Source organism: Pararge aegeria, chromosome 21, assembly GCF_905163445.1.
Source record: "Pararge aegeria chromosome 21, ilParAegt1.1, whole genome shotgun sequence".
In the NCBI taxonomy this organism is placed as follows: Eukaryota; Metazoa; Arthropoda; class Insecta; order Lepidoptera; family Nymphalidae; genus Pararge; species Pararge aegeria.
The window spans coordinates 10,443,711-10,987,654 of NC_053200.1; the positions used below are offsets into that span (position 1 = coordinate 10,443,711).

Genomic DNA, 543,944 nt, shown 5'->3' on the forward strand with positions numbered 1-543,944 from the left:
TCGTAGTATATTTATTTTCTATTTATTTGAATAGTTGATGTCGAGTCGACGTCAATTGATATGATATGCGACGGCTTTGAATTTGACATAACAGTATTGAATTAAAATAAGGGTTTTTATTCTAAAACAGCAGCGTCTACAATATAAAAATAATAATTCATTAAGCGATAGTAGGCCTCCTGTAGTATATTTATTTATTATTTATTTATGGTAGATTACAGCCCTAACCCTTCTCATTCTGAGAGGTGACTCGTGCCCTGTAGTGGACCGGTATTGGGTTGATGATGATCGCAGACAGGCACTATAAATGAAATTTATTCGTATTTATATTATTTATTATTTCATAGATAAAATTTAAAATTTTAATAAATCCTTTTGTATTATGAAAATAAAGAAAAGAAATATCGTATAATTTTAAAATAAACTGTTGCCAGAGCGGTTTTTGTACAAGTAACGCGATTTTTTGCGAGTGCCGTCAAATAAGCGCCCTTGAAAAGACTTCAACGCTTTACTTACGTTAAGTTCAATGATCCATCTTTTAAGTTAGAGATACGATTAAATATTAACGTAATTAATTTTACGGATAACACACGACTACATTATTTAACTTATGCTTAATTTTATTTAACTCAGCCTTGTATTGGGAACTTACTTTTCGTTAAAGTTTTATGAAAACTTGTTCACATTAGAATAATCGACGTAGTAATTATTAATAATTCTGGTTTTATGTGTACCTACTCAATTCGCTATTCCACGGGATAAGTTTGCGTTAATAGAATAATTAATTATATACAGGTAGTATGGTACATCTAAATTATCTAAATTAATAAAAATATGTATTTTATTACTATATAATTTTCATGCTTTATTTTTATTCGTATCTACTTACTTTATATTTTTTACGTGCTTAAACTAAAATATAGTAACCTAATATTGGTATATATTGGAAACCTTTGTAACTGTGCTTTGAGGTTTGCGTTCGTTAATATTCACTGTTCAGAACTAAGGTAGGTATTAAGGAAAACAACTTGAGAATTCAAATTTTATTAATAATATTTTATCGTATTGACAATACAATCATTTTAGATAATTTAGGACACAAAAAAATCTTAATAGTTAATTTTAAATTAAATTATGCATAAAACTACTGAAAATTATATTCGTAGATTTATTTCATTTTGTAATTCATTTTAGTACCATATTTAGACAATGCTTATGTAGATTAAAATACTTGCAAGACAGTTTACGTACTGTACCTAAGTAAGTAGGTATAACTACGTAACGATACTTAGTTAAGGTAACATACATCAAGCGTTGGTGCGATGGTGATACGCGGGTGCAGGCTGCAGCCGAGACGGCGGCCGCGGCACTCCGGAGCGCATTCCTCGAAGGCGGAAGGTGCGACGCCGCGGTCTTTGACTCGCGGGCGTCTCCGCCGCGCCGCTGCACTTGCACCGCCGTCGCCGCCTGACCGCGCGCCCTCCGAGGCGGCCCGCGGCCGGCAGTGGTCTCAGTCCGCGTCGACTCTCCGCTAGGGCCACACCGATGGTAAGACCGGCCGGGCGGGCGTCGGATGCGTGGCGCGGCGTCTCAGGCGGCAGCGAGTGGCACGCGTGGCGCGCGGCCGTGCGCGCACGTGCCCCGCCGGCACACGCGGTGGCGGCGCTCGGGGCGCGCTCGTCGCGCGGCCACACTCGCCAGTGCACGCAGTTCCGTGGCGGCGGGCGACCAGCGTAGAACGCCGCACGCGCCGGCATGCGACGCTAGCTCGAGCATGCGGCTGCCCTTGCTGCCGCTGCTCGTGCTGCCGCTCGTGCTCGTGCGCCCGGCAGCAGGTGAGCACTGACCATTATTATTCTCCCCTATACCGTTTATTTTTTATTACGAGTGGAAACCAGGTATCCGCAGATACTTTACTTTACATCAATAAGTTATCAGTGTCCGGCTTCCCGGTAAAGATTATTAATTTAAATTAATCGCTTGCAAGCAAATGTGATAAATTAGGAGTCACTCGACCGGTAAAGCGGCTCCCGTTTCGCGAGACCGGGGCGACGACGGCGGTTTAAAAGTCCCCGTACTCGATTGATAAGCGTAAAGTGTTCGTATTTTATCGATGCGTCAAGTCAGTTTTTGTTTTTCTTCGAAGTCTCGCCCCGGATCCGAGTGAATTGTGTAATTTAATCCAATTCACCTGATTTAAACTGTCACCGAGAAACTTGGCAAACAAACTTCAAATAGCAATTGCCCGGCAACTGTTTGGGTACAATTTATTCTACTAACTTGTTGAATAAACAACGTTACACCGCAGAGCCATAAAACGATATAATTAACACCCGTATTAGTTTATAGGACATGTCGTTAAATGTTCTTGTTTTACGTACGAGTGGATAATTTATAGACGTTGCTGTGTTTAAAGAACATAACATAGTTACTTAATACCTTATGAATGACCGTTACCGTTAATTTGTTTTTTTTTAAATATAAACTGGTAGCGTAAAAGGCGCGCTAAATATGCATATCCAAACGCTGTCAACAACCCGCATACCGTGTACATAATATATTTAACATTCATCCATCAATAACTATTCTTGATAAACTACTCTATTATTCATGTATCCGAAAATGGTAAAGTAACTTTCAACTTCGACAAAATTATTCATAAATATTTATGTATTACCTATTTTAGTTATCTTACACCATCACAATTAATAGCGTGACCATTTGAATTTCATTTTTCAATTTAACTATTATTTAAATAATTATACTAGTATAATAATATGCAACATATTATTATGATGATTACAAAAGTTGATACAAAGTAGGAAAACGTTTAATAATTAATACGTTTGAAATAATAACTTTTAAATAATTAAGTTAACTTAAGATATAAGACTTTAATTACTTTCTTGAATATTTTACGTGCTTTTAGTAACTTAAACTTGTATCTCACAATATGCCCTTACCGGGGGTAAATCAAAAAACAGTTTTATACGGGGAAAAAAATCTATCAATATTCCGAATTCTCTCGATGTTTTAAGAGCAATGCCCGGAGACAGATTTAAAAAAACATCCTCGTATGTATTGTATTCCGCAAACTTTTTTATAATCGCAACTCAAGCTCGAGTCTTTTTTCTTTGAGATTATAATATAGATTCAGATAACACGTAGGTAATAAAAATAAAATACAAAAGTTACGTAAGTATTAATACCAATAATTTATCATTATTATCCGCCAATAGTTAGGAAAAACGGAGACATTTCAGCGTTCTTCCCAAGCTATTTTATTTGATAAAAAATCATAATTTGAATTTACCATATTTTACCTACAACACAATAAATCCAATATTCTTCGCTTCCTTTACATGATTTCGAACGCACTTTTAGGCCTAATATTGCGTAAGATAAAAAACGACTGAAAATCATTTCTTGATTCGACTAACCTACTATAAAATTGTTGATTTTTTTATCGACAAAGATGCATGGAAGCAATTCCACTTTAATTCGGCACACAAAGTTTAAAAAACTATTGCATTGCGTTGACCGTGATTTAAAAAAGTAACTGCTAAGTTTCATGCTGGTTTCTTCTCAGTAGAATCAGAATTCGCTGGTAGAGCTACAACAAAAAGAAAGACTTCACTTTAGGGCTTTTGAAATAAAGATATTAATATTTGTATATACGATTCAGATACGAAGAGTCGTTTTAAAAAAAAACTTCAATATTATTTTTGCCTCGTATTTTGACTCGAAAAAAGTGCCTAAATATCCTTCACCGGTAATCGTTATTCGACTCGTTAAAACCTTTGTCATATAACATTCTGTATCAACCTTTTAAAACACATTTTGTTTCAACCTTTTACACATTACATAATATGTAAATCTTTTACAAATTACATTTTGTGTCACGAATTAAGTCTAGGATGCTTTCGAAAAAACCTTTACACGACAAGGTATAGCAGCTCAAAGAGGTCAAGTATTTTACTTCCTTTGATATTCAGTCGTCAGCAAATGTAAATCCGTAGTATGTAGGAACAGAATTAAAACTTTAAATTTTTAGATTGCGAATGAATCATGATGTAATTCCTTTACATATATTATGTTCAGGTAATCTATTTTTTATAAACTTATTATACAAAATAGCAGTATAAATAGTAGTGTATAATAGTAGTGTATAATCAAAATTGCTTATTTCCTATTTCATTTGCCATGAACCTTTAAATAGCAGTTGAATTAAAAAAAAAATGTAGGGTTTAGATAAACCCGTAAGGTTATATCTTCATAATGTAATCCATATTTCTATTCGCGGTTAATTCCGTGGTTTGTCTAGTGCATTGAATGAATTTTTCGCAAAAAAAATATGTAGCCATTTCTTAGCCGTTTGTGTAAAAGGGGCCACATATTTTTTTTTTTACTTTCACAACAATTTAAGCTTCACAGAATCGAAAACAGTCACAAAATATATTACTCTCAAACTTTTACTATATAAAAATAACATGATCCCAGGATAGTCTCGATATGTCTCAAGTTTTTTGTTTAAAATGAATTTACACTTGCCCATATGTCTGAAAAAAGCACCCATGTAACTTCCAAAGTAAGGAAGGAATTAATTTATTTTAATTATTGTAAGGTTTTTATTTATTTTTTACTCGTACTTTTTAATTCTCTAGTTCATTTTTTAGTGTTTGTGGTATTTCTCTACCTCAATTTATTTTTGTAAATTTAAATGGTCTATAATACAACAAACACATTATACTCTTAAGTATCCCAAGAATACTTAAAAGGTATATATTTGGGCAGTGAGCGTATACATTAAGTAAAATAATAAATCATTGTGTTTTGGTTTATCCATGAATATAAACAAAGAGATGAAGCTCATAAAATAATCTTCTTCAAACATTTGGGTACGAATGGCATCTTCTTTCTTTTGGTGTATTACTTACATTTAGTAATATTCTGTAAGACAATAATTAGCGACTAAAAATAATATATATTATTTACTAAGCTCACGGCAAACCACAGATGTTGACATAGTATATTATACTGCGCAAAAGGTTCTTATCTATTTTATAGCGCAGACCCATTACTTTTTAATGTAAGCTTTAAAAAGCCTTTGTCCAAAAAGCTTAAACGCCTCGCAACAGCCCTTATGCACAAGGGTCAAGAATTTTACAACTTCCTTTAACCTAGACGGTGCAAGCCGTCGCAAATGTTTAAAATTTTCATAATGCAACGTGCAAGAGGTCAAACGTGAATGACTCAGAACGGACTCAATGCACTATATGGTAATATAAAAACGCATATTAATAAGTTAATAACGTATTTATTAAAGGAAAATATGGAAATTAACAATTGATAGAGTCATGCTTTGCAAAACAAGGTATAAGCTATTTTTACACGGGTGGTTGAAAAAGCTTTTAAGTATCGTTTTTAGTGTATTATTTTTCATAATTAACTTTTATTAGTATTTTGTATATTGGTAACGTTATTATTGAAGTTTCAACTGTAATATGCAGCTGTACATATAATGTCGACTGCCTCTAATAGTCGAGTAGTAACCATTGTCGACTAGAGATCACAAGGTCCTGTTAACATCACTACCATGTGATTGCAATTCTCAAATTCAAATTCAAATTCAAAATTTCTTTATTCATGTAGGCCTATCATAGGCACTTATGAACATATACATGTTTATATAATTGTAAGGGGATGGTGATAACTTCGTTCGCCAACTTAAACCTAAAGCTACGAGGGTTCCAAACGCGCCCTGGTCTAAGAAGAGCCCAGAACAAACTTAGCCGGGTAAATTTTTTTTATTATCACCATCTAACAGTAAATTTATTTAGCTATGAAGCTAGAGCAATTCACACCCAAGCTTTTTTATCGTTTAAGTAATCCTTAATATTATAATAGGATTTAATGTTTAAGTCCGCCAACGTATATGAGAGCAGCGTGGTGAGTGGTCTAAATCCCTTTGCGATTGTCTAGTCAACGTAAATAGTACCTAATAGAGCTTTTGGTATCAGGGCTCGTCCGGAAAGTACTTCCGTCATGCTACTTACTGCCGATTACATTGACGGCCGAATGGCGCAGTGGGCAGCGACCCTGCTTTCTGAGTCCAAGGCCGTGGGTTCGATTCCCACAACTGGACAATATTTGTGTGATGAACATGAACGTTTTTCAGTCTCTGGGTGTTTATCTATATATCATAAGTATTTATGTATATTATTCATAAAAAAATATTCATCAGTTATTTTAGTACCCGTAACACAAGCTAAGCTACAGCTACCTTTGGACTAGATGGTGATGTGTGTGTTGTCGTGTATTTATTTATTTTGACTTACCTTGACGGCCGATTGGCGCAGTGGGCAGCGACACTGATTTCTGACTCCAAGGCTGTGGGTTCGATTCCCACAACTGGACAATATTTGTGTGATGAACATAAACGTTTATCAGTGTCTGTATGTTTATCTGTATTTTATAAGTATTTTTGTATATTATTCATAAACAATATTCATCAGTTATCTTAGTACCCATAGCACAAGCTACGCTTACTTTTTGACTAGATAGCGATGTGTGTGTTGTCGTGTATTTATTTATTTAATGTTGGAAAGCAGCTTAAGGGTGTTGTTGCCGGTGTATTTAAAGGGCCATGAGGTTTAGCACTTACGCTTCAGTTTGATAGGCACAGGGCAGTTTGTAGGACGTGTTCCATGCATGCCCTGCGAAGTGCTTACCATCAATAGTACACTTACATATAATAGTAGGTTAATATTATTCCTAAGGTAATTTCGGACCTACCAATGCATAAATATAAAGAATATGTTAAAACACATTTATTACAGCGAGGTTACTATACAATTGATGAATTTCTTAATGACAAGGTTGCTTGGAAGAATCCGGCTCCGCTTTCATCTCTCACAAGATAGAAAAATAAATGTTAAAATGTAAAATGTGAATTGTTGATGTTGGAAAAGAGCAACTGCTGAGTTTTTGCCGGCTTCTTTTTGGTAGAATCTGCCTTACGAACCGGTGGTAGAGTCACTACAAACAGACAGACTTGAAGTTTCAAAAGTGCTTATATTGGGCCTACTTGAAATAAATGAATTTTGAATTTTGTTATATGCTTCGTCGGTCAATTGTTTCTAAGTATATTAAAAAAGTAGCTCTATGAAAATCGTAATAAGGATTTGGCCTTTTATAAGAAAGGTCTCCATGCCTCGGAGAACACGTTAAGTGTATCATCAATAATAATAATAATAATTGGTACCTTAGTCCATCAACACACATTGAAGCAGTATATAATGTCAACCTCCGTAGCGCAGTGGTCATTTCCTAATTCTCTCCTGTAGGCTTCCGCCGTAACTAGTTATAAAACACCGACAAATATGCGTTTGCCTTACAGTTTTAGCGTTCCTGTACGTTGCCGCGTTTGTATCCACGTTTCTGATACGTACCGCTAAGATGTGGAACGCCCTCCCGGCAACTGTGTTTCCTGCCACGTATAATTTGAGTACCTTCAAGGCTAGCGTGAATAGGCTTTTTCTAGGCAAGCGTGCTCCAACCTAGACCTCATCATTGCTTTCTAACGGGCATGATTGTCGTCAGGCGCTGGCCTATCCTTAATTTTAAAAAAAAACCGATGATTGGCGGCAAAGGTTCAATATAGTTTCCATACTCCTAACAGGTCACCTCACTACCATATTAGACTGAATCAAAACTTACGACCAGTTGGGATTCAGGTTAGGGCTAACTTGTAGTGGAAAAACAGTGTTGCAACAGTGTATAGGTATTTGGAGGTCCCTTACTATTGAGTCCAGTAAGGGTCCCTTCCTCGCCTAGTACTTACACCACGATTGCTCTACCTAGAGAGCTTCGTCCCACGTCTGTACGACTGTCGACACTCTGTGGTTGTTGTCTGTGTCACCTATGTTTAAAATAAATAATTAGCCGATTATAATAGCTAAACAAGAGTGCGGCGGATGTCGAGTGAATTAGAGGCGGTTAACACCTTGATGTGTGCATTCCTCTTAAATTAACTATCTTTAAACACCAATTACACCATATTTGACTCAGTAACGTTTAGAGTTTTAACGCCTTGATACACTTTAAATAGCAGTTATTTTTAAATAGTTAGTTAAGATTTACACATTTCTATTACAGGCATTCTAGGTAGTAAACTTTAATGGAACTCAGGTTTTTTTTTCATTTCGTAATATCAGAAGTGGGATAGCAACTAACTCTTATTACTACCCCTTATATGTACCTGTGTATCAACATCATTTTAACCATAGGACCTTTGCTGCTAGTCTTTATATGGATTTTTCTCCGTTTTTATGCTGTTTGCATCCAGTTTCTCCCTGCGACTCGTTTTATGTCATTTGTCCTGTCTACCAGCACTTCACTTTACAATCCGTCACTATCCACTCCAGTACTTTAGGAACCCAACTTCCATATAATATAAAAAGTAATATGTATCAATACTAATAAAAAAGTGGTGATAGATTAGTGGCTTCACTCTCGGGAGGACCAAGTTCGATTCCAGGATCGCACCTCTGAAATATCCCTATACTAGCTTTGTCAGTGAAGAAAACATTGTGAGAAAACCTGCTTCAAAGACTATAAAGAGGAGTACACCTAAATCATTATAAAGGTGTGTGTTTTTAGCTTAATAATATGCTTAATATCTCAATAATACTAAACAGTGTATTTATAAAGACATCAATATCATTTAATGTTCATTATTACACGTCTATTACTGGCATAGTGGATATATCGGATGCATCAGCGAGTATATACGAGTAGTTATCTAGGTATTTCTGCAGCAAGAAAATGAGTGGAAAAAATGGCCGGAAACGTACCTACGTCGGATAGTGCCTCGTGCGGTCATTAGGTGGTCATAATAACGACTATTACTGCAAATTGCAGTTTCCAATGAAAAAATCCATTTCGCGTTGAAATGATTTTTCTCACTATTTTTTTGTACCACTTGTGTGATATTGCTGCCAAGTTTCTTGCTTGTTTCCTGTCTGATAGGTTCTAGTGGTAGACAAATTATTGACGGATAGATATCCTTACTAATACTATAAATGCGAGAATGTGTTTGTTCGTGTGTTCTTCCTTAATAGGGCGTTAAGGAAGAACACACTAAGCAACCACTAAACTTGAATATTGGCATAGTTAGTTTAGAGGACTGAGAGAAACTTAGGCTACTTTTTATCCCAGGAAAACAAACGGTTCCCATGGGATTTGAAATAAAACCGTTATAAACGCGAAGGAAGACGCGAGCTGCAGCTAGTTAGACATAAAAAGCACTACTTAGTACAAATGTCAGACAAAATTATTATTCCAAAACATAAAAGATAAACAGAATTTATTGCTATCTGACACTAGCCATCCGATTTTAGTTAAGGATATTTTTCCCTGTTTTTTTAGACTAACGTTTTTTGCCCGAAATGCGTGAATATGTAATTGTTTGTATTCATAATAAATAACACCACATTTTAGCAGCAATGCCGGCAGCCGAGCAAATTCAGTTATTAATTTAATTTTTCTATAGAAGCAGCGGATTGTGTGACGCGGAGGGTCGGGGTATATTATGTAGAATAGCAGAAAAACGTCTGTATTAGAAAACCTACTATTGAAGTACCCGCTACTTGCTACAGCTGGTAAGGGTAAATTCGCATCACGTTAAAATACCTCCGATGATCGACCTTCGCTGCAGATCATTTTTAAAATGTTTGTTGCCTGTAATAAACATTATACTTACCTACTATAAAAAAATAGGCTAAACTATAATGCCGATGTAATTTGTATAAATCAGATTTCGTGCCGCGCTGTCTACCTTATAAAACATTGGTGTAGATAGGCTATACAAATCGGACCTCAAGAGCAGAAAGCTATTGGTTCCACTTACACAGTGCTACCAAATTTTAATCATAAGATAATGTTTAGCCGAATGAGTTGACTGGGTCGATCTCAGAATCGCATTTGCAAGTGTAAATAAACATTTATAGAGACAGCTCGGGTCGAGGGAAGGCGCGTCGGACCGGTATACCGCACCGTGATGTTTCGAGAGGAACCGCATAACAGACACCTGCGGGCTAGTGTCGGCAAATGCCTCCATCTATCGACATCGATAACGGTTAAACGATGTTGCACATAGAACATATACCCAGTGCAATACTGGGTATATGTTATATGTAACAGTGCAACATCGTTGTGCAATAATATGCTTGCCGATAGATTTACGCTATTAAAACTGTACTACCTACTCTTAGTACCGGAGTTCTATGATTAGCTCGGTCGAACACCAGAAACGAGTAAACTTCCGCTTTTTCTGCTTCCATACATCACCCCACCCGTGTGCTTGAGACAATTTCATCATATAGATGAAACAACAACCACGTGAAATCCCCAGTATTACTACTTAAAAAATATACTAGATAATTATATTTCATTTGCAAATCGCAACCGAATTTTAATCATTTTTAGTCGAAACAATTGACAAGATCGATATGAGCATCTCAGGAGCAAATAAAAATTTAAAAAGACAGTGCAGGTGGCAGAAAGAGGGAAAATTGGACCAGTGTACCGTACCGAAATGATACGAGAATGATCGTTTAACCGACACCTGCGGGCTGGTGACGGTAAATATATCTATATTATCGATATAAATATTGCAACAGATGGTACATATATCGTAAAAGGATGATCGACTATGAATCATGCTTAAAGTAGATAAAATTTCTAGGTTGAGCCAAATGTTTTCCTACCTCGCTAGAGCACTAACTTAACAATTGTGAAGGAATTTGAGCAGCATGGAGGTTCTTAGAATCTCTGAATCCTTCTGTTCTTCGAGAGGAGGCCGGTGGTTTATTGTCTAGAACAAGTAGTGGGCATTCATATGCTAAGGATAATAATCATGTAAATAAATAAAATTCATTATAACCAGCACTTAATTATACGTTGCATATTATATCTTAATGCTAGACTTAAGCTATATATTATATAGACTAAGATGAAACGCGTTTCTAGGTTCGGTTAAAGTTGAGACGACTGCTATGATTGAGACGGAATCCTACACATGCGGTCAAATTTTAACTATAAGAACAGATCGCGTAACAATATGGATTTAAGTAAAATAATCTGAAATAAATATTTATGAACGAACACCGCCGCCTTAGCTATAAAAATATACCAAATTACGTACGCGTCCACGTCTGTATATTTGAATTATCTTATAAAAAAGCAAAATCGTTGTTTAGTGTTCTGCAATATGTATATTACGTCGCCAATAACGGGTTTATTGCTTTGGAATGAACTTGGCCGTCTGCATGCCAAATGGCGATTCCTGGTGATCGCCCCTTTGAATTATGCGCACGGGCACGCTTACGCGTCTGCATTCAATCGCCTCGCGAGATTTATGTATGGCCCACCCGTTCTGCCCGTTCAACACATACAAATGATTCCTTGAATTTTCGATGCAGACGCTATGAGTTGGGAATGTTTTCGGTTTTAGCAGACCGACAGATACTGAGAGCGTAAATTATAAATTTTCAGCAATTGCATCGATATATTCGTTTTCATCACGCAGTCACATCACTAGTGCACTATCCCGAATACACTGCCGGGTTGCAGCGGGACTGTGACAACACATCGATGTACTTACGAGTATATAAAGCGGTTTTGTAATAATTTTGGAATCGTGTACACTTCATACAGAACTCCGATACTTTCTTGCATAGAAATACTTTGTGAAGTTTAACCCGGCAAGCTGCCTGATAGCTTATTACTTATAACTTATAGGTATGATATGCTTCAACATCTAGAAATTAGCATGTTATACTACAGATCACTCGCATACAGGTTCGATTCCGGGGTTGGGCCAAATGTTTGTTTTATTACTCGCATGTAATTTTTTTTACTTCACAAAAGTTAAGAAAATAAAAAACCCAGACAAGTCGTAGCATACAGAAGGCGGTCATATCGCTAAGTAGTTAACTCTACATGGCAACCTTTAACTGAAAATTATTAGGAAAACTAAAAGTCTTAAAAACATACATAACGAATAACTAAATACATAAACCAGACTAGACACATAAAACAACAATTAATTAAAATGAAGAATAAATAAATTAATGATATATATCTACTTTAGCATACCACAAATGCTTAAGAGTAAATAAACAATAGTCATCCCTAAAGTGAATAGTGAACTATTGTAAAGACGTAAGCTACACGATATGATATTTCCACTTAACGCATCTCATTCCTCATACATGGCACCATTGATAACTCTGAACTACTAAACCAAATATACCTTAAGGTCCCCCGTGTATGCCGCGGTACCAAATCCCGCTGTTCACCCACAAGTTTTACAGAATTAATCTCGGCCACGACTCCTTAATACCTAGGCTAAGTAAATTTTATAAGGAATTTAGTGCTAAAAGTTAGTATATTGATTTGTTAAACGATACACTAGGAAAATTTGAAACTAAAATAATTAAAACTTTAAAACTCGTAATTTGATGATTGCTCCAACTCTGTTTTCTCAGTTCCTTAAATATTAATATTGGTTATATAAGTTACTACTTATGTTTAAATTTTATATTATTTCTTCTGTATTTGAGGTAGTTTAATTCTTTCATTTAAACTCTTAAATTAAATTAAGTTATCGTACATACTAACCAGTGCATGCAGTGCATACTTCTAAGTGAAATTATGTCTCATTATTAACCTAAGGCTAGCTTTATCTGTAACTAAAATTTTGTTGGTAGTCCTTATAAAAATAAATTAATCTTTATAGGCTATCGTCATAATATGACGTTCAGGAGTTTACGAGTTGAAAATGTATCAATACCTACTTCCACACAATATGTAAGCTTAGATAATATTACCTCAGATTTAACCGTGGACATTCCCGCCTTAGCTACGTAAACTTGTAAAAAACAGTACAAAAAACTCTCTACCGTTTGTTGCTAAGCAAACCTTACGTTTAGAGTTTCATAAAAAACATACCGAGATCGAAGTTACTAAGTAGTCGAATACAACATCTTAAAATGCCTTTCTTGACTTTGAAATCTTATATATACAAAAATCTTGCGTCACGGTGTTTGTAGTCGCAATCCTCAAAAACGCGACGACTTTTATGTTTTTTTAATGTATATATATTAGATTTTTTTATTTTTATATCAGAATCTGTCGTAAAGTATATTCCATTCCTCTAAAAGATTAGATTAAAATATCATAGGACTGCTTTTCCAGACAGACGCGACGGTTGCCGGGTCCGATTGTTCCGTTAAAATGACTAATCAATTTTTTTTAAAATTAAGGTAGACTTTCACGAGTTGCGACCGATCTTAGTCTAAAGGAATAAAAATCTTGTGATATTCATGTGACAGTCCTAAGTTTTAACCATTATTTCGAATGCTGGACATAGTTCTTTTGAAAGAAATCCAAGGTCGTGTGCAGCAGAGATAGTGTTAGCATAGACAGTCTGCATTAAGGATCATTTGGAAGAGTATAGAGTTGATCTCAGTGATATACATATAGTTAACAGTTATCGAAATCGGTAACAATTTGGCAACACGCCACCTCACCCCACGCGACATTTCGTGTGTTGAGTAATTCAAATCCGTATTAATCGTCTCACCTAAAAGTGGTGATAAAGGGTTAGATAGACGATGCCAAATATCATCTGAAAGATATCCAACGTTTAAATGAAAACCGTAGTAATACTACACAGGCGTTAGAGGTACATTATGTAGTGCCTCTGAGACTTATCTGTGAAACCGAAACCTAATAGTTTTTGAGTAAACCACTGCCATAGTTTTAACTGAAAGAAATCAGATACAGCCCTTTTATCACATACAAAATTAAAATCATGTGACTCCTGCCACTTTATTAGGTAAGCGTCGCGTAGCGTATCTTCTCTCTTTCTTTCTTCAATAGGGTTTTCATACGTAAACACTTAAAATGTTTTGAATTCGTTTGTATGGAAAAATAAATAGGCTCTTTTTGATTTCATATTTTTCAATGGTGATTTCTTATGAAATATGAGAAAGAAATCAGATACAGCCCTTTTATCACATACAAAATTAGAATCATGTGACTCCTGCCACTTTATTAGGTAAGCGTCGCGTAGCGTAAAATAAATAGGCTCTTTTTGATTTCATATTTTTACATGGTGATTTCTTATGAAATATGCTTATGCATCCGTCAAAATGAATTCGTAATTCGGTTACACGTTGTATAATAAACTACTTATAACCTTGTCGTGGAACATAGAAAAAAAATGTTATTAACACACTGATGATAAAGCGAACTAATTTCCTGACAAATAAGAAATGATCTGTCCAATATGTTCAAACTCATAATTCCAACTGCACGGGTTGATTCAGTGCGTCCGCTAGTTCTAAAGAATTTTTTGGCAAATCCTCAGGAATTTGTACGTTCCTATGTCATTTCAACATAAACATACCATAACAACAGCTCAGCAGGTATAACTATGTATAGGTGTTTCTGTTATTTCAATCCTGTTTTATGTGGAAAGAGCAACGATCGCATCTGAAAAACACTACTTTGCCACCTGTATTTATAGATAATATTTGGGCGGTTGTTGTGATCAAATCTTTTTAGTTGAATATAATATATCGTTTCAATATTCAACCCATATATCTTGAAGACCTCCGGTGGCGCAGTTGTGAGTGTTGTGGTCTTATGAGCAAAGGTCCCGAATTCGATCCTCGGCAGGGGCAATTACTAATATCTGAATTTTCTCTGACCTGGCCTGGCCTGACATTGGTAGGCTTCGGCTATGGCTGATTACCACCCTGCCATCAAACAGGTGCAAACAGTTGAGTGATTGAGCTTTCTGGTGCAATGTCGCGTAGAAGCCGATGGATTTATGGGTTTAAAATAACTGACATACTCCCAACAGGCGACGCCCGCTACCATATTAGACTGCATCATCACTTAACACCAGTTGAAGATTGCAGTCAAGTCTAACTTTTTGTGCAAAAAAAAACCATTTCCATATACCTACTAATATTATAAAAAATAAAGTGTGCCTATTGTTGCTCAACCGCTGCGACGATCCTAATAATTAAATTTGGCACTCAAACATACATCCCGGAGACTGACGTAGAAAAGTTGCTCTTATCCAGTGAAAATAAAGACTTCCTCTGGGATTCAGAATATTATTTTTTTCGTGAAAAATATTCCAGGTATGCCAAACGTAAAGAGGACGGCAGGCATTAAGATGGGAGCATGACTTGAACAAACAGTGGGAGCTCTAAGGGCTAGAGACGCAACGGATAGAGTCCAATGGCGTCAGTTGGAGGAGGCCAACAGTCACGCAGAAACAAGAGACATTTTAGACCTGTTTTATTTTAGTATATTCATAAACAAAAATAACCTAAAATAACTTATGTACCAAAATAAAGCTAGCTTAAAACGTCTTCGAAACCGATCGAGAAATAGTGCCTAAGATGCTGACAGCATTGCCCATTTAAATGGCCAAACTAATTCTTTAACAAAGGTAGCTGCCAGCTCTAGGATCACCGGTGTTAACCCTCTTTGTCTATTCTTTAAAATAGCTCGAGCTCCCGGTCCCAAGTTCCCAAGGTGTCTACTCCAAAAGGCCCAAAAATTAAATTTGTATCAAGGTTTTCACATTTGCGCCTCCCCGTCTACTCGGCAGTGTTAGCTGCTTCACCGTCTAGGTCACCAGGATGTGTGATGCAGCTATCGACACACTTAACTAATGGCATCCTACAAGCGTCGTACCAGGTCTCTTGCCGTCGCTCTGTGCCAGCATGTAAGCGGTAGCAAGGAATCGAAAGTATGTAGTAAATTACATATGTTTTTCTTAGTGGTACACACTATAGATATAGCTCATATTAGTATGGGTAATTGAATAGTACTTAGTTTTAAATAGTTAACTTAACTTCTAGTATTCTATCAATGCCAGCAACATTCACTTCATATCGTAAAAGAATAATTCAAAAGACATAAATTCGTTAATTCAAGTTAATATAATCCGTCGCCGCAGACAGATTTATTTCAATAATCAAACGGCTAGACAGCGAATTATGCAAAATATAGTTCCAGACACCTGCTTAAATATGTCCTTCAATGTCCCAGAACCGAAAACTGGGTCGCCGGGAGGCTGCCAGACGATCGCAATTTTAAATTAGGGACAAAGTTTAGAGAGGACAATTAATGCAACGCGTTACAACCCTCGTCTCCCTTAGCAACCGATGTCGGCGATATATTTTGTAAGCTTGCTTCTACGCCCTATACATAAGTGAATGGAATTTTCCGTAAATGTAATAGGTTATAAAGATGTAAGTCTTTTTCAATGATTTCATTTTTATCTGTGTGTAACTTCATAAGAAGGCTCAGGATCACTCAGCGGGCGATTGGGTACGTGATCAGATCTGGAATGAGGAGATCCGTAGAAGAATCAGATTTTCCGATTTAGCTCAACAGTCACATTGCTGTAGGCAATCGGCGGGACACATAGCTCGGAAAACCGAAGGACGTTGTGGTCCCAAGGAGTGAGGTGCTGCCAATAGCGACCCCACGCAGGAAAACGTTTGTTTTCCACGTTTGTCGGCCCCCAACAAGGTGGAGAGGCAACATCAAACAAGTCGCTGGGAGCCGCTAGAAACAAGTGGCCTAGTACCGTGGATTTTGGAACACGTACAAAAGACTTATGTCCAGCAGTCGATGCCAATGGTTTAAGTGCTGATGATGACTCCAAAATTAGCGCGAGCCGAAGTTTCTGCAACCAAAGTTAGCAAAATAAAGATTATTACTCTATTAGAGACGAGGATACAAACCACAGACTTATGCCTGCGGAAAATTGGACAATCGCTGAGTAATGTATCTTATAATACCTGTTAGGCTGTTTTATAAATCAAATTTCAAAATCCTGTTGTATATCCGTGTAACCTTTTGTTTGTAGTTTTTTTTTTGAATGCCGTTTATATTTACTTGAAAATATAGTTCACGATTACGTCTGGGATGATTCAACGCGGCTAGTCACCGTTCACGGGTAACGCTGTATCGCCACGTGATTTATTGTTACCATGCCGCGTGCGAAACGATTGCTAGTTTTGGTTTCCAAAAACTTCTTAATTAAGAGTGTAGCCGTCTTTGAATTCATCATTAGATCGAAGTTGAAATAAATCTCAATTAATATGGATTTTTTTTCTTTTTGTTGGGATTCCGACTAGCAAAAGTTGATAGTACTATATAGTCAGTAACTCCTGTCTATTCTATTCGAAGCGATATTCAGTCTCACGATTTCGGTCCTGTTTAGGATTGTTTGTCCAGGATTTTCTCCGACAACTTTTTCCATCATACGAGTAATAACTTCTAGGAGCCCATATGTCTCATGCTTTTAACTTGTACTCCAGATATGCAACTTTTTTGACATAAACTATTATGGTATGAAATAATTTATGTCTGTGCGTTTGTGATTGAAGCGTCCCTGAACTACACGTCGGAGACTACTTGAGCCCAACTAAGGAGATCATGCGTTTGAATGCCAATAACTCAAATGCTTCCATAAGTTTCGTGGGGTATTCGAGGTATTCGGTCGGTATAGCAGCTCGGGCCTAATATATTAACGCATCGGTCGAATACGCAAAGGGATGTTAAATCTGCGGTGCAGGATACTTTTTTCAGTTTGTTACAGGTACTAACTACTTCGATTCGAGTCTTAATTTCCCGATCCAGGTCCTACCTACCCAGGTATGATACCTATCATTAAGCCACGTACAAAAACATTTATTTTAGCGCACTCCCTTAACTTTTTGATCTACTACGTACTAATCGCTGTCACAGGGAACCGAAATCGAACCAAACCATTCAACTATTTTCCAGAGATAGAGGCGATAATTATGCTACTACAACATCCGCGATATGAAAATAAAGAGAAAAACGTAGGAGCAAATTGATTTATTTTGGCGCCATTCCGTTGTGGCAACCTGGAGTCGAAAACAAAAATAATATTTTGTCATTTCCGCTCACACCACAAATAAAGTAGGCACTTAATTTGTTGATAGCGTGAAATCAAAACAAACTGCGTGCGTGTATAATTAACTAAACGGTTTTAGAGGTGGCTATTCTGGGGCCATTCATGATGGCACAAATATCAGGGTTGACACAAATGAACTACTCTAAAATTTATTTTGTGCCACGCAAACTGACTGCCTCTTTGATCTAGCTTTGGAGATTTGCTTTTTGACGCCATACGTCCTGCAAGAAATTCTTAATACCAGCTCGAAGTTTAAAAATTGGCTCTCTTCACTTTTGTGCCTCGGAAATCACGTAAAGCCGTCGCTCGATCCACAGTTGAAGTTTGTTAAAATTCTTAAAACCACAATTAATGTTTTTCATCTATAGAAATTAGTTCAAATTTCGTGGTTCCCCTTAATGGAACAAAACAAATATCATGCAGTAATCCCTTATGAACTGTTGCAGATAGTTTAATAAAACAAGCGATAAATTATTAATTATTATTAATATTTGTTATATTAAGTCAATAAAAATAGCTAGTTGCTTTCATATAGATAGGTCCTTACCTAGGAATGAAAATTTAAAAACAAATTGGATACTTAGTTAGCTCCCAGGAACTTTCAGGCACAAGACCTAATATCACTGTATTCGTTCGCGTAGCTTCTGCTATTATACGGGATATGGGATTAATATATGCAGTAGCAAATTTATTAACAAAAGAAAAGGCGTGTATAATTATATAAACGTTTCTAAACGTGTCTATTCTGGGGTCATTCATGATGCTGCAAATATCAGGGTTGACTGCCGCTGAACTATTTGTGTCATTGCGCGAACGCCGATGATGCGGCCTCGTTGTTTTGTTTGCTTTACGTGCTCGCTTGGAATTTGGATGCCAGTTTTATAAGCTTGTAAACAATACGCATAATATTTAAATATAGCCTTCGTACAAACAGGACGCAGAATCCTCTTGTAATCGGACTCAGGACCTTACAGGCACGAAACCAGACGCTATCTTCTACATTCACACTCGTCTATTAGTAAATAGGTTTAATATAAACAGACGAAAAACAAAAGGACGAATGTAGTTATATAAATGGTTTTAGACTTGTCTATTATTCGGTCATTTCATGATGCTACAAATATTTTCGGCCTCGTTGTTTTGTTTGCTTTACATGTTCGCTTGGTATTTGGGCGCCAGTTGTATAAGCTTGCAAATAATACGAAATATATTTAACCTAGCCGTACCACAAACAGATAGGTCGATCGGCTTGTTTGGGACTCAGGACATTTCAGGCACGACCTGAAATTACGATATTCGTTCACGTAAATTGAATATTACTTAAAATGTTATACTAAGATTTTCGTAGCCGATTAACATTTCTTTTTTATTTATTTATGCACTTTATTTGTACACCACCAAAAGAAAAAAGAAATGGACACAACAATAGGTAACTTAAAAAGTAGGATGCAAAAGGCGGCCTTATCGCTTAGTAGCGAATACAAACATAAATAAACGAATAGTTATCGGATCGTGTTTTCTATTTTTATGAATAATACTAGTTTTTATTTAAATTTTTCTAGGCTGCCATACAATCCTTACTAAAATTATAAATGAAAAAGTCTGTCTGTTTTAGCAGTTTGCGGTTCTGGAGATGGAGATGGAAAGCAACTGGATAACGTTCCTACGTAATCAAGAATAGCCTTTGTTACCTAAGCTTGGCTTCTCAGATTACCGACTTATAATTATAGCATTAGCATTTGATTCAGCTTGCATACTAGACAAGGGCATATAATACTTTTTATCCTGTGGAGATAAACGGTTCCCGCGGTCACAACCAGGTCGATTAACATCTATACCTACTAATATTATAAAAAGGAAAAATTTGTTTGTTTATTTTTAGTTGGTTAACTTGGATACTACCGAACCAATTTTAATTATATTTTCACCATTAGAAAGCTATTTTCTGCATTTCATTAAGCAGTCCGCGATCTATTTTATTAGCGTGCGCTGTCGAAATGGGCAGTCATACAGAAATACCATGTGTGCAAAAATACTGGTCTTTTGTATATTTAAAAAAAAGTCCACGAAACCATGTTCCTCTTATGAATAAGCTAAAATAACTTATTTAAAAGGCAAGTGAATCCTCGACACAGTCTTATGTAGATGAACCTTACCTTGAGTTTGGGCATCAGTGTGGTACGACCTTTAGTTAATACGAATAAAACTGCGGGTTACAGTCAGTTCAAATATATAAACAAACGAACTGAACAGCTTAATATTAAGTAAAGTATCTTAGTATCTTTAGTATCTTATCTTATCTTTATCTCTAGTATCTTTTTAGGTGTCTTAAAAAATTATATTTGTACAAAAATACTTCGTATTATGCTTAATTAGATGCAATAAATATAGCTAACTAGGTAATCTTAGATTCAGAAATGTAGCATTGTATTGCTAATTAAACAATTAAAATATCTCTTTTGTTACGAAGCGATTTAAATAATAAAAAATAACAAAGCATAATCAAAATACCAAATTTTTTTCCTATCTTCAATTTAACAGGAATGTTAAGAAAAACTACTGCCACGCATAGTTTGCTAGGTTTAATTAAAATAGCTTTCGCAACAAAAAAGGAAGTAAGTAGGTATGTGGGTTCAGATCCGTATTCATTTACAAATTGTGGCGCCAAATCTAAAGAAATCTGCGCCCGCGCCGCGCCGTGTATAATGCGTCAGACGAATGGTAAAATCATTATTTATAGCTAACGTTTTTATCCAGTCTTTACTGACATTCACATACATAATTTACTACATCATTTATTGAAGTGGAAACTACTTTAGACGCGGTGAGCTATTTTTGTTCGAGAAAAACTTATTGGATAGACGCAGGCGTTACTTGACGGAAATCCATGATATTGTGTATTATCATAGATTTCCCTCGCTGTTCGTCGTCCGTCATCGTCGGGCAGCGACCCTGCTTTCTCAGTCAAAGGCCGTGGGTTCGATTCCCACAACTGGAAAATGTTTGTGTGATGAACAGGAATGTTTTTCAGCGTCTGGGTGTTTATATGTATTTTATCAGTATTTATGTATATTATTCATAAAAAAATATTCATCAGTCATCTTAGCACCCATAACACAAGCTACGCTTACTTTGGGGCTAGATGGCGGTGTGTGTATTGTCGTAGTATATTTATTGTTAACAATTATTCATTGTAAAGTCAACATCTCCTGACTATGCTCCTTTCGGAGGGAAACATGCGTAGAGGTTACATTGCCGAAGATCTGTTTGGTGTGGAGAATAGGGATTGAAGAAATTATAAATTAAACCACACAGATTCTTCTGCTTATCGCGGAAAAGGTAAATTAAGCTTAATTTTCATAATAGAGCAAAAACTTACTTTAAAATCACAGTGTAGTTCAACTGTGACTACCTACTAAATATACATGTATATTTATATAACAAATATATACTTTGTTTTTGTAGAACCACAGATATTCCATTGTTTTGGGGTTTCACTTCTCCCCTTATGACTGGTTCTTTTCTTTCATTACACATGGAGAGTAAGATTATGCGTGGAAGAACTGCTTCAAGAGGTTTCCGAATGATATCATGCGACTGTCAGACTTACCGCTTTGTTACAAAAGGTGGCATTGATCTTTTAGATTATAAAATACTGTAAAGAAGTTGTGAGAAAGGTGTGCTACAGCCTTAAACATTTCCATTCTGAGATCCGTGCTCAGTTTTGGGTTAAGAATGGTGAAGTATTGATCGAATGTAAGAAATATGGATTCTGAAACGTTTTACCAATCGTGCCGCTTGGAGTGCTGAATCGAATGTTTGGACGAACTTAAGCATTAAATTAATTAAAAGTAAGGTCGTTTTTACTCTGACTTTCCAGTAACGTGCAAATTTTATACTAGGGTTTCAGACTACAGATAGGTCGTGCGCGCACCGGAGACAGCGAGACCAAAGTCAATGGCCGCGGCGGCCGCGCCGCTTAAACCATTATTCAATTCTATTTGCATTTTTACCGGTGAATGGTGATCGCCGATACGACAGCCATTTTATACGGAAGATCGCGGTTAATCATTTTAATGCGCACTTTAGGATTCCGTAGCCTGATTAAGGTAGTGGATTGCGAAAACATTATAATTACGTCATCCTCATCAGACCGGATTATGACGTACGGACAGTCATTTTATTTTGAGCAGACTATTGGCACTATATACAGGTTCAAGAAACAAGGTGGTTTCTTTGATACTGTATGAAATACAATGAATATTGAGCTTAATTTGATATGGTCCGCGAAAATCAGGCAAATCATTTGTTTATTTCGCTGTCTGCAATCTCGCTTGATGGTAAGTGATACTGCAGTTTAAGATGGTAACGGTGGTATGGCAATTTTATTCAACCCATCCCCCTCGTTTTCTTCACTAAATCACGTCGCGGTACGTCTTTATCGGTATGGTGGTAACTAGCGATGTTCAAAGATAGACCAGACCAGACCAGACCAAAGAAATTTTAGTCATCAACATCATCATCACCTCAACCAATATACATCCACTGCTGGACAAAGGTCTTTTGTAGGGAGTTCCACAATACAAGGTCTTGGGCCGCTTGCCTCCAGCGGCTCCCAGTGGCTTGCCTGATGTCATCTGTCCACCTCGTTGGGGGCCGACCTACGCTGCGTTTACCGGTGCGGGGTCGCCATTCCAGCACCTTAAGACCCCAACGTCCATCGGTTCTCCGAGCTGTGCCCCGCCCATTGCCACTTCAGCTTCGCGACTCGCTGAGCTATGTTGGTAACTGAAGTTCTTCTACGGATCTCCTCAATTTGGATTTGATACTCCTAACATAGATCTCTCCATCGCCCGCTGAGTGACTCTGAGCCTTCTTATGAGGACCATAGTTTCAGTAGAAATTCCAAAATTTCCCCAGCCTGGGATCGAACCCGTGACCTCCCACTTTAAACCACAGCGCTCATGTGCCTGTAATTACACCGGCGACCACGTCCTTCAGACTGGAACACAGCATTGCAACAATGCTGCTTAGCGGCGGGTACTTCCCCCGAAGAACTCGTGTCACAAGAAGCTATTACTTAAAAATACAAAAGTATTACTAAATTATACCACTTGTAATACCTTCTCCATTGTACCTTGTAAAAATGTACATGAATTCAAACATAATATTTAATGTGTTACGATTTAAGTAAAGGTAGAGTACGTAACAAATTGTAAAATGATACCACACCATAAAAATGCCTATTTGTGTCGTTTCACCTCATGTGTGTAGGTGGGCAGTGTAGGATATGGGTTGCTATAATTTATTGTAAAAGCTTTGCATTTTACGACTTTATAAAATCATTTTTTCAAACCTACAACTGAAATTCAATGAAGCAAACACGACCATTAAAATATTTTTGTATGCTACAAATAAGATGACTGTGCAATACATAATATTATGAGGTATTCACTAGGTACCACTTATAACTTTATTGGCTTCCGCCTGCGACTTCGTCTGCGTGGTATTTCGGTGTTCTTTGGTTATATACTATATATCTACATACCCATATCCTTTCTTCTTCATTGTGTTTACCACGTCTTACAACAGAGTGGCATGTGGGTGGGTCCACAATATCTCTACATACTCGTATACTTCTTTTTTAATTCCGTTTTTCTCTACTCCGGGGTCAGCAAGTTTGGGTCTAAATATAATAATATCTCCATACTCCGTAATCTTCTTTCTTTACTCCGTTTCTATTTACTCCAGGGTCTGTGCAAGTTTGGTTATAAGAATATTATCTCTACATACTCGTTATCTTCATTCTTCATTCCGTTTTCCTCTACACCAGCGTAAGCAAGTTTGGTTCTGAGTATAATTTCTCTACTTTACTTATTATCCCTCCAGCTATCACCAGGATTCCCATAACTACAAACATACATGCATACATTCTTAGTAGAAATATGAAAAGAACTACATATTTATCATCTCTATCTTCTATTCTACTCTACATACTTATATCAACCGCTAAACGTCCAATTTTGAACATAGGCCTTCTGTTGGCAGTTACCACTATCACGGCCTTGTGAAGCACGGCTTGCGTTCAGCGGCTCCCTGCTACTCTTTTGAGGATGTCTTTCCATGTAGTTCAAAGTCTACCAACGATGTGTTTTGCGGTTCATACTTTGTATTCTTGCTCCAACTTCACATTTATAGTCCGAGTCTAAAATAAAATTATCGTTATCATTACATACTCGTATTACGTATATCTATTAAATTACCTTTTGCGTTGGTAGACCCCCCAAGTCGTTAGTTATCGCTGGACACGCGCGGCACAAGACCGTAAAATTTTGAACTTCCTACATAATGACCTGTATTCCAGCAGTGGACTTGCATCGGTTGATATGATATAAACAACGAAAAGAGGTCAACAAGGAAATCAACCTAAAAAGGAACCTAAAAAAGAAAAACCTCGTTTTCAGTTAAATTAATTAAGAGGCATCGTTTCAACACAAAAATGTCATCAATCTACATAGACACTTAATCTTAATTATTTTTAATGGTTTGTTTGGGTTATTTCTTTCTTCCTTTCTATAGCTTGTTTGTTATCTTTCTTCCAATTTTGAAATGCTAAACGTCTGGAGCTAATCGGTGCATCAAACATTTTTAAAAGTGTCGTGTTGCATATGAAATTTAGCTTTAAAATTAACACGTCACAAACTCACAAAGTAAAACAACCGTGAGATCAGATTGGAGCACTTATAGTCCAGACAGACGACACCAATGAGATAATTTATATTGTTGTTGTCACTTATCTCAATTCGTGGCTTTAAATTTTTGGAAAAGGCACGGCAAACATTATCAAATAAACGGTGAAAGCCTAGTGCTTGGTTCGAAAGCTATAACTTGGGGCGACCGAGTTCGAACCACAATACTACTATTCGTAGTTATGTGCGTTAGTGCGAGCAATTAAATATCATTTGCCTTAAAGGGGGGGGACACAGGAAACCTCCTTTAGGAAACCTGCATGCCTGAGAGTTCTTAATATTGATCTTTCTTAATGACTTCCGATGTCCACCATTCCCCCCTTGTCCTAAACTACGGCCTGAAATATTATCAAACTTTCCTCTGTAAGGGGCCGGTAATGGAATGCTAATATTGATGCCCTATTATACCTTGTGTGTCCAGCGACGCATTAATTATAAATAACAAAGATATAGAAGTTACTACCTTCGCAATAAAAGTGTGTGTGTCAATTTAAACTTGTAGGAACGAACGCCTTTATCCACATTCACAATAATTTTATACATTATAAAAATCCATTTCACACACTGTTTATTTGAATAAAGATAGGTTTCAAAGTATTTTATGTCTTAGGATAGATGGTTACATTGTGAAGAAGCCCTAAGCGTCTCGAGGCTTGACGGGTAACGGGTGGCCATGTACGGCGGGTCGGGCGGCCGGTCTTTGAAAAATAGTGTCTGCGGCCCGTCTAGCGAGGCCGTGACTCAGCGATGGAATCCGACCGTACGCGTACACGCATCTTTAAGGCCGGCTGCACATCAATAAACAAAACGCGATATATGAACTGCGCGTTTTGTAAGGGTTAAACGCGACCCTATTACTAAGAATCTGCTGTCCATCTGTCTGTCTGTCACCTGACTTTATCTCATGAACCGTAATAGTTAGACAGTTGAAATGGTCACACATGTATTTCTGTTGCCGCTATATCAACAAATACTAAAAAACAGAATAAACAAATCCTTATAGGTAAACGTGAATTTTTTTGCTCGTTTTTGCACGATTTTGATTACGGCAATAGATCGTGGCTTGATTCACAAAAAATTTAGTTATATATTAACTTTTTTTTTGTTTTGGTACAACAGTCTTAAGCACCTAGTAGTGATATTCCTTAAAAAAATTCAGCGTCATCATATCCTTATAGTTTGTATCTGCCCTTACGAAACCACAAACATTTCGTAGATTTTAAAGTTTAAACATTCTGAAGATATACTGTTGATTTAGAAGACAGTTCCATACGAATAAGCTCTTTTAACATTTTATCTCACCAAAGCCTAGTTTTAAGCAGCCTACCCTCGTGTTTGTATTTTCTATAGGTCAACAAAAATCATAAGCAATTTTTGTTTTTGGATATGATGATGTAGAGTAAACATAATCCTAAAAACAAACCCTTAACCTGTCCCAGGCCATTCTAAGAATTTTTTTTTGTATGTTATATAAATTATGCAGCTCTGAAATACCAACGCCTAACTCAATGAAAGTAATATTATAGTTGGCATACAAATTTGTCGCACGCTGGTGTACAACCGTATGGAGAACAATGCTGTAACCTGTATGGAGGATTTTCATCTATGTGCCAACAATTGTTTGGCATTTATGATAAAAATGATATGTCTTTCAGAGAGCTCCTTAAGGCTGCCATTTCTCTCGGTTATCATCACTTACATGTGCAAATAATAATCGCTAAAACCAACCAAACTGCATTGGAATTACAATTTATAATGATTATGAACTGGCAGTAGCAAAGTCTGATATTTGAAACGATTAAGCAAACAACAAAAGTCACAAAACATGCACTGCACTTCTATTCAAATTTCTTGAACACTTGCATACTGTAGCATATTCATTAAATTTATACAATATGTATGGTTGGCGATAATTTAACTTCACACACGCAACACGCCATTTCTATTTTTATTAGTAAAATATTTTATGAAGGAATTCAAAGCTCACGGCTACGGTGTGCAATGGAAACCGGTAAACCGGTCGAAGTGTTCTGGTTAAGATTTTGTCTGCCTTAACCACAACCGATACTTAATGTTACTTATACTTTGACTGATAGTCTCGGTGTTAAAAAGTACCTATGGAGATATGGAGACGAACTATGAAGATAAATATGGAGATATTATTAATTATTATTAGTTTCAAAAAATTGGCATGGCAATCTTGGCAGGATATGTAGATCATGAATTACGCTTAACATCTATGTTGTACAATGTTCAAGCAAACAATTTAATAAATAAAAATAAAATATGGTTGCAATGAGTCATTTATGGCAGCCTGGCAAAAATCCTTTCTCGAAACTACTAACTATTCGTAGATGATTGCAATGTAATTAAAATGTATCTTCGAAGAATACCGTGAATTTTACTCAATGATTTTCGCTTCTCAAAAATTTTTTTTTTTTTTTAATTCCACATGCAATCTTCCATTCTCGACAACCGATTGATGTCTCAATTCTGAAAAACGCCGCGGCTTTCTTGGAATTGACGAATTTAAAGCGAAAATATACTCTACATTACAACACCAATGCTTGGAATAACTTGGCGTACTTCGACAACGAAAAAAACCCTAGTACCCAACGATTTATACCCTCACTTGGGAAACTGTAGTCAAAAATTACTTATCGATCACGTCGCCATCAGAGCTTATCGGGGCAACTCTACTTTGCTCTATCGTACAGGTTAATAATGGAACGCCATGGATATATAAGTTTTAAGTGACAAATGATAAAGAATTTTTGAAGCTAGAGAGCTGGCTCTCAAAAGATTTTCAGCCATTAACAAGGGCCTTAACTTAAATGTTATTTTTGGTTGACAGCCGGGATCTGCTGGTCGGGGATGGAGCGCGGCGGGCGGTGCAGCTCGGTAGCAGCATTGCGCGTTGGGCGCGCAGAATGCTGTGCGGGTGGTGCACGCGCCCCAGCCGCTTGGAGCCCACGCGACCTCGACAGCGGCGAGATATTCTTCTACAAGGCGCTCTCTGGTGGCGTGCCTTGTACTGCCTGCGCTGGTGAGTCACTTGTCTTATATATTTTCTGCTGGGCAGCGTAATGCAACTTGGTGCCTGCATTGCGCGTATAGAGGATCTTGTATGCGCCCCAGCCGCCTGGAGCCCGCGCGACCTTGACATTAGCGAGATATTCTTTTGCAAGGCGCTCTCTGTAAGTCACTTGTCATGTGTGCATTCTGCTAGTCAGAGGTGGTACAGCTTAGTGCCACCATTGCGTGTGGGATGCGCTGAGTCTCTGCCACCCAAAACCCACGAGACCTAGACAGTGGCGAGGTATTTTTCTCCAAGGCGCTCCAAGGCGGCGGGATGCCTTGGGTTCCCCGCGTGGGGGGAGTGACTCAAGCCGCTTCGACCTCAACGCAAGCATAATGTTCTTCTACGAGGAAACGTCTCCAAAGTGTTCCTCAAAATTAAGAACTTACTTCAGTTCGTACTATAGAAAACTAACTGTCTAAATAGGTCTTACCTCCTTGTCCTTCTTCTTACCTGCTCATTCTCCACTGTCTCCATTTAAGAATGACTAGCAACAAAATTCCTAAATCGCCTTATCGCTTGGAATCGCTACCATGGTAGAAATGTACGTGTGAGTGTAAGTTGTATCCGTGTACACAAGTACACGTATACAACTTTATGAATTATTTATTTTACAGGCAATAGACACAGAAAAGCTTGTTTGATAAAACCAGAACTAAATCATTACCGTCGAAGATCTTAGTTAGTGGCCGATGCATATTTATATGCACCGGAACACGTTTATGGTTTCCATTAAACGTATAACGATAAACTACTGGAGATAAGTTAGTGTGACGAGGTATTTGGAGCAACGTTTCAGAAATAGAGTGCTACAACATAATTCCATCGCGGACTGACGGATACATTTCCGTTTGAGGTTAACGATTAAATAATGTGCTTAGAGAAATGTTAACGGTTTAGTAGACGTGATATGTTTTTGTTTATTTTACGACTATTCAATAAGAGACCTCTTTTTATTAGTAATAAATAATTTATTTTTCATCTATCTTGGACAATGAATAAAAGTAATATTACAGTAATTTTCGTAAAGTGAATGAAACATAAATGTTTTTGATTTCTATAGCTAATTAAATTATGTGAATGGTTTGCCTAAATACGAATGCATTAGCGAATCATCTCAGTTTTGTAGAAAGACTCAAACGGCATAAAGACGCCCTGTAATTTTCAATTAGTATTATGCATCCTTGATGTCATTATTTCTTGAATCCTGGTAAACTTTAACTGCAGGCCACTAAACTAAAAAGGTATCATATAAATGTATAAGTATAGCAATACATGGTATTCAAGTGGCAGTACAAATAGGTAATTGGCTAGTAGGTACTACACAACTGGATTGTACATAGATAAGCAATGATTGTTTTATTTAGTGAATTAGGCCAGCCGTGCATCGTCCGATAGATAGTATCTAGTATTTATTGCTACTGCCTAAATATAACTAAGTAGAATTATAATGATAGGTATTAGACCTGTAGGTATAATACCTATCATTATAATTCTCAGCCTTTTAATATCCCACGGCTGGACTGGCACGAGTGGCGTGCACTTCATACAAACACAAAAGCTCTGCCTACCTTAAAATTTTGTATGTCTCATTAAGGAGAAGCATTTTTCCATTGCATCTTCCTTCGATATGCATACAATGGTCAAAAACCCTGTGCAAGCTACTGAGCTGGACACAGCCCACAGGCCTCCACTCTTAAAAGTAAGCTCAGCCCAGCCCAGCCCAGCTATAACGATTAGAAAGTTTAAATGAAAACCTAAATATTACTTCAAATACTTTAAGGTACATTATTTACTGTCTCTAATACTTATCTGTAAAACCGAAACGCCAATAGTTTTTGAGTAAGCCACTGCCATGGTATTTACTGAAAGATACATCACATGCACATCACATCACATGTTAAAATCAAGTGACTCCTGTCACTTTATTAGGTACGCGTCACGTAGCGTAGGTACTATGCGCATATCGGTCTTTTATCTTCAATAGGGTTGTCATACGAAAACTTTAGGATGTCTTGAATTAGTTTGTATAGAAAAATAAATATGCTTTTTTTGATTTAATATTTTTACAGCGTGATTCCTTATGAAATATCCTTATGCACCCTTGAACAGTATTTCTTAATTCCGTAACACGTTGTATACAAGACAAGGGATAAAATTAACGTGTGCAGTGTACACCCGTCGAAGCACGGCAACAGGGAACAGGTGCAGTTTACCCCCGTTTACTAGTAAACGTACTTGTATATTATTTACATTTATACGCCAATGTTTAGAGAGTTGAAAAAGTTGTTAGAGAAGATAAATTGTATTCTTTCCCTGGGGAGAAAAATGTCTCTTCTCCATTCTAGCTGTACCGAGATGTGCCTTTATCCAGCCTATGGACTATATTTGCTATATTGCTGTGTCTAGGGCCAAACACTAAGACGTCTTCTGAGCATGTACGCATAGCTCACAAGTTTAAAAAAATACCCTTATTCCGTCAAGTCCAGTAACTGTGTCGAAACCGTAAATGGCAGTACGTAACGAGTAACGAGTCAAATGCCATATCATCACAGATTTAAAAAACTGGTTTCTTAGTATATGTTAGTTATACACTAACATTAGTATTATAAATGCAAGTGTGCTTGTTTGTTTGTTTGTCCTTCCGCCCTTACGCCCTAACTAAACAACCAGTCAACTTTTTTAGCATAGAGTTAATTAAAAGTTCGGAGAGTAAAGTATGCTACTTTTTTCCTAGGAAAACAAATAGTTCCTATGGGATTTGTACAAAAACGTAATAAACACGAATGAAGAACTTGGGCAGTAAAGAATAAAAATGTGTCAGCGTATACTGTATCTCACCCAAAATTTGAGACCCTATTTTTATAACCTTAAAATTGAGTGATTAAAAAAAACGCGAGTTGTCCAGCCATGGGATACTAAGATCAAATGGATGTCTGACTGCAAGAACACTTAACTCACAAGTTGGAAAAAAAATACCCTAATTCCATCAAGGCCTGTAACCAAGTGTCGTAACCGTAAATGGCAGTAGGTATCAACGAGTCAAATGCCATATCGTCACAGAGTAAAAAAACCGGTGCGACAACATCTTAAAATATCCGACCGTTGAGTCACACGACATTCACGTGGCGTAAACACGTAGAGTGGAATAAAGTGCGCTCATTAACGCCGTAATTGGAATAATCGAGTCTAATTCCGTCTTTAGTGTGTCTAACATAGTGTAATCACAAAATCTACAACTAATAATAGCTTCTTAACATGTTTATTTAAATTAAAAGATAGTGTGAGAGACAGCTCTACGTTTCCTGTAGCAAATTCTCTTAGAGAATAAGTCACATTTAACTTTCTATCTGTCTGTCACCAGGCTTTATCTTATGAAAAGTGACAGTTGGACAATTGAGATTTTCACAGATAATGGATTTTTGTAGCGGCTATAACAAGAAATACTAAAAAACAGACTACAATAAATAAGGTGGCTCCTATACAAAATATCCTATATCCTCCTATATAAAACTAAAGCTATGAGAGATCCAAACGCGCCCTGGTCTAAGAAGAGCGCACACCAAACTTAGCCAGGTTTTTTTTTATTATCACCATCTCACAGAAGAGTTATTGTTTAGCTATGAAGTTAGAGCAATTCATGGAATATTTCACCGCATTTGGATTTTAAATGAATATCTCTCGCGTTATTCATTAGCCTTGTATAGTTGAGCTGTTAAACAACATGTCAAACTGTACATACACGTTTAGTGTTCCAATCAAAGATAAACTGTAATTATTTTTGAATAAAATTACTTTACAAGATTATTACAACCTGTTGATTGCATTGATAATAGTATTAAATTAGAATATTATTTGTTCGGGTTATTTCAGTCCGCTGTAAGTAGTAAATAACCAATTTAAGGACCAAGTTGCGGTTTAAACATATGACCACTAAGAATTAAAATTAAACTTATTAAGCAGTGTCTAAGATTCGTGAGTGATTCGGTTTTTCTTTCTCAAAAGAGGGGGGGAATCGTTTTCGAATTCCATAGCAGCTGCTTGCCTCCCGAACGAACCTAACTTCCAAATTTAAAGTTTGTAGGTTTTTACGGTTCCTTATATTTCTTGATTTGTCAGTCAGTGAGTATAAGCGTTACCAACAAGTTTATTTGAGAAGAACATTCACAAGGAGTACAACTTTATTTTTGGAAACAACACACATACTTATTTTTTATTATAGCAAGCGCATTATTTCTTAGCATTTGTTATTTTTTGTATTTAACTAATTAAATAGGGATGTGAAAATGTTAAAAATCAAACAACACAAATCCAAAATAAAACACGGCATTATTATAGCAAGGCCCCTACTGCCAAGATTAATACAATTTATAAATTTTTATAGTATAGGCTTGCTTCATCCGCTGCAGAATGGATGTACAAATATCGACCTTTGCCTCTTTTTCCTAAGCCCTAGATGAGTTATAAAAAAAAATCGCATTTCGATGCACTTACCTTTGTCAAAATAGCCCCTAATTTGATACTGCTATCAAATTCATAATTGGAACATTTCTACATCAAAGTAGGTAAGGTAAAGGAGCCAATCGTTTTTGTAATTGGAATAGGCCCACAAAAATTGTGATGTTTATTAATTAATAGCATCTCGATTTGTTCTCTATGATCTCTATATTGCAATGCTATTATTATCCTTACCTCGTCTAAACGGAGTACCTTCTGAGAAATAAACACTTAAAATGCGAACCTAAAAACCTCCCTAGCCGATCGTCTCGTGAGTAGCTAGTTTCCATAGGACGTTAAAATAGTGCACTGGCTTCGACATGCGCTAAATTAAGCTCATTTCGATAATATTGGGTCGGTTACTAAGTAAAATGTCTTCCACAGAATCGTGCGCAGGCGTATCATGTGGAGCGGGGCGGCGGTGCGTGGTGAGGGGCGGTCGAGCAAGGTGCGTCTGCGCAGCCACGTGCCGCAGAGCGGGGCCCGTGTGCGGCAGCGACGGCAAGACCTACCGCTCTTTGTGCCGCCTGCGGCGCCGGGCCTGCCGTCGCCCCGCAAAGCACCTCTCTCTGGATTACCCTGGACCTTGCAGGGGTAAGTACTATCTACTTACAGCATATCATAAAGTCACTCTCGCTGTTTGTACGCGTAGATCTTTTACACTTCACAACGGATTTTCATACAGCAATATATAAAGTGATTAAAGAGGAGGGTTTATACGCAGCATAATTAATATAATAGAGAAAAATCAAAAAAAATCAAAGATCTGTAATGTAACAATGTCGCAACAAATATATTAGGGCATACATTGAAGATTCTGGCTAAAACTTACAAGATAAACAAACCAAACCAAAACAATCTGATCTGATCGTACTGTGTACTAGGACTTTCACCAAGTAACTCCTGATTTCATGCATTATTCCTATTAGAGAAAACCAACCGATATTTTTTCGAATTTACACAACAGGGTAAAGGATTCCAAAAACTCAGAAGCTTTATCGCCGGAAGTCTTCATCAAACCCCTCCTAAAATGTTTATTTAAAAAAAAATACAACTAAGGACGAATGTTAATAAACATAAACCCTTTTAACTGGAGTGATTTAAATATTTCATTTTATCATAAAATCATTTCGGTATAAAATCTTTAAGGTATCTTATAGATTTAATGCCGATGTTTGGGCCCAATTAATTAGAGCCCAGGAAGGATTCGTTCTTTTAAACATATTTTCCAGATTCAACTTATTCCATCTTGTATAACCATGTGGCTTAGAATAATTTTACACTCTGACAGTTGATAACGTAGATGCATATTTATTGCCTAATGAAAGTATTTTTATTACTATTAGTTTACAAGTGAACGCTTGACTGCGATTTCAACCGATGTAACATGACGATGCAGTCATAGATGAAAGGACGCTCACCTGGGAGGGGAAAACTGAAGCTCTACCTATGGCAGCGTTAAAATCCACTCATCTATTATTTTTACTTTTGTAGAACATACGATTTTGACGTACGTAGTGTGGTAACAAGAAACTAGCCACAGCCGCAGTCTCCTACCAGATAGTTCCAAATATTATCATAAAGCTTCTATCATAATATACATACATAACATGATATCTTAGAGTAGTGAGGCAACAGTTTCACACTTTATATCTGGCAATATCTATACTTATAATAAAACTGTAACTGGACGATTTCTGTACATTAAATATATTAAATATAATCGACACTGAGTCCAAAACAGATTTTTATTTAATATTTGTCTATCTGTCTGTTTGTCCGGGCATCACGTGAAAACTACTGAACGGATTTAAATAAAATTTGGTATAGTGGTAGCTGATATACCGGGTCAACATATAAGGTACTGTTTATCCCGATAAATAATAATTATCCTCCGGGAAATGGGATAATTATTTTTATCAATTTTACTTCATAGCTCCGTTAAATTTCGACCGATTTTATTAATTCTTTTTTTATTTGAAAGTGTATACTATCAAACGTGTAGTGTCTAATTTTAATGACGATCTGATAAATATTGTCGGAGAAGGACATAACTCTTCACAGAGAACAGCAAGTCGCGAGGCATATGGGACAACGATCGAATGCATGTGAATCATCCTACTAATATTATAAATGCGAAAATTTCTGAGCATGGATGTATGGATGGATGGACGATGGACAGATGAGGGGATAAAAATGTTTTTGATGTTCTTCTGTTTTCTATCAATATATCTTTCTAAGTTCAGTCTATATACCTTCTCAAAACAAAATCCCCCGTTGCGTCTGTCTGCCTGTCTGCCTGGGCGCGCTATTTTCATACGCTTTTCACTAGTGACTCATGCAGAAGGTTTAAACTGTATATTTTACTATGGTTTTCGGTAAATTAGCTGAAATATAACGATGAATTCTAAAGAAGTCATACCGACTTGGAGCTTTACTGGCGAACGCCGAAAACCTGTAAAAACCGATTTGGTGCAGACGAAGTTGCGCGGGTCAGCTAGTCAAACATATATACACAAATATTACAAACTGCAACGTAAACCAATAAGTGAACCATTAATCGTATTAAAGTGCCATTAGTGAGTTAAAAAAATAACATTTCAAAGCCGCACAGTATTTTAATTGACGTCTTATCAGACACTCATTGCCACGTGGCCGCATTCAACGGTCTGAGAAGTTCATCTGATGCCCGTTTAGCAATCTGAGTAGCTTATCTTAACGTCCAATAAATTCAATCGGCATTACATATGGATCAAATATAAATAAACGAACATACAGTTTATGACAGTCACCAGCTATTTTAGTACTAGCTGGCCCGTTTAGGGCTTCGGTTTATCTCTTACCTATTAGATAGATAAATTCTTTATTGCACACAATTAAGTTATGAAGATAATATACATTGAAAACATAAATACAAGAAAAATTAAAATGCGCAAAGGCGGTCTTTAATCGGTTGAAGCGATCTTCTCCGGACAACCCTTAATGATTATGGTAACGGGATAGTGCAATTTTAAAAATATCTCATAACATAAACTACATCCACTATATATAACAATAATACAATAATAATAGCTAATACAAATAATATAGAAATAAATACTTACAATAAAAAATGTAAACTAAACTAAAATAGTTATGCCTATTATAACTTTCATAATTATTATTAAAATCTTTCTTAAAGAACATCTTAGCTCCCATCAAAATAGCTTATAAAAAAAAAGAAAATGTATTATTATTTATGCTTTATGATTTTAGCTTTTTTCGTATTCTATTTTAACCTATTCAATCGATATAATAAATTCTAATACATTTTAAAATTCTCTTCGTGTGCAAGAATTATTTCCTTATTAAACCTAGGCCTAAATGGAATGGCTGTATGGAATGGAATGGAATGAATTTAGGCGATGGCTACAGGAAACCTTCACGAATTCTTAGGTGATAACTATTGGTAAACGTTTGTTGTATGCCTAGGAATCTCCTTAGCTTAGGCGGTACTTATTTAGGCATAGCCTTGTTCGACGTTAGTGAAAATGTGCAATAGTCATTGACAAAGCGAATCCGTTTACAAAAGAGTCGACTCAAAGGGTTTATTGGCAACCAATAATAGTCAAATGCTGCCTTAAAGGATAATCTTAATATATACCTATTAATCATCATCATCATCATCTCAACCAATTGACGTCCACTGCTGGACATAGGTCTTTTGTAGGGAGTTCCACAATGCACGGTCCTGGGCCGCTTGCCTCCAACGGCTCCCAGCTACTCGCCTGATGTCATCTGTCCACCTCGTTTGGGGCCGACCTACGCTGCGTTTACCGGTGCGGGGTCGCCATTCCAGCACCTTAAGACCCCAACGTCCATCGGTTCTCCGAGCTATGTGCCCCGCCCATTGCCACTTCAGCTTCGCAACTCGCTGAGCTATGTCGGTAACTCTAGTTCTTCTACGGATCTCCTCATTTCTGATTTGATCACGTAGAGATACTCCTAACATAGCTCTCTCCATCGCCCGCTGAGTGACTCTGAGCCTTCTTATGAGGCCCATAGTTAGCGACCATGTCTCTGATCCGTAAGTCATCACTGGCAACACGCACTGTTCGAAGACTTTAGTCTTCAGGCACTGGGGGATTTTGGACGAGAAGATGTCACGAAGTTTCCCGAACGCTGCCCATCCGAGTTGGATTCGGCGGTTTACCTCTTTCTCGAAATTGGACCTACCTAACTGGATCGTGTGTCCTAGGTATATATACTCGTCTACAATTTCGAGTGCAGAGTTCCCAACAATTATTGGGTGGAGCGCAACATGAGCGTTAGACATAATTTTCGTCTTGCTCATGTTCATACGAAGGCCCACCTGTTGAGAAACTCTGCTGAGGTCATTGAGCATCGCATTAAGGTCTTCCAGAGTCTCTGCCATTATGACTACATCGTCGGCAAACCGAAGTTGAGTGATGTACTCGCCGTTAATGTTGATGCCAAGCCCGTTCCAATCCAGAAGCTTAAAAACGTCCTCCAACGCAGCGGTAAACAGCTTCGGGGAGATAACATCTCCCTGTCGCACTCCTCGCTGCAGTTGGATCGGTTTCGTAGTCTGGTCCTGTATACGGACTGACATAGTGGCGTTTTTGTACAAACACTTCAAAACTTCGATGTACCGGTAGTCAATTCGGCATCTCTGCAGTGACCTTAACACAGCCCAGGTTTCCACCGAATCAAAGGCTTTCTCATAGTCCACAAACGCTAAGCAAAGTGGCCGGTTATACTCTTGAGTCTTCTGTATAACCTGCCGCAGCGTATGTATGTGGTCTATGGTACTGAAGCCCTTTCGGAAACCGGCTTGTTCAGGAGGCTGGAAGTCGTCGAACCTATTCGCGAGACGATTCGTAATGACTCTTGAGAACAACTTGTAGACATGGCTCAACAGCGAGATAGGTCTACCTATTAATATATCAACTCAAAGGGACAGTGATTTGTGCAAAGGGAGCATGTAACTATTACAAAGTAACATGGTTCGGAGTCGTAACAGACAATATTGACGTGCTGATTTACCATTTACATCGGGGCAACAATGTTGCAAGCAAACTTGCGAGGCATGCGTCGCGGCCTGTTATTTTTAGTCTGACTTCCAGGTGTTAATATGTCAAACTGTCGACGCAACTTCCTTGCGAAATGCTTCAGCTATTTACGATTCAGAATAAGTGGCATTATTTGTTGGGGCCATTATTATCTTCGCTGTTCTGGATAAATCGAATGTTGTCCTGAAATCCTCTTGCCCACTTATAAAAATCTTTCCTCTTGGTTATTACTAAGAGGAAGGATTTTTTATTTTGTTTGATTGTTTATACCGAATAGCCCCGACAGGCGATAGTACTGGACTGATTTGGACCAAAAGAAAGCTAAACTATCACGAAGTAACATAGTCAATAATTTAGTTGAAAAAAAAAATGAAAAATTCCTAAGAAAAATGCAATAATATAACTCAAAGTATATATATAATTTTGCCTATAAAGTTCATTACTTGGCGTGCGGTTAGAAAACTATAGTCAAGTTGATGGACACAGGCCGACACTTTGCAGGGCGTCTTTCTTGCATGCCCTGTGCACGTATTGTTGCACTGTTTTTTTTTTTTTTATTTACAGTTATAATTTTTGGTAAACCAGCTATTTTTGCACTAGCTGATCCGTTTAGGTGTTCGGTTTACCTCTAACCTATTAGTTGATATCTTCGATTTTCTGGTTTTTATGTAAACTTAACATAAATAGTTATGCCTATCATGATTTCTAGAGTATACAGAATCGAACAAAATCTTCCTTAAAAACATCTTAGCTCCCATCAAAATAACTTGACTAGCTGGCGCGTAGCAAGAAAGAAAGAAAACGCATTTATTGATGCTGTAGGTTTTTAGCTTTTTTTTGGTATTACTTATTCAATCGAAATAAAAATTTCTAATGCATTTTAAAATTCTTTTCGTGTAGAAAAGTTATGCCCGTCACGAAACTTAGGTCTAAATTGAATGCCTAATGAATAAGGCGATGTCTACAGGCAAGTTGAAACCCATCGCCTATAAACAGAGCCTTTTGAGGTGTATTTAAGTTCAAGTGCCTGTAATGAGACACCCTTCAGACCAGAACACAGCATTGAAACAATGCTGCATAGCGGCAGAAATAAACATGGCGATAGTATTTCCCCGGACAAGCTCTTTCACAAAAACCTCTATTTCTACTCACTACCTACTACTAATGTTTATAGGTCTTCCACTTACCATCAGGTGGTTCATCAGCTTGGTCCACCAATTATTAAAAAAAAAGAAATATTCCTGCAATTTCGTCTGCCACAAATTCCTGATATTCCATGAGATTAAGAAACCGTACTGCTCTGTTAAAAACTTTAGTTGTCAACTTACCATCAGGTGTGCCATCCGGTCAGTCAACAATAACTATAAAAATGGTATACAGTTCTCAGTAGCGGCACCCTGTAATTACCGCCATCCCGTTCCAATAAAAACAATTTTAGATACCTACCACGCCGTCTCCTCGTATACAAGTTTCACTGGAAAGCGAGCATTCAAAAACGTGTGGTCAGGATACAGTAGCAGGATGTCATCTGCTTGTATAGGAGCCAGCGACATAAAACCTTGGATCATTCTTTTTAAATGTACTTTTTTTATTCCACCACAAGTTAGACCTAGTAATCGGACTTGACCGTAAGCGAAGATGCAGTCTAAGATGTTAGCGGGTTAGAGTAATTCGGGGTAAGTGCATTAAACTCTAGAGCAGAGTTCGAGAGGTTGGGGATTTGTTTAAGGCAAATAAGGACGCCGGAGTGGCGATGGGTAGTTTGGACATATCACTGTTAAACTCGGTTTCGTAAAATGTTACTGTTCTTTATTTTGAATAAAACCTATCTCGTTCAAGTTGTTACTATTGCGGTATGTAATTTTTTTCTGCTCAAGAGTATATGTAATTTCTGACATACCTAGGTATGGCAGAAATTCCATCGAGATTATATTTGTGGCCTAACCTAGTGAGACATTGAATTACCTTTTTTTTACGCTTTAACTACGTCCAATTAATAAATGGCAGTTTTGTAGGTACATCCAACAAAAGCGAAATAAAATAGTTTCTGTAAAAGGTCTTATTTAATTAAGAAACTGTATACAAAACATATTCACAATCAAATTTTCACCGAAAAATCTGAAAGTTCCGAACACACGAGATGCGTAAACCTTTCCTTCTAATTTGTCATTAATTTAAGATTTAGTTTAAAGGTCACTTTTTAACTAGGTATATCAAAAGTTACTGCATTACCATGATCTCACCTGAAGATAGTCAATAAAGCTGATGTCCTACACATCGTCGTTTATGCGATCAAATTAATGTTTACCTCGGGGGTTTGCGTTCGAACCCCGGCACGCACCTTAACTTTTCTGAGCTATATGCGTTTTGAACAATTAAATATCCCGTTTTAACGGTGTTGGAAAACATAGTAAGGAAATGACAGATTTCCTGAGCGTCTGAGGGGACTAGCGTGTACAACGGTCTAGACCCATATCATTATAGACAGAGACGCGTGCCTTATAGTGGGTAGATGATGGTGATGACGATGGTGGCGTAAAATTTGAACTAGCATAAACAGTGTGAACGAATTGTTCAACGGCTCTCGGATAACTGAGAGCAGAATAGGTGTAATTACAAGAAACCGGCCCCGACGAGTGCTTCCTTCGTTACGCACACAGATAACGCAACTCAATGGATGTAAAAAAAGAAACTCTCACAGATTATAAAAGCGATCGTAAAGGTCTCCACACACGAGACATTGCTTCGCAGACGAAGGATTGCACGTTTATGTCCATCTCTAATGAACATCTGTATGATGTCTCTTAGGTGTGATATGTAGAATAAGGGAAAAATATATGTTTGTTGTATTTTAAATTTTTAGTAGTTACTAGCGTACCCAGCCCGCTTCGCCGGGCTAGATATTGCTTTATTTTATTTAAACAATAAACTTACATCATTAAATTTTTAATTTAAGTCTCATAATATATTAAATCATTTAGTTCTCTCCGTATTCATTCTCTTCTATTCTCTTTACGGGCGGGTGAAGATCATTATCTACACCCATGTACACCCAACAATAGAATATCATCATAGTAAATAAGTGCTCCGATCGTCACGAAACTTTACAGGATTACTCGCCAGGTCAATCCGGAAAATCCCTGAAAGTTTCATTAAAATCGGTCCTGCCATTTCGGAGCCTATACGGAACATACCCATTGCTCGTGCGGCAGAGGCAATTTCCAACGCGACGGATCGCTGAGATTCGCGGTCATTCGAACGCTGAGACGCACGACGAGCGGCCGTGAATGGAGCCCTTAAGAGTTGGTGGACAAAAAAGTCTACGTGTTATGCATTATAAGAGCATAAAGTAAATGAGTACCTATTGTTAGAGGAAATTAATCGATTACTAGGATCTATGATATGATATGATGTGATGTCATAGTAGTTAGGTTGTCGAACTCGTACAATGACGTCTACGGAGTTCAAGCCAGCTGGCTTGCAACGACAACTTGCAGTTTTAAGTACAGTTTTGATGCAGTTACGTCAACTGCGTTTTGCCAAAGCTCGTCACAATCATTAATTTGCAGTTTCTAGACAAAACTACATAAACACTAACGCAGCTTGATTTAATATGTTACCTACGAATGATTTAAAATCCTACTCGATCAAGAAAAAAAAACATCGCGTCAAATAGTTCTCTATTTGACGCGATGTTTTTTTTTTCTTCTGAGATATCAGGCTGAAATAATATCACACAGAACTGCTCTTTCAAATGACCGGGGGTCGGTGTTACCACGCTGCTCCAATTTTTAAATTACCGTGTTAGTGTTAGTGTTATTTTGAATTATGCCGTCACATTTTTAAATCATTAAAAAAAATGCACAAATGCAACGTAAAATTATGTTATAACATTTAATAAAAGGCATTTAAAGTCCATTATATATACGACTTTTAATAGTAGATATATATTCACTCTCACGTACCTAAATATTTATTGTATGTAAATTAAATTTTAATTTCTTTTTATTTATAATAAACAATGTAATATTTATGTTTATTTTTATATCTATTTATCATATTATGTATGGTGTATTTGTGTAAATTGTGTATTAGTATGTAGGTATTCGCATGTTTGTATTTTATAAAAATTGTACCGCCTGCGGTCTGTTCTCCTCTTTTTTTTCCTTATTCTAAGGTTTCCTAGCAGAGATTGACATTCTACTTCAGAGAGTCACATTCTTCTTCTTTCTTCATGTTTCTGTTTTTTTTTTTTATACATTAAAGACGCGATGTATAAATAGAGTAATATTAATAAAATTATTTCTCGCCAAATAGTTTCATCCAAAAAGAAGAACCTCTATTCTTTGATGTCTTTTTTTGAAAATATTTTTTAATAAACGTAGGACTTATCAAAGGTAGTTTTTTTTTTTTTTTTAACATATTATGCTTAGTTAGACGACCGTTGCAATATAAATGTGTTTTATACCAACCTTTAGATTAATGTTATCGGAAACTGTTAGGTAAGATTGTTATTCATAGTATGGAATGAGGACTGTCTGTCTGGCTCACACTGGATTATTTCCTATTGGGTGACTTCGCCTTTAAATACATATTTTGTAGGTAGCTATTTCTTTATTGCTTGATTTAATCTATTTTTTATCATCATCATCATCATACGAACCCATTACCGGCCCATTACAGGGCACGGATCTCCTCCCAGAATTAGAAGGGGTTAAGGCCGTAGTCCACCACTCTGGCCCAGTGCGGATTGGTGGACTTCTCATACCTTTGAGAATATTATGGGGAATTTTCAGGTATGCAGGTTTCCTCACGATGTTTTCACCGTTCACCGTTGATGCAAGTGACATTTTAATTACTTAAAACGCGCATAACCTAGAAAAGTTAGAGGTGCGTGCCAGGATTCGAACTCGCTCTCTTGAAAGTGAAGTTGAAGTCCTACCCACTGGGCTACCACCGCTTCCGACGCTTTGTCCGCTTTTTTTATATCTTGTAAACATTGCAATACAAATAACAAACTATTACATAATACATTGACGTTATCAGCAACTGTAAGGTAAGATTGTTATTCATAGTATGGAATGAGGACTCTCTGTCTGGCTCACTCTGGAACTAGTTACTGGGTAGATTAACCTTCGAACAAATTTTATTGTTCTTTGTTGTCGCCAGAATCAAAAATCATTTGTTTCTTATTTTTAAATTAACATGAGTCTTATCAAAGTCATCCAAGTCTGTAATATTTTAGCTTAGTTAGGTGCGCCCTTATAAGCATTGCATTAAGAATGAGTTTAACCCATCATTATTTTGACGGCCGATTGGCGCAGTGGGCAGCGACCCTGCTATCTGAGTCCAAGGCCGTGGGTTCGATTCCCACTACTGGAAAATGTTTGTGTGATGAGCATGATTGCTTTTCAGTGTCTGGGTGTTTATATGCATACTTATTCTAAGTATTTATGTATATTATTCATAAAAAATATTCATCAGTTATCTTAGTACCCATAACACAAGCTACGCTTACTTTGGGCCTAGATGGCGATGTGTGTATTGTCGTAGTATATTTATTTATTTAATGCAGGTAGTAATTTCACTCGCTCTATGAGAGAGGCCTGTAGTTCACCATACTCAACCTATTATCATCCCACTACCGACCACAGGCCTCCTGAATTTTAAACCCACCCCACTGTCCCAATGCGGGTTGGCGGCATTAGCAATTATTTATACTGACGCCATCTCTTGCATTTCGAAGTACTCAGAATTTCTTGAGAGAAAAACCCAATACTATTCTTTGGCCTGACTTAGGGATCGAACCCTGGAACTCATGATCTGCAGTCAAATATGATAACCACTAGATCAATGAGACATTATGAGTGCCCCAGTAGCTTATTTCTAAAGTAAGGTCTTACATAAGTATTACGTAGGTAACTACCATTTATAAAAGGCATAAAATAACTAGAATGCAGTTTTGACAATAACGAGCAAACGAGCTTACATTATACAATATCTAATGATTCGAATAATAATCTTATCTAGGTAGAGACCAAAATTACGGCCAACTGTGGCAGATTAAAACCACATACCTAGGTACTGGTGGGCAAATACTGGCAACGAAGGCGATGTTATCTTGTCTCTGCAATGTTAATACAATCTCTTAATGGCAGGTGAAGTTATACATCATCAATCAGCTTTAATGCTGGCCACACAGCCTCCTACAGTCTACGTCTCATTTATTTATTGTAATTCTATAATCAAATCAATCAAATTAGATTTCTGTATGCGTTTTCCAAATAATTGCCTATAATATAATTCTTCGAACGACAGCATAACTTTAACACACAGAGAGGCATTTTTTTTTTTAGAAAAACGAAACAAGGTCTCCCTTCTGAGTAACTATCTATCGAATACCTCAATGTTCGAATACCTAATATGATCCTTTTTCGAATAAAGGACTTTCACGGGACCAACATATTCCCACGAATTTGCCTATAGTGGATTGCCTAGTAGTTAGGACTTTAGCGTCACTTTCGGGGGGACCGACAGAGTTTGAATCCCAGCACGCACCTCTTACTTTCCTCAGTTACGTGAGTTATAAGCAATTTTAATATCACTTGCTTCGACGGTAAAGGAAAACATCGTGAAGAAACCTGCCTGCGAGTTGCCCATAATGCTCAAAGGCGTGTGGAGTTCACCAATCCGCACTGGGCCAGCGTGGCGAACTACGGACTTTACCCTTTCTCATGGTGGGAGGAGACCCGTGCCCTGAAGTGGGTTAATATAATGATGAGTATCTGAATATAGGTACTTAGGTAGGTATAGAATAGTTCAGTAAACTTCCAATTGCTATTAATAAATCAACGTTAAACATTATTCAGTCAAAATACCTCCAACTATCTCTACGCCAGATACAAAATATTTAAGCACAAGCAGCAATGCTCGGCCTGATTTCAACCGAGATAAATTCTCCGTAATCTGAGCTCTAAAGTGGCTGCACTTGATCGCTGTCTAGACTAGACTCTATCGCCGGTCTATAAACCGCAATACGATACAATCCACTGGGAAAGGCGTCGAATATTTACAGTCGAAGCTCGTTAGTCTGATTTCTACTCGGTTATTATGTTACGTTCGGCGTCATATTTCCTCATTCATTGTTGTCACTGGTTATCAGAGGGTACCATATAGCCCCTTGGACTTTTACTATGAGTTTGTTTACCGCTCTAAGAATTTAAATTCTTTTAGGGGAACCATCTAGAGCTGCGGGGCCTACTGTCTTTGACGTGGTAACGCACAGTGGGTTTTAAATAGAACTTCGCTTTTTCAGAATTTTAAAATAAGTAACTTTTTCTGGTAAAATCAATCGGAATCCTTAGTTTAATTAGGCTTCTATGCTTTATTTTATTTCTTTTGTGTACAACGTGATTAATTATTATTCATTTCATTTCAAAAAAATCCGCGATTTGATCCGTCTGGACTCTAGGTAGCAGATATCTATCTATAATTTTTGATAAATAAATTTATCCCAACCAACATCTCGGGCTGTTATAAAAAAAAATGCTAATAATTGTAGGTAGGGATTTTGAAGTAATTTTTATTTGTAAATATTTTAATGTGATTTATTATCTAAATTATATTTCGTTAAAGTAAATTAGGTAATTAATTTGTGTAATTAATCATTGTTTTTGTTGACAGTTGGAAGTTGTGAAGGAGTGCGTTGTGGGGGCGAGAAGCGTTGCGTCCTGGACGCGGAGCTTGGCGCCCACTGCGTGCGTTGCGGCGCCTGCAGCGTGGCAGGCGCGCCTGTGTGTGCGGTAGACGGACGCACTTACGCGGGCGCATGTGCGTTGAGGAAGGCGGCTTGCGAGCGTGGGAAGGCGCTGCCTCTTGCTTACAAAGGATCTTGTATAGGTTAGTGACGTTTTTTTTATAAATCGCATTATTATTATTTTTCAACCTGATAATATACTTTATAAGTTCAACTATTAAAATCTGTAGTTAGATTAATACTTTTATAGCAAATGGAAATTACTGAATTCTGAACCACTCAAACCTAAAAATATTTAACCTTGTAATATTGAATATAATAGTTATTATTTCAAATATATCATGAAAATTTTGATGATTTTAGCTTGATAATTAAAAACAATTATTTTAATAATTTTTATAAAGATCATTTTTTTATTCGCAGCAAACGCAACATGTGCCCGGGTGCGTTGCGGTGCGGGCCAACGCTGCGTGTCGGGCGGTGCAAGCGGCGTGCGGTGCGTTTCGTGCGGTGCGTGCGGCGGCGGTGCGCGACGCACTATCTGCGGGTCGGACGCGCGCACGTACGCGTCCTGGTGCCGGTTGCAGCGTGCTACTTGCCATGCGGGCAAAGTCGTTGACCTGCTGCACCCTGGACCATGCAAAGGTAACTTGTCTTTTGACACAGTTGCGCAAGAATGTAACGTTGAACCCCTTCCTGAAAGCTATAATGGGTCTATCATGGGTGTGGTCTACTTACTATGCTGCCCAAAATCAGTTGCTTTTTTTTCAATAATGCATCGCACAGTGACGTAGTTAACTCAAGACTATACAATTTTGTTGAAACTTTGTATGTGATGCTTGTGATCTGTGAATTCTGTATTTACCAACCAGTCTATCTCCGGGCAATACAACCGAGACTTAAGTGCAGTTGATAATTTCTGTCTAAACCTAGTGACCGCTGTCCTTACCTTTTTATTTTACTGAAATTTAAGTTTTTGAAAGTGCTTTTAAATTCATATATAATCTTAAATTACAAACTTGCGAAAATAACATGGCATATTTTTTATTTTTTCCGAATTTCTCACAATATAGCGTCCGGAGGGTAGTATAACATAGTATAAATACGGATACTTAATTATGTTTTCTGTTCCAGAATATAAAAATATTACGGACAATAGTGTGAATGGCGAGAAAAACCGGAAGGATGTGGACACAACGCGAGTCCTATAGTCATAGACACTAGAATTAACACTGAAGTGTTTAAATAGCTTCGTAGGTGGTAAACGTTCATGCGACGATTTGTGAACCATATTGTGCAGTTTCCGAACATGCTGCGCTGAAATCGAAAACAAGGAGACAGTGGAAGGAATCAGAGTCTGTTAGTATTAGGAAAAGCGACCATAAATAATATTTTAGAGAAAAAAAAGAACGAAAAATTTAAACTGTTATCTAAGACTTATCACGATACTATCAAGTTTTATGGAACATTTGTATTATTTATTGTCAAAGACAGAACGCAGGAGTTATGCCAGTTTCAGAGCAAATTGTTCGTTGTGACTTGTTGTAGATTTAGGAGAATTCTCGAATCTGTTGCACATTTTTCGACTATAGTAGATAAATAATGTCTTATATGTAGTTATAAATGAATAACACTTTACATTATTAAAATTGAGCACCAAATTGTACTTAATATTTAGTCAAAATGTTAAAGATAGAACTGTAGTTAGCACAATATTCGGTACTTGTACGATGTAAGCGTGTATTTCTTAATTAGAAAATCCTAATTTCCGTCTTGTTGGCGTTCGCTAATAGTGAGATGTTATTCACTCTGGAGGATATTTTTTGAAGTCACAAGAGTTACAAGAAAATTACCAATAACTATTTATTACGTTTAATATTATAAAGTTTTATCTAAAGGGATGTTAACAAGAGCATCATCCGGACTCAGTGGTACTTTTCGTGCCATTGGTGGAACAAGGTGGTAGCATTACGAGAAGTAAGCGGTGTAGGCTACACTATTAACGTAGATTCCAAAAATCAGCCTAATGATTTCACAGAAACACCTTAGAACTTCATCTTCCGAGTTCCATTCTTCTTTAGGTAAATATACGGTAATTTTTAGGGTTTACGGTACCACCTATTATCTAAAAGTATCTATATTAGTAAATTATAGTTTTGGGAAAATCATTACAATTTCAAGTAACATATATTTCAGTTTTCATCTATAATTAAAATAAAGGAACCTAAAAATAACAAACCCATTCGAATTAAGATACCTTTGAATATAACAACTAAAATAACTTAGCTATCTAATCGTAGTGATTTAACATCACTTTTACTATATTTCAAGTAACATATATTTCAGTTTTCATCTATAATTAAAATAAAGGAACCTAAAAATAACAAACCCATTTGAATTAAGATACCTTTGAATATAACAACTAAAATAACTTAGCTATCTAATCTTAATGATTTAACATCACTTTTACTATGACTTGGAATTTCGGCTATTGTTTTTCATATTAGGACTATATTCTAATCGTAGTGATTTAACATCACTTTTACTATGACTTGGAATTTCGGCTATTGTTTTTCATATTAGGACTATATTTATCCGTGACTCCATATTTTGACCTTAAATAGGCCTGGGTTAGCGAGTTAAATAAATGTAACATTACTAAAAGAGAGATACCTAAATTTAATAATCATAAACAAGGCTACTAGGAAAAGGTGTACTGCTTACACTGCTAAAAGTATTGATTCTTGAACTAAAGTTTTGATTATCAATATACTGTAATACCTCGCACAGTAAGGGTTTAATCTAGGCATCTCTCTTTTAGTAATGTTACATTTCTTTAACTCGCTATCCCGGGCCTATACCTACACCAGCTATTTGCGAAACCGCCTTAAGAAGTAATAACATCTTACTGTTAGCTACTATTACAAAATTTGTAGGATTAAATAACTTAAATTTTCATTGGACTGACAAATTGTTCTTAAAATTTTAATAACTTTTAGTAGGTACTTTAAGACTTAAGTAATTTTACTTCACGTAATGTGGTTTTAACGCTTAATGCAATATTTATTATTAAGTTATAAAGTTTTAGTGCAATATGTTATTGAAAATTGTGTGAAATTTATGTTTATGATGTTTTGTTTTGTTTTATTTTTTATATACAAATGTGTCTCACAATCATTATTAATTATAACGAAATTCGGTAAACACGAGAATGTTTTTGAAATACTTATTTCAGTATTATGTGTATGTAAGTTATATAATTTTTTTTTAATTTTCGAAACATTTTACATTGAAATTAGGTGACTTTATAGACTGTAGATAAGAAGTTAAGAAGTAATTTATTGTTACTTTTACATTATTTCCAAAATGTTTCCAAGAATTTTATTTGTACGGATGCCAGTTGTGGGTAGATATAATATATCGAGTCGAAGTAGGTATATGTGATGAATGTCAAATGTCACGTGTAAACTGTAAAATTTAGTTCTGGACGTCCTGCTTAGCTTTAAATAGTTTACAATATGATTTCTTTAATATAGTCTATTAGTCCACATAAGTCTAATTATTATTATTTAAGTTTTATTTAGTATGATAATGAGTTTTAATTTAAAATTATTATCTGTAAGATCTCAGATACTTATATGACGGAAATAATTAATATAAAGAATTGGGCATAATTATTGAATGAAAAAAATGGCACATAGTTTTAAAAAAGTTGATCCAAAGAAATGTGAATCTAACAAAAGTTGATCCGAAATTAGATTTGGTTTATATGTGATTGAATGACACCTAAGTTAACAACCACTCTAATCCAACATCAAAATCTACCGATAGAAGATAAAAATGACAGCTGCCACTCTTTTCGGTTGTAAAGGATGGCCTAACTTAATTAATTGTTATTTTGTAATTTGGATTAGATGAATATTAATTTTGGGAGTTAGTGGTTAAAGCTTATCGACTGCAAATAATTGAGCGTATGTCCAATATCAGGGATAGAAACACAAAAAAAAGTACGTAGGCACTACGGCGAAAAGTCAAGGTTGAGCCATCCATGAAAATGAAAACGGTTCATACATTTATTTATCAAATTTCTATAAATGGTGGTAAAGAAGCAGACAGGCTTGACAATTTAAAAGTGATTATATTAGGCCTACTGGAAATAAATGAAATTTGAATTTGAACCTATTTAGTTTTCATTTGTTTATAAGTCTTACCATCGGAAAAAACTTATTAAACATTTCACCAACATGATGTAAAAAAGTATTAACTTTAGTAAAGTAAAGTATTAAATTTAGTAAAGTAACACTTGACCACAATATGCGAACCAGGCCGAACGGAACCGACTAACAAGGGGTTTACCTTACGTTATGTAGGTTTTGACTCAACTTTTTTGCAGGCGACTCGCTAAGTAAATTTGTGGGTAACTTTGAACAAATATAGTGAATTTCAAATAAGTTTGATAATTTGAAAATTATTTTTTATTTTTTATGCTCGCTTATAAAGTAATATTTATACAATTTCATATTATTGTGGACTATATTTTTAATACTTAAACTATTTTTATTATATTAACGTACGACTTTCTCTTGTCAATTATTTTTCTTAAGTATGCGTAAACCTTCAAATAATAGTAGTTATAATAAAAACTTTAACCATTGATTGACTGCTAAAAGATAATGAAGTAAAACAAATAGAATTTAAAAAATGAAAGCCGGGGTGTTTCTAGCCAACTCTTGCGCCACGCATCTGTCATTCACTCGAAGTCGCATGGAGTACCTTGGGCGTTGTGAAACCCGGAACACCCAAACGGACATGTCGCGTCCAATTGGGTTTTAGTAGTTATGCTACGTAGGTATTTTGAGTTTCTTTTAATGAATTTTAGCACTACTTTCACGATTTATTTTATTTTATTTCAGTTAATCTATTGTCAATTCACTTTAAATCAAAACTACTAAAATTCTACTCGTGAGGTTTACGCGTACCACTTACTCGAGTTGTTATCTGTACTACTTATTGTTGTAGTTTAACTACAAAATTGTTGTAGTAAACTCATTCAAACATTAGAAGATGATGTATAATATATTTGTCCTTGTTTCTTCATAAACATTTTACATGGATTTTCGCCTTTTATTACTACCCTACCCTTTTTATCGATGTTGCACGATAATCTGACTAAGCGAGTCTGCAAAATTCCCAGGAATTAGAAAGGAGCAGATAAATAATTGGAAACTTACGCATTCTCTTAAGAAAATGTTAAATTAGGTTAGGAATATTCCGGATTGCAAAAAACCTTAGTTTCGAATCGTCCTAGGTTGTTCAGCGCAGGACGGCCCTAGATTTCATGGCAACCTTTTAAGCAAATTCATGAAAAAATAAAACATTAACATGACCAGATTTAGTGTGTTATTCTTAGTGAAAAATACAGTTTGGTTAGGCGGTTGGCTTTGTCGAGCAGTGTTGCCAAACTAATAATAATAATAATAATAAAAAAAAATATACTACGACAATACAAACATACAGGCGCAGTGGGCTGCTTTCTGAGTCCAAGACCGTGGTTCGATTCCCACAACTGCAAAAAGTTAGTGTAATGAACATTAATGTTTTTCAGTGTCTGGGTGTTTATCCGTATATTATTAGTACTTAAGAAAAAAAAAATATAAAAATATTCATCAGATATCTTAGAACCCATAACACAAGCTGCGCTTACTTTGGGGCTAGATGGAGATATGTGTATTGTCGTAATATATTTATTTTTTATTTATTTGAATAGTTGATGTCGAGTCGTCAATTTATATGATATGCGACGTCCTTGATTTAAACATGACAGTATTGAATTAAAATAAGGGTTTTTATTCTAAAACAGCAGTGTCAACAATATAAAAATAATAATGCATTAAACGAAAGTAGGCCACCTGTTATTTTAAGAAATTAAAAGAAAAACTTCTTTAAAGTAAATTTATTTTAATCTTAAATTATCTTAATATTGTATACCTTACGTTCTACATCTATTCATACAGTTAATAGGTATTTATCTTACAAGTGCGTTCAGTTGATAATTAAATTCGGATCGCTAATTTCTTACAGCGCCGAGTTCGACTATGCATTTACACTTGTATGATTCTACGTTTTTGCTACATTTGTTAGTAAAGGCCATACGAAACAATCCATACAAGAACCTGACAGCTGAAAATATTACCACACATGTTAAAGCTAACTGTGTGATAATACTTCCTTGAATTCTACCTGTATAAACACTTTACCTGCAAATGTATTAAAATAAACTAAAAACATATCCTTATTCATTATATAGAAGTAGTAAAACTATATATATAAACAACTTGTTCATCAGTGAATTCTTAACATGTTACTAGAACACAAATTCTATATGAGACAGATACTATTTCCAGTGCTACAAACGTGCTTTTTTTCCATATATAACTCTGAAACCGTACATTTTACAAGGATGAAAAAGTAGCCAATGTGTTAATCGAGGGTATGATCTATCACCATTACAAATTTCATTGAAATTGGTTTAGTATTTTTTTCGTGAAAGAGTTACCATAACCATAAGATTAACTTTTACAAAAATGAGTAATTCTTTTGTGTTATTAACATATCGTAACTAGTATTATTTAGTATAGTTACTTATCCATATGATAAAACAAAACTTCCGTATCGTTAAGATCATTTTAATTAATAGTGAAAACTTTCAAAAAAAAAATTCAAAAAAATTCCGAAGTCTCCAGACAAGAGAAAAATCAGAAATCATCAATTCCATAAATGCCCTGCCGGGGACCGAACCTGGGACTAGCCACTTAAAACCACAAAGCTGTTAGGCATATGGAGTTCTAATAAACCCATACTACCAAATCGTAATCACGGCGGGGCTTTGAGAGTAGGGTAACTAATCACAGCCAAAGCCTTCCCATCAGACAAAACATACTTACATTAAATTTGCACTACCTATTCCAATCACTGCTAATAAAATAAGCTGACGACTGGTGGTCTTACGCTTCAAAGAACGGGCATGATGACTAACGTTAGTAACGTAACGTAAGTAATTAATTTTAAACTAAGATTTTCGTGGTTAATCAACATTTCTTAAATATTCAACGGGTAAATACTACGTGAGTCCCGTCGTGACCACGATCCATGCTACTGGGTCGAAATATCGACAAATCCAAAATATTATCGTGGTATGTACCCGTTGAGCTATAATTAAGAAAAGTAACGTAAGTATATATATACAATATCCAAAAATTATCTTATTATTGCAGTAATTAAAGGTTTTCTTGATATGAATTGCCAATTATTATGTTAAAAAATATTGACCGCGGAACGCTCATTGGCTGTTATGGCCGCACTCTGGACGTCATAAACAAATCAAAGCTAGAAGCCTTAGAAAGTCCTTGTTCCATAGCTGAATATTTTGGATTTTGGTATTGATACCACAAAACTGAGCAACTGTTAGTTTGAATCCACAAAAAAACAAGTGCACAGTTTATCTAAGTTCAAGCGGTAAAAAATTATATTTATATAGACGTGACGTCATTAGGCGCGACACCAGTTACGGCGGATCGCTAGATTTTTAGTTTGAAACCACAAAACACTTGATGTACGCAAATAACAAGTGCAGATATTTTCGAAGTTCAAGCGGTACAAAATTATGTTTATATAGACGTGACGTCATGCGGCGTGACACCTGTCATGGCGAATTTCTATATTTTGTAGTTTTACTCAGTGTAATTAACGTTTTTCATAATACAATGATATATCATTGGATGAATACAATATTTTAGCGATTCTTTGTTATTGTCATCATGCCTAAAAAGTATATATCATCTTTTTTAAAACGCAAGGTCTTAGTTTAAGAAGAACGACGCTATTTTAGGACAAGGTACAAAAAATTGGAACAATTATTACATGAGCCGCTAACACTCCTGAACCTCTTGCTGCATTGTTGTTCTAGTAAACAGTTCCATGGTAAGTGCACTAAGGAATACTGGTATGGAATGGTGATGATGTAGGTGCAGTTCCACTAACTCCCCCAAGGATGCGGAGTAGTCTGTGTGGACCATTTCTATGCCTTCATCGCATAGAGTGAATGTTAGGTATTCGTCAGACGATTCCGCGTACATGTTTGATATCCTGCAAATAAATTAAGATCTTATTATTATAAAACTTTTTCCAATACAAACACGAATATTATGTATTCTACACAAAACATTTCACTGCGTGGCACCGCCCGCCAGTAGAATAGTTCGTGACACATAAATTAATATTAAAAAGCCTATAACCTTCTTCAAGAACTGGACTATTAAATGCAAAAAAAAAAAAAAAAAAATTGTATTTCGATGAAATTCTTACATGGTACATATATCAGTGATTAAGCTTTAGCCCTGCCTGTATGTATTAAAATATTTAAGTGTATGTCCGGAATAGTAATAGATGTCTACGCTAGTCGCACTTTCTCTAGGGTTTTTCGTAATGCAATTCATCTTACTTTTCTTTCAAATGGTTTTATTCTTTATGTTTGATAAAACACAACAACAGAGCTTTTAATTCTTTTTTTTTGTCACTCAGAAAGCTAAAGTTTACTCACTGAGATGTAGCTCAAATGTTCCATGTAAGAGTTTCATCAAACTACCACGTTTTTTTTTTTTTTATTTGATTTTTGCATTTAACAGTCCAGTGCGCCCAGTGTGCGTTAAACATATAACAACTAATATGTAGCACATTAAATATTGTTTCAGATAATCAATAACTCAATTGCTCGTTGCAGTGTTAACAGAAATAAGAAATAAATCTTACCTGTAGTTTTTATGACCAGTCCTATCTATTTTGTAACCTAGAAGCATATAACACACATCCCTGTACTCTTGCGCCGAAGATGTGAATTCTTCTTTCATCCTACAAATAATTAAACACGGTTAAATAAATAAAAATAATATTTCACCAACCACATTATATTCATTTTTTTTTAGGATGAATATAAATTTATAGTAAGAAGAAATAATAATTACAAACTAAAATTAATATTTACAATAAATATACGCCGTCTAACTGTTCACTTATGGGCATGGTACCCAAAATGCTGGCGCTATTGCCCCTTTGAATTGCTAGACTTAAAGAAGTAAAGGACCCATTTTTGGGACACGATGTTAATAAAATGTTTCGTGTCCGAAGACCATGAGCCCAGAGTTTCAAACGCAAGTGCCGCAAAAACGTAGTCATTACAAATAACGGAGTATTTACGGCGCTTAAGCATCTGAGCGGATTCGGCAGATTTTTGATAATTTAATATTTTGATAATTTAAAAATAAATATTTTTGAAATACCTCTGTAGTTTAATCCTACTATGCTCTAGTTTAGTACGCAACTGTTGCATTTCTTCTGGACACGCTCTATTTCCACCTTCCCGTAGAGCAGCTTTTAGCTTTTTGATCTAAGAAAATACAAAAAACATATTAACAATTTAACTTTAACATCAAAATTAACAATCAAATGTCAACTTTTAGATCAAAATTTAATTTTCAACATAACAATTGATGGACATCCACAACAGGATTTAGGTCCGTAGAGGAATCCAAATTTCACCGTTGTATTCTAGCTGTGGGACGTCCACATTATAATAGTTACATAATAATTAAACATTCGGTCATAGTTCTTATTCGAGGATTTACGAATTTTAACAGGGGAAAAAACTTCTTTTTGATATTTTTCACGATAAACAAAAACTTTTATGCATAAAAAAAAAATCTGTTTAAGAAAGTACAGGTTAAGCCCTTTGATATAGTTGCACACTTACTATATTAATCTTATTTTAAAATTTTACTCCTTTTTTAAAGAATCGAGTAAGTCGGACAAACAGACACACAGTGCATCAAAATTATCATATTTTATTTTAAGTTCCGTTTTTTTTCCTTTGGTGGTACGGAACCCTTTTTAGGTCAAATTTTATACATTAACAGCGTCTAACATGCACATCAGTGCAGGTGTCAACGAATGCACCGAACTTGGTTAACTAACTTGGTTAAAAAGCCATGAAAAAACAATCTGAAAAGCCAATATACAATACGGTCATCGGAATCTTCTATACTTACTTCTTCTTGAGCTGACTCCAGATCTACTTCCATTTGCTTTTGTGCTGCGGCCGCAGGATTGTCCGCTAAATGTAGTACCTGAAAAGATCACGAAAAAAAAAGCTGTCAATATCATGATATCCATTGATATGCATTTAAATTGGTCACCAAAATTTAATTAAATCGGATTTGGCCGGACTGGAGCTTTTTATGAAATATATCATTTACTGCTTCAATAAGGTGTATCCAAAAATTACATTGGTACATCGATATAAATGATAAGATAGCTTTAGGGTGCGAACCGATACTTTACACTTATTCAACCCACAAATAAATCTGCGCCATCTCTCAGAATACTCATGAACTAACAAAATACGGCATTGTAAGCGCAATTCTGTAGTGCTTTCTCATGTATTAAACATTAATTAAAAATATATAGCAAATGTTATAAAAGAAATCAAGTTTTTTATTTTGAAAAATATTTTTTTAGTGAACAAACGCCACTGCAAATAAACATCGTCCATTCAACGTCGACCTGACAAGAACGCATAAAGAATGAAAGGAAAAAAGGTTATTTAGTTTAAAGGTTTTTTTTACAATTTTTTTATATCTTTATAGAATTATTTTATTTTTTTGAAATTTGTAATTGTTTATAATTAAAATATAAAATTTTTATTTAAATTTTAATAATGTTTTTTTTGTATTATTATTATTTGCAATTTTAATTTGATTTCGATTATATTATCGTAGTCTGTATTTGCTTATCTTCACAGAACTTTTTTAATTTTTGTCAAATGGGTATTTGGCCTGAATTAAAAGCATTTATTATTATTATTTAATTTATCTATCATTTATTGATTTTAATTTTTTTTTTATTCTTAACATTGGTTAAAAATATATAAAACACTATTAAAAATTTATAAGAAAAAACATCCACCCTCCGCTTGCGGGTCTTTTGAATGCCCAAGCAAACGGCGGTCAGGGCTCCAGAGTGAGGAACCTCCTCACAATACGCGCAGTTTCAAGGATTACTGCCTTCTGTATCTGACCCTTGATCCAACAACCAAGCGAAAGCTTCTTAAGATGTTGGTCGAAGCTTTTCGCGAGAAGACCATTGACCGTTTTGAAACGACTATCGGAAAAATAACGGTCGACTCAACATTCCTCGTCGCTCGTGAGCAAGGTCCAAGTATTTAGGTACTTTTTCCTTTACAGCTTTCCCCACATTATCGTTATATTATTATTATTATTAGTGAATTAGATTTACCTTAGTAGGTGCTGCGAGTTTCTCCAAATGGGCTTGCAGCTGGTCTCTTTGCGCCCGCAGCTTTGACACCTCACGCTTAGCGGCTTCGGCTTCTTCGCGGTATTTACTGGACTCCGCTCGGGCACTATCGAGAGCTAAATAGAACATATGTTACGCTTGACTACAAATATCACGTGATGGTTAAGATATGAGACAGTCTTAGATGGTATCTTGATAAACTTTTAGGGTTATGACAGCTATATTAAACGCAAACGCCCAATCGGTGACATCGTAGCGGAACGCTTAATCGTTTAGCGGCTGTCTGCATGGTGTTAGCCACTAGTTAAGTCTCACCAGATCAGACCAGAGATAATTCGGAAATTATAAATTCCCATATCACCCTTGCTGTATGTCCATAAGTCAACATATACGTTAAACGCCTGATATTTTTTTGTCAATATTATATATTTATTTTTGGTCTCTATTTGTACACCACATCATTCAGAAAAAAAAAAGAAAAAACACTCTTATAATTATGTTAGTTTGTAGAGCACAAAAGATCCTGGAGGGTCGAAGTGCATCCGCTGAAGCGGGCCTCATTACAAGATAGGTAGATGTTAGTTTGTAAAAATTATTTTTTATAATGGGTTAAATTTTTTGAAAAAATGTAAATTCGTTGGCTGGTTAGTTAGTCCACGGGGTGGTAAAATTCCCGGATTAGGCCAATTAGTAGCAAATGTATGAAACATGAAGATTAATTCGTGTGAATTATAATAAGTTATAAGGGGTCAAACTTATTATATTGCTACGCCCTGACAGGGTATCATTACTGACTATATTTGGACATGAATACAAAAAAAAAACCATTCACTCACCCTTCGCTTGTGATTCGTGGTCTTGGTTAGCCAGCACATCCCGGTAGCCTTGCAACGCCTTCTCTAATTGCTCGACTCGCGCGGACAGTAAAGCCGAACTACCCGCTCCCGTTGCACCACTTAGAGTAACCGTTAGCTCTTTTTCATAACTGTCCAGTTGCTGTCTGAAAATATTTTCATGTTATACGAAAATGTTTATTTATTTATTACGAAGCTAACGTGTATACAACCTATCTCAACATATGGACACATTTAACAAGTGTTTTATAATGCTGTACACCCAACTTAAAGGCTACTCAGCATGCATAACACAAAAGACACTCTTTGTTTACCACCAAATTTTGTGATATTTAGCCGCTAAACAAAAGAAATTTAAAATAAAAAAGAGAAAACAATAAATAAACTGTTGTTAAGTATAAAACTTTGAAAAACAGCCCTATTTTGTACGGAAGTATCTAAATATCTACTATATCTAAAAAATGTCTTTAATGTGCAGAAATTAAAAGTTTTGTTCATTAATATTTATAAAAATTTTTTCGCGCGCAAACGCTCGCCGGCTGTCATAGCCGCACTCGTGACGTCATGGGAAATAATAGCTTTAGTTAGTCCTTTTTCCATAGTCAAAGATCGGTCGAATCGATTTTGGTAAACTTTGTACATACTTTTTCTAGTTATTCATTGGATCTGTAATTTACCGGTTTACAACGTACTGTTTTGTAAAAAAATTCGGACTACGCGCAGTCTAATTCAGTACTCTATAATCCGACAAATTCGATAGCTCGACACTGCCTTCCAAAAAGTTTGTCGGATAGCCGGGAATTGTTCTCACCTATAACTGTCTCGTTCCCTCGTCACCAGTAATAAACGTTTTTGCAGCCGATGTATGAGACTTTCTTGATTCTTGCGCACAATTTGCAAATCGTTAAGCTTGGCAGTCGCCTTGTCTCGCTCGAATTTCAGAGTTGCAACTTCCTGAAATAGTACACACGCATATAAAATAGTCCACCAATCCGCAATGGGCCAGCGTGGTGGACTACGGCTTTAACCCCATCTCATTGTAAAAGGAGACCCGTGACATGTAGCGGGCCGGTAATGGGATGTTATGATGACGATGATATAAACTTGAGAATAATGTACTCAATTGTTACATCTGGCCATTAGTTATGCATGGTTGTGAGACTTGAACAATCACATACGCCATGAAAGCCTGAATACTTGACTGCATATAAAAAAAATTATATTTTATAAGCAGTCTCCAGCGACTTGGTCCGGAATCAACGTCAAAAGTCGCGAACTTTTTGAAGTGGAAGTTCTTTAGAATCGTTGTCATTTGAAGCGCGATAAAACGAAAATGCGTCAAGATAAAGACACAAACACATAAATGTATAGGAGAGAGTGAGATAGAGTACATTACACATTTCGTTTTAGTCACCATGGAAACTGAATATGTCTATGTTATATAATATATTACATTAAATTATTAAATAATTATTCATAATCTATTATCCTAATACTCGTAATACTCTGTACCCATCATCTCTCGTAGGCTACTTTTCAGAAGTTTCACTTGTGCTAAAGAGGAACGATTCCGTCGTGCATTATTTTGGCATAATATTAACCGTTTACGTATCGCACGCGTCGGAAGCTCTCCATCATCATCCAAAACTTATTAAGAGTCGTTTTCTAGTATCTAAATGATACTCGAAAAATACTCTGCGAACGAGCAAATCTAGTTGGGTGCAGATCTTACCTCAGTGAGTTGTGCGAGTTGAGACTGTGCTTGAGAGCAACCCGCAACAGCGTTCAACTGACTGTTGAGAGCAGAATCCAGGGCTGAAGACAAACTTCGGGCAGACTCGATGCCATGGGACTGTGCTGCATTCTTCCAATCTTCTAGCGATGATTCCAGGGATGCTAACTTTACCTGTATACATAAAAGAAGTTTAATTTTTCAATCAATAGACTGGCCAAAGGAATTAAAACTCATTGAATAATTATAATAAACACTTCTAGCATAAACTTTATTCTTAACTTAAGGTTAGTTACATTATACTTCGAAATGGTCCTTGGAGCCGGATAAAAGAGAGCGACCAACATCGTAAATCTTTAGTTTTATATGAAGGCCAGTTTAACGTTATTCCAAATTTAAGATTGTTTTGATAAATTACACTAGACTAGATGACAAGTTCCGTACATTCAGATACCTAGGATGGGTATACTAACAGGAAACATAGTATAACCGTTCGAAGATTGTGTTTGTATACTGAATGTTTAACAAAGAAAAAGTGGAAAATAAAAAAAAAATTAAAATTTTTAAAAACCTGCCGACACGAATATCAACTCAAAAAATTGACAAACAAATTTCGAATCGATCGAACTTAAGGAAGTTAGTCAAGTCTTCTCGTCGACTGGTAAAGAACTGATGATCTTCAAATTGCTGAAGAGATTTTCATGTAAAAGTCAAAAACTACTGAACCTAAATCGGTTCATCTGTTTAGGAGCTACGTTACAACAGAGAGACACATTAAACTTATAACACCCCTCTCTTTTTGCGTCGGGGGTTAAGAATGAAGTATTCTTACTTTAGCCTCATGTAACTCTTGCTGCACTGGTTGTAGAGACTCAACTTTCACTGTAAGTAAATGCACCTGCTCTTCTAACACCAGCTTGTTACAAACAATGTCACGTAGCGACCTTTCTGTGGCCCTCAATCGAACAACTTCCTTTTCTAATTCCGCCATATTGGTGAGCCGTTTTTGGGCTGTCTGAAAGACATAAATTAATGGATTTAATGAATTATTTATTCATTTTGCTTAATTTTTCTCTGAGTATCTGCATTACATCATTCTGGACTCATTTGATGCAGATATTTCACAATACATAAAAATTAATAAGATTATTCTGGCTGCCAAATACAATAACAATCCGCATATAGCAAAGAAATCAATTAGGGGTATTAAAAGTTCCTCTTATCAGAATGAGAAGGGTTTAGGCTTTTCTCTGAGCGTAATACTGGCCAAGTGCAGATTTACGTCCGTCAGTTTTCCTAGCTCTGTTTTCCATCAATATCAAAGCAAGTGAAATTTTCAAAGTGTAACATAACTCTGAATAATGCTGCATGCAGGTTATCAAACTGGCCCTGTAAGGGATGAAATCTTAACTAAGATGCTGTGATCACAAAAAAATAACCTTAACATAAAATACCTTAGCTTGTTGCTGCCAATCTTTATATGAATCTCTTTCATATTCTATCTCCTTCAACTTATTAGTGACTGACTGCAATTCAAAGGTCTGTTTATCCACTTGAGACCGCAGTGTGATGCATTGTTCAGCTTTAGATGTCTGCTTCGCTACCTCCTTCTTGAGCATTTCTACTTCATGCTGGGCACCTTCTAATGCCTACAATTTGACATTGTTATGCAAAGACATTCCAATAATATAATTAATACTTTTAGGCACACAGGTTGACCAAGTTCTGCTTGCATACATTTCAGCCTATGAAAGTATTTTGGTCCAGTATAAAAATATACAACTAACTAAAAAACTTTTTTTAACTTAAAAGATATTCAATTTGAACTCTACATTAATCTAACTTATAGTTTGTCCCCTCAAACACTGCGTTAGGCTCACATGCTATTTTGGGAACTACTCTCTTGCTATTTAGGACTTCATTTATTAAATTTCACATGAATTAAAATAATAAAACAATCAAAAATCAGTAAGCCAAGTATTAATCATCTGTATCCGCAAAATTACGACGCATCTATATGCCCTGTGCATGTAGAATACGTGCCGAGTCTTATTATCAGCCGTCGCCCGCTTTTAGCTACATTTATTTCTAGATTTATTAAAAATCGAATAGCACTTTGGGCATGAAAAGTTAACAGACAAACAGAGTAACCTTTAAATTTATAATATTAGATTGACTAAAGTTTCATTATTCAATTAATGATGAAAAAGATAATGCCAATTAATGTTTATATTGACCTGTAATAACTCATCTATGTCCTTTTTCATTTCAGACAACTGATCTTTGCTGCTGACATCTGCTTCCAACAATTCATCTTTGAGTTCCGCTATTTGCTTTTGCAGCTCATTTCTGTCCTTTTCCCATTTAATTTTACTATCCTTGTGTTCCTTGATGGCCTGAAATTAATATTTTATCTCTCACACTTTTGTAAATCAAAATTTGGCAAACCTGGAAGGGTAAAGGCTAAGCGGTCTTCAGTCTAGCAGAGGACCGCTAAGGCTATTAATGAATCAATGATAGTAAGCAATGCTTTGTATGAGTTCTTGCAAATAAGGTAAATAATAAGAAAACCAAATGATATTCCATTAAAATTCCAATACCGCATTATATTCATCCTTTAGTTCTTGCTCCCTTCTTCTTATCAATTGCAATCTTTCTTCCATATCTGACAAGGCCCTCTCATCCCGCTTATGCTGGTCTACCAGAGATGACTTTTCTTCTTCAAATAGAATCTGCATTTCCTTACGAATTGTGTGCTGATGATTTACACGAGCCTCTAGCTTTGTTATCTGTGTAGTTAATAGTCAGTTACATACCCAAATCAATAATAAAATACACTATAAAATTATCATAGCAAGTATGCATAGGGTGAGATTATTTTGACTTTCCCCAGACTACCTCGCAATCATATCTATAAATCAATGAAAAAAAGACAAACAAAATGTTGCTTTTAAAAGTATTTTTCAACAACCTATACAACATAAATAAAAGTAAATCTACATTTTACAAAGCACCTGCAGAAGAGCGGCTTTATTTACTAACTAAAGTCAAATTAACTGTAAAACTCCCCTCTGGTTTTTATCCAAAACAAAAGCTATGGTTTTTTTGGTTGCAATAAAGTTTGCCCAACACTTTGAAAAACTGTGAACGAAACGGAGATCACTAATCTCAGCAATCCCATTGTTGGGGTACTTTAGTTTATTTAATTCTATGCAAAAATTTATTCTTTGTTATAGTTTTATTGAGGATGTTTATTTTATTTTATTCTACATAATGAGGATGTTTTATATTTTGCGCCTACCTGCTTAACTAACTATTAATTATAACTATAGTCGTAAAAATATAATAGGCCCGTTTTGACATTTGTGCAAGACCATAGAATGTAACTTGGAACGAAACTGAAAGAAACAATAAAATAAAAATCAATTACATACAGTGTTTTAAAAAATACGTAAATTTTTTTGGGACGTTAAATAATATGAAGGAATATATCGCGAGTATTCTTTTTGCGCTTACTTTATCGTAGCATGCAATTTATAATTGTTGCGAAACGTTCCGAAAACAGTTACGTTCTTAGTCTTTTTTTTTTTTATACTAGAGCTGTAACCATTTTTTTACTGAATATCGAAATTAAATATTGTGTAGTAATCTTTACTACAAAGAATGAGCTTGGTTCTCAAAATGGGTTCTAAATAATGAGTCTGGGTTGATGTATCTGACCAAACGGCACATGACTGAAGCGTCCCCGCGCGCACTGCGCAGTTTTTCGTTCCTCGTCTTGTACAGTTGACTGTGCGCTCGTTTAAGTTTGATATATATTGTTTACTATTACGTTAACTATGGCTCTTCTATTTTGGAAATTAATTTAAACATAGTGATTTGACTCGATTTTTGTGTTTGTTGTTTTATAGTACTAACTCTGTTTCAACATGTTGAAAAATGGACGTATAATCAACAGCCAGTCACGCGTATTGGTTGTGAAGTTAAAGGAATACTTTGAACGAACGAACACTTTACAATACATAATAATATCAATCAAGTACTGATAAAAACTTGAATTGATTTATCGTGAGTATCGAGTCCCGAGTCTTATGGTTCCATAACTAGTTACGTCGCGATGACAAATGTCAAAACGGGCCTATTACATTTTTACGACTATAGCTAGGTTAGTTTGAGGATGCTGTGACAGTTTTCTTAACCTGTAAGTATGCTGCTGGCCAAAGAGGTTGGGAACCATTGTACTAAGAAATAATAATAATTAGTTTACAAACATTGAAATGTTAGAGACAATTTTTGGACTGTAAAATATTACCTGAGCCTTTGCAGCAATTAAATCAATCTTCATCCTTTTAGCTTCCCATGGAGAAGCAGCGGAGGTCGAACTCGAATCGGTCCGAAATCGCTTCTCGGGAGTTCCTGATTCACTCAAGCCTAAACTAGACTTTCGTTTTCCAAGGAATAACATAGGTGTACCTAACGTAATTAAAAACTGAGGCATGAATCAATGTTATTAAAAAAATCTGATTTTATTCACAAGTTAAACAATAGCCTACCTTCTTTTATCGTTTGATTACTATCAGAAAAATTTAACTTTGCAGACACCGACAACTTATCCTTCGGTGGGTCAGTGTTTATAACCCGCCTGAACGGCTCCAATACGTCGTTGAACAATGACATATCGCCTTCTTTAGCCATGTTTAGTTAAACAAACAATTTTTGCCCTTTAAATACACTCAATACATTTTATTTAATATAATATACAAGATTTAATTACGTGCTATTTTAACAATAAAGATTAAAGTGAACTTGCGAATGTTTTCTCCACATTTACAAACGCCAATTGAAAAGTGAACCAATTGACAGTTGACATTTGAAACAGATTGCCAGTAAATGTTATATGAAACTTAAAATAAAAGTTTTAAATATTGTCGTGGTACCAACTTACGAAAAACAAATTTGAATCGACTAAGAACTACTGAATAAAATATTCAGAGAGGCATAATCGTATTGCGTAGATCATCGTCGATTAGTAAAAACCTAGAGCTTTAGAGAATATCATATCAAGGTTATGTGAGATCGCTTTCGAAGTTATCTTTCTCACTTGAATGAGCTTCGATATTTAGCTGGCATTATTCAGAATAGCCTTGCATCTATCAAGCTAAGATGCGCCGTGTCACTAATCACTATCACTATCAGTACCACAATATTATAATATACATTTCATTCATTCATTCAAATCAACCCTTTACCAGCCCGCTACAGAGCACGGGTCTCCCCCCACAGTGAGAAGGGGTTAGGGCCGTAGTCACCACGCTGGCTTAGAGCGGATTGGTGGACTCCAGACACCTTAGACAACATTATGTAACACTCTCAAGCATGCAGGTTTCCCCACAATATTTTCCTTAACCGTTGAAGCAAGTTATATTTTTAACGCGCTATCACCGCTTAATATCTTTTACATATATAAAAGAAAGTTGTGTTAGTTACACCATTTATAACTCAAGAACGGCTGGACCAATTTTTATGATAATTGATTTTTGGATTCCTCTTAGACCGTACTAGGAAAATAAGTATCAAAATATAACATTCATCAAAAAAAAAAAATGATCCGCGGTACGAAGTTCGCCGGGGCAGCTAGTACATATATAATATACGCATAGCCCCGGCTAAGTTTGTGGACTCCTCTTAGGCCAGCACGGCTAGCAAAGGACTGCTGTCTCCACTGGAAAAAGATAAAATGTGTATCCCCTCCCGCAAATATATTCACCCTCCGAGCATGGGCACACGTGTGGACAATTGGACATATATCCAGAGTGGATATAATGGGGGAAAGACGTAACCCATGGTTTGTCAGTTTTTTATAGTTTGTTTTATCAATAAAAATTGCGAAAATTACGAATCTTTCTACTTTCAATACAATCTAATCTAATGAGAACGCTTTTTATAAATTGAATTTTAATAATAGCTCATTTTTACTTAAATGTAAACTAATACACTTTAAATATTTTAATTCACTAGAGAACTCGAACTCGAACTTCCATCGAGTTATAGAGAATACGAATTTGCAGACTCATCGCGGATTTAGCTGTCGAGTTACAAAAACGCCCTTCCAAATAACCCTGCTGTACAGCTTGTTTATTTATTTTAAAACATCATTGTTTTAGAAGTGTCACATTACTCAAATTGTCATCTGAAGTATGGAGGGTAGAGGTAAGGAGAGTCATCTTATATGGGAGAAAAGTTGAAAAAGTGTCCAGTGTATGCGCTAAATAACAGTTCAAAAATCCTCCACAATGGCGCTGGTGGATGCACAGGGTATGGTATGAATGTAGCAATCGTAGATGAATTGAAGTATGCAGAGTTAAAAAAATTAATGTCATTATCGACTAAAGTAGTTAATTATTGAGAATTTCAACAACTTACGTTGTACAAAATATTGTGGTAAATATAACATTACTTCCTTGTATCTCCATACTTCCTTGTTTATTTTTCAAGCCTACTCTAACAATATTTATATTTGGCGCTTGTTTTAAGAGTTACCCTGATGCAAATGTGGCAAATTTAATACATTTTGACGACACTTTTTCATATACACAGATGACTCTCCTTACCTCTACCCTCCATAATCTGAAGTTCGGTTTAGCTTTTGAACTAAATTTTGTAAATAATATGAAACAATAGCATGTATAAAATAGGTTAGAATAACAGAGGTTATCATTTGATTTTTACCTAGTTAAAACGTAATTAGAAGTTTTAAAAATGGAAATGAATGTTACGCAAGGTGATTACTTTACAAGTTACGAAGATTTAGAGGTACCAACGTCTTTACTTTGAAAATTGGATTTTGTTGTGTGTGATAAAATAGATCTTATCAAAATTAATTAATATTATTTAAAGATTCATAGGCTAATGTTGGAGGATGAACCTAGAACCGATACTTATCGACGAGCTATATTGGGTAATAAAAATTACTTCAAAGACAAAGTGGTAATGGATGTTGGATGTGGCACTGGTATTCTATCAATATTTTGTGCTCAGGCTGGTGCTAAAAAAGTATATGCTATCGAAGCCAGTAATTTAGTGAAATTGGCTAAGGAAATTGTAAAGGAAAATAACTTTGAAGATATTATAGAGGTAAAAATTATTATAGACTATTGAGGTAATCGTTATTATTACGCTTTATCTTGCAACTCACTAAAAACTGTGTTAACTGCACCCTACACTGCTCATCCACAGGTGCAGTGAAGGCAATGCATCAAAGATCATCATTAATTTATTAAATAACTAGCGTATTTGGTCTGAAAGAATTACTTATTAGATTTATTGCATTCTAACATACTTTATTGTTGATCAATTAAATAAAAATGTTTTGAAGACTGTATAAAATAATTGATTACAAGCATATTCACTAATGAACCTGTGTACTGTTAATCTTATATCTTTAAACAAGCAATTCTTGTATATATATATGTTAATAATTCGAATCTCTGCATCAGCTCTAATGATTTTCATGAAATTTAGTATACAGGGGGTTTCGAGGGCGATAAATTGATCTAGCTAGGATTAATTTATATTGGAATCTCTGAATTATTTATATTGGACATATGACAAATTTTTTAAGTCGACTCATTTGCGGACAAAGACGCGCATCTTTGTAAGTCTTTGTAGGTCTCTAGTAAGATATTAACAGAAAAAAATTAAACTTAACACTTTCTTCAGGTTATTCATAGCAAAGTAGAGGATGCAACTTTGCCTGGTGACTTGAAGGTTGATGCTATAGTATCTGAATGGATGGGATTTTACCTACTTCATGAGGGAATGTTAGATTCTGTACTTGTGGCAAGAGACAAATTTCTTAAGGAAGGCGGTGAAATGTTTCCAGAGAGTGCTGTAATTTATGTTGCACCATGTAGGTGAGATTTAACTGCGCTATTTATTTATCAGGCATTCAAGTATTATATATAGGAAAGTTTTCATTTAATTATAAAAATTGATTTAATTAGTGAGTGGGTTTAAAAATACTTGTTTGTTATTTGATTTTACATTGTGTGCATGCCACAAAAATACTATGTATCTTTCAATAATATTCAATATCATAATAACCTTTCTACCTATAGGCTAGATCATTTAGGGTTTAAATTCAACCTATTTAAAATGAATCTTACATAAGACAATAGAAGCAAAAGCTTATTTTCACCATTTATTTAGTGAAGGATCATACTTTAAAAGTACAACACCTAATTAACTATACCCTCACAATTCGCACCAAATTATAAAGTTTATTAGGTCCCCGAATGGAATGATTCAGTATTTTAATTTATATTTCAGTGTTCCACAGCTTTACAACAAATGGACAAATTTCTATGGTGTATCATTATCAACATTTGCAAAACAGCTAAGAGCTAGCAAAAGTAGTAAACCTGAAATAATGCAAATATCACAAGAAAATCTACTTGGTGCTGAGATTGCAATGGCATGGATCAATTTGAGAGAGGATACAGTCAATGATTTAAACTGTTACAGTATTCAACATGTAGTAGGTATGGAAAAAGATATTTAGAAAAATGTTTTATAACAATTTAAAAGTTATAGAAATCAAAAGAAAATACTGAAAAACATATAATATAAGATTAAATGACAGTTCAAAAACTAGTAGATAATAACTTTACATTCTATTTTACAACTGTGCAGGGTCACTATTTTAAGACTTGTTGATTCAAGAGACATTTTGATTATCATTATTACTGATACAATTTATAGTGTAGGAACCTTGGCTCTTTGTTCATGTAATGCCTTTCTTTTTTTAGTCCTTGTATGTTAACAGGTGCCAGTAAAACAGGCCAATATCAAGGACTATGTGTATGGTTTGAGTGCAATTTCCCAGAGCTATCAAGTGGAAGTCGAGTAGTTCTCAGCACAGGACCAGAAGCTAAGTTAACACATTGGAAACAAACAGTTATATTGTTACCTGAAGAGCAAAATGTGGATGAGCAAGAACCTATTGCCTTTCTGCTAGATATGAATAGAGACAAAAATAGTTCTCGAAGGTAGTAATTTTTATTGACTAGGTAAACAGTAAACAAATCAAGTTTTGCACAGAGACAAGCTATGCATGGCGCGTATTTGACTAGCAGGACTCTGATCCAAATGAGAAAAGTTTCTTATTTTTTAAACTTCTCATATTATGTGGTATATATAGAGGCTAGAGCCTATATGCTTCCATGTTATATTGCACTGTTCCTTACTGTCTAAGGTTTTCTTTTTTTATCCCTGCACAAACCACCAATTTAACATTTTGTTCACTTTACCTTTAGTGGTTGCCTGGAAGAGATCAGTGTCGGTGAAAAGTAAAGGCTACCCTTACACCCTTTGTTAGCCGTCTTTTTATTCATCGGTGTAATTATTTTTTATCCTCTATTATTTATTGATTTTCATTTTTTTTTTCAACTGACAATGATAAATTATATATATAATTAATAATAAAAAACTATTAAAAAACTAAACTAAAACTATTAAAAATTTAAAGCTTTTTTTGTTCAGATTTTAGTCTGATTTGGCTTCTGCCGTGGCTAGTTACCACGCCACCGACAAAGACTTGCCAAGCTATTTAACTTTAATGTTCCGGCACAAGGTCGCGTAGAAACTGATTAGGGTTATAGGTCAAATATAACTGCCATACTTATAACAGGTTAGCCCGTTACATCATTATTAGCAGATGAGATTGAAATCAAGGGCTAACTTGTAGTGGAATAAAAAAACACAAATCAGTTTAACGCTAGTCATGCTGTTAGTGCCAGGTTGCCTTATGTGGTAGCTGTTTTACTGCTCAGCACCAATAACTGAACGTCTGTTGTGTCCGCCTCAACGAGGTGGACACAAGCATCCCAGTTCTGTAAATTTTGGAAAACCTATGCCCCGCAGTGGACGTCAATCGGTTGAAGTGATGATGATGTTTTAAATTTGATCTCTTCGAGGCCATTACTGTTTGCTTTAAAAATCATCTGTTTGTTTCAGATATAATTTGGAATTGACTCTACTGGATCCACAGGAAGTGGAACACCCGGTGCCCTGTACATGTGACATGACCAAGTGTATCCTAATCAAGGTTGTGATGTCCCAACACACTGAGCATGCTATGCAGCAAAATGGCATAATAGAAGACGACCCGCTTGATGATGATGAATAAAACCACTTTTTTGATACTGTTAATTCTTTTATTTTAAATACATATATAAAGATATATAAACAATAAGAAGTGATATGCCAGTGGTTAGAGCTCTGCCTTTCCGGAGTTCTTAATGTAAGCAATCAAAATATCACTTGCTTTAACTGTGTAGGAAACCTGGATACATGAAGGTTCTACATAACATTCTCAAAGTCTACGATCTGCACTGAGCCAGCGTGTATGGCCTGACTATGGCCTAAACCGTTCTCATTCTAGGAGGTCTATGCCCAGTAGTGGGCCAGTAGTGGATTGATAATGATGATGATACACACTGCTGTCAGGTGATCGACCCAAAATTCGAGGCTACCAATTGATACCATAGAACTTCACGAAGTCTAGACGCGTTATATCCGTTAAAAATAACATCTCAGCATATTTTTGGAAACAATTGTGTGAGCTGATAGAGCAATATTTTGCAAATGCGTATGTCCACATGCAAATTCCTTCAAGCTCTCTTTTCGAGCTGTTCACACTGCTGACAGAAGATCGACCAAAATTTCGAGAAGTGTGTGTTTATATCTCACAAAAGTATTCAATATTGCAGCATATTTGTGACTGATTGTGTAAGTTGAGCTTCGCCGCTGAGCCATCGGTTGTAGTCAAGTCTCATCAGTAACCTCGCCAGGTACACTCCGCACGGACGATCCCGAAACGACACTAGTAGTTGCATCAACTGCTTCACTAGTTTGTTGTACCTAGTTAGGGAAAAACATATTGATGGTTTTATAAATTGTGCTGGATAGAAAATATTAATAGTATAACACTTTATTTTTATACACAATATAACGAAAAAAAGAAACATGAATGAAGAAGTAGAATCCTTAGAATTAGAGAAAAAAAGAGGAGAACAGACTGCATGTGGTATGAAAACGCTCAAATAAACACATGAGAATAACTACATACTAATACATAAACGAAATTACACAATTACATTTGTCCACAGGCTGATACCTACGCTACGCCATAAACCTCGTGACGTCACTACAACATTTATTTCTATAGAATTGCTTTAATAGTACTACTGCTTTATATAATTCATATTAGTACTTATCTAAATATTTAATGCTTTTCCAAATAGAATAATAACTATAGCTTTTGTGAAATAACTTACCGGAAACTAATATCGTAAAATATTATGATTGGTTCGTTTTGTTGTCAACATAGTAAAGGGTACCTGAGCCGTATAAAAGTAGAAGCATTACCTTCTCCAGCATTCATTCTGTATCAAGTAATTGTGGGGGTAAACTCTGCCCGATTATATGTCAAATGTAATAAGTGAAAACTAGTATTATTCCAAGTCCTATCCCCAGGTTTATTAAAGAAACTAATATATATATACTTTCATCATCATCATCATCATCATCATCAGCCATTTTGCGTCCACTGCTGAACATAGGCCTCTTTCAAGCAGCGCCAACTTTTCCTATTTTCGGCTTTCCTCATCCAGTCGATGCCTGCCACTTTTCGGAGGTCGTCGCTCCATCTAGTAGGGGGGCGTCCGACACTCCGTTTACCGACACGCGGTCTCCACTCATATATACTTTAACATAATATAATAAATATTTTAAAAAAGTAAATATATACCTACTATTTAAAAGTCGTCTTCAATATGTAATAATTGCCAGACCAAGGCCCACCTGATAGTGAGAGGAAAACAATCGACTAAACAAAGCAACACTTTGCAGGGGGGCATGGAAAGATTACTTCCTATGTCCTGAGGCGTAGGTGTTAAACCTCATGAGCCTATTATTGCACTGGCAACCAGGCCCTATACATTATCTGGTCACCTCTAACCTTCGGTAGTCGTATTTAAAAAATCCTTTTTTTTAAATTTGATAACCCCTTGAAAAAGTTTATACATTTAACATAACGCTACAACCCTCAAGGTTTGTCAAAAAAAAAAGGTCTTTTAAACGGTTCGCACCGCGCAATGTCTATGTTCCCTTAAAAACAGAGAAAACGAGTAATAGTGTAAAAACGCGGTGGGTGGGTGTATATTGTGTAGAATAGGTAAAGTTTGTATGGGAAAAATTTAGCTATCAGAAGGTCTACATGGACGAAGTAGCAGTAAGTCAATAACATACCGTTCGGAATAGCCTCGCAAGTAATAATCTTCAGCTTCTTTGTCGGAGCCTATTTCGCTCATGCTGCAGAACGAATCGCACAGTTTGAGAAGTTCCATGATATTGCAGAACACTGGGTTGTTAAGCGAGTCCAATAAATCACCAGAGTCGTTGTCGGACTGAAACAAATATAATAAAACATAATTTGATAGGTTTTCAAAGTAGAATTATTATTATTACTAATTCTACATGACTTTCAACCTCCAGGACTCCTCACACAATGAGAAGGGATTAAGGCCGCAGTCCACCATGCTTGCCTAGTGCCTCAGAAAGTGAAGTCGAAGTCACCGCTTCTCAATAATGTAATTTTATAAAATACCACAATTTCTCACGTTAACGGGAAATTCCGAGCGTTACCGCGAGCTTTTAACAGAATAAAAAAAAGATATATAATCACAAGCTGGGCTGGGTTTCAGCCAGTGATGATTCAAAGATTTCTAGAAATTAAAAAAGAGTAAACGGTAAAACATCAAGAAAAAAAATAAAACAAAAAAAGGAAAAAATCCAGTTTGCGCAACGTAGTAAAACTGATGGTAAATATTACCGATGTAACAGTCAAGAACGATTGGCTCAGTATATCGGCAAGGAATGTAGCGTGTGCTTTCTTCAATTTCTCAAAGTCGTTAGTCTTATTGACAGCTTCCATGAGACGTGAGAAGTTAGTCTCCAGCACATCCGCTTGGAGGTAGTGTTGAAGGTTGTCCATCAAAAACATCAGTTTGTTGTGAAGTTGACACATTGAAAATCTGAAATAAATCATATAAAATCAACATGGCGAAACATGGCGTTTTACAGTTTTCATAATATTAATTAAGTCCCAAAATTTCTTACTGGGATCAATACCTTTTTATGGAGCACTGGGTTGGTACACACTCACACGCCAAGTGCTCAACAGGGTACTTAGCTTAGAAGATTCCTAATTATTTATTATTTACTTTTTTATTTATTATTTTTAGTAAATAAGATAATTGTTACTGTTGAAGCTATGGATTTTTATCTGAATGAAACGTTATTATTATTAATAACATCCCTACTAATATTATAAATGTCAATGTAAGTTTGTTTGTTACGTTATCACGCAAAAACTACTTAACCGATCCTCATGAAACTTTGTACACATATTCCTTGAAGTGTTAGAAGTAATATAGGATACTTTTTATCACGACATTAAGCTCCTAGGTTCCTTTGGGGGAGGGGCTGAGTGTTTGACGATTTTACACCATAACTCCGACAAATTATAACCGATCTAAATAATTATTTTTGTACTATAACGTTTACAATATGTGTTTAATTTTGCCCAAACTGTGGTTGGAGATAGAGGACAGAACTCCACAGCGGACAGCAGCAAACTCCTCATTTAAGGCTTAGCAATACTGAATACTTTAATTTTTTTAGATCTACAACTAAATTTAATGCCACATCAAAAAACAAAATCAAACGCAGACGAAGGCGCGGGCAACAGCTAGTAGTAAATATATTAAAGTAGTATGAAAACTACGAACAAACGTGCGAAACTGCACACTCACATAGATGCATGCATTTACGAGGCCCCAATGCTATTATCGAAGTTTTTTAGTTGGAGATACAGTGATGAGACGAGCGGACGCTCGCGTTACTGTAGTGTAGGTAGATTGCGGGGAGTGTGAGTAATTTTGTCAATCGGGTCTCCATATTGCTTTAGCTTATACAACGTGTAAATGTAAACCAAATACTACTTCACAGGCTTTATTAAAGTCTCAGAGACAGTGCATAATGTACCTCACATTATGTACTACTTATTCTCTGAGACTAATCTGTGGAACCGAAAATCTAATAGTTTATGCGTAAACCACTGCCATACTTTTTACGAAAAAAAAATCAGATACAGCTCTAACATCACATGCAAAATTAAAATCATGTGACTCCAATCACTTTATTAAGTACGCGTCGCATAGCGTAGGTACTATGCGCGTGTCGGTCTTTTATTTTCAATAGGACTATCATTAGTAAACACTTAGAATGTTTTGGATTCGTTTGTATGGAATAATAAATATGCTTATTTTGATGAAATATTTTTACAGTGTGGTCATTATGCCATTTACTTATGCATCCTTCAATATTATTTCGTAATTATTTTACACGTTGTATATTTACTGCGTCAATACTTTAAGATAATTTAAAAATTTTATACAGATTACACAGTCCCAACCATCAGCTGTGTATACATTTAAGGTCAAATGGAGTCACGGATTACTATGGCAAAAGAAAAAAGTATCACGGTCATTGATATTATCAATACTCAAATTATGATTAAATATAATTTTAATACTCACCTCTTAGATTGCTTGTATGCCTTCCATAGCACGTGTAAATTGTGTTGTGTCTTCTTTATTACCAACAGAAGTCGGAACATATCGTTATATCGCGCTAAAACTTCCGGCGCGAAGATGAGATGCAGTGGCCATTTAAAGTCGTACTTCAGAATTATGGTGGACCAACCGTCTTCAACTGTCAACAAAATGCGATAATCTTGGCTCAAACTACTAACAATCAAGAACAAAACTCATCAGCTCATATTATACAGCATAGAACCCTATGACCTCCGCTATAAGGTTTTTTGTTCTCTGTAGCTGGTTGAGTGATTTAGTGGCTTAGATAAATTCTTACTAAAGAAACTATTATAATTTCTCTCTCTTAACTCTTATAAAACTAAACAAAAAATCAAAAACTTATTAATGCAATATTGTAGACCCACTTAGAGAATGCCACAACTGGCGAATAAAAAACTAGAATGTCAGTTAGAATGAGATAAAACGATTAAAGAGAGAGACAAGAGAGTATAGGCTGTAAGATCCATCAAGCTGTGACATAAACCGGCCGGATCAAGTGCCATAATCATTATATCAAGCCATAACTGGCCCACTAAAGGGGACGGTTCCCTCCCACAATGGCTTAGGCCTTAGTCCACCCCGCTGGCCGGATTGGTGGACTTCGAAAAGAAACCTTGATTCCGTAACAATGCGAGCTTCTTTTCAATGATAAAATAACCCAGTGCCCTGTTAGCAAAACCTGTTTTAAGGACCCATGAAAAGAATGAACAAGGGAACTATTTCAGAGGAATTAGTTTGTTTACGACCAGTACGTTTGTTTACTAACGGGTAAGTATTTACTTACTAAAACATGCAACTTACGCTGTTTACTGTAATTAAAAAAAAATACCAGTGTTGCCGCTATCGTCGTCAATCTTGGAATTGGCTGACATGTTGGGTTTGACGAACGGTAGCTCGAAACTGAACTTCTCAATATCGGCGCTGTTGCTGAGGAATACAGCCCTGGCTGCCAGTTGGAAGGCGTGGTTCATATCTGCAAGTGACTTAAGTGATTAATCGCGTAATCTCAGTCTGGCTTAGCACGTTTGGGTGTTTGGTGTTTTTTTTCTATTGACGTGATAATGTGTTATAAATCGGTGAACGCCGGTTGCACGCACGAAAAAGCATGACTCATTGTCACGTTCCGCCTGAGCGGAGCGTGCAAGAGAGAGCGCGGAACAAGCGATAGAGAGGCACGATCGGCCTAAGCATTAAGCTTGTGACGCATCTATCTCCCTTCTACTCGGACGCACGTTATCCGTAAACCGACTTTACAGACAACTATTTTTTTTGTCAATCTTCAATATAACAAGGCAGGGTTCTGAAATATACTTATTACTAAATACTAATCGTTTCGCTTTGAGCGGAATCTAGAAGTGTGAACTTAATAACTTAACCTATTTTCCTATTTCTATTTGCAAGCCACTTCGAAATTTAAATAAAACCTATGATAAGTTACCTCCTTGTCGACTATGTTACGAAGTAAAAGATCGTTCCGAGCGATCGTTTTTAATTACGCGACAGATCGGTTTAATATGTAATTTATTGGTCCGCTAAACCACGACAGTAGATTTTCATACAAATTTTGCAGGCCGCTACTTGCATGTATTCGACCAGTACATCAATATCGATTTATCTCGAAGTTTGTCATAATAATGCTGAAATTTCCAATCACGTTTGTAAAATAAATATTTACGTCTGGTCGATGTCCTTGCGGTAGGCTTATCCAGCATAGGCGCAGTGAGACGTAGTAATTCAAGGAACAACTCTCCTCGCCCCAACAAATAGAAGTCCTTCATTAGGCGCAGTTCGTGAAGGAGTTGAGCTTCTTCCACAGCAACTGCCCATAAATGCTGAAACAATGTTCATAGCACTAACTCGTTACAGCACCTTAAGGAATAAGGATGCCATTAAAGAATAGATTTAGATATTGCGGACAGTTTTTACGAAAGTAGGACAGCATAAAAAAAATATTTATCTTCAGTCAGACGAACCATGGTCCGTCAGCATTACGACACAAAATTTAAAGTGCCCTAACTAGCTGACTTGCACTTATTGAATTTAACGTGAGCGGCCTTGAATAATAGTTTAAATGATATCTTTAACCGTAAAAATGTAAAACGCGGAGAGATAAACGCAATCTCGCAAATATTGCATTATAGGAAGTAGGTAAATGTATACCTTAAAATATTTGTTTAGAACTTTAAGAGATTATGTTCGTTTAAACTCGCAATTAAATCTAAGCATATTTACTACCTCATAAGATTACTAACTCAAAGTGATTAGGATGTGTAACATAAATTAGACGAATTTAGCATCAAACCTTATCACCTCCCAATGTAAATATTATTATCTTACCAGGCGAATTATTTTATTCGTGTACCATTTAACTTTTTAGTTCATTACTAAACACGGGTTTCGCAAGAGGGGAATAAATTGATAACACAAAAATTATGAAGTCGACCAATGATTTGGAAATCAAAAAAGCAGATGTTCATGAATTGAATGATAGTGAAACGGATAAATCAGTAGAAATTGTGGATTACGACCAGCTACTGTCTTCAGCCGGAGAATTTGGACTATACCAATTTTTGCTTATCCTTTCAACATGTCCATTTTACGTATTTGGCGCTTCCTCATACTTCACTCAACTGTTTATGACAGAAGTATCATCGGAGCATTGGTGCTGGATACCAGAATTGAAGAATCTATCTGTTTCTGAACGAAGATCGCTGGCAATCCCAAAAAACGAGAACGCAGCGCTTGGATATTCTCACTGCGAAGCATACGTTGCAAATTGGACTCAAATACTCGAAATCGGACAGAAGCCCAATTCTACCTGGTACACAGAACCTTGTCAACATGGATGGGAATACGACAAAACACAAATCCCTTATCCGACCATTTCCAGCGAAATGGGATGGGTTTGCGACTAAGACAACTACCAAGCTACAGCGCAATCTATATTTTTTGTTGGTTCTATTCTTGGAGGTTTATGTATTGGATGGATTGCTGATAGATTTGGACGGTTGCCAGCAGGGGTCATTGGTAATTTAATCGGATGCTTAGCAGGCATATAATATGTATTTGTTACTTTGCACATTAGTATTTATTTATTTATTTATTAAGAGCACTAAAACAAACAAATAGCGTGCATATAACACGTTTAAATATAACACACACAGTAACAAGCACTAATATGCACGTCTATTACAAGTGCACATAACATTGGCAAAGCGTCATGTTAATAAACAAAAAATAACACAGTTGACAAAAAATACAAAATGATAGGTATAATACCTTAACGTTGTAATTTTCTTCAGAAGTATGCCTTCATAAGTAACTGATTATTATAATATACTTATAATAATAATAATTTATTTATTCACAAGAATGTAGGTACATACAGTTTTTAAAATGTAAAGTAGTTATTATAATATTTATACAAACAAATGCGTGCCTCACAACTTATATTGGTGTGTATGTAATAAAAGTATGTAATGGTGCCATTTAAAATCTACTGTCCCTGATTTAGGTAAAAACCTGTATTACAGGCGACAGTGCTCTCCTTAAATTGTTGTCTCGATGATTGAGTGTATGATTGTGCGTATGTGAGTTTGCGTCGCGTAAGTAATTGTGCTCGCGTATATGTTTGCTTATACAAGATAGTTATTATATTAAGTTATATATACATATATAAATTTGTTTTGCAGGTGTATGTGTGTGTTTGTATGTATGTATTTATATTTGTGTGTGTTTGTATGTGCGTGTGTGTGTGTGTGTATATGTGAGTTAGAGTTTTACATATTAATTCGATCCTAAGACTTCCAGAAGAATTTCAGTTTCAGCATATGATTTTGTCAGTAGCCACTCTTTTACACATTTTTTACAGTTAATTTTATTTAGGGGGTATATATTTATATCTCTATTGATTTTATTGTAAATTCTAGAGCTAATGATGTAGTACTGCCTCCCAGCTAGTTTACTTTTGTGCCTTTCTGTTTGAAAGATTATGTCCCCTCTTCTTTTATGTTGGCTTTTTACGTAAGTAGTAGAATTATGTTTACGAATAATAGTTTGAAGAATAAAAAGTTGGCGAACTGATAGAACTTTACAATCTCTGTATAATTCTGTAGTGGAATACCGAAAAGGTCTATTAGTCATCACTTTTAGGATAGCCCTTTGTGCTCTCTCCAACTGTAGTAGCGTTGATTTATGACTGCCACCCCAGACAGAAATGCAGTATGAAAGTAAAGACTGAACTATTGCATGGTATACCATAAAAAGAATTGATTTATTTGCTGATGATCTAAGATTTCTGAATATGTATATTAGTTTCCTTATTTTAGATGTTAAGTTAGATATGTGCAGTTTCCAGGACAAAGTGTTATCAATTTGCAGTCCAAGATATTTTATATTTGAAACATATTCTACTGTAGGACAGGCGCAATATGCATTTTCTAAAGAATTACAGATATGCGCCCTCACTATGCATTTATCAATAGGAGGTTGAGTGGTTGTGGACGAGGAAAAGGTAAGGAATTTAGATTTAATAACATTTAGGCTAAGTAAGTTTGCAGTTAACCAATCGGAAACCATTTTAAGTGCATTCTCGGCATTTTTAAAAGTATTCTCCCACGTATCTCCTGTAACAAGCAGAACGGTGTCATCTGCGTAAGCTATTATTTTGCAATGAGGAATTGGAAGGCAGCAAAGATTATTTATATATATAAGGAATAGCGTGGGGCCTAAAATGCTGCCCTGCGGGACACCATATGTAAGAGGCATATCATCGCTTCGATGTTCAGTTACCTTAACTTGCTGGGTACGATTCTTTAAGTAATCGCTGAAAATATTCAGTGTTATACCTCTTACTCCTATTTTATAAAGCTTAGTCAGTAGTATGGGTACAGAAACAGTGTCGAAGGCCTTAGATAAATCAAGGAAAATGCCGACGCATTTTAATTTTTGATCTAGGGATCTAGTAATCGATTCAGTTAAATATAGAACTGCGTCTTCAGTACATTTTCCTTTTCTAAAGCCGTATTGGTTTGGTGACAACAGTTTATGTGCTTCTAAATAATTAACTAGTCTATTATTCAACACCTTTTCTAAGATTTTAGACAGAGAGGTTAGCATAGATATAGGTCTATAATTGTTTACATTGGTTCTATCACCATTTTTATAGATTGGAATAACTAGAGCCTTTTTATAGGAGTCCGGAAAAATACCCGTGACGAGAGAAAGATTACAAATTTTAGTGATTATAGGAGCAAGCGAGGCAAAGCTAGCCTTTAAGACTTTTGATGGAATCCCGTCCCATCCTACCGCACTATTTGATTTAAGGTTCATAATAATGGTTTCTATTTCTGTTACGTTTACTGGTAGAATTCCAAAAGAATTTACAGGAGAGAGGGTATCAACTATGCAGTTTTCTGGGGAGTAGTTTGGTTGTAAGAGAATCTGAGTTGCTAATCTGCTTCCTACTTCTACAAAAAAACTATTTACATGGTTAAGAGAAGTTTTATAAACAGTTTTTAAATGTAACAATTCTAAAGCAGGGGAGGATGAAGGATAAATATTTCCAACCTTCTTAATTACATGCCAGGTTCCTTTCGTGTTGTTTTTATTTTTTTCGAATTCAAATTTTTCGTAATTTCGTTTAAGTCGCTTTAAAAGATTATTGCAAAATTGTTTGTATCGGTGGTATGTAATTTTAACTGTTTCATGCTCAGTTGAAGCCTTACATTTTTTATATAAGCGATCTCGATGTCTAATGCATCTTAGGAGCCCAGGGGTAATCCATGGTTTAAGTATAGTTTTTTTTCGTGATGTACGACTTTTTTTTGTATTAGCCTCAATAATGCCGCCGAGGATGTTAACTAACTGATTTACAGCGATGTTAGGGTCTTGAGAATCTACTAACTTATTAAAATTTAAATCATCTATGCTCTGTTTGACTTTAGCGAAATCAATAAAAATACGGTCGATTGTACCATGAATTCTTGGAAATTGAATGTCCAGGGATACAATTTCTGGAGAGTGATCAGTCACTGTTGGATCTAATACCAGTGTGGTACTTTTATATCGTGTTTTGAGTAGAACGTGGTCGATACAGGTTTTGTCATGCGTTAAAAAGAAGTGCGATGGCAAAAGGCCATGGCTACAAATTAGGTTTAAATACTCGTCCGATCGACTTTCATTGCTCAATTGAGAAATGTGTATATTTACATCACCCATCACAACCAGCGACTTACAATGACTTACATTAGCAAGAACCGCATTGACACTGTTTAGAAAATCATCTATTTGTTTAAACGAGGGGGACCGATATATAGCAAGAAGACATAATTTATTATTAAAATTACACATTATTGAGCTCGCATTAATTAAAGTTGGATATGATAACGTGCATTGAAGTCCATTTTTAACATATAAAATGACACCGTGGTTTATGATATATTTTGAACAATGCGGTGTATATCCGCTTAAAGTAGGTACTTGGTTTACATTTTTCAGCCAACATTCAGTTAGAACAATTATGTCTATTTCTAGGTTTATACGTCTCAACAAAACCTGGAGCCCATCAAAATTAGAGTTAATACTACGTATATTCATATGAAAAAAAGTTATTGATTTTTTTTTGCTGGGGATGTAATTTCTACACATTTCGGCTTCACACTGAAATGAGGTCATATTTCCCAAATTTTGAAGATCTGAATTTATATTCGTCCAATCAAAATCCAGGAGTAAAAATTAAAAATAAAATCATTGAACGTAGGGAGCAGGAGCGGCTAATAAAGCTCGGTACAAAAATTAGAATTCTAGAACTAGTGGGAAAAATTTTGAATATCGACATGGCATAAATTTGGTTAATTTTGGGCCTCGAAATTAAATAAAAATTGTAGATAATATATTGTGCATAAATTCTTACGAAAATATTCTGAAAGGCTTGGCATAAATGATTATAATAACATATTTGAAGTTGTATTAGTGTATAAAAAATTATAAGTGTAAGTCCGTGTAGGTAAGCTAAGTGTAAGTAAACTCTGAAAGTGTAAAAAAGTGTGTTAGTTTTGAGTTTAGTGTTAATTCTTAATAGTAAAATTAATTTAAATCTCATGCAAAAATCATACGTCCATTTTAGCGTTGCAGTATAGGTACTCAAATTACTTTCTACTAGTCAAACTTTGGCGCTCTTTAGTTTTGAGAGGTCTTCCTCCGAGTCTATCCGGATTTGAGGGGCACCCTCGTTTTTACGTAGATATATCGTCCCACGCGAGGTCCAGCAGAAAGAATATCCGTTTGTTTTAGCAAAATCTCGGGCCAGGAAAAAAATCCTTTTACTCTTTCGGGTAAGGACCTCAGATAGATATATGGGTCTCGAGGGACCTGCTATGTTTATATTCGTGGTATTAAATCGACGTGGGCCCGTGTTAATTTTATTAAACTATTTAAAGTTTGAAATTAGATTATCCTTGACCAGAACACTTGTAAATTCCACAAGAATCGGTTTATTCGTCTCCGATTTTGAAAAAGATCCTTGATATCTAAGGCCTGTATATTTAAAGAAAGTTTAGAGGCCAAATTCAACATAAAATCTTTCAAATCGTCCTTGGTTTCCTTTTGTTTTAAATTTTGAATATTACGTATCTCAATACATGAGTTTACGGATCTCTTTTCGAGGTTTTCTATTTTATTTTCCAGTGTAGAAATATACGCTAAGTGTTCTTTTTGCTCAGCTTCAAACTTGCCCAATCTGATTTTAATCTCAACATTTTCCTGTGATAAAAACTCAATATTTTTTATTATTTCCGTGTTCTGTGTCCTTATTTCATTAATTGAGTCCTGTATCAAAGACAATTTCCGATCCTGTTCATGCGTAAAAGAAAGAAACATCTTACGCATATCGGCAAAAAACGCTCGCGACTCATTGTCATCTTTCCCGTCAAACTTACGCTTCGAACGCATCGTAATATTAACATCTTTGTCGGTACTCGGTGAATTTAACGCCGGTTCCGAGTCGCAGTGATGTATGCGGCCGACGCGGGGAGCAGCGGGGGACGGAGATTGCGTTTCGTGCGACATGTTCGCAAAAAAGTACCAGGGTAGCAGAAATCACAAAGATATCTTCGTTCCACGTAGATTGCAAAGTAGATTTTGACCTTTACTCTATTGGATTAAGGTCAAAATTCACGTACAGAAACATCCGTGGTATTAGTAAGAAACGGCGAGTCGGTTACACTGTCTTGCAGCACTTTATGCACTCCTAATTATGTTCAAGTATTTAATTGATGAAAATTTGTATTATAATTCAATTTTAATACACAAAAAACACGTCTGTAGTTGACCATAGGTCCGGGGAGAGGGGGGATGCAGTGTGTTTGCTAGAAACTTCCAGGAGTTCTGCATATGCCGGTTTTTCATGGGCATGTCTTATGATATGTGCATGATGATGATGTATTTACTGGTACTAGAATATGTTTCACCAAAATACAGGACGATTGTGGCGAACCTACCTAATGGAGTATTTTTTACATTGGGAATGATTGTGTTGCCGTGGTTGGCACTTTTTTGTGAGAATTGGAGAACTCTTGGTTTAATGACTAGTATTCCAATGGCACTAGCATTACTTGCTCCATTCGTCATACCGGAAAGTCCGAGATGGTTAATTTCGCGAGGACGCATCGATGATGCAATATCAAAAGTGACAAATATCGGGCGAATGAACAAAAAAGAAGTACCTCAGAAAGTTGCACGACAATTCAAACTGGGTTTCGAAGGCAAAATAAAAGATAATACAAGTAGCGTATTAGAAGTATTTAGCAATCCATTATTAAGGCGAATGTTAATTTGTATATGCATAGAGTTTATGTGTTGTACAATAATTTTCGATGCATTACTGAGGAGTATAGGGTCATTAGAATTCGATTTCTTTTTATCATTTACTATACTATCTGCAACTGAATTCCCATCACTACTAACAGTATCCTTTACTTTAGACTTAACAGGTAGGAGATGGATATCGAATACAATGATGAGTTTCTGTAGTGTTTTTAGTATTTTGACAGCGTTCGTTCCGAGTGGTTTGCCTTCTGTTCTATGTGCTGTGGTCGCAAGGTATGGTGTAAATATTTGCTATACGGTCGCTTTGCAATGGACCGCAGAAATGTTACCCACACCGGTTAGAGGATCCGGTACATCTGTAGTTCAAATTTGCGGATATGTTGCTACAGTTATATCACCTTATATTGTATATTTGAAAGTGTATATTCCAGGACTCCCGTTAATAATAGTTGGTATAATAGCTACTATAGGGGCAGTGGCAGCAATGTTTTTGCCAGAAACAGCTGGCAAAAGTATGCCACAGACATTCGAAGAAGCCGAAAGTCAAATTAGAGAAAGTAAATTTTTCGATATTCCGTTTTTGCGTAAGAAGAAATAAGAATGGTAGATAATTTTGTTTGTTCTGAAAACGTGATTTTGCTTGCTCTGACACCGAGTCAAAATAAGCAGAATATGTAATAAATACAAAAACAGTAACTTATAGCAATTTTTTTTAAAAATAAGCAGAATATGTAATAAATACAAAAACAGTAACTTATAGCAATTTTTTTTAAGTTTTCTTATATCTGAAATCAAATTATTGTACTGACGAGTTATCATACCTTTGTAACACATTCCTTGATTTCTCTGACAACACTTCTCAAGTTACTAACTTCGAATATTTCAGGATTTTTTAATTTTTGCAATTTATCATGAAACTCAGCTTCGTTTTCCTCCCAAATAGTAAACCTGAAAATATCATATAATATTATCTAAAGATAATGTCTCTTTATTTATATTCTTCACGGCACTTAATCGATTTTCTGGAGCTTCGAATTTCGCACCCTGGTGCCCGATTCACCAACTTTTTGGAAAATTAGTGAAACAGCAGCTGTCCTTGACCTATATATATAATCTATGGGAAAAATTACGTTTTTTTGTATTATATGTTTACTGAGATTTTGGTTTTTTTTTATTATTGACTTATATTATATTGATTGATAAAAACACTTTAATACTTTCTGAAATAATAAATGCGAATGTTTGTTGGTTTTATTATCCTTCCTTCATTAAGCAAAAAATTTACTTGATTTTTGGCATAGAGTTAGTTGTAAGGACGGAGAGTAGCATAGGCTACTTTTTATCGCAGGAATAAAAATGGTTATCAAGGGGTTTTTAAACACCTTCATAAATGGGGGCAACAGCTATTAAGTATATACAAAATCCTTGAAAATTTTAAATAATGAATGAAAACTTGTGTAGGATTTTTTTTACTTAAGATTTAGAAATTTTTGTATACGAAACTACAGGCAAGCTCTAATTATACAATAAAAATGTCATAATATCTGTACCTTCTGGAATCAGCGTTAATCTTTTGTAATGTCAACATAGGCCTGTTTATAGTAAAACTATTGCTCTTCTTAACTTTCTTAGGATCAAAACCAAACAATATGACTGTCTTGCCAATAAACAATATTTCCTGAGCTAATGATAGTGGTATGAAATACGGTATCATGGTGGGATTGAGGTTATAACCACAATCTAATGTTTGTTGCAACTGTAACAAAAAAACACAGATACACGATAAACACAGATAGCTATGATGTTTTATCACAAATTAATAATACCTGATTTTCAATTTAATTATGACGAAGTGATAATTTTTATTATGTCTCTCAAATTTAAATTTAAAGCAAAATGTGAACAACTTCATACTGGTTAATGTAATTGAATTTTCTGGCAAAATATATTTGAACATGTGACATTGTAATATAAATGAATGCATTTTTCATGGAAAATCTTTCTAGCAGTAGGAATGACATAGAAATTTTATTTTATTTCTGCTAAAAACATACCAATATCTGATATTTTGGTATAATTTCATTAGATTTTTATTCACAAGAGCAAAAACAATTACAACAAACTTACAACTAGCATAAACATGCACTTTAAGAGAAGACTAATAATATTTTTCTACTTACTGTTGAAACAAGTGATTTGTCACATGTATTTGTTGTAGATTGCGATGAAACAAAGGTATCAGAAGCATCATTTTTCTTAGTTTGATAAACGAAAAATTCCTCATAAGGATCTCTTAAATGACCATACAACAGCCATGTGCACAGCTGATTTATAAATACTGTATTGACATAAGAAAATATTCTGTAAGAAAAGTTAAAATTTAATGTTGAGCGTCTAAGTTGAATCTCAAGCAAGGCACCACAAATGATTGGAGTAGTTGGAAAACTATTTGCTCTAAGCTATAAGTACCTATGCATTGTGGTTAAAACACTGTCGAGTGGGTAACCACACTCAGGCAAAGATAATTATTATATAAACCTTTCCTTCTTTGTCTTGTTTCTGTGGAAAGGCTAAGTACGCTATTGAGATCTCATCCACTTAGTTTCCAATGTACCTAGCTTTATTAATTTTATATGTAGGTATGCAAAGGAGGTTGTCTATCAAAAATATTTAAATGACTAAAGCAAACCTTTGTAAAAAACAAGTTAACAATAAATTAACTATATTATACTTACTGCAAGATAGCTTCATGCACAAATTTATCTCCATTTAAAATATACTGATGTATGAGACTCAATATTTGGCAGCCAGTCAGTCTCCTTTCCTTAATTGTCCTTATAATCTTATTCAGTGTCATAAATAACCCTTGAAACTTTTCCACATGACTGTATACAAATGATAGTGTATAATTCTTGTTGCCAATAACCAAAACTTCTACATCCTTTAAAGTCTTTTTATATGACTGGAGTATTTCTGACATGCCTTCACTAAGTGCTTGGCCATACAGTCCGTATGATCTATGATCTGAGGCTGAAAAATAAAGCTTACTTAGTATTCATGTCTAAGTTGCTCTCTAAGACTGTGAGATACAGGGGCAGACTGAACCCAAACCAGATTAAAATGTAAAGATGATTGAAAAATAAATTACGATTGTTTTACATAACTTTAAAGAATTAAATGTAGAATGTTGGTCATATAAAAATAGATCTTTGGGTATAAAATTTAAGATTTTATTTCCCATAATAAAGATTGGACCAGTTTTTATACTATATTCGCATTAAACAGGTTTTTTTAGGTTCATATCATTTCTGTTCAGTGTTTTAGTCATATGAATGTTATATTGTGTGGGTTTTTTTTTTTAATTGATTGCAGTTATAGTATCTATCTTGTAATGAGGCCCTCTTCAGCGGGTGCACTTCGACCCTCCAGGATCTTTTGTGCTCTGCAGTTATAGTAACAACTTTGTGAACATTATGCTGTATATAAATCACACATTTGGTAATTCGAGAGTTGCATTAACAAACCTGTCAGAATTTTTCTAGCATGGAATGATGCCTCCAGTATAAAACTTTGTATTTTACTATGGTTTTTAGCAATGTTGTGTATTCTGTTATAAATTTCTGCATCTCCCTCATTGGCATATGTTACAGGTTTTGTCTAAAAAATAAACATAATTTTTTTCATTGTCATTCTTCTTCTTCTGCTGTCATGTCAATTGGTAACAATCAATTGTGAAATCACAGTCTAAATCTTCCACCAAATGTTTTTTCCCGAAAGAAAAGCAGCGGTTTCTCTGCTGGAAGTAATATATCATCCTCTGGTTTGTTTTATAGATTTTTCCAGAAGGCTGCTGATGTTAAAGCATCAGCGAGGGCAGGAACAGATCCAAACAACACCCTTTACACTGCCTCCACTTTAAATTTACAAAGATCTGTTTAACTTGAGGATGGGCCTATTAGGGCCACAGTGCACCATAACTGCGCTCACACCAAGATGCATCGGTTTTTACTATGCTAATGTCTCTGATGCTGCTTTTGTTGGATGGTTTTATTAAAACAATTCCTGTGAGTTGCCTCCAGTGAATGAGCATTATTTAAACAAGAGATTTTAAGAAGCTTTAATAGCTCAATGGTTAATAGTCAAGAAACACATACAATGTTAACACAAAAACTTAACAGCCTTGAGCAGAAGCAAAGGGCTAGAAAGCAATCAGTATATTTAATATACACTAAGATGATCAGCTTTTTAACATCCCATTGCTGGGTGAACGATGCCTCAGGAGAGAAGGCTTTAGAGCATAGAACCCACCATTCTGATGCACGGTGGGCTTTAATTACTGTGATTACATTTAAGTGATCAAACACTATACAAGTCTATACCCCATTAGCTTCCTAACTATAAGATGATACTAGGATTTTTTTTAAATAATAATTAAATCCTAATATTACACCCAACAAAGGATTTGAAACCAACACCAGCTCATGTTTCATGTGTGTACTCTCTCTCGTACATGGTAGTACGAGAAGGTCTAATGTGGACAGAAAAATAATTCCAGTTCTGTAAGGTTAGAGATTGCTTAGCAGTTACGTTGTAGATTTATCTAAAGAGCGCCTATTGAAAATAACGTGTGGTGTTGTGTTAAACGAAACTATAAATTATAACATAGGTACTTAATTGTCTGGTTTTTTTACCTTAAGAATTAATTAGAATAGTTTTTGTTCAACTCTTCGAATAAATATTACCTGAGAGATATGTGCACTCTGAGAACAATCCCACAGAATCAGCAGCGAGTCATGTATCATGCTTAATTTTAGTTGTTATTAGAGTACAACAATTTCAATTGTTATACCTTAATTTCACTGTAAATAAGGGATCAACGCGGATGTCACTAAAAAAACATAAAGGCAATTTTATTTTTATTTACTTCTTCTTTTTCTTTAGGAGTATGGCTTTAATAAACTATTTAATTAATGAAATTAACGATTTCCTCTTCTTTTGATTTCAATTCAATTCAACTATTTTAAAACAAATTGAAACTGACAGTGACACTTATGTCACTGGTACCTACCACAGACTAAAGACAGACTACAGAGTATAAAGAGATAGAGCATTCAATTCGAACGGTTATTCATGAGGGATTAAGATTGGCTTTCCACAGCGCATTAGTAAATCTAAGTAAAGTAACTACGGAAAGCAGAAGACCTCCTCTAAATACGAAAAAAGCATGCGCTAGTATAGCAGTAGGATGCACTTACACTAGTGTATCCTATATTTATAAAACGTCATAAACAAAATAACATATAATATTCTGCTCAAAAAGGAAATACACAAAAAAATGGGGATACTTTATGACGAATTGCCTCAAACTAAATGACTATAGTATTCACCGAGTAAGTGTTTAAGTAATAAAAACTTTGTTTACGTTGACAAAGGTGTAACCGTAGCGTAGTTATTATATTTCCTTTGTTCTTCATGTCTATGTCTGAAATAATAAATAATATCTTAAGACCTGTTGTAACTAGTAACATGGCGTGTTATGCGCAAAATCATGTATGAGACTCTAAATGAGACTATTTAAAACTAGAAAAAGTTTATTAAAGTTAACATAGCAATTGACTGACTGCAATTCAAAGGTCTGTTTTTCATTACTTGGGCGTAAATCAAAAATAAAACTACATTTTTTTAGCTTTGTATGATTAAAACATTGAATAACATCACATTAAAATCCTACACGAGTTAAAAAATCATTTCTCTCTAAGTATAATTCTACTTAATCGCTTTAATTAAAAAAAAACAACCAAAAGTAGGACCTACCTAAATCCTAATTAAATTAGCAGAATGTTGTCTCATGTCTGTGGTGAAGCGAATGGAGTGCGGCGACCTCGGCCATGCAACCTGCGTACGCGCCGCCGTTAAATTGATTTATTTATGTTTAGATAAACAACATCATATTTTTTAATATTATAAGAGAGACTCCTTATTTTATTCATAATCAAATTAAGTTATAGCTTTAAAATTGTTCTCATGCGCATTATTTCGAACAATGGCAGAAGCTTGTAGGCTTGGGACTATAACAGAAAGAAAGACTGAATGCAATCAAGATGAAAATTATTGTGTATTTAATGTTTTAAGTGTTTTCATATCTCTCGTGTGTATTCTTGCTGATTTAACTACAGGTTTGTTGTTTTTCTTTTTATGGATATAATTGATAGTTTAAATAAAGCGCTTGAATAAGTAAATAGTCAAAGTTTTTTTTGTATACAAAACTAAAAAAACATGAGCATACATGTAATTTATTATTTTCCTTTCAGATATATTAGTATTTGCTGAATATTGTAAAGATGGTTATTTATACTGGGCTTTGTCAACATTAATATTTATACTATCTCCAAATATTTTAATTAATATTTTCTCCATGAGATGGTTTATTATTGATCAGCAATCAAACATGCGTCACTGGATTACACACTGCTGCCTTGTTGGATTGCTGGAAAGGTAACAAAAAAATGGTAACCTACACATGCTTAACATTGATCTTTGTATTTCTGCATATTTTTTTTGTTTATTTAGTTAATGTATAATAATTTATGTATCATAATTTTTGGAATACTTATGTATTATAATTTTTATTTATTGCAGGTACATAATATTCCTTCAAAAAGTTTTCTCCTGCAAAAACTTAGAATCAATAAAAACTCAGAAGTTAATAAGTCAAAGGAATGATTTAAGTTTGTTGCATTTTTTGTATATATTCACAGGGACTGTACCACAAATCATATTGCAAACATATGCAATAGTAATGTTGAACGAGAATTATCACACGAAAGGTATGAAATATTCAATATAATTTAATGTATTCTTTATGAAAAGCGGCAAATTGTTTGCTGATGAAAAGAATATATAATATTTTTTTTCTTTTCATAAAATGCATACAGATTTACGGCCGACTGGCGCAGTGGGCAGCGACCCTGCTTCCTGAGTCCAAGGCCCTGGCTTTTAATCCCACAACTGGAAAATATTTGTGTGATAAACATGAATGTTTTTCAGTGTCTGGGTGTTTATCTTTATAAGTATTTATGTATATTATTCTGAGATGACTGATCTCAGTACTTATAACACAAGCTACGCTTACTTTGGGGCTAGATGGCGATGTGTGCAATGTCGTAGTATATTTATTTATTTATTTTAATTTTATAAATATTTTTTTTCAGTCTTTGCATTGGTGGCCTCAATAGCATCAGTAATATGGGGTTGTGTGACATATATATACAGTATTGCATCATTCACTTCAGATGACTTTAAATGGAGTTCCATTTTACTAAAGTTAACATGGCACTTTGGCATATTAGTGGGAAGAATTGCAGGTGTCTTATTATTCACCATAATTTTTGGAATATGGACACTTATTCCATTGGGTAATATTTTTATTGATATTTTTGTATATTCATAACATTGCTTAGCACATATAACTACTTATTAATTTATTGGTTCTAGGTCTTCATTGGTCTGCTATGACATTCTGGATTATCACACAAAAAACAACTTTCTGTCCAAATAAATTAGAAGAAACATTTTACAATGCTGTTATGGGTTTTGTATATTGCTTCTGTTACATTAATTTAAGAGAAGGTCATACAAGATATCGCTTGTTGATGTTTTACACACTTATTGTGACTCAAAACTTTGGAAGTTTATTCCTATATGTATTAATATCAGATTTCGAAAGGCAACAAAAGTCTTGGTCCATAGCTGCAACTGTATGTGTAACTGCTGGAACTGTTATTGGTAAGTTCTTAATATCTTGAAATAATTATATTTGAAGTTATAATATATGATGATATATGATTTAAATACGACAATCTGTTTTAGGTATGATCGCAATGATTTTGTACTATAGATATTTTCATTCAAAAGGACCTATCCCATGGAAAAATGCACAAGATGATGTTGAATTAAATAACAAAGTGGTACCCCAAATCTATGATAAAAACAACAAGAGTAATGGATTAAATCATGTTAGATCTTTCAAAAGTTCCAATAAAATCACTGAGACAAGGTGATGAAATTTTTGATTTGTAGTTAATGTAAAGTATTGAATATGTTTCTAATTTTGATTTTTATTTACAGAAGTGATAATGTAACAATACCACAGCTACCACAAAATGATAGTGATACAGCAGATAAAAAGTTTTTATTAGACCATTGGATTGCCCGATCTGGCTCACCAACCTTCACATCTGCTCCAGTTGGAAACTTAAGCGTGGATGTATCCAGTATAGAAATATATACCATAGAGAACACACCACAAACGCTTACAACAAAGAGAGATATTCCAAATGCCAGTACTAAAAATACAAAAAAGAAAGTTTTTTCACCCACAGAACTAACACTTAAGTTGTTTTCGATTAAAAACTTTGAGAGCTCAATAGACGAAATAACTTCAAGTACTTTAAACCTGCAAAAACGCCGTGGGATTTGTTCTTCCGATGAATTGCGAGAAGAGCTAACAAATTTAAATTTAGAAGCTTGCAATATTGTCAACGAAACTTTTGCTAAAACTATCAAGACTGATCATAGTTCAGAAGTTAGTCATGAAACTGATGGATCGAATAAAAAAACATCATCAGATTCTATAGATATGGATTTGGATTTAAGTTTTAGTGATATAAATAGTTCAGACATAAATACTTTTAACGAAAATATTGTTCAGAAACTGTGTTTAAGCGCTTTAAAAAATATAAAAGTTGGTAATCAAGACGCAGATATCGAAAATATACAGAGGATAGCACTGGATATACTAAAAGAAATGTACACCAAGAAAGATAAAATAAAAAATGGTATATCTAGAGAATTACTACATTCTAAGCGTGATCTTGACACACCAACTGAAATTTTGTCTGTTCATGATTATGAAAATATATGTGCAGTCAACATTGCAAGAGAAGCGTGGGGTTTAAGATCATGGAATGGATACTGTGACATAGAAAATTGGCTACATGATGGAAGCGTAGTAAGAGATAGGAGTCGAGATACCCTGACTTCAGGTAGTTCTGAAATTAGCAGTTGTCTGTCGCAGGAATTAAAAAATGCTATATTAGCTGCACCATCACTTCCTAAAAAGCCGCATACATACTCTAATGTTTTCGTGAAATTTGATAGGAGTCAAGAAGATTATGTAAATACAATGATGTGCCATTCTAATGATGACACCTTTTTAGCAAAACCTTATGTGATAGATTCTAACAAAGACCCAAATCACTTAGAACCAATATTAGAAGAACTAGATGATTTGGGTGATGTAGATATATCTTGTAAGAAACGGTTAAATTCAGAAAGTTCGCTTGTGGCAACTATAGATGAGATTAGAAAAGCAACTGTTACAAACTCTCCACGGAATTTATATCATAGGAGAGAACTTCAGTGGGATTCACCTCAGTTTTTATCTTCCGAAAAAACAGAAACTAACCTTAAGAAATCAATTTGGAAAGAACCTTATAAATTTGATGCTAGCAATATAATGGAATCACAACTAGAAAAAGATTGTATTTTAGATGTATCACATGGCACTAAATTTGACTCAATAAAAGATTTAACTGTTTTACCAATGTCTACAAAGCTCTGTTTAGACAATAATAACCAAAATAAAAATACGGTACGGAGACAAAAATCAAATTGCATGAAGACTCAAAATAAAAAACTAAATACTAAACCAGAACAGCAATTGCATGATCTTTCAAATAAAGATATTGACTTCTTATGGCAACTAGTGTCTGAAAACTCATTGCCACTGAATTCAGTCGAAGACCTTTCACTTAGCCGCAAAACACCATCATTACAATCGTTAATACAAAAAGAACCACCATCAAGCTTAGTAAATACCTCAACTTCTAAAGTGTTAAATATGAAGAAAAATGTTAGGAATAGACCAAGACGAAAGTTCTCCATTTTGAGAGAACGATTTGAACCAAAGGCGACATTAAATTCCGATGAAGAAATCTTATACCATTGTTCAGAAAATGTGCCTCAACAAGATGCTTCAAATATAATGAATGTTAAAAATCAGTTTGAAACTTTGAATGATATAAAAGATATTTCTTGTTCCAAAAAACAACCAAATAGAATTCCATGTGATGATAAGATTAGTTCTATAATTGATATGCATATGACCTCTAAAAGTATAAAAGAAAAAAGATCTTTATTTATGAAACAGGTGCTAAGTCCACCAAGATTTAATACAAAGTTGAGACATAAAGTGTAGTCAAATTTTTTAGACAATTTTGTTTAGTTCCTATGTTGTAAATTTACAGTATGTTATAATTCATAAATGTTTAAGTTTAAAAATATTTGTACTTAAAGTCAAGACAAACATAGATCTCACCATAAGTTATATGAAAAATAAGCTCAAATATTCATTTACATACCTGCCTAATGAAGATTTATTCTATTCTATTTGAAGCTATTCTGTTTGTTGACTATGCAGAAGGCGTATGTCTGAAATCTTCATGATTATCTATTTTGTATTTTTACAGACTAGTCTGCTAAGTCTTATGGATTACGGCAAAGTCATTTTGACCAATCACATCTCTTTTTTCAGTAACACAAACAGAAGATATAGCATTACTGTCCTTGGGCTTTCAACTAAAGTGATTGCAATGCCAATGCCAATGGATTAACTCATAATAATAGCCATAGTGAAATAACCGATAAGGAAAAAAAAAAGAGTTACTATTCAATTGTTGAAATATTTTTAACTTTTGTGCTATCATCTGAAGTGTACCAATTCTTTATTTCTATAATGTGATCAGAAAAGTATGTTATAAGTCTTGTCTTAGATAATACCTATAATTGATAAGTTTTGGTTGTAATACAGAAGATTTTTTTATAAGGATTAATTAATATTCAAAGAGATTTTATTATATTTGAAAAAAAAATATTTGCTACTCTTTGTTGACATATTTTCTTGCCAATGTAAGAATTCCAAAAGTTATTGTACTGTGATGTATGTGCCTTTATTTTAGTAATATTTTCTGCCAGTATTGTAAATTTTTTGCTTTGTTTTGTATATAATAAATATTGTAATCACTCAAGCTTTTTTATTAATAACTTTTTATATCAAATTTATTTATTCAAATAAAGAAATGGACGGTAATGAATTCTTCATGGTTCATTGATGTACGAAATATAAACAATAGGGTTTAAAACTATAATAACTTTATTTATGTACTTCAAATATTCATTTAATAAATACTCAATACAGCTGCCATTAAATTGCATAAGCACTTAAATACTAGGATAATGATTATAAAGTGCATTTAAAATGCTCTGTAATAATTTATTACATATATTATGTAATTACATCTATATAATTGACTTATAATATCACAATTTAAATTATTTAATTTTGGATTTCAAAACATTGTTCATACAGTCCATGTCAGTCTTGTAATTTAATGCAATATTTGAATATATTTTTATGGTATGTACTGTTCTGTACTGTACCTCTTAGAAAATATAAAGGACTTATCAAAATAAAATATCTTTGCAATATAACACACTAGTGATAAATACAGTACTGATACTTAGACATTACTAATAAAATATTATAATGGCAGAACTCGTAAATGAATATGATATTTTATAATGTCATATAGAATAACTTAAAAATATCCTATTCAAGGTGAAGATATTGTAAATTTATAGGTCAGTTGTCATCACATTAGTGAGAAGACGAATGCGATGAGCATTGCAGGCTTTACACAGAATGTGATCATCAAGTGGGTAACAACCACGACCTTGAGCTTCTGATGACAATACAAGGCCACAATCTTCACATTTATAGCAACGTACATGGAAGCTGCGGTCTAAAGCAACCACCCTTACAGTTTCCTCTTCTCCTTCTTCAGGCATTATTGGTAGCTCACATACACAACAGCGTGGAGCAAACTTTTTATGGAAATCTTCAATACAGTGGATTTGATTCATTGCATCAACTGTAAATGGTACACCATCAAGACTTTTACCACAAACAACACAGGAAAAACAAGTAGGGTGATAGGGTTTGCCTGTAGCTCTCAAAATCCTATCTAATATGGGGTCATTGCAGACTGAACACTTTTCTAAAGTTTCATAATAATCAACTTCACAATAAGGATATCCTTCCACTGCATAAAATGGTTTGCCTTGTAAGTTCATATTGCAGCGATGGCAACAGAAACATTTGACATGGTACACATTACCCATAGCAGTGCACCCAGAACTCTCCCCTACAACTCTTTGGTCACATATTACACATGTACCAAAAACATCTATATCCTGACTATCACTTATGGACTGAACAAGCATGTTAGTAAGTGCATCAACCTCTTCTTCCTTGGGCAGTGGAGATTTTCCTGCATGTATCAGGTTACTTTTATAACTTTGATTGTTATTGGAGTGTCCCACATTTATGGTTGGGTTTGGATTTATAGGCTCATAAATTGATTCATATGTTGAAGCTTGTGATACTCCGTATTCAGGATATTCGTTTTGATATATGGCAGGATATGACTGTCTATCCTGGTTAAAGTTTGAAGTTGCTCTCATTAATTCACTATAATTGGAGCTTACTGGTGAGGGTGGCGGTATATATTCTTCATTATTATGGTTTGAATCAAATGACTTTGGTGGTGTTATATTTAGGGGAGGAGGAGGTGGTGGGGGTGGGTTACTGTACTGATATTGCGGTAACACATTACTGTACATGGTGGCGTATCCTTTCGAAGGCATCAATGAGTTTTGCATGAACGGGTGGCTGTGAAGTGACAGTTGTGTCACCTTTGCATAATCCTTATGCATTGGATGAGTATTACTGGGATGCTGTGGTACGTTACTATACGTCGGCGGAGGCGGTGGTGGCGGCGGTATTACGTTGTTTTGTATAGGAGATATCTTAGAAGAATAAGATGGCTCACGTAAAGTGTTGACGGCAGCGCTACGAGGAACTTGCGGTTGAGCCTTCTTCTTGGGTGGCACAGCTGGTGGTATCTTTTTCACTTTTCCGGGTGAATTCTGGTCCTTTGCCATTTGGAGTTCAGCTAATTGCTTTTCTAAAGCATCCATATTATCAAGACGGGACATTGTAGATAAAGATCTCAATAAACTTTTCTATTGATACTATTTGTATGACTTAACAAACCTTGTCCATGATTACATTAATAACTATTAGGCACTACCTATTAGTTTTTAGTGTTGATGTTGTTATACACACAGGATACAAAAAAAATAATTTCACAAATGTTCCTAATTGCTCTACTTTCTGAGTCATATTTTTAGTTCACACGTCATTTTTAACCAATGAACAAAAATGCCAAATGTCAAATGTCAATGCGATTTTCAGGATTACCAACCCACCACAGAAATATCTATGGTTTTACCATTTATCACTGAACTCAATAAGCTGACTAGGGAGCCCCGAGATACGAACTTGCTTATTATTTTGTGAGTATATACGCACTACTAGCAGTCCCTCGCGTATGAGACTTCGTCCACGTATAACCTTATAAAATACTCATATGTTGGCACGGACTGTTTCTTAGAACTTTTAGAGTAATTCCCTTGTAATATTTTTCAAAATTCCAAATATTGTTCTGTGAACAATTCCGTAATACTTATTACATACTTCCGTTGTTTTTGCGGAACGTGTACCGTTCACGCATCGCACGCATCGGAATAGCTCAAAAAGGATATTTTTTGCAGCTTTTGCCACATTTCACACTGATGACCGTAGTGTGGTCGCGTTAGCTAATTCGTAATCGCATGCTATAATTGACATATTAGCAGGTTACTAATGAGTGAATGAAATGATGATGAGTGAATAAATAATGTTAATTTTTAAGTGTTCAAAACTACTCTATATAGTATATTTCAGATTAAATGTTATTTATGAAAATTAGGCTTAATTTGCTTAACTCGGAGAAAAGCAAGACCTGCAGGAGAATTTGTATGGTGTAATTTATAATTTCTTAAATCTTTATTCTCCACACCAATCAGATCTTTGGCAATGTTATGTACTTTTCGCTCCGACACCGGAGCATCCTCAGGAGATGATGACTTTAAAATAGATAATTGTAAGCAATGTTTGGTGTATAGTATAAAGATTGAAGAAATTATAAATGACAGATTCCATTGCTTTTCGCACATTAGCAAATCAAGTTTAATTTTCATAATATATCATGGAATTCCGCAAAGTAAAGCCTATTTCTATACAATATTATGTTATTATTAGGTACAAAAATACTATACGGTCTTTCAGGAGTTTCAACCCGATATAACATTGATTTTTGCTAACATTTCTGCATAGATAGATTGTCATGTTAAACATATAAAAAATTGTCTAGTAAAATTAATAATATCACTCAAAATATTACGACATGGTCGCGGTTCCATACTATCTCGTTATTATCTCTTTAACCATTCGTCAAATTTATATGCAGTAAAAGGGAAAAGTCTTTAATTAATAATAAGTTTACTTATTTGGTTACGAATTCATAATTTTTGATAATATGACCAATAAACAAAAATAAAGATTTTAATAATATTTTTAATATTAAAAACGACTTTTTGTTACTTAATTATAAAAGTTTTACGTAATGCATGTGTCGCAACTTTATTTTAGGCATTATCAAGCTCTACAACTTTTCTAAAGAACTCAATCATGCATCTCTCATCTTTAAGGCAGCGTTCGTAAGGAACGTTTTCGTTCGACCGTTTTTTCCGACTTACTTTGCAGATCTGACTACTTCGCAAGGTTCTTTTGAAGTTTTGAGTTTTCAGTTTAATGAATAACCTATGACACTCCACAATAACGTAGCTTTCTATTGGTGAAATAATTTTGAAAATTGGCTCAGTAGATCCAGAAATTACCCTAAGTCACAAACTCACAAACGTTACCTCTTTATAATATTAAGCTATGATTTTCCATATACAAAAAAAGTTTAGTTCTCTGGAATCCAGATTCAAAAAGATAGAAGTCGGAGCCGTAAGCCCATGTGCTTTTTAAATCTGACGTTTAACGTCAAAGAAAACTAAGAAAACTATGCCTCCATAGTTTTCTAGAGGTAAGGAGGATCATCTGTGTATATGAAAAAGTGTCGTCAAAATGTATTAATTTAGGATGGCGCCACATTTGCATCAAGGTAACTCTTAAAAGAAGCGCCAAATATAAATATTGTTAGAGTAGGCTTGAAAAATAAACAAGGAAGTAAGGTTATATTTACCACAATATTTTGTACAACGTAAGTTGTTGAAATTCTCAATAATTAACTACTTTAGTCGATAATGACATTAAATTTTTTAACTCGGCATACTTCAATTCATCTACGATTGCTACATTCATACCATACCCTGTGCATCCACCAGCGTCATTGTGGAGGATTTTTGAACTGTTATTTAGCGCATACATCTGGACACTTTTTCAACTTTTCTCCCATATAAGATGACTCTCCTTACCTCTACCCTCCATAAAGAAAACGAACAAAAAATTGTTGTCTAAACCAGAAAGTCTGTCAAAAGTAAAACAGAGGAACACTCAATTAAAGCCATAAACAAGAATTGAATTGAATATATTATACGACTGAACAGGCAGTAAGTAGGCTGTATGGTTAATGATCTTTGCCTGTCCTGAAGGGTACAAATTAAAAATCATTAAACGGATTGAAGTAACAAAAATTTGTATAGAAAAAGTAAATTTTATTTATAAAAGTGTTCAAAAATTAATTATTAGTTTGTGACTTTACATTACTTTGCTTATCAGATGATAACCTGAAATATTCATATTTACATTACCTGAATATTGTATTTATTGATAATTATCAAGAATGTCCATGCAATGTCAATTATGGATGGGCAGTGTAAGTTTTATTTTATTTTCCGTGAATTCCGTTTGTTTGTTTATTTATTAAATACTACATTAATTTTAGTTGGAGCCGAATATGACGGAGAGTTTTATAATGGCAGCGTTTCATCGTATGGGGCAACGTCCGCTTGCTGTAAAAGTAATGAGAAATAAATTTACCGGGGAACCAGCCGGGTATGCATTCGTTCACTTCCAGGTATGTTCTATTCTAAAAGGAAGTCTTTATCGTTCGTGTGTAAAACCTTGTGCCGCCGAGTTAGGATATCAGCTGTCATGCACTGGTGAGCACGTTTGTTAAAGCCCACCAACCCACATTGAAGCAATGTGTGGGCTATGTTCTATGAAGATGATGTTGATAAATTGCCTTTTGTCATGAATCATTCATACATAAAATCTTGCTATAATGTCAGGTAATAGTAAGAAGAAGAGTACAGAAGAATTTTAAATATCTATTTGGAAAGATAAAGATGTATAGGAAGGCCAAAGAAGATATGAAAGGATGTGAAAAGTTGAGTTGAGTGAGGGCTAATAGAAGTTTAAAAAGCTGACAATACTCAGAATGGGATTGGTAGAATTGGATATCATGTGTATAGTCAACTTGGCCCCTCAAGAGGGCAATGAATTGGGGTGGTACGGGGGAATGCAGGGTCTTCTCCCTGCCCATACCACCTGCAAAAGGCCTAGCTCAGCTTTGCTTGTGCACTGGTACTCCCAATAAGTAGCCTAGTTAGAATTTTCCAAAAAGTACTCTAGTAAGAATATACGCAATACACGTATGGTCCAGAATTGATTATTCTTCTATGGGATATTAACTCATTTACTTTATATTTTTAAGACTGATGAAGAAGCTATAGACACAATGCACAAACTTAATGGAAAACCCATACCTGGTACATTTCCAGTTGTCCGATTCAGACTAAACACAGCATCGAGGGAGGCTAGATCTAATATACAACAGGAGAGAGAGTTCTCCGTATGGGTTGGTGACCTTAGTCCTGATGTGGATGACTATTCCCTATACAGGGTGTTTGCAGGAAAATACAATTCTATTAAAACTGCAAAAGGTATGAACTAATATTTCTAACTATGAGCCAATTATATATATTATTAATATCCCTACTTCCCTACTAATATTATAAATGTCAATGTAAGTTTGTTTGTTACGATTTTATGCAAAAACTACTTAACCAATTCTAATGAAACTTTGTACACATATTCTTATGTGTAATAATAAGGATGTGTAGTAATATAGGATACTTTTTATCCCTACATTAAGCTTGGTTCCTTTGGAAGAGGGGATGAAAGTGTTTGACGATTTTACACTATGACTCAGACAAATTATAACCTATGATAAAGTTAAATAATTATTTTTGTACTATTAAGTAACTATGTCTAATCTGGAATCCTTTCCAATAAATAATTTTGTTAACAGCTATTTGATAATCAAGTAAATATTAATCTTTCAGTTATATTAGATGGCTCTGGCTATACAAAAGGTTATGGCTTTGTGCGTTTTGGCAGTGAAGATGAACAGCGTAATGCACTGTACGCTATGAATGGATACACAGGTCTAGGAAATAAGCCTCTTAAAATATGTACAGCTGTGCCAAAGCCTAAAGGGGCTGTTACCCCACAGAACTCTTCACCTGCAACTGCAAACGCACCAACATATAACAGTGGCACGGTATGAACTGTGATTGTATTGATGCATATTCTTGTGTGCTTTAATGTAGATCTCTTTTTACGTCTATCTTTATATAAAGATAAACTACACAATTTTGTGTGTGTGTGCATGAACAAATTAAGTTATGAGTAATATATATTAATTTATTATTATACAGCATATGTTTAAAGCCGCAAAAGTTATGCTTATTCATGTAGTCACAGATAAATGTAACTTACACGCTTATATAAGTCATGACTTAAGTCATAATATTAATAAATCCTTATTAAAGTTAATAATGATTTATTTAGGGTAGAAGAAAAATATGCTTCTAATAGAGTGCCTAAGGTAAATTTAAGCTAGATTAATATTCGTATAGATATTTTTCATCATCATTAAGGGTCCTTATTCTCTGTTGCATTCAAAGCATAATCAAAGAACTAGTTTTGTTGTTGTCAAACTAAGTAAGTACTTGTGTTGTGTTGTGAGTTTGAATCTGCAATCACAGAAATCAGGGCCCTTTCCCAAAATACTGTAATATTGTTCTCAGATTCATGTGATGAAATTTATAAAGAGCTGACTTCATGTAGATTATGTTGGAGCCGTTAGAAATTAGTCAGTCAGGTATAATCAAACGAAATCCTTGTAAGTTCAGCCAAATATTTCATCCTACGGCCCAGCCAATATGTTTTATTAGCCAGCCAGTTATACAGTGAAAACTGGACTTGAGTTTAATATTAACGATTAAAGTTATGGGTTTAAAATAACTGCCATACTCCCTAACAGGCTCGCCTGCCTCCATTTTAGACTGTATCATGTGAGACTACCATGTGAGATTGCAGTCAAGGGCTACCTGTAGTGGAAAAAAAAATATTTAAGAATATTTTTAATTAAATTGAGTTTTGTCATTCATGCTAGATTAGTATTAACTTTGTATAGGACAATATTGTACGTGTTTTTATATTTCATAATTCCATTACCTACTTCAGAATACCCACGCCAATCATAAGCGCTTTGCACCCTGAGTATTTTCTACGCAATGACAACCCACTTTAAGGCATTTTAACTGTAGCGCTATTAGCTATATTTGCATTTACAGACTTTTTTTTACTCGACTTATAAAAGTAATCAATATTTTTGTTTCTTTTTAGTGTAAAGTTTATTATCAAATTGCTTAGAAAATAATAAAAACAAATAAGGGAAGGGTCTTTTTTTTTATTAACTACAGGCCAGCGCTTGACGTCATTCATGCCCGTTAGCAATGATGAGGTCTAGGTTGGAGCACGTTTGCCTAGAAAATATTCACTCTAGGAGTCTAAACTATACGTGGCAGGAAACACAGTTGCCGGGAGGACGTTCCACATCTTAGCGGCACGTATCAGAAACGCGGATAAAAAACTCGTCTTTTTATTGCGTGTTTCTTTTTTTATCGCACTTATATTTTTAAAACAAACTTGACACGAATAACTAATGAAAACATTGCTTACATTATAAGACAAGTAAAAAAAATACTTTAAGCGATACAAGGCTTGTCATGCGTATTGACACATATATTATGTATGCAGAGTTGTGAGAGCTTTAGTATCGATACAAATTCAAAAATCTGCCTTTGAAACCACTACGTCTGTGCGTAGAAAATACGCCGTATGCATAATATAAGAAGCTATATAAGCTGTATAGTGCATTTTACAAGCTTTAAAACTGCCCTGGAGGCATTATACAACTTGAATAGCGTTTTAAATTGTCATGCTAGTTACTTAGTTTTCTATATTTATAGCTGCAACTACGCTTTGAGACGAATGAAAAAAAGCTTTCGCATTCAAAAACGCTTGGTTTACCTATACCTAATTTTCGTTACGCGTTGCTTGAAACCTTGAAAATTATTGCCAGATGCAAAAGATGTATCGACTGCGGACGTGTAATGTTTTTTTCTTGCAATATATAGACTATGCTAAAAATGGGAGTGCGCCGGTCGAGACGGATGACAGAATGAGACGGTTTTAGGACCGTATTCCGATTCGGATTCAGATTATTATAAGTATAGCTTATTCATAAGGCACATATCTAGGCTATCCTTACTAATATTATAAATGTGAATGTATGGATGTTTGTTACGCTTTCACGCAAGAACTACACATTCGATCGTCATGAACCCTTGTACACGTATTCTTGGATAATTTCATATTTTATTAATACATATTCTTTATTTAAAAAAACACATGCTTTGGAGGTACATTATGAACTGTCTCTGAGACCCATCTGTGAAATCGAAATCGTAAACTACTGCCATAGTTTTTACTGAAAGAAATCATTTACAGCCCCAACATCTCATGCATAATTAAAATCATGTGACACCTGTCACTTTATTAGGTACGCGTCGCGTAGTGCAGTAATATGCGCGTGTCAGTCTTTTATCTTCAATATATGTAAACACTTCGAATGGTTTGAATAAGTTTGCATGGAAAAATGAATATCCTTCTTTGGATTTAATATTTTTACAGGGTGAATCCTTATGAAATATATATACTTTTATGCATCCTTCAAAATTATTTCGTAATTTTGGTTACACGTTGTATACGTAGGATTCTTACTCTTTACCGATTCTAAAAAACACTACACAGTCGATTGCATCCGCTAGTTTAGACTAAACGCATCTGGCAATCATCTGGCTTTTCTTTCAATAATTCGATTATAAAGTTATAGAGAAACGAAAATAACGTGCAGTTATAATTATAGGAGTACAACCATTATTACGATCCGTCCGCGTATTGGCAAAATTACTCAGCGTGGTCGGGTTACTATGGGCAGGACCAAAATGCCGCGGCCACTCAGCCGCAGCAACAACAGCCACAGCTCCCGGACACTGCGCAACCGCCGCCCGCGAAAGTACAAAATGACGAGTTGGCTCTTGTTGGTGAGTATCCGGAAAAAAAGATGAACCTCCTGACCTTGGCCCCTGACGACCTCCGCAGTAATAATTTAAATGGGAGGTCCGATTCAAGCACAGCTGGCATGGGCCGGAAACAATTATCTCCCCGGGGAAAGGATATTAAGTTTTCTTCTCCCACAGCTTTATCAACTCTCAGAGCACTGGCGCACCAGTGGAAATAATATCCCAATAATATATGTTTAATAATAAACGGGGGTAAACTACTCCTATTCCATGTATCCGTGCATCCCCTAGTCAGGGGATATAATTTTTGTTCCCTCTGCAGGTAATAGGAGAAGTTTACCCGCGTTTATTATTTGGATTTTTTCATATATTTTTTAGTTATAGACGGTATGGGAGAAATTTTATAGCAATGTAACGTTTTTCTTTTACGCGCCATCTTGTAGCGTTTTTCTTTTATTCATTTCTAAGTTACATTTTTATTTTATGTTATTCATCCAATTTAACCTCAGTTTTTGATTGTAAATATCAGAAAATGTAAATAATTTTATTAAAACTAACAATTATTGATTGAGTAAAAAACAAAAAAACATTTTCTAGTTATGGAAATCGAACCAACAATCTTGTACTCAGAAAGAAGATAAAATTTTATGATGGGGAGAAAAATGTTTCCTTCCCATAGCCTTGCTGGAAGGTGAAATTTGTGGATGCGTGTGTGTGATGTGGAAATACGGGATTTTATTTCCTCTGGTATGGTGAGAGGCTTCAGCGTGGTTACCACCCTACTGAGAGACACCTGCGGTCAAGAGTTTAGCGTTCCGGTGCGATGTTTAGTAACCGATAAGGTTAGCCCGCTACATCCCGATAATATTATAAACGCCAGAGTTTGTACGGATGGATGAATGGATGATTGTTTGATGTTACTCTGTCACGCTAAAACTACAAAACGAATTTGTCGGAATTTTAGATTTGAGATAGATTATAACCCTGGATTAACACATAGGCTGCTTTTTATCCTGGAGAAATGTACGGTACCCCCAGGATACATGAAAAACCAAAAACCCGCGTACAAAGCCACGGGCAACAGATATTTATTTAATATAGTCTGGTGGCGTCTGCGACCCTGGCTGATTACCACTCTACCGAGGTGCCAAGCGCTTAACACGTTGACTGCTGCCTAACATTAACAAATACGGTACACGAGTGCGGCAGGATTACACGCTAGGCGTGTTTTCAGCACTGATGAAGCGTATTCGAAACAGGCGCTACGAGCATGCGGCCCCACACGCCTGGCGTGTTTAAACTTATCGCGACAGCTATGCGGCCTTTACGCAACAGGTGTGTTATTACATCACTCGTATTTTCTCATTTATTTATTGAACAACATGAAAACCCAACACTTGTCGCATTTGAATAGCAATTTGTATTTTTTTGTTGGATAAAATAGAATAAAACTTTAATGTAGTCAACACAGATTTTCTTTTTTTCAAAAATAATCATTTTCTAAAGAGCTTTAAATATAGTGGCTTTACATCTGGTAGGTACACTATTTTACTATATTCAAAATCGCGGCAACGTCAACCTGTGTGTAACTTGTGAATGTCATTTACGAATCATGATAAATAAATAAGTAAAAAAACAGTATTAAATACCTACTTACATACGAATGCGGATTGCCGACAAAGAAGCAAATTTTAAAATAATATGCATTTTAAATATAATAATCCTTCCAGTAAATATAGAGAACCATTGTTAAATTTACTTTTAAATTCGAAACAATAGTAACTCATTCCTGAGTAGTTTATTGGTACCGCTGGCCGCACCGATAACGTTTATTTAAGACGATAAGAAAAAATAAGGATGCGGATGCATCGTTTTGTAATTCTGTCGGTATAATGGAATGCAAACCGATATTTATAAAATAAATTATTGACGATACCGATACCAATGAAAATAGTGCAGGCGAACTCAGGCGTACAAATATTAAAAAATATACAAATAGACGTCAAACTTATGTTGCGGATACCTTTATTGCAGAAAAACATTGTAGAGTATGCTAAAATATAGGACGACGATCCTATATCGATATCAATATCTATTTCGCGTCCCTATAAAATATTTTAAAACAATGCAATTATCTAGGTGGGTATTATTTAGTGATCGATGGTATTATACTATTGTTGCAAATATTTGGTCGAAAACATGTTTTTTATATGAACTTGTTAGTTATACGTGTGATGGTCGATTCTCTCGATGGCATGGGAATTATTAAGAAAAACACTCATGTATAATGATTAGATAACTCACAAAACAACGAATTTTAAGTAGGTATACTGTCTAATATGTAATAAAACGTAATTGCGTTAACGTTTAACTAATATTTAATAAAACGTACTTGCGGTAACGTATAACACACTTGTTGCGTAAAGGCCGCTCTAACAGTATATTTAAACAACACAGCGTTTGTGTTTGCCGCACTCGCAGAACGCCGGAAAAACACGCCCAGCGTGTTCGGCCGCATCCTTGTAGGTACATTTATTTTAACACGCCTAGCGTGTTCGAGCCGCACACGCGTTACGTAGTTTTCAAACACAAACGTTGTGTTTTCAGCAGCCAACGTGTTAAGCGTTCCGGTACGGTGTTTAAAGAAAGATTAGGGGTGAATTTGAGTTTAACATAACTTCCTTACATCTAACATGTCATCCCACTACCAACTTAGCCTGCATCATTACTAACCACTAGAGACAAAACACATAAGTCACAACCAAGACCCAAGACTTACAATGCCTTTGGGTAGAACCGGGAACCTAATTCCGAGCTGGCATTGAAAGTTTCGACACAGATAAACTCAGGACCTACCCAATTATAAATGAACCAATTACTAATGAACTCATAATCCGTAGTCGACCATGCTAACCACTAGGTGAGACTTTGTAATTATTGTGCTTATACGAAATAATTCTATTTACAGATCACAAGAGAGTTATTGACGTGGATCAGATGAACCAAGAATTCCTGGACCCGGAATTATGTGTTTGGGACGCGCTCGAAGCGTCGCAGTGGTTCCCGCAAGAAATCGTGGAAGCACATTAAAATGATTAGCTTAATCGAAATAGTTTTTATAAGAATTCTAGATTTTAAATAAATTTAATATAGAAAGCATCGGTGTTTTAACTGTACCCGTGTAATGTTTTTTTAATTCTTTGACCATTTGGCTTAAAAACGCAAAACGGACTTGAAAGCGAAGCGAAATTTCTCGAGAAGCTAAAGGTGCCTTATTCTTAATGGTTGCCAATTGCTATAGTGCCCGAGTAAGAACCGAGTCATCGGGCAATAAATCATTTGTCTTTCTCGCTCGGACCCAGTGTGCTTAGGAAGCGTAGCGTCGTCCGTAACAGCAGGGAGTGATATCGATAACATTTATCGACAGAGTACGTTTAATAAATAATATTTGATACTAAACGTTTCAACCTTAACAGACTTACAAAGATTATATGCGCCAAAATAATTGTTAATTTCCTCTTGGAACTCTGAGACACGGTAAGAAATGGGTAATTAAATAAAAAACAAAGCATCAATACTGCGTTCAATTTATTCATCGGTATCAAATTAAAGCTAAGATTACATAGGCACAATAAATAAATACATGAACATGGTTTCAATCATGTAAAACGTGCAATTTTTACATTTTTGAAGCCCGTGCAAGTTAACAATTCAATGTTTCAATTAACATCTTTAAAACCTTAACAACAATACATAAAAGTGATAAAGAAACGTACGTCACGAAAGTTGGCACTCCATAACGACAGCCAATTTTCCATAACGGAAATATTAAAATATAGGTAACTTATAAAAAATTATATTTTAACCTTAGATTAATTATTGGTAGATTCGCTCCAACTAGATAACCTTGAATGCCGAATTCATCAAGATTAAAATTTTAAAGTACCTTTATTATTTAAATATCACAATTAACTGCTAATAATCGAGACCAAACAATAAATAGTCAACATATGGTATGGGAGAAATTGTATAGCAATGTAACGTTTTTGGCACGCTGGCTAAGCAACAATGACTTATGTCAGTAAATGGGTGAGTGATCAAATTTTGAAGGAGAATTTAGCGTACAATCGGTTTCGGCTTTATCGACAACGAAAAAATATATTAATCGTTAAACTAAGATTCAAAATCATACACTTAGTTAACTCGTATACTGAATAAGCTTCTTTTTAATTAGTAAAAAGTGTTAACAATCATATATGAGGCATGTTAAGTCTTAAGTAAGAGGGTGGGTGGTCTCAAGTAAATCCATAGTATTTATTTTTTCGTACAAACTAATTGAAAACATTCAAAGTATTTACTTATGACAACCCCATTGAAGATAAAAGACAGGCATGCGCATAGTACATACGCTACGCGACGCGTACCTAATACAGACTACAGTAGCAGGAATCACTTGATTTTAATTTTGATGATTTTTAATGTGATGTTAGCTGGCTGTATCTGCTTTCTTTTGGTAAAACATCGTTGGATGAATAAAAAAATATGAAGTCATGCCACTGCTGTTATTGCAGCTAAGAAAAATAAAGAAGAAAGACAATGTCTGTGTAAATTTTTTTGACACATTTTACTAGTATGAATCCGTATCTAGTGGTAGCCCAGCCAACACAAATAATTTATCTAAGATCACTACTAATAATTTATCTACCACAAAATGTAACAAAGACTTAGAAACCATGATGAAAAAATGGGAAAAAACTGCCCCGTTTGTCTAGTGTTTACTACGGTCGATTCTGGATAACAAGGATGCCCTTTAAGTACAAAAAAATTTAAAGGTATTTAATTTTTCTGTTGAACTCTTGGTACCAGCGAACTGCCAATATACGGCACAAGTCAAAGGAGAAGTTTACGGTAAAAGAGGGGAATTTTACACTTTTTTATTGGGATAATACTTCCACCCGTTCGCTTGGAGAGTGGATAAAACTGACGGGGTGATAATCATTTTGTCCTTTCCCCCCGTGCCTCAGAAAATAGAAACTTCAAATGTCTGATTTTGGTTATATCACAAAATATAAATAATAAGTAAAGCCCGCCGAATTGCATCGGAGCAGTGTCGAAGATCTATGCTCTAAATCTCTTTTATTACAATTGGACTTGTATACCTGCACAGATTTTGGTATACATAAGCATTTTATGTATGGTTACATTATTGTGGTGAGTATTTTGAATGTTAGAATGTTAGAAACACATATATCACAGGCGTTTTATACTTAAAATATTACGCTAAATATTTAGAGGACTAATTAAAATTATCAACCCAACGGTTTTATGACAGCTATTAATTAATATAAATTATTGCATACAAGCTATATACTTATTGGGTCATTAAAACACGAGAGTGAGTTCACGTATTAAATTATAGGCATCAGCTCTTTAGGTACAGTTTCGTAATGTCCGTTAATCCTGTCCTCAGTTATTGGATATAGTAGTATATTTAATGAAATAAAAAGGAAAACGATCAGGTCTTGTAGGCTCAAAGATTTAACAAATAATAGTTGAATAACTTATCAAAATGTACTTGCGAGTCTTCAAATTACTTCCATAAAGTTGTTACTCGCATTTGTCTATAACCTTAGAGAAGTATAAGTTTATGAATCATGTAAAATTACAAAAATAATCCTTAATAAATAATAATTCCTAAATTATAAATAACTAGCCCGTTCTTCGTCCGCGTTACGGGCATTTACAAAACCCGTGTACATTCTTACGGAACATTTACGTTTTTTGGTTGAACTTGGAAGTGGAGTCGATTGGCGGTATTCATACATCATACAGTAATACCTGTGTCACTACTCATGGCCCCTAGCATTACCTGAGACGCATTTTTTTAAAAATAGTATCACACTAATCATAGACAGTACACAACCACAAAAAATAAAGTTATCTATGCTCCTTTGACGTTAACCACATTCTTTTATTTTGCGCATTCTTATAAACGTGAACTGCGTTAAACAACACAAAAGACCTAGAAAAAAATTTAAACACATAAGTATACAAAATACTCATGAAAATAATAATTCTCATTGAACTACTACTGAATTCATGCTTTATTATGGAGTTTCACGTACCACAGATAATTTCCTCGCGTTTATTGGCAGTATAATTGGAATTCATGGTATAGCAGCACTTATTTCAACGCAGAACTTGAGATTTGTATCAAACCACATACATATATTTTTACTAGTGCAGGTATTTCTATATCATTGCAAGTGTCACAACGCGCAGGCCAGTTTTTACATATGCAAGGGTTTCATAGGGAAAAAAATATTGTTATCTTATTTTATAGCTTGAATAACCTTCATATCTTGCGATAAATCTTCGCGTTTTTCATTTGGAGAAATTCACTTTCCCGATCGCAATTTTTATAACGCGCCAAATGAGTGTCATTAAAAAAAATAGATAAGTATTACCACTTTTTAACAAAATATTAATATATATTGTGCCAACTAGCATGCCGCTAATTTGCAACTTCCTATTTTTTAGCTCTATTGAATTTGCATTGTTGCAAAATTACCTCGGTGGTGTAAAATAAAAGTGTAATCATTCATTCATTAAATTTTTCTACATTTTATCTAAATAGAAAATCAATCACTCTTTTTCATTCCTTGAAATCATTCTACGTTTTTACCCGATTCTCTCTCTCTTCTCTTCCGAACTTGGGCAGTCCTCTTCTCTAACGGAGGGTAATGTGTTTAACAGTGTATATATGTATATATGTTCCAGTTCTTAAGATATGCAGATAAATAAATGTCTACATCACATCAATCTATTCTAGCGTTAATCCTCAAACAAAGTTTAGATAAGAATAAAATATTTCTCAACTGAATTTAGATACTAAAACTAAAACTAAAACAACAACTTCATCAACTTATTTACTCTTCTACTAACTGTACTGCATTACAATTTCTTTTAGCACCAGATGTAAATATTAATAATATTATTGCTTTCAATACACGTTTTTTTTTTAATTTTGTATTTTTTTGTTTTATCTATTTCGGTCAAGCAGTGCATTGTCTCTGTTATTAGATTAAAATAAGCATTCGCTACATGTCATACAAGATTGAAAATACTTGTGACACTGCTCGGCGATAACAAATGAGGAGATGACAAATAGATCCTTTTAGTATATTCATCTAAAAAGTTCAAAATGTAATCATTATAACCATCAACGTATCACCAAGCCACTACATGGTGAGGGTCTCTTGTCAGAATGAGGAAAGTTGAGGCCTTAGTTCACCACGCTGGCCAAATGCGGACTGGTGATCTTCACATGCCTTTGACAACATTATGGAGAACTGTCATGATTGCAGATTTTCTCAAGAGTTTCCTTCACTATTAAAGTGTTGTTTAATTGACGCATAACTACGAAAAGCTAGAGGTTAGCATGGGATAGAACTGGATCCCTCCCTGAGGAAAGCTGAAGCTTTAATCACTAGGCTATCACCGCTCAAAATTCAAAAGACTATACTACATCAAAGCTGAGTAATTGTGTACGAACTATGCCGTTGTCTTTTAGCCGGGTTTGGCAACACCGACACACTGGGGGCACTATTATGACTTTCAATACTTGTAACACTGCTCGGAGACATGAGCTGTGGGGACGAAGACAGATTTGATCCTTTTGGAGTACCCTTTTTCATGTATCCAACTACATAGTTCAATATATTTGGTGGTAAATCAACGGGAGTCAACTTTCCTGGACCATTTGCTATGTAAGTCTGTAGCATTTTCTTGGCCGGTGACGATGGATCATTAACAGTTAGCACAACTAATGATCCATTTTCTATATTTTTCGGTATTTGCAAAGCGTTGATTGCCTCCGGTGTTTTTATCAGCAAGCTTGGTGTATTTGTTCTGCTGTTTGCCATATCCTCTATATCTCTGGATTTAAAGGCTGAATTAATCGCTATTTTAGATATATCTGGAGTGACCGGTGTCGTTGATCGATTTGGTCGTTTTCTGCTGGTATGTTGTTTTATTATGTCGTCAGTGTTGATGGCGTTTTCATGTGCGGATACCTTGGCTGCTTCCAGGGCCTTCGATCCGCGGCCTGTTAAAAAAAACAGAGAGTTTAATTATAAAAACCATTTACAGTTATAATATGGTTAGTGTATTTGGTTTTTTTCTTTTCCTTTACAAGTTACCACCAATCCATATAGGGCTAGCCTGTTAGAGGTATTGAAATTATATTGAACCTAGTATTATAGAATTATTATGACGGACGACTGGCTCAGTGGGCAGCGACCCTGCTTTCTGAGTCCAAGGCCGTGGGTTCGATTCCCACAACTGGTAAAGTGGGTCTGGGTGTTTATATGTATATTCTAAGTATTTATGTATATTATTCATAAATATATTTATCAGTCATCTTAGTACCCATAACACAAGCTACGCTTACTTTGGGGCTAGATGACGATGTGAGTATTGTCGTAGTATATTTATTTATTATTTATTATATATAATTAAAATATATTAATGCGTAGTATATTTATTTATTATTTATTATATATAATTAAAATATATTAATGATATTTATTTCAATTACGTATGTATTTTTATCTATAAACCTCCCTGGTGCAGCGGTGAGCGCTGTGAATTTAAGTAGGAGGTCCCGGGTTCAATTCCCGACAGGGGCAATTTGGGAATTTATAATTTCTGAATTTTCTTTTGTCTGGTCTGGTGGGAGGCTTTCGCCGTCTCTAGTTACCATCCTACCGACACAGACGTGCCGCTTAGCGATTTACTGTTCCAGAAACCTATTAGTGGTATGACTACTCAGGTTAGCCTGCTACCATCTTAGCTTTCCACCAGGTGAGATTGAAGTAAAGGGCTAACTTGTAGTAAAAAAAATATATATATATTTTGGTTTCTTGCCGGCTTCTGGCTGAGTTTCTTGCCGGCTTCTTCTCGGTAGAATCTGCCTTCCGAACCGGTGGTAGAGTCACTACACACGGACAGACTTGACGTTTCAAAAGTGCTTGTATTAGGCCTAATTGAAATAAATGAATTTTGAATTTTGAATTTTTGAATTTTGGTATATATGTAATATATTATAGAACGCTCTTGGCACTATCCCGTTCTCTTGCAGTAAGTCCTGTCTACAAAGGTTGTCTGTAAGAGATTGCTTGCAGCAATAAGGCCGCCTTTTCATGTCTACATTGTGTTATACTGTAAACTCCTTACTGTTTCTTCACCTTTATGTCATGCATGCAATTAAGTGTTTCTTCTTCTTCTTAAACCAGTACTCCTAATTAGTTGCCACCGTTGTACCAGAATAGTAAATCGCTTGGCCCCAGACCGGCCGGAAAAAAATTCAGGAATTACAAATTCCCACATTCTGTCTGGAATCGAAACCTTTTAAAACCTCAGCGTTATTACTGCGCCAGGGAGCCTCGAAGGTCGTCAAAAACTCCGGGCCAGAATAGGCTAATTTTGAAAGACTGCCCGGAAGTATCTACTCCAGAAACTAAAGGTTTTGTTGATCTAAACTGAAAATCATATTAAAAAAAAACAAAAAGGATTTCCCGCGTAAACGCACGCTGGTTGTCATGACCGTATTAGAGCTTTAGTAAGTCCTTAGTTCCATATCTAAAGATTATGGATTTTGGTATTTATAACAAAAACCTTACCAACTGATAGTTTGAAATCAAATTAACCGGTACAAAACTATGCATATAGGTACATATTCGACGTCATAAAAACATGCAACTAGGTACCTGTTACTAACTTTCATAGAAAATGGGGGTTGAAGACTGCGGTATAGGCTTGATGTTATGTTGCGTGGCGTAAACAATGTATATTACGATCGCGGTTGATTTGCTGTCAGTTCCGTTGTCTGTCTCCGAAACTTTAACATGATCGATATGTAGGTAATTTAAAAGAGATTCCGAAATAAATAATTTTGCTATAAATTACGGAGCTATGTCCGAACATACATAAAAAAACATCCTGAATGATAAAACTCCTTTTTGTAGGAAGTCGAAAGGTACTCACTTTGCCTCATGCGACTCTCCTTGGCAGCTCTCAATCGACTTTTCTCGGCTTGTTTTTCTTTGTTAATCCTTTCCCGCTCGAGTTCCGCTTGCTTAGCGGCAAACGCGCGTTCCTCCGCAAACTCCTCCTTCAGCAGAGTTACATCGAACTGTACGGATGCACGTAACGCCTTGTCTATTTGAGCGCCGTTTAGCCTTTCCTCCTTTTTGAACTGTGTAATGTAAAAGAAAATTAATTATTAACAACGTAACCTGTTGGACTAGCATACGCACCACGAGAAAATTATGTCATAATAGAAAAAATACGAGTTCCGGGTAGAGATAATTCAAACGCATTCTAGCCTGTCAGGTGATTTTCGTACTACATAAAAACATCTATTAAAAGTAGTTTCCAATCTTATTCACCGCGATGAAGTGAACTCGCGCGTTTTTCTCGGTTGTTGGAAAAGGGTAGCCTACCAACTTTCTGGCCGCCCTAAAGTGAACTTGTTGATACTAGATGACCTGGTTAACTTAGCACTACCTACAGCACACTATGTATTGAAGTACAGTAGTTTTTATCTTTTTTTTCCGTCCTGCAACTAGCTTGCTCGTAGTTCAGGGCAAAGCTTGAAAGTTACTCAACTTTCTAAGAAGATACAAACACCTTTAAAGAAGCCTTTCTTCGCAACTTTGTTGTCCATAACTTTGACAATACATGGGACTTTCTTTCAACCACATGTCGACCAATGAACTTGCGCATATGCCAGGGTGTTCAAGATAAGCAGTCTGCAAACTCTCTGTGCGCCCTGAAGTGAGCTTGCTCGTATTTACAGTAAATGTGAATCATGGAACACCATATATAGAAGTATATCCTGATATACGCGCAAGTTCACTTTTGGCGCGGCCCCGTGTTTTATCAAAGTTAGGGACAGCAAAATTGTAAAGGTTTCTTTTAAGATGTCTGTATCCTCTAAGAAAGGTAAGCATGTTCCCATCTCATTAGCAGCCCTGAACTACGAGTAGTCTCCATCTGTACTGGTAGTCTCTATCTTTTTTGAAACCTCCTTAAGAAACCTATCTTCTAAATGCTGATGTCTCTAACTTCGAAAAAACATGGGACTCTCACAGGCGTTCGGTAGAAGCCTAAAGTGAACTTGCGCGTATGTCAGGGTGTTCAAAAGGAGTAGAGTCTGTAAACTTTCTGGCCTCGCAGAAGTGAGCTTGATACTAGATGAGCTGGAGAACTTCGTATTATTAGGTAGTGGTAATCTTATTCACCACTCTAAAGTGAACAGACACTTAAATTTTTCAATATTGGATAGAAGCAGACGTTACTTTGCGGAAATCCATGATATATTATGGAAATCCATGATATATTATGGCAATATAAGCAGGAGGAGAACAGGAGAATCTGTATGGTGTAATTTATAATTGCTTCAAACAGATATTCGGTTTTTATTTATATGTGTAACTGAGTTTAAAAAAACACAGTGAGTATCTAAATGCAATTCTCACGAAAAGATTTTTCGTTACTACACGACCTGTTTTTGTACTCCGATCACTAAAATCTGTCGGACCATTTGAAGTAAGAGTACTAGAATAATAAATAAATAAATACGGACGTTTCGCTCCGAAACTGGAGCATCCTCAGGAGATGTTGACTTAACAATCAATAATTGTTAAGCAGAATTATCTGTTGAGAATCAGCGCTGAAGTTCCGCGAAGCCAGTACTATAATACCGCAACTAACCGCGAATTAGAATATATACCTTCTGTTTGAGCTGCTTTCTCGTCCTCTCAGGAAATAACTGAGCCATCAGAGTGAAGTCTGTCCCCAGTGCAGCCAGAGCGCGGTAAAACTGAACAGTTTCCTGCGCAGTCCAACCAGCCGCCCGACAGAAGTTGTACTTCCGATATTCCGTTCCCGATCCCCAAGCACCTTCGTGGACAACCGATGACACTTGTCGATCGCTTTCCGTTTGTTTTATAACCTGCAAATATTAATTTATGTTTTCCTCACACGTTCTTGATAACAAACTTTATAAGTAGCATCACCACTGAGTAGGAATGTTCATACAGAGTCTGAGGAAGCCGTCTGAAGAAAGCAATCGTGAGTTAAGGTGGCGAGGAAGGACCCTTACTGACCCTTAATGGCATCAGACTTATATATCATTTATACAAGCGACGCGCCATCACGAGCTCAAATGCGTAGAACTACTGTATCTCTTCTTTATGGTGTGGTACAGTTATACTGTAGCTTTACTCGGTAGCAATTTACGTACTTCACTATTTAGTCTTGCTAAGACTACAAACATGGACTGTATTAAATCCGTGTGTGTGGAGCCTTAAAATCGATCTATTTGACGTCCGATCGAAGAAGACACTTGGCGTAACAAGCAACAAAATGTAATTATAATTTTACTGTTAAGAATGCAATGGGCTGGGCTTGTGCAACGCATGGAAGGCCCCAAAGAGGTTGATAGGGGGCACTTTGGAGGGGCGTAGAGGCCGAGGACGACCTAGGGATCGGTGGAGTGATGAAGTTGAGAGGGATATGAGGGTTCTGGGAGTTCGGAGCTGGAAAGAAGCAGCTTCTGACCGCCTCTAATGGAGAAATATGCTTGATCAAGCCAAGGCCCACACATGGCTGTAGAGCTTTGATGATGATGATAAATTATAATTTCATAGATTAGACAATTATACACGCGTTTCCGTAAATATAGGAAATATCTAGACGAGGTGGTATCGAGGGATATGAGTTTTAACATATTCGCAAAGTACTTTTGATAATATGTGCCAAACATTTTATTAAATTTATTAGCATTTTATAGAACATGCTGATAATTGTTATTTAATTAATGAATTGTTTTCCAGAAACAATTAATAATTGATATTGATTCACAACAAATGTTCATGCCATGACGTCGATCGGTTTTTTGATATAAATACGGGTGCATTTCTGTAATCCCGTGAGAGACTCAGATGCAAAGATACCCCTGAAGTAAACTGGTGTTATTTGTACTAAGAAGACCGATGAATATTTTTATGAATAATATACATAAATCCTTTAAATATACAATTAAACACCCAGACACTTAAAATCTATTCATGTTCATCACACACACATTTTCCATTCGTGGTAGTCGAACCCCGGGCCTTGGACTCAGAAAGTAGGGTCGCTTAAAATAGGTTATCATACAAATATAATTTAATTACTTGATTCATAAGATTTACAGGAAGGATACTTTACCAGACTTTGTTCGTCGAGAATGATTTCCCCTTTTGGTCCTAACTTGATTTGCGGTACGGGTGCAGGCTCTGCCGAATTTTTCGTTGATTTCTGTGGTTTCTCTGCTTCTGCTTTTTTCTCTTGTGTCTTCCTCTCCGCTTCTTGTTTTTCTTTTGCTTGTTTTAGTTTAATTTCATCGTCGGTGAGCCTAAAATTATATTGCGTTGTTGGATGTATCATAGTTTCGGTGGACCGATAACTCTTATATCATCGTTATCATTATTATTACCTATCACCTCCTCTTAGAATTTGAAGCGTTGAGGCCGTAATCCACCACGCTGGCCATGTGCGGAATGGTAGACTTCATACGTCTTTGAGAAATTATGGAAAACTCTTAGGCGTGCAGGATTCCCCACCTTCAAAGGCATGTTATATTTAGGAGGGGTTCTTCATACAAATCGAATAATGTCACATAACCATTTGCATACTTACTCATATTTTGTATGGAATTAAAACCGTTTAAAAGACCAGTATTCATCACAGAGGTTGCTACCAGTTAGAAACTATCAGACAAGTTACTGAACTGCCACCCTATTTAGGTAAATTTATCAACAAGTTGCCAACGGGTGTTCTCGCAAAACGTATAATTTGACAGCGACTCGTTGCAAATGTTTTCCGAATATGATAGGTACTAGCCACTGTCACAAAACTTACAGAATAGTCAAATTGCTTCACTAAAACAGATTCCGTAGCAAATGTTTGTGCGAATTGAGATATTTTTATGACGAAGCTGTTTAACATAATGTAAATACTTTGTATTTGTAGAAAAATATCTAGCGAAAAATAACAAGGATATAAAAATGGCAATTCTATTCGACGATTCAAACGCTGATGCATCACAGTATCTAAAGATCTTGATTGGCTGTGAACTGTTGCGTACATGACGTCACACATCAGTGCTAGCTTTCGATTGGTTGGGTACATTTTTGTTGACACATTACATGCTAACCAATATTTTGCGATTTCCATTTCAAACGTTTCATGCATAGTTTGTACTTAGTATATATATTAAAAAGAGGTAATCTAGACACGTTTTTCGAGCTTGAGGTACAAGTATGTGGACAAAAAATATTTGATCCCAGAATCACTAATAAGTTTGCCAAAAATAATACTTACACAAGGGGATTCGAAGTTGGGTTATAGAAGATGAGGTCATACATGGTGAGTGTTTCGCGTTTGGCGTTTTCCCTGCGCCGGCGCATCGCCATCCTGCGGCGACATTCCTCTTGACGACGCATCCTGTCAAACATTCCTTCAAAATCATCCACACCTTATTAACGTTCCATTGCTGCTCAAAGGTCATAAAGGCCTCCCCCTCCTTTCTAATAGGAGAAAGGGGTTTTCTGTTGTGTTACACTAGACGCTTTGCTGATCTCGTGGCCAGCATGTAAGTGTGACGCGACTGTTCAAGAAACTAAAATTAAAAAGACTAAAAACTCTCTAATACCGGTTCCGGAGGCAAACAAATGATACATATTGGCACTCCAGATTGAAACAAAATATAAATTTTCTCAGAGAGCATGTTAAGTTCAGTCCCGCAAAATAGACCATAGACTCTCATAGACCGGAAAGAAATCCTTCGATCGAAATCGATAGGCGTAAATCTCGCGATCATTGCTGTCGAACGCCACTTTTGCATAAAAAAAATTCCAAAAGGTTGCAAAATTTAAGCCTGTCGCGAGATTTGCAAGCAGCCTGCCGATCTCTTTCCGGTCTTTCTCAAAACAGAGCGTGCTCCCGAGTATGCTTACACTAAATAATTCGCGCTTAGTTGTAAAATGTTTCTGGAAATTTACCACCATGGACGAAAATCTATAAAAAAAACTGTTAATAGAGTTCAGCGACCTTGTATAACATACTTGTGAATTTGTTGCTTGTCTCTAACTGGGGACGCCGCAGCTGTTGGCGGAGCGGCCACCACCACTGCGCTGACACTTGAGCAAACAGAATCATTTCTTACTCTACTGACATCTCTGAAACAATTGTAAAGGTTAGACGAGTAATTGAAAATTAGTGAACAAAACAAAAGACACAAATTATATAAAATTTTATATTGTGCTATGATATTGTTGTGTTTTTGTTCAGTATTCTACAGTATTTTGCCTTTACTAAAATCATCATATCACACCATTACCAGCCATCAGGGCACGGGTACGAACAATAAGAAGAGGTTAAGGACATAGTCCACTACGCTAGCCCAGTGTGTATTGGTGGACTTCACAACTTTATTATTATCAATTAATAAGTACGGACAAATGCACTTACACTAATTAACAATTACACTATTATTCTCATAAATTTATGAAATACACAAACAATATGTATTTAAAAAAAGTTAAAGTTGGGACATTACAAGGACTAACACTGCAAGTGTTCAGGGCACAATTTACAATCTTTAAATAAAAATAATTTGACATGTCTGAAAATAGCACCTACTCTAATTTCGAAAAGAAATTAGTGAAATATACAACACAAATATCACCATTGTATTCTGCGGTTCAGATTATGTTTTCTATAGTTATATTTATATAAAAAAGATTACCTATTGGGTAAAGACTGCAATGTGTGCAAATCATGAGTCTGTCGATCTTTTGAGTTAAGGAGGCCACGTCGATTTTCATCCTCTGATTCACTTGCACTACCCTTAAAGCAAAATGTACTTAATAACAATTTAAGCAAAATTAAAAAGAACAGCAACACACAGAAGTCTTTATATATTTTAAGTGTAACCTGTGCAATTAAAGAATCCTTACTAATATTATAAATTTGAAAGTGTGTTTGTTTGTTTGTCTTTACTTTACCCCTTAACCAAGCAACCAACAAACTTGATTTTGATATAGGATTAGTTGAAAGGATGGAAATGAACATGGGCTTCTTTTCAGCCCAGGAGTCATAAAAAACCGTGATAAATACGGGCAAACGACGGCGGCGACAATGAGGTTATGTTCTGCTCTCTTTTGCACAACATGTAGCAACATTGGACACCTTTAAAAAAATTTTTTTTTAATTGTACAGGGTAAATCTATTTTAAGAATATAGTACCTGTACACTATTTCTTCTATGTGGTCCCAGTCTCGGAACTGGACGCAGTTTAGGACGGACTTTGCTTGGTGATGGCAATGGTATGATAGGATCAAAAAGAACCTCAGCATTTTCGGATATTATCTCATTCTTCAAGACATCAATAGGCTTGGGAACACTAGCAGCAGGTTTCAGTGGAACAATACCATCCATTGCTTCATCATCAGTACTTTCTGGGACACTTGGTATACTGTAATCTAAAAAATGTTATTCAGATTATTTTATGCATTTCTCTTAAAACTACATTTTATACAATTTAACTAACACTTTTTATGGTACCATTGCTATGTGTTATACTAGCTACTACATTTTGCACACGAAAGTATTTAAAGGTATGTCAAATCAAAAAAATTAAACCGGAAACCAAAATACTCTTCTGCAGAGCACACTGGTGGTCTAAAACAACTGTAAAGTATATCTAAAAACCTTCAAGTGGTTGATGACCTTTATACCTTTTAACATTTTATTCAAATTTTAAGATTTTTTCCTGTTAATGCAACACTAAGAAAATCACAGTTTTTCTTATTATAGACTATAGCCATAAAATATGTCTAGATACCTGACATATGTAAGTTTATTCATACAAGTGCTATGATGGCTGAGGTCTGGTTTAACAATTTTTTACAAAATTCCTCATTTCCTCAAACTAAACATAAAAAATTTAAAAAGATTAAATAATTGTATGAAATTTAAAAACAATGAATGATGATATTAAAGATTATATCACTAACTGCTAATTAGCCATTGCCAAAATCTTGGCAGAGGGCTTTATAATCACTTTACCATCATTTTGCAAATGGCCTTGGATGAACCTGGCCTTCTCTAAGGTTTATGACATAACAACTCAGTTGGCCTGCTTATTTTGTTTTAAGTAACTCAGTAAGGAAGTTTTAGAAGAGATGAAAGGTTACAACCAAGTAGTAACAGCATAAGCTACTGTAATTTTTTTTTTTAATAGTTATCCCTTAATGCAATTTCACCCGGTGGTTAATACTCATGCAGTCTAAGTAGGTAGCCCGCTATTACTAGCCAAGGCTGGTCAACCATACCAGAGAAAATTCTGAAATTATATATATGTTGAAATTGCCCCTGCCGAAGATGGAACTCGAACCTATCTATTAATACTGCAAATTCTCAAATGCTGCAGGGTCGTTGACAATGTAGTTAATATTCCACTTACCATCACTTGCAATATCCTTCTTAGACTTAGTATTATGGTTGATTTTGCTAATGATCTTTTCTGCAATCTGCAACTCATTATTATCACTTATTTTATGTGCAGTGGGTTGTCTGGTTAGAGGTGTGTGTGGTCTCACTAACTCAGAACTCTTGATTACTTTCGGCGAGGGGGCGATAGGTGATGCGAACGTTTTTTTAGGACTCTCCTTCTTTGCAGGTGATGCGAAAACGTTGGAGGAATTTCTCTTGTTTTCTGTCGAGATTACTTTTTCCGGAGTATGTGGTATTATTGGTGCATTCGATTTGCTTACACTTTCTAATATGGGAGTAGCACTTAAGTTGGATGGTTTTTCTAATGAATTTAACTTATCTATCATGTTATAAGCGCTGTTTTCGAAAGATTTAGATTCCGATACATTTTTAGTTCGAGGCGACTTATTTTCACACACTGGAGTACGTGGGCTTTTAGTACTTTTATCTGGAGCCTCCTTCAACTTATTCTCTGCCACTGCAGCATTTTTTCTTCTAGGTGGCAAAGAAGTAACAGCTTTTATTCTAGCTCTTCGAGTCGACATTATTGCAATATTATTACCACGTGTCTCGCTTTAAAAACACTTACTACTATACTTATTTATAAAATTAAACTCTACTTATTATAATACTCATCACAGTTTTAATTATGTCCTATTTTAAAATGAATTAGGAATGAAAATCGTACAAAAACGAAAAACACTCAAAAGCGCTCAAAAGTCTCAAAACACAATCATAGACTAGGATAGTAATTATAGAACAGCGACAGCTGGGTAGGGATATTAGGGATGCCAGAAAATAATCGATTTTCAATTTTTTAATCGATTTTTATTTTAAAAATATAATCATTGTATATTATAAAAATAACTATTTTTGATAGTGGATTACAGAGCGCGTATACGTGCCAGGTGCAATTAATCAGCTTGGCTGCCCGGCGCACTGCTTGCAGCCCCTCATACCCAGCACAGCCATTCACGTTCCCAATAATTATTTGAACTAAATTTTATTAAAAATAGATAAAACTTTTATGAACAGTAGAAAAAACAAAATTATATTTAAGTTTGTTTGTTTGTTTTGTTTTAAGTCCTTATTGCACACACACATTTTATATAAATTAAACACAAACTTAAAAAAAAATAGAGCGTGCAAAGGCGGTCTTATCACTAAAGCGATCTCTTCCAGACAACCTTTGACGTTAGGAAAAAAAAAACGAAGGAACGGGTTGGTGCAGCAATTTCAGTATAAAATATTTATATATAATAAAATATACATTTATATATAAGTTATTCTTTGCCGAAACCTTTAAAACACCCTGGTAACGTATTGTATTTGAGGTTATGTAAAAAAATTACATTGACAACGGACATGAAAAATTGAACAACAATTTGGTTCATTCAATAATATGAAAATATATTTTTAAATTAAGAAAAAAAAAGAGTTTTCTTTCTTTCACATCCCTTTATTCTATAATTGACAAGTGTCGACTGTCAATGTATAAAATGTGCCAGGCATTGACTATTTTTTAGCGCGGATTTTTGCAATTTTCAAACGACTATTCAATAACTATAACTCGTCCCCATCATCATCATATTCATTTCATCTCATTGAGATATTCCTCTCGATTATTTTTTTAACGCTCGACAATACCTACTACAATGCTTTGCTAAATTTCATGTCTTGTAGTATATGTATCATCTTTAGACTCTGATAAATATAATAAGACGAATGCATTTCGTCTGCCACTAAAAGCGCTATGCTCTCTATTACAGCTACAATTTAGCTTATATTTATTATACAGACACTGATATGATTTTATTCTAATTGTAATATAGCAACCACTTTATACAGCGAACGGAAAACTGTTTTGTTCCATTCGCTGTATAAAAATCTTTTGTCAACCCTCGAACTAGTGGGAATATTATCCATATAATATACTTTCGTATAAATATAAACGGGCTAAACTTCTTCTATTTCCGGTTGCCCTCAGTGCGCAACGCTAAAGGATTACGATTTGTAGAAAATATATTAATTAAACTCAACAGTTTTTCCTTATCTAGGTAATTTTTATATTTCATAAAATTATATTTGCCTCCTACTAAAATGAAATTAATTACTTCTTTAGTAGGTAGGTAAGGCATCGCCCGAGAAATATACAACGAGTTCCCCGGGCATCTAACAGAGTCAAGAAGATGGACATGTGCCGTGTAGGTTTTTAGTTCGGTAATACCTACCCCCCTTTTAGCGACGATAGCTCAGTGGTTAGGACTTCGGCTTCACTGTCGGGGGCCGATTACAAATCTCACACGTGGCTCTAACTTTCCTAAGTTATGTGAGCAATTGAAATATCACCTGCTTCAACGGTGAAGTAAAACATCGTGAGGAAACCTGCATGCCTCAGAGCTCTCCATAATGTTCTCAAAAGGGTGTGCCGTTCACAAATCCACACTGGGCCAGCGTGGTGGACTACGGTCTAAACCCTTCTCACTGTGGGCCGGTAATGGGTTAATATCAGCGAACGAAAAAAACTTAGAAGCATATTAACTACTGCTCAAAAATAGCCTTACGAAAACATAGGCTCAGTGGGAGTGGCTTAAGTGTGCATTTCGTTCGTAATTAACTATACTGACAGTTTAACTGCCGGCCAATCACGGGTGGTTTCGTGCTGCATGACATATAGTAGAAACAATCGTGTGATTTGCGTTTCAGTTCATGTTGCGTGCGCATATAGACTGAATGGTATCCATTTCGAATGTCAATTTTTTAGGAAGGTCGACATCTATGTTTTTTTCGTTCGCTGGTTGATAAGATGATGATGATGATAACCCTTTAAAACCCTTCACTTAACCTCCTTCCTGTTCCAGGGTTGGAGGTAGCCATAAAGCTTTTTCACCGCCAAAAAAGGGGAAAAAAGGTAGGTTAACCTATTGCATTATGTAGAAATACGTACACTGACCTGCGATATAGATAAATGTTAGATGTGGCGCCAAATATATTGTACTGTCAGCGACGTGCACTTCATACATGCTCAAAAGCACTGCCTACCCTAAAATGTATGTATAACACTAACTCGTATAGGAGGAGAATTTTTGCAGTTTTATGCAATTTTCCTGGTCTATGCATACCCTGGTAAGCAACCCAGTGCACGCGACTGTGTACTGTAGGTAATGTACCTCTTTAAACGGATCGTAGGAAATAAAAAGAATGGCACTACTTTAAGACTTTCCATTTAAATATTTTGAGGTCTGGATGTATAATTTTCAGTTAATCCTTCTGTATGTGCATAGATAATGCTAAAGTTAAGAAACTCCGCTCGTGCAACACTGTGACACGGCTTACACGACTTTATGTATTAGGTAACTAAATAAAAAACAATAGGTACAAGTAATAATTGTGTGTGTGCAACAATCGTTTGGTCTAATATTGGATTCGATTCCTAGGCCGGTCCAAAGAATTGTTATTGTTCTTTATCGATATCTACCTGACCTGGCTTGGGTCGGAAAATTTGTGTTATCCAGTTTTCTGAGCATTGATGATGGCACGTCTCGTCCCGTCAACCATCGATCCTGGTTATTGTCACTAATATCAAGCTCGTTGTAATATTTTTTATTAGTTTTTATCCATCTTTCCATCCATGGATGGATGCCCAGCTGTGGGACATTACTAGGCTAGGGTGACATACATAAACGCTCTACGTTCGCTCAGACCGATATCCATTCCGCAGGCTGATCATAATCGCTCTTCTTACGTGAAGAGACTTATGCGAATGTTGTTTTTAGCAAGTAGGGTAATCAAAAATCAACAAATGCGTTCAATGAAGGTTATATATGTATAATAAAACAAGATATCTTTTTCTCATTCTTTAATGCATTTCCTCTAATTTTTTTGACAGCGATGAGCACTTTTGGTGAAAATAGATACCAGAAATCAGTATAATAATATAACTATTTAATAATTAACAGTATCAATAAAAAAAACTCTCGATTTAATATAGGTTTCTCTTTGCTTATAATCAGCCGGTCAACTTCACAATAAAAATAGATCTCTCCTATAAAATTTATATAATTTACAAAAGCGGTAATGTTAGATCTGTGGTTAGATAAAATAACAATAAATAAATGCCTCTGGGGTAAAACGCAATTATATCCTCTTTTTGTAGATAAATTGACAGGCGTCACTCTGTTTAGATTAACAGTGCCCATAATGTAAATTTTCGAGTCAACAAACGTCACGGCGGCGTGAGCGAAAGTGATTTGAATATTTTAGTATGGAGTCTGGCTTATCCACTGTCCGCCATTTTGATTTTTTCCTAAACTAGCGGCCACGGATAAATATTAATCGATATAAACATAAATAATAGATAAACAGAAATAAGCATACTAAAACACCAAAATCTACAAAACTCAAGTTTTGTAGATGTCAAAACCTAAAATTCTATATCCAAATTGGCTATGAAATATAATTTTACGGGAATCCAATACTAGTTTAACAAAGGATTAACCTTCAAAGTTTAATAATATGGAATGGGTGGTATATCCTGAGTTTTATGTTGGTTTTTCCTTACCACTTTTAGGCTTTATGGTAAATCTACCTATTAAGTAGACTTGAATAAACGAAAAAAGATACTTTAGAAGCAATTTGTAGATGCGTTTAATTTTAGTTTTTATTAATAACTGTTGGCACCATTATTAAACTTTGGTAGCATATATTTCGAACACTTTAGGCGATTTTAATTTTATTTAATACTTATTTGTTTTGATGCCAGCTATCTATTACCATAGGTTTATTGCGTCGCCGCTATTTTGGAAATAAATAATTATGGTGGACGAACAAGTAAGCTTTAAATATTCACACCCCTTTGTCTTTTTATATTTAGGTACTGTTAAACTTTTGATTTGAGAACTCCAAAGAAATTTGACAAATTAACGTAACTCTGACTTAACGTTTGTCAACTTGTTAACTTACAATATGGGATTATTACATTTATAAATATATTCGAGTACAAAGTGTGTGTTTGTTGTTGTTTAGTCGCCAAAACTGAGAACTAGGCTGCATTCTTCTACTAATAAGCTACTGCGTATTGGTTCGTCATTCATTAACTATATATATTATTTTGGCTAAAAAGTCAACATTTGCAAAAATTTATTTTTCACAAATTGTCATGATACTATTGGCTTTATTACTAAGCGTGGCGTCAGGTCGGAATAGGTGTGCAGTGTTCTTTCACTCTCTGACATGCTGAAAGCTGTCAGTTGAAGTGACAAACACTGCATAACTGTTCCGACTTTATGCCACGTTCTTTAATAAGGCCCTATAAGAATTAGTCAACGATGAAACGTGCCAAAGATGCGGCGCCGGCGGCGGTCGGCTCAACGACTACTCTACTCTAACCGTAGGGATATGTTAATCGTTGCAATCATCTATTTATTGCTAAGAAAGTTAAAAGTTCGTGAAGTGCTTTCAAACCACTAATCGCAGAAAAAATCTCTATAATATAGAATAAAAGTAAGATTTCAATCCAGATAGAAGTAACAAGCGTCGTTCATGCATGTGTATACTCCACGAGGGGTGGAGACGTGTCGAGTATCGCCGAGCCGGCAGAGGTCGCGCTCGCAAGTCGCAGCCACTGCTGCTCTGTCACATAACCGTAATTCGTCCGAATTTGTTATCGCTCCGGCCTACTTACTCATACTAAATGATCACTATCGACAATAAATTATTTTCACCTACAATTAAAACAAGGTACGAAGTGTTGTGGTGCATCGAAAAAACGAGACGAGCTCGCGATAATTGACTGGACTGCTCCCACGAGCGTCCCCCTATCACTTCTATAAAACGAACCACACTAAAGGCGAATCCTTGTTAATATTACAATATTTACATAAAGAAACGGTTCGAAGCTCTACTGATCCACCTCTACTTAGGAAACCGAGACAAACGGTAGGTCTGATATCGGTAGTTATACTACTTAATATTAATAAAAATAAGAAAGCGTCCGTGTGCTATGGAAACGTGAGGTTTGTTACATTGTGCGTCGCTTGTGCGGCGCGATCACCGCGCGTCCTCCGCTCGTGCGCCCGCGTAACGTATCAGGTATGGCACAGTTTGAGGGTTTGTCTTAATGCACCGGGCGCGGCGCCCCGGACGACGCGCAGCCGCGCAACGATCTACACTCTTCTACGCTCCACACTTTACATACTTATCAACAATTCAAATATATAATAACGTCGTAATCGTTACATCGGGAACGTTTTACATTACATTAACAACGTTCATATTTCCGCGAACGAATCATAACGCATCCGTCAACAATATAGGTCTATTTCGTACGCCAACAGAGCATAAAATAGTGATATCTTTACATTTCAGTCTAGTCTATATAATTAATCATCTCTTTAGTGGCAAGGTATCTCTATAAAGACTCAATAGTTTCGTCCTTCAATATAATAACAGGTATATCTATACAACCGGAATACTTCGCGTATCCGCTTCCTCGCAGCGTCAATGATATAAAATTTAACCTAAATTATAACACAGGAGAATTAAGTATAAGATCACAAAATGAGATTCAGCGGGCGCGGTGGGCGCGCGCCCGGCGAAGTCGCAGCTATAATACTCGTGTCTACGCTACAACTAGCGAGGCGACGCGCGCTCGCACTAAGCCTAGTATTGCTATCGGTCTGGCCTTGGCCTAGCACAGCGTGCGGCGTCAGGGGGCGATGCCGGCGTCCGACTTGTGGAAGGCGGCCGCGCTGGCCAGCGGCGGTGCTGCGCTGAAGTCGTGCTCAGACTTGGGGCGCGGCAGAGCGGCTGCCACGCCAAGTCCCGGAAGCGCCACGCCAGCCATGCGGCACGACGCGGCTTGCAGTGGCTGCAGCGCAAGCCCAAGCGAGCGCTCCGACAGCCGCGCCACGCTGTCGTCCGACAAGCTCACGTGCTCAGCCTCTGCCGCCAGCGCATTCACTACCGCGTTAATAGTGTTCCCCTCCGACGTTGTGTCGTCTTCCCGGTGCGCAACCAGGTTCGGGTTTTTCCCGATCTTGTTCAACCTCTCGGCGGCCACGCTCTCCATGGTCCGCCGCATCAGAGGATACTGATCTAGCACCGCATTAAAGTGGTCCACGGATAACGAGAAGAGATTACAGTAGGTTTCGGCGCGGACGGAAGCGACTCGCCGGGCGTTGGTCAGAAGACAAATTTCACCGAAATAGGAGCCATCGGAGAGGCTCGTCGCAACCTCGCCGTTGGCCATGACGATGTCCACGATACCTTCTTGAATGAAGTACATTTTATTACCGATGGTTCCTTCTTTGATGATGATGTCGCCTGCAGAGAAAAACAAAGTTTAGAATAGAACGATAGTTACAACTGCTAAAATTTCAATAAAGGTAACATTAAAATTACCTGGCTGGAAGACTTCATAACGTAATTTTGTAACAACGTCTGAGACAAAATTAGAATCAGCATTTGCAAAAAATGGTACTGAAGCTACAAGTGACCGGCAGTTGTAATTGATGACGTCTTCTCGTAGCTTTTCACTCAGCTCGCCTAGAATCAATTCCTCATCGAAGAACTTCCCTTGGTATCGGTGTTCGAAGTATTCTGTGATTCTTTGACGCATTTCACGAGGTAGTTTTCGGTATGCCATATATTCTTCTACTTGTTTTACCTATGACGTAAATAAGATTAATTAAAAATTTAAAATAAGTATGTCTTATTTTCCATTCACAAGTACACACAAGTATTTCCATTGTTAATCCAGTTTACGTTTTAATCCTAAGAAAAAAGTAGGCCCACCCAAATTGATTGTTGATAAAATGTATCGAATTGTGCACTTTAAAATTTTTCTTCAAGTCTTACGTAGTGTTTGGTTAAACTCTATCTACAAATTGGACATATATGCAAGGCAGATGATGGATTAGTAAGGTATCAAAATATACCAGAACTTTTTATAGAAATAATATGAAGGATGAAAGCTGCCATGAACACCCACGATTAGTGATAAATTAGTGATATCGCGATACAACAATAAAAAACAATTTAAGTATTAACTAATGTTGCGCCAGTTATTCATGGAATGAATGGAAGATGTGCTAAAAAATTAAACAGTGAAATAAACAACAACTAAAATATATAGACCACGCAACGACCATTCGCTTTATACTCACGTCGAGTTTCTGAAAAAGGCAATTAGAACTTTAGGATTAGTTGTTAAAATGATAGCGGTGACATTGATAACGTTTCAGATGAAATTACATTATTTATCTGCACAAAATCGAAAATAAACATTACGAATAATGTAGGTATTCAATTATGTATCATAATTATTTGTTTAACCCAGGATTAATCTAGGTGTTCATAACAGCGCATATTTATAGGTGAGATTGTTGTTTTTGTTGATGTCACATTCTGTTAGGATTGCGTACGAAGATAATTGTATCCAATTAACAGTAAATAAATAAAAATTACCTTTTCACGGTATTGTCTTCTTGATGAGTCAAGACTCTGAATAAGATTAGTAGCGTGACCGAGGAATAAGGCATAACAAGTCGCGCCTGAAATCATGGAGAGCATTGTGAGCCACATGTCCGTCAGCGACTGCGGAGGAAACCGTCCGTACCCGATGCACAGCATGTGGGACATCGCCTTGAATAGCGCCCAAGAGTATTGTTCGAGCCAAAAAGCATCCTGTAAAACACAAAATAAACGGTGTTTCAAGATAACGGGGAGTGGTAATTAACATTAAAATCATTTCTTCATATTCTGATTTGGAACAGTTGGCCCAGACTTGCACCTTTGTTTTCATCTGCCATCTTACGTCTTTGTATCCAATGACACGATTAAAACATATCTTGCATCTACATGCAAGATTAGCTCTACAGTTAAGACTGTGATGGCGATAAAAAGCACGAGTGTGGACACACCTCTTGTTACTTTTCAAAGAATTAAAACCACGATACTGACCTGTAATTCATTTATTGCTACCCATGAATTTGGAGGAAATCCCTGGAGCATTGGGACGAGAAATTGTAAGCATCCGGACCAGTGCCCGATTAACAACATCATGCAGATGAGGTTGAATATCCGCATGAACACAGACGCCATATTGAGGAACTGGAGAAAAAACACGTAACATTAATATCACAAAGTTGGAGAAAGATCGCCTCTAAAGGAAGCCGTGCGGACTGCGCGCGACAAGGACGCTCGAGTTCAAGCATCGCGATGATATCTACCGATGGATTCTTACGAGTGAGAAATAAAATATGAACGCGTGAGACTTGTTTGTCGAGCGAGCATGCGATCGCGAGGCGGGCCTGCGGGCAGGGCGAGCTCGAGCCGCCGCGGCCGCGTCCTGCCCGCCGCCCGGCGCGTCCCCGCGCGGCCGCCGGCGGGACGGGGTCGGAAACAGAAACGCCAACGAAAGATAGGAAGCGAAGCGAGCGCAGCGGTGTAAAGGACGCCGGGCGGCGCCGGCAACATGCTAAGCGGGCGAACGAGCACATGCGCGCCGGCTCGCGCCGACCCTGGTTACCTTAAAAATCAGATTGCTTTTGGTGTCACCCTTCTTTTTGGCGACGTCGGAGCTGAGCCTTCCCCTTCTTTCCGTGCGCTTTTTTTGAAGATTCTGCAAGATCTAGAAAACAAGCGAGAAATACGAGATAGTAGGAAGAGAGCCAGGCGCGCCCGGAGCGCGGGCGGGGTCGGCGGTCGGAGACGTCGCGGGGTGTGCGGGGCGGGGCGGGGGGCGCGTGCGGGCACACAGGATGCACTAACACCGAGACGTACGAGCGGACGCGGGCTAGACCCCTAAGCTACGGGACGCGGCGAGTCGCATGCGGCACCTGCGAGGCGAGGTCGCGCGAGCCGGCGGGGTCCGCGGCGCCCGGCTCGTCGCTCGGCTGCGGAGCGGGGCTCATCTGCACACAACAGCGTCACTGCGACGGCGCACCACCCTCACCTCCCCGAGCTCCACTTCTCACTGACTCTCCGCGCACTACTACTGGGAGGGTTCACCTACTACGTGGCTAATTATCTGGTACATATGTGGTGCATTATTATTTCATTATTTCGCTTCTATGGTCTTTAAGGGTACTCTAGTGATTCCGTCACTAATATTTGATTTACCGTTATTTTTCCTAAAATCAGTGTACATCAATATTTTATTTTCTCTGTTCGGCCTAAAAACGATAAAGTAGGTACTTTTATGGTATTAATGGATCGCGAGTAGTGTTACAATAAAGTTTGCAATGTAATACGAAAGGTCCGGCATCAGCGCATTCTAAAGGCTTTGAAAAGCAGCAAAAAATAAGAAACAAATTGGCAAATCAAATATCACGTGAGTGTGGGGACGGTTTGGGTCGGCAGAGGGCAGACGCGGCGAACGCGGCGCGGCGCGGCGCTGGCGCAAAGAAAGAGATAGATTAGACATCTCAAGTGAGAGCGTGCTCAGGCAGAAAGAAGCTTGCAGAGAAGCAGTAGAGAAGTGCAGAGCGGGACGTGGGGCTCACATACAGTGGAGGGCGGGACAATGGTACAGTAGAGGATTACAACAAACTCCAATGACACGTCATTAGGATCGCTACTAACTAGAAACATTTTAGAATTTTTAATAGTAGATTAATATTTTTTGCACACAGTTAAATTTCCATTAATATAATTGCCAATCAAACATTACACAAACACTTTTAAAATATATTTATTCCAATATTAAATAATATCATTAAAATTATGTTAGGTGTCAATTCAATGTTAGTTTATGGTGAGCGTAATGTGTGGGTTAGGGCAGTGTTAGTGGACAAGTAAGTAAAAAAGAGCAAAAAATTCAAAGCTAGAAGAAATGTTGGCTTACATATACTTCCTCCCATTGTGACACATATCTGACGAGCCTGGAAAGTCTTAGCAGTCGTACCAGCGATAAAAGTTTTGCTAACCGTAGTATCCTGAGAGCTCGACCGGCGTGAAGAATTTGAAAGCTTTCACTAAAATCCTGTAAACATAATCAAAACAATGTTACCACAACGCTTATTACCCCGACCGGTCCTTCTCGTGGCTTCGCTTATAGAGCTAGAGCACAAAGACTCAAAACCTAACATTTTTAAACATGAGAAGTGTACAAAACATGCATACTTGCTGATACTAACTTAGGTTAAGGTTTAAAAATATGTCAGCCAAAGAAAAGTGCTGAAGCATTACACTTTACATATCATAAGTATGTTTTAAACAATCATTAATATTTCGAATTAGATATATGTTGAATGTTATTCAAGCTGGAATTTTTACAAAATACAGTAAGTATATAAGATTTAACGGAATTTATATATACATGAATTTATATATTTATAAAATAGTTAATTGCAATATAGTGGCACTTTTCAGACTATAATAAGTTGTTAAAGTTAGTAAAGATACGGCATAAATATTACAATTTGGTCGTGTTGCGTATTATTGCGTAGTTAATATAAAAACAAACTCTGAATACAATACGTGCTGTATAAGAATATAACAAAAAAAAAGCTAAAACCAATATAAGGTTGATAATAAAATGGCTTTAAAAATCATGCTTTCAGAAAAATAGATGTTAAAGTGAGAAGGAACAGTTTCAAAGAGTTTTACGTGCATATCAGTAATCATTTGGTGGCATAAGAGAATCCAGAAGAAAAGAGTGTGGTAATTTTAAGAACAGATGGTGCACCAAGTTGAAATGTGCTTAATAAAGGCCATAACCCTAGAAAGATAAAGATTTCAGTATCCCATACGATCAGAAAATCACCTAAAGATAGTAGCGATGAAGCGAAGAAGGGTAAAATAGAATGACATTACTTCAGATTCATATGGGTTACGAATGATTGATTTCGTGCAGCAACATAGTTGTGAAATTGAAAATAAAAATTTAAGATGTATCTAGAGTGCGACAACCAAACCTTTGCAAGGTTTCATAGAAACCTTAACAATACGAGAGATAAACCAAACACGAAGGCGCGTTGAACGTTCTCGTGGCAGTTGGGTAAGAATCACAATGAGAAAAAAAAATACCACAAAACAAAAATATTCACTATAAATAAAATTAACACCCAAGCTGAAACAGAATCAACAACATAAAAGAGAGATTAAAACTAGTAATAGGAACACGGCCAAATTGCAACGTACGTTTACCTGATTGAAGATTAGGAATATATAATCTAGTGGTATGCTAGAGATGAGGTCAAGGAAGAACCATGTCCTCAAATAGTGCTTCGCTATTAACTTTGGATCTAATATCACTTGTTCTGCATTATCTTGCTGCATAATTCCTGCAAGAAGAAACACGATATATGAAGATTTAATTATTGCCATATCAAATAAAGTTTCAGTAGTCCAATAGTTTTCATTAGTTTTTTATTATCTTACATTGCTTGTAAATAGGAACTTTTACTAAAAAGAACCGTAAATGCAAAGCAGGCAAAAGAGACCTCTTTAGACTATGTCGAAACTATGGAAAAAAATACCTACTGTAGTACTTTTGTTTACAGAGACCAAGATTTTTGGTCGCTGCGGAATAAGTTAATCAAAACTTTTCAAATCTCTATCTGATCTTGGGTGCAAATCCTCGGCACGTTATTATGTTTTAGCTAAAGTGTTGCATAATAATAAAAAAAACTCGAACCGAACGGTTTCTTTTACAATAAGTTTAGCAAAGGGCTGACCTGTTCTAAAATTAACAACGATATCTATAAGAAATATGGTGTCCGATAGACAGTTGAAGGCTATCCATCGCGTGCTGAGGTCATCGTTGAAGAAGGAGATGGCGACGGGTAAAATGATGAGGTTGGCCACCAATAACAGTAGCATACAAAGATCCCAGTAGAATCTGAAAACAAATAGAAACAAAACGTTAGAATATATATTAAGGGATCACTGATATCGAAATGTTCCATTACACTTCTTTATAATTGATGATTTATTATTGTTTTTTATATAGATTATATATTTGCGTCATGTAAAAAGAGCACCGACGACAGTAAAGTGTTTTGTGTGCTCTTTTCACATATAAATGGCAAGGAATGCTCTTTCAAGTCTATGTTTCCTGATTCTTTTAACCATGTGCTTTACCGATTGCTACATAACTAAACCCCCTGATTGAAATGTATTTATTTATATTTGGTATGCGTTTTAATTAAAACCCTACTCGTATCTAATTAACTAAATACATTCGACCATTATTTACTCTTAAAAGTTTCAAAATCGCGTTCATAAATAAAATCGTAAGGTTGAAGTGATTATTAGCTAGTCAGCAGGCAGTAGCGACAGAGGCTATTATTTGAAATGTTTTTGTCGGTCAGCCGGCACTTTTCGCAATGTGCTCGAAATGGAGTAAATGACGGTAATTTTACACAATAAGCCAGAGAAATAACCTCGATTACTCCTCTGTCGGTGTAACTACTTGAAATTCGAACAACGTGGTCAATATTTTTAACCTTTTGACACCAGTTTAGTTATAAATAACGTAGTTATTAGACGTACTAGACAGTACGTCGATTACGCAAACTAAATTCAATGTTGCTTTACTTCAAATATACCTTCCTATATGAAATTAGTTTACTGGGCCATGTTAAAGACACCAGATACTTTTTTTAAATTTCGTCACATAATATGCAAGCAGCTTTGTGAAATATATGACATTAATCTTTAATCTTTTTAAAGCAAATTACATAAATTAGTAGAATTGAAAGAAAATTTAGAAAAGAGACTCCATAAACTTTTTTTTAAGATCGTCACATAATATGCAAACAGCTTTGTGGAATAAATGACATTAATCTTTAATCTTCTTAAAGCAAATTACATTGAAAGAAAATTGCGAGATGCACTGGCATATAAAAAAGCGAGCTATCATGTGATTTAAGTTCATAGATATTTGTTTTCATTTAAGTTGGAAGCTCTGTTTTAAAAAGGTGTGCTGAGATGTTGGCCGGTGCTGAATGTTGCTTAATGTTGAGAAAACCTAAACTTTTTATAATCTTAGGAACAGGAAAAAGATTATTTATTCTTGACTATATTTCTAACTAAGTTACCACTAAAGAGAATTTTAAATGCGCTTTTCTTAGTTAGTAATTTATGTTTTAGGATACCTATATTGCAAAGTCTATGCGAGATAGGGCGCATCCGGTCATTTCACGCTCTTAACGTAAATCAGCATTCGTGAATCCTCATCTATTAAATTGATACTTGTTTAGTTATTAGAACTTTCACAAGATTTCGATTCTTTTTTGATTTTCGAATGCACAGTACTATTTTGCAAACTGAATGAAGGATGGAAGTAAAGAAATACCGAAACTTAGTAATTTAAAAATTCAATACTGTTTATTGACTTAATCCAAATTGTATGCAAGACTTTATGTTGTATCATAGAAAGCGAATTATTAGTTTGAATAATGTTAAATCAACATTTTTACGACTTCTATAACCTGGATAATGATTTAGTAGTTTAATAAAAATAAGAACAGGTAAACTGAGCTGGGCATAAAACTGATTTTATTGTATGTGGTTATGGCACGATAAATATTTATTTCCTATCATTTGGAATTAGAGATTTGTCTATTTCGGTATTTTATGTTCGGGAGGCTTAGACCGTGGCTATTTAGCACCCTATAGACAAAGACGTGCCGCCAAGTGATTTTTGATTCGGGGCTTCCAAGCTAGCTTCCAAAGGTTAACTTGCAGCGTAATATAAGAAAAAAGTAGCTTGACGAGTTCGGACTATACTTATTATAACATCTGTGGCGCTCGTTTTACCTACAAGTGCCATTAGAAAAGCTGTGACACTATTAATATGCAAATATTAATATTATAATGCAAATAATATGCTGACAGACAGCGTCTTCGTTACTTTGGTCTTTGGTCAAACGACTGTAGCTATCTGTGTAGCCCTCGGGTTTAGCACGTACATACACGTGAAGGCCTAAGAACAATCACTGTATTATTTTTATTCAGAATGCGAGCTATATCTTTATCAAACTTCGCTATGATCGGTTCAGTCGCTACGCCGTGCTCGGCGTAGCGACTGAACCGACTGACTATTTAGTTAACAAAAGCGGTTTATTCGTTTATACCTCCGCCGAAACGTATCACGGATTCTGTTCCGGGACAAGAAAAAATCGTAAGTGTACCTCCAGTGGAGTGCTTAGAAGTGCTAAGAAGGAGTGCAAGAGCCTAGCATAGGTACCAATTATATAAACAAACAAATTCAATGCTTTCATTCTGGTGCGAAGCGAATGTGAAAACGCGCAAATCAAGGATCACTTACAACAGCAAATAATAAATCAGAGTTACCAAAAAGTAAAAGATATTTAAACAACAAATCTTTCTATTCTCGTAAAATGTCTCTTAGCTCCTAATTACAGCGGTAGTTAAACCATTGGTAATTACTCGTAGGAGCTTACGAGGCAAATGTGGAAGCACGCAAATCAGTCCTAATTGCAACTTGACTGCGAACAGTTAATTAAAGAAGAGACAGAAAAGATATTTTAACACAAATGAATAAATAGCCCTATACCAATTTATCAAAAGTAAGTTTAAGGCATTTTGTTAAAACCAATGTATTTTAAACATTACAAACGATTGTTTATCCGTAGTAATTAAGAGTTAAAGGGCAAATATGGAAACACGCAAATCAGGCCTAACTGAAACTCGAGTTTCAACAGTTACATAACAAAAGTAGAGGCAAAAAAAACTGCAAGATATTAAAAAAATTCACTGTATTTTATAAATGAGGTACTTTAGCAAAAGCGATATTTAATGCTCTGTGATACAAAATGACGAGGCAAATATGAAAATAAGCAAATCAGGCCTACCTGAAACTCGAGTTTCAACAGTTACATAACAAAAGAAGAGGCAAAAAGTAAGATATTTAGCAAAATCATTGTATTTTATAAATTACTCTAGCAAAAGCGGTATTTAATCCTCTGTAATACAGAACTACGAGGCAAATATGGAAACACGCAAATCAGGCCTAAATGCAAGCCAGAGCTCGTGCACGTCAGCGGATTTAGCGAGAGGCTTTTGTTTGTGTTTCATTTTAAAATTTAATCCTGAGCTAGAATAGGCTGCAGACTTGGCTCCATTCATATCGATTGTCAACGACGAAACATTGTACATACCACTGCTATATTGTTTAATTTTCTAATTTACGTGTGGTTTAGTATTTTTGTCTGTGACTGAAATTATACATAGATTATGACAGCATTTCTTCAGATCTATATGAAAATGTAGAAAACTGGCCGTAGGATTTAATGATTATAATTAAAAAAAACCGCGACACAAAATTATTTCCCTTTTAATAGAGTGTACATTATTTTAATGGTCTTTTTAATGGTCTGGTCCTTTCATTTCATACCCATATTAAGAGAACTGTGAAAAATGTGTGGTCCGCCATTTTGGACCGATTTTCATTAAACATAGCTAACTTGGTCCTAATTTACCTTTCGAACAAAAAAAAAAGGCAGATACACACGCACACACAATCATACGGTACGTAAAACTTATAAAATCGCGTCGTTTTTGCATCGGGGTTAAAAAACAGTTAAGCTAATAAGGCTATAATATTTAGCATTTGATATCAAACGAACGCAAAGAATTTTTTTCTTCTAGAGGGCTTATTAATTCTATCAAACTAAAAATTTGTAGTAAATATTGCTAGATTAAAACCTGGTTGGGTGCCGAAAACCGTTCATTCAACTCATTACTGACCTTTTACAAGTATTGTATTTTAATATAATTGGGATATAAGTATGCTTACTCTATAAGCACTTTTGCAACCTCAAGTCTGTCAGTTTGTAGCGACACTTTCCACCGGTTTGTAGGGCAGACTCTAGCGAGAAGAAGCTGGCAAGACACTTAGCAGTTCCTCTTTTCCAACATTAACAATTTGCAATTTAAAATTCATTTTCCTCTGTGTTCTTAAATTTTCCTATCTGTGAGAGATGAAAATGGCCCCGCATGCTTCCAAGCAACGGTGTCATTAAGAAATTCATCAATTGTATAGTAACTTCGCTGTAATATATGTGGTTTAACACATTGTTTAAACTTATGCATATATCAGGATGCTTTGTTATGTAAAAAATTGTATTTAGCAGAATGGGTTACCACGATATTGCTTACGAAGACGCGCATGACGAAGGCGTAAAAGTGTGGAACTGGATGCACCATTAAACTGTATTTATAGACTATTTATCCCAAATTTCCGTTTTGAAACATTTCGCGTATTTACTAAATATTTTACTACGAAACCGTGTTATTTCCGGTGATTGGTTAAACAGTAAAAAATGCGGTACAGTGGTAAAATTTGGCGGATGGGTTTTACCGAAAAGAGTAAGAAGAAATAAATCTTTAAAATATAGCGATAGTTAGGTAAGTACGTACCTAAAGTTCATTCAGCAATCAGTTAAAGAGACATAAATTCTAATTGATTTTAATTAGCCTAAATTATGTGCATACACTTTATATGTGATGCATAATATGGTATGGAAGTTAGAATTTAGTAACTAATTATTTAATCTATTTGGTTTTAAGTACTCATATTCCGCGAATAATCGATGTGGATCAACGAGGAACGACACAAAATAAAAACCAGCACACTTCCAATTGTATATAGTATAATTATTAATAAGGGATTTTTTAATATCAAACAATTTCGATTCTCAGACTCAAACGCCTGCCACTTGATTTTGTTCATGGGTATCCAGTTTTAGCGTACAATCTTGCAAAGGCGTTGGTTATGCTAAAGTTAACAATTTTTTCTTATTTAGTTTTCTGCAGCTTTTTATGTCTCTTGGGTTGAACCATTAAATGAGTGCTGGTATCGAGAGCAAAAAGATGACTGTTTGAAATATTAAGTTTAGACATACTATTCATATAAGTCATAAGTAGGATCGGGCTAGCGGTACTACCTTGGGGAATCCCATGTGTGATGAATGTAACAATTAAAACTTTAAAGATCTAAGAATATGCCTTCACACGCCTGTTCCACGCATCGTGATAATTAGATAATTTAACATTACCTTTGGTAGTTAAAGCAGCATTTTCTAATATGCTATTTTTAGTAAAATAACAGATTATAAAGTTACATAGCCATCTTCTTTACGGTTATGATCACAGATTACGACCTTGTCGTGTTTTGGAGCTTTAATCACAATATTAAATCTTATATTAGATCCATTAACTCTGATACGGTTTCCTATCACATACCCTTAAAATTGCTGATGCAAAATTGGTCGTTAAATTTTGACGAAGTAGGTTTTTTATCGTTTCCTTAGTATTGCTTTCATTAGTTATGAGTAGGTGTTTCATTGGCTAATTCAAAAAGTACTCTTAAAAAAGTACTCATCAGTCATAGTGCAGGCTACAAAAGTACCTAATGTCTTTTTATTAGACCTTTGATTTCTAGCACGTATACCTACTTTCACACATTGAGATCTTATTTCATCCATATGTTCTGACAAAAACAAATTCAATCTGGTCCCTAATCACACGACTGCCCAAAAATCAGTGGATGGCTTTTTTAGTCGTGTATATAATTGTGTAATATTATGTATATATGTTAGTTTCTTTAAACTTCTAAATGCCTGAACAGTGTTGAATTTAAGTATGATGTATCGTTAGAATCCTTACATCTGACAAGTGACTGGCTACAGATAAAATATATCGTGGCTTAATGGGGAGTCTACAAATTTAAAATTATTTTTATGTTATTCGAATTTTAATAATTTTGTGTCGTTAATTTTGACACTTCGTCATATAAGATTGTTGGGATGCTGTGTTGCGAAGGCAGGTTCGAGGGGTTTGTGAGGAATCATCATCATTATCCTTTTAAAGGCCTACTGCTAGGCACATACAGTCTGACTTTTGGGAAACAGAGTAAAAGCTTAAACTCTCTTTATTGCAATATGGGTTAGCAGGTTTGACAGTCATAAACACGAAATAGCGATGGGTCATTGGCTTAAAGCAGAGAATTCCTTGAAAGAAAAACCCAACACCTCTCGATTTCCCTCAATGGGTATACCAATGTATGTATTTTTTTTTGTAGCTTTTTAATCTTTAAAGACTTGTGTTCCAGATTAGGTCAACAAGTGACTCATTAGTTAGTATGAAATTTATAAGTTGGAAATTTATAAGTTGGAAAATACAACTCTCACGGGTTATTCGAATTCGTCCATAAACTAAAATGACTCATATGATAAACAAATCGATTCGGGGGGACCGAATGATTTCTTAGAAAACAATAGATAATAAATAAGTATTTAGTAACAATCATAGATAAAGATAAATTAATTAAATTTGTTTTTAATTTGATTTTAATCTGTTGCTTCGGGATACGATTTTCCGATTTTGATTCTGGGGTTCTATGTGATTTCATTGAAATCACCAGAAGACAAAATATGTTTAGCAGGTACGTAGATTTCGGAGTTCGTTCACTCCGGCCTTTTGATTTCAGATCGGAAGACAGCAATGCTGCTTTTCAGCAGTAAGAACTAGATTTTATCCAGGAAAAAAAAATCTAGAAATAACTACAATCAACACTACACATAAACATTACACTCAGATAAACTTGTGTTAAAAAGCTAGTAGGTGAATCCATACATTTTAATCATCTGTAAATTCATAATACTGGTTTATATAAATATGTTATAGTAACAAATTTATTGCGCAATAAATTATATCATTATATTAGATAACTGCAATGCACATGTAACCGGGTCGTTGCACATGTTAGGACTAATGCGACCCGGATATCGGTAGGTACTTAGTGATATTATCGCTTTGACGATCATTAGTCACACTGACTGACTTTATTATGACGTCAATGTTTTAAGAGGTTATATACCGGAATCATGGAAGAGAAGAAAGTATTTTCTCATAGTGTTTGTATTGGAGTTTTTCAATTATTCGTAGATTGTTTTTTTAGCCTATGCTTATTATTGTTATAACCCACTTGCCATTCATCATATCCTCTGCAATTTGGTAGCCTGGTAGAAATCGTTTTTAACAATAATTCAACCTTTGTAGGTACCTCTAGTATACTAAAGGTACTAAAGGTAAGGTTTCAGAATATTCGTTATATATATTCGCATGTTGTTGTGTTCAAATACGTATCTTTTATACACAGACTCTTTTTTTTATCTCAAACAAATAACAAAGTAGAATTTTTAATTAGAAAGTCAGAAACGAACCGTCTATCCATCAATAAGCGGGCACGGAATTTGCGGAAATCTCCACCGCGCGCAATCCTCAGCTCAATACGGACTGTATTAGAAGTATTGTTATAAAAAAAAGTTTCATTACATTACGTGTTAGGGTTCGAGGGTTTGAAAAAAAAACGCCTGATGACTCTTGCGAAATTTTAATCAGCTCGGCAATATAATGCTACGAAACATACTTCCAATCGTAAATCGTAGTCCAGAATTGTAGGTAAGCCTTTACACTTGATCACTTGCTTCACTTGGAAGTTTTTTTTACTTCAGCAGGCTGAATCATTCGCGTCGTGCGCCCGCTTTTACACAAGTTATTTAATCTTCTATAATCCGAATTCGTATAAAAAAGGAATGATCCAGAAATATTTTCATTTAGGACTTTTCCAGAATTACTTTGTTCTTTTGCAAGGCCATGATACAAATAATCTATGCAAAATTTTGCCAAGATCGGTTTAGTTGTAAAGCCATGCATGGGTAGCAGAAGATGTATATATTCTTAAATCCCACAGTAACCTTGCTCTGATGCTTTTCAGGATAAAATCCTATGCCTATGTCCATCTCCAGGATGCAAGTTATATATGCCAAATTAGATCGAGATTGGTCAACTGTTTGAGCCGAACATAAGTAGCAAACATGCACTGTTTGGTATTTACTCGTATAGGTAATAATTGTATTTTTTTAATAAAGAATCCGTCAAATTTCGGCCAGAATTATAAATAAATCCTTCAGGGCCTGATATTGATGCTGTTTTATTAAACCGGTAGTTAAAATTTTATTTTTACATTGATACACGAATTTCTTTCTACATAAGTACATAGAAACTTGCCATCTCATAAGTACGCTTCAAAGGCCCTCCAAAGTAGGTATAAACACTCAAAAGATGAAAGAATTGTCTTCTTATCACTCAAGCGAACTAGACTAACCATAGTCTTATTTCCCGCTTTGTAATTTTATTTTCTAAAGTGAAGACGTGTAAATTGGTAGTGCAAGTGCTTTATCGTGACTTAAACGAAAATCCGATCAATATACGGTGGTTTCAACGAAAATTTTGATTTAAATCTATTCTCCATATTAATATTGAGAGGTAGATTTTGGTGTGTGTTTTATTCTTCTCCTAAACTCCTTTTTTTAATTATACCGTAGCTTGCATGGTTTTTAGTTTTAGTTGGAGCCACAACGTGGCAATGGCATTGATATTCAGATTTTAAAAAATCTGAAATAATATGATTTTGGATTTCTCGCTAAAAAACTTTGTGTATAGCGTGTATAGCGTATTTTTTAATAATTTTTTTCTAACATTGACTGATGTTCACCGCTATCGCATAATTGGACACCGATTGGTTGAGATTTTGTTTACAGTTTTGAGACACCAAATAAAGTTCTTAGAGGGGAAGAAATGGAAAAGTCGCTCGGAGTAGTGAAAAAACACGGAAAATCTGAAATTTCTTTCACATAGAAGTGCCGATTGGATACATTGTTGGTGTCAGCTAGTAATTCATCATCATCATCATAATCAAACCATTACCAGCCCACTAAAAGTATCCTATCAAAATAAGAAGAGTTTAGGCCGTTGTTCACCACGGGCCAAGTGTAGATTGGTACCTAGTATTTACACTAGATATATTATAACACATATACTCATATTATATACATAATAACATAGCTCAAACTCTCGTGCGAGATTTAACAGACCATATAATGCGGAACTGTATCAACTTGCATGCAAAAACGATTTGCACAAAAGCACCCATGTGTTTACTCGCTAGGTATTATAATAAATGTTGGTCATTAGCGTCGCAGAGTGACTTGTTATGAAGTTTGATGACACCATTTTATAGTCCAGACTTATATATGCCACGCTAGTATTTTGTAGGTGACGGAGATAAAATTGCTTGTACCTTTACAATTAGTGCTTTGTATATAAATTACGACGTTCATATTATATAACGACTGTATTCAAGTTATGTTTAAGTTTTCATACTGCATAGATTTCAGAAATATCTTTTAAACGTCTATGTCATCCAACGTGTCCAAGTCGAAGTCAATAATTAATAATTGTTGAATAGTTATAAAATAATAAATAAACTATTTGTAGTGCTTTTGTAGTGTTTTTTTTTATCTCAACTAAGTGCTAGAGTAGGTACTAACAATCAGACGAAGCACGTATTAGGAGAATATATCTAAAATAATATCTATTAAGTATGATATTATATATTTTAGGCAAATCAAATCTGTGGTAACTTTTCTTTTCCCGCCAATTGATCTTGTCAAACTCGCACCAAAGATAATATCTTTTTGAGTAAAGACCATTATTCTATTTACGAAACACTATGAATATATTATCAATGGGTATACAAACTATGATTTATGACGTAAACTTAAACGACGCCAAGTACGAAAGTTGAAGAATACAGTTCGGTCTTGCCTTTAAGGTGTCAGGATCTTCGGTATCCAGAGGCCTAATGGGTACGATTGAAGCTGTGTACGCATCGCTTTGATGCCGCACCCAGAGGAGATGTTGTCTTCACTACATCGACAGTAATAGCCAAATTTACTCAATTGTACTTTGTAATCAAAGACACATTTAACCTCAATTCATAATGTATCTAAATCGTATCAGATAGGTAAACACCCTTGTTTAATACACTCCCACCAAAATCTTCTATTATTATAATATTAAAAATATCTTAAATTAAATTAAACGCATAAAGATTAATTTCCACTGCTTTTATAAATAAATTATGCGCGCGTATTCCAAATACAAGTAGCAATATCTGCGAAGCGTATACCATTCGGATGCTGTATCGATTAGCTGCTTAGGTATACACTCAATGTTCAAAGTTTCGGGTCTAAGCCGAATTTGCCTAATCTAAGTAAGTATTTATGTTTCAATATCATCATAATCGATAAATTAGGTACTGGCCCACTACAGGGCACGGTTTCCTTTCACAATGAGAAGGGGTAAAGGCCGTAGTCCACCACGCTGGCCCAGTACGAATTGGTAGATTTCACAAGCCTTTGAGAACATTATGCAGAAATCCTAAGCATGCAGGTTTCCTCACGAAGTTTTCCTTTACTGTTTAAGCAAGTGACGGCAACCAGCACCGCAGTTCGCTGCGGCTTCGTGCTGAGACGGAACCCTATTTGTCCACATGCTTACTGTTCGTATTTTTGTTAGTTATATTTTTGTAAGCAGTTATGTGGACCAATAAAAAATTCTCTTTCTTCTTTTATTCTTTCTTTCTGATAATTTTTGTTTATAGCGCACATAGCTCCTAAAATTTAGAGGTCCCTAATTAAGGCTGTAGTCCTAGACCCTGGGCTATGACTGCTAGATCAGCACTCTTTCGGTCTTAGATTGACTCAGTTTTTACCGTCAATTGAGATAGCAGTCAACCAATACTCACGATGATTATTGGTTGACTGTCACTGTCACTGTCACTGTCACTGTCACTGTCACTGTCACTGTCACTGTCACTTGTCATTCAATTAAAACAACATTGCGAACATAAAATAACCTAGTCTAAATATAAGTAGAACACAAAAGTTCACTACAAGCCGACTTTATTGATATATCTCACAGATTATCTTGATTGGCTCCTAAGCATTTCCATTTTTGTACATAAAGCCAAAAGTAAAACCTTTGTCACCAAAAGTACCGCAGCAGACGCATATAAGCTTAGCTTAAAAAATACACCCCCTAAATTCTAACCAAGAGAAACAATTTTGCAACTATTATGAGAAACAGCAGATGGCTAAAGGTCAAGATACGAGCACGTCGAGTCTCAAGCATTGTCGAGAGCTCTCAAGCTATTCTCATTCCAAACGGAAACACAACATTATTGTGATATTATTGTGCCATTCACAAGTTTATAACAACACTTCAGTTTTCGATACATTTGATTCAGACAAGTAGTCTAGAGACGAGTGCCTGGCAATTGAAAAATACACGATCCATCTCTAAAATTCATTATATCAACGTTTTTATGGGAGTTTAAACTGCAGTTTTCTCTTTTAGTAACAAAAGCACCAGTCTAATTTATAGCATTTCTTGCAGTAGGTTTTTAACTCGAATGTCGGTGGTATCTAATAAGAGCACAGCCAAAAATATGGCATCGTAATAGAAAACTAAAGATCAATTATGCAACTTGAAAAATGAACAACTATTGTTTCATATTTAATTTTGGTATGATTGGTACAGACAGCTGAGTCTGAAAGGAAACTCAATAACGTTGAATCTTGGCATGTCAAGCATACGAGTAGAAACCTAATCGGTATACCTATTCATCGAGATGTTCTACATATTAATATAGCTGAGTAACACCAGATGGCCTTAGGTCAAGTAACTGAGTACAGAAGCTTAAAGTGTTCTTGGGCGCCCTAATTCTATTTTCTTCACAAAACGAAAGACGATATTGTAGAATCCCCATTTCCCAATACCTATAGCTTTCGATACATTTGATATCGTTGACCCAATAAACTCTCGTGTTTGTCAACTGAGAAAAAGTATCGTAATTTTTTCTTAAAGAACTCTCAGTTTTAAAGCTTATTTCGTTTCATAAGAAGGTATTGCATTTGGAAATCTCATAGCTTTAGTTTTTATGTTGGCAAAAATATTGATCACCACACAACAAGGAAAAGTTTTCCTTTCCGTAGCGATGAAGAGGGCGATGCATTGAATATGATAGCCCATAAACCGGATCAGACAGGACATAAACAGACTGCCTAAGGTATTATCAACCCAGAAAACTTATTAATCCTAAGGCCAGCACTCATGGGTACCGTGGAAGCGCGAATTTAGATACTTAAATTATTAACTTAAGTTAATGGAGTACACCGATAGAAAAAACAATGGAAAAATGTTAATAAACTGTTCAAAATGCAATGTAAAAATTTGTCTTATTGTATATATTTGGTTTCATATTTAAAAATAAATAATTTTTATGCAAATAAAATTGTTTTCCGCAACCGCTACGTTAATGTATAGGTAAACCTAAACGGAAACGTATTTTTTTTAAATAATCGTAAAATCTATAATCTTTGTCACGACTCAGCCCTCAAAGTGCAACAAATGTTCTTTAAATGACCTTCCGTTATAAATCTTTATCTTTACAAAGCCAAGGGCTGAATAAGGAAGTACGTACTGAAGTAGGCAACGAATATAGTTCACGACGCTATTTATATCCGACCACGAAGTGGATAGGATAATCATGTAGTTAGTCATAAGTTAATACTTCACGGTTTAACTAGAATTGTCCTAATTTCAGGTTAATTTAGAAGAAGCACTAACCTACTCTAGATTAAGTGATTTCTAGCTGTAAGTGATGATGTAACGCTTTAGAAGATAATATGTAGAACATTATAAGAACTGCTCTGAAAAATGTCTTATAAGTGTCCGTAGGAGTATAAATGAGTGAGACTAGACACAGACACAGAGATGAGACACATTTGGCATCAAACTAATTGATTTAATATGCTTCTAGTTAGCTGACTGACCATACTTTTATCTAACTGAAGCATTTAAGTTGTCGGGGCAACTGTTAGCTTTTTTTTATTACACAAATAAAAAGCAATAATACTTATATAGGGGATACTTATGCCTAGAGGCATTTTCTCACCCTTGGGTAATGTGGACAGGGTTTTAATAATTGTGCGTAGATAGATAGAAGACTTACAATGTAAAGATGACACTTGAAAAAGTCTAAATTTTCTTGCCTGTCCTACAGTGTAAACACATTTTGCTTTACTTCTCGTATAAAGTTTATTTTAAATTGTTAAGAAAATAATAAAAATACACTTACATAAAGAAAATCTCTTTTTATGTTGTTCGTTTTTATTTATTTTATCACACTTGTTTTTTTTAATTTTAAAACATAATTTAAACTAAATGATAATGAATACACTACATTTAATTTAATTATAAGATAAGTTGTTTTCATCTGCAGCAAAACAGCAGCTAAAATGCGTTCCAGATTGTAGAATTAGTTTACTATGTCGTGGCTATTAGAAATTGAGGTTTACAGGGAAATTTTACTTTGCCATTTGGTTCCAAAATGTGTGTCACTGAAATGAACGTGTGTAATTTTAATTTTCCTTCTTTATCACAAATGTCCTTACAAATTAGATTTAATTTCGATAATGTTATAATATGTGTATATGTACAGGTATACAGCTGTTTGTTTCATTACCCTGTTTGCACGTTGTGTAACATTGGCCATTACAGTAACCTGGGGCGAGCCCATCTGGTACAAAGTAGGATATCGTTACAGAAACAACTTTTTCTGGAACGATTTCTTTTATGATTCCACATTTTTCATAATGGTCTGCAGCTCGCGTGTGTTATTTTAGTATTAGAGTTCTACTGATGCTTTGATTAAATACAGTTTTAACAGTTTTCCGTGGGGTATTATCGCATTCAAAATAATTACTGATTGGAAGAAAAGATTTACGAAATATTGGTAATTTGTCAAGGGTTTTTTTTTTATCACCACTTTTACTACTAGTTTCCGCTGTCTCAACTAGATCACTATCTAAACTTACTAACTTAGGTTACTTAGGGTGAACTTAGGTTCATCATTATCATTATCATCAAGCCATTACTGGGTTACTAAATTGCACTATTCTCCTCACACTATAAGAAGGGTATATACCCTACCCTGGATTGGTAGACTTCATACATTAAGTAAAAATTTATGCCTGCCGGTTTGCCTACGAAGTCCGCGACAGCATGTCTATCTTATAAGGTTTACTTACACGCGGACAAAGTCGCGAGGGATCGCTAGTTTCGATATAAAATACACCGGGTTGCTTTGATGAATATGCTTAAAAACAATCGAGCTTTTGTATAGAATTATCATATCATTTAGTATTCTCCCCTCTTCTAGGCAAATGCCAAGGAGATCGGTTTTGACCTTTTCAAGGGCCGTCCACAAAACTACAATCGTTGACAAATTGCCTACTAAAAATATTCTCTATTTCCGCACCACGTTATAATTCCGCTACAATAAGCTATTCAAACAATAAAAGTAGGTTACGGGCTTGAGTTTCAGTTAGTAGTAGTTAGTAGAACACGGGGATGACTATTATGAACGTGTCGTCGTCAACGTCATTCATTATTAGCGTACTCGTTCTGACTGCGGCTTTGCCCCCACTAAATGCGAAAGTTACAGCATGGAAAGAAGGGCAAACCAAGCAAACAATACGCATGGTGACAGTAACAAAGAATCGCTAAAATATTGTATTTATCTAATGACATATGATTCGTGTATATGAAAAACGAAAAACGAAGTGAGATTTGTATTTATTTTAAATAAAACAGCATAGTGTAACGATCCGCCATGACAGGTGAAAAGCCGAATTCCAAACTATGACGTCTAGTATAAACATAATTTTGCATCGCTCGAACTTTGAAAATCTCGGCATATATCAAGTATTTTGTGATTTCAAACAACAGACTCGACTCTTCTTATTATAGGAATTTAAAGTTCTACGTAATGAGATTTCTTGGCAAATTTCTGAAACGAGTAGATAATCTTTTTTGATAACACGATTCGAGATGTATTCTTGTCAATCACTCAGACTGTCAATGAATCAAAGAATAAAGCGAATGGACAAAATGTATCAGAGATATGAAATCGAAAAATAAATGAAGTCCATTATTAACCTAGGGTTTATATATATCGGTTCCGTAAAACATTGCGTTCGTCTGGTTTTTGTTTGAGAATCAAAATATCAATGATGAGACGATAATTAAGTATACTATTGCTTGATGTATTACGTTAAGAAAAAAGAAGATCAGCTGTCAGATACAAAAATGATTTCCGCAAATGTCACGAAAATAAAATGTACATTGCATTTTTTACTTTTCATAACTGGAGGGTTGTTAAAAAATAGAAACTATAAAAACTTAAACCAAGGTCTACACCTGGAAAAAATCATTTTACGTTTCTCTTTGTAGTGTTGTTTGTACAGTCAAATTGGTGCTTCAGTTTTGGAGGCTATGCTTAGGGGTTCTGTGTAGACGTCCATAGATTTCAGGCATTGTGCTCGAAATTGAGTTACCGCTGTAGCACAGCTTCAGGCTTTTTACATAATGGAGTAATATGTAAAGTGAAACTGTAGGCTACGTTGGATAGAGCTTTAGATATAGATCAAAGCAGCAGGGTAGCTAAAGACTAGCTACACGGTTAGGCATAAAATTAGATTTTCAATGTTTTATAAGATGAAGGAGTTTATACAGGCACAATGGCATTTGATTACAAAGTTGCTTGAAGTTTCAAGGCTGCAGTTGATACATAAATGGCCTTTATTTATTTTGCCTTTATATTTTTTTGCCTTTTTTTTTTGCCTTTTTTCCTTTTTTTTCCAGTACACTGCTGGACTATAAGCCTTTTCCAACGGAAGGATTTTTCCATAATCCATCAGCCGGTGGCAATTGAATAGTAGCATCAAAATTGCTTGCAGTAGTTAATCTACTAGAACTGCACATCGACTGTAAGCAGACGGCGAAATTCGAAAGGTAGTTTTAATGCAAATAAAACTGAATTCACATAAATACTTTGCACTTCAAATATGGTCGGTTTGTATAAACAGAAAATGTCTGTTTATTTTTTAAGCCCATGAACAGTAAAATAATCACAGCGCAGCGGATATCTAACTTAGTAAGTATTTCGCGACCTTAACACTATACTTGAAGCGATCTCTTCCAGGCAACTAATGGTGTGAATAAGTGAAAAAGACAGTTACAGAAATTAGAAAGGCGTGTATGTTTTGATCATCAATATATATTTTGTTATTTTATAAGTTGCGTCCGAGATGACATTCTTTTCTTAAATATTTCAAAATCTTCGATGCGACGTAGAAAACTTTAATAATAATGCAGATCATCAAAACTCTTATATCATTAATTATTGTCTATCAAATAATATTCTTTTTTTAAAAATAATAAATTAACACTAATTGTATATACTTCATGAAAAGTAGGTACCCACTTGGACACACGATACCACTTGACCTTGGCTTATAAAATCATTCCCCTGTCGCATGAATGAGTGCACGGCTAAAATAAAATCTTATAATATGAAATGCGACGCCGTATTTCTGATTCTCTTTATTATTTTATTGTAGTGATGACTCTTGACTTTTTTGAAGTTTCTGAGGACGTTTTTTGGAACCACCTTACCAACCTACAAATGATCCTATTTATACTAATTGCGAGAGTACTAAGAGATCGCTACTTAGCGATAAGGCCGCCTTTGTATCCTGCTTCATTCTCCATGTGTTTGTTCTTTTTTTTTTGTCTCTTTTTTCTGAGTGGTGTACAAAGAAAGAGTATAAATAAATAAATAATAAATAAGCGAAATTTTGCCTGCTTATCTTATGAAAAGCCATGAGCCGGTGGCATTCTTATATCGTAAACATGTAATCAACTTGTACTTATCACTTTTCATCCACGTTTCTAATACGGATCGGGCTCTGTGTTTCCTGAAAGTTTAGCTTGAGTACCTTCATAGTAAATAGGCTTTTTCTAAACAAGGGTACTCCAGCCCAGCCTCTTAATTTTTATCCATTAGGCATGATTGTCGTCAAGCAGAATTCCATCTAATATCCCTATTCCTACTAATACTATAAATGTCAATGTAAGTTTGTTTGTTACGATTTCACGCAAAAACTACTTAGCCGATTCTAATGAAACTTTGTACACATATTCTTGGAAGTGTTAGAAATAATATAGGATACTTAATCCCGACATTACGCTCGATTCCTTTGGGAGAGGGGATGAAAGTGCTTGACGATTTTACACCATAACTCCGACAAATTATTACCGATTTAAATAATTAATTATTTTGTACTATAGAGGTTGTAAAATGTGTTTAATTTTGCCCAATCTTTGTGTAGATCTGATGAATGTGGTTGGAGATAGAGGACAGAACTCCTCACCGGACAGCAGCAATCCCCTCATTTAAGGCTAAGCGATACTGAATACCTTAATTTTTTTTAGAAATACAACTAAATTGAATGCCACATCAAAAAACAAAATCAAACGCAGACGAAGTCGTGGGCAACAGCTAGTAAAACTTAAAATACGGTAACATCGCTCTGCCGCGATACAACCTTTATCGATATCATCATCATTACCATGTAAAGTATAACAGTCCTCTGCTGGACTAAAGGCCTCTCCGAACATCGTTTGCCCATAATCACCATGCTGGGCAAGATAGGTTAGTGATCGCAGTAGATGGTAGAACCCAGTAGCAAAGGTGACGCTACCGTCCGTTCTCCGTCACAATGCCCTAATAGCCTCGTACGACACCCGAAGGAAGATGAGTGGTGGCGACAACTGTATTCTGATCTACCTACCGCCAGACTATGTACCTACCGTTATACCTGTGACAAATCACGAAACACTGTTAAATAAAAATTGTTAGTTCGCGTATCGAGCTATTGAGGCCGAATCAATTCACATTCTTGTTAAGTGCATCTTCTTGAGGCGGGCTTGTGTTCGAAACATCTCCAATTAATTTCAAGCGCCCCCTGATGCTGAGGGGCATATTGATTGAAAAAATTTCATACGTCATATTCATACTAAGGGTCAGCGTATACTGAGCGGTAAACTGCGCAAGCATTGTCGAGCATTTCCTCCACAGGTATTGTCCTTAACATATTAGATTTGTAATTATGTAAGTATATAGGTTCAATGGATTAGCCAGCTACCATACTAGACTGTATCATCATTTATCACGATGAGTTTTTAGTCAAGTCATCATCATCATCGTCATCATTTCGACCCATTACTGGCCCACTAAGGTAGTCCACCAAGCTGGCCAAGTGTGGATTGGTAGACTTCACACGCCTTTGTGATCGTTATGGAGAACCCTCAGGCATGCAGATTTAAACAAGATGTTTTCCTTCACTGTCTACCATACTACGGCCTAAACCCAATTCATTGTAAGAGCAGACCCGCACCCTGAAGTGGCTCGACAAAATTGGGTTCATTTGATGACGATGATTAACAATAAAATAAAAACAGTATACAATTATATTAAGTTACGTACTTGCTTATGAGTTTTAGATGTCAATAATAATCTCTTTCAAATAACGCATTTGGGAAAAGTGTTCTATTCCGATGTCGGTAATGTTTCATTTGATTATACTCCACGCCAAATATTTACCGCTCTTCAGGGAAATCATTATACTAAGCCCGAACTAGATTGGTTTCACTATTTGCAGCGAAAATATGAATGAAATTTAAAAAAATTCTCACATTTGAAATTATTATTTTCATAGTTTTATTAAACTATGCTTGCTTTGGTATTTAATTTGGATGCAAATCATAATCTTGCCTTTATCCTAATTTAGTGTTTGAACTTTGAACAAAGACGAAGGTACTGGACTGTGTCTACTCACGTAAATAAAAATCTTAAAACTATGACAATCTTGTGTCAAAGTTGCTACAGATTGGCTTTCAACCTGTATTAAAATTTTATAACGTTTAAGCTACTAACTTACGCCCATGGCCGAAGCCAGAACAGACTAGATGAAATTCGAATATCATAATTTTCCAACTCCCTCGAAATAGAACCCGGAACCTCCAACTTCAAACTACAGATGTAACAGCACTAAATCGTCAAAAAATAAATTACGAATATGCTTCTAACTTGTAAGAAAGAAAGAACCCACAAACTTAATTAATAAAACTCCAACACTGACTGATAGACAAAGCTTTAATTTTATAAGAAGAACTAAAAGCATGAAATATTCTACAGAACGTAAGCGAGAACTGATAAAATTATTTTGAAAATTTTAATGGGTTCTCAATGGGGTTGGAATCCTTTAGGTTTCTAGACAAAACGACGCATATATATTATATTGACGGCCGATTGGCGCCGTGGGCAGCGACCCTGCTTTCTGAGTCCAAGCCGTGGGTTCGATTCCCACAACTGGAAAATGTTTGTGTGATGGACATTAATGTTTTTCAGTGTCTGGGTGTTTATATGTATATTATAAGTATTTATGTATATTATTCATAAAAATATTCATCAGTTATCTTAGTACCCATAACACAAGCTACGCTTACTTTAGGACTAGATCGCGGTGTGTATTGTCGTAGTATATTTATTTGTTTATTTTATATTATGTCAACTAGCGGACAATATCCTGTCGCAGACCTCGTTTAAAAACATCTGGATCTCAAAAATAACGCACTCTATTTCCGGCTTTAAATATAGCATATATTATATATGCATATACATACTTACAATAGATACGTATTTATTTATCAAAATCAGTCTAGTCCTTTAATAGCAGAATTAATAATATCACACGCACAGCTAAATGAAACATAATGTAAAGATAACTAAGAGCTTTTCCACGGATCAGATAGAATTACGCATCTGTAGGAAAGTATCAAAGTTAAATTCAAAGGAATTTCTCTTGAGGAGTTAAATTTTCGGACACTTGGCAAACTGGGCAAAAAGATTTATTTTCTGGGCATTTTTTTATACTTTTATAACGAATGTGTTAATAGATAACACATTAATTATATAATATAAAAAAATGCAGTAAGCAGGAGAATTTTTCAATATGCGATGGATACTTCTGTTGCCTATGTTGCCTATCAAAGGCTTTGTATTATAAATTAATTTAGATTTAAGTAAGTTTTTTAATTTTGATTAAAATAATTTTCTAACGAATAGCAGAGATCTTTGTACACGGGTTGGCACAATCGATACACGCAAAAACCTCTAAATCTTCATCAAGTGTTGTTTCAGTATAAGCGGTAACCTTGATGTTTAAACAATGGATCAAAACCCGGGTACAAAGCCCTGGACATCAGGTGCTGAGCTGAAGTGGCCTTGTCTCGAGCGCTCTTGAAGCAATGCCGACGTCGCCGTCTAAATTTTTTCCCCTTATATTCACATTTTGATTTTTGATACAATATTTTTTAAAGTACCTACAAATGTTACATTTCGATCTTGACTTAACCTTTTTTAACCTTTTTCATGATTACAACAGGGTTTTAACATATGCATCATCATCATCACATCAACTCTTACGCACCGAGTAGAACTTATTTCTACTCGGTGCACAGATAGCCTATATGTAAAGATATAACTAGGCATCCCGTTACAAACCGTTTGAAAGATACTGTTTTGTGATGACTTTAAACAGCATAAAAATCAGGCACTCTTGATTCAGCAAACATGCCAGAGGCACTGTGGTATCTAGGTAAAGGCCGTAGTCCATCACGCTGGCCCAGTGCGGATTGGTGGACTTCACACGCCTTTGAGAACATTTGGAACCCTCGTAGCTTTAGTTCTAAGTTGACGAATTTAGTTATTGCTATTAACTCACTTCTATGTGATATTTTATCATGTAATGTACGTATCAAAAGTGCCATCTATGTGTCTTTTTGAATAAAGAAATATAATTTGACTTTGACATTATTGAGAACTCTCAGGCTTGCAGGTTTCCTCACGATGTTTTCGATACAATACAATACTTATATACGCTACTTATTACACGATAACTTAGAAAAGTTAGAGGATTGGGATTTGAACTCGGCCCACCAAAATTAAAGCCGATGTCCTAGCCACTGCGCTATCACCGCTACGCTATGGGATATATCTAAAGCAAATAAAACGCCGATGGAATCACGGTGATCAATCAATCGATTCACATCTCAATCTCAATTCAATCGAACACGGTCAATGTTAGATGTGTCTCTTTCCTTTAGAAACGTATTTACTTAGGTTAGTTAGAAAGCTTATTAATTAATAAATCATGTACTACACTGTCCTTGGAGTGGAATGTAAGTAAGAGCATACTATTGTATAAGATAAGCCATCAACGTGCATGCATCGATGACATTGCTAGTTAATTTAAGTTAATTGCATTGTCACGAATAGGTCGTGATAACATATAGTAGATTTGTACAGCTTTAATTTACGTATATATTATCAGATAAGTTATACATCCGCCGCTTCAGCTCCAAAAAATATTATAATTAATCTACAATTACATGTTTGAATGTTTTATTTTTATTATTTTCATTTTATTTAAACCCTTCTCATTGTGGGAGGAAACTCGTGCCCTGTGGTGATGATTCCTGGTGATGGTACTGTCATTTATGTATAAAATGACAGTTGTTTATTATTTCTGGTAAGTTTCTCCGGCTTTGGCCGTGGCTAGTTACTCTACCGACAAAGACATGCCGCTAAGCGATTTAGTGTTTCGGTGCGATGTCGTGTAGAATTCGTTTAGGGGGTATGACTACCATATTCCCTAACAGGTTAGCCCGCTATCATCTTAGACTGCATCATCACTTTCTACCAGCTGAGATTGCAGTCTAACATGTAGTGGAATTAAAAAAGAGATTGTTCCAGCTTTGTTCAAAATCATCAATTTAGCTTGAAAAATTAATAAGTAAAAGGACCGGAATTTCAACAGGAAAAGCCACGGGCAAAATCTTGTTAGGGGCTCAGTATGAAAGCTTTTCAATCCATTACATAAAGGAAATATATAGCCTTTAAGTCGCAATTTTACGACGTAGCTCATTCCTTTATCAATTGAGATTTATCGATTGAATAATCTTACTCTTTAAACAAAGCTATCGTCGTGACATAACCGGATAAGATTTCAGAACGTTGCAAAATAAAATGCGACCTAAATGCTATGTGGCCACTTCTTACACATAAAACTATTTACACTTCTTTGTACAATTCTTAGTTTGCTTTAAAATAAAACAACCAAAATAATCAGGTATTCAGAGCCTTTGGTATTTACTCTGCGTATAAGAACTTAGGCTAGTATTAAGTAATAAATTTACATAGTTTCGGGTCGTAATAGCCAGGAACGCATCATCATCATCGTCGTCGTCATCAACCCATCACCGGCCTTTTACAGTCAAAAGGTCTACTCTCAGAATGAGAAGGGTTTAGGCCGTAGGCGGCCGTATCCGCATTTGATGATCCGCGTGGTGGACCACGCAGGTCAAATGCGGATTGATAGACTTCAGACACCTTTGTGAACGTTATGGAGATCTCACAGGCACGCAGGTTTTCTCGCGATGTTTTTCTTTACCATTTACGCAATTCATATTTAGATTGCTTAATTTAAAAACGCTGATAAAAATTATAGGCGTGTGCCGCAGATATAACTCGGTCTCCATGAATGACAGGCCGAAGCCCTAACTAACCATTATTGCATAATAAAGGGTATTCATCATTTTCTTTAAGGTAGGACGTATGCAACGACTAAATGAAAATTGAAATTATACTTCACGGGCTTTAGAAATATATTATGTACCGTCTCTGAGACTTATCTGTAAAACCGAAAACCATACAGTTTTGACTAAACCACTGCCATAGTTTCTTACTGAAATTAATCTGATACACCCCTAACCACACATGCAAAATCAAAATCATGTGATTCCTGTCACTTTATTAGGTACGCGTCGCGTAGCGTAGGTACTGTCCGGTCGGTACGGCCTTTTATCTTCAATAGGGATCTCATAAGCAAACACTGAACCGATGGACGTTGGGGTCTTAAGGTGCTGGAATGGCGACCCCGCACCGGTAAACGCAGCGGAAACACTGAGAATGTTTTGAATTCGTTTGTATGGTAAAATTAATATGCTTCCTTGGATTTAATACTTTTACATTTGATTGCTTATGAAATATACTTATGTATCCTAAAATATTATTTCGTGATTCGGTTACACGTTTTATAAGCACAAAGACGTACAAATTACAATTTAATGTTAAATTATTTGAGTTAGTTGTTTCGAAATCATTTCTGAACGGATTAAAAAAAATCCTTTTAATGCGCGATGCACCATAAACTAACCGCACCATGTGGTGTATTCTCAGCGATTACGTGTTCGCAGAAAGCAGTTTGATCTAAGCGATTTGATTAACATACTCTCCAATCGGTGCACAGCCTACATACCAGCACTATTACGGGGTGGTACGAGTTTATGTTTCTAGACGTCGTCGCTAGCTTACAATGGCTCATAAAAGGAGTATTCCGTGCCTTGCTTTAAGTAACTACACTTGTTTTGTTGGAAAACAACGGCACAGTACCTTTACTATACATTTTGCACGCTTACAATCGTTTTGAATTACGAGTACATTTAAATTGAATTTCAAATTATTCATGTAGGCCTATCACGGGGGTAACATGGGTTTAAGAAGAATTTGCTTCTAAAAGCTTAATTACAACTCATATGGGATAGTTCTAAATCTAATTTAGATAACTGATGCTTTAAGTTATAGAACAGATTGGACGTAAGTGGATTATGATAGTGGTCGAGTGAGAGGATTATTCCAACATCGGTATTCCAGATTCAACCGTCCCACTAATTCCTCTAATCTAGGCTGTCAAAAACTTCTATCGATATATTCAGTTGAATGAAAAACGACGAAAACGCGCTCCCAACAATTTTAGTAGAAAAACAGAGGAGGTTATATGACCACGTTTATACCTGCGATTTCTAACTAACTTCCCGATAAATTACGATATTCCTAAGATGAAGATTTCGAAATTTAAACCGTAGCTAAGTGTCGCATGACAATTAAGGAAATTAAAAAAAAGTGATAAACATGATCTTCCGTATAACCTACACAATATTTATTTAAGACTATTGCTTCAATCGATGTGATAGCTTATCTGAAATTGCTCAGGCGGGTTATTTAGTTGTTGAAAAATAAGCCGTTAGTTAAGTAAATTTTATAAATGCTATTTTTACTTGGCATGTGTTTGAATGCGATCTGACCTTATGATAATAACACACTGTACCGTCTACAAAGATCGAAACGCGGATAACTATTCAAGTTTTAGCTCAAGAAGTCAGCTCCTAACAAAGGAAACGCAAAGATCCAAGCTGATATTGGAAAATTAATTTCCACGCTCGCTTAACTGGGTATAGAGTCAAGGACTTTATGTTTGCTAAGTTCCTCAATATAGGTACGCAGAACTCTTGCAGAACCAATATACGCCTTTCATGATTTCTGGATGCCTCTTATAGGGATTTCTACACTCCACTCCCACACTTGGTCTCTTGTTTGTTTGTCCTGGTTATGCAATGCGACTGGTTTATCGTTAACTCTCCTCCGAGCGAGGGTTCTGCTAATATTGTAGGATCGCTATTTTATCTGGTTCACCCCATTTATTTACGCCGTCTCTAACACTCTTGCTTCGAAACAATTTCGTCAAGAATTATTTCACTACAAATTAGACTATGGCTGCAATTTACCCTGGATGTAAGTGATGATGCAGTCCAAGATGGTAACGGGCTAACCTGCTAGCAGTTATATTAAACACATGCCCCTAATGGGATATTGCGTCGTACCGCAACACTAAATTGCTCGGCGGTACGCGTTTGCTGGAAGAGTCAAGCCTCTCACCAGACCAGACCAGAGAATCCAGAAATTCTAATTCCCAAAAACTGCTCCTGCTGACCGCTGCGCCAGAGTGGTCGTCAAAAGCTTTGGAAGTCGCTTTGATTGTTCTAAGAATTCCTAAATAAGGTTTTGAATAATTAAAAACCAGTTAGTAGGCCAGACACTTCCGTTATGCGTAGAACCACTGGTATGGTTTCCCGTTGGGTCACTCGAGTCAGTCGAGCTTACACCAGAAGCCTAGCAGGCCGTCCAGGTGGCCGAGTGCTCCAGGGAATGATGCTGAGAAGCCAAGGTATGCTGCGCATTGTTCTGCTACTTCGTTGCATCGGAGTAAAGTTTTTGCCTTTGGTTACTTTCAGATTTGATGGAAATCTGCTATGATCAGGTATCTCAAACTGAGACGTGCTTACGTTAACTTACAGAACCCAAGTTTTATGTTTACATTCTTCAACGTAAAACTTTTACGTCTGACACCATCAGAAACGTGGATGAAAATTGTCACAAGTGAAACGCTAACACGTGTTTCTGTTAGCTTATGAAGGTCTTCTGTCCACTTTTATTTTTAAAAGGCGTTAAGTTAATAATTACAAGATGACTCTCACTTATTATGAAGCAGCGATTTCAAAGCAAGATTGCTTTATCAATATTTAAGTGGTAGACCGTAACTCTGTGGGTAACTAGATTTTGCTTACAGCATCTTTTATGCGACCTCGACTCTTAAGGAGTGTAGTAAGCCGCAAATAAATAATTCTGATTATGTTAGACTTGCGTGTTATAAGATAATTTAACTTAGAGTTAGAGAGGTGAAACTAACATAGTTTCTACTCTCCATTTCTAGTAGCAAATATAATATGAGCCTATAGAAGTTATGCCTCTTCGAGGTAAGTGCTTCCATCTTTTAGGTAAGATAACAATTAGAAATAACGTGGGTATAACTATTCCACGAAATAGCCGTGAAGCCCTCAATCCTCGTTCCTCAAATATATAAAAAAAAAAAACCTCTCAAGCAAGAACGACTGCCAGGGGAAATTTGGAAATTCATAATTTCTTAATTTTACTGGTCTGGGTCCGGCGGGAGGCTTTGGCCGTTGCTAGTTACCACCCTGTCAACAAATACATACCGTCAAGCGATTTACCGTTCCGGTGCGATGACGTAGAAACCGATTAGGGGTATGGGTTTAATGTAACCCGTTTAGCCCGATACCATCCTAGACTGTATCATCACTGGTTACAACCATCTGAGGTTGTAGTCAAGGGCTAACTTGTAGTCGAATAAAAAAAATCAAGTTATCAACAATCCGTGTTGTCCAGATCGCAATACCAAAATGATACGTAACGGTTTCGCTCTAATAAGCACACAGGCAATAAACTGAATGTATTTAATTAAAACTTTGCCAGTTCGGCCCTTTATTGCATATCGAGAGACGGACTATACGTCTGTGAAATTAGTAGAACGATATTTACGAGGTAATCGAGTAATTGGCTAGAAGAAAATAACGATACATGCGTTTATCTGATAGGAATCAGCGTAATGCCAATGAACTAGGCATTTCGAAAACGTCCTTTATTAAAAATACACTAAACAAATTGTCCTTAAACAAATGTGAAGCGCTAATCAATGGAATACAACAAGATAGATATTTTTAATATCTGTACAGCTACAATAGTGGTTTATTGGCTGTTATGTTTTGAAGAGTTCCGTTGTCTTTCTCCGAAATCTTCATCATCTCAGATCTAAATAAAATTTAAATGGGACCATTTCGGGTTAAACCCCGTTCGAATAGAAAAAAGGTGTGTGCGTGTAACCTCTACGCGCGATTAAAGTAAAACTATTATTATTTATTGATGAAAGATTAAAATGTTCCTGGGACTCCGCCATTTAGTTTAATATTCACTATTTCATTTTATATTATATTTAAAATTCATTAATATCACTTTCACATTTTATAAATATTTTCATTTGTTAAATAGAATAATTGCGAGTAGAAAATTGAAGGTTAGGTCAGCGCATGTCTTTATAACCTTGTCATTTAATATTATAGAATGTCGCAATCATCAGAAAATTTATTAATAATTTATTTATTACAAAAGTATATTTAGAGATTTTCAAAAAACTTTGCAATTTAAATTTTTTTAAACTGTTTAATTTTTATTCTCTTTGCTATTCAAAATTGATCAGTTTGAAAATATTGGAAATAAATAATCCTTATTGATTATGATATTTGCCACTAGCTGGCGTATAATTCAGAGAGAAGAGAAGAGTGGTCAATTTAAAATATTATTTTTAAATAGCGAAAACTACACAGACGTCTGAGGTAAGCGTCAGAATATGTTATGTGTTATGTTTAAGTACTTTTGATTATGTTTTGTTATTCTTTTTGACAATAAAGCATTTTTTCATTTTTCAGAAAAACATCTGAGTTACTCCGCCTAAAGAAGTTTTACTTCAAAAAGTTTTGTTGCAAATTCGTCTTATATAGGACGAAGTTATGCCCGAAGATAGATACATACACATAATTAAGAAGATACTCCCTCATTCAGCCATTATTGCATGCAGTGCATTGTGTTCAATAACACTGCCTCTCACTCGACACCCGCGAAATGCTGCTAGCTTACAACTTTTTCCTATTTTATGGTAAATTTTTATATACATTAGAGGTAAAATAATTACTCTCAACGTCTAAATGGTATGAAGTGACCAAAAATTCAGTATTAGTCGTGTACACAGTTTCTGTATGTTCTTAATTCTGTGGATACCCAAAAAAAAACATCCGGATTGTAACTTTTTGAAGTCGGTTTAAAACTGTCTAGTGTTAGCAATGTAGGACAAAGATTAATGAAGTTTTTTAAAAAAAAATTCAATTTAATGAGCATTAGTTTAAAAAAAAATATTTATGTAAAAAAAAAAAAGATCTCAATCTGGAATAAAATACGTTAGTGTTCTGTAACACGTAATTCCATTCTATACAATATTTTTAATCAATGCAAGTAGTTGGTATAAAAACACGTTCGTTAAAAAAAAAAGTAATTAGAAGGAAGAGTAACAAACTCTCAGCACAGAATACTTTTTCAGCGTGCTTGCGAAGCACCTACACTAGAGATTTCATTTGTGACGTGAACTTGAGCAATTCATAAAGAAAATATTTTACTACTGTTAATGAGAGTTTTGAATATTCTTAAACATGACATTTTCACGGTCATCTAAAGGTCACAATCATATTTATATAGAGATAGTTCTATAACTATGTTATTAACAGTCAAGGCAGCAATAATAATTTTATTGTTGGGACAAAATTCTTCTCGCCATAGCCTTTGAAATCAGATTCTTTTGTGCTATAACTAAGTACTTGATTACGTCCATTTATCACCTTTATGTAGATAAAAATGTGATTGATCACATTCTTTAGGGGAAGAATATTGCAGGGAAATCGAAATGTAATTACATTATTTTTCAAATATTCTTTTAAATTTCTTTCAATAGGATATTATATTTCAATCATCAAAACTGTCTCATTGGTTTAGCGGTTAGCATGTTCAACTGTGGATCACGAGTAGGAAATTTAAGATATTTCTTAAACCATTATATGATTTAGATTATAGTTAAACGAAAACAAAACCTAAATATAATTTTTTGTTATGAATTTGTGCTAGTATTTGCCGCTGACTTTTCCAGCAATAATTAACACGCAAACGAGTTTTGAGAAACTCAGTCTAGACTCCTACCTTCATTCTTTTTACATTATTGTCTCACAGATTTAAGACTATCGTTAAGAGCCAAGACTCTTTTACGGGCTTAAATATACTGTACTCGAACTGGATATTGTAGTTGTCTTACGGTTCAATTGCACTAATTGGCAAAATCATCATACGTCTAGTATATAAACTACAATATTATGTTTCGTCATGGACACATAATCGTATTATTTGCACGAGAAACTATTTAAGGGAATCAAGAAATATCTGCTGAATTATTGCCCGTCTATTTTATGCGACCTATTTTCGCTAGTTTATTGATTTTTTTTTTTAATTTAATTTAAGAAATTTATGGTATGGTAACCTCAGGTATGCAGGTTTCCTCACGATATTTTACTTCACCGTTAAAGCAAGTTATATTTACTTGATTAAAATAATAAAATAAAAAACGTTTATCACTTCGGAAAGTTAGAGATGCGGACAAACTTACAGCTTTATAGTAGCGCCCCGTTGGTCCCCTTCATATATGGATCTTTAAAAAAAGTGAGGGACATGAAGATATTAGAAGCTACTAGTTTATACACTCGATTGGCCGAATGCATTTCTACATTATCTGCATACATTTTAAATAAATCAGACTCGGACATGGATCCCAGAGCATGAAAATATTCAATTCAGTACCGACGTAGACAGTCATTGTGAATAAAATACGCGCTAAGGCAGGTTAAGGTCAGGTACAGGCAGATCCCGGCATTTTTTACCTTTTATATCTTGTTACGTCCGAATAGTATCTACAAGAGGATATTATCTGTGTAACCCATCATGGGTACTAAAGTTAAAGGTTTATGATGGCTTCTTCCTAATTTCCGACTGAACTGTTTGTTTACAGATATAATATGCAGTGGAGGTATTATTTTCAGAATAGTAATAGCGTTGGCAAAGTGCAGGTACGAACGCGGAAATAACTATGTTTCTACGTACGGAAACCTCTTTTAAGCGTGTTTCAGACATATATTGTGACCATGTTACTCCAATTACTTATAGAACCGTCAATAGCCTTACACAGACCACTGCTGGTTTAAGGGCTCGACCAGCGGGAGTGTGTTCCCATAATTATAATGATAGGAAGTCGGGTTAGTAATCGCAATAGATGCTGCCCATTATTCGTTATATTCCCTTAGTCACCTCGTACGAAACCCGCGGAAAGCGGAGGAGTGTTTATTGTGTACTCTGCTATACCGTATGGTCCTTAGTAATTTTCGTAATAAACTAAAACTAAGTTAAGTAAGAATAAAATGAATGGCAGAATTAAAGAAGTCTTGTTAAAACAGATTTGTGATCTGCTGCAAAAATATCTATATCAGTAATTTTTCTTATATAATAGAAATCACAATACTATCAAGGCTTTAGTATTAACTTTCTGTCGGCGTTTGAAATTATTATCTGTCTAATACGAAATAAATTAGCTTTTCTCCTAATTTTCTCCTAATTCCTTTCTGTCTTCACGGGATATATATTACTTGTCTCAGAGTAATTGGCGACTGATAAACATGTTGTGGAGGCTAGAATACTGTATCTATAGGAGTTCATTTCTACATATCTTTTGTATTCTACGTTAATAAAGCTTAAAAGAATAATCTTCATCATCATCATCATCATATAACCTGCCCACTGTAGACCGCGCCTCCTCCCACAATGAGAAGGGTTTAGGACGACAACCACGCTGGTCCAGTGCAGTTTGCATTGGTAGACTTCACGCGCCTTTGAGAACTCTCAGGCATGCAGGTTTCCTCGCCATGTTTTCCTGCCCCGTTAAAGCAAGTGATATTTTTATTACTTGAAACGTACATAAGATAGAAAAGTTAGAAATGCGTGCTGGGATTCGAACTCGATCCGCACAGCTTCGCTTAGACTAACAATAAAGAATGACATTAGGATAAAGAGGACTGTACTCTTTATAAACCCACGTACTCGTTACTCGTGTAGAGTTTAGTAATGTGGTCAAATCAGAAAAAATGTGATCCGTAAAATCACCAGGGCTAGTTATTTACTAGGAAGACTGATGGATGTTAGGTCTCAAGGTGCTAGAGTAACGACCCCGCACTGTAAAACTTAGCATTGGTAAACCTCCCACAGTCGCCTCACATAGGTACATGAGTCACAGAGCGACGATGGTCATAAGCGGCACATAATACAGTGGAATTTGAAAATGCGTACAAAATCCTATTTCAACCAGTGGACTCCATCTGTTTATATAATGATGATGATGTATTATATACAGTCTGGATACAATAGATAAATAAATATTAAACCTATAATTTTTAATAATCAATTCGTAATAATCAATTTACTTTATTATGTTGTGTGTTAACATGAACTCAGATATCTATATTGAAATTAAATCGCTAATAATTGTATTGAATAAATTTCAGTTAACTGCAGGTGCAGCAGCGTAAAGAGTTTAAGGTTTAATATCTCTTATCATTGAGAAGACAAGGGGCCCAAATCTGCTGTTGCTTTTCAGTCTCAGTGGTCGATCAATAAAAAATAATATAATTAAAAATAAATATTAATAACACTTGTCAATTTTACCAATATTAAAAGTTATATTGACTTTTCGCACGGTTACTTTAAGTTTTTACACAATGAATGCACTGATTGCGAAGAGGCTTCTTTTACTTTTTGTTTCACATAGTATTTGAATGAATAATAAACGTTATTTCATTTGAATTTTTTACTGAAATACATACTGCTTTAGCATACAATGGTGCGAAATAATTACTGATGTTGTAGTTTATTCTTTTAAGTGATTAAGGCTAAATACAGCTCAATTTACGTATATTGAGTTTATGATTATAATAAGTTAATACAAAATCAGAATCGATCGTATCTAACATGCAATAACCACATCAACAAAGCGTAGAATAATAAATAAAATATACATAGGTATATTATTCCAGTTTCATTTCTGCATTGCGCAACACTTGGTCACAAAACAGATCTGAATCACAACTTCATACAAGTTTCATACATTTTATCATAATATGTATCTAGTATCTACCAATTGTATGGATACTGAAATTTTTTGCTGCATCTTGGAGGTTATCCAAAACAATTCAAAAAGAAAACTTGCGACAGAATTTTTTTTAATATTGAGTTTGGATGCTTAATTTGCTATACTCTGCGAAAGTCTTTTTTCTAATTTTCATAATATTATTGATATTAATCAGTCATCTTAGTCCATACCACAAGCTACGCATACTTTGGAGCTAGATGGCGATGTGTGTATTATCGTAGTATATTTATTTATTTATTTTATATAAAACCTAAAAATTCAAAGAGGCAATAACGTATAAGGCACTGCCCTAAAAATCATAATTTTTTCGAAGGACATATATTTTTTGTAAACTTATTTCATACTACTTAGGTTATTTTTGTTTATAAATATCACAGTTAAGTTCAGAATGCGGCTAATGTAACGACGCAGATTGACCTATAATTCTGATTTCTGACGTCAATCAGAAATAATTGCTCCAATTTGTATATCGCCATTATGTTGATCAATAACGATAGGTATGTTAAAATGCATTTGAATTCACCTACTATATATACATCACTATAGGTACTTACAATATCTGTGTTTGTTTCGTTTACTGACTTTGGTTGCCTGGAAGAGATCGCAATGTAGCGATAAAGACACCAAATTGTAACTACCCCCTTGCTCTAATAAATTGATATCTCTGTAACTATTTTTTTTATTTGGTGTACAATAAAAGTGCATTCATTCATTTATAAATAATAAAACTAAAAGAGTGAGTAAGGCTCGCAAGTAAAAATGTTGCAATAAATAAGTAAAGTAGGCAAAATCTGAATCAGGTTGCCCGAATCTAAACAATTAGATCGAAATTTTGATATCCAATAACTTAGATAGGAATCAGAAAGTAAAAAATGGATTAGCCAAAGCATGTTTTAGACTATGGAAGGACTCTGATATTGGTGTGTGAACGAGTTGATACAAATCGCACGGTATACACAGAAGTTCTGAAGCTATTTTTTCTCTGACCCTGATGTAACACTGACGGGGCAATGACCCTGATATATCTGGATAGAAGATCACTGGCTTTGTGAGCGTTTCTAAAGCCACCTTAATAACGTTGTCGTTTAAGTAATTACGCTCTACAGATTGCGGATGCATATTTTGTATAATTTACCTTTTTTTTTTAACACGCTATTATTACCCTTATCTGTACCGTTGTATAACTGTTCAAATCCAACTCAATTGAATTCTACATTTTCAACAATTTTCCGTTTCCCTATGGACATTGCTATGGCTGGCACGAAATGTAGTGAAAAAAATAATTTTCTGAGAACATAACTATTTAAAAGTTAAGTCCTTTCGAGTTTTTTTTCTAGCCAGTGTGTTGTTCATGCCATCCCCACACGCTAGGCACGAAAAAACGTCTTATGAAACACAGGTGCGATATTAGTTGCGGTAATAGAACTCTTATGTGCTCTTAACACATAATACAGCCTCGTGTGTAATAACCAATATAGCATTGGAAGCGTTACTTTGCGGAATTCCATGATATACCATGTAAATGAAGCGTAATTTGCTATGCTCCGGATCGAAACGTGTGTAGAGGGTACATTGCCGAAGATCTGTTTGGTGTGGAGTATAAGGATTGAAGAAATTATAAATTACACAATACAAATTCTCCTGCTTTCCGCGGAGTCTAGCAAATTAAGCTTGATTTTCATGGTATACCAATATAGCACACTAGTAGCACACTGTACCTACTATTAAAACACTCTCGCACTATCCAGGAAGAGGCCACAGGCAGTCCTTTGGAGTTTAGCCGCTGAGCCAGACAGGTCATCCAAGCTAAATACATGACTCGTGTATAGGACTAAAGGATTACTTGATTACGAAATAAATGGAGACTGACTGTCGACGAGTGTAGTTATTTACATAATTACGACTTGAATGCACAGAGGCGCCCACTTCTTTAATTTCATTGGGTTACAAAAGACCTATTTTTAGAGACCTATCCTATTTGTCGAAGTCTCAAGTTAAGGACTTTTATTGTGTTTCTTTTTGTACAAGATGAAAGCACCGCCTGCGTTTACCTACTGTATCCCTCGTAATTTATACTATATATCTATATTATTCTGTAATTTTTTAGCACCTATTAAGAAAATATAGAAAACATTTATTTTCTGCTTTTAAATTGGTAATTTGCTTGTTGTTTTTTATACTTATATTTTCATGTTTATGGTTCATGTGACAACGACTATCATTTTGTTTTCGACTTTACTTTATGGTAATCGGTTGTAGTACTTAAGGTGTGAAAGCATAACAAACAAACAAACAAACAAACTCACATCTGCATTTATGGTAAATACAATGTTTTATCGAGAGTTGCAGTTGATATGTTTTTATTTCCTTTGTATTTTCATCTGAGGTATTTTCAGTAGAAGAATATGGTTTCTCTATATTACGTTATAGTCATACAAAAAAGTCGGTACCTACGGATATTTTTTGTTCATAAACGTGCGAGGAAGATAAGCTAATCGTACTTGATACATCTCACCGTTCTTTGATGTTCAGAACAGACATGAATTTTAGATTTTACGCACACCGTCCACGTTTTCCGAGTCGTTAAATAATGCCGATGAATAATCAATACCTACTGCTGTCGGGACCTAGGGTTGTCACATCAATTTTCAATCATTAACGCTTGGTTTGTTTGATATACGCAAATAATGCGGCAATTCTGGTATTTATTCTTTTTTCTTGTAATAACAGATAGCAAAAGAATTTCTAGTTTCATGCATTAATGTAATTTTATTTTAATGAATAATATGGGCCGGAGTTTGTACAAGGAAGGAACGGATGAGAAATTCCCATTTTAAAAGGTTAGCACGCTTGTCGAAATTACCTATATAATACTAGTTACTTAATATAATATGCTGGGCGGGACACATAGATCCGAGAACAGATGGTTCCGTTGGCAAATAATATAAATGAAAGTTATACAATTAAATACATATTTTACGAAGAGGCCGTTTAACAATTTGTAAAGGTTTTAGATGATAAACTTATCGTATTAGGCGTATGCCTAACCCCAGACTCTGTTTTTGTAGGAGATAAAGTGAGCACGTGCTTTTTTAAATATCCTTAATACTAGTTGTTGCCAGACTTCTTTCTTCGCGTTTATTATGAGTTTTTAAAAATCCGTGGGAACCGTTTGTTTTCCTGGAATCAAAACCGTGTGTAAAGTAGACCAAGTTACTCTTCGTATTTTCAACAAACTCTGTGCCAAAAATCAAGTCAATTGGTTGCATTAATAGAAATAGTGGTAGATTATTTACCATGCTCTTTTAACGGCTCTTATGGCTTAGGGCTAATATCATCTTATTTTTGTAGCAGCCCTAACATACCATTTGTAAGGCAAATACTAGCCTATTTATGTTAAGGTATTCAAATTAATTAATTACGCAAATAATCTTATTGTTGTATATAGCATTTAATTACTTCAATTTTCCTTTAGTTGAACCGTTTATTTCTCCCATTCCATTATGAAAGAAAGCTGGAAAGATTCCTTTGGGTCCTGAACCGAGAGCTTACGAAACGTTCTACAATTTTAACGACTATTGAAATCTTTCAATTACTACATTTTAAATGAATGTTATACTTATTATTTAATGCAGCTTTAATTCATCTATCATAAACAATTACTTTAAGAGCGCGAGGAGTGAAAAATATTTTATGTGCATAAATGTGTTGATAAACGTTGTGGCACAAGAAAAATAAAATTTGTATGGAATATGAACTCTAATTGTAGGACTGCGGAGTCATCTTGGACCTCGACAACCATAGCGCGGTCTTTATTGCGGAAGATAAACATTTCAAGACAGATCGTCTCATTTAGTGCATTAGACGCTGTTATAGTACCTAACTTACAAAAAAAATCACAAGTTTGTGATAATAAACTGGACCGATTCCTAAAAAAGTTAACGTGCTTTCCGGAGTATAACAGTAGCCAATGTCAATTTCCAAACTCTGTGCTTTTATTGCAAAACACCTTGGCCGGCCAACAAAACCTAAAAATGGTGGCATGAGTAGGAAATCTAACCAAAGATCTTGACATGTCGACTTCCCTTACTTACCACTTTCCAAACAAGACAACGAAGTTTGATGGCTTATACTGGGCCTTGTCAAAAATTGGTTTGCCGCCCATGCCTTATACATTACTAAGATTTTTACTAATCCGGTTATACTCGTACGCAGGATCGTGTTTACCACGATTTGCGCTTCGAAGAAACAATGTGTATTGTACGTTTGTACCGCCGAACGACAAAGCCTTTGTTATGATATTAAACCAAATGTTTACTAATCGCGTAAGACAAACTTGAAGTCAGATGGTGAAGGAAACAATTGTATTACCACAGCACTAAGGGAAAAATCTGAAACATTTATCTGCAGTCGAAATTTCATGTTTATACAAATCTAAAACTGGGCTGCATAAAAACTATACCTAACTAAGCAAGTTGGATATAAAAAGTTTCAAACCCTGATTTAATAACAAAGATCTTATTTAACAAAAAGGCATAGTCGGTGGCCATCGTCGAAGTGTTTGAAAGTCGAGGAATATGATGACACTGACTACACCTATTTTTAAATAAAAATTAAATTATTTATTTTTTATTAAATCAGGATTAAAAGCTTAACTACATGCTATGTTTTAGCTGAACCGAATGCCGGAAAGTGCGAAAACATTGCACATTGGGTAATTTTTTCTCTTCCTGTTATCCACTCGTCAATAATAACATGTCATTCAAAAGAAGAATAACAATATCTCTCTGTCCCTTTTTTTAGTATTCATATATTTTTTTTTCATTAGCGGCTTGATTGGTGTACATGCTATTTTATATGTGTTTATTCTTATTTTAAGTAAACTTTTTGGGCCTTAATTAATTATAACCGATTGAAATAATTATTTTTGTACTATAGAGGTTATAATATGCGTTTAATTTTGCCCAAACTTTGTGTAGATCTGATGAATTTGGTTGGAGATTGAGGACAGAACTCCTCAGCGGAAAGCAGCAAACCCCTCATTTAAAGCTAAGCGATACTGAATACTTCAATTTTTTTTTGAACTACAACTAAATTGAATGCCACATCAAAAAACCAAATCAAACACCGTCTGTGTTTGATTTGGTTTTTTGATGATTTAGTCGCGGGCAACAGCTAGTAATTAATATAAAAGTACATATTGTATAATGTATACCCCTATGAGTATCACGTGATCTATATTTTATTTAGGTCCTAAAGTGTACACACGTATAATAGATCACTACAAGGCATTGTGGTTATTATGCGAACTCCGGTGCGCTATTGTTTCACTAATAAGTCTCTTATGTCTTTCAATGGAATTGTAGTGTACCTATTCGTCGATGTTATTAACAATAACGTAAGCGATATATTTCATTATTTATTGTGTAGCTGAATACATAAATTTTTACGTTACGTAAGTTTTAAATGTAGTTTTCAATAACTTTTCGCTGCTCGGCAGCGCGAAGCTGAAAGTCGCCAAATGTTCTTCAAAACGTATCGAATATATTCGAATAATCATACCTACTGTCGGTGTTAATAAACAATGGATAGACAGACAGACAAGCGAGTGATGTGAAGCAATCACGAGGCCATACAAAATTGCATCTTGTCTTGTACTAGTTAGCTGTCATCGTTACTAAGTTCCTTCAAAAATCTTCATTATATCTAAGCATAATTTAAATAAGATCAACTAAAACAACAAAAAGATTCCAAATCGAATCAGATTTGATAAAGACTAGTATATTTTTTAATGTAATATTTTTTTAAAATGTGTCTATCATATTTAGCTTTTGGAAGATTGTCTACATCTGGTTAAAAAATAAACAACGCGAGGAACTGGTAGCGTTTTCATGGAAACTTTCAGGCTGGCCGCTCAAAGTTTAGTGGTGCATGTTTTCGTTTCAAAAGTTTAAATGCATACTTCTTTGGGTTCGGTAACAAATGCAAAAGAAAGTTAGATGGACTTTTTATTAAACTTGAGCGCTTAGACGCTACGGAATTGTCTACATTTTTTAGAGAAACGGGGCATCGTAAATCGCTTAACGCAATGCATGAAAATCAATACATGAATAAAAAATACATTTCCTTTTGTTCTACTCAACACAGAGGAAAAGTAAATAGAAAAAGTCCAAGGTATAAAAAAATTACTGCGTTATCCTACACCGTGATCTCTAGGAAAATAAAATTAAGTAAAAATTGGACTATCTGGTTTTTAGGACTCCGAGAGTTTTCTTGCCCTCCTGTAAAACAAGTAAAAGTCAGTTAAAAGGCACTTACGCTGTATGAGTTTATAAATTCGTCTATTTGACATAATAAACTCATTTTAATAAAATAATAAATATTTTGGTTTCGAATATGCGTCTATATAAAAATGCACAATATAATGCAAGGTCTTGTTTCGGGGCGAGCTGTTAGCCTTTTAATAAAAGATTACTTAGTGTAGAAAGCGTAATAAATTATGTTCAATCATAAACCAGTGCGAATCACGGACATCCAATCGATAGGTAGGTATCTAATCGTGATCGAGCTAGCCTAGCCGACCGGAAGCTGTCACCTCGGCAGTAACTAGATCTCAGAGATTATTTTAAACGTTTCCATAATAATATTATATGCCTGATAAAATTGAATAACACCAGTACGCTTACTGCTTAAAATTATTGAGAGGACTGATTACTGATTTATATATAGGTATTTTATTTATTATGACATCAATCCATTACCGGCCCACTACAAGGCACGGGTCTCCTCCCACAATGAGAAGGGTTTAAGGCCGTAGTCCACCACGCTGGCCCAGTGTGGATTGGTGGACTTCACCCACCTTTGAGAACATTGTGGGGAACTCTCAGGCATGCAGGTTTCCTCGCGATGTAAGGTAAGAGGCACGTGCTGGGATTCGTCCTCCCCCCCCTCCCCCCCGAAATTGAAGTCGAAGTCCTTCCCACAATTAACCAATACTAATGTGCTTGGCATCAATTTCACAGTACAGGTCTCCTCTCAAAGTGAAAAAGACTTCAAAAACAAACAAAGTGATCAAACATCTTTTTTTAGGTAATAAATGATGTCGCTCAAACAAATTGGTGCCAGCAACCTTATCCGCTTTGATTTAGATTTATTTTAACTATCGGGAAATATTATATTGATTTTCCGATATTATTTAAGGATTGATTTAACTACGCATAAGTTAGAAACAAACACCTAAATAATTCTTTTATTTTTCCATTCTATAATTTAAATGTAAACTCAGTTTAGCAGAAATCTTTTTATTATAATTTGCAAAGAATATTTTGTGATGGGCGGAATTTTTAGGAAAAACTCAAAGTGTGTATTCGTTAAATTTCATTTAAAAAGCTTTTTCATTACACATTTACAGGTGGATGAGTGCCTACAACGTACCTATGAGCTATTTAATGGAATGGAAATGGGATGCTCCAGTTTCTGAACAATATTCACGTTGCTAAAGTATTTCAACGTATTTTTTTATAAATAAATTGGTTGCCTGTAAAGTCGGTATACGGGCGAAAGTTTTACGTGACAACGACTTTGAGTGGTAAAATAATTTTAATGTGAATATTCATTCGTATAGTAGGAAGAAGGATGAAATAATAGTAACAATTTAAAACATTTATTTATACAAAGAATTATATTTAAAACATTAATTTATACAAAGAATCTCGCACTGAATTTCATATTAACAAAATTTTATTTTTACCTTTACACATACATACGTATTTATATACAAATATACATACAATAACTTGCAATACATTTGCGTACAATGAAACAGCGTTTACTACAAAGGGACGCGTGCCTTTCACTTTTTATGTCTGTCTCTCTCGCTCTTAGGCGGGCGCGTGCCTCTCACTCGCTCTCATTGTGAGCGCATAACGTGAGCGGAGCGTAACGCAGTTTCTTGAAGTGTCACCCGGCAAACCAATTTATAAGACGTTGTCACGTCAATAATAAGATACTTTAGTTTTTAAATTTACGGTAATTAATAAGCTAACAACTTATTCTAGTGGTTGAAAGTTCGTTGTAAGTAATTAAAGCGAAATACAATTTTATAGAGGTCAAATTTTGGTGACACTATTTTTGGCATCCCCGGGTATTAGAATTTTTTGCATTCCGGTTTTTGCTGAATATAAGGAAGAACGATTTCCACAGTTGTTAAAATGAATGGTAAAAGTTTGAAAAAAAGTATTTCATTTATTTTTTCGACACAGAATAATCTTCGCTGACAGATAACTCAAGTCTACGGGATACCAGAAATTATACGAAGATATAGTTATAAAGCTAAAGAAGTTCAAAAAATATTCTTAGGTAGGTACTATATTCCTCTTGCTAAAACCTTATTGCATCCATTATACGCAATACCGAATGCGTTCTTAACATTGACACGCATAGACTATTCCTTTATTTGTCGATTGTCATTGGGTCACATTCTTTTTACAAACATGTAACCTCGTGGTAACCGTTGAACGTTATAAGGTTGAATATGACGAAGACGGAAAGAGGTCACTTTATATAACGTATATCTTTATTATTACGTAAATTTTACTGCCCGGTGGTATAGTGGTGGGCATGTAAAACTGCGGATCACGAGGGCTTTGGTTTCTAATCCCGAGTCTGGCCATAAATTGTTAGGTATTGTGTTTTTCTTTTCAGTACCAGCCCGGAGTTAGGAAATTGGTGGTGGCAACACCCGTGCTTCGGAGATCACGTTATGCCGTCGATCCCTGTTATTATCACTCACTTGTGACAATAGACGTTAAAGCCCACCAACCCGAGTTGGAGCAGCGTGGACCCACCACGCTATGCTCCGGAACAATTTCTCCTATGAGCTGGATGATGACGATTACGTAAATTTAACGTGCAAAAACCACGCTAAGAATAGACATTCCCCTGAGAAGTTATGAATTGCGAGAGAACATAAATATTTTTAGAGTGCAGTTTAAAAATTCAAAGCTTGGCAGAAGCTTGAATGGTTTCCTCGTTAACCTTGTCAATGGGAATACTTGATGGGACCTAATTAAATTTTGAGCTGAACTTTGATAAATCAAATCATGGCCTAACCGACGGAATATAATGTTTTGGCTTGTTTGTTTTATCGTAAGTTTATTTCTGTACCAAAGCATTTATAATTCATCGCCTGGATTAATTCAAATGTTTTTCTGAATACTAAACATCAATAACCAAGGCTGTGCTCACAATAGTAAATGTTGAACTACGAGCTTTAATTACAACGCATTTCAATACTCAATAGGTATACTTCCCTAGGTGCATTCTTATTTTTGAAGTTAGACAAATCACGACGTATAGTTGTTCTCGTCAACAGGTAGGTATACGTATATATAATGTTTTTTTTTACTTCAAAAGTACGAGAGCGTTAAATACCATACGCGCTTACTTGTTGCTTTAACGTCATACGTAAATAAAATGTGGTACAAAAATATTGGTCTTTAGTCGATTAAAAAAAGCTCACGATACTATTTACTATTTATTTATAATATTTATTATATTACTATTACTTATGACTAAGCCATAATAATGCATTAATAATGCATACGGAACGTTTACCTACGTTCCGTAATTTTTTTATTTTTTAAGGGGAGATTTTACGCATATGAATGAGATATAAACAAAACTTTTTTCTTATAAGCATATGCTTTATTTTTATTATATTTCTAAATAGAAATATTGTTTGTGTGGCGCCTTGGTGTCTTTAAAGGACTCGGAACTTTTATTTAAGTACTAGTTTACGACATACGACATCTGACTCTGGAAATGCAACGAACATGGATGCAATTCAAACTTTTATAGCTTGCGTTAACGTTTCAAACTGTAACATTTTATGTAACGGAAAAGTACGTCCACAACTCCGCGTCGTATAACCTCCATTTTAATTAAGTATAAAAGGAAAAAGTTTTTTCGAAAACTTAAATTTTTTATGCTTTGTGATAAGAATTAAATTGCGTACAAATTTAAATTCAGTTGGGAACGCAGTATGAGTTTTATCAGAGTCTATTTAATAAACAAATAAATTAAATAATAAAATATAATATTTTAAATGCACAAGCCATAATCGCAACTTATGTTCATGTTTTCATTGAATTTTCAGTAAATTAATAAAAATCTTTTTATGTTTAGATACTTTAATGAAATGTCAAAACAATAGCTTGATTTTATGAATGCAAGTTGATTAAAGAGTTCTATTAGAGAATTATTGAGCCCGCCAAACAACCGGTTGGTTGCTATTTGCTTTCCTCAATATGTTATTATAAAATATCGTAAAGAGTTGCAGTAGGAGGACTGCTATATAAAACTCTGTACTTTTATCACGCCTTTTTCCACATCGAATATCTATTGCTGACGAATATATTTGTAGAGAAGTTTTGAGTGACAGTTCACCATATAATAATGCAGCGCAAGTTTACCGGGTATATATCTGGCATTTCGGGGATAAAGATGAAGGTGAACCTCCACTGACCGAAAACCTCCATTCTCTTCGTCTGCCTTTTTGGTCTTGCGGTTAGCATTCAACTACGGATCACGGGTCGGGCCAAGAATGCTTAGGTATTGTGTGTGCTAAAGAATTTTCTGACCAAGCCCGGAGATAGGGAATTGGCGGGGTAAACCCCCGTGCCTCGGAAAGCAGCCATCAGTCTTGGTTATTATCACTAACTTGTGATAAAAGTCTTTAATGCCAATCCCCGTATTAGAGCAGCGTGGTTGGTCTATTTCTAAAACGTGCTTCCTATGAGAAACGAGGCTAGCTGAAGGACGATAATTTGCTGCGGGTCATGAAAGGTATAAAACAAAGTCTGTCACTCACCTGAAGCTACTGCACGGATGGATGACCCAATGCCCCGCCGCCTTCTGTCTTATACGCTCCTTCATGAGGGCCTTCTTGGAGCCGAAGAGCTTCATGGCGAGTTTGTTGTCGGTGGGCTGGAAGAGGGCCTGCAGCTGGTTGCGCAGGAACCCCTGCTTGGTGAGATAATGAGCTCGGGTTATTACTTGTTTCATAGGATACCATCGTTTATTATTCACTACAGATAAATCACCCTTAGGAATTTAGTGACCTAAATAAATCTCTCCATAAATGTTAAGTAGTAAGTCACAAGAATTTCCTGACGTGACTGACTGATTATACTAAAAAAATACTATCATATATTGTGTACTACGATGACGTTTATAAATAATTCGTATAAAGAGCTGTAAATCATTTATTATAAAGATCCTCTCTAAACTCTTCTATAAATTGGTATAGGTAGGCATAAATATTATGTCAATATGTTACTATCTGTTGTCATAAGTATTTTGCCCCCAGGAATTTGTGTATGGTGTTGTGTTTAGTTAGACTAAACTAGCCTTTCACATGCATCAATACTCGTACTGAAATTAAATAGAGAGTGAATGTTACTCGTGGATTGTCTTTGTATTACCTGCTGCACTTTTTATAATGAAATTCGGCACATATTATGATAAGATGTTGAAGCATGAAGAAAAAATAGCATTTGTTACCTATGCACTGTACAGCTAAAACGAACCATTTCAAGCATATCTTGAAATGGTTCGTTTTAGCTGTACAGTTTAGAGATATTAGATTTTGTAAACCATAAATCCCTAAAGTATTTATATACTTACAAAACTTAATTTATCATTACAGGCTTAAAAATTAGCGTAACTTAATAAATACGTAGTTGCTTTTATGAACTCGCCCACCTATTAATCTTTCTTTGCAGCCAGCAGACAAAGTTTGACTGTCGTGGGATTCTTAAAAAAAAAAAAAGAAAAAAACCCGGTCGCAGTTGCGATCGTACTCTCGTAAGTATGTCTCGTGTGTATGAGTATGTGTATGTGTAGGTGTAGAGCGGTTATATGATAGTATACTTAGAATGGTGGTAGTTATGGTGAACATTTCAGCCAACGATGAAGGCAAACATTCTGAGGAAACCTGCATGCTAGAAAGTTCTCCAAAATGTTCTCTAAGGCACGTCTAGTCTACAATCCGCGCTTGACCAACGCGGTGGACAACGACCTAAACCTTTCTCACTCTGTGAGGAGCCCAGTGCCCTGTAGTCTGCGAATTATGCGTTAATTATGAGTTAAGTATGACGGCCGATTGGCGCAGTGGGCAGCGACTCTGCTTTCTGAGTCCAAGGCCGTGGGTTCGATTCCCACAACTGGACAATGTTTGTGTGATGAACATGAATATTTTTCAGTGTCTGGGAGTTTACTTGTTATAAATATTTATAAATATGACGGCCGACTGGCGCAGTGGGCAGCGACCCTGCTTTCTGAGTCCAAGGCCATGGGTTCGATTCCCACTACTGGAAAATGTTTGTGTGATGAGTCTGGGTGTCTGGGTGTTTATATGTATAATCTAAGTATTTATGTATATTATTCACAAAAAAAAATTCATCAGTTATCTTAGTACCCATAACACAAGCTACGCTTACTTTAGGACTAGATGGCGATGTGTGTATTGTCGTAGTATATATATATATATTTAAGTATACCTGCTTGGCGTCGGGGGCCGGGGGTGCGGGCTCCACGGGTGTGCCGTACAGGGACACATCGTCCAAGCCACCGAAGTGGACCTTGCCGGTGCCGCTGCCCTGCTTCAGCGACATATCGGCGTCGCCTGGAACACACATTTTAATATCCATTAAATTTTGCACGATGTACATTTTTGTTATAACTTACTCCGTTACTTTTTTAACGTTGTGTACTCACAGGGTAAAACGGGTTTTTATTAATAAGACCCCGCTGTCCGTCCGTCTTTCAGTCCGTGTGACACCAAGCTGAATCGTTATACTTAGTATTAGTACCTATTATAGTTTTCACAGATGATATTTATATCTGTTGCCGCTATAGCATTCATGATTCAATACAGAAAACATGACTTTTTGCCTTTCTTAAATATACTTATGGAACGGAATATATCGTGCGCGTAGTAGCGTGCATAGAGGGTATGCACAGGGTATGCAGATGATATGAAATGAAAAAATCTCCAGTACGAGTTATAAAAAACTTAAGGATAGGCATTGTAAGAGTTATAAAAATCCTACTCTTAAGTATTTATAACTCGTACTGTAGACTTTCTTCATTTTAGATCATCTGCATACCCTGTGCTGTCCACTGCGTGCGCAAGTTCGACTCGCACTGGGCCGGTTTTTTTTTAATTTATGATACCGACGCCATTCTCATTCTCAAATAACACCTGCAAAGCGTTAAGATTGCGAGACTAGCAAAAGCCTGGGAACAAACTTATCGTCGCCTTGGTTCTCAAGAAAGAGACAACATAGATTGTCCTGACGTGGTCATAACATCGAGTCATCCGGAAAACCATTTTATTAATAATACAAATAATATTATGGACTGAGTATGTTATACTAAAAAGATACTATCAAATAATGTGTACCACGATGCCGTTTATAAATAATTCGTAATAAAGAGAAAGAACAAATGATTTACAGGTCGTTATAACCTGTAAATCATTTGTTTTTTCTCTAAACTCTTCTACAAATTGGAACAGGTTACTATAAATAGAATAAAATGTATTCAAATGGAATTGATTCTTGTTGAAAGTGAAGCTAGATGCTCTTCAGAAAGTACCTATAGACTGTTACTTAATAATTCAACCGGGAATCGAACCCGCACATGCAAAGTGATTATTTATAGCAGATAGCGCTAAACTGAAGAGATTGATACAAATGATGGGCAGTTGGGCGTGACAGATTTCTCAGTATTATACGGCTCACTGGGTTGCGTGTGAAATAACGCGTTGATAACGCAGGTATGATAATTTCAGAAGAGGTTTTACTCTGAGCCGTATGCGAGGTTTATGAATAAGAACGTGAATTATATTACTTTTCTTGTAGCAAGATTATACTTAGTATAGATTTTAAATGAACACCATTGAAAAGCTGAACATCACTGATGAGATATTTTCTTTGTACCTACTCCGCTATTTAAAGCATTACTCTTATGTGAACCCTTGAATCATTAAAAATGGAAAAAATTAAATTGTGAAACTACTTTGAAGCGAACTTTTTAACAGTAGTAACTTATATAAATTTTCTGCGGTGTGCAGATTAAAAAAGTTTAAAGAAATAACTTGTCGGTAAAAGCACCTTGCTCGTTTGATCCTCGGAAAGTTCGTTGGCATAGTGTACCTTAATAATTTAGCAATTGAAGTCCTCTTAAAGTGCCTCTTTTTAAAACCAAATTTGGCTATTAAGGGTGATATTCTTACTATTAGTATAATACTTAAGTATTGTTTGAACACCAAATTAAGAGTGCCTTCTTATACTTCTACGCTATAATACTTGCTCTAATGAGCTAGGGTTATAAAGCACTCTTATTAGCCAGACGTCTTAAGGATCTAGAAGCCATTTGCTAATAACGTGGCCTGACCACGACCAGTCTACATTCAGTAATTTTTCTGACATTTAGTAATCTGTAAATATAAATTATTTATTTCCAAAGAATTTTTTGTACTACAGTAGACATAATATATTATGTAAATAACAGGTGCGCTCATATTATGGGTTTTCTTAGGTTTCGTATGTTGTCCGTCAGAAAAGTTACAGAATAAGACAGTTGTGGTAAAACAACTTTACAATTAATTTTTGTATTTGAAACTTTTAAAGCTTGCTTTGTCTTAACTCATACTTAAGACAAAATTGATATTTTAAGCTAAATTAACTAAGCTCAGCTAATTGCAAGCTTATTAAAAACTTAAAAATCTATGGACATAACACGACAACGACACACCACGACAACGACAAAAGTACACCCGAATTAAGCGGAGAGTTTAGGTATCTCAAAAGTAAGACAAAGAGTTTAAGTTTTATTTGACGACTTTTGTTATTTGTTTATTTGATTCTGTCATCCGAAACTCATAGAATACTATGCAAAAACAAAAGAAACTAATTAGTAATATTAACAACAAGTTCCAAGACATTTAAACTTTTAAGCGGACAAACAGTATTTAAACTCTGTAAGTATTTTTAGCGCCAAATCAAAGATAACGCTAAACTTAAGCTTTGCCAAGTTTTATCTAAGCAAAGTCTAAGCAAAGTCTAGGTTCGTTTTATAGATCTCAGCCTTACATACAAGTCATGTTACATGTGAAAGTTACCACTTGTTAGCAATAGACTGTGTGACGTTCAAGACAAATGAAAGTAAGCGGATGCCGGACATTTGTCACCGCTGACATTTAGACATCTGATTTCAATAGGCAGACATTTTGTTTTTCAACCGACTTGAATATCTATGCTATTGATGCTGAGGAATGCAATTTTGTAACAAAACGTTAACCATTTTGCGATGTTTTTTTATATCAATTTTCATTCAAAATATCTACTTCATAATAAGTTAAATATATATGAGTATGGTTTTTGAATATTATTATATATTATGCATATTTTAATATTAAAACATCTAAAGGCTAACTCGCTAGAATTTTTGTAATTTTAGTCCCTAATCCTTCTCCAAATGTCCCAAAGGTAGAAAGTTTCACTCTAAAAGTATGAATTTGCGGTATAAAGAGAGCATCAACTATGTTATTTAAGTTAGATAAATGCCCGAAGAAGTTTAAAGCGACCCCAGAAGTAACATTCGGGTATGAAGGTTTGTAGGTCTTACCTACACAGTGACTTTTTTTGTTCTTTACAAAAATCGGTGCTTATGAAAACCTTCGGTAAATACAAGATACATGGTGCTGCAGAGGTGTCCTGTTCCGGTCATTCGCACTTGCATAAAAAATATTCAAATAGGTATTTAATTTCATCAGCTGTTTTACACGACTGCGCAAAGAAATGGAATATAATGTTTAAAGAGTTCATATTTTATGTATGTATATAAATTACTTTGTTTCACTGTAGCTTCTAATTACCTGAAAAGATTTGAATTTATGAGGTATCATTAGATTCATTATATCACCCTGTGTGACACTGACTAAAAAAAAAAAAAAATAATTAATGGCATTTTTAAATACAAAGGACAGGCCCAGGATTTGGCGGCGTGTCACATGTATATTTAATCTAAAAAAATGGCTGATTTCTTTACGGTTATTTGTGTTTTATCAACATTACTTTTACCCTACCGTTAAAACTCAATAAATAATTGATTTATTGACTAAATTATTTTGCACATTTGCACACCTACAAAATAGAACCTAAATGTTGCCAGATATCGGAGCTGTATTTCAATTTATTTATTAGAAATCGATTCAAAAATTACGATACTTTTTGACGTGAACGTGAAATCGAAAATTGCTTGAATAATTACGTCCTAAACTAACCTTTTTCTAATCTAAGAAAGCTACAATGATTCAAATATCATATTTCCTTAAAAAAAATGCAATAATGATTACTAATTACGATATTATTTAATAATAAAAACGACTTCAAAAATCGAGTGTATAGCAACACCATATATAAAAATTCGGCTGGTTGCGGCAAGTTGTTTTTGTTTACATCATAGATAATAATAAGATATAACCTCAATTTCAGCAACTTAAACAAAGATTTCTCTTAATCCTGGATGAATATATCAAAATAGTTTGCAGAATTTTGAAAGATAATTGTTTTCTACGTAATAAAATTAAAACCACCGTGACATAACATAATGTGATTAGGGGTCCGTAGCTCCTTATAAAATGGGCAATGTCCTTTGTAATATTCAGCAGTTATTTTGTAATTCTATTTGAAATTACGCACTCATACTAAACTTAAACACATTCTAAATAGTATCTCAAAATACGGATAAATGACGATGAAAAGGCAACGTGGAAAGTCAAGGACAGTCTTGCTCAGTTCTTGATATACTTAGTTTGTCTGAGAGTAAGTTGGTAGTCCCTTACATAATTTTTAAAGTTAAGCGGGCACTAATGTACTAATACTAACACTAATTGGACCCTAATTAGTTACGCTCTTGAATACTAAAACAACTTTGTCATGTCTCAAGAGTCAAGTGCAACCACTAAAACATTTTATTACACTTCTATTCTACGGACAGCTTCTACAGTCGTAAAAAAATCAATTGTCGTGAGAATACTCATCATAAATTGCCATAAAATAAATACTTTATGTTCATTGGCGATAATATTATGTACCTATCTTATCTTAAATAATTTCAGGAAAATAAAAAATTATGTTCTCGTATGTTTTATTATTTCATTGTTAAAAAGCAATTTGAATAGAAATGAATTAGTATGAAAATGACAGTACTTGTACTAAGCCAAAGCCAAAGTTGTTGTTTAAATTAAGATGTAAGTGAAGTCTGAGACTCACCTGGGGGTTTGAAAAAAGTTCAGAGTTTAAATAACTATCTATATTAAACTCTTTCTCAGACTAAAAATTTAAATAAAGTATGCATTACATTCAATATATTAACAGTATAGACTTATTGAATTTTATAAAAAATATAATGTAGAACTGAGATATCTATTATTGGAATAATAGAACCTATAGAGATCATTCGGGCATACTGTGTGACTACATAGTAATGTCTGCAAATACGGGATTTAATGTGGTAGCTCATTCCACTGGCGACAGATATAGCGACAACCAATAGGTTAACGAGCACTAATGAACTAGGAAATTAGTTTCGCACGGATATCTAATCGCTTCACTTTGATTAGAAGCAAAATAGAAACTCCTTCCCATAACAACCCATAGTAAGCATAAAGAAAGGTTAGTAATAAGTATAACAACCTCTGTCTTAGTTGAAGTGAAAGAGAAATTTCCACGAACTCCGATTCAAGGCAAGGAGTTAGTTGGTCTTAAGTAGAAATTGCTTCCCATGACAGCTCATAGTTAAAATTGAGAAAGGTAAGTATAACCAACCCCATCTTAGTTCAGGTGCAACTTGACTCGAACCTTTGCCTCAAAGTTTGTCTCAAGTAGAAGCTCCTTCCCATGACAGTTCATAATATAAAGAAAGGTAAGTATAACCAACTCTGTCTAAGTTGATGTGCCTTGACTCAACCGCCGCCTCAAGGTGAGCAGTTAGTTTGTCTCAAGTATGGAAACTGTTCAATACGCCACCTAATAATTATTACGGTTGCACTCGTTTCCTATTTAAATTTTACAAGCGTAACTTTATTACATTTCAAGGGCTAAAAATAGCCTAAGACCCGCGAAAGCAATAACGAAATTGAATTCGTTTTTAGCCTGACAATGCGCGGGTCAGTACGTAGACCGTAATCAATAGAGATGTGGGCATTCAGCACACAATGGCGAGTGCCCGAGGCGCAGCAATCAAGGCAAATGGTTATTGTTCTTTCCAATGTATGCGATTGCACAGTGGTGCTTAATATAAACGTTTCCTGTTTATAGTGTTTAGTGCGACCTGCTCGGTGGATTCTGTAACATTGTCATTGTTCCGGCACTTTTCTAAGATAAGCAAATGAGTGTGAATTGAGTTGCACTAATGCTGCAGGCTATTATAATCCCATTGCTGGCAAAAGTATGAACACATCCTAGAAGGCCTCATTGTAGCCTATAAAACGGTATTCAAGTATTCTAAGGCACTACGTACGCATATTGTGAAATTTCTTAATTTTTAAGTTTAGTGTCGATGTTTTAACTGTTAAACTTAAAATTTTCTTGCAAGGTATTTCATTAATATAGACCATTCGATGGAATCGTTAAATGAAGGAAAGATTTCAAGCTGTAGCGTAAAATATGAATCAAAGAAATTTAGGAGTACCAAATTTCAGAAAGGCTGGAAGTGGTCTCCCAACTCGATTAATAATTTTCTTAGAAACAACAAGCTTAGAATTTATTAAGTTTCATAGCGTTTTTACTGTCACTTTTAAACTATTCTTTGTTCAGATATGTATGAGAACTCTCTTTGTTCTATTCTGGGTATAAAAAAGAATATAAAATAAAAATTAATGCCAACGGAAGATATTATATAATATTATGTACTTAGTGTGCTCGTAACATATGATATTGTATCCTGTAATACTATTGCATCAACACGAGGAAATTCCCAGAACTCATTTGAACTCTCACAAGATACGAGTGTAACGATTCCAAATTGAAAATCCCTCGGCCACTTTGATATTGCAGTGCCATTAGCGGCAATGGAACATGCTACTGTATACGTCGCATGTGTAGGCATCATGAGTATGCCCATTACAGCTGATAAAACAGACGATTAAACAATGAGCCAATGGCACTTCATTGATTCAAGTGGCGTCAACAGTGTAACTGGAGATCTCCAATCAACCGACGTTGTAGGACATCATACTGGTTTAATAGCAAAACCGTTCAGACATCTGTCTTCAAGCAGTACTATCGATTCGTTTGTTTATATTATACGTTGCGCTTGATCTTGTTTTGCGGTACTAGGTATGGTTTCATATTTCAATTTATCCATTTTCTTCTCGAAAGAACCTGATGACTGATCAGATAGTTCTGAGAATAACTTTTACATAAATGTAAAACTAGGACATAAAGCAGTATCTTCTCAAGTTATAATATCGTCACGTGTTTGCTTTCATATAGATCAAAAATCTGGTTACCAAAAACTCGTTGAAAAAAAAAAGTGACTCAATTAGTTACATCTCGGATTTATAATTGAAAAATTTAAGGACATCAATTTTATGTAACGATTTTCATATTAATGATCATTGCATCATTATGAATATAATATTATCTTCACGTGGTAATAGATACCAAAAATTCGGCTTTCCAATATTCGTTACAAAGGAGTAGCCCAGCTGGGTACATCTCTGATCTTCATTTGGGAAAGTCAAGAAAATCAATTTTATGTAACGATTTTCATTTTAATGATTGTTATATTACTATGAAAAGGTATATTAACGTGTAGCCTTTTAAAACCCTTTCTGTAACTTAGAGTTCCTTTAGCAATCCGATACAAAAACATCTGAGCCAAGATGTTTCCCAAGGTCGCTTTAGATGAAAGCTCCTGGAGCTATCCTATTTTATTCAAAGTATCAGATGTTCCGAACCAGATATTAATTTCGGGTGAATCGAGGTACTTTAATTAAACGCCGCGCCGCGCAGAGGCGAGTTGAGCTATTCAGCGAAAGAACAGCCCAAATAGAACTCGGGGGATGTATAAATTGTTTTCCTTGTTTGTGTCTAAAATGCCAAAGTGCCATTTAGGGCGATTTATATCGCAAATAGCACAATGCATTATTTTACAGCCTTGAAATCGACGGTGGGCTATGCGGTTTATTCGCGATGACATCATGAGAGCAGCCACGTGAGTCGTGTTAACTTAAAAATGTTTCTAAGTAAGTTTTTTGGGAATCAATTAAATTTTCCTTTACAATTTCCTTACTATAAAATATCCCACAGTAAATATAACAGTACGATTTTTTTTTGGATTCCTATCATCAAAAAAATTGTGATCAATATGTCCATTCCAAGTAGGTGCCGCTTTCGTCTCATTGGTACAAATTACCCCTCACTCATCAGTATGGCATATAGAGATTGAAATTTTAAGGTCTAAGTCCTAGCATGTTTGCATTATTTTATCACTTGGGTAGGTACTAAGTTATAGTTTACTTACACAACAACAAACAAATTTACTATATCACACAGGTAATCGATAGTAAACGGCTGCGGTTTTCTTACGGTACAGCTGAAATACAACGCGCCTGGCAAAGGAATTTAAATTCCAATGTTATCGCCTTGAACATTTTTCTAGGATTTCTTGTGAATTTCGAAGTCAGTCGAATCGATCAGAAACCATACGCGTGACAATATTGCACACAGTACAGTTATGAGGTTATGTAAAAATAAACTAAACAAAATTAAATCTATTGTTTTTTCCTCAAATAAATCTTGCTTATTGTTGCATTTCGATAGATATTTTGTATCAAAGTGTATATTTTATTTTACCTAAGTAACTTTAACTTTTTAGGCAACTTTATTGGAGTTTTCACTTCTTGGCTTTAGGTTCCTTGGCTGTTGGCGCTTTAGTGACATCGTCAGGGTATTCTACAGCATCCTTCAGTCTCTTAGCTCTGATGCCAACGACTTTAGCGATTGACCGTTCCCCTCTGAGATATTGAGAAGCTTTGAAGTATTTTTCTTCAAAATTAGTTATATGATATGTGGTCATTAAAAATATTACTGTACACATCCTATTATTTTGTTTTGTTAAGAATTCGTTATGAAGATTTTTATATAAGTATTTAGGTGAACCGAGTGAAGAGTACTTCACTCTTCACTTTGTTTTGATACGTATAGATTTTTATAATTATCATGGGAATCATAATATTATCTCCGAACTAAACTAATTTTAAAATTCTTGATTATTCAAATGATTCGGAATAGTTAAATGAATCTGTTTAATCCCATTGGTGAATACTTTTATAAGCGATTGAACATGTTAATGGCTACGTTTTTATGGCCTGTTGATTGTTTGCTTGTTCTTTCATCATGCTCTTACTAAGCAACTAATCGAACTGATTTTTGGCATAGAGGTAGTTGTATTTTAAGTGGTATAATGTATAACCATTTCATTTCATTTTAACACTGATGGATAACAACTAAAAACTATCATCGGTCAAAGCTATATAATAAAGTTTCCAGAAACCTTCATAAGTAGTATAGAGTTACATCAATACAAATATTACTTATCCAAGTTAGTTTCATATTAAGTCTTATTATTAACATCCCATGTTTTGTCACTTACCTTTCGGCATTTTTGGTGTTTTCCTTAATCTAGATTTTCCTTTAAATGAAGCCGTGGTGATTAATTGTATTTACAGATCTGAGGTTATGTTTCATGGGTAGACATGCAGTCCCGACATCACAAAAACCAATGACAACACAAAAAACAAACATAAACACATAAAATATTAGTTTGCAGATCTTCTTATATTAACACTTATTTTATTTTTGATTTTCTAAGATTCAAATGACTATGTTGTGACTAAAATTACTATTTTGGCTTTTAATTTGGCTGAAACGAAGGAATAAACTGAACTTAAGAAAGTTATTTTGTGATTTATAAGCACAAGTATGCAATTATTTCTTTAATTGATATGACGTTATCGCTCTAAGTATAGCAGAGTAATGATTGGTCAACGATTAAATCTGGCGTTAGGTTAATGTAAAACAGCGTAAACAGTATTACACTGTTTATTAATTTATTTATATACGTTTGAGAGATTATTTGAAATATATTTATTTCGAGAAATGACGTATTTTGTATTTCGATATAAAAGTGGCTAAGAACATTCAAGTATGAAGTATTAAATTAATAAAAGTAAATAAAAATTAGTAAAAAAATTAAAGTAGATTATCGAGACAGTTTTACCATTACGGGTTAGCCATTTTATGGAATCCCATCTGATGGTACGTTATGAGGCAAACTAAGATGTTAGGGGTATGGCAATTACATTTAACACATACCCCTAATTGGTTTTTACCTGGCATCGTATAAGCGCTTAATCGCTTTGCATCTGTAATACCAGATTAGATCAGATAAAAATCAGAAATTATAAATTTCCAAATGCCTCCTGTCGTGGATAGAAACCAGGACCAGGACTTCTGAGACCTCACTCTTACTCTAGCAGTAACTACGGCGCGAGGGAGATCGTCATAGATTGTTGCGAAATTCACTTAGTATTAAATCCCATCCCATGATTTATCATTGCTTTAAAAATCAACGTAAATGGTTTAGTGATGCACGCCCATATATTTAAACTTAAACTATAGTGCCGAAGTCAGGCAGTAGTCTAGTATGAATATAAAAATGTTCACAGAAATATGAAAATATGCATTATAGAACATGAGGTAACATCGTTATCAGGTGATTCAATCTGGAAGCGAGTGCAAATTTTATCTGAGAATTATGCAAACTAGATTTGAGAATAATCCGATGAATTTTGTTTAGTAGTTCGATGAGAATAATAAAAAGAAATTACTTTGGCATCGGATGAGACCAATATGCCCTTTTTAAAATTAGCGTCAAGGTTAAGAAATAGTATTAGTAAATAATATATATTGATTGTGGCCCCAAGATGCTGGAATGGTGACCTCGCACAGGAAATCGCAGCGTTGGTCGGTCCCCCAACGAGGTGGACAGACGACATCAAAAGAGTCGTTAGGAAGCGCTGGAAACGAGGGCCAGGGCTATGGATTTTGGAACTTCCTACAAAAGACCTATGTCCAGCAGTGGACGTCAATTGGTTAGAGTGATTGTGATAATGACGATGAAATATATGTTCGATGATGTCAAAGTTAAGAAAGCTTTATTCTTAATGTCACCTAACTGCGTTTCAGTATAATGCAGGTATTTCAAAAACCATTAAACTTCATCTAAACGAGAAAGCTGTTAGTTTACATATAAACGCGAGGCGATCCAGCGACATAGACTTAGTTGCCAGTTATTGTCAAATACTTTTTGTTACTTGAGATTGGTTCTTCGACAGTAACAACAATTTGTTCAAATAAGTCATAAATAAAACTACTTATAAAAAGCTAGTCAAAATGTTGAAGATATCCCGAATATCTTCTAAATCTTTCTGAATCTCCGCTTCTGCCAAATAATGACGTCATGTCCGGAGTTAGCCATCCATCCCGGTTATTGTCTGTGATGAATATAGTTAAAAGCTCGCCAACCCTCGCTTACATTGGAACAGCGTGGAGCGATAAATTTGAAAGCCTGTCTTTCCTAATTAAGAGATGTGTGAGGTGATGAGGAGGCTAAGCAGAAGTAAGTTTGGTTCGATTATTTTTCGTTTTAAATTTTTTATTATTTCTATTATTACATACAGGTTAGCCAATCATACAAGAGTGGAGGTGTAATTTTATTATTGTGAGACACAGTTAAGGTGCAATTTGACAGTTACTGCGGCCACTGCAAATTATATCTGAGAATAGAACTGAAGTCGTCCCCGACAATTACTGGGCAATTGAGACAAAAGGATAATGTTTGGCCGCTGTGTCAAGGTCAACACGCTTTATTTGTCCAATTGAACATAAAAATTGAAATCGCATGAAATTGGTATTAGTTTAATTTTATGTGTTTTAAATAGACAGATGCGGAAGTGGAGGTTATATTGAGGGATAAACAGCACTCTCAAACTTTACCATGACCTCTCAAAATGCGCCAGTTTAAGTTACCTAGCAGATGATTAAAAGTTAACCTGGCACGCTTTCATTCTATAATAAAATATTTATTGATGCAACCTGGTCTCAACGTCCGCATTCTTTGTAAGGCCTTTATCCTACTGAACCATTTAATACAAGTTTTCGTAGTGAATACAAGACTGTAAGTAAGGTATTAGGTTTTCTATAAACATTATGTAACAATAATATCAATTCTCTTTTAGGCTGGAGTTAGTATTTAAGAGACTTTAAGGCTTCACGTCGTTGGCCACGGTTCATTTTGTTTCAAACTTTTGTTTTATGAGCTGTGTAGACTATAGCCGATGTCTTGCTGCATCAGTTTTACTAAAAATAATTGTATGTGCTAGTGGCTTTAGTACATTTTTTGATAATACGAGATCTAAAAGACATAGGGCGGGTACCCTTTTGTAGCTGGATGCAAAAAGGGAATCTTCCATTTCGCTGATCATTCTGGGACCTTTGAGAACATTTGATGCGCGCCAGTCCTTAAAAGTAAAACAGGTCTCAAACTCTGACCCGACTAATATATATGAATAATGCATAAAACCGAAACGTTTTCAGTAAGTTTTAGGAAAAGTAGTAACATACCTTACATATTAAAACTCAAGCAACACAAATACCTACATACGATCTTTTACCGAAAAAACATTTTTGACTGCTAAATCATCATAAGGTAGGTGTAGGTCGTGTTGATTTAGAAGTACTCGGAACACTGCGCATGACGGGTAAAAATAAGATGTAGTGTTTTGAAAACACCGTAGTAAGGAACATGGTGGGTGGTAAACACATGAACTGATATAATATATTGTTCGTCGCAGGAAATTTATATTCAAGTAAGACTCAGAGTATCGCGTTTTTAGAACCAGAAAAGTTTTGTGGCCATAAACCCTTGTATTCAACGTACTGATAAATTCATATGAAATCGTTAGCTAAAACTATAAACTTAAAAAAAAATAGATACTATGTAGAACACAAAAACTTGGAGGTACGGATGCAGATGAAAAGATTAGTTGGGTACATGACATTGCCCTTGTGGAGTTACATTTCTTATAACTGTCATATGAGAAATTTAATGACCTTATAAAAATATAAAACCGGTCTTTGTATCTTATCAAGTTTTCTAGCAAGACTACTTTTAATTTATGTTGGTTTTAGCCCTGGTACCAACTGCTAAGACGTCTGCTGTTTCTTCTGCCCTTTTGGTAAGGTTTTCGGTGCAGGTTCTCAATTCTATTCTTTGATACTCAATCAATCGATCCTTCAAGCTTGCTAAATATTGCTATTGATCTCTTCACTTTTGAATTGATTGAAGAAGAAGATATCAGATACTATGATATACCACATAGTAATAGATAATTGGGTGTTTAGTATTTTTGTGCTTTCTATTGTTAGATTCGTACATGGTAAAAGTACTTTAAAGTTTTGATCTTCCTGATTGAGTTGATATCAAAATGGGTTATTTTGATTTCAACTCAAAATATAATTAATATTATTTAAAAGCGTGTTTGTTTGTCCTTCCTTTACGCCCTAACTGAGCAACAAATTGACTTGACTTGAAGAGACGGAGAGTAATACAGACTACTTTTAATCTTTATTTATTTGATACTTTTATTCAACACGGATATGCCAGCCCCATCATCCCTTAAGTAACTAGGTAAATAACAAAAACTTAATTATGACAACACTACCTACTATAAGAGAAATGTAAAAAATACAATCTGTTGTAGCGGCCATCGCAAAAATATCTCAACAACAGACCTGAAACCTTCTGTGATCGGTTGAAAGAGAAGGCTCGTTATTTTAATCTTTCTTAACTAACGGCTCCCATGGGATTTTTAAATAACCGTCGTAAACACTGAGAAGAATACCTAGGCAATATCTAGTGCAGAATAATTCGAAAAAAATCTGCGAATTAAATATGTTACTGTCTCCTCGTTGCTAGTACAATCTGTTTTTATGGCCTGGTGAAACATTTTCGCTAACTAAAGATACCGACGTACCTGAAATTTGGCGCGAATAACATATGTTTATAGTCTTCAACTCACAGTGCGGTCATTTATTTGGATAAGCCCAGAATAGATAAACTGGATAGTATCAAATAGGTAGTAATTTGATTTCTTACGCAAGTTCGTAAACTGTATTATCCATGAGCTCTTAAATATAAAGTGTCAGTGTTGTGTAAGATCATTACATGTGATATTAAAGCTATGTATCATTTTTAAGCCATCCTACCTAATATATAAATGCGAAAGAGTGTTTATTTGTCCTTCCTTCATGCTTTAATTAAGCAACCAATAAACTCGATATTTGGCATACCGTTAGTTGAAAGGACAAAGAGCAAGTAACACAGGCTATTTTTTATCCCAGGAAAGCTAACGATTCCCACGGGATTTATAAAAAACTAATAAACGCGACGATATATTTCGTTTTGCTACTACTTTATATTGCAACAGTGATAATACTTAATGACCGTATAAAAAACTACAATTAATTAAGTAAAAATACGTAGCTACAACTACGGAATATAAAGTACCTAGTTTTTCTGAATACCGTCGAGTAAAAATTATGTTATTTTAAATCCTAATTAGACTTTGAAGAGCTCTTTACTAAATTAAAAATATATTCATACATTATATTTTAATTTTAGTATCTTGTTGATTTCATTTAAAGAGGTCCTGTATACCATAGACACGATAATAAGATTTGGTACTTTTTTATCTTTGATTTTTTTCTAGAAATATATAGTCATTACGTCTAGATAGATAGCAGTGGTGATCTAGATTATTTACTATAATTTTTCCTATTTATCATGTTTTCCTAAACCTGAGGTACGCAATCTTAGCGATAAGGCTGCTTTTTGTATTCTGCTTTATTCTTTGTTTTTCTATTCTTCTTTTGTTTCTTCAATTTGTAGTGGTGTGCACATAAAGAGTATCAATAAACATCATAACGCAAATTAATTTTTTGAGATGTGTTTCCAATGAAATAGTAAAAAAGTAGACTTCCCTGAATTTGGAATGTTACTGATAACAAACCTACCTATGATTAATATAAAAAAGTCAACATGACACGAGTCATTTCTAGAAAGTCGAGTTAGGCAAGTGCACCGACAGTAGGTAGGTACATTTACAATCACTCTTGTCGCAGGACATTGCATAAATCTCATTCATATTGTTGTTAACGATCTAAATTAGCTCCGACCACTTGTATACTTCCATATCGCTAAGGTTCTCAGTTATAAATAGATGCAATACACGAGATCAATTTTACAATAAAACTGCATTATAGCAACACAAACAAACGAGTGAACGATATTGAATGATGGCTGACATCGATCGATCGGATTTTACTCACTTTCGCGGCTGGCAAGTCCACATGTGTACTTCCTTAGTTTATGGAACAGATAATTCGTAAATCCTGCACAGCACATATTGAGTTTTGAACTGTAAAGCGACCGTCAGCTTGTGATTGGTGTCAACGTCATTTTTGTGTTGTGGTGAGATCGGCGCGAGCGGCGGCGGGCGGGAGAGGCGAGCGCGACCGATCGTCGCACATACCGCAATACAATTGACTGAGTACTAACTACTGAGCTCGCTGCTCAATGCTGAGCCACACTACGGTGCCCCGAAATTAATACACACTGAGCTTTAACACCATATACTTGCACCGGGGCCGCCGAACGGCTGCCTGTGGTCGCAACGCACCATGCACTGATACTTTTTCCTCTCCGACCACCAATTAAGTCAATAACTGACGAAATGTAAATCGATCAATTCTATTCCTTGATTATGAATTACAAACAGTACCTTGTTTACGTGAGTCAACGTTGTTCATGTGGATTTAATCAAGTCGTTACATTCTTCCGAGTACTTTTTTTATTATTGAAACTGTTTTATTAAGTCTTTGATCGACAGTACGACATTATTGATGATTTGTTTACATTTTGATTTATTTTACTTCTTTAGCCTCTGTCAATAGGTTAGTAATTATTGATTTCCAATTAAGTTTATATTACCTACATTTTTTAAACTTCGCACCGATCGAATTTCTTATACCTGCAGTAAATTGTTTGTAAATATTAAAAGTTTAAAATATTTGTCATTGTTTTTTTCTTTCTTTCATTATTCGTCGAATGAAATTATTAATTTGACTAAATTGTTGTATTTGACGGAAATCTAAAGTGTCCTTATAGAAGTTGCACAGTGAAATGTATTGCGGTTTTCGGGGCTTCGATTACATCACATTAAGGCAATTTATAGATTGAGTATTGGATTGTGCTGCATACTTGTCCCGTTTCGACACAATTCCAATTTCGTATTTATAGAGGCAAAATGCGGATACGCTAGCGGTGTTAGGCATTTCAGTCCGTCAGTGAATATTTTTTAGCTCAGGATGCGATAGAGTTATTTATCTAAGAATACTAAAAGATAAATCTAGAGTGTATTTTTTATATTAGATAAGTTTTTGTCAATGTGTTCCTATGTAATTTAATAAAATATACGCAATAGAAAAAAACTTAAAATGATTTAATCAGAATATTTTTCAAAAGAAATGAATATTAATTAATGAATTATATAGTCTTTTATACACATCAATTTGAGACAAATTACAGAAGCCCGGGAAATTGATTGTAGATTTAAATGACAAAAACCTTAAATAAATAATGTCCATAATTAAAAAAAAATATTGTTGATAATACATATTTACAAAAAAATGATTAAAATCGATAAACTCATTAATTGAGTAAAAGGAACGAAATAAAAGTAACTCGTGCAGTTTTCTTAAAAGAATAAAACTAACTTTAAAATCGTTTAATAATTGTCCATAAGTAAAAGACACAGCTAAATAATTTCATTTGCGCTATATATCGTATAGCATATTTTTCGTTAAACATTGCAATGAGTAGTAATTTTCTGAAACAGAACGGGTTTAAATAATCACTTATTTCCGGCCTTACTCGAGTGCGTTCACAAATGCTTTTAATGCAATGCGATCCAGATGTGAAGCCGGTGGGATGATGCTAATTGCCAATTCACAAATGAATAAGCATGGTCTTTTCTTACTTGTACGTAACTTGGTATAACACTATATTTAATACATGCTAATTTTGTGTAGTAGGGACATGAGAGTTTTAGGGTTTCGGGTGTTTAGAGAAGCTTCCTTCCAACTCCGAACGTCTCCGATGTAGAAATATGCTCGACCAAGCCAAGGTCCACCCCGGGCTTGAGGATGATTGACTCCTCTTTTCTCAATTCTCTTTTTAATTATGGAAACCGGTGGAAACAGTGAAGGAAACCCGCATCTCTGAGAATCCTCCATAATGATATGAGGGCGAGTGCAGCCTACCAATCCGCACTTGTCTAGGGTGATGGACTACGACCTAAACCCTTCTCATTTTGACGGTGAGACAATTTTAGAGAACGATGAAATTAGACATCAATTATAAATATATGAATGAGATCATCATAAGACCAAGCCGTTTCGTTTTATTTAGGCCTTTACTAATTTTTTGGGTTCTGTACAGTACAGTAGCTTGCGAGTCTGTAATGTCTCAGAAAAATGATCTACGAATTTCATTTGTTCTTATGTTATCTTATCAAGTGCTATAATTTATTAGAATCCATAATATTTTAACTTGGGGATCAAGTGAAATAACTAAAATAGTAATTTAAACAGTATTATTAGCCAATTAATTTATTGCTTTAGGACCCAATTAATTCGAGCACCGCTCCGTTAAATTTGAACAAAACAGTTTTAATGTTTTGCTCAAACAAAGTTTGTTACAGGTCGGGAGCAGTTTAAGTTGGCTAAAAAGAGTAATTGGATTCACTTGAAGTTTATGGGGCACTGGGAAATTGCGGGGAAAGACTTATAAATTAACTGACATAGAAAAAAAAAAATATTGGTACTTATTTAGCGCACTCAGGTTTTTATTAAACAGCAATGTATATAATATGAACTATTTCGAAGGTTTAAGTAGGGAATTACAGAATTTAAACATTAAAATTAAAATATATTTTTTTTATTATAGGTTAGGTTAGGTTATGTTATTATTATTATTATTAAATTATTGCAAATCATGACAAATCAAATGGCAAAATCAACTCTTGATCTTTTATACTTAGGTATATATTGGATAGCTCAAAGTAAGTATCTATGCGAAGTAAATAATATTATAAGCATTAATTAGATAATAAATAGATCATGAAATCGGTACGTGAATATAATCTTCAGTTATTATTACTTTTTGTGCGAAAAAAGGATGGTAGTTGTTGTTATAGTGTGACCATTTATTTTTTAAGTATCGCGGTACCTGTACCAAATGTATAAAAAAAATTGCTGCCTATGTGACTAGTTTTTATTCATAAACATTGCTAACTAACTTTAGAGATAAATTGTTGTATTGTTGTTGTGTTGCACATCTTTTTCTTTTTCATGTTGATTTTTATCTTTAGTAATAAAATAAATAACATTTTCTACTGGTCTGTTTGAGAAAGTGGATAGTTTGTTTTATCGCTGGGGATAGCGAAAAACGCAGCCTTAAAGTGGGACTTTCCATATGGCCACCTTGTGTTTTACTTTCTTCCTTGCGATTATGTCAAGGTTTAAATCGCGCTTTAATGTTAGGGAAGATTGGCAACCGATGGTAAAGCGAGTCACAACACCTAGACGATGACCACGACCAGTCTATCAATACTGTAACGACTAAGAAGAAAAATATATCGCGCTGTGTAGTAAATAAACAAGGTTTTAAAAATGCTTAGTATCTAGATAAAAATGTGGCAGTAAATACAATTGGTCGTTATTTATTAAAATTACATAGCTATTTAGGTAAATTTAAGAAAATATCTAGTATGGATATCTCATACCCAGTTTTGCCGTTGTTACCTCGTTTTTAATTCATGACTTTATTTAAGATGTCCGGCAGTCCTCTGGAACATAATATATTTATGTGCGACGATATTAAACAATTTCGCACGTATATTATATAGTTAGAATAAAATATAGTTGTTATCTTTTATTTTTATAACTATCTATTTCCCTAACAGATACAAAATTATAGCTTCGAGCGACATAAGGTCATAAAATCGAACATGCACTTACTTCCGTTGAGATCAAACTCGATCGAGACACATTTATCATGAAATTATAGGACCAAAGTCGTGGGTAATTATTAAACAAATAGGAAACATTTGAGATACGAGTATATTGTGTCAGACATTTCGCGCGGGTAGATAAATCAGCTGCATATCGGATTCATACCTTTTGTGTATAAAGTAGGTTCATGTTTTTTGCGTCTATCATAACTAAATGCATGAACTACATGGCCGTACTGTTAGTCAGTGCAAAGAAATAACAAAGCATTTATAAATTAACATTTTCCAAATAAAGTACTTTCCATAAGATCAAAACAATAATATAGTGATACTCCTATGATTTAATATGTTACATCGGTGATACTTGAACAATTCAATTAAAATTCCATTTATCTTAAGTGACGTCAAACAAACTACTTCTTTTACAATTCATGACAAACGAGGTGACGTGTGTGACGAATTTACTAAACAACATGTTAAAGTAACTGGTGTTTCAAGTTCAAGACAAATTTCTTATAAACGAAACAGCTAGGTCATTGAAGCAGAAGCGGAACAAACAAATATTAATATAAAGTGATACTAGAGAAGAATCTAGCAGTAATTTTCAAGAGTCCTTACCAATCGGAAAAAAAGAACCTTGAGGTGGCGGTAGCCAGCTTAATCTCCATAGAAAAGTTATCGACAGATAGATGTACGGTTATTATTAATGTTCTCAGCTATATATTTATCTGATGGGGAGATAAGGCTGTTGCTAGTTACCACTCTTCCGTTAAAGACGTGCCGCTTAGCGATTTAGCATTCTTCTACGATGCCGAGAAATCGATTGGGGTGCCATACCACAAACAGGTTAGTCCGCTATAATTTAGACAGCATGATAACTGACCCTGACTGAGCCCTAAAAATATTCAAATATATTGTCATCATCATCATCATATCAAACCATTACCAGCCCACTACAGGGTACGCGTATCCTCCGAAAATGAGAAGGGGTTAAGTCCGTAGGCCACCACGCTGGCTCAGTGCGGATTGGTGGACTTTACACAGCTTTGAGAACATTATGTAGAACTCTAAAGCATGCAGGTTTCCTCACGATGTTTTCTTTCGCTGTTGAAGCAAGTGATAGTTAAATTACTTAAAACGCACATAACTAAGAAAAGTTAGAGGTCGATTCGAACTCGGCCGCCCGAAAGTGAAGTCGAAATCCTACCCACTGGGCCATCACCACCCTTCTATTCATAATTATATTTGAATACTAGAAATTGCTTTTTGTTATCAAAGAAAGAACACATTCTACACATTACATAGGTACCTTTTACATAAAAACGGATTTAGATCGTTTATATTTGAACCTTTAAATGTTGCTCAAAGTCTTTTAAAGATTCACTTATTATAACCTACTTTATTATACAGGATGAATACTTTACTTTTTATGGTTATGGATTTTATAACCTTTTTCACAAGATTTGACCCCCCGGTTTTACCCCCTTTGGCTTAAAATGCTTTTAGATTCACTGATTTAAGCGTGCCGTCTCTTCCAGTTAGTCAGTGGTAAAGCTTTATTAATAATCTAAATAATACACTTACGTTGCGATTTGAATAATGTATTATATTCATTTATTTATGCGGTAAAGTGGAAATTATTATTATAATAATCGTTCAAAGCCACCGGAACGCCGCAGGCACGTACAGCCTTATACCTCACAGATAATTACATTATTTCTTAAATCATTTATCTCGCATAGATTAATTTGCATTTTACGTGGACTCAAATAAGTTAGCAGTGTAAGGATTAAATTAAGAGTGAACCAACCAGGCGGATGTAAATAAGCCGAGCGTCTCTACTTCAAGGCTTTCTACTTTTTTGTAGTAGTAGAGGTTTTTGACAGACAGAGCTTGTCCGGGACCTAATTTCTGCCGCAAAGCAGCAATGTTGCAATGCTGCGTTCCGATCCAAAGAGCGTATTTGCTGGTGTAATTGACTGACACACATGAGGCTTAACACATGCGCCTCATGTTGATGGATAGAGGGCAACACGTTGCCGGACCTGTTCCTTGCATGCCCTGCGAAGTGTTGTGTTACGTGTGGGACATCTGCTTGCTCCGTCAATTATTACTATAAAAAAGACTCTTTCCTGTGTCGGTTTATTGGTATTCCTCTAGAGAAGATATAAAGGTTCTACCACTTCTTAGTGATATTTTTCGCAGGGGTATTATAATTAGGAGGCTACCTCCTAACTACGGTGCAGAAACTGCTATATTTTTGCATAAAGGTTTGTTTTCACTAGGCCTATAGTTTGCAGACTCTACTTCTGTTTCCATGTTTTTTTTATTTCTTATTCCACTACTTGTCAGTTTCTTATCTCTCACCTGATTCTCACCTGTATGTGGAAGTGGTAATGCAGTCTAAGATGGTAATAGGCTTACCAGTTAGGAGGTATGGCAGTTATATCAAACCGGTTATGAACCAGTTATTTTAAAATTACAAATAAACACTTAAATCATGGTTTAATGGAACAGTGTAGATTTGAAAGTAGTCAATAGGTATCTACTTAGGTCATCATATCAACCCATTAATCCTTGACCGTTATTTGAAACTTTTGGTTGAAGAGGGCACTACTGTTTTCTGCTTTATCTATGTATAATCTGTCCCAATTTATTGACCTCTCGCTCGCACATCTCCCATCTCACCTGGCAGCTCAGCGGTTTGAACCGCGTAAACTTCCATCATTGGCGTCTTGTTTTCTGCGACGCACAGTCGAGTCGTGCTTGAAGGGGTACCTACGTACTTGCTATATTTTATTGCAACTTTGTACATTCAACTCCTTACAATACACGACGTTCTTTGTGAGGGAACCTATCACGTGAGTAATTTACTTATCTACTTTCATGCTGATAATATTTAAACGGTATTACCGTTCGATATAGTTTTATCATTTGGGTTATGTAGATTTGAACAAGAGCTTGCGTGTTCGAATTTCAATCTACCCTCTATTTTTTTTTTTTTTTTTCGATTTTAAAATTGTGTGTGTTATTTGCTGATTTGAGTTTATTCTATTGTCCCAGATAACTTTATTGCGTGTTAATTGGTTAGAAATGAGTGATAAAGAAGGTGAATTATTTAGCGATAATATTCCGACGAATACCATCAGCGGCGGGTTACGTACCGATAAGCAATCTAAAAGACGGCGTAGCTCTTCTAGTAGTAGCTCCTCGAGCTCCTCAAGTGCTCAGAGTACCTCTTCATCAGCTAGCTCAAATTCTCGAAAGCATAAAAAAGGCAATAAACGTAAAAAGAGGGGCGGCAAACGTAATCGTCATCGTCAACGTGACCGCCGTCTCTTAAACAAGTTGACACAGGAAGTTCAGAAACTTCGAGAACAAACAAATTTAAATTTTTTGAATTCGGATTTAGTTGATGGCAATATTAGCGGGGAACTTTACATCGATGGCAGTGAGCACGAATCCATTAATAAGCAATCGGAAGTACTTACGGAGCCGAACTTCGTATTTGAAATCGAAACGAAGCTCAAGGAACCCTCAGTTCCCAAAGCTCCTCAGAATTATTTAGCGACATTAAAAGAGATTCAACATTTCGAACGTAGTGAGTGGTGTGAAGTTCGATACGCGGAGACTCAGAAGTTATATAATCACACTCCTGGTTTTGTCGAGCTAGAGGCCAATGACGAGATTAAAGCCTATGATTCATTACGGCATCTAGCCCATTCCGATAAAGCATACGCTGGCTTAACGTTTTGTGTTCTGAAACAACGCGAAGTTTTACAAACTACCCTCCGTAAACTCTTACAATGGGCCCGTGACTCTGAAGTTACTTATGAAGGGCTAAGTGAGAAAATAAACGAACACTTTTTAAATGGTGAGTTTTATAAGACTTCATCGGAACTGCTACAACTAGTTTGTGGCCATCGGGCGGAAGTTGTTCAGATGAGGAGAGACGGTATAACAAATTATCTACGGGATCCTTTAACTAAGGTTGCCGTAAAGAAAGTACCCCCCTCCTGCCGCCATTTGTTTGAAGCTGAATCACTGACCAAGGTACTTGAAAAAGCTGGTGGCGTCCGGAAAGCTTTCCTGCCCTTGAACAGACATGGTTTAAATGCTCCCGCTTCGCAAGCTGGACCGAGCAAGCCTGTACACCACCCCTCGCAGGGGCAGGTGAATCAAAATGTACCTTATCATGGATGTTGCGCTTCCGGGCGCATTTCCCATACAAACCAACCCTCGCAGGGTTGTTTTCATTCTCATCCCTCGCAGGGACAGAGATATAATAACTATAATGACAAACGTCATACATTTTCGAATAGCCACAGAGGTTCCTTTCGTCAAAGAGGGGGCCGTCAAGGGTGCAAGACTCTGGACAGTAACAAAGGACAATTTAACAATCCGAAACGTCATTCAACCTCCTCGGAGAACAACTCTAGAGGAAGAAAACGTAAGTTTTGACAATCAGACATTCAGGGCGGGTCAACTACTTCTATACCGCCGTCGGTGGGCTCAACTGGGGGCTCCGATCTTCATTCAGAAAATATTACAAGGGTATCGCATACCATTTTTCCAAAAACCCCCTCTGGTATTGCCAGATCTAGCGGGCAAGCGGTTCTGTACTCGGACATCAGATCAAATGACAACCGTTGTAAACCAAATGATAAATCACGGTGTTTTAGAAGTAGTCGACCATGCACCAAGTTTTATTTCGAACATGTTCTTGGTTCCAAAGAGCGACGGATCTCACCGACCCATTTTCAACCTGTCGGCTCTCAACGATTACGTAATAACAGACAAATTCCGACTAATAAACGTTTACCGTGTTCCCGATTTTCTACAGTCCAAGGATTGGATGTGCAAAATAGATTTGTCACAGGCGTATTTCCATTTACCGATAAGTGCGTCCCACAGGCGATTTCTTCGACTAGTTTACAGGGGCGAATTGTTACAAATGTCATGCCTACCCTTTGGTCTCAGCACGGCACCAAAGGTGTTCGCTTCCCTGACAAATTGGGTAGCTCAAACTCTGAGAGAGCAAGGGATACGTATAATCGTTTATTTGGACGACTTTCTCCTGGCCCATCAGAGTCCACAAGTCCTACAGTCTCAAGTACAAATTGTCTTAGAGAGGCTTCGTTACCTCGGTTGGCAAGTAAACCTAGGCAAGTCAATAACAAAGCCTCAGCAAAAGCTCATCTTCCTAGGAGTACAATGGGATACTCGGAAGAACGAAAAATCTTTACCATCAGAAAAAGGTCTCAGTCTCTGTCTAAAGATCACAAATATTCTGAGCAAGGGCTTTGTTACACTAAAAGAACTGCGAAGTTTAGTCGGCTTTCTGAATTTCGCGAGTTTTGTAGTCCCCAAAGGGAGACTACACTATCGAGGCCTTCTCGACCTTCTCAATGTAGCATCCAAAAAGACCACAAGCAGCCGGAATCCGCTTTCAAAGGAGGCTTTGAAAAACCTAACCTGGTGGCTCCAAAACCATTGTTTACCGAGTTGTGTTCATTTACCAGCCCCAAATCATTTTCTGGTGACAGACGCATCCGACCTGGCCTGGGGAGCACAATTGGACAGTCGAGCGTTTTCAGGACAGTGGACCGATCAGGAACAGGACTTGCATTGCAATCAGAAAGAACTTCTTGCTGTATTGAAGGTTTTGCAAGTTCAACATCGGTTTCTGAATCGATCCACAGTTCTGTGGCAAAGCGACAACCGAACAGCGGTTTCCTACATTCGGAACGAAGGTGGCACGAAATCTACAGCTCTCATGAAAATTACATTAAAAATTTTTCACTTGTTAGAGCTTCATCAGATCCATCTCTCTGCTTATCACATACCGGGAAAGTACAACAGCCACGCAGATCATCTATCTCGTTACCGATCACCCCCAGAGTGGCACCTTGTACCTGCTTGCACAGAAATAATTTTCAGAAAATTTGGAATTCCTGTTATAGATCTGTTTGCCTCGAAAAATGCACATGTAGTGGCCAATTATGTCTCCTTAGATCAACACGACAGTCAAGCAATGTTCCACAATGCTTTTTCCCACCAATGGAGTTACCAGCTAGCTTGGGTTTTTCCTCCACCTTACTTGATACCCAGGGTGCTAGCACATCTCAATCAAGCACAAGGGACATTTCTTTTGGTTGTTCCTTGGTGGAAGCGGGTGTTTTGGAGATCAGACCTCAAATCCAGGGCGTTGGCAGCGCCATTCACGATACGTCGTCTGGATCGGTACCTGATAGACAAATCGACAGGCCTACCACCTCCCAACGTACGAGAAATGACATTAGAAGTATGGAAATGTGGGGCTGGTCGGAAGATCTAACTGGCTGGGATGATTCTCAATTAGAACTATTATTGTCATCCTGGCGTCCGTCCACACGTAAGACTTACAAAGCAGCATGGAATAGATGGCTTGCTTGGACAAAAACTTGTTCAGTCAATCCATTTAGCCCTAGCGGTTCTAATGTAGCAAAGTTCTTAGCAGACTTACATTTAAAAGAAAAATTATCATACAACACTATTTTATTGCATAAATCTGTTGTATCCACGTTATGCAATACGGAACTATCCGGTCATTTAAGCTCACACGTCCTAGTTAAGCATGTTTTAAAATCAATATCATTGCAGAAACCTGTGAATCATAAGAAATTTGTTTGGAATATTGATATTCTCGTTTCCTATTTAGAAAGATATAATATTGATGAAAACAACTTTTTTCAAACATCTAGACATTGCGCGGTCTTGCTGTTGTTATGTTCAGGTCGTCGTGTACATGACCTAACTTTGCTGGCCGTAGATGATAATCATTTTGAAAAAAAAAGCGACTATCTCATTTTATGGCCGAATTTCGGTTCTAAAACTGATAATTGTGATTACAGACAGTCGGGGTGGAAATTACTAAGAAGCCCTAGAGGAAAGAAAGTTGACCCGGTTTTTTGGGTAAGCCACTGTAAGGAGCTCCTTCACGACAGGCGTGAAGCAGCAAAGTGTTCAAACTTATTTGTACATTTAAGAGGTCAACCTAAAGCTGCATCTAGGACAGTGATTGCTGGATGGGTAAGGACATTATTAGCTGAAGCTGGAATCATCGCGTCCCCGGGTAGTATTCGATCAGCGGTAGCTTCAAAGAACTGGGCTGACAACGTTCCTATAGACGACATCCTATCGCGAGGAAATTGGAGATCTGAAAATACTTTCAGACATTTTTATAGACGGGAAATTATCAAAGTCCCTGCGCAATATGGTATTACTAACTCTTTTGTTCCATATCATTAATTATTTTTCAAATGTATTTGATTGCATAAGTTTTGCTACTTGCCTATATACCTACTAATCTTAAGTAGTAAGGTAAATTATTTTCATGTTGGAGTAACAAGTGAATACCTTTTTGTGTATTTTAATTTTTAATAAATATTTTTCTCATACAATCTAAACCCCTTTTAATAGCTAAGGTCCTCTTGGATCTACGTAAAGCTGTCGTATGAGTACCTACCTACTTTAATCTGTATTTACACATTCTTTTAAGTATAGGTAAAAAGTCACATTGGCGTCCATCTCCACCAGGCGATAACAAACACGTCTTCAACCAAAAGTTTCAAATAACGGTCAAGGATTAATAGCAGCGTTTTACCTGAAAAATAAAACGCTTATTAATACTTACCTTATTTGAAACTTTCCCTTTTATTTCTGCCTGGGTGGGTTTTCGACTCAATGATGGAAGTTTACGCGGTTCAAACCGCTGAGCTGCCAGGTGAGATGGGAGATGTGCGAGCGAGAGGTCAATAAATTGGGACAGATTATACATAGATAAAGCAGAAAACAGTAGTGCCCTCTTCAACCAAAAGTTTCAAATAAGGTAAGTATTAATAAGCGTTTTATTTTTCAGGTAAAACGCTGCTATTATCGGTCCACTACAGGGTCTCTTTCAACAATGAGAAAGGCCTTAGTCCGAGGTCCACCAAGTTTGACAAGTGCGGATTGGTGGACTTCACACATTGGAGAACATGAAAAACTGTCAGGCATCCAGATTCCTTATGAAGTTTTTCTTTCCCGTTATAGTTAGTGACAATGCGTGCTGGGATTCGAACTCAGACCCCCGAAAGTTAAGTCGGAGTGATAACCCTAGTGGCTATCACGACTAGTAAAAAACTTAAGTTTTTATAAGTCTTACTGGAAATTTTCTCCATTTTATATCATCTGCATACCCTGTGCGTATAGTTAGGTAGCGGTAATTTCTTGTATATAGTTTAACGCAAACATACTCAACTATTAGTCATAATAATTAAAAGGATACGTGGATCGCGCCGAAGTAGCAAAAAGCCGCAAAAGGAAACGACCTTGTTGCATCGACCGTGGCCTTTGAGAATTTTTTTAGGAAGTTGTGGAAACCACCGTACTTTGACCCCACATTTATATTGATACGATTACCGATTTGGCTGATTCACCGATTAGTAAAAGTAGAAGTAGTGTATATAATATTATTTACTCCCTTGAATTTATTTTTTGAATTACGTTTTTTACCCGACTGCGAAAGAAGGTGGGTTATTATTTGTGAGTATGAGATGAGATGTATGTATTTATGTTCGTATGAATGTATATTACTTTTGCACGTCTAAGAGCCTAAACGGCTTGTCGTATTTATATGTGTCAATACATTCGTCTAAGTAGTGAGAGTCACACTGGATACATCAACATAAAAAAAGAGATATATAATACAAATTAATAAAAAAAAATATTTTCCATCTCTTTTAAATTCATTTAAGAACTGAAAATTTGAATAATTGGTTTTGATTTAGAATAATCTTAGCTGACAGAGTTCACAAACGCTGTCGGAGTCATAACGCGCTAACTTCTCATTATTTGGTTTGTTATATACTTAGGTAAAACATCAAATCTCGGAGTGAGGCGATTAGGCTTACTTGAAATAAATGAATTTGAATTTGAATTTAGTGTGATAGATTACAAAGATATACACACGCCTCTTTACGTATCCATAGATCTTTTTTTATACAAATAAATAAAATTGAAATGTCGCTCACTTCTCATTATTTGGTTTGTTTTATAAGTAAAACAACAAAACCTCGGAGTGAAGAGATTAGTGTGATCGTTTACAAAGATATACACACGCCTCTTTACGAATCCATAGATCTATTTTTATACAAAAAAATAAACTTGAAATGTAATATCTCTGTTCTTCTTTTCTGATTATTTAAACGATAGTGTAATCCTATGACATATTATATTAAATACTAGCGTACCCAGCCCCCTTCGCCGGGCTAGATTTTGCTTTATTTTATTTAAACAATAAACTTACATCATTAAATTTTTAATTTAAGTCTCATAATATATTAAATCATTTATTTCTCTCCGTATTCATTCTCTTCTATTCTCTTCTCGAGAGGATGAAGATCATTATCTACACCTATGTAAACCCAACAATAGAATATCATCATAGTAAATAAAAGCTGTATTTGACAGTTTGACAGTTCAAAAATAGGAGTGCTCCGATCGTCACCAAATTTTACAAGATTACCAGGTCAATCCGGAGATTCCCTGAAAGTTTCATTGAAATGGGTCCTGCCGTTTCGGAGCCTATACGGAACATACCCACACACTTTCTCTTTTATATATATAGATAGGTAGTAGTAGGTATGTATATGTATTGTTAGTTGGTCCTTTCAAATAATAAAATTGCAATTCATCCCCTTAATAGAAATTGTTACAGGGTGAGGACATTATAAATAAATAAAAAAATAAAATTAAGAGTAACTTGTGTTATGGGTACTAAGATAGCTGATGAATATTTTTTTATAAATATAATAATGCATGCTGTTTTGAAGATAAACACCCTGACACTGAAAAATATGAGTGATAATCACACAGACCTTTTCTAGTTGTGAGAATCGAACCCAAGGCCCTAGAAAAGTAGGGCCTCTGCCCACTGCGTCAATCAGCTGTCAAAAAATGCTTCTTTATAATCTGGACAACAGATCCACGCGAGTGCCAATCGCTTATAGGTTATAAAATGATTGTATTTTACGTTTTATTTTGACAGCCCTAATTTAAATTTTGCACTTTGTGTACGTAATAATACGGAGACAATAACTAAGGTAGCAACATTTAATACGAAACAACAATAAAAATACATTAACACTACGGACTTCCGATTGCAATTTTATTGTTTAACAACAAAAACTTGTTATTTTAAAAGGTATAAAATTTTATTACGTAAAAGGAAATTATAAATTGTTCGATCGGGTTTTCAGGCGCACATTCATTGATGGGTAGTTTAATTCTGAAAATACAAACGTGGGTGGAATTTGAAATGCACACTTTGAATGATACTTTTATAATGTATTCATTTATTCAATACTTGGTTTTGGGCGTACATTTCCATCGGTACCTGCATTCTGCGATCTGTTTCTTGTATATCGATCTTCTAATTATTTATTTTTTATTCTATACGCAATAAGTTTTTTTTTTATAATTATTTTCTCGAAAGTCGATTTTCTCTCAATAAGTTCAAAGTTTACATAAAACGTAAGCTTTGAAGGAGTAATAAACGATAAAAAGCTTGGGTGTGAATTGCTCTAACCTCATAGCTTAATATTAGTTTACGGTGAGATGGTGATAACAAAAAAAAAATACGGCTAAATTTGTTGTGTGAGCTCTTCTTAGACCGAGTGCGTTTGGAATCCTCCTAGCTTTTTGCAGTTATCACCGTAACAATCTAACATTAGTGGTAAATGTATGAACGCTTCATAAGTGCATGTAATAAGGGCTACATGAATAAAAAAAATTTGAATTTTGATTTTGAATTTGAATTTGATGCAACAATTCATTAGGCAATGAATGGCCAAATTCATTGCCTAATGAATTGTTGCATCAAATTCAAATTCAAAATACAATTTTTTTTTATTCATGTTGACCTTATTACCAAGAATATGCCTTGTTATCAATAAATTAACAATAATTTATTTATATCCCAAATATATAATTTTTTTTCTTGTTCTTGTTCTCTCGTTTGTCTAATTCTTGAAGTTGTGTACAATTAAAGTGTTATAATAATTATTATTATTGCAACTCTGTGTTCCGCAAGGTGATTATGTATCTCAAAATAGGCGTAAATCGCGATATTGTTGTGTAAAGTGACGTTTGACAGCAAATATCGCAAGTCGCAAGCCTGTCGTGTAATACGCCCTGTGCGGGTTTAAATGGTGTGGTTGCCGGTGTAATCCTAAGATTACCTGGCAGAGATCGTTTCTAAGCGATAAGGCAGCCTTTTGTATTCTACTCCAGTCTTTGTGCTTTTTCTTTCTCTCTATTCGTCCTTTATTTTCCTAACTGTGTAGTGGTGTACAAATAAAGAGTTTAAATAAATAATTACAGCGACATGAGGCTTAACACCTACGTCTCAGATTGATGGGCACACGGCGGCACTCTCCAGGACGTGTTCCTTAAATGCCCAGATTTACCTCAGATGGGCCATCGGCTTGGACCTTCAATTATTACAATAAAAAAAAACCTACGCGCGTCTTTGATCTCAAGAAAAAATGAATAATTTGAATTTAGAACAAAGTTTCGGGAATCGAAAACTGGTGAATTATGAATATGCATCATATATTAGTCCGTTTTAGACCCACGTAGGCTATGGCTTTGTTCGCTGGCATTGTAAACGGCGGTATGATCAAATATTCAGACATCACCAGCACTGGGAAATTGGTACGGAGGAGCGCAGATAAATATTTTAGAAGTTTCTCCTGAATGAAAAACGTATTTTCTCGCGGTATGTTTACGTTTTATCGCCATTACATGTATCGATTTCCTAAGCAATGCATGAAGTGTCTGAATATATTACAGTTAAGTAGGCTAACTATCCCACTGACCCACAAAGATAGAAGACCCGAAATATTAAGGTAATTTGGATTTCAATGGACTTATATTAGACCTCAGATTGGTTTTCTTTTTCTTTCATTAGCTGCTTTTTATAGATAATTTTCTCTGATTATTTGAATAAAAAATAATCGCTCTCTGAAACCATGAGACAAAGCGTGACTAAATGGTACATCGCGTCTTACATTTTTACGAGCTCCCTGGCGCAGTGGCGAGCGCTATGGTTTTAAGTTGGAGGTCCCAGATTCGATCGCAGCATTGGCAATTTGAGGATTCTGTATTCTCTTAGGCCTGGCCTGGTGGGAGGCTTTGGCCGTGGGTAGTTACCAATCTACCAACAATGACGTGCTGCAAGTGATTCGGCGTTCCGGCACGATGTCGTAAAGAAACCGATAAGGGGTATGAGTTTAATATAACTGCCATACCTCCCTAACAGGCTAGCCCGCTACCATTTTGGACTGTATCATACAGTACTTACATAGCACTAGGTGATATTGCAGTCAAGGGCAAACTTGTAGGATGATAAAAAAAAAAACATGTATTACATGCGATACTATTCTTTAGTAGTCCTAAAATAAATCCGCTGAACCATATACTTTCCTAAATAAGTAAGATTAAAGCATTTTATTTCGGAAATAAATTAAAGGTGTTTTTCAATCGTCATAGTTAAGCATGGAATATCATACATTACAATATATATATAAAATATAATTTTAACATAAAGAAAATCTCATTAAGCAAAACCTTACTCTCTACAGCTTGTTTTTTTGATGCGAAGTTTAAGAGATAATGAAAATTTAAAATTGAAACACATACAGGGCGAGGATTGTAAATCTAGCAGGAAGGTATCCGCTTGTCAGATATTTAGGTTACGACTACTCATAGTCGTAAAGTTAATATAACCATTATGACACCCGGGGGTTAGTTATTTTAATACCTACATTTTATTTTATACACTGTACCAAAAGGTGTGATGGCAAATTTTTGATCATTCCAATTATTCTACTCTAAACGATTGGGCAGGTTAAGCAACGTTATCTACTACACTACTGAGAATAATGGTTGCCGTAATCTGGGTTTATTACCGCATAAGTCCGCAAACCGGCAGTGGAGCCGAGCTGTTCTATGAATAAGAAATATAGGTTTGTGCCAATGCCTATATTTCTTGTTTCTAACTGTGCATTTCGTTGCAATTTTGATTGCGTGAAGAAAAATAAAGATTTTATAAGTCAGTCATTCACCATCAGCTCCACAAACCAGAGAGAGAAATACAGAACTAAATCATCGCGAGCTTCAACCAGTATTATAACAAGTCAGCAAATATTTGCGTGAAGAAGACTTGACGCCCCGAATTTCCTAACGCCGTGGCTCTCGTTTTTTTTATTATTTCACTACAAGATAGCCCTCGATTGTAATCTTACCTGGTGGTCTAAGATGATAGCGGGGCAACCTGTTTGGGAGTATGCCGGTTATATTTAACTCATAACCCTAATCGATTTCTACGGAACGCTAAATCGTATGAACGTAGGGTGGTAACTAAGTACGTGTTTAACCACTTTTACAGTTACCAACCGTAACTAGCCATGGCCGAACCCTCCCCCCAGACAAAAATTATATTATATAGGTATATCACATACTCTATACCTAGCATTACTTAATTTTTAGCCCGACCTGAGTATCAAATCCAGGACCTCGTTATCTGTAGTCCGACATGAGAGTTATAGATCCATCTCACAGTGGTAGGAAGTGAAACAGGGCTGAGTGTTTGTGAAGAGGAACTGTTATTATTTAACTTAAATCTTCGAAATATGTTATTTAGTGTGACTATTTGATTTTAAAAAATGACAGTTTTATCTAATTCGAAAAATCAACTTGAGGGAAACACGGGATGGTGACATTTTCTATGTGAGACGCGTACGTATATAATACATACAGCTGTATATCTTACTTGATTGGAAAACAGGAAATACAAGACGGGCAATGTTCAGCATCAGTTAAAGAGAATATTATTATTCGATTTGACACCGCAAATAATTAAGTGTTGTAGGTAAGGTATAACTTAGTAATTTGCAGTAATGCAATTAAAATGTAACCATAAGGTATAATCATAAAACTTATTGTTATAGCAATCGTCCACGTAATTAATAGGTAACTGCTGTAATTTAAAATCCGAGGTAAAAGTTGCGGTTTATGATGTTAAACAAATATTACTCTCATTAATACAGGATAAATTGATTACACTTAATAATAAGAATGCAAAAGACTATTGGCATAGATTCAGAGGGAAAGGTCAAAAATAAATGTCAATATAAATAATTGTACCTATTAATTAAAACAATTGTATACTTAGGTATACTGATATCTGATTGAAATCTGACTATTTTCCTCTGTAATAACATTTTCCGGCTATTTATAATACCGATATTAATTGGTTTAATGAATTCATATAAATAGGTAATCAATCATTTCAATTTGTGGAATAGAAAATCTTTTTTATCTCTAAGGGAATTATGAAGGTAATCAATGTAATAAATTATGAAGGAATACGATTAAAGATAAGTGCAAACGGCGACAAATATAAGAAAAAGATAGGTTTGTGCGGTTTGGTATACGGCTTGCTGAAACCCCGACCTCTTTCCGCTTAAGCCGGTAATCCTCTTCTAGAACCATAGAACAGGGTTGTATCCGGTTAATGTTACCGATAAGTTTTAGCTAAAATATTGTTCTTTGTTTACCGGTTAATTGGTGGAACTATTCAAATGGATTTAAAGTTAAATGGTGTATTAACTTTAATATGGTTAATTTAATTGACAGATTAGACAAGCAACACCCAAAATACAAAAGTGATTTCGATACCAGGGTTTACTATAAAGTTTTCAGTTTGCCAACATATTAACAAACTGGAATTGAAATTCGAGGGCACAAAAACTTCAATCGTGAGATCGGTTTCAAATAAGCAGTGGAAGAATTATGCAAATCAAGAAAGCATCGTACAGCTTCTCAATTTAAAAGTGACGTTGTCAGTGTAGTATGTCGAACCGTTCGTGAAATACTGACGAAAAGTACAAGAAAGCGGGTAGTCAGATTCTGCCCGTGACATCTCGTACTTACCGTAGTCCCGTGCGTCGTGACCGCGATCCATGCAACTGGGTCGAAATATGGACAAATCCAAAAATATTATCGTGGCATGTACCCGTTGAACTATATTTAAGGAATATTAACGGCCATTGAATTTGATTAATCTGCCAGGGCTTTGAGAACTATGCTTTATTGCAGTTGGTAAGATAATAATTTAAAAAAAAACAAAATTCAAAATTCATTTATTTCAAGTAGGCCTAATATAAGCACTTTTGAAACGTCAAGTAATGTATTAAATACTACTTAATATAAATTATACCAGCTCATGTAAATAAGGTAGCAATATTGTATTGATTGAGTTATATTTATAGTAAGAGTTCAAGTTAAAATTTCATTGTTTAATGTTTATTTTTCTCCGCCTAATATATTTACAAAGAATTATAACCTGAATAACAAATTCAAGTTTTCCGTTACTACCAACTTACTCAGAATAATTATTTTATATTTATTGTCTTTGTTTTGTTTCGTGGCCAAAATAAATACATTATAAATTTATAAAAAGTAACATACCTATATTGTAACATATATTGTAACCGACCAGCTTCAGAAACTATATTACGTTACTTTGAACTGTTGTAGTAAAAGTATATTACTCGTATACACTCGGTATACGAGTATTAATAGATTCTAACATTTTTACTCTGCTTATAATAAGATGGGATATAAACCGAGCGAAACTGTGGGCATAAAATTGATAATGGTTTACAATTTTTTTAGTCTGTGGTATTGACGTCAGAGTCTAGGTATGAGATTAAAATGTTTTTTTGAGATTGAAAAAAAGTACCTCATCCTCCGTACGAGGAATACTATCGCCTGGGTCTATAATAAAAAAAGGTTTTTACTAAGATAAAACAAAGCGTTTTATTAAGGGTTTGGTAAATGAAGACATATATTTCATGCTTCCAGCTAATTCAAACAATTTTAGACAAAAAGTATAACGAAAAGGTTTTCGTAAAGAACAAAAAAAATATGCGGCTAAAAGATTTGCTAAGCTGTCCAACATAAATGCCTTATAAACTACGAAGTCATAAAGCTAATATTTTGTACATTTTGAATCTTTAATGTGACCTTTAAAATGTATGCTATAGAGACTGTTATTGTGTGAGCTGTCCTGTCATAGTGGTAATCTACACTTTGTTATTAATGGTCTAGTAAGGGTCCGGAAATTTTTGTTAAAATACTGGAAATCAATTTTAATTAAGCCTAAAATTTCAAACTCACTTCTCATTTAATTAAGCGGAACCATTGGTAACATTAAAACGTGAGCAGTAAACGAGATGGGTAGTTTTATATAAATTTTTGTTTTAATGAAGCATCAAATTCAACGTACGTTAGGTGGATTGGTTACGACTATGAATGTAAATATTAAACACAAAATACATCACTTTATGCCTTACAGTCAAATAAGATATGAATATTTAACACTGCAGATGTGGCCGTACGGTGACATACCTTTGCTTGTTTCCTACGGGAAAGAATATAGGAAAAAAATATACGAAATTATATCTACATTATATCAACCTCCTAGAACCTGATTTTAAAAAAGTTAGTAGAACAGTAGACAGTAGTGTCTGTAATTATAATTAATTCGAAGTATTGACCAAAATGTAGGCAAACACAATGATTTTTCGTATGAATTAAATTAATTCCATAACATCCGATATTGTTATCGCGTTGTGGTTCCATTGGTATATATTCGATAAATGAGACTATCGGGATTGGCCAAATTTGTTTTAACGATAACCACATCCGCTTTATACCTATATTATATCATTATAATCATCCGCAGCCATTTAACGTCCCACGATTATCACCACGAGTAAGTGATAGGAACTGCGACCGACAGCTTAACGTGCTTCCCGACGCACGGAGGTTGACACCACTAAATTCCTAACTCCGGATTGGTACTAAAAAATCTTTAAAAGAAAAAAGACAGTATCTTAGCTGTTATATTGAAAAATGTTTTATATAAAAAAAAATAAAAAAAAAAATATATTTATATACTACAACATCGCACACATCGCCATCTAGTCCCAATGTAATCATAGCTTGTGTTATGGGTAGATGACTGATGAATATTTTTATGAATAATATACATAAATACTTATAATATACATATAAACACCCAGACACCGAAAAACATTCATGCTCATCACACAAACATTTTCCAGTTGTGGGAATCGAACCCACGGCCTTGGACTCAGAAAGCAGGGTCGCTGCAAACTGCGCCAATCGGCCGTCAAAATATAGATGTCATTCGTTGAGTATGTTTTCATACCAAAATGATAAAGGTATAGTGTTATTTTCAAACCTACCAATACATATAGTATAAATCGTATGTTAAAACACTTTATATCAAGGCTGATGATAGAAAAATGCAAGTGCTGAGTTTCTTGCCGACTTCTTATCGGAAGAATGTCTTCTTGAAACAGAAAAACAGACAGACTTAACGTTCCAAAAGTGCTTATCTTAAGCCTACTTGAAGTAACTGAATTTTTAGTGTGATTTTAGAATTAATAACCTTCCAAGCTAAGTGATATGCAGTGTGACTTAACTCCCGTTAAGCCACCCGCGGGTCTCTCGGGTCAGTTTGGATAATAATAATAAATAAATAAGGTCATGTAGTTGTGGTCCTATGTGTTACCTACTTGTAAATTTCTAGTCTCACTGTTGGGCACACGCTTCATCTTTTTAAAACCGAGAGATTGCTGTGATTGTGCTAAACAACGTGTAAATGAAAACCGAAATATTACTACACATGCTTTAGAGGTACATTATTTCCTGACTCTAAGCCTATTCTGTGAAACCGAAACGCTAATAGTTTTTGAGAAACCACTGCCATGGTTTAATCAGATACCGCCCTAACATCACATGCAAAATTAAAATCAAGTGACTCCTGTCACTTTATTAAGTACGCGTCGCGTAGCGGAGGTACTATGCTCGTTTCGGTCTTTTATCTTCAATATGGTTGTCATAAGTAAACACTTCGTTTGTAAATAAATACGCTTCTTTTGATTTAATATTTTTACAGGGTGACTCTTTATGATATATCCTTAGCACCCTTCAACAGTATATCGTAATTTGGTTACACGTTGTATAGACAATAACCGAGACCGATAGCTTAATAGATGGGCGTCCAGTACACTAGTTTCCTAACTAGAGGTTGAAATTCAAAATTTCTTGGAAGAAAACCCGGGATTCGAATACAATATATCGTCATCCACAGTGGAATATCGTAACCACTGGACTAAAGATACGTTTATTCTATATATTTTAAAAATAGAAACAATATTAAAATAAAGCGCATCACCTAACTTACCCGTAATTTGCACAACTGTCTGACAAAGTATAAATCTAAGATTTTACTTTTTGTGACGTCTCAATCTTCAAATATTCAAAACGTGATTTATTTGAGTGTTTATTATTCCGATAAATAAATATAGCCGGAAAATATTCTTTTAAATTTCGAACGGAGTCCACCGGATGTTGTTTATAAAATTTAAGTATTTAAATCACGATAGAGATATCATTACGCAACAAGGCAATATATCTGTAAAGTCTCAATATTGTTGGTGCCTCGCATAAACCAGTACTTCGACCATACTTGGCAGACGGCCTGTCGCCGCTTGGCGAGGACATTGTAATTATGTGATATGGCTAAATAAAGTCCTAACTTAAAGGAGGATATACACGTGAGATCCAAATTAAACGTAAATATATTCAGTTTATTTTCTAATATTAATATTGCTTCGATTAACTGTGTGTTTATGTCAAAAATGGATGTTATATTACATATTTAGAATCCTAAAATAGATCATCATCGAAATAAGGCTGGCTAATAGCTTTGTTACCAACGAACTAAGGCTTCTATTAGACAATGGCTTTGTTACCTTTTATTAGATCTTTGGTATTCGCCAGAATAACATTCAAACCGTAGTCTTCATTATTATTGGTCATCCTTAACTACGCAAGTAGACTATACTGTACTGAATTTATGCTCTTACATTTTTTTCCGATGTCGGTATGCGTTGTAAGTGCGTAAACGCATGTATGCTTATCCTAAAAAAACCTTGGAGGAAGAATGATTTAAAATAAAATATATAAATATTTCAATAATTCCATTCTAACTGTTCTTGCTTATAATATATCTGCTTAAAACATATTCCGTTCGATTTCAAAAAATGTTGATATTTACGCTATTTGTGAATTTTTACCGTGTCACCTGATAGGCTGTGAAATCTTTAACCTGAAATGTTTTAGTTTTATGACATTGTTATCCGCTGATCGAATTTTCTTTCTTGTGTTCACTTTTATTTCTAAAACGCCAATGTCTATACGTCATTTATAATACCTTAAGCTTACTATATAACAGTTCGAGCCTGGTATAAGGCCTCTCGCGTTTTTAGAGTCACTACAAACAAACTGACTTGACGTTTCAAAAGTGCTTATAAACTAGGATTACTTGAAATAAATGAATTTAGAATTTTTCTTAATTTTCCAGTGGGAGGGTTAATTTTCCAGACGAGTTGGTGATCGCAGCACATGAAGTAGCACAGAGACAGTGGCGTGCATATCATATGCACAGGGTATGCAGATGATATAAAATGAAGAAAATCTCTAGTACGAGTTATATAAACTTACGGGTACGCTTTTTATATCTGTTAAGATGCCTATTTTTAAGTTTTTTATTAACTCGTACTGAAGTTTTTTTTCATTTTATATAAACTGCCCGCTTAGCTGCATACCCTGTATGCACGCCACTGCACAGAGGACGCTCTATTCCTTTAGTAGCCTTAATCGCTATTACACTATGCTGGTAGTGGAAGACCATCAGTTGTGAATCTCAGATGTTTTTAAAAGTATTTATAGAGTGATGTCAGGAACTACTAGTAGGTACGATTAGATTTTTTTTTTTAGTGTAGGATAGATTTTTTATCGAGGAACGCTATAGGCTATATTTATCATCACGCCTTAGCGTGGTCTTAACCAATAGGAGCATTGCACCAATAAAGAATGTTTCAAATTCATTTTTTCTTTTGAGAGCTTTCGCTGCATGCCTTGCGTAAACGGTTTAAGTTTTGATGAAATCATGTATAGCAAAGTTGTTCCCCTTAAAAAGTTCTAATTAAAATTCCGCGACAGCATATGTCTATCTTTGACAGCCGACTGGCGCAGTGGGCAGCGACCCTGCTTTCTGAGTCCATGGCCGTGGGTTCGATTTCCACTACTGGTAAATGTCTGTGTGATGAGCATGAATGTTTTTCAGTGTCTGGGTGTTTATATGTATATTCTATGTATTTATGTATATTATTAATAAAATTATTCATCAGTCATCTTAGTACCCATAACACAAGCTACGCTTACTTTGGGGCTAGATGGCGATGTGTGTATTGTCGTAGTATATTTATCGTAGTAGTATTTATTTATTTTTAAGGTTGATTTATACTCGGACGAAGTCGCGAGGCACCGCTAGGTGCACATTAATATTATTGCTATCACTATATTTATGCCCCGTGGCTAGGCATTAATCTGTTTACGCATTTGTTATGATAAATGCACTTCCTCGTGGTCTTGCACTGGCGAGGTCGAAAGTCTATTAAAATTATCTTATCATCGTGTGAGAGTAAGGTAAGAGGTCGCATGCGGTCGACAAAAACAAAACAATTCATCAAAGTATTTGTATCCCTATTAATATAAATGCGATAGTATTTTGGTTGGCATGTCCTTCTTTATTGCAGCGGTAGATGTGTTTTTTTTGCAATTTATGTGCAAGAAATACTTTGATGAATTGTTTTGTTTTTGTCGAACGCATACTGTTTATGAGACAACTTTTAAAACATACTTTTTAGATAAAAAAAAACGTCCTTACTGACTGAGAAACGAAATAACCCTTTAGAATAATAGGTTACGTTAGGGTTAACAGGATTAGGTACAATATTTTATATCTATTTTTATGATTTAAAGTTAAGGTAACTATAAAAAAGTACATTTATGTATTTCTTACTATGGGCTTGAAATAATAACGATACTTCTTATCCTTTAAAGCCTGCTAATATCTTCCTTTCGTGTTTCTTAAACTTTCCTATTGTTAAGGTTGCAGCTCAAATCAGGTTCTGAGGCAAAATTTTTAGGGAGCGCTTCTTAGCAGATGCTGGTAAACCCTGTATAGGTACATCGTATATTTTTATGTACCATTTTATTACTTATCTATAATCAGACATATTAAAAGGATGCGACGTGGTGCTACAAGTCTTTACCGTCTCAAGGCCACAACCTTTGCATGTACTTACATGTAATGTGCTCGTAAAAATCTCGGTAACACAAAGAAAGCATTAAGTAACCGTAAATTCGTAAAAGCGTCAAGAAAGGTGGCGTAATGGGTTAAGCCATTTTATTAAGACCACCTTGGGATGTAGGTCCGTATTTATGAACCGACATCTTGCTAAGAACACTTTCTTAACTTTGGATTTCTGAAATTTGTTTTGATACCAGCTATATTAGACTAGGTCGGACATATTATTTGAATTAAGTAATTGGGTAAAAAATCATTACTAGCCCGGAGTTAGAGGATTGGTGGTGTCCAACGCCTGCGTGTGTAATTAAGCTGGCAATAATAATCGTTAAAGTTTGCCAGACCACATTATTTAAAGCATAATGAAATAATAATAGGGGAATATGTTATACATCGTTACTTTCTGTATCAACATTCAAATGCGAGACAGGCATGGATTTTGAATGTTTTTTTATTCCACTACAAGTGAGCCCTTGACTGCAATCTCACCTGGTAAGTGATGATCCAGTCTAAGATGGTAAGCGGGCTGACCTGTTAGGGACTATGGTAGTCATACCCCTAATCGTTTTCTATGCGACATCGCACCGGAACACTAAATCGCTGAGCTGCTTGAATTCATAGAACAGCACTGCTTTATTCCCGCTTGGCGCACTTAGGTCGCAATAAACTCAGATTACGGCATCTAGAATACGTTGCTTAACCAGCCCAATCGTATAGAGTAGAACAATTAGATTAAGTGCAATGGATGTTAACTAACCCTAACAAAAAATACTCCTAAGTAAATACTAAGAAAAATAACTGAGAAGGCTGATGTTCATTCATGAGCGTCTTTAATTAAATGCCATAAATGTACCTAGTTATGCACTAATTTTGTTTTTTTTTATGTTTATAGAAGAGCGCTTGTCTGCAATCACACCTGATGGTAAGCGATGATGCAGCCTAAGGTGGAGCGCGCTTGCCTAGAAGATGCCTATTCACTCTTGATTTGAAGGTACTCATATTGTAGGCACTGGGGAAAATGGAAGCTGGAAGGGCAGCCTAGATCCTAGCGGTGCGGATCAAAAACGAAGATGCGAAGCGACCACGTAGGTATGCAGATCCTTACGGTGCCTCGCGGTTCGATGGTAAAAAGGCGAATGGGGAACTAGATCAAATAGTTCTTGAGCACACTCTCAGAGAGTTTGGAACATCGTCGCAGGCAACCTTGCGACGATGTTCCAAACTCTGAAGTTTTTCATTGGCTAGGTCACCGATGAGCCTTCTAAATTAGCACAAGGAAAAGTAGTTTCTTTAAAACATCATCAATAACCTGTTATAACGGTCCACACCTAAAGGTTTAAGAGCTGTCACGAAGCTGGGCAGATGGATTAGTGATCGCAGTTACAGTAGTAGTACAGAGGATACCTCTCTCCGTTATATTTCCTTAGTCGCCTCGTACGTCACCCGCGCGAAGAGAAGGCGCTACTATATCTGATCTGCCGTCACCACACGTCATTTTTTTCTTACATGAAACATTTATTACTGCAGTGTTTTTTTTTATAAATATCGTATCGAATAAAGTTGAAACTTAATTATTATTAGTCTAAAGTAAAAAAGCACTCCGATATCCACGCATTTGCTCAGGATGACTGACTATCTTTGTGATTAAGAGGGGGCTACATCCCTTTGAACCGAATAGTGGTGACTATTCCATTCATATTGTAAAAATGTAGACTACCTACGACCTACAACATCAAAAATATGGGATTCACTCAGCGACGAACCAACGAAGCGTATCTAATCGTCCATTGAGCGATTTCAATAACCGTGACAATAATCTACTCTGTACTCATATTAGTCAAAGGAGTTTTCAGTTTGTACTGCCGAGCACAGATTATACATAAATATAGCTAAGCAAATTGTCAACAGTGGCACACGGAACGAAAGCTATCAGTCAGAAACTGTCAGAATTCTTCACGACTGTCAACTTATTTGCAACATAATAACTCTCAGTTTCAGTGTGTGTTTGTTAAACTTGAGGCAGCGGTGAGGAATGGAATGGATAGGAATGTGCGATATGATTTTTATCGTTCCAAATGTTGTGAATACCATACTATTGGATTATTTTGGTAGAATTATTGTAATATATCTCCTTACTAATAATTTTTTACATACATATATTATTTAGTCAATATTACAACATATCATTATGAAAGTATTAGATCATTGATTTTATATGTTACTATCATTACTAGGCCATAATCCACCTAGGACGACGTACGGTACGAGTACTTATTTAATATTATAAATATGAAACTCTAATATGAAAGTGTGTATAAAGTGTTTGTTTGTTCAAAAAAAAAAATGCAAAATTCATTTATTTCAAGTAGCACTTTTGAAACGTCAAGTCTGTCTGTTTGTAGTGATTCTACCACCGGTTCGGAAGGCAGATTCTACCGAGAAGAAGCCGGCAAGAAACTCAGCAGTTGCTCTTTTCCAACATCAACAATTTACATTTTGCATTTTAACATTCATTTTTCTATCTTGTGAGAGCTGAAAGCGGAGCCGGATGCTTCCAAGCAACCTACTGTTACTTATGCTTAGCTTAACACTGCACATCACACGATTTAAACGTAACCATTTTTAATTACTTATGCACAGCTTTGGCGAAGTGTATGTACAGCGTAGCTTGCATTCTTAATACGGGCATAGGATTTAGTCCTTCAAAATATACGACCCACGCAAAACTAAAAAATAACCGAAATAAACGATGGGGGTAAAACCATGGTGTTTAAGGTTGCGGGTAAAAACATAGTACCTGCCTCATTAAGTGATTCACATCAAAGCTTAGTATGAGAGAACAAGCTCGCTGGCAATTCGTTTTGCAAAAGGACCCTTAGCATAAAGATTCAATTCCTATACGGCAATAAATTGGATTTCTTACAGCTATTTAGATCCTTCCGTTAAATAACTTAACATGGATGAAACACAAAGACATTTGAGAAAACATAACGTTATACTTTAGTACTGAATAGAAAGGGACAAAAGCATTTCCGAAACTTTAGAAGATCCTAAATAAATACCTACTACGGATACATACAATATCTCTTTGTTGCTTTTGATGATAATACCATGTTATCTACCTAAAAGTATATACAATAGTTGAATATCAACTATTGTTGTATTTATAATAAAGAAACACCATTGACAAATCATTTCCGATTTGTTTTGTTGGCAATTTTGTATTCAACATCACAACGTCAGGAATGTGTTACAACCATGTTCTCACACCATAGGTTAGATCCCACTGAATGCGAACACTAATTACGTAGACAATACAGACTCTTTACAAAGATTCATTCCTTGTCAGCTAATAATTAATTTTACACAAACAAAACACACATTTTACCATCGGTCCGGTCGGTTTAAATTTTTGTTTTGAACATTGCTGTTATGTTACTCTTGTACGTTACTTTGTGTACGTTTGAATGATAGTTTTTAAGTGACAGCTGTATTTGTGTAGCTAGGTAAAACGCGAAATTTGTCATTAACATGGGTCAATTACTGGGAAATACTTTTCCGAGAATCTAATTGAATAATAAATAAATGCGAAAGTAAAGTTTTTTCATTCTTCGAACCAACAATTTTCACATTTAAATCAATAGTAGGGAAATAGGTATACAGTAAATAGTAAACGCAGGCGAAGACCCGGGTACTTTTAGTTAATTATATTTCTTACAACCTCTGTCATTGATGTTAGTAACATTGAGCGGAGACCCACAACGCTACTTCAATGCATTTTGGTGCCCTTCAAGGATTATCACTTGCAAGTGATAAAACCGGAGCCGAAAGTTTATTAACGTGCTCTTCATAGCACGGAGATGACAACGCTAGTATCTGAACCCCAGGCTGGCACTGAAAGTTTCCTGACGCGGAAATTGAACCAAGGAAGTCGAACATGCGAACCACAAGTAAATAATGCGTTAAGATTAGGTTAATAAAGAAAAATGTAAAACTATGGGCTGTGTTTAAACTATCTTTCATAATTTGCGTTGATACCACGACCGCCCAGCTTCCGGAATCCCGATAGTTTATAAACTAAGTATAACTCCGCCTTCAGACAAAGGATATTGTTGAATGATCTAGCTGATCAGATCATCTTTTTAAAATAATTTAGGTACTTTAAAGTATCCATATAAGGTTTAGTCTAGTTGCGACAGATTCAACCGATCGCACGTATTGATGGATACCGGTCTTTGATTGGGTCTGGGTTATCTTTGGAGGTAATCAAAATTAACGTTTAAGTACAACAAAAGTTCATCATCTTTATTGTGCCGGTATATCTACGTATTGATAAAGCGGAGGTTATGCGAGCTCATCATGACCGTATAATCGTTTGAAACAAACGCTAAACATTTTCTATAAATCACTGTAGGTGGCGCATTGAGCTGTTGTTACACCGGGAACTCTCCACGCAGAAAGGAACACAGCATTGCAAAACGCTGCTTAGCGGCAGTATTAAGCATGGCGATAGCACTTCCCCGGACGAGCTCTGTCACAAAAAGCTCTTTTACTACTAAAAACCTACGAGGGTTCGGGGTTCGTGCATGCCCTGGTAATTTCTGTCTAGTAACTCTAGTTGGAGCGGCATTATGCGTCTCAGCTCTACCCTCTCTCCCTTTTAAACTCTCCAAGATAGCCTTAAATTTTTTCATTGCGAGCCGCCAATTTGGTTGCGCAAATTGCTTTCCTACAGATTGACCTTACAGAAAATAAATAATGCTTTGCTTTTCATTGTGCTCGGCCACATTTTGTAATGCTTTGGCATTGAAATATTGATTTAATATAACGGTAATGGAGTTTTATAGGAAGCTAATAAAGGCTAAGTTTTATAGGAAGCTAGCTAAATTCCGCTGGACGGACCGCGCGTCCGCTTGCTGTATGACTTTATTCTCAAAACCAGTTAATTCTTAAATCATATTACACGGTTACTCGCATTCGAGATTTTATTATTTTTTTAAATACCTTTGTTACCTACGGGTTTTTATTGTATGCATATCTGTAATGCGTAAGGTGCTTCTAAGTTATAAGCATAAAATTATAGAGTCGGGGACTTTCCGGTCGAGGGTATTTTGAGATAGCGATAACAACTTAAGGATAATAACAACAACTATCGGATATAAAAAAAAAATAACAGTCTCTAAGAATTTTTGTGTTTACCAAAATGGCGCCATATAGAAGCCATAGAGAAAAGCCCTATTATAGTATAAAGGACTGCGTAAACGATAAAAAAGCTTGGGTGTAAATTATTGCTCTAACCAGGTTGCTCTTTTAATAATTTAAAATGACATTGTGAGATGGTGGTAACAAAAAAAAAACACCCGGCTAAGTTTGTTGTGGGCTTCTTCTTAGACCGGGACGCGTTTGGAACCCTCGTAGCTTTAGTTTTAAGTTTACGAATGTGGTTATCGCCCTCATCTCACTACCGTGTAATTCTTATGTACGTATTAAAAGTGCCACCTTGAGGGCCTACTTGAATAAAGATATTTTTGACTTTGACTTTATTTTTGTAGCCAGTGTCACTCGGGATGATGTACGGATAACTAGACCTCATATTTCCAAACTGGTTCGGCATTTAGAAGTTATGGCGGGATAATTAACTCACATACATATTTACACGAACCCTGGTAACTCTACACTCATTTTTCATAGATTTTAGGTACAATTATTTTCTACGATTTTGATGAATATTAATAATATCAAGCGATTTTTAAAATTATCAAAATCAACGTGGACTGAAGGCCGTTCAGACACAATTTTCGTTTCAATTCGCATTCCACTGTCATAACAAGTCAATTCTGTTGTAAAACTTTTTGTACGTTAAAGATGATTCATTTCGAGAGTGGTTTTGAGATTATGAAACGAGAATAATTTTGACGATTTCGTAACGATAACTAAGGCTATTAAATAGATCGCTATAGAATAGGCTAGTTGTAATTTAAATACAACAATGCTGATTTTATTATTATAAATCTCTAAACTATAATGACAGGTGTAAAAGTACTGTACTAAGTTATCATCGTCATACTCGTACCAACCCATTATCGGCCCACTACAATGCACGAGTCTTCTCGCACATCGGGCTGTAGTATTAAATATTATGATTAAAATGATACGGATACTTTAAAGGAGTTAATTTTTTTTTAAATATAACTTTTGATTGGTAAACCTTAGATACTTTAATCAATTCCAAAAATCTAAGCGGGCCAGTTGATTTTTAGATTTTTTTTTTCTTAATTTTTTATTGAGGGTTTGTTCAATTCTGAACATACCACCCTCATCGGAGCTACTTAAAGAATATTCATTACTGCCTACGCTTAATGGACACTTTATATATGTCTTTGTACTTTTCTTCTTAATTTATGTGGCAGAGCAGACCCAGAGCAAAAACACTTCACGGGGCATGCAAGGAGCACATCCTGCCACATGCCGCCATGCGTCTATCAATTTGAGACGTAGGTAGTAGGTAGGTAGCGTTATGTGTGCCTGTATTGCAAAAATGGACGGCCGATTGGCGCAATGGGCAGTGACCCTGTTTTCTGAGTCCAAGCCAAGCCCGTGGGTTCGATTCCAAAACTGGAAAATGGTTGTCTGATGAACATGAATGTTTGTCAGTGTTTGGGTGTTTATCTTTATATAATAATTATTTATGTATATCTATATATGTATAAATGTTATGTTGGTTTGTGTACCCTTCAAAAACTCAAAAAAGTTCTGCACCGTACGAGCTGAAATTTTAGCATAATATATAATACGCATCAAGGATTGTTTTTATCTATTTTTCTCAACCATTCAACCACAATGTGCCACAGCGAAGAGTGGCAGGGTACAGCTAGTTATTCATAGAAATATTCAACAGTCACCTTAGTACACATAACACAAGTTACGCTTACTTTGGGACTAGACAGCGATGTGTGCATTGTCGTTACAAAAAAAAAATGCTGCTTTGCGAAAGAAATAAGCATGGCGATAGAGATAGATATTTCCCCGGACGAGCTCGGTCACAAAAAGCTCTTCTACTAAAAACCATGTTAGGGCATTATTGTTTATAAATATAATAAATTTAAAAGAGATATGTTGAAGTCAAAAGTTAGCGTTCCGGGACGTTTTTCAATAAAACTAAGTGTGGGCGATTGACCATTCGAAGTGGTATATGAAAATCTGATTTATGAAATGTAAATGCGTGATATTGGATTCTTTATTGGATTCATTATATTGATTTATTTTATCACGTATTCAATAGTGCAACAATATTTCCTATGATGCTAAATCAGGCGCTTAAGTTAAGTCTTAGATTACTCCATTATAACGTCAACAGCTTTTTAGACAGAGAGTTGGGTATATTCAGTATAGTTTTAGAATATGGTCAGTTAGGCCATTTAGTATTATATTTACAACAAAATGTCATAAAAATTAATCTTTTTGTTACCTATAGAACAATGCTGATAGGTAAATGCAAAATAAAGCATCTACTTATTTTAAATGTAAATTATATGTATAATGTTCCTATAATGTATTCATTTAATTGCACGTGTTTGTTCAGACACAGTTCATTAAATACAATATGTATTTGCTACAAATCAAATCATTCGACGTAGAGATTAACATAATAGATAGATAATGTTATTTAATATATTGCATAATATAACATGCTTCGCTGGTCTAGTGGCAATGTAATCGATTCCCGGGTTCCTCTTAAAATGGTTAGATACTAGGGTCTTAGTACCAGTAAGGAGTTATGAAATTGGCGTTGCCCGTGATAAACATGCCAACTCACATTAAAGCAGCATGGACGCGGACTCTGACTCACCTGTCTAATAATATCTATATATATATAAAAGAGAAAGTGTGTGAGTAGGTTCCGTATAGGACCGATTTCAATGAAACTTTCAGGGAATCTCCGGATTGACCTGGCGAGTAATTCTGAAAGTTTGGTGACGATCGGGGCACTCCTATTTTTGAACTGTGAAACTGTCAAATACAGCTTTTATTTACTATGATGATATTCTATTGTTGGGTGTTCATGGGTGTAGATAATGATCTTCACTCGCTCGAGAAGAGAATAGAAGATAATGAATACGGAGAGAAATAAATGACTTAATATATTATGAGACAAATTAAAAATTTAATGATGTAAGTTTATTGTGTCAATAAAATAAAGCTAAATCTAGCCCGGTGAAGCGGGCTGGGTACGCTAGTCAGCTATATTTTTAATACCTTTTTCATTAAAGTATGTTTTAAAATCAAATCAAACCAATGTGTTAAAGGTATTTTGGATATTGAAATATTGCACATAAACGATTTAGATTATAAGGCAAGGTATTAAAATCTAATAAATTCATCTCTCCTATGATAGAGTAGGGTTATGTCTTGTCGTTGTCAGAGGAAGATGATGAAGAGCATTAAGTCGTTATAGGCAATATTCAGCTATTCATATTCAAAATACCCGCTCGTGTCACGGATGACTGCAATTTCATAGGTCGAACCTATGAAATTGCAGTCACATATACTGCCTACATTATTTCCAACTTTTAGGTGTCTCATCTAGTCGTTGTTGTTTACAACTACATACAGCAAAGCCGCCGGCCAGCCGGAACAATCCGGCGGCTTTGTTTCACCGGGAATTGCGGGGGCTTCACATCTTTTTAAGACATTGAAAAACGCTTAAAGCCACCGTAATGTTAAACACATATTATATTGGTGGCATGAAATGAATAAATTCCTGAGGTTCCATCTATATTGTTACTTAGTTGTGTACACACCAAAGCCGCCAACCCGCTAAAAACCCCGGCGGCTTCGTCCTCAGCGAGTTTTGCGATGGGTTCATGTCTTTTTAACAAGTTTGAAAACTTTGACGGCAGCCCGAAATCGACAAAATCCCATGGTGGCTTTGAATCTTTTTACAAGTTTTAAAATTTTGTGGTACCACCGATATCATGGTGACATGCCGCCGGGAAACAAGTTCTAGTCGAAGCGACAGTCAGATTCTCTCAAAAGATTTCTCTTTAAACTATAAAATATATTGGAAATGCAAGAATTCGTAGCAATGGAAAGAATTGTACCTATATTATACATCAACGCAGTGCCTTCTATGTACAGGCGAATTTGATTCAAGAACTTCAGTAGATATGAGTTTTTGTTAGATTTTTTTTCCTTATACAAACAACATGTGGACCACACGAATACTTCTATGAATTTGACCTCCATCATAAACAAAATTGATCCTATTTTCATAGTTTCATGTTTCAGGGCTTGGCAGCTGACAATGATTGTGTGTATAACTTTTTGTTTAGAGATGCGTTTTTATGTATGCACATCGGTCTTCCTGTCGCACTGGGTAATAGTTGATGATATGATATTGATATTTTAATTAACCTAAATAATAATTGTAAACAAATAAAAGTTAAATCCGAGGTGCCGTGTTTACTGAAACTCCTTATATAAAATCCTTTGAAAAAAAAAATGTAACACAATATTAAGTAATTGTCTTGCAATTTATACAATTCTTCTCGGCCAAACTTACTTAGAGTTTTAATTCTTAAAATTTGTAAAACATGGTTTTAAAAAATTAAAATTAAATTCACAAAACTTTTTTATTCGTTAAAAAAATTTTAGGCTTCAGTGTAAATGGTCACAGCCTTGTTGGTATCTGCGTTGGCTATGTTAATCATATCAAATATCCGGTATGTTATTTAAAGTTATTATCAATTTGCCGTGCTAAAATTAAACTATTGCTTCTTGTTCATTATTTCAAAAATCTGACCGTATGTAACAATTACTGGGATGGTGATGTTTTTTATTCATTAATTATTTGACGCTTCACAGGAAGTTCATCTGAATGCAGTGGCTATAACCGACATCGATATATGAACAGATACTTAAGCATCAATAAATCAATCTGTGCTTAACTTAAAGCCGAACTTGGGAACTTATGATATTGATCTATTAGCACAGACCTAGAATATAGACCTACACAGAGATACAGAGATATCAGCACGTTAATCTGTGGCATAACCATTAGCTAATGATGTGGCAGTTTATTTATATCAAACTTAATTATGAAGATCAAATTGTTTGTCAATATTATAATACGGGTTTAGTACTGCGGTTTTGATTTTTTTTAATGATAAGATAGTGATTCACCCAGAAACCCAGATGACGACCACGACCAGTCTGTCAAGACTGAAACGACTAAGAAGAAGAAGTGATTCACTGAGATCTTATGGGAAAGATCCTAAGTGCAGTCTAAGATAGAAGCGCGATTACCGATGGCGGTATGACAGTTTAATAAACCTACATATACATCTGTTGGTACACGATATACTTCCCGACACTTAAAAGCTTTATCGAGAGTGTTAAAATTACTCATGAGTAAAAACTCTAGGGGTCGGACTCCTACGGGTCTGGAGCAGTCAGGAGGCTAGCATGCGCGCCACGATAGAGTTATGTCTACCCATTCTTTCGTGTATCGCTACTAATAGAAAAAAAAAAGATATATAATAGAGTAACGGGCAGACATGATTATTGTGTAGTGTGCATGCTTACCCTGCAGGGCATGTAGCACACAAATCTCTTTATTTATAAGATAAGTTGAGTCGCAAAAGTACTTTATATGAACTGAACATTTGCACATATTTCTACAACCAATCAATTAGGATCTTTTTTTAAAATTCCTTAAATATTAATAATTTGTAAATGTTATTTTTTATGTACACTTGAGACACATTTTTCTATAAGGCATTTCGAATCGAATGAGCCATTGCTCTTATTTCTAGGATCTTTATCATAAATTAACAGGTTTTTGAACTTATGGACTAGCCTATAAAAATGCTCTTGGATTGTAGATTCTACGAATTCACATAAACGTGAGAATGCATTTTGGAAGTTAGTAAAATATAAAAAAGGAATATGCGGCTAGTATTCAGCGAATACTCGGTGATGCAGGTTATTTTTTCCTTAACATCTCATTATAAAAATATTCCATCGTCGCTGTGTTGATAAATTCGTAGAAACGAAGTAGTAATAAAAGAAGGTCATAAAAGTAAACCTCTTACTGAGTGGTTCTGATTAGTTATTCCTTAACAACCTAAGCAGGCCTTTTTAAAAATAATCCATGATCGAGTTGATTCTTTCACGAAGAAATAATCGAGTAGTTTAATGTTATTGATAATGTAAGAATAAGACTTTTTCAGCAAATACTTGTGTTTGGTGTTTATTTCGTAGCAATCTGATTAGAGGCCCGTAATTCAAGTTTCATGGGTTTGTTCACGTTTTAAATAACTTAAACGATCCAAAATTCAGCTTAACTGCAAACACGTTGTCGTAGGTACTTTTAAGGACATGGGTATCTTTCATTTGTCCCTCTGAATGAAAGATGTCAATGTCCTTTTTCTACCATTTTATTAATAAATGATCGACCACATCTGATTTAACACGAGCGTTTATTTTGTAAGGATTATAAAAGAGACTTATCTTTTACTTAACTTATCAGCTTATCCTTACTTAATTATTATAAATGCGAAAATGTGTTTGTGTGTCCTTCCTTCACGCTTTAACTAAGCAAACAAACAACTTGATTTTTGGCATTGAGTTAGTTGAATAGACGGAGAGTAACATAGGCATACTATATATAATACTTATATACGTTTTATAAACGGTTTCCACGGGATTTGAAAAAAAACCAGCCGGACGAAGAACGCGGGCAACAGGTAGTAATATTATAAAAGGCCATAATAACATAGTTCTTACTCAGCGAATATTTGGTGGTGCAAGTTATCCTTTCCTTAATAACCTGAGCAGATCTCCGCAACCCATTTTTGAGGGTTTTACACCGTTCCATTATACACTCATAAATAGACAGTCACGGAAAACTTACGAGGCACGTAAAAAGTTAATAGAAATAATATAGTTGGCGCACACGGCATCGTTGCTGCACACCTAAAACAACACTGGTGTGAACTGTGAACGGTGTAATATTAAGTTTAATTTATACTGCAATAAATAACACATTGATATTCTATTAGTAATTGGTTACTCACGTGGCTTTTGCCTGTAACATGCAACATGTGATACTAGTTATACTACTCTTTAAATTCCCTCATATACCACGTGAAGAAGGAAAATATTTATTGAAATTAGGCGGTGTTGGCCCAGTGGTTAAGACGTCAGCTGCTCTTTCGGATTGGCCGACGTCTATTCACAGAACACGCCTCTAACTTTAGGAGTTATTTGCGTTTTAAACAGTAAATTATTACTTGAAAATATCGTGAGGAAACCAGCGCTGCATAATGTTTTCAAAACCCGTAAAGTCTATCAGTCCGCACCTAGCCAGCGAAGTGGACTGCGGCCTGAACTCATCCTATACTGACCTGTGGCCCTAGGCCAATCATGGGTTGATAATGATGACGGTGATGACTGGAAATGATAGGGCTGGCATCCACTTGTCTTACAAAACACCCAAAAACTTATAAAAGCAAATAAAAAAAAAATAGCAGATGGTTGGTTAGATCAGAATATTCAGTTACAAGATTTTTTCATCCCAAATTGTTTAGATACCTGATCGACTACACATGGGATTCTAGTCCCTATTGTTCTTCGGTGTTTTTTCTCTAACACAAATTGTTTTGAAAGCAGTAGCTGGCACTTGCGCGCTTCAAATTATGTTGGTTTTGGCACCAACATCAAAGTTGCTAGTAAACATAGTATGAAGTGGGCAAAAAGGCACGTCTGCATTTTAGCCTCGAATCTAAAATCCGTAGTAAAACGTAAAACAATTTCAGGCATCAGTCCGTCAACATTTTATTCTAAACCAACTGTAGTGTATTTTTGACGACCTCTAGCACAACATTGTGTTTTAACCGAGCGTTGCGTGCATTATTTTAAGGTAGTTTGATAATTTTGATCGATATTGTGAACGTTCATTTAATTCCTGTAGCCTTAGTACAAAATTTGCTTCCTCGCAATTGAGGAGTCGTTTTCGAATATTAAACTATGTATCGCGAAAGTAAAATCTACCTAAAACCTACACTTATTTTAGAGACGCAAATCCTGTATTCCTTCTGATTTTTGTTTTACAAACTTACTGTCAAAAGCCCGAGCCAAACAATTGTAGGAAAATTTATTCTTTAACACAATGCGGATTAGATATTTTACCTCCATTTTTAATTATTTCTATACTCGATGACGACGTTTCGATTGCAAATCTTGTTCTGAGGCTCATCTTTGCTCGGTTTCCTTTGCCTCTGGTTCCATCGATCGTTTTAGTGCAAAACAAGAAAAATAATCAAGAGCTTTGTTTTATGTCCTGCTACGTCATCAGTTTACGTAATTATGATTTATTAATTGGACGAAATTGATTCAACCCAGATTGAGTAAGTTTTGAGACACTTAGGGCCTTACAAATAAATATGGCATAATTTCGGAATATTTGGACAGTGTTTTTTCACACTCAGGTTACTAAAAACTGCTGTCAGTTTATGTGATAGAGAAAGCTATGAGATAAGGGATGAGGATATGCGCACATGAATTAGTAAACCACAAAACTTAACGAATTGCTAAGCAGAAGTGGGAATAGGCTGGGGATGTGGCTGGGGATGTGGTTGGGAAGAAGAATCGGCTTAGGGGCTAATTGTGACTCCAAAATGAAAAACGTAGCGGTCTAATGACACTAAGAGGTATATAGGATATGGAGCGTTTGAGATAATAATGGTTAGGGTCAGGTTTGATCTGGTCCAGGACACTTGACCACAGCTAGTGGGAGGGATCGACGGGAATTCAGTTAGAGACCCTCCATGCTGCAAAGAAGGTGGATCATTAGGATTTTTGTCATAGTATCATCTGATAGCAATCGCGTCGGACAGACCGTACAACGTACTCTCCGAGGCAAGGGAGGTTAAAACGCCAATTTAATTACTCCGAGCCAGTAGAGATAGTTTCTTGATAGAAATAACCTATAGGAAAACCCAATTCCGGATCGTCGACGTCACTTACTCTGAGACAAAAGCGCAGTCAAGCGTTTACTCATTAAATAAAAAAAAAAACCTTTTTTTTATGCTATTTAATCGATAAGTGATATTTTCAAAGCCTGATAACATACTGGTAGTGAATTGATATCGTCTTATCAGTAAACTGAATCATTGGAAAAGATAGATAAAAGAATGAGTTCGTGATCACAGTGGATGCAACTCTACCGAATCATTGAATTAAAAGATAATAATATTGTGAGATAAGATCGCGGTATTACCAGATATCTTAACTACCTACAATAAGTTTTAATAAGACACGTGACGTCAATTTGAAATATTAATACAAAAGGAGGATGAATTTAGTTTGCCCAATAGTTATATCTATCTTATCTTCATTTTTATAATTCTTCTGTAGTTGTTTTTGGCACTGAACTCCTGCTAAAATCTGGACCAATTTGGATAAAATTCTATTTATTTGCTTGCCTGGATCTAACGATGGTTTAGAGTTGCAATTGTACCTGGAACGATGACGCTACGCTCAGAACCCAGGAAAACATCCAGGCTCGTTGTTTACTAATATTATAAATGGAAAGTGTGATTGTTTGTTCTTTTGTTCTTTTTTTTTACACCCTATCTTATCAACCAACTGAACCGATTTTTGGCATAGTTAGTCAAAAGGTTGGAGAGTAACTTTCTATATCAGGAAAACAAATGATTCCCACTTAAGTTGTAAAAAAAAATGTAAGAAACGCAAACGAAGAACGCGGAAGACATCTGGGTAAGCATGTTAAAGTTAGGTTGCTTAGATGTGTTACTCACATTATAAAAACTGAACTGATTTGGCTGTAATTTGAAGTGCAAATAGCTTCAAATCATCTGAATTAACACATAAGCTACATTGTATCGCTTGAAATTTGAAAGTTCCCACGAGATTAACCATAACCGAATTTGGTGAACTATAGCTATATCGGGAAAGTATTGCGGCAGAAAATTTCTTAACCATTTCTTTACACTCACAATGTTTATGGAACCAGTTCTGAAGTCCATACAGACAGATTAACAGACAGAAGCCCATTTATTTTGATTATGTAAAACAAAGGCAGACGTTGTCTGTCATAATTTTTTTTTTGATTTACAGTACGGTCTAATTTTTACTCTAAAAAAAAAAAAATACACTCTAAAACACTATTCTTTATGAATTTTCTAATAATGCGAACATCAATTCTTTATTTCTTTCCTACAGCCGTATTCAGGTTATAATTATTTATAAAATCAAATTAGGCAACTCATAATGCATGCAAGAATTTTCTAAGAAATAATATTTATTTTTTATTTATATGTAGCTATAAATCGAATTTAATAACAAAATCACCACTGTTAAAGCGAATAAAATAAAATATGGTAATCAATACTTAAAATTATCGTAGTGAGTTTACTTCAACTTTATTTATTCAAGAGTTATGATCCTAAATTGACACGTATTTATCAAGATAATTAGATGTTTAGAAGTGACAAACTTTAGCTATGAGAAATCATGTTTTTCAAGCAAGTATTCCATTTAGATACGTAAATCAAACGCCTTTACGAAATTTATTATATCTACCTATTTTTACGTTGATCTGGTTCGCAGAGAGAGTCACGGCCAACCAATACTTAAAAATAGATTAGGTAAGTACGTAACAATTACACTGTTAACGTAGCGTAAATAATCGTAAATTCTGAAGTTGCTTTCCGTCTACTTGTAAGTAATTATTTAATAAACCTTTCTATAGTATATATATTAAACCTTTCTATACAAAATTTTAATTACTGACATTATAAGAGGATATAATGTGTCCAAAATATTAAAGTTGGATTCAAGTACCTAGGAGGTCAGAAAGTTTAACCAACCCTGAGTAGTTTTTTTAATTAAGACCAAAAGGGTTTGTAAAGGTTGTGCTAAAAGATGCTAAGATAAAAATCTAAGCGATTAAAATTTAATCTTTTAATATTATTCAACCGTATTACCGTCAGACTGTTTCTCAATAAACCCATTGCCAAGATCGACGAGGAATATTTAACCTAGTTCTCGTTATATCTCATCTAATTTACCTGCCTCTTTAAATAAACTGTATATAATTCCAGAGGCCGATATTTCCGATAAAATTGCGTAAAAAGTGTGGATTCATACGCATGTTTATTTGGGAACGACCTGATTTATTCATTTCAATATTCATTTTATATGCAATATTACACGGACTCGGATGTGTTCCCCAGAGATGAAAAAGAGAGAGGCTAGAAAACCAGTGTACATTTTAAATAAGCCAATTGAAACATTGATAAATTGAAACACAAAATAATTGGTTATCAATTGATTATTATTTGTCTTGACAATTAATGCTCACTCAAACAATCGATTTCGGACATAGTTATTATTATTAGTTATATTATAATATTTTGGAAATAGGCAAGTTGTATTACTACTCGGAAAATAAAAAAAATCGAAAATCTTCTACAAGATCCTGCCAACTAATTATGGTGCAATAAGTAACGATTTTGCGGTTAAGAAATTGCCAGTTATTTTTATCCATTCTTAGTAGGTATAGGCAGTGCATCAATCATATCCTACGTCAACTGAAAGCATGGGCTTGTTTATTATAGGAAATGCAGATGCGGCATACTTTACATACAATCTTCCTAAATTTAGTTTTATCATCCTTATGTTTTCCTAGTACCTAGATTGGTTTAGTGGTAAGATTTGTTGCATTTTGTGTAAGTTAAATAAAAGTATATACTATATATATAATTATTATTATAATAAGTAAACCAGCAGTATCGTTTTAAAATATATTTTATTAAAAATACACTAGGGCTTTTGATGATGCAGTAAAGGTGAAAACCGCTTGCCAAGTAGAAGCCTATTCACTCTTGATTTTGGAATACCTACTAATAATATCATAGGAGGTAGGGAAATGGAACTCAGAAGGATATTCTAGGTCTTTCCGCTCCTTATAATAATGTTTAATCATTTTTGTACAATGGCGCTAACGCAACATCGGGAAATAAAATTCTTCTATCCAAGGTTTGATAAGTTGTAACTTACACTTCAAACCCAGATGAATCAAATGATAAATTTAAATGTCAGTTTGTATACTTTGACGTCCTAAAATCTGTATCTATACTAATATAATAAATGTGAAAGTGTGTTTCTTTGTTTGTCCTTACTTTACGCCCCAATCAAGGCACCAATAAATTTGTTTTTTGACATAGAATTAGTTGAAAGGACAGAGAATAACATAGGCTACTTTGTATCCAGATAAACAAACGGTACAAGGGATTTTTTTAAAGCAGTAATAAGTGCGGACTGAGAACGCGGGCAACAGCTAGCAAGATTTATAATTGCGAAACGTAACAACAAAATAATACTGATTTTAGCGATGGTAGTAAGCCTCCGGTTATCTCTTTTGTCAAACTTTGTCTCACGGAGAGCAAAAATGTTCTGTGGCTTACCCTTTTCTTGTATTCGAATTCAAGATGCCAAATTATAATTTGATCTCATTAAAACAAAAGAGTTTCAAGAAACGGTATTTTTTTTTTAAATTTTCACCGAACTCAAATACATTGTTGATAAACATCATTATTAAACTGTTTACTTGAGTTCATTCCAAGGAAAAATAAAGTTTAATTTGTATTCAAATGAGTTAACTACCAATTGAGCAAATAATCGTGCACCTCTTATTGTCACATCAAAATATTTACGCAAAAAATTTTAAGGTATGTTTTGTTCTTGACCTATATTTCATACGCATAGATTAATATAAGTGGTTTTTTTTACCTTTTTGCGAGTAAATATTGTAATTGTTAAAATTATTATACATTACGATAAATTGCCTGCCTTTCGGGACCGCAGAATGCGCAATATTTTCGAATATATATAGATTATGCATAGAAGGAAAATACAAAGAAATAGATGTTTTTGATTATGGAATAATAATATCTTGTAAAATAAGTCATTAACATATTCCAAAGTCTATTAATTTCTCACTGTTGGTCACATGGGAGAGGGATTTAGAGTTTAGATCCAGTACGCTGCTCTAATGCGGGTTGATGGGTTTGACAGAAGTTTTCTACAATTAGTCATAATAACTGGAACCGACGGTATAAAGTGCTATCTAAGGCACGAAAACACACTTTTAGTAGAAAAATTCAATACCATTTTTTTTATCTGACCCGGGAATCGAACCGGCGCGTTAAACCCAGGATCTACAGTAGAAAATATTTGTTGTTATCCTTGTGTTATTACTTAAAGTGGGAAAGGAAAGCACCATAGAAACAGTGGTTTTTACTATTTAGCGTGGATAACTATGTATATTATGTATTTCAATCTTTTCAGAGCATACCCGTAGTACCCTAGAAAACCGAAGGCAAACGAGCCTTGAATTATTCAGATCGGCAGCCAAGTAGTCGGCCTACATTTCCATATACTCTAAGCATATCGTCACTTTCTAAAATTTTTCATTAAAGTGCATACTATAAATGCTTTTTCCTCGTAAAAAGATTCCTGAACAGAAGAATGATGTTCATATGATATGAACGATATCCCCATCGATGACATAGGCAAAAAAAAAAATTAACGTGTAGGGTATGTGTGCGATTAAGCGCAGAAAACACTCCGTAATCTGTGCCACACTACATTATACTATAATATTTAGTTTTCGATTTGACATTTGCATTCTCCTTGGAACCTTTTTCTTCACACGGTATTTTCAGTTGCGCTTAAAATAAATCTATTAATTTAATTCGTGTTTTTTAAACAATCACAAAACAAAACAGGTGAGGTTCCCTAAGGTTTTTTTTTCAAGAAACTATTTCACTAATCGTCGGCGTTGTTATCCACGCCAAATAACAGCTTTCGTTTGCTAAGAGTATATGAGCGGACGGTCAGACGGACGGACAGACGGACATGGCGGAAGTATAAGAGTTCCTTGTTGACTACAGAAACAAAAAGCCAGTCATATTAAACTATATTAAGTATGAATCAACTTAATATCTTAAATGACCACCAGTACTCTCGAAGGCTACAATTGGTTTACGATGCGGTTATATCCCGTGTTTTTCGATTTCCCATCTGTGGTTAGTATTAATATGAGTACAACCTCGCATTACATAATATATTGCCGTCCTATTTTATCTCATTATATCGGTATATTACCTAAAGTAAATTATCATTTATGTAATCTCAAATTATCACGTCCCTCTCTCATTTGTTATTTAAACTGCGGATTATGATGCTTATCATCAATATCTCATAAGTTAGATGCATAATCATTTACTATGTGGTCACTAAAAAACGTTAAAGCGGTGATAGCGCAGTGGGAAGGAGCTCGACTTCACTTTCGGGGGGCCGAGTTAGAATCACAGCACGCACCTCTAACTTAAGTCATGCACGTTTTAAGTAACTATTTTAAGTAAGTTTTAAGAACCACGGATTTTTCCGAGTTAAAAAATAACAGAAGTTCTAATCCAGTGTATAGTCTATCTCCATTCCAAATTTCAGTCAAACCCGTTCAGTAGTTTTTGAGTGAAAGAGTAAAAAAAAACATCCATAAATCTACACATCCATACATTCAGAGATGCCTTCGAAGATTTTTCAAGAAAACGAAACATTTTTTTGGCATTACATCATATATTCTAACCAATAAACCCTAGTTGTAGTTAGATTATCGTTGCTTCGCGCTAATCAACTAATACATTACAACCCTAGGTGGGTCTGGCGCTTGTCTCCATTACTTCAGTCTGATAGTCAGAATGTTTAATTTAAAATGTTTTGTTCATAATTGGAATTCGCTAAAAAAAATGAATAGTCCTGCGGTCCGGTCGTTTCCAAAGCAGTTTTAATGAGATTGTTCTTTAATTGTTAAAGTTTGAGTGGTTGGCAGAAAGCCCTGTCCTGAATTCTACGTGACCTAAACCTATATAAGAAATAACACATTGCACTGGGTTCAAAATACGTTTAAGTCTTTCGAGATTTTATTACTTCGCACATTTTATTGTACAAAACGCTATTAAGAAAATCTATCTTGAAACCTATACTGGCATTAATAAATATAGGAAGGGTTTTAATGAAGCCAAAAATAACAGTGCCAATCTTTAATATATGATCTTTCTATAAAGATGTAACAAAAAAATGCTATTTTTGTCGTAGTTAACTAAGAAAAATCAAATATTGTAACAATTAAAATTTATTTTTTAAAGTTTTGGCCATAGTCCACCACGCTGGCCAACTGTGAATCCGTAGACTTCATACGCCTTTGAAAACTTTATGCAAAACTTTTAGGCATTCCATTTTTACCCTCACCGTTAAAGCAAGTGATTTTTAATTGCTTATATTAAAAATGCACAGAATTTGAAGGTTTGGGACGGGGATCGAACTCGATCACTCCGAATGTGAGGCCGAAGTCCTTACCACTAGGCTATCACAACTTCTCGTTATTACCTCTATAAATCAATATAAATCAATATAAAGCCCGCTTACCTGCATTGCAGTATGATAGGATAATGTTATCATTCTGTCTCTCCAATGACAGAAGATATCTCTGCCGGTGGTGGTAATTTTATAGGCGGCTATTGATGATGATTAACCACGCCTCTGAATAAAAATAGAAGAAAATAACGTAGAACATTTTACTCCTTTTTATAAATCACCTGAATATTTACAGTGCCGGTAATTGTTTGCGAACAGTCGTCGTTTGTGAGAGCAGTTTAATCGAATTATTCAATCTGAACACTGCAACGCTGCAATGTTTTTTGTTAAGTGTTGACCTCTGTGCAAAAAAGCATTCTAAATGCCGTGAGGTTTCGAAAAAAAATCATAATAATTCGAGCCAAAACGTTAATCGAAAAAAAAAACTAAAAATGTGTCTAGTCAGTTTCATAACTTTACGCTTAAGTTTTAATATGACTATTCAGCTGGTTCAAACTGTATATCGCTATCTTTTAAGAAGATGGTTACCTAGCAGTGGCATCAATAATAAGGTTTATAATGACGATAACGAATGCCTCACAAAAAATCGAGATTTTTTTTTATAAATAATTGTTTCTCCTTTCACTCCCACTCCTTTCAGTTATTTTCTTACCTAATAAAAACAGCTTTAACCGATTATCGACGCCGAAAATTCCCGTCAAAATAAATTTAGTTGTTTCCAAATGAAGCTCAGACAAATTGAGTGACAGACAGACATTTATCTGTCTGTATATCAGTGTTATGTCGTAATATATTATAGAGAAACTCTAGAGAAGGGTCAAATCGAGACCGACATAACTCAAAGTTCTGCTTTAGTAAGATAAAAGACATATTTTGACATTGAGAAACAACGACCTCAAATATTATTGCTTCTGATAAAACAAACTAATTGAGAGCAACGTACGTACCTACCTATTATTCATTTTAAAAGGCTTTGTTTTCTTGCTGTTAACAATATTATGTATACGTATAAGATTATGTAATTTTTAATAGCAAACGTTTATAATTAGTGATAACGTGATTTGCCATACAAATTTGTGATAAGTGCGAGATAAACTCTTGCATTTTGCCATCAAATAAGGTATTTTGTGTGAACACAACCAGTTGGCATCCTGTCAAAAATTTACAGAATACGGAAGCAGACGTCCGAATTTTTTAAGGGTTCGCTAGTGTTGCTAAGCATACTAGAGGAGTTAACGACTATACTGTCCGACATCCGATTCGGGTGCATCATAAAACTAAAATAAATAGTTTATTTTGAAAAATAATATTAAAGATCAAATTAGATTTATTATGTTATACGATTTCAAACTATTGTGATTAAAATTCATTTAAATTTTATATTTTAATATGTTATCATTTTAGAGAGATTTGGTAAACCCAAACTCCCTTATTAGTAAACGCATAATGCTATAACTTCGCAATAGTTACGCATGTTTTGTCACGTTCTGATATTTGAAAGGTATTATATTCTGACGCTACGTCACGTTTATCAATAAGAGATAAATTGTTAACAAATTTACTAAATACATTTCTTTTAAAAATTGAGTAAATGTTTCTCTAAAATAAACTAACCACGATCCCTTCTGATTATTATCAAGTATTAGTAATTTACCTAACGTGAAACTCTACCTGTAAAAAGAGCTCTTTCTACAATGAGTTATCGCAAATAGAATATAGAGTAGCCATGGCGCTGAGGTGGCTGAGTGGAACGTGTGTAGAGTTTATCCTGAAGGATTATGGTATTGCGTTGTGTAAACACCTTTCCATGTATGGTTTGCATTTCTTGCATTTGCAATTTGCTTGTATTAAACTATCAGTGATAGGATGTGCTAATCTGAAATAGGTTACTAAGGTCACTAGGTCAATAAGGTAACTAGGCGTAGTGCCCTTTTTTTTGGAAGCAGGTAATCTCCTGGTGAATCACCCCACTTTTTTTGGGAGAAGCCAAGCTATGTGAGTTTTCTACCCAAATTCTATTGATCACAAGCCACAATGAATACTGTAAAAACCATTGTGACATGTTTTCTGACTGTTCATAAGAAGAAGATAGAGATAAGAATAAAAATCCAATACACTTTATTTTTTTCATTGTTATAACAAACTGTTGAAAATTATTGACGCTTAACTATAGACATTATGGACATAAATTTTAATTTATGATAAATTTGTAACTGGTTCCTACTATAACAAACAGACCGTTTATACGAAATTATATTAATTATACGTAAATTAATACGAAAGAACTCGCAGGGAACCTCTAGTTTCTATTATATAAGTCGTGTAAATGTTATTTTTAGATAAATACTGGTGATGTCTGAAAGTGAAAGTGACATAGACTTTTTTATAACTTATCTTATAAAAGACTTTTTTATAAAAGAAAAAATATAACAAACTTTTTTTCAGTCTGCGTCATAATTAAGCTTGTATCGAAAGTACTATTACTAATTTCTGAAAAACGATGCTTACTCTTTTAAAGAAACATAAATCAGGTAGTCAGAGCTATAATTTGCCAACCTCTTTCAAGGTTCTACGACTCACAATCATCGCTTCAGGCCGACAATTAGCCGTCACGTAGGTATCCAATACCGCACTCATATGCTTAATTTGTTTAATAAACATGAATTAATATAGTACTTCAGTCGTGGCACCACGTGATCGCTAATTTATGTATGTATTCGATAAATCTATATGAGACCGGACATGGTATACTTAGTACACGCACCAGAGTTCAGAACCGTCGCCACGTGATACGTGTTAAGTCAAATCGAGCTATAGTATTTCCTTCAGACTCATATTACTTGAGCATTGCCATCAAATACATTACCTTACATATAAAGCATTTTCTACGTCCGATTGCCTGGAATAGATCAGCAAAAATCGTCCCTTTGGTAGACTCTCGAACGCAACTGCAGACGCGAATTGCACGCTTTAGCGATAGCTTTAGTTATAAATGGCTGCAAATAAAGTTTTTAGGTAACTTGGTACATGCGCATTCGGAGAGATAACTTCCGGGGCCTTACTATCATGGCTCGATACAGTATTATTTTAAAACGATAGATTTGTACGATATTATCCTTGATTGAAAATAAGGATAATATTTCTGAAACAAAGTACAGTACAGTATCAAAATAATACTGCTTTAAACAATGGTAGTAAGCGCTGGCTAAATAATATCTTGCCATCTTTTCGAGGTGTGCAGAGCCCTGTCACCGCGTGACCGAAATATTAATGGTAAATAATATCGAATTGTCAACTCTTAAGTGTAAGTAATATGTGGTAGGTACAATAACGTGGATTATGCCAATTGTGCCGGGAGGAGTAGGTCATTTGACACTATGGTGTACGATTCAATGTCATCAATAGTGTACATGCTTCAAGTATAAGAGAGTCTTCAGATCGACAAAATAAAATCGTGTGACTGTTCAAGGTATGCAAGCAAGGGTGCTGTTACGAGCGTGTCTCGTTAATTTTAATGGTAAATAATATCGCAGTCTCAAGTCTAAAGTGGCTGTAAGTAATACGTGGTAGGTACACCGTACAGTATGTGGATTATATCAATTGGGCCGGGAGGAGTGGGTCACTTGACACTATGGTGTACGCTTCAATGTCATCTCGAGATTGTAATTGGATCTATGATAATACATGGATCTCTTTGTACTTGCAACTAACAATGGTTCTAAGCTTATAGTAAGCCAAAAATATATCTCACCAAACGGTGAGATATCTATAGCAAAAATAATAATTTGAATAGGATTTATGTTTTCGAGTTTGTACGAAAAAAAAAGCACTTAAAGTTTTCCGCATTTTTAAATTATCCGGGAACCTTTTTCTTTCCTCTTATTTCAAAAACCTTATTCGTAATATAACCAACATTAAGAAACACAGCCAAATCGATTCAGCCTCACCCGGTTCAAGTGATTCGCTGTGATGTGTAATGGTAAACAATATATTATATAGATTTTTAATGCTGATATGAATTAATTTGAAGTATTCGTACGTTAGAAAGCGGTTATCGATTTTCAAATTAAATAAATAATAATCGTTACAGCCATCCCGGATTAAAACAACGTGGAGTAGAGAGTTCTAGCTCAAAATCTTACTGGCTGAGCACGCCCTCCCATTGAGATATGCAGTATAGTGAATATAGTATGCCCAATAGTTAATAAAAAAATAGGCTGAAGTTACTGATGGTGATAAACCCAAAACTGTTACAGTTTTTAATAACTGGGCGTAGCCTCTCGTTTACGAAATTTGACCGAATCTATGAATACTGTTTACAATTTAGTGTTCCGTCGTCGCGCATTATTTAATAAAATATTGTTAACAAATCATTAGAAAAGACTTTTATTTATAATAAATCAAAAAGGTTTTGTAAGCATCTGATATTAACTTAACAGTGGTGAAAATGTTTTTAAAATTGATGTCGAAAGTTCCTTTTGAATGAGTAACTTATTAAACTCACACTGCCGGACAAAGGCCGGTTTCCTTCCACCTTTTGAATATAATATTTCCTCATAATTTGAAACCCTGAATTTAGATTTTAATAAACTTTCGCCCAAACTTTGAAGTCGTGCGGTTTGGCCGCATAAGATAAGTTTGGTCAAGTTGTGAAATTTTCTGTGGGGGTAGCGATCAATACTTACTATTATTTAGTTACTCTATCTCACATTTAAGTATTTATGCTTAAGTATACATTGGTTTATTTATTTTTAATATTCATCAATACTATTTTCGTATGTGTGCAGTCTGGTTTAGGTATTAGTATGTAGTTATTTGTATGTACGTTTTTACCAGTGTACCCCACTTTTTTTTGTTTTATGTTAAGTTTTCCTAATCTTAAGGTTGCTTGGCAGAGATCGCCACTTAGCGATAAGGCCGCCTTTTGTATCCTACTGCGAACTTAAAGTGATGATCTTTTTTTTTGTTTTCTGAATTCGATGTAGTGTACAAATAAAGATTATTAATTAATAAATAAAAATATGTTTTTATAATTTGCATATTGGGAAAACTATTTTCAAATAAATCATACTGTAGCATCTTCGGATTAAAATATAACCTAAGTTAGATTCTCATTATCATTACTAACCCATTTTAAACGCACTAAACGGCACGGTTCTTTTATTTGAATGAATAAGACGGGGTATGACTTATGAGAGATAAGTTTATGTAAAAGCTACCTACTTACTGTATTAAATGAAAGTTTTAGGCACGATGACAGGTGAGTCCTGTGTCCAGCAATGCCTCATTTATTAATATTTTTCTAAGTTCCCTTAGTTCAGGAATAGGTCTGTACAAAAGTTTTCCTTTATCGTATCACCCTAGCTATTACGTAACAAGAGCTATGTGAGTATGTTATATATCTATAGTTTTCCTTTTGTACGTAGTTAATTAGAAGCCCTAATATTATACGATTGTCTTATATATTTAGTGGAACACGTGCAAGTACGAGTTTTAAGTAGAGTTTCAAATATATCTTTATATTTTGTCATTGGATTCGTATTTAAAAAAACAGTATCCAAACGACTTCAGCTTTAGTGAAAGAATATTATTTGCAATGCAAATTTTTCAGTGTTTTAAATATGTATGCTGAGTCTTCTTTGCTTAGTTTCCTTTGTACACTGTAATAATATTGTACTGTTTTCGAATATTTTGTTCTGAGTACATAATTATTTTGCGACAACTACTCATTTTATGCGATAAGACCTCAACATAACTTTATGTATTTAAAGTAAGCTGACCTCTTTAACGATAGTCGGAATTTAGACATGACGCGTTTTGCGTAAAGAAAAGTGCATTACCTATTCCTTAGTTACAGAAGACTCCACTGTTTATTTTGGCAGAAGCGAAAGATTTAATCTTCGAAACTTAACCTTGTATATTGATCATATCAATAAATTATCCAAGTTTTGATTTATTGCTGCGATCTCGACATATGGATAATAATTCGGTTTACCAAAATTTAATTAGAAAGCGATGACGTCATACCAATTTGCGGAATGAAAATTTAATTTAAAATCACAGAATAACACTCAAAATTTTAAACGAACCACAATGAATCTTAGATTTTAACGTAACACTGTTAGTCCCAGAGGATTGTAGACATCCTTACATACAGACAACATTGCGGGAAACATATAAGCTTTGGACACCCTCAAATTAATTTAACTACGAACGTAACGCCGCGATCCTTTTTCCGTCATTTTGTCACAATTTTCTCTTCGTTTAAAAGCACAGCACTCGCGATATCGACACAAGTTCCTTAGAAACTGTGAGGTTCGTTTAAACGCGCGTAGACTTAAAGTATTTCAGTATCGGAACGCGACATGTCAGCGCGCGAGGCTGGGCGGCCAATGACTACTGCCCCACAGTACTGGCTGCCCAGTTTGCAAGACACAGAAGCGTGCCATGCGCCTTGTCGCTCCTAGACCTTACTCCCCACATTCATGGTCAATGTTAACAGCTTGATATCTTGTTCCTGCCACCGAAATTCTGCTTTACAGCTCTATTTAAACTTATGCTCATCGTTTAAAAGTAATGCCATTGTTTATTTGGTCAAAGTCCCTGGAGGGAGATATATCTGCGTCCGTATACGATTTTGTTTGCTTTATTTTATTTCCTGTACTCCTTGGTGGATTTGTGTCACATAAATTTGTGCGTAATGGATAACGTATAAAAGTCGCGGCTGCGAATACATTGTTCTAGTGAGTAATGAGCAGTTTTTAAATTAAATAAGCTATTGATCTGAAACTTCATGGTTGTCTAATTAACAAGTCCATATTTAATCTCGGATAAGAATAAATATTATTTAATTTTAAACTAAGATTTTCGTGGTTAATTAATATTTCTTGAAAATAGTCAAACGGTACCACGGTAATACTTTAAAATGTATATGTACCTACTATGTTATGTCGATACTGCATCGACCGCATTGCCGTCGTGCGAGTCGAAATATCGACCAATTTCAAAATATTTTGACCCGTTTGACAATTTTTAAGAAATAAATCTTGTATAAATCACTCACACTGATCAGAGTACACAGAGTGTACATGTATCGCTAAAAAATTAAGTCTATTTTCTAATATCCAGTAATAATATCTTATATCTAGTTTTTGCCGACCAGATGGTGCAATGTTTAGACAGATGACAGGGTAATAACAGTATGTACCCTATATTATCTGGATATTTCTATCTCCTACATAATACAAAAATAAATGTCCTGCATTCCTGACCAAGTGTAACCAGTTTATGCTAAGATTTGACAACAATTAACTTTTGTGACGGAAGCATTTTTAATTATAATATGAAACCGTGAACCTTGCCAAAAGGACTCTGTTACTCTGTCCGTTTGTCCATGGCATTCTGTAAAACAACCTCGATGTTGGGAAGAAACTGATTAGGGGTATGAGCTTAATATCACCGTCATACCCCTAACAGGTTAGCCCGTTAGCATCTTAGACTGCACCATCACTTAACATCAGATAATATTACAGCCCAGGGCTTGTAGTGGAACAAAGAAAGAAAAGAGACGGCCCGTTGACAGACAGACGTAGACATAGTTTCACATGAACTATGCCGTAGGCAAAAGCTCACTGTAGGAATAGGGTAAACAGTTTCGGAGATTTCGTATTTGAGATTGCTTACTGTGGGATTTTCATCTAAGAGCCTCGCAATTGGTTTCGGGCGGCAACCAAATGACTTTAATGATTTTAAATGACTTTTTGAATACATTTTTATTGAAAACAAGACAATATAATTTTAATAAGGTTTCAATATATTTTAAACCATTCTATACAGCTTTTGACTTACCTATAATTATCTTAAAAATATATTATAATCTCCATTCTGTTAACCACCTACTATATTTCATTAATCGCTTCAAATTCCAGCAAATAACTCTTTTAAAAAAATAGAACCTTTCAATAATACCTATACGATATATTTCACATGAGCAAAATCACTGCGCCATGAAATGAAATTTAGCGTTTTAGAGATAGTGTATATCGATATAATCGGTAACTGTGGATAAATAAGTTTAGCGATGAGTGTTCAACTGAGTAAGCAGAAAACATTTATGAAATAACGACATTACATTATTTATTGAAAAATGTCACAATCTCAGCATCACCTCAGTCAGTTATTTAAGATATTTCCATTTTTATACATAGAAGATAAGAAATTATCACATATGAGGCTTAGGGCTTTCACCGGTTTTTTAAAATATTTTTTTTGTTTCAAAAAATTTTTATAGGTTATCTAATAATCATTGTAAAGGAGGTATAAATAAATAAATAAGCGCTTTGTGCACCAATGTAATTTGTTAACAGTAATGATTGGGCTACACACATCGCAGCGTTTTTAAATTCTTATCCCCAATCGGTTCGAGGCATATTTTTTTTTGTCAAAATTGACAGACTAAGCAGACGGCCCACCAGTGACGGGCATAGAGGGTATGCACAGGGTATGCAGATGATATAAAATGAAGAAAATTTCCGGTATAAAAAACTTAAGAATAGACATTGTAAGAGCTATTAAAAGCCTACCCTTAAGTATTTATGACTCGTACTGGAGATTTTCTTCACTTTATATCATCTACATACCCTGTGCATACCCTCTATGCACGCCACTGCGGCCCACCTGACAGTAAATCGAAAACCAACATCTATACACAGCAGCAGTATTTGCAACAATATGCAGTGGATGCAAGAATTAAGTTAACGTCCTAAAAAGTAAATTAGTTATTTTTACACTGGAAACAGGGCGGATACAGGGCGGTACACCCTATATCCATCAACCTGAGGCGTAGGTGTTGAGCCTCAACTGCATGTAATTACACCGGCAACCACCACTTTCACACCGGAACACAGCAATGCTCCTTGCCGGACGAAATTAGTACGGTGGAAGTATTTCGCTATAAATAAATAAATAAATAAATAATAAATAAATAAATATACTACGACAACACACACATCGCCATCTAGCCCCAAAGTAAGCGTAGCTCGTGTTATGGGTACTAAGGTGACTGATGAATATTTTTATGAATAATATACATAAATACTTATAATATACATATAAACACCCAGACGCTATGACGAGTTCTGTCACATAAAGCTCGTACCAGAACGCTTAAGCGCTTGTCGTTTCCGATTCCTAATACGGCTAGGAGTTTGACGACTTTTCTGGTACAGTGGTGAGCATTGTGGACTTATAAGTGGTGATCCTGGGTTCAAACCCCAGCTGGGACTATTTAGAAATATATAATTTCAATTTTTTTTTTATTAAATATTATCTTAATTCTTATTTCTTCTCTATTTATCTATTTAAACTTATTGTACAATGCTTCCTGTGATAACCTCTCTGCTACAGTGGGGAACATTGTGGACTTATAATAAGAGATCCAGGGTTCAAACCCCAGCTGGGACGTTTTAGGAATTTCTATTTTCAATTTTTTTATTATTAAATATTATCTTAATTCTTATTTCTTCTCTATCTATCTTCTTTAACTTGTTGTACAGTGCTTCCTGTGATAACCTCTCTAGTACAGTGGGGAATAATGTCGACTTGTAATTGGAGATCCAGGGTTCAAACCCCAGCTGGGACTATTTAGGAATTTCTAATTTAAATTTTTTTATTATTAAACATTATCTTAATTCTTATTTCTTCTCTATCTATCTTCTTTAACTTGTTGTAAAGTGCTTCCTGTGATAACCTCTCTAGTACAGTGGGGAACAATGTGGACTTGTAATTGGAGATCCAGGGTTCAAGCCCCAGCTGGGACTATTTGGGGATTTATATTTAAATTTTTTTTTATTATTAAATATTATCTTAATTCTTATTTCTTCTCTATCTATCTATTTTAACTTAATGTACATTGCTTCCTGTGATAATTTTATTCAACCTATGTTTCACAGTAGATACAATTTAATTCAAAAATGTACTATAATAATATTTTCAACGGATACGCAATATATGGGTTCGTTAATAATAATGTTATGCATGTAATTGGGTTCCGATGGGAGCTTGCAGTGCTCATACAATTTTAATGTCGAGTGAACTAATTGGGGAAGTAGAATTGCACACGTTGCTCTATCGAGTCTTAAGAGTAAATTTTAATGAATGTTTTTTTTTTGACGACCTCCCTGGCGCAATTCCCCAGGTTCGATTCACGGCAGGGGCAATTTAAAAAGTCAGTCAGGACTCATGTATTGTTTCCTGAATATTAGTAAAGATACAAAACTTGTATCTTTACTAATAGTGAAGTGACAAAACGTGTTTGATCAATCGCAAAAAAAAAATTACAATTTTTTTTATTAGTGTTTTTACCTACACTTGGAGGAATTATAAATTTTATAAATTTAAAATGCATATAAAAATTTTCGGAACCGACAGGATTTGAACCTGCGACTCTCGGGCAATCGCAACTTGAGCGCTTTCACCAATTAAGCTACGGCTCTCCTACCGTCGCTGCCGAAAATTGCCCGAGAGTCGCAGGTTCATATACTGTCGGTTCCGTAATTTTTATATGCATTTTAAATTCGCAAAAAAATTGTTTAAAAAAAAAGAAGATTCCTTAACAATTAAATAAGCAAAATAAAATAATCAAATAAGAATGCTTTCACTTTAGTCAAATGAGACCAAGGTTTTCATTCCAATAACAAAGATATATTTACAAATATTATAATATTTCATGTAAAGTGCAAATAAATAATTAAAATAGTTTTTGTAATCCGATGACGTAAAAAAACTTGTGTAAAAATTATCTCCCACACGGCAGAAGTGAAACTTCTGAAAAGTAGCCTACGAGATATCGATTATCAGTTATTAGGATAAATGAAAGGTTTTTTATTTTTTCCAAGCGTAAAATGATTTAATATTTTAATGTAAAATATTATATTACATAATATATTACTTAGTGTTCAGTTTCCATGGAACTGAACATTAAGTAATATATTATGTAATATAATATTTTACACAACTAGAATAGTAAACAAGACGTGTAATATATTGTATTTCGTACTCTCATATACATTCATAATATGTTTGGTTCTTTTCTACATGTTATTCAGTTTCCTTGTTAACTAAAATAGGTAAAAAAAAGTGTAAAGTATTCGATCCCATGTTCTAAAATAGATTTATAAGATTTTTTCTTTGTCGTAACGCATTTTCGTTGTACCCAGTTTTAAATCACAACGATTCTAAAGTAGTTTTACTTCCTGTGTTGAAATCTATCTATCTATCTAACCTTCACTAAATTAGTTTACTGGGGATTAACCGGTGCTGAACGTTACCAATTTATTAACATGTTAAACGTCGTGATTACTTACTTAGCTATATTTTTGCATGAAGCTTTGGGAATTTAATTGAATGCTAAACTGGCTATAAATATACTAAGATCCAAAAATATTGGTTTAGTAAATCAAGCCCATGACAAATTGTTGCATGTTTGTTTTATGATGCGGTTTCTTTGTCGCTGCTTTATAAAAGAACCGCGGGAATGGAAGTAGTAAAATGGTCACTAGTTTAATACTTATACAATTTCCTTGTAACCTCTTTTGAATGCGTATCGTTGTGGGGGTTACCCGGTGCCAAACCTTATCTCTTTATTAGCAACAAACATGTCGTGACTGTTTAATCAGCTGTACCTCTTTATGCATGAAGCTTTAGGAAGAAAATAAGCATTAATACGATCTGAATTATATAAATAATTGGTCAAAAAAGAATATTGGTTTAGCACACAGTCAAGATGCTGGTATATTTTACATGTGCCCTTTATTTTTATTAAAAACATAGGCCCGTATTATTTGACGGCCGATTGGTGCAGTGGGCAGCGACCCTGCTTTCTGAGTCTAAGACCGTGGGTTTGATTCGCAAATCAGCCCGACAGATGGCGCTGGGGTACGCTAGTGTTTTTATAAAACCAATATTAACATGGATGAAATATCGGACAACATGTCATGTCATGGCCATAGGTATACTGAGATCGGAATCCTACTCTAGACGTATAGAAAAAGGTGATTGCAAAATTACTACCACTAAATTTGGTCACCCTTCGTGTTACCGACTTGGGACTACATAGCCTTACTAGCGCAATCGACTGATAAGAACTGCCGTTACTAGGCCACGTCGACCCATATGACCAGTCTTGTAACTTCACTTGAATTTCATCATCGCTCAGTACATAGTTTCAAAATAGAACCGCAATCGAGTAAGATAAATTAACAAAGAGTTTCCTGCGATCGTGAGTCAACAGGTAAATGACACAGGTACCTACTTAATAAAAGATCGGAAATATTTAATTTAGCTATGACGTAAAGGTAATTTTAACATTTTACTTAGTTAATATTCCGGCATGCTAAGATGGCCGTTTGACGTTTTTCCGCTAGTAAAGTTCTTTAAAGATTTCAAATATAGTCTATAAAGCAGCTTAAACATAAAAACGTATATTGATGGACCAAAGCATAATTTTTTTTCCAGTTCGTAGGGTAGACCTGGTACAATTTTATGAGGCTACCGTATGTTAGTTATATCGTGAAGTTAGTAGTGTTTGTTTGTGAATATCTCTGCTCGAAATGTACCTACTGATTTTAATAAAGTAGGACTAATGTGTATGGTTTATTTTTCCCAATATAAGTGGTGACTAACCTCTTACTATAGGTATTCTCTCACTCCTTCTGTTTTATGGAAAGTTATTTTTTCTACGTCCAAGTTCACCTTAGAAAAATCGATGCAGTGTTTTAGGTTATCAGATTTTTGTGTTGTGCACCATGCGCCCGCACGGAGTTGGCTAAAGAGCACGTTACAAACCTAAGCTGATATTTTGTTGTACCTATTGTTATGGCGAAGAATCATTTTTTTTAATAGTTTTTTTACAATCCAGACTGCAGGGTCTCGTCAGTGTAGAGGGAGTAAGTAGGTACTACAGGGGGTAATGTTGTCTATAGATATAACAGGGGTATCGTAATCGTATGGCAAATATTCTGATACCCAAACGTTTGCAAACCACGAGCCCTCGAGATCTGTATATAAAAAGAGTCCACTAACCGGGCTTAGACGTGTAGGCGGAGGAGGAGACATCGTGACTGTAAATAGTGTCACCTAACCAAACAGCAGGTTCTCGTCATCGAACGCGGTGCGAGCGAATCGGTGCAGCACGTATTGTTCCTGTCTTTAGAGATGCGGGCAGTAGACCGGCGTGTGAAGAATATAAGCAATAACTATAGACATCGTAATCAACAAGACGTCGAGACTGTGTAAAAATGTGTACTAACGGGGCAGCACGGTCTCGCCATCGATCGCGGTGACGAGCGAGTCGGTGCAGCAGGTGTTAATCGTGCCTATGGAGATGCAGCCAGTGGATGACACGGCCGGCGAGTGCCACTTATCCCGCGCGTTGTCGAGCTATACAACCTCTAGACCTGTGTCAAAGTGTGCACTAACCGAGCAGCAGGGTCTCGTCATCGAGCGCGGTGACGAGCGAGTCGGTGCAGCAGGTGTTGGTGTTGTCTATGGAGATGCGCACGGAGGCGCAGTCGGCGGGCGAGTGCGGTAGCTGCTCCGCCGATTGCGCCGAGACCCGCCCGTTGGCGAGCCGTAACGACGCCGTGCGCCCGCCCGTGCCTGTCGCCGCGCCGCCTCCACCATCTTCGCATCTGGAAAGAGCAACACAATATTGACTTCTACCTTCAATATTCATTTTAACTTTTGACAAACATCCATACTAATATTTTGGGAAGAATGTTTGTTTCTCTCTCGATTTGTTTGTCTCCTTGTTTGTTTGCTTGTATGTTTTTATATTTGTTTGTTTGTTTATTTGTATATTTACCGCTGTACCAATCTTAATGAAAATTGGCACCGATATAGTTTGCTTTCCGAAGACATCCTGACTAATATTATAAATGCGATATAATCCCAGAAAAAAAAACTGCTATCTATATGATGCCAGTACAAAGTACTTAATTTTTTCGGCACAAGTAAGCTCTGCCCTGTTATGACTGCGATCTCATCTAATGCAGTATAAGATTGTAACGGGCTAACCTATTAGGGATAAGGTAATATATATAAAACATATACCCATACGCGCGATTGTGTACGGAATAGCAGAGAATGGGTAAGGTTCCACAGGGTACTCTTAATAATTAAAAGAAGAAAGTTAGAATATTTTGGCCATGTGATGCGGAACAGCAAAAAATATGAATTTCTTCAGCTTATCATACAAGGTAAAGTGGTAGGCAGACGAAGGCCTGGCCGGCAAAGAATATCATGGCTCAAAAATCTACGACAATGGTTTGGAAAGGACACCAAATCATTATTTAGAGCAGCGGTGTCCAAAGTAGAGCTAGCCCTAATGATTGCCAACCTTCGTAATGAGACGGCATACTAAGAAGAATATACCCCTAATCGGTTTCAACGCGACATCGTCTTTGTCGGTAGTGTACCAGCCACTGCCAAAGCCACCAGACCTGTGCAAAGAAGATTCCGAAATAATTATTTCCAAAATTGCCCCTGCCTGAGGCCGAAACCAGGAGCTCTACGTATAGGACAACAGCCCTCACCACTGCACCATGGGGTCATCAAGTATACGAAAGCAAAATGGTCAGGTATTCAGCTAAATGGTTTATAGTCCGCTCACAATTTTGAAAAGCATAAAAAATAATGCTTACAATCTCTATTTTTATATTTCCGCAAATTACTCAGCGTCTACGCACGAGCACCTAAATCGTTTCTAATAAACGACCTTATTACTATTAAACTATTCTATTCTGAGGAACATATTACGCATTGATTATAAACCATTCTAAAATTTACAGCTTCGTTGGTCTAGCGGCTATGATCCAACTAAGGGTTTAAACGAACCCGGTTTCTATTCCCTAGTCGAATTTATTTGGGGATTATAAAATAAACATTGAATAGTTTTTTTTTTTTTAATAAAAATTGACGATGGTAATGCTAAGTGAAAAACCATCGCCAATAAACAGTGCAGTTTGCAGTGTTGCCATACGTCCTAAAAATGCCGCCCTAAGCCCATCAACCTGAGGCGTATTGATGTTAAACCTAGAGTGCCTGAAACTACCACCTAAACCAACCGAGTCTTTCAGCCCGGAACTTCGCAATTTAATTGCAAAAATATACGTATATACTAGTTAAATATTATTCAAGAACTTTTCAAAAACAGATATGTATCGAGTTCCTAAAACTATATTAACAATGCTGCGTATAATCGTAAAAACAGAAATGTATCTACTCTAAGAGGATCCAAACTATAAGAGACTCAAAGACGTTCGATTTAAAGTTATAAAACCTAATGCATAGCTATTGAAATTCCATTCATTGGTCATTCACCCATATACTGTTGATCCAAACGTTTAAAACGCGCTGGAAACTAACGCAATGCTGTTTTAATAAATGCTCTTGTTTGCGTTGTAAATCTCGAGACAGTGTCGTATTTCGCATAATTTTTTTACTTCAATCTCCGCGTAATGGTGCAAATAAATCTTTTTATACTTTTGCATTTCCGCCTGAGATCGTTAACAGAGCTATAAACACAGTGATTTCTTTATGAACATACATTTAAAAGTTGTGGAGGCTAGACCGTAGCGGAAAAGCGTATCAATCCCGCGATTACACTTAGTCGTTCGCTCGAATTCAAACGACTAAATGTAATTGAAATAAATAATAAATGTAAATAAAGGGGGCGAGGGGGATGGGTTGAAAGCGGTCGAGTCCACTCAATTACGTACGCCTTTATCGCTTATAACAACTGAAGATAGAAGCTCGAGCATGGCGTTTCACTAGCGGTATTTCAAGATTCCTGCACCGATAATTTTGCCCGCCCCGTAAATTTATGGAAAAAAAATGAATGAAGAAACTAAAAAGGCATAATAAGAAAAAAACTCACTGAAAGGTTATAATAGAATCATGGGATAGGAACTATGCATTTTTCCAGGATAAAAAGTACATTCACCCGGTGAGGGCCCTTTTATCTCTAAGTCTAATATGCCCATGCGTTTGACATGTTTTTTTTAGGTACCATCATTAGAGATCATAATTCGAATTTCTTAGAAGTCCTTGGCTGCGATCTCACCTGGTGGTAAATAATGGTGCAATCTAAGAAGGTAGCTGGCTAACCTGTTAGAGGTATGGCAGTTATATTAAACCCATACGTGGTTTTTAAGCGGCATCGTACCGGAATGCTCAAGCACTTTGCTCAACCATGGCCAAAAAAACCATATGAAGATTCCTTAAGACATTCAATTTCTCAATTACGAGAGATTTTTCACTAATTTTGGTTGCGTCCAGATAATTCTGCCCTTTCTTTGATATCGTTTGTTCAATAAGTGGGCTACTAATGTTGGGTATTTTAGTTTGAAATTAGAAGCCCCACGCCCATCATTCTTCTAGGCTATCCCTCCCATTATCACTTTAGACTTTCAATTCATTGAATTAAGCTGTATTTCATAACTAGTTTTTCTATAACTAATCTTGTCCGCGTTTATAACGATTAATTCCAGCGGGAACTGTTAGTTTTCCCGGGATAAAAGAAGCTTATATGCTATTGCAAGCTATAATCTATATCTGTGCCAATTTTCATGTAGATCTACCAAGCCAATTGAGCGTGATTGAGTAACAAACACAAAAACACTCATCCAAACTTTCGCATTTATAATAATGTAGTACGAATGTTTTAATGACGCAGGCTCTCTCAATAGTCCACTGAGTAACTTTGAATTTTATTTTAAGGCTTAAAAATAATGATCTCGTTACAAAAATATTATAACGAGCACTATCTGTCTTATTACCAAACTGTGGTGCACTGTGCCCTTGAGAAATAGCGTTTTTCTTTTTCTTTTTTAAACTATTTTATTTCTTAAGATGACCCGGTGAACCTTGTACCGCCTGAAATTGATTCTAACTTTTCATATGCCAAGAGCGGTGATAGCCTAGTGTTCAGAACTTTGGCCTCACATTCGGTGGGACTGAATTCGATCTCCGGCACGCTCCTCTAACTTTTCTGATTTATGTGCGTTTTTTTATTAAAACAATTAAAAATATCAATTGATACGGCGAAGGAATACGTCTTGAGGAAACCTGAATGCCTGAGATTTCACCATGTTTTCAAATACTTGTGAAATCCGCACTTGGTCAGCGTGCTGGACTCCGGCCTAAACCTTACAAACGCCGCCATATTTAAAAGAGCGATTCACCTTTCTTCACTTATATCTGCGAGCTAATAATGACAGCTTGTTACACGCTCCTGCTAGTCGTTCATTGCCGTATGGCAATTCTTTTACGGTAAAGATGGAACCTATGGAATGAGCTGCCGAGGGATAAGATAAGACAGTCCAAATCATTAAATATCTTTAAATCGCGGTTAAAAGACTAATTCCTGTCTAATACCTTTGTAGTAAAATATCTATGTATATGTTTAAATAGTAATATGTATTTAAGTTTATATATTGATATATATATATATGGATATTTATATACATATATATAAATATATAAGTTTTAACAATATATATTTAGTATTATTATATATTGTATATGTAATGTATATAACTAGCACAATTTGGGTATTGCACTATCCCGTTTTCTGTAATATGTTTCTTATATTATAGTTTTTTTGTTGTTAACCTGGCTTTCTATTTGTATGTGCGATAAAGACTTTTTCTTCTTCTTCTTCTTTCTCATTCTTAGAGGAGACCCGTGCCCTGTATTAGAGCGGTAATAGGTTGATAGTTATGATGATATAAGTACGAGAATATGCAATTATTGCTGTGTTGTAGTGTGATGCGAAGCGGTGGTAGACCAGTGGGTACGACTTCGACATCACTTTCGGGTGACCGAGTTCGAATCTAGCAAGCACCTCTAACTTTCCTGAGCTATGTGCGTTTAAAGCACTTAAAATATCACTTGCTTCAACGGTGAAGGAAAACAGTGAGGAAACCCGCATGCCTTATAGTCCATAATGTTCTTAAAGGTGTGTGGAGTCCACCAATTCACACTGGGCCAGCGTGGTGGACTATGACCTTTACCCCTTCTCATTGTGGGAGGAGACCCGTGCCCTGTATATCAGTAATGGGTTGTTATGATGATAATGATGATGATTACTGTGTTGCGGTCTTAAAGGCGTGATTACCGATGTAATTACAGGCAGAAGAGGCTTTACACCTACGCCCAGTGGCGTGCACTTCATACATGCACAAAAGCACTGCATACCCAAAAATTTAAATATAGCCCGAATAAGAGGAGGATTTTTTCCATTTTATGCACTAGTAGGACGTGTTTCTTGCATGCCCTGCGAATTTTATAGGCAAATGTTTTCCCACTTACTTAAAGCTGGACGGCCTGTGCCATAAATCTATATATATAAAAGAAAGTTGTGTTAATTACACCATTTATAACCCAAGAACGGCTGGACCAATTTTTATGATATTTGATTTTTTGGAGTCCTCTTAGACCGGAATAGGATAATAAGTATTAAAATATAACATTCAGAAGTGCGCCGGGACAGCTAGTCCAACTACGAAAAAAAGTGACTTATAATACAACCAAGAAGTTGGAATCGAAGTCACGTTTGGAATTTTTGACGGAAATACCAAGTGTCGAAATACGAAAGGAAAATGTTTGATCGGTGATACAATTCATGAGTAGAATTCGTAATCATTGCTATGCATAAATTAAGGTTGGGACTGACTCAGCATTATAAAACTGAGTGACTTGCCCGAATCACGTTAGGGTTTGTAGCGAAATATGGAGCTGTATTTCCTTTAAAATAATGCAAGTGCGCATCGTCATGTTCTCAATCCAAACTATTTTATATTACCAAGATTTATAAAAACTATTTATATACAGCAATACAATAATATACGCAGTAGGTGTTTAAACGGAGTAGGTTTTCGATCTCCCTGTCTCAGTAGTGAGCGCTTTGGTCTTCAAAAAAAAAACAAAATTAATTTATTTCAAGAAGGCCTAATTAATAAGCACTTATGAAACGTCAAGTCTGTTTGTAGTGACGCTACCACCGGTTCGGAAGGCGGATTCCACTGAGAAGAGCCGGCAAGAAACTCAGCAGGTTGCTCTTTTCCAACATCATTTGAAATAACAATCTTTAGAATTTTTCTGTTTTGTGAGAGATGAGAGCGGAGTGGCCTGCTTCCAAGCAGCCTTGTCGTTTAGGAATTCATCAATCGTGTATTAACCACGATTTATTAAATGTGTTTTAATATATTGTTTAAACTTAGGTAAAGGTAGATCTAATATTACCTTCGGTATCATGTTATAAAAGCATATACCCATCCCCACAAAGGATTTCTGTACTTTTCTCAGACGATATGCAGATATCACTAATTTATGTCCGTTTCTACTTAGTCTTGAAAGTGGAGATCCCGGGCTCCATCCCCAACAAAGGAATTTTGGAATTTATAATTTCAAAATTTTCTCTGGTCTACATTGGGGGGAGGTTTAGGCCGCGGCTAGTTACAACCCGACCTACAAAACGTGCACCAATTGATTTAATGTTCCGGTACGATGTCGCCTGGAAACCAATTTGGGAGTGCAGGTTTACTATAACTACCATACCCGCAGTAGCGTGCATAAAGGGATCTGCACAGGGTATGCAGACGATATAAAATGAAGAAAATCTCCAGTACGAGTTATAAAAAACTTAAGGATAGGCATTGTGAGAGCTATAAAAAGCCTTCCACTAAGTATTAACCATACGTACTGGAGATTTTCTTCATTTTAAATCGTCTGCATATCCTGTGCATGCCCTCTATGCACGCCACTGCATACCCGGTACCCCTACCCGGTTAGCCCGTCATCTTAGGCAGTATAAGCATGTGAGATTACAGTGCAAGTGTTAGTGGAACAAGACGGAAAAATTCATTAACGAGAAAAGCACTATCAATCGTAGAAATTAAAACGCCTGTACATTAAAATTCATACAAAGTAGCAACGTGTTTGATGTAGGTATAAGGCACATTGCATCTGCAGGCAGATCAATGTAAAATGGATATAGGTTAAGAGAATTCCCGGCATGAGCTCCCTCGTTAGCGCGTCATACGTCATACTCAATGAACTTCCCCCGGGAGTCGCATATCAAACAACCAGGGATGCTAAACAACATCTCGGCGGAGACTCATTACGTAAACAATAATAATTACTGTAGCTAAAAGATTTTTTTTATGAAGTTTTTCCCTGAGCTTATTAATATGTTACCTTAAAAGGATTCATTTATTTATTAGCGGTTTTCCCACGACAAACAAGCTTACGAATTTTCATTTTATCAAAAGTTTTATTTTAAATTTAGCAACGCGGAGTTAATTTTTTTTTTGTGATGTCATACTCCCTTACATTATTTGTGTGACTTTAAAGGAATTAAAATATTTTGTAGCGGTTTCCCACGACGAAAACACTTTCACATTTTCATTTTATCAAAAGTTTTATTTGAAATTTGCCAGAGCGAAGTAAATTGACAATAAAAAACTTTCCACGTGAATTGTGTAATTCTGAAATACTGCGGTAGGGACGAGTAAGAGTTCTAATTGTTCTTTTTTCCAGAGGCAGACCAATTTTAATTGGGAGAATGTAGGGAGAGGTGGGTATGTAAATTGTGTTAGACGGGCGAAATTTTAAAGGCGTGTTAATTTGTTTCACCGGTATTTTGCCTTTGTTCCGAATAATTTATTTCGGTCTAAGTTAACAAGTCCATTTATCATTTTTACGTAGGTATTTTTACCAGGACATCACCGTGACGATATATTACGTCCTAGTTCATGGATGGCGCACCTTTTTACAAGTAAGTGCCTTTTTTAAGCCAGAATTCTCTGGTGATGGAGCGAAATGTATGTAGATACGTATTTCTTAATCTGCGGCATTGCGTATAAAATTATATAAAATATCCACACATATTTTATATAATTTTTTACGCAATGCCGCAATTTTATACGCAGTTATTGCAGATTATAACAAATTAAGCTTTATTCGAAATATCAAGATTGAACTTCCGAAATATAACCCCGGCTTCTATACTGTAGCAGTGAAGCGGTGATAGCCCAGTGGGCAGGAGCTTAACTTCAATTTCCAGGGAGCTCAGTTCGTATCCCAGCACGCACCATCGTGATGGATTACGGCCTTTTAGCCCCTTCTCATTGTGCCCTGTAGTGGGCCGTTAATAGGTTGATATTATTATTATGATGAAGATTTAGTTTTGTTAATGGCCTACGACATAAATACCTATTCGTGTGCTATCTATGGCACGCATGAAATTGGTCCGCTATCTCTGTCCTAGTGGCTGGCACTTCGGTTTACCTTTCAGGAGTATCAAGTTGGATTCCCGGCACGCAATTTCTAACTTTCCATGAATGTTAAAGTTCTTAATTTTAGCAATTAAATACTACTTTCTTTGACGGTGAAGGAAAATATCGTTAGGATGCCTACGTGCCTACTAGTTCTTCATAATATTGCCAAGGGCGTGTGAAGTCTACCAGACCCTTCTCATGCTTTTAAAGGAGACTCGTGCCCTGTTGTATGCCGGTGTTGATCAACCGGTCAATTGATGGTGATGCTCTGTCGTCGGATAAAATTGGACAAAGCAAACGAGCGGTCGTTCTAAGGTTACTCTCGCAGTGCGGTTTAGTAAGATGATGGTGATAAGTACATTCCCAAACTTGCATCTGATTCGCCAAGCTGCATTTGATGCTTTCATGATGTAGGATTTATTTCACACATTTTTAAACCTCACGTGAAACTTGAACAAATTGCCGTGACACTACAGTGTAATTTCATCGTCTCAAGAAACTTTCCTCGTGAGGCCACTTAATTAATTGGCATGGACCCGGCTAATAAAGACAAGAACACAAATGTAAACAATACTCTGTTTATATACCTTAAAGCAATGTTCCGAGAGCAGATGGTACTGCGGTATAATAGCTCCTTCGGGAACTGAATACGTGTTTGTGTTTTGATTTAATGTAGATAACACTAATTATAAACATCGTTCTGTGTAATTTTACACGCGTCGAGGCACGTTTTACTGCTGGCATTGCCATTTAGTACAGACACTGGGAATGGGTGCTTATTGTCTGCAGAAGTCCCTTTTACCGCCCAGCATTCTGATCCATACAACACGACGAGGATTAAAGCCATTTTGATTCAATTACAAAAATTAAATATAACAATGAACCAACAAAATAAAATGTATGAAAAAAAAGGAACGAATGAATAGGGTAGTGTATAAATATATTTTGCTCAACATCGATAAAATTTACGCGATTTCGACCACGGCTCTTGGTAAATTACATCAGCGAACATGCGATGCGCGAATTAGTAAGCACAATTTCGCGAATAAGATTAAATCTATATATCTAACTTGACCTTGATGAATGAGTATATTAATATCATTACCAGCCAACGAAGCACGGGCCTCTTCTCAGAATGAGAAGGACTTGGGCCGTTAACCACGCCGGCCACTTGCGGATCGGTAGAATTCACACGCCTTTGAGAACATTATGGAAGACGCTCAGGCATGCAGCTTTCCTTGCGATGATTTCCATCACAGTTAAAGCAAGTGATATTTTATTGCCAAAATTGGAAATAGCTCCTAAAAATTTCCCAAAATTGGAAATACCATTATGCTTTTACCGTTTTTTTATACTAAGCCAATTATTTTATGTCACATAAAATTATCTGCATAAATATGTCTTGGAATTTTAGAACCCAAATCATAACATCTAGATTTGTTTATAAACTTTTCAGCTGTTCTACTAGTCATGCTCACGTAGAGTGGAATCAAGAATGCTGCGCATTTCCGTGTATATCGCTCAGCTTTTTATACGTTAATGATACACTTGTGTATACTGAATAAAGCAGAACGCTGTTATCAGGTTTCCAGGAATCCTTCACCATGTTTTTTTTCTTAAATCGCCATCATTTGGAATCGACGCTACTTTTTTAAAAAGTTATTGCTGTGGGAAGAAATGCATTAAAGAAAAGCAAAGGTTTGAGAGCGTTTTATACACATAATAAATTCCTTATATCCTATCAAAATTACTTCACTCGTTTTTTCTCGCACGTCTGAAGGTCGGTTGGTAGAAAATGCTGTAGCATATAGTCTTTTGTCAGCCGATTGAGCAATAAAGAGAAATAAGTGAGTTTTTTAACAACCACATCCCCAAACAAAACTAATATTCTAAATGCTCAAGGGCGTCTGATTGTTTGTTTGTTTTCTATGTTCGGCTCAACTGTGGAATCGAACTGATGAAATATGCCACACATGTAGCTTGCATTATGGGGATGGACATAGAATGAATAATTGTTTTCCCTTTACGCGTTATTTTTAACTATTATTAAAAAGTTCAGTTCGATAGTAGAAGCTGTGATAACCTATTTAGGATTTAGGCTCCACTTTTGGAAGGCCGAGTTCTTATCCCAGCACCTCTAACATTTCTGAGCTTTATGCATTTTTAAGCAATCAATATATGACTTGCTTCAACGGTGAAGGTTTTCTTTCGTAAGGAAAGCTACATGCCTGAGTGTTTTCCATAATGTTCTTAAAGGCGTGTGAATTCTACCGATCCGCAAGTGGCCAGCGTGATTAACTACGGCCCAAATCCTTCTCATTCTGAGTGGAGGCCCGTGTTTTGTTGGCTGGTAATGATATTAATATACTCAGTCATCAAGGGCAAGTTAGATATATAGATTTAATCTTATTCGCGAAATTGTGCTTACTAATTATTAAAGAGGAACTTGCATGTCTGAGAGAACTCATAGAGTCTACCAATCCGCACAGAGCCAGCGTGGTGGTGTAGTCCCGTGCCCTGTAGTGGGCCAGCAATGGGTTGATATGACGATAATGATGATTCAGATGATAATTAGTTCAGGTAAACCAGGATGTCCAGTTAAGCATACGACTTAACGTGGCGTTAAAAAGTGTTACGTCACACTGTCACACCGTTACGTTTATTTGATTGTGATTGCTTTACAAAATCTGATAGTAAAGCTTTCAGTTCTACTTCAAAAGCGTGAAAACGGGAGCGCTCCAAAAATCTTTATTGAGATCTATATTGAAACTTTAATGCTTTTGGTGAGTGTTGTGCTGTACCTATAATTAGATTAGTTAACCCTGGGTGTGCAGTTCGGCACGCGACCTCGCGTGGTAGTGTCAGGGTCACGCCATTAACGTGCTGGAATTTAATACCGATAGCTTTACGCTTTTTTTTGTTCAAACAACTAGGATTGGGCACCTGGTTTATTAAATTGTATTTGCCTACGTAATTGTTTTCATACGTAAGTGTGTCTGAGTGGGGTTTTGCATCAATGGTAAATTACTCGATCCTATATTCATGATTGGTTTCTGCTATAGGGCTTCATGATTGCTCTGAAAATGTAAGTAACAAATGCAGAATAGTAGGTAGGTACCTACATACCCAGTTTAACTGTATGTTACGTCTATAAAACTATTAATTACACCGTTTTAAAATATTTATTAACAGTCAATCCTTCAGCCTTATGTAAACTTTTCTGTTTGTAAGGAATGAAATTTAAGAAAAGTGAAGCGTTTCTTTATAAAAACTTAAACTCTATGAATTAATTAAGCTTAGGCAAATTTGATTTAGTTAATACTTGGCTCATAATTCATTTATTTTATTAATTACAAATTAATAAAATAAATGAATATCTGGAATTGCAAACTGTACGCCATCTTTCGTCTAGTAGCAAAAAACTTTTGACAGCGCCATCTATGCCTCGACTTGCAAAACACGTTCGCGAAACTTCCTCAATTTTCCGCAAGCTGTAACTAAGCGCTAGTACCGAAAATTGTTTCAGGGTTATTGGCACGCATATGTTATAAAAATTCTCATTCAGTTCGATGGAGTTTTAATTAAATATTTTTCTATGTAAGTACTTTTATTTATACCGGGTGTTTAAAAATATTTAATTTAATGAAAAAAAAAATTGTAAGAAACTTACGTACACTAACATTTATATTCTTCAAAGATCTTTATTCACTCTTTATCACTTACACTTTTAGACGTCAGATAGGATACCTAGCTATTCATTAACCGTAGCTTGTTAGAAATAATTATTTAAGGCTAAATATAAAAAGTTAAATTTAGTACCGAAATTCAATTAAAAAGCAACAGGCCCCGTTTTCATAAGTAGGTCCAAAAATTTCATTGTACTTATGTTGAACCGATGATATATGATACCGAATGTATATATTAGGCGAGGCACGTATGCCTCCCACGTCTATCCTCTGGGATTCAAGCATATGAATAATAGCACTGTAGCATGACTCAATTGACACAAATACGTATAATTGGAGATTGCATATAACGTTATTTGGAATGACAAACATTTGTATATCATAACTTATATTATGAATGCGACAGTTTCTTTGTTTGTTCTTCCTTCACGCCTTAACTTATCAACTTGATTTTTGGCATAGAGTAAGTTGAAATATGATAAGCTAATTTTAGTCATAGGAAAACTTACGGTTTACATTGAATTTATAAAAAACCGCAATAAACGCGGACAACTTACCTTAGATAATTTATCTGCAAACATTACCTGCCTGTTGTATTAGGTACAACAACAACTACAACAATTAAGGGTTACTACGGTAAACTTCTTTGAAACATGCAGTTTATTTTTACTCATCCACAGTCACATTCGTTACCTGAAGTTATTTTCCAGAAATTAATTAATTATTTGTTATTGGATAGATCGTAGGCGTTACTTTGCGGAATAATTATTTACATAAAAGTTTACGATAAAACACTACATTAGAAAAGCACCCATGTTTTTAATATATGCTAACAGAGAATGAAGTCTTTGACGGCCGATTGGCGCAGTGGGCAAGCGACCCTGCTTTCTGAGTGCAAGGCTGTGGGTTCGATGATCGATTCCCACAACTGAAAAACGTTTGTGTGATGAACATGAATGTTTTTCAGTGTCTCGGTGTTTATATGTATATTTTAAGTATTTATGTATATTATTAATAAAATTATTCATCAGTTATCTTACACTTAATTTGGGGACTAGATAGTTTTGTCGTAGTATATCTATTTATTTATTTATTTATTACTTATTATTATTATTAAGTCTAGGTACAACAGAAAATTATTGACAGTTCATGTATAAAAATGATCATAAGTGACTTAAAAAGTAGGATTTGAGTTTTTTCTTAATATTACGAGGATTTTTCTTAATATTGATGATTGAACAATTAATTATAAATTGTAAAGCCAATATCTTAGGATGCTCCGGTGTCGGAGTGAAACATTGCCGGAGATCTGTTTGGTGTGGCGTATAAATATTGAAGAAATTATAAATTACCATCTACAGATTATCCCGCTTTTCTTTTCGCGGAGTACAGAAATTTAAGTTTAATTTTCATAGAATTAATTTGTTGCATAGGATCATAAAAAACTGTTTATTGACGGCTACAATAAAGGTTAACTATAACGCAGCACTTAATAAAACTGTTTATTAAGTGCTGCGTTAAAGAACACACGAACTAATATTAGCGGTTGCCTACCTGACTGTTACCTACGCTACGCCATATTACATGTTGCGACGACACAAACAGATTCATTAAAAATAATTGTTTAAATAGTTATAATTTGCTTTATGTAATTCATTATACCTAATTCTAATCGAAATGTTTAATATTTTTCTAAACAGAATACCTACATGGTAAAGTCACTTGAAACAGACTGACTTGACGTTTCAAAAGTGATTATAAACTAAATAAAATTTGAATTTTTTTTTAATTATATAGTTTGTGAAATAATTTGCTGGAAACTTATATCATAAAAATTGTTATTGTTTCGTTTTGTTGTCGAAATTATAAACGGTACCTGAGCCGTATAAAAGTAGAAGCAATGCTTTCTCAATAATTCATAATTCATAATATAAGTAAAATGTAATAAGTAAAACTAGTATTATTCAAGTCCTATCCCCACGTTCTCCAACACTAGACTAGTAGATATAGTAATTATCAAAAAATACCATAATAAAATTAAATTCCTTGGTAACCAAATCACTTGGCTAGATTGTAATAGTATCGAGTAACCTATGGTACTTTGTGTTAGGCTATAGATTCAAGGGAACCTAAAATCGTTTGAATTCATACTTTACTAAGTGGATGGTATGTAGCAAACATACCATCGTCGGCCTTAGTGATTTAAAAAATCCATGTTAATAGCCAACTTAAGCATTTTTGCAAAATGCAAACTGGAAATTATAAAATTATAAATTTTTACCAACCTGCCGGGAAATATATAGCGCCAAGTAACTGTACTGAGCCAAGTAGAAATAGATTCGGAGTACCAGTTCATATTTCTGTTCCTAGGGCCCGCTTGAGGGCTGGACAGACACTGAGAAGAATTTGGCGTAAGAATTTTTTAAAGCCAAAAACCAACTTAAAACGTAAAATATGTTGATCTGTTTATCCTATTGTCGAAACAAATCTTCGGGTGGATCTGTTTGGTGTGGAGTGTAAAGTTTGAAAAAATTATAAATTACACCATACAGATTCTCCTACTTTTCGCGGAGTATAGCAAATTAAGCTTAATTTTCATAATATAGGGCCTTTACAATGAAAAATTAACGTTCCCTCGGAATTTATGAAGAACAAAAAAATACGCGGGCAAAAGCTAGTAACAAAAATAAATATGTATTATTAATACAATAAACGTATAAGGTACAATAATTAAGAACACATTTACATAAAAACCCGAGATTCCAGGGAAAGGTAGGAATTTATGGGCCAATTAGGTCGGAGTATATTTGTAGGCCATTAAGAGGGAGGGCTATATTGGTGAGGTTTGTTGCCCCTTACAATGTTTATGGTACCTTTTATGTCATAGTTACTTTTATTGTAATATGCAGACTTGGGATAAAGCGGTATTCTTTCTTCTTATGCTTTTAATGTGGAGCGCGCTTCGGCAGTGAAATTGAATCGTACCGTCACAGCAAATGGCATGAAGCCCTCAAATGCCGTCATGCATTCTCTAAGTTTAGTAACTTTTTTTGTAATAATATTCTGTACCTATGGTATTGAAATAATAACAAGATTATATAAATTTTACTAGTTACTTTATTTTATGGCTAGCACGAGATAGTCGCAAACCTTTTTGTTACATCATTACAAGCTATTGCCCGCGACTTCGTCTGCGTTGGTTGTGCAACTTTAACAATATTTGGGGGTTCTACATCATAAAAAATATAATAAAAAAATGTTGTCCAAAAATCACTTAGGGGTTGAAAATAGATAACGACCGATAACGGTCAAGCCATTTTGGAGAAGTGTGTCTCCGAACACTATGACACGAGGCTTTGCTATATTAAATTTAATATCTGTCGAATATCACAGAGAAAAGACTTTTTATGTCTATTTCAAACTCACTTTAATTCAGCCGAGCGAAATTGAACAAACCTCTAAACAATGTTCTTTTATTAAGTTTTCCATTTTAAGGAATTAAGAAGAGGATTTACCACGAAGATTAATAAAAATACCGTAAAACCTTGACCTTATTCGGAGAAAATGTGGGTCATAAGAAAAACATATTATCTACGGGCAGAGAAACAAACAATGTGGGGAGCCACATTGAGTTTGGCAGACGCATACGGCAATATGCTATATGTTGGTATATTATAAAGTAAGCTTTTAGCATTCGCGTAAGATCGAGGCGCGACCTCGACTTTGTACAGGATGTGTTTTGTAATGTGTACAGGATGTGTTTTGTAATTTGTACTTTGGAACTCAACAATCTCTCTTACTTTCTTACCCGACTACTTAGGGTGGTGCTATGGTTATAGCAGACTATGAATGATGCAGATAGAATTTCTTAACGACAAGGCTGCGTGGAAGCTGGCCGTTCCGCTGTTATCTTTCACAAGATAGAAAATTCTAAAGGTTTACAACCTTAAAATTATGTTGAAAAAGAGCAATCGGCTGAGATTATTGCCGGCTTATTTCGATAGAATCTTCATTCAGAACCGGTGGTAGAGTCACTAAAACAGACTGACTGTACAAAGAATGTTGATTTTGCAAAGAATTACTTAGTAATTCTTTGTAAAGTCAATATCTCCTGAGGATGCTCGGGCTCCGAAACGTGCCTAGAGGGTTCATTGCCGAGGATCTGTTTGGTGTGGAGTACACGGATTGAAGTAATTATAAGTACACCATACAGATTCTGCTGCTGTTCGCGGTGTAAAGCAAATTAAGCTTAATTTTCATAATATATTATGGATTTCCGAAAAGTAACGCCTGCTTCTATCCACGTGACTGACTGACTGACTGACTGGCCGTTTCAAAAGTGCTTATAAACTAGGCCTTCTTGAAATAAATGAAATTCGAATTGTTTAGAATTTTGACCATAACCAATAACTTGTAAGGCATACAATGTAAACGTCCTACGTTTAAGCGCTGTACTGTATCAACCTGAGGCGATGTTAAGCCTCCAATGACTCTTCAGACTGGAACACACCAATGCTGCTTGGCGGCATATTGGTGGTAGTATTTTAGCTCTACCACAAAAACCTCTTAGACTCCTTTTAACGATGACTTAGTAATCAATTAAAAATAAGTTTGATAGAGCCTATTGTTTTTACTTGATTCAATCAAACGTGTTTCACATTTATAACGAAAACCTCCCTGGCGCAGTGGCCAGCGCTGTGAATTTAAGCAGCAGCCGGAAATCGAACCCGGGAAGTGTTCGATTTCCGGCTGGGGCATTTTGGGAATTTATAATTTCTGAATTTTCTCTGGTCTGGTCTGGTGGGAGGCTTTGGCCGTGGCTAGTTACCACCCTACCGAAAAAGACGTGCCGCTAAGCGATTTAGTGTTCCTGTGCGATGTCGCGTAGAAACCCATTAGGGGTATGACTACCATACTCCCTAACAGGTTAGCCCGCTTCCATCTTAGGCTGCATCATCACTCAAGCCAAGGGCTAACTTTTCATAGATAGTGTGTGAAAAAAGTGATATCTAAGTTAGCCCCGCGTGCTATCAAATCGCAAGCAGTCTAAAAATAGCCGGGTCAATAATAGCAAGAGACGGCATGTCATACAAAGCGAGCGTTAACTTTGAGCCTTCACCTGTAAAAAGGATTGAATCATAAGTAACTCCTAACTGTTGCAATAAACAGTATCGTAATAACTGTTTTTATAACTTTTGACAAAGTTTAACAGTGGATTTGGCTTGTGATGACTCATGGCTCCGACACATGGCCGCTAACCAATAAATAAATATACTACGACACATATATATACGACATATAAATATACTACGACAATAAAATCTTCATATCATAAGAAATTTTTATGTGACGCGTGAATTTATTGTGACGCATTATCTAGTTAAATAAAGATTAGAGATAGAGATGAAAGATATAACAAATAAATAAATATCGTGAATACAGTTGTCAGTTCTCAAGCAAACATACGTAAATGTCCTGACTTTTACTTTGTTAACTATAGCTCACTTCAGGGTGTCGGTTTTTTGTAACAGTGCGCGCACGCATCGTAAAAATTTACTCTCATCATTTTTCCCTAAGGCGCCAAAAAAAGAATAACTTCAAAAATTCCTTATTGATAATCAAATCAAATCAAATCAAATCGAATATTTTATTTCAAAGTAGGTACCTAACTGTAGACTTTCTGAATGTCATACAAATCTGTCATTATTTCGATAATAATTTTGATTGTAATAATCAATTGATTCAACCATTTGTAAATTAAGTTTAAAAAACAATTTTACGATGTTACAAAAATAATACATGACCAAATTTTATAATTATTAAAATAAATTACCGAGTAAATTATAAAAAAAAATAATAATAATAATTTAAATCTAGCTATAAAAACATTTTTAGGAATACCAACTATGTAGATACTTTTCAATTTAGAAATGTGTTTTAAAATAGCAGCCATCCAAGCGTTCCTGTCACATACATAATCCTCTACGGTGTAGTAACCTTTTTTACATAAACGCTCCTTTACATATGGTTTGAACCTCCCCTATGGTAAATTTAGAGTTTCTGGTGGAATTTTGTTATACAAACGTACGCCATTGCCCGTAAATGACGCGCTGACTTTCTTTAGCCTAAACCTCTGTGTTGACATAGATAGTTAAGATGCGTTCAGTTTCTATTACTATGTGTTGGTGAAAACCACATTCGGTAACTTAAAGCTGGAGCTAGAAGGGTTTCTTCTGGAATGATTATTATCACTTAACATACGTCAGGGGTACTATCCGAAACTCACGGCTTAACGTGCTCTAACCACACTCCTGGCTGGTACTGATACTAACTTTTTAACCAAAAAGGCCTTAAAATTTGTGCCTCAACTCAGGAATTAAACCATATAGACAAGATTCTTTTCTTTATAAGTCTATGAATTATAGACAGAGTAGGTAAGTTCATAATACGTACCTAAAAGTTTATTAAAATATATAAGTAAGTTTCTAGTTTGCGTTTTATATTCTATTCATATTTCGTTTACTTACTCAGAAAATCCTATTATTAAGCTTTGTCTCGAAGAAGTTCCTAATTCAGAGTTACAATTATCAACTATACAAACGGTAGCAGCTAAAATGCATTCAAAATGGCTTATCTTTAAACGAAACATAGCCAGGCGTAAGTAAAAGACAAAAACAATGCGCCACACCCACTCCGTTCTTATATACCCAGATTCCACTTTGACCTTTTAATAACTTAATCCCACCTTTGGAATTTGAATTGAGACTTTAAAATCTTTTGAACTTTATCATTAATCTTTACAATTGCACGAGTTTACGGGTAGATCGCACTGTCGCGGCTGCGAAAGGCGTAACTCGTAAACGGACCACCGGCGACGCGATCAACGATTTTATAGACAATTATTCCCAACGTGGCTATTTTTATTAAAATCAGCTTTATATACCACTTAATTTCATTTATATACACATCGAAGCGGCCGTGAGGACGCCAACAACTGTCGTTTCGAAGGCTCAACCAGTCTCTTTCGTGAAAGTATGTATAAATAAGGTTCTACTAGCTTTTATGAGATGATAAGTTTTATATAAGTAGTGAAGTATTCCGCAAGCTAGTTAGGTTACATTCAAAAATTTGTTTGATCCGTTCATTTGATAAATATAGACTGACAAACTTCCGCAATTATAATATTATTATAGCTCGCAGTTCAATTAATAATATATAGACTGTCGTAGGATTTTATCTGTTTCCTATTTGTTAAAAATATGTTTTAAGGAAATAATATAGCTTATAATAACAACACATATTATGAGTCTTTTTGAGTCAACATAAAACATTTTATTAATGTTACGATATCTATCAGTTAACTCCTTTGACAAAGTATATAAAAAAAAATGTTTTTAATAAAAACGTTAAAATTTTCAATATGTCGTACTTAAAATCTTAACTACCTGTTTTTCTTCTCGTTATGATTAAAAGCTTCGCATAACTGTTTGATTTATGTTGAAACAGGGCATATGAGGATATGACGGGCAACTTTCAATGGAAGAGGTAAATCTAAAGAGCGAAAACATCGCATAAAAAACTTGCTTTTTCCATTGGCTATAGAATTACCTAGCAATAAATTCGCTTAGCCCAAGCCCATTGAATACATGGCTATAGATCCCTGGATTCCCGGGAGCCGACTCGTTCCATTAACCCGCTGCTCCGGGGAGCAAATATGGTTCACCGAGCTTGTTAGCGACCATTGTCATGAAGAGAACGATAAAATGCTTTAGATAGGAGTTGGTATGTAATTTTTTCAAAGAATATATTGTTTCTTTTTAAAACTACGTTTCTTATTCTATAATCCGGATGATGGAACATTTTACAGGATAAAAAGTAGCGTATATTACTCTCAAGTTTCTAATCTATGTAGAATATAAAAACTTTAATTATTGGATATCAAAATACAAGATTCGTAACGATCCATGACCACTCCGGTCTTTTTAAGGTGCTGAGTGCTGCTTAATGACATGAGAGTACTTAAACTATTAATAATCAGTGTAGCTCTAGAAAGCCAAAATAGATATTTTTAAATTACAAATTAGGTAAAAAAAGAAGACATAAATAAAAAAAATATATATATATATCTCAATATGCAACATAGCATGCTAAAACCGGAATCTGTCCATATTACGATCTTATGGACGTCATATAATATGTTAGAATAAAAAAAAACCTCGTGTAGTAGTTATCCTTTGATCAAATCTTTATTGGTATGTAAGTCGAAAATAGATATTGAATCTTGACCATGATAAATGTATTCCATCGTGAGAGGTCATCAATTTATTTAACACCGTTCATGATATTAAATGTGATGAAAGCTAAAGGTCAAGTAATAGTCATAATAAAAATCATCTTTTCGGTACTTGTTTTATGTATATTTTACCTGATTTTAAATTTTATTGCGTTGCTGTGCCAACAAGTTGTTATTGATAGAACACCGATGGTATAATATGATGTCGAATCACTCCAATCGTTTTTGATACATACTTCTGATATGAACCAAGTAAATAATTCTAAGCAAGAGTGAATAAGCATTTTTTTAGGTAAGCACTCCCCAACTTAAATAATATTATATTAATTACTCTCTATCAAGCATAATCTGATCACGTTATTTTTGTCTTTAAATATCGAATTTCAAGTGTGTATGTACTTATATCCAATGAGTATAGTAATAGTTAATACTATTCATGATGAGGATACTCATTGGATCGGGACGATTATGGGCTGAATTAATTTATATATAGCCTACAACCGTCCACCGCTGAAATAAAAGTCTCTCCAAACAGGGTTTTTTTTTTCCCTTTCCTTTGTTGGGTTGCCTGGCAGAGATCGCTTTTTAGCGATAAGGCCGCCCATTGTACCTGTGTTTTATTGTGTTGTTTTTGTTTATAATTTAATTTCTGTTAGGTGTACAATAAAGTGTATTTTCATTTCATTTCATTACATTCATTTCAGTTAATTTCATTTTCAGGAAACGCTGGGTTACTGGTCGCAGAAGATGCTACTTTTTTTTTCTAAGTCTAAGTTTGCCTGGCAGAGATCGCCATTAAGCGACAAGGCCGCCTCTTGTATTTTACTTCTTTATTGATGTTCCTTTTTTTATTCCTTGTAGTAAAGAAATAGTAATAATGGTAGTGATAACAAAGAGGATGCTGCTGTCCAGTCTTCGCTATATTCCTGATGCGTAAAAAAATACTACATTCAAAGAGCAAAAAAGCCATGAATTCCTTTTTCGTTTAATTTTATTTTCATATCTTCTGCATTAGTAATCGCATCATTATAGTAATAATTAGTATTCATTCATAAAAAAACATGACATTAGTAAGAAAGGAATGGAAATGAATATTCATTAAAATTCACGAATAATTCCACTGGAATGAATGAATGTAATATGCTATAGCATTCCTAAATGCGATGATAGAAATTACAGTGGTACCGTTTGGTCAGCTGCTACGCGGAACTTCGTAGGCGTATGCTACGTGTGCCGCCTACGGGCTACGTCGGTGGAATTCTGTGAATTCCGGGATATATTAAGAATCGCTTATGCGATGGCCACACTGATGCGTCAAACCTTCGTTCTTAACGGCATTCAAATTTGCGTTCTGCGGTCGACTTTACACTATATTGTTACTCAATAGGCATGACTTGTTTGATTATTACCGTTTTATTACAGTTTTTACAAATCCCGTCTTTTTAACAAAGTCTATGCCAAAAATAAATATTTGTAAATGATTGATTGATTGCTTCGTTAGGACGTAAGGAAAGGGCAAATGAACACACTTTCGCATTCATAATATTAATGAGGAACTAAGGATTGCAATCCGTGCAACGTTATCTGCATTATAATTACTAGCAGCCTATTTCATTTTCAACTAAAAGGCACATATCTCAACTCTTTTTGTATTTGGTAGCAAGGTTCAGAGATCAGAGACAGAGACAAAAACGACATCCCCCATTATATCCCCGGACAAGGTACAAAATTACGTGCCAACCTGCCAAAGAACGACAACAGGGAATAGGACACGTTATTTTTTGGATATTATTTCCACCTGTGCGCCATAGCTCAAAGAGTTGATAAATCTGCGGGTGAAGAAAAAATGTTGTTCTTTCTCCGGTCTACTGTGTTAAATGTCTACTGTGGCGTTCTACTCTCTACACGGGGTAGAGAGTAGAACGCCCCAGCCCTAATTCTGGTTTCGGTAACCACTGAAAGAACGTAGAATGAGTACTCCAACGTGTCGCCAGAAGCCGGGAGTTACTGCCAAACATTAAAAAGAGGAAAGTCGAATATCTGGGCCACGAGCTGAGACATGAGCGATACTTTCTGCTCCAGCTTATAATGATTTACAAAAAAGAGGGCAAACGACGCGTCAGAAGGAGGAAGAAGTCCTGGTTGCGCAACATCCGTGAATTGACAAATATTGCGGAAACATTGTTACGCTTAGCGTAAGACTTGACAAGTTCGCTGATATGAAAGTCTTCCTCCAGAAGTGGAGGGGCGCAAAAATAAGAAGACTAAAAGAACAGGCATAACCAAGCAACTTTACAAAGTAAGAAAATAAAATAGTAGCTAAATTTGGACCTCAAAACTTTTGATGGACTTCCATCAGCTGATCAGTCACTGCCTTGACCTAGCGTTGTTCTTAACAATTTGCTCAACCTACTGAATTATTAGGTACAATTATCACGCTATCCACATCCATTTTTGAAACTCGAATTAGTTGACAGCATAACTGATGCACGTCCAATACGGCACATGTTTTTATAAGAATAAACATGTTTAAAAATCACTATGGAAACTGAAATATGATGCCTAAACAATCGATCGCTCATTTAATATTTTCCTCAGCGCCAAAGTCTCGACGCGTTCTCAGCACGTGACCTGAAAACGTATTGCTTACCCCTCCCTGGGTCACTCTACCTATCAGAAACTGCCACCTAGGGAATGTGCTTAACGATTTTATATTTTTAGAATGGAAATTTCAACCCTGACTTCAATTTATGTAACAAATAACCGCGCAGTTTCTATTTTTTCTTGTTCAATATTTGGCTTCTCCATCTGCACGACACTGGCAAATTGACCAAATAAAATAAGAAAATAAATTAAAATGTATTTACTACAACGTAATTTCATAAAAACGGAGTTATTAGGTCTACTACATACATTTTTACTTCTACATTACAATAATTTTCCTACAAAAGGAGAACTAATAATTGTAATAGTGAGAAGGAAATTTATTGTTGACTACAAGGTTTCGTTCCATTGATTCCTATATTATGTTCGACATTTGAATTCACATACAACAATTACGTTTATAATTTGTGACAAGGGTACAGATTATTGCTAAAAAAATCCACCACTGAATCAGATTGCTAGACTACGAATTGTATTATATGTATGTGTGTCGGGAGTAAATATCCGCAAACGTTCTCTGGATTACAATATTACATATCCATCAGTGTCCCACCCAGTGGGTAGAAGCTCAACTCCACTTTCGCGGGGGCGAGTTCAAATCCCAGCACCTCTAACTAATGTGTTTTTAGTAATTAAAATATCACTTGCTTCAACGGTAAAACATCGTGAAACATCGTGAGTAGTGGACTACGGCCTTAACCCCTTCTCATAGTGGGAGGAGACCCGTGCCCTGTAGCGGGCTGGTAATGGGTTGATATGATGATGATAGAGCATATTATTCTCCCACCCACAGGCCTCCCTTATCATAGGAGAGATTCAGAGCATAGACTCTCCGTGCTGCTCCAATGCACATCATGCATGCATCACAAATTAGGGATAGAACCTAATACCAAACCTTCGGCTCGACTCAGTAGTACTTCTATATTATTCAGCCCTAGAAGAAAAACAACATGGATATCAAAAAGCAATAAGTTCGTTTATTATTACAACTTTGATTAAAATATGTCATATATTTTACGTAATACTTGTTATCTATATTCGTTATTATCTGATATTAAGTTCGTATTTGTTAGAGGAAGCCCGAGCAATCTTAAGTAATGTTATTCCAGCCATGACCCAAATAAATACAATTTTCCCAGGGACACTGCAAAAGGTAGCTTAACAGGTAAGATTGTCGCAGTGAGACAGTTTTTATTTTAGGCAATGTAATTAAAGACTAAAATGGCGAAGGTAAGCCTACAGCTAAGGTATTTAGCATTTTCTTGAGATATGGTACATTAATTTAATTCTTTATAGAGTATGTAGTCAGAAAATAGTTTAAGGATACAATCTCACCTAATTTTAAAAGTACTAGTAGTACGTGCGTTTAATTCGTTGTTCTTGACGTTTAGTGATTAGTACTCTAACTTTTAAAACGAATCATTATTCAATCGTACTAATTACTTAAAGTGACGTAGTCTCAGGAACTAATAAGGAGATCTTGTCTGTATTACGTAAACTTATTCTTGAAAATGAATTACTATTTACTTGTTATTTCCTTTTAAATTCATATTATTACTCAGAACTTTACGGAACAGAGTTACCAATTATATTTTAACCCGTCAAGTAAATGGTGAGAATGGGACGAATATAAAATAAAATAAGATTTTATATATATACGATTTAAATCAAATTTTAATATGTCATTTATAATAGAAATTAAGCTTACGTATATATATTGCTCATGTTTTAAGAAAGAACATAGACGTTAACGATTTCGAAAGAAAATAACTTCATTGGTCAATAGAAACATTCTTATTTTAATGTAAATATGTTCTACGAGTATCAACGATACGGGGCTGACTACCAAAAAATATTTTTACCGTGGTAGTATTTTAGAAAACTTGTATTTTGACTTTTAAATCTTCTTAATACTATATTGTATTGTAATCTTAGCACACTAAAGCACAGCTTGTGCCGTAAAAAATAACAGTTTTCGTATGAAGATGTGTCAAAAATATTTACGTCATAAAAATATTTGTTCTGTTAAAATTTCAAAAACAGAAAATCAGGATTTTAAAACCAGTACTCAGTAGAGTATTAAACTTTAAAATCTGTTTTACAAGTATATACTTACATAATAGAATGATTCACGCAGTTTCTCCAAAACATTGATCTTATTCAGCCTGTGTACTATTTACATTCGGGCGCTTGACTATTGATTTAATACTTCATAAGGTGTTTAACTGCTGTTTTGCTGATTCCCGGACCGGGAAAAATAATAATACAATTTTGAGTTAAAAAATCGTTACGAAGTTCGGCTGATCGTCCCGATTATTATCACCAGCGTGTTATTATAATCTTTAAAGCCCACCCACACGCGTTGAAGTAGCGTGGTGGTTCTACGCTCTAATACTATCTCTTCTTTGCTAGAGGAGGCCCAATGTTCAGCAGTGGGATGTGAATAGGCTGATGGTGATTGAGTGTCGATTTCGAGAGTTAAAAATATCATTTAGTGTCTTGAAACACTCATAAGACCCTAATACTTGTATCCTCATTAACGAAGCCTCTTAATGAACATGTAAATCTTTCCTAAAACTTGAGTATTTAATTAAGTATTAAAACTCGTCATTTAAAAAACTTAAGGCTTTATTTATCGTCCACCTATCCATCGTGACGATGGATAGGTGGACGATAACCTGTCATAGACGATGGATATGCAGACCTTACGGCCACGAATCTGCACTAGGCCAGCGTGGTGGACTTAACTTAACTCTTTCTCATTGTGGAAGGAGACCCGTGCCCATTAATAGGCCGGTAAAGAGTTGATATGATGATGATGATAATGCAGACCTTATAACCCACCACGTTGCTCCAATACGGGCTTAATAAAGTTTGTTTATTTTTAAAATACGTAGCATAAAGTAAGTATAGTACTTACCACTCCGGTTCAGTAAAATGGAGATTTTCTTACGCCCGAAGTTACCAAATTAATGTTATCCAAAATTCGCAGATGACAGATTGTATATAGTAGTATATTATTGTTGATAACAATAAAGTGACGTCTGACAGGGAGGTTGCTAATACTTTCGAAAACTTCTTTCAGAATGTTCCCATTTTGTTAACAGATTCTCTAAGCTCTTCACCAATAGCAGCTCAGCGTATATTGAGAGATAATGTTAAAGAGTGCAATGTTTTATTTAATTTTAAACATATATCTGCAATAGATATTGTAAAGAATTTCAGGTTATTAAAGTTGAAAAAAACCGGTGATCTGTGGGGTATGTCGGTGATGGTCATTTCTAACATTATTGACGTTATTGCCCCTTATCTAGCTGTAATTTTTAATGAATGTGTTGATATGGGTATTTTTCCGAACCTAATGAAATGTAGTAAATTAATACCCCTTTTTAAATCCGGTCAGAAAAATGACCTTAACAATTACAGGCCTATTTCAATCTTGCCAACTCTTAGTAAGGTCTTTGAAAAAATTATACTTTATCAACTTTTAAATCATTTTAATGTAAATAACTTACTTCATCCGGAGCAGTACGGCTTCACTAAAGGTCGTAGTACAACGGATGCAGGCGCAAGACTCATAAAGCATATTTACGATGCCTGGGAACGTTCGCAGAATGCCATTGGTGTTTTCTGTGATCTGTCCAAAGCATTCGATTGCGTTGAACACAAAACGTTGTTATTAAAACTAAGCCACTATGGCATCAAAAACGTTGCACTCAATTTAATTGCCTCTTATCTAAGTGATAGAGTTCAAAGGGTATGCGTAAAAGACATAAAGTCTAAGGGATCATCTGCCTTAATGGGTGTCCCACAAGGCTCAATTTTGGGTCCCTTATTGTTTCTGGTGTATATAAATGATCTGCCACACCATGTCAGGGGCACTTGTGAGATTGTACTGTTCGCAGATGATACATCTCTCATTTTTAAGACTGATAGAAACAAAGATAATTTTGACGATGTAAACCGTGCTTTGTCACATGTGTCAGACTGGTTTACTGTTAATAACTTACTTTTAAATGCAAAAAAAACTAAGTGTTTGGAATTTGTTTTGCCTAACGTAAAAAAAAATGATAAAAACATCATAATAAATGGAGAAACACTTGAAATAGAAAACTCCACTGTTTTTCTAGGAGTGACCTTAGATTGTAAGCTACAGTGGGGTACCCATATAGAAAGCCTAGCGAGTAAACTCAGCTCAGCTGCATATGCAATCAGGAAAATTAGACAGCTTACCGATGTTGAAACAGCTAGGCTTGTTTATTTCGCATACTTTCACAGTATTATGTCCTATGGGATCTTGCTGTGGGGAAAAGCTGCAGATATTGAAAGTATATTTATACTACAGAAAAGAGCCGTACGATCAATATATAAACTTGGATCACGCGAATCGCTTCGTGAAAAATTTAAACAAATAGGTATTCTTACAGTAGCTTCGCAATACATTTATAGTAATATAGTCTTTGTGAGGCAAAATATTACTCTTTATAAATCAAAAGCTGAAATTAACAATCGACTTACCAGAAACGGTCATAAATTGGTGATATCTGCATATCGTCTGCGAAAGGTGCAGAACTCCTTTCTTGGGTTGAGTATACGCTTTTACAACATGATTCCTAAGGAAATTCTTGACCTACCAATGCATACATTTAAAAAATGTGTAAAAACGCATCTAGTACAGCGAGGTTACTATACATTTGATGAATTCCTCAATGACAAGGTAGAATGGAAGCAGCCAGCCTCGCTCTCATCTCCCGCAAGATAGCAAAATGATTGTAAATGTTGATGTTGGAAAAGAGCAACTACTGAGTTTCTTGCCGGCTCTTCTCGGTAGAATCTGCTTTCCGAACCGGTGGTAGAGTCACACAAACATGCATACTTGACGTTTCAAAAGTGCTTATAAAGTAGGCCTACTTGAAATAAATGAATTTGAATTTGAATTTGAATTTATCCTAGGGAAGAGTAGGTACAATTAAATTCAATCTATCATTTGTAGATTTTGGTATAAAATAGATTTTGCTTATTCATATCTGGCATAAGAGATGCTATCACCGGAATGTAAATAGTAAAAGTATGGGATGATTACAACATAGCATCTAAACATCGAACTACACACTAGATTTAAATATACAGTCAGCTAAGACATTTATGGTCTCACTCGCATTATTTACGGTTAGAGCCTGTGTGACGCTTAGTGAGACTGCATCCTAAGGATGCATTCAAATTAGACTTCATATGCCACTTAACGGAACGCAGCTTTGCTAAATATATAATACAAACATAAGCATTTTTGTCCCTTACTGATGTAGTTTTTTTTATCGTTAGCTTATGAATTTTCCACTAATACTCGTAGATGCCTCCCGTATCATTGAAACGTTTTTTGAGCTAAAAACTACTACACATAACAGACAGTGATCTGGTGTCCATTGCTGTACACCTCGTTGTGGATAACAAAGCAATAATTATGGTCTGCCATATGGCAAGAGTTGATTTGCGTGTTTTTTTCCAATAAAGGTTTTGCTGTTTATAAGTTCTGCTTTGTCTTAGTATGCCAAATGTATACTCGCTATCGAAGAGGTGTTTTTTAGTTACGAAATATTTTCATAAGAAACAAAAGAATGCTTTTTATAGTATTTTAAATACTCGATTAAGACCCGTTTGCTAGTGTTTAAATGTCATATAGCTACTAAGGTAACTCAGCTTATAATATGGAATAAGTTGCAAATAGTAGTGATCTCATTAAAAAGCACTGAATTTAACTTATGGCACCACTAAAAATCTATATATTATGTATGTGTACGGTTTTTCTGTCACATATAAAAAGTTAAAAAAAATAAAGAAAATCAGCTACCAGTTCTTTCAACCCTATAGCTAGATGTTATTCGTAAGAGTTTGGCAATACTTCGAGGCTGCAACCGCGCTGCTAAACATGATGGCTAATTTGAAGACACCTTAAATATAATAGCCAACTATACACATAGATACAACATTTCAGGTGGTAATACATCAAAGCGCAAATAAAACACGTTTACGGGATAACATTTATTATGATACTCATTCAAGTCGCATCGTTGAACCGGCGTCGAGGGGATGGGAAATATGAAAAGTGAAGGGATTAAAAGCCAGATTAGAGCGGTTGCGGAGGAAAATAGTGAACACGAAAGCAGGCTTTATAATAAATTTCACTGGACTCGTGGAGTAGGTTTTCATAATCTAAGAGACGATGCAAAAAATAATCAGGTCAAAATAAAATAATACCTTGAATATAAAATTATACTTATACAATTCGAAGATATATTATTTATTCATCAATCGAGCAATACTAGAACATGCAGCAAAAAATTTAATATTAAATACATAATATCATGACATACTGAGAATAAAATAATAAAGTAAATAATTTTTATTCTAACGAAGCCGATATGGTGTTTAAAAATTGTGACTATCTCCTAGACTATATGCTTATTTCGTTCTAGAAAGTAGTTCAAATTGACGTTTGACCTTTGTGACATTCACTTGAAATTTACATTCGATTCAACGATTCGCGTGTCCTACTTTACAATGGGATTTAAGACATAAATCAAAAGTCCAGTGAAATGTATGAAGTATAAGTACAGACAGCAAGTAACCAAAAAAAAACAAACGGATAAAATAAAGAGCACGTGAGAGAACACAGATAAGAAACAACAAGAAGCTTGCAAGACAGAGACAAGAAGAGATAGAAGAGACGTACAGATGGTTGGTCTGTTCATGATCATTGGTGTCTGGTGTTGGCTGGGAGCCGGAACGCCGGAGCCGCCAGATGGCGTGGCGGGCGGCCACGAGGCGCGCGAATCCGTGACGAGCCACACTCAAAAGCGCTACACGCGCATTTCACCTCGCGATCAACAAGTCACTCGCGCGAGTCGCGCAACCGCGACACACTAAACGAGCAGCGCTCACCATTAACTGGGATAGGGATAAAGATTTTGGGTTCAAGGATAAAGGATCAACAAGTAGGATAAAGGATCACAAGAACCTCCGTTACAATTGATATATTAAGTTAACAACTCTATGTGTCTACAACATTATAATAATCTCAAAAAACACTACGAGCAAAAAGCCTGCCTAAAACGAATATCACAACCGAATATCACAAAAGCGGTGGCAAGCGAAGCTTCTCAGTGGACGGCGGCGGCTTACGTAACGCTAACTTATCTACGCGTATAATAAATATAAAAAACGTGCAAAATTTCCTAAACGATCACAGAAATAAGCCTTTAAAACTATTTATTTTAATGTGCCCGTGGGGTTATGTAACGGAGACTCGGTTTGTGTGGAAATAGGTAAAGGACGGCGCAAGGGACATGCGCGTAGGTTAGGAGTCAGGCGAGCACTGGTGAGTGGTGGGCGCGAATATCGCTGTACCGATTCCCCCGCAGCCTTCCACTCCCACCCTCTGCCACCCGTTCAATTCAGATGTCCTAGCTTCAACTTACGACACATTTTCAGACGCCAATTCTTTACTGGCTAGTTTCTGATAAAATAATTGCGAATCTCAAAAAAAAAATGGTCGCTTGTTATAAACCATCCTTGCAGAAATATAATAAGCTGTTAATATAAAATGTGACATATGTGTTCGCTGCCGGTCATTCTTATATCAATAAACTTTTTTTAAAGTAGAGCTTAAAATAAACAAATGTGTTCTACAAATAGAGCTATAAAAGTATATTATCTGCTAAAATACTCTGTGGGTACCACATCATTGTTATAATTTTTCTTTTCTAATTTTATTCTTACTATCTTAGGTAAGTCCTAATATTTTCTATTATATTATTATTTGAGATTAAACCGATAAAAAACACTTATTTGAAGCTACAATATCCCTGAGTATAGCGTATATTTTGTTTTATTTGATCTCGGGTAAATCCGTTTACCATAGCTAGTATTAGAAAAAATGCACATTAAAACTACGCAATCATTTTGAAATGCTGCCATCTAGCACATAATAGCGGAACTTTAAACAAAGCGCAGACCTTCGTGCCCCGGATTTTATAAAACCATCAAGACCTCTTCAGGTGAGGCTTGAAATATAGGCTAATCTGTAATATCGGCTATACAAACAACCTTCGGGTGAAGGGTGGGATGTCCTTGAGCAGCGCCCTTTTTAAGCACAATAGAAAATGCTTTCTTTGTAAGCGAACAAGAGGTCTATGTTTAGTAGATATAGGGCGTTGTATTTTTGGCGTAGAAATCGTTGAAAGTTTTTTTGTTATAGATTTCTTGGTGTTTCTAGTTTATTACGGGATTGGTTGCGTATTTATTCGGTTGCATTAAGAACGTACATTACATGAAACAAAATTTTAGAATTGAATGGAAATGGTAAGCTTTCCATGGCGCTGATTGTTACGTGGAATTTTATAGAACTACTATGTTTGGAGCTTTCTGAAACCTTATCTATTTGATACTAGATGGCGCTAAGCGTTGCTTAAAAATGTGAATCGTAGTGTAACCAGTAACTTATATATTGTCTTGAAAAGTTAAGGTGAGGTACATTTACAATTGTATTTATATTGCAAATCTACTTATAAATTAATTACATTATCTTTATTTTGGCGATGAGTATATTTTGTTTTCGTCACATTACTTTAATAATTATTTGTGGACATTCCATTTATGAATTATGATAGTAAAATATTTTGTTTATGTTTATCGCATGTCGGTTAGCTAAATAATTGCCTCATAAGGATATGCAAAGTTACAAAAAAACAGAAAACTTTGATTGTATTTTGCCCCAAAGTTTAAGTTAAAGTTACAGTAAAGCACAGGAGCTCAAATCTAATATTTAACTAAGAAAAACTACAAGAACTAAATTAAAAACTGCAAAATGAAGAAGATTTAAATTGAATCCGGCAGCGATATTAAACCACTATAGGCGTGTTTCCCTCTTGAATAACTAAGAACATGGCGCCTCGGGCGACAATTTCAAATGAGATTATTTTGATGAGCTTAATCTACCTGAGTGTACCTTACCTTGCTAACGGAGATAAAATAAAATAGTTTAGAATTAATTTGGTTTTTATTTCTTTATTGTCACCATCTCAACCAATAGACATTCTTATGATAAACACTTTCTCTATGATTGACTTTAGCAATTTTAACAAGGTCACGAGATTTGATTCTCGAGTCGGGCCAAAAATTCTATACTTGTGACGTAAAGTTATTGACATTTTGTATCCTATTAATTGATTTTACGAAATTAATACACCCATTTCAAATAATTTTAATTTAAATTATTAGGCTTAACCAAACTTTGACATTGTTGTTTAAATTACTTTTTATTAAGAAAAATCTTTTTTATAAATATTAATATTTCAAAAATTTTTAACATATAAAAAGATTAATATGTATTAATTTGTAAAATAGTTTGACCTAATTAATTAGTTAGTAAAATAGTTTTAGACATACTTTGCAGTTGGATTCATATATGTATTATACAGGTACAAACAAATATGATTATGTCTTATGACGTATTTTTTGAAACTATTAGTAAACGTTGTGAAAACTGTAATAGCTAGAGCTGTGAGCTCAAGTGAATGTTCACTTTAGCTCACAACGTAAAAAACAAAAACGGACAAGCAAAACATTTATTAATTCAGTTTAAACTGTATCTGCCAAATGCTACTACAAATTTTTGACCTTTTTCAGTTACTGTAGATTTTCTTCATTTTATACCATCTGCATACCCTGTGAGGGTATCTATGCACGCCACTGACGGCATCATAGGTACGTTTTCATTAAAATCTGTTTCGGCATTTAGAAGGTAAAGTGGAATAGTGAAACACATATATATATATATATGAACCCTAAAACATTACATGTCATGTAAAAATTAAGATGGAGCTTAGTCATTAGTGTTCGCATGCACGCCCTTATACTTTTTAGTTCTAGTGCAATAAACACAAGCGCTTTTACAGCGCTGCAAGATTCTTCCAGCGATGATGCTTAGTTGAAGCGGTTTCGCTTCGTTTGTGACGAACAAGCGACGATTATTCCGTATATGTGGACTTTAGAAGTCCTACTTAGTAAGTAAGTACAATCATATATACTTATGAATAAAATATGTTATATGCATTATCTTTTTCCTTATATTATATTTTTTCTGTTCATCGGTTGACATCATGAATATGTCTAACATGTTCAAAGTTTATATTAAACATAAATTCTATTTCTTTATAAAATTTAATATAATTTACGCCATGTTTATTAATAACTAGCTGTTTCCCGCGACTTCGTCTGCGTTTGATTATGTTTATTGATGTGGCATTAAATTTTTTTGTAGTTCTAAAAAAAATTAAAGTATTCAGTATCGCTAAGCCTTAAATGAGGGGTTTGGTCGTCAGCGACCAAACCCCTCATTGGGTTGGGCCAAATTAAACACATTTTACAACCTCTATAGTACAAAAATAATTATTAAAATCGGTTATAAGCCCCCTCTCCCAAAGGAACCGAGCTTAATGTCGCGATAAAAAGTATCCTATATTACTTCTAACACTTCCAAAAATATGTGTACAAAGTTTCATGAGGATCGATTAAGTAGTTTTTGCGTGAAAGCGTAACAAACAAACTTACATTGACATTTATAATATTAGTAGGGATAGGGATAGTAGTACGAATACAGGAATAACCATCCTCATCACGTACAGCCCACTGCTGGGCATAGAGAAAGGTTTACGGGAGACAAAATGATTATCAACCCACTACCGGGCCCCTACAGGACACAGGTCTTCTCTTAGAATGTAGTAGAAGTAGTGTAGTAGTTAAAATGACATTGTGAGATGGTGATAACAAAAAAAAAAAACACCCGGCTAAGTTTGTTGTGGGCTTCTTCTTAGACCAGGACGCGTTTGGAACCCTCGTAGCTTTAGTTTTAAGTTTACGAATGTGGTTATCGCCATCATCTCACTACCGTGTAATTCTTATGTACGCATCAAAAGTGCCACCTATGGGCCCTACTTGAATAAAGATATTTTTGACTTTGACTTTTGACTTTCCAAAACGCTGGTCAAGTGTGGTGTGGTAGAGACTCCATCGAGAATATTATGAAGAACTCTCGGGCGTGCTGGCTTTCTTAAAATATTTTCCTTCAACATTAAAACAAGAGACATTTAATTGTTTAAAATGACATGAAACTCGTATATTCTAGAACTGCATAAGATAAAGTAAAGTAAACTGAAACTGGTGAATGCAAACAAACTATTTGAACTGCCGTAACTAGTAAAGTGTCTCCGTTTTATTTGTAGCGCACAAATATTCGAGCTACATTACAGCGTAGCGCCGTGAGTGCCTAACAACAAATATGCTGAATAAGCGAACTAAAACTAAACTATTGGTATAGGTATAATAACTTTTAGTTTTTATCTAGACAACTGGTTGGAATCGTTAGAATTCAAACATTAAAATCAAACTGTATCTACAAAAATTATAAATGCATAAGTGTATACATGTATGTATGGTTGGGATAAATATTATATTTATTTAAATATATTTATCCCAACCATACACACAAACAGTGGCGTGCATACAGGGTGTGCACGTAGAATGCACTAAGCGGGCTGATTACAAAAAAGGAATAAAAAACTAAAGGAAAGGCATTGTACGAGTTATAAAAGGCTTAACCTTAAGTTTTCATAACTCGTACTGGAGATTTTTATCTTTTATCTCCGAGATCTGCATATCCTGTGTATACCCTCTATGCACGGCACTGCACACAGAGATAGCTTACATCTTCAAGACGGCCATAGAATATTAATAAAACCATGTACAAATATTGGACAGAAGCAAGCGTTACTTTGCGGAAATCCATGATATATTATTATGAAAATCCGCGAAAAGCAGAAGAATCAGTATGGAGTAATTTATAATTTCTTCATTCCTTACTTTAATGTAGGGTACATTGCCGAAGATCGGTTACGCACGTTTTGCTCCGAAACCGGAGCATGCTCAGGAGATGCTGACTTTACAATGAATAAATTTGCTATAGTCCGCGGAGAACAGAAGAATCTGTATGGTGTAATTTTTTAATTTCTTCAATCCTTATACTCCACACCAAACCGATCTTCGGCAATGTACCCTCTACGCACGTTGACGTTGACTTTAAAATAAATAATTGTTGTTAACAATTATACATTTTAAAGTCAACGTCAAGAATACATTTTCTCCTGTTTTTCGCGGACTATATTAAATTAAGCTTCATTGTCATAATATACCATATACAAATAAAATGAAATTTTATTATATTTAATGTAACACATATTTTCTTTTTTAAACATCGTCATCACGATCGACCCATTACTCGCCCACCGCAGTGCACGGGAGTCAAAATGGATGGCCGTAGTCCAACAACACGAACAAAGTGTTGATTGGTAGACTTCACACTTATATCATCATCAACCTATCACCATCCCACTAGGTACAGCGCATGGGTAAATGCAGAAAAATCGCAGAATGCGGAAGGTTTAGGCCGTATTCCACCACGCTGGCCAAGCGCGGATAGGTAGATTTCACACGGCCTTGAGAACTTTATGGAGAACTCTCATGCAAGTTTTGTTCACCATTAAAGCATGTGATTTAATTGCTTAATTATTATTTTTTAATTATACCTGTTACAGTAAAAAAACTACTTCACTACTTTCCGCCAAGGCCTGGAATGCGCTTCCATCTTGCGTCTTCCCCGATACTTTTAATCTGGGTACCTTCAAATCAAGAGTGAATAGGCTAGGCAAGCGCGCTTCATCTTAGGCTGCATCATCAGGTGTGATTGCAGTCAAGCACTTGTCTATATTTAAAAAAAAAACTTCAACGTTTAAATCAAACACACGGATCGGTCAAGGAAAGCTTTATGACGTGGAAATTAAAATCGTATCAAACAAAGAACACAGACATAACATTTTATAATAGTAGTTCTCGTATATAGGTAAGGCAGTCAAGAGAAGTAGGCGATCTTTTCTCTCTGCTTTTGCAGATATGCCGTGTAGTTTGCACTAAAAATTAAGCGATATTTTAGCGCTGGAAAGCGTTCTCCTTTTAAGAGGTCGTCCTCAATTATAGCCTCGTTTGTGAAATACAAAGAAAAACTGCATATTAAATGCTTTAAAAGCATGTATATTATGAGTAAATAATATGGCAAAGGATAATGAGTTACAATTATGACAAAGATGCTTCAAACCAATCGGCCCCGCTTTCAAATGAACAGAAGTTTTATATAATGCTGTTAGCACTGTTATTGTTACGGTATATCTATAATAATAAATTAATTCACATGAATTTAGGTATAGATCTAGTAACATTGAAAAATAATAATCTTTAGGAAAATTATTACAATTCGGTGTTTGAATAATTTCTCACAAGATAGAAAAATGAATGTTACATTATAAATTGATGATTTCGGAAAAGAGCAACAGCTGACTACTGATTTCTTCTCGGTAGATCATCAACCAACCATCCGGACCAGTGGTTCCTAGAATCACTACAAACGAAAAGACGTTTCTGTAAACCTTCTTGACACCTCTGTCTGAACCTATTAGAAAGTAGCCACTATCCAATTTTATAACGCACCCGAAAAAAAGTTCACAGTTCCTGACCCTGTTTTATCTGCATATACCTTTATAATATACATTAAACGCTGCAGAGTTCTACAGAGATGTCACTTAGCTGAAGAGGCGTCGCGTCGCTTAATTAGAGCTCAGTTTGTGACAAACAAACGGAAACTAGCATAAACTTCACAAGTTATAAGTAATAGGTTTTACCTTTGAAGCTGTGAATCTAAACACCAGACAAAGAGCGAACTTAACTCACGTAATGACTTGTAGTTCAAGAGAATGGGCTTTAAAAATAAACGTGGCATAAAGTCGGAATAGTTACGCAGTGTTTTGTCAAATTTTAGGTGACATTACATCAAATGTCGACTTCGACCAAAAACGCTGCATAATATCGAGTTCGACAATATTCCACGACAATTTCGTTCAGTTATCAGCTGCTAATAAATAAAGCTGAAGATTTCGTTTGGTTGAACGTGAAAATCTCAGAAACTATTTATTGGTTTTGTTTATGACTTGTTGTTTTGGATAAGAAATATTTTTTTCAACCGACCGTCCGTCAAATTTAAACCCTCTATGTGAAAAGTTTTTGATGGCGGAATAATCGCCACCTGTCGGTTCAAACGAACCCTGGCTCTGGATGTTCGAACTCGAACATGCCAACCACTGAACAAATGAGACAATCATCAAAGCCAGACATAAATACTATTTTAATTTAGTTACCAAGAGAATAAATGAGAGGCTGTTAATTTATGAAGTAATCTTTTGATTCTGTAGATACATGAGTAAGAAGGGAGCTTCTGTAACGAATAATCCGTTGCGATTCATTAACAAATCTCTTAATGGATAAACGCATTTAATAAATCTACTAGATCAGTAGCTTGTTTTATTTAACATCTTAATATTTTCTTAGTATTTTGATAGAAGCGTTGCTTTACTATAAACAATAAAATTTATGCTTAATTTGCTACTTCGCAAAAAGCAGAAGAATCGGTGTAATATAATGAACTCTCTACGCACGTCTAGCTCCAACACCGGAGCATCCTCAGGAGATGCTGACTTTACAATAAGTGATTGTTGAGTTTTAAATAATTAATATTTTTTTCATTATTCTTAAGACTTATAAATTATGTATTTACTTGACAAATTATCATACACAATGTAACCAAATATAATAAATAACCTTAATTACCCATGCACGGATATTTTGCATAGATGGAGCCATGTCTCCTGTATTATTATAATCAAACTCTTTATTTGTATACCACAACATTAACATATTTATAATATAACAAAAACAGAAACATCGAAAGAAGTAGTAATACAAAAGGCGTATCCTGTAGTTGGATATAAAAAAAATACTTTTTACACACAACAACAAAGGTTTCTTGCAGTATCTAGTTATCTATAAAAAAATTAGAAACTTATCAGAATCTGTATTTACGAAAATCAGACACCTCTGTGCTATTTATAATTAATTGTTATAAAAGCAGATCCACAAAGATATTCTGAATAATGCACTCCATTTCGCTCATCTTCCATCTCCTAAGGATGCCTCTACCTTAGGAGGAGAGCTCTATCTCAGGAGATAGAGCTATTTCAATATCTCTATCTTTAAAACGAAAAATCTTGAAATGTATCTTTATTTTGTAAGTAAATATTATAGACAAATCGGTTTAAAATATAAAACGAAGAGCTAAAGGCAAAACCAGAGATTTTATTGTCAATTTTAATGATAAATTTTAATTAAAAAAATATTGGAAATTGACGAAATTTCATGCAAATTTTCATCCCCTATCTACCCCCCTAAGACTGAAATTCCTCAAGAACTAGGTTTTCCAATTTGACTAGAGGGTTATACCTAAAGTGCGTTTAAAAACAATCTTTTGCTTTATTATTTGTTTCCAGATGGAAAGGTGTCTGGAGTGACTAAGCATCTTAATATAACTGAATAATAATATCTAAGCTCACTTATACTGTGGTCTAAGTAAAATTGTTAATTACTTGTTTGAAGAGGCAATTAAATAAGAGTACGGCAATAGCGGCAATTAAATTTGGCTTTGCTCATGAAATCTAAATAACCTGATTTGAGGAGCGATTCCACCTTTTAAATTGCTATCTACAAAGCTATCTGAAATTATATTTTTCTTAATGATGAAGTAAAAAAATATGGAAAATAACAATTTGAGTTTAAAAGAAGTCAATATTAATAAAATAAAATAAGATTTTTAAGTAGGTATGTATATTATCCAAATATAGGTAATAACATTATATGCTAATAAAATAATAAATATAATTCGACCATCGGTACACACATCGCCATCTAAATCCCCAAAGTAAGCGTAGCTTGTGTTATGGGTACTAAGATGACTGATGAATATTTTAATGAATAATATACATATTTTATGTATACTTATAATATACAGATAAACACCCAGACACTGAAAATCATTCATGCTCATTGCTAGTTGTGGAAATGTAACCCACGGCCGTGGACTCTGAGAGCAGGGTCGCTGCCCACTGCGCCAGTCGGCCGTCAATAATGAAAAGAATGCTTAAATATAACCCCATTTTAATTATTTTTTAGGATAGATATCCAAAACTAGACTATATCGGGCCAACGAGGAAGTTAAAAATATAAATCTTTAATAATACAGTCGACCATTCTATCGAATATGAAACAAAACGGTACAATTTCTTGTTACTTCTCGCGCAGTAAAACATAAGCGGGCGATTTCCACTAACAATAGCTCTGTGCACTTCGGCACACCTAGTTTTGCATTCAAAACTCCATTCTTACATGAAAATAATTTCTCGCAACTGAAAAGAACAGCGGGCGAAATACGAAAGTTTTGTAAGAGGCTAAAAGGGGAATAGAAGGTCCGATAATCCGGAAATCTTTTAAGGCCGGCAAAGTAGATGAAATCTTTACTTGCTCTTAGGACCCTTGATGTCCAGTGAGCTCGTGAGCCTACGTCGTAAATTTAGGATTTGCATATTACATAAAAGGTATTTTGTTCTTCATAAAGGAGGTTGAATTCCTCCTCGACATGTATTTTAGTATTAAGTTAGCTTCTTGCATAATCCATGTATAAAGATTTTACCAAATTTAATGTGATAATTTTTTGATGTCTTTTATTACCATACGACCTACTCGTATGCTGTGTGTATACGTGGCTTATTAGTAACTTAATAGTGACTTTAAAATTCTAATATGCCATGTTTTTTATTCAATATTTTAGAATTTTGGAGAAAGTTAGATTCAGAGTAAACATGCAGTTGGTGAATTCGATAAACTTTATTTAATACGCCGTATTATTATTTATTTATTGAATTTCCATGGTTGCACTAAGTCTCTTTCCCTTTAAACTTTTCCCAATACCAAGGCCTCGTAAAGAGATTTCTTATAGAATTTAGTGTTTATCTTATCTTGCTCTGTATGGAACTTTTTCTTTATAGAAGTATATTATTTTTTAGTTTTTCTTTCATCCAGTCTAATACAAGAACGTTCCCTTAGGTAGATGGTTAAATATTATTTTTTATTTTATTTTTATTTATTCTTATGCCAGTAACGGCTTGGTAATGAAGATGAAGATGGTATGGCAAGTTCAACTACTGAAAAAGTTGTTTGTCTAAACGTAAAAAATCATACTGCTGCGGCGCGGTGCCGTAAGTTATGCAATTAGTATAGGAGTTTCCATGTTGCAGGCGTTCGGGAACTCACTTGATTGAATGTGTTGGGAAAGTTGCTAAATAGTTTAAATTTTTGAACGGTATTTTCGACTCCAAATATTGAAAGTGCACCAGTTTTAATTATTGTTTTTTACTTGATAAGCGCAGTAAGCGCTTAACTAAACTACGATCTCAATAAAAAGTGGCGATGCAAAGCTAATCTTAAATTATTTAAATGGAACCCTTATTATGTTTGCCAATTAAGATTATCCTTTACTAACAGATCAATCTCAGCACCTGACGCATGTGTGTAGTTATTTCTTATTACAAATTATATTGAAATAGTATGTAATGAAAAATAGAAAGTTAACGACTAACAAAAACAAACACATAAACATATAATACACATAGATATAGTATATATAATTACAAAAATCTAGAATAGACTATTTACAAGAAAAAATGACAAAAAGCTCACCTCATTGTGCTCACTTGTGATAAAACAAGAGATAACCCTGTATTGCCAACGTGCATAGGATTAAGCCGAATACAACAAGCGATATGACTGTTCTAACAAGGTTATGCCATATAAATAAATGACAAAAATACGACGTAGTTCTTTCGTGGTCCGGATTAGTTCATGAGTATTCTAAGAGAGGGCGCTGATTTATTCCAATTAGTCAATAATTTCTTCTCGCAACTATCTTTCATTTCACATTCATTTATAGACCCATTCCAAAGATAAAAGTTGCCTGGCTTAAAAAAAAAAATACCGAAGCCTTTACTGTCTAGAAATAAACGGAATAATTTAACGTTCCGACTCACTTTACATAGCGTCTTTAGATACGCTGTATGCCCTTTTGAGGTAGAGGGCTTTACCTTTGAGAACTACCTATATCGATAGGTGCCCGTGGCCTTTGCCCTCGGGCCCTTGTCCTACATTCCTCGAGCATCGATACGGCCTGTTAGAGATTTAATTTGGCAAGTGTTTTGCGGCTGGCTACTTGCCCGATTTTCACTGGGGGCCGGCCTTAATATCTTGACCGTAAAACCGCTTAAATAGTAATTTTTAAGTAGTCAAGAATTCGTTATATCTTCTAGATAGAAGAGGTAAAAGCTCAGGATTAGGATATTAACTATTATACTACAATCACTTTTATTCCATACTAGCTGTCGCCCGCGACTTCGTCCGCGTTTAATTATAAAACAAAGTAAGTCAATCTGTTGTATTAATGCATCAAAATGCCATGCACCACCTATGTGGCACCTATAGCTCATTTTCTTTTACGGCTTGGTTGCCTGAAAGAGATCGTTATATAGCGATAAGTCCACGAAATTATTCATTTTATGAGACTTTCTCTATTACATTTATATTTCTGTAATTTCCTTTATATTTTATACTCATTATTTTTTTTTCGTTCACCTACGACTTTGGTTTGGACTGCTAACCCTAATGGTTGTTAAAGAATTATCAGTTTGAGCGTTTGCAGAGCCGTAATAAACTTGCCAACCTAAGCTTCGCAAAGCTCTGCAAGGAAGCTCGAGTTATAAGAAGAAAGGTATCCTACTTTTCATTAGCTCCCACGCCTTGAGGTTGTCTGACATATACGCTTTTTAGCTAGACGACCTCTTTTTATTGCTGCGTCTACTTAAACTTAAGTTTTTTTACAACTTTCCGTGGTGTAAAATAAAATATTAACATAAAAACATTACATTGTCCACCTCGATTAAAGGTCAATGAAATGTTTTCCAAGCTACTTTAAAAATACGAAAGCTTAATCAAATAGCAGAATTAATGCTTTGGTGTTGTCGATTGCCGTCACTATCTTAACTAAAGAATTGTTTCGACGAAAATTCCTGTAATTCGCTTCCTAATCTATAAGGTATAGTTTGACTAAGAATTTGTTCGAAAATATTTGTGCATTTTTCGTAGAACTTCGTAGACATCAATATAATATATAAACATGAATATAAATAGTAATATAATGTTATGAAAGTATATTTTATTCTTTAGTTTTATTATTTTTTGCATCCGTCCGCGAAGATTATCTGCAGTGACGGGCCCGACCTTATTTTACTTTGAATCAGATTCAATAAAGGACGTCGATCAAGTTGGAATAAATTACTGGGACATCTTATCTAAGCGGAAGGGGCATTAAAATCACACCGGGCTTTATGTCTCTCTTATGCTGTGTCTAGACGAGCCAAATAGTCCGCTACCAACAGTTTCCCATCATATGGTTCACCCGAGTTTAGGCTACGCAATGCAAGGAAAAAACTCAGGTACCAGGGACGTGAGTTTTTGTTATTGTTTTTAGTTAATAATTGCATCATATGAACATTTATCGTGTATATATCTACAGCATATATATTATCTGCTATTCTAAAAATAATATACACGTCATTTTTAAGGAAAAACCAGTTTTTAGGATACTGAGTTAAAAGAAATATTTATTAGATTAATTTTAGTCGATAAAAGTTGTTTATAAAAGACAATTAAATGTTTTTTAAGTGGGTTTATTAATAAAAATTGTTTTTGCTCTAAATATTGCGCAAATTGATGTATGCTGGAAAACACAATTTTTAAAGTGAGTGTTAACGAACGCCTTCTCAAATTAAGTATCTTCATCTAGGCTAGGCTAGCTTTATTACAAGCAGGAGAATCTGTATGGTGTAATTTATAATATCTTCAATTCTTATACTCCACACCAAACAGATTATTATTAATTGTAAAGTCAACATCTCCTGAGGATGCTCCGGTTTCTGAGCGAAACGTGCGTAGCGTAAATGTACCCTACATTGCCAAAGATCTATTTGTTGTAGAGTATAAGGATTGAAGAAATTGTAAATTACACCACACATATTCTCCTGCTTCTCGCGGACTATAGCACATTAAGCTTAATTTTCATAATATAAGTAAGTAATAGAATTTTAAGTAAGTTAATTTTAAGGTTATTTTCGAATTTCCCTAACTAGGCTAGCTTTATTAAATTGAATCTGAAAGGACAAGACCAAAAAATCGGGGAACCAGCTTCACTTTTTCCTATTCATCGTTTAATAGGTTTCTTTTAATTTGGTTTCAGATTGGAAAAGGTAATAGATGTGGTTATAAAATTGGTCTGTACAAGCAACTAAAACTACCTGTAGATGTGCAGAACTGTCGTAAACGGCGAATAAGTTTGCTTATCTAAAGGTGGCTTTTTATTGAACCCCGTCTGACTTCGCCCTATATTTAAGTCAATGAACGGGAAACCACATTGTAGATAATGATTTCAGTGATCTGTTCCTTGTTACTTTATGAATGAATGTGCTATTATGAAAATTAATCTTAGTCCGCGAAAAGCAGGAGAATCTTTATGGTGTAATTTATAATTTCTTCAATCCTTATACCTTAATTTTCGCGAATGAAACCGCAGGGCGCTGCAAGTGTTAAATAAAAATGACATCTCTTGCTTGCGAGTCGACACGCAACACTGCGCCAAAGAGTTTTAAAGGGTAGCGTTGACAAAAAACACTATGTATTCAGTGCTGTTGCGTGAGGTAACCTTTACCTGTGAATAATACATTTACAGCAGAAGGTCTCGTCACGGCATGTTTGCGTGCCACAACAGTGTTTGCACTTTACTTTGTGTTTGTTATGGGGAGTTTTGGCGCTATTAACGTCGCTGAATTATACAAAGATCAACCTAATTGCCGCTTAAGTATGCTTTGTTAAGTGCATATAGTAGCAGGCATTGAGATAATAATATTCTACATATCGTTATAGAATGGCAATCATATTTTTACAGTACCACAAAGTGGCACTGTGTCACAACCACAAAGTGCAATTTTATTTTCTTGCTTTGTCAGTGTACAGCCAATGAAGTATTTTAATAACCTCGTTTGAGTTTTACATACATAGTTTAAGATAATATGCATAATTCATAAAAATTAAAATCGGCTGCATTTTGAGTCTTTGTGATTACATCGGAAATATAGTTTCCGACAGAAATAAAAATCCTTTACTAGTCAATAAAACTTTTCTGTGAGTCCATTCGTCTAGCACTAGATATCCCAAGTCCCGGAATATAAAATAAATAAAATATGGCGGACAGAGCAGTGATAGGCTAGTGGGTAAGGCTTCAGCTTTTCTTTCGAGGGGACCGAGTTCGATCCCCGAACGCACCTCTAACATTTCGGAGTTATTTGCGTTTTCAATTAAGGCAATTAAAACATCACTTGCTGTTTCGGAGTTATATACAAAAGAATACATTAAAGAATAATACCACTAAGTTACTAAGCTAGTGTTTGTATCCTCATCGATGTTACGTTTTTTACACCTTACACTCTATAATAATATACAGTTTTTTACACTCTATAATAATATGCCTTAATAGTAATCGTTAGGGGTTCTAACCTTGGTCTAGTCATATAGATGATAGTAGAATGACACTTTGAAAATTCCATAAACTTTTTTATCGCTTGGTTGCACGTCTTTTTCGGCCTACGACCAAAGCCTCTCTGATGAACATAACAAGACCAGAGAAGTTTCAGAAGTTTTAAATTTGAAATCGAACCTATATTATATGTATGATAAAAAAGCTTGAGTATGAATTGCTAGATTTATAGCTAAACATAAACTCGACTGTGAGATGGTGATAACAAAAAAAAACCTGGCTAATATTTATTGTTGGCTCTTCTTAGACCAGGGCGCGTTTGGTACCCTCCTAGCTTGAGTTTTAAGTTAACGAATGCAGTTATCACCTTACATTAGTGTGCTGTATGAAGCGTTTATTCATTTAACATGTTAATGTAAAATGTATGAACGCTTCATAAGTGGCTCTAATAAGGTCTACATGAATAAAAAATTTTTTAAATTTTTTTGCTTGATAAGTGCTCGTGATAAGGTTTACATGAATACAACATTTTTTTTAATGGAATGTTTAATTTGAATTTACAAGAAAAAGCGTACACAACTGCGACACTGATCAACCTATGCTGATGATGATAAAAGTTATATGCATACAAACATATAACATACAATGATTTTCGGCTAGTTAGATACACAATTAGGAGACCCTTACCGAATTAATCCCCAATCCCAGCATATACCCTACAGCGTTAGCAATTTTGGTACGAATTAAGTGTCATAAAATGAATTTGCGTTGGCGTTGCGAATATTTGAAAATCACAGACCAATCAACTTAACGCTTCCTCTCGTGAGAAATTCGCGAATTCGTTAGAAATACACACAACGCCATCTAGACCCAAACTTATAATATACAGATACAGATACCCAGCACTGTACAAAAATCATGTTCATCACACAAACATTTTCCAGTTCTGGGAATCAAACCCGCGGCTGTTTACTGTGCTACTTTCAAAAATATAGTAACCATTTTTTTTTATTCTTCTAGAAGTTAGCCCCGATCTCACCTAGAGTTAAGTGATGATGCAGAACAAGATGATAGTACGGTAGCCTGTAAGAGAGTATGGTAATACTACCATACTCTCTTACAGGCTACCGTACTACCGATTAGGGGTATACACCCCTAATCGGTTTCTACGCGACATCGCCACCGGAACACTAACTCGCTTAACGGCACGTCTATGTCAGTAGGGTGGTAACTGGCCCCGGCCGAAGCCTCCAGAGACCAGAGAAAATTTAGAAATTATAAATTCCCAAATCGCCCCTGCCGGGAATCGAACCCAGCCTCCCATTCAAAACCACAGCACTCACCGCTGCGCCAGAGAGATCGCAGTAAGTAGTACTCTAAATTTCACATAAGTATAGACAATGTATTTTATTTGTTAATACGAGTAGCACGCCAGCTCATGGAGATGTCGGATGTAATAGCTCTTCGCTCGCTCAATTGGCAATAGATCTTTATATCACCAGTGAACAACCGATATACAAGAGTGATACACCTATCACTGACCGAAAACAATACACATGTTTCTTTTCGTTTAATTTATATAGTGAGACTACAATTGCACCGTTGAAGAATATATTCTAGGAAGGATAGTTAAACTGGCCCTTTATTGATTAAACCGTTATCTGAGTGGCTGTTTTTGACTTTCTCGTGTACTATCAAGTGACGGGATGGAATACCGGTAGGTTTTATTACCACCCTTTGTTTAGGTTTTATTTTAGTAGTCAGAAACCTTTCCTAGCTTCCGCGTTCTAAAAGATATTCATCATCATCGTCTTCATAAATAGCCTATAACAGTCCACTGCTGGAGTTAAGGTTTCTCCCAAAGGGAGGGCGTGCCCAAACTATAACCACACTTGACAGATGGGTCATGGGATTGTCAACGGCAATCACCAACCCATCTGTCAAAGCACACAGGATGTCACGAACCGTTCTGGTATATTCTCTTAGTCGCCACGTACCACACTCGTGGGAAGATAAGGAGAAGTGGCAACCGTATTCTGATCTGCCGTTACCATTCGGAAAAGATATCAATCCTCACGTAAAAACAAGGTTATTTTAAATTTTTAAAATGTCGCTGGCAACAGTTTCGAGCACTCCCCCCCTGGGGAATGTTTTCGTTAGTCCAATAGCAGGAAAGATAAACGTAGGCCGCGTATGTACGTGTTTCGATTAATTTGTAATGATGCAACCCCTGTCACGAACATTTCCTTCTGGTGTAAAGTACATACCTATATAAAAATGTGCTTTAAAACTTTAACCTGTGATGCGGTTTTACAGTTTTATATATATGTCTGACACAACGATGATAGATGGACAATAAGATCGGTTCCATGGGCCGGACCAAGAGGTGCTTGAGCGAGAGGCCAGCCCTGTGGGAAATGGGTAGATGAAATATTAGCGATAGCGGGTCGGAGCCTAGCCACAGCTACGAATAGAGACCAGTGGAATGCCTTGGAGGAGGCTTTTACCCCAAGGGGGTCCATATAAGAATAAAAATTTAACATTAAAATACATGTAACAATTCTCTTATCATAATTATTTTATAGTTTCTCATTTTTGTTAGTTTTAATGAGCATTTTGTATGGGTTTAAATAAAGCTTATTATTATGTATCGTTGTTATGTCTGTCGCTCAATGTCAAACCAATTTGTGTATGTGATTTTTGCGTTAAGTACGTATTACTTAGATTTCCGACGAAGTGGACAGATAGACGAGTCGCAGAAAGGGGCTGAGCCCAAGCGGCGTAAGACAGTGGTATTTGCAACTTCCTAAACAAGATATATATTTAGCAGTGGACGTGTAAATATGTTTGGAGTTGTTTTAAATAGCATTGAAAAGAATCGAAGTGAATTTAATGCCCAGTCTGCGCTAACAATTTCTACAGTAGGAAGTGTGACGGATGTTTGCAACTTCTTCTGTAAAGGTTTTAGAATTCTTTGTAAAGTATTTTTAAAATAAGTTAAATATCTAGGTAATTTCATTAAAAATAGCTATTTCTGAGAGCTTTAAAAAGCTTCTTCCTATCTATTATTTATGCAGCACTGGTGCGATTTTTAACGTAATACAATCCTTCATAAAAAAATGTTAGGAAGCTATGCTTTGTAAACAATTATATCACAACTTTGCTTTATATTAGATTTACTTATTTTTACTATTAGTTTATAGTACTAATTAGTAATTCTTATAATATTAACTTAATATCTGAACCGCAGAAAGCCACATAACTCCCTACAAAAGACCTATTTCCGGCAGTCGACGTCCATTGGTTTATACATTGATAAGTTTTGCTTTCTAGCAATTTTCTGTACCGCCAGGAAGATGGCGGTGTCCGTCCCTGATCCTCAGACAGCACTTTATGGCATCGGACACCGTTGTTACGTCTAGATGGTGATACTGATCGTTAAAATGCTTCGGATTATGATGATACTACAAGTATAAGTAATAAAACGAACACAAAACTTTTCAGTTAGGTATGAAAGTACTGTGTAACCATTGTTCTAGGACACTTTACAAGTGCCTCAAAAACTACAATACAATAATTCTGCGCAAAAAACTTATATAACTCTATCATGCCCCAGATAAAACATGTGGGTATATCTCTTATTAAAATATGTAACAGACTTTGTTACATTTAAATATAAGATAAAAATAAAACCAACGCATCGAAACTTTCGAGAGCTGGTGCCAAATATTAAATTTTTCTCAGCTCTAGTAAAACGTTGAAAGAACTTTTAAATACAACACTTTCGCTTTACAGCTTTACTTTACAATATTTATAGTTGCTTGTATTTAATATATCAAATGAAACATTTATAAGCGCATAACACTGTATCACCTTTTTGTTTGAAGACTACTTTTTAAAATTTAAAACAGAAATGTAGTTAAATTTTCACTTTTTTGTAAATCCTTTTATTAGATATATAAAAATTTGGAATCGATAGGATTCCAAGCACTTTGGCTGCGAAAGCCAAAGAAATTTCACGGTATTTCTGCTTTGGCTATAAGAGCTTTGTACAATTCGACGAACGTTGACTTCCCATTCATTCCGTTTACATCAAAACAACCAATTGACGTCCACTGCTGGACATAGGTCTTTTATAGGGAGTTCCACCAACATTCCATGATGTCGTCTGTCGACCTCGTTGGGTGCCTACCGGCCCGCTATATGAGTACAGTTACATCGAGAGAACGGCATCGTGTAGACAAGCGATCTCCATCTTACGTTGCATCATCAGTCTCCACTCAAATGTTATTAGTATTACCTCGAAATTTCTTAAGCCCCTCAAGTCAAAGAATGGTAACTATGGAATAGGTACAGAGCTCTCAGAAATAGCTATTTCTAATGAAATTACCTAGATATTTAACCTAATTGTAAAAATACTTTACAAAGAATTCTAAAACCTTTACAGAAGAAGTTGCAAACATCCGTCACACTTCCTTCATAAAAAGTTAAATAATGTGGTTCCCTCAAGTTACCAACTCTGAAATTTAATATTCGCAGGTGCAACAGACTACAGCTGCCATTTTTCTTCCGTTCTATTGTTTCGTTAAAATTAATGATTGTCTTAACGCCTCTGCTTTTTCAGTTACAATTAAGGAAATTTAATTCAAACTGAAACAAAAGCTAAACGAAACTCATAATCAAACTCTCAAGGTTTAGGAAATAAAAGCAGGGCAACTAAATTCGACCATAAAACATTTGGAATGTTAAGGATAAGGACAAAACCGTTAGATTTCAAATATTATATTTTACGGATTAATTTAAGAGCGTTGTTCAAGAATTACTGCTAATGGTGAACGATGAGCGTCGATCTCTATTCGGCCAATGATATCAGTCGATTTATCTTCACCATATTACGCTTTTATATTTATTGGCTGGAAAGATAATTTTTGTAAATATCTAAGTATCAATATCTCATTATATGACTTGTATTACCATACAATATATGTCTATGTCTTGATATTCAAATAAGATTTCAATTATTGGACACTTACTTAGGTATTATCCTGGTATTATCATTTATCCATAATTTATTAATTAGAAAAATAACTTCTAGTCGGCAGCTAAGAATTAAAAAATATCTAATTTACACTATCTTAAGGATAGAAGGTCCTGGTCTATTCCACAGTTTAGTTTTTCCAAATACAAACTATTTGAATAACCATAAACGTTTTTTGCAATAAGTTCGTCTAATTGTTATATACTAAAACAGCTAGAGAAGTGGAAATGACACAAATATAATCTACTAGTTGTTTACCGAATTCTACGACAGCATTTATTACAGTTTCCAGAAATCGTGTGGGATCCGTTTGTTTCACCAAACTTTATGAAAAAAAACATGTTGAAAGTTGTTTGATTAGGCCGTGAAAGAAGGCCAAACAAACAAACACACTTTATAATATTACAGAGGATTTTATATTAATACAAAAGCAACGACCTCAATGAATTACGCATATTTTTATAAAGTATTTGATGTTGTTTAATAGCTCGTAAGTGGACTAAAAAACTCGTAATTGAGATTGAACTGAAAAGAGTATACAAGGTATGTGTTAGGGCTCAATCTCAAATATTTATTTTTAACCAAAAATGTACTCGCACGGAACTGGTACACATTGTGTTAATAGCTGTTGTCACCGCGAGTGTAGGAACAAACCCAGTAATATGTACCCTCCGTTACCCTCGCACGCTGCAGCGAGTTTACACAGACTACTACATTATTTGTAGAGTTAGACATTTTGTATTTCACTAAAATCATCAACTGCAATGTTCTTTGTGTTGTTCACAGATTAAAGGAAAGTGAAAGATAGATAGTGGGGCTTCTTAATTTAAAAGCTTTTCTTAAATCGTAATCCAGACTCTATTATTTAATATTATCACTAGCTAGCAGATTTTTTTAGGAAATAGAGTTTACTTGAAAAAGTCCTTATTCCATCGTTAGGATCCGTAGTTTTTTTGTAAATGAAAATCACGTCATCTACGTTCTTTTCTGTAGCCCTGGTAAAGTGTATGGAAATTTTAATGATCAACGGTTGAGTAGTTAAGTCGTGAAACCGTAACTAACAAACAAACTCGTATTAGTTACGATACGATATTATTATAAATTCATCATCATATCAGATTATTACTACACTTAAAAAACAGTTCTTTAAAGTCAACACTAAACTGTTCTCTAGCTCAAATCATTTTTTCTTTTTTAGTCTTTGTTACCCCTTAGCGAATTTTGTGATTAAATTTTTGTTTTAGCCATTATATTAATTATAATGCCTGATCGTGAAAGAGTGATGTCGCATTTATGTCAGTTTTGTACACTGTACATACACGTCGCACATGAAACACATTACTTTAAGGTAAATATAGGCTTGTCCTCCATACACAAATTCTACGTATTACGACATCTGAGCCCTAATAAGTTACGTTAGATACATCAGCGTTAGCGTAAATCCATTTCTATAAACGGCTTAATGTCATGAATTTTAAACTCTACGTTCGTACAATGGATATTAATACAAAACTAAAGTTGTTATGTTATTACACTATGAATATTGTATACTATGTCTGTAAAACTATTAAACCTATGTTCCCTGAATCAAAATGAAGGTGAAGATGGTTTTACGCCGCTAAAACAATGCATTTCCTTTTTTCAGCGTAGTTGCACACGATGGGTATCTGCTGCTCTGTTTCTATAAAGTATTTTCTAAAACATCATAATAAGTAGAATTAGTCTATTTTGACATACGTTTGCTAGCAAAAGATCCGTCTAATTTCGTCTTATAGTCTGTGTCTTAATCAAATCTTAGTGTCACGTATGTGTTATCTCTCTCAAGCGACAATTTTCCAGCGTGGATATTGTGTTAAAGACAAACACTACTAACGAAAACTACTGGGTACCAGATGCGATAAGAAATTGTGGTGTAACTAATTAAATAATGCTAGTGACTTCTAAAATGAAATGCACTAATATAATATTATGTCGGTTAATACCTACTTCGGAATATGTTTTACTACACTGACACGAAATTTGAATTACCAGCCTGGTGTAAGGATAGTGACGTGGTCTGGCAAGCCTCAGAGAGGACGATCAGTCGTCGGGCTTGGCTATCACTAAAATATAGTGACGATACTTGTTAAATCTCGACCAACCAAATAAGAGCAGCTGAGAGAGTCTAAACTCTAACCTCTCTTCCTCTCTTTCTCGCATTCTTACTAATATTATAATTGTGAAAATGTGTTTGTATGTTTGTTCGTGTCTCCTTCTTTTACGCCCTAACTAAGCAACCAATCAGCTTGATTTTTGTATATATACACAAATAATACCTTTAGATTACCATTTTCGAAAACTACGAGTAGAATAGAACTAAATGAGAATCATCACATTTAGAGATGTCCACTTGCATAGTCGGGCTTTAAGCACGCTCTCATTGGCAGGTAGCCAAATTGCTTTCAGAGGCAACCGGTTATACGTCCCGCCGTTGGGAAATATGCCTCATTTCACTCTCCGAATCTGTAGGGAACCTCATTTTTGATCGTACGCATTGAAAATTCGTAATTGAAAGAATTATTTAAATAAATAGCAATATAGATAGATAAAGTCTTTATTGCACAAATTACACACAAAGACTTGATTGACACAAAGTTAGTTGAATTGACGGGGAGTAACATAGGGAAACAAACGGTATCCAAGGGATTTGTAAAACCCCTGATATAAACGGGAAAAGAACGAGGGCAACACCTAGTTCATTATATTTGGAAGTATAAGTTAAAACTGTTATCTAATAGCGAGAGGTTCTAGATTGAGTTGGTAAGTGACAAAAATGCACGAAAAAGAGCTTTCGAAAGTGAAGAAGTGCTTAAAGTTGTTTTAACGTTTCTCCTCAGCGCGGAATTAAAACGTGTTTACATTATGCTCTTCAAAGTAAGTTTTGAGGGTTTCGCGTTATTTTTCCTTACTATGCATATACATTTTCATTTCAATTCGTAGAACAAATATCTATAACTTTTCGTCTAATTTGGACTCCGAAAGCAGGATCGCTGCGCATTGCGCCAATCGGCCGACAAAAAAGTAATACAGAGTCTATGGAAAAAATAAATTATAATGTGGAATGATGGACTCCACATACCTTTAAGGACATTATGTAGAACTCACAGACATGCAGGTTGCCTCACGATGTTTTTCTTCACCGTCGAAGCTAGTGATATTCATAATTACTTAAAGCGCACATAACTTAGAAAAGTTATAGGTGCATTATGGGATTCGAACCTTGTGAAGTCAAGCTCCTATCCTCTGCGCTATCACCGCTTCTTTTAGAGTCCTAATCAACAACAGTAATTTCTTAATCAAATTTAGTGATCGAGGATGTCTTCGTTGGCGATCTGCCAAATTTGCCACAATAGCACCTCGTTACAAGCTAGGAAAACGACGTTTTTCATTAATTAGTGTTGGGGGTAGGGGAGGACGTAACTTCATAACGTTGTTGTAGTTGCACTGACATAGATCAACGAGACGTGAAGCTCAAGTTGAAATCGACAGGGCACGTAGCTCCAAGAACCGTTTAAGCTACGGGGACTGCGTACCACAGCGTTGGTGGGCTCCCAATGACGTGGACTGACGACATCCAACGAGTCGCTGTAAGCCGCTTACAAGCGGCGTAGGACCGTGGATTTTGGAACACCCTAGAAAGACCTATGTCCAGCAGTGAACATCAATAGGGGGAGGTGATGATGATAAGTTGCAGTTAAGTTTGTGTTATGAAAAAAAAAAAATTTCTACCTCTTGAACAATAGTAGATTATGGATCTAGTTTTGTAACATTGCATTTTACATTCGAAACGTTATTAGGCTTATTATTTCTCTATTTTTTAATTTAAACTGGACACTTTAAATTATTAACAGAAGACGCAAGTCAAAATATTAAAAAATATTTTAATCACGGAAAATGGCGCGAAGACTTTGTTTTTGCGCGCCAAGGTAAACCGTAATACAGCCAGCATCTTTCGCTGCTATATTAAAAATATAATATAGGGAATATTCTCGTATTTAAAACATATTGTGAATAATATGATAAAATTTAACGTTCATTTATCATAATTGAGAAGATAAAAATATTAGTGCAGTACATGCCCACTATTTTAAACTGCATGCCACATTTTATTTAAAACCTCTTTGTTGGTTAAAAAAATAATCGGTATTACCCGGCTAAATTAAAAGTGGTCAATCTTCATAACTTGCAGTAAGGTGCAAACTAAACTTAATCGGGTCATCACGAATAAAGCACAAGTACGGTAATTCTAAAATAAAACACGCGTTTCTAATATCTTGGATTATGAACCTTGTACCGATGTGATAAGGTTCTCGTTACGAGCAAGTGTGACGAAAAGTGTTTTTCTAAACGCAAACATAACATGTCAAGGGTTTCTGTAAAGTGTCAATCAGTGCATGTAATTTCCACTTCCATATTCAGTTATCTAGCATATCCTCGCTGGCGTTCGGCCAAATAGCCTGCACTGGCACCTAGTTACACGCCGCCGGATGTTGCCGACTTGCATGCCGGCCGTGAGCTCTGCGGTCTTCATCAACATTAGAGTGTGTGAATACAAAAATAGTTATACGATATTTTGTTAACTCTGGAAAATTGCCTTAACGTACATCGTGTTTGTTTACAAAATGAGGTTTATCAAGGGCTTTTGAATTTTTGATTAACACTGCACACTACGTATTTAACAAATACATAGTCTTTAATTTCATATTTTGCTGTCTATAAAAAGTTGCCTGCTGTGTCTCTTTTTATCTTTATGCTTGGCCAAACAATGCTGTATACTTGTATGCCCGTTTTCACTAACGACGAAAAGTAGTTTAGATTTTAAGGTAAAGAGAGATACGTACCTTTCTTTCTAAATATTTATCTTTACAAAACACTACTGACTTTTAAAAAAAATATTTTTATCATATTTCATACCCCCATTTCACCTATTTAAACACAAAGGTAGTCTTGTCTTTTTATTCCGCTACCAGTTTGCCCTTAACTGCATTCTGAGGTTGTATGTGTCCAAAGTGGTAGCGGGCTAAGCTATTAGCAGAAAGATAGTTGATGTCAGACAAGCGGTCGGTTATAATAAATGCAGAAACAAATACAACACGTCTTTTTGTGCTATGGCCAGTGCCGGATCTAGACTAAATGATGCCCTAAGCAATCCGCGCACGTGGTCTCCACTCGTAGAATACATTATTCTTCTCTTTCTCTTTCTTCTCTTATATTTATTTTTGCGTTCGGATAATAACAAATATGTAAGATAGACAAAAAATACGTGGGGTATGTAGAACAATAAAATCATCATTTTATTAAAATTCAAAAATTCAAAATTCATATTACAGTTTACAATCTTTAAAATTAACTATCTTGTGAGATATGAGAGCGGAGCCTACTTCCAAGTAGCCTTGTCGTTAAGAAATGCATTACCCGTATAGTAACCACGATTTATTAAATGGGAATCATATTATAAAAGCAAATACTCAAACCCACAAATGACTTCTGCACTTTTACAATACGCAGATGTCACTAACTTTTGTCCATTCCGAGTAAAGCGGTTGTTTATATTTACTTTTCGGGTATAAAGAGCAGTTGTTTCACAAATACTATATTGTTCTAAATATATTGTAAAGCTACTGTTAGTATACCTATTTCTAAATTCACATTCACGTGGCTTAAGTTTATAGACCGTACAGCTCTTTTTTAATTATCAGCAGCTTTGCCACACTATGAACGTACGCAAAGTTAACAAGCCTAGCTGTTTCTATGTCAGTAAACTAAATCTAAATCCTATAAATTTATCGATATTTTGACCCAGTCAGTCCCATCGTTCAATGAAACTAGGTCGAAATATCGAAATATTAAATCCCTAAATATTATCGTGGTATGTACCCGTTGAACTATATTTAAGAAATGTTGATTAACCAGCAGAATCTTAGTTTAAAATCTTAAAAAAAACAAAATGGTATTTTATAACCCCATTTCACCAATTTTAACACAAAGGTAGTCAATGCCTCTCTTTTTGTTTTAATATACGAGCTCGTGACAATCGATTTAGCCGTTCCAAATATTAGTCCGGACAAACAGACACACGTTTTAAAATGCATAGTTAAGTCATGCTAGTCATAAAACGAATTTGTAATTTACAGTAATTTCAGACAAACAAGTTTTATTTATTTATTTGTATTTAAGACGTAAAATACAGATAGATATTTCAATTTTATTTCCTTGCCTATAACTCAATTCAGGATGTCACTAGCACATAATTAAAAACATACAGAAATCGTGTACACAACTAATATTGAAGCATCAAAAACCACTCCAGTTTAGAACGGTTTCTCGAACAAACGGTTAGTCACTTCATACCATTTAGCAGATGACAGTAATTATTTTACCTCTAAAGTTCTGAACTTTCACCATGAAATGGGAAAATGGGAAAAAGTTTGGGAGCTAGCAACATTCTGTGGGTGTAAAGTGAGACGTGCGCGGGGCGTTTTCACTGTTTTTGGTCACACTGCATACAATAATGGCTAAATGAGCATTCTGTAAGTTTTTTAATTCAATGGTCACGAGCTAAGAAAAGCTTGACAAGTTTATTTTAAAAGTTTTCTACAGTAGAGAACCGTGGGAGACAGCAAATTGACTTACTGAAAAGTCCAGAGGACGTTATCGGATTCCGGGTAAACTGCAACTTACCTGAAATACAGAAAAGTAACATTTATTAAATTTTCACAACGTAATCGTACGTCTAAATAAAATATATCGCCTTTACTGTAAATGATGTCCTTGTCACTGGCTTGGATACGTCGAATGAGATATTTTTATCCCACTACAGGTTAGCCCTTGTCTGCAATCTCACCTGGAGGTAAGTGATGATGCAGTCTAAGATGGTAGCGGGCTAACTTGTTAGGGAGTATGGTAGTCATAACTCCTAATCGGCTTCTACGCGACATCGCAGTGCTACACTAAATCCCTTTGCGATACGTCTGGTGGTAACTAGCCACGGCCAAAGCCTTCCACTAGACCAGACAAGAAAAAATTCAGAAATAATAAATTTTCATATTGCCTGTGCCGGGAATCGAACCCGGGACGTCCTACTTAAATTCACAGTGCTCACCGTTGCGCCAGGGGGTCTTCAAGAAGAGTGCCGTGAATCGCGCACGACATGACATGAGACATGCGGCGCGTGCGACTGTCGCTATTGAAGATATTAAACAGTAACTAATAAAAGACTTTTTGCAGTATGGTGACGGCAGATCAGAACCGTTGTCACATCACCTTCTTTTCCAGCGGTTGTCGTACGTTGGAGACTAGGGGCATATATTTAAAAACGGGTAGCAGCGTCCACTGTTCCATTACTATCATCTACTGCGATTATCATTGATAAAAATACTTTTTTAAGTCTTAGGTAAAAATAAGAGCGCGACTGATGCGCCAATAATTCCAGTAGTGGACTTATGTAGGTTGTGACCGGTAATTCTGACTATAATAAAAATACCATTTTGTGACCATTTTGGGATCATCACCGTTCCTATAATTGTTGTGTAGACTATAAGTTGTATTTAAATTCTAGTGTGTGTATATCGAAATAAAAGTTTCTTGCGAAAGCGAAATCTTGAGGAACAGCTTTATCTGTCATACAGTAGAGTTTACAAAGTTTTTTCAACAGAGTAAGCATTGTGCAGGAAGATGGCAACAATGGGCAAAATCTTCCCTAAAAATTATACAAACACATTAGGTAAGGTAAGTTTGTGTTTTGTGCATGTTTTATAAAATAAATAAAATAAAATAAAAAATTAAAAAGCCATTTATTCTACTACCATAATTATAATTTTCTGTTAAGATTAATATTATTGTTAATATTTCATATTGTTATTATACAACATTATGTATTAATTAATTTATTCCTTCACTTTAATTCACAGCTTATTTATAAACATTATACTCAATTATAATACTTAAAAGAATGCACTATTTTATTTGGAAGATCTGTTTGGTGTGGAGTATAAGGATTGAAGAAATTATAAATCCTGCGTTTCGCGAAGTATAGCAAATACGGCTTAATTTTCATAATACATGCACAAATCACAAACTTGATCGCGCCATATACTCGTACCTATAAGTAAACTTGGAAGACAGGAAAAATAAAGCTGAGCTCTAATTGCTTGAACAGATAGCCGATTTATCCAAAATTAATCCGCTCTCAAGGCCTCTGAAAAACCACTGCCTGGCTATATTATATTTGAAAGACATTTGAAAGCTGATGAAATATTCATTGATATTACATTTTTCTGTCTTCCAGGTATCTTCTACCTGTAATGTGATGATGATTATAGTTGACATTTAAATCGGTACACCGCCAAAATGGATTTTGTGAAGCAAATTGTTACGTTTCCATTTTCAGGAATAGTCAATTTTTTCTAACGCCCTAAGGTAAAGAGTGTTATGATGTAAATGCCATTGGAAATTAGGTTAGTAGCTCAAAATAGTGCAAGCACGACACACCGCGCCAGATGCGACAACACGCCTCAATACTATGAATATATACGAGTACCTACGACATACGAATGCCGCGGGGGATTCAAAATTGAATACGCGAATCATAAAGGTTAACCTCTCAAGAAACATTCAGGAAATGTATGAATCCGCTATTAAGATCTTGAGAGTGGTTTGTGTCCAACTCAATGAATTTTCACAGGTTTCACAGATCGCATAGTGGCTTATGCGATCTGTGAAATCTGCGCGCGGTGAATCTGCGGCGCGATGGTCGCGCGCTTTTATTTTATCGGCCGCGAGTTCAAGTTAAGGACTCCATCAAATCTATTGAAAGTTCTGCTTTGAAACTCATGAAACTTAAAATCCTGTGTTTGTGAGTGTGTAACTTAAGTACGTTTGTTTTTTTATCCGTTCTTTAATGTCGTAACTTTTTTACAGTTTCCTTTATTAAATTTTAATATTTCATTAATCCAAAAGATATATTCAAAAATGGTAATTTTTTGAAGTCCTTTAAACGTCTGAAATGAGGAACGTATTTTCATTTGAAAAGCAGGATTTAGTATGAAAACACATTGAAAATAATATTACCCGCGTTTTCATCCGGATGAATATGACGTCAAAATATGATTAATTCATTTTCCCTCGCTCTTTTCCCCGCTTTTCCTCATTATCTAGATGGAGTGCACTGGCACTAAGTGCACGGCATTTTGCCAGCTAAGTTTTTGGTTTAGCTCCCATTTTTAGAGTTCCGCACTTCCAAATCATCAAAATGTCATCAAGTTCGTGATATTTCTTTCGAGATTTATTTAAAATCAGGATATTATGTAAGCTTAAAATTGACGAAATATTATAAGACTGGGTGGTTTTGAACCTTTGGTGCTTACGCACGCCTTCACAGCTGATTCAATCTAAGAGAAGTGTTGCATAGATATAAGTTGCACCCTAGAGCCGTCTCTAGGATACTTTTTATTCCGGGGAAACTAAAGGTTACTCTGCGTTAAAAAGTCTAAACTAACATATTGGAAGAACGGAGCCACAGCTACCCCAGACTTCCATAATTATATTATAATAGCTGTTGCCCCCAACTTCGTCCGCGTTTGTTTTTCTTTTTAAAGCATATTTCTAAGTTGTGCATGTTTAGGAAACCAGGTTTAGTTTTAAAAAGAACTTACGTTTTGTTCAGGTGTGACACTTTAGCTTTCTTTTGGCGAAGAAATGGTTAAAATCGGTCCAGAACTTTCGAAGCATACTCGGTACTAACTAAAAAAGGTTTTCTATTTATAATATTATCACCTATAGAAATGCGAATTGTTCCATAATATTTCCAGCTTAACTACTACTCAAATCTTCATAAACTTTGTCACAGTTGCATCCTGAAGATGGAAAAATGTATCGGAAAAACATTCACGCTCCACCAACCACCAACCTTTGCCACCCATCTAAGGGCTAGCAGCTATCCTGACGAAATTTTGTCCCCAGGAAAACAAACCATACCCGTGGATTTACCGAAGCATTCGCCGCCAAAGTTGCGGAAAAAAGCTAGTTAAGATACTTCGATATAGGCAAAATTTCCACCATTATCTGTAACCAATATAATTTATGAAATTCTTAATGATAAGATTGCTTCAAGGCACCCGATTTATTTACCGACACGATAGATTTTTTTTTTTAAATATATAGACAAGTGCTTGGCTGCAATCATACCTGATCTTAAATAAAGATGCAGCCTAAGATGGAGCACGCTTGCCTAGAAAATGCCTATTCACTCTTGATTTGAAGGTACCCAAATTATAGGTATCGGGGAAGACGGAAGATGGGAGGGCATTCCAGGCATTTGCGGTGCGGATCAGAAAGGAAGAAGCAAAATTCTTCGTACGTGTTGATGGTATTTCAAAAACGTAACGGTGCAGATTCTTTCGGTACCTCGCAGTTCGATGGTAGAAAGGAGATGATTTAACCAAATCGAATAGCTCCTGAGCACACTCTCCGAAATGTAGTTTGTAGAACAGCTAGACAGGCAACCTTGCGCCGGTGTTCAAGACTTTGAAGTCTACTGACTACAAGGTCGTTGCCAATGAGTCTCCTAGCACGACGATCCACCGAATCAAAAGCATCGAGCTTGTACTTGGCCACAAATACAAACTCGATTCTTACATAGCCATCCCAATTTATCCAAATTAATGTTAAAATATAAAATCTAAATTGTTTATATCTGAGAAGAGCAACTGCTGAGTTACTCGCCGGTTCCTTCTCGTTAGAATTTGCTTTCCGAACCGGTAGTAGTCTCTACAAACAGACAGACTTAAAAGTGCTTATAGAGTAAGCCTACTTGAAACATACCGAAATTAATTGCGTTTTTTTTTAAACTAATTTGCCTCACAATATATTCAGTCATGGGATTACGGATCAAAGTAGCCGTCGCTTAACAAAGCTAACTTTGGAGCTACACTTACTGAAAGTAGGCCATACTACCCACAATTTCATTCACTTTCTCTGAAAAAACCTCTAGAACAACACTCATTGTATCACAAAAAAGGCACTACGACACCCCTCAGGGTGAGGGCTGTTGAGATAATCTCTTTTGTGGCATCTCACACGAGTGGCCCTAACTTAGTGCTGCGTCAGCAATTTGTCTTGTTTAACATTAATTTGAGTTTTTAAATTGACCTTAAGAATACGCGAAATGAAATTAATATTTATTGTGTTTTTGGTTCCCTAGTCTATATTCCCTTAGTCGCCACACTAAAACAACTAGCAAGTGGGAAAAAGGTAAAATAACGTTCGAGTACCAAAAAGGAGGTTACCCCTGTTTTTTTTAATTCGAAACTTTACTTAGCACACAATCGATAGATTTGCGGTGGCACCAGATTCTACTATTATAGTCAAATAAATAAATAAACGAATATACTACGACAATACATCGCCATCTAGTACCAAATTAAGCGAAGCTTGTGTTAGATGACTGATGAGTATTTTATGAATAATATACATAAATACTTATAAAATACAGATAAACATTTAACACTGAAAAAATGTTTATCACACAAAGATTTTACAGTTGTGGGAATCGAACCCGCGGCCTAAGACTCAGAAAGTAGGGTCGCTGCTCACTGTGCCAATCGGCCGTCAAAGTTGTTACTGCTATCTGTCAATCACGAAATTCTCATAATCTATGGAAGAGTTCAGCTCCCTACAGAGAAAGCCGTAGTCCCCTGCTACTTACTTATTCAGGAACACAACCGAATAGTAGCAAAATATAAATAGGTACGAGTAATTTATCTCTACTACTAGACAGTTTTAAATGTAAACAGAACGACCCAATCGGGTCCCTATATAACAACACTTAGCTATATTTTCATGATCTCACATTGAGCAGGGATAGCCCAGTGTCACATGGAATTAGATTTTTTTTTAAGTATAAGTATAAACTGAGTGCTATAAAAGTAAGGATTTTATTGAGGACAATCTAAATGTTATTTTTTATGGAGTAGTTCGCAATGCTTTAATTAAATCAAACCATAATTTATCTTAGTTTAAAATCGGAAAAACAGCAAGAGCGCCGCAGTAACCTTCATCAATACCTAAATGTATACGGGAACCTGCCTGAACGTAATGCAAAGACACGCCGCGTTGCTCCAATGGGGGTTAGGTTAGATTAAGTTATAATAACGGCTTTATGTGTTCTCCGACGGTGGTTTTAAATCGCCAATTCCTAACTCCAGGTTGGAACTAAAAACCCTTTATTAGAAAATACGCAATAACTTTTACTATATTTTTTGACCTGAATCGGAATTCGTACCGAGAACCTCGTGATTTGTAGTTGAACATGCTAAGCACAGCAACGGTATGAGGTAGTTTCAGAGTAACATACTCAACTGCATCCGTTTCAGTAGTAAGTCCAAGTCGGCTAATTAAGGTAGGCGTCATGAATCATGAAGCAAGGCAGAACAGTTGCAATCCATTAAGGGGTCGGAGGATTACGCTTGTTGTGTGACGCGACCCTCATATAGGATTATGTGCTACCCTAACCGGTATTTACATTTGCCCATCTAGGTTGCAGGAAGGTAGAAATGGGCACGGGAGATGAGTAACACATGATTGTTTTTCTTTTTACTGGCTTCTCGATCTCTTAGGTTAAATTTAACCCTCTTTATGGCCGTACGGTGATATACCTTTGCCTTTTCCCTACGGGAAAGAATAAAGAGAAAAAAAACCCACTTCAACAATTATATTTATGTATATATTTTCATTCAGTTGACAGTCAATCGGGTGGCAATGCAATATTGTTATGGCAATTATCTGTTTGTAGGAGCGGGAAGGTGGCTTAGGTGTTTTTTTTATAGTATTAATTATAAAACCGGTATCAAACTAAGAAAAAGTCCTCAAGTATATTCATATAGTACACGACCTAATATAAAAGTGACTAGCTGATAGAGAATCTTGGGAAAAAAATTAAGAGCCTAAACTTTGATCAAACATTTTAGATTATTTTGAAACGTTCATTCATATTTTCCCATTATTATAAGGTAATGGTGATAATTAAATGCGTTTACTTATATCAAAGGCAAAGCAAATTGCAATACCCGTGTTATTCCTGAGTATTTAATTAATTATATTTTTGTGTTTCTCTGATTATAGTAATTTGGTTCCTAAGTTAAATGTGTCTTTTTATTTCATTTTTGTTTTGACTGTTTTATTACCACTATGGGATTTTGCATTAACTTGCAATGAGAATTAATTTACAATTATAATTAGGTACAGACAAGACTATCACTCATAGTAATTGGTACATTGTATCGCCCTATTGCTCCTCGTAATAATATGTGGATAATGCTGTAGATTAAATACTTAAATACATAACCACTCTTTTATATTCAAATTTAAGTGCTATTGTTATAGTAGGTAATTTTTTTTTTGCCCCAAATAAATAAAATAAAATAAAAGCTTTTCAAAGGGTTTTAAACGAGTGAGTCAAGCATTATTTGATATGATAAATTATAACTCATAATACTGATATCTTTTAATAATACCAGCGGCAAAAACCAGGCATTTTCTACATCATTAGACAGACGACCAAGTATGACACGAATGACTGATACGAATTGCACAAGAAGCGTATTGGGTTACTTCTTACACCACTGACCAATGAAGTCTGGATAAGCCATAAAATAGTTTATTTTTCCTATAAAAGTGTCCGCTGCTATGAAAAGCGAGATTAAAAGGAAGATTAATTCATTTAGTTAGAAAATATCAAACCCTGACCATATTACTATTTATAGATATAAAGACAATTTTAGTGTGCCTCGCAATCCCGAAAATGGACGGACTGTATATCTATTCTTATTCTTTCCTCAATATAGTGATGGTAAAAAAAAAAGAAACAAAGAAATAGCTAAAGATCAAAACAAAAAAACTTTTGTTTGGCAATTGCAAATACGAATTTCTTTCAACAGGTGGCGTTCAGGTGGTACGTAGTTCTTCCGATCATCTAGTTATCTAATATTTTATCTTTTAAAATTATACCTTTTTGTTCAAAGATCAATAAAATCCCGTTGAATGCCAGATGAGGGTATATTTAAAATCAAAAAAAGTAAAGTTATAGAACAAAATTTATACAATGAAGGATAAAGATGGTAGTGTTTTTCCAGATAGCATGACTGTATGTTTATCATTTGGAGTTACCAGTACTTTGGTAAAGAGTATCGTGTTCTTCTAACATTATCGCAGTTTAAAGATTAAGTTATGGAAATAGCCGGAGGTAGCGCATCGTTGCTTCGGCTACATTATTCTAGAATCGACAGTAGCGCGGTCAATGTTAGAACACTTTTTAGTCAGGCTGTCGACTACAGTAGTGTTTATATGTTTGTCGACATAAACCTTATTTACAGTGATTACTTTCATTATGTTATTCATATTTACATCGATACTTATATTATGAATGCGAAAGTTTTTATGGATTTTTGTTTCTTAATCTTGCTATCTAACGACTGAATAAATTTGGTTAAAATTTAGCACAGAATTAGATTATGGTTTGGTATAGCAGATAGGTTTACCTTTTATCCCATAAAAGTACTCCGTGGGATAAATTAGTCTTTCTGTCTCTCAGAGCTAGAGCTCTACATGTTTTTTTTAGCATCGTGATAGTTCATTAAAATATTCCACGCGAACAAAGTCATTCGCCTTGTTATACATTTTGTGTAAGCACAAATGACATCGCCATATTATGTTAAACAACTCGCCGACCACATTATAAAATCCCATAGTAAGTATAGGTAATACACAACTATGGTTATTGTTAAAGTGCAACGTATGTTCTTGAATGAAACATTATAAGGACATATTTTATGGTTTTAAAGATCTAATTCCATTTTCTAAATTCAGTGAGAATTATGAGGTGGGTGTTATGGCTACATTACGTATTCAGGACACCGGCATTGACTTATATTGGGTTGATGGAAACTACGTGCCGTGTCGAACATTTTGCATTTATATTATATATTTACGACCTCTGTGCCGCTGCGGTTTATGTTGTGGTCTGATAAATGAGAGGCTCCGGGTTCATTTCCCGGATGGGACTCTTTAAACATCTGTAATGACAAAATCTGATGTGTTGTAACCAAAGGTATACAGGTACCTAACTGGGACAAATAAATAGTTTTTATTAGTCCTACTTACGGAGTATAGCTGGTAAACACCATAAAATCGCTATATTCTAGACACAGTTATCTTCTAACTTTAAAGCCATCAATTGAATGATATGTGATTTCTTAGCGCAAGCAAGATTGAAAATGTACTACAACTACTTCTTTATTCAGATTTTAAATCACAGTGCAAGATTCATACTTTTCTTTCAATGAAGAACCTCACACTAGCCACCTACCCTACGGTTGTATGCGGTTTAAATGTCTTAAATAATAATTATATACATTAATTAAATAAAATATATTTAACGGATGATCTGACATATTTAGTCAACAACAGTCGAGCGGACCATAACAAATAAGCACCCCAGCTGTTTATAATCTAGTTGGGCATACTCCGACAAAAACGCGCATTAGTTCCGCCATTTATATATACATATATAATGTAGTTTAACCTACAAATTCAAAAAATTCAAAATTCATTTATTTCAAATAGACCTAATAATATAAGCACTTTTGAAACGTCAAGTATGCCTGTGTGTAGTGACTCTACCACCGGAAGGCAGATTCTACCGAGAACAAGCCGGCAAGAAACTTAAATAACATAATAAATAACTTAAATAACAATTTTATAATTTTTAACTCAACATCAACCATTTACATTTTACATTTTAACATTCATACGTTTATACTTACATGTCAAAACACATTTATTACAGCGGGGATGCTATACAACTGATGAATTTCTTAGTGACAAGGTTGCTTAGGATTAAACCGGTCAGCTTCCACCTCTTGTAAGACCGAATAATAATTGCAATAATACGTCGTTTTCGTCGAAATAAATGAATTTTCAATTTTGTATATTAACTCGCTTCTGATTCGGCCGCGCGTTGTTGGGGTTTTCTCGTATTTCGTTAAATTATTCGGTATTTTGTGGACTATGAGAAAGCCTTTGATTCGGTGGAAACCTGGGCTGTGTTAAGGTCACTGCAGAGATGCCGAATTGACTACCGGTACATCGAAGTTTTGAAGTGTTTGTACAAAAACGCCACTATGTCAGTCCGTATACAGGACCAGACTACGAAACCGATCCAACTGCAGCGAGGAGTGCGACAGGGAGATGTTATCTCCCCGAAGCTGTTTACCGCTGCGTTGGAGGACGTTTTTAAGCTTCTGGATTGGAACGGGCTTAGCATCAACATTAACGGCGAGTACATCACTCAACTTCGGTTTGCCGACGATGTAGTCATAATGGCAGAGACTCTGGAAGACCTTAATGCGATGCTCAATGACCTCAGCAGAGTTTCTCAACAGGTGGACCTTCGTATGAACATGAGCAAGACGAAAATTATGTCTAACGCTCATGTTCCGCTCCACCCAATAATTGTTGGGAGCTCTGCACTCGAAATTGTAGACGAGTATATATACCTAGGACACACGATCCAGTTAGGTAGGTCCAATTTCGAGAGAGAGGTAAACCGCCGAATCCAACTCGGATGGGCAGCGTTCGGGAAACTTTGTGACATCTTCTCGTCCAAAATCCCCCAGTGCCTGAAGACTAAAGTCTTCGAACAGTGCGTGTTGCCAGTGATGACTTACGGATCAGAGACATGGTCGCTAACTATGGGCCTCATAAGAAGGCTCAGAGTCACTCAGCGGGCGATGGAGAGAGCTATGTTAGGAGTGTCTCTACGTGATCAAATCAGAAATGAGGAGATCCGTAGAAGAACTAGAGTTACCGACATAGCTCAGCGAGTTGCGAAGCTGAAGTGGCAATGGGCGGGGCACATAGCTCGGAGAACCGATGGACGTTGGGGTCTTAAGGTGCTGGAATGGCGACCCCGCACCGGTAAACGCAGCGTAGGTCGGCCCCAAACGAGGTGGACAGATGACATCAGGCGAGTAGCTGGGAGCCGTTGGAGGCAAGCGGCCCAGGACCGTGCATTGTGGAACTCCCTACAAAAGACCTATGTCCAGCAGTGGACGTCAATTGGTTGAGATGATGATGATGATGATGATTCGGTATTAATGGTATTATTAAGGAAAAAACGATGATCAATGACATAAAGATCAACGTATTGCAATTATAAATTGGTATATAAACTATGCCATAAGTAAAAATAAAACACACATTTAAAAACAAAGTAAAAAGCGATTTAGTAGTTTCGAATTTCATCCCGGACTTACAAACAGCGTAACACTGGAAGTATGTATTATTGATTTCAACAATACGGCTCTTCTAGTTAAGCTATAGCTAGGTTGCGGGCAGGTGGGTAAAATGAGGAATATCAAGCTATTGACGTTGACTGATAGCTTGCGATGGGAACACTGTTACCTAAGATTAGTTTATGGTTACTAAATTATTAGGCTCCATTCTTCCGTTCACATACTCCTTTTTCCCGTTGTAATAAATGTCAGAACGCTCTAAGATTAAGAGTGCGGCATCAGATTTAACTCTTAAGAGTTATGTGGATTTTAAGCAATTTAATAACATCGTGAGTAAACCAGCATGCTTGAGACTTCTCTAACTATCTTCTTCTCACTTAACCAGCGTTGTGTACTACGGCCTCAAACCTCCTCATTACATAAATTAAAACATTTAAGACCAAGCAGGCGTAAAATGACTGATGCAGTACACTAAGAAGATTCAAACAAAAATTCGTTTTAAAAGTCTGATACGTCGGGCTTAGAAAAACAATTTTTGTTACTTGAGACTTCAGAAGTAGTTATTCGAAAACGCTCTTCATAAATAACTTACTCATCTTATTCTCATTTCCACATCGCAACTTTAAAATGTGAAAATTTCCTGGAGTATTTCAAAACCATGTTCTTAAACTTGATCCTAGTGGTGCATGTGTACGATATTGTAAAAGTTTAACCGTAAACTTTATCTGCCTGCAATAATTGAACTTTGGGTTGAGAATTTTACGACTTTAACGGTTTTCTTTTTATTGACGCATTGATATTTTTGAAATCGAACTCCGAGAATATGGACCGTGTACAATTTTTGTGTAATTTACACTTCACTTATTTGTAAAAAAATAGATCGAAAAATCCCAAGGCCGTTTCCTCGGGAAAATATTTATTCTTATAGTAATATAATTCTATAAAATGATTTAATAAATTTAATGTATACATTAAATAAGTTTATTGAAATATAACAAGATTGGCACTTCACAGATTATTAATTGTACTCACCACGTTTAAGCAGCGAAAATCATAAAACAATTTCAAAGCCCCGTTTCCTTTTGTTTTTGGGATACGTAATTATCTTTCAGTACATAACGGGATTCCAGTAATAAGAGAGAAAGCCGCTATAATGAACGCTACAATGAACTCTATTGATCGCAAGGTGCGAGGATGAGCGACCTACAGCGAGATAACGTCATTAAAGCGCGGTAAAGTTTACTCCTTCAGCCTAGTACATAACCTGTAGGTAGAACTAAGGTATCTGTGTTTTAACAAGACAAGCATTAAAAAAACAACTTCTGAAATGAATGTTAATAATTTTTTAATAAATCATGCTTTAATATTTCTGTCACTACTAAAAGAAAAAATATGCAACTACTTTTTACTTTGATAGAAAATGTGGGCTACTGATATACTGTAGAAGAAGAACTTTATTACACGTATAATATACAGGAAAAGAAACACTAAGGAGTATACAGTAAACAATGTAGACATGCAAAAGCGGCCTTATTTAAGTTGGTTAAAAATCGTTAAATCTTCAGAAAATCACAGAAACGGAATTATCAATAAAAATTGCGTCAACTCACGTGCTTACCACGTGCCATAAAGTAAAATTAACATTAAAGCGTCGTAAAGTTTACGTTGCCGTTACATGTCGAAGGTATGGCCGAGTTCAATATAATATGTTCATTATGATGATCATTAATGCTTTAAAAAATATAAGAAAATTAATGGGAATTACGTTATGTGCCGAGATCGCCACGCGCTGTAATGTAATTATCATCCACGCGACGTAACGTAATTCCCATTTAGTATTGTTCCCATTCAATAATATTCCATTCATTCCTTCTTATTCAGTTTTCTTAAACACTGATGCCCATTTTCACTAAACCTAGGAATCACCTTTAATCGGATGCCATTAGATAGAAAAAAACGTTTGCCGAACACTTATGTCAGAATAAAAAATTAAAAATATGATAATACAAACACAAAATACCACACATTGGGACTAGAATCATAGACAAGTTATAACCTAACTTGTCTATGGTATGGGAAAATCTATTGGTGAAAGGTAAATGTATGCCTCGGAATCTTCTTTGATAAGGCGTTACTTACTTAGGTACTGCCTTGTTCTTCGTTAGTGAAAACCGGCAAAAAAGTTTGCGCATCATCCTATCGTACCATTGAAGCTCAATTTCAGCCTATTGAAAGAAATGTCTTTCGAAGTAGAAAATGTGTAGGCAAAGCTATTAAATATCGCTATTGCTGTTTTCCTTTTACTTTGGCAATGCGAAAAAGATTTATCGTCTCCCATGTAATAAATACCGCCACACAAAAAGTTCAATTTGTACCTTACAGAACCAATTGAAAGTACGAAATTGAACGCTTCTTTACTCGATGAAAGCTATAAGTAATTTAATTAATTTAGCTATGAATCGCTAGTGATATTATAAATGCAAAAGTGTGTTTGGCGTTAGTATTAAATTATTTCATGCAGCATCGGTTCAACGTGGTTTTTGGATAGAGATTGTTTATGGGCTGGAGAGTGCCATCTGCTACTTGGAAAAACTTAAAGTTTCCGTGGGATATATCTCAGCGTAATCCTGTTCATGCTACGAGTAAAACTACCAAATCGATTTTGATGATGTTTGTTTTATTTTTTGTTGTTGTTTTTATAGTGATTTTTAATGGACCAAGTAAATGGCCCGCCGGACAATCATCGCTTATAAACCAGAAAATATGAGCATGTCCTGCAACACGCCATCCTGTGTCTATCAACACCGTTGATGTGGTGTGGTGGTGGTGAACACACGTAGGTGTTAAGCCTCCGCGACTCAGGGAATCCTATTGTCGAAATCAAAGACTGTATCTGTGTTTAGTAAAATGCTTCGGTTACTTTGTAAGTGTTTGTTTGAAATAAAAATTTAAATTACACCGGCGACAACGCCTTTCAGACCTTAACACAACATTGCAACAATGATGTTCTGTAGCAGAAACAAACATGGCGGCAGTACTTATCCGGATGAGCTCGGTCACATAAAGCTCTGCAACTACTAGGTACATTAGACGTTACTACATATTACACTAAGCTAAACGCAGAAGAATCTAAGCGTATTAAGACATCGATATCGAACTTAGAACAGGTTGTTAATTATTGGTCAATTTAGTGTACGAATAACTTCACTTTTTTACGATGAAAAAACTCACTTTTATACCTAGTATATTTAGTTTTATAGATACTAATATTTTTAGTTGATTTCCCATGGACTCGTACGAAAAACTTTGTCTCCAAGTTTCTAATACGAACCATAAAGATTAAGAATGTGCTTCTGTTTTTGCATCTAAAAATGTAAATTCCTTCAAATCCGCGAAAAGGCATTCTCCTGGCTAGCGCAAACTACCTCAGGGGTTATTACAGTGAAGAATCTATAAATTAAGAAAAAAAAAATTGTATACCTACGTATTTTACTAGTAACAAAGGAGTGTGTCAATTTATTTGTTTGATGGCTTAACCACTAAATAGATATTCACAGTATGAATTAGAACCTAGAGCCGTCTCTACATGTGATTTAAAAAAAAGTGCACACGGATGAAACCGCGGGCCGATCTAGTTTGAAAAGTAACAAGGCTCTTTTGTGCCATATCTTATTAGTGGGAAAACGAAGCAATTTGTATAGTATATATACTTCATCATTCGCTAACGAGGGTACAATTGTGTCTCATTCCATCCACATCCGTGGACTACGAACATTTTTCTTCATTCCCAGGCATTCTGTGTTCGCATTAATCTTTTTCAATCCCAATATACCCCTCTGTTACTCTTGGATGAATTACAATGCATCGGCTCGCTTTATCTCTTCGCACTGAAAAAAAGTGAATGCCGAAAGCGGGTTTTTGTAAAGTGAAACATACACCGAAGCTAGACCGTTTTCCTTAAACGTAAATTGTATTTAACCTTTTAATTAAACATTTTCGTGGGACTCACGGTAATTAGTTGCTCAAACTTTTCCATAAATAAATTTGCGTTGTGCTTAAACGTTAAGGGGAAACGTTTTTGTGTGCATTTGACGTTATTCTTTGTAAAAAAATGGCGCTAATTTGCGCTATATATGCTCCGAGATTTATACTATATCAAATCAGAAATAAAGAGTTTCAATAGTGTTGATTATTTATCTTTATATTTATCTTTACGAAAATATATTCACAGATCTCAAAAATAATGCTATATTTTTTATACTGCATCCCCTGAAACGGATAGCGCTCTTTTAAGTCATGTAAATTTAGTTTAGTTTAGTGTTTTATAGACTACAGAATTCGTATCAATGATAACTGAACTAAATCCGCTTAAAATTTGTAACAAGCTGAATAATGTAATAATCATATCTTCAATCCCCGGCACGCAGCACTAACTTCTTGGAGTTATATAATATATTTTTAAAACGTAAGCGTCAACGGAGATTGTGAGCATAAGACTGCGTGTGGAGTCTACTAATCCGCGCTTGGCCAGCGTGTGAACTACGGCTTTATAGCCTTGATTTTCTGAGACAAACCTCGAAATTGCAACAGCTTCCATATGAGTTATGTTGTTCGACTCCTTATTACCCAAACTTTGACAAATCTGATAACTAACATAATATGCCTAATAAACTGACATACTACTATGTAAAGCGTGTTTTCATTTCAGACTAACAATCAACAATCATATTGCTAGACTACAGTTAATCAAATAAAATAACTGGTTAATGCAATCTTTTTTACGTGTTCATATGAAGGTCTATAATAATGCCGAAGATCTGTTTGGTTTGAAGTAGAAGGATCAAAGAAATTTTAAATTAGGTACACCATACAGATTCTCCTGCTTTTCGTGGACTATAGCAAATTAAGCTTAATTTTCATAATACCCGTTGGAGAGATAAGTCCTTGGTTTGGAAGGTGCACCCTGTGTTCCCCATGCGTCTTTTCTTCGTCATCCTTTTAGGGTCTCAGAAGAGGGTCTGCCGGCGGGCGCCGCTAGCTGGGTCGCCGTTGTGTGCGAAAGCGGCCTGTGGCCCTGCCACCAGGCTACTTGGTGGAACACCGTGGGGTTTTAGCCGGTACTAGTCCGACATAACCATTGTGCCTCCCCGTGGTGCGGTGGTATCCATGAGGATTTTCCCACGAAAAAAAAAGGTTGGTTTACCTTCATATCTTTCACATCTATGACACAGATATTAATATTTACCAAGATATAAATATTTTATATTCGCTAAGCAGTTTGCTTCTTAAATTCTCTTTAATTCGCTTTCCTCGGGAAGAATTTTATTTCTAGATAGTTTTATTTCCTAGTCATTATGCTGTCTCCCGCAGCAGCCATAGTTGAAAAGAATGCAGTCTGTAGTGAGCGCGAGTGCGGCAAAACAGCCTTTTAGGAATATTATTTAATTTTTTGTGACGTTTTATTATTTTTACTTTGTGAGGGTCTTTTAAATTAGTTCGTTTAGCTTATTAGCTATAATAATGGGTAGCTGAAATTATTCAGAAAGAAAGATGTTATTTATTATATCTATGTAATATATTCATTAATATAAATAAATAAATATACTAAGACAATACACACATCGGAATCTAGTCCCAAAGTAAGCGTAGCTTGTGTAATAGGTACTAAGTTAACTGATGAATAATTTTTATGATTAATATACATAAATACTTATAATATATAGATAAACACCCAGACACTGAAAAACATTCATGTTCATAACACAAATATTGTCCAGTCGAACCCACAGCCTTGGACTCAGAAAGCAGGTAAAAAATATAGTTAATTTCATCGTTCAAAAGATAAGTTATCCAAAAGCACGCCAAACCTACTCGTATAGTAGGATCTCCTGATAGCAATCCACATAGTATTAAACTAGGGGACCCGCGCAACTTCATCTGCATCAAATCGGTCAATATTCGTTTTAATATCTTAAAAATAAACTAAGATACTAATTGCACGGGTCCAGTTTTATTTCCTAACTAAATAATACGCAGCCGGGCGACCCTCGGCATTTTTTCTCGCTTTAAGCATTTATTAAATTAATGAAGCAATCTATACTTTTAATGAATTAGCTATAAAACCAAAACTATGGCAATATTATAAGATAGTTTCTAGGATTGTAATAGTCGAGAAACAAACTACTCGTTAGCAATAAACGTCAATTGGATGGTAAATGGTGTTATGATTTAATATTACCTATCGTAACGGGCTACGACGCGAAAGCGGAAAGAATGAATCCGAACCATAGAAATCGACCCATTCATAAATATTTCAATTACTTTATTACGAGCTGTGGCTAATATAATTGTTCATAATATACTGTCGTACTTATTGATTGTGAAAATGTGTCTCATGCCATGAAGGCTTTTTATAACCGTTTACACATACATAAACAAATACATAACGCCTTTGGTTGCCTGGAAGAGATCGCTATGTAGCGATAAGGCCGCCAAATTGTATACCTTTTGTTAATTTTTACTTTTAATTTGTTATGTTTATGTGGTGTACAATAAAAGTGTATTCATTCATTCATTCATTCATTCATACATAAATAAATAAATACATTCTCGCACATATATATAAATGCACTGAATGTCGTATATACGGACGTTGCAATTAAAATAAGAGCTTGTGAAAAGGCAGCCGGAACGTGAGACCGCCTGCCGGGACGGGCACGTATCGCTTAATTACTCCACCCAATGATGTGCTGACAAATTACTGACAAGCGGTATGTGTCGACCCCAACAAGCCGCCACTCAGCTCTGGAATGTGATTAAAAATACGTACCCGAATTATATTATTAGTTCCTTAGATATCTTAGTTTGAAAGTAATTATTCAAATTCAAAATTCAATTTCGAATATTATTTATTCACGTAGGCCTATCACAGGCACTTATGCAGCGTTCATACATATATGTTTACATAATTGTCATCATCATCATCAAATCTCTACAAACCTTGGTGGGCCTTGGCTTGGTCAAGCATATTTCTTTATTTGAGGCGGGCAGAAGCTGCTTATTTTCAGCTCCGAACTCCCAGAACCCTCATATCCTTCTCAACTCCATCACAGATCACTCCACCGATCCCTAGGTCGTCCTCGGATTCTACGCCCCTCCAAAGTGCCCTCCATCAACCTCTTTGGGGTTCTCGTGCCTTCCATGCGTTGCACATGCCCTGCCCAATGCATATTTGTGTAATGTTGATAACTTCGTTTGACAAATTAAACCTAAAGCTACGAGGTACATTGCCGAAGATTTGTTTGGTGTGGAGTATAAGGATTGAAGAAATTATTAATTACACCACACAGATTCTCCTGGTTTTCGCGGAGCAAATTAAGCTAAATTTTCATAATATATCAAGGAAATCCGTAACGTAACGCCTGCTTCTATCCAATGATATAAAGTTATAAGATAAAGTAATAAAATCAAAAACTATGTTCACACTATCGTATAATGTTATCCTACGTCAGTAGGAGAACAAAATCCATTTCGCAGGACCTCTTTACAGTGGCTATATCCAATCATATGAGTACATCGGTCTCATGAATACATTCATGTGTGGATGCATCGGCGAGCATCGCAATGCGGCGTGGTTCCTATTAGCAAGGCATTAGGCAAATCGGGGGAAAGCGTACTGTTGGCGTACCTATACGTAAAGCTGAATAGTATGTGATTTTAGCTTCTTCTACCTTTGAATCTCTTTGGCTTCTCCTCCCTAATTCTCTAAATAAGGAAGGAAATAAGGAAGACTTGTCTTTTATTCGCGATAAGTTAGCCCTGGTGATAAGTGATGTTTCAGTCTAAGATGACAACGGGCTAACCTGTTATGGGTATGCCAGTTATATACTCCCGATCGTTTCTTTTTAACTCTGTTTTGTAGAGTAAAAAAATGGTTGACAAAAGCGGACTTAATGATAAAGCATTTTCTACCAGCAAACCTTCAGAAGTGCGTGAAAAGCAAGTGTGGCCGCTCAGTCGGTTGGCGCGTATGTCGGTTAGACTACACCAGCACCATACCAGACTATTCGAACAGAGAAAATTCGATTAGATTGAACCTGATACCTCCCACTTATGAGACTACAGCGCTCACAGCTACGCCTAATGATGAAAAACAATCTAGATGACTTAAATTCGGAATCTAAATGGAAATTGAAGCCTCCTAATCTGTTGTTGATCTCACTAACAACGAGATCATTAAGGTAAGTATGCAAATATAAATTACCTCATATAACATGAAGATCAGTTTAGATTTCCCGCAGACATGAAATAACATCGCAAATTAAAAACCTCCTTCTGAAAACCGCTCAAAAGTGAGGGTAAATTATCTCGCGTGTTTATGCTAACAAATTCTAAGAATGGTTAACGAACAAGAAGTATGACGAGGACAAAAAAATTCGTAAGCAGGTGTTATTTGCATTTTCAGTTTCAGAGGCAAAAAGTTGAAGCATTGTTTCTTTCACGCTGAAGAGACATTCTTATTAAGTACTACGTTTTCATAGCGAGACGTGCGGAAGTTTTTGCAAGTGCACTTATTTAATACTGTGCATGAAACATTATGTTGTTAGAGTACCTAATGTACATCATTCTCAGCTTATGAAAGTCCCAATGCTGGGCAAAATCCTTTTCTCCCTTAGGGAAAGGATTTCAGAGTATACAGACCTGTTAGAATAATCCAGCGGTATGACTTTCTAAACAATTGTTAATAGCCTCGAAGAAAAATTCCGAATATTGCAATTATAAACTTATATGAGTAATTTTGATAACAGATTCTACCAACTAAAAATCACATAGATACCTATTGCGTCGGTAGCATATCGCTATTTTTAATACATAAAAATGCGTTAAAATGTTTATGCCGTCGATCGATGTAGTCACTTTTTTACGTATGAATCCACTGAGAGCGACTGAAGTTAAATAAAATAATGATAAGACTAAAGATCGGGAAATTGTTTTGATATTATAGCAAGTTATGTTTTAATGCCTAACTTAGTTAATCTTTGCTTCCTGATTATAGTGCTATGGAATTGATTTTGCGTAGCGAGCACTAGTACTACTAATCTTGTTATTTGTTCCCAGATAAGACAAACAAATAAATTTATCCTGAGTAGACTTTCAGAACTAATTAACTTTTTCCAACTACATCCTCAGTTCAATGTATTAATGTATATTATTAAGTAACAAAAGAAATTACCGAGCTTGCAGTAGAAAATATCCTGTTTTTAATAAACTAAGTTAACCTAAGTTAACTGCCAAGTTTAAATTGGTTTCAAAAGTTAATTTTTTTGTTTTCCGCAGCTCTACCTATTGAAAAATAAGTTTTTATTCCCTGTTAATCGGTATACACGTACATTGAAACGAAATATAAAAGTTATAGCTATAGAGAAATAAAATAAATTACATTTACCTCGTTCTGAAAGCAGGGAAAAGACCATCCTAGACAATCATCCGTTATTCATTGTTATCAAGCCGATTTCAAGTAAATGTATGTGTTTCCCTACTACCATGTGCGTACCTACTAGTCAATTTACCTAGCTACCAAACAAGCCTTAGTATAATATTTACGTATCAATCAGTTTTATTTCAGATAAAAGTTTAAAGTTATTTTTGCATTGATTCTTTTAACGCTTAAAATATAATCCTTTCTTAGTCTATAAGCTCTAAAAGTTGTTTCAAAGGTATTCCTCTAAGAGCGTAAAGGTATCCTCAAAGGTTTTAAACAAGTATCTATCTACAGTGGTTTGAAGTAAAGCCTTACGAAGTAATATTTGTAATATTTAATCTGAAATGTTTATGTTTTATTAATAGCTTTTGTGATCCCGTTGGGTTAGATTGAAGATTTAAAACCGTAGACTTTGTGGGACTGCTTATCTGACACCAAAGTCAGATATCAATGCAGTTTTTGCTCTGCGTACGAATCATTGCAGTTTACGATTTGAAATATTGTGATTTCTTATTTTTTCACAATGAAACTGATGCTGACTGACTGAACTGTATTTTGATGAACCTAAGAACACCGTTACAGATAAGAGTATGTTTGAAGGTCACCAGGCCACCAGGGGGCGGTGCGGAAGTTAGTTTTTGTCATGGATATTTTAATTTCATATAAAGTGAAGACAACCCAGACCGATGGCATAACGTGCTCTCTGGGGCACAGGGGCTGGAATTATAAAATTCTGGACAGCCACCAAGAACTTCTTGACAAACAGAATCCTCCCAGAAATCAAACACTGTAATAGTAGAGCATTTTGTGACAGAGCTCGTCCGGAGAAGTACAACAGCAATACTTAAGGTACTTTTAACGAGCACATACAAATTTTTCTATTATATTGAGATGATGGTGATATCTATAACTAAAGCTTTGAGCTACTAAAATTTTTTTTATAGTAAAATTCTACTAAAATTGCTAATAACTTATGCTTATGTTCAAGATACCTACGTGGCTAAAATTGTACAAAACTTGTCAAGTCTAACTGTCAGTTGTTAAAACGACTGAGAGAATATTATCACTGTTAACGTTATAGTGAAAACGTCTTAATGTTTGACAATGCTATCAGATTTTATTGCCATTCTTTTAGTAATAATTGACGGATCAAGGAGATTGCCCACCTATAAAACAGAGCAAAACTTCGCAGGGCATGCAAAGAACATGTCCCGAAAAGCCACGCAACGCCACCTGTCAATCAACCTGAGGCGAAGGTGTTAAACCTCATGTGCCTGTAATTATACTGGCACCCACGCCTTTCAAACCGGATGGACCACAAAATTGGAACAATGCTGCTTAGTGGAAAAAAAAGCAGTAGAGAAAAGTGCTGTCACAAAAAATCTACTACTACTGTACTAAATGAATGGAATTAGACGGAATATCTAATTTAAGCTCATCATCATCATATCACTGCTGGACATAGGTCTTTTGTAGGGAGTTCCAAATTCCACGGTTTTGTGCCGCTTGAATCCAGCGGCTACCTGCGACGCGCCTAATGTCGTCTGTCCACCTCGTCGGGAGTCGAACAACGCTGCGTATACCAGTGCGGGGCTGCCATTCCAGCACATTGGAACCCCAACGTCCATCTTCCTCCGAACTATGTGCCCCGCCCATTGCCACTTCAGCTTCGCGACTCGTTGAGCTATGTCGATAATTTAAGCTAGCTTACTAGAATTCATAAAAAAAGCAAATCCTACAGAGCAATTTTGAAAAGATAAATCACAGACAATAAATAGTCATTTTGCTCTAAAGAAGCCAGCAGTTTGGGATTCATTTAGTTCCGTGCAAAGGTAAAATTAAGCAGACGTCAGATTATAATAGATGCGAAAGTGAATTTCTTTTTTAAATTAAACAAAACGTTGAACGCGAATAAAGAAGGAAATGTTATTTATCACCCTTCAAACAGTTTTATAGGCACTTCATATTTTTCTTTACAGCAAATAAGTAACTTGTTGAGTCTCGAATAATGTAAAAATTCACTTTTCTAACAAATCTTAAGCAATAATTCATATACACTTATTATTTATTAAATGATTTAGATTACTCTAATCAAAAATCTTCCATTATATGTGACATTGGCAAATTGAAAAGTGGTGATTTAGCACATAATCAGGAGTAAATGTTATATTATGTTAATTATTATAATCACGCTGACATTTTATTTTTGGTTTATTTTATTATCTCGACAAAAAAAAACGTGAATCGAAATCATTGCCCCTTTTTAAAAAATACAAATGTCACGGATATTTTTTTTCCTGACGAACACAGAATATCTTTAATTAAAAAAAACCTATTTTAAAATAATTCGACGATCGACGATCTTGCAATGCTCTAGCGGGGCTTCGTGTTCATATTATATATGTATTTCGATGTGTATAATATGAACATGATCCTTGCCTTAATAAGATATTTTATTTTCAACACAAAAACGGTTAATATTTAGTTTAAATTTCTATTAGTTGTAAATGGAATTGTGATCACAAAAAGGCCAAGAATAGGGTTGAAAGGCACCCAGAACGGGTGCGATTGCGAATGTACAAATACCTCGGGGCTTGGGTAAATGAAGAATGGGACTGTGGGTCAAGAAATCCAAACCCAAGCAAGAAAAGGATGGAGACTAGCAGTTTGACGTGACTTGTGCAAAACCTTTTGTAAGAGCTCTGAGTAAGAATACTCCACTGATATATCTGAGAGGTAGTTTAATATGTCAGTGAGACTTGAAGAGCTGACACTTAGAAACATATAAAAGGTGGTCACAGGAAGTTGTCAGCTTGTGTCTAGTTGGAGCTACTGCAAAACATCAAGATGAGAAATATCTAGGTCATGTCCTAAGACATGAGCGATACCAACTGCTCCAATTTATAATGATGGCCATACGAAACGATGGCAGAAGAAATAAATCCTGGTTAAGCAACATGCGTGAGTGGACAAACATCTCCAGCATGGATAAATTATTTTGCTTGGCGCAAGACCGCGAGAAGTTCGCCCTACCTCCAATAGTGGAGAGTCACGAGAAGAAGAAGGGCATAATAAGAATACCCTGCTAAGTTATTGTCATCCACTTCTAAAACTATAACTATAGCACGTTTGGAGCCCTCGTAGTTTTTATTTTATGTATGAACGCTTCAAGTGTCTGTGATAGGCCTATTTGAATAAAGAACTGCTGATTAATTTTGCAACGCTGTTAGGGAGCGAAATTTTGCCGAGATAGGCTAAACATGACCGTTCAAGCCGTGTCAAGAACAGGTTGTTTATTAAGGAAAACAAATTTGTTATTCTCTGTTCCATCTCTCCAGTTTGCAAGATATATAATATGTGCCAAATTTCATCAATATCGGTACAGTGGTTATGTAATTCCTTTTTATTATATTAACATTTACCTTTTTTATGTATTATGCCTACTAGATGTGCCCTGCGGCTTCGCCCGCGTAAATTACGGGACCCCGTGTACTGCTACATAGTCTACACCTACCTCAGTAGTCCGATACCGGACGTAAAGTTTTAAATCCTACTGGAAGTGCCAAATATACAAACCGATGTTATAAGTACAAATAGTATTTTAAAATATTTTGCACCCTAGCACTAAGTACTATTACTGTTTTCCTTGTATTTTCCTTTTTTTTTGTTGTGTTGCAATAATGTTATTCTATTCTATTCTATATTTAATCAAATGACAGGTTTAGGCGAACAAGATGTCACGCAATATTTGTAACCTACAATCACGTACACATTGCCAATCGCAAATGCCCGTCCCAAGGAACTACTCCCATTTTGTCGTATTTAAATTACTTTAAATCCTCTTATGACCGAAATTAATAATTTGTGGCTTTATTCATACAATATTAGGATCATAATTAAGTTATAATGTCCAAATGTTCGTAGTTTTAAATTTATTTTAGTTATTCAGCTGTATTTGTATTAATCGCTGTAAACTGTGTTTAGTTGCATCACAATAATCGCAAGTGAACCAAGCGGAAGAGCAAATATATGCCTATTCACCAACACAAATACGAATTTGAATACGTTAAGGTTATTTACCTAACTACCGGTTTGTCGTGACTTGTGGTACAACTTCTGAAGTCCCATACATGATACCCCAAAGTTACTCTGGTTGGATAATTTTATTAAAAAAAACAGACATAATTTATTTACGAAGTCAAACAGGCGATCATGCAGTTATTTCAAAAACCAATTAAAATAATAATTAGAAAAATACACGACCATCGTTTAAAACAGTATTATTTCAATGATAGTACTCCTATTTTGCTCTCGGATTATAAACCTTGTAGGTATGAGGGATAAAGGTTTGTGATATAAAATTAAAATTATTAAACAAAACATTTTAATTCATTGAAAATTTTAAAGTAACACACACAACAGCCAGTTTGAAAAACGATTTGAATACCTCTTATAACCCAAATTAAAAATGTATTGTACTACTATTATATCTTATACCTAACTACCTCATTATTAAAAGGTTTACAGGTATTTGCACTTATCAGTAAATAGCCTGCCCGTCTAAGCCTGCCCACAGCAGAGTTGTATGCGGTCCCGCATACGGTTGGGCTTAAAACCCACCGATAGGAACGCTTTGCTTTATTATCATAGTATTTATTTGCATGGATATTGTAGAATAGGATTCAGCAAAGCTTAGTTTATTGACCGAGTGTAAAGAGACCTCATAGTTTACTTGGCTAAAATAATTACATTTCGCCCGTCTCTCAGTCTATCCGTCCCTCTGTCCCCATGTCAGAACCCTATAACTTCTGAATGAAGGAACATGTGGTCCAAAAGATGAAATATAAATTATAAATGATAGAAAAATATGAGAGGTTTCTATAACAGGCAAATAGGGTCAAATAATATGCTGTAATACATTTTTATTGTATGCAATAATACATTTTTAATGTCATTATCTTTTTAATACAACCTTGGCTTGGCTTACAAAGTAGCTGTTAGTTGCCGATTAGGGGGTATGACTACCATACTCCCTTACAGGTTAGCCCGCTACTATATTAGACTGCATCATCACTTACTACCAGGTGAGATTGCGGTCAAGGGCTAACATGTAGTGGAATAAAAGAAAAAGCTGTTTTCACAGGAATTTTGTCTTGGTGTCTAAAGAATGGGATTTTTTTAATGGTTGTGTATAATTTTAATTTCATTAACTAAACAAACAAACAACATATCTATCAATCAAATATTTAATACTAATCCTATTGAAATTTCATTTTGAATAATGCATTACTTACAGTGGCGTGTAACACGTACTGGAGATTTTCTTCATTTTATATCATCTGCATACCCTGTGCATACCCTCTATGCACGCCACTGATTACTTGTATTACTAAATCGATATTGGTGTGAATTTTTTTACACACATCGCTAAACTAAACTTGATTACCAGGTTTAATGGTAGTTCTATCGACTAAGAACATACTGAAAACTCTACCAATTATCTCTGTGAAAAGAATAGCAATTTTGTTTAATTAAATACAGCGTTACATAATTAGGTACTATTTTTATTTGTTATTCATATTTATTAGAACATAAGCCACCACAATTGTTTTGTAGGAACTGGACAGATGTGAGAAGACGGTAGCTTTTGGTGAAATCCGTCGAGTTCTCATCATAACACTAACCACAAATATTAAGTTTAGTATAGAAGAATTATCGTGCGAGTGCTATTTATGTATAACAGAATTGTCACCAATATGAAAAACAAATTTTTAACGCTTCGTTTGGCTTCGGCGAAACAATTTTTATGTCATCTTAGTTTAGCACCGCTTAGCTATATCTCCCATCTTTAATGGGAATGCAGCCTGAAGTTGCCCCGATAAGGACACAGCCGGGTCGTATTGATCCTCTTCAGAAAACAAAAGCACGAAGCTTAAGATGTAGGAAATTGTACGTATCGAATTGAAAGGAAATCTTTATTTCCTTTAACATGCCGGTCGTTTCATGTTGCATTCGATTTGAATAAATGTTAAAAATAAGGGTCGATTGGCCTTTGTCGTGAAAACGTATATAAGACTGGTTGCCCGCGACCTCGCCCTGCTGAAACCGTCAGTTTCCCGGGGATTTATGCGTGTGTGCGTGTTAAAGTTTTATTTTAGTGTTCTTACCTACATTTTGGAGAAAATATCAATTTATATAATTATTTTCATATAATCTAGAACCTCTTTTTTATAAATTATCAGTGATCCTATTTAACTTTAAATAGAGACAGCTGATAGTATGGTTGTCATCGGTGATTTTTCATCTCAATTTACAGATCGTTAAAACGTATTATGCCCCGGAAAAAGTTTTGGAACAAAAGTTTTTTAATATCATGAATAGCCAATTGTCATAGTTATTTAAAATCCCTCTCCAATATTGCCGCCTTGTTTAATATTGACCCATTGAATGAGAATAATATACACATAAATATAAATAAGCGAACAACTATAAACTCTACTCGAATAGAATGCATGTATAAGTGTATCTTTTTAAACACATGAAGATTCTGAAGAGGCTGAATCTTCAATGGCGATTTTATAGAGGAAGATTTACCTTAACGTCCCATGATGCCAATCCATCTCTTACCTAACATCAGGTGAGAACACACGTTTACGGTAACTTGTTCATTGAACATAAAAAGAAAAACCAACACTCGTATAGAGTGTTTTCGCAATAATTTACTGTGTAAGATTGATCACTGAGGAACTTAAATAATAAAAGGTTAAGAAAAAATAAAAAGTTTTCTATTCGTACAATAGCATAATAAAGCAATATACGGCGATCAACTTTATATCTAAAACTTTTTCTCTTCCGCTCTCTGAATACGTGTGACGTTGTACTGTAATAAAAGAAAATGTGGTACGAAAATTACATGGCACAAATTCTTTATAACTCCGAAATGACTTCGAATTTGTATGAAAGTTCTGCTTACATACTTTGCATACTAACATCCACCCATAAGGAATCTCGCGCACTAGTACAAGTCCTGAATAATTGGACGTAAGCTACACGCTTCTTAGACTTATTACATAAACGGTACCTTGGACCTGAGTCCCCTGTATGTCAAGTTAAAGAACGTAACTATGGCGTTACGTTAATTTGTGATGATTATATGGAGTGGTCAAGTTATACGTTTGGCCATTCATTTATTTATTTTAGATCTGCCACTTACACTAACTAGATGGAACTTGATAATTTATGGATAACTATAAATCAAATGAATGTAAGATGACATTAAAAATGATAAAAGACATGATATTAACTAGCTGAACTTCGTTGCACCAAATCGGTTATTGCCGGAAAATAAAACAGATAACAAGAACACAAATAAAATGACGTTTCTCTAAAAATGAATCCTATCTTAGATTTTTCGACCCCGAAACCCTGTATAGTAAATTTCATGATAATACGTATACGGTATTTACGTCCACTGCTGGACATCTTCTTTTTTTAGGATTCTCACATTTCATACGTTGCTTTCGTATTAGCTACCATTGTGTTTGAAATTAGAGATATGGAATATGTTTTGGTCAACAATGGCGTTAATTCAGTTGTCAACAAAACTCTAAGCTAAACTGAATTTACCGGCCTAAATGTTCTAAATTGTTACGTCTGTGACTGTTTTCACCTACAATCCTGACTATAACGCTATAATTCAATAAAATTTGCCAAAGACATACCTATACATTTTTAGGGCATTGGCTCATCCTGAAGGGAGGGAAATTAGAGATGATAGAAGAGAAACCATAAAAAGCCTATATTAATAACTAGCCTTTAGATGTAGAACAAGAATAGCCGGAAAATGGAAAAAACCTAAATTGGTATTTTAGTACATGAAAATTTCGGATAACGTTCAATACTTCGGAGTGATAAGTAATAGCTTATGAATTGTAAATTGTTGTAATTAAATCTATTCTACCCAGTCTATAAAAAAGTGTATTAGAATAGAGTATTGATCCACTCCAAACTAGGAGCTTATCATTTGCAAAATAAATTTTCGATTCTTTTTAGTTGTATAAGAGTCCCTTAAGATAGTTTTTTTCTTTATATCTGATTTTCGGAAATTTTTAGTAAATTTGTGATTTAAGAGTTACTATGTTCCTTAAATAAGAAGTTAGAGGGCACCAATAGACGGACGGGCGTACATACGAGCTTATACAAGTTACCCGAGTTAACTCTAAAACCTTGCTTCGCATGGCCAATTAATAAAACATATGTATAGGGTGTTTGTTTTTGAATAAAATTTTCAGTCTCCTCGTAAGTCACATACATGCCTTTGCATTGTTTGAAAACCAGTCGTGTTTGGGATCCGTATCATCCTGAATGTTAGCTCAGCTAATACAAGTAGATTATACCTGCCTGGTTAAATTTAAATGTATTCTGCACACATATGATATATTCGAATTAGCGTTTGCTGTTTAAACGGATCAAGTATATGGACCTAATAAACTCTCAAGCTTCCATCATTGCAGGTTACAACGTTTCATCTTTACTTTGATTGGTCATCATAATTGGACGTACCTTAAGGATTTTTTTTTTCATTTTAAACATTTTAACTTTTAGCAGCAGCTTTTCAGGACAAATATTATCCTACGTGAGGTTGCAGGAGCCAAAAATTATATTTTATTACATCCCCTGCCAAGGGATACAATTAATGTGTCCACCTGCAAAACACGGGAACATAGAATAGGAGAAGTTTAACGCCGTTTATTATTTCTTATATATTATTTGGATATTATTTGCACTTGTGCGCCAGTTCTCTGAGAGTTGATAAAGCTGTAGGAGAAGATAAATTTGTATCCTTTCCCCGGGGAAATAATTGTCTCCTGCCCATGCTAGCCGTGCAGGATGAAAGCTAAATTTCATCAAGATTGATTCTAATTATAAATTATAAATTGATTAATTTATAATTTATAGTTAAGTTTTTACGATAAATTATAAATTAATCAAATAAATAATATTTCAATAAATAATATTTTATTATAAATCGATACATTATTGTTTATTTGCAGCACATAAATATTATCCTACGTCCATCCCCAGGATGAAAGCTAAATGCGTGCCAAACTTCATCAAGATTGTTTCAACGTTTAAGTCGAACATTAGTAACAAATAAACAGACCCCCTTTCGCATTTATAATAATAGTATGTGTTCAATATATTTTTTTAAATAGACACTGCACTTGGTCAGCAAGGTATTGTGTTCAAATGGCGATACAACTGTAGGTAACATAATTATAAAGTTATCCGTCTTAAAATTCTCGAAACACAAGCAAATTTGAACTCTACATGTCTGTTTCATGCACAACTCAGTTGGAAGAGGAAGTTTCGCGATGCTGGCGTAACTTTATTGCGAACTGTCCAAGTTTCACGGATGATACTTCAAACGGAACGTACTGAATTTGTAGCGAAGAAGCATGTTATTATTTCACTCGTATTCACAAACACTATCATTTTTCACAGCGCATCCGAAGAATAAAGTGGTTCACACTCAGATTATTAAAAAAAAACATGCTAGATCACTATAGAATTTATATGTATATAAACTTTATCTATAATATCGTTGCGTAGCGTTTTATTATTGAGACAGATAGTTATAATAAATAGAGTTAGGCACAGCACAGTGAAATTGTTACCTCATTGGCCTATTGAAAAACATGTTCGACTTCGGATCATGATGTTGGTTCAATCAAATGTTGCGTAATTTTTTTGATGAAAGTTGAAAATTATAGTAAGGAATTGCAAGGTAAGTTTTTCTATCACGAAATTCTCAGTTAATTCCAGCCTAGAGTTAGATTTTTTTTTTTTGTCTAAAATGTCCTTCAGAAAGCACGTTGAGCACTATTTGATCAGTTATATATATATATAATAATAATATTTATTTTTGCAAAAATACAATATATAGATATATATATCTTAGTTTTTTTAAATGCATACAAAAATAACAGAACCGACAGGAGTTAAACCAGCGAAGCTATAGCAAGAAAAATAAAAATTATAAAAAAAGAGTATAACATTTCGGTATTAATTAATACAAATTATAGTTTTTTGTAGCACATTAACATACGTAACCTTTTTAAAAAAATAATACGGTTTTATATTTGGGGTTATTTTTATATTCGCCTACTAGTGCAATGAACCAGTGCTTGAAAATCGAACAGACTTAATCCTCTCCAGACTCAATACAGTTAATAATAGAGTGGTAAACTTATACTTACATGGCTGTATATCCCCCTATCCTATAAGTTGTAGTAGAGCTTTACGTGTCAAAGCTCGTCCGGGGAAGTACTACCGCCATGATCAGTGGCGTGCACTTCATACATGCACAAAAGCACTGCCTACCCTAAAATTGATATATAACTCGTATAGGTGGAGATTTCTTGCCGTTTCATGCAATTTTCCTGCTGTATGCATACCCTGGTAAGAAACCCAGTGCACGTCACTGGCCATAATTATTTCTTCCGCTTAGCATCATTGCTCTATTCCGATCTGAACACCTCAGATCGATGGACACAGGACGCAAAGCTGATTGCTATAAAAACTTCTGTCTGTCCGTAAATAAAAGAAATGCAAAAAAAGAGAGGATGCCCAAAAGTGCAATATAAATAGGCAGTCGATGATGATGACGATGATGAATTAATACACAACTGAAAAAGAATATTTTGCAACATAATTCCGCTATTCATAAATCATTCACTTTTTTACACTATCCGATGGAGTGTCACGGTAAATATCGCTTTTATTGGCCCGAATTTTCATCAGCTCAACTTTTGTAAATGGATTGTGATGTATGTAATTAATTGATAGCTTGTAAAATTATGTTTCGAACTCTTGTGAATAAGTTCTCAGTTTGCAGCGACCCTGTTTTCCGAGTCCAAGGCCGTGGGTTCGATTCCCACAACTGGAAAATATTTGTGTGATAAGCATGAATGTTTTTCAGTGTCTGGGTGTTTATATGTATATTCTAAATATTTATGTATATTATTCATAAAAATATTCATCAGTCATCTTAGTACCCATAACACAAGCTACGCTTACTTTGGGGCTAGATGGCGATGTGTGCGTTGTCGTAATATATTTATTTATTTTATTTATGGTTAGTTTTTTAAACACACGATTTATAAGACGTATGACACATAACACGTTGATTTATATCGTAGGATGATATCCAAAAAAAATGTATGGTAAGAGAGGTGGAAGGGTAAAGAAACAATCACCCCCTGACTATTGGGTAATTAAATTATTTATAGTCCTTATTTAGAGCTGTTATCAGAAAATCTGAAGGCAAAACAGCGTCAGTATCATCAACTAGTAGTAGAACTTTTTGTTGTATTAGTAGATATTTTTGTTGTACCTTTTTGTTCTAATAGTGGAACATTTCTGTTAAGTAGCAGAACTATTTATGACATAGCTCGTCCCGGGAAGAACTATCGCTATGTTTATTTCTGCCGCTAAGCATTGTTGCAATGCTGTGTTCCAATCTGAAGGCCGTGTGATTCCAGGCACAGAAGTCTTAACACCTATATGGTAGCATGTTGCAGGACGGGCTCCTTACATGCCCTATGAAATGTCGATCTGTCTATATGCGATGGTTTTCCACGTGCCATCAGTGCGGCCATTTGCTTGGTCCCTCAATTATTATTATTTAAAAAAAACCCCTATTATCAGCATATCTGTGTAATGGTTGGCGGGAATTACGTTTTCAATATGGTCACATGTGAGTGATCTATAATCCGACCCGTGGATTAACACGGTCTATGACGCTCAATGGTGGTACACAGCTAAATTTCTAACTATGGCCTTGTACTCATTTTTTAAAATTATAAAACCCAATACTTTACTATTTTTAGCCAGACCTGGGATTTGAACCAGGACCTCGTTATCCGAAGTTGAGCATCTAACTACTAGAATAACGAGGCAGTCAAACAAAACAGCATCGAAGACGATGATCACAAACACCGAAATAGCACTAAAATCCAGACTACCTTTAGTAATGAAAAATACGACAATAAAAGATTGTCTGAATTTATGGTACGCAAAAGTTTTTTTACTGTTGCCAATCCGAAAACATTGCAAGCGCCGCATTGGCTCTATCATTTTGGTGACAGACAATGTTCTGTTGTTTTAATATTATCTCATTGCGGCTTTGATAACTTGAACTGGACGTATATGAATTGGATGTATATGGAAATAGACCTTAAGAATTCTTCTTATTTAATTTATTTATCCAATAAAAATTTACTAATGTATTTTTTTAAGCTTTAAGAATTTTTTTTTTTGAAGAACTGGTGGGTTTTGTTTCTTATTTTATTTCTTATTTTGTGTATGTTGGTCGACCCTAGACCAGGTAGACAGAAGATATCAAACAAGTCGCGGGGACCCGCTGGAAACAGGTGGCTTGAAATCGTGGACTCCAACTACAGTCTCCAGCTACACTGATATACTAATTTCAGCACTCAATATAAATGGAAGAATAACGTTGCCCGGCTCCTAATGTCAAGTGATTGTAGTTAGATTTCCATAGCTCACAATATGTGCCATTAATAGATCATAAAAATGCTTATGTGTACAGAATAGACCCATAATAGACATGGTTCGTAACGAAATGGTCGAAGTGGTAATTAAGGGACGCGAGTACCATCCACTACAGAGCCTCAAGTTTGCTAATTATGGTTCGTTGTATAAGACAGTGCTCGCTATTCATTGTGACGCATTGGACCAACTAATACGTCATAACTCATACCTACCTTAGTAAGAGATTGGTACAGTGATAGCAGTGACAGCCTAGCACGTAAGGCTTCGGCTTTCCTTTCGTGGAGACCGAGTTCGATCCCCGGCACGCACCACTGACTTTACGGTGTTATGTGCGTTTCCAATTTAAGTAATTGAGCCTGAGAGTTCTCCATACTATTCTCAACGAAGTGTGAAGTCTACCAATCCGCTTCAATCACTTGGCCAGCGTGGTATCTTATTCTTTAGGCGCTCTCCAACAAGTGAAGGTTTGCCGTCAATTTTAGATAATTTTCCTTTTCTCTCGCGAGGCTAAACAGCTGGGCGATCCCAATCCACTCTCTAATGTTGCGCACCCAAAACTTCCTCTTGCGACCGATGCGTCTCTTTCCAGCAAATTTGCCCATCATTATCAGTTGCAGTAGCCTGTATCTTTCATACCGAATCACATGCCCTAGATAAGCAACTTTTTTCTTTTCGACGGTCTTCAAAAGTACGCGCTGACAACCAACTCGTCGCAAGATTTCCTCATTGGTAACCTTTTGAGTGCAACTGATTTTCAGCATGCGTCGATAGGCCCACATCTCGAATGCTTCTGGACGTTTCCTGAGATCCTCTGTGATGGTCCAGGATTCGTTCCGTAAAGAATGCCATATGTAACAATGTAGAAGGCGTTTACGTAATGCGATGTACACAACGGCCTAAACCCTTCTCATTCTGAGAGGAGAACCGTACCCTATAATGGGCTGGTAATGGGGTGATGAATAGATTTGTCGTGCATGACTTGGAATGTTGTGATGGTAGATCAGAATACAGTTACCTCCTCTTCCCGCGGTTGTCGTATGAATGAATGAATACGATTTCATCGTACATTAAAAAAAAAAGTGATGACAGAGACAAATATATTACAGCAAGAGGGAAGAAGGCGACTGAGGGAATATAACGGAGAACGGGCAGCAGCGTAGTGATTATGGGCAAACCTTCCCGTTGGCAGAGGCAGTTTAGCCCAACAGAGGACTGTTATAGGCTATTGATGATCAAAAGATTTGTTCGGTTGCAATCGTAGTCGCTTTTTGGTATTATAGCTAGCTTAAAATTCACCTGAGCTAACCGAGCTATGTGTATTTTCTGACGAAAACCGTTCAGAAAATACACATTAAAGGTGGTTGCAGAAGAAATTGGTTGGAAATAAAGAACCAAAAACTGATTTTCGAAATAAATAATTTACCCAACATAATATTTTCTACTTAAATATAAACTTAGAATTATTTTTAACAGACTTAAAAAGTAGGAGGTGCTCAATTCGTGATGTTTATGTTTTAAGTTTGGAAGTCAGTTACTACGCCAATAAATCATTAATCGACTTTGATACTTATTTCGTATGGGATCAAATAAATTGAACCACAATGATACGCAATATAATTATAAAGGTCAAAAAACGCACCTAAGCTTTAGGTGAAATTCCTGGCTGAATCAATTATACCAATAGTTCAATATGATAACATAGTCACGGTTTTTAGAGCAGGGGTATTCAGTTTGTCCTCAGAGTTGCCAACATTGAATATGAAATAGTACGAGAAGACGAAAAGTAACATAAATTCACTGGGCACTGGACTGGTCACACAACTGCGGGATATTTATGATGGTGGCCCGACGATCTGGCAACTGTAGCCTAGTTAGCGACCACTTTCCAAAGCAATAATTCTATCATCAAATATCAGTAATCAAACATTATATTGAACTATGAATTCGACATAAATATAATAACTCGCTTAGCAGCAGCATTGTGGCATACATTATTCATACGCCGGTTTAATGCGCTAATAACCTGAGGCCGTCTCTGGCTTAGCTGTGGTAATGTATTCAAAATTATAATTGTCGCTTTCATTGTTTTATTATACAGAGCAAACTCATAAAGTGCCATTGAGAGAGATTTTACCCACCTAGAATTTATCTGGATTGTTTATACAACGTTGCGTTAACGATTTGCTGCAATATCATATGATTTTCTCGCTTGTTGCGTTCAGAAATATTTGAAGCAAGAAGAAATAAAAATGTGAGTGGAAAATTGAGTAGCACACTGGAGACACTACGTAGTATTATTTTGAATCCTGAATATTATGTTAATCGAAGCAGTTATCAGAAATTCTACAACGATAAAGTTTTGGGCATCATACCCACCTAGAATTTATCTGGATTGTTTATACAACGTTGCGTTAACGATTTGCTGCAATATCATATGATTTTCTCGCTTGTTGCGTTCAGATACATATGAGGCAGGGAGAAATCAAAATGTAAGTGGAAAATTGAGTAGCACACTGGAGACACTAAGTAGTATTATTTTGAATCCTGAATATTATGTAAATCGAGGCAAATAATAAGAAATTCTACACGGATAAAGTTTTGGGCATCAGGTAGTTTACAAATAAATTTGCATTAATAATAATTCCATTACATAGGTACACACTGAATTTTTTGTGAATCGAATTCGCAAAATTGGTTTCATAAAACCACAAATGGTGTACAGTCAGGTGATTTTAATTGCGTTGGCTTCTGTTTACTCTACTTTTCACAATTGTTTCATTGTTTATCTCAAAGTGATTTCGTTTATCGAATTATTTTAAAAGTATAAATTGAATATTCAATTAGTATCGCTTTCGCTTTAGATGTGCAATTCATTTGATTTAACTTAAAGCGTGATTTACAAATGCAATTTTTGATTGATTAAAATAATTTTTAAAATACATATTTCTTTCATACAATAATTAAATCGATTTTTTCTCTATAGTATGCCCCGCCTTGATTATTCATTATATTATAATATTGTCTATGATATAGGAAAACTAGATGAAGCGAACTACATCTCATTTCTCTCTCTCTTTAGGTCTAATATACACGACGCAAGAGTGTACAATCTGAGTGTGTTTGAATTCAAAACAAATATGTATTTGGATTTATTTATTCAAATTTTCTGTTTTAATTTAATTGTTCTATCTGACATTTCAAGATAAACATAAAATAAATACTTGACTTCTTATGTTATCAAATATTCAAAATTTAATAAGCTTAGACTTGGACATTGGTGTTAATTTTTTTTTTTTTTATTTAATTTTTAATTTAATTCTTAATTTAATATGAATTTTAATTTTAATTCTATTTATATTTTTAACATTATTAATTAGTAAAATATTTTTAGACATTTATTTTGTAATGCAGTTATTTATAAAATGAAATTAATTTTGAGATTATTTGTAAACGTTGTGAATGTTCAGCTGTAATAAGCTGAACATTCACTTAGCTCGCAACGTAAAAACTTGGACAAGAAAAAATGTATTAGCGGTTGGTTTTCCTAAATAAATAAATACAGTTTTAAATAATAATAAGCAGACTTAAATTCGTTGTGCTGTGAAAATACATCGAACAACCGAACAAAGCTGTAGTATTCCCTACCATTTGTAGACTGCAATTCTCTGCAGCAATTCAACTTTATTACCTGCTCTTGATGTTGACGTCGACTATCGTGACATTGATCGTTAACCAGGGTAAAGTGGTTAGTAATCCTTTGAAACAGACGTTTCTCTGTAGAATTCCACCTTCACTCACACCCCTCTGGTTATTGCACCCTTACACTTACTTACGTTTGCTATTTTAAGACACTCTCTCCCCGAATAACATAAAAAGTAAGTTTTTTTTTTTTTCAAAAATCTGTATCGGATCTCGGATGAAAGTTTGTATAAAAATCCTGTGTTATTGGGGTTCTCTAAATTAGGTGCACTCAACAAAAAATAACAATTCTATCCTACTAATATTATAGATGTGAAAGTGTGGGTGTTTGTTACACAACCACGCAACAACGGCTGAACGGATTTGGATGAAATTTAGCATGCACATGGAAAAGAACATAGGAACATAACCTTTTATCCCAGGAAACAAGAGAGTTCCCGCGGGAATAAAAACCCTTAATCCACACGAACGAAGTCGTGGGTATCGGCTAGCTATTGAATAATTGTAAACGATTAATGTTACCATCTTCGACTACGGATCTAGATTCCTAGGCCCCCAAGGTGGCACAAGAAATGTTGCATTATTTGATTTCCGGAGTTTCCAAAATAGACGTTCTACACCCCCGTGCTTCGGAAAGTAAAGAAGAAAGTACCGGTTATTATCACTAAACATTATATAATGTGATAAAAAAAAGCCCGCCAACATGTGTTGAAGTAGCGAGGTGGGCCTAAAACCCTCTTTCCCATGAAAAAGATGGCCAATGCTAAACAGTGAGACATAGATAGGCCGAAAATGATAATGATAAGAATATTTGTGAGAACTTATAAACCTCTCTCATAAGATTGTATGGAAAAAGTTGTCTAATCAAGAATCATCATCACATCAACCGATAGACGTCCACTGCTGGACATAGGTCTTTTGTAGGGAGTTCCAAGTTCCACGATTCTGAGCCGCTTGGATCCAACGGCTACCTGCGACGCGCTTAATGTCGTCTGTCCACCTCGTTGGGGGTGGACCAACGCTGCGCTTACCACTACGGGGCTGCCATTCCAGCACCTTGGGACCCCAACGTCCATCCTTTCTCCGAACTATGTGCCCGGCCCATTGTCACTTAAGCTTCGCGACTCGTTAAGCTATGTCGGTAACTTTGGTTCTTCTACGAATCTTCACATTTCTGATTCGATCGCGTAGAGATACTCCGAGCATAGCTCTCTCCATCGCCCGCTGAGTGACTCTAAGCCTTCTTATGAATTCAAGAATCAAACATTGCTGAATTCAATTTCAACCTAATTCTAAATAGCAATTTACTTGAACCGATATTCAGAAAAAAATACCAGTGACGTGCACAGGTTTTGTGAAGGAAGCATATTTTTTTTTCATTAGATGGATGCATTTTGAGGGTTATATTTTTTTTGGGGTAGGCAGTGCTTTTGTGCATGTATAGAATGCACTCCACTGAAATACCATCCGCTTCGTTAGATTTTCTATAACATTCTAATCCTATAGCACTTTTTTGACCTAATAATTTATTCTGTATGCGCGATTCAAAAACGTTTTTAAATAAAAAAGTTTGTTTTAGCTATGTAAGATCGAGTTAAGTTATAGTTGCAGTCATGCTAATATTTACGCTAGTTTTATCGCTGCTGTTGTGTTTAACTTACAAACATTTTTGACAAAATATAACGTTTCACGTTAAGTGCGACGAAATGTTGTTATAAACGTTTGCAGAAAACGTTACTCCAGCGGCAAAAAGGAATTTCTAAGTAGGTCAAACCACTCTTCCGTCCCCAACGTGCACAGTGTAACTAGGCAGGTATTAGCTAAGTAAACATTTGTATAGGATGGCCACGGATCTAAAACACATCTATCTTCCACACAATGGTAATAAGGCGGTGATACTCGGACATCGCTTGTAAGCGGTAAAGAGATTATTTGGCTACCAGGTTATTTCCACAAAGTTGTATATTATGAATAAAGCTTTATAAGAAGAGCACTTTTTTCGGGGAGTACGTATGGAAAAGCTTAAGCTTAATTTTTATAATATATCATGGAATTCTGATAAGTCTTCGAACTACGAGCCCTGCTCATAAGAACTTTTTGTATATTATTCATAAAAATATTCATCAGTCATCTTAGTACCCATAACGCAAGCTACGCTTACTTTGGATCTAGGTGGCGATGTGTGTATTGTCGTAGTACGAGTATATTTATTTATTTATTTATTTATTTAACTTTATTCACTCGCTGAAGTATTTCGACTACTCTTGTATATTTTTCTTCTATAGATCTGTTTATTTCCAATTTGATCGCATACTCAATAGCCTGCTTCTATTCAATACACAAAGTGGTGAATGCCTGTAAATGACGATGATATCTCTTCAGAAATCTAAACAGATATTTATTTGACGCAGCGGTGCACTGCCTCCATTCAATTTAATTAGAGTTGACACTATTGTATCCATGTTTCCCTCATACATAAGGTTGGCCTGTACATAATATTTCAGCATTAAATAAAATACTAACATTAAATTAATAGTATGCAATCAAAGAGAAAAAATATCTCTTTAATTGCATATTAATTTAATGCTGAATTTTACGGTGGTGATATGTGATGACACAGTCTAAGATATTAGCGGGCTAACCAGTAAATTCAGAACTGTTTTATAGTCCTTAATTAAGGGCTTGATATGACAGCTAACAGTAAATCAATGGAGTATGAGATGAGTATAAGTATGTGATCAAATTGAAGGAGAATATACAAGAGTTGTCGAAATAGTTCAGCGAGTGAATGAAGTTCTTATGAGCAGCGCTCGTAGTTCGAAGAACTGATAAACGTTGGGGGTCTCAAGGTACTCGGTAGGTGGTAGGAAGTTGCTTGTTCCAAGAGACACGTGACCGTAAAATCAGGGAATTCGTACAACACGCCGATGTGTTTCAGTGCTCACCTATGGCTTGATTTGGTGATTGATCGCGACGTAACATGATATACCATATGCCACTAGAGAGAAACTCTATACCACCTTGTGCAGCTTTATACTTTAATATTACTACCATCAAATGAATTGTTTATCAAACAGTAAAGTACTTTACTTACTTATACTAAGACTTATACGTACTTACTACTAAAAAAAAAGAACTTGCGACACGAAAGTCTCATGTCAAAAATTGCTCCTGTAGTTCGAGCATACTGAGTTATTCATACATTAGTTCAATGTTCTAAAAACCTGAGCCCATCTCAAAGCTTTTAATGTGGTAATGTATTCAAAACCTAGTTCTTTACTTCATAGCTGAATTATACAGTATGAGGTAACAACGTTACTTGGTAGACAGTGTGACGGCTTTTCAACTGAGATTATGTAATCGTATAATTATGGTGCCTCGTTTATTGTCATCATCCAAAGCTTATTAATAAAATAAATATACTACGACTATACACACACCGCCATCTAGCCCCAAAGAAAGCGTAGCTTGTGTTATGGGTACTAAGACGACTGATGAATATTTTGACGTGACAACGTCTTATAAATTGGTTTGCCGGGTGACACTTCAAGAAACTGCGTTACGCTCCGCTCACGTTATGCGCTCACAATGAGAGCGAGAGAGACAGACATAAAAAGTGAAAGGCACGCGTCCCTTTGTAGTAAACGCTGTTTCATTGTACGCAAATGTATTGCAAGTTATTGTATGTATATTTGTATATAAATACGTATGTATGTGTAAAGGTAAAAATAAAATTTTGTTAATATGAAATTCAGTGCGAGATTCTTTGTATAAATTAATGTTTTAAATATAATTCTTTGTATAAATAAATGTTTTAAATTGTTACTATTATTTCATCCTTCTTCCTACTATACGAATGAATATTCACATTAAAATTATTTTACCACTCAAAGTCGTTGTCACGTAAAACTTTCGCCCGTATACCGACTTTACAGGCAACCAATTTTTTTTTTATGAATAATATACATAAATACTTAGAATATACATATAAAAACCCAGACACTGACAAATATTCATGCTCAACACAAACATTTTCCAGTTGTGGGAATCGAACCCACGGCCCTGGGCTCAGAAAGCAGGGTTGCTGCAAACTGCGCCAATCGGCTGTCGATTATATAATGAATCGGCTGTCGATTATATAATGAATCGGCTGTCGATGATATATTAATGTCTCACCGCTGGGTAGTATCTATCTTAGGGGAATAGGTTCTAGAGTATAAACCCACCACACAGCTCTGCTGGATTGGTAGAGTTTAACGGCTATTATAACTAGTTCGTGATTTTATCATGCGGCTTAACGTGATCTTAAAACACAGGGCCATTTTTTTAACTCCGAGTACTGCTCCGAGTACTGAATTAGTTTTTTATTTATTTTATTTATTTATACTCTTTATTTGCACACAAATAAAAATACAAAAAAAGAATAAGGTTGTGCATATTAAAAAAAAAATACATACTAATAACTACATACTAATATTTAAACTAGATTACACAAATAAAATAATACATAATAAATTAAATATTAAAAAATAAAAAATAATGATAAACTAATATATACTATAACATATCATAAATACATTAACAACAGTAGATACTATTACAAGTCGTCTTCAATGCAAACTATAGTGGTCTTTGACAGCTTTCTTAAAAATACAAAGTGTCTTGGACTGCCTTATGTCTATTGGGAGCGCATTCCATAGCGCTATGGCTTGCACTGTAAACGAGTGCTCATAGAACTTAGTTCTATGAAAAGGCATACTCAGAGTCAGCGCGCGACACGATCTTAAATCAGATTGCACTCCCAGAAAAGTAAACTTCTCCTTAAGATAAGAAGGAGTTTTTAAATGAAATAAAACACAGTACAGAAGCGAAAGTACATGCAAATCCCGGCGACGGCGAATAGGGAGCCACTTGAGTTTTTGTCGAAATTCGGAAACGTGGTCATATTTGCGTAGGCCAAATATGAACCGAATAGCAAGATTTTGGAGACGCTCAAGTTTGTTAATCTGGTCTTCAGTAAAATTAAGAAAGCTTGCATCCGCATAATCGAGAATTGAGAGAAGGAGAGAATGGGCTATCATAACTTTGGTTGGGATTGGCAGAACAGCACGTAGGCGTCGCAATGAATGCATTGTCGCAAAAGTTTTCTTACTCAGCTCCTTAATATGCGTTGACCATGATAAATCCTGATCTATTTGAATGCCAAGATCTTTAACGGTGGCACTAAAAGGAATAGCGACACCATTATAAACAATAGAAGGGATGTTCTGCCAATCAACTTTTGAAATCATTCCCGGACTGCCAATAATTATTGATTGCGATTTTGCGGGGTTCACCTTCAGCCCATACTGCTTGCTCCATTCACAGATCAGTGAAAGATCAACATTAACAGCAGTAATAGCAGAGCCAAGATTTTCAAAAGTTGAGTGGCGATAAATCTGGACATCATCTGCATACATGTGATAGAGAGAAGCTATTTTTTGAGTGATAGAATTAATGAATATGGCAAATAGTAAATGAGATAACACGCCACCCTGAGGTACCCCGGCCGTAACATCACACCAAGATGAAACGGACTCATCAGTCCGAATGCGTTGTCGACGACCAATGAGGTAACTCCGAAACCAGTCTATCGCCGATGGAGATATGTTAATAGAGCGCAGAAGACTAAGCAAGATATCATAGTCAACGGTATTGAAAGCGTTACTAAAATCAAGCAGAGTCAGAACAGTAAGCTGCCAAGTAACTAACAATTTTTGACAAATTTTCTGGCAGAAAGGGCCGCCTTTTGTATCTACATACTACATGCTTGAAGTGTTTTTTGTTGTTTTTTGTTTTTCCGAACTTGATGTGGTGTACAAATAAAGGGTATAAATAAATAAATAACATTTTTAAATAAATATCTTGCAATTTTCCATAGTAGAACATGTGAATCTCTGGACCAACGAGGTAGTTTCATACTAACTACTACATATTATGACCTCAAACATTATGAATAATCCAAATCCTAATTATCAACCAATTAAGTTGACTTTTGGCATAGAGTTAGTTGAAAGGTCGGGAAGTAACATAAGCCATTTTTCAGATATACAAACCGTCCCCACGGGATTTGTAAAAAAGCCTTAATAAACGCGAAGGAAGAACGTCAGCAAGACCTACTGTATGATATTTACTCCTCTAAAGAAGTGGGATGTAATAATATCCCATAAATAAGAAAATAGTAAAATCAAATTGAAAAATCTTCGTACGTTACACTGAAATATCTTACCCAAGGCGAATCCAAATCGCACGGAATTAACATTTTACGGCTAACAAAATACATCGTTAGCGAAATTTATATCCAGTCCATACATCTACATTTAGCGCTTCTAGAGAATACTTTGCGAAATTAAAATCTGTTGTAGAAAAATATACTAGTACAAGTTTGGATTAAGACGTATTGGGTCCATTTTATTTACTTTATTTTTATCGACACTCACGAAAACTATAATTTTTTTGCGATATATTTAATAAATATTGATGGCGAGATATAATAGAAATTCTGGCATTTTAATCATAAGTCATAGAAATTCAAATTACATAAAATAAGCAATCTTCACCCTTTTTAGGATTCCACCCCCTTTGGATAAAAAGGTTGCCACCAGGACCCTATTAGACAGCGTCCGGCCGTCCACTGAAATATAATAAATAAATAAACACACGTAAGCGTGGGAAACAGCTAATCGCTATGAATTTCAAATAAATGTCTTTGCAAAGGCACCAACACGTTGCTTTTCCGCAGAAATTCTAATTTCAAATCACTTGCTTAAACGCTGCAGCGTTTAAGCAAGTGACTTTTAAGTGAAATTAGAAGTAGGTACGTGCCGCTTATCGAATTCGGTACCAACCGTAACAGAAACTAGAGCCTCACCCAGTGGGCTATCACCGCATAAACTACTGACAATACGATATGTAAATATAGTAGAAGCAAAAGCACGTAAAGTATTGATATAACGTATCGACGGAATGTTTGACATAGTAACTTTATATAAACTTGTTTCAAAACATCCCTCACTTCCGTTAGCTACCTCCACAACTTACACACGAAAAATACAGCCATATTTTCGGGTTTAGCGATCGGAACAATCGAAATAGATTTAGCAGTGAATTCACGTGAACGATTCACAACGGTTACGGTTGAACTAGAAAAAAAATCTGCCGGTTTGTAAAATATTGTCCATAAAATAGATTTTGTCTGAATGGCTCTATTTAATTTGTTTTATAACAAAACATCCGTTGAACTAATGTTTTTTGATAAATTTTAAAGTTTTTATAATATATATTTAATAGTTTATATTTCCCATCATTGGAATTATCAGAAATTAGAAGCCGGATTTTAGAGCTCTGGACGTTAGAACGTACAATCCTACTTAATATAATAAATGTGAAATAAATTGCTTCAGCAATGTATATATTGGTTACTCTTTACGCCATAACGACTGAAGCGATGTAGCATTAACTGGGAATAGACATAGTTTACACCCTGAGTTTTACACATAGGGTATATTTGGCAACGATTAAATTTTCCCTTAGGAATAAATGTCGCATTTAAAACGAAGTCGCAAACAGAGGCTGGAGTTTTATAATAGACAATAAAGACGTTTACAAGCCTACGAAAGCTGAATAAGCTGAGTCAAATATAGGTAGGTGTCTATCAATATATCATTCTTAATGTAGAGTTTGACCTAATGCACCGATTTAACATGTGCATTTTGGCACCCACACAATTTAATTGTGGGTTAATGTTAGTGAATATAATAGAAGACAGGGATTAATGTGTTGCCCCATAGGTCGCATTTAATGCAAATTTTGCATGACCTAAAAGTCCGTGGGGTACAAGCTCGTATTTACTACTGACATCATTTGTATTTTTAGTACTGCAACGCTTTAATCACTAGTTGGGGTCCGCTTTCCAGCTTATTTTAGCCCAGTCTCCCCAGCCTTTTTTAGTTCATTTAAAATAGGCAGATAGCGTCACAGTGCTACAAAATAACTTAATTAATAATTTAAAACCGGCCACATATTATTAAAAAAAATAGATAAAAAAGGACACAAAACGGCCTCCTGAAAATTGGGGTATAGTTACGAAAAGCCCATAAGTGGCGCGTTGGACTAATGGATAGTGTGTAATTATTTATAACTATGTATGTAATAGTAATACACCCCACCGTTCGGTTTCTTTTGGTTTTCTTAATCCAAAGATAGCGTGGAAGAAATCGCTACTAAGCGATAAGGCCGCCTTTTGTACCCTACTTATTAGGTTCTTCTTTTCCTTTATTTTTATTTCTGTGGTGTGATAAAGTGGATAAATAAAAAATTACGGGTTGCACTCTGGGAGTGCCGACAAAAGTGAAAACTTATTATGGCACGTTAGACATTTTTTAGGTGGTAGTAGTAGGTACAAGAATTGTTGGGTTATAAATTGTATTTTAGAATTATTAAAATCTTTAAAACACATTTTATATTCTTTACCAAATTCTTTAACAATTTCGACAACTCTTATATCATCATCATTATCATTTAAATAATAACAATCTAAAAAAGTTTCATGGCAACTAAAATAGGAAATAAACAACTTTGATTCGAATTTATTTAAATATCTCGTGAAAACCGCATCAATTGTTCTTTTATATCTCGTTTAGCTAATATTGCGTTGATTGGACATAGTAAAATGAAATTCTCTATTCAAAAATTCAAATAGCTGCGTCTCGTAACGGTGTCGCGAGTCCAGAGATTATATCTCATTTAAAAATATGCGTACAGCGCTAAAAGAATTTCTCAATTCAATAAATAAATGAATACCAGAATAAAGTAGTGGACATCGTAAGTGGAGTATGATGTTTATATCTATACTTATAATAAAACTGTAACTGAAAGATTTCTGTACATTTAATATATTTTGAAAATTTTGTCTGAGGGATGCTTTATAATCGATACTGAGTCCAAAACAGTTTTTTAATTAATTTTTGTCTGTCTGTCTGTCTGTCTGTCCGGGCATCACGTGAAAACTACTGAACGGATTCAAATAAAACTTGATATAGTGGTAGTTGATATTCCGGGTCAACATATAGGCTACTTTTTATCCCGATAAAAAATAAGTTAAATGGGATGAAAACTTTTATCAATTTTACTTAATATCTCTGTTAAATTTGCACCGATTTTAATCATTCTTTTTTTATTAGAAAGTGTATACTATCAAGCACGTATGGTCTTATTTTAATAAGGATCTGATAAATATTGTCGGAGATAAAGAGCATAACTCTTCACAAATAACTGTCAGTCGCAACGCGTATGGGACAGCTATCGAATGCATGCGTACCATCCTACTAATATTATTAATGCGAAAGATTGTGAGGATGGATGTATGGATGGATGTATGTATGTATGTATCAACTAAAATACCAAGTAAAATAATAGTAGGTACACAGCTACCCACGATGATTATGTTGTTAGCGTTAGATATATTCTAGCTTCTCGATTGACTCATACGATGACGAAGTCGCGGGGGTCCGCTGGTTGTAACTATAATCCTAGGTTCACATACGTAAACTGTTCCCCATTGCTACTTCCCTCAAACAGCCCGCGGGTAATTGATCAATTATTTCACTTCATTACGTGACTGTGTTCCGCCTCGCATATATATTTTATTTATTTACGTCCGCGTTTGCTGGTAAAGGGTTAATCTGCTTACATTTTTTAAATGACTGGCTTAATTTAGGTCAGTGACAACAATGAAGTGAAAAGTGCGACTTTTGGGAGTCTTTTTTTTAATAAATGTTTTAAACCGCCTATGCCTGTTTGCAATCGAATAGCTTGCTTAACTAGTGCCCGGAGCACGTGTCAAAACTTTTTTTATAAATCATCATTACCAACCCATTGCCGTTTCTTTGTTTGTCTGTTACCTATTCAATCACTGAATAATGTTCGGCGGTGATAATTGTTAGAAAAGGAAAACATACAGTTCCTATGGATAAAAAAAAAGGAAACAAACGCTGACGAAATAGTGGAAAACAGTTTTCATGGGTCAAAGACTATGTCCGTTTCCAGGTGTTAAGCTATATTTATGCTAAATGGTTATACTAAAATTTATTTTATTTAATCTCGCGTAAGCAATTTCTGGGTAGAAAAAGGCTCCTATATATTGTCTCATGCTAAGATTTACGCAGTGATTGGGCTGAGAATAGCGAACACATTTAACTAGAAGACACGTTTCACATTCATACTAATATTATAAATGCGAAAATGTGTTTGTTTTGCCTTAATTTAAGCCCTAACTAAGCAATCGACTTGATTTTTGGTACAGAGTTAGTTGAAAGGACGGAGAGTATTTCCACGAAAACAAACCCCCACGGGATTTGTAAGAAATCGTTGTAACCGCGGACGATAAACGGGGGCAACTACACTGTCGGGGGGCGAGATCAAATCCTAACACGCACCTTAACTTTTTTAAGTTATGTGCTTTTTAAGCAAAAAAAATATCACTTGCTTCAACGGTAAAGGAAAACATCGTAAAAAACCCTGCATACCTGAGAGTTTACCATAATATTCTCAAAGGTGTGTGAAGTACACCAATCCGCACTGGGCCAGCGTGGTGGACTACGGCCTAAACCCCTTCTCGTAGTTAGAGGAGAGCCGGTGGGCCGATACTGGGCTGATATGATGATGATGATCATGATAAAATAGTTTTATTTAAAAATATACCCTTCTTTTGAAAGTTGGTAGATAAAACTGCGGCCCATATTCATTGCACTGTCATTTTAAAAGTAGTAATGGAATTCGGTGGTTAACACTACGAAAATAAAAGCGAATGCATTCGCAGCCTCTTAAATTTGGTTACACTGCGTATTTTTCGCGACCGAGTTTAATCCTTGAACTATGTAAATATGTTACATCCAACATTTTAACAGTGGTTTCATATTTGGACACTACATTTTCATGTTACCAAATAGAAACTATGTGAGATAATTGACTAGGAATATAATTCTTATCAATTAAAAACCAAAAAATATAGCAACGAAGCTTGATAAATTCTGTTAATAAAGACAGTTCAAAACTCAGTTGATACTGTCAGTTTATATTATCACTTGATAGTGTTAGTTGATTAAGTGTGTTAACTAAAAAAAAAAGTTACAACAACAATAACAAAATTAAAATAAACAAACAAATAAATATAGGTAATAAATAGCATTGCATAGGCATCAATGCCCAACATTGGTTTTACCTTTGCTTCATCCAATAGTGATAACGACTACTAATACAACCTTCATAAATTTAGAAAACGAATAAAAAACTTTTAAATATAGACGTAGCTTTAACTAAAGATTTAAAATTAATAAATCAATTATAATAGAAAAATAAATAGCATGGATAATAAAAAAGTGTTTATTATTTTTTTGTTTTTAATATTTGACCATTATGATAGAAAATAAGTTTTTTCGCTAGTAGGATTATCAGTCAGTTGACTATTGATTTAATCTGATGATTTAGTCAGTTTAACAGGGGCCGAACTCCTCTACTACCATAAAAAAATCACTCATAAACACAGTAGTTAAAATTACAATAGTTAACGTTTCCAGAATATAACGCAGTTAAATCGGTTTCGTTCTTTTTAATCTTATCATCACCAGCCCATTACTGACCTACTGGACAATGCAGGGCAGGGTCTCCACTTAGGGTGAGAAGGAGGAGAGAGAAAGAAGTCGTAGTCTACGCTGGCCCAGTGTGGATTGGTTGACACGACAAGCCTTTGAAAAGATTAGAGACCTCAGGCACTCTCAGGTATGCAAGTTACCTCACGAATTTTTCCGTCACCGCTATAGCAAGTGATATTTAAATGCTTAAATTTAAAAAGCACATAACTCCGAAAAGTTAGAAAGCACATAACTACGAAAAGTTAGAAAGCATGCCGGCGATCAAACTCAGTCTTCCCAAAACACCGATTTTTAAAATATTACCATTTCCATTAAAAGTTTCTAAAATACTGTACCATTTAGCACCGTTATTTAGATGTTTTGCATTCGTCCAAATGTCGATGTTTTATATCAATCAAACTATAAAACAAGTAATATTTAACGTGTTACCACCGCGAGCTTATGTTTACTACCATGGCCGAAAAACATTGGGTTTAGAAGACCTACACCCCATTAGAGGGTAAATTAATCTCCCCTGCCGGCTTGCCGATTATAATAAAACGTGAGGGATAATAACCGTGAGCCTTAAACTAACAGACTGACGAAAAAAGATAGACGGGCAATCTGTTATATTTATTTTCTTACATTAGAGCGCGTTTAGAAACCTCGTTGCTTTGGTTTAAAGTTGTTTTTTTCATTCCACTATTAGTTACCTAACCTTTACTGCAACCGGTCGGTAATTATACAGTCTTAGATAGTAGCGGGCTAGCTTGTTGCTATGGCAATTATATTAAATAATAATAATATAACTTCCACGCAGCATCGAACCAGAATACTAAATCAATATGGCCGAAGTCATAGTTATCACCACAATGGAAAAATATGTATTCGAATCAAAAGTGTCTTCGAGCACCAATTTTTATTTTTTCTTAACGCTGATTCAATTTTCGATTTTAAGCCTATAAAACTTTATAATAATAATAATAATGTTCAGTCGACCGTTATTGTTCCGATCATCGTTTCAGTAAATGGTCTTCTCGAGAAAAGACGGTCGAAGACCAACATCTTAAGAAGCTTTCGCTTGGTTGTTGGATCAAGGGTTGGATACAGAAGGCAGTAGTCTTTGAAACGGCGCGTATTGTGAGGAGGTTCCTCACTCTGGAGCCCTGACCGCCGGTTGCTTGGGCATCCGCAAGCGGAGTGTGGATGTTTTTTTTTTAAATTATTAATAGTGTTTTTTATTTTATTTTTAAGCATTGTTAAGAATTAAATAAAAAAAAATGAAAAAGATAAATGATAGAAAATAATAATATTTATTTATTTGCCAAATTGTGGGTACATAACAAGAACACATTTCATTAAACAGACCCTTCACAATCGACTGTCTCAGACAGTGTGCTAATGTTTATAAAAATATGAAATAAAATATAAATTACATTACAATTTAAAGAATAAAAATACAATAATCAGAAATAAATAATATTGTCATTTTAAATTAATTGGGCAAATAATACCATTACAAATGTTGTTATACAGTTAGAAAAGTTAACTAAGTAGGTATATTGCTGTCACTAAGGTATTCTTTTACACTATAATAGTTTTTTTTTGATGAGAGTATTAAGAATTTGTTTTGAATTTGTTTTGATTAGAAATAAAATACCCATAAATGGTTTAAAAAGGACGTAAACGCAAGGGTAAACCCAAACCCACCTACACTGAAAACTTTTTATTCAAATAGATTTCACAGACTCTGTTATGAATCGTTGATACATATTTTTGCGTTGTTGTGATAAATTAGCACAATCTGATTTTAATGCAGGACATGCAGATGCCCGCTATTTATTGTGGTTGCCACTAATGCCGCGCTGTAACAACGTGGTCGTTCATCATACATTTCGCAATCAGCTCATGGCGTGGCTGTACGGTACAGAAGTCGGTGCTCTAATAGAACATTATGTTATAAATGTGCTTTGTTGATCCTCATACTCCAGGAAATAATGCGCGAGCGAGCCGATGGCAAGCGCGATAACGAAGCCGAGTGTATTATGACTCAGCCGAATAAAGCATATTCGTATTATAACTTATTGTTATGCAAAATACGTATAATTATTATTTACATAATTGTGGAAACAAAATCAAAATAAATGTTTATTTATCTCGTTAGGGAAGTAAAGCAATGTCTTTCGTTACGGTCGCCGGGATAAATCCCAAGCAATGAGGAATTTCGGAGAAAAAAAAGAAACTCTCGAGCGTCGTGAGTGTGTTGCATCTAGAATCCCGAGTTTAGCGAGAGTGTAAGGGGTGCCTAAAACGAAGGCAGCTATAAACCGGAGGTGGACACCTTGAGAAGCAATAAAATCAAGTTTTTTGCAATCTGTACCATTTATACGTTATGGTTCGCGATTCACAGGCTCTGCCATCATACGTACGAGCGAGATAGCAATATATAAATAAACAGATTATATCTAGATACGCCGTCCGCGATGTTCCTTGTTCAAATCATAAGAGCCCCTAGGGACTCCAGAACAACATTACTTATCCGCTAAGCCTATATATATAGGATGTATTGTCGTACTTACTTGACCTTTCAGTACTAGACTATTGTCGAGCGAGTGGTATGAATACGTATTTTTACTAACAGCTCGCACTCTGACTTCTTTTATTAGTCCGTACAGTAATCTTTAATCAACGCAAGGTAATTTTTACCCATAGCAGACATTTCATTTAGTTTAGGATAATTTTAAACATTACACATGTTACTTTGTTGCCTCCAAGCTTCGTGTGCTGGAGTGAGAGAACATTTTTAAATCATACGATGGCAGTGTCATCGAACATATACTTATTGCACATTAAAAGAAAAGCCACAAATAGAATAAGGTTTAGACTAAAGGCTAAATTCCCGAAAAAGCATTCACGTTATGGAACCCACAGGCGAGAAACTGTCAAAAGTTTCACGTTTCGAAGGCATGCCATACTCGGACCACGTCAGAACGTCACTCCATCTAACTGACGCTAGGTCTTGCCGGGTCAGAGCACAGCATCGATATATCTACATAAAATTCTTATGAGTGAAACTCCAGTATTAACTCTACTGGAACTTTTGGCTATTTGATGTAGCCTACAATTTTATAATTCTTATGAGGTAAGTTACAGTGGCGTGCACTTCATACATGCAGAAAAACAATGTCTATCCTAACATCCTATCCTATCCTATCCTATCCTATCCTACTAATATTATAAATGTGAATGTAAGTTTGTTTGTTACGCTTTCACGCAAAAACTACTTAACCGATCATCATGAAACTTTGTACACATATTTCTAAATGTATTAGAATTAATATAGAATGCTTTTTATCCCAAAATTAAGCATAGTTCTTTTGGGAGAGGGGACGAAAGTGTTTGACGTTTTTACACCATGACGCCGCCAAAGGATAACTGATTTAAATAATTACTTTTGTACTTTAGAGGTTATAATGTCTGTTTAATTTTGTCCAAATTTCGTGTAGATCAGACGAATGTGATTGGAGATAGAGGACACAACTCCTCAGACGACGGCAGCCAACCCGTCATTTAAGGCTTAGCTATCCAATACAATACATAAAGTGCGTAGAATTACACCTATATCGAGTGCCACATGTCTTTCGAAAAACAAAAACAAACGCAGACGAAGTCGCGGGCAACAGCTAGTTTTAGTATAAATCTAGACTAAGGCATCTCCCAATAGGAGGGTTTGCACATAATCACTACGCTGGACAGTCGGATTGGTGATAGCAGTAGACGCTACAGTCTACTGCTATCACCAATATACTGTAGGAGTAGCATGGTAGACACTAGTACCCGTTTTCCGCTATATTTCCTGATACAACACCCGCAGGAAGAGGAGTGGTGGTGACAACTGTATTCTGATCTGCCGTCACCACACAGTGGCGGTACGGCTATACAAGCCGAAAAGCCCGGCTTGCGTTACAAAAAATCTCCTAAAATAATTCATACTTGATAGCAATGAGAAAATAAACACGATGATAACTTTGATTCAATAGTGTATGCACAATGAGTATACAAACACTACGGCTGGAGGTGTGGTAGAATGAGGTATTACTAAGATAACGACATTCTTGATCGTTTCCTGGGTTTCATTAACGTGTCTGAAAGTCGTACGTAGGACACACTTTAATATATTTATTTAAAACTTGCCCTTCTTCAAAACCCTAGGAACGCCACTGTTACCACACGGCAATTAGAATAGAATAGGAAATATGGTATATTATGAAAATTAAGCTTAAGTTCCTATACTCCGCGAAAAGCAGGAGAATCTGCACCAAACAGACCTTCGGCAATGACGATGGAGGGTACATTTTGACGGACGATTGGTGCCGTTTGCAGCGACTCTGCTTTCTGAGCCCAAGGTCGTTGGTTCGATTCCCACGACTGGAAAATGTTTCGTGTGAACATTAATGTTTTTCAGGGGCTGGGTGTTTATATGTATATTCTACGTATTTATGTATATTATTTATAAAATATTAATCAGTCGTCTTAGCACCCATAACACAAGCTACGCTTGGGCTAGATAGCGATGTGTGTGTTGTCGTAGTATATTTATTTATTTTACAAATTAAGCTTAATTTTCATAATATATTATGGAATTCCGCAAAGTAACACCTGCTTCTTTCCAATTTAGAAAACATGGATACTTTCCCAATTTATGCCTTTTTTTCGCTTCATGCTCAGCTTGATCATAACTTTGTGCACGCCACTGGTACGATATTATTAAACCTTGTTGATATGGACAGATGACATCAATCGAGTCTCTGGGAGAAACTGGAAATCAGCGGCCAAAGAAGCTGAATCTTATGATGCTGATGATGACGAAGGTATGACCTGCCTACCTTAATTTTCTTAACTACTAATTAAAACACATGTTAATTACAAAAACTGATATTGAAATCGTTTTGTTAACTAGAACACCGCAGTATTCTTTGAATGGCGTACCGTAGCGAAATTGAAACAACTTTCCAGTTCAGTTTCAACCCACTCCAATGCAGAACTTATCAAAACGTTTCTCGTGTCTATTGTGTCGATATTATTGAATAGAGTTCGCAGTTTAAGAGGAGTAATTTGCAAAGCGTTCCTTTGCTCTGGTTTGCGACCGTTTTGCACATAAAAGGTAACGTTTCTCGGTAGTCAAGGATGCTGATTTGGTTATACTGTCACGCATCTCTGAACTAAATTATTTTAAATGCTTAAGATATAGTCTGTTTTGTACAAACAACATATTGAAAAGGATTTGAGAAGGAATTAGAAACAAGATTCTTGTTAAGTTTCAATCCACTGCAATGGAGAATTTATCAAATCGTTTATCTTATCAATTGTATCGGTATTATTAAATAGAGTTCGCCGTTTAACAGGAGTTATTTGCAAATTCAGTTGTTCTAGTTTGGGACCATCTAGAGCATTTTGCAAATATAAGGTTACTATAGGGATTCGTCGTTTTGTGGCCAGATCGAAATAATGACGGAATAATGACTATGGAATATACCAGCTACTAGGATCACCGATGTTAATTTAGCGTGGTGATTATGGACAAACTTTTACATTTACAAAGATATTGGATAGAAAGTAACGCCTGCACTTTTCGGAAATCCATTATATATTATGAAAATTAAGCTTAATTTAACTTTTTAAATTAAGCTGTATGGTGTTATTTATAATTTCTTCAATCCGTATAACCCACACCACACAGATTCTCGGCAATGTACCCTCTAAGAACTTTTCGCTCCGAAACCGGAGCATCCTCAGGAGATGTTGACTTTACAATAAATAATTGTTCTTGTTTATTCATTGTTGAGCGAAACGTGCGTAAATTACACCACACAGATTCTCCTGTTGTTCGCGGAATATAGCAAATCAAGCTTAATTTTCATAAATTACAGAGACCTTTAATTCAATAGTGGGATATTATATAGGCACTGATTTTCATATTAGTGATGTAAAATTAACATGTATTAGGAGTATGGAGAGTACATTAGATACAAGGTAGGTTTCTCGGTAAGGCAATGGTAACGATAGGGTAAAACTACAATTAGCACTGAAAAGCGCAGCAGTCGGCGCGGTTGTCAGTTCAGTTGGATGCTGGAGCAAACTGAAAATCAGCGCAGAGCATTGTTGCAAATGTACAGCATAATGCTGAGTATGCGGCCCATTGCCATATTGTTATATAGCCTTGTACTGTGATACTGTATTTAGTTGTAAGAAACTATATTAACCATAACAATTAAGCATGGCAATAAAGTGATTATTATTAAAAAAATTGGATATACACGAAGCACGCAGTGAAAAGATTATAAATAAATATATTACGACAATATACACATCGCCATCTAGCCCCAAAGTAAGCGTAGCTTGTGTTATGGGCACTAAGATGACTGATGAATAATTTTATAAATAGTATACATAAATACTTATAAAATACAGATAAACACCCAGACACTGAAAAACATTCATGTTCATCACAATAACATTTTGCAGTTGTGGGAATCGAACCCACGACCTTGGATTTAGAAAGCAGGGTCGCTGCCCACTGCGCCAGTCGGCCGTCAAATTATCATCATCATCAACCCATTACCGGCCCACTATGGGGCACGAATCTCCTCTCAGGAGAGAAGAGAGAGGAGTTTAGGCCATATTCTACCAGAGAGCAGACCAAGTGCACATGGGTAGACTCCACACGCGGGTGAGAACATCATGGTGAACTCTCAGGCATGCAGGTTGCCTCACGATGTTTTCCTTCACCGATTAAAGCAAGTGATATTTAAATTGCTTTAATCAAAACGCATATAACTCCGAAAAGTTAGGTGCTTGCCGGGACTCGAACTTGGTATTCACGAAAGGAAAGCCGAAGCCTTTTCCACGATAGCACTACTTAAATAAACCTCGAAACAGAATGCGCAAAAATGTTATGTATTTTTTATTGTTTTTTTCCATTCGCTAGGTAGAAAGAAAACATAATATATTTAATTGTACGCAAGAAATATTTCAGTATCCATATATAAATACGTGCACCAAAAACTTTGTACGCCTTTTTACGATAATTGCGTGGACGGAGGAGTATGGAATTTTCCACAGTTGCAGATTTCATATGCAGAATGCTCACTTTTTTTGTTATTATGTACAAAACATTAATTAAATAATTGTGACACATACGCTCATTTATACTCTTCTTAACATTTTTTGGATTATAATATTGTGTTAGAAAAAAAAATTTGACAGTTAAGCTTAGGGGAAATCTGTGATTGTAGAAGTTTAGTCTTTGACAATAGAAACTTTATTGTTTCCAAACTTATAATTTATATTATATGTTCGAATTTGATCCAATAGGCAACCACAAGTATATATAAACACATAACACATAGATTTAAAGTTCCACAATTGGCAGCCTTATCGTTCAAAAGCGGCAAACAAGATGACAGACATGACCAGTGACAATATACCCATATAGGTGTGCGAACATATTAAAAAGCGAAAGCCAAATCATTGAACTGCATATATGCATTTAAGTATGTATTTGTTTACGAACTCCCTGGCGCAGTGAACGTTGTGACTATAAGTGAGAGATCCCGGGTTTGATCTACAGCAGGGGAAATTTGGGAAATTAATATTTCTAAATTTTCTCTGGTGGGAGGCTAATGAGTTAGGTGTACCGACAAAGACGTTCCGCGAAGCGATTTAATGTTCCGGTATAGTCACTTAGAAATCAGTTAGTGGTATGGGCTTATAGAAACTACCGTACCCCTAAAAGGATAACCCGTTACCATTTTAGGCTGCATCATCATTTACCAGCAGATGAGATATCAATCAAGGTATAACTTGTAATAAATATACACTGACATAGAAACACATAAATAGTTATATACGTACATATAATTACTATTCTAGGGTAGGTAGGCGTAGTGTTACCTAGTTGCAAGAGTTTAAATCTGTCGGCTAACTGCCTCGTTGGTCTAGGGGTTATCAAGTTCGACTGCTGGTCACGAGGTCGCGTTTTCGATTCCTGGGTGAAAATAGTTGAGTATTAGGTTTATCTATCACAATAATGCTCGGTAGCTACCCGTTCGAAGACAGGAAATTGGAGCCAGGATCACGTTACTGTTATTATGACAAACATCTAATAATTATAGTATAAGCCCGCCAACTCGCATTGGAGCAGCTTGGTGGGCTCAAGATCTTAATACCTCTCCTATGACAAAGCTTTTTGACATTTTGTTAATAATTAGATTGCAGATGCATGACAAGTCTGATAATCACTTTTAGCAAAATGTCAAAAAGTATCCTTTTCTGGATATAACTATACTTTTATTCTTTAATGTAAGTACCTAAAGATCGCCCAGTTTGTTTCCTTTATAACTACGGACTGTAATTAATACGAGTAAGTTAAAGTTAAATTCAAGGGAAAATGATTAAAAGAGCTATATAGTGGCGGTCGAACGTCATAAATCACGTGGCGCAGTGTAATATTTTTAACGCTGCCTGCATTTATTTTGATTTATCAGTGTACTACCGCTTTAATAATTTTTATTTTAATAATTATTCCGAAGTCGTGGCGTATACAAATTTTAACAGAAATATGAAATACTTTCACATTTTTCCTTTAATAATGTAGTTTTTTTAATTTCACCTGTTTTGAAATTAAAAAAACTACATTATTAAAGCAAAGCTTAGAAGCAAGCCGACATTGATAAAATCATAGAGACGCCTTGAATTCTGAGGCATAAGATATTTTATAGTCCGGGAAAAACTGAAACCGAATAGAAAAGAAAAAACGTCTAGAGTATTAGGGGTAGTTAGGAGAGGTACCATGGCCATTTTGTACCACTTTGACCTTTGATCAGCATCTCTGTGTACCATGTGCGAGCACCACGCGATATGTACAAGCACAATTTCATACTAAATATGATGTATGCTCATGAAAATCATGGCTATGCCAACACACTGCTTGGCTGACGAGGCTCAGTAGTTTTTTGCCACGGACAACACTGCTCGCTCGCTCGTTCCAGCATTATGAATTAGATCAATATCCCTAAACTAACGTTAAGAACCTTTAAAAATAGCATACAAATGTTGTATTTATAAATTTACACTGAATTGTACTCGTTGAACTTACATTTAAGATCAGAAGCAACTCATATGAAGCCAGTGGAAATAAAACATAAGGCAGTGTAAATGAAAACCACTTTTAATGGGCTCATTCCGAAGAATTATGTATCTTTTGGGATGGCACAGCTAAATTAGCTTCGTATTACAGGGTGACAATGACGCAAAATGGTGACTGAAACGGAGAAAGCAATAAAATAAGGCGGTGTAGCGAAAATACCATTTTCGGAACGATTATATTTAAACGTGGAAAATAATGGCTAGTGTTTACTATTCTGTCGGAACAATTGTATGAATGAACTTTTTACCCCACAGAAAAAGAAGTTATATTAGTAAAAATATAAATAGACCAAGATAGATGGAGGGTATAATTTCGTTACAATCTGTACCTTTAAAAACTTTAAAAAACGTTTGAACAGAATAACTAGGAAATCATGCCAATAAGAGGCATATGCAATACGATAATCACATAAACCCTTTACCGGCCCACTACAGGACATGGGTTTTGAGAAGTCAAAGTCAAATATTTCTTTATTCAAATAGGCACATATATGGCACTTTTGATGCGTACATTACATGTAAAATATAACATAGAAGTGAATTGACGGCGATAACTAAATTCAACAACTTAAAACTTACGAGGTACAAGGGTTCCAAAGGTCTAAGAAGAAGCCCACTACAAACAAAGCCAGTGGTTTTTTTTTGTTATCAACATCACACTCTCATTTAAAAGTATTAAAGAAGCCACCTGGTTAGAGCAACAATTTACACCCAAGCAATTCAAATCCAATCGTTGACGTAGTCCTTAACACTATAATAGGAATTTTCAAAGTCAAAGTCAAAGTCAAAAATATCTTTATTCAAGTAGGCCCATAGGTGGCACTTTTGATGCGTACATAAGAATTACACGGTAGTGAGATGATGGCGATTACCACATTCGTAAACTTAAAACTAAAGCTACGAGGGTTCCAAACGCGTCCTGGTCTAAGAAGAAGCCCACAACAAACTTAGCCGGGTGTTTTTTTTGTTATCACCATCTCACAATGTCATTTTAAATTATTAGAAGAGCAACCTGGTTAGAGCAATAATTTACACCCAAGCTTTTTTATCGATTACGTAGTCATTTATACTATAATAGGACTTTCCTTTAAACGAATTATGAATTTTATGTAACCTACTATATTGCACTGTAAGTTTATTCTTAGTTCTAATGTTTAAATTATTGCAGTCACATTTTTTCTTAAATTTAGAAATGTTTTTATGAAAGTACATTAAATTTTCAAATATGTACTGACCACTGTCATTATTTTAAAATCTTTAAATTTATCTCTCAATGACTCTCTCGGACTCATTTTGTAGATCGAACGAACAGCCCTCTTCTGCAGCACGAAAATAGTGCTAATATCAGCGGCATTACCCCAAAGTAAAATTCCATATGACATAATGCTGTGAAAGTAACTAAAATATACCAGTCTAGCAGTTTCTACGTCGGTCATATGGCGTATCTTCTTTACCGCATATGCAGCAGAACTAAGCCTGTTCGATAAACTATTTACATGAGGGCCCCATTGAAGTTTAAAATCTAACCTTATTCCTAGAAAAACTGTCCTAGAAAAAATTTCTATAAGCTTACGTTTAATACAAACTTTAAACTTTTTAAGAGGCAGCTCGAAGATATAAACGGCTTGTTTATTGTAAAATTGTATACAATTTCCGTTAAATAAATTACTTATTTTATGTAGTCTTGTATATTATACTGCAAGTTTATATTTGCTTCTAATGATCAAATTATTGCAGCCACATTTCCTCTTAAATTTAGATATATTTTTGTAAACATACATTAAATTTTCAAATATGTATTAGCTAAAAACTGTCATTATCTTAAGGGTTTAGGTAGTCCAACATGCAGATTGGTGGACTTCAGACGCAGACGCTTCTTTTAAGAACATTAAGAAAACTCTCAGGCAAGCTCTAAGATAATAATACTATGTAAAGAAAAAACCGCATCAAAATCACATGAAGACCCCAATATCATCACCATTCCATTCAGGGGATTAAGTTATATAATTGTATTGCAAATACCGTTTTGTAATTGTATGTATTTGCAGATGTAATAACCACTTACGACTTACGTCAGCACATAAACCCTGTGCGGTTTGAGGAGGCCTCAAATAAGATTATATATGCATGATGTATCCTAATACTTCATACATTATGTATGAAGTATTTCATACCAATCATTTAAATATGAATTTTGTTTGTTAGTTTGTCCTTATTTCATATAACAACTGAGCAATGGATCGACTTGTTTTTATTACAAATAGAGCCAGAGAGTTACGGGACATTTTTTATTGCGAGAATAGAAGTTGCGAGAACATGCTATAATTAAAAAAACTTGCTCTGCGTGGTTAGGGTTTCACCTACGTTGTAAATATTAAATAGGTTTTGTTTCTCTACTTTTGTTGCTGCATTTAAGAACGATAAAATAACAGCTTACTATTTACTTTATAGGTTTCTCGGGATTAAACCTCGTTTGGGAAAGGACTACTGCCATGCTTATTTCTGCCGGCACGCTGCATTGCTGTTTTTCAGTCTGAAGAGCGTGATTGCCTGTGTCATTACAGGCACACAGGCCAATTATAGGTAACTATTAAAAATTCGAAAAAAACTCAGCTTATAAAAGATCAAATTTCCCTTCTTCCATTTAAAAATGAAGAGGTTATTTGTAGAGATTTTGTAGACGTCAGTGGTATTGAGGGGACAGATTCAAATTGACGGCTGATTGGCGCAGTGGGCAGCGACCCTGCTTTCTGAGTCCAAGGCCGTCGGTTCGATTCCCACAACAAGTGTCTGGGTGTTTGTATGTTTATTATAAGTATTTATGTATACTATTCTTAAAAATATTCATCAGTTATCTTAGTACCCATAACACAAGCTACGCTTACTTTGGGACTAGATGGCGGTGTGTGTATTGTCGTAGTATATTTATTTATTTATGTATTCATCAATTAACACCGTTTTTTTTAAACTCCTACTCAACCGGAATGTAAACTCTCCCTACTAACCCTGTATGTTATGATTTTCTCCGTTTTTCCAAGTCTTTGGCTAAATGTGAAAGATTATTTCTTGAACAGGGTAAAAAAATCTGATGTAGTTCCGTAAAAAAAGGGCTGAATACACATGTATTACTAATATTTCACAAAGGCTGTCGGGGTGAATACATACATTCTAGAACGCTGTGTCGAGAAAAGCCTGACTTTAAGAGTCACAAAGGCATTACTGAAGTGTCGCATATTTTATTAGTTGTGCTTTTGACAATAAAGACCCTTAACGCCGACCGGAAACTCTTTGGAAATGACGTTAACACTTCGTCACGGTTCTTTTTTCTGTCCTTCCTCATATGGTATTGCCAAGCATTTTCACTCCCCATGCAAAAATAAAGATGCTTAACTTTCTGTCTGTGTATGTCATCCAAGTACTCAAATTGATGATCTAATTTGGATGTGGTTTTTTTTTTATTCGAAAAAGTGTTTTATTATTATGGTGATCTAATCCTGAAGAAACTGCAGTAAAGCCACCATTTACTGTTCTTTCTGCCTACAGTTATGATATTATTGGATAAATGCGGGTGTTACTTTGCGGAATCCCATGATATCTTTATATATGTATTTCTTGTGAGCGTGTGTATGTCACTGAACTCCTCCTAGACGGCTGGACCGATTTGAATGAATTTTTCGGTATGCGTTTGGGTCGCACCCTGCATGGTTTAGTTTCACAAATCAGCCCGACAGATGGCGCTGGGGTCAGCTAGTAATATATATGATTGAATTTACAATGAATAATCGTAAAGTCAACATCTTCTGAAAGAGCTCTGGTGTCGGAGCGAAAAGTGCGTAGAGGATACATTTCCAATGATCTGTTTGGTGTGGAGTAAATATATTAAAGAAATTATAAATTACACCATACAGATTCTCCTGCTTTTCGCGGAGTATAGCAAATTAAGCTTAATTTTCATAATAAGTTATGATATTCATGATAATCATATTTTTAAGTTTATAATTACCAATAGATTAAAATTTAAACAATATAAACAGTGGTAGAGTAATGTAACAAAATAATTTTATAGGTACATGATTGCTACGGGTGCTTTACCTAAAACCACGGAAATAAGAAAAACAGGCCATTAGAAGTTAAAAAAGAATAGAATATAATTTTATTGTTCACTGTTTACACATATAAAGGCAGTTGACAAGACCTATAAAAGTATTCAAAACAGTATACCCACAGCCGCGCGTACAATTATAGTATTAAATAAGATAAAAAAACCACATAGAAAAAAAGTAAGAAAATAAAAGCAAGCAAATCTACGGAGAGAAGCTATACATGCGAAGCAGGGAAAACGGAAGGCGCGAAACAACGGTTTGACCTGCAAAGGGAATGGCCATTCAAATATAGCAGGGCATGTTATATGTATGCAGAAGGGCGGTATGGGTTTGGAAGGCCATTAAATTTTGTGTGACTTAAACATCGCGGTAGATTGCCCGGCGTGAAATATTGGCATGAAATACGGCCATTACGGCCCGGAGGGGTCGGGAATATTTATCATTCATTCTTTAGCGGCTAATTCGTTCATTAGCGTGGATAGCCGTGTTACTTATTAAGCTGATGATGCATTCTTATATGGATATTTGAAACAAGTAGAAGTAAGGAACTTCATCAACGTAGAATTTTAAGACATTTTACCGCGTTGAATATAACCGTCTCCAAAAAACAAGCCTCAGCTTAAGCTAGTTGCAGTTAATAAAATAATAAATATATTTAGCAGCGACCCTGCTTTCTGAGAACAAGGCCGTGGGTTCGATTCCCACAACTGGAAAATGTTTGTGTGATGAGCATGAATGTTTTTCAGTGTCTGGGTGTTTATATGTACATTATAAGTATTTATGTATTATATTCATAAAAATATTCAACAGCTATCTTAGTACCCATAATACAAGTTACGCTTACTTTGGGGCTAGGTGGCGATGTGTGTATTGTCGTAGTATATTTATTTATTTATTTATTTATTTATTATAACATTGCGATCTAGTCCCAAATTAAGGCTACCGAGTTATGGGTACGATTTTTTTTTAAAGATATTTTTTATACATAAATACTTATAATACACAGATTAAGACTCAGACACTGAAAAACAATGACTTTGACTTTGACAATCATGCTGATCACACAAACATTTTCTAGTTGTGGGAATTGAAACCACACATTGAACCCAGCCTCGGACTCAGAAAGCAGGGGCACTGCCTATTGCGCCAATCGGCCGTCAAAATATCTTATAAAAATCGAAATTCCACGATAATTTTTAACAAACTATTATCCCAAAATTCTGGGTAAAGATTTTATAAAACTATTATACTCTTACATTTAAACCGAAAACAGAAATAACGTAATTTCTGAACATAGAAATTGATATAAATAATTTAATAAAAAATATTTAACCCCTTTTTGGGATAGAATTTAAAATATAAACATTTCTTGTACACTTCTAGGGCTTTCATAGAATATTCTCTCCTTTCAATTTCTTAAATATAAATCAACGGCTAGATAACACGATAATATTTTTGGATTTGTCGATATTTCGACCCAGTTGCATGGATAGTTCGTGAAATACCGACAAAAATAACACGAAGCGGGTAGTCAGATTCTGCCATGACATCCTTGATATCTCGTAAGTCGTACCTACGCAGTCCCGTCGTGAACACGATCCATGCAACTGAGTCGACAAATCCAAAAATATTATCGTGGTATGTAACTATATTTAAGAAATGTTGATTAACCACAAAAATCTTAGTTTAAGATCTTTAATATGCTCTCCTTTCTACGTTCCGCCGTTCGGACTATAAGTTGTAAGTCAGTCCGCCAGTACATACTTTGTCTATTATAGAAGATACCTAAAGGCTAAATCACTTGACTTGGCTTGTCCGGTAGGCTGGTATTTATTTACCTACCTACTACTAGATCAGAATTTAATAATTTCTTTACATATTTTCTTTATTTTCCAAAGCGGCCTGAGGAAGAGGCACTGATCAAATTATTGTAATGTGGAAGATTCCATGCAAGGTATCTTTTTCAAGCAGTAGACTATACAAATGTAACTAACAAATATCATACAAATTATTATTTTTCACGTCTTTGATACGACACTCTTTCGACGAAAGATTTACTAACGCATAATGCGAGTTATGTGACAAATATTGATAAGTACCAAGTAAACTTGGTGACAAATTAGAGAGTTATGTTCTTCACAACGCGATAAGACACAAAGATTTTTCATAACTCCACGAAACTGTCGATTCAAAAGAGCTTATGAAATCTTATTTGAAAGCCCATTTTAAATTTGCATTTCCTACGTGAATTTATCGCTCTTAGACGTTACTTTCCAATTTTTCGGTAGTCAGCTTCTAAGATAAGATCTGGAACGACGACCTGTAATATTATGATCTAGAGTCTGTAGTAAACTAGTTTGTGGTGACGTGTCAGACTGGCACACGGCCAGAACTTTGGCGAAGTTTAACTGTGTAGTTATAAGTTTGCAGGACATAGTAACGATAGTTAGTCAAATTCTGATACCTATGCAGACTGGGTATTGATAACGAAAACCTAACCGTTTTTTCAGTAAATCACTACCACAGTTCTACTGAAAGAAATCAGATTCAATCTTTCGATAACATAACATGCAGAACTAAAATCATGTGACTCCTATCACTTTTTAGGTACGCGTCCCGTGGCGTAGGTACTATGCGCGTGTCGGTCTTTATCTTCAAAAATCTCATAAGTTAGCATTTAGAATGTTTAGAATTCCTAAGTATGGAAAAATAAACATGCTTCTTTTTATGAATATTTTTACAGGGTGATTCCTTTTGAAATATACTGAGGCATCCTTCGATAATATTGCGTAATTCTGTTACACGTTGTATATCCCTATCCCTACTTCCTTCCTAATCCTATCCCCTCCTAATATTATAAATGTGAATGGTAAGTTTGTTTGTTACGCTTTCACGCAAAAACTACTTAACCGATCCTCATGAAACTTTGTACACATATTCTTGGAAGTGTTAGAAGTAATATAGGAAAGCTCGGTTCTTTTGTAAGAGGAGATGAGTGTTTGACGATTTTACACCATAGCTCCAACACATTATAACCGATTTAAATAATTATTTTTGTACTATAGAGGTTATAATATGTTTTTAATTTTGCCCAAACTGTGGTTGGAGCAGCAAACCCCTCATTTAAGGCTTAGCGATACTGAATACTTTAATTTTTTTAGATCTACAACTAAATTTAATGCCACATAAAAAAACAAAATCAAACGCAGACGAAGTCGCGGGCAACAGCTAGTTTAAAATAAATAAATAACACAGGAAAACAATATTGCTGATTATGCAGTAGTGAACAACTTTTAACATCACGATCATATATATTTTTTGCATGCCATCTAAGGCGGATTGTTTGTCCCTATGTTTTGTGTACCTACCAACAATGTAATACCAATCTGCAAATAAACGATTTGATTTGATTTGATTTGATTTGATTTGAACAGTGCGAACAGTTTCTCACATAAGAGTTGTTCACGCAGCAGAGCCTTTTTTTCGTAGCAATCGTTTATAGACACGGTGTCTTAGGCGAGCGGCGATATTGATTGTTAGGTCAGCCCCGAAAATCAGGAACGACCTAGTTCGATTGATGTGTCATCTGGGCTGGCTCGCCGCCAGGGCACGACTTGGGTTAAGTTTAACTGCTAAGCAATTGCGTCATGTTTTCAATAGGTAAGTTTTAAGTAGTATGGTTGTTATACTTTAAGTAGTTTGGTATGACTTCAGCCTGTGCTAAACAATATTAAATTTCTAAACATAATTGTTTGTTGTTTGTTTCAAAATCCACGGAGATTTTTTTTTTCCATCAAGTTAACCTTCAGATATGTCTTCAGACAGAAGACATTTTTTTACCTTGTGGAAAAGATAACATTTTATCTACTCCCACGTTTTATCAACTCTCAGAGTATTGGCACACAAGTGAAAACAATATCCAAATAATAAACAGTGGTGAACTAAGCCTATTTCGGGATGCCGTGCTGTGCTTGTGGCAAGTGATGATGCAGTCTAATATGTTAGTGGGCTAACCTGAGAGGGTATGGCAGGTATATTAAACGCATTACACCTTGTCAATTTCTCCAGGGCATGCTACTGGAACACTAAATCGCTTCGCAGCATGTCTTTGTCAGTCGGGTAGCCATACCAGAGAATTATCTAACAACCCCAGCACAGCTAGCATGGGCAGGAGAAAATCATCTCGCCGGGGAAAAGAAAAATATTTATCTTCTCCCACAGTTTGATCAACTCTCAGAGCACTGGCGCCCAAATCTGGTGTGTAATTTTTTGTCTCCTGCTCACCAGTGCGTCATGTAGGTCGACATAAGATATTTCAAGTAAAACGTTTCATAAACTTAAATTGCTACCCACAAGAACTTGGTTCTTTTCAAACATGCGCGCTATTTGTTGAAAAGAACTTTACAAAATTTTCCTCATCTCTCGGATAAAATTCTGAATTATTTAAACCCCGCCAGGTTTAAAACTACGTTGGAACAGCGTGGTGAATCTTATCCCGATCTAGCTTACAAAAATCCAAGAGCATAATTTCATAAAGAAATAAGGTATTATTAAAAAGAATATGCCATGACAATATGGCAAGATAATAAATTAAGAAATAAATATAAGAAAATATACAATACGAAAAAATACACGGGAACCAGATAAGTTAGAAAAACTCGTCAAACAGATAACTGAGATTGGGGAAAAGGAAATAATGAAGATGGGACAATGAAATGACAGACATAATAGGCATAACTTACACAATAAAAGAATTGAAAGAAGACGGGAGAGGAACGGGAAAGAAATGTTTGGAAGGCTTGATTATAGACAGTAGCCAAAAGGTATTAAGAATTTCGGAAGTGATGTAGTCATTTATTTGTAATCTTTATGTTACTTGAAATTTATTAATAATACATTATTTAAATAAAAGATTGGAAGGATAGCTGAATACGAGTCTTAAAATCAAATCTGCCATCAATAGCTTAATGTTAATAAATATTTTGTTTTGTATTAATGTCTTATATTGTTTTTTTTTATCATAGAAATTCAACTTCAAATCCTATACTTAGTATCGCACCTCAGATAATAATTTAAATATCTTTTACTCGGACTCTCTTTGGAGCATTTTTTTAAGTGTCCACCTGTTGTAACTAAGAATTCGAATATCCGTTCGTACTTTTTCTAATATTTAACACTTAGAAAGAATTGTAGAATCATCTTCTTCTATCTAATGATCTCCTACCGCTTGATAAAGGTCTACTCTCTCATAGGAGAGAGGTATTTTTAGCTTAGATTCACGACGCTGCTTGGATGCGAGTTGGCGGACTTGAATGATTATTTTCAGATATATGTATATTAGTAGAAAACAAATATCTAACGAAAAGCCGGACCCGGAAATAAAACCGATGAATGAGGCTGATTGAAAAATATCTATCTCCATAGCTATAGCTATCTATAGCTATGGAAATAGATATTTTAACCAGTACAGTAAATAAGTAACGAGCTATATAGGTATGGTAGTAAGAGGAGATAGGGGAATATTACGTACGTATCAAAAAAGCGTGTCTACAATATTCTGTAAAAAGTCTTTCAGATGACGTATGATCGATTGGCATGTGGCCAGAAAACAGGTTCGGCTAAGTTGAACTTTAAAGTAATAGCCTTGTACCTAATAATAGAACTAGTCCATCCAATTTATACACCATAGTTTTGGAACTCGATGGGTGGTGAGACGTTCAACTTATATCACACGAATTATTAAGGCTTAGAATAATTACAATCAAGATCAGAAAAGTTGCATATCTGGGGCACGTGCTGAGGCACGAGAGATATAAGCTCCTTCAACTTATTATGATGGGAAAAGTTGCAGGAAGAAGAGGCGTTGGTTGCAGAAAAAATCATTTTTTCACCTCGCGAAAAATAGACAAGAATTTACGGCTTACTGCCAACCTTCGTTAGTCGGAGAGACACCGCAAGAAAAAGAAGAACGTCGACTTTTAGGTTTTAATGATGCTTACCTAATAATCAAGAACCTACAATGTTGCTACCGTAGGTTAGTTATCCTTTCCTTCAGAACTACAAATCTATATTTAAAAAAATGCATAAAAAAGCATGCAGAAAGCATGATTTTTAAGACAATCTTGAAGGTACTCAAGATATATGTCGGAGGAAAAACAGAGGAAGGATGAACTGTTTACACCTTGGTGACACATTAAAATAGCTAGCCAACTGCAAAACTGCATTTTTGGAGCAGTTTATTTGCAGTTGGCATAGCTGTCTTACAACTGCAAGCCCACTGCTTAGTTGGCTTCCAGTTTTAACGACGACACACCCACCGCACACAAACTTCAAAGATGTAATGCGACACTAATGCAGTTTGACTGATATTATAGAAATATGGCAGCGGGAGAGGTGCGAGGGGTTTGTATTTGAGCAGGCGGTCTCGGTAACTAATCAGTTCAAACGTAGTTGCGTAGTTTTATTGCAGTTGATCTTACTACGACAACAATGCAGCTGTATGTAAAATGAAGTACAGTGCATTCATTGTGAAGTTTCGATGCAGCGACGAAAACGGCTTCAAAACTTTTTTTTGGTGTATTTCGCTTGATCTTAATAATGATGAAGCGTAGATAGCCCAGTGGGTAAGACTTCTACATCACTATTGCGGGCCCATGTTTGAATCCCAGCACCTCCAACTTTTCTAAGTTATGTGCGTTTTAAGCTATTTAAATATCATTTGCTTCAACGGTGAAGGAAAACATCGTGAGAAAGACTGCATTCCTGAGGTCTTCATAACGTCCTCAATGGTATGTGAAGCACACCGATCAGTACAGGGCCAGCGTTGTGGATACTGCCTTAACCCCTTCTCACTGATGAAGGAGACCTGTGTCCTGTAGCAATTGTACCTACATTTATACAGAGCCTTACGTGTGCAAGACTATCTCGAATTTAGCCGTTTTTTTTATTTTGGTTTACGTTTCAATTAACTTTGTTTTTAATATTTCTGAAGATAATAACTAAAAATAATTTCGATTTAATTTTCAGTGACGTTTCATTTCCCCAATAATACAGACATGTTTGAACTTCATTTGACTTGCCAAATTCAAGCAGTTTTAATGTGACCAAACACCTAATTTTCCACGGGTACCTAAATCTCAGAAAATCCGCTAAGTAATTGGAAGCGGAAGCCGCTTCTTGATATAGTATTGTATTAAAATTGCCGTAATTGCGATATAATTGCACGTATCCTCGTCGTAATTACAGTTGATAATCTCGTAATGTATATGATAGAAAAGTAATAAGTTATAATACAATAATAGTTCCGTGTGATGACGGCATATCAGCACTACTCTTCTCTTGCCGGCTTCTTCTCGGTAGAATCTGCCTTCCGAACCGGTGGTAGAATCACTACAAACAGACAGACTTGACGTTTCAAAAGTGCTTATATTAGGCCTACTTGAAATAAATGAATTTTGAATTTTGAATCTTTTTGAATTTTTTGGTGCTGTACGAGGTGATTTATGGAACTCCTCCTACACTGTGCCATTACTACCATCTATTGCAATAACCAGACCGTCTACCCACCGTGGGTACTCATTATGGGAAAACGATCCTAGCTGGAAGAGACCTTCAGTCCAACAGTGGACTGTTATTATAGCCTATTGATGAACACTAACTAACTCCGATTTAAATATTCTTAAATCATGCTCTTTTTTACTAAAATATTACACATGAAAAAAATTAAAAATAGCAATCCCTTACTGACATCCCTGTTCTTGTTCTTGAAAATATTTACAATAAAATTAACCAAATAACGGGAATTAAAGTAAATCAACACTGTTATGCTTATCTTTAGCTGTGTTTTAAATTCGATCGCATGTAGACACTCCTTGATCTAACTTTTTCGTATTTTTTTTAATTTACGCAAACCGTTAAAAACACGCACATCTGTAATATACCTACTTAGTTTAAGATAAATCATCGCCATCCTCACTTCAGCCGATGTACGTTCACAGCTGGACATAGGCCTTTGCGGGGAATTCCCGGTATAATGTCGCTTGCATCCCGCAACTCTTTACGACTCGTTTAATGTTGTGTGAACTGGACGGGGGTCAACCAACGCTGAGTTTATCCATTCCGCCATTCCAACCTTGGGACAGCGTCCATCGGTTCTCCATGTAATGCCCCACCCAGTTCCACTTAAGCTTTGCGACTCAAACATGAATACATAATGATAATCCAGCAGATAAGGAAAATCGATATAAACCTGCAATTCATGCCGCAGTTATACCGTTCGGCTTTGCTATTGACGCACACTATCGAAAGCGATTCGCTGATAAGTGAAATCAAGGTGGAATCGGTGTAATTTGATACGAAACGGAAAATTGGCTCCCAACCAAAACTGTTAATACCTATAGAAAGCTGTCTGCTACTTGAACTGGTTTGAATTCGAAGGTTGAGTTTGATTTGTTTTGTTTTATAAATTACATAGCAGGCCTTGATTAGACATTATATTATATCATACAGTAGCATGCATAAAGCAACTGCTGAGTTTCTTGCCGGCTTCTTCTCGGTAGAATCAGCCTTCCAAACCGCTGGTAGAGTCACTACAAACAGACAGACTTGACGTTCCAAAAGTGCTTATATTAGGCCTACTTGAAATAAATGAATTTTGAATTTTTGAAAAAGGGTATCGTAGGTTTTTATAACTTAAAAGCCTACCCTCAAGCTTTTTATAATCCATACTGAAGATTTTAGTATGGATTATAAAAAGTAATAGAATAGCAATACACTAATTTGTAACGAAAAACTACAGGTTACAAAAAATTTATCTTTTTGGTAAATTATATTCTACCCTGCGTTATTTAAATTGTCAATATTTTCGTTATTTTTTAAAGTATAAGTATGTGTACAAAATAATGTAGCCCAGTAATTACAGTGACGTTAACTAAATCGACAGGTCTAAATAGGGCAGCCGTTTTAATAATGTTTTCTGTTAAAAATGATAGCACTATTTTTAGACCCCTCAATTATTTAGAGTAGGCATTTTTGTAGTGAAATCGGCTATCTCAAATAAAGGCCCTGAACTCTCTATCAGGATCAGTGGGTACATATTACAAAACAAACTCTCTTCACCGAGTTTGTGTGTGCTGGCAAAAACTAAATCAAGTCAAAAGATAATAGTGAAAAAGCTCTATAAATCAGCCAGCCATCGCGATTTCACACAAGCAATTTCACAGAAAAACCCCCACACTATTTATTAAGCTCCAGGTCAAACTGCCACCGTATGTGGCAAACAGCAGCTTTCACATTGAAACCGATCTTACAAGCAAAGAGGGACTTTTAAGTTTATAGTAGAGAACCCGGCTAACCATATTGGAGCAGAGTGGTGGGTATTTCTGCCATTAGCCTGCGCCCTACAAAGGGCCATTAATGTTGTTGTAAATAATCAGAGCCCAGCTTTATTTAATTCTGCTTATGTAACTTTTTTATAACTTCTTTTTGTATAACTTTTGCAAAAAATGTGTATATATGTGTGTGTGTGTATGTGTGTGTGTGTTTGAGAGTGTGGATGAACCGATTTTTATTTTGGTGGTATTGTTACCACTACAAAATGACGAATCACATTCATTTTCTCTTTCAATATGGGTATCAAATAAAGGGGCTTGACTAGTAGAATGCAATACACTTTGAAAAATGGCTGATCGATTTTTATTTTTTCACATCTCTACCGACAGTATAGATACCGCAAGTTTTTTTTTATGAATTACTTCAAGAATCCAAGCTGGTGTCGAACTCGCGACATCTAGCGATTTATGATAAAACTATGAGTATTTGCAATTGCCAAGACCACGACATTAAGGGCCATTTATTACGGTTACATTTCAGCGTAGCTTGTTCCACTTGTATTCTTCATGTTCGCTCTACAAAGTTTTGAAATGCATAAATTCGCACTTATAACTCCGAAGGAGAAAACCCAGCACGATGTTGCTTTGCTCTTGTTCACGATTCATGCAAACTTATACACGCGTTTCACTGTCCTTTGCTTGAACTTATCGCGTTAAAGCTATTATGAGTTTGACGTGTATGTGTTTCTGTGTGTGTGTGTGTGTGTGTGTGTGTGTGTGTGTGTGTGTTTTTGTGTGTGTCTGCTGTGGCCTCGTATCTCCCGAACGGATGAACCGATTTTGTTTTTGTTTGAAAGTGAATTAGTCCGGTGTGTTCTTTGCTATATTGGATGGATGGAATGGAAATCGGTGCAAAATGGCGGATTACATATTTTTCACAACTCCTTCAACACGGGTATCAAATGAAAGGTCTTGACTTGTAGATACTATATACTATTTTTAACTATGTTATGTATTCGTTTTAAGTACCCAGATGTTTCTTTTGTCTGGGCTGGTGGGAGATGGTTAACTTTATTAAAATAAAAAATATATATTTTGTTGTGATGTGTGAAATCCGATTATATATCATCATCATATTAACCGATAGACGTCCACAGCTGGACATAGGTCTTTTGGCTGCTTGGGTCCACCGACTACCTGCGACGCGATTAATATCGTTGCAGGTCGACCAACGCCGCGCTTTCCATTGCGTACAAAGTCCATCCTTTATCCGAACTATGTGCCCCGACCATTGCCACTCCAGCTTCGCGACTCTTTGAGCTATGTCGGTAACTCTGGTTCTTCTACGGAACTCCACATTTCTGATTTGATCACGTAGAGATACTCCGAGCATAGCTTATCTCCCGCTGGGTGACTCTGAGCCTTCTTATGAGGCTCATAGTTAGCGACCATGTTTCGAATGTTTAACTTATTCATAAATCACTTAAAACTTAACACGGCACCTCTTGAAAGAGATGGATTCCAAACTTATTGTTACGAACAAAATGTCACCTGTTTTTATCATTGTTTCACACAAAAGACACACCGCTTAATCTTAAATCTCTGCGAGTGGAATGTGAAACGGCCACTTCGCAAAGACAGTGGTTTCTTTGTGAGTGTCAGTTCGCGAGGCCGTAGTAGGCTCTTGTTTAAAGTGCATTCGAGATTATTATTCAGATATTACCCTTAGAAACGGTAACGTTAATGAGTGACAATTCGCAGTTTGGATCAATACACGAACTTTTTGTACGATTTATTTTATTTCAAAACGGATTTTCGATAGTTCATAATTATCTGTTGTGCATGGAATTCTCAAAGAGGGCGGTACCCAACAATGAAATACGAGATTACCTGAATATTATATTTCAAGGAAAGAAAAAATACAAAACTTTACGGGCGTTAGCTGCTAAAATTATCATACTAAATTATACAAAGTACTATGGTTGGTGGTTTGGCTGATCTCCGAATACCTAATAATTTAAATACGCACTTAAGCCCAAAGATTAGTTCACTAGCATCTTAGGCTTTATTCTTCGCTGTGGTGGTTCGAAGACGTTTTTCTTCAATTTAGGTAGGTACATAGATTTTTTTTAAACAGTGATAAGTACGTGCTGGGAAGTCGTAACCACTAGGCTATCACTAGCATTTTTGCTAGGTATCTATGAAATTTTTTGAATCTGAATTAAAATTTAAAGCAGTTACACTAATTCCCTATTCCTAGCCCCCGATGTTAATGACAATCGAATGTTAAACGTTTAGATTGCAGATTTATTAGTAGCTGTAGTATTATTTAGTAGTACTACCCGTATCTACAGGTAACTTGGTTAATTAATAATAACAGGCAAAAGAGCCATATTAAAAAAAGGACTAGTAAGCTATACAGATTTTTCCTAACGCTCTGATTTTTAAAAGGCGATATCAGTTGAAGTTTGACAAAACACTGCACAACACTTCCGAAGTTTTTTTTTTTTGAGGAGCTAAATTCACTACGGACTTGCCTGGTGGCAGGGCATGTCCGGCTCGCACGGTCTAAACTTCCAAAACTTCCAGGTCACGTGGCATTTCTTCAAGCCGGCCAGTTTCGATGCCACGTTTATGAATAAGGCCATAATGGTATTGTTACGTAATGTAACTTGTCAAATGTTTCGTTCAAGCATCCACACGACCCTGTATAGCCATGTAACGTCAAATTAGTTCCACAATTGTGTCAAGGATGTATCGTTTTAACGAAGGCACTGCAGTTTGCATCAAAGTCAAGATAATTAAAAGAATTTGAAAACTCTACTATTTCTCTTCACAGTTGATAACACATTTTGGCACACTGCCAACCACTGGCATCTGGGTCGCTCGAGCCGTGCATATTTTTTAAGGGTTTTTCAATTTTATTGTATCGTATCGTGAAATATGATACTTTGAAATTCTTGCCGATGTTCTTGTGGTTATCTCAACTGAGATATTGAATTGGGAAATTCAAGCTTCAGGGGTTTTTTGTAACTGAGCTTCTATTGAGTTCAATTATTTATTGCGTATCCAAAAAGTATTTATTGGAATGCAAACAGGGATTTTCGCTTGGCTTACGAAATGATGAAGTGTAAAAAAATATTTTTAAATGTAAACTTTTTAAATATAAATTTTTATCATAATTTTGATGCCCAGCGTTTTGTGACCGTTTGGAACTATCACAGCTTTAGATTAAAGTTATTACATTATTTTCACTATCATCTCAGTACAATGTAAAAAAAATGTGTGTTTGCATCAAAAGTGACTGTTGCCACAGTGTATATTTGAAGATTTGTGTCTCTGACGATTGAATTTTATGTTATTTGTTAGTAAAATCAGGGCAGATATACTTCTCCCATGCTTCGAAGTTTATAATTGTGCATTGATAAATAAGTTTGGCTTAAAATTGCTGTAATTAACGAGTACTGTTTAAAATAAATTAGCCAGTCTGGGTTAAAAGTAAACAAGTTTTATGAGAAATCAACTCATGGGAAATGGTAACAGCAGCTACCCTAAAAGTTGATTTTTAAGGCAGAATACCGCCTGTTCGCCACAAAATCAACATTGGTCAACAAAATGCAACCGTTCTATAAACATTGGCCGAACAAGGGAACATAAACCTCCGAACTACAATTATAGCCAGGCTGTTAATCTAAGCGTGACGTAAGTGATCGCCTATGTGAATGCTTAAAACGTTGATGTAATATTGATTTGTTCAAACGTTGGCGGACGGCCAACTTAGCCCAATCGCCAATAATTACCTGCGCAAATGTAAATTAGGTACTAAATATCAATAGTTTGTATTACGAGGGTAATATGGACATCAAAAATCAACCATTGTACTATACGGGGAACGATATTGCGGTAGGTCAGCAACAGTTAGAGCTAACGTGGAAATGAACATATTATTTTATTAACACCTGTCGTGTAGGTAGGAACCTACCTACTGACACACGTGTTAATTAAACATTATTCTTACGTCCAATCAATCCAAGTCGGGATCTACATTCAGGTGAGTGTTTGCACAGTACAGGTACCAGCAATCAGATAATTTTAACGTTAAGCTATAACTAATTTTAACGGGGAGATTTGGCAACGATAATTTCAATTTTTGTTTTTTCATTAACCATTTTTTTTATGTTGTAAATTGTGACTAAAAGAAACAGTATTATTGTGTTTTTGAGGCTCCAACTAATAAAAATTTAACCAAATAGATCTTAATTAAAAGTTCCTTCCAATCTATAATTTCTACAGTGCCTACATCAGGTTTCTGAACAGTTCAATTAAGGAAAGCTGCATTTGAAGCACTTTCGCTACGTTAGGTTTTAAACAACCTACTAACTACTTTTAACGACTTAAAAGAACCTCAAAACTGAAGAATTTTTTAAAACGACATAAAACTTAAGAGATAATATCGTAGCTTCCGCTTATCCTGCTTCTCGAGCAGGTATCGAATCGAATACACGTAGCGAGAGAATGAATTTTACATGAATTTAGGCGGTGAAGTTCTGGAGTGATAATAGACATTATCTTATCTGTGCAGACATTTGTATGACTTTTGAAGTGGAACAGTAATGCACCATTTGCTGGCTACACGCGCATTTAACATTTAATGTTGTTGCTACTAAAATAAATATTTAAAATCAGAGACACATCTCTTGGTATGGTTTCTACTACAGTAGAACTCCAATTATCCGAATTAATGGGGACCGGGACCCATTCGGATAATCAAATATTCGGATAATAGGATTTTTTTTTTAAAAATTGCCATTGGAGAGAATAAAAGCTACGTTTTGATATTGCACTATTGAAATGTATTATCGAAATCGGTGTCTTGTGATTTATGTAGAGTTGGTATCTTAGTAAATATTAACCTTCCTAGTTAATTGCTTTAATGTCATGCAGATCTTACCCGGATGAATCCGAATTTAAAAATCGTTTTATAATTCATCTTTTTACGCATTCGAGATTCCATATCACGGGGGAATTTATTTGAGTTTGATTGAGCTGTATCTTGTTTTGGAGTGGGTATAACTATAGCCCGGTTTCTATTTACTTTTTTTAACATACGTTAAATTATTCGAAAGACTGCTTCTACTGCTTACTTTCTTTGAAAACGCCTTGTAAATATTTGAACACCGTCAACTTTTCGGTTATATCAGAGCAAAAAGGTAGCTTAATTATGGATCGACTATTCAATGGCCGTGTGCCGTGTGCATTGAAGCGGTGTGTTAGTGTGCGAGTGGTTAGAGAAGCGGTGATATGGCGAAGTGGTAAGAACTTCGGCTACAATTTTGGGGAGCCGGGTATAACACCTCTAACTTTTACGAATTATGTGCGTTTTAAGTCATTAAAATACCACTTGCTTAGACGGAGAAGGAAAACACCGTGAGTGGGCCTGCATCCCTAAGAGTTTTCAATAATGTTCTCAAAAGGCTTGTGCAGTCCACCAATCAGCACTGGGCCAGCCTGGTGGACTACAGCCTGCTCATTGTGGGAGGATACCCATGCTCTGTAGTGGGCCGGTAATAGGTTGATATAATGATTGAGTTAACACTATGGATCGTCTATCAGATTGATGCTCCAACGTTCCCTTTTTCACACTTTCAACTGTACCACCCTAGTTCGTCAATTATTACTATTAAAAAATGTCTGAATTCATAATCAAAGTGAGATAGAAATATGCATGAATTGTTGTTGTCTTATCTAGACAGATGTCTGCATGAATTCCGAACCGTGGCACAGGAAAGCATCAGTTTGTAGCTTGAAGCTTTACGCTCGATAAACTTTAACCGTCGTTTATCGCACTATTTGCTGCAGAAGGTCTGAATCTTGTCTAAATATTTCGAATAGTATACAAGGTAACCAACTGGGACGTACTTCAGTTTCACCTTACTTATTATTCTTTTGATTCCCTATCCAAAGACTCGAACACAACAATTTTACTTGGCGTCACAAATAAGCAGAGCATTATATAATTATAGTAATGATGCTAAGAACATTTGTGAACCAAACATTTGAATATGTGTGTTGTTTTAAAAAACTTTATAAAATTCAAAAATCATTTATTTCAAGTAGGATTAATATAAGCACTTTTGAAACGTCAAGTCTGTCTGTGTGTAGTGACGTAGAGTCACTACACACAGACAGACTTGACACACCGGTTCGGAAGGCAGATTCTACCGAGAAGAAGCCGGCAAGAAACTCAGCAGTTGCTCTTTTCCAATATCAACAATTTACATTTTACATTTTAAAATTAATTTTTCTATCTTGTGAGAGATGAAAGCTGAGCCGGATGCTTCCAAGCAACCTTGTCATTATATGCTTGTCATATTATACTATATTATATATAAGTATTACTATTACTACCCATACCTAAGTGTCTTAATTTTCGTCGTCGTCGTCGTTGAAGTTGTCGTCATTGTTACCTCGCTTTATCCTGTAGTGTTTAATTACACGGTATTCGTTGTCACAAAAAGGCAAAATCGGCTCGAAATATATGAATGGTTACAGGCATATAGCCTCTAAATATTCATAGCGGTTGGAACGACCAGCATTGGACCCTCGGAACGACTGTGCGGGCAGTTAACGCCTATTTTTATTAATTTTGCCATTTGCAACTGTTTTTTGGCTTACCTACTGGTATTCCTAAGTTGGTTATACCTACTCTGTAAAACACGGTTAAGAACGTTCGAAAATCACAAAATCACTTAATATAGCTCTAAAATTATCTACTTGTTTATAAATACAGTGTCCTCAATCAAAGAGCACATTTTCTTTTATTTTTTTCTCAACTTGGTAAAAAAATGGAAACTAAAATAAAATAATTGTAGCAATAATAACAGCGATATCTTTAATTTATAGCATAACGTAAAAAACCATGTTCAAAATAAAGTGCGCATAGTTCCATATTTTCTAATATATACGTACAGTTTAATTTTAAAATTAACACAACCAAATTAAACTCAATCGTTAATACATTATTTATATTTTTCACTGTGGTAATAATAACAAAACGTATTCTATCATAACATTATTATATCGTTTTCCGATCGCATTGTTAAACATCGAGTACGAAGGATAATCTGATAATCGAGTGAACTCCCAGCGCAAATTGCTATTGAAACAAAACGCCGCTTTGGATATTCAACTCGCAAAAATTCCCGCTTAAATAAATAGCGCTAACAAATTTTATTACATACCTACGTGTAGTGTGCAATTTGCACTTACATGCAACTACGTCCATTCTATATATAATGACTCTAGCTAGGATTTGCTACTTTTTTAACCTTTTTAGGGTTTCGTACTTCAAAAGTAATAAACTGAACCCTTATATCCTATAAGGGTTCAGTTTTTTTCTTACTTATACCTGCCTGTGCGTGTGTCTGTCAAGACCGTTTATATAAGGAACGTTGTTGATTATATACAAAATGTGTACATAGCACTGAGTAGTGATGGCGATAACTACATTCGAAACTTAAATCTAAAGCTACGAGGGTTCCAAACGCGCCCTGGTCTAACAAGAAGCCCATAGCAAACTTAGCCGGTTGCTCTTTTTGTTATCACCATCTCACATTGTCATTTGAAAATATTTAAGAAGCAAAAAAAGGTTTATTTTAACACTCTCAAGAGGATCAAATTGCATATGCTTTCCGTTGAAATAGAACTTTGAAATTTGATTCTCTTGAGAGTGTTAAAATAAACCTTTTTTTGCGGTTGCTCTTTTTGTTATCACCATCTCACATTGTCATTTGAAAATATTTAAGAAGCAAAAAAAGGTTTATTTTAACACTCTCAAGAGAATCAAATTGCATATCCTTTCCGTTGAAATAGAACTATGAAATTTGGCAAGCAATAATATATTTTTATACTATAAGTAAAGGAAAAAATCAGAAAACTAACTAAAGGTGAGCGCGGTCATAATTGTATGGGTGACCAAATCTTTTGATTATTAATATGTACCTACAAATATGTACAGAAAGCCCTGGGTGGGAGAATTTTACTCGCACTTGCTGTCCCAGGAAATTGGCGTTATCTACCTTCGTGACGGCCGACTGGCGCAGTGGGCAGCGACCCTGCTTCCTGAGTCCTAGGCCGTGGGTTCGATTCCCACAACTGGAAAATGTTTGTGTGATTAACATGTTTTTCAGTGTCTGGGTGTTTATATGTAGGTATATTACAAGTATTTATGTGAATTATATTCATAAGAATATTCATCAGCTATCTTAGTACCCTTAACACAAGCTACGCTTACTTTGGGGCTAGATGGCGATGTAGTATATTTTAGTAGTAGTCTATTGGCGTAGTATATTTATTTATTTATTTATTCGTGCCTCGTAGAGCACGTTAAGCCGCCATGAACATCTCACTCTTTAGCATTTGGGAAATTAATAGGGCCCTAGATACCCTAAGGTTTGAGACTCTAACTATCTTATAATTTTTCAATTTGTGAATTAGTCTTGAAATATAACTGGAACGTTTTTCAAACCTCTTCAAATTTTTAGTAGAGAGCTTCTCATTTAAAACGCATTCGGCCGACAATTTTTGGTCGAATCACGTTATAAAATAGGACCCCACGAAAAACGTTTTTATTTATACAGCCTATGTCACCTCTGAAAGTCCGGTTTAAATATTAGTGAAATATATTTTTTAAATCGGATGAGTAGGGACAGAGTTTACCTCTCAACCATGTCTTCTAAACTACACCTTTTCGTTGTTAATATTAACCTTTTGCTTTATAAAATCCAAAAAACCCAATGTGGTAAGATAATGAAAATAAAAAGAACTTTTACTTTAAAACACACTTTAAAAAAACAACGCACTCAATGCTTACATTAAATGACAGGTAAAGAAAAATTAAACTTCAAAGTCTAGATTAAACTTGTAATGTTAAGGAATAAAAAAATGGGACCGAGATTTACAAGAGATTTCGCAAATGTGTTTTAGAGATAAAGACTGATCGTCGGTAATCTGTGAATGGAGAAGGAGGAAATAGAGCAATGTCGTCGAGGATAATTATCTCAGGGGCGTTTCTCATAATTAAACTCCACGGTATGTGATGTCGCTTCATTTAGTATTTTTGCGCTCATTTTGCTCTACGTTTTTGGTGCACATATTTTTAGTAGTTGCTATTTTTGGAACAGAAAAGTCTTTAGACGATTTAGGAAAGTAAAAGTTATGATTTTGATGCAGTGATTTTTGTGGTGTTGTTTAAATATACGTGTTTTATTTTTGAAGTATAGCGTCTCGAGGGTGTTAAGGAGAGCAATTAAGTTTTCTAGCGCGGGTGGCGAATTTTTAGAAATATCCCTTTCCCTATCCCTATCCCTACTAATATTATAAATGTCAATGTAACTTTGTTTGTTACGCTTTCACGCAAAAACTACCTTACCGATCCTCATAATACTTAGTACACATATTTTTGGAAGTGTTAGAAGTAGTATAGGATACTTTTTATCCCGAAATTAAGCTCGGATCCTTTGGGAGAGGCGATGAAAGTGTTTGACGATTTTACTCCGACAAATTATAACCGATTTAAATAATTATTTTTGTACTATAGAGGTTATCAAGCTTTGTGTAGATCTGATGAATGTGGTTGGAGATAGAGGACAGAACTCCTCAGCGGACAGCAGAAAACCCCTTATTTAATGCTTAGCTTAGATACTGAATACTTAAAATTTTTGTAGAACTACAACTGAATTGAATGCCACAATAAGAAACAAAATCAAACGCAGACGAAACGAAATTTGTACGTACTTCTTATACGCGAGTAGGAATCTACTCACTTTTTTTATTCCACTACTAAGTTAGCCGTTTATAATAAATTTGCATAATTATTAGTATTAATCTCCCACGTATATATCGGTCACCCACTGCATCTTCTTCTTTCTTCTTCTTTGGCGTTACACTCTTGGCAGAGTGGTCGTGGTCATCATGAAGCGTCTTTGAGGGCAGATGTCACACGCCCCACGAGCATCCGCCACTTCTCTCGGCTGGCCGAAAGCCTGGTGCACTCGTGCAAAGGGCCACCCACAGCAGACTTAATCTGATCGGTCCATCGCATGGGTGACCTTCCTCGACCTCTAGTCTAGACCCACTGCACCAGGGGTCCTCAAATGGAAGCCTATTTTACTTTTGACCACTTTTCGATATAAATTTAAATTTATAAAAAAAATGTACCTATATATATAGTACATGCATCTGTTGCTGTACATTCCTTTGTGCCAGGTTCACCAAGTTAGAACGACTTATTTGCGTCCTCGCAACTAGGTCAAACCGTCTTCTTCGCGAAAGTGTTTGGAAGAATTCTAGGTATAACCCGTGTCATTTAAGAAATGTTATATACATAATATACGGGCGTGCGAATATTGTAACTTTTTTTTAATAGTAATAATTGAACGAACAAGCAGATGGCCTACCTGATGGTAAGTGAGCACCAGAGCATGCAACGAAAAAGTCCTGCAACCTGAGGTGTAGGTCTGAAGATTCAATGCCTGTAATTACACCGGCACCCACGCCATTCGGACTGGACCCAGTATCGCAAGAATGCTGCTTCGCGGCATAAATAAAGAGCATGAAGCATGGTAGTAGTACTTCCCCAGACGAGCTCAGTCAATAAAAGATCTACTACTACTGTATAAATCTACTCTTTAAAGGCGTGGGTAATAAATACCTTAAACGAAATCTCATGTAGTTGAAGCCGAAACCTAGTACATCACATACCAAGTTGTAAAGATAACGACATTTCGAAGTACGAATGAATCAAAATGCATGCCCTTTGTCTACCGCAGTCATAAAGAGAAAAAAATGTAAGACCAAGGAAAATGACTACGTAAATTCAAAGATGAGAATAGATGAATGAATGAATTCACCCCAAAGCAGTGGTCATGTAAAGCTCATGTTATCTTTTGAAATAAACGCGCAGACATAACAAGGGATGTTCAAAGGGGTTAATAGGGAAGAAGTAAAATAGGCTTACTCTGTAATCTGGGAATGAAAAAGAGGAAATATAGCGGTGTCGTCGAAGATAATTATCTTATGGGCGCGTCTGCACGTTAACCCCCGCAGAATGTAATGGCGCCTCATTCATTATTCGCATTATACGTGCCACCGCTGCGTTGGTTTTATGTTGGGCTGCTAAATAAATGTTTGTGAAGCGAAATTTATCAACTTTCGTTCAGAATGGTGACTTAAATGACAAATTGTGAAACGAGCTCTGTTTATGTAGTGTCTTAAGCAAACCATAGTTTTTGATATTATGAAAATTAAGCCTAATTTGCTGTACTCCGCTAACAGCAGGAGAATCTGTATGGTGTAATTTATAATTTCTTCAATCCGCATACTCCACACCAAACAGATCCTCGGCAATGTACCCTCTACGCACGTTTCGCTTCGAAACCGGTTCATCATCAGGAGATGTTGACGTTACAATGAATAATTGTTAATACAACATCCCCTGAGGATTATTCATAAAATTTTCATTATATATTATGAAATTCCGCAAAGTAACGACTGCTTCTATCCAACATAGTTTTGATCCGAGACATCAACCAACCACTTCCACCCAAGTGCCGGCGTTCGTCAAGGATGTATAATTTTCCCTCTACTGTTTAACATTATTAGCACTTGGAAAAACGAACTCGTATGCCGTCACGGCAAATGGCAAACGTTTTAATGAAAAAACGGTGCCGTTATAGAAAAACGCTTCACGCTTTCATTTGCCGACGCTCTCCCTCAGCCGAGCGCTCTGTGACAGACAACAGAAAACAAATTTTTTTAATAAGTTAGAACTATATCGCAAAATCAACTGATGTAAAATATTAATACACTATAAGGCCGGCCGCATATAGGCCACACAAAATCAACATAATTACAACACCGAATGACTGACACACTGTCAACTTGCGAGTGTATGTTCTGAGCTGGCCCTTACGAGGGATAACTGACACTGGCGCTGGCCTTACTTGCCGGTCAAAAGGCAAAGACAAAATTATTTATTTCGTAATCAAGCCACTAACAAACCACTGAGAAGGGTATTCTAAAACAAATGAACTGGAACAATCAAGATGCGTGCGTCGCAATGAGTAATAGTGACTCGACTATATCAGCGCCGATGTTTGGTTTTGTCGCTGTATAATTCCGTACAAAATTACAGAGTAAATTGAGAGATTTTTACAAAGCGAAGCGTTGCAGTGCCACTCGGTCTAAAGATTCCTAGTGAATCTATACCCTTCTATTTTATAAACACTTGTAGAATCATTCCATGGAATAATCTACATAAGGCTAATCATAATACCAAAGCATTACCTACACAGCGTTCATTCATGTGCGTAAACAGACGTAGGTAAAGGTACACAAGAGGCAGTACGACGAAAAAACAGGCGGCATTAACTGGTTTTACGAGTGTAATAAGGCTTATTTGTACACAAGAAGCCATACGGAAAGAAGCTTTTTCAACACTGCGTTGACCTATATACCGGAAAGTTAGCACGTCGCTGTGTCTTCGAAAAGATTTATTACTTACCTTATATAGGTACCTACTTATTTTTAATCGGCGGTCTATCTAATCCTTCGACCACAAAATTGCGGGAGTAATTTATTACGATAAAAGTACCGCAGTTAACCTCAAAAGAAATAGGCTACAATATATTTCGAGAAATTCAAAAGTACCCGCTGGAATAACAGATTCCCAGGTGGATGGCTTATAGATATGTCTATAGCAGGCCGATTTGCGAGGAATTTGGATCTAATGAATGAATAATAGAATGAGTGAAAACACTTTTATTATTCGGCACAAATAAATAACAATATAAAAATACAATTAAGCAAGTTAGATGCAGTGTAGCAGCCTTACACACCGATCTCTCAGAAGGCTTAAACGTACTTCAGGTATGTAAATGTAAGGTTTTTTTGAAGTTAAACTTCTTTACTCTAAAAGTCATGGGAGTGAAATTATACGATGTAACGATAAGCGCGAGCACATGGTTATAAAATTTTAACACGACGAAGGTAGTCGCGAAACCGAGTGAGAGGGGAATACATCTTCCGACAGCTCACTTAAGGGTTAGCGCAGACAGAACGGAGCGCAGCGGAGAGGATTTTGTTACCGCACTTGAAAATAAACCTTACAATTATTACAATAAAGTGCAAAAATGCTTGAATCTGACAAAAAATGCTCGCGCGTCCTCGAGGATGCGCGGGAATCCCCGCGCGGCGTCGAGTCGGCGCCCGCGTCGGAACGGGTACTTTCAGTGACAAACTGGCGTGAGGTAACCCAGAACGGTTTACTCGCGCAGGCTCGCGCGGTTGCACGCATGCTCGAGCATACACGATCCGTAAAAAAATGCCCGAGACCGCGCGAGGATTATTCCTCTCTGTCTGCGCTGACCCTTATACGATGCGCGCGCACACCGTAACAAAAACCGACACCCTGAAGTTACCTGCAGTCGACATTTTAGTTTTTCAAGAAAAGGTTTGACGGTGTACACTTTCAATTGCCAGTCTCCGGGCTCATTCCGGTGTTTTAATGAATCCAGTTGTACAAAAATCTCAAAGTTTAATGTTCAGTGAAACTTGGTGGCTCTATAATGAGATAACTAGAGAATGCGTTATAATAAAAGTATCAATGTATTAAATACCTACGTAAGATAAAAAATTTAAAAATATTTTGTCTTGTTAAGCAAAAGAAGTATAACTTCTAACGCGTGTACATAAGTACACACACCTTTTTTTTTTTGTAATAAGCACTCGGCCCACCTGATGATGTGGGTGAGAAATCATCGTCTATAAACACAAGCAACATTTCGCTTAGGTAATATGCAAGAAACACGTCTTACAATATGACGTCCTGTGTCCATCAACCTGAGGCATTGGTGTTAAGTGCCTGAAATTACACCGACACCCACACCTTTTATCCTGGAACACAGCAATGCTGCTTGGTGATAAAAATAGGCATGGCAGTAGTACGGCCCCGAACGGGCCCTATGACAAAAACAGCTTTACTACTGCTAAAGTAAAGCGGACCACATTACATATTTTACTATTGAGTCTTAACGCCCATAATCTACTTGTCACTTGTGTTTCCTGGCTGCAACCGCTGTTTAGTATAATTGTACATATAATTCAATAAGTAGTTTTATAGTTTTTTTTTATTATTTATTTTTTAACTCATTACTCTTTACACATAATATACATCACGTCTTAATTTAAAGGTGTAAGCATAAACTCAAAAGAATTTTTCCGGACACCCAGCCGTTGAAAAATGTTTGCTTTGTTAGTCTAATAGATTAATATATTAACATTCACAATAATGCTACAAAATCGTTACTTATTCACATTACCATTTAATATTGTTGTGTATGTTTCTTGGTGTACAGTTAAGTACACTTTCATTCTTTACATATACAACGTATAACCGAATTACTAATAATAATGTTGAAGCTTTCGCTTGGTTGTTGGATCAAGGGTTGGATACAGAAGGCAGTAGTCTTTGAAACGGCGCGTATTGTGAGGAGGTTCCTCACTCTGGAGCCCTGACCGCCGGTTGCTTGGGCATCCGCAAGCGGAGTGTGGATGTTTTTTTTTTAAATTATTAATAGTGTTTTTTAATTTATTCTTAAGCATTGTTAATAATTAAAAAAAAAAAAAAAAGAAAAATAATAAATGATAGACAAAAAAAATGTTGAAGGATGCATAAGTATATTTAATAAGGAATCATCCTGTAATAATATGAAATCAAAAGAAGTATATTTATTTTTTATATAAATATGATAACCTTCCGTTTTTTGTAATCCAAGTCAGATATATCTTAATTATTAAATTGGTATTCATCACTGAAGTGCGATGTGGTCGTATTTTTATGCTTACTAATTTAATTGTAATTTATATACCGGTATAAAAATAATTATATTAACATGTGTATATAACTAAATGAATATTAGATGTAATAGGATAAAATAGTTTAGTGCCGTTTGGAGGTTCAATTGATTTACACCCACCCGTTAGCTCACTCTTGATGATCTACGGGTGAGTAGACACACTTTTCCGATGCAATTTACCGGGTCATAAATTTGACAAATGAGCGCGTTTTTACGATGTTCAAAAAAATTTATATACACGTATATTAAATCGATATTTATCTATAGGTACGAGTACGTTCGTTACAAGTAAGGGTTATTTTTTGATTTCAGTAAAAACTTCCTAGTTACATATTAGCAAAGTATTTGGTACCAAGTGTAAACGGTAAATGCCTGCAGTGACTTGTAAACAAACTTAAAATAAGGAGGAGGTTCTCAAATCTATTATTTATTTTTTATGTTGGAATTCTGAGGTAACACCTTAAATATGTCAACCAAAACAAGTTTGGTTTTCTACAATTATTTTTTTCCAAAATCCTTTTATTTTTTGAATATTATAAGATTAAATCCCAATGAACTTTTTTTATGTTAATGTAAGCAACGCTTTTTTTACATACACGAGGCCTGTTACCATCGCTTAAAACTATAATATTTTAATTATGCTTTTGTTTAAGAATTATAATCCTTATTTTCAGGACGTCAGATTATGTCATATAAATCTGTAATTTTCGAATAAAAGACTAAGAGGACCCGACTGGATAAGAAAATCGTGAAAAAGCTCCGCCATAATTCAATTTTGAAATCTTGCCATAAAAATACGGAGACGTCATAAGCACGTCAAGTGGCAGTCCTCCTATATGTATCCTTCCTGTATACCAGCGTTTTACCTACGATATCACATGCAAGATAAGTGCTACGTACCTACTATTTGTACTTATTTAAAAATACGTCAATGAAATACGTCATTCATAAAGTATCTGAATTCTAAAGCATACTACAGCGACTGACCTTTAAGCGTAGCGCATTTTTCCTTCTATTCTTCAAGAAAATCTCATCGAACAATACCTTTCACGGAAATAAGTGTCCTTGGCCGCGGATATAAAGAGACCAAATATAAAAGACCGTAAATTTATGAAAAATATACGGAAGACAATACAATACCTTTGCTCTTTCGATTCATCGAATTTATACTTTAAAATCTTATGGAAACTTCAAGAAGGTCTTATCAAAGAGCTTTCTTCTCCTCAGGAACTTCTATACATTTTGGTTTTGAGTTGCCTAAACATTTGCGTCTTACACGATCGAGTGATCTCTGGTGAAATAATTTTTATGCAAAATTAATTTCAGAATCTTTAATTGGGTTCCTCGTTGAGCCTAATTGAAAGTGTCCAAAATAAATGAGTTTTTTTCGCATATCAATTAATAAACGTACTTATTTTTCATAGTCCATTAAACTAGTACAAAGCTTACTTTAAGAGCCATGGGATCTCTAGAATCTTTGTCTGAAACCCACATTTTTTGAGTGTTATATCATTTAGATACAACAATTAAGGCCATTTAATATATATAAAATATCATAAAGACCTTTATAATTAGAATATCATTATTCCCTGTAATCTGTATTTGAATGAAAATGAAAATGAAATATGAATTTTTATTTATTTCAAGGTATAATCTGTATCATTATACCTTGAAATAAATAAAAATTTAACCTGGAAGAATACCGTGTAAGTGTGATAAGATACACAAAATCTTGTGTAATACAAAAGCTATAAAGTTTCGGTCTTCGTGGTTTTACAAGGAAATTCGTTTATCATAAAATGGCAAACATTTGTTATTTTGAACTTTTATTTACCTCGTTGGCTAGAAATAAACGTCAACGCTATTACAAATTGATTAAGATTAGTGCATTAATGATTACCTGATAAAGTGGCTTGGATAAAGTCAGGTAAACCTAGGGTACTGTCCCAGAAATTCTGTACCACTTATAGACAGTAAGTATGGGCTCTCAGACGGTAAGTAATCATCATCATATCGACCCATTACTGGCCCACTACTGGCCACGGGTCACAATGTGAAGGGTTTAAGGCCATAGTCCACCACGCTGGCCCAGTGCAGATTGGTGGACACCACATACCTTGAGAACATTATGTAGAACTCTCAGGCATGCAGGTTTCCTTACAATGTTTCCTTCACCGTCGAAGCAACTGATATTTATAAGTACTTAAAACGCACACAACTTAGAAAAGTTAGAGATGCGTTCTGGGATTCGTACTCGGCCCCCCGATAGTGAAGTCAAGCTCCTACCCACTGCGCTATCACCGCTCCGACAGTAGACAGTAAGTTAAAAGAGATAATGTTATTGATTCTTCAACCATGCCTTATATATGCGTTAGTGTGCCTGTTTGTTTATTAGTTTGTTACCTATACCTACTCAGCTCAACCACTGCACTGATTTTGATGAAGTTTTTAGAGAAGGTTGCACCCTGAAGACGGATAGAAAGAACTATTTCTAAATGCTAATCATATGCAAAGTTTTTCCGATATTGATTTAGCTGTGAAGTCGTGCATAGGCGATGCTTAAATCCCCCGGAAACATTACCCTGACATTTTCTGGGATAAAAAGTTTCATCTCTATTTTTCCTTGGAAAATTACAGTTACCCGAGGGATTATCAAAAAAACAACAGACGCAGTGGGTGTTAACAGCTAGTTTACTTATAATAGCGTTTAGGGCGTTTTACCTGCCAGGTACTTAGATCAATCGCAGAAAACCATTATCTCTAAAGGCAGCTTTTTGTGACAGAGCTTGTCCGGGGAATTACTACCACCATGTTTTTTTCTGCCGTCAAGCAGCATTGTTGCAATGCTGTGTTCCAGTCTGAAGGACGAGATTGCTTCTTATATATCTTCAATGTACAGAATTTGTTCCGTTACAGTTTTATTATAAGTATAGATTTAAATACGTGACTATCTTCATAATATTATCAATGCCATTACAAAGTTCCAAACACTATAATAAACGATATAAACTATTAAAATGTCTGTATTTATATTTCATACTCTACGTAGTACTCTCATTAATTATTCGAATAATTCTGTGGAATTACTGTAATTAATTTTCACGAGCTTAAAAATTTTGCGCCTTTAATAAATCGTTTCGAAATGGCCTACATAGTGGAAAAAAAATTGATTTACGTATGAAATTAAATTGAGCACTTAGTGGATCAGCACTTAGTGGATCAGCACTTAGTGGATCAGCACTAAAGCATTGATTTTAAGCGGTAAATTAATTCTAGGAACAAAAAAAAAGTTTATCATAATATATATTAGTTCAAGTTACTACTACTATTGTTATGAGTAACAGCTATTAACCCTCATCGCACAATATTTATTATTATCCACTTTAATCTAAATGAACCGAAATTAAAGCACTGGAATGTGAGCTTTACGAATTAATTAATAATTGATTTATTGTACACCGGACAGAGAAAGCGCAAAAAATAAAATACCTACAATAAGTTGGAAGGTGCAATTTGGCGGCCTTAGCGTTACATAGCGGTTTATTCCAGGCAACCAAAGGTAAATAAATAAATAATAAATAAATATACTACGACAATACACACATCACCATCTAGCCCCAAAGTAAGCGTAGCTTGTGTTATGGGTACTAAGATAGCTGTTGAATATCTTTTATGAATATAATACATATAAATACTTATAATATACAGATAAATACCCAGACACTGGAAAACAATCATGTTCATCACACCAACATTTTCCAGTTGTGGGAATCGAACCCACGGCCTTGGACCCTGAAAGCAGGGTCGCTGCCCACTGCGCCAATCGGCCGTCAAAAAAAAAGGTGTAAATAGAAATGGCTGTATTATTTATGATATAAAGAATTTCACCAAATACAGTAGGTAACGCCCCCGACCGATATCGGCCACGAGTGTCAATCTCTAAAGAGCTTTTCCAACTACGCGGGAGATATTATAGTTCACAAGTGTGTGCGCAAATGCAGATGCACTCTCTTTCCCTCACTCTCATTGTCCGATCGGACAGCAGCCCCGATATGACCAGAAAGAGATCTGGATCTTATTAACTTGCTCTCCAAGCACCCGCTTCTGTGAATCGAACCCATGCCCTCGTGATCTTCAGTATAACATGTTCACCATTAGACCAACGAGGCATTTCACCAAATATATATATATATTTTTTTTATTTTTTTTTTTAAATAAATATACTACGACAACACACACATCGCCACCTAGCCCCAAAGTAAGCGTAGCTTGTGTTATGGGTACTAATATAGCCGATGAATATTTTTTTTGTGAATATAATATACATGAATACTTATAATATACAGATAAACAACCAGACACTGAAAAACATTCATGTTCATCACACAAACATTTTCCAGTTGTGGGATACGAACCCACGACCTTGGACTCAGAAAGCAGGATCGCTGCCCACTGCGCCACCCGGCCGTCATATTAAAAATGTATACAAAATATAATTGTATTTTCCTTCAGTCAGCATTTTCGAAAGCCCTGGGTAAGCACAAAAAGGCTTCGGCCTTATTTCGGGGCCATTTCTTTTACACCTCACGTACATTACATTTTGACATTGTTAAGCTTGTTTCTACCAGAATTTTTTATTCTCTAAACAACTCATTGTTCTATTTTTGTATATTGAGACTCTTAGAAAAGGGTATTTTTTTATTAACATTAACTTGGAAGTAATAATTATTCAACAATACTATACTAATGCTAATATAATATAAATGTGAAAAACCTTTCACATTTATATTATATTATATTATTATTATTATTATGGTTGTGAAGATCGTAACTTTTTGAAACTACACATCTTCTGTTACTACTTCTAATTCTACAAAATCTTTGTCTTTTAGTTGGTCTTACTTAAGAGGAATAGTATGAAGTTTAGAATATCGATTCCTGAATAGAAACCCCAGAATAGAAACATTCCAACCCGGTCTAGGCGGAAACTAGTGAGAATCTCAATTTTAAAACTATGGACTCTCTCTGACTCCATCATCTGACAAAACATACCCAAAAAACTTTTCAAGAAAATAATATTTATCACTATCATTATCAGTATACCTGCGATTGGGCTCGGGTCTTCTCTCGCTGTCTATGGAGATAAGACCGACCACTCTGACCCAAACTTTGGGTAAATTTTACCATTTCAACTGATTTTCTTTGTCGCCACTAAGCCACACCACCATCACAATTAGTATATAGTGTACAAGCCCGTATATAACGTCTCCGGAAATACATTCTGAGCGGTTTGGAATCTACTTTGCGGTGTGACCCCTGTACACTAGCCAAAGACCTTTTGACGCTAATAAACGTAACTCAACCTTAATACGACAAATTAAAGTTTAAAATGCAATAAACTCGATTGGTAAGTACATCACGGAACGTTGCTACGGGGCTACGGAATTTCAAGTCGTAACTGTATGTTTCAGAACAATGTTTAAACTCAAACAGTGAGTTCTAAAAGCTACTAGTATTAGATGGAATATGCTGGTTTATAGTAGTTTTATTTTTCACATCATGACTGTAGAAAATCTCGACTAAATAAAATGCAATCAGAAAATTATTTCATTTTTACAATACGAAACCTTTGGGCTTTTAACTTATTGAGAACAGATGCGCTGCATATTATGCCAGCTAATATATTTATGACCTCATTGAATTCCAATCAGCGAGAATTTAGAAAGTGGTAGCTGCTACAGATAATGAAATCTACCGAAGAAGTTCATATCCTCATTGGCAGAAGGTATAAAAAACAAATAAAGTCATTATTAATGTAGGTGTAACAGATAATCAATTAAAATTGATATTTTGAATCGTTTATTATTATATCTCTAGCAGATTTTTATAGTTCAAATAATATAGTCAAGCCAACACTGCGCATAGTTTGAACAACGAAATATAGCTTGACCTGAATTTCACGCTTGCAACAATTGCTCACATTGAGAGGAAGGTAGCTATTTAAAATCATTCCGTAAATTGCCTAGTTTCAAATCAAATCCTGTTAACTGTTAAGAAGATCTTAGTTCGATAGATAACTAATATGTAACATTTTTTTTTAAATTCTGGTTTGATTGTTTATTCCAGAGCCCATTCGTTGGAATTCATTCTTGCTTCGAGTGTGCATGCTTGGTTAAAGCGTGTTTATGAGTGTACGTATGTGTGGTATATGTGTATGTTTGTGTGGCGGTCTCCACATAAACAAACTAGATGGCGGCACAAAGACCCTGTATCGCGCAGCAAAAATTGAACATATATTATTCTTTCAAAGATGAATGGTCGTTACCTTTGTTTCCGAGCACGATCACGCGCTCGGAAGAAGATCTTCCTATTGCCCATATTAAAAAAGAAACCTCTACCGTATGCAATATTAAATCAAATCACCGATATCAAAATAAGTTTCCACGACCTCAATAAAAGGGAAACAGTGTTATACTGTAAGCGTTTTTCGTGCGGAAAACTTCAATTAGGTCATGTCCAGGATTATAGGAGAACAACAGTAACTCTTGGCAAGATCCCAATATAACAACGCACAAATAAGTAAAAGTGAAGTTCAAGCATGCTGAAGTCTACCTGGGCCTTGGGGCTTCTTACCGGGATGATACTCGTGGCGAATATTAGTTTCCCGGTGCCCGTAAGGACAAGGCCAGCCACCTTGGTATAAAACCTTGTGATGTGGTGTAAAATGTCCCCTTCGCTATGTGCGATATAAACGCCGCCGCCGTGCGCTGGGTATTATCTCAGCGTTCACTTCATACATGCACAAAGGCACTGGCTACCCTTTATTTATTTTTATTACTCGTATCATCATCATCATCGGTCTGATTCCAGTGATACAGTTATGACACCAAGAACGAAGAAGAAATGCCAGCGACGACCACGGCACACGCTTCCAGGTAACACCACATTTTCGCGGATCGCGGACGTAACATAAATAGACAAAATGTAAACTAAGCATTGCGTGTATGGGTATATGCAATGGAGTAGAATTACGCAGTTTCTAAAAATCTTGTTTTTGAGAAATTCAATTACGTCATACCTCATATTATTGCGGCCCTTGGCGAATCTCCAAAATATAATTTGAGCTCGTATCATAACAAGATACTAGGATTGAATGAACTTCGGCGTGTTTCTAATGATTTCAGGACAGGAAAGTAAAGTAAGTTACCTAAAATAAAATTCAAAGGGGTTTCCCTAACCACGCAAGGTTTTCACTTGGAGTGAAGCGTTAATGTCATTTTTTTTTGTGCAAAAAAGTAGGAGGTTGCAAAGTCGGTTGCATATTTTTTATGTTTGTACCCTCATTAATCGCTCAGTTATTAACGGATTTGAAAAGTTTAAATACATCGTAGGGAATAGCTTAGGTGAGGGATAATTTTTGGAAAATAAATACTGTTTCTAATAAGACATTAAAAAACATGATTTTTACTTCCATATATTTTTTTTTATTACACTACAAGTAATCCCCTGAATGCAACCTGCATTCAGGGGATTACTTGTAGTGTGGTGGTCATTGATGATGCAATCTAAGATGGTGGCGAGCTAACCTGTTAAGGATTATGGCCGTTATATCCTTACCCCTAATAGAATTCTACGTGACATTATACCGGAACGCTAGATCGCCGATCGGCACGTCTTTGTAGATTGGGTGGTAGCTAGCCACGGCCGAAGCCTCCCACCAAGACAGACCAGAGAAAATTCGGAAATAATACATTCCCAAATCTCTCCTGCGCTCACCGCTACGAGAGTGTGGTCGACAAACTACTATTTCAATAGGTGACGTTTGTTAAAGTTTATATGGAACGAAGTTCACCGGGTCATCTGGTAAATAATAAATTACACTCACGTGGACTTTCGTTGGAGTATTTAATGAATTTCACTCCCGGCAGTTTAAACTCTAAAATTCATGATGATTGGCAGAATAATCTAATTAGTCTAATGCTCATTTTTTTTTACATTTCATCATTATCATCAATTTATTACCGGCCAACTACAGGACACGGGCCTACTCTAAGAATGAGAAGGGTATCGACTGACCAACGACAACGCTGAGTGCGGAATTGGTAGACTCCACAAGCCATTGAAAACACTATGAAGAACTCAGGTATTGCAAGATTCCTCACGATGTATGCCTTAAGCGTTAATGCAAGTGATATTTAATTGATCAAATTAAAAACGCACGTATCTCCGAAAAGTTACAGGCGTGCCATGAATCGAACTCGATTCCCCAAAAAAGGAGGCAGAAGGGTTCATAGACATGAGAAGAATTTTTTTCAAATTCATCATAAGGTTCACTGGGCTATTACTGCCCTAAAAAACATATCAAGTATTCCTCAAAAAATATATAATGCAAAGGTAATAAGAAGTATAGAAAAGGAAAAACCGAAGTTGTAAAGCCAATATCGTGGTCTTAATAACGAGAAAGCCAGATGGTCTTCAAATTACGTGGCGTGTAGGAAGAAATTCAAATATCGCCCCTCCTTGACAGCGAGAACAAAACAGCAAATACTCGTATGTTCAAAAGGTCCTGTTCATCTGTCGTATGTAATGTGAATTTCACTATTCACATTTACATATAAAAGATTTTTTTCTTATAAGGATAAATAGCGATGGATATACAAAATGTCTGAACATGAATTATTGAAATATTCAAAGTGTCTTTTACAGTGGAAGGAATATCCAGATTTTTTGACGACCTCGCTGACGCAGGCACCTATCGGCTATATTGGACGGTGCATTGGTAAAGTTCAATGGCGTCAAATGGGTTTTAGTTCAGTCCCAACCTATCTCAATGGATATAAATTTACTTTAGAAACCATGCAAACTTAGCATGTTAAATTTAAAAGCTGTTAAAATATATAGCTATTAAATCTAAGTTGGCATCAGTATGAAATATAATGGTTTATACCGGTTTTCATAATATTTAACGCAATAAAATATCAGTGAGATACAAAATACTTATTAGTCAAGTTAGCAAATGCTTTATAGTGTATAAATTCCTTTTTTAATACCAATTGATACAAAAAAATCCTCAATAATAAATTGCACAAATTTATTTATACACGGCAGAAGTGTAATTTCTGAAAAGTAGCCTACGAGAAATTGAGGTGGATGTAGAGTATCAGAACTATTAGGATAAATGTAAGGTATATTATTTAGTTTCCATGGTAACTAGAATAGGTACAAAAATGTATAATGTTTTCTATCTTACTCTGTCCTATATTTGGTTTCCTTGGTAACTTAAATAGGAAACAAAATGTGTAATGTGTTCTATCTCATTGTCTCGCCGGCTGAATCCTATACATTTATGTGTTTGTGTCTCTATGGAATTATTTTTTCGTTTCATCGAGTTTGAAATCACAACGATTCTAAAGAAGTTTCACTTGTTTTTATGAATGTATGAATTACACGCCGTCGCATTGTGAACCTACCTTGAATCGGAAAATCCCAAATTTGTTTTTCGACACAGGCACAGAAAACTAAATGTTATCTCGTATAGGATAACAGCCGTAACTTTGCGGAAGTTTATTATTCATGTGCAATAATCTATGCGCATTCTCATAAGATGATTTACTTTAAAAAAGAGAGCAGTCTCAGAGAATGCTTAAGTGTCGGAGTGTTATGAGAGAGTTCTTATTATTATATTCTTAGGTCTAGTTTTACTTATAAAACAAAATTTTAAATGTGACAGTTCAGTTTTTGTTATGCTGATGCGAAATATAAACTAAATAAATAAAGGATCATCATCATCATCATAATTAACTGATCACCAGCCGCCTACCAGTGACAAAATCACCTCTCAGAATGAGAATGGTTTGGAAAGTAGTCCAGAAGCACCACAATGACCACGTGCGGATTAGTAGACTTCGTACGCATTTGAGAACATTTGGCATGCAGGTTTTCTCACGATGATTTTCTTCACCGTTTAAAGGAAATTAATATAAAGTTTTAAAACAATGAAGGTCAAGGCAAGTGCGCATAGGCTTTTTCTAGGCAAGCGTGCTCCAACCTAGACCTCATCATTACTTTCTAACGGGCATGATTGTCGTCAAGCGCTGGATTATTGTTAATAAAAAAAATTAAAAAATGGTTAATGCTGCTGGGATCGAACTTTGCCCATCCAAAAAGGGATTGAAAACAAACCGTGCCTTGACTGAGGAATCAAATTGATATGATATATTTATTTTATGGGTATATGTATATGTGCACCACGAAACTATTTTCTGTTTTTGTTTTCTTCGCCATTGGTTGCCTGGAATAAATCGCTATAAAGCGATAAGGTCGCCAAATTGTATTTATACTTTCCTTTTTTTATGTACTTTTTGTGGTGTGTAATAAAAGTATATTAATTCATTAATTCATTCAAACCCGTGATTCGAATTAATCATGCTAACCACTAAATATACCAGGCAGATTTGAAATCCATTCCAGCTATTATTCAAGCAAAGATGACCTCAGATTTAACCTTGATCATTTATACAGATGCAACCTTGACGTTCGGTGTAGGTAGGTACCAGGTGATTTATTTCTTGTAATGCTCCAAGAACTCTCATTTAATTGCTTAGAAATATTATAAGACTAAATGTATTATACCTTCAATCTGGTAATGTATGCATTATTATTTACTTAATTTTAACATTATGGTTTCGCCCACAAATAAGTTCTTAGAACATTTCAAATGTATAATTGCGAATTTCACTCAAGTCCAGAATTTGTCCAGACATATGAGGAATCAGGAGCTTCCCTTTAATGACGGAGACAAAATATTTTTTATTTATCTATGGAACAAATCAAAAACCATAGGCAGTTCTTCTGGTTCTGAAATCTTTCTTGGGCCGCATAAACAGCTTAAATCATCAATCAGGTGATGAGTCCGCTCAGCTTAGTTTGAATGAATCTAAATTTCCTTCTTGCGAACTTCACTTTCTCCCTGTTAATGTATAACTGCCTAGCATACGCCTCCACTCTCGTAAAAGAACAGGATATAGAACTCATAGAACATTGGCACACCAGGTCGCTTCACTAAGGGTTCGCGGGCTTTAACGATCATGCTTAACTTATTAGTACGAACACTGAGACATTGTTGTTTTGAGTTCATTATGGCACTATAACGCTTTCTCGCCGCACGCTATCCGAACACAGAATGCGTGTGAGGTATGAAACAATAAATCCGTATTTATTTACGTGGTTTTCTTTAAATTTTGCATTATCTTATGTTTACCGTGCAATATTGTATTTTTTATTTTTTAGGTTTATAATTTGCTATTCGACATCCACTCTAAACGGATCTTCTAAAATATATTCTCCACGTTTCGTATCGACACTGGAACACGCTCTGGTGATGCTGATTTTTATGATTGTCTTGGTAAAGTCAAATTTATTTTAGTCCCTGATAGATTTGTTTGGACATATATCACCAAACGCGTTCCCTGACGTCACTTGGGAGACCGGAGAGCACGAAAAACCGATGAGTTTAAAACTATCCTTAATGCATTTGCTCCAAAGAGGATAATAAATATGTATTCCCATAATAAAAGGCAAAACACAACCATTAATAGCGTATTGCCTCGTACTGTTCTTATTATAGTAGTACCAATTTGCATAAATTAAACGTAGCCCACTGAACCTCAAAATCTTTTTAAGAATGCCAGTCCAAAACCAATCCTATTACAGAGTAGTAGGGTAGGTTTTCGTGAATTTAGAACTCTATAAGTTTTTTTCTTAGCTCTGAATACAGACGGTAATTGAATATTCACATCTCAATGGTGGTCTGTTCGACGTTTTGATCACTCTTGATGTAAATTGGAGTCTGAGCGGTCTTTGAAACTTCAGCAAAATTATTATAAACTATGCCTTCTAAACCTTTTAAACCCTGGAAAGGGTTATGTATTTAACAATTTATGTATGTATAAATGTTCGACCTTATAAACCCCCTAAGGCCCATTTTCAACTCGATGGAGAAGTAAGGCATTATGGATGCATGGCCCCATCCTTCTAAGCATGACGTTAAAACAGTTGACATACTAAATAAATAAATAAATATACTACGTCGATAAATACATCGCCATCTAGCCCCAAAGTAAGCGTTTTTTATTGCACTACAAGTTAGCCCTTGACTGCAATCTCACCTGGTAGTAAGTCATGCAGTCTAAGTTCGTTTTCTAAGCGGCATCGTATCGGAACGCTAAATTGCTTAGCGACATGTCGTTGTCAGTAGAGTGGTAACTAGCTACGGACGAGGCCTCCCACCAGACCAGACCAGAGAAAATTCGGAAATAATAAATCTCCCCTGCCGGGAGTCGAACCCGGGACCTCCAACTTAATACCACAGTGCTCACCACTGCGACAGGTAACCAGGTCGAAAGTTTTCAGCTTCACAGTTCACAAAGTCCTTGTAAATATTCTGATCTCTAATAAAACATTTTGTTAAAATTTACAGCTATTCAAATTCAAAAATCATTTATTTCGAGTACGCCTAATATAAGCACTTTAATAACTTCAAGTATGTATGTTTGTAGCAGATTCTACCGAGAAGAAGCCAGCAAGAAACTCAGCAGTTGCTCTTTTGCAAAAACATTTTCTGAAAAATGTCTGCGGTATATTAACAATGAAGACACTCTACGTAGCGACAAATATCCTAAGACCTAAACTGACTGAATTTTCTATCAAAACCAGCGATCAATCAGTGTCGGCTCCTTGGAGGCTTGGATCAATAGCATATTAAACTGAACACAGTATTACATGTCCATTTAATTAATATACGCGTTACTTTGCAATATCTACGGTCTATGATTGTTAGAGATGAGTGATGAGCTAGGAAGAAATGCTTTTATAAAATCCACTATCATTATTACCTTGTTATTGTTTTTTTTTTATTTTTCCACTACAAGTAAGCCCTTGGCTGCATCTTGCCTGGTGGTAATGATGATGCAGTCGAAGATGGTAGCGGGCAAACCTGTTAGGGAGTATGGTAGTCATACCCCTAAACGGTTTCTAGCAACATCGCACTGTAACACCAAATCGCTTAGCCGCATAGCTTTGTCAGTAGGGTGGTAACTATCCACGGCCAAAGCCTCCTACCAGACCACACCAGAGAAAGTTCAGAAATTGCTCTTGCCAGGAATCGAAAGGAGGAGGTCCCGGGCCTCCTACTTACATTCACAGCGCTCACCGTTGCGCCATGGAGGTCGTCAAAAACATGGCACCCACTAATTCTCTAACAGTTGAAGATTGTTGAGGGATGAGTAGCTTCTTCTCTGAGTAACTCATATATATGGAAGGATATTGGAAGATATATCTTCCGATGTGAGTTACTCAGCTTAGTACTCCAGCACTAAACTTATTTTAGTGCTTACGTTTATTACACATATTATCAAAATGAAGCTTAATTTGCTATACTCCGCGAACAGCAGGAGAATCTCTATGGTGTGATTTATTTTTCAATCCGTATACTCCACACCAAACAGATCCTCGACAATGTACCCTCTACGCACGTTTCGCTCCGCAACCGTAGCACCCTTAGGAGATGTTTACTTTACAATGAATAATTGTTAAGTCAACAATATTACACATATAATTAGGATATATAATTTTTGTATTATTTCCACTTGTGTGCCAATGCTCTGAGAGTTGTTAAAGCTGTGGGAGAAGTTAAATTTATAACCTTTCCCCAGGGAGATAATTCTCTCCTGCCCATGCTAGCCGTGCAGAAGCTGGGTAAGAATGCTGTAATGCATACAATGTACAATAGTAGCGAGCAGTCGAGTCGCTTCCCGTAAGCTTTTCACCAACAAAGTTGAAATCCCCGATTTCATGCGTCTTTGGGAGATGGGACCCATCCAACATACAATTTTACCCTGAATCAGGGTTTAAACTTTGCAATGTTCTAAAGACTTCGTTTCCCTAATGTCTATGAGCGCCAGTACTCAACCCCTGGCGAAGCATTGCGCTCACCCCATCCTTTTCAAAACCACAAGTATAAGACAGACTTTTTAAGTTGACGTTGAGGTGACGTTTGGTCGCTAAAAACCCTATACTGAGACACCGGTAAACATCATCCCTATAAATATGAGATGCGACGGTATGTAAATGGCTTCAATACGGAATAATCAGAGCCCGTCTAATCTACTCGTGATGTACTCTACCATTAGGCCCGAACGATGCTCAGCATATAGAAACTCCATATATGGATCAATGTATCCCGAAAGCCTCCAATTCAATCCAAATAGTATGTTGTTTGGATTCCATAAAGTAGCTACCTATTTTATGTACGGCTATAGGGTAATTTAGCCGTCCCTGCTAATAGACCTATTTATTGTGAAGCTTGTTTATTACCTACATGTCTGCACACGCACACACAGATAACTCTCCCACGCACTCTGGACAGCAGTCATAAAAAGTGAATCATACAAGTAAGTTATCTAAATATTATCTTAATATATTTTTATTATTGCCTGATTTGAAAATTCTTTATTCATAATCAGATATAAGTAATAATAATTATAAACTAAAATTAATATTTACAATAAATATAAGCCGTCTAACTGTTCACTTATGGGCATGGTACCCCAAATGCTGGCGCTATTGCCCCTTTGAATTGCAAGACTTAGCTATTGGGCTAAATAAGCGAGAGCTATTGAGTACTGCCTACTCTGACATTCTAAATCTATTAAAATAAAATTCAAAATTCATTTATTTCAAGTAGACCTACTTTATAAGCACTTTTGAAACGTCAAATGTGTATGTCTGTAGTGACTCTACCACTGGTTCGGAAAGCAGATTCTACCGAGAAGAGCCGGCAAAAAACCCAGTAGTTGCTCTTTCCAAAATCATTAGGAGAGAGTTTAGTCAAAAAGCTGATTTACAATAATTATCAGGTAACTTACAGGTAACAGGCTTACTCCTTCCTACCTTAGTATGGATCAAAATAAAGATAAACAATCTCCAAAGTTACCTATGCAGTTACTGAATAGATTCTTCGTTGCTTGCCTACACAATCGAAAGCTTTCAAAAATAAACCACACCATCCTCCATAAATCCATCTACCTCCTATTAATTTCCCTTCTCCTCAATTTGTCTAAGGACGGTATCTCCTATGGTGTTGTAAATTGTCGCCATCGACTGTGATCGCTTGCCATAAATTTGCTCTCATTAGTAAACTGAGTAATTTTGATACGAGTCCTTAGTTTACCATAGTCCCAAATAACTTGAACATTACTGAACAGTTCGCTATATGTGGTGAACCCTAAATAATAAATATTCTTTGAAGAAGACTAATAAGATGTAGGAAATCAACATTTTGACGCGGTTTCAACTATTGTGGTGCAAGTGAATCCGATAATCAGAATAGAATCAGATAATATGTCAGAAGGTATCAAATGTTGCTGTATTTAAATTCATCAATATTTTGCCTCATCTCATGTCCTGTGTCGCTTTCGATCTCGTAGTAAATGTCAACATCGTGTAGACACCATCGCAACAAAAAGACGCTTGATAACAAGGTCAGTGAGGGTAGGGTAGTGGTAGAAGTTTACGTCGTCGGACCTCTGATAAAATATGCTTAATCTATGCTACTAGCGTAGAAAGAAGGTTTTATGCAGATATATCTTTTTTACTCTCGTATAACGAAATATTACCCAAATGTGAGACGTCCTTGTGATTATACTCTCAATTTTTCAAGTTTGCGTCTTTAACAAAACGCTTGCTTAAACAGTCGCGTCTTCATGATGGGAACACAGGTGTTATGCGGCAGTATTGTGACTAGTGTGTGTGTATATATATATTAAATACACAGTGCGCAATTTTGGTCGCACAAACGCCCCTAAAGACGCAGGTTGAATTCGGCGATTTGGCCTAGCTTCAAGAGTCTTCTGATTGGTTGTAACAGGACGATGTTATGCACGCCGGTTACGCTAAGGACCTACGCTTAGGTTTAACTGTAAGTAAAAGGTGCAGTACTCACGTGTGGTTGGCGGAGGAGAGCCGCCGGTGTAGGCTGCGCAGCGACATGGCGTACCCCTAGCAGGGCGGACTTCCGCTGCCCTTCCCGCGCGGCCGGCGGAGCGCGCGCGCGCCGAAAAACGCGCCCTCCTCGTTGCACGACTGCGAGCGCTGCGAGGACAACATGCCGACCGCGCGGCTCAGCGCGTGCAGAGGACGCACGCGCGCGCGCCTGCCCCACCCTCGCCCGGCCACCACTTCAATCTTGACAGGCACTGCCGGCAACACCTCACTCACGCTGCCACTCCGCTCAGCCAGTAAACCCACTGAGAACCTCGCTCGCAACTACCATCCCACACGCGTATCCTTTGTACAGTCCATAACACGCAACACTGTTTCTGTCACCGAATACATTCACGCGTTCCGAGCGAGTTTCATCAGCTTAACTTGTCACGATATGCTTGGCACTTGTTCACTTATAACCTAATTTATTTAAGCTAACTAAATTCATTTGTGAAGGCGCTTTATCGGTTGCTCGGTTAGTTATATTAAATTAATTGCGACGTCGCCGTGTCCCGCTGGCGGCTTGTATCTGTAACAAAATGAATTTCGTGTAACAATTTCTTCACGTTAATTAAGTTTATATATTTACAGAACTTAATTCTATATTTAAAGGCTTAACCTAATGTTATAAATTAGTCAACACTGTAATCCTACAAATTTTTCCTCTTTCAGGTAAAAAAAACAACCTGATTTGACTGCAAATTTAAATGGAGATAAATCGTATTTCAAGTTGATGAGCTATAATTAGCTATAGTTTTGCAATAGCAGACTTTTTCGAAATAAGACTTATACTAGCTAAGTTACGCGGTGCTCCCCTTGGTGCAAAGTATCTACTTACACTAATTCCTATAACAAAAATTACGAGTACAGACTTATTCATCGCGGTTAAAACCGCGGAGCTCTGTTAGTAATTTTATATAATCATAGTAAAAAACTAAAATCTGAGACCTTAACTACCACATTTATATATATATATATACATTTATTTATTTTATTCTCATAGATTAAAAGAATATGAGAATAAAATATGTAATTTTAGGTACTTTGTTTACTTACTTGATAAATGTAATAAGACAGAATAACACATTGAAAATAAGATAAGCAGCAGTTCGAACCTTATGGTTTTGTGGTAAATTCCGATTCGTCTTTGACAGCGTGGCGTCACAATATTGGGACAAATAAGGACCTGAATACTGAGGATAGTAAGGGACCAAAGAATAAGGAATATTAAGGAACAGTCCTAGTGGCTGTCATATGGCTTGAGCGTGCCAATTTTCCATTAAAGTGTCCACATTTCCTGAGTACATAAAATGGCATCACCGGCTAAAGTTTTTGGTTGAAATTATATAAATTTATTGTTGAACAAATTTTAAGTATTATTATGTTTTTAACTTTTATGAAACAATTGGATGCACTAGCTATCGTCGTTACATTATTGACTTCATAAATAGGTAGGAATGTCTTTTTTCGTAGTTATAACAGGTTCTACTTTGACCTCAGTGTTAGGGAACTTTACACGCCCGCGTCACCCCAGACTTATCGCACGATTGCTCTGTGAAGGTGGCTTCGTCGGACCTCTATAAGGCTACTTACTCTGTGGTTATACAGAGTGTGTGGTAGCCATTACAACACATGGAATAAACAGTAACATTGCAACATAACTATTACATTCGTCATGTATTGAGGCAAAGTAGTACAGTGTGTCGTAGAGCCATTACAATACATCGAATAAAGGGTGCTTTTAATGTGATTTACTGGGAACGACCCTTCACTGACCCTTTCATTAACTAGCCCACCCTTTGTACTAATTAGAGGCAAAACACGTTACGTGACCAAGTTGTGGCATGACTCACTCCGGCGGATAATAAGGCTAATGCGTGTATTTCTTTGCTTCATCATCATCATCAGTAGCCTAATTTATGTTTCACTGATAGACACAGGCCTCCCTTTATACGTATCAAAAACCAACCACGTTGCTTCAACGCATGATGGCGCGCTTTCCTTTGCTTCAGTTTATCTTTTTTATATCACTGAATCCGAGTAGTCAAAGTTAGTAATATTTTCGTACCGGTTGTTACTTAGAATTTCTTGGCTGAAAAATTTACAATAGTTTCCAACTATTTTGGCCCTTCTTGGAAATTATGTTCCTTATGGCCTTAGTACAAGATTTGTTCGATGGCAATTTAGGAGTCGTTTACGCATATCAAACTCTGCATCCTAAAATGGATCTCACGTCAGTGGTTTTGGAGTCGCGAATCCTGTACCTGTGATTTATGTTTTACAATCTGTCAAAAAGCAGAGCTAAAGAACTATAGACAATTTTAAGATTTAATGGAATACAAATAAGGCCCATTTATGTCATATTTGTAAGTTTCGATATTTGAAAACGACTTCTCGATTGCCAGCGAAGATATATACGACTACGATATATATGACCATAGAGATCACTACATACTTCTAAAATTACCTATTTTATTCTCATAGATTCTTTTAAACTATGAGAATAAAATATGTAATTTTAGGTACTTTGTTTACTTACTTGATAAATGTAATAAAACTTAAACAGCTACTGCCTGTAATAGTTGTTAAACAAGAGCGTAGCGCTGGGATACATCCCAAGCGAACGAGGGATTTTAGTGAAATTCCCGAGCGTAGCAAATTTTTTTTATCTAGAATCACGAGTGTAGCGAAAAGTGTCACGAGGCCTGTGCCCAGCACAGTTACACTCGGTTAAAGCGGAATTTGTTCGATATTATTTCTTCCTTGCTATTAAACAATGAAACCTTGAGCAAGGTATAAATCAGTTGCAGTACTTAATTTTTTTTTAGTTAGTTCATATAAATTTAATTTAATTTTAACACTCAATTTAATTTAAAGGCAACTTTTATGACAATTTAATTATAAATTTTTCGTGGACTATTTAAATTATTTCAAAAACACAAGTTAAATTTATTTAATGGCATGTTAGATGTATCGGCTCATATTGAAAGATAAGTGTAAAAAAACATGCTGTGATGACAAGTAGAACCTTTAATATGTAACCTAGTATACGTTGGCTCCCCAGCATCACTCCCTGAAGCACTTGAAGACCTGGGCGGCCTGCTAAGCTTCTTGAGTGTGCTCGGCTGGCTGGAGTGACCCAGCGGGGAGCTGTACCAGTGTCACTTCGTACAACGGAAGGTTCCGGCCCACCAAGTACGGAGACAAGCCCAGAGAAAGAAGAAGAAGAAGATGTAACCTAGTATATAGACACTCAGAGTAAGTCTTAAAAGTTTCAGCGGTTGGTGGTCCTTAATAAATAAATAAATTTAAAAGTAGATGGAAAAGTTATAATATTCTCTACGAACCATAGATATAAATTCGATTTGTCTGTATGACATGATATTTAAGTAAACTGAATAGCATGATTTACCACCTTCAGTATTTAAATCAGATTAATATTCAACAAAGTTCAATTATCAGAATGGTAACTCAAAGAAAAAGGTATTCTACTTCTATTCCGCAATTTTATAAAATCAACAAAGTATCCAGATTCCGCTTCGTTCATTTTTATCCATTAGTAAAGTACACAAACCACTTTCGTATATTTTGATGGCCCATTTAGGTTGACTGTTAGTAATTCTAGCACCCCTAGAGTAGGTACTATACACATATGCTGGTCGGCTTATTCGATTCGGTATTATTTGTTTCGTAACAAAGCCGTCCTGCATAGCTTTATGCTGTTTCACGACAAATTCTATAGGGTTTTCACTTCTTCCACGTTCTGAGTCCCTAATCACTAAGGGCCTCGGAAGAGAAAATGCACTTTTTTTCGCGCTCTGACCTTTAAAATGTTCTGTGAATTGAAGTGAGTGTGACTTTGAGTTCCATTTTTATTAAAATGACCCTTAGATATGACCCTAAAGGGTTACGAACTAACCTTGAAAACTTATGCTGGATTCCAGTGTTAGATTTCAAGTTAACAAATTCCCCCAATTACGGTGTACGGTGTTGTTAATTCATGAAGTTTGGTCACCCATACTAATTTTAATACTCGTACCATAAAAATTCTAATACTCGTAGGTAGACTCAAATTCACTTCGAAATTAATACTAGTACTGTTTAAACGCCAAGTCGTATTAATTAAGGATTAATTACATACGTCACTTGAGACTCTTCAACCGAAGAGTCTTAAAAGGCATTTCAAAATTAACGCATACGTAATTATAGCGTTAACATTCATACATTTTTTAGACCTTGTACTATACTTGTCGGAATCTAAATTAATTTAATGGCTGAATTATATGCATAGCTTAAATTCATAAAACCCAAAGGTAATCACAATTTAATAGTGGAGCGGGGAACATTGTGAATAAATTGTACTGATTCTCGATACTCTAATTCGAAGCTACTCTTTATCCCAGGAAAACAAACAGTTCCTACGGGACTAAAGATTTTATACTAAGATTTTCATTCATTTCATTTTCATAACTGAATCGGTGATAGCCTGGTGGTTAGGATGTTGGGGGGTCGAGTTCAAATCCCTGCTCGCACTACTAACTTTTCTGAGCTATGTGCCTTCTTTATACCGGTAAATATACACTCATAATGCAGCCTGTATTGTATGTCCTTGTCTATTGGTTGTACTCCGTCATCGTGCATCGGAGAGCACATTAAGCTGTCGGTTCCGGTTGTTAGACGTCGCTGCTGTGTGATAACAATCGTTTATCTCGTGGGAGATTGTTTCGTCCTATAGTTTTGTATAGTTCGCCTTCATAGCTTCATAGCTTGCATTAACAACTGTAAAGACTAGCTCAACGATTGCGCTTCTTTATCATATTGTCCTGACTCCTGAGAGAATCCTGTGTAGACAGCTGACCGTTACATAGTAATGTTGTTGAAATTGTCTGAAGCTGTGTGTGTGTGTGTGTGTGTGTGGTTTTCGTTTGAGAGAAAGAGTTATCGGGACCGAACCGAGGACTTAATAGGACATGGGACTTACACGGTAAATTTCTGAACTCCAGCTGGTATCTACGGATCTGAGAAATTTTGGCCCGACTTGGCAATCGAACCCAGAACCTCGATATCTATAGTTGAACATGCTGACTACTTGGCCAAAGAGGCAGTTATTTGTGGTTACCTTAGTAATTATTTCTAGCAAAGATCCGTGGGTTGTGAACTCAATAATTTGTTCAATTTTTGTTTTCAAGATATTTCTTTGAAGAAATATCTTTGTTATTATAAGTGTCGTGAACAGCTAGCAGATTGACGATTAAGCTTAATTTATTCATTAAAAGTTGATCCGCTTTCTATTAGATTGTTTTAAGATCTTTAAACACGACATTGCTTACATAAAAGCAATTAAAATATCACTTGATTCAACGGTGAAGGAAAGCAACGTGAGGAAACCTGGATGCCTGAGAGTTCTCCATAATGTTCTCAAATGTGTGTGGAGTCCACCAATCCGCACTAGGCCAGCGCGGTGGACTACAGCCTTAACCCCTTCTCATTCCCCATCTCATGAGAGGAGGCCAGCAGGGTGATTACGTGTCTCGCGACTTGCAACAGCCGTACATCTCACGATCACTGCTGTCAAACGTCTCTTTTCCATACAATAAACAAACAAAAGTGACGTAATTGCCGCAGCCGGTGACATGCAGCAAAGTGAAGTAGCGTTCTGCTACGATGTCTCGTAGAAACCGACTAGGAGTATAGGTTTAATATAACTGCCTCACCCCCTTACAGGCTAGGCCTAAGACTGCTTCAACACTTACTAGGTGAGATCGCAATCAAGGGCTAACTTGTAATAGAATTAAAAAGGTAAATTCTTTCACGTTTGTAATGATGTATGGATTGCGTATATCTCTACTTACAAGTTACAACCTTTTGCATTAATGCGCTCAGTCATTTGTAGTAATTTCGCATTCGCAGCTTGCCCAGAGCTGGAAATGTACAATTGTACAACGACGCGAAATGAAAAGTTGCAATGTTGGGAAATATTAAAACAGTTGCCCCAAAAAACGCGACCGCTGTAACTATTGTACCCAATTCACTGAGAACCCTAGCCGGCCACAGATGTACGGAGCCCTAGATGTACTAACCTAAGTTTACAGGAATACTCAAAAACATAAACCCAAAGAGGCTAATGCTCATTTTCTACATTAAATCTAACCGTAATCTACAGATTTATAACTTAGCAATGTTGTTATTGTCAAAAAATATCCATAAATTTATTGAAAAATAACAACTTTGCTTAGCAAATTATCAACAGATTACAGACAAAACTTCAAAGGTCATGCAAGAAACACGTCCTGCAACATGTCGCCCTTTGTCCATCCATCCATCCAGTCCATTCTTTGTCCGTAGGTGTTAACCACGCCCTCCAGAATGGAATACAGCATTGCAACAACGCTGTTTAGCGGCAGAAATAAGCGTGGAAATATGAATTTTGGCTGCTGGGAAGGTTTCGGAGACATATTGCAGTCAAGGGCTAATAAATCGATCTTGATTTCAAGGTAGGTACTGATATTATAGATAGTGGGGTTAACGAAAGCTGCAAAGGTATTTGCGTATTCGATGCGATAAAGGAAATCATTTTGTACGTCTATATACGATACCCCTCTTTTTCATGGTAAGGTGAGGAAATAACTAGATCAAGCAGCTCTTCACCGCAATCAACGAAAAAATCTTGTAAACCATGACTGACACGTGACAGGCACTCTTGAGGCTATGCTAGACTTTGAGATGTTTTATTTGTTAGGTCGGTAGGTTGCTGATGAGTCTTCCAGCCCGGAGAAGAACCGTATCCAAGTTTATAATTGGCAGAGCCGTTCTGAGCTTGATAAGAGGTAAGAAGCGGTTCCAGTGTGAAATACTGCTTTCGTTCTGCTGAGGAAGCCAAGCTTCTGTTCTAGCCTTGAATTTACAACATTTTCCGAAGCTAATGTTGGATGATACATTCTAGAAGCTCTATACGATTGGTAATCGGTACTGATATATTAGCTTTACTTGGCGACAACAATGGTAAGCGATATAGTTTATACCTATTGGGAACTACCAGATTCGATCTACGGCGAATCCGGCACACTTTGGGAATTTACAATTTCTGAATTTTCCCTGATTTTAACTGGTAGGATGCTTCGGTTATGCCAGTGGCTTGCACTTAATACATGCACGAAAGCACTGCCTAGTCATTTTTTTTCATATATCTCGTATTGGAGGGGAATTTTTCCATTGAATGCTATGTACCTGCTTTATGCTTACCCTGGCCGAAGACCATGTGTACGCCACTGCTAGTTGCCAACCTACCGTCAAAAAGTGCAAGCTATTAAGCGTTTAGAAACCGATGAGGGGTAGGTATTGGTAATATAACTGCAATTAATATCCCTACAGGTTAGCCCGCTAGCATCTTACACTTTGAGTTAAAATTGGGCAACGGCATGGCATGAAATGACCGGGAAATTTTAATTGGACACAAGAGCTTTCTCTGCTAAAGAGAATCACACAAATCGATACCAGAATATGAATGAAATTGGTGCAAATACCTACTTAGAAAAAAAATATCATATCGAGAAGCTAAATACTTTAATGTTGGTTAAAAATACATGCATATTCCCCGGCTCGAACATTTGTTCTACTAGTTTTAAGCTCAAAAGGTCAAGCTAAACTGGATACAATGAGGGTAACGTGTCGCAAAGGGGAAAAAATAGTATGTGAAAAATCTCATTTCTAGTTAGTTTTACCTCGTTTTAAAAGAGCCCATTATGAATGTTCAACGTCATCGAATGTGTCGCGATGAATTATTCTATTCTTCTTCCAGTTAAATAAAGCAGTGATAGCTTAGTGTGTAAAGGTATGGCTTTCCTTTCGGGGGATAGGAGTTCGATACCCGGCGCGCACCTTAGAGGTAAGTTTTCAGAATAATGTGTGTTTTTAATTTAAGATATTCAATATCTCATATTTTTTAAATGGGAAGGAAAACATCGTGAGTAAACCTGTATGCCTACTACCGTAGTCTACCACGCTGGCCAAGTGCGATTGGTAGACTTCACAGACTTTTTAGAACATTATGGAGGACTCTCAGACATGCATTTTCAATCACGATGTTTTCCTTAACCGTTGAACTCTGAAAAGTTAGAGGTTCGTCCGAGATTCTAACTCGGTCCCGTCGACAGGAAATCGAAGCCTTAGGCTTTTTTTTTTATTAACGATAGGCCAGCGCTTGACGTGCCCGTTAGAAAGCAATGATGAGGTCTAGTTTGGAGCACGCTTGCCTAGACAATTGCCTAATAAGCCACTAGAATAAGCCACTCTAGCCTTGAAGGAACCCAAATTATACATGGCAGGAAACACAGTTGCAGTTGAAAGAGCGTTCCACATCTTAGCTGTACGTTTAAAAGTCTACTACGGATGTAATGTCATGAGTAAACATGTTGTATTTGGCATCAGAATGTTAATTATTTTTTCAAGAGTTTGCAACTCTATGGCATCGTCAGCAAAACAATGCGTGAGTTGGTAGCACTGACCTATAGGGTAGATAACATTTAAATAATGCCATATATTATTTGCTCTATTGCTCCGTTGTCCAATGACAAACCAACAAACTCACTTCCGTGCTCATAATCGTCATCAACGTCATTGTAGTCAGACAACTATTCTCATAGGAGAGAGGAAAGAAAAGACCCTCTACGATAATAAGATTAAATTAAGTAACTATTCAAATTTTCTCAGCCATCTTATTTTTTTCATAAACATCAATAGCTTATTAGACTCTACTACTGGACTTCAGGACTCCCAACGGGAGGGTAGGTCACACCCACCCAGACACAGACACACGCACAGTCACACACATAGACACACAACAGACAAGTCAAACTTATACCCCTTCCCCATCGTTTTTGCGTCGGGGTTTACAAAACAAAACAATTATTTCCACTATTTGATATATCCAGTGCAACGCCCGCATATTTGACTGAACCACTGTGTGACGCTGTTGACAGAAATCAAAATGTTGATTGTTTAAGTTAAAACGCTTAGTTCAGGCTAAACTAAAACCTGTGTAGTACATACCCTTGTCACAATCTTTTTTTACCCGGAGGTGGGCGTTAATAACTGTAACACAGTTTTTAACTAACACAGTTGTTAATGTTCCTTAGATTATAAGAATCCATTGTAAATGAGACACAATAAAGACAATTATTATTATAAACTGCGACCAGAAGCTATGTTCAGCTTATTTTAAGCTAGAAGCTAGACTTAATATAATATTTGTTTATTATAGAGAACTTTAAGCTTCCGGAATAACTCAATAACAAACCAGTGGAATTGTCAGTTAACCCAGTTACACCACTGGGCTTGTCAAAAAAATTCATTGTATAATTATAAATTCATAGTTGCATCATAAAATATTTTAAATAAATAAGTAAATAAATAAATATGCTACGACAATACACACATCGCCATCAAGCCCCAAAGTAAGCGTAGCTTGTGTTATGGGTACTAAGATAGCTGTTGAATATTTTTATGAATATAATACAAATAAATACTCACAATATACAAATAAACACCCAGACACTGAAAAACAATCATGTTCATCACACAAACATTTTCCAATTGTGGGAATCGAACCCACGGCCTAGGACTCAGAAAGCAGGGTCGCTGCCCACTGCGCCAGACGGCAGTCATTTTTGATACATAGAAATAACAAGAACTTTATTTTATTCGATTGCAATGTCGCTAATGACTTCAATTGAGTCTGAACACCATTGAGAAGCACCATTTGAGAATCCGCATTAGCCCAAAATACAAACGTTGAAGAGGAACCATTTTTAAATTTTGTCCAGTAGGTCTACTGCCTACGTTGACCCTACTCCGAGTCATAATATAAAGTTAATAAGTTTGGGAGTCAACTTATAGTATGAGTAAACAGGAACATCAACTGTTAACCTTCTTTAACGTACCCCTAGTGTAAAAATAGGTTAATACTGAATGTGGGTAGCGAAGTTGAAGCTTCCAAAATAAATCAATAACAGTCAAGCCCCAGTGGAATTGTCAGTAAACTCAGTTAGCCGAGTATGTCTTAGAGACCGCTTATCGAGTGTATTTAGTTACGAGTCTTATCTATCTCGAGGGCATAGTGGACTTCTATTATAGCTTTCTATTGTGTAGAGTTAAGCTCTATTAAAAGAATAATTAGTTATTGAGAAATTTATGAAATTTCACTGGGTTTTCGTCATCGATATGTTTATTCAATGGACTATTATTTGACAGCCAATTGGCGCAGTGGGCAGCGACCTTGCTTTCTGAGTCCAAGGCCGTGGGTTCGATTCCCACAACTGCACAATATTTGTGTGATGAACATAAATGTTTTTCAGTGCCTGGGTGTTTATCTACATACTAAGTATTTATGTATATTATTCCTAAAAATTATTCATCAGTTATCTTAGTACCCATAACACAAGCTATGCTTACATTGGGACTAGATGGCGATGTGTGTATTGTCGTAGTATTTATTATGTCTAGTCTTTTTGAAAAACATGGATGTATTAATTTTACGATATTTTCTGCGGCTTATAAGTTTGGTAACACAATTTTCTTCTGCATTACGTCATGGTCATAGCATTCGGCGTATTTTCTAACACTGGCGCTATCTTATTCATTTTTGTCATCAAAACATACATCTGAGCTCTTGAAATTCTTCTTTTAATAAATTCAAAGTCAAAGTCAAATATTTCTTTATTCAAATAGGCATATAGATGGTACTTTTGATGCGTACATTACATGTAAAATATGACATAGAATTGAGTTTATGGCGATAACTAAATTCGTCAACTTAAAACTAAAGTAACGAGGGTGCCAAACGGCCCTGGTCTAAGTCATTTAAAACTATTAAAGAAGCAACCTGGTTAGAGCAATAATTTACGGCCAAGCATTTTTATCGTTGACGTAGTCCTTAATACTATAATAGGTATTTTCTAAAAGCTTACGTTTAATACAAACTTTCAACTTTTTAAGAGTCATCTCCAAGATATCAACTGGTAGTTTACTGTAAAACGTTGTTAACAATTTTCTTTAAATGAATAACTTATTTTATGTAGTCTAGTAATATTGCACTGCAAGTTTACATTTGTTTCTAACTTACAAATTTCTCTTTAATTTAGATATATTTTTGTGAACATAATAAATAAAATATTACTGTATTTGCAATATTATTATAGTTCTCTGATCTGTAATATAAATAATTGGACTGGCTGTCCTCAAATGACAGCTTTATTTTTGCCCCAATTTAAAACGCCAAAATTGACATACTTCTTTGGAACTATTGTTTTCGTGCATTATGCATTTGCCCACCAAGCGAGGTGTGCTTGATGGACAAATGCATAATGAAAAAAAAAAAAAAAAAATAATAAATCCTTAAACTAAGTATGACTACTGCTTAATCCCGCCTCTGAGTTATAAAGAACTAAGTGGCACGCAAGTTTCTCACGAAATTTTCTTTACCAAGTCACATTTTGTTGCTTATATTAAAATCTAACTCGGTCCCCTCGAAATTAAAGCCGAAATACAAATCACCAGGCTTTTAACGTATTACCAATGCTTATACGAAATCGTGGTTTAAAGTGGAGGTCCCAGGTTCAATCCCCGGCAGGGTCAATTTGGGAATTTATAATTTCTGAATTTTCTGTAGTCTGATATAGTTGGAAGCTTAAGCAGCGGCTAGTTAGCACCCTATCGACAAACTGCCGCTAAGCGATTTAGCGTTCCGGTACGATGTCACGTAGTAACCGATTAGAGGCGTAGGTTTAATATAACTACCATACCCCTAACGGGTTAACCCATTATCATCCTTGACTGCATCATAATTTTTATCAGTCTGTCTATACCATGGCCACGCATCACGCTGAAACTACTGAATTATTTCAAATGAAAATTTGCACGATTCCAGTTCATACCACGAGGTAGGTATACTTTTTATCCCGAAATTCAAGTCCTTTCCAAGTTCCTTTGGGACACTCACCAGCAGATGAAATTGCAGTCAAGCTTGTAGTGGAATTAAAAAAAATGTACAACTGAAGCAATTACAACTTGGACGATTTTGTAACAATGAAGCGGCTCGTGACAAGTTTATGTGTGTGTTTTAACTAAATAGAAGTCTGTGAGTTTAAAATGTATTAATAATTCAAACTCACAAGAGTTTACTCACTCCAACAACAATAAAAGTAAATGAATATTACAACAATGTAGTTTCAAGTCCAACAATTAATAAATCATGTAACGAGTATAATACCCGTAGTATAATAGTAGTAATGGCCAGCGGCGGCGTGCCTAAGGGATCGATAAGCTTAAGCTTCTGAATAGAATCGCTCAAGCCTCAACACACTAAGAAAGCTAACTGCCTAACTAGCTTGGTTTTAACAAGAATAAAACGCATTTAGATATATCATCTTATAAAACTTTGAACTTTATCATAATTAATCCATTACTTTCCCACTACAAAGCACGAAATAAAAGGGTTTAAGGCCGTAGTCCACCACACGGTCTAATGCGGATTGGTAGCCTTATCACGCGTTTTGATAATGATAAAAAAATGTACAACTGAAGCAATTACAACTTGGACGATTTTGTAACAATGAAGCGGCTCGTGACAAATTTATGTGTGTGTTTTAACATTTCAAACTCACAAGAGTTTACTCACTCCAACAACAATAAAAGTAAATGAATATTACAACAATGTAGTAGGCATGCATCCAGGCTCCAGGCATGCAGGTTCCCTCACGATGCTTTTGTTTAACGCAAGTGATATTTTAATTGCTTAAATATGTTATAATTGCTCAATTGGAAATACCATGTTAATCATGTATGTGATAGGCTTAGAGGAATTTTTGCTAAATTCTCTTTAATTAAATACAAAATGCCTTAAAAAACAATTTATTACTATACAAATCATTAGCCGAATCTGTATCTCTTATGGGTTGTCAAGCTACGGTAGAACTTATAAAACTCACCTTGATCAAATATTCACACTACAACTGAGAATTTTAAAAGAAATAATTCCAAAATTAATTAAAATAACCTTAGACGTCCGTAAAATATTTGCTTTTTGTAAAATTATTCCTATAGATGAAAAAACAGAACTGACATTACTATTTGACGGATATTTTAATAAAAATCTAAGAAAAGCACAAATTCCATATTCAGCCCGTAGGTTTGATAATCCTAAACTCTGTCTACCAAAATATAATAACTTGTACAGGAAAAGAAGGTTAAACTACATTGTGCCTTACCTAATTAATCAGCTACCTAAGTCACTCAAAGACACCATAACACATAAAAACATAAAATTTAAATTAAAACAATACTATCAACAAATAACAATTTCAAAGTACAATAACAGTTAATTCCTAAAAATTTGCGAAAACTGAACATCCTGTATTGCGTTGCTCGATGGCCGTTCGTGGCATTAACTTACCGCATTTTTAAACTACCTGCTTTGTTATCTACATTATATCACTTAAGGTTTTTTGTAAATAGCAATAGCTATATTACTAATAAAGTTATAGGATATAGGTTTAAATAAGATTGTTAGTTAATATTAAAATATATTTATAGTACCTACCTGCCTACCTACTACCAATTTGAAACCTCCGATGTATCTACCTAATTATATTGAGGGAATTTTATTTATATGGAATATCTTGATTAATTTCTTTAGATGTTACCTTTTGTCGACGGCACGGTGGTGTACGGTAAAATTCGTAAGAATTTATGATTACACCATAATAGTTTTAAGTCTACTTGTGAATTATGGTTAATAAATTTATTTATTATTATTATTATTATTATGTGAGTTTTACATAACTCACATAATAATAACCAAAGAAATAACAAAGGGCTTATGATAATAAATTGAATTTTCATTCCCATAAATCCTTAGAAACTTCAGAAGCTTGCTAGGCTTCTGGAACGAGCTTGGATGGCTTGACCTATACCAAGCTACGAAAATGGCTAGCCACACAGAGAAGAGAAGAGATATTTAATGGATCTTCCTTAATAAAACATTAAAGGAGGCAGTGTTTTTAAATGGAGTGCATACCACTCGACTTAAAACACTACTAGTGATATGTTATTCCAAATAATGTTTTTTTATACTAACGGATATATTTATTTATTTGTATTAAATAGCAACGGCCAAAGCCTCCCACCAGACAAGACCAGAGAAAATTATAGAATTTTAAATTGCTAAATTAATATAACCTGGGCCTCCAAGCATAACCTTAAGACCTTAGACCACCAATGCTTTAGGGAGGTCGCCAAAGGAGGACATTAATAAAGTATCGTGTTGTTTGGGAACCCCTAGCTGCGTCATTATCAGATCCCTGAACTTGTAATTCTAATCAAGACCACATTAAGGTCTCTAAATACGGCCCATCGACATGAGTTTTCGAAGAGTTGCTAATACAATAACCTTATTTTCGGACTTTGACGGGTCGATTAACACTGTCCGGCGCGCATCGCCGCAAGTCGGCACGCAACGGAGCGCATGCCGCGAAGGTTGACCGAGTCCGCCAAAATTCAACCGCATGCTCGTGCATCCAACCAGAAATATGACAGAAGCCAAACATAATCCCCGGCAGTCGAGTGGAAGCCGTCTGAATGCGCACCTAAATGAACAGTTTACGCAGTTCTAAAATGGGAGTAAATGACCTTGCAGTCTTAGATGGTGGTAAATGACCTTGCAGTTTAGATGGTAATGGGCTAACTTGTTAGGGATAAGGCAGTTATACTAAGCCCATACCCCTAATCAGTTTATATACGTCATCGTACTAGAACGCTTGGCACTAGACCACCCCAGACCAATAGAGAGAATTATAACTTTCTGACTGTCGGGACCACAGCGCTCACAACGCGCGCCACAATTTGTCAAATTACAATTTAAAATACTGTAAAATAATATCAATATCACCGATAAGAAAGCCCAGCGGTCTATGCCTAGCAGACGGACGTTGATAGGTTGCGGGTAATACGGAAACTTTCTTCTTAAATCGGAATGTAAAATTCGCACCGACGCGCACCGGTCAGTATAAATCGTCCCTACGAGCGTTTGAGGAACGCGCGTCGTCTGCGCGTGGAAAACACACCGTGTGTATGGGCCCTTAGGTTTTCGTAGGTACCCAAGCGTAAACCTGCCAATGACAAAAAATATAACATGTACGATATTGAATTATTCATTTCAAATCCTAGACTGCACGGAATGTACGCTACAGAGAGAAATATATTATTAGAGTTGCTTGGTCGAACGTGAAACCCTGACGGTTTCTCACTTTGTATGACATTTAATGTTGTACTTACTCAAATCAGAACAGTTCATTATGGTTCACCATTTTTTAACAAATCTGCTATCATGTCAAGGATTTTTAAGAACAGATAGGTATATCGGAACCTACCGTATCTAAATCCTGACACGCACATGACCGGTTATTCCATTGTATATTTAACTTTATTCCATCGATTTTCCATCTATTTTAGCTTCACACAGTAGTAGGGTAAAGTCGTCGCCTTCGATAGCTTTGCGGAACGGGGTTGGCACTGCACTTCGGGAAATTGCTTTACATTCACTGTTTGTATACGTCTCGAGATTTCTTTAGTACGGTGTGGTATTGGATAGTTGTATTGAAAATCTATTGGGGATAAATTTAGCGCTTATATTATCTACGTGATCAAATCAGGAATAAGGAAAACCGAAGTAGAATGCCCACACCTTCCGGTGGTCAAACAAAAATCGGATGAGATCGGGAGGAATTGGCACTCTTTATACCTTCCGATTCTATCCGATTAATACTGACTGTCGTACGTAGCTGAAACATCCAATTAAAGTAGAAAGACAAGGCACGTTAATAGAACCACAGATTAATTGAAGATGAAGAAGATCGCGGCTAGACTAAACTGTCACTACCTCGGGTATTGCTGTGATAGACACGTTGCAATAACGATGCCGCTGAGACAGCATTAAGGGATTTTTCTTTTTTGTATTTTTTTTTTTATTAGTTCTTTTATTTAACTTTAACTTTGATTTGGTTAATTTTGGGTAATTCTCATTTAATTTAATTTTTAAATTTATTTTTATTGCATTTCATTTCATTCGTAAATTGTTTAATTGATATACAATTTTTAATGTTTATGGGTAAACCTGAAATAAATGGTTATTATTATTAAAATAGGAATATCAAATTGGACAGGTATCATCTATTGTGTTGAGCTGTAGATGGCTATTTAACATAACGCAAGCACTCTCACGAGCCCAGCAAAAATTAAAGAGGTCAGAGAGAACGCTAATTCAAAACGGATGAATAATTCAGGCTTGCGATGCGACTCTATGGGTCGGCGTATGTTTGCATGGTGAAAAATTACTTATCAGAAGTTGCATACGGCGAACACCGCTAGTTAAATACAGTAAAAGTAATTTTATAATAAAATAACTATACCTATAAAAAAAATTAAACACATTAGTAATCTAAACTAAATTAGCTTCTTATATATGAAGTAATACCAATATATTTAAAGACGAATACATTGAATGAGTAGATAATAGTAAAATTGAATTTAGCCTAGTCTAATGGTCAAGTGTATTCATTTATTATAGAAAATTAAGTTTCCTGTGTAAGTGATGTAGGTCTTTTTATGGAAATGTCAAGTGAAATGAAATGAAAAAAAAAATGAAAAAAAAATGTCTTTACACCTAAACCTAAAAAAACTTTGCTATCTTACTAACTTCCTCTTAAACGCCCATCTTGCCAAATTTGTGAATTTATTACACTGAAAATTTGCACAAATACTATGTAATGACAAGAAAAAAATAACAACGAAACAAAAATCTCACAACAAAGCTTTCTGTCGTCAAACATAGCCTTAACTTTATCTGCATTAAGTACGATAAGATTTCGTGCAAAAAAATATTTGAGGTTACTTGTAAGTGCATCGAACCCCATGACACGAACACTGTCGCGATTATTTTTGTCACAAAGAATGATGTCACGAGCATACATTATGAACCGTTACAAAGCTTTTGTAAGTGGTAAGACATTGTAACTGTAAATGTAATTTGATGACACCATTGTAAGAGGACCGATGGAAAATGCGTTGGAACGTTATAGTGCGTATAGTACAACCTCTTTTCTTCTTCTTCTTTGGCTTTAGTTAATAACCATTATATTTATTAGTTATAAGGACTTCCTTAATCCCGTGTGGTGACGGAAGATGAGAATACAGTTGTCACCAACCCTCCTTTTCCTGCGGGTGCCTTACGAAACGACAATAGTGGAACGGGTAGCAGCATCCTCTGGTACTACCATCAGTGGCGTGCACTTCATATAAGTACAAAAGCACTGCCTACCCTTAAATTTTTCTATGACTCAAAAGGAGAGGAATTTTTCCATTTCATGCCATCTTTCTTCTTTATGCATACCCTGGTCAAAAACCCTGTGCACGTCATTGACTACCATCTACTGCGATCACCAACCAGGCTATCCAGTGGCTATCCAGCTGATTACGGGCAAACCCTCCCATTGAGATAGGCCTTTAGTCTATCTAGTATTAAAATGTTGTAAACCACTGATGATGATCCATGGGACTCTTACCTTATATAATGTGCGTTTCAAACCATAATGTTTTCAAAGGCGTGTGATGTCTACCAATCAGTACTTGGCCAGCGTGGTAGACCTAAACGCTTCTCATTCTGAGAAGAGACCGGTGCCCTGTAGCAGGCCAGTAAAATATTGATAACGATGACGATGATGACTCAAATCTTTTGAAAATATGCAAAAAATGGCAAAATCTTTAAAAAGCTGGTCCTTTAATTCTTAATATTAGGCCCCAATTTCGGTAGAAATACTAAAAAGTCAGTAGTTCCGAGATACTGGGATGATACACAGGAACAGGAAACACCCATTACCACACGATGTAGCTGTGACCGCTTGGGAATAGTGACAAATAATTTCAAATTAATAACGCTCCGATATAATAATTTTAACTGCTATTTCGCGCGCGATCGTACAAACTAATCAGTCGTTAAGCAAATATGACCCAATTATAATAATAATTAATTGGTTAGGTAGGCACTCTTCAACTGTAATTAATAAACGTACTCTGATTTATACATTCAATTAGTTTGATTAGTACTATTTTGATTTTATCTCTTTATCAAGTTGTATCTAAAATTATCTATTTTCATTGTTCTAGAAGAGCCAGCTGGAACAATAAATATAGATAATTTGAAGACCTCGTTTTAGATAATCCGATTAATAATTTTCAGAAATCTCTAGTTTGTGATAAGAAGATGGTCCGAGGTGCCCTACCAATCCTTGTCCAGTAGTTTAAGGGTCAATTAGCACTGGTAGAAATCTAAAAGGGACCAGTCCCAAGAGGCTAGAAGGGTGACCTTGCAGCGGAAAGCGCAGCATTGGTAGACCCCGAAGAAGTGGTCAGGTGACATTAAACGAGCCGCAGGGAGAAACGCGTGGTTGGTTCCCCCATCTACTACACTTCTCCTTAACCACCTAAAAGTCTAGTTACTGATTGGCAGACTTCACACTCCATTGAGAACATTATGCAGGACTCCATTGAGAACGTCGGTTTTCCTCACAATGTTTCCCGCCACTGTTTAAGCAAATTATATTTAATTGTTTAAAAAGCACATAATCACGAAAAGTTAGAGGTCCGTTACGGAGATTGAACTTGAATTCCCCGAAAGGCTTAGTTTATCGCAAGTTTGCATTCCTAATATTAGTCACTTCATAACTTATTTATTTTAACAAAGGCTTCATTATAGATTCTTGGATGACGTTAACATCTTTATTTACCCACCTGTAATTGGATGAGGACGAGCATCAGTCAAGTGTTTCACGGAAATTTCCCGCAAGCGGGGATCCAGTTTTAATTAATAGCTTACTCGATTCTGATACGGGGCCTTACGTAACCCAGTTTCGGAAATACAGCCTAATATAGTTATTACAGCTACTCATAAGCCCATAGAGCTGTTTCGTTTATAAAAAGAAGGACTGGGTTGGATATATAATATATGTCAGCCTTCACTAATCAACGACTACATCTGGGCATAGGTATCTTGTTTAGACATCTTGTATACATAAAGAGAAACCACGTTTTTGTGTCATTTTGGTCCAGCACCTCTCAGTCGGTGGTGTGCACTTCATATATGCACAAATGCACTTCCTACCCTAAATATTTCATACAACTTGTATAGAAGGAGACTATTATATGCCATCTATTTTTCTATTTTATGCCATCTTCCTGCCTTATCCCTTACCCTGGTTGAAATCCCTATGTTTTGCTCTCAGTGTCATGATGTTACCTGTCCACTGATTTGTAAGTGTGTGCCTTTGCGCATTTTTTGTAAGTGTTCTTATTATTATTATCTTCAAGTCTATTTTTTTTACACTTTCTATTCCATGTACTTAGTTCTAAGAATTTACCTTTCTATCTAGTGGGGGTGATCTACCTTTTTCGCTTTTTCTGCTACAAAATCGCCACACCAGTACCTTCGGACCCCAACGTCTACCAATCCTTTGAGCTATGAGCCCCGATCATTGCCTGCCAGTTCCGCAACTTGTTGAACTATATTATGACGCTAATTCCGGTTCTTCAACAAATCTCTTCATTTTCCTGATTCAAAGATCACGCAGAAATTCAACATCCAACCCACATAAAGCTAGTTCTGAAATATTTCAGCTTGGATTACGTCTTGTACATACATATGATTTGATATTACAAGGTGTTTATATAAACTTCATGTTTTTCTATATCTCTGTTATATTTTTGCAGACCGAATGTTTTGACCCTTTTAAATAGACAAGATCCAATTTTGGTGTTTGTTACAATCGTATGTTATTACTAAGCTGCGCCGGGCCGTATTTGTTGGATTTTCACACTGTGTTCGAAATTTGAATTCGCCGAAAATTAAGGCAGATAACATCAACAAACTATCCATGCAGCACTGAAACGTATGCGTTTGCGGATTCACATTCGAATCTCTGGCTATCGCAGAGTTTGCATCCCGCCTGTCTGCAATTTTGATACGAATATGTATGTAAAGAGAGAAAACAAACGTATAAATCCTTCGTGTCTGCACAATGCTCTCTCCACTATCTTTAAATAAATAAAACTTCGTATCTGTGTACTGTGTATGTCACTGAACTATTCCTGAGCTACTGGAAAATCTTATCAATATTTTTTGGGCTTAAGTCCACCTACTTAAACGTTGGTTTAGAATTTAGATACACAATTGAAAGGTGGCACACATTTACTGGGGCTGCTAGTTTGTTACAAAGACACTCTAAAATTTTTTGAATTTGGAACTTTGGATACATTGCGCGTCAGCTGTCAAGTAACTAGTGCTACGCTTATTAAAAGATATGCAAGCTCGCAATCTATGCTCGCAATCGCTGAGTCGTTTTTAGTATCAAAACACTGCAACGACATAGCAAATAGATCTAATGCTACTCGCTTTACATTCTCAAATACTGTAATGCTGTTATTTTTATTTTCTCAAGAGTCTTTGGCGTAGAAATGTGGCAGAGCTTGGTCTTTAAAACAAGGTTTATAAATTATATTTCTCGGGTCTCCTCCCACAGTGAGAAGGGGTTAAGACCATAGTCCACAACGCTGGCCCAGTGCGGATTGGTAAACTCCGCATACCTTTCAGAAAATTATGTAGAACTCACAGGCATGCAGATTTCCTCACGATGTTTTCCTTCACCGTCGAAGCAAGTAATATTTTTAATTCCTTAAAACGCAAATAACTTAGAAAAGTTTGAGATGCGTGCTGGGATTCGATTTGGCCCCCCGAGAGTGAAGTCGAGCTCCACTGCGCTATCACTATTTATACACTAGAGAGGATTAAATAGCTTTGACCCACCATGCTGTTGTAATGCTGGTGGGCGAGCTCTGACTTCAAGATATGCTAGAAGATGTACACTGCTAATTTCCTCAATCCGAGCTGATGATTTTTTTTACAGACAACTACAAAACCTATTTATTTGAATCGAACTTAAAACATCGTAATCCGTGGTCAGTAAAGACCAAAGGGTAATTGACCCATATTAATAAACAGACATCGAGCTAGAACATCGAGTAAAAACGGGTCCTCAAGTTCGGTCTTAAGATTCTTGATAACCAGTTTTTAGCTCCATGTCGGTATATGTATAAAAGGCTTTAGATTACCAGAGCAGAACCTCCCTCTTGGTATATGTCATAAGACTACATAGAATGACTAACAACATGACAACGACGTATCACCAAAAGCATATAGAACATGGTTTCAAAGCCATACGTATACTTGTGGCTGCTTACCGAAGCGTACGAACCGTTACAGGGTCGTCAATCTTATACGTGACATTTCTAACGCTACCCCTAACTCCTACCCCTAAACCGGTACATTCTTGGCTTAATGGCCATGACCAGGAAATTATGAGTATTCAAATCAGTAGTGTGATGGTTTGTCAGTAATTTAAGCTTGTTTATTGATAAGTAATAGATATAAAATTGTTTCCTCATCATGAGCACCGTGCTTTTATCAATCTCCCTGGTGAAGTTGTATCGGTTCAGATGTCCCGGGTTTGATTCCAAACAGGGAAATTTAAAATTTATAATTTCTCAATTTTCTCTGATCTGGTCTGGTGAAATGCTTCGGCTGCAGCTAGTACCACGTGCCGTCAAACGGTTTATCAATCGTCCCGGTACAATGTCGCGTAGAAAACAATTAGAAAAATTGGTGAAATATAACTGCCTTACCCTTAACAGGTCAGCCCGATAATATCTGAGACTGCATCATCACTCACCGGGTGAGATTGGTCTGATCCAGAGCTAATTTGCAACGAAAAAATATCTTCAGTCTATATAATAATGTCGTATGTAACTGCTGGGATTACGCATTTTTGTACAAAGAAAATGCCTGACGCATTCATGTCCATTGGAGATGGCCGGAGTGGTTATGTCGGGCTTGCTCCCACTCAATACTCAGCGTGTACCTCGACGAACGAGAAACGGGATGCCTTGCCTGTTCACCGCACTTTCGCCAAGGCTGGAAACAGGCTTCCTCTCCTTAGGAAACACTCCACGCTGCTCCATTGAAAGACTTGAACGAATATTATCACATTATAATAACAATGCATGTCTGAATTACTAGCACATACTATTAAAACCATGTTGAGAGTTTTAGAATTTTTGAAGAATGTCTTGTAGTTCAGTGTGCCTCTTAGCATAGGCCTCCTCCAGCATTTTCCATTGAGGTCTGTCTCAAGCAATCCTTCTCCAGTGAAGTCCAGCCGTTAGTTTCAGATTATCTACACGTCTCACTTGTTCTGACGTCCTCTGCTGCAATTACCATGTCTAGGGTACGAGTCGGAGACGGTACGACGGTTGTACTGCATTGGTTTTGTTCGTCCCATTCCTTATTATCATCTGGATCAACGGATAAACGTGCTTTTCGAGGCCAGGGAGTGACCACCGCTAATTTCTTATATCTGGTCTCCATGATATACCTTCTCTATTTTCAGAAATTACTGTATTGTACCGGGATTCGAACGCAGGCCCTCGTGATTTGTAGTCAAATATGCTAAACATAAGACCGACGAAATAAATAGCTCTTTCTTTCTCGGATTATGGATGGTAAATTCATACAATGAATGACGTAATGCAGAACTCACTCGTCCAGTTTTTAGGAAAATGCAAACAAACCGAAGCAGAAAATCATATAACTTCTTATGCCAAATGCATATACTGACGGTATATGCGTTTGGTAAAAGGATCTTTTCAAAATTACTGAATACGAAATAAGTCCATCATTTCTAAAATATACTTTACGTGTTCATCAATCGAGTTAGTTTACACGTTGACCTAATTCAGTAACCTAAAAATGATCTAGTCGTAGTAACATTAAATTAGGCGTACCACATTTTATCGAATTTTGTGAGTTGAAACTTTTTTACCCTGATGGGAACGATTTCTGTACGATCGTTTGGGGTGATAGTAATGGGCAACGCATTCCGTTAGGGTCCGTTCACACAGACCGGCTCGGAGAGGAGAGCAGATTTTTATCACGTTGGAAACAGTGTTTTGAGTGATTGTAGTAAAGTTTATTTTTGCATTTGCACCTTTTTTGTCATTAAAAATGCCTGAACGCGCTTCGTGTGAAGTAATAAAAGGAGCCGACCGGCTCCGCTTGCGTGCTCTTTCTCGCTCGCGCAGCCGCACCCGCTTTCAGATCTCTTCCAGCCGGTCGATGTGAAATAGTTGGCGGCTCCGCTCCGGCCAATTCCAAGCGTATACGACCCGGTCTGTGTGAAAAGAAAAAAGCAGGCCGATGCTCTCCGAGCCGGTCTGTGTGAACGGACCCTTAACGGTAGGGCAAAGCATTTAACTGTATTTAAAGTAATTCCATACGTAACTAATGGTAACAAGATTCAGATTCCGTTGTTTGGACCTCAAGGTATAAAAGGGGATTTCTTTTAGCGTCATTTAGGAGCATACTAGAGGATGAAACGCCGAGATGCGATGGCATGCGATAGGTCATCGCCCACGTCGGGAGGTATGTGATCTGACGCGCAAGCATCCGATGGCATGCTGAAGGATGCTAAGGCATGCGACAGTATGCGAAGGAGTCCGCTAACAAATGATCGCAGTTTGAGGCAAGCGTAGTTGGTAAAGGTGCCGTCGCCAAATCCCATGCCCTGCCCTCCTGTACGTTGGCCATCGATAAGCCGCATAGCCGTATAGCCGACGATGAACTATACGTAATTATTATTCGTACGTAATATAATGAAAAAGCGTTATGGCCTCCCCATGCAAGTCATTCGTTCCGTTCGGTGTATGTATTGCGGATTGTAGGTAAGGATTTCTAGAAACAAATTAAATTAATGTTTACATAATTTTAGTAGGTCTGATTAGAGTACAAAAACTTTGTTCTCCCATCGTAGATTTTTTTTTGTTTGGCGGTCCTATACCTACTCCATATTTGCGTCAAATTAGAACGCATTTTCAAATAGTTTATTTTTCTATCATCATAATCACGCTATTAATGTCCCATTATGGGCACAGACCCGTGGGTTTAACAGTTTAGATACACCCACGTTTAATTGGGTGCGGGCTATAAAACAGAAAAGTGGCTTATTTCTATCTAACCTATCATTAAATATAGTTTTCAGGAACGTTGATTAAGTTACAATGTCTGGACATCTTCCGCCACCACGCCACGCAATATAGTATGAATTTAATTGCGTTATAAAGTTTGAATGCCGGCCCTTTTGATCTCAAGCCCCGGGGTGTCGTAAAACTAGAAACGATTTGTTTCCAATCACCCAGCATATTGTGCCTTGAAGCCTTTACGTGCATAAAAGGTAACGCTCTGCCAATTCTACGAGGAAAATTGCTTGGCAATCATTGTCATAACGGTTTAGTGATAACTGCAACCGTTATTACTCTTTGTTATCGTTATTATATTAATATAAGTGTTATTTTGAAAGTAAAAAAAATACTAATATTAACCGAAGCGGTGATAGCACATCGGGCAGAAGCTCCACTTCACTTTCGGGGGGACGTGTTCGAATCTCAGCATCCCATCGCACCTATAACTTTTCTAAGTTAAGTGCGTTTTAAGTCATTAAAATATCACATGCTTCAACGGTGAAGGAAAACATCCTGAGAAAACCTGCATGGCTTAGAGTTCTACATAATGTTCTCAAAGGTTTGTGGAGTCCTCCAATCCGAACTGGGCAAGCTACGGCCTTAATCCCTTCTCACTGTGGAAAAAGACCCGGTAATGGGTTTAAGAGGCAATTAGAAAATTGGAATATCATATTCGTCACCCAATTGAATACATTATTATCGAAGGAATTGGAAAGATATCAATATTGTAAAGAAATAAAGCCGGTTAGGTAAGCTCATTTCACCGCACGTGTCAAATTACTTCAACATTTTCCACTCGGTATTCAAGAAGAATTTGACATAGTTGTCAACTCACTGAATGCCTCTAATAGAGCATGTCTCCAAGCCCTTTGTTACCGAGCTTTTGTATCCAAATGCTACTCTATTTGCCCGTCGCAAATGACGTGTTTAGACGCAAAATGATTGATTACGCTACAAAAGGTCAAACTACCGATAGGTTTTATCGATCTCCCTGGATGGCGCAGTGGTGAGCGCTGCGTCTTCTAAGTGCGAGGTCGCAGATTCGATCCCTGGCAGGAGCAATTTGGGAATTTATAAATCCAGATTTTCTTCTATTCTAATCAGGTTGGTGGGCTATAGCCTATAAAATTCCGAATGAAATCACTATTTATTTTAATTTAAATAAAAATATGTAATTTAGATTAACTTATACATTCCACTTATACATAAATACAAACAACGCACTTAAACTTTTAAATACACACACACACACACGCACACAAACACACCTACGAGCACACAAATAAAAATTTGATATTTGATGTATTTATTATTACCATTACAAGAATTCGGTACAACGGAATTCGATCGAAAATGTTTAGGTATATTGGAAAAAGTACACTGAAGTGAATGTCCTTTGGACGTACGTCGACATCAATCTTGCGAGATTAGACTGGCGTTCCAATATGTTGAAGGCCTGGTGTTCGCGGGATTTCCAAGAATGTTTATGAATTTGATTGCTCGATAAAGCTTGAATGGCGGAGAATCGGCCCGCGGGTATCATAAACTTGTAATCGATCCTCTTCCGATAGCTAATATTATTTTGCCTCAGCCAAGCCTCAACGTCAACGTCAAGAACAAAAGAAAAGACGTTTCTTGATAATTTAGCACGATAAAAAGATCCATTTTTGTTTGACCATTATTTTGATCCATTGTAGATTCGACATGAATCTTTTTGTATTAGACTTAAGAAAATAAACTTAACTTAGAAACAATGATAGTCTAGTGGTTAAGTTATCGGCCTCCGTATCGGGGGTGCTGAGTTTAGTCCCCGGCATCTCTAACTATTCAGAATTATGAGACTGACTTGAAAGCAATTAAATATAATTTTTATATTCTGTCCACCAATCCGCACTGGGCCAGCGTTGTGGACTACGGCCTTAACCCCATCTCATTGTGGGAGGAGACCTGTAGTGGGCCAGTAATAGGTTGATATGATGATGATGATGATGAAGGAAAATACAACGTCATTGGTCTAGTGTATACCATGTTCAACAATAGATCTAGGGATCAATAATTGACTGGTATTGTTTTTTACAGCCCAGAATAAGGATATTAGCAGTGTCAATCCCCGTGCCTCGGAGAGCACGTTAAGCTGTTGGTCCTGATTATTATCACTTACTTGTGATAATAGTTGTTAAAGCCTACCAACCCACATTGGAGCAGCGTGGTGGGTCTATGCTTTAAAACCGCCTCTACTATGAGAGACGATACCTGTGCCCTGCGGTGGGACGTTAATAAGCTGCGAATGATGATGATGGAGTGAGACCTTTATCAATCTGCACGTGGTTAGTATTGTGGACACTTCTCATTCTGAGAGGAGAGGAGGTGACATGTACTGAACCAGTGCTGGGTCCATGGGCGTACCCAGCTTCTGGCCTATGGCAATGGAGATTTTTTTGTAGATCAAATCGATCGCGGCTGTTTTGTGAAATATTTTTACAGGCCCCTCTATAATTGATACTTCTTGTCTGTCTGTATCTTGGCCGCCATACATTTAAGAGAGGTCATACATTTTCTGCGAGATTTCCAGGGTCCATCCATTTTAATATCTATTCGCGTGATTACCAAGTTTCTGTACGCTTATTTTCTGTGGAATCGAAATAGGAGGCCTACGAGCAGCTTCTCTTCTAAATACTTAGCGAAATATCATAGTAGGTACAACTTCTTATATAGAGGCTTCTCTTTAAAAAATGCCTGAAATTAATTAATAATTACTAGTCGGCAGTGGTTAAAATTCAAGCGGAAAGTTTTAGTCAAACATTAATTATTTATTTATTTGCTGGGAACATTTTAAAATTATTTGAATCTCATCTCATCTCATCAAACAACAGTTAAACCGCAGACGTGGTTACATTGGCAATAAAAATAAAAACAATGAATGATTTATTTAATTTAATTTACACAAGACTTTAACTTTTTGCAAAAGCTTCATGCAGAACAGCACTTAATGTATTTTTTTTAATGGGCTAGATGGAAGACAAGGTATTCGGCAAATAACTTTTTATCACGTGCGTAAATAGATTTTACACGTCAAAATTGGCACTTTTAGAAAAATAATTATTAAAAGCTTTAAAATTTTTGTTTTTTCTTTGTTTTAATTTAATTTTGTCGTATTAATTTCACTTAGTACTTCATTTCTGAGCAATTGTGGTTAATGTCATACTTTATGTATAAGTTGTTGAAACTTCATTGCTTTATGTGACATAAAAATTACTTTTATGTGTTCAAGTACTGTTTGTTTCCCTTGAACAGCTAATAAATAAATAAATAAATAAATAAATAAATGAGTAGCAAGGAAACGACCAAATGGGTGAACATCAACAGCACTAGATGAACCGCGAATGTGTTGCCGGCTTTAAGAAACTTGTGTATCCACCCCTTAAATAATCCTATACTGTGCTAAAGTGAAATTAAAAGACGTAGCGCTGTTTAAAATCTCATATAATTGCGATTTTATCAAATCATTTTGCCAACAGAGAAAAGCAAACACGGTCTCGTAAAATGCCAATAACCGGGACGCTTCTTGTAACGAATGGACAGCTCCCGGCAAATTGACTGCAGTGTGTGCTATAATTAATGGTTTCTAAATATGTTGTCCGGAATTAAAGTTACTATCAATTTGGCACAGAGTTAATAACATACCGAATCCTCATTCAGCTATTATTGTATGCAGTGCAGTGTAAAAAAAATTAAGACGCATCGCGCACATCTCACACCCGCTGTGTATGTTTATTTAATAAATAAATTAATAAATATACTACGAAAATACACACATCGCCATTTATGTCATATTTGCAAACAAACCTTTTCTCAAGTTCCCATTTTATGGTAAACATTAGAGTTAAAATAATTAACTGCTAAATGATATGAAGTGACCTAACCGTTTGTTCGAGAAACAACTCTAAAGTGGAGTGGTTTTTGATGATTATTATTAGTAGTGTACACGGTTTCTGTATGTTCTTAATTCTTTGCAACTTGGTTGTGTTTTATTAACAAGTATTTGTATTGGATAGACGCGTTTCTTTGCGGTATGCCATGTTGTACAATGATAATAAAGTTGATTAGGTATATACAAAATGTGTACCTACATAGCAGTGAGTAACGATGGCGATAACTACAATCGTAAACTTACAAATAAAGCTACGAGGGTTCCAAACGCACCCTAGTCTAAGAAGAAGCCTACAACAAACTTAGCCGGGTGTTCTTTTTGTTATCACCATCTCACAATGTCATTTTAAAATATTTAAGTTTGGCTAAACCAACGGTTCGATATTGACAAAATTTCTCACAAAGATAGTTTGTTTTGTTTTGATAAAAATATGTCATACAAGCACATTGTCCTTTACGAGATTTACGTAAGCTAATTTTGCCACATACCTAATAAAAAAAAATGGTCCGCTAAAAAATAATACCTACTCCGCGAAAAGCAGGAGAATCTTTACAGTGTAATTTATAATTTCTTCAATCTTTATTCTCCACACCAAACAGATCTTTCCGCTCCGACACCGGAGCATCCTCAGGAGATAGTGACTTTACAATGAACAATTGTATAGAGTTATTCATGTTAATTTAACTGAATTATGTTAATTTAATTTCTCATTAAGTAAAACGGTTTCTTTTGAGAATAAATATCTTTAAACCACATCAAACAACAACAATGTTCATTGTACCGAATCGACAGCTCCAAATGTATGCTTATAAATGTATTTACTGTTGAGAATTTAAACAGACGTTCAGCTTTATCTCCGGATCAACGTTTTTACAAACAATGCTATGAAACTACAGGATCAACAGTGGTGACTGCACTCGTAAGAAAAGGTTTGATCCCGGCAGGTGAAATTCTGTAATTTCTAAATTCTGAATTTTCTCTGGTGGACCGACTTCGGCCGTGGCTAGTTACCAACCTACTGACAGACGCTTGCTGCCAAGCTTAAGTTCTTCTCTAATATGTTTCTTCAACCAAAGGCTGTCTGGAGGAGATCGCTTCAAGCGATAAGACCGCCTTTGTGCATATGTATAGTTTTTATTTTTTTATTAACCTGATTTTATATTTGTATGTGCAATAAAGACTTTTTTTTCTTCTTCTTCTTCTTAAGCTTTCCGATACGATGTCGCATAGAAATCAACGAGATCGTACCGTAAAGCTTAATAGGCATAATGACAGTAAGAATGAATCGCTAAAATATTTTTTTTTTTTTTTAATTCTTTATTTATTCGGGACTTTTCTTAACAATAAGAATGTCAGCCCCATCGTTCCCTTAACAAAAATTTATACTTCCTTTCTCTTATCTTAACTTAAAATCTAATAGAATTCTGGCTACCTCTGAATAAGGTGCCGCCAGGATACTTTGCCAAATCCCCACATCATGAAGATTTATTTTAAATTTACATATTAATTGGTCCCTCATTGGCATATTCCGAACACACTCCCCCAACAAGCTAAAATATTGAATTGATAAGATAAATGTATAAAAAAAACTTATTTTTATTTATTTTCGAAGTGAGATTAATATTTATTTTCAATAAATAAAACTGCAAAATATAGCGATCCGCCATGACAGCTGAAACGCCGAATTCAAAATTAGACCTACTTCTATATAAACATAATTTTGTAGTGCTTGAACTTCTAAAATCTCTGGGTATATCCAGTATTTTGTGATTTTAAACCATCAGTAACTAAGTATTTTGTTATCAATACCAATATCAATAATGTTTAGCTAGGCGACAATGACTTACTCACTAAAACTCTAATTTACTCATTACGCCACGAGTACGGACATGACACTCAGCGAGCGTTTTCGCGGGAAACAATGTTTATTTATTTATTTGTTTGTAATCAACAGCGTTACAATAAAAATATATTTATAAATAGTTTCACTTAAATCTAAGGCAACAGAGATTACATAAATATAAGATTTACGGTCGGTTTACGAAGAAATAGGTACGGTCTCGGATTTAACATAAAAATAATCAGGTGTTTTGAATAAATAAATATGTAAAAGAGCAAATAATATAAAACTGTGAACAAGACGTAAAGAAATAAACAAAACAATTAAGACTAATCAGACAAAAATTTATTCGTCGTAGCATGTGAAAATGCACATATTTGTGTGTGCGTGCGTGTATGTGTGCGTGCCTGGGTGTGCCTCTGTTGTGTGTATACGTGCCTGTGTAAAATTAAATTTTAATAATTAAATTAATTAATTACTAGCTAACCCGTGCAACTTCGTTGCACCAAATCGGTTATTACCGGAAAAAACAAATAAAATTACATTTTCTAAAAATGAATCCAAGCTAGATCGATTAGCTGCAAGCTGTATACTTAATTTCGTGAAAATCTTTGGAGCCGATTCCAATTATATATATATATATACAAGAAATGCTCGTTTAAAGATATAAGATTTGAATTTGCAATTTTTATAAAAAAAACCTTTAATTTCTGCAAAAATAAAATATTTTTTGGTAGTAGATACTTCGGTACACCTGAGGGCAGTTTTAAAAAAAAAATTATCATGCCCCTTACAGATTAGCCCGCTACCATCTTAGTTTGCATTATCAATCAGCACCAGGTGAGGTTTCACTCATGTGCTAACTTTTAGCAAAATGAAAAAACGAGGCAGAATTGAATCAAATGAATTAAGTATATTAAAAATCAATGGAACTCTACCACAATCCCAGCTTAGTGTGTTCGCCAGCGATAAAACTTTGTGCAATTAAAGCAACGTACAAGTCTTAAATGGTGGTAAATAAGCTTTTCATTTTCATTTGCTATCTATACTAATGTTATAATTACCAAAGTGTGTATGTTTATTTATTTATTTATTGACTTACAGTTCACCAAATTTTCGCCCTAGTTTACATTCATTACACACAATTCAATAACGGACCCATCCATGTACAAGAGAATCATATTAAAAAAAATATATTAAACTCAGTATGAAAATTAAACTTATTTGCTATACTCTGCGAAAAGCAGGAGAATCTGTATGGTGTAATTTATAATTTCTTCAATCCTTATACTCCATTTTCGCTCCGAAACGGGAGCATCCTCAGGAGATATTAACTTTACAATGAATAATTGTTTAGGTTAACTCAGATCAACTCAACGAAACAAAAAAATCAATAATTACAATTCAAATTCAATTAAACATACATTTTACAACTCTAAAAGCGCCAATATAATAACCTTGATAACAGTTTCCTTTTTGTGCCTTTCGGAGTAGAGACTTTAGGGCCGGCCGTAGGGACCAGTGGCTCGAGAGCTTGTTAAAGAACTATCAAGAAGACTTAACGAGTCTACCGGCGATAAAGCTGAATGCTGAGCTAAAGCTAGAATGACCAAACTTGTTCTTTGGCCAAGATAGCAGTTATCTTTGCCAAATAATTAGTTTGGCCATTTAAAGAGCCTAGGCCTTAGGCTCTATGGCTCGCTGTAGGCTATCGCTACATGTTAGCGTTTAGTTTTCAAGGAATTGAAAAATAAAACCCGTGCCAATTATGCTCGCCTTTAAACACCTTAACCGATCGCAACTTTATATAGAGATAGATTGGATTCTGGCAGAACCAACAGCTTTTTGACGACTTCCCTGGCACAGCGGTAATCACTGTGGTATTAAGTGAGAGGACCCCGGTTCTAACCCTGGCAGCGGAAATTTGGATTATTTCTGTTTTTTTTTATCTGTGTGGAAGCTTTGGCCGTTGCTAGTTACTACCCTATCGTCACCTAGCCCCAAAGTAAGCTTAGCTTGTGTTATGAGTACTAATATGACTGATAAATATTTTTATGAATAATATACATAAATACTTATAAAATACAGATAAGCACCCAGACACTGAAATCATTAATATTCAGTTGTGGGAATCGATCCCACGGCCTTGGACTCAGAAAGCAGGGTCGCTGCCCTCTGCGCCAGTCGGCCAATACTCAAACTGCCATACCCCTCGCTGGTTAACTCGCTACAATCTTAGACTGAATCTTCTACCACTTGAGATTGCATCCTGAGGGTTCCCAAAACATCAAACGACGTCCAATTGTTTTGAAATAATCCTGACGATCGGTCATGCCTAAAACGTGTATTAGCATTTCTATTTGGGAACGTGTAAAAAAGTTAGGAGGCTTGTTACTTCAACTTTTGGTCCTTCAGTGTTCGTTAATAATCCGAAATACGCCCTAATACCCTTTGTTAGGGCAATTGTGATCCGGCAGCTTTATTTGCGCGTCATCAGTATACTGAATCGCGATAGGTGTACAATGTACATTCCTCCAATACTCGATCCGGTATCGGATCATCCACATTCTAATTTTCACCAAGGGTATTGGATGAATGAGGGCGACGGAATTTTAAATGGGATTACTAGGTCAAGTGTGGTATCGTTTTTTTTTTAATGCCACTAGATAATGCAATCTAAGAAGGTTAGGCTAAGGCTATTTTGTTAGGGGTACGGCAGTTATATTACAGCCCTACATGTCCCTAATCGGTGTGTACACGGCATCGAATGCTAAATCAATGTGCACGTCTTTATCGGTGGAGTGTAACGAACCACGTTCGATGCCTTCCACCGGACCTATCGTATAAAAAAACTTAAATTTATAAAGCGAATAATAGAGATAAACTTTTTTAAATTACCAATAATAATCCTTTACACATTAACATAGCCAGGCGGCTTGAAGGGGTCAAAAATTTATTATATAATCATTCAAAACGTTTCCTGCTAGGGTCTGTTTTCTTACGTCACTTATAACACGAATATTCCTTCAACTTTATTTAATTTATTGATTTAATTTATTAAAACATGCACTGCTGTAATGTACACTTATATAAATAATAATAATAAAATCCTTCATTGCCATGCTCTATTGTTAGTAAAAGTTCTTGAACTACGTAATCACCGCTTAATTATTTAACAGCCGCGTCGCCAGTTGTGTTATTTTTATGATAAAAAGTTATAAATTTTAATAAAAAAATTAAAAATAAAGAACAAATAAAACGAAAACAAGAACATATTTAACATTAAATAGGTGTAAAGTAATTGTAAAAAAAAAAACAAAAATCGATGATTGAAAAAAGTAACTAAAAATATAATTGACAGTGGTACTCCACTTTAAAAAATCTAAAGATACGTATCCAATATACGGAATATAGTTCGGAACCTGTTATTTGCTAATCGACCATTACACATTCTAACACATAGTACTCTTAAATCACTCGGTCTCGTAGTCATTTATAGACACTCAAGTTTCCCACTGAGCACGTACAGTAAACGGCCATAAGTCCAGTAGCGTCTTAACGATAGTTTTCGCATGGCTGGGTCAGTGCTTATCTCTGTGTGTAATGTTTCAACGCGTAATTATTGCATTATTATTGGCAGGTGTTTTAGTATCATGTATAAGATTGCGGTACTGATAGACCAACGGCTGTGATAGCCGTCCCCGTACGTGAGTTTATCAAGACACACTGAAAAATGGTTAGACGAGAAGGACAATTTTTTTTTATACTACTAATTGACAGATCAAATTCCCAATCCTGATCCTAACCTGACCTGATACTAAGTGCAAAACCGCCATCTATAAACAGAAAAACAACTCGCAGGGCAGGCAGAGAACACGTTCTACCAAAAACCCGCCCTTTGTCCATCAACCATGTGCCTGTAGTGACACCAGCAACCACGTCCTTGGCGGCAGAAATAAGCATGGCGGTAGCACTTTTAAAAACCAGCTCTATCAAAAACCGCTACTTAAATTAGTTGAGGCATTCCGATTCCGACACCAACTCTAATCCCAACCCCACTTGCATCTGGAAGCGCTCCAAACACAAAATTTGCAACCAGAAGGATACAAAAAGGAATAAAAATACAACACAAACTAGGACAACAGTCAGATTCAAACTCTACCTCGTCTTCATCAGCGAAGACGACGTCCCGAATTTCTGACGACATCCGTATGTGGGATTAAACCCGAGTAAAACCTACCCAACTCTCCAAACAACACCCTAAGTCGAGGTTCGAGCTTCGTGCTATTATGATAGAACCGACGACTTATTGTGCTCTCAGAGGCACAGAGGCAAGTTAAAATCAAATTCGAACCACCAAAGTCGGACACACATCCAATCACCGAATTGGATCAGCAATGCTAAACCAGTGCTATTGGCTGACCTGCGTTAACGCTACAGTGTCCCTAAATAACCAAAATTAATTTGAACATTTGCTTAGAAAAGCTTAAAAACACCATTAAAAAAACTAAAAAAACAAGATGCCAGTCAATTATATAATTTCAACGAAACCGTTTACATCGGTGTAGACAACTATAATTTACATGGTACTTTTAAGCGAATTTATAGCAATCATAAGGTATAATAAGACGACACTTAAGAACAAAATCAAAAAACCATTAGACCTTTAATTCCATTTCTTACTGACTAGACAGTTATAAAAACTAAAACACATTATAATTCAGAAAGATAAAAATGTCGTGCTTAGTAAAGCAATTATATTATGTTGCTCTAAGTTACATCGAAATTAAATATGCGACATAAAATGAAAATAAAATCAAAGATGAGAAGATCGTTGCTTCATAAATCAATCTTGTATTTTTTTCTATTATAGCGTAATCGATTTTTTTTTTAATTTAATATATAATAAAAAACTAATTTTAAAACCAACACAACACAACACAAAGCGTAGGGAGCGACGTAAGTGTCCATGGAAATAAATTGTTATGAAAAAGAAGTTGCAGCTTCTTACTATTCCTACATAGAGACAAACGCTAGGAATAATCCTTATCCTTATCCTTACTAATATTATAAATGTCAATGTAAGTTTGTTTGTTACTCTTTCACGCAAAAACTACTTTACCAATCCTCATGAAACTTTGTACACAAATTCTTGGAAGTGTGAGAAGTATTCAAGGATACTTTTTATTCCGACATTAAGCTCGGTTCCTTTGGGAGAGGGATGAGTGTTTGACAATTTTACACCATAACTCCGACAAATTATAACCGATTTAAATAATTATTTTTATACTATAGAGGTTATTATATGTGTTTAATTTTGCCCAAACTGTGGTTGGAGATAGATAACAGAACTCCTCAACGGACAGCAACAAACCCCTCATTTAAGGCTTAGTGATACTGAATACTTTAATTTTTCTTAGGTCTACAACTAAATCTAAACAAACGCAGACGAAGTCGCGGGCAACAGCTAGTAAAAAATATAACTAGGTATACCTTACTTACGATTTACACCTTTATGTTCAAGCTTTAATAAAGTTCATGCATGTCCGCATAGGTATGTATTATTATTATAATTCTTTATATATGGCTAACATATTTGCAAATTCCATTAAGTTAGAAAGGTTCTCATAATTACATTACAACATTCCATTAGCTTTTTTTTCAAGATTGTGATCGGATTTGCTATAGTTATTACTTCATCGTCATTGGATTTTTAATATTATAATAATAAGAATGAAATAGCTCATACGTACATTTTGTTTTTTCAATCACTTTTAAAAGCAATCTGATTTTTTTTATTACAATGTAATTGTAATAAAAAAAATCAGTTTACATTAGCTGTTTTCAAGCTATTGTCGGACATATAGATAGGTGATGACTTAGACCGATTCGTCACCAACACCGGCTTCCCGTGTAGCTAGGACCTCCCAATAATAAGAATGAAATACTTCATACGTACATTTTGTTTTTTCAATCACTTTTAAAAGCAATCTGATTTTTTTTATTACAATGTAATTGTAATAAAAAAAATCAGTTTACATTAGCTGTTTTCAAGCTATTGTCGGACATATAGATAGGTGATGACTTAGACCGATTCGTCACCAACACCGGCTTCCCGTGTAGCTAGGACCTCCCAATAATAAGAATGAAATACTTCATACGTACATTTTGTTTTTTCAATCACTTTTAAAAGCAATCTGTTTTTTTTTATTACAATTACAAGTTTGCCTTGACTGCAGTCTCACCTATTCGTAAGTGATGATTCAGTTTAAGATGGTTGCGCTAACCAGGTTGCTTCTTTAATAGTTTTTAAATGACAATGTGAGATGGTGATAACAAAAAAAATAACAACCGACTAAGTTTGTTGTAGGCTTAGACCAGGGCGCGTTGGGAACCCTCGTAGCTTTAGTTTTAAGTTGAGTAATTTATTTATCGCCATCAACTCACTCCTATGTCATATTTTACATGTAATGTACGCATCAAAAGTGCCATCTATGTGCCTATTTGAATAAAGAAATATTTGACTTTGACTTTCACTTTGAACCCGGGACCTCCAATTTAAAGCCACAACGTTCACCGCTGCGCTAGGGAGTTCATCCACATATTTAAATTACAGGGTTTCTATTTTTAAGACGACATCAGACATCCCGATTTACAGAGAAACTTTACTTTGTACGCGTGTTCTTATCCGTGAAGCCTCTTTTATCATTACGGGGTTATTTGCCACTAAATTATACTCCTTAAACCAATGAATCGAAACATTTATTAGGTGAGTATAGAGTTTAATTTTCCTTAAAAGAGTTGAAGTCTTCTGAGAGTTTAAGTTTCACTTAGCCGGTTTATTTAATGACCTGTAGGTTTTAAGCTTTTATTTTTTACTAGCTTTTGCCCGCGACTTCGTCTGCGTTTTATTTTGTTTTTTGATGTGTTAAAACAAATTTAGTTGTTGATCTAAAAAAAATTAAAGTATTCAGTATCGCTAAGCCTTAAATGAGGGGTTTGCTGCTGTCCTCTGGGGAGTTCAGTCCTCTATCCCCAACCACAGTTCGTGCAAAATTAAACATATATTATAACCTCCATAGTACAAAAAACAAAAATAATTATTGAAATTGGTTATAATTTGTCGGAGTTATGGTGTAAAATCGTCTCCTAAAAGAACCGAGCTTAATGTCGGGATAAAAAGTAGGTATCCTATATTACTTCTAACACTTCCAAGAATATGTGCACAAAGTTTCATGAGGATCGGTTAAGTACTTTTTGCGTGAAAGCGTTACAAACAAACTTACATTGACATTTATAATATTAGTAGGGATAGGGATCTGCAGTTGCTAGCTACTGATACTTTATTTGTACGCTTTATTGATTCAGATATCAAACTTGTACATGAAGTACACGCTTTTAACTAAAAACGATTTCATAATACAGTTTTAACCCTAGTCATTACATTTGAAAATATAAACCAAACTTTCGGATTTTAAGGTCTCTAACTTTACAATCCCACAATTTCCGTTTCATCCCTGTGTAAAAAAATGTCTATAACACTCTGTGTTTCACAGACGTAAAGTCATAAAACGCTAACATAAACGAACTACTAAAAACGGATCAGCTGTGCCAAAGATTAACCTTTCGGCTGTCGTTCTAAATATAATCATAAAAGCAATTATTATAAAAGCACACAAACTTATTGATTCTTGTATAATATTTAAATCTATAGATAAACAAGATAACAAAGCTTTTTAACTTTTTTCATTTCGCTAAAAGTAACGGGACAAAAATAAACGCTTCTTGCATAGATATCGTCTAATATTATGGTCTCGTAAACGGAGATTCAAGCTTTGATACCTTGTTAATCAATTTAGGAAATTGTCTTTCCAAATTGGGTCAAGCCTGGTTATTTGAGTAGGAGGCTTTGATGAGCCTTACCGCTAAAACCATACTGTGAAGCATTCAAACATCAACTGAGATATCTTCTAGAAGCCAATTAGTCTGAATCCCAACCTCGGAGAAATCTTTTTATAGGTAAAATTGCTTCTAAGATTTGTTTCAACGATTCAAACAGGTTTGTATAGCGCTTTAGGAATCGCGTGTATTCAATGCAGTACTCTTAATACCTATTAATATCATTCTTTTACGCAGCAAAAACGACTCTTAAACAATACCTACAATTTTTATCACCGTCAGTAAGTTTTTGTTACGCTTTGATAAAGTGTTTGTGGTTTTAAATTAATAAGAAAATCAATCTTAAATTTAGTCTTCTCCTTTAGCTACTCTTTTTTAGCAAAAAAATATACAATATAGTACGCTGATTCATTTTAGTACTACGAAATTAATGTTTTCCCCTGTCACTATTTTTTAAATATAAAAAAAAATAATAAATAAATTATAGTAATTTGACGTAATTTTTACACACTTTTTATTAGCTTCACAGTTTATAGGTATGTTTGTAACCGACCCATTTGGACTTGATTTTGACCCTTTTCAAACGGTTCGTTCAAGCTTTGTGGATATATCAAGGACAATACACTATTTTTATAAGATTACTTCATTTTTCCATTTGCAAAATAATATTTTTGTTAATTTATATAACTTTCATCTATAGTCGATAAAGCGGGAATTAAGTTCATTTTAATTTCAAACCATTATCTTTGGTGGATTTCTTTAATATTAATAAACTTGATAGTGAATGGGTTCCATTAGTTTTGCTCTAATTAAAATAATAGTTAGAACAAAACTGATGACTAACATAGGCATAGAATCCTAATTCGTCCAGCAAGAACTTGATACCAATGCACTGCTTGACAGCTACATCGATCTTTACCAAACCAGAGATAGCCCAAAAGCCCCCGTTAAAAAAGTTAAAAAAACAGAAACAAATGCGGACTTACCCGCAAGCAAAGACTAGTGCATCTATCAAGCGTCAATCATTCCTGCAAGCGTAATATTTACGACACGTCAGGAACGTCCCACAATTACTGTCAAACAAGTTTACCGGGAGTCCGGACTAGCATGTTGCGGTGAAGTCAACAAAACGGATCCCACAGTCAAGTTTATAACTCATGCTCGAATGAGCGTAATTGTCAAAAATCGTCGCCACGCATTTTACTTACGAGTAAAAGTTTTAAAATTAACTTATGGCGTTTTGATATCATTAGAGAACTTAAACGTAAGTTCCGTTTAGGTCCCCAAACGCATTGAAGCAACGCATTGATACAAATATGTGCCCAGCAGTTGGTTGTTAATAGGATAAGGATTAAGATAATGATATTTACTTGAAAACTTTCGATAAGGGCAACGGTTCATATAACTAAATTAGACTATTAACTTGAAAAGCGCAGACTAGAAAATGACAGAATGATTTTGTCTAGAGAAATACTATTAGAATATCTATGAAATCTAGAAGATAACTGAATGTACTATGTCAAAAACTGGTCATAAATAATCAAACAGTTTGTTAAAATTCAAATAGATAGTACATTAGTAAGGTTCTATAAAGCATCGCGTCGCGAAAAGCGTTCCAACTAAACAAAACTAAAGTTCTCCCGCGACACACTTTTCACACAAAATAATAAAACTTAACATCAGTTAAATCTGAATAAATCTGAATGAGTATTTGAACCATGAAAACAAAGAGCCATAGAAATTGTGGCGAAGCTTTCAACAAAACAATCCAATGAGCTGGTTTTTTCTTTCATCATAATTCATTTTAGTTGTAAAAAAATTGCAAAATCAACCCGTCCACCACGGCTGGACGGACTCCTCCAATTAGGTATTGTTAGACCTTTCTTTCCAATATTACATAACCGTCTAAGGACATTCTTTCCATTATGAATGACCGTAATACCTATTAATAGTCAGTGAACCGTAAAAGAAGTTCTATAAATAGATTCAGCTCACGCACTCATTCAACGTGAGCTTAACTTGTGGTAGCGAAAGCTAAAGTTAGGATCGCGTCGCGGACAATGGGAGTTTTCTGAGAATTAACCTTACGTGAAGTCGTTAGCTCCTTTAATGTATCTTGGCACCTTGGAGGCACATGTCCCGTTATATAACATATGGGATCGAGGATCACTCACCGGACACCGGTGCTTACTGCATCGATTATGTCACCGCTCAGCTGACGGTGCACAACGTGAGGAAGGCTCGATTTTATCAGTCGATACAGATCGGCCGGTTCCGCGAGCGTTCGCGTTTCGCGGCGGTGTGGATTAGCGCGTGGGTCGTACGCGGGGTCGATGGAGGAAGGGGCTCGGAGGCTGCAGAGTCGCCGTGCGGATGGTTACATAAGTCGCGAGCGGGAGCGAGGACACGTGTAGCCCCTCTGGGGCGTGAGTCGCGACTAGCGGAGGCTCGGGCGCCGCCCCGCGCCATTGAGCCAGGTATAGAGCCTCCATGTCTCTTGCATTCCCGAGACTGTCTAACTCCCAATGTTTATAATCAATCTTATCCTAAATCTTCAGATGGCAGATGAATTTAGTAGTGCTATCCTTATCTACGGGAAAGAGTGTAAATAGGATAGCGCTACTTAATTAATTAATTAATTAAATCTGTCATCTCTCCAGATGATTTTGGATTTAATTGCTTATTAATTTTGGACGTAAGTTAATATACTTCAAATTACATTCAATAAATTCACTAACATAGAGCAAGTTAGACAGAGGGTGAGGGTGAAAAGCAAGCGGCCCAGGACCGTGTATTCCCTAACTCCCTACAAAAGACCTATGTCCAGCAGTGGATGTCAATTTGTTGAGGTGATGATGATGATGATGAGATAGAGGGTACAATTTGGTTGCCTAATCACTACATTCCGATTTCTTCCCGCCAACCAAAGGTTTGCAAGGACATAGCTATAGAAGCAAGATAGGTGGTAAGATGACTACATATTTACATTTAAGTAAATTTAAAAAAAATTGTTTAAACTTGAGAAACCTGATTATCTAGTGCTCTCAGGAAAAATGGACTAGAAAACTGTAATTATAAAATTGATAACAATTGTTATTTCTTTACTCTTAATAAAACCCTACAACGGAGTAAAAAAAAACCCCAGAATAGTCTCACTATAGACTAGGATTCATGGTAACCCTAACGCTACCACCAGACGATTAAATAGCCTTCACATCTGTGAATGCTCTGCGGGGCTAATACACCTTAAGCGATCCGATTCAAGGATTACTGGACGTAATAATATTACTATGTCAGGACATACGCTGCATACTGATATTTTATATATATTCAATAAAATATATAAAATACCAGTTAGAGGTACGTTACCCCTAACTGGCATCGTACCGGAACTCTAAATCCCTTGACGGGACGTCTTCCCCGGTGGGGTGGTAACTAGCCACGGCCACATTTAAAGTACCTAATTAGACAATTTTTTAAATGAACTTGCCAAATACAACGTTATAATAAAATCTCATTCATTCACTATTGGACCTTGATGACATTGAAATTGTATTACACAAATACACACTCCACGTTGCATTCTTTAATAAAAAAATGGATCTTGAATGAAGAGGTGATCCACGTTCTTGTAATAACAATCCGTGCCAACAAATTTGACACTTCAATGAAGAGGTGTCAAATAAAACGTGTTAAAAATATTTCGTGAACAATGAAATTATGATAACAATTAAAAGCTGCCACACACAAACTCACTCACACATAACCAAACGAGAGCGCGCATGCAGTTCTTGAATGATGAGGTCTTAGTAATGAAAATGCTACAAAGCACTCACTATAACTGATGAAATTGAAATCGTATAACACGCAAAAGGTCATAGCAGAAAATTTGGAATTTTACATTTCTTGAATGAAGAAGTGTCAACTACAACGTTACAAAACATTTCGTGTACAGTCTCTATAACTACACTCAAACACTTACTCACAGTCGTAAAAATTGGCGTTAAATTTGACAGTTTTTGACGTCACATAAAATATTTTACGCGAAGTAATGATTGCAATGTTTGTCTGCCAAGCAAAAAAAGTTACTGAAATACTCGTATTATACAAGCGATAAGGCAGCCTTTACTTTAAGTTATATTTCCTTATATAATATGTTGTTATGTCAACACATTATATAAGGACTGAACAGAACTGTGCTCATATCAATAGGCTGGATATTATATTTGCTTATTTAGAGATTGATCGAAATGAAGGCCAGCTTTGGTGCCAAATATGTTGTACAAAAACCCTTATTTAAACTTAATAGACAGGTCTAGGGCAAAGAGGGCAATCCTTTTTATTAAATAATAAAAACCAAGCTTCTTAAGCAAAGATATAAAAAAACGAAGGAATACTTCAAATTTTTGTTAAAGGTAACTTTGTCATTTTATCGAGAACATGTTACCGAATCGTATAAAGCAGGCAACCATTTAGTCAGAAATAAGGGCAACAATCATCAATAGCCCATAACAGTCAACTACTGGAGTTAAGGGATCAAGTCCCAACGCGAGGATTTGACCATAATCACCACGCTAGGCAGACGAGTTGGTGATCTTAGTAGATCGACATAGTAGCATAGAGGACGCTCCTGCCCGCTCTCCGTTATAATCCCTTACTCGCCTCGTACGACATCCGCGGCGGTAAGAAACTGAGGTGGTGACAAATGTTTTCTGATCTGCCGTCCCCAAAGGTCAAGAATTACATAGTTTTTTCGATGTGAAGAACTGCATTGATAATGAATGGTTTCATTTCTTTTAACCTCATTAAGCAGCACTCAGGAACTTAAAGTGTCAAATAGGGGAAAGTTAAAGCCCAAATTCGAACCTCGCAACTTTGTCAGTCCCACTACCGAGTAGGGTCAACATTATGCCACGCTACACATGTTTTAGTAGGTTTCAAAATAGCAATCACAACTACACTTGATATATGGATGATAACGATAACTAAATGATTGTTTAGACAACTGACCAAACATTTAATCAGTTGGAAAAATTCGGCTGAATCCATTACGAACTTCAACATGCTCTAAACATTTCGATTCTGTTAAACAACAGGCGGACTATTCTGAATTAATTATGAGAGTTATATAATTAATTTAGCTGCCTCGTTGTTTTACTTGTGATCATATAAATCCAAAATTCAAATTCAAAAATTCTTTGTTCATGTAGGCCTGTGGCACTTTTGAAGCGTTCATGCATATATGTTTACATTATTGTAAGGGGATGGTGATAACTTCGTTCACCAACTTATACCTAAAACTACAAGGGTTCCAAATGCACCCTTATCTACATTTTTCTTATTACTAACAGTTTTTGAGTTACTAACAAGTGACTATTTTATCAGACTGGCATTAAATTTGTCCCCGCTTATTTCGGATTTTTACCCGGTCGAATAATACTTTACGTGATCGTATGGACATACTTAAATAGTTAAATAATGTAGACACGGAAAATTTACTCTAATATTTTTGTTTTTTTAATATATTTAATTATTTTTTTCTTATGACTAAGAAGTTTTGTTTTATTGCTACGTACCTCTCGCAGCGCTCGTTTTAGCGAAAGATCATCGTCCTCTTTACTACTTAGTGTAAATAAGAAATTTGTGTACTTTAAATATCAGTATTTAAACAGTAACATAGGTATTTATTTTTATTAGAATTAATGTAAATCACTATTTTCTTGGTGACTCATAACAGTGAGTTAGAACAAGAGACTGGTTCACGCTGCAGTTTACCGATTCCGTTGCTCAATTTTTTTTTATGTCCTAATCCACTCCACTATTAGTCCACTATTAGCGTAAAATCAAAATTTGTTCTTACTTAAAAACTATGTAACTACGCATAAGTATTATGTGAGATCGTCGATAGTACAAGTTATAAGTATAGTATAATTTATTTTAATAAGTGTGAATAATGTGCTTGCGTTCGGAAGCAGCACGTCTATATAAGGTAAAAAATAAGTAACGTTTATATTTGCGTAAGTGATGAGGTTAAGTTTTAGTTATTGTATCTTTATTTACTCATTGTATATGTTTACAAAGGTGTGTTAGCCTGAACAACAAACAATATTAGTTTACGTTAGCAATAAGAACTTATAATAGCTATTGTTTAACATTTGTTTCATTTTATTGACAAAATAAAGAAATTTTCAAACAAATCAAACAAAATGGAGAAATACACAACACAATACTACTATACAATGTAAGTAGAGTATCCAACTTAAATCATAATTTGTGTTATTGAGAGATAAATTTGAATATGTAAAGATTTAAGACTAAAGATCTTTAGTCAATACATATTTGAAAATTCAATTGTACGTTCACCAAAATATATCTAAATTTAAGATTAAATGCGACTGCAATAATTTCAACATTAGAAGCAAAAGTAAATTTCCAGTGCAATATACTACACAAAATACGTCGTTCATTTAAAGGAAATTGTATATAGTATTTTACAATAAACTACCAGTTAACTATCATGGAAATATCCCTTATGGATGAATTGTCCCTTGTTTTAACCAGGTTGTTTCTTAGTTTTAAGTGAGAATGTGAGATGGTAATAACAAAAAAAAACAACTACGTTTGTTGTGGGCTTCTTCTTAGACCAGATCGCGTTGGAACCTTCGTAGCTTTAGTTTTAAGTTGAAGAATTTAGTTATCGCCATCAACTCACTTCTATGTACTTATTTTACATGTACCTAATGTACGCATGAACAGTGGCGTCTAAATGAATATAAATAAATAAAATACTTGACTAAGATTTAAATGTGTTTATTGCTCACATTTTGCTAAAATGGCATTCGCATAAAAGATATATGGTATATCGGCCATTTTTTTATAAATAAATAAATAAATAAATAAATAAATATACTACGACAATACACACATTGCCATCTAGTCCCAAAGTAAGCGTAGCTTGTGTTATGGGTACTAAGGTGACTGAAGAATATTTTAATGAATAATATACATAAATACTTATAATATACAGATAAACACTCAGACACTGGAAAACATTCATGCTCATCACACAAAAATTTCCAGTTGTGGGAATCGAACCCACGGCCTTGGGCTCAGAAAGCAGGGTCGCTGCAAACTGCGCTCGGCCAATCCCGCCATATTATGTTTATTTAGTTAGCTCTAACCATTTATGCAGCGCACAGGTGGCAGATATACTCCGACGACTTCGACTTGGAAATTTTTCTTTATATTTTGACCAATTTACATAATAATTTAAAGTATATTATGCCTATATGTTATTCTGATGCTGCCGATTGCTGCCACACTATTACACGCCTTTGGGTGTCGCCTAGATTGCATCAATAAATGGGACATGGTGCGTTTAAATTTAAGGACCACATTTCAGCACAGTTTAATACCTACCAAGGTAGTAAACTTAGCTGTGCAGTGGGCTGATGGTAGAGCAGAATGCAGTTGTCACCTCAGCTCTTCAACCGCGGGTGTATTAGGAGACATATCAGCAGCGTCCTTCGGGCCACAACTACCATCTACTCCGATCACAAACCCGTCTGACCAGCGGGCAAACCTTCCCGTTGGGAGTCAGGCAGATCGTCTTTAGTCAGGCAGAAGTCTGTTTAGCTTAATGATGATTAAAATTCTTGGTTATCGGAGGTGCTCAAGACGGACAATTAAAGAACACTGGGTACACGCAGTTACTCTACATTTTCAGGATTCTTGAGGACATTGTATATCTAAATATATAAAAGAGAAAGTGTGTGGGTATGTTCCGTATTGGCTCCGAAACGGCTGGACCGATTTCAATGAAACTTTCAGGGAATCTCCGGATTAACCTGGCGAGTAATCCTGTAAAGTTTGGTGACTATCGGAGCACTCCTATTTTTGTACTGTCAAATACACCTTTTATTTACTATGATGATATTCTATTGTTGGGTGTACATGGGTGTAGATAATGATCTTCGAGAAGAGAATAGAAGAGAATGAATACGGAGAGAAATAAATGATTTAATATATTATGAGACTTAAATTAAAAATTTAATGATATTTCAGTTTAGTTTATTGTTTAAATAAAATAAAGCAAAGTCTAGCCCGACGAAGCGGGCTGGGTACGCTAGTATTTCATAGGTTACGGCAGATCACAATACAGTTGTCACCATCCCTCTTCTTCCCGCGGATGTCGTACGACGCGACTAAGGGAATATACCTAAATAATATCGATTTTGCATGTCGTAGGTTAAATACAAGGCGTAAACCTCCCTTTGCGTGGGCTAGATGGAAGACAAGGTATTCGGCAAATAACTTTTTATCTCGTGCGTGCAATGCTTTCAACAGCAAATATTGTGGCAAAATAAGTATTATAAGCTTTAAAGTTTTTGTTTTTCTTTTTTGTTTTAATTTTTTTTTTGTATTATTTTCACTTGGTAGGTACATATTCCTAGGCAATTTTGGTTAATTTAATCGTATACGTTTAACTAAGTTGTGGAAACTTCATTGGTTTATGTGATATAAAAATACGGCATTACTGTTATGTATAATAGTGCGTACTGTTTGTTTTCCTTGAAAAGCTAATAAATAAATAAATAACGGAGAAGGGGAGGCAGCGTCCTCTGCGCTACTACAACCATCTACTGCGATTCCCAAGCCTGCCCAGCGTGGTGATTATGGGCAAATCCTCCAATTGGGAGAGGCCGTTAGTCCAGCAGTGGACTGTAATAGGCTGTTTATGATGATGATATGATATATATTAAAACCAATCTATGAAATACACTATAAAATCATATTGAATAAAGAAAGAGTATACAACGACGTACGTTACGTATAAAAATAGACCGCAGTATTTTAATTTTAGCGCCATCTATGGACGAGTAGCATTACTACGGAATAAAAGTTACCTCATTTGCGCTCTACACAGTTCTGCCTCCACAATGTTAATTCGTCCTCTAAAATTATTGGAATACTCGAACAACATTTTGAATTAAGAACATTTGAGTAATATGTATATGTATATGTATATGTATATTCTAAGTATTTATGTATATTATTCATAATAATATTCATCAGTCATCTTAGTACCCATAACACAAGCTTCGCTTACTTTGGGGCTAGATGGCGATGTGTGTATTGTCTTAGTATTTTAATTTATTTATTTAATATTGTAAATCTGAGCATTTAGCTACATTCAAGCTACATAAAAAAACAAAAACAAAAAGATGGTTGTAGAGATGTCCCACCATGCAAGAAACCTTAACTTATTTTTTTATGAAAACGGGCCGGTTTCAATGATCTTTTCTTCGATAATCTACTTTTATCATCAACATGAATGTGTAAGACTGGATACAGTTTTAAGTTAAGATCCACCACGGCTGGTCCAATACGGGTGGGTATTTTCGCAATGGAACGAAGCGACGTTCGTCTTTGAGGTTAGAATAATTATTAAGTTAAAACGCTGGACACACTGCTAAAGGGTTTTCATATTTTAGTACGGGCTAGCGTACCTACAAGGCTACAATGCCCAATATTCTTAATCTTTCCATTTTTTCCATAGACAAAACATGTATTGGCGCAGTTTGCAGAGACCCTGCTTTCTGAGCCCAAGGCCGTGGGTTCGATTCCCACTACTGGAAAATGTTTGTGTGATGAGCATGAATGTTTTTCAGTGTCTCGGTGTTTATATGTATTTTCTAAGTATTTATGTATAATATATAATTCATAAAAATATTCATCAGTCATCTTAGTACCCATAACACAAGCTACGCTTACTTTGGGGCTGGATTGCGATGTGTGTAATGTCGTAGTATATTTATTTATATTTATTTATTATTCAATAGCAGGTACTCGTCTCAATGCAGGTAAATGTTTTGAAAGACTTATCTGCTTCATCATCATCATCATCATCATATCGACCTATTACCGGCCCACTACAGGGCTCGGGTCTCCTGTCACAATGAGAAGGGGTTAAGGCCGTAGGCCACAACGCACATCACACCAATCCGTGGTAGACTCCAAACATACCTTTGAGAACATTAAGTAGAACTCTCGGGAATGCAGGTTTCCTCACGATGTTTTCTTTCACCGTCGAAGCAAGTTTTAATTTTAATTACTTAAATTAAATTATTATAATTATTAAATTATTATTAATTATTAAATTATTGAGAAATACAAGGAACAACAAAGGCCACTATATCGCGCATTTATTGATTACCAAAAAACGTTCGACACAGTGACACACGTATCTGGGAAAGCTCAAAGAAGCAAGGTGTTAGCGAAGTATAGAATCAATTTAAGTAAAGTAAAACTAAAATACTTACATTTAACGAGTTCTATTGTATATATTGTATAAATATATACAATATTGTCAAACCTCAATCGAAACAGAAGGCAATGTTAAGGTTCCGACGATTTAACAAGCTCCGTCATAAAAAAACTCTACTAATACTTGTCTAAATAGAAAACAGTTCTTGAGCCATTTGTAGGATAATTTCGCCCCAATCAAACCACCAGTCCTATTATTCTACTGTCCTGGGATCAAATCGAAATCAAACAACTTTTATTTTTATTCGATAATTTAATTGATTCACATTTTTCCAACGACTTCAATGCATTTTTCTTAATATTTATACAAAATACAAATAAGTAAATACTTAAATGACAAAAATCATAGTACTTAAACTAAGAAATAGCAAACAAAACATATAGTTAATTTTGGCTGTAATCAGTCTTCTTTACGTAACGTATACTTATTAACATAAACTAATTCTAATCAATGAAACTTAAATTTTACTAATTTATCTTCCAATTATTTAACAAACTCAAGCTTTTAAACCTTACAAATTGTCTATGATAAACCGGTATAATATTACATAAATGTATTTTCTTGCCTAGTCAAACCTTGTGGAAGCCTTTGTTAAAAAAGGGTTTAAGAAGTTAATTAAGTAATACATTTAAAAATCTCTTTTAAATACATATATTTCATAGACGTAATAAAAAGCACAGACAAGTTTTCCTATTAGACCTTTTAAGTAGAATAATATATCTATGGATACACACATGGAATAATATATCTATTATTACTAAATACGTAATAATAAGTTTAATTATTAATCTATACACCTGTCGTAGACTCATGATTATAAGCAATAATATATATTTTGGGGTTTAATAGAAATCCCTGTCATGGATAAATGTTAAAATTTCATTTTAACTTACGTTTTTATTAATCTTACTTTTAGGCAAAGCATAGAGATAAATGGTTCCACATTTATCTCTCTTCTAGAGAGGCGTAGCATTACAGTAAGGTATAAAATTGACTCTTACTCATCTGACACATACGTAAGAGCTATATCATTTTAAAAATAATGTTCCTCAAATCACTGACTTTAGAATGCCAAGACCTAGGCTAGAGAAAGATTTCAAACATCGAAATCATATCAAATCGTTTTTGCAAGCCTCAAGAGGAATTATAATCAATACTATCTCTAATTCATATCATACTATCTCACTCTACAGTTGAAATTAACTGTCAAGAATTACGTTATTCAAGTAATTAAAGAAGGTACCTACTCGTCTAGGGTTCAGTTAAAAATATAAAACTAATTGTTTGATACTTAACAATAATATCTCCTTAAGCCATAGGGTTTATATTGTTTTAGAACACAAATGAAACACATTCTCTCATGGTCTCCTCTCAGAATGAGATAGGATTAGGCCGTAATCACCCACCACACAAAGCTTAATTTTCTATAATACACGATAACCAGATAAATTCTCACGATGGAAATTACATCTTCTTTAAACATTCATCAGAGTAAATGAAACATATTAAATAAACTATTATAGAAGAAAGAAGAAGTAGAAGCTATTATCTTATATATATATTTCTTGTGTGCGTGTGTATGTCACTGAACTCCTCCTAAACGGATGGACCGATTTTAATGAATTTTTGGCATGCGTTTGTGGGTGGCACCCTGGATGGTTAAGATTCACTAATCAGCCCAACGGATGGCGCTGGGGTCCGCTAGTAAATATATAAGTTTTAAACCTCAAACTCATCTGCGCTTCTGTAGCAAGTGCCCTTGGCAAAATAAAAAGTTAATCCCAGAATGAACAACTTTATATCAAGTTGCATTAAGCCCATTTTGATTTCCCATTACTTTAGCTTCAACGCCGAAGCATTCCTCTGTCAGCACGGCCAGCATCGGCAGGAGACGTTTTTCTCCCAGTGTTTTTCTCCAGTAATTTTTCTTAACGTTCTTCTATGTTTTTTCTTTCTAACAATGTTGTAATAACAACTTGTAATATTCCCTGTCGTGTTTCGGCAGGTGGACACGTTAATTTATCCCTTGTCAGAGGCTGTAATCGGGAGGTTTAATTTTCGTCATCTGCCCCCGGCTAGCATAAGCCGTGCTGATAGTCGCGGATTATAGAAAATTACTCTTGTTGTTGATTGCATATCATGGATTTAATTTAACATTTCTTTTTACCTTTATTGTATAAGGAAAATTTCCATGCAAACACAAACATGGCAGGTGCAAAAATATACATATGATATATTACTGTACAAAGTATAACATATATAAAATATGTTGTTTTTAATAAAAACATTTAGAAAGATATAAGGTCAATCCTCAATTGAAATACATATATACATTAAAAGTAAAATTACTATTTATTTCAATTAATTGCTTATATTATTTCCACTGTGCTGTAGAAACACCACACATTCATCTTAATTTAATTTTGATCACATCCTATCGTCAATTACAATAACGTACTTAATTGAAAATTAATTGCACAGGTTAGCATTTACTGGTGCTAATTCTGATATACACAATTATCTAAAGTAAACTTGTACATGTCAAAAAATAATGCTGTTATTTTCGAACAAGTAGGGTTTCTATGAATGAAAAAGTGTCTGTCAAAAATGAAGTACACGCACTGATGCACGCACGCACGTACCACGCCAAACTTATAACAGCACGTCGTTTTAGTGTCGGGAGTTAATATTTGCCCGGTAGCAAGAGTGCCAAAAGATATAAGAGTAAGATAGTATATAAAACAAGGAAAATAAAGTCAAAAAGTAATTTTTCAGTTTTATGGGTTATAGTTACGGTTAGGTAGGTCTCAGAAATAATAAAAACTAAAAGCTTGAATTTTGTAGGTTGTTAGTGTCAGCTAAGAAAGAGTTTCGAGAAATTATCCCTTAACGGGGTGATATAGAGGTTCGAAGCTTGTAGGAAAGTATAGCACTTTTGAAGTGGATACGTGGAAAAATCTATGATATTTTTTTTTTGAAAATCCCCCTTGAGTCCCCCTCTTCTGTACCTACTAGCATCTACTGCGCTCACCAACTCACCTGCCCAGCTTGACTACGGGCAACCCTAAATTTATTTAGAGAAATATGTACAATAGAATAGTCGCAAACTACTTAATTTTTTTTTTTTTTAAGAGCGATTTAAACATTTTAGTTTTCGTTTTTAAAACATGATTTCTTAACCTAATAAATCCATTGACACAAATATATTTCTTTCCTAAACATGTAAAAGACACCATCCAAAATATGACATGTTACAAAGATTGTTTGAAGAAAGCACATCTAATGTAATATTTCAAAATATGTACAGACTAGGTAAAATTTATTTATTAGTTTTTCGTCACTACGGAAAAAATAATCTTCAAAATGACGTATCAAATGGTTATTTTCATACAGAAGTAACTGATATATTTTATACAGACAAAAAAAATAAGCTTTTAAGAAAAGATTAAAGAGGTACAATTTTCTAAACCAAAAACTCACCAAAAATTTAAAAATCAGTGTCTTTAAAAATTTCGATTGTTTGCACATAGGAGATTTATTTAAAATAACGTTCAGCTGTCTGTTCTGCGACTAAACTCTTATCAGTCGCGTCTGCATAAATTGAATGGGCCATGGTGCGTTTCAATTTTAAATTGTAGTAACCTTTTTCTGTGCAGTTTGGTGAAAGCTGAACAGAATACAGTTGTGGTAGTCGTACGAGGCAACTAAGGAAACATAACCGTGAAGGGGCTGCAGTGCCCTCCTAGCTACTACTACCCTCTACTGCGATTACCAATTTGTCTGCGCCTAGTGTGGTTATTATAAGCAAACCCTAACGTTGGAAAAGGCCTTTAGTGCAGGAATGGAATATTATAGGCTATTGATGAACCAACAATAATTGCAAATCTAAAAAGGCAATGTTAGAACAAGCATTAGCATAGTCGACATCGATAACGACGTCGGTTGATTTTTTTTTAAATCTATCATCAACCAACTAGAAGCCAATGGCGTGCATAGAGTATGCATGTGATAAAAAATTAAGAAAATCTCCAGTACGAGTTATTGGAGATTTACTTCATTTTATATAACCTCTATGCACGCCACAGCTACAAGCCCACTACGCGGCATGGGTTTACGCCTCTCAGAATGGTCTGTTCAAATAGAAAATGGGTACTAAGATGGCTGATGAATATATTTTTTTTCTTAAGAATATAATATATATAAATATACAGATAAACCACCCAGCACTGATAAACTTTCATGTTCATCATACGACATCCAGTTGTGAGAATCGAATCCACGGCCTTGGACTCAGAAAGCAGGTTCGCTGCAAACTGTGCCAATCGGCCGTCAAACACATGAATCATATATCATTAGATAAATACAATATTCTTGCGATTCTTTGTTACTGTCATCGTGCCTATTAAGGAAGTCGCGCAATTTTTATAAATGTATGTTATCGTGTATATATGTTAAATGTAGGGTATCCGAGTCGCGCATTCACGGTTCGAATGTCCAGAACCTAGCGTAAAATAAGGGAAAAGCTATATTTACAAACTTGAATTCCAACAGCATAACAGCTTGATCATGTAACTAAAGATTTCCCTGCAGTCTTTCAAGGATGGGATAAACGTAGCGTCAGGGCCGTGTCTCGATTTGAGAGGCATCACTAACTCAATAATAGAGCCTTCCTCTTCATCAGAAGCTGTCAGTTCCACTTCGTATAGTGGCGACGAAGAGTGCTCGGGACTCTCCGGTAACATGGTATCACTGTCGTCCAATCGAGGTCGCTGCCATTCTAACATAGGTATTAAAAGTTCCCGGTCTGCCTCTTCTATAGTTTTCTGAAATTTAATATAAAACTATATTTAATAGGTAGTAGGCGAAAAGACGAGAAGAGAGGTTTTTGCTCTAATACTGTAAAAGCGGCCGTTGCCTCTTGCCGAAAGGTAGGCGTCGGCTATTTCAAAGATACGGCAAGTACTCTGCACTTGCAATGTATATTTCCACAAATTATGTACTAAATGATTATATAATCTTTTTTGTAGATACATTATTAAATCATAGTGTAGGATTTCATATAGGATTTCATGCGAAAAGTGATTTCTCAGAGTAAACTGACGAGATTTAAAGGTGGTGGAAAAGGATTTAAATACACTAGCGGGTAAACTAAGCTGCCTACGCAGTCAGAAAAATTAGACAGATTACTGACGTTGAAATAGCAAGGCTTGTTTATTTTGCGTAGTATCACAGTGTTATGCCCTACGGAATCTTGTTATGGGGTAAAGCTGCTGATATCAAAACTATATTTATATAACAGAAAAGAGCTGTAAGATCAATATATAAGTAAACTTAAATCACGCGAATCCTTCCGTACGAAGCTTAAAGAAATAGGTATACTTACTGTAGCTTCACAATATATTTATAATAATATAGTATTCGTAAGACAACATATTAGTTTACTTTATAAACAAAAAGTGGTTATAAACAGCCGACTTACAAGAAATGATCATAAATTAGTGACATCTGCATATCGTCTGCGAAAGGTACAGGGATAATTTGTGGGATTGAGTATATATGTATATGTTTATAATACGATTCTTAAGGTAATTTTGGAACTACAAATTCATTAATTTATAGAATATGTTAAAACACATTTATTACAGCGAGGTTACTATACAATTGATACATTTCTTAATGACAAGGTTACTTGCAAGCATCCGGCTCCGCTTTTATCTCTCACAAGATAGAAAAATGAATGTTATAATGTAAAATGTAAATTGTTGATGTTGGAAAAGAGCAACTGCTGAGTTTCTTGCCGGTTTCTTCTCGGTAGAATCTGCCTTCCGAACCGGTGATAGAGTCACCACACACAGACAGACTTGACGTTTCAAAAGTGCTTACTTGAAATAAATAAATTTTGAATTTCAATTTGAATTTATACTTATATAATAAAGAATAAAGTGTGTTGTTTGTTTGTTTTTTTTACGAATGGAAAGCGTACAACAAAAACACATTGTATTACTTTTGTTGCCAAAAATAAATAACAGTTCCTCAAGATAATTGCAATCATGTAACCTAAAGTACTAAAATTTGGCCTCCTTAATTTGGCGTGCGCTGAGAAAACTATTGATAATACATAAAAGTTATGTACTACATGATTAAATTACTTAATATTACCTGCAAAGAATCCCAGGAAAAACTGTAATTAAATCAGCAGGCAACATCATCAAGTACGTGCACTGCAGTGGGCAATGGACATAGGTCTTTTATATGGAGTTCCAAATACCACGGTATTTTGTCTTGTCGCGGGCAATATCTATACATAAATCATTCATTCATACCATTTGTCCTTCGTATTTGCTCTTCCCCCAGTTAGGCCTCGGTGACCTCAAAACCAGCTCATCGTCGCTGCTACTGGAATCATTCAACTGTAAAAACAAGATTATTTCTTTACGTATATACGTACACTCATGATTTTTATGTGTGTGTGTGTGTGTCTCGAATAGGTCGAACTAAAATTTCGTTTTCCTTGGTCGGGTGTTCTTTTAACGACCTTTTTTTCACGATTCCCAAGTTAAAGTAAATACATGGAAAAAAGAAAATCACAATTGGAGTAGCAGCTGCGGACAAATATGTAGGCAAACAAACGTACTAGGTATAGGTGTATGTTTGCTTGCCCACATATATCTTACTTTGTATATTCGGTTGGAAGCCCTAATTGGTATGTTAAAATGTTTGCTATAATATTACATCCATATACGAGTGTAAATGGATGTAATTTTACCACCATCACAGGGCCACTATAGGGCACGGGTCTCCTCCCACAATGAGAAGGGGCTAAGGCCGTAGGCCACCTCGCTGGCCCAGTACGAAGTGGCGGACTCCACACACCTTTGAGAACATTATGGAGTTCCCACTGGGCTACCATCGATTTTCATTTTCTTAGGTAGGGTAACATATTATGCTATTTATAGCGATATAATTCCTAATTACAATCATCGGAGACAACAATTTAAGGAGAGATCGGAGACAACGATTTATTAAATATTATAGTAATTACTTTACATTATAAAAACTGTATGTATTCTTATGAATAAACTATTTTTTTTTTTAATTACTACCAGAAGGATTTTTAACTCTTCATAACATAGTAATTACACATACATACCGTTTGATCCACGTCTCGCCTTTTCGCCAACTGTGGCGGTGGAGCTCTCAAAAACAGCTCCTCATCACTGCTGCCGGTCTCATTCAACTGAAATTTAATAATTATCAATGAGAAATTATTTTGGACTATTAATAAAATTAAATAAAAGTTTACGTTATTCCAAATATTACTTATTTAAAGTATTTATTGGCAGTGATTTACGTCGTCTAATGTCCAACTCGGGTCTCATTTATTTCAATGCGTAAAGAAGCTCATTTGGGTGCTATAAGAAATACCAATGCCAGTTATATAACGCGACAACACGGCGCAGCGGTGCCGGCGGAGCGTATCTGTAGGAAAACCTTTCTAGTTAGACACTAGCAACAAAATAATATACTAAGTTATAAAACTGTACTATTTTGTTAATCACCTCTCGGTTTAAAGATGTTTTGAACTTCTTTGGAAAACGTACGCCTTAGATCTAGGGGTCGCCTTTAACCTATCAAGAAATAAATAGAATAACATAGTCGTTTTCTATTTTTTTTATGTATTTTTAATAATATACCCCAATATTTAGTAAAAATTATATACACAAAATGTAGTATATAAAATTGGGTACATATGTGGCCATATTTCCATCTTTGTATCGCTTAACCCTTCGATATGGTGGGAATTCATAAAAAAGTTGCCCGCCATCTTTGAGAGTCCGCCATATTGGATGTGAACGATGTCACTGACATCTTTCTCAGCTCAATCGGTTGGTTATACATGGTTTCAAATTTAGTTGCAAAATTTTACCTACAAATATTAACTTACATGGCCAGATAAATCGGTAGGCGGTTTTGGAATCGAACTGCCAGCGAATTAGCGTTTCGGAACGATGCGTAGAACCGATTAGAGGTATGGGTTTAAGATGCCATACCAGGCTACCTCGCTACTTTGTCTACATAATAACGTCAAGTATAATAAAATCAAGTCTTGTAATGGAATAATAAAAAAAAAATGTAAGAAAAGCTTAAAAAGATACTAACTTGCAAAATTTCGAAGTTCCCTTGTGCTCTTGAACGTTGCACCCTACAGTCATCGCTGTCGATGCCACTGTCTCCGGCTTGTTCCAGGAGAGGTCGACGCGGGAGCCCACGTCGGTTCTGTCCGTCTTCCGCCAGCTTGGATCCTTTGTATAAGCACCTGGGAATCCTGAAAAGGAAATGGACTACAGTACAGTAGTAGGAAGTTTTTTGTGATAGAGCTCGTCCGGGAAACTCGGTACTCGGTACTACCTGGTGGTAGAACCGAGTTTCCCGGACTCGGGAATAGCATGGTATGCTTATTTCTCCTAAGCAGCATTGTTGCAATGTCTCACAAGCGTGGTTGCCGGTGTTATTACAGGCACATGAGGCTAAAAACCTACGCCTCAGTTCGATGGGTACAGAGCGGCACGTTGCAGGATGTGTTCCTTGTATGGCCGGCGAAGTGCTTTCTGTTATAGGCGATGGGTTTCTACTTACCCGCTTACCCCTTACACTTATATACACTTGGTCATCAGAATATGACTTTGCAAAAACAAAATGCTTAGAACCTTGAGCCGTAAAGTCGGGTCCCGTTCACAGGCGATTCGTCGTACACAAATCGCAGCGGCCAATCTCTTGGGAAGGCACAGGCCCCGAAGATTCGGGATTTTCAAGTTTAGGGGTCAGGATTTCTAAAGATTTATCGTACTGAGTTTTTCTAATAAATATTTCCTATTTCTATATTTCAAAACAGTCTAAGATGGAAGCGGGCTAACCTGTTAGAGAGTATGATAGTCATACCCTTCAATCGCTTAGCGACACGTCCTTTTCGGTAGGTTGGTAACAAACCATGGCCAAAGACCAGACCAGAGAAAAATTCAGAAATAATAAATTTCCAAAATTTCCCCTGACGGAACTCGAATGCCGAACCTCCTAATTAAAAATCATAGCGCTCACCGTTGAGCCACGGTGGTCATTAAAAGGTACATGAGGCTTAACACCTACGCCTCTGATTGGACACAAGACAGCACTAAGACGTATTCTTTGCATGCCTTGCGAAGAGTTGCACTACAGGTAGGCCATCTGCTAGATCCGTTAGTTTTTACTATAAAAAAATATATACCACTTTACTACTAACGGAAATCCATTCAAACAACATAAATATTCATCTTGCTTTAAAATTCATTACATTATTACGAATTGTACTTTAAAAATAACACATTGATTAATAATATTCCATACTGCGTAATTTAACAAACTGAGTAGGAAAATTACTGAAATTGAAACTTATCTCGCAATAATACAAATCAAAATGTGTTTGTTGATTTGTCCTCCTTTCACGCAGCAAGAGAGCTACTGCTCAACTTGACCTTTCGCAAAGTGCCTAAAGGGGCCTAGGTAAATTTATCCGAGAAAACAAATCCACGTGTATGAAATCGTTGCCAAAAGCTATTAAAAATGTACACATACAATAATAATTATTCTGAGGAGATTCGTAATTAATCGATATTTATTTGATAGTGCAGCGATGTTGCATGTCTTTATCTAATGTCTAATAATAGCACAGATCCTTTGGTTATTTACGAAAAGCCTTTTTTTCTGTATTTACGCTCTATACGGTGATTTGTATTAATAAAAGAATCGACGCAATAGCATAAACTTACCGAAAATATTAGGGCACTGTTGTATAGTTCCAGTAGATTCCACTTAAATTAATACTAAAATTAGCCGGTAGGAGAAGCACATACGCCATATGTAACCTACGCAAAATAACTGGCAATCAACAGGGAAAAATGGAATGGGGAGCTCTCACCCGAGTTACCATGGCAACCTAGTTGCGCGCGCACCACAAATTTTGAAACTCGCTAGGACATTTTCGTCAATGCAAAAAACCGAACTTTTTATTATATTTCGAAGAAGCTAAAGACATGAAAGCAATAAAAGTTTAGATTGATTGGTATGGCCCCGAAAAAGGTAAGAAGTGTTTGCATTACAAAAACATCAAAATACATAGAAACAATAAATACAAGCTACCACTAAAAGTAACTAACACATTTCTCAACTCTTTATTGTTTAACTCGCTACATTTTAACAACTGTTATAAAATTATTTTGTTACTTTTTTACATAGATCCTTGTAGATAAACATACGATTATAATTTGATTATTTATTACGCAACATTTACTTTAATCGGTATCTATCGACTAAACACAAGTTGCTACTCTATCCTGAGCTTCACAACACACGTAACATACAGTAAACAGTAGAAAAATCAGCTAAAGTTAGTGCACGTACCAATTAATGTCAGCACACAAAATATAATAGATAAATTTCTCAAATTTAACGCAACAACTCCAATATCTAATGAACTTAAAAATGATCTTCTTGGTTCATGAGAAATGTCCTTACTTATATCGTTAATGCCTTCGCCAATGTTGGAGCAGTCAAAGACATGACTTACCACACTCTTCAAACACTTACCGTAAAGTAAACAAGAGAAAAACCTTTAACTTCTCCCACATAAAACTACTTCAAGTACATCTGAAAAAATTTTCAAACAACTCCAACAGCAGCATAAACAAGTGATATATAAATTAGAAATACACTTAAATTATTGTTATCATGATAATAATAACTTTGATACCTGGTTCAGATACCTAGCCTCCAAGGGCCTAGTAAGCCGATAAATTTACCTTTACTCTGGCGCAACAAATCTACGGAGAAATCGCTAGGATTGCTGTTAAAACGTCTGAGAGTGAGTAGAAACATCGCGGTAATGGTGTTATGGCCACTGTAAATACGACAATGGCTGTCTGTGTTTGTATGTCCACTGTCCACGTCTTTGGTCCGGCTTTTGGCACGATCATATCTGTTGACAAATCTTTTTTTAGATAAATCCCGCGATAACTTATATTTCAAGGTCAACCGTACACTTTTGTCTTTAAGTGCTCTTGCGCATAATTTAGCTGTAAAATTTAGGAACAATGACTACCGAAACACAGTTCATGCTAGTTCAGTAGTTAATATAAAAATCTTCTTTTAAAACAGCTAAGTCAACGCTCAATTGAAATGTTTTTTTTTTTTAATTTAATACTAAAAAATATATAGGTATCTAAAAATATGATTATTTAGAATTACATAAGTACAATAAATTATAATAATTTAGTCAAATTAAATAATATTTTAAACGTTATCGTATTCGACTTAGGAAAAGAAACTACTCTTATTAGGCTATATTTGGCTATTGTTTTATTAAGTTTTATTCAAATAAGTATTGAATCTGGTTCACGATGATGATTTTTTCGTGACCAAAAAAATTATGATAACAACAGTTTCCCAAAGAGATATGATAAAAACAACAAACTAAGTTGGCTGCCTTAGCTCTTGATCAGCACTTCTGTACGTCATAGAAAAACTGATCTCTAATGCACTTGTGACCCTGTGAAATTTTGTGTGTGTTTTTTGCATAAGGCTTTCACCCATAATGCATCCATTAGTTTAAAGCCAAGCACCGCGTACAATATTCTGGACTTTCCACTCCAATTTTGATGAGATGACAACCATTAATTTATAACCAGCAGATGACTTACACGCAAAATAGAAATAAATGATTCTTACTGTAATCCGTAAGATATATTATGTTTCACAAGACTATAATTAATATTATGGTATGCATGATAAACGTGTTATTTGTTACTGTTATAATATAAAAATAGCACTTCAAACGTGAGTTTATTATCCTTGTAACCATTACCTGAACAATAATAATGACACTAACAACATTTAAGTGTATTTAGAAACACGCGAATAAACATAACGTACTGAATTTGCACACACATAATATTTTTATGGAACGAATAATGTTCTTACATTTCCGTTTTTTTGAATTCAGAAATTATTCAAGATTTAAAATTGAATATTTGTGAATGTAAATAGAGGAATGAGACTAGCCAGATTATTAAACTACGATGACGATAATCCGTCATCCTCAATATCTGACTGGAGGAACCTATACTAAATATGTGAAGACGATTATTACATATATTATACTAAAATCAGGGCGTGAGATAGTGAAACTAATATTGGCATAAAAAACTAAATATCCCTGTGAAACGGGATCCTGCAACAACCATTGAAAAAGGAGAACCATGGAAATAGAACGCAAAAATAAACCTTATGTGATAATGTTGTAAATTTAAAAATTTGTGAAAGTAAACATTTTAACACATTTAAAGACTACCCTACGTAGTTTCATTTAACAAGACCACGTAGCGCTTTTTTAAAATTTGGAAATGTAATTATCACATACCCAAAAATAATTAAATAACCATCCTAAAATGTTAAACAAAATTTTAAAATTTAAGCGGGTAGGTGAACAAATACGCCACCAGTCGGTCGAGATACCGCATCATATAATGTAATCCCACCGCCAGGTGACAAGCGGCGCATAGTCATATAAAGGTTCAAAATATAATTTAAAATTTTTAATAAAGACATTTTCAATTCTGATCCTATCTTCCAAAAACATGCAACCGAAGTTATCTAAAATCGCATTTACATTTTGATTAACAGGAAATTGGAATCCGGAAGATATACGATGATTACGTTTAGAATCATGATTGCTATTATCGAGACAATATATACCTAATTGGTATGATTTGACATCGAAAATTCCGTGATATTCCAACATCGGACACGCAACAAAACAAAGCAGGCAAACCAAAGGTACCAAAGAAACGTCAACCGTAAAGTCGTTTTATGGCATATAAATTTTTCTGTTGCCATTTAAAGGTCATAAAACGGATAAATAAAAATATCTATTTAAAATTCAGCGGTCGATATGTTTGATCCGTTTGGTTATTTCATAACTATTTTTGATTCTTACAAGTTCCTTCAGCAGAGCTACGTGGTCGGTTTAGGTTTTCTCACTCGTCACAAATAAAGTTTGTGTGTATTAGTACTTATGGTGAAAATATTATTTTTAAAATGTCAAACTCCGGTGATAGTAAGGAAAATAATCTGTTTCTGCGAAAAGCTACCAACATCTTATTTCTAAACAATGTTAAGGTACCTAATAAATTATATAATTTCTAATCTTATTTGGGCCCAAGTTTTTTTGTTTTTGGTTACGTTTAAAATAATGCGGAGTAAATACCGTTGTGTTTGTGTGTGTGTCAAATTTTACTAATCACGGAAATAATGCGCTGAAGGTTGAAATACGCAGTGTAGTTTTTTATATAAATGTGTCATCCCCCGCCATGTTCCCACAGGATTAAAAGTATTGATTTAAGTAGCAGCTTACCGATCTTGATGAAAATTTCACAGGTGGATAATATTCCTGGAGACAAATATACTAACGCAAACTTCATATGCCAGGCAGTCATAGGAAATGCGAACTTAGTCGTTGGCTTCTTCATCTTCTATAAAACACAAAGAACTGTTTCCATTGTTAGAACCTAACCATCGAACATTTCGTAAAACCATCTAATACTGACATAACTCCCGGGGCTAAGTCAAGATACGTTTTATATAATTATATATATTAGTCTGAGAAATAAATATCATCCAGAGTAAAGAATTCTATCTTACCTGCATCCTTTACCACGAATTTCTTGATTTTCGTCTTTCATTTGATCGAAATTTTGCATCTTTATTTAAATTAAATAATTTATCACCAATACTTGTATAAAATAGTTCTGTAATTTTATAATTTCAATCAATGAAGATGCGCTTTTATCAAACGCTGCAAAAAGACTGTGAGTTGGCATAAAACGGTGAAAGCTTTAAATTGGCATAAAAGCTGTTAATGCCACAAGCTATAGGGTTGCCTCTACAGTTCCGGTATAATTTATTTCCGTAAAATTATTCATGCCACTGAAAACTTTACATTTAGAAAATCTAAAAACCAGCGTATATTAAATTGGTTAAAAGTAAACAGATTTTATAATAGAGTTCACATTGTAGCTCATTTTTATTTAAATTATATCCAAGGCAATTGGACAAATATATTGTTTTAATGAATATGTCTTACGTCATTTTCTATGTATTTTTAATATACAGCACCGTCTGCATTCTCCAAAATAAACAACTTACATTTCGTGATAACAGAACATAATGGGAGGGCACCATTGCTTAAGCAGTATTATTTTAAAATTTCAGTTTACTTGGCATAACCTTGACTTCCGTAAAATTTTAATTCTAAAAAAACAATTCAATATTAAAATAATACTGTTTTAAACGATGATAGTAAGAGGGCAGGAGACGTTGATTTAACAACGTACAGCAAAGGTTGTTTACTTTTGGGATGACTAGTGCCAACCCTGGCTGCACAGTGTAGCGGTGCCGTGCTGTCTTGTGCTAGCTAACGCCAGACACGGAGACTAATTAGAATTTGGTGACACGCCCCGGAGGGCGGGGTAATTTACAAACTAAGTACGATTAGCAAAAGAAACTAAAGGACTCGAGTCTTAGTATTATCTCTCGTCTGACCACCATCGTCTGTCCTCGGTCCTCTGTCATCCGTCCTCTCTGTCCTTCGTCCTATGTTCTAAGTCTTATGTCCTCTGTCCTCTGTGCCCTGCGTCCTCTGTCTTCTATCCTCCGTACTCTATCTTCTTCAAATTTATGAAATACTCCAGTGAGAATTCCTTAGTTACATACTAATCGTTATACAAAGCGAAGTTTATGTGAGCAAATCATATCAACTTCAAAAAAAAATGTTAAATGCACAAAACCTGTAACTGAAGCTGAAAATGGTAAAACTGAAAAATTTTATAAAAATGTGTCAATATCCAGACACAAATATAAATCTTTACTGGATAAATTGCAAAATAAAATAATACGACCGTGGAATATCACATTTAATAAATAATGATTGGAGGAATTAAAAAATAAATCATTGTCATCGTTTTTTGTTGTCCGTATCTGTATCTGCACTAATGCGATTTTAAATCAATGCAATGCAGTTTACACCTTAGTTTGTACCTATAAATATGCTTTAGCGAGAAGGCACTGCAGTAAAATAAACTCATTAAAGCACCTTGAGCTCGTAGAAAAATTATTTGTTCAAAACCATTACCTTTTATAAAAATTAATATGTCGTCTGACACTTCGTCAGATAACGAGGACGATGTAAGTACCCTTAAAATACCGCACTTGCTTTCGCGTGCTTATAAGCAAATTAAAAATGGTTTAACTGAAAGTGCTTAACGCACGCCACCGGAATGTTAATCATTTGTTTACGCTTGCTTCGCTTAACTAAAAATATCCTTTATATTTATAGCCCTGTGACATGATCATGCTCAATAAAGTCCCAAACATAAAACAATATGCAAATAGAATTATTCGTAATAAACAAGAGAACCCGTTAGAAAACCAAGTAGTCCTTTATTTGGCATGGTCTTGCGAACTTGTCTTTCAAAATCTGTAGGGGCCTTTGATAATTTCAAAATGTTAAAGGCTATGATCAAACGAGCTTTGAAGAAAGACGAAGACACTGCTGCTGTTGTCATAGCAAAAACGTTGCTGCGTTCTGATGTAGGCACATTTAATCATGCTTTCAGTGTAAAAGTGTTACTTAAATGACTAAATGACATTATTTGGCAGAAAGACACAGCATCAAAGTCACGTGGGAATCTCGCTGAAGATGAAACCTTAGATTGGTTGAAGCCACGGGCACTCTTAGTCCCTGAGGATCAAGAAGACGTTCCAGAAGCCGTAAGTAGATGATCTGTGTAGTGCGAATGTTTCACCTAACACATGATTTTCCAATGCAGTATGTGAATTTTATTTAAGGAACTTGATGAAGAGATCGGGCGCTTTCTCACGACCATAAATCCCCAGTGGGTCGCCGATGAAGTTGCCTATCACTACGGACAAGCTAAATTCGTAGTGAAACCCAAACCTACTTTTGGAAAAGCATATCCTTTGTATATTTACCAAGGAACAGCTATACGGAAGGACTCTGATGAAGCGAAGGCGCAAATAGCTGCTGGCTACGGTAAAGAAATAATATTCAGTAATTTGAGAATTTTTTGAGCGGTTCTTTATTACCCACCACAAAGAGGGGCAGGAAGATTTCACGACAAGCGTGGCACCGACAGAGTTTCAGTGCATCTTTATTTAAACTGCAGATACTAGTAGCAAGTGCCATTGTTCATCTATACGAATACTAAACTAATATATAGTTTATTAAACTTTCAAGTTGCACAAATCAATATTTAATTACGGAGTCATTTGTAAAAAATAAAGACTTAATGTATCTATCTATCTTATATTGCACATCTAGTATCAACTATTCCTTTAGGTTTTTCTTTACTTCGTCACCTTAAATAAATTAACAAAATTTTACGTAGAAGGCGAAGGAAGTTACATATCCGAGCGGTATCTATATTTCATAATTTTAATGTTTTTACTCAATGTAAAAAATCATACTTGCGTATATAAATGGGGTATTATTTCATAAGGAAATTGATACTATGGAATAGGATTATGCGAGTGTTTTATATGTGTAACTATTGATTTACGTTATACATTGTATTTTGCTTTATATTTTTTTCTTAATATCTTTGGTATTATATTTTTTTTATGATTTTCCGACCGAGTTGAATTAAAGATCAACTTAGTAAGCCTTTATAGTTACAAAGGTGCTAACACTGTCCAAGTCCACTTATGTTCACATTTAATATTATTTTATCTATAGGTAAGGTCGGATTTGATGATGCGGGGCCTAAACGAGCTAAAGCTAAAAAGTCAACAACTGAATTAGAAGAAGAAGAAGAGCCTGAAGCTGATGCTCCACCTACAGAAGAAAATAAAGCTGAGGGTATGAATACAGCATACTAAACAAAAACAAAAAATTATTTTAAAAATACCCAATTACTTACGTACTTCAATATAAAATCTATTAAATCCCTAAGACTTCTAAGTCGATTCTTGAATTTTTATTGCCATTTATAAACGTCCATCAAAATTATCTTTTTGATTTCTATTCGAACTATCGCTATCTGAATATCATACCTTCGTAAAGTGATTTATGAGAGAAATTTACGCAAAATGGAACTTACGAATCTAAACTTCGTATCTCTTTCACTTATTAAAAAAAACCATAAACATTTGTTGCATAGTTAAAACAAAGTATACATACTATTTCCTTAATACCTACACTGATAATATTTAACTATAATTAAAAGAGGACGTACCTGATGAAGAGAAAGCCAATGAAGTAGGCGGCGAGGACCATGAAGCCACACAAGCTGACACAGCAGCCGATGAAGAAACTGAAGCTGTTGCAGATGAAGGTGCTGAGGAACAGGTTCCCGAAGATGGTAAATACATTAGCTAAGTGTAAACTTTAATATAGATAATAATAATAAAAGGCTTTATTATCAAAACTAGAACTCAAGTTATAACAATAAAAAACGAACTAAATATAACTTTAATGAAATCTATGGATGGAATGGCCATCATTGAAGCTTGTATTGTGTTAAAAAGAAGGAAACTAAAGGATAAATGTTTTTATTCTCCAACTGCATCGATTTATATTAATGTTAGTTATTTTCGTATATCCGATAACACAGCAGTTATATAAAAACATACAGCTTTTGTGATAGACTCCAAGACAAAATACCCCTTAAAATAATGCTTTAAAAACATTGCAAACGGTAATTTTATCGTATGTCCAGGATACCATAAAATATATATATGTCAGTATAACATTTTGTTTTTACAGAAGGAGGAGGCGGCGAATCGCAAGTTGAAGAAGTTATAGAGATAAAACCACGTGTCAAAAAGCTCGCCAATCAGTTTAACTTCTGTGAAAGAGCTGCATTGACTTATAATTTTCCTAAAAGGGTAAGTGAGGACATTTTTTTACTATGTGATATATATTTTTTTTTATATAACTTACCTTTTTTTCAGTCTGTGGACACTCAAACAGTGCCTCCTCCAAGAGCTAATTTTGGAGCTACATGTCTTCAAAGTATTATATTTGATTTCTATCAGGAAGATTACGCTAGAAAACAACGTGAAAAAGAAGAAGAAAAACCAAAAAGAGTAAATACATTAGACGAACTTTTTATAGCCAAATTAAAAGCTTTATAATATACTAACATTGAAATAAAGAAAATAGTTTTTTGGGGCATTCAGATGTAGCTTTCATACTTTTTTTTTCAGTTACGCAAAAAAACGGCTAAGCATGTGAAATCAGCCCAACAAATACATGATGAGCAACTTGCTCAACGCATTCGCGAAGCTTGGACCATTCTTGAAAGATTGGTCAACCAAAATATTTTTGATGAAATTGGTAAGATGCATTTTAGAGATGGACTTCCTTCCTATCAACCTTTTAAATATTCATTATCATTAACCAATCAACTTTTTTCATTGCTGGCCACCTCTCTTTTAGAGCAGTCAACGAACACGCTGACAATACATCAAATGCATGTATGTAGGTGTTGGGTTTTAGAACTTTTAAAGGGGAAAATCTTATATCGAAACTTTATCTCTTTACGCAGCGCACACCGTGGAAGCTCTCTGAAGGAAAAAAACCCGATTTTCAAACATTCTTGGTGTTATTTTCCTATTTTTCTTACGGTGATGATATATATCCTATAGCCTTCGTCGATAAATGGGCTATCTAAGACTGAAATAATTTTTCAAATGGAACCAGTAGTTCCAGAGTCCATCGCGTTGAACATAAAAAAACAAACTCTTCAGCTTTGTGTATTAGTACATATAAAATTATCCTTGATCATTCCTAACGAAGTATCTAGACTACATGTCACTTATGACTACTCATTATCGTTTGATTTTAAATACATCTTTGCTGACATCGGCGGTTAAGATTTACACGAGAATAGTGCAGAGCCAAATGAGAAGTTTTATATTTTTAAACTGTTGTAAACGAGGAACTACCAATAAAACTTATATCTCATATTTTCCAGATTACTGGCTCACGTCAGACTTTACTAAGTGTAGAACATGTAGTCATATTTCATTTATTTTTTTAAGTATTTCATAGCTTAACGTTCTCCACCAGCTCAAGATTACAGATATTGGGACGATCCGTCCGACGAGTTCCGCGAGGGCATGGGCTCATTGCTGCCTCTGTGGAAATTTCAATTCGAACCCATGCGTAGCCACGCTGTCTGCGATGTGCAATGGAATCCTCATTACCAGGATTTGTTTGCTGTTGCCTATGGCTCTTGTAAGTATGCTTCTTTTTCTCGGAACCACGGTCCTGGATGGAATTTCATTAATAATGGGCAAGACGGGTGAAGTGCTAGAACGCGAAGCAAAGCTGAGTAATTAGGTGTTCTTCTTAACCAAAGTTACGCTGTTATTTAGTCTGATACAGCAGGGTCTCCTATATTATTCCCTTTTGGTTTTTCAGTGGATTTTACTCAGCAACAGAAAGAAGGATGTCTTTGCCTCTACAGTATTAAGAATCCAGCGTTTCCAGAGTATTCTATAATTACTGAATCTCCGATTATATGCCTGGACGTTTATAAGGAAACACCTTATCTTATTTGTATTGGTAAGATTTTTACATTTATTCATACTGTTAACTTATCCCTTAGCGGCCTTCTATACTATTTTCTTTTCTATTTGTGTCAGGTCGCTATGATGGAAATGTTTGCGTATACAATGCGCAATTAACGCTGGAATCTTCTTACCAATACAAGTCAGATTCTGTGAGAGATAAACACAGCAATATTGTATGGGAGGTGAGTGCCTATCTAAAGCTAAGCTTAACCCACATGCATTTACAAAAAAAATATTTGCCAATAGTAAACAATGGTAAAGATTTTTGATTCGGCCCTTCAACTAACGAAGTAGGAGATTATAGTTTCCATTACGATTCTTCAATAATTTGTGAACAATTGTTTAGTGAACCTTACTATGTCTGCAGTGGATAAAGATACACAAGCTCTAGGAATTTCCTTATGTCATAATATTGTTGCAGATAAAATGGGGTGCACGTATGATCGACGGCGAAGCATCATTCTTCTCGATTTCAGGAGATGGCCGCGTGGTTCAGTGGGCTGTAATGCCAGGAGAGTTACAGGCCACAACTATTATCACGCTGCAGTCCAACGTTCCCCCTATTCCTGGTCCAGATGGCACTTTACTCACTGTAAACAGTAAGCTGCAGATTGATATTTGGTAGAATTTTAAGCAATTTAGTCTTAACATTCATAAAAATTACAATATTTTGGTTACTTTCATGAGGAAACCTGCATGCCCCAGAGTTCTCCATCATGTTTTCAGAAGCGTGTGAAATCTACCAAACCCTCAACCCTTGTCACTCTGAGGGTAGACCCTTGCTCCTGTAGTAGGCTGGTTATGGATTGATAACTGTATATAACGTCTCAAGGTTGTGGCAGCTGTATTTGCTTCCATCCGGAGAAGGCGGATATATTCATGGTCGGAACCGAAGACGGTATGATCCACACCTGCTCGCTGAAGTACAACCGCAACTACGTGCGCTCCGTGCAGGGGCATCATATGCCCGTGTACAGAATCCACTATAACAACTACAATAACAGTATTTACGCGTCGTGCTCTGGTGATTGGCGTGTCAAGATTTGGGAGGATGGGCGCGAGTGAGTACAAATGCACTTATGTAACTCATAAACTTGAGGTTGGAGTTTCTTTGGGGTACTACATGCTCGTATGCAGAACGAACTACAATCCCAGTACCTACTTAAACGTCGTGTTCTGGCGATTGGCGTACCAAGATTTGGGAGGATGGGCACGAGTGAGTACAGAAGCGTAACTTATAAACTTAACTTTGGTGTATATTTGGGGTATTGACGTATAGAGGACAACCTACAGTCACAGTATTTATGCGTCGTGCTCTGGCGATTGGCTTAGCAAGATTTGGGAGGATGGACGCGAGTAAGTCCGCACTGTCTTACTTTTCCGACCATAAGCTGGTTCTCCATCACTTTCGCGCACGACCATATTGGAACATCGCCTCAGATTACTATTCTGCCCTAACCTCATCGCAATAACTAAGTTCAATTAATTATTATATTAATAACGTATAAATACTTTAAATAATAGTATATAGTATGTATTAGGAAAATGTATTTCAACAAAATAGTTTCATCCAATTTATTTGATTATCTTCATGTCGAAAGGCGTGGAATCGAGCAGTTGTAAAAAAGATCTTCGAATAAAAGTATGCTGTATAAGGCATTTCGGCGGTTTTGAATCCCAAAACTACGGGCCTTGCTCCCCAGTTGAATGAAGGAAATTGAGAGCGATTTGTTTTCCGCGTCTAAGTAACTGTTCACCTTTTATTAATCATTGTTGTCTTGTAGCGAACCGCTGTTTATGTTCGAACTGGGCTCGCCAGTTGGTGATGTGAAATGGGCCCCATACTCCAGCACTGTGTTCGCCGCCTGCACCGCTGATGGAAAGGTAACCTTAACTGGCTAGTAAGTCGAATAGTTTGACGGTAAATAACTACTGGATTTAATAATTTCATACATTTGCTAATAGAAATAGGTATTTAAGATAACATATGACTGTAATCATGTCAATCTAAATAGCAAACAAAAATGGCATTAAAAACATTAATACCTAAACATGACACTCAAAAATTTTCACATTCGGAAACTACGCCATACAACCGCAATAGTGAGGTATGTATACTTATATTTCGTTCCGTTCGAAAAAGCATAGCCCTATTTTAGGCTTGCCTATAATTTAATTTAGTATAGATTAGAGATATAGACATTTTCCTCTGAGCCTTGTGAAACGTTCCATTTAAATTATAGCTCTGCGAGTCGCAAATCTGAAGTGGGAATGAACGGGCACATATTTCGGAGTACCGATAGACGTTGGGGTTCCAAGGTGCTGGAATGGCGACACGATAAACGAAGCGTTTGCCTATGGTTGCAGAACCATTTGCATGGCAGAAAATTATGCCATGACATGGCATAATTTTCTGCCTACTTATGTATCTATTAAAAATCATCATAATATCAACCTATTATTGGCCCACTACAGAGCACGGATTTCCTCCCACCATGAGAAGGGATTAGGCCGTAGTCAACCACGCTGGCCTAGTGCGGATTGGTGGACTTCGCACGCCTTTAAGAACATGTATAAAATAAATATATCAAAAATTATATTCACTAAATCTCCCTGGTTGTTCCGTTGTTGTTCAATATGTCCATCACCAGGAGGCCAGCTCCATATTGTACTAAATTGTATGTGACAAATTTCATGAAATTTACACAGAAAACAAAAAGTTCATATATTTTTTAAATATTGAAACTATAGATTTATTCAACATTACAACGATTTTCTTTTAATACACAGGTGTATGTTTACGACTTAAACGTGAACAAATATCGACCGATATGCGTACAAGCTGTGGTCTCAAAGAAGACCAAAAAGTTGACGAGAGTCGATTTCAATCCGAGGCTACCTGTTATTGTTTGTGGCGATACAAAGTAAGATTAAAATGTTGTTAACATTATCTAATATGAATTAGCCATATTTTAGAACTTTACATTATTGATAAGTTTATTCTTATCTATTGCTGTAATATCCACATTATGAAATAATGACTAATTTTTAGGTACCTTAGACATTTTATATTAGCAAATCAAGTAATTTTTTTAAAAAAGTCACATAAAACTGTTTCAATATTTGACTAAAGTAAAAAATGAGTCATGATTCATTCATTTTTGTTCAAAGATGTGAAATGAACTTGTATAGGTATTTCGCACAATCACTTGTCGCCTCCATAGCTCAGGGGTTAGAGCACTGGTCTTGTAAACCAGGGGTCGAGAGTTCAAATCTCTCTGGGGGCAGATCGTTGTTCTTTTTTATTTTTTTATTTTTATTTTATAAGATAAACAGTACTTTTATTTACAGAGGAACCTGTCACGTGGTAAAATTATCTCCAAATTTAAGAGTTATGTGCAAACCACCTAAAAAGGCTCAAGTTGCAGATCAAAGAACATTACAGGTATAGTTTGTTGATTTTATGTCAATATATTGATTATTTTCTAATTTTTAGAAAAAAGTTTTCTTAAAAAAAACTAAAAAAAAGTTTTTGTTTGTATTTTGTTACAAGTCGCACTTTCAAGGTTGTGCACTTTCAGGACATTCCAAATTATGGTAAAAAGTTATAATAATAATATGAAACAAGAACGTTAACATTATTAAAATAATACTGCTTTCAGCGAAAACCCCGAGACTACAAGAAATCTCGCATGCTAAAAAAACTTTTCTGAATGTAATTAACTACTTAATACTTTATTAAAATATGTAAAAGTAAACATCTTTTGTATTGTTTTGTTTCACAGATTATGAAGCTGGACAAACTTTTGAGTTTAGTTCGTGACCCACCATTTCAAACCGGCGTTGTTGACGAAAAATTCGATGACGACTAATTATAATTATGTATAATAACTATTACTCACTTACTTTATGGTTATCTTTCTAAATGACATTTCATTAAGTCTATTTATTGTTGTTTGTTACTTAACTAAGAAATAGGTTATATAATTTACTACTGTAATTTGATATATTAATAAAACAAAGTAGGTTTTTGTTAAATTTTAATAGTTTTATTTATTGGTAAAGCATTAAAATAAATAGCTTCATATGTTTTTAGAATTACAATATTATGTTGTTCGAATTATTTAAAGGCATATTGCTGTGTTACTAACTCTAGGTATATTTTTCTGGGCAGAATATTTTTATTTACTTTCAAAATATTACCATTCGAAAACAAGTAGAAAAAAATCTTTTTTAATTGCGCTTTCTAATGTAAGTAATTTGTTCTCCCCTTTAACGCCAAATCGTAGTTTTAAGGGAACACAGTTCATAGAAAAATGGAAGATTGATAAAGTACCATGATATTTTATGACATAAATAAAAAAACTATCTTTAATCGTTAGACTACAGCTCAACACAATCGTAGTGCTTGTATTTTATTTTATTTATTACTGTATTAAAATAGAAATAACAGAATTATGGATGTTTAAATCGTAGCAATATTTAATTACGTCAAGACTGAAGCGAAATTTTAAAGAGATATATTTTAATGACAAAATCTTTTACATTTTACTTCACAGTTGTTGTTCTCAGTAGTTGTTCTACAATTTTAGTGTGGCAGTTGATAGGAGGTGCTTGATACGTAATTCTTAGGATACGTTCTACACTTATTTTGAGAGAAATGTTTAACGATAAAAGTACTAAAATATTCTGCCTAAAATACAGATAAACTCTAAAAACAAAACAATACCATTTAAAATGGATTTTACAATTTACATTTAACAACGTTGACTAGAGTTAAGAGATCTACAAATTTACATTTTCCATTTGTTTGAATCGTCATAAACAGGCAATCTTATTCAATAAAAATCTTTGAAGATACCTAGTAAGGAATATCTCCTAAATCTAAGCTTATTTTTGTACTTCTATTTAGCATAGAGAAGTGCTTATTGAACATACAGGAGACAAAAAAAAAAATTATTTCAAGTAGGCATACATTAAAATCAATTTACAAACGTCCAGTCTGTTTGTCATCATCAATACATGTATTTTATTTCATCTCCATTGATTATAAAACAAAGCATCGATGGCTGAACCGCATCAAAACAGCATTAGACAGAACTGCATTGCGGAACTTTGCAGATAGATTCTTCATAATTATTAAGTTTTACCGCGCAGTGTGTGTATCTATTTGCGCTTAGTTTTGGTGCGGTTTAGCTTATACAATTTCTTAAAAATAATGTTTGGTCGCGCAGCGTAGGTTCGCTAAAGTGCAGATCCGTCCAGTGCGGTTCCACCTTAAGAAACTGTAATAAACAAGTTCATTTGGGAAGGGAGTATTAGTAGGTACACAATACAAAAGCATCAGTCATAGTCGATTTAAATTATAAGTAACTGTAAAAAGATAAAATACGTGTGAATGTGTGTATGTTATGTGTGTGTGCGTGCTTGTGCGTGTGTATGCTTTTGTGATCGTGTACATTTGTGGTTGCGTTTGCGTACAAGCACGTTCGCGTGCGTGCGTGTGCGAGTCTTTGTGGATTATTCTTTTAATATTATCTAGGACTTAAACTTTTTCTGTTGCCATAGTAATCGGTGTCTATTAGATCACGTAACACGTTATGGTTGTCACAGTGTAATTCTTTATGACAACTTTGTACTGTAATTTATCTAGAAGTACTGATACCAGGAAAATGTTGGGAGGCAAACCTTTTTCATGGTAATGGTACCCCCAACTACCCCTGTGTATCACATACACATAAGAATCCAAAGATTCCGATTGATTGTCAATAATACACTCACGGTGCCACAATTATTACAATTATGAAAAAAAAAATGAAACGTTTATTATAACCTAAAAATATTCATGCACAAAGAAAAATTTAAATAATGGGTGGCAGAATTTACTAACTGACAGTATTAAACACTCCTTTATCAGTGCAATATTTAAGTAGATATAAGTTGATTTTGTCTGTCTTTTAAATCTTATTATAATAATATTATTATTTTAGGAAATATTTTTGTTTACTTAAAAGATTTTGAAATTTTGTGCGTTATGTGTGTTGCATGTATGTCAGACCCGCTGGTCTTAGTGTTTAAACGAACGCAATACTAAATAGTATTTTACTTCTAATGTATAATACCCTAGCTCTAAGCTCAGTTCAAACTGAGGTGAATTCCTCTCCCGCTTAGTATGTCTAATGTGAGTAAGCGAATTGCTGTAAATCGCTTTCAAGTCCGCAGAGCTTTTCAGCTCAGTTTGAGCAATCTTAAACACAAAAATGACTTACATCTATCATAAGGAAAGTGTTACATAGAATGTGTTTATTAGATTAACTATGACTATACATACAAAATGCAATGCAGACATGATTGTCAACTGACTAGAGTAAATTTGACTAGACGCTGGTGCTAATTCTATAGGAAATATTGCTACGTTTTTGGATTCTACACAAATCTCTAAGCTCAACTTACCTATCAGATCTTACTTCTATCCAAAAAAATATTATTATTTATTCGCGCTTAAAAATTTGAATTGTGGAACTCCCTACGTCTCCGCCCTACTCCCTTCTCCCTAAGTGGCCGTCAATTGGTTCAATTGATGATGATGATGATCAGTGGCGTGCACTTCATACATGCACAAAAGCACTGCATACCCTAAAATTTTTGTATGACTAATAGTAATGCGAAGAACTTTTCCATTTTATGGCACCTCCCTTCTTTATGGCACCTTCCTTCTTTATATAATACCCTGGTAAAAAACCGTGCACAGGGTTTTTTACCAGTGTATGCATGTGATGATGATGAATAATTTGAATGCCTTAACCTCTGCGGTAGGAAGTCCCTTTGAAGGATTTAACTACAAATATACTCATCAAATGCGCAATGCTTCAAGTAAAAAAGAGGTGAGTATATTTTTCACTAAAAGAAGGCAATTTTGTTCTTCACATTATATTGAGAACGTCATGAAGAGCTCTCGGGCATACAGGTTTCCTCACGATGTTTCCCTTCGCCGTATAAGCAATTGGTATTTAATTTCATGAATAAAATCATCATCATCATATCAACCCATTATCGGCCCACTACAAAGCACGGGTCTCCTTCCACAATTAGGAAGGGGAAAGAGAAGGGGTTAAGGCCGTACTCCAACACGCTGGCCCACTGCGGATTGGTGCAGATACCGCACATAACTGAAAAGTTATGTGCGGTAGAGGTACGTGCCAAAGATCGAATTCAGACCGTCCGAAAGGGACACCTTAACTACTGGGCTTTGGACTAGACATTGTTAACGAATATAACATGGTAAGCTTTTGAACGGCGGAGCGAGAAAGGACATCAACACTCCCCTCTCGCAGGAGACGAACCGGGCGCCGGAGGGCAATCAATGACCTCCGGCCTCCGTGAGTTGTAGGCCCACGGGTGGCGAATTAAAGGGGAAGTTTGTCACCTAACTAATGACTCAAGATGGTGTGCCGTGTAGTGTACGCCTCTCTGGAGGATTTGGCAGCGATCAGGTCATTGTCGATGGGATCCGCCATGCATTGGGGGGTCAAACCTTGGCGAGAGTGCGCTGAATACACAAGCGAATCCCGTGCTCTCACTTATAGGTCTATCGAGGGACACACAGAGTTTTTAGTGGGTGCAAATCCCACATAACTACTCCGTTTCTCTGTATAAAAAAATATGGTAAGCTTTTGAAGCTATGTCTGTACCTGTATCTTTACCAATAGTAACTCTGGTTCTTTACCAATAGTGGTGGTGGTAAAGCCACATATTCAATGACGTGTTCTGAAGTTAATGTGCAATACACATAGTTTATGGAACCATTCGATACTGACCGAAGGTGCTGGAATAGCAACCCTAAAGAAGAAAATTCAGCGTTGATAGACCCTATAATATATGGAAAAACTAATTCAAGCGTGTCGCAAGGAGCTAATAGACACAAGTTGTGTGGAGTGAAGAAAAGACCTATTTCCAATAGAGAATCAACATCAATGGAGATATGATGATTCTAAGACTTGTCAATTTAATTGAGAGATCTGTGTATAACCGATTTAGCAAGCAAATCTGTTGAACGATTTCACAAAGTTGAAAAATCGAAGGAAAACAAAGAAATACTTCCTTATGGTTGGAAATAAGTGCGTATTAACGCAACGCTGCAGCTATGCAAAACTACAAGTGAAAAGTTGCATATTTCAAGAACCCTATTTAATAGAACATTTGAAAAATTACATATTTCAGAAAATAATCATAAATTTGGTATTTTTTAACTTAACTAACCTACTTATGCAGAAACGCCAGTACAGGGCCGAGCTTTGAACCTGTACCAGAAAATTTTAGTCTATTAGATAAACAGGGTGAGTCTTTGAGACAATCATCGCATATTTGGTTAGATAATTATGATTTAAATCAGGTTGCAGCAACTTTAGACAAATGTTTTCATTCAATCTTTTGATAGTAACCAAGTAATAGTATGTATTTCGATTTGCGCGAAAACTATTCTTAATTTTTATCGATTTAAGGCTAATGAAAAGTCTTTTTTTTTTCAAAAATCTTTGAATGGTACATTCTGCTATGCTGTGCTAACTGTAGTCTGAAAACAACAGTTGAAATTCCAAGGCTGAATCTTTCCATATCATCGTTGATATTCCCATACCACGAACATATTAAATAGGTAACACATATACTGTTGCAGTTATAAGTGGGCAAAAAATTATTTGCTCTTGAAAACTTATTTGCCTAGGATTAAAGTGAGTTTCCATTTTTTGACTAAGATCATTTTGTTCTTCTTTCATTTTGAACTGAACCCAGCAGCAGTGTAGTTGCGAACGTAATGGATCGTTATTATCAAAATGGATTCTACTATGTAATTTCCGCAGTGTGGGACAATCACCGTAGGTACCATGCTCATGGACGTACCCAGCTTCTGATCCAGGGATAAATAAGATATTTTTAGGTACAGATCCTCCGCGGCTGTTTTGTGGAAATTTTTTAGAGGGCCCTCGATTCTGAACTCAAAACTATATTTTTTTCTTATTTTCATTTTGATCTGTCTGTCTGTCTGCCCTGTCCCCCTAGGTACGCTCATGACCATGCCCGTCGTATACCTCGGCCCCTTTGCATCTATATTCTTATGGATATAGAAGTTTGGATCCTAGTTTTTCGGATCTCTCAACCGCGCCTGCACCAAGTTTAAGGTCTAAGAAAGCGCGAGCGTCATTCGGTGCCGGCGCTTGACGTCCAGAAAACTGAATCTGTAAAAAAAAAGTAAAATAGACGATTATATAAACTGTACTCTTACTAATATTATAAATGCGTCGTATTTGTTTGTTTGTCCTTCCTTCACGCCCTTACTTAACAACCAATCAACAGGATTTTTGCCATAGAGTTAGTTAAAAGGACGGAGAGCAGCATAGACTACCTTTTATCCCAGGAAAACAGATGCCTCGGAATATGTAAATAGCCTAATAATAAACGAGGACGGAAGACGCGGGCAACAGCTAGCAACTAATACTAACTAATCTCGCGCGAATTTGCTTGATAGAATCAAGAGTGAGAAACTGTTTCGTAGGGGTTAAGCACGTCCTTAAGACTGAAACACGGCAATGCTTGGCAGCAAAAATAGGCATTGCGGTAGTACTTTCTCGGACGAGCTCTGCCATAACTCCTGCAGTGTGTAGTGTAGTGCAGAACTCCTTTGTGGGGTTGAGTATACGCTTTTACAACATGATTCCTAAGGAAATTCTTGACCTACCAATGCATACATTTAAAAAATGTGTAAAAACGCATCTAGTACAGCGAGGTTAGTATACATTTGATGAATTCCTGAATAACAAGGTAGATTGGAAGCAGCCCGCCTCGCTCTCATCTCCCGCAAGATAGCAAAATGATTGTAAATGTTGATGTTGGAAAAGAGCAACTACTGAGTTTCTTGCCGGCTCTTCTCGGTAGAATCTGCTTTCCGAACCGGTGGTGGAAGAGTCACTACAAACATACATACTTGACGTTTCAAAAGTGCTTATAAAGTAGGCCTATTTGAAATAAATGAATTTGAAACCACACAAGCATATTTTTATTTTCCATAAAAACTAATTCTAAACTTTCTAAGTTTTTACTTATGACAACCCTAGTTAAAATTAAAGACCGACACGTGCATAGTACCTAATAAAGTGACAGGAGTCACTAGATTTTAATTTAGCATGTGATGTTAGGGCTGTATCTGATTTTTTTCAGTAAAAACTATGGCAGTGGTTAACTCAAAAACTATTAGCGTCTACGTCTCACTGATAAGTCTCAGAGACAGTAATAATGTACCTCTGCCTCTGAAGTAATATTTCGGTTTTCATTTACACGTTGTATACTCAGTTATAGTTACAACTTACAGCTCGGTAATGGTGTTGCGAACCCTGCTTTAGACTGATATATAATTAAAAACTCACAAAACAAACACCCTCGCCTCTAGAGCAGTGACAGTTCAAGCCTCAATATTCAGAGGATTCACACAAATTTTGCCGATTAGCATGCAAATTACCTGAGCAAGTGGATGTAAATGCCTTTCAGAAAACTCCTTCTGGTGAGCCAGCACCCAATCAGCGGGCCACATCGTCCCATTCCTTGCTGCAAACGGCAATATCAGGACATACACCCTATTAGTCGCTGAGTACGCAACTCTGTAGTAGTGCCCTTTGGTCGCTCTCTCCCACACAAAGCCGTCGTTATCTGCGCCCCCCCTTTGTAACCAAGAGACTCGGGGGAGGTCTTCTGCGTGTATGCCTATCTCGGCGTATTCCGCCCAAGGGAGGAGGTCGCCACTGAAAGATAACAAGATATTGGTTTTCTTATTTAATCTTACAAAATCTCGATTTTTCTATCGGTTGTACGATAACCTCAGTTGTACGATACTCTCGGTTGTACGACAATCTCGGTTATTCATAATCTCGTCATCACATAATCAACCATCTGTGCCGCATAAATTTGTTACCGTCATAGAACGTATTTTGAATCAATGTTAACGTAAATGGTTGATGTATCTTCCTGTATTTTTGATGTATTAGGTCATAGAGATATTTTTTCTGTACACAACAGGTACCTTCAGAAAAAAATGTTTACTATGTGGCAGAAAATAGCAACCAATTTTCAAGTGATGAGCTTGAATGCCAAGCGGACACGCTCCTTTGCTTTTATGTAGCCAGTTACGATATTCTTATTACCATACGGAGTTTCCAAGTTTTTGGCCGCTCTTCACGGCTAGCACGGGCAGACAACTATATCCCCGGGGAAAGTATAAAATCTATCTTCTCCCACAGCTTTATTAACTTGCAGAGCACTGACGCACAAGTGGAAATAATATCCAAATAATATATGTTTAATAATAAACGGGGGTACACTTCTCCTATTACATGTTCCCGTACTTTAACAGGTGGACAGATAATTATATCCCCTGTCAGGGGATATTATCGGGGGATATAATTTTTGTCTCGTGCTAGCCCTGCAGAAGTGAACTTACTTAGTGAATGCAGGTCGCAAAGAGTACCTACTCTGCAATCTTTTTGGCCGGTCTGAAGACTTATGCTTAGGGCAAAGCAGCATAGACGATTGGAAACTACTGTACTCTAGACACTCACTGTGCTACAGCGCCTAGAAGGGAAGTGGTTTCCAGCCAACATCTTGCACCGGCTTGCGACAAGGCTCTTAGCACGTGAGCGGCAGTCCGACGAATGTTGCGTCGACAACATGGCGGTGTATTACGTCCCGCTAGCAGATATGATGGAGTTCTTTGGACGGGTGGAAAACATCTCTGGAATGAAACCTTGCATTACGCCCCCCGCACAAGATACAAATGCATTGATATAAAAGTCCATTGGATTTTTGTCATACCAAAACAAAGAGAACCTAGTTACTTTATAAATCGGTCGATCATCACCTTTCATAAGCCATTACTGAGCATGGGTTGATTTTACCTTTGTATGTGTAAAACTATTGCAATGGTTTACTCAACAACTATTATCGTTTTGGTTCCACAGATAAGTCTCAGAGACGTTAAATAATGTAGCGTTGCCGTGTGCCTCTGAAGTATTATTTCGATTTTCAGTTACACGTTGTATATACATTCATCATCATATCATATCATATCTACCCATTACCGGCCGACTACAAGGCACGGGCCTCCAACAACCAGAATGATTATACTCGTATAAATACCTAAACCCTTTTCTCCCAGAATGAGAAAAGGCTTTAGGCAGTAGTCCAACACGCTGCTTTAAACGGACAGATCTTAGAACAGTTAGTGTTGCGGCTGAGGTCCGAACTATGCCCCCGAAATTGAAGCTGAAATCCAAATCACTAGGCTATCACAACTTTCAAATCAGTCTATAATACACAGAAGTAGCTCTTCTGCCAGCAGTAACACCTGTTATGGTCTACTTGTCAAGTCTACAAAGGTCTACATAGTCTTGCTTTGTATTAATAGTTATCAAACTATTATGATTGCCATTGACTAGAATTTCCTTCCAAGACTGGTTACCCCCACATATAGTTATACAGTATGAGTATAACTATATGTAGTGTACCACATATAGTATGAGTTTCTTGCCGGCTTCTTCTCTGTAGAATCTGCCTTCTGAACCGGTGGTAGAATCAATACAAACAGACATACTTGTTGTTTCAAAAGTGCTTATATTAGGCCTACTTGAAATAGATGAATTTTGAATTTTTTAGCAGACCATACTTGCCTATGGCATGTTTATCTCCCAAGCATATTATGTATGATTGTTCTTGGTAAATATAGTATGGCTAGGTTAATGATAATCATAAGGGATAACTTAGTTATTTAACTAAATTTCAATAATACCTGAGATTCTCTCTTACAACCGAACCACTGGACTCTTCCGTCTTCCTTAACAACTGCCTTTACCCCCAGCTCTTTATACATTGTCACTCGGTAATCTCTTATTTGTTTAGTAGCCTTCTGTTTAGAGGCTGGTGTTTTAAGTACACCTCTGCCAGCTCCAAACTTACTCTCCATAATCTGCACCTGTATAATAATGCCATTTTATTTATTTATATCTTTATTTAAAGCAGTAAGTAAATTGTGTGCTTCTTCTGAGAGCACACTATGTTTAATAGCTTATATTTATAAGTTAACATTACCCTTAATTTTAACACAATAATTTTATATAAAAGAGAATTCTCTTATAAAAGAGCTTGAATCGAATGTATTTGAATAAATAGTTTAGAATTTTACTATTTAGGGAATATCAACTGCAAATAGTAGTTGTAGAAATTTTAGGAGCACCTACAAGGATCTAGCAGTGCAGCGGCTAAAGTGTACTATGACTATAAGGGCCTTGTAAACTTACATGAGCACACTAAACTTACAAGTCTACTGAACTTATGTAGCTGAAATGGACCTGAGGCCCTAGTAATCGGAGCATATTGGGAAACATCAGCTTAATGCCATACAAATCAGAATTCTTTGAATATTATTATAATAAGGAATTAAAGTATTAAGCACACAGCGAGGGCAGGTAAGATCTGGGAACTTTTATTTGTAAAATATCATACATTAACTCTTTATATTCTAAGCCAAATTTTGCCGATTTTCTTGAACATAAATCATTAGCAATTACCAAAATAATGGTTCATGTTGAGGCAGACAGTTGCTCCTATATATGCTTAGGTTTGCCAAGCTGCTCCATTGCAGGAGGGCTGGCTATTGTGATGCACAATAAGTTACTTACATACTAGATAATAAAGGAAACTATCAATTTAGTTACCTTTAAACCTTTTGCGGCAGTCTGTAAATACAAAGATTCAGGAAATGGAAACGTAAAAGGTTTTGGTAGTGTATGTAATATTGAAGTTTTGATCATCAGTGCATGTTGACCCTGCACAGCATCACAGAGTTTCAATGATGAGTCTTTACTGTACTTAAGGGTCCATTCAGAATAAACCCATTTTAGTTGCTGGCATGCTAACAAAGCATTGCCTATACCAACTGTGATAGCTTGACTTGGGTATGTAGTTGAAGCAACTGCCATTTGTTGAAACACGCGGCGGGAAACCCGTGTAGAGTCAGGTACGAAAAGGACATATTCTGTCGAAATATACGATAAGGGGTCTAAGTCCCGTGGAGACTTATCTAGTCTGAATTCCAGTGGCAAAATCTTCACATTACGCAATGTCTCATTTGTAGCCGAAAACTGGAACGGTGGGTACTGCCGCCGTTGGCATAGCACCAGAACCTGTATATTAGGGTACGCGGAGACAAATGACTGAACACTCTCAGCGATATCATTCTCGAAATCCTCAAACTGACGGAAAACTACGGTCACTAGTTTAGACAAATGCCTCGTCGAGTGAACCGGAGCTGAACTAGCAGTGGTTACAGGGGCGATGGGATATATTTTATACTGAGGAATCAAATAGCCGCATACTATAATAGCTATCAATCCTAGAAGACAATACACTTTGAATGTCAAGCGACCACGTAACAGACGATGGAGCATTATTCTTATTCATGAATGTAATCATTTCATTCATAATACATATATTTATATTATAAATAATTTAAAGATTCTTGTTTCGCATCGATTCACTCTTCACTGCATTAACAAATTGAAAGCAAAATTGCAATTCGGCAGTTCCGTATTGGTGTCACTTTGACATTTGTCACTGCCATACCGACAGTGATTGGTTTAGTTGACCGAAGGTTTTATCACCAAGCCAAGATAATTTTGACTTACTATAATATAATGAGTCAATTTGTTGACGAGATCGGTTAAATACGAATTATAAATATGAGTATTCGCAAAATTTGCTGCGTGTGCTTTTTTGACGCGTGTATATTTAGAAACTGACACTGCGATAATGCAGTACGCAACATTCTTGAATGAATGAATTAATTAGTGAATATACTTTTATTGTACACCACAAAAAGTACATAAAACAGAAAATTAATGAATACACAGCTTAGACAATTAGCATCCTTATCGCTACATACAGATCTCTTCCAAAAATCTCTCTTAAAAAAACATAACTGCAGGAAATAGATAGACGGTGCATAATACACATACCAGTTTAAAAATATATTTATAGTAATAATATAATTTATACGCACACACAATGGATATAAAGTAGTTTTGATAGTCAAGTACTACTTGTTAATTATTTTTACTTATTGGTATCAAAATTATTCAAATTATTGTGTCTACTTTTGGGTTACTAGATTCAATGCTTGCGATAGTGGAACGCCTATTAATTTCTACTTTTTTACCTATACAAATTAGACCAACGATGATGACTGACGAAACAGATTTTTTTATAAACTGAGCCAAAACAATTTCAATGTGTGGGTATGGTGGCTTTAGTTAACTTTAGGTAACCACCTAAACTAAATCGCGATCTGAAAATCGATTGGAATTCGATTAATTTAGAATGGTTTGTACAAATACTTTATTATTTTGGTAAAGTGCAAGCGTTAAGTCATAGACTGTAGATTAAAGTCATATCTCAGCGAAATTTACCCAAACTAAACGTCAAGTCTGATGAGTCGGCTCACGTCTGTGGATGAGACTGAAATCTGAAATCTAAATCTGTGTTCCTGTGGTGTGTTCATTGGTGTTTTTCACCAATTTTGTCTGAATAAAAAATTTATTACAAATTTTGGTGAATATGATTGATGAAAATGATGACTTTGAACCACTAGAACCATCGCTAAAAAATGTGATCGACCAAAAATCACTGAAATGGATCTTCGTCGGAGGGAAAGGTGGAGTGGGCAAAACTACGTGCAGGTAATTAAATTTACTATTTATATTCAATAGCTCTATTCAATAACTTTTTTTCATTTATTTGTCATTGTTACAGTTGCAGTCTAGCTATCCAGCTTTCCAAAGTTAGAGAATCTGTACTTATTATTTCTACTGATCCAGCGCACAACATTTCAGATGCATTCGACCAGAAATTTTCTAAAGTGAGTTATTTATCAAACTCATAAAAACCACGTAACATTAGAACTGCTCTTACAAAACCAATCATAATTAATACTGCTCCTGAAAACCAATTCTGGTTCAATTCTGATTGAACAATCTAGTCTAATCTTAATAATGTAATGGGTGTTCCAATAAAATACATATATATGTAGACGGCCGATTGGCGCAGTGGGCAGAGACCCTGCTATCTGAATTTTTTTCAGTGTCTGGGTGTTTATAATATATGTATTATAAGTATTTATGTATATTATTAATAAAAATATTTATCAATCATCTTAGCACACCCATAACACAAGCTACACTTTGGGGCTAGATGTTGATGTGTGTATGGTTGTAGCATATTTAAAAAAGAATATATATATGTATTATTTTTAGGTGTTCACTTATCACAATTTTATGTTTACTGCTTAGTTCATGTGTAAATTTTTTACTTATGTACTATATTAAAATGACTTCAGAGTTGATAATATTATGAAATCTTGTTGCAAGTTTGCCTGACAAATAAATCTGATTTTTTTCAAACAGGCCTATCAGCCTATCATAGCATATGAATTTTTTGTACCAAATTATTCCATTATTGCGGGTGAGTGGGGTTTACAACGAAACTGAAGAGGATTTCAATTGACCCTGTTGATTCTTTGAGGTATATTTCAAAGAGATGGTTGAACTAAATCAAATAGTTTCGTACTCTTGAGTGAGTGAGAAAATATTTGAAAAAGTTCCACCATCAAACTGTGAGGCATCAAAAGAGTCACATAATGAACTAAAATTACATCCTATGAACAAAAATTACATCTAGCTTAAGTTTTTCTCACCACACAAGGCCACATTAACCAGAAAATACACATTCTCTCGTGCCTTTGAGATAGTGAGTGTGGTGTGTATTCCACACCTTTAGGAGCTTGTATAAGATATTTTATTTTAGTTAATTTCATTCACATTAAACAAGACTGTGATCTAGAAAACTAATTATTTATGAATACCTTCCAGGTACCCACAAAAGTTAAAGGGTTTGAGAATCTGTTTGCAATGGAAATTGACCCTAATGTTGGTCTAACAGAGTTGCCTGAAGAGTACTTCGAGGGAGAGACTGAGGCTATGAGGCTTGGTAAAGGGGTTATGCAGGAGATAGTTGGTGCATTCCCTGGTATCGATGAAGCAATGAGCTATGCAGAGGTATGGTTTTTGATATATTTTCTATTGAAAACAATGTTTTTACATTTTCATTTTTAGAAGTTTGCCTCCAGTGGTTTGTTTAGGATCCTGAATTAGCTGTGTTAATTGTGCCTTGTGAGGCCACACAGCAGTAGCTGTGTATTGATTATAGAATAAGTGCACCTTTTGTTATTCTTGATGTCTGTCAGTCCATATGGGTCAAAGGCATTTTTCTCTTTAGTAATTGTGAAAACTTTTAATTTTATTGTAGGTTATGAAACTAGTAAAAGGAATGAACTTCAGTGCAGTGGTGTTTGACACAGCTCCTACTGGACATACCTTGCGATTGCTGTCTTTCCCGCAGGTTGTTGAAAAGGGACTTGGGAAATTGATGCGCTTAAAATCGAAGGTAAATAATTTATATATTTCATACAAATACCAAATTTCTTTTAACATATAAAGACAATTGATTGAAAATAAAGTAAAAAACCTCAAGTTCATCTGTGAGATAGCAAAAGGGTTCATCTACTGCACTTTAACTTTCTTTTGGGTTCCCCGCAACTTTTTTGCAAACAATAAATAAATAACAAGACCTTTACAAGGAAACGCATTCTGAAAATTACTTTCTAATACTTTTGCAAATTTGCTTAGAAATGTTTCAAATTAAAAAAACCAAATGTCTTCCAAATGTATAGACCATCAATTGATTTATCAAAGGCCTGAACGGTGATGTAATGTTACTATTCAATTTACAGGTGGCACCATTTATTAACCAAGTCGCAACATTGTTTGGACTTGCCGAATTCAACTCGGATATCTTCAGCAACAAAATGGACGAAATGCTTTCAGTCATAACGCAAGTGAACACTCAATTCAAAGACCCAAATCAGACAACATTTGTCTGTGTCTGCATAGCAGAGTTCCTGTCCTTGTACGAAACTGAGAGATTGGTGCAGGAACTTACTAGATGCGGTATAGATACACACAATATAATTGTCAACCAGTTGCTTTTACATGCGTCTGCCCCTTGCGAACTTTGCGCAGCCAGGCATAAAGTCCAGGAGAAGTATCTGGACCAAATTGCTGACTTGTACGAGGATTTCCATGTGACTAAACTACCTTTACTGGACAAAGAGGTGCGTGGTGCTGCAGCTGTGAACTCATTCTCGGAGTATCTACTGAAACCCTATGTAGCACCTACTCCCAAAACATAATATATAAATATTCATTTCTATTCAGTAAAAAATAGGTTGAGGGTTAAAACCGCAATGCCATTTGAAAATGAGGCAGATAAATATGACCTAAGAATTCGCCACTTATTGTAATTACTATTTTTTGTTTTCAATAAATTAAGTTGGGGGTGAATACGGATACAAAATAATTATGAGGTAAATTATATATTTTAACAGTCACCGAATAAATGAGGTCAGACTTCTGTTTATTTTTTTGATAGATTAAATTCCATAAATCTCATATTGAGTTTATTTTGTACACAGCACAGAAAGGTTCACAATAATCAATTCGAAAAGTGAATTATTATTGTTTACCAACATTATATTATTATTTAGATAGTGATAGCTAGAAAAGTATGTAATATAATATACATGAAGATGTCATCGTAATGTGTATAGTTTTGCAGAGTATTGAAATATTTATCTTTATTATTATACCTATATCAAATATTCCAAATAAATACTTTTTCTAATTAAAAACACTAAGCGTATTTTATTATTCGGACTTTCTAGTGGTTTTATTCGGGTTTCTGGTGGTGGTATTAAGTTGGCAAATATGATTATACAAAATTCTTATGCAACTATTAGGCTGCCTGCACTATTATCAATAATATTAATACTGTGTGTGCAGCCTTACCTAAATTATTAGACTGCGTTATATAATATCGAATTAAGCGACGAAATTAAAATTAAAAATAAATCAAGTTATGAATGCTGACTGCACGTCCAGTTAAGGCAAATTAAACTAGTTTTATTTAGCCAATATTGTGCTCAAAAATCACTAAGGGTGATTTATGACCAATAGTTTTTTCAGTCAGATTGGTTTTCCAACATCAAACACAAAAATTGCAATTTTGCAGTGCAAATAAATAGTAGGTACCTACTATGTAAACAAAAAAAAAAACGATGTTATGCCTGTAAACGAAGACAGTGGGGAGAATAGTTATGAGGAATAAACCGCACTGCAAAAATATTGCACCGTTATCTGTCTCTATAATGGGGATCATTACCTTAGGGCTAAACTGTTATCATCATCATAACGTCAACCCATTAGAGCACGGGTCGTCTCCCACAATGGAAAGGGGTAGGGGCCGTAGGCAGTGCGGATTGGTGAACTCCACACACCTTTGAGAACATTATATAGAACTCTCAAGCATGCAGGTTACCTCGCGATGTTATCCTTCACTGTTGAAGCAAGTGTTATTTTAATTACTAAAAACGCACATTACTTATAAAAGTGCGTGCTGGGATTCGAACTTGGCCCACCGAAAGTGAAGTCGAGCTCCTTGCCAATGCGCTATCACCACTATCAAACTGTTATATAGAAAAGTATAATATGTGTATGCTGTGCTTGAGGACGATTGACGAAGCTAAAGAATTTGAAAATTTATGTAAAAGATCTTTGCACGTACAGCAAGACTAGACCTGCATCACAAATAACTAGATTTAATGTTGGGAAAAGTAAAACAAGCATGCAGTTGATGGACCTTGTCTTTATTATCTGGTAAAGCGTAACATTATTTAATAAAGTAAAAATTATCTGTACTTAATATAATTATTTATTATGAATTCATAATATAACAACTTTATAAATATAATACTATAAATTATAAAATAACAACTGTATAATACTGTGAAAAAGCCTTACAAATGGCAGTGTTGATTGACTAATTCATGACAACTATAAAGCTAATCGCACATCTATCAGCACGTTTCGCATTTACTTGGGTAATTTTGCTTTTAGGAACGAACGAACGAAAAAGTTTATTTGGTCCGAACGTTATTCTAATTTTGAAAAATGTTATGAAAATTCAAGCGTTTTCACGAGTCTTGACCGCAAATCTGGGTTTTCATTTTAGCAGACCATCGAAACTGAAATTGTTTAGCTATTGCTACCTGTAGTTAATTGTTTGCGGTGGATTTCAAAACTGTGCGTTTATAGAATTAGATAAAATCTTAATGCTCACAAATATTATTTCCGAATAAATACCACAAAGTATTCAATTTTTCATTGACCGTCAAAGTTCATTTTTATATTCACTGCACTTTATTTATATCACCGGACAGGCTGTTGTCACTTTGTTCCATTTTTGCGCGTAAAGTAAAACTTTACGCGCAAAAGACTTTAATAAGACTTTTCAAGGAATTTTTATAAATCTAATTTTAGTTTCAATAGTACTTCGTACGATGTCAAATTTCAGGTGTCCTTTCTTTAAGGATAGCGAGTCAGGTAAAAAAAAATAAGTCAGTTTCAATATTCATTGGTAATCAATACGCGACGACTATAAAAGAGCCAGCTGATAAATGTGAGATCAACATTACAAATCCAAACTTAATAAGTACATTTGAGTGCAAAAAAAAATTAACTTGCAAACGTGCAAAAGCTATTTATATTAAAGTTACTTAATAGTTTAACTTTGTAAAATTCAACAAAAAAAAATTCAGTGCCCGTAAAAGTTAATGGGCATTATGAACTATGCGCGGAACCTTTTTCAGTACCTACAACATATATATATATATATATCCTAATTTGATTGCGATTAAGCGCTAAGCCGATTACGGATGTGTCTTTAATCTTTTATTTCTATTATAAGCTATATAATTGAGTATTTAGAGTAAACCATGTATTAAATAATCAAAACAAGGTTTGTGTTTGTGTGCTCTACACGTTTGTTCTCATCAACAATTTAAAATATAGCCCGTATTGATACACTCAATCCCATTCACACAACATACTCGCACATAAACACTCACACACGTGCTTTTCTATGGAAGAGTGAGGCATATACATATATATATATGTTGTAGGTACTGTGCATACTTCATAGTTGAACGTTTATTGAGTACCTTCAAAACAAGACTATGAATAGCGGTTATCTAGACATACAGACCCTCATCATTACTTTCTATAGGTGAGTGGATAACCTATGTCGTGTATAACCAAGTAAGCAATTATAAAACTGACTCCTCTGGGCGTTTGACTTTCATCACGATTGTTTTTGTCCTGAGGCCTCACTTTACGTCGCTTAAAACATGATCTTAAAATTAGTTTTTTTGTCCTTAGTATTATAATTCTAAAACAAAACATCAACAATTATATATAATACTGCTTTAAGCGACGGTAGTGAGGCTCAATATGATTAAGGAAAAATGATATGCTGGGTGTTTTTATACGATCCCGGAGTTAGGAATATAGCTTTCTTCACTCGCTCGGAGAGGACGTAGCCATCGTACCCGGTTCATTTGACTTACATGGAGTGGCGTGCAGAGGGTATGCAGATGATATAAAATGAAGGAAATCCCCGGTACTAGTTATAAATACTTAAGAGTAGGCTTTTTATAACTCTTACAATACATATCCTTAAGTTTTTTATACCCCGATTTTTTCTTTTTTATCATCTGCATACCCCGTGCATACCCTCTATGCACGCCACTGCTTACATGTAATAATAATGGTTCAAGGCAGTTAATGGACCTTGAAAACTAGATAAATACTTCTTCTATAAAGACCTGTGGCCAGCTGTTTGATATTAATTGGATAGGCAGAAGACGATAATGTTACAGGGCAGGTGCACGAGTTCGAACATAGCAGCGTACTCCAGCGCGACCGTAAATTTTGACGGACACTACTACATACTATAAAATACAACAGAAAAATGCTAAATTATTAAGTTAAAACTAAACTCAATTCTTACATGAAGGCAGTGGGTACCTAGTGCGAAATATTTCGGTAGCGAAAATCGTTAAAGTATTTCCTTTAAGCCAAAACTTAAATGTTAAAGAGGTACGGATTTAATCATAATGATACAGTTAAAATACAAAAATTTACAATTCTAAGTAAGAACTCCTAAGTCAGAGTTAGTTAGTTTTATTTTTATTTTTATAGAAGTATAATTATTATTTGTTCGCTGTAACGTCTTAAGCGCAAAGCGCGTTTTTATCTGACTAAGGAAATAATACTGCATAACATCATACATAGGGTTCAAAATATAATACAAATGTTTGAATTACTAAGTGCTATGCTGTGTGAATGTCTACAACATTAAATCAACATAAAAGATTTGCTAGCTTACAATCGAAGAGCCGTTTTCGAGATGGAAATATTTGAACATTGGTGTAAAATGGATCATATTGTCATTTCATTAAAAGTTAAATTTGCATGCAATTCTTTAGATATTTTGTAATACAAAAATCAGAAGTCCTGTACTTCATTAGCGACTCCAATGCCCGTTTTCACTAACCACGGACAAGGGAATACCTAAGAAAGGAACGTCTTTTCAAAAAAGTTTCCTATAGATTTATTTACCTTTTACTTATCGATTTTTACTCGGCAACTCATATAACTTAACTTGTCTAAGGTTCTTGCCACAAGGTGTGGTATATTGTGTTAGTGTTATCATATTTATCATTTTTCAGTTTTAGGTTATTGTTTTTTTTCATCTGTCAAGTGTCAGTTTAAGAGTCCCCTAAACTTTACGATCAGCCGAATCGAGATGGCGCCTAACTTTACTAGGCATCCGATTAAGGTTATTCTTAGGTTTAGTGAAAACGGTCATAAAACGAGTAGCATTACACTATGAAAATGTTTGGATATGTAAAAACGCCAGAGCCAGCAAATCTTGTACAAGGCTGCAGCTTACAGAGGTACACTGCTACTGTTTGTCAAATAATAAGTCTGCGATTGATTGCAAATAAAGTAAATAAGTTAAAAATGTTTGATGACCACTTATTTCTTTTTGTTACATACTTAAATGTATTTTCTTATCAGAAATTTATTAGTTTCGATTAAATCATTTTTGTGGGCGTTGAAATTGTTCTATATAATAACGATCCATGAGCAAACCTTACAGTATTGTGTAACGCTGGGGGTAATAACATGCCTTTAGTCTCAAGTGAGCTCATCACCAAACAAATCTTCGGCAATGTAGGGTACATTGCACGATGATCTTCATTTATTTATTCATAAGACACACCAGCAATTAATTGTTAACTACATTCATAAAAAAAAAATTATGTGTTAGAATTACAAATTATGTCCAGTGCCATTACAATAATCAATAATTATTCATTGTAAAGTCAACATCTCTTGAGTATGCTCCGGTTTCGGAGCGAAAGATGCGTAGAGGGTACATTGCCGAAGATTTGTTTGGTGTGGAGTATAAGGATTGAAGAAATTATAAATTACACCATACAGATTCTCCTATTTTTCGTGGAGTATAGCAAATTAAGCTACATTTTCATGATTTAGCTTATACAACTACTGAATTCCTATTAACTGTATCTGCTCTATTGTGATAGTTTGCCACACCAAGAAAATACTATTAGATATAATTTAAACATGACTTTGTACAACTTATGTACATATAATAAAAAATTTCATATTATTGACTTTAGCAAGTGTGCTAGTCCTTCTTATAATTTGTACCGAGATAGGTATTACCTATCACACTATTTTAAACGACAGATAGCTGTTTCGCTATCATATTTTTTTACAATTACAGCCAAGAACTTGGCTAAACAAGCTGCTTTTATTGAGCAGTGTAATAATTCTGACATTAACACCTTGGAAATCATTCCAAGTCATTCTACTTTAAACTAGTTAAGGAGACAACAGAGGTTTCCTCTTGCTTATATAAACAGACAACTGAGACTATCTCTGGCATATACAATATAAATTATATTAAGGCATTGCACAATTTAAAAGTAAACCAAAAAATATACAAAAAATCTAATTCTAATCATATCAACTTGGTTCACCAAAATATTCAATGTATTAAAGGAAAGGACTTAGAGATTGAATTATTTTTGAATGATTTCAACATTAATATTTTATGTATAACTGAACACTGGTTGAAGACTCATGAATACTTGTTTAATTTTGGTAACCACCAGGTTGGTAGTTCGTTCACCAGAGTTACTGCAATTCATGGAGGCTCTTTAATACTATTAAATAAAAATTTAAAATTTAAAAACAGAAATGATATTGTGAGCCTGTCTGTTGAACGGACAATAGAGCTAGCCTCGGTCGAATTAGAGCAATTAATAATTGTCACTGTATATAGACCACCCTTGTCTAACTTTGAACTTTTTGAAAAGGTAATGGATGAAGTGTTATTTAAAATATCAAAGTCAAATAAAAAGTTAATAGTTTGCGGAGACTTTAATGTAAACATCTTAGAACGTAATTGTTTAAGTGTTAATTTATTAAATTTATTTAAAACATACAATCTTACAAATATGTTCATGGAACCAACAAGAATTACTGCCACTAGCGCCACATGTTTGGATAACATTTTTACGAATATAATTCCAATAAGTAAACACATAATTAATAAATTAGATTCTGATCATTGTGGTCAATTAATTCAATTTGAAAATGTGAAGAAAAATGTCTCCAAACATAAAATTACTTTTGTACCAGTGACATCAAACCGCATAGAAAAAATGAGAACTAGCCTCGTCAAAGACCTCCCGTTCTTACAATCGGGGACAAGTCCGAATGAGATGTACAGCTGTTTTTTCAACACGTTTCCACGACTATTTAATTCTATATTCACTAGTAAGTCGGTTGTGGTGACTGATGCTTTAGTTTTTAGTGAGTGGGCATCAATTGAACTGCATAAGAGTAGGCAAAAAATGTACGAACTTTATGCAGAACGTCAATACAATACTGATGCTGAGTTTAGAGATTGTGTTAAATTATGTTCCAGTAGTTTTAAACGCGATTGCTTCTTGGAAAAGTCCCGATACATACAGAATAAAATAAAAAATAGCAATAACGTAATCAAAACTACTTGGAAAATAATTAATGAGGAGACGGGAAGAGTACCACCGCGGCATAATAACTTTAAACTTAATGTAGATAATAAAGACTTAACATCTGATTTCGAAGTGGCTACTGCTTTTGAAATCTTTTTTACTAACATTCCTATCTCCACCACTAAATCATTGAACTCTTCACCAGATATTGCTCTCTCTCTATTGAAGAATAACGTGCCCGAGTGTAAAAACGCTTTTAAATTCAGCCATGTTAGTGGCTCTGACGTTATTAAAGCCTTTAAATTATTAAATAATAAAAAAACAAGTGACTTGTGGGGCATTTCCGTTGAAGTTCTCAAATCACTAATTGATATCGTTGCACCCGATTTAGCATTAATATTTAATAACTGTATAGATTGTGGTGTGTTTCCTGACTTAATGAAACATAGTAAAATAGTTCCTTTGTTTAAATCGGGTAGTACTTCTGACCCCACTAACTTCAGACCAATATCAGTACTGCCCACTTTCAGTAAAATTTTTGAAAAACTTATTTTAAATCAGTTACTTGCCTATTTTCATAAGTATGATTTACTCCACGTTAAACAATTTGGTTTTACACGGGGTCGCTCAACTATCGACGCTGGTGTTGAGCTAATACATAATATATTTGAAGCTTGGGAGGAGTCACATGATGCACTTGGTGTGTTCTGTGATTTGTCTAAGGCGTTTGATTGTGAAACGTTAGTCAGAAAACTACACCACTATGGAATTCAGGGTGTAGCTCTCGACTTGATTAGTTACTACTTGCGTGATAGGGTGCAAATGGTAGACGTTAATGGAAAGCGGTCTAATGGGTCATTTGTGAAAATTGGTGTTCCACAGGGTTCTATATTAGGACCTTTTCTATTCCTTATTTACATTAATGACCTGCCTTACCTTGTTAAGGACAATCACGGGATAGTATTGTTTGCTGATGATACATCACTTATGTTCAAAATTAAGAGACGTGAATTAGCTTTAGACGATGTAAACAACTATCTCGCTAAAGTAGTACAATGGTTTGAAGCTAATAATTTGGTTTTAAATGAAAATAAAACTAAGTGCATAAAATTCACATTACCAAATGTTAAACATGTAAAAACCACTATACTACTTAATAATGAGGAATTGAACCCGGTGGATACAACAGTATTTCTAGGAATAACGTTAGATGCTAAACTTCAATGGGGCCCTCATGTAAATAATTTATCGAACAGGCTTAGTTCTGCTGCCTATGCAGTAAAGAAGATACGCCACCTGACAGACATAGAAACTGCTAGGCTAGTCTATTTTAGTTACTTTCACAGCATTATGTCATATGGAATTTTACTATGGGGTAATGCTGCTGATATTGGCACTATTTTCGTGCTGCAGAAGAAGGCTGTTCGTGCGATCTATAAAATGGGTCCGAGAGAGTCATTGAAAGATAAATTTAAAGATGTTAAAATAATGACACTCTATAGCCAATACATATTTGAAAAATTTAATGTATGTTCACAAAAATATATCAAAATTTAAAAGAAAATGTGACTGCAATAATTTGAACGTTAGAAGCAAAAATAAACTTGCAGTGCAGTACACTAGACTACACAAAATAAGCAATTCATTTAAAGGAAATTGTATACAATTTTACAATAAATTACCGGTTGATATCTTGGGGATGTCACTAAAGAAGTTCAAAGTTTGTATTAAGCGAAAGCTTATAGAAAAGTCCTATTATAGTATAAAGGATTACGTAAACGATAAAAAAGCTTGGGTGTAAACAATTGCTCTAACCAGGTTGCTTCTTAAATATTTCCTAATGACAATGTGAGATGGTGATAACAAAAAGAACACCCGGCTAAGTTTGTTGTGGGCTTCTTCTTAGACCAGGGCGCGATTGGAACCCTCGTAGCTTTAGTTTTAAGTTTACGATTGTAGTTATCGCCATCACTACTCACTGCTATGTACACATTTTGTATATAATAACGCATCAAAAGTGCCATCTATGTGCCTATTTGAATAAAGATATATTTGACTTTGACTTTGCTCATGTACAAATGTCGTTGTAACCATTTAAATGTCAATTCATACATGGGAGTTGCGCGAAAATCCCAGAGCTACCTTCGGCCCAACTGTATCGAGCCATTCCCTACTGCCGATATGGCGTAGCCGACAAAAAACAAATTATACTTTTTTAAATATCTTTTTACGGATAAATGTGCTTTTAAATAAAACAAAGTAGGTCCCCTTTTTTGTATTCTTAGATCTTTTAAACTACGCCACGAATTTTATTAGTTTTCAGCAATAGATAGAGTGATTCAATAGGAAGGTATATATGAAGTATACATGTATATTATAATAGAGGAATTCCAAGAAATTACAAAGATTTGTAATCTGATGGCGTTAATTTTTGTGCGCTTATATGACAAACGCTGGCTAAACCTTACATGCCAATTATCATTATCATCAACACATCACCGGCTCACTACAGGGCACCGGTCTCTTCCCACAATGAGAAGGGGTTAAGGCCGTAGTCCACCACGCTGGCCCAGTGCGGATTGGCGGACTCCACACACCTTTGAGAATATTATCGAGAACTCTCAGGAAGGCAAGTTTCCTCACGTGGTTTCCCTTCAACGACAGTCATACGTGTCAATAGATCAAATGAATATACGACGAAATTGTATATCTCAAAATTATCGATAAAGAAGTCCGCGATGCTTCACGTTTATTTCCTAAGTATAACCCACAGTAAACATTTGTATCTTTTACATGTTACAAATAAATACGGGTTATTTAAAAAGCTATTTGAACGAATAAAATATTTTTTATATACCAATGAAATACTCTTAAATTGTAATATAACAAATTATTTTTATAAATTAAAAATGCATATTTTTTGGTGGAGTTATTAATTAAAAATTGATAATTCCTCCCACGTGTAGGTAAAAACACTGATAGAAATAATAAAATTAACAGATTATATTAAATAGCAATTTAACAGCACTTTAACCGTATAATTATAATAAAAATAAATATCTCCTGTAAAATTTGTATTTTGTCGGTAACTCTAAGTCCGTATTGGCTCGGTATTGGTTTCCGAACGAATATTTTTTTCTATGGTCTGTACACAATTTAGTATTATCACTTTTGTCAACTGGATCGGACTTGGCTGGGTATGTGCCACATAGTCAAAATGGCTCCTATAAGAGCCCCTAAGAGCGCTGCGAAACACGATCCCACTTCGAACAACAACTTCGGTGTAAACACCCCCCATATCATGAGGTGACGGCAGTGGATCGTGGCTGATAATGCACACGCGAATACCTGAAAATGCATACATAGAAAAATAAATTAACCGCTTTGTTAGTCTACTAGTCAGTATTACTTTGTGGAAGGTATGATATGCAATGAATATTAAGTTTCATCATATCATAGACGTCCACAGCTGGACATAGGTCTTTTGTAGGGAGTTCCAAATTCCACGGTTCTGCCATTCCAGCAGAATATTAAGTTTAATTAGGTTTAATCAGCGCACCAGTCAAATCTGCACGGTGTAAATTTATAATTACTTCAATTTGTAAACTTAGCGATTATTTGTCGTAGAGATTATCTGCGTTTAAAAAGATTGAAGTAATTATAAATTTCACCGTGCAAATAAGCCTGGTTAGCGCGGATTAGAGCTATCTAGATAAAGCAGTGGCGTGCATATAGTTTATGACCAGGGTAGACATAATGCAGGAAGATGAGATAAAATGGAAAAATCCTGCTACTGTAAGAGTTAGGTATATCAAAGAATTAGGGTAGGCAGTGCCTTTACGAATGTATGAAGTGCACGCCACTGAGATATATCCCACGACTTCGTTCGCGTGGAAATTTTGATTTTGTGTATGCCTATGATATTCTAACCCCGAATAACTATTAGGCAAAAAAAGAAACAAATCTCTCCCACGGGAACCATACATTTTTCCGGGATAAAAAGTAGCATTTGTGCTGTTCCACACTATAATCTAACACTGTGCTAAATTTTATCCAGATCCGCTCAGCCTTTCTGGCTTGATTAATGGATCTTAGATTCTAAGATGAATTTAGGATTCATCACCTCCAACGAAACAAAACAATTGTACCCATACCTACAAGAAATTCATAAAAACCTTTTGCATGGCATCTTAATTAACTAGTCCATCAGAACAAAAAATTTTTATACAATTGCAATTCTTAGAAACCTTTCATATGGCTTTTTAATCACGTAGTTTTCGAGTTAGTACTTACTCTAATAGCGAAGCACAACGCAAACTTGAGACATATAGAGAATACTGCTGCTAACTGCGTCCGCGGGCCGAGGGCAGACGCTCCTTTACTGCCCCAGAGCGCTAGCAGAGGGACCGTCGCACCGAACATCAATGGCATACCTGAATTATATATTACATTTTTCAACGAAGAGGTAATGCAATGAGCACGGGTTCAAAGCCCAAAAGTGTGTCAGGAAGGAACTAAAGGTCCTTACATTACCTTCGTTATACATTCATGAATCACTGCTTTTCGTAAAGAAGAACATGCACTATATTATAAGCATTGTGAGAGCGCCATAAATATAAACTTCTTATGTCTCCATCAAAAACAGTTAAATATAGCAAAAGCTCATATGTAATGTTACCTAAGCTATACAATAAACTACCGTTAGATCTCTTTAAGAAAAATAATTAATCAAGAGCATCTTCTGAATCAATGTTAATATGATTTAAATGAATATTTTGGTTAATTTTAATAATTATATAACATTAAGAAGAGTAATCAACTTAATTAAACATTTTGGTATTGGCTGACATTTGAGGACATGCTTTAATATTATGGTATTAAATCTAGTTATATCTTTGGGAACCAAATTGTATTGTATTATCATAAAATCGTAATATTATAATTAAAATTAGTTTTAAAATAATGTTAATAATTTTTTCACGCCAATCTTGGCTGAATATGTAGATCATGAATTACGCATAACATCTATGTTTTTTTGTACCATGTTTAAGCAAAATTTAATAAATAAATAAAATAACGTAACGGGCGCCGTGATAAATCCATACATAGCGAGGAATTCTAGAGTAACTCCCGAGCATGACTATCTGGAATCCTGAGTGTAGCAAGGGTTGTAGGAGTGCCCAAGACAAAGACAGTATTAACCCTACGTCAGATGCTTTTAACTATACAATTCAATACTCGAGATTGTTTTTAGTTATTACGCTTCGGAAATAACTTTTGGAGGATTTTTTAACGATTTTTACTCTATGTTTTGCGTTTTGCTTGCTCTAGCGAGTGAAGTACGTTCATCAAGGCGAGAAAGCAATACAAGAATGAACAGATTTTTCTTAAATCTATTTTTCCAGTGAATTAAAAATGCTCAACCTTTATGTTAGGTGTAGCCTGTTTACTCCATCGAAGCAGTCCCCATATCTGAAGCTGTGTTTTTACTTTAAATGAAAATCATAGTAAAAATTGGATTTATTTAAGACACTGCCTCGTTGATCTAGTGATTAGTATGTTCGACTGCACACCACGAAGCCCTGGGTTCAATCCCCGGGTCGGGACAATGACAATGACAAACAGTACCTATTTGGTTTTTCTATGAACAAATATTTGGTACTAGCCCGAAGTTTTGATGGGTGAAGATTCACCCCCGTGAAAGAGGTCGCTATGCAGGAATAAGGCCGCCAAATATATCCTTCCGTCAATATGTATCCTTTTTTGAAACATGATGATTGTAATGAATATTATCATATGATGAATAAAAGAACAATTAATATACTACGAGATTACACACATCGCCATCTAGCCCCCAAAGTAGGCGAAGCTTGTGTTATGGGTACTAAGATAGCTGATAAATATTTTTATGAATATAATACACATATTATCTTATAATATACAGATAAACACCCAGACACTGAAAAAAAAAACCATGTTCATCACACAAACACTTTCCAGTTGCGGGAATCGAACCACGACCTTGGGCCTTGGACTCAGAAAGCAGGGTCGCTGCCCACTGCGCCAACCGGCTGTCAAATGGTGATGGTGATGAAGTCGAAACTTACCAAACAAATAAATAAACATCAGCACAACAGATATTGGCGTCCCAAACGACGTGTAATTAGGGTCACCAGCGTGGAAGACTGCGGCCCATCTCACATGACCCAGGGTAGCGTGGTGTCCCGTGCCATAGAAGTGATACGAGGCCAATAGCGCCCAAAGACAAGCCATGCTTGAATTGCATCTCGTTGCTAGAGCTGAAAAGTGATTTATTATGAGCACTGGATTTCGGCTTGAACACTGCAGTATATATTTTTTTTAAATATCAATATTTCAAACTAATTACGGAGTGCTATGAGAATGCAACTACATCTTTTTGAATAATACCCGTTTATGTACATTAAACATATAGTTAAAAACAAACATAGGTAAACAGCTATCCGTAGTGTGCACTGTTTTAACAATGTGTTAATGAAAACCGAAAACATACTTCACAAGCTTTAGAGGTACATTATGACTTATCTATGATACCGAAAATCTAATAGTTTGAGTAAACCACTATAATAGTTTTTACTGGAAGAAATCAGATCTTTATATGAGTAATATCAAGTGACTCCTGTCACTTTATTAGGTACTATGCACGTGTCGATCTTTTACCTTCAATAGGGTTGTCATAAGCAAACACTGAGAGAAAATAAATGCGCTTCTTTTGATTTATTATTTCTACAGAGTGATTCCTAATGAAATATACTTATGCACCCTTTAATAGTATTTCGTAATTCCGTTACACGTTGTATAAATAATACAACTCAAATCCAAATCATTATTTTAACGATCAAAATATGACAATATGAAGGAAAACATTGTGATCATAACGTTCTCAAAGGCGTGTGTGCGGCGTGAAGTCTAGCAACATAGACTTCGCCAGATTGCTGGACTACGGATCTTTCTCATTCCGAGAGGAGACCACTGCCCTGTAGTTGGCCGGTAATGGGTAATAATGGTGAATCCATAAATGAAACTACATTTGATGATATAATTCGAAAAGTTTTGCTAGTTTACTCTAAGCCGTCTTCAAAACAAATGTTTCAACTTACAAAATTTCGTCGAGCCTTCAGTCTTCAATATCGGAACGACATTCAGTGCAATGAATCCCGAGAGAAGTGCTAGACCAGCCGTTGGAGCAAATGCCGCACCCAATACCAATGTATTGGCCAAATAGAACAACAGACCAGACACGACCAGAGGCATAGTGGCCCCTCTACCATCCTTCCTCCACAGAAGGACAAACATGGTTGCTATAACCAACCAAGCTCCTCTGGCCAACATTCTGGATCTACTCGGAGACCCTAAAGATCCCCAGCCTACAGCCCAATGAGCACATGCGAAGATACCAGCTATAACTATTCCATAACCTCTCCATTCAACATGACGTCTAGCGATCGCTATAACAGCTGCTACAGAACCTAAGGCTAAAACCAAAGCAGCTCTAGATGCATTACCCGTGGTAGAACCTTCCCCAGCCGTCCAACAATCCCCTTGCTCTTCTCTACAACCCCTATAAGACCGAGTTAACACCATAACACCACCAAAAGCGGCCCATAGCAGAAAAGATTTCACCGTCCGTACATTCCAAACTATCACACCTAAAACCGATAGCGTCAAATACGACAACGTTGCACCTTCTTCTATAATGTAACTATTCGAAACTAATATTACAGCTGACGCGAATAATGCAGTTCTAGCGAATCGATCGTAGAACTGCGCACGCCCTTCAGACCATCTCTGAGTTATTCCATCCCAGTGCATTACAACTAAAACGCACGTAATGGCTCCAGACACTAACCCTGTGCTCAAAATTATAGCGTGCTCGACATTTTCTAAGATTTCAAGGTAGTACGCTGTGTAACATAAGCCAATACAAACTGCGACAGATACAAGTCCACTTGGGACGAAGGAACTAGCGAAAACATGAGGAATACGTTCAACCGGAATGCCTTCAGTTATGATCCAATTGAAGAATACTGCTAGAAGGAGCAATAAAAGAGCCCGAAGCATAGATAAAGAATCAAATTCGACCCAGACTTCCCGAAACGCTCCACGTACTTTATCCATTAGGTTCCTGAAACAAATAGGCACAATTTAAAAACTGCAAGCGTTAGCAATTATTTCCTGTAGTTATTTCTTACGGTGGATTAGTTGCCTGTAAAAGATTGCTATATAGCGCCAAGGTTGAAAAATTGTATGCGCTGTTTTGTGACTTCTTTTGTCTCATGTATTTATGTGGTGTACAATAAAAGTGAACCTATTCATTCATTCCTTCTTTTATTTGGTTATTTGTTACTTTCTTTAAAATTTGGGTTCAAAGTTTTAAAATTTTTGTTTTATCTTATATGTATATTTTTTAGGTAGCATACTGAGACAACCAACTTCCAAGATATATTTGTCAACCGGTTAAAAATAAGCTTATGGATTTCAAGGTTGTTTTCATTTAGGTAGTATAAGTAGATTTTAAATTAACAAACTTTGATGGAATTTAATTTGTAACCTAAACTTCTGTAACTTATAAGCAAAAGCTACTTTGAAAATTACAGTAATTTAGGTCACAAATTAGCAATATACCCTCCACGATCTATTCTTACCTAACATCAGAAATATAAATCCGAAGATCGGCCTCAGTTTCAACACCAGCTGCTAGGCCAATCTGCGTTCTGGTCGCATTTATTAACTGAGCCAGTCGATCCAACGAGATCTGTTGCGATTCCTCACCATATCTTACTAAATACTGGGTTACCTAAAATAAATAATAAAAATAAATAAATATACTACGACAATATACACATCGCCATCTAGTTCAAAAGTAAGCGTAGCTTGTGTTATGGGTACTAAGATAACTGATGAATATTTTTATGAATAATATACATAAATACTTATAATATACAAATAAACACCCAGACACTCAAAAACATTTATGTTGATCACACAAACGTTTTCCAGTTGTGGGAATCGAACCCACAGCCTGGACTCAGAAAGCAAAGAAGAAAATGGAAATAATATTCTCTAACAATTCTATAAAATTTTAGAAGACATTTTTAAGCCTAACATTGATATACATATATATACAAATTTATCTTTGCCACATTCAGAAAAAAAAGTTGGTCATCGCGGGACGTCCGGGTGCTGTAATCGACACATAGCGGTGGCGCAGAGAAGGCAATGACAGCGTCATGCCAAATTCCATGACGGCATACAGATATAACTTACTGCCCAGACCAGGGCTTCCAAACCTGGGTGCGGTGGCGCCCTAGAAAGTACAGGGGTGCACAGCAAGGCACTCCCTTCTGTACTTCAAAAAATAAAGAAAATTTTTTTTTGTGGTTCTTGTACAGCGGTGTCACGTATACTACTTAGAAACTATATCTCAGCCGGGTATACCTTTTACTTTTTCCCCTACTGTACCTATATCGTGAAGAATACGATACTTCCAATGCGTTTGTTGTGGCTTGGATGGTTTAAGCTTCTGGCTCCAGTAATGAGACATTAATAGGCTGGGGATAGTGGCGATGATGGATAGATGATGCTATCCAATGGAATAGAAATTTTATTTATTTTTCTTACCTGTTTCAAATTGTTGCTCAGATGTAATAATGTATGAGCTACGGGCATATTTGGTAGAACAGGTAGAAGTAAATTCCCTAGTGACGGGGCCGGCGGGGGTCTCCCCAAGGCCGCACTAAGTGTAGATGCCAGATCGGTTTGTTGCACTTCCCTACCAATCTGCCTGTCCGCTTCATCCCCAGCGAATCCTGTAGAGCAGTATGCGAACAAAGCTGCTGTACGCTCAGCTTTGCTTTCCCCACCGTGATCACCTGTTTGACAAACATATTTTTCAATATAAAAAAACCACTGACCAATTACTGTCTATCTACAAAAGCTTTAAACTAAATATACAAATAAGCTGTTATAACCTCGTAATCAGGACTTCAGCCTTTCTTTCAAAGGAACTGTACCTTATGTATAAGATTCGGAAACTTGCAATTCTTCAAGTCCTCAGACTATTGACACAACGTGTAAACGAAAACCGAAATAATAATTCAGAGGCTTTAGAGGTACATTATTTACTGTCTCTGAGACTTATCTGTGAAACCGAAACGCTAATAGTATTTGAGTAAGCCATTGCCATAGTTTTTACTGAAAAACAGCCTTAAAATCAAATGCAAAAGTACAATCTAGTGACTCCTGTAACTTTATTAAGTACCTACTTGGCGCGTCGCGTACTATGCAAGTGTCGGTATTTTATCTTCAATAGGGTTGTCATAAGTAAACACTTAGAATGTTTTGGTTAAAAATATGCTTCTTTTGATTTAATATTTTTACAGGGTGATTCCATATGAAATATACTTATGCACCCTTCAACAGTATTTAATAATTTTGATACACGTTGTATAATTATATATATTACTATTTCAAGTCTTATTGCTGGATAAACTTGTAGAAAAAAGGAGTTAAGAATTCACCACATAAAGTAAGTAAACAATCAATTTGCATGCACTTAATCCCTGACTGTAAACATTCACTCTGCAGAATGTACTCTGTATTAAAATGTTGCACAGGAACACAAGCAAACATATAGTAAGTTAACTCAAAAAAAAAAGGAGTAAAAAAGCTAAAATAAACAACTACCCAGATATGCTTTAGAATCACACACAATTATCTATTAAAACATGTTATATTCTAATAACCATACAAGTCATTAAGCAAATAGGTAAACACCTACCATCCGATTTTTTCCATTCTTGTGAGTCTAAAACAATGTAAATTTAAAAATTTTAGTTAAGATTAACTTCCCATCTTTATATAATAGATACTTATTGGTAAAATAATAAAATAAAAAATATCTGTCACGTAGGCTTTACTTATTATCTTCTTCTTTACTTATTATTAAAACATCGAGTTTACTTTGGGTAAAGTAGCTCCAACCCCAATTCCACAAAGTTGATTGTACCATAGCCAAAATAAAAACAGCATTTTAAATTTTAAAACACCTTCAATTAATCTTATGTGCAGCCCCCCTTGAATGGGCAAGAGACATTTTTCGCCACAGGGTAAGAACAACATTTTATGTTCTTCCGCAGTTTTATCCGCTCTCAGAGCGTAGAACTGCACAGAAATAATATCCAAATATTATAAATGTATTGTAAAACAGGAAATACTTCTTTTATCTGTTGCTGTGCTGTGTCGTGTGGTCATGTCAATTTTACTCCTAATCAGTTGATATAATCTGCACGGCTATCATAGGCAGGGGATAAAAATTATATCCCCTGACAAGGGATAAAATTAACATATCCACCTTCCACGGTAGGGCAACAGAGAATAGGAGAAGTTCATTTATGATTACACATAATATAGTTATATTATTTAGATTTTGTGGAGATCGGTAGAAGAACCAGAATTACCGACGTAGCTTAACGAGTCGCGAAGCTGAAGTGACAATGGGCGGGGCATTAGTTCGGAGAAAGGATGGACGTTGGGGTCCCAAGGTGCTGGAATGGCAGCCCGAACTGGTAAGCGCAGCGTTGGTCGAACCCTAACGAGATGGACAGACACGGGTCGGAGGTAGCCGCTGGATCCAAACGGCACAAAACCGTTGAATTTGGAACTCCCTACAAAAGATCTATGTCCAGCAGTAGACGTCTATCGGTTAATATGATGATTTGGATATTATTTCCACTTGTGCACCAATGCTCGGAATGCTATGGTAGAAGAAACAATTTTATCTTTTCCACCTACGATGGCCACGCAGACGAAAACAGTCCCAATTGCTTCCAAATACCTTTGTCACTAGATTAATGACTCCATTATGAGCATTCATTATTATCATCATTTAAACAAAAACACTTGACCTACCTCATGTGATTTAAAAATGAGGACACAAACGTTCCTAATGAATTATGAGTTAAAAACGTTAACACGTGTCTGGTGGTGGTAGAGAAACAATAATAATTAATAATACTGATGTATATTTGGCATAACCAGCATCCCTACTAATCTATACTAAAATTATAAATGTGAATGTATGTTTGTTTGTTACGCTTTCACGCAAAAACTACTAAACCGATCATCATGAAACTTTATACACATATTTCTGAAGGTATTAGAACTAATATAGGATTCTTTTTATCCCGAAATTAAGCTCAGTTCTTTTGGGAGAGGGGTAGAAGTTTTTTGACGATTTTACACCATAACGCCGTCAAATGATAACCAATTTAAACTTTTGTACTTTAGAGGTTATAATGTCTGTTTAATTTTGCTCAAATTTCGTGTAGATCTGATGAATGTGATTGGAGATAGAGGACACAACTCCTCAGCGGACGGCAGCCAACCCATTATTTAAGGCTTAGCTATCCTAAATACATAAAGTGCGTAGAATAAAACTAAATCGAATGCCAGATGTCTTTCGAAAAACAAACGCAAACGAAGTCGCGGGCAACAGCTAGTAGAATATAATTGGAAAGTCAGTTTCATTGCGAAACTATTGCTTAAGTAAAAGGGTGATTAGGTATAACCCAAATTATATATATATTACAATGTGAAGCAAAAAATTTTTACGAAAATTGTGCAGACGGTGAAGTATGAATTTTCCCACACTTATAGTTTATATGGAGAAGGAGTGCAGAATCCTAAGTTTTTTATTAATTTTTGCATAATAAATACATTAAAACAATAAAAAAACATTACCCACACTACTATGTACTTGACATATTTCGCATATATACTTTTTATTAATAGTTTTTTGGATTATAACTTGTATGGAAAAATTGGCAAATTAACCTGTGTCAGTGCTTGACACAATCTGTGATAATTGAAGTATAGTCTTTGACAACCTTAATATTGTTTCAACCCTTAATATTGTTGTATTTAAATTAATTATGGTCTAATTTTGTCAACTGCGGGACCACTAGTTCATACTAATACTTAAGTAAGTGCTTTTTGTATGACTTCACCAGTGGCGTGCACAGGGTATGCATAAGGCAATGTACATGGAAAAATTCCCTTCAAATACGAGTTATATAAAATAATTTGGGTGGGCAGTGCTTTTGTGCATGTATGAAGTGCATGCCACTGTTCTTCACTTAGCAACAGAGTAACTAACAAAATATTCAATAACTTGTGTTAATGTTTACTCTTAAAATGTATTCTCTGTTATATACCTGTTTCTGTCATGCCATGGTCACCTATGACATAAAGAATAACATCTGGGGGCAGCATTTCAATGAATCGCTCAAGCCTAGCGTTTGTTTCTTTTAATTTTCTAGCCATCTCAGGATGATTCGGTCCATATCTATGTCCTGCATGATCAACTCCTAAGTAGTGTGCCACAAGTATATCCCAGTCTGATTTCTTCAATTCATCATAGATTTTTGAGTCAACCTCTGCAAGAATAATTAAACATACAGGTGAGTATTAGATAAGTCAATGTTAGAACATTGATAACAAGATTAATCTGTTGACTGTTCATGCCCTACATACATACATACATGCCCTAAAATATGAAAAATTACCATTGTAAATTACCTTACACAGAAAGTGCCTATTGTTGAAAAGAAACCCAGTTTGAATGAATCAGGAAGCAGGTCTTAGTGAGGAGCTCAAAACCTTAACAGACACACTCAGTGACTTGTGTGAGTATAAAAAGATGAAACAGTTCCTGAGTAGTCTTTTTGAAATAAACATTTACTAGGATATAGTAAATGTTGCCTGCATTTTGTAGTGAAAGATTATCTTAACTTACCATTATCAACAGTATCAAGGTCCCAGGTATGGAATGAATATAATGCATGGGAGCGGTGCCATCTTGCAGGCATCAGTCTAGCCCATGTGTCATCTCCCAATAGTACTGCTTTGTTACCTTGTTTTACAATCTGTGAATGATCACTAAATTGGACTAAAGATTTGAAAATGAACAGTCTTTGTCATTTGTGTTTGTCCTTTATCTTTTAGTACCTCGTAGTGGTAATAATCAAAGAACATTACCAAGTTATTGAGTATGTGATTAGCTTTTTATTAAGTACAAGGCCAAGATAGGAAATTTGGCTAACTTCTCTTTTTTTTCGAATTTACGTAGCTTTGCTTTACATGCGTTTCCTGCATGTAAAAAAAAATTCCAAACCACCTATCATGGCTGGCATGGTATTGGCTTCCTTAATAATTAATGTTTATGAAACTCCATGATTTACAGAAGCTGAAGTATGTTATAAACTTGTAATTCTATTTGTGAAAACATGTAATTGCCTATAGTCTACTAATTACTTGTTTTCCTATATATTTGGTCTAATGAGTTAGGTTAATGGTCTAACAGCCTGTGAATGAACAAACAAAGATCTGGGATCTTCTTTATTTTATAAACATACACAAGGAAGACAATCATGAAGTTTGGGTTTGAGGCTTTTGCAGAACGTTAATGAAGGTACTTCACATGTACAATTAAATGTGATTGTTTTCATATTTTATTAAGAATATTATTAAAAATCATGACGTTCACTGCCAGACACTCAATATTGTTTGTGGCAATCCCTTGCCTTAATTTTGGATGATGGTTCCTCACCAGCCCGACAGTTTAGACAGTTCCAATGCCTTGCCAGACGAGTTGTAGGTGTGAACATGAAGCAATGTACAAGTAGGTGTATGTGAGATAGTGATTTAGATAGTAACAGATGACAAGTACTTTAAGGCAGGTTTAAGACTTAAACAAGGAGTAATCTTGGCATTTTTTTACTGTGCAAATATCTAAACTGATTTTCTCAACTTTTTTAGTTGGTTAGGTAGTCCATTTACAAGGAGTGTTTTATTTATACTCAGAAGTTACTGAAACATGCTGTGCTTGCCCATTGGCTAGACTTATAATCTAAAAGGTATTAGCTAGCTATAGCTAATGCAGACTCTTGTAAAAATAAAACCAAACGGATCTCTTACTTGATCAATCACATTATCTTCTTGTATTTCCATAGCAGCGAAATTGGCACTCATATCAATAAAAGTAGGCAAGGAGCCTGTAACTAGAGCCTTTACGCGCTGGAGTGTAGTTGTAGGTGGATCAGCCATAAATCGAAAAACCCGCGCACGGTTCGGCCACTTATCAACAGTCTTTCGAATCACTGGCAGACGATTTTGATAATACAAAGGGCTTGCATTACTTTCATCATATTCTGTAAAATCGTATCGCAAAGCATCCACCAAAATTAACGCCACTTTATTCTTCTTGGGAGCGCATATTATAGGTGAACCGGAGTTAGACAGTATCCGGCGAATTTTATTATCATCGCTGCATGGAACCTTCACGCTGGAGTTCTGATGCCCATCGCAACCGAAGCTTTTTAAAGGTACACATTCTGATACATCGCTTAACGTTTTACGAGATAGGAGGAAACCCTGGCCGAACATGAGAACCGCGGAGAGGATAAGATAGGAGAACCAAACGAGATATAAAATAAAATTCCATTTTTCTTTCATTGCAATGATTTTTAAGACACAAATTTATAGCTGGCATGAGTTTTAATTTGTTAAATAAAAAAATACACAATAACCACCCCTCTCAACATCGCGAAATTTTGTAAAATTTGAAATTGCCAAAGGTCATTCGTTGATTTGACATTTTATTGACCATAGATATAAAAAATCATGGTATAGAAGGCCATAGACTAGTTACATATTTCTAATATCAAAAAATATTGTTGGTGGAAAAGGCATTTAACTCTATTTTAGATTAGTCACTTTAGGAGTATTAATTTATATTGATTGGTTTTTACTAAATAATATAATAGTGTAATTATACACCATGTATTATGATTAACTATATATCATGTGATTATCTCGTATTTTCTGTTTCACTTGACTCAGAAAAGATTGAACCCAGTGCCTTATTGCATATGCTAATGCATTAAAAAAATGGTTGACGTTGACATTCAGCAACTTTATTTTTTTAGATTTGTCTGTGGTTTAAGGTTATGGTGCAATTTTTACGATATTTTTGATTTTGTATTTTGAAAATTTTACATGAAAGTATCAAAATTTTAAATTTGTAAATCGGATACTAATGTTGCTCGTGACTGCATAACACGTTTTCAAATCATACGAGACCGTCCTAATATTGTACTAACAATCTAATGTTTGCTTGTATTTTGTTATCATTCCATTTATTTTGATTTGGTACTAATTCTTACAAGATTTATAAACTGTAAAGAAGTACTACTTATTGTGTAAAGTAAAGTTAGAAACTGTTCGCATGAACTCCCAATCTAAGTAATCAAATGTAAAGGTATGTTCATGAATTGGTTGCAATGTCTTTACCAAAAATTAAGGAACAAAGTAGACTTTTGGACTTGTCTAGTGATGAAGAGTCAGATTTACAGCTAGAAATTATCCCAAACAGAAAAAGGAAAATCACAAGGTTTGCATTGAAGTTTATTTTTATTCTATGACAAGTTAAGACTGCCTTGACCATCTGTTAAATCAGAGATCCTACCTATGTTGTCTGAGATGGAAATCCGTAAACTTGGAAATGGTGTTAAAGTTTATCAAAAACTACCATTAATGATTTTCTTCATGGTATCATACTTTTAAACTATTTGCCTAACATCTTTGCTTTTAATGTGGCAACAACAATTGAGGGGCATACCAGAATATAGCTATAGTCATCCACTTTTTAGTTAACTTACTTTTGGTGCTGAAGATTAAAAGAGCACCAGGAAGCCACACAAGATAACAATGTATTGCTGACTTAACAGTGGGTGTCTCTGTATAGTTGTTCTAAACAAAGATTTTGTATTTATGGTATTGAAAAATATATGACTTGATCACTGATGTCATACATAGTATGTGATTATACTAAGAATAGCTGCACTGATATATTTGTGTACCAGCAATCAAAATTTGAATTGCAATTTTAAGGAAATTCATGATTTTATATTTATACCTTTTCAACTAGGGTAACTAGGTTTATATACAAATGTATAATTTAAAGAAAACAAATGTCCATTATATTTGATTCATTTTTAATATTTACTTGTAGTAGTTAAAATTGTAATATACTTATGTAATTTAATGCACTAAAATTTTCTATGTTAAACTGGCAAACATAAAACAATTCAAAGCTATCCGGTAAACTTTATTTATGTTTTTGGAAAAGTAGAAGATATTGTTATATGCAAGAGAAAGATAGCCTTGTTTATTACACCACAGGAAGTGTTATTTAATTATTTTAAACAAAAAAACTAATAAGTTTTCTGATAAATTGTTAATAGAATATTTTTAGTTATAATATGCATCATAATGGTTCATTTTTTGATAAAGTCTTGTATAGAGGTCAGCTTCATATCTGCTACTCGTTATCATAATTTACATTTATTAAACTGCAATAAATTTATGTTATGACGGAAAATAAAAGTAAAGTTTTTTGAGGGGCATAGATGTCATAGGGCGAGCCCTCTTGACTATAAGTAAGGGTTTTGTAATTCAATTTTTATAATCTTCTATTTTCATAGCTAAATAGCAAGAAATGGTTAAAAGAATGGACTCTCGCCAGATAGAAGTCTTTGAAAGAAGTTAGTTTTTACTGTAGGAAATGTGTGACTCTTACAGAAGAATTCTCTATGTTCCATAAGTATTTAATTTATGTCAGCTTTTATGTATATATGTATATATACTTTATATGTCTAAGTTGAAGTGTTCACACTTTTATTTATTTTGTCTTTTGTCAACACTATAAATATTTTCACAGTATGCCATTTGTATTTATAAAGCAAAATATATATTTTCTTTCAGAAAGGAACGTAACAGACATGCAGCACCAAAAATAGCAGAACCTAACATAGGGCAAGAAGTACAATGTGCACTTTGCTGGGCTGTCCGAGGCACCCTGCTACTTTGGCTCCTGATGCTCACATGGATATGTGCTGCGCTTTATGACCAAGTCACAACTATGAAGTACGATGTTGACAAAGGTAAGGTATTGTTAAACATTAAAAACGACCAACAAGAGATAGTATGTGTTGACAACACACTGTTTCGTTCATTGTCTCTTTTCAATAGCCTTTATTTCAAAACAATTATAAAGAATATCCCTAATGTAGTAAGGGTGCATTTTCGCGATTCAGGGATGTTTCTTCTGCTTGCGACTCATGTTCGCCTGGTCCCTGGTGTCACGTCGACCTATTACGATTTATTTTGACGCCGCTGTCTAGATCTCCCAGCAAGTCTTGCCGCCAGGAATAGCGGCAGTTTCTACGCTGAAAGAGATTTAGCATCGTCTGGTTGTATTACATACTTGCCCAAAAGATTGCTACGTTCATGAATCAACGCAGGGCAGAAAACAAAATTATATGCAGTAGCGTCTAGGCAGCCTCCTTGCAGATTATTCCTTAATTTAGTAAAGGTGCATTTTCGTGATTCGGGGATGTTTCTTCTTTCGGTTGCGACTCAGGTTCGCCTGGTCCCTGGTTTCTCGTTGACCGGTTACGATCTATTGTGACGTCGCTGTCTAGATCTCCCAGCAAGTATTGGTTGGCCAGAAACAGCGGCAGTTTCTTCGCTGGAAGAGATTTAGCATCGTCTGGTTGTATTACATACTTGCCCAAAAGATTGCTACGTTTGTGCATCAACGCGGGGCAGGTTAGATTAAAGATTAAATGCAGTGGTGTCTATGCAGCCTCCTTGCAGAGTCTGCATTGTGGATAAGTGTACATTTGGGGATGTACGTGGTTATTGAACTAAATGTGTTGCACTTATGGCGTTCGCTATACAAATCTTCTTGAATTCATTATCTATCTACCCATGTAAATATTACCTATTTTGGTATTACATAATGCTAGTTTAAATCAAGAAGATGGCATATCAGCATACAATACTTAGTTTGGGTATGGCAGCATTAGTAGCTCCTCTGGCTAGTCTGCTCCTGATTCATGGACGGCATTCATAATTTACCATCCAATAAAAAAATATATTACTTTGTAGTTAATATCGTCTACGTAAAATGGACCAAATTTCACTGGTTTTAGGTTCGCAAATCCTTTATCTGATTATGTCCGTGCTAAAGAATTGTAGGCAATTCGAGCTCACAATTGAATACTATAATTCAATAGGAATAAGATCCATTTTACTTTGATGTTCAAGTATTTCGAAATTTGAAAGCGACTCGGCGATAGCAAGCGAGTAAATCTTGTACTAAGGGTGACCTTACTTACTCTTTTATCGCTTAACAAGCATGGTGATAGTATCAAATTATCGCTAAAATGTTGTATTTATCTAATGATATGTTATGATGCAAGTATTATGAAAGCGTATTTTTATTTATAATCAAAAATAATTTCAATAAATAAAACTGGAAAATCTAGCGATCAGCCATGGCAGATGTAACCGCGACGTATTTAAAATAATGACGTCACATCTATATAAACATAATTTTGGACCGCTTATACTTCGAAAATCTCTGCGTGTATTAATTGTTTTTTGATTTCAAACTATTGATTTATTCATCATCATCAATTCAACGATTGTCGAACACTGCTGGTCTTTTGTACGGAGATCAAAAATACACGCTCCCGGGCCGCTTGTTTCCAGCGACTCGACTAAGGCCATATGACATTAATCGAGTCGCACCCTCACAGGAAATACCAGGACCATACAAACTTGGACTTTTGGAATGCCAACGAAAGACCCTGATGTAAACTCTATTTTATAACAATACTAAATATAAAATAATAATAATATATATATTATTAATAAAAATTTTCGTTTTCCTTTTAATATGATTATTACATGCAGTAGAAAAATATCTTATCTTATTTTATCAGCCGTGTTATCCCTATCCCTACTTCCCTAGTAATATTATAAATGTCAATGTCAGTTTGTTTGTTACGCTTTCACGCAAAAACTACTTAACCGAGCCTCATGAAACTTTGTACAAATATTCTTAGAAGTATTAGAAGTAATATAGGATACTTTATGTCCCGACATTAAGCTCCGTTCCTTTGGGAGAGGGAATGAAAGTGTTTGACGATTTTACACCATAACTCCGACGAATAATAACCGATTTAAATAATTATTTTTGTACTTTAGAGGTTATAATATGTGTTTTATTATGCCCAAACTTTGTGTAGATCTGAATGTGGTCGGAGATAGAGGACAGAACTCCTCAGCGGACTGCAACAAACCCCTCATTTAAGGCTTAGCGATACTGAATACTTTAATTTTTAGAAACTGAACTGCACTGAATTGAATGCCACATCAAAAACAAAATCAAACGCAGACTAAGTCGCGGGCAACAGCTAGTTTTAAATAAGGAATAATATACCTAAACATTTTTAACTCGTATGAATGAGAACAAAAATCATCTCACCTTTAGTTAGTAATTCGCGAGGTTTTTGAATTAATTGATTAAAACTAAGAAAATACATAATGATCATCAATTATCGATTAAGCATACATACATATACGCTACTGCTTGATATTTTTAAAGTGGGTGAACAAGCCCAAACCTTAGAAGTCTCAAGTCGATCCCCCATTAAACACTTAGGTCAAAAGTCTCAACCTCAAAAAGGTTGGGAACCGTTGAAGTAGGTTGTTTACTCTACGCACTCGAAAAAATGGGATAGCTACAAAGGTATTTCAAACACTCCGTACGTTATGTACTTTTCTACCTTTATGTATTCCTAGTCCTTTCTATGTACCTTGGTAGTACATTACAAAAGGTGTACGTGAAAGGCGTACGTATGTGATATTTCCCTCTATTGTTCGTTCTTGGAATAGCCCGTTCAGAACAAAGATGAGAGCACTTCTACTATCTTTTATCTCAAGCTTTTATCATTTTCTGCTATAAATACTAGTTATACAACAGCAGTTCCCTTAGTAAGAAATTACTCTCGCAATAATTGTAGTCGCTTTCGAGATTTGAAACACCATAGCGTCAAAGTAATATGCACCTAATGAAACTGGATTTAAAGTCGTACCTCCTATTACAATGATCAATCATTTTACTTACATCATTCCATGTACCAATCAGAACAAATTTAAGCTTTATATGTGAGGATATTAGATACATTTTACTCTGATGTAACAATTCTATATTCGAAAACTACTACGATTCCGAACGAGCTTATCTTATACTAAGGGCACTGGTCTCAAGTACGCATGCGTGAGGCCGCTCCTCCGTGACGTCACTCAGTTCTTTCTCGCACCTCCTCGATGCTTCTAGCTTATTTTCGTAATAACCTTAATATGTGAAAATCTCTAAAGCTCTCGAGCTATCGTGTTTTTTAAAGTTATTGGAGTGAGAACGATTTTATTATTTATTATCAGAGTGACAATTATCGTTGTGAAATAGAGTAATTCGTTGAGTGTCCGTTAATTTCTCGGTTATTGTGTCTGATGTTTTTTTTTACTATGTGTCAACATTTAAATGACTAGTCGAGCAGCAAGTAGCAGGAGATATATCAGTGGCATTCGCAGATCGATACGTGTATTAATATTTGTTAAGTCCAGGGTGTTTATTTATTAAGTAGATGTGTTGTCGCAAAACAGTGTACGCATGCGCGAAATTCATTCACTGCGTCCATAGGCGTCGCGTACCGAGGTCGATAATACGGTCTTTTATCTCGTACGGAGTAGACACACACAGTCAATGTTATCGCGCGATTTTGCCTTTATTTCTAACTAGCTGTTTTCCGCGGCTCCGCCCGCTTTAACTTTAGATCCATTAAAGACCAATATTTTTGTGGTAGGAACATAGTATTCATGTGTGACGGTCCATTTAGTCAGCGCACGCCGTTAATTATATCAGTAGGAAATATCATTATTTCAGGCTTGAATTTTATTTTTACTGCAATAAAATAGAGCTAATTTTACTCACTCACAACGTAACTTTCCATAGGTGCAAGAATTATCATAATTGGTTCAGTAGTTTTTGTAGGTTATCTATTGCATACTAACATGCAAAAAATCAAATCTTTTTTGTTTATAATATAAGTATAGCTAGATCTAAAGCAGACCGGACAAACGTCCCGTTCGAATTGGTGTATGGCATTCAAACAATACCATTGAAAAGTTAATTTATCCCATATTTTTCTTTTTTATGGTAAATTTTCTCCCAATTTTCATACTTACACTAAAAACTTAAGTATTACATAAAATACAAAAAAAAATCCAATCGTTCCAGTCTTTTTCGAGTTATGCGTTTACTACCGAAGAAAGTTAAAATTGTTATTCATTAAAGTTGTAGTGATACTTGCCAAAGTTAAAAACTAGGTTTAAACTAGGTTCTAGGTATATTTTGCAAATAAATTCGTAATGCATTTCTAACATTTAGCACGTAGACTTATCGCGTTAATTTTTTAGATAAGATTCGACTGATAAGAACCATGTAGCTACAACGGGTTACGAGCAGCTTTATGTATACATATATTTACATCATCATGTATATATATACACTTAGTTATCATTGTCAACCCACCAGGGGGCACAGGTCTACACTCAGGAGACATGTGACAATTATCTCCCCTGTGAAAGGATAAAAATTAACCTTCTCCCACAGCTTAATCGACTCTCAGAGCACTGTCGCAATATAACAAGTGGAAATAATATCCAAATAATAAATTTGCAATAATAAACGGGGGTAAACTTTTCCTATTCCATGTTCCAGTGATTTAGCAGGTGGACACGTCAATTATATCCCTGGTCAGGGGATATAATTTTTATCTTCCGCCCGTGATTTTATCCCCTGCAGAGGGGATATAATTGACGTGTCCACCTGCTAAATCACAGGAATATAGAATAGGAGAAGTTTACCCCCGTTTTTTAATACACATATATTATTTGGATATTATTTCCACTAGTGCGCCAGTGCTCTGAGAGCTGATAAACCTGTGGGAGAAGGTAAATTTATATCCTTTTCCCGGGGAGATAATTGTCATGCCCATTCTAACCCTGCTGGATGAGAAATCTATCACGGCTAACTGCGGATTGGGAGATTTCACACGCCTTTGAACATTATGAACAAGCCATCGAACAAAGTACATTATGGAGAACTCTTGTGGAACCACAGCGTCACATCGCCCGCTAGTTCACAACACCTTATACAGATAAACACTGAAAAACATTCATGTTTATCACACAAACATTTTCCAGTTGTGACAGTCGAACCCAAAGCGTTGAACTCAGAAAACCGGTCGCTGCCCACTGCGCCAGTCGGCCGTCAAATTACACTTTTCCACATATTATATTTTCCCACATAGGCTTTAAAAGGCCCGATCAATTACCTAGTAGGTACGGTGGGAGGGTTAAGGCACTCCAAAAGGGGAGCGGAAAACAAGGCAAATGATCATAGAGAGAATTTTTCATACGATATAATAACTGCTATTACAAAATTGGATTTGCCTGGCACTGATATACTGGTCTATCTGTTGGGATATGTTCGGTTATTTCTTGATGAGATGCGCTTAGAAATTAGATACATATAGATTTATATACATTATACATGTGCTCCTACATTAAATTTGTGAAAATTTATTTATTCATTAAATTATAACTGTGCGCTACAGTCGCTATAAGATTGATATAGACCCTAAAATATGGGCTATTAATACCTATGCAAAAAAAGCGTATCTCAAATCTATGTGGCAGTTTTGACGACCTCCCTGGCACAGCAGAAAGCGCTATATAGCGTTTTAAATGGAAAGAACCACAAGAACTAACTAACCAAAATGTACGAAAATCTGTGTTTATATAAAACAAAATAAGTAATAATATGCAAGTATTTACCGAATACGGAAACTTCCTTTATGTTATTAACTTATTATGCACATTGCATCTATGAAACAAGCCAAAGACCTTTAAGTTTAGCAGAATATAGGTCGGTGTTATTAATATCCTGTCCTTTGAGGAAATCATTGTATTATAGGTAGGGTTTGGGATTGTATTATAGGTGTAATTTATAATTTCTTCAATCCTTATACATTGCCGAAGATCTTATTGGTGTGGCGACCAATAAGATCTTCGGCAATGTACCCTCTACGCACGTTTCGCTACGAAACCGGAGCATCCTCAGGAGATGTAAGGAACCGGGTTGGATCCCGGGCAGGGGCAATATGGGAATTTATAATTTCTGAATTTTCTCTGGTCTTGTTCTGAATTACTGTATGAAAAATACTATTTAATGGGTATAATCAAATGCGGTCATAGAGAGGAAGTTATTTCGAAGTTACATTGCGACAAAAATTTTATTTATATCAGATAAGATAAGCGAAACTATTCAGAACGCGAGCGTGCCAATATACATTTTGAGTTTCTAAAATTAGCTTTTAACTCAATTAGCGTTTCTATGTTTGTCATTTACACATTCGTGCGTATTAACTAAAGCTCTACTTAAATTGAAACTTTTTAGAAGAGAAAGGGACGGCAGTTCAAAAGATGGGAAAGATGAACTTTTCGACAAAGCGAGCAGTATATAGAGATGATTATAAAGGGCTGATGGATAGCCTAGTGGGTAAGGCTTCGGCTTTCCTTTCGTGGAGGCCGAGTTCGAGCCCCAGCAAGTTACACTTACTTTTCGGAGTTATGTGCGTTTTGATTTAAGCAATTTAAATATCACTTGATTTAAACGGTGAAGGAAAACATCGTGAAGAAACCTGCATGCGTGAGAGTTCTCCATAACGTTTTCGAGGGCGTTATAGTAGTACGGCCTAAACCCTTCTGATTCTGACAGAAGGCCCGGTGCATACCCTCGATGCACGCCACTGACTAAGGGAATATAACGGAGCACAATTGTAAATTGTAATAGCCAGATATAGAGCCCAGGTCTGAGCAAAAGCCCATATAAAACTGAGTCGGGGATTTTTTCTAACACTATCTCACTACTCAGTGTCAGTTTAAACGAAATAGCTAGGTATCTAGTTTGACCAATAAAAAGACAAAATTATTTATCTTGTACGAAATCTTTAACGGTATACTTATAGATTTATTCTGTAAGCTAACGTTTTTAAAAAACTTCGAACTAACTAACCAAAATGTACGGAAACTTCCTTTATGTTATTAACTTATTATGCACAATGCATCTATGAAACAAACTAAAGACCTTTAAGTTTTGCATAATATAGGTCGGTGTTATTAATATCCTGTCCTTTGAGGAAATCATTGTATTATAGGTAGGGTTGCCGTAACTGTTAGGAACCAATACGGGACGTTTTCTCCTCCGATGCCCAAAACCCGACATGCGGCTTTAAAACTTCACCATATATACATAGCATGTATGTGTATGCTCTCAATCGTATAAAATAAAAAAGGTCAAATTATAGTATCAAAGTTTTTTTAATTTACTTATTTATTTTTTTACTTTGAAGTAGTATTTTGTCGAAATACGGGACGGGATGTTCAAATATAAATAAATATACAGGTGACGGGAAATTTATTGTTTTAGGTTATTTTGTGATAGGACAAGAAAACAAGAAAAAAACTATCACAATGATTTTCTAGGTAAATAAAAAAAAAGATTTCTCCAAAAATAAACGGTCATGGTATCATATTTATTATTTCTAAATTGGTTGCAAATGATTCAGGTTGACCGGTAAAACGTTACGTTACAAGTAATGTAACGTTTTACCGGTTAACCTGAATCTATATTAGAATAGTAATAAATTATTCGTCAGTAATTTATTATCTAGAAGTATCGGAAAAATATTCCAACCCTACGGAAGTACCAAGATCAAGGTTTTCATTAAATAACGATTCCGCAATGACCTCGCAGTTATATAATTTGTTTACGGCAAGGTGTTTTTGATGTGAAAAAGTCACATTATCGAGTAGTTCACCTTACACTGGTAACATAGGGTTTCCATGAGAAATGATTTATCTGGATCGGCCTCCGTGTAACTAATTTTAGATTATAAAGACAAGACTAAAATAGACACTTGCTAGCGAATGCCAGCAACTGTGTAGAATTTCTGATATATTATGAAAATTAAGCTTAATTTGCTATACTTCGCGTAAAGCAGGAGAATCTGTTTGGTGTAATTTATAATTTATTCAATCCTTATACTCCACACCAATAAGATCTTCGGAAATGCTTTTCGCGGAGTATAGCAAATCAAGCTTAATTTTCATTATATGTATGAATTTTCGCAAAGTAACGCCTGCTTCTATCCAAGAATTTCTGATATCCCGTGAGAATCAGAATTTTTCCCTCAGTGCCCATGCCCGTCTCCAGAAAGCAAGCTCAAAGCTTAGGGCAAATTAAAGTTAAAATACCCAAAGTACTATTATACTATTTTCCCAATCTGTCCTTTTATTACGCTAATATATGGAACCTCCAACAGCAATGGTATTCGTATCTTATGTAATTTAAGGGCTTACGCACTTATAATTATAATCTTAAAGAAACGTCAAAATTGGAAAGTTCTCCGAAAACTCCGCTTCCAAAACCGAAAACCCTTGACCTAAAAACTAAATAATTGGACCACCGCTTAAATCTACGGGCAAGCGCTCTTATATTAAACCCGCAAAAAATAGAAGTCTTATAGGTTTCACTGTGTTTCGGTGTTTGTACCAATAATGGTAGACCTATTTGAATGCAGTTTTTAAAGAAACGCAACTTAGGCGGCGATTCGATACTTTTAATGGACGAAAACTAAAAGTAAAATTCAATTTTTTTTTTTGAAGTCTACTTTTTTAACAATAAGAACGTCGGCTCCATCGTTCACTTTAGGAAAATTAATAATTCAATTTGAAGTAAACTAAGAATTTCACTTTTGTCGACTTTTCTGAAAACCATCGTAGCTTTAGTTTTAAGTTTATTAATGTGGTCTTGACCTTAAACTCATTACAATGGAAATGGAAAAAATGTAAGAACACATTAATAGTGCCACCCAAATATGTAGGTATAGTATAAAGACCTGTAAAAGACACAACATTTTACTTCACCTGCAGCCCTATTTAGTATCTTGGTGGACAGTACATAATGTCAGGAACGATAAAATGTGCTCATCAAATAATTAAGATTTCTGATTGTCGGCCGATTGGCGCAGTGGGCAGCGACCCTGCTTTCGGAGTCCAAGACCATGGTATCGATTCCCACAACATGTTTGTGTGATGAACATGAATGTTTTTCAGTGTCTGTGTGTTTATCTATATATTATAAGTATTTATGTTTAATATTCATAAAATGATTCATCAGTTATCATAAGAACCATAACACAAACTACGCTTACTTTGGGACTAGATGGCGATGTGTGTATTGTCGTAGTATATTTATTTATATTGAAATACATTTTATTTCCTAAAATAGTATACATAGTCTCTATATTTTGCTTGTCTAATCTGTACTAATACATCAAAAGAAAAGATTTTTTGCTTGTTTGTGTGTTTGTACCCAATAGGCTCCTAAATTACTGGACCGGTTTTAAAATTTCTTTACTAAAATTAAGCTTAACTACCGTGAAGTAAAATAGGCTATAATTTATAAAAAAAAATTGGAGAACCAGAAGAAAATTGCAATAATGTAACCCGAAGTAGCAACATTTTGCCTTAAAATTCATTACTTGACGTCCACTGACAAAACTATTGATTATACATAAAAAGTATGTACCACATGATCAGTGGCGTGCATTGAGTTGAGTTATTTACCAGGGGTGAGATTGCATCAAATGGCAAAAATCTATACGAGTTATATATAAGTATTAGGGTAGGCAGTGATTTTGTGCATGTATGAAGTGCGGTGGCGTGCACGTGATTAAAGTACTCATTATACCCATCACCCACGAAAAAGTCCGGCAGGGAATATATCGAGCAGTCAAAGTTAAGTCGCAATAGCAGCTTTTGTGTTCTAGAAATTTATTAAATTGCAAAAGTGGGCTACACTAATATCGCAGTATGAATAGTTTTATCATCACGGGTATTTAACAAGCAAGTAAGAACTATATTCTATAGTTTCCCCAACGTAGGCATATACCATCCAGGTTAGATAAATCACTGACAGCTTCTTCTCAAACTAAAAAAAAACTAATTTCCTGGCATCGTTATCATTATATTAACCAATTAACGGCCCGCTACAGAGCACGGGTCTCCTCCAACAATGGGAAAGGGTTAAAGCCCTAGTCCACCACGCTGGCCTAGTGTGTATTGGTGGACTCCATGTAGATCTCTCAGGCATACAGGTTTCCTTACGATGTTTTCCTTCACCGTTGAAGCAAGCACTAAATATGTAAGTAATTTCCTAAGTAATTTCCTGGCGTATAACCTGTTTATAGGTCAATTTGATCTTACGGCACTTCGAGATAGTCTTATCTGTAAAATGTAGGTATAAGGTGAAAACCAAGGTTAAACAATATTACGTTTCATTATAAAATAAGAATTATCTGCGGGGACTGTCTCGTATTGCATTGAAACTTTCAAATAGATCAATCGAATTTTATCCGGACAACTAGCAATGACACAAGATATAGGTATCACGTAAAAACAACACTGGCAGTGCAACAGTGCAAGTTGCATTTTTTAAAGCGCATTTACTGTACCATAATTAGTGTAATTAATTTATTACGAGTTTGACCCATTTGAGATGCGTGGTCTAAGCTCTATATATCTCCTTTGTGAGAGGAGGCATGTCCTCGACCCTGCAGTTGTCTATTACTTATGTTCATCGTATTTATTACACTACATACCTTTTAAATTGACAAAAAAATTAAAACATTGGACTTAAATTCATAATACATATTTAGTGCTGATTTTTTTATAAAATTGACTTCAGTTTAATAGGTTATCATAAAAAAATCAGTCGTTAGTGTTGTTATAAACATTAAACTTAGGTATAATTAATAACACAATCATCATCATCATATCAACCGATACCTCGCTACTGCTGGGCATGGGTTGATAGGGAGTTCTTAGTGCAATGATATGTTGCCGTCCACGTCCCTGCGACTTCTTTGATTTCGTCTGTCTCTATAATCCAAAAACAAAAAAAAATCTAAGCTTCCTTTTTGCGTGACGAGACTTATACAATAATAATAGATAATGATTGAACACAGATTCATTTACGACTACATTTAACTGGCCTCAGGACTCAGACACAATACCGTAGCAATTATAAATGTTTCTCGCGACCCGGTAAAACATAGCCATCAACTCCTAATTAATGTACTAAGCGTGTTGCTTATTCGCATTTTGTTTACACACAAAGTTTAGGGACACTCGATAAGCGAGAGTCGTGCAGTGCGGCCGTGTCTGTGAAATACTGAAGTGTCAATTTGTTTGGTTCGGATGAGTGAACGGTAGCGTTATAGTGCAATATGGAGAGCGCGGTCCACGCGCCCTTGCGTGTCGGGAAGAAGATGCGAAAGAGACGGGAGTTGGACGCTTTAGTGGGAGGTGGGGGTGCTCGAGGCGGGAGGCTTTTGTCCGCCTCGAGTGACGAAGGGGAGCCGTGGGGAAGGCGGACGTCGCGTCGACGTCGCTCCCGCCCGTTCGTCCGCCTCGCCGCCGCCCTGGCTCTGTGTGTATGCGTTGTTTCCGCTGCTACGGTGCTATGGCTTTTTGTGGATGTGCGACGACAGATAGTATCCCTACGGATAGAGATGGACCGAGGTTTGTTGATAGGAATTCGCTACTGTAACTTATGACTTCCCCAAAGCCAATGCAGTGGCCGTGTTGACGTCGCTTCAGCCATTTCGTCCGCCTCGCCGAAGTCATGCGTTGTTGTCACTTCTACGGTACTATGGCTTTTTTGTAGATATGAAACGAAACATAGTATTCCTTCGGATTGAGATGGACCGAGGTTTTTGATATCAATTCGCTACTGTAACTTATGATGTCCCCAAATCCAATGCAGTCGCCGTGTTGACGTCGTTTCAGCCATTTCGTCCGCTTTGCGATGCCATATGTTATACCCACTGCTACGGCTATGCCTTTTTTTTCGTGTGAGATAACGAATTGGCGCAGTTTGCAGCGACCTGCTTTCTGAGCCCAAGGCCGTGGGTTTGATATCCACTACTGGAAAATGTTTGTGTGATGAGCATGAATGTTTTTCAGTGTCTGGGTGTTTATATGTATATTCTAAGTTTTTATGTATATTATTCATAAAAATATCCGTAGCACAAGCTACGCTTACTTTGGGGCTAGATGTGTGTAGCGTATTAAAAAAAAAAAAGTGTCTTTACAAATAGACCTACATTTTACCTCCAAGATACATACGCGGCATATTAATTATCTCCTTTTTTTAGTAAAATGTATACGTAAGAGAGTTGTTCCTACGTATTAAAAGCAGTTTGTGTTCTCTCAGCGCCTAGCAGAACAAAATATTAGCTTTTTCTTGTATACCGAAATAATTGTAATACCCTGTTGAAATACGAGGAACATACTATGTCGATGGGAGTTGATGAAGTAACGTTATACCCTTTATTTTAAATTGAAGGAGGGGAGGCTCTTATCCGCGTCGAATTAATGAAGGGATATCTTTGGGGGATTAAAGGACTAACGGTGCTGCGTTGTCTCCCTCTTCCGTCTCGGTGTTTATTACGTGCAGACGCCAGACACATATGCATTTCCCCCTATATAAACGACAGCATAAAGAAGTACTTATGAAGTTATAGTTGGTAATAAAAACCTTATATCTTTGCTTCCTTCTAGGAAGCGTTCATTCGCGATTTATCAAAATTCTGCGATGGGGTCTCTAAAGTTATCGATGTATAAAAAATAATGTATTCTCGGCAAAATTTGTTCTGTGAATATTTACCGTTATAAAAAAGTCCGTCAATCTTCATTAATGTCGGATTATCAATTATTATATAAAATGGTTTTAAATAGAGAATGATATTCATTCCCATGATTTGTTTACAAAAGAAACAACATTAAAAATAGCACTGGATAGGTGCTTCAACTGTCAATTTAGTTTAGTTAAATCAAATAAAATTAAATCAAAACTTCATTTATTCAAGTAAGCCTAGTGGGAGGCTTCGGCTGTGGCTAGTTACATCCCTACCATCAAATAAGTGCTGCCAAGCGATTAAGCGTTCCGGTACTATGTCGCGTATGTACATCTTACAATGTACGCTACCAGGTTAGCCCGCTACCACCTTATACTGCGACACGCTAGCCATCAGCTTAAATTGCAGTCAAGGGCTAACTTGAAGTAAAATTTAAAAAAAAAACCCATAGAGAAAAGGCTTTTGATTTGTAACCATTTAATATGTTGTATTGAAATAGTGGCGATAACTGCATTAAGGATTTGTGTACATAAGACATATCACTATTATATATAAATAGTATGTTTCCTTAAATTCGAAATGTCGTTATTATATTGTGGAAATACATATTGAATAATATTTAATGGCGTGTTTATGTTATTTAAGGCATCAGAGTCCATGGTCAATGGCATTTTAACCTCAGACCTTGAAATGGCGGTTTCAGTTCCGTAGATTATATCATTGTACTGACTTCTTTACTTCGCATTTTTTTAAACGATTTTAAGATCCTTCATTTCGTTTAGAAGTTACAGCTGAGCTGTTTAGAATGCTTTTTACATATTTTTACGAATCTAATGCCAGAACAATATTCTATTCAGGTTTCTTAACGATGACGATTTTCCTTTAGTGTACGAAACTATTTACCATTAAAGTGCCGTGAACCAAATTAGTTGCAGTATTTAGGTACACTTGATACACACCTGAAAATCTAAGAAGTGTTTAATCTTTATTATATATGTCCCTAATCTGTTGACTCCGAAATTACTTGTCAAAAAGTAACAGCAATCATGATCATCATCATATCAACTCATTACCGGCACACTACAAGGCAGACCCGTGCCCGCCCCTCCAACAATGAGAAGGGGTTAAGGCCGTAGTCCACCACGCTGGCCCAGTGCGGATTGGTGGACTTCACACGTCTTTGAGAACATTATGAAGAACTCTCAAACATGCATGTTTCCTCACGATGTTTTCGTTCACCGTTGAAGCAAGTGATATTTTATTTGATTAAAACGCACATAACTTAAGTTTAAAAGTCAGAGGTGCGATTGTGATTTGCGACTGGGATTAAAACTCGCCCCCCTGAAAGGAAAAATGAAGTCCTACCCACTCGCCGCGTTAAATCAAACGTAACAGTGTAACTAAGATAAAAAAGCAGTTGCTAAATATGGGCTTTAGACCCTACAACTACTTAGTCTTTATACAAATTAAAATATCTAATACGGAAGACTATGTGGCTATACTAAAACACAGTATTAAACATCTCCATTATCTTCAGTGATTTGTTTTATATAGCTGATAAACGTTAAGTGACTTTGTCAGATAGGGTATCAAAACATATATGTAACTGCCTGTGGACTTCTTCTTAAGTTGTTTGTGGACTTCTTATACCAGCAGGGCTAGCACGGGCGGTAGATAAAAATTATATCCCCTAAAAGGGATATAATTAACGTGCCCACCTGCTAAATCACTGGAACATGGAATAGGAGAAGTTTACCCCTGTTTATTATTACACATATATTATTCGGATATTATATCCACTTGTACGCCAGTGCTCTGAGAGTTGATAAAGCTGTAGGAGAAGATACATTTTTATCCCCGGGGAGATAATTGTCTCCTGCCCATGCTAGCCGTGCAGGTGTTGTAATCGTAAAAAGTTGTAAAAAGTTTTAGATAAAAACTAAAGCTACGAGGGTTCCTAACGCTTAGGTTAGCAATGCAGTTATCATCATTATAAATGGAAATACTGATTGCATTCATATCAAACAATATGAATAAAGAAATGTTTGAGTAGGTACTAACAACCTTAGCTTATAAAAAAGTATCAAGTTTATCTACATTATAAACGTCACAACATGTAACTACTCCCCGTCCCGATCTTTACTTTTCTATCGAAGTGAAATCTTCAGTAGAATCGTTGTGATTTGGAACTCGATGAAACAAAATTGCGTCACGATAAAGAAAGAAGCGTAGAAATGTATCGGAGAGAATGAGATAGAATACATTTAAAATTTTGTTTCCTATTTAAGTTACCATGGAAACTGAATAATATTTAATAAATGCATTATAGGTTTTCTTTTTATTAACAGTATCAACGAGCAGTGCAGGCGTCGGCGACGAATTACAAGTATGCCACACACAAGCAAAAGAATTAAGAACGAATGCGAGCGAACTTAGCGCTCGATTAAACAAATTGGAGCTCGATTTCCAACAACTGTCGAAACAAATGACACAGGCGGCGAAAGAGTTGAGCTCCGTGTCCGAACAGCTGTCTGCAGCGCCAAAATTAGCAGACATGCCGCGTCGCCTGGCGGAGTTGCAGCGGACCGTTGCTGACTTCGGATCCCAGGTTAGTATCTTCCCAAAGTAGCAGGTGGCGACTAAGTTAACTAAAGCCGAAGAAGTTGAGTTCTGTGTGCTAGCAATCTTTTGTTGCTCCTAACATTATAGACGAGCAGAGATGAGACCAGTCCCATCTTTGATAAGCCACCGTTGATATTAAATAAGTAAAGTGTTAAGGTTAATTTGCATGCAAATCAAAAGAATTAAACCAAAGCACGACAGTCGCTCTGCCCCCGCTTTTTTAATTTTTTTAATCCTCTATGATATCCATTTAATGATATGCCGGAAAGGGCAATTTTGATCTAAATGAAACGAACAACTTATCTAGTGTATTTATTTGTATAAAGAATAATACTGTTTTTTTACATATCTTGATAAATAACCCGTAACTTAAAAATGGTTACAGTGGGTTATCCTTAGGAGATAACCATATACCATAGGGGCCTTTTTATCAGTCCTTTTAAGATAAATACAATTTCGATGTACTTACATTAATTTCATTTATCTATACAACATATACCCCTTCCTCTTGAATCACTCCATCTATTGCTGAAACCTGCTTTTAAATCCGTTGCGTATTTTAAAAGATCTAAGCGTATAAACAGCGGGATCATCTAGCCCCAAAGTAAGCGTAGCTTGTGTTATGGATACTAAGATGACTGACGAATATTTTTATGAATAATACTTACATAAATGCTTATAAAATACAGATAAACTCCAAGGCACTGAAAATCATTCATGTTCATTACTCAAGCATTTTCCCACTGTCGCTGCCCACTGCGCCAGTCGGCCGTTAAACACTGTCTTTATAGCCCAAGTTTGAACCCTGAGTTACTCGAATTCGACTTATACCTACAGCTATCTCTTGGTCCACCTATCGCATAAGTTTGGGGTATTAAATAACTTAATCATGCCTAAAACTTCAGATAAGCGGTTTCGACAGTTCACTAACGTCGACTCGCAAGCAAGCCGCTACAGCCACGTCGGGGGTCGAGGAATTGAAGACTCTACTCTCACAGCTTCAAGGCAAAACGAACGAGACAATCGCAAACCTAACAGTGACGTCACAGAAAGAGGATGAAATGAAGCAACAAATAACTGCCTTGAATACTACACTTGTTAGCAGGCTCGACGGGCTACAAGCGCGACTTGACGATATGAACGTGAGTTGATTCATTATATTAACTTTGCCACCTAATTGTTTCATGCATGAATTGAAGGTAAATACAGCCTTGGATAATGATCCTGTATTAATGGATTGCATTTGATAATTGTGGTTTAAGAAATTTATGGTTTTCATAAGCAAATATTCACTTACATAAAAACTTTCAGGCTATAACATAATTAGAGTAGGTCTGCTACATTGCAATTTAGAGTGTGTCTAACCTTTAAGTTAATATGGATATTAACTAAAATTGAGGAAATAAACTTAGTACCTGTTGCAAATAATTTTCAACATCGGTACACAAAAAATTCTAATAATGGGTGAAAAAAAATTAAAAATAATACTTACAGCCAAGCATAGGACATTCTCCTTTGAAGTCGATTAAAGGAGAAAAAACAAAAGCTTTGAATTATACTTTTGTAAACAAAATAGATTGCAGTTGAAAATTTAGTATATTTAATCAATTGAAAACTAAAAAAAACTAGATAGATCTAAAGTCCTTTTTCTTTACTGTAATATATGTTGGTAATAAGTGATTATGCAGACTTAGAAGGTAGCTGGCTAAGCTGTAAAGCGTATGACAGTCTTTTTAGACACACCCCTAATCGGTTTCCGCGCGGCATCGTCTCATTTGGTACGGCGGTAACTAAGTACGATTGGACAAATCTTCTTTTCTCTACAGCTGCTGACACAAGATGCCTGCGCAAAAACTTACCTTTTATAGCTAGACATAGTGAAGAAGTGAAGAAGAATTTAATTGATTGAGTATGTCCTTTCGTTTTGACAGAAGCCGTTAAGCATAGTGGCACCAGTAAGCTCGTTGACACTCGCGCCAAGTGTCGCATCGCCTGCGCCAGTCCCACCGTCTGCGCCAGTCGCTGGAGTTAACGCTTCAATCCCAGGTAAATTCTATAACCATTAGCATTATTGGACTTACCCACCTTACTATACCACTTACCTATATTATTACTGTACAGGTTTCTGATAATAGTAACATCATACTATTATTGACACGGCGGCCATGTTTAATTTAAAAAACAATGTTATATTCATTCTAAGTCACCCGGGTAACCGTGAAAACGACACCCATATTTTTAAATTGTCAGGCGGCCATCTTTGATTTAAATTTGAATACCAAATATGCGAATAATGCAAAAGTCTGTATGAATGGCTGGATGTATTTTGTTACTCTTTAACGCAAAAACTACTGGACCATATTATGTAAGTTGTTTCGGGAAGGGTATGTGTAACTCGCTGACAGGAGGTCAGACTACATACTAAAACGAACGAGTCTATTCACCTGTTCAAACATAGCTTAAAAAATGATAACTTATCTTTGTAATTAAGTACTGTGTAAGTTTATGATAGCATATATATATATCATGAACCTCTATTCTTATATACATAAATTTACATTTTACCTATATTTTGTAGTTATTACGTAAATAAAGTATGTATGTTTATGTAAGTTTATTTATTTTTTTTCGTTTTTTTTCTTTGCACCATCCACTTTCCAACTTTTTATCGGTTTCGCACGCTCAGGTTATCTTTAAAAAAAGATCACTCCTAGTGTTAAAGCCGCCTTTGCACTACGTACTATTTCTGTTCTCCTTGTGTTGTTTCTTTACAGTTTTGATGAGATAAAGTTTTGTATGCTATTCTATTACCCAGCGCGGAGCCGTCTAAGTTATACATCATTTTCGCATTAAACTGTGGTTACGCTACTCTAAACCCGCATCCGCGGCACTACTGAGAGCACTTCCCAAACCTTATTTTATGAGCTTCACCGCCCGCGATATAGAATACACCCTAGATTAACACTTGGCTTCATTTAATCCCAGAAAAATGTAAAAAATGTGTTCAGCGTGACTTATGACCAATAAAACACGGACGATGCCGCGTGCAAGAGCTACTAGATAATAATTTTAAAATCAAAAAGCAAGGCTCTGAGACATATAGCGAGCGATCGGAGTATCTACTTTAATCTCTTCCAGGCACAGGTTTTCAACATGGGCTTTAACGATTATTTATTAGTACAATGGGACCAACTAAGCATGCTCTCCAAGTCACGGGAGTTTTACAGAGAATTTTCTTACAAAAACCCTCAATATAATTTTTCATACCTTTGATAATATTTCAGTTTAATAACTCCTTTAATCGTGAATACGGCGTAACAAATCGTAGAAAAGTTACTATGAAGCACAGTAATTAATTTAATTAATCGTTTAAATACTTTTTCTAGAGATTCTTTAAATAAGATATCCGAAGGACAAACTACCAAAAACCTGATCTTAAGAATCTAAATTCACATTTCTTGTTTATTCAAATATAAATGACACACCCACGACTTTTCGCGTGGAATATTATAATTAGACATTTATTATTCCATCTAAAATGTATTTAAATATATCAAATGTCGTCATTAGACTATCATGATTTTATGGTTCTATATAAATGCTTACGTATAATAAAAATGTCCGGAGAGATTAGAACATTTTATTCAAATAATTTATTCTTCAATAATTATATTTTATTTGAGGTAATTTACTCCAGTTTTCTCTTTTTTCACTCATTTTTCTCTCAGTTTAAATAATAGTTTCTTACCTTTGGAAATGAATTGATATCTTAAACAAAGTATTCAATAATATGGAGTAGAGACTTTGGGACCGTGGGGTCCGGAGGCAAGAGCGCTTTTCAAAGAATTAGCGAAAAGGGTTTTCGAGTCTACCGGTGATCCTAGAGCGGGCAGTTACCTTGGCCAACGAATTAGTTTTGCCATCCAAAGGGGCAATGCTGCTAGCATCTTAGGAACCGTGCCTCGCTGCGGTGGTTTCGAAGACGTTTTAGATTTAATTTAGTTTTATATAGTTTATATTTATAATATAATATACAAATAATTTAAAGAATCATGTGTATCTAAAGTTCAATATTTTTTTATTTACTTATAATAGGTACACATTACAACTATAATATGTTAATTAATGTAGGAAGTCTACATGAAAATGGTATTAATGCCGCGATTTGTATTTCTTGTTGATAGTAAAGGCGACCTCAAGGTGAGGTCAGCGGCCATTCCGCGTTCACAGTTATAATTGTATTTACCTCATGTCTTAATGTTAAGGTTACAGTTAAATTAACTTTTAACTAACCACCTTGTGGGAAAAAACCTTTTCTTTTCTTTTTTCCTGATACATTAGTGTGGAAACTGTCAAATAGATTATAAATGACATTGCATTGTCTTATTTTTGTTTGCGATCGATTTTGTTCTTACTGTTCAGTCTTTGAGTAGATTATTTGATTGTACTGTTCCTATAAAATGTAGTTAAAAAAAAATCTTGTGGGATTTTTTTGACCCCCTTAATACAGTATGTAGGAAACCTTAACATACACGTATTCGCACCAATAATAATAATATTAGTATGTATATTCCCTGATCGGTTGTTTTATCTGTTACAGGACCAGCAAAACCTATCTTGCTCCAGTCAAATTAAAGTAAGGCATGCTCATAAACTTGTCAACGTCCATACGACAAATATTATTTTTCAAAAAAAAAAAACAATTGTCAAAAAGATACCATCCAAATTAGAAAATTAATGGTAAGGTTATGATATTTTTCTGAAAAAGTACTTCTGTTGGATTTAAAACGGAAAACACACAGGAGCCTGGGCGGATAGAAATTGGACCACGCAATCAGGTAAAAATACATTTCATACTTGCATAGTGTGTACGATTTTAAAAAACACTAGCACCAGCATAGGGAGACAAAAATTTTATCCTTCGATTAAATACACTGATAACGTATAAAATAAATGATGACAGGGAAATTGAGAAGTTTACCGCCTTTTGATATTACAGTTATTTTATTTGGACAAGGCCCGTGCACCCATGCTCGGAGAGTGTATAAAACTGGGTGATTAACCTGGGATAACCAGTTTGTACTTTCCCCGCAGATATCATGTCTCCTGCCCGATGCTAGCCGTGTAGATGGTGTCAAAAAAATGGTTTTAGCCATGAACTCATTTTTATTTGGTAACTTGTGTTATATAGCCAAATATCCTTTTGATACCAATAATGTCGTACAAAAGGACGAGAGTCCATAGCTTTCTAGCAGTTTAACAACTTTCATAAAACTAACTTTATTCCATTTTTTTTTGCTTGTCTTATTATGGAAACTATCTGCTCATAACTTTTTAGCGTAAAAGCAGTTAAGAGAATATATATATTTTTTGTTTTTATTTATTTTAAAGCTTCTGTTTATTTTATTTAAAAAAAATACTTTACACTAAAATGTAATAAAAACATCGTTATCATAATAAGACAAGTTAGCGAAAATAGAGTATTATACACAAACATTTTAGCACGGACCTTGCTTCTTCTCCTGTGTGTTTGGCGTTTAAATGCTAACTAAGGAAAATTTATCATTGTTTGCAAGGTTACAAAATGTTGTACTCAACCTAAAAAGCGCTCAAATAGGATTTTTCAAAATTCAGTTTGCGTTTAGTTTGATATGAATGTGAATGATTATGTCCTTGAGGTCAAGCACAGAACATTGAAAGCGTTTTTTGTTTTTTTTAATTCATAATAGACTAGATTTTTTTCAATAATTTCGGCTTGTTATTTTTCCATTCCTTAAATTTTCTTCTGGATGAAAAATACCCTATCCACTTTTCTATCTCCTGAAAACGTGTATGCAAAATTTTATGGTGTTCGGTTCAGTGTTTGAGGTGAAAGCGTTACAAAGTAACTCACATTCGATTTTTTTTATTTCTTAGGATTAGCTCAAAACGAATGTGTCCTAAGCATATTAACGTCCCACCGGTGGACACAAGCCTCCTGTAATAATTTCTGTGAATTCCAATTTGATGGTATGGAATCTTTTTTTGTATTGCACACGCAAAATGATGAGGATGCAATTACAAAAAAATAGAAAAAAAACTGAAACTAGCTCTTGGGTTATTAAATTGTCAAAAGCGATGAGAGCGCTGGTCTCAAAATTCTGTGCTAAGTCACATGTAGAGAACGATCTATCAACGTTTTAGCAATTAAAGCAAATATTTTACAACAAAACATGAGAAACTTATACATGTTTATTACCTACTGGGTTTTTGACGCTGTATTTTAGTCAAAAACATCGATAGCGCTGATCTCAAAATTCTGTGCTAGGCCACGTATGTATAGGACAAATAATCGAGAAAAATCAATCAACGAATATGCTCTTAATAAAGCAATTAAAGTAGATGATTGTGCCAACGTTTTTGTAAACAAAAGCCTTAATTTAAACTGAATTGACAATTGTAAACATAGTGCTATCCTTTTCTAGACGAAAAGCACAGCACTACTTTTAGAACTGTCAATTTAGTTCAGTTATAAATTTATGTATAACAGAACCGGCACCACTTAAAGGTTGACATTGTACAACCCTAAAACAACAATCATTATTTGAATTTAAATCAATGCTGCATTACAGTTTATCTTCAAATTGAAAAAACACAAATAACGTGCCATAACGTTATACAATGTTTTTTCACGCTCTGATATCTGAAAGGTACTGTTGGGTTGCGTTGCGTTGCGTCTGCATCTTCTTAAGTGTATTTTAAATGATATGCCACTTAGAGCCGTCGTAAAAGCGCAGTAGCTACAGTGCGTTGCAACTACGTAACGCAACGCAACGCGCTAATGGGGCTTTGGCCTTATTTGTAGGCTCTCTAGAACTTTCAAAAGTAGTCTGTAGTTTACTGCCAAATTCTGAGTACAAGTTACGTTCAATTTTCTGATGATTGAAAGTTGCTAAGAGCATACTATTTACGCACTGCTGGCATACGAGGCCCTTTTTGAATGGGGGTACTGGGCCCATGAGGTATTACAGTGTTCATAAGAAGCTTTTGCCCGCGTTTATTACGGTTTTGTACAAGTCCCGTGAAAACGATTGGTTTTTCTGGGATAAAACGTAGCCTATGTTACTCTACTCTCTAGGTTGCTTAGTTACTCAAAGTAAGGGCAAAAAAACAAACAAAGACACTTCTTTTATATTATTAGAAATAACAGTGCAAAGTAATAATTAAAAAATACGCGATGACAACCATAAAATAAGCTGTCTTTACATTTAAGACCAAATGGGATCAAGGAATACTGTGGCAACAGCAAGAAGGTTACAGTCCTAGATAAGATTGAAACAATTATTTAGCAAATTTGTTTATTTACCATTTCAAAACAATGAAATTAGTAAGCATTGTTTTCTTTTTAGGTTACTTTTATATGAAAACTGAAGTATACGTTATTCTATCTAGAATTGGTAATACTTTTTATGGTGTCCTGGTACCGTTACAGTTTAAAACTAGCCTTGTGTTTTTGGTCTGACCTGGCATTATCTTTGCACGTTAATTTGCATTGTTATAAAGTCCATTCGGCGCTTGTTCAAAACGCAAAGCGTTCGAATTAAATATGTTTTTTTTTTAGATTTTTTTCTTAATTTAAATATTTATTGTGAGATGTCGACCAAGCGACTTTTTGCAGCGATTCAGTACCGCGTTATGTCAACGTTACTTTGAAACGTTTGCAATGCTCGACAGAAGCGATATAATCGCACAGTCGATTTAACATTACTTCTACAAACGCGCGACTATTTCTTAGCAATCGCTTGGGTGTAGTACACGATCGCATCGCGTCTGGATGGATGATGTATTGCGATCAAAAATCCTAGTTACGTGGTATTTTTATATTACTATTTGAACGACCAAGCAGATGGCCGACCTAAGTAAGGGAAATACATCGATCATCGCCTATAAACGGTTACACTTCGCAGGGCATGCAAAGTACATGTCCCATGTCAAAATACCCCATTCATCAACGTGAGGCGTAGATGTTAAACATTATGCGCTTGTTCAAACATGCCCTTCAGTCTTGAACTCAGCAATGCTACTTTGTGGAAGAAATAAGTATGCATATATATATGCTATAAGTATGGTAGCCCTAGATGAGCTCCTGTCACAAAAACCTCTGCTATTACTGAAATATAAACAAACAGCAGAATCGCTGCAAAAATACGCCTAGGAAGACTTCCCTATTTGATTTCGAGTATGTAAGATAGCATGTAACTGCCAACAAAACGAAATACTGACTGAACAAATAAATACTTGAATTAAATATATCAGGGAAAGTTTGTTAACGTTGAGGTTGTAGAATAAGGTAAAACGCCGAGCCTGTATCCACCCTAATGAGTTATACAACAACAGTGAT

General features: G+C 35.5%; 16 protein-coding genes and 1 non-coding gene across 45 annotated transcripts; 9 read left to right on the forward strand and 8 right to left on the reverse strand.

The window, feature by feature from the left end:
• The first annotated feature begins 1,573 nt into the window (after nt 1-1,573).
• LOC120633027 (follistatin-A) lies at nt 1,574-47,504 on the forward strand. The gene is made up of 6 exons (XM_039903060.1): nt 1,574-1,835; nt 27,647-27,838; nt 32,753-32,962; nt 45,124-45,339; nt 45,620-45,841; nt 46,331-47,504. Exons 1-6 carry the CDS (start codon nt 1,574-1,576, stop codon nt 46,405-46,407), a joined length of 1,179 nt encoding a protein of 392 aa, XP_039758994.1. The 3' UTR covers nt 46,408-47,504.
• Nucleotides 47,505-52,956: 5,452 nt separating this feature from the next.
• Nucleotides 52,957-63,986, reverse strand: LOC120633029 (mitotic spindle assembly checkpoint protein MAD1). The gene is made up of 14 exons (XM_039903061.1): nt 63,700-63,986; nt 63,459-63,619; nt 61,747-61,935; nt 61,384-61,542; nt 60,601-60,795; nt 59,979-60,161; nt 59,147-59,320; nt 58,226-58,368; nt 57,397-57,560; nt 56,543-56,676; nt 55,297-55,374; nt 54,532-54,638; nt 54,005-54,103; nt 52,957-53,341 (listed from the first exon to the last, which is right to left on the reverse strand). Exons 1-14 carry the CDS (start codon nt 63,839-63,841, stop codon nt 53,125-53,127), a joined length of 2,145 nt encoding a protein of 714 aa, XP_039758995.1. The 5' UTR covers nt 63,842-63,986; the 3' UTR covers nt 52,957-53,124.
• Nucleotides 63,987-65,779: 1,793 nt separating this feature from the next.
• On the forward strand, nt 65,780-69,351 carry LOC120633323 (probable protein arginine N-methyltransferase 6.1). Its single transcript, XM_039903512.1, has 6 exons — nt 65,780-65,959; nt 66,044-66,280; nt 66,866-67,059; nt 67,475-67,686; nt 67,971-68,193; nt 69,161-69,351. The coding sequence occupies exons 1-6, from the start codon at nt 65,906-65,908 to the stop codon at nt 69,330-69,332; spliced, it is 1,092 nt and encodes a 363-aa protein (XP_039759446.1). The 5' UTR covers nt 65,780-65,905; the 3' UTR covers nt 69,333-69,351.
• Nucleotides 69,352-69,407: 56 nt separating this feature from the next.
• On the reverse strand, nt 69,408-87,642 carry LOC120633321 (gamma-tubulin complex component 4). The gene is made up of 12 exons (XM_039903510.1): nt 87,432-87,642; nt 86,214-86,346; nt 85,425-85,719; nt 84,870-85,050; nt 84,240-84,445; nt 83,511-83,637; nt 75,539-75,695; nt 74,693-74,836; nt 73,807-73,981; nt 72,039-72,240; nt 71,456-71,613; nt 69,408-70,066 (listed from the first exon to the last, which is right to left on the reverse strand). Exons 1-12 carry the CDS (start codon nt 87,489-87,491, stop codon nt 69,904-69,906), a joined length of 2,001 nt encoding a protein of 666 aa, XP_039759444.1. The 5' UTR covers nt 87,492-87,642; the 3' UTR covers nt 69,408-69,903.
• A 927-nt stretch (nt 87,643-88,569) lies between these two features.
• Nucleotides 88,570-93,109, forward strand: LOC120633320. Its single transcript, XM_039903509.1, has 7 exons — nt 88,570-88,865; nt 89,001-89,184; nt 89,329-89,516; nt 89,901-90,104; nt 90,184-90,474; nt 90,559-90,745; nt 90,817-93,109. The coding sequence occupies exons 1-7, from the start codon at nt 88,733-88,735 to the stop codon at nt 92,945-92,947; spliced, it is 3,318 nt and encodes a 1,105-aa protein (XP_039759443.1). The 5' UTR covers nt 88,570-88,732; the 3' UTR covers nt 92,948-93,109.
• Nucleotides 93,110-94,238: 1,129 nt separating this feature from the next.
• On the reverse strand, nt 94,239-96,015 carry LOC120633322 (lipoma-preferred partner homolog). The gene has a single exon (XM_039903511.1). It carries the CDS (start codon nt 95,803-95,805, stop codon nt 94,384-94,386), a length of 1,422 nt encoding a protein of 473 aa, XP_039759445.1. The 5' UTR covers nt 95,806-96,015; the 3' UTR covers nt 94,239-94,383.
• A 2,322-nt stretch (nt 96,016-98,337) lies between these two features.
• LOC120633453 (tRNA selenocysteine 1-associated protein 1) lies at nt 98,338-106,294 on the forward strand. Of its 2 annotated transcripts, none has more exons than XM_039903662.1 (6): nt 98,338-98,576; nt 98,646-98,777; nt 99,417-99,645; nt 100,048-100,265; nt 103,053-103,158; nt 106,106-106,294. In XM_039903662.1, the coding sequence occupies exons 1-6, from the start codon at nt 98,544-98,546 to the stop codon at nt 106,225-106,227; spliced, it is 840 nt and encodes a 279-aa protein (XP_039759596.1). In that variant the 5' UTR covers nt 98,338-98,543; the 3' UTR covers nt 106,228-106,294. The 2 variants fall into 2 exon arrangements, with proteins under 2 accessions (XP_039759596.1, XP_039759595.1); XM_039903661.1 differs by having other exon boundaries at nt 98,349-98,576; nt 102,981-103,158.
• A 3,749-nt stretch (nt 106,295-110,043) lies between these two features.
• LOC120633098 (transcription factor TFIIIB component B'') lies at nt 110,044-121,457 on the reverse strand. Its single transcript, XM_039903208.1, has 9 exons — nt 120,716-121,457; nt 119,497-119,732; nt 118,997-119,097; nt 118,314-118,427; nt 117,571-117,693; nt 116,416-116,602; nt 114,935-115,156; nt 113,185-113,395; nt 110,044-111,244 (listed from the first exon to the last, which is right to left on the reverse strand). Exons 1-9 carry the CDS (start codon nt 121,287-121,289, stop codon nt 110,667-110,669), a joined length of 2,346 nt encoding a protein of 781 aa, XP_039759142.1. The 5' UTR covers nt 121,290-121,457; the 3' UTR covers nt 110,044-110,666.
• A 3,131-nt stretch (nt 121,458-124,588) lies between these two features.
• LOC120633048 (potassium/sodium hyperpolarization-activated cyclic nucleotide-gated channel 2) lies at nt 124,589-409,263 on the reverse strand. Of its 24 annotated transcripts, none has more exons than XM_039903105.1 (13): nt 409,155-409,263; nt 251,684-251,895; nt 177,695-177,819; nt 176,005-176,159; nt 133,425-133,588; nt 132,889-133,031; nt 131,591-131,728; nt 130,274-130,375; nt 129,706-129,855; nt 129,211-129,429; nt 128,910-128,918; nt 128,146-128,410; nt 124,589-128,067 (listed from the first exon to the last, which is right to left on the reverse strand). In XM_039903105.1, exons 1-13 carry the CDS (start codon nt 409,199-409,201, stop codon nt 127,451-127,453), a joined length of 2,346 nt encoding a protein of 781 aa, XP_039759039.1. In that variant the 5' UTR covers nt 409,202-409,263; the 3' UTR covers nt 124,589-127,450. The 24 variants fall into 24 exon arrangements, with proteins under 24 accessions (XP_039759039.1, XP_039759042.1, XP_039759041.1 ...); XM_039903108.1 differs by having other exon boundaries at nt 132,895-133,031; nt 409,155-409,262; XM_039903107.1 differs by having other exon boundaries at nt 176,005-176,156; nt 409,155-409,261.
• On the forward strand, nt 199,000-204,290 carry LOC120633050. 2 transcript variants are annotated; one of them, XM_039903132.1, is made up of 2 exons: nt 199,000-199,265; nt 203,298-204,290. In XM_039903132.1, exons 1-2 carry the CDS (start codon nt 199,039-199,041, stop codon nt 203,692-203,694), a joined length of 624 nt encoding a protein of 207 aa, XP_039759066.1. In that variant the 5' UTR covers nt 199,000-199,038; the 3' UTR covers nt 203,695-204,290. The 2 variants fall into 2 exon arrangements, 1 of the variants encoding a protein (XP_039759066.1); XR_005659189.1 differs by lacking the exon at nt 199,000-199,265 and adding an exon at nt 200,816-200,854.
• A 52,593-nt stretch (nt 409,264-461,856) lies between the features above and the next one.
• LOC120633439 lies at nt 461,857-466,479 on the reverse strand. Its single transcript, XM_039903647.1, has 5 exons — nt 466,460-466,479; nt 465,524-465,689; nt 464,514-464,600; nt 463,687-463,773; nt 461,857-462,186 (listed from the first exon to the last, which is right to left on the reverse strand). Exons 1-5 carry the CDS (start codon nt 466,477-466,479, stop codon nt 461,893-461,895), a joined length of 654 nt encoding a protein of 217 aa, XP_039759581.1. The 3' UTR covers nt 461,857-461,892.
• A 4,009-nt stretch (nt 466,480-470,488) lies between these two features.
• Nucleotides 470,489-480,964, forward strand: LOC120633209 (dynein intermediate chain 2, ciliary). Its single transcript, XM_039903359.1, has 17 exons — nt 470,489-470,569; nt 473,108-473,218; nt 473,297-473,501; nt 474,204-474,326; nt 474,694-474,828; nt 475,233-475,354; nt 475,421-475,555; nt 475,676-475,805; nt 476,541-476,708; nt 476,895-477,038; nt 477,119-477,228; nt 477,468-477,645; nt 477,879-478,107; nt 478,831-478,930; nt 479,837-479,970; nt 480,398-480,491; nt 480,832-480,964. Exons 1-17 carry the CDS (start codon nt 470,489-470,491, stop codon nt 480,916-480,918), a joined length of 2,286 nt encoding a protein of 761 aa, XP_039759293.1. The 3' UTR covers nt 480,919-480,964.
• On the forward strand, nt 480,261-480,333 carry Trnat-ugu. Its single transcript has one exon. It is a non-coding gene; the product is annotated as a tRNA-Thr (tRNA).
• A 3,200-nt stretch (nt 480,965-484,164) lies between the features above and the next one.
• On the reverse strand, nt 484,165-491,667 carry LOC120633210 (fukutin-related protein). Its single transcript, XM_039903362.1, has 5 exons — nt 490,801-491,667; nt 489,876-490,058; nt 488,650-488,822; nt 487,557-487,836; nt 484,165-486,279 (listed from the first exon to the last, which is right to left on the reverse strand). The coding sequence occupies exons 1-5, from the start codon at nt 491,530-491,532 to the stop codon at nt 486,157-486,159; spliced, it is 1,491 nt and encodes a 496-aa protein (XP_039759296.1). The 5' UTR covers nt 491,533-491,667; the 3' UTR covers nt 484,165-486,156.
• An 896-nt stretch (nt 491,668-492,563) lies between these two features.
• Nucleotides 492,564-495,645, forward strand: LOC120633367 (ATPase ASNA1 homolog). The gene is made up of 5 exons (XM_039903567.1): nt 492,564-492,819; nt 492,893-492,998; nt 494,008-494,193; nt 494,444-494,581; nt 494,928-495,645. Exons 1-5 carry the CDS (start codon nt 492,698-492,700, stop codon nt 495,384-495,386), a joined length of 1,011 nt encoding a protein of 336 aa, XP_039759501.1. The 5' UTR covers nt 492,564-492,697; the 3' UTR covers nt 495,387-495,645.
• Nucleotides 495,646-505,124: 9,479 nt separating this feature from the next.
• On the reverse strand, nt 505,125-517,835 carry LOC120633324 (GPI ethanolamine phosphate transferase 3). 2 transcript variants are annotated; one of them, XM_039903513.1, is made up of 10 exons: nt 517,179-517,835; nt 515,998-516,127; nt 515,417-515,638; nt 512,983-513,009; nt 511,824-512,074; nt 510,848-510,999; nt 509,303-510,327; nt 508,271-508,462; nt 506,457-506,596; nt 505,125-505,511 (listed from the first exon to the last, which is right to left on the reverse strand). In XM_039903513.1, exons 1-10 carry the CDS (start codon nt 517,713-517,715, stop codon nt 505,338-505,340), a joined length of 2,850 nt encoding a protein of 949 aa, XP_039759447.1. In that variant the 5' UTR covers nt 517,716-517,835; the 3' UTR covers nt 505,125-505,337. The 2 variants fall into 2 exon arrangements, with proteins under 2 accessions (XP_039759447.1, XP_039759449.1); XM_039903515.1 differs by lacking the exon at nt 512,983-513,009.
• A 365-nt stretch (nt 517,836-518,200) lies between these two features.
• Nucleotides 518,201-540,959, forward strand: LOC120633118. 3 transcript variants are annotated; one of them, XM_039903230.1, is made up of 6 exons: nt 518,201-518,652; nt 520,026-520,204; nt 535,291-535,550; nt 536,470-536,706; nt 537,496-537,610; nt 540,165-540,959. In XM_039903230.1, exons 1-6 carry the CDS (start codon nt 518,543-518,545, stop codon nt 540,197-540,199), a joined length of 936 nt encoding a protein of 311 aa, XP_039759164.1. In that variant the 5' UTR covers nt 518,201-518,542; the 3' UTR covers nt 540,200-540,959. The 3 variants fall into 3 exon arrangements, 2 of the variants coding, with proteins under 2 accessions (XP_039759164.1, XP_039759162.1); XR_005659190.1 differs by lacking the exons at nt 518,201-518,652; nt 520,026-520,204 and adding an exon at nt 531,218-531,824 and having other exon boundaries at nt 540,165-540,402; nt 540,659-540,959; XM_039903228.1 differs by lacking the exons at nt 518,201-518,652; nt 520,026-520,204 and adding an exon at nt 531,218-531,824.
• Nucleotides 540,960-543,944: the final 2,985 nt, after the last annotated feature.

Excerpts from the sequence above, each read along its gene's own strand:
- LOC120633320 (XM_039903509.1), top strand. The coding sequence starts at position 88,733 with ATGGCAGAAGCTTGTAGGCTTGGGACTATAACAGAAAGAAAGACTGAA. Across the intron at positions 88,866-89,000 it reads TCTTGCTGATTTAACTACAG|ATATATTAGTATTTGCTGAA; the intron begins GTTTGTTGTTTT and ends TTTTCCTTTCAG. Across the intron at positions 90,746-90,816 it reads AATAAAATCACTGAGACAAG|AAGTGATAATGTAACAATAC; the intron begins GTGATGAAATTT and ends TTTTATTTACAG.
- LOC120633048 (XM_039903105.1), bottom strand. The coding sequence starts at position 409,201 with ATGTCGCTGCGCAGCCTACACCGGCGGCTCTCCTCCGCCAACCACAC. Across the intron at positions 177,820-251,683 it reads TGACGAGACCCTGCTGCTCG|GCGACGCCGATATGTCGCTG; the intron begins GTTAGTGCACAC and ends TGTGTGTTCCAG. Across the intron at positions 131,729-132,888 it reads TAATCTTCAATCAGGTAAAC|GATTTTAGTGAAAGCTTTCA; the intron begins GTACGTTGCAAT and ends TTATGTTTACAG.
- LOC120633209 (XM_039903359.1), top strand. The coding sequence starts at position 470,489 with ATGTCAAACTCCGGTGATAGTAAGGAAAATAATCTGTTTCTGCGAAAA. Across the intron at positions 474,327-474,693 it reads AGAAGAAAATAAAGCTGAGG|AGGACGTACCTGATGAAGAG; the intron begins GTATGAATACAG and ends TATAATTAAAAG. Across the intron at positions 478,108-478,830 it reads ATTTGGGAGGATGGGCGCGA|CGAACCGCTGTTTATGTTCG; the intron begins GTGAGTACAAAT and ends GTTGTCTTGTAG.
- LOC120633210 (XM_039903362.1), bottom strand. The coding sequence starts at position 491,532 with ATGCTCCATCGTCTGTTACGTGGTCGCTTGACATTCAAAGTGTATTGT. Across the intron at positions 490,059-490,800 it reads CTGCCGCAAAAGGTTTAAAG|GTGCAGATTATGGAGAGTAA; the intron begins GTAACTAAATTG and ends ATTATTATACAG. Across the intron at positions 487,837-488,649 it reads CTTCTAGGCGCTGTAGCACA|TGGCGACCTCCTCCCTTGGG; the intron begins GTGAGTGTCTAG and ends GTTATCTTTCAG.
- LOC120633050 (XM_039903132.1), top strand. The coding sequence starts at position 199,039 with ATGTATAATCTGTCCCAATTTATTGACCTCTCGCTCGCACATCTCCCA. Across the intron at positions 199,266-203,297 it reads TTTGTGAGGGAACCTATCAC|ACAGTCGGGGTGGAAATTAC; the intron begins GTGAGTAATTTA and ends TTGTGATTACAG.
- LOC120633029 (XM_039903061.1), bottom strand. The coding sequence starts at position 63,841 with ATGGCTAAAGAAGGCGATATGTCATTGTTCAACGACGTATTGGAGCCG. Across the intron at positions 61,936-63,458 it reads TAATTGCTGCAAAGGCTCAG|ATAACAAAGCTAGAGGCTCG; the intron begins GTAATATTTTAC and ends TTAACTACACAG. Across the intron at positions 53,342-54,004 it reads ACTGGTCATAAAAACTACAG|GATATCAAACATGTACGCGG; the intron begins GTAAGATTTATT and ends ATTTATTTGCAG.
- LOC120633322 (XM_039903511.1), bottom strand. The coding sequence starts at position 95,805 with ATGTCCCGTCTTGATAATATGGATGCTTTAGAAAAGCAATTAGCTGAA.
- LOC120633321 (XM_039903510.1), bottom strand. The coding sequence starts at position 87,491 with ATGATACATGACTCGCTGCTGATTCTGTGGGATTGTTCTCAGAGTGCA. Across the intron at positions 85,720-86,213 it reads TGCTAGAAAAATTCTGACAG|CCTCAGATCATAGATCATAC; the intron begins GTTTGTTAATGC and ends TTTATTTTTCAG. Across the intron at positions 84,446-84,869 it reads ACAAATCACTTGTTTCAACA|TTGCAACAAACATTAGATTG; the intron begins GTAAGTAGAAAA and ends TTTTTGTTACAG.
- LOC120633439 (XM_039903647.1), bottom strand. The coding sequence starts at position 466,479 with ATGACCACCGTGGCTCAACG. Across the intron at positions 465,690-466,459 it reads ATGACCACCGTGGCTCAACG|GATTCCCAGGTGCTTATACA; the intron begins GTGAGCGCTATG and ends TTTCCTTTTCAG. Across the intron at positions 462,187-463,686 it reads GCAAATACGAAGGACAAATG|AAAACTATAGAAGAGGCAGA; the intron begins GTATGAATGAAT and ends ATTAAATTTCAG.
- LOC120633323 (XM_039903512.1), top strand. The coding sequence starts at position 65,906 with ATGGAAATGAATGTTACGCAAGGTGATTACTTTACAAGTTACGAAGAT. Across the intron at positions 65,960-66,043 it reads CAAGTTACGAAGATTTAGAG|ATTCATAGGCTAATGTTGGA; the intron begins GTACCAACGTCT and ends TATTATTTAAAG. Across the intron at positions 67,687-67,970 it reads CAGTATTCAACATGTAGTAG|GTGCCAGTAAAACAGGCCAA; the intron begins GTATGGAAAAAG and ends GTATGTTAACAG.
- LOC120633027 (XM_039903060.1), top strand. The coding sequence starts at position 1,574 with ATGCGTGGCGCGGCGTCTCAGGCGGCAGCGAGTGGCACGCGTGGCGCG. Across the intron at positions 1,836-27,646 it reads GCTCGTGCGCCCGGCAGCAG|CCGGGATCTGCTGGTCGGGG; the intron begins GTGAGCACTGAC and ends TTTGGTTGACAG. Across the intron at positions 45,842-46,330 it reads GCACCCTGGACCATGCAAAG|AATATAAAAATATTACGGAC; the intron begins GTAACTTGTCTT and ends TTTCTGTTCCAG.
- LOC120633453 (XM_039903661.1), top strand. The coding sequence starts at position 98,544 with ATGTCCATGCAATGTCAATTATGGATGGGCAGT. Across the intron at positions 98,778-99,416 it reads ATGCATTCGTTCACTTCCAG|ACTGATGAAGAAGCTATAGA; the intron begins GTATGTTCTATT and ends TATATTTTTAAG. Across the intron at positions 100,266-102,980 it reads CAACATATAACAGTGGCACG|GAGTACAACCATTATTACGA; the intron begins GTATGAACTGTG and ends TTATAATTATAG.
- LOC120633118 (XM_039903228.1), top strand. The coding sequence starts at position 531,530 with ATGGAGAGCGCGGTCCACGCGCCCTTGCGTGTCGGGAAGAAGATGCGA. Across the intron at positions 535,551-536,469 it reads TTGCTGACTTCGGATCCCAG|ATAAGCGGTTTCGACAGTTC; the intron begins GTTAGTATCTTC and ends CTAAAACTTCAG. Across the intron at positions 537,611-540,164 it reads AGTTAACGCTTCAATCCCAG|GACCAGCAAAACCTATCTTG; the intron begins GTAAATTCTATA and ends TATCTGTTACAG.
- LOC120633367 (XM_039903567.1), top strand. The coding sequence starts at position 492,698 with ATGATTGATGAAAATGATGACTTTGAACCACTAGAACCATCGCTAAAA. Across the intron at positions 494,194-494,443 it reads AAGCAATGAGCTATGCAGAG|GTTATGAAACTAGTAAAAGG; the intron begins GTATGGTTTTTG and ends ATTTTATTGTAG. Across the intron at positions 494,582-494,927 it reads TGATGCGCTTAAAATCGAAG|GTGGCACCATTTATTAACCA; the intron begins GTAAATAATTTA and ends TTCAATTTACAG.
- LOC120633098 (XM_039903208.1), bottom strand. The coding sequence starts at position 121,289 with ATGTCGACTCGAAGAGCTAGAATAAAAGCTGTTACTTCTTTGCCACCT. Across the intron at positions 115,157-116,415 it reads TTCTCGACGAACAAAGTCTG|GTTATAAAACAAACGGAAAG; the intron begins GTAAAGTATCCT and ends TAATATTTGCAG. Across the intron at positions 111,245-113,184 it reads GGAGAGTCGCATGAGGCAAA|GCCGCGGATCGAAGGCCCTG; the intron begins GTGAGTACCTTT and ends TTTTTTTAACAG.
- LOC120633324 (XM_039903513.1), bottom strand. The coding sequence starts at position 517,715 with ATGAAAGAAAAATGGAATTTTATTTTATATCTCGTTTGGTTCTCCTAT. Across the intron at positions 506,597-508,270 it reads GATGTTTATTTATTTGTTTG|GTATGCCATTGATGTTCGGT; the intron begins GTAAGTTTCGAC and ends TATATAATTCAG. Across the intron at positions 505,512-506,456 it reads CGTTGTGCTTCGCTATTAGA|GTATTCGCGTGTGCATTATC; the intron begins GTAAGTACTAAC and ends ATGCATTTTCAG.